Source organism: Sebastes umbrosus, chromosome 7, assembly GCF_015220745.1.
Source record: "Sebastes umbrosus isolate fSebUmb1 chromosome 7, fSebUmb1.pri, whole genome shotgun sequence".
Classification (NCBI taxonomy): domain Eukaryota; kingdom Metazoa; phylum Chordata; class Actinopteri; order Perciformes; family Sebastidae; genus Sebastes; species Sebastes umbrosus.
In genome coordinates this window covers 19,067,095-19,629,927 of record NC_051275.1, presented here as the reverse complement: position 1 = coordinate 19,629,927, position 562,833 = coordinate 19,067,095, and the positions used below count along the sequence as shown (strand labels likewise).

General features: G+C 40.0%; 25 protein-coding genes, 6 long non-coding RNA genes and 3 other non-coding genes across 88 annotated transcripts; 20 read left to right on the top strand and 14 right to left on the bottom strand.

The window, feature by feature from the left end:
• Positions 1-3,891: 3,891 nt before the first annotated feature.
• LOC119491746 (solute carrier family 13 member 2-like) lies at positions 3,892-17,182 on the bottom strand. Of its 4 annotated transcripts, XM_037775954.1 has the most exons (15): positions 17,074-17,171; positions 13,037-13,131; positions 12,774-12,846; positions 9,511-9,639; positions 9,274-9,410; positions 8,893-9,140; positions 8,727-8,780; positions 8,129-8,300; positions 7,223-7,345; positions 6,903-7,112; positions 6,592-6,686; positions 5,390-5,505; positions 5,134-5,295; positions 4,859-4,996; positions 3,892-4,532 (listed from the first exon to the last, which is right to left on the bottom strand). In XM_037775954.1, exons 4-15 carry the CDS (start codon positions 9,607-9,609, stop codon positions 4,404-4,406), a joined length of 1,683 nt encoding a protein of 560 aa, XP_037631882.1. In that variant the 5' UTR covers positions 9,610-9,639; positions 12,774-12,846; positions 13,037-13,131; positions 17,074-17,171; the 3' UTR covers positions 3,892-4,403. The 4 variants fall into 4 exon arrangements, with proteins under 4 accessions (XP_037631882.1, XP_037631880.1, XP_037631881.1 ...); XM_037775952.1 differs by lacking the exon at positions 13,037-13,131 and having other exon boundaries at positions 12,774-12,840; positions 17,074-17,182; XM_037775953.1 differs by lacking the exon at positions 13,037-13,131 and having other exon boundaries at positions 17,074-17,176.
• On the top strand, positions 17,148-23,361 carry slc46a1 (solute carrier family 46 member 1). Of its 4 annotated transcripts, none has more exons than XM_037775957.1 (7): positions 17,150-17,595; positions 19,560-19,951; positions 20,042-20,520; positions 21,045-21,128; positions 22,471-22,627; positions 22,734-22,812; positions 22,945-23,361. In XM_037775957.1, exons 1-6 carry the CDS (start codon positions 17,308-17,310, stop codon positions 22,786-22,788), a joined length of 1,455 nt encoding a protein of 484 aa, XP_037631885.1. In that variant the 5' UTR covers positions 17,150-17,307; the 3' UTR covers positions 22,789-22,812; positions 22,945-23,361. The 4 variants fall into 4 exon arrangements, with proteins under 4 accessions (XP_037631886.1, XP_037631885.1, XP_037631884.1 ...); XM_037775956.1 differs by having other exon boundaries at positions 22,734-22,820; positions 22,937-23,361; XM_037775955.1 differs by having other exon boundaries at positions 22,734-23,361.
• On the top strand, positions 17,627-18,538 carry LOC119491749. Its single transcript, XR_005207648.1, has 2 exons — positions 17,627-17,727; positions 18,403-18,538. It is a non-coding gene; the product is annotated as an uncharacterized LOC119491749 (long non-coding RNA).
• An 878-nt stretch (positions 23,362-24,239) lies between the features above and the next one.
• sarm1 (sterile alpha and TIR motif containing 1) lies at positions 24,240-31,229 on the bottom strand. Of its 2 annotated transcripts, XM_037775950.1 has the most exons (9): positions 30,945-31,229; positions 30,010-30,839; positions 27,907-28,525; positions 27,605-27,817; positions 27,411-27,502; positions 27,014-27,340; positions 26,705-26,894; positions 25,882-26,003; positions 24,240-25,446 (listed from the first exon to the last, which is right to left on the bottom strand). In XM_037775950.1, the coding sequence occupies exons 2-9, from the start codon at positions 30,486-30,488 to the stop codon at positions 25,335-25,337; spliced, it is 2,154 nt and encodes a 717-aa protein (XP_037631878.1). In that variant the 5' UTR covers positions 30,489-30,839; positions 30,945-31,229; the 3' UTR covers positions 24,240-25,334. The 2 variants fall into 2 exon arrangements, with proteins under 2 accessions (XP_037631878.1, XP_037631877.1); XM_037775949.1 differs by having other exon boundaries at positions 30,010-31,229.
• A 1,897-nt stretch (positions 31,230-33,126) lies between these two features.
• On the top strand, positions 33,127-38,246 carry vtna (vitronectin a). 2 transcript variants are annotated; one of them, XM_037774327.1, is made up of 9 exons: positions 33,127-33,259; positions 33,990-34,112; positions 34,202-34,633; positions 34,712-34,851; positions 34,942-35,098; positions 35,191-35,346; positions 35,426-35,619; positions 35,728-36,160; positions 37,224-38,246. In XM_037774327.1, exons 1-9 carry the CDS (start codon positions 33,202-33,204, stop codon positions 37,340-37,342), a joined length of 1,812 nt encoding a protein of 603 aa, XP_037630255.1. In that variant the 5' UTR covers positions 33,127-33,201; the 3' UTR covers positions 37,343-38,246. The 2 variants fall into 2 exon arrangements, with proteins under 2 accessions (XP_037630255.1, XP_037630253.1); XM_037774325.1 differs by having other exon boundaries at positions 35,674-36,160.
• A 451-nt stretch (positions 38,247-38,697) lies between these two features.
• Positions 38,698-47,517, bottom strand: scarf1 (scavenger receptor class F, member 1). Its single transcript, XM_037776512.1, has 11 exons — positions 47,251-47,517; positions 46,932-46,993; positions 46,722-46,823; positions 44,212-44,752; positions 43,918-44,136; positions 43,335-43,463; positions 42,020-42,126; positions 41,778-41,889; positions 41,237-41,361; positions 40,385-40,522; positions 38,698-40,272 (listed from the first exon to the last, which is right to left on the bottom strand). Exons 1-11 carry the CDS (start codon positions 47,349-47,351, stop codon positions 39,170-39,172), a joined length of 2,739 nt encoding a protein of 912 aa, XP_037632440.1. The 5' UTR covers positions 47,352-47,517; the 3' UTR covers positions 38,698-39,169.
• Positions 45,975-57,812, top strand: LOC119492130. The gene is made up of 3 exons (XR_005207721.1): positions 45,975-46,116; positions 52,644-52,647; positions 57,803-57,812. It is a non-coding gene; the product is annotated as an uncharacterized LOC119492130 (long non-coding RNA).
• LOC119492128 (Rab interacting lysosomal protein) lies at positions 47,939-60,583 on the bottom strand. 2 transcript variants are annotated; one of them, XM_037776513.1, is made up of 8 exons: positions 59,920-60,583; positions 56,051-56,177; positions 53,542-53,663; positions 51,467-51,652; positions 50,889-51,058; positions 50,633-50,758; positions 50,434-50,532; positions 47,939-49,310 (listed from the first exon to the last, which is right to left on the bottom strand). In XM_037776513.1, exons 1-8 carry the CDS (start codon positions 60,346-60,348, stop codon positions 49,199-49,201), a joined length of 1,371 nt encoding a protein of 456 aa, XP_037632441.1. In that variant the 5' UTR covers positions 60,349-60,583; the 3' UTR covers positions 47,939-49,198. The 2 variants fall into 2 exon arrangements, with proteins under 2 accessions (XP_037632441.1, XP_037632442.1); XM_037776514.1 differs by having other exon boundaries at positions 56,051-56,174; positions 59,920-60,574.
• Positions 58,232-70,733, top strand: LOC119492129. The gene is made up of 3 exons (XR_005207720.1): positions 58,232-58,366; positions 70,229-70,477; positions 70,557-70,733. It is a non-coding gene; the product is annotated as an uncharacterized LOC119492129 (long non-coding RNA).
• On the bottom strand, positions 61,880-80,132 carry prpf8 (pre-mRNA processing factor 8). Of its 3 annotated transcripts, none has more exons than XM_037776511.1 (43): positions 79,927-80,132; positions 78,425-78,545; positions 78,144-78,312; positions 77,889-78,053; positions 77,556-77,774; positions 77,242-77,454; positions 76,883-77,008; positions 76,615-76,720; positions 76,054-76,244; positions 75,634-75,753; positions 75,329-75,518; positions 75,020-75,139; positions 74,586-74,720; positions 74,330-74,459; positions 74,009-74,205; positions 73,656-73,862; positions 72,964-73,127; positions 72,750-72,876; positions 72,269-72,461; positions 71,905-72,092; positions 71,571-71,809; positions 71,206-71,352; positions 70,883-71,093; positions 70,583-70,699; positions 70,224-70,471; positions 69,946-70,125; positions 69,679-69,814; positions 69,318-69,487; positions 68,886-69,015; positions 68,608-68,754; positions 68,338-68,498; positions 67,964-68,155; positions 67,213-67,450; positions 66,941-67,069; positions 65,874-65,987; positions 65,570-65,743; positions 65,148-65,341; positions 64,789-65,028; positions 64,517-64,658; positions 64,229-64,369; positions 63,329-63,468; positions 62,869-63,071; positions 61,880-62,577 (listed from the first exon to the last, which is right to left on the bottom strand). In XM_037776511.1, exons 2-43 carry the CDS (start codon positions 78,531-78,533, stop codon positions 62,423-62,425), a joined length of 7,017 nt encoding a protein of 2,338 aa, XP_037632439.1. In that variant the 5' UTR covers positions 78,534-78,545; positions 79,927-80,132; the 3' UTR covers positions 61,880-62,422. The 3 variants fall into 3 exon arrangements, with proteins under 3 accessions (XP_037632439.1, XP_037632437.1, XP_037632438.1); XM_037776509.1 differs by having other exon boundaries at positions 79,937-80,132; XM_037776510.1 differs by having other exon boundaries at positions 78,425-78,542; positions 79,937-80,132.
• A 1,130-nt stretch (positions 80,133-81,262) lies between these two features.
• Positions 81,263-86,755, top strand: zgc:153372 (uncharacterized protein LOC767695 homolog). The gene is made up of 10 exons (XM_037776548.1): positions 81,263-81,422; positions 82,813-82,946; positions 83,380-83,530; positions 83,612-83,748; positions 83,835-83,904; positions 83,987-84,068; positions 84,708-84,839; positions 84,924-85,066; positions 85,990-86,112; positions 86,375-86,755. Exons 1-10 carry the CDS (start codon positions 81,372-81,374, stop codon positions 86,450-86,452), a joined length of 1,101 nt encoding a protein of 366 aa, XP_037632476.1. The 5' UTR covers positions 81,263-81,371; the 3' UTR covers positions 86,453-86,755.
• A 1,571-nt stretch (positions 86,756-88,326) lies between these two features.
• aifm4 (apoptosis inducing factor mitochondria associated 4) lies at positions 88,327-97,257 on the bottom strand. Of its 3 annotated transcripts, XM_037776487.1 has the most exons (20): positions 97,040-97,256; positions 95,826-95,950; positions 95,053-95,137; positions 94,816-94,925; positions 94,621-94,730; positions 93,650-93,694; positions 93,479-93,560; positions 93,218-93,330; positions 93,041-93,127; positions 92,312-92,403; positions 92,023-92,153; positions 91,756-91,871; positions 91,579-91,650; positions 90,861-90,924; positions 90,687-90,763; positions 90,099-90,216; positions 89,857-89,955; positions 89,690-89,765; positions 89,504-89,608; positions 88,328-88,838 (listed from the first exon to the last, which is right to left on the bottom strand). In XM_037776487.1, the coding sequence occupies exons 3-20, from the start codon at positions 95,133-95,135 to the stop codon at positions 88,808-88,810; spliced, it is 1,611 nt and encodes a 536-aa protein (XP_037632415.1). In that variant the 5' UTR covers positions 95,136-95,137; positions 95,826-95,950; positions 97,040-97,256; the 3' UTR covers positions 88,328-88,807. The 3 variants fall into 3 exon arrangements, with proteins under 3 accessions (XP_037632416.1, XP_037632415.1, XP_037632414.1); XM_037776488.1 differs by lacking the exon at positions 95,826-95,950 and having other exon boundaries at positions 88,327-88,838; positions 89,914-89,955; positions 97,040-97,257; XM_037776486.1 differs by lacking the exon at positions 95,826-95,950.
• Positions 97,258-101,906: 4,649 nt separating this feature from the next.
• tlcd2 (TLC domain containing 2) lies at positions 101,907-131,283 on the top strand. Its single transcript, XM_037776461.1, has 4 exons — positions 101,907-102,465; positions 103,354-103,436; positions 107,409-107,491; positions 130,248-131,283. Exons 1-4 carry the CDS (start codon positions 102,287-102,289, stop codon positions 130,626-130,628), a joined length of 726 nt encoding a protein of 241 aa, XP_037632389.1. The 5' UTR covers positions 101,907-102,286; the 3' UTR covers positions 130,629-131,283.
• A 4,571-nt stretch (positions 131,284-135,854) lies between these two features.
• si:dkey-54n8.4 (coiled-coil domain-containing protein 92) lies at positions 135,855-147,838 on the top strand. Its single transcript, XM_037776294.1, has 4 exons — positions 135,855-136,276; positions 137,745-137,885; positions 143,758-143,805; positions 146,434-147,838. Exons 2-4 carry the CDS (start codon positions 137,753-137,755, stop codon positions 147,141-147,143), a joined length of 891 nt encoding a protein of 296 aa, XP_037632222.1. The 5' UTR covers positions 135,855-136,276; positions 137,745-137,752; the 3' UTR covers positions 147,144-147,838.
• Positions 147,839-153,022: 5,184 nt separating this feature from the next.
• cluha (clustered mitochondria (cluA/CLU1) homolog a) lies at positions 153,023-176,078 on the top strand. 3 transcript variants are annotated; one of them, XM_037775353.1, is made up of 27 exons: positions 153,023-153,511; positions 161,030-161,223; positions 161,636-161,807; positions 162,921-163,064; positions 163,205-163,332; positions 163,770-163,924; positions 164,390-164,515; positions 165,426-165,573; positions 165,659-165,751; positions 165,918-166,352; positions 166,466-166,725; positions 166,810-167,216; positions 168,157-168,258; positions 169,246-169,346; positions 169,435-169,587; positions 169,675-169,737; positions 169,828-170,072; positions 170,185-170,269; positions 170,360-170,513; positions 170,617-170,756; positions 170,842-170,922; positions 171,719-171,844; positions 171,972-172,093; positions 172,196-172,289; positions 172,387-172,521; positions 172,620-172,693; positions 173,374-176,078. In XM_037775353.1, the coding sequence occupies exons 1-27, from the start codon at positions 153,376-153,378 to the stop codon at positions 173,498-173,500; spliced, it is 4,200 nt and encodes a 1,399-aa protein (XP_037631281.1). In that variant the 5' UTR covers positions 153,023-153,375; the 3' UTR covers positions 173,501-176,078. The 3 variants fall into 3 exon arrangements, with proteins under 3 accessions (XP_037631281.1, XP_037631282.1, XP_037631283.1); XM_037775354.1 differs by having other exon boundaries at positions 153,027-153,511; positions 166,810-167,129; XM_037775355.1 differs by lacking the exon at positions 153,023-153,511 and adding an exon at positions 154,795-154,934.
• Positions 176,079-179,682: 3,604 nt separating this feature from the next.
• On the top strand, positions 179,683-223,149 carry LOC119491386 (lissencephaly-1 homolog). Of its 2 annotated transcripts, none has more exons than XM_037775360.1 (11): positions 179,683-179,882; positions 188,806-189,113; positions 202,375-202,459; positions 206,085-206,159; positions 207,196-207,402; positions 212,552-212,720; positions 214,288-214,390; positions 214,514-214,742; positions 217,299-217,400; positions 217,520-217,676; positions 219,268-223,149. In XM_037775360.1, exons 2-11 carry the CDS (start codon positions 189,082-189,084, stop codon positions 219,339-219,341), a joined length of 1,233 nt encoding a protein of 410 aa, XP_037631288.1. In that variant the 5' UTR covers positions 179,683-179,882; positions 188,806-189,081; the 3' UTR covers positions 219,342-223,149. The 2 variants fall into 2 exon arrangements, with proteins under 2 accessions (XP_037631288.1, XP_037631287.1); XM_037775359.1 differs by having other exon boundaries at positions 188,800-189,113.
• Positions 223,150-224,404: 1,255 nt separating this feature from the next.
• mettl16 (methyltransferase like 16) lies at positions 224,405-248,030 on the top strand. 2 transcript variants are annotated; one of them, XM_037775357.1, is made up of 10 exons: positions 224,405-224,513; positions 224,763-224,906; positions 235,462-235,649; positions 236,421-236,561; positions 237,026-237,141; positions 237,302-237,444; positions 240,428-240,497; positions 242,358-242,447; positions 246,604-246,777; positions 247,154-248,030. In XM_037775357.1, the coding sequence occupies exons 1-10, from the start codon at positions 224,410-224,412 to the stop codon at positions 247,832-247,834; spliced, it is 1,851 nt and encodes a 616-aa protein (XP_037631285.1). In that variant the 5' UTR covers positions 224,405-224,409; the 3' UTR covers positions 247,835-248,030. The 2 variants fall into 2 exon arrangements, with proteins under 2 accessions (XP_037631285.1, XP_037631286.1); XM_037775358.1 differs by having other exon boundaries at positions 224,448-224,632.
• Positions 248,031-252,058: 4,028 nt separating this feature from the next.
• Positions 252,059-271,198, top strand: LOC119491544 (max-binding protein MNT-like). The gene is given in 7 exon segments (XM_037775685.1): positions 252,059-252,440; positions 256,611-256,765; positions 256,767-257,197; positions 257,568-257,609; positions 257,908-258,019; positions 267,504-267,696; positions 268,241-271,198. Coding segments are annotated over 7 exon segments (1,803 nt in total). The 5' UTR covers positions 252,059-252,367; the 3' UTR covers positions 269,038-271,198.
• Positions 271,199-274,793: 3,595 nt separating this feature from the next.
• Positions 274,794-326,973, bottom strand: LOC119491483 (septin-4-like). 5 transcript variants are annotated; one of them, XM_037775592.1, is made up of 12 exons: positions 326,668-326,968; positions 321,013-321,020; positions 283,398-283,494; positions 283,189-283,275; positions 282,948-283,071; positions 282,639-282,773; positions 281,691-281,808; positions 281,429-281,530; positions 280,235-280,331; positions 279,814-279,976; positions 278,297-278,396; positions 274,794-276,566 (listed from the first exon to the last, which is right to left on the bottom strand). In XM_037775592.1, the coding sequence occupies exons 1-12, from the start codon at positions 326,720-326,722 to the stop codon at positions 276,498-276,500; spliced, it is 1,155 nt and encodes a 384-aa protein (XP_037631520.1). In that variant the 5' UTR covers positions 326,723-326,968; the 3' UTR covers positions 274,794-276,497. The 5 variants fall into 5 exon arrangements, with proteins under 5 accessions (XP_037631520.1, XP_037631518.1, XP_037631522.1 ...); XM_037775590.1 differs by lacking the exon at positions 274,794-276,566 and adding an exon at positions 277,486-277,688 and having other exon boundaries at positions 326,668-326,973; XM_037775594.1 differs by lacking the exons at positions 274,794-276,566; positions 321,013-321,020 and adding an exon at positions 277,486-277,688 and having other exon boundaries at positions 326,668-326,789.
• On the bottom strand, positions 283,511-287,902 carry LOC119491484 (uncharacterized histidine-rich protein DDB_G0274557-like). The gene is made up of 3 exons (XM_037775595.1): positions 287,005-287,902; positions 285,122-285,247; positions 283,511-284,246 (listed from the first exon to the last, which is right to left on the bottom strand). The coding sequence occupies exons 2-3, from the start codon at positions 285,215-285,217 to the stop codon at positions 283,902-283,904; spliced, it is 441 nt and encodes a 146-aa protein (XP_037631523.1). The 5' UTR covers positions 285,218-285,247; positions 287,005-287,902; the 3' UTR covers positions 283,511-283,901.
• LOC119491485 lies at positions 288,519-303,933 on the top strand. The gene is made up of 3 exons (XR_005207620.1): positions 288,519-288,528; positions 294,190-294,194; positions 303,625-303,933. It is a non-coding gene; the product is annotated as an uncharacterized LOC119491485 (long non-coding RNA).
• Positions 307,179-314,556, top strand: LOC119491486. Its single transcript, XR_005207621.1, has 3 exons — positions 307,179-307,189; positions 309,550-309,555; positions 314,528-314,556. It is a non-coding gene; the product is annotated as an uncharacterized LOC119491486 (long non-coding RNA).
• Positions 326,974-330,792: 3,819 nt separating the features above from the next.
• On the bottom strand, positions 330,793-387,004 carry limk1a (LIM domain kinase 1a). 3 transcript variants are annotated; one of them, XM_037776079.1, is made up of 16 exons: positions 386,721-387,004; positions 380,895-380,994; positions 358,273-358,411; positions 341,971-342,080; positions 340,380-340,595; positions 339,964-340,069; positions 339,593-339,804; positions 338,579-338,765; positions 338,215-338,301; positions 336,003-336,134; positions 335,710-335,769; positions 335,192-335,257; positions 334,537-334,705; positions 334,302-334,357; positions 332,755-332,912; positions 330,793-332,092 (listed from the first exon to the last, which is right to left on the bottom strand). In XM_037776079.1, the coding sequence occupies exons 1-16, from the start codon at positions 386,776-386,778 to the stop codon at positions 331,924-331,926; spliced, it is 2,025 nt and encodes a 674-aa protein (XP_037632007.1). In that variant the 5' UTR covers positions 386,779-387,004; the 3' UTR covers positions 330,793-331,923. The 3 variants fall into 3 exon arrangements, with proteins under 3 accessions (XP_037632007.1, XP_037632008.1, XP_037632009.1); XM_037776080.1 differs by lacking the exons at positions 380,895-380,994; positions 386,721-387,004 and adding an exon at positions 369,903-370,145; XM_037776081.1 differs by lacking the exons at positions 358,273-358,411; positions 380,895-380,994; positions 386,721-387,004 and adding an exon at positions 348,592-348,884.
• A 1,296-nt stretch (positions 387,005-388,300) lies between these two features.
• On the bottom strand, positions 388,301-448,652 carry elna (elastin a). Of its 28 annotated transcripts, XM_037775139.1 has the most exons (54): positions 448,345-448,652; positions 437,811-437,879; positions 436,554-436,601; positions 435,211-435,306; positions 434,581-434,610; positions 419,889-419,951; positions 419,691-419,762; positions 418,250-418,282; positions 417,140-417,187; positions 416,684-416,761; positions 415,858-415,905; positions 415,647-415,709; positions 414,744-414,776; positions 414,566-414,640; positions 414,362-414,451; positions 412,708-412,749; positions 412,534-412,614; positions 412,387-412,437; positions 412,179-412,277; positions 411,621-411,671; positions 411,386-411,499; positions 411,195-411,230; positions 410,727-410,897; positions 410,405-410,569; positions 410,028-410,192; positions 408,455-408,550; positions 408,365-408,418; positions 406,634-406,783; positions 406,441-406,527; positions 406,295-406,327; positions 405,919-405,999; positions 405,711-405,788; positions 405,470-405,613; positions 405,147-405,290; positions 404,848-404,910; positions 404,718-404,747; positions 403,565-403,657; positions 403,444-403,479; positions 403,021-403,071; positions 402,168-402,170; positions 402,045-402,071; positions 401,937-401,951; positions 401,788-401,814; positions 401,016-401,045; positions 400,760-400,807; positions 399,483-399,557; positions 398,992-399,039; positions 398,072-398,113; positions 397,662-397,736; positions 396,378-396,416; positions 395,720-395,779; positions 393,290-393,325; positions 390,973-391,053; positions 388,301-389,826 (listed from the first exon to the last, which is right to left on the bottom strand). In XM_037775139.1, the coding sequence occupies exons 1-54, from the start codon at positions 448,418-448,420 to the stop codon at positions 389,780-389,782; spliced, it is 3,690 nt and encodes a 1,229-aa protein (XP_037631067.1). In that variant the 5' UTR covers positions 448,421-448,652; the 3' UTR covers positions 388,301-389,779. The 28 variants fall into 28 exon arrangements, with proteins under 28 accessions (XP_037631067.1, XP_037631061.1, XP_037631064.1 ...); XM_037775133.1 differs by having other exon boundaries at positions 408,365-408,550; XM_037775136.1 differs by having other exon boundaries at positions 398,078-398,113; positions 408,365-408,550.
• Positions 448,653-498,177: 49,525 nt separating this feature from the next.
• LOC119491461 (protein NipSnap homolog 2-like) lies at positions 498,178-508,678 on the top strand. Of its 2 annotated transcripts, XM_037775546.1 has the most exons (10): positions 498,178-498,334; positions 500,273-500,412; positions 500,505-500,550; positions 500,925-501,019; positions 502,268-502,338; positions 502,451-502,591; positions 504,273-504,304; positions 506,269-506,363; positions 507,322-507,405; positions 507,639-508,678. In XM_037775546.1, exons 1-10 carry the CDS (start codon positions 498,243-498,245, stop codon positions 507,701-507,703), a joined length of 861 nt encoding a protein of 286 aa, XP_037631474.1. In that variant the 5' UTR covers positions 498,178-498,242; the 3' UTR covers positions 507,704-508,678. The 2 variants fall into 2 exon arrangements, with proteins under 2 accessions (XP_037631474.1, XP_037631475.1); XM_037775547.1 differs by lacking the exons at positions 507,322-507,405; positions 507,639-508,678 and adding an exon at positions 506,825-507,310.
• A 2-nt stretch (positions 508,679-508,680) lies between these two features.
• On the bottom strand, positions 508,681-513,480 carry psph (phosphoserine phosphatase). Of its 2 annotated transcripts, none has more exons than XM_037775548.1 (6): positions 513,332-513,480; positions 511,866-512,009; positions 511,605-511,739; positions 509,715-509,860; positions 509,267-509,415; positions 508,681-509,184 (listed from the first exon to the last, which is right to left on the bottom strand). In XM_037775548.1, the coding sequence occupies exons 1-6, from the start codon at positions 513,370-513,372 to the stop codon at positions 509,074-509,076; spliced, it is 726 nt and encodes a 241-aa protein (XP_037631476.1). In that variant the 5' UTR covers positions 513,373-513,480; the 3' UTR covers positions 508,681-509,073. The 2 variants fall into 2 exon arrangements, with proteins under 2 accessions (XP_037631476.1, XP_037631477.1); XM_037775549.1 differs by lacking the exon at positions 513,332-513,480 and adding an exon at positions 512,465-512,603.
• Positions 513,481-515,670: 2,190 nt separating this feature from the next.
• On the top strand, positions 515,671-518,944 carry LOC119491360. Of its 3 annotated transcripts, XR_005207595.1 has the most exons (8): positions 515,671-515,925; positions 516,301-516,373; positions 517,204-517,267; positions 517,821-517,917; positions 518,229-518,315; positions 518,404-518,469; positions 518,600-518,661; positions 518,755-518,944. It is a non-coding gene; the product is annotated as an uncharacterized LOC119491360 (long non-coding RNA). The 3 variants fall into 3 exon arrangements; XR_005207594.1 differs by lacking the exon at positions 518,404-518,469 and having other exon boundaries at positions 515,681-515,925; XR_005207596.1 differs by lacking the exons at positions 515,671-515,925; positions 518,404-518,469 and adding an exon at positions 516,067-516,225.
• Positions 517,303-517,443, top strand: LOC119492169. The gene has a single exon (XR_005207741.1). It is a non-coding gene; the product is annotated as a small nucleolar RNA SNORA15 (small nucleolar RNA).
• On the top strand, positions 517,986-518,126 carry LOC119492168. Its single transcript, XR_005207740.1, has one exon. It is a non-coding gene; the product is annotated as a small nucleolar RNA SNORA15 (small nucleolar RNA).
• LOC119492170 lies at positions 518,382-518,518 on the top strand. The gene has a single exon (XR_005207742.1). It is a non-coding gene; the product is annotated as a small nucleolar RNA SNORA15 (small nucleolar RNA).
• Positions 518,945-520,227: 1,283 nt separating the features above from the next.
• On the bottom strand, positions 520,228-527,425 carry phkg1a (phosphorylase kinase, gamma 1a (muscle)). The gene is made up of 10 exons (XM_037775288.1): positions 527,178-527,425; positions 525,709-525,857; positions 524,757-524,935; positions 524,457-524,511; positions 524,305-524,370; positions 524,048-524,211; positions 522,050-522,140; positions 521,728-521,881; positions 521,476-521,601; positions 520,228-520,629 (listed from the first exon to the last, which is right to left on the bottom strand). The coding sequence occupies exons 2-10, from the start codon at positions 525,789-525,791 to the stop codon at positions 520,363-520,365; spliced, it is 1,185 nt and encodes a 394-aa protein (XP_037631216.1). The 5' UTR covers positions 525,792-525,857; positions 527,178-527,425; the 3' UTR covers positions 520,228-520,362.
• Positions 527,426-527,682: 257 nt separating this feature from the next.
• On the bottom strand, positions 527,683-530,799 carry chchd2 (coiled-coil-helix-coiled-coil-helix domain containing 2). The gene is made up of 4 exons (XM_037775289.1): positions 530,639-530,799; positions 529,343-529,604; positions 528,690-528,891; positions 527,683-528,085 (listed from the first exon to the last, which is right to left on the bottom strand). Exons 1-4 carry the CDS (start codon positions 530,686-530,688, stop codon positions 528,075-528,077), a joined length of 525 nt encoding a protein of 174 aa, XP_037631217.1. The 5' UTR covers positions 530,689-530,799; the 3' UTR covers positions 527,683-528,074.
• A 2,442-nt stretch (positions 530,800-533,241) lies between these two features.
• im:7138535 (uncharacterized protein LOC797998 homolog) lies at positions 533,242-537,047 on the bottom strand. Its single transcript, XM_037774321.1, has 8 exons — positions 536,884-537,047; positions 536,656-536,762; positions 534,868-534,993; positions 534,486-534,745; positions 534,315-534,395; positions 534,108-534,224; positions 533,828-533,974; positions 533,242-533,733 (listed from the first exon to the last, which is right to left on the bottom strand). Exons 1-8 carry the CDS (start codon positions 536,925-536,927, stop codon positions 533,560-533,562), a joined length of 1,056 nt encoding a protein of 351 aa, XP_037630249.1. The 5' UTR covers positions 536,928-537,047; the 3' UTR covers positions 533,242-533,559.
• Positions 537,048-542,922: 5,875 nt separating this feature from the next.
• si:ch211-235m3.5 (BICD family-like cargo adapter 1) lies at positions 542,923-562,598 on the top strand. Its single transcript, XM_037776261.1, has 10 exons — positions 542,923-543,410; positions 546,764-546,979; positions 553,198-553,317; positions 554,958-555,104; positions 555,597-555,779; positions 557,938-558,102; positions 559,401-559,478; positions 560,119-560,231; positions 560,406-560,526; positions 562,347-562,598. Exons 1-10 carry the CDS (start codon positions 543,156-543,158, stop codon positions 562,596-562,598), a joined length of 1,650 nt encoding a protein of 549 aa, XP_037632189.1. The 5' UTR covers positions 542,923-543,155.
• The last annotated feature ends 235 nt before the right edge of the window (positions 562,599-562,833 follow it).

Genomic DNA, 562,833 nt, shown 5'->3' with positions numbered 1-562,833 from the left:
AAATGTGATCTAGTTCCACTTTAACTGTTGCGCCTTCAAATAAAACGTGTGCAATAGAAAACGCAGGCAGAATAATTTGTGCATTTTGAAGAATGCAAGCACACAGAAACTAAACCAAAAGCAATAGCTACTCTTGTAACAAAAGCAGTCAATCTGGAAATTTCGCTTTCTGATGAAGCCGATAGGAGATAACGTCATATCCATTGAACATACGCACCAATCAGGCACTTGTGGTCTGCAGGATGTGAAGTCAAACAGAACCATCAGGCAGCTCCTACGCACGTTTTAAGATGCTCCACGGGGACGTCTTTTCAAGCATTTTTCTTTTCTCCTTGAGAAATTTAAACTTGAGTTCCTCTGTGAAACTTTTACTGTGACAGTATGAGGCTCAAAGAGTAAAGGGAGGCAGGGAAATAAAAGGAGAAAGTGAGAGAGGGAGAGGGAGTAGAGGTACGTATGTCAATACAGGTAGATTCCTATCCTATCCTCACAATGAACCAGGAAAGCAGTTACAGCCTCAGCTCACTGCTATACCTTCAACAAACCCTGTCCTCAGCGAGAGGGCGAGGCAGAATGACAGAGAGATATAGAGGATTAATTACAGATAGAATATACTCATGTTACAGTGCAAGGCCTCTGCAGAGCGAAGCTACTGCCGAAGGCTCTTTCTGCCAGAGATGGAGTTCTTGAGGAGGGTGTAATGTGGGAACAGATTCCAGGGGCACTTCAGTGAAAGTCTCATTGTCTTCTGGGAAATAATTGCTCCAGTGCTTGGGTGTTCTCAGTTGCTATATCATGTTTTGCACAGCTAGTTATTTACCCTTTTATGATCTAAAAGCAATAAAGCTGTGTTTCTTTATACTGCTCTAATCATCACGTCTATTATTAAAAGGGACTGTTTGCAAGAATTAGAAATGCTTGTTAACAGCGACACCTGTGGCCGTTAAGTCAACGAAAGTCAGCGTCGGGCTCGCGCTTGTGCTCGCTCTAAATAGACATGAACGAGCATCGCTCAAAACAGTGAGGCGACACACGTCAGCTAAAACCACAATATCACTCTATATTTCACCTGCTTGGCAGTAATGTTAGCTGACCAGACGAAGGTCTCTCCATGAATCACTGCTGATCCTAGTGTTGGCTTCTCCTGCTTCAGCCTCCCGAGGGCACCCGGTCGGAGACGATAACGTTTCTTGCTGCGGAGCCCCGTCACTTCACAAGACACGGAAAACCTCTGTTGGTCTGGAGGAGCTGCAGCATTTATTTCTGCATAAATGTCCACTGTACATTCACTAGATATTCTCAGAGCTAAACTAACTCTTCTGCAGTGTGTAGTGTGCGCGCATAAACGTGAGGTGGAGCGAGCTGAGTGAAGGCAAGCAAGCAGAGGAGCAGAGTACAGCAGAGACTCCGGTCCTGGAGACCAAAGCTACGGTCTCCCCCGCGTCCTCCGACCGCGGCCGACACTGTTTTGCAAGACGGGCTTCACTAGATAGAACTTTGCGTATTTGGTGCTTCCGTGTAGTTTGTGTTGGAGTCTCGATTGATCAGCGTAGCCACACGCAAGCGCGCATATGCGATATGCAAGCGTGCATGGGACACCAACCCGGGTGATTTATACGTGTAAGAAGTTAAGTTAAGTGTCAACAGAAAGATTGATTAAAAGTGTCTATTTTTATGCTGACTCATGGTGACAGGTAACTGTCATTAGAAGAGGCACTCCCACGTGTTTTGCATGGATCTTGTTATCCAAGTTGAGTTAATGACTCTGAGGATCATTAAGGACAACACCAGCAGATTGAGGAACAGTTTTTCCCCCAGGCCATCAGACTTTTAATTAGATTCATATGACACCTTCTCACACAAAAATATATCTTATACTGTATATGTTCTTAATATATATGTTCATAATATGCCCTTGTACAAAGTATTTCCTTTTATAATTGTAATATAACTTATTTTAAATGGAGCTTCTCAGCAAAAAGCATTTCACACGATTGTACCTGTATAACCGGCGTCACAATAAACATCTTGAATCTTGAATTTTGATATTGAGTTTAGACATGTTGACTCAATATCTGCTTAGTTGATTAAAGAGCAATCCAAATAATCTGTTGTGCTTTTTTGGTAATGTTAATGGATATCTGAATTGTGGCCTGGTGTTTGTTGCAATAATGATGATTAAAAACATGCTGTTACACACTTTACCAATAACAAATTACACCAGCATGTGTGGTCATTAAAGTGAAGGCAGAAGGGGACATTTGGGCTCTAGCTTAGCCTGCTGCCACCTTGACCCGTTCCCTGATAAACAGCTAAAAAAAGATGGATTGATGGGTGAAATTAAATGATCATAACCTAACCTTATTTCAAAAGCAAAGACACCATTAACTTGGAGCTTTAAAGCAGTGCTTCTGACCTAGTTTAGTAAAATGAAGCTTCGTCACAGGTTGCACACTGTGATGTCCACAAGTGACGGACATTTCAACCATATAGTGACTTTTCCTTCTCAGATTGTTTAATTTGAATACTTTTTTTAGGACCTAAAGATTAAATTATCAAGTAATTCAAAAGCAATACGTCTGAAAATAATCAAGTATTATATTGCATTGGTTTTAGCTGGGTGTACCTAATAAATAGCATATAAAACATTAGTACAGGAACCCAATCATTAACCCGTCTGTCCTAGCAAATCAAAAGCATGAAGCACCATGTTTGCTACTGCATGGTCCATTTTAATTGATTTTATTAGTTTAATATCTTCTATAAAAATTCTAATAATTTTCTCTAATAAGAAAATAAATCGTAAATCAGAAGATGAGTGTAATATGAAGTAATGGAAAAATCTAATTCCATATTTTATGCCATCAGAAACAGTGATTTATGAGTGTCTTTTGAAAAGAGTCCCGGAGGCAGCGAGATTTATCACTGAATACTTCCCTTCCTGGCTTCAGGGTGAGGTTATATAAATTCAGCAATTACATTGCCTGTCCCAGGGATACTTCATAATAAAATGTGCAGCTGTCTCCCCAAATGACTGTTCTCAGTATGTTATATTCACAATTACCATTTCATTACCGATTCAGGTCCCTAATTAAAAAACAGGTTCAGAAATGCTAAGTACAGTCAAGTGGTAAAGCTTTCCACAGCGTATGATAATTGCACATTATTATGCATCGTGCTGATTCATGTCTCACTAAGAACAGTTCTTGCACATGGTCAGTAACCTGAGACTTAAACCAAATATTAACAATCCACGTGAGCTTTTAAGCAGAAAATGTACTGCACCGTTTTACATCCTGCATGTCTATTTAAGGGTCACAAAACACAAACTGGGACAGCACTGGCTTACACTGGGATTGGAAAAAAAGACCAAAAGTGATCAAAATAAAATAAGACAGAAGATGTCATGACATAATGATGTTGTCTTACCTCTGATAGCGGACATCCATCGCACCTTCATTAACTTCCATTACTGTGAGAACCAATTCAACAAGAGTTTTTCCGTTTGAATGATGCCGTCTTTCAGTGTTTACCAGAAGAATGGTCGCTAGATTAAACTAAAATGTTTTGGATTTCATTACTGATAACTCTTTTGACCTCGGTGTACTGTAGTTTCACCTTTTTTAAAATCCCTTTTGCTCTTCACATACAGCAGATATACGGACCCCTGCTAATGAGTTCAATGAAATGTTTTCAATCAGTTTCCTATACTTGATTTTTCTGATTTTGTATTTCTCCCACATTGATCCTTTGAAGAGATTTGCCTTCTATCCTCTTGGTTCTCTTTTAAATCAATTGAGGACCCATTGGTCCTAATCCTATGGTAATGGGATTTGATCCCATCATTAAATATAATAGTCTCAAGAACTACAGTGAGCCCTTGATCCTGCATCATCTCTATTACAAACATTTATTTTATTGGAAGATGAATATTCTGTTCAGTTTGAGTAACTACAGTATTTTCAAACTTGCATGTAGTACAGTGTGTATAATTTGCTCAACTGTAAATAACCAACTGAGAAAGTAAGGATAATTATGGTTCTCTCTTTAGTCAGACAACCACGGTTACACATGTTACATCTGCTTGGTTGACAGTCAAGAATATTATTTATCTAGATGAACTGAACTCACTCAAGTTCAGTCAAAACATCAACAAAAGGTGCTCTATTGTTTCCAGTCAGCATGGGTAGCTGGTTTCTGAAGATCATCACAATGTGAGGGAGGATATGAGATTGAAAACTGCATAGAAGAACCTATGTCAGCATTCAAGGACAGGTCTCAATGCACATCAGGCTGGAGGATAAAATGCTAAATCACCTGCCAGCCCAGTCCTCCAGTGGTGGCATCCTGATCAGTAAGCAGATACTGTTCATCTCTGTGTTCTGATTTTCCTGAGTTCACATTCAAGGAGTTTCGGTGACATTAGCCCAACTAGGGAAGGTATTCAGCTGGAACATGGCCACGCCCCACGTGTTAATGGCAATGTTGATGGTTATGACTCCAACAAAGTTCAGAATGAATCCAGCTTTGGCCTGAAACAACCAGAAAAGAATAAAACATAAACAAACGTATACTTGGACCTTGGTATAAGGCAATACAGCGTTTTGTCAACACCAAATCAGAGTAGGTATTAATACTAATTTGTCGAAATACACATTACATTTGCTGCTCTATCTGCCTGAGCTTAGTTTCCATGGTAATATTAAGGATATTGTATACGCAAATAAATAATAAAGATCAGATATAAGGATTAATATAAGCTGCTTATCTGAAAACTAGTTATGAGCCTTTATCCAAAACACTGCATGCATGTCACACCCTCACTTATGGGGTCTCCAGCTTTTCTGAAAGGTCTTACCATGTCCATGACTTTAAGGTTGCCGTAGGAGAAGGCAATGGCGTTGGGTGGAGTGGCTACGGGTAGCATGAAAGCCAGCGAAGCAGAGATGGTGCAGGGAAACATGACGTACAGTGGGTGTATCTTGATGGCGGTGGCCTGGAGGAAAAAATTAAAAGGAAACAGATACAAACAGAAATTTAAGAAACTATTTGCGGTTATACAATTTATTTGTCCGCCTCCAAAATGTCAAACTATTCCTTTAGAGATTGAGAGAGTATGATGTCCTGTCTCACCATAGAGGCCAGTATTGGCAGAAAGAGCGTGGTGGTGGCGGTGTTGCTAGAACATTCGGTGAACATGGCCACCAGCAGACACAGCAGGATGCAGATGGCAAAAGGAGGGATGCTCTGCAGCGGTATGAGACTCTCTCCCAGCCACAAGGAAAGTCCAGATTTCTTTATGCAAGGTGGGAAAAGACACATCAGCGTCCAAACATTTATAGAAAGGATTACATTCAGAAAGATGTGGACTTGATGATCAACGGTTTACCTCACTTCCGTGTGCCAATGCAAAACCTCCTCCCAGAAGCAAAAGGATGTTCCAAGGCATCTTTTCGTGGACGATGTCCCAACTAAGAAGAGGGGAAGGGGCCTCAGCAGGGGCCCCTTTTAGAACGAGAACTAACAGTTTATTTTCAGCTATTGGTTAGGACAGTCATAAATAATGATGCATCTAAACTAACTATGGAAAAAACCTAGCTTTTATAGTCTACAGATAAGATTCTGTGATCATAAATGTGCTCCGTAAAGACAAAAGAAAATGTGATAAACAGGTAAGCCGTCAAAATCCTAATTAAAATATGGTGTTGTAACTGGAGTCATTCTTTTAAACTCATTTTTTTTTCTCTTTTCCAAGGTGAGAAATGGACTTTGGCACCTCAAAGTCTGCCTCATGCCATTTAAACCAAGTGTGTGTTAATCATTGTGTCATTCTTCTGTGTACAAAACACACTGCTTTTCCACTTTTTGACGAGTACCAAAGAACATATAGGCAGGAGCAGGACACGCTTAACTTAAGTTACCAAGGGAGGGGAAAAAAATATTCATTGATACAGGAGTAATTTGTCTAAAGGAACAGAACAGCATGTACTTTTGTACAGGCTTGACCTTGGGGCTATCAGGCTTCAACTCAGGAAGGAGTTGGGATAACGTTTATTAGAAAGCACTGAATCAGCGACCTGAGTTGTCACGGCCAGTAAAAGTTATAGACTGTATCTTTCTCTGTTATAGTACACAAATAGAGGATGCTTATAAAACTGCACTCCTATCTTCATGTGACAGACTTAATATGCCCCAAACATGAAATGTGATGCAACAGTGAATGAGCTCTTCCTATTGTGCTGTCCAGACGTGCACAGGTAGAGCTGGAAAGAGATCAAGTTCCTGCCTTCTTGCCTCAACAAATAGTCTTAAAACCTGCTGATTTATGTATTTGTCATCACGATTTTATCAATGTTGCTCAACGAATGACAACATGAATACGAAAATAGATATACCACTTAAAATGGGCATCACAGTCTTATGAGTTTTAAGATGCAAGTAAACCCTTTTATGTTTTAATTTTCTGAATCTCAAAATGTGATCCTCAAAAAGGTGCAGTCAAATTGTTTATACACCTTTTTATAATCAGATACGTATCCCAATTGACCTGTTGCACAAACAAAATTATAGGGAAAATGCCAGCTGACCTACCATCCTCGGACTTCCCGCAGCATCCGGGCAAATTGGACGGGATGCAGAAGAAGAGCGCTGACATTAATATGGCCACGGTGCCATCTGTGACGTACCTGACGAGAATACACATTTGAAATATCTGCATTTGTGTGATGTATTAAGATTACAAAAAAACTCAAGCTACTAATTTGAGGCAAGCATAGTGATTAAATGACAAAGATAAAACGGCTATAGGCTGGCTAACACTCACTGGCCATAAACTGTTCACCTCTTCACTTTGTCACTGAGGAGTCATGAAAAGCTGTGCGACAATCAGTTATTATACTCACGGTTTGTCTTTGTTGAAGAACACAGTGGCCCAGCCGGGTATGAACCCAGGCTCCCTAGTGAACCACAGAAGAACCAGCAACGTGAAGATAATCAGCACACAGCCCTCAGCGAAGCTCATCCTGCCCAACTTTCTGTATTCATCTCTGATCACCTGGTACGCCTCTCTGTCATCGTCTTTCTTTGTGCCACATCCAAAGGACTTTCTCAAGCTGGAATAACACAATGTGATGATAAATAACTCTTGTTTTTATAATCTGGATGCTTTGGTTGTAAACATAAGATATCAGAGCAGAGAATGACTCCAGTCCATGAAACTTACTCGAAGCCCAAAAACATAAACTGCAGCCACAACCAAGACAAGGCGAGCATCAGCACCATGTTGGGGAATGAGAAGCCAAACCAGCTTGCAAAGTTGATCACGCCTCCATTACCTGGGAAGAGTCTGTTGATGACAAAGAGAAAACATTGAGATCAGATGTTACTCTTGTTGTTATGACAGTCACTTATCAGTTAGTAGTGTAACAGTTTCTATGCAGTTTTTATTGCTGAATCTACTTGGTATGGCTTTAAAATGGAGGGCACTTGGCAACAACAAGAGTAATCGTATACATTTTAAGAGTCCAAATTATAGTAATCCAGTAAACCACCTACGCGGAAGTGAAAACAAATGCATTAGTCCACTGTAAATGTCTATTAAATGTTGCAGAGTTTTGACCAACTGTGCATACCGCAGTTGTGTGCAAATGTAGGTTTACAATGAAAATCACTCTTATAACAGACACTTAATCTTTTGGGTTGAAGATTAATTGTGCTCGCATTGCTTTTTTTTTACATCAAATAATAATATGTTAAACTAAAGACTTGTTTAAAACTTGTTTAGCCCTAATAGATGTTTACTCTAAAGGAAGCTGTGGCTACTATTGGTGTTGCCACATGCTTAGATCTAATGCAATCTGTGAGTAAACCTTTATCAAAACCATTGAGAATGTTGCCCAAAGAAATACCCTGCTACTGTAGTTGTAAATTAATTTTAGTGGGAAGAAGTCAATCTGGCCCACCAGACTACGAGTGAAGAGGAGGATATAACTGGTTATCTAGGTTGGTTTCCACAGAATGTCCTGAAGTCAACAAACCTTTATGATTCTCTTTAACGAAAACCGGTTAAGTCAAAGACCAAAAGAATCGGCAACCAAGGAATGTGTGTGTTGTTTATTGCAGATCGTACTCATCAATCTGGCCCTTCAGGATGACATTGGGTGTGGTTCCAGTGAGAGTAGCCGTCCCACCGATGCTGGCAGCGTAACAAACACTTAGGCTCAAGCCTTTTGTCAGTTTCGTATACTTCTGCTCCCTTTCAAGTCTGCGCTGCTCCGCCTCTGGACTCCTGTCACAAACCGCTGCGGGCACAGAGCCGAGACATTCAAATAGCACTTGAAAAGACATCGTCATTGCTGTGTCTTGAATGTGACATGAATTTACAGTTTGGGTTTCTAGATTTGGTAATTGTTTAACTCAGTGACGACGAAGTTGCTATTGGATTTCAAGAGTTCTGTGAAAGTTTAGTTTGACTCAGATTTTCACAAAGGCAGCAGGTAATTTTTGCAGAAATCTTGGGTGACTTCACCAAACTGCTTGACAAATAAAAACTGTATAAACAGGGCCAACACTTTTCATAAGATTAAGATTTGTATTTAAAACCTCATACAGACCACAGCAAAAATATATCTGGCCTTTACTGTGGCAGTTCTATTCATATACTACTATGTTCTGTTGAATAATTGACTTTTTACTGTTATTTCAAAAGACAAAGTTAAAAAACCTACTTGACATAACGTCATTTTCCTTCATTTCGTTCATGTCGTCGTGGTCATCTTTATCTGCAAAACACCATTAAAACAACAACAGTAAAAAATAGCAACCAAAAAGTTAAGAAATATTCTCTTTATCAAGTAAAACGTAAAGTTTATAGAACAAAAAAGTCACACACACCCATGTTGATGGTGCCGTCCTTTGGTTTGAGCTCTTTGCTCTGTTTGGCGTCACCCAACTCGAATGCCTGGTTATCCTGACCATCCTTTGCAGCCGACTGGTTATAATCCCTCTCTTCGGCGTTGGCCTCTGTGTCACACAGCTGCTGCAGCACAGCGTTGGCGATGGGCAGCATCATGGCTGTGGAGGCCGTGTTACTGATCCACATGGACAGAAAGGCTGTGGTGCTCATGAAACCGATCATCAGGCTGGAGAGGACGCACAATAAATGATTAGATGAAAAGGTGAAGAAAGCATGTGAAGAGACAAAAGAAAGGATATGACTATGAACATGATGTGGCCAAAAGTATGTCTATGTATGTAAAGGATAACGTTTCTTACAGAGATGGCTTCACCCCCACAATAAGCAGCACTTTAAGGGCGATCCTCCTGTGCAGGTTCCATTGCTCGACAGCGATGGCCACCAGCAGCCCACCAATAAAGAGCATGTTGGAGTCTTTCAGGTACTGGATACAAACCTGGATAAGGGAAGGAAAAAAAGTAAGGAAATCCAAATCCCTGCCAAATTAATTCCAAGAAATGGTTTATTAAAATGTGTTCATGCACAGATGGAAATACCTCGCCTGATTCCATGATGCCCATCATGGGGAAGAGAATGACGGGCAGCAGCGCCGTCACAGCCAGAGGGATACACTCTGTACACCAGTACAGCGCCATGAGGATTATTACAAAGCCACATTTTGCCTCCTGTAATGACAGACAAGGACAGTGTTGCTTAACAGCTTTAATACACAGTATATACTGCATGTTACACATAAATGGTCTCGTGCACTTGACACGTGTTTACAAGTGATGGCTAGAGACACATGTTAAAGCTTGTAAAGGAACTACAACACACCATAAACGTCTTAACCTTGGCATAAACTACTATAGTTCAGTTAGCGTAGTTAACCATTCTCCGTTAACTACAGTCAACATTTTGAGTAAATTCTTTTCTTCTTTTCATTTTTAGCTTGTTTTTATTTTCTAATCTTTAACGTTTTTATAACTGTTTTAATTATGTCTTAATGTTCTTTTGCACTTTGTCGCAATGTTCTTGAATTTTTATGTAAAGCACTTTGATTGACCCGTTTCTGAAATGTGCTATACAAATAAAGCTGCCTTGCCTTGCCTTTAACTAGAAGTGGCTACCTTTTGTGTGCTTCCTGTTAAATTTTGCAGTTCAAACATTTGCAGTCAGTCATAAAAATAACATAATTCATTTCTTAGTAGTTGTCTGGAACCAAACCAAACATCAAAATAACTGCTGCTCGATTTGTTTTCTTGAGCATGACAAAAGTCAAAGCCTAAGGAAAAGACATGAGTTCTTCTATGTTATGATAATTCCTTGTGTTTAATTGCTTGTTTTGCTGTAAAATGCTCATCTCCTTTAAAATGAATGAATTGTGACGAGCTGAAAAGGAACAGAGATTGTGGTCTTTGATTTAATGGGAATGATTGAGCACCTGAACATGATCCCACTTTTCAATTTATCATAGTCAAAGATTACGTGGGTAAGAGGGTCACTGACGGAGGCCTCTCCTGGACATGTTGCAGTTAAGAAGACGATGTAAAGCAGCGAATCCTTTCGGATTATCATTTTCATTTTGTTGGAGTGGTTTCACAAAATTTGCCTACAGAGTTGGATATGGTACTATTGGAACTCGGTCTCTCTCAAATATACTTTGTGGATTGAAGAATTTAATTGGAAAAAAATAAACAAGACAGGACAGAAATTAGATTTTCATTTGATTCAAAAGACCAAGTATAATCGGTTTCTGAGTGAAATTCTATTAATACAACCTCCGTAGTGAATTGCATGTTAGTATGTATTAGAAAACACTGTATAATGTAGTGTTCTAGTACAACAATCACAGATTCAATCAAAGATTCAAGCTTTAGTCACCGTTGTCTCCAGCATCACCAACATATCATGAGTAACCCCCTCATGTATACTTCACTGACTGTCTAAGATTTATTTAATTAGCCTCTGCTCTTCGCTCTCCTGGCTCTTCAGTAGGTAGAGAGACTTTTTCAATCACTTTCATTACTACAGTCATGGTCAGCCCTTTTCGGCCTCATTAACATCTTAACATATCTCCATTTCAAATAACACCTTTCTCCAATATCATCCTCTACCACCAAGGCAATCTCTCCTACCACTTCCCTTATGCATCATGTATTGTAACTTTTTACAACAGAGTTTTATTACATAAAAGGTGAGGGCACTGTGACAATTTTGTAAGGGCAATTCCTCTGAACATGCACAATGTAATCATGTTAACTTCCCTTGATCATGCATAATGTAATTGTGTTAACTTCCCCTCCGTTTGATCATGGTGAATCCTGTACAATGTAACCCTGGACTGAATTAATCTTGGCCTGATTGCCTAAACTAAGGCATTATTACCTACCTGGATATCATCAGAAAATGATCAGAAGGCTAATGAGCCCTTTTGAACAAAGACATGCAAGATACTCTAAGAAGCAACCAGAGGGGGATGACCAAGCCAAGGTATAAAGAGAGAGAGCAGCTTCCCATCGGGGTGCACATTTCAACCAAACCCTTGTCCTGTGTACCATGCTCTGAGCATTAAAAGCGTGCCGGTACTGTAAGAGGTTTTTGTCTCGTTCCTCGTCAGTGTGGGATTACAAAATTGCCACAACTATTTTAAACTTAAAAACCATTGTTGCAGCAGAGTATATGTTGCTAAAATATTAGTAAAGGAATATCTGAGGTTATGGTGAACTGGACATTTGCAGTGAAAATCGATATTATCGGCAAGAGTTGAAGGTTGAGCATAATAATGAACCAGCTTCTACACTTAGGACTCCTTAAAAGAGGCAGGTGTGTGCATACTGGTAAGCAAGCGGCCACCTGAGCACTGCTGTGGTGGAGTTTACTTGAAGGCAGAAAGGTTTTGTCGGTTTCCTGTGCCAAAAACTAATCTGTGGCCTTTAGGGAGACTCTGGTTGAAGATTTGGAGAATCTACAGTAGTGAGAGACTTCATTGCTCATGTTGGTGATGGAACTTGCCGTCAATCTGGAGCCGAGTGGTGTTTTGTTGGGCATCTACAGTATGGTATTCATGTATTGGCCATTATGATACATGAGGTAGTTCATAAGTGGTTTCGGTATCAGAACACCTTTGGCTAAAGATCAGAGATGATATAATATACCTGGAAAAGTTCTATCATCAGATCTGTTCTTTGATGTTTGACCTGTGGCTGTATGTTTTGGTAAATGGTGGGACAGACCTAATCTAAATTAGTCGGATGAGCTACCACATAGAGGCGTGATTAATGGTTGATGGAAGAGATCTGTGCTCTTCAAACAAATATCTACCATATTAAGCTAATTTAACTCAAATAGCAATAATACTACAACACAAGTGATTTTGTTTACTCCATCTCCAGCAGGGCTTCCAATCAGTAGCTCCACAGATGACGAAAAAACTGCAACATTTGGTAGTACTGATGGAGAGAAAAAGTTGCACTCTGCCTTTAATTGCACATATTGTACAATATTTTGCATTTTGAAGGCACACTTGCTTTGATTTGAAGGAATGTGAGCTGCACTTAACTGGCTTTCTAGCCAACCTTGCTGCGGCGAAAATGTGTGAAACATATACTTAAACCTATAGACATACATACATGTTCAGCAACATTTTAGGGCTTTAAACTAGTAGTAAGTGCTGGCTTAATGTGTGTATTGTATAGCTTTGGACTAATATACATTATGCAACTAGACAAGCAATCCCTATTCAGCAGGGCTGAAGTCTAAAATATGTCCGCAGATATGTACGACAGAAAAACACGCATACACATGTTCATTTTCTTACCGGCGTCGGGACGATCAAGGGCAGAGGCAGAAGTAAAAGAGGTGTCAGGACTATCACAATGTAGTTCCTATACCTCCACAGCCATGTAAGAAAGCCAGCCATGATCCACAAGGTGGGATGGACATCCAAAGTATTGAAGAAACAGAGAAAAAACAATAATTAGTGACACCACCGTACTAATCTAAGAGGCAGTAACAGACAAAGTCACAGTATATATAGCGGTATATACAGTATGTCACGCTGAAAGAAGATTAAAAATTAACTTTAGAGTGAGGGGCCTGCATGTGTTTCCATGTGTTTAGAGGAGGTAGATAAGGTAGCAATCATCTACAGTAGTAAGATGCCACAGATGCTTTGTCTGTCAGGTGGGAAAGAGAAAAGAAATAATTGTGGTTGGTGATTAATAACTGGTTGCATGACACATTGCACAAATTCATGAAATGGCATGTCATGTCATAAGATGTTTAACCCCAACATAAACCAAATAAAATCTTAAACCCTGAATATGGAATTACAAAGTGATGAGTGTGTGTTATTCATGTCACGCCAATCTATAAAAAACAAAGTTCCATTAGATAGCAGGGTTAATGGCCCTGTAAAAAAGTTGTGTGGGCGTTAACTTAGAAAACACAATGTTGTGATTCCAATGAAACGCCTGCTAGATGCTGAAATGTAGACAAACCAGATCATCCTCCCACTGTGTTCTCAAGTGTAAAATGTGAAAAGGTTTCAGAAGAGAGAGGGATGATTGATGTTTTATTGCTTGAGGCAACCGTGAGTTTGTATTGAATTACGGCCAAAGACCTCAACAGTTACTGCACAAGGACAAATACTTTCACAATTAAAACAACAACAACAACAACAACAACAATTAAACAATTTGGAGTTTAAGTTTGCACTTATATTTGGACATGTTCCTCTTAGAGATTCAGAAAAAGTTATAACTAATTTAAAAAAATGTGTAAATGTGACTAAAGCAAGTGTGGGTCAGAGGAGAATGAGACAATACACAGACATATCACACAAAAGGTTTGCCTGTATAAACTTTTATGACGGATCATTTATACAGTATATATCATCAACTATAACTAACGATGATGATAATACTGTACTTTGGTTCAAGTTTAATTATTTCTCTAGTGCATCCTTCACATGATATATTGTGCACATTATTTTAAATATCTTACATGCAAGCTAAGGAAATTGTTTTTCACACATCGCCTTTGAGGAGGAGAGAGTTACTGTTTATCTAAGCAGATTCTTAGATCTGTATAGACTCTTAAATTGCTCATTAAAAAAATAATTTGCGTAGTAGGTGTTGGATTATTACACACAAAAGAAAATAGGCCATTTACTAACGCAGTTAATAATAACTCCAGCACTAAAAAACAAAACTCATGCCAAGAACCACAATGTACTGCTTTCATGACCACAGCAGAAGGGTGTGTTCAGGTTAGTAATTCAAGTGATACTGGATTCTGGGGAGTAGAAAGAAGAACAATTAGTCTTTAAAGTTACTCAGTATCAAGCCTCAGGGTATATAGAGCTAGTTTTGCTGTAGCCTGCCAAATATACTATCCTCCGAAAATAATAAAAATAACAGTTTAAATTAATTTGACCTTTGAAGAATACTGAAGGCGTAGTTTCTGTATAGTTTCTGTATAGTTTCAAGTAAGGTGAGAAAGTTTTGAAGCAGTAGTTTTGCTGGAGTTTTACCATCGCTACACCTCAGAGCACTTGACTCCCATGTTTATGTACATTCAAGTGTCTGAACAGCAAGGACTTAACACCTGTATTCCCAATTTGTGACATGCAGTGGTGGAAGAAGTACTCAGAACTTGTACTTCAGTAAAAGTAGCAAAACTTCCATGTAGAAATACTCTGTTGCAATTAAGAGTCCCACACTCAAAATCCTACTTAAGTAAAAGTACAAAAGTATTAGCATCTAAATATATATAAAGAACCAAACGTAAAAGTACTCATTATGCAGAACAATGTATGTTATTGGATTATACTTATTGATGCATTAATGTGTTCATCACACTAACGTTGCAGCTGGTAAAGGTGGAGCTCATTTTAATGACTTTATAAACTGCTGGGTAGTTTAATCTATAATAATACATCAGAATGTCTTAGTTGATTTATATTTTGGATTAATAATCTGAATCTGCAAAGTAACTAAAGCTGTCGGATAAATGTAGTGGAGTAAAAAGCATAATATTTCCCTCTGGGATGTAGTAGAGTAGAAGTATAGTAGCAGTAGTAGCAGTAGTGGAAAGCAGCAGTAACAGAAAATGGAAACACTCAAGTACAAGTACCTCAAAATTGTACTTAAGTACAGTACTTGACTAAATGTACTTAGTTGCTTTCTACCACTGAGTACATGTTAGTGTTTTTCAAAAGCATTATTTACTGCTCCTGTTGGAATAAAATAATTGTTAAATATTTAACTGCAATGTAGTAAGTGGTGTTTTTGATACCTTCACTTTTTGCATTAAATCATACTGGGATGTTTGCTGAAGTTGACTGGCTTTGGCACAGCCCTACCTAGAAACCAGCCGACCCTAGTTTCACAACAAAAAAGGATCTTTATATAAATTCACAAAATTGACTATCAAAACATAACGTCTTGTCATGTCTGTCCTGCTATTCCTGTCCATTGCACTATGTGCATGATATTTATCAAGTTATACACATTTAATAGGCTTTATTCTATTTCTAGGGTGTCTTGTAGATGTTAAAAAAGCCAACTTGTCCAACTGAACTTTAAAAAAAAAAATTCTCCCGTTGATCAATGATCAAATAAACCAATAAAATTAACTTTTACTCCTACTTTTGTGTTCACAATTAGAGCTTACACGCACCTCCATGGCTCAAGTCATAAATGAATAGTTAAAGGTCCCATATTGTAAAAAGTGAGATTTTCAAGTCTTTTATAATATAAAGCAGGTTTAAGTGCTTTATAACCATCAGCTGACAGGAAGGACACATGGACCCAAACTGTTGCCTAGCAACGCAATTCCGTTGCAATTCTATTGAAATGCACTAAAACGGAGCGTTTCAGACAGAGGGTAAATACAGGTATATTCAGACAGACAGTATGAGGAAAATAAAGTTGTTTTTTAACATTACAGCATGTAAACATGTTCTAGTAGAAACACAAAATACAAGTATGAACCTGAAAATGAGCACAATATGGGACCTTTAAAAACACTTATATCAAATAGGTGGATTCCAGTGTTTTTAAGACTGTAAATTGGACTATTTTTAGGACATCAAGGAAGACTTTGAAAAATGTAGTTCAATATTGAGTGTAGCTGCTAGAAAAGCAATTACTAAGAAATGGCTTAAACCAGATACCGCATTATTAGAGAACTGGTATAATGTTATTTATGAAATATTTGTAATGGAAAGAATTACTTTCTCAATGAGGCTTCAAGAAACTAAATTTGATGACATTTGGAAGGAGTGGAAAAAGTATATTTCCCCAAAACGCCCTTCTTTTGTTTAATTTTTCTTTTTTTCTAAATGTAATTTTTTATTATTATTATTATTCATTTGATCTTATTTCACATGAAAAGCACCCCATGTTCTATTAGTGTGTTTTATAATTTCATTGTAAAAAGTTGAAAAGTTGGTTCACTTCATATTTGTATTTAATTAAGTATGTTTATATTTTACTAAGTTGGAGAAAATCCGGTATACTATTAAGGGGTCAGCCGACAAGTTCTCATTGATTTGGCAACCTTTTCTTAGTCGTGTTGATTCCTTAGACTCAGATAACTTTGTGGCTGACTAAAGTTTGATGTATGTGTGTGTATATATATATATATATATATATATATATATATATATATATATATATATATATATATATATATATGGATAAAGGATATGTGTGTATATATTTGACCAGGAATATTTCAAACGAAACATTGGAAGGACCCCTGATTTGTCTTTGTGTTCAACTCCTGTGCTTGTTTTATGCATGTCAGTCCCCTAGATGACAGGGCGTACTGTCTTAGACCTCTAAAAATGTGTCATGATTTATGTTTATTAATTTTATTTGATGTATTTATTTATATTTATTTCTGTACACTTGTTTGAGTGCCCTCTGGGTATTGTCATGGGTGAGATATCTATCAGTCCAAACATGTTTGTGTAATGGATAATCAGAGTTGTATTAACAAAATTCAGAATAAACTGTTTAAAAAAAAAAAAAAAAGTATGTTTATGTAAATGTCTGAGTAAAACCAAATAAAGGAAAACAAAATGAAAAAAAAAGAAAAATGTAATTCACCTCTCCGTCCAGAAGATGTTGCTGAGTTCACGCTTTATCGTGGCTCAGTTATTGCTTAGGTAGATAGATAAGTTGCGTTCAGGGTCGTTGCGTCCCTCACAGACGCACCAGCAGAGTAAACAAACGGGCGTTAGCATGCTCAGCTAGTTAGTTAGCTGCTGTTACAGAAAGGAGCGCTAGAGAGTTCATGTTTCTCTACATACTCTGAAACTCCACAGTTAAAGTCTTGTCGACATGGAGGAGCTGGACACCGCAGCGATTCTCCCCGCTGATGTCCTCAACGACGACCACAAAGAGGAGGAGGACGAACCGACCACCGGCTCCGGTCGACCACCGTTCAGCTGCTCGCTGCTGCCGGTCACCGTGGAGCCGGTGTTGTTCCTCTCCATGTTCTCTCTGGCCCTGCAGGCTCCTCTCTCCACCCAGTACCTGTGGGACCGCATCAGCGAGGACCTCGGCTACAACGGGTCCAAGAGGGCGGGCTGCAGCAACAGCTCCGCGGCTCCAGAGCCTCTACAGACGGTGAACTCATTATTCACTACACTGGCTGTTAGGTAGTTAGACACGTGGCTCATGGAGCTGATGCCTTGCTCAACGGCACCTCCATAGTAGTAGCTGTCAGCAGCTCTTCTGATCAGCCACAGCTGGTGTCAGGTACACTAATTAGATACAGACAGGTACTGGTACACTAATTAGATACAGACAGGTATACAGGTACACTAATTACATACAGACAGGTATACAGGTACACTAATTAGATACAGGTACAGGTACAGGTACACTAATTAGATACAGGTACAGGTACACTAATTAGATACAGGTACAGGTACAGGTACACTAATTAGATACATACAGGTACAGGTACACTAATTAGATACATACAGGTACAGGTACACTAATTAGATACATACAGGTACTGGTACACTAATTAGATACAGGTACAGGTACAGGTACACTAATTAGATACATACAGGTACAGGTACACTAATTAGATACATACAGGTACAGGTACACTAATTAGATACATACAGGTACAGGTACACTAATTAGATACAGGTACAGGTACAGGTACACTAATTAGATACATACAGGTACTGGTACACTAATTAGATACATACAGGTACTGGTACACTAATTAGATACATACAGGTACTGGTACACTAATTAGATACAGGTACAGGTACACTAATTAGATACATACAGGTACTGGTACACTAATTAGATACAGGTACAGGTACAGGTACACTAATTAGATACATACAGGTACAGGTACACTAATTAGATACATACAGGTACTGGTACACTAATTAGATACAGGTACAGGTACAGGTACACTAATTAGATACAGACAGGTACAGGTGTCGTTCATTAAAGGTCCCATATTGTAAAAGAAGTGACATTTTCATGACTTTTATATTATAAAAGCAGGTTTTTAAGTGCTATATCCTCCTGGGTACCGAGTTAATTTGTTATTTCCTTCCTATTTAGGGTTAAAAGAAAATCGTAACAATTTAGACCAGTTACATTTTATTTTTGTTGTCCACTGAAGTGGACTACAGGACTATTTCAGTGTGAAAAGACAAAAAAAAATGAACAGATTATGGCTGTAGAGTGATATTAAACCAAGAATACATTCAAAGTGATTAAAAAAAAAAACACATGCCATATCACTGTTAAGCCTAGGATGTCCTCTTTACAATACACCAGGGGTTGATAGAGTAGGTCAAAAGAGTAAGAGGATATGCATGTGGACTAAAATGTCCACTACAGAGGACACATGTCAATGGGCTGGGTCTCAGGAGGATATAAATACTGTGAAAGTATCAAAACGCTTAATCCACAGAGAAAAACACACACAGCCCGTAATCAGAAGCTTTTGAAACAAGCCGTCAGGATTTCTGTCCATTAAGTGATGTCATAAATCTACAATATTTTTGCTCATTTCACAGTTTTAAAGGGACTGTTTGTAAGAATCAGAAATGCTTGTTAACAGCGACACCCGTGGCCGTTAAGTCAACAACTTTGACAGCCCTGATAAAAACATAAATCGCTCTGGCACAATAAAAGCAAGGTCACATTGAAAGACGTGAATGCATTTACATTTAGAAGCATTTCTTCGAAGCAAAATGTGACGAAAGAGGCAGAATCATCTGTATGCCTAAAATGCAGGACAGGTGCATAGATTAAAATAAAGAACTGCAAAAGAGGAACAGCAGTCACAAGCTGACATTAAGCTACAGGGAAATGATGAACATGCTTTATAAATGAGAAGCAGTACTAGTGGTTTGATAGATCAGCAGTTTTCATTCCTGTTCACCAGAGCCTTGACGATTTGTTACACACATCTAGATAAGGACAACATTACACCCAGGATGCAACGTAAATGTGATAATGGGTAGGATAGGGGACCAAGCAGAAACAACTTGAATCTCTTAAACTCTTGTTTGCTGATAAATGTGGTTGACTTATTGCTTGTTTTTGTGCAGGAGGTGGAAACCCTGACAGCCCACTGGAACCTGTACATCAGTCTTGGCGCCTTTTCTGTAGGCCTGTTGGTGGTTCCTCTCCTGGGCTCATGGAGTGACCTCGCAGGTCGCAGACGAGTCCTAATCCTACCCAACCTGGGCCTAGCTGTCCAAGCAGTGGTTTACCTAGTGGTGATGTACCTGAAGCTGCCTGTGGTCTACTTTCTAGTGGGCAGGCTGATCAGTGGCCTTTCAGGGGATTTCAACGCCATCCTGGCAGGCTGCTTTGCATATGTGGCTGATACCAGCGACAGAAGGTCCCGCACCATCAGGGTGGCGGTCTTGGAGGCTTGTCTGGGCCTGTCGGGGATGCTAGCGAGCATCATCGGAGGGCAGTGGCGGCGGGCACAAGGGTAAGAAATGTGTACCAGTGCACTTTGCTCAAAATCTTTGCCATCTGAATTAGTAATAATGACCATTACGTCTTTAATCTTTATATTTAGGTACATCAACCCATTCTGGCTGGTCGTGGCCACTAACTTGGCGTCGGCTCTGTACGTTTACCTGTTTGTCCGTGAGTCTGTCGTGCCAGACCCAAGTGCCAAGCTCTTCACGTCTCGCCACTATAAAGCTGTCTGGCACCTCTTCTCAACAGGAGGCAGCACCAACGAGGCGGGGGGAAGATATCACAGATGCAAGCTGTGGCTTTACACGCTGTGTTTCTTCCTGGTGGTGGGCGTACACTCCGGCAGCAGGGAGTTGTATGTGTTGTATGAGCTGAGCTCGCCGCTGTGCTGGGGGCCGGCACTCATCGGCTACGGATCAGCAGCTTACCACCTGGCCTACCTGAGCAGTCTGCTGGGGCTGAAGATCATGCAGTGCTGCATGGAGGACTCCTGGGTGGCTATCGTGGGTCTGACCTCCAATATCATCGGGCTGGTGGTCTTCTCTATAGCTGACACCACCCAGCTCATTTTCACAGGTGAAAGAGGAGTTAGTTTGTGACCTCCAGGTGTTTTCTAAACAATGAGACAGATGTGTTTTCCTTTATTTGGTAATGGGTTTTCTGTCTAAAAGGTTTTCTATTCATAAGCAAAAGTAAAGTCAGGACACTACTAAGTGAGATGACTTCAAGGTCTGATTAGGCACAGAAATCAGTATTTATCAAAGCATTATTAATGCACGATGACGTATAACTTAAATATCCATTTAATGACATTACAGTGAAATTTAATTTGCTCTTTTTACTTTCAATACCCTCCTTTATTTGTGCTTTGTCGGAATAGTTAACATCATCCACAAAAGTTGTAGTGAGGATTTCAGAGATTTTAAAGTAGTTGCACAATAACGTACGGACCATCTTATGACTGAATGAGAACATACATGAATGCAGAAACATGATTTAAAATATTAGCAATGGTCCCTATATGTGTTAATGTGGTGTCACTGTGTTTCACAATGTGCAGTGTAACTCTTTAGCTGATGTGTTGATTTGTCTGTCACCAGGTTATGGTCTGAGTTTCCTCTTCGTGGCTATGACACCTGTCATCAGGTCAAAGCTGTCCAAGTTGGTGGGCCCATCAGAACAAGGTCAGTCACTGAACATGTACAAAGTACTACTCGTGTTTTAAACAGATTGTTTTCAACATGGCAAACTGCAGTGATTTCAACATGTGAGGAAATGAGAGCTAGCTCAGTGTGTCAGCTGTGTGGTCAGTGAATTTAGATCAGTTTAATTTGAAGCACACGAGCGGTGATGAAGGCCAACTGTTGCGTCGCCTCACGTTGCCTTTGTTTTGGCAGACAAGTTGCATTTGAACACATTGCAAAGACTACAGCCGACAGCCAGTTAGCACGGACGTTCTGCGCCTGCGTGAGTGGAAATAACTCTCCATGCCAGCAGGTTGTGGTAGTCTGTATTCCTCATTCAAAAAGGGAAACTGGAAGACCGAAGACGAATGATATACAAGCCGTTGTTATGATACGTACATGAAACAAAGCGACCATTTTCACACCGCTCTCACTCACCACTTAGCTTCATTCCAGACAGCCATGCTGTTGTGAAAATATCTGTGGATTGGAATAATCAGATGAGATTTAGATGAAAAATGAGAAGAGCTTTCTGTGTTTTTCCTCTTGACTTTACTCATTGGCTCGCTTTCCTCACTTCCGTTTCTCTTCTTGTGCACTGATTCGTTTAAGCTGAACAGCCAATCAGAGTGATTTGCTGAATTGGCTGAAAAACCTCAGACACGGGCAGACTTGAACCGACTAGGCCGACAGATGCTCACCGATGGCCCCAAACTGTTCGACCTCCAACCGTCGGCTTGGTGTGTCAGGGCCTTAATAGCCAGCAGGAGGCGACTCCTCTGGTTTCAAAAAGAAGTCTGATTGTATAGAAGTCTATGAGAAAATGAGCCTACTTCTCACTTGATTTATTACCTCAGTAAACATTGTAAACATGAGTTTATGGTCTCAATCGCTAGTTTCAAGTCTTCTTCAATACAGCATGATGTTCATTTAGTAAATGATGGTCCCGTTTAGAGTCAAATAGACCATAAAGCAGGGGATGCTTTAGGGCGTGGCTACCGTGGGATTGACAGGTCGCTACCACGGCGTTGTCCGGTCTGGGAGTTGTCCGTGTTTTCGTCTTACAACTTTAACCCTTTCACATTATGTTTTCAGTTCATAAAAGTTATTTATAACCTTTTTGGTCGGAAGGAAAACGTCTTATTCAGCGTTGTACTCAGCTACTTCCTCTCGTGTCCCTTCTGGTAGCAAAATACCAAGTTGGCGATAGCCAAAACCAAGATTGCGACCGCCGAATTGCCAAACTCGAGGCTTCAAAACAGCAGTCCACAAACCAATGGGTGACGTCACGGTGACCACGTCCACTTCTTATATACAGTCTATGGTTTGTACTTTCTCCCAGGTGCCCTGTTTGCCTCTGTTGCCTGTGTGGAGAGCTTATGTTATCTGGTTGGCAGTGGCGTCTTCAACTCCGTGTACCCGGCCACGCTGTACTTCATGAAGGGCTTCTCCTTCCTTCTTGCTGCCATCATCCTCCTCATCCCCGCTGGAATAATTGGGTGAGTGTTGCTCTTGCCTCATTGGCCTAATTGAACTTAGTGAATTGTAGTCACAAAGACATTTTCCAGCACATTACAAAAAATGATTTTGTGTTTGTCTTTCTAGGACCCTGCAATGTTTAGACCAGAGGAGAGACCACAGAGACTCCACATCGTGCTGACCTGAAGAGAGTTAAAGTCCATCCTGGTGTCAGTCTATGAGGTGAGCAGCGCAGAGACATCCATCATGTCCATCTGTGGTGCTGGGAGAGACTTTTGATTTTAATACAGTGATGGAGCAGCTGACTGTTGTTATGGGATTATTCCTAGTCACACCAAAGTGATGAAGATCAGAGGATAAAGACTCAACCTCCTGACGTACATGACAATAAAAACCTCATCTGTTTTAATAATTAAATATTGGAGATTGGGGCTTTATCAAATCTTTGCTTCCCCTAAATACTAAACGGTCTTCTGATGTTTCATCATGGGACATTCTTAGAATATTGGAAAGAGCAAGGTTTGATAGATGATTTCATTTTGTGATTTGATGCCAAAGAATGTGCCTTACGTTTCCATTTTGAATGTATTAATTCAGTAGCTCTAATAGCACACTACAGGTTCAGATGCTAACCATAAGAGGAAACTCTTCACTTGTTCTAAAACAAATCGTGCAACATAGTGTGTTCACAGAGGGTTAAAAAGGGAAGTAACAGATATAATGTAGTTTTGATTTGAGACATGTTGTTGATCTACAAATATTCACGAAAGTAATTTTTCTACTTTAGAGTATTTTTACATCTGGTATTGCTACTTTGAGTAACAGATCTGAGGACTTCTTCCACTACTGTCTGTTCGCAGGGTTATCCTAATAGATTATCAAATAGATTATCTGTGCAAAAACATGTCTAAACCCAACTATCAGTGATCCACAGCAGAGAGAGTGGAACTGTAGCAGCAGCCAGGAGATAATGAGTTGACCCTCCTCCCTCCCTTCGTAGTCTAAACTCCCTGAAGATCCCCCCTCCCCACCACCACAAACAACACTGGATAGTCCCAGAGCAGAGCCCCACCGCCAACATGCTTACAGGGGTCAGGTCCTAGATGCACAGTGAGGGAACAAGAGCTGCCAAATCAGCTTTAAAACGCACAAAGGGAAGTTTAGAGGTTAAATGAAGCAGCTACTGTGAATTGATCAGCATGAAGATAACTTTCTCTAAGCCATTCTTCAGACATATTATTGTGTGATGAAAAACTGCTTATTCTTTGTGCAATATGTATCTGCAATAATTGTATTTATTGAAATAAAACTGGATCATTTTGGATAGTTTGTGATAAAGATGAAGGTTAAATTTGTTTCTGTTTACACACATCACACGTGATAAAGTGAAGTTCAAATAAAGTTTGTTAAATTTTTTATAACTGTTATGTTTCAAATAAAGGGACCAAATTATGTTTGTTTGACACTGACATTAAAAAAAACTCATGATGATAAAAATGAAATCCTGGGGTTGAAATTATTTGAAAAAAAGTTGTCAAAAATGTCAATTACACATTTAATAAAAATGCCATGAGGAGGACATTAGAGGCAAACAATATTAAGGCAAAATCAGATAACAGAACAGCGGTTTCATTCAGGTTATATTAATATAATTTTACAGAACAATATGTGAACAACACATCTTTATGACTGCTTTGGTTAATTTGCATCCCATATTTATTATTATTAATATTTTCTTGATTTACACAGGTGTAGATCTGCCCCTTTGTCTTTTATATTTCACAAGCCTCAGTGTATCTTGTATATTGCTGGATTTCTTTCTGTTTTTACTTTACTCCTCAACAAGGATGAAATATGAACAGCAAAGCAGACAAATAATTACTTATCAGGCTTAACATTGTGTTGAATAAAACCTCAAGTCAGCAGTATTAAATGATAGTTTAATGTATTACACTATGTTGTAACGGCTACAAGACACTCTTTAACACAGATGGAGTCATTTTCAAGGAGTCAACGATGCATTTTTTTCATACTGGAAGTTCATCATATACGTCAATTCATAGTTAATTATACAGAAGGAAGGAAACGTTTAATACTACATGGGTATTTGTTGTTGCCTGTACACTCCTTAAGTCTGTATTTGGTTAAATTAGGGGTGCAGTTATACAGCATGTAGCTCGTTTATTTCTGTACAATATTTCATGCCTCCAGCTTAGATTATGTCCACCGTAGATGCTCTTATCATTAACAATTCAATGCATCTTTTCTATCACAACCCAAACATAAAAACACATATGTCGGTAGAATTAACTGCTTTGGTTCTATGAATGTACAGTATACGGTTTAAGATGAACTTTTGTGATTAGTGGATGCTTCATAAATTGTTATTGATGATTTTGCTGAGGTGCCAATGACGGCTGATCTATCACAGTTATTTTCCTGAGAGACAGAAGGCGTATATACTGTACCTGATTACACATACGTATACAGCAGTATGAGGGTACTATCGTTAAAGGCTTACAGTTTATTATATACAATCTTTACGTTTTGCAATATATTAGGTCTATTTAAATTTGGTCTTGGTGTGAGCATGTAAGCCAAACATAATTAAATTCACATGCATTTGGGCAGAGCAGGGAAAGCTGCCGGCCTGTTCACCGTAGGCCATGTGGAATTTGGCATCATTTAAAGTTATTATAGCTGAGATCAAACTGTTTTATGTCAGTTTTATTTCTTTTTCTGCTCTTTGGAGGCGTTTGGGCCGTCCATTTGGTCTTCGTGCCCTTTCAGGAAGCGTAGGATCTTCTCGATGGACGCCTCCTGATATTCATGGGACCATCTGTGCCAAGAAAAAAGCAACAGGCATTTGATGACGTGCATTATAAGGGCTGCCCTCAACCAAAGAAATTCTTAGTCAACTAACACTCAATGCCGAAATCTTAGTCGACTAAGAACAAAACATCCAATTAGTCGACTAATCGACTAAGATCTGCCAAACACAAGTCGCAAACGATAAAAAGTTAACCCTTGTATTCATAACTCATTCATTAAAGAAATAAAAGAGGCTTTAAAAGATGAATAATTTTGGCATGAAACTGTGTAATTATCACACAACCACAAATGAAACTAAATAAGCTGTTAAACTTGTTGATTAATTATAGTTTACTGAACGTACACCACACAGCCATGTGGTGAGTGAAAGTGTGCTGTCCTAATTACACAGATATGCTAACCAATAACACCAGTTGAGTTTTTAGAGTATACAGTTACTCACTTGATGCCGTTGAAGTTGAGAATCGCTCTCATGTCCTCCGGCAGAGACATGGGGTCGGGCCACATAAAGTTATCTGTGACAGGAACAATGTTCTTCTTTCCAGCCATGGCTGTTACTATCTCCTGCAAGATTAATGAAGATTCCTTTGAGTCTATGAAATATTAAAATGTCCAGACACGTAAAAGCACAGACAGATGTAAAACATCATCGTACCACTTGTTTTAGCTACAATATGTATGGGACATGCAATTTCAACTGAAAGCTCAGACAGGGAATATGAATGAGAATAATACGATTCCACAAGCAGCTGTTGTATCAATATTAGGGCTGTGTATTTGCAAGAATCTGGCAATACGATACATATCATGATACAGGGGTTATGATTCAATATATTCCGATATATTGCAATTTTTTATTCTAATTTTAGGAAACCTGTCCTTGCATAAAGAACACCCCACCATATGCATACAATCTGAGTAAAAAAACTACTTTTTTAATGCAATCAGAACAGTGGAATCTGCATTTACATGTATCACAGTCCCTGTAACATCATAGCACTACTTTGAGAGGGCACATACACTGAGAGGACGCATCTTTTTGCAAATTAAATAACGTATTGACTGAATTAATCTTTGCATGAAAACTAGTGCTTTTGAGAATCGATCATATCGCGATATTTTTTATATTTTTTTACACCCCTAATCAATATAAATGAAGAATATCTTGATAAGGGCTTAAGGTGCAGTGGAGTGAAAGTTTTAAGCGAAAATTAGATATAATGTGACTTAACATTTCAACACGCAGAGAATGGAAAACTTCTGACCTTATGCACCCAGTCCTTCATGTCAGTGTCACCCATGCACTTGTCGAGCGCGTTGGCGGACAGGACCAGGATGAAGTTACGCGCCCGCTGTACGCTCTGGATCAGTTTGTCTTGGAATTTACCGGCCTCTAGTTTCTCCACATCTATGAAGACGCTGTATCCTCGAACCTGCAGGTGCACCTTCAGGAGACTTGCAACAGGGAAGGAAATGAGAAAGATGTAGTTTTAGTACACGTCTTCTGTCCTTGCCCTAATTTAACCCATTTCATCTTTCTGATATTTTTCCACTTATCGTGTTTCAGTTCTGACCTGGCCAGCTGGGAGCCGGTGGTCCGACGATAGCTGATGAACACGTCGGGCCCTGCAGGCTGGGCGTCTGTGTGACACGGCTTTAAGGGCCTGCGGTTAGCAAAGAGTATCTTGGCTCTGTGGACTCCGTTGTGTATGTGGCAGTCCTGCTGAAGCTGCAGGTCGGTCAGGCTCTGGACGTTTTGGCGATCCACTCCTGACTGGACAAGGCCATAGGTGTACTGACGGAAACGAGGGTCCACCTCGACCAACCAGTCAGTCATGTTGTTTGGGTCACATGTGGAGTAGTTGGCGTAAGTCTTCAACACACGCAAGTCTCTCAGAAACCTGCAGAACAAAGGCGTTTATTAGATTGGTGTTAACGTTGCTCACGTGTTGAAAGGTTTGTACCACTTGCCTCTTGCGAGTGAGGCCTGCAGTCATGCCCAGATCAGCGCTCAGTTCCTGGTCTGTGATGTTCAGCAGGAGGTCTCCATCCACCTGGAGCTCCTATACAGCAAGATAGTTAGAAATGTTAAACATATTGTATAATAGCTGGATCTTTATGCATGAATTTATCTCTTTGTTCACTAATAAAACTGTTAAACATACCTGGAATCGGTCACAATAGGCACTAAAGCCAACCTGCTGCAGCCAGGTCTGCACTTCACAGGTTTTCCAGTTGGGCACACATGAGAGGATGCGTTTCGGCACTTCCTCCCCCATCATTCTCAGTGCCCGCTTGGCGAGAGAACAGGCTGTGCCATTACTGGAGTACATGACAATTCTTTTGAGGCTCTGCACCGCTCCGATCTCTTGAAATATCTTGAAAGGAGCACAAATTGAAACAGTCACAACAAAGCTACCAGACAGTATTACCTTTGAGCTATAAGGAAAGTGGACAGTGATTGTACCTTAGTGTTGCGCTGACGAGACTTGATGCTGGCCTCAACGCAAAGGTAAAAGGCTGCAATGCACTTTCCCTCCACTCTCGTGCCATCCAGTAGTGGCAACATATGCTGCAGATCAGCTGCCGTCTTACCCTGCATGCAGTCTGCACTGTCCAACAAACTGCGGGCAAAGTCGTCTGGATCCAAAGATGCGATGAATGGCTCCACCAGCTCCAAGGTCCCGGACTTCACCACCTCTTTCTCAATCTCTTTGTTTGCAGCCAACACAGTCACAGCCAGGCATGCGTGGAATCGAATGAGTTCGTCCTCTTTGGAAAAAGCCAGCGGGAAAAGCCACTCGGCCGCCTGTTTCTCGATCATCCATCGCTGGCAGCGGTGGCCTCCGTACATGGCACAGTTTGCCAGTGCCACAGCACAGTGGCGCAGCACGGTGGGATCTGTCCCTCGGCACCAGAAGAGGAGGGTGTCCAGGGCGCCGTTGGAGATGAGGTGGACGGACGTCTCCTCGGTGTGTTTGAACATGTGCTCCAGGATCCCTGAGACGCTGCGAGCCAGCTGTGCATCTTCCTGATGTCGAGTCAGGTTGAGGACGACCCCCAGACCCATACGTGCTACATAATCTCTGTCAACAGAAGTTTGTAAATATGATGATGATAAAACTTGACTCATGAAATCAGACAGCTAGACTGACTGCAATACTAAAGTGATCCTGAACAAATGAGGCAAAAACAGGTGTGTTTGGTAACACCAAAGTTGTCAATCAACTATTGGCCGAAACGATAAAACAATTAATGAGTTAGTTGATCAACACAACAGACAATTGATTAATCTTTAAGTCAGTAAGTTTTGACCTCTGACCTCAAGATATGTAATGCCGATATGTAATGCCGATATGTAAAGATTTGATAATCACATGCAGTTTGAGGCAAAAACATGCAGTTTTTTTAAATGCAGTACAAATTTGGGACAATAAGGGGGTTTCTGAGCAGTTTCAGAACAGAAGTGATCGCCATCCAATCACCGAAAAATGCAATTCTTGCAGAAATCTTCAAACTTCAAAAAGTTTTTTTAAACCAAATCACAACGTGGCTATTTCTATGGTATTCCTCAAGGTCTTGGTGTCTTAATCTGGTATTTTGGAGGGATTATTGATCATTTTTATCAATTCTTGAGTGGTAAAAAAAATGGTTAAATTTAGCACCAAATCTCTGTAACAAATGGTATCAACCCAAAAATTGCTGCAACAACTTATGAGACATAATAGAGCATGGGGATGGCCATCATATACTTCTATCAACATGTTCTAAACCCTTACACACTTTATGTTCATTCATTCATTCATTCATGTTTATTTATGACTATAACAACAACTTGTCCCACAGTGCTTAGCTGCATCTCAAATTAATCTTCAGGTTCCAAGTTTTCATGTGATGTACACCACTTCTATGTTGTGATGGAATTTTCTATCAATTCCTCTCTCCTTGGTAGGGTCAAAGTGTCTCTCAGAGTGTCCCTCTGTTGACTTTATTGGGTTGGAGTCCTGTCTAAGGGAGCCACTGTTATCTGTACAGCTGTGTCTGTAGTAGGGACCATAGAGCCAGTCGCTGGGGCAACCAGGGTCAGAGATGCCAGAGGAACCGAGTAAGTCAAAACATGATGAGGGTAAAACACTGAGCAGCAGGGAGGAAGGGCAGAGTTGTTAGGCCTTCATGCAGAGAGCATCTCAGTGGTGGACACCTGACAATTGCTCCTTGATCAAGCTTCAATAAACCCTCTGTGTAAGACATCAACAGCTCCGGGGCCTCTTCCTTCCTATTGAGTTAACTTGTGTATCAGAAATTCCACCACATATATGACTTCTACTTGACCTGCTATCTCCCCTTAAAAAAAAAAACCTGTACCCCTGTTTCAGAGGGTTAAGGCCTCAAAACCTACTTGAGAATAATAAACTCACAATCTCAACTGAAACTGATCATCAATCTTCAAAAAGGTAACTTAGGTTTATTGCAGAGCTGCTTTATTAGAATAGTATCATAAGTGTTCACGTTATTTTGTCCACCCCCTGCATACACACACACACACACATACACAGTAAGTTAGCCATACCTGTTCTCTGAGATGAGTATCTGCTCCAGCAGTTTTGCAGACTCATAGGTGATCTCCACAGCAGGTGTCTGCTGCAGCTGCAGCAGCAGCTCCAGGCCTCCATCCAGCCGGATCCTGTTGCAGATCTCCTCGGCCGCCTGACGGCCTACAGCCGGCAGCACCCAGGCCTCCTCCACCAGCTGGAAGAGCTCCGCGATGGCCCGGCGGGTCTCATCCGAGTCACCGGTCTCCGTGGAGGACTTCAGCCTCCGGATGGCGGTGCGCAGAAGCGGCAGAGAGGTGTCCAGCACCGCCCGGACGTCTGCATGCACGCCCGGAGAGACTGCTTTAGGGTCGGAGCTGCTGGGGGTGGATCCGCTCCTGCCTCTCTGCAGCCGGCTCACATACTCCGGTACCGTGAGTCTCTCTGAGCTGAACATGATGGAGATGGAGAGATATCGGTAGAGCCTCCACAGGAAGAGCGTCAGAGACAAGAGCATCTACAGTGATGCTGTGTTTGTTTGTTTACAGAGGCCTCCTCTTCCTCTTCTTCCTCTTCTTCTTCAAGCAAGGCCTCAGTTATAAATCACAGGTGTAAATCAAAAAGTGACAGCTTTCATCAATATGCATCACCTCTCTATCTCTCTATCTCTCTCTCTGTGTGTGTCATCCCTGGTAGTATAAGCACATAAACGCTGATAAGCAGGAACACAGTGTGTCTGCGGATTACCAGCTGCAGCTCTGTCTCTTTTATCCCACAGATGACTTCATGCATTCACACACACAATGTGTCTGCACGAGCGTCTTTAAAGAAAGAGGCAAAATCTCAGCACACATGTAGGAAACTCAAACTGAAAAGAGCAGAGAGCAAATTAGAAAAACAGACTATTGTTGTCTGTGTTTTTTAGAGACAAAGAAGGTGTTTTTTCCTCATACAGTATTTTCATCTGACTCACTGTAAAGCAGCTGGTCTCAGTGCAGAAATACTAAATATTGATCTCCAACAGCATCCCACCCTCCTCGACCTATCGCATCCTTTTGGTCAGCATCCGCAGGAGGTTCTCTGTATCTTCAGGGGTCTGCACCGCCCACCGGCTCCGGATGCAGATGGTGATGAACAGGAAGAGAAGCACCCTCCTCCTCCTCCTCCTCAGTCCCTGCATCACCATCATGGCTCAGAGGTGTCTGTAAACACTGCATGACCTCTGCTGGAGGAAGAGGAGAAAAACATCTGAGCCACACCAATGTTTCTCAAATATGCTGTAAACAATTCCTGTGAAGACTGTTAGCCTATATAATGATTTTATTGAGGGGTAAGTGAATAAATGTCATTAGGAGGTCACAAGAAACACATTTTTCTGTTGGCTCAGTTTAATACATTTATAAGAATATCAAGAAACAATACGCTCATGAGATACAGATGCAGTGTTGTAGTACCCCAAATAAAATTTTAAGAATATGATTCGTCTGCATCAAGACATCTATGCAAATGTCACTGTTATATTTTGTTCATGTGAAATGTAAAAGATCCTATTTATTGGTGTAAAAGGGGAAATAGAAGGCACTGTGAAAATTTCAGTGGATCCAGAATCATTCATATTTTAGTAGGGCTGTTAATCAACCGATTAAAATATTTAATCACGATTAATTGCATGATTGTCCATAGTTAATCGTGATTAATCGCACATTTTCTTATCTGTTCAAAATGTACCTTAAAGGGAGATTTGTCAAGTATTAAATACTTTTATCAACATGGGAGTGGGCAAATATGTTGATTTGTGCAAATGTATGTATGTATTTATTATTGGACATCAATTAACAACACAAAACAATGACAGATATTGTCCAGAAACCCTCACAGGTACTGCATTTAGCATAAAAAATATGCTCAAATCATAACATGGCAAACTGCAGCCCAACAGGCAACAACAGCTGTCAGTGTGTCAGTGTGCTGACTTGACTATGACTTACCCCAAACTGCATGTGATTATCATAAAGTGGGCATGTCTGTAAAGGGGAGACTCGTGGGTACCCATAGAACCCATTTTCATTCACATATCTTGAGGTCAGAGGTCAAGGGACCCCTTTCAAAATGGCCATGCCAGTTTTTCCTCGCCAAAATGTATCACATGTTTGGAGCGTTATTTAACCCTTCTTTGCGACAAGCTAGTATGACATGGTTGTTACCAATGGATTCCTTCGTTTTCTAGTTTCATATGATACCAGTATCTTCACTCTAGCTTTAAAAGAGAGTCTGCCGAAACCTCTGAAAGATTGATTGGGTTTATACGTAAAGAAATTAGTGGCGTTTAAATTATTTTGCGTTAATGCGTTATCGCTTTAACTTTGACAGCCCTACTTTTTAGTTGTAATGCCTCATGTAATAATGGATAAAAATTATGAATACTTTCAGTTTTGACAGCAAACCGCAGGTCTGTGCAGTGGCGGACTCAGGCTGTCTGAGGGGCAGAGGTGAAAAAAATTAAAAGAGCACCCTGCGTGCAGAAAGTTTTCTAGCATGTAGTGCAGCCTATGGCACTGCATCGCAGCCTAGTGGGCACTTTATCTTGTTTTCTCCACTGGAAGGACAACCTAGAGGGCACTTCATTACGTTTTATCTACTATAGGGGCATCCAGAGTTTTTTTTCAAACTTGGGGGTACTAAGGGGGGCGGTCGCTCCTCAGTCCACCAGGGGGTCTGTGTGCTTATGAAAAATGCCCTTATGACACATAAAACTGCTGCTTAAACATTACACACACATGAAGACAAAGATGTCTGTTGTCAAGTTGTCCCATTTTTCTACACTTGTAAAAAACAATTTCCTAGCTCGTAACTGTGTTAAACTGTTTTATGAGATGACACAGCAGGCCGGTACATGCTGATGTGATTGCAGGTTACAAGATACATTCAGGTCTAATCTTGTCCTGAAAGCAAGTAATAAAATAACAGGATGATGTTGTATTACTCAAACTGAGAGAGAAAATCAATGCTCAAGCAAAAATGAAAAAGCAACTTGGTCCAAGTTGAACTTTTGTTTCCTATTGACCTCTTTCCCTCTGCATGTCTCTGTTTATTTGCTCAAGTAGAAAGAGGTTTGCTAATAAGGTTAAAGTAAACAGGGAAGCGGGGTGAGTGACACATGTTTCCAATGAATAGGAGCACACCGTCTTTCATTACTTTTTCAGTCTGTCCTCTCACTCAACAGAGGCAACATGTGGCTACGGGTCGTCCTGCTGCTCGCTCTGCTCGCTCTGACTTTTGCTGCAGATAGTAAGTACATTAAAAATCGTTTTTCAAAGTTTAGAAACGTTTTTGTGGCAACCAAATAGAGGAGTTTTGCTGGTTGTAACCATGTTTCAGTAAGACTTGATATTGCGCCTTCTCTGTGTGTCAAATGAACTGTGACCTGCAACTTATTTAACCAATCCGAGGTATCAACTCTGGGTGCCCTGTCCACACAAGTAGACATATTTATTTTTATTATTTATTATATTTTATTTTATTTATCTTATTTTTATTTTATTTATTTGAGCTGATACTGATGGAACATCTAACATACAGATTTAAATGTAAAATGGGAGATTTCTTTAAGACGTGGACATCCTTCTTGAAATATGCTGGTAAAAGACTTACAAATATTGTATTAAAGGGTGTGATGGATTGCAATATTGAAAAGTGACATTTTTGGGAGGTAAGGCGAGATATTAACTAACTTTCATTTATTTTGTTTTGTTTGCTGATTTTTCTTTAAATTTTTTGTTGTTGCATCACAATTGTGTACAATCGTCTCTTTCAGTATTTTATGTGCTATGTATATCATGTGTCAGGGATCTAAGTCTGATGTTTAGTACTTGTGGCCACCCTGTGTGTTGTCTGTGTTGTCAAAGCCTAAAATTTAACTTTATTATCCAAAGGAGAAAATTGATTTGGTCAGAGGTGTAACGCATAAATCAAATAAAACAACAGAGACAATCTGTTTTCTTTAACTCTGTCATGTTAGCTTCAGATTCCTGTGAGGGTCGCTGCAACGTCTATAGCCGCGATCAGACGTGCCAGTGTGAAAAGACGTGCAAGCATTACAAGAACTGCTGCCCTGACTATGAGGACGTCTGTGGCAAGCCGAGTAAGAACCCTCTCCACTCATTTCTTTGAGATACAGTAACGCTGTGAGACAGGGGAAATGTGCTCATTGACGTCACTTCTCTCCCTCAGCTCGCGGAGACACCTTTGCTTTTGCTGAGGATGATGATGGTGATGGTGAGCTGTTTGAAGGCCCCACTCCATCACCTGGACGTTCAGCACACAGCCAGTCGTTCACCGGTAGCAATCGTCTGCTGAGGCCAACACAGCGGCCCTTCTCAGACTTTAGTCGCAGACCACAGCAACATCCACAAACCACACTACGAATGACCAGACCCCCTCGACTGATGGAAACCGAAGCTCAGGAAGCCCCCGTTCCACCTGCACAGATGTTCCCCAGTACAACTAAACCCCCTCAGGGTGCTGCAGCAGCTGAGACGACCACTGTTAACGCCACAACGGCTGCCCCAACTGAAGCACCCGACCCAGACGCTGTGGCCTGCAGTGGGAGACCTTTTGACTCCTTCATGCAAGTAAAGAATGGCTCCATATTCGCCTTCAGAGGTGAGTGACCCCCTATTATTCAAATAATCTGACATTTGATAAAGAGCAAAAGTGGAAACTTATTAATGTTCTCTCTAGGGGAGTACTTTTTTGAACTGGACCAGAAGGCAGTGCTTCCTGGTTATCCAAAGCTCATAAAGGACGTGTGGGGCATTAGCGGGCCTATTGATGCTGCCTTCACCCGCGTCAACTGTCAAGGGAAGACTTATATCTTCAAGGTGGGGACACAGGAAATGATCTTGTGTTAATGAATCATGTATATCAAATCCCTCTTGTAATAATTTCATGTTCAAACAAACCTTCATTAGGGCCACCAGTACTGGAGGTTTGATAACGGCGTGCTGGATGAGGACTACCCTCGAGACATCAGCGTGGGCTTTGACACAATTCCTGATCATATGGATGCAGCGTTCGCTCTGCCTGCTCCTGATTACAATGGAAGAGAGAGGGTCTATTTTTTTAAAGGTACAGCCAGACATCACACGATACATCCAGATATTTCTATTGAATATGTTGTGATAATGTGGAAGATACTTATTTCTTGTTGGTTTCTCCAGCGGATCAGTATCACATGTACGAGTTTATGCACCAGCCGTCCCATAAGGAGTGCATCACCATGTCTGAGAGGTCTCCGTCCACACTGTTCAGCCGCTACATGGACGTATACAACAACTATGACCGTGTCATGAGCGAGCTCTTCTCTGGCTTTGGCAGTGAGTTGTGACGTTATAGATCATTTGTACTCGTTTTGGGGGTGGAGGCAGGTGTTCATGTTTTTCTAACCTTCTTTAGTGCCTCAGCATCATGACAAGCACCACTTCATTGACAAGGACTGGAAGGGCCTCATGGCTCCAGTGGATGCTGCCATGGCTGGCAGAATCTACGTCCCTGCCTGGAGGCCCACACAACGTCGCAACGACAGGAACCAGCAGTACCAGCAGTACGGACAGCAGCAGAACCAGCAGTACCAGCAGTACGGACAGCAGTTGGAACAGCAGTACCAGCAGTTGGAACAGCAGTACCAGCAGTACGCACAGCAGCAGAACCAGCAGTACCAGCAGTTGGAACAGCAGTACCAACAGTACGCACAGCAGCAGAACCAGCAGTACCAGCAGTACGCACAGCAGTTGGAACAGCAGTACCAGCAGTACGGACAGCAGCAGAACCAGCAGTACCAGCAGTACGGGCAGCAGTACGGGCAGCAGTACGGGCAGCAGTGGGGTCGTAGGAGGCAGAGCCGCTCACCCTTCTGGGAGTCCATGGCCAATCGGGGGATGAACATGGGCCAGGGCTTTGCAGAGAGGGGGATGGAAATGGGTCTGAGGTTGGCCGAGAAGAGGATGGAGATGGAGGAGAGACTCGGACGGGACGGGGACAGACGCCGGGATCAAGACTGGGACCAGGACAGACGGAGAGATGGCTACCGCCAGAACAACAGAGGCAACTATGACTCCAGAGGCGACAGGAGGTACTGGGAGTCCATCCAGGGAAGTCAGCCCATACAGGCCGTCTACTTCTTCAAAGGAGGTAACACAGCAGGGACAGATTCATTAGTACTGCAGTTTAGGTTAATAACAGTCATACAAAACAATTTAACAACATTAATGCTTACATAAAATTAATTGTTTTATCTAAATTCAAACTGCGAGGTGGTCATTTAACCAACATGTTTCAGCTTTTTCAGGCAGACTGATGAAAGATGACCTTTGTGAGATGAGTAACAGATGGGTCGAGGGCAGACAGGATCTTATTAAACTAATTTTATCAAACTTTCTCAGCTCTGTGTCTGCCACAGAGGACTTATTATAACTAGTTTCACATGCTGTGTGCTAGTCCACATGACAAAGATAGAGATGCCTAAAATCAGATATTATAATCAAAGAATCAGTATAATCAGATATACTGGATATTCAGTACTGTTATCTGCTTTATGAGTCACCAAAGACAAGAAAGGAGTGTTTTGATGAATGCTGACAGTGATGACGGGTCCAAACCATAGACTGTATATAAAGATGGACGACAGCTCCCCAAAAGTGAAGCCAAAACATCTCCATCGCCCCCTGGTGGCTGGCTGCAGTATAGGTCATAAGTCCCGCCCCCTGCATGTTAGCGGATGGGACATGGGCCAAACTAAAAAATCAAAGTACACGTCAAATATATTTTTCCCAAAGATGATTTCTGTCATTTTAGGTAGTTCTCATCATGCCGATGTATGTTATGCATGTATTTGATGCTATGAAAAAGGGGTGTGACATCATGATTGGCAGCTGTGAGTCTCTCTCGCTAACAAACTGCGACCATGATTGGCTCGTGATTGGTTGGCTCGGTACCTCGGCTCCATCGCCCGCAGACTCTGGCTCCAAATGACGTCCATATCTCAAGATGGCAGCCAACGTATCCAGGATATTTTGGCTTCACTTTTGCACAGTGGGAGGAAGTGGAGACTTGTCGTCCATCTTTATATAAAGTCTATGGTCCAAACTACTGTTAAGTTATGTTTACTGACTGAAAGTGAGATTTGCTTCACACAAAAAAGGACCATGAGCTGCTCCAGAGAGGGAAAACTAATCTTGTTGTCTGTGTTTTCTAGACAAATACTACAGGGTGAACCTCAAGACCAAGAGAGTTGACTTCGCCACGCCTCCATATCCCAGATCCATCGCCAAGTACTGGCTCGGCTGTTCAGACACCACTGGAGCAGAAAAGTAGTTTAATAGAGCCTTGCAGGGATGATGTATTTTTGTTGGCCAAACAGGAAGTTAGCATCGCCCTGGTTCCCTCGACAAAAAGCCAGTGGTCGTCAACTTTGGCAAACATTGGAGATCAATGAAAGTCTGCTGCTCTCCACAGTAGTTGGCCAAACATTGTCAAAGTTCAACTAGTTGATTAAGAATATCTCTTATCTGTTCTCAACATCAGCTGACCTACTTAATTAAACACAACTATAGTGAAAATAAGCTCAATTAAAGAGATTGTAAAGTGAATTTTTGGCCATGGTTTGATTAATAACATATATTATTATTAGAAATCATTTGCTACAGTTGTCAGGTTTTATGTTTTACAGATATGCAGCTTCTCATTTCTAAGTTTTCATTGTCATCATAATAATGAAGGAGTTTGTTACATTGCATTCATTCAGTGATGTTTTCTAAATCATGTATCTACTAAAAAACGTTTATTATCTCCTTATTAATCATACAAGCATATATACAGTGACTAACAAAATATAACACAGGGTTGATTGAAGACTTTTCATCCACCAAGAGGTCATTAAAAATTGCCACATGGTCCTAAATCCCTAAATTGCAATAATGGGGGTTTTACCCAACAGCAGCATCACGTGACGGTCACAGCAGAGAGAGCAGTGACAGGTGGGACTTTTACTGGAGGTCGTAGACGTGAAAACATTCTTCTGACATCTACTGACTGGTATAAGAAAGCAAAATATAATACTACACTATAATACACTAACAAAGAAACCTTGTGGAATTTTAGTGGTTTTTAACAGATGTTTAAATGATGTACTGAGTGAGTCACATTTGATTGAACCTGTAACAGTCTGTTCTTGTATTTTCATCAATGACCAATAAAAACATCAGTCATCAAGAACACAGTTAATGATGTTTTAACTCTACTATGATATTTTTGCAGTTGTTTACTCTCATCTTCCTGGTTCTTATAATACATCCATGGATACAACTCAGACGTTCAAAAGAGACCATTCTCTGAGTAAAGAAGCAGACACATGTCCAGATATTACAGTACTTGTATATAGGGCTGCAACTAACGATTATTTTCATTGTTGATTAATCTGTTGATTATTTTCTCGATTAATCGATTAGTTGTTTGGTCTATAAAATGTCAGAAAATGATGAAAAATGTCGATCAGTTTTTCCCAAAGCTCAAGATGACGTCCTCAAATGTCTTGTTTTGTCCACAACTCAAAGATATTCAGTTTACTGTCATAGAGGAGAAAAGAAACCAGAAAATATTCACCTTTAAGAAGCTGAATTTTTGAAAAAAAAAAAAAATCCTAAAGAAATTACTCAAACCAATTATAAAAATAGTTGGCGATTAATTTAATAGTTGACAACTAATCAATTCAACATTTCAGCTTATTTGTAGGTATACAGTTAATACAACATGCATCAATGGAGGAAATAAAAATGATCGCTCAATTGTCCCTCTATACTCATGTTCATATGAAACTGGAGAGACCGAATGCAACCAGTGGCAATGTTAGGAGAAATTACCAAAATACCAAACCTGATATTCTGTATTCATTTAATCTTTTAATCTAAAATATAAATTCCATGTGTTTCATCTATATTCTGTAGTATTTACGCTAAAGATGGTTTGTTTTTTTATCACAAATGCTGCATAAATGTCAGTATGCAAGCTGTACTTTTACATTGTGTAACAGATGACACCATAATAATTCAAGAGTTCCCTTTGTGCCTGTAACATTATAACTGCAGAGTAATAAATATGCAGCTGTGTTTGAATCAGACCTGCTGACGTGTTGTTTCTCAGCGGTTAAGAGTGTTTAATCAGGACATTTTCATAGCAGGGTTCATCCATCACACTGACCGCTGCGCCTTCGTTGGCGATGACCTCAGTGAGACTCACAGCGTCTCCTGCTGGTCCCACAGTCAGGTAGGTGCCCTCTATACCTCCCGTACTGGGGTCACCGCCCTCAGCCGTCAGATCTGACCCAGAGTCAGCATGTGAAGCCACCTCTGGCACGCTCTGCAAAATGAACGACACAGGCCTTTTTGGAGTGCCGCCCTCTGATTGTGGAGAGTCGTTCGCACCAGCTGGGTCTGAGGAGTTGACATGCTTTCTCCTGATTGGCTTACATATGCCCACCTCCCCTCCAGGCGGCCCTCCCTCCTCCCACACGCTCGCCCGCGCTCCCAGCTTCCTCCTGGGTGGTTTAGTAATGCCTCCAGCTGCTTTAGGCTTGGGCCGGCCCGTATCCTGCTCCCTTTGTCTCTGGAGGCTGCCGAGTCGCCGCAGCACAGCCTGAACTGGGCCTTCGGAGCTCGTCTCCGTCTTCGACACGGGCCTACCTGCCTTACCCACCGTCACATACACCGTGGTGACCTTATTGACCTGAGCATCAGAGGCAGATGTTGGCAGCTGGGTCCCTTTATGAGCAGCTGTGTTGGACATAGTCCGCTTTCGTCCTGATGCCCCGGGGACCTGCAGGGTGGCCCGAGAAGGGGTTCTGTCTACTTCCTGGTCCTCACAACTTGATTCCTGATTGTCTGTCGCCTGCACATCCTCTTCATCTTCCCCCTCCTCGCCCTCAGCTCCATCTTCCTCCCCATTTCTAGCCGCACTTCCCTGACTTCCGAGGGCAGACAGCATCAAAACCCCCCAGGGTGACTTGGGTTTGTTGCGTGGGTATCCAGGGAGAGCGTTGGGGTCCTGAGCCGAGCCACGCCGCTCCTTAGGGCTGAAGCGGGTGCCCTCTGCAAACGAGACAGACGGCCGTTTGGACTTGGCGATGCTGGAGGTGCGAGGGATGTTGAAAGGCGAGGTGATGTCCTCGCTGCTGAAGCCGGAGGGGTCTAAGAACATGTTGCACTTTGAGCTCATCTCGTGGAACTCGCCGCCCGCCACCGCCGGGATGTCTGCCAAAGAGACGGAGACAAATAAGTCCAGCGACATTGGAAGAGATGGAGTGGAAGTTCTGCTCAACGCCAAAAGAGGGCAGTGTTAAGTCTGGTGCATCCCTGTTCCTACCTTCTCTTGGAGGGACACAGTAGAGCACCTCTCCCTCCTCCTCATCACTGTCGAAGGACGATCCCTCAGTCACCCACCCAGAGGACGGAGGCTCAATGAAGCTGTGGTTGAACGTCAGCTCTGGGTCATGGTGAGACACTGTGTGTGTCATGAAAAATAGTTTAAATAATAAAAGATTAAATAATAAAAGAACATGTTAGTCAAATCAATACAGGGCTTGTTCTCTATTAAAAGAATTGAAGAAAAAATTGCACTTATGTTATATATTCAGTTTGATTTAAAATACGTTTCATACTGAAAAGTGTGTCCATGTAGTGAGATATGTTGGGAGGAAATTTGTGTTTTTAGCTGCATTGTCTTGCATTAATACTGAAAGTCCTCCTTCAAATATTCCACCAACCCAAACACAGATGGGAGGACTTTTTGAATTAGGAAAGGATGCATTTCATGATAAATCTTTTTGACTTCATTCCCAGGAAGCTGTATAAACATGGTGGTCAACTAAGGGCGGTAACCCTGAAAGAGAGGTGAGCTGCTGATAAACAGTTGAGTAACTGGTTGAGCAAGTGACTGATCTTTCACATTTCTCGCCGTCCTACCCTTCAGCAAGTGACCTAAATATTACTTCATACTTCACGCAGTCATTCCTTCACAGAAAGGGAAGGTTTAAAAGCACGCAAATATTTCTCACTAAGTGAACATGAAGCACAATGTCACTGAAAAATAACTGAACTCTTGCATATAGGTATGTGCAACTTTTGGAGTTGAATAGTTTGTACACAACCCATGAATTACAGTGTATCACTGTATTATGCAGCATTATACTAAAAAATACTGTGTTATCAGACTGACCAGTGACACGCGGCAGGCCAGAGGACCAATCAGAAAGACAGGGGAGGGCAGCACTGATGTTAGCCAGGACGCTGTAGACGTGATATTTCATCCGAACTGACAAGCCTCCATCAGCCACAGTCGCCCTGGAAGACACAAGGTTAATATTGTAAGGGTTTCACACTACTGCACAGTTGCCATAGTTGAATTTGTGTTGATTGAACAGTTGAACCTCACTAATTCAATACTGAATATCTTTCCACCACCCGAAATGTCATAATAATACCACAATTGCCTACGTTAAGGAAGAATTATTAAGTTAATACTTGCAGATTCTGGGTTGTGTTACATAAATAAGGATTTTCTGGAGCTGTAGAAGGAAACGCTCACAGCTTATCATGGCTCAAAATCCAAGTATTTTCACAATTGACAAATAAAAGTTGGTAGTGTTTACCAAGCCCAAACTGCCTCCAATCCAGTTCAAGGTGGTCCAGCAGTGTTTGGGCTTCTACAGTATGCTAAGTGGACATAATATTGATAGAGGGAAGTGAGGTGAACAGACCTGTCTTTGCCACCAACAGGACCTCCTCCACAACACAAACAGCAGCAGAGCACAGCGAGGAGCAACAGGAGCAAAGGAACCAGCACACCTGCTAGTAAAGCCGCTCTGCCACCTGACACACACACACACACATCACGAAACATGTGATGCCTGTTAATAATCCATGTACCGCAGATGCATTTTGATTGATGGATGGATGGATGGATGGATGGATGGATGGATGGATGGATGGGTGGACGTACTGTTTGGGCAGACACCAGTGACTTGGTCGCAGCCTTCCCCCTCACCACAGTCACAGGCGGAGGAACAGTTGAGGCCGAACTGCAGGGCGGGGCAGCTGCTGTTACAGCTGGAAAAAAGAGTCATGCAATTACATCACCACAGCGGACAAAAGGTCAGTGTACGAACACTGAATCATCATCTATTTCAGTGTGCAGTGAAAATATACTGTAACGACTACTGAAATAAACATTGATGTGTCATAGAGAGGAAAATTAAAGAGACCATAATGAAGGTTTGGCATGTTTTAACCTGCTGACCTCAAATTGCATATGTGATAGTCATACTGTCAACTATTCTCCAAGCGTACTTTGTTTTATTTGCTTAAATTATACAACTGTCTTGGTTTGAAAAGTCCCCTTCTTCAGCGTTAAAAGTACAGTGTGTAGGATTTTGCGGAATCTGGTGGTGTGGTTGCAGATTGCAACCAGCTGAGTACCCCTCCGTTCACTCCTTCCTTTCCAAGACTGAAGTAACGTGAGCCGCCGAGTGCAAAACCATGATAATGCCGTTCGCCTCACTCAGAGGCCATCCTTACCATAACAACTTTAGGAGCAACGGAAGTCAGGTGGCGGCTGGCGGTACCACGGTTTTGCACTCTGCGGCTTCAGTAGCATGTTGGAGAACTACGGTGGACCTCAGGTAATGTTTGGTTTGTCTGTTCTAGGCAACTGTAGAAACATGGTGGACTCCGTGAAGAGGACCCGCTCCCTATGTAGATATGAAGGGCTCATTCTAAGCTAACATTAACACAATGATTCTTAGTTTCAGGTGATTATACACTAATTAAAACATAGTTATGAATATTATATTCTGCTAAGAGATCCCCCAAAATATGACACACTGTTCCTTTAAAACAAATTCACATTCATTTGTTCATGTTTACTGACTGTCTTTTGGGTTTAATCTTATGAGAACACAGTTCACAACTGCAGAGCTGTTTAGAGGCGGACTGTTAAATCGCAGATGTCAGAGGTGCTCACAAATGCATTACTACACAATGGTAATTAAAGTTTGAGAAAAATAAAACAGTTTTGTGTCAATGGTTTAAAACATGGAAAACCTTTTAAAACAAGGGTATATTACCAGTTAGCAGCCTAGACTGAAGTGATGTTTGTTTTTGAGTTGACCTAGTTAGGTCTTTGCACACAAATGTATCATAAAAGCTCCAACCTTAAGAACACAACGCCCAGTTTTGGGTTTTCATAACACAACAGGCGTGACTAAAAACCCAAAACATAGAAACATGAAACAGTTTCAACATTGCTTTAAGCTCACCTCTCCCCCTGAAAGCCTGCCTGACAGACACATCTTCCTGTCACGTGATGGCAGTTACCGTGGAAACAAGGGCTACACAGGAAGCCGCAGGCGTCTCCAAACGTCCTGTTGGAGCAGGCCTCCTCACACCTGGGCGACAGGGAGTAACGACCAAGGACACAAATAATCATTTCACACTGATTTCTAATCCTAAACCTTAATCTCACTACATGTATAACAGTTTAAACTGATTTTGTCCCACACAGCTGACGACTTATGGACATTGCAGGCAGAAAAAAAATACTTCCATCTTTGTCACACATACTTGCCCTCATTTTCACAGTTCATATAAAATGCACACACTTTATAACGCTGGCTACTTGTGAAATTTAAAGGCACAAGCAAAGACTAGATCAAGGAGCATTTTCACACGGACTACATATATCATACCATTGGCTTTGCGTATTAGCACATTAACTTTAAACTGCATTAACTCTATGTTACAGACAACTTTTTCCAGAGCATACACTTCACTTTGAAAACCCCACAAATGATCCGGTAACCTTCACCGTGACTAAAGTACAACATGGTCAAAAGTGCACACCTGGGTCCAGTCCATCCAGGGTCACACCTCCAACATTTCCCAGTTTTGGGGTCACATGGTTCGTTATTCCTGCAGCGTGGACACTTCTCCCCGCAGCCGTCACCGTAAGAACCAGACGGGCACGGGCGGTCGCATCGTGTACCGTTCCAGCCGGGCTCGCAGCCATCACAGGCGCCGTCGATGTCAGAGCAGATCTGGTTGTCTTTGCAGTAACCACAACTGAGGACACGAGACAAAAACAGAAAGAGTTACCAGTAACACACACTGGTATTTAAACAAACATGTGACACCTACCTCATTGTACACCCACTGCCGTATTTCCCAGGTTCACAGCGCTGGTTGCAGTAGACACCCTGGTACCCCGGGTGGCACAGACAATGCCCGTTAACCGGGTCACAGCTGCTGTGTGTGAGGTCACAGTTACATCGCCGGTCGCAGCCGTGTCCCGACCAGCCTGCCTCGCACTCACACACACCGGTGCGCTCGTTACATGGCGACAGGTAGCAGTTGCAAGAGCCGGGACATTTCAGCCCCCAGTGGCCCCTGTGGCACTGGCACCGGCCCGTTAGCTGGTCACAGCCGGGGCCCACAGACCCCCCGCTGATGCACTGACACGGCTTGGAGCAGATCGGCGTCCACCAGCCCTCATCGCAGGTGCAGTTTCCGTGGACGGGGTTGCAATGGCCGTGCCGGGCGCACTTGCAGGCGTACTGGCACAGCGGGCCCCAGCGGTTGGGGTTGCAGGTGCACTCACCGGTGACGGGGTGACAGCGGCCGTGTGGGAAGCACTGACACACCTGGCGACAGTTTGGAGCCCAGAACTCAGGAGGACAGCCTGGTGACAACCAAACAAACACAGATATAGATATAATGCTGTACAAAACACTTTAACAATGTATAGTGGTGGGATGTAACTAAGAACATTTACTCAAGCACTGTACTTCAGTACAATTTTGAGGTACTTGGGCTCAATTTGAGATTTTCCATTTTATACTTTCTACTTCTACTGCACTACTTTTTTAAAATTAATTTTATTTGAGTGGTTTTGCATATACAATAAAACAAGGCAGACACAACATACTTAAACGAGGTAGACAAGTACAATAAAAACAATAATGATATAAAAATAAATAAGTAAATAAAAATATGCACCATTATTATTATTATTATTATTATTATTATTATTATTATTATTATTATTATTATTATTAATAATAATAATAATAATAATAATAATAAATATGTACATAAATAATAATTACATTAAAACCTGTCCCTATTCCCTCCCCCGTAATAAATAAAATCAAATAAATAAAAAAATTAGGAGTTATGTATATACAGTATGTGTATGTTCACTGCTCAGCTAGAAAAGGGTCTACTCCACTACATTCAACAGCTATAGCTACTGGTTACTTTTCAGATTAAGATTTATCATAAACATTTTATACATTTATAAAATACAGTGTATTGTTGAAGATTAAACCAGTGGCTCCCAACCCCTCACAAAAATGTGAGGACTAGTTAGGGCCCCATATCACAAATCATATGTTTAATGTCGTTAAAGGTTATACCAAAGTGACATTTACCCTCTAAAATTGCCACTTGGTTTCTTAGTAAGGCCAAAAGGGGTATAATTATCTTTTTAATTAAAAAAAGCAAAGATTAAGTCTAAAAAAGAAAAACAATTCTAATTTGAAACAATCTAACAATGTGCTACATGAAAACATATCAGTCATTGGGGCAACTACGAGTGCTTTTATGTTTGTTTTAAGTCCATTAAGCTGATAATACCTCTGTACCTTTACTTAAAGGCACAATAAGTAGGATTTGTCGGTTATGGTTTGTAAACACAACATTCAAAGTTGTCCCTCCCCGGCTCAACAAGGGTCACGGTGCTCGCAAGCGGGTGAAAGTTCACCACAGATTCACTCTCGATTTCGTACTAGTGTTGTCCGCTTGGCGTTTCGCCTCGCTATAGTTGCGTTTTTTCGGCGGTGTCCGCCGTTTTTGTGGTTTCCTCTTGGATGGGTGCTTACGATCTGGCATCTAGTTGCTATGTTTTTATAGGTTGATGCCCAGAAATGTCCAGAACGAAAGAAGAAAAGAGAAAATACAGGCAGAGGACAGGATCTCGGTAGAAACAGACACCACCACACACTTCTAGTGGATCATAAGTGATTATTGAGAGGGATTCTTTTTGTACATTATTTTTCTATACATTGTTTTTAGAAAAAAATCATACTCATTGAGCCTTTAAGTAGGATTTTAAATTCAGAACTTCTACTTATAAAGGAGTATTTTTATATAGTATATACATTGTATGTTGTATTACAAAGTTAAAGATCTGAATACTTCCTCCACCACCGTTATTTGGCAACAGTGACTCATGTGTGTTGTGTTTTAGTATGAAAATTCTCGACAACAGGAACAGGTCACATGCAATTTAGGAGAAACATTTACTGGTTTCCGAGTAACGGTTAAATCAGCAGCAACTGGACTTGGTTTAGGTTCTTGAAGACGTTTCACTTCTCATCCGAAAAGCTTCTTCAGTTCAGGCTGAATGGTAGTGGAACTGAAGAAGCTTTTTGGATGAGAAGTGAAACGTCTTCAAGAATCTAAACCAAGTCCAGTTGATGCTGATTTAACCCTTACTCGGATACCATGACCTGGAGGATTGAGAACCTTCACAAACATTTACTGGTTTATGATGACATTTCACAATAAATGCATTATTAGTATCATCTTAAGTGACCCTAAATGGTCCATTTCACACAAATATTTAGCTCCTGTTTATTGTAACTCACGTGTTTTACAGAGAGCTCCGTAGTAGCCAGGTGGGCAGCGACACACTCCAGGATACACACAGGTCTCATCCTTCAGGCAGGCCTGCTCACCCTCACACACAGCTACACACAAACACACACATACCAGTGAATGAAACAAAAGGAAAACAAAGCAAATATGGAGGCAGTAAAAGCAGAATACCTACGATCCATTAGAATAGTTAAACTCACGTATGGTGCACTCTTTTCCTTCTTGACGCCATCCAGTGCAACAGACCAGGGTGGAGGGGTCCCTGAATATACAGAAAATAATCACATCAGCCTGACAAACCTCAAACTTAACAAATAAAACACTCTGTGGTATGGAACCAGGAAAAAACAAGGACAAACCCCAGCAATAACCTGAGAAAACAATTAAAAGAAGGTAGAAATTAGTCTGCATTCAGACCAAGTAGCTGTCCAGCACAGTCCTAAACTCCTAAACTTGAGAAATACTTTGGCTCAAAGGAACTCCGACAGTAAAAAGGTGTGAGTGAAGGTAAAGTAGTACCTGATATTGTGGCAGACGTTCCTCCCAGCAGGATCCAGTGTTTGTGAGGAGGACAGCGAGCAGCAGAGAAGAGCACTCAGAGCTCTGAGGAGAAGCTTCATCTCCACTCAAAGACCCAAAACAAAAACCAGATATCTTTGTGTCCTGACTTCTTTGTGTCCTCACTTCTTTCTCTCCTCTCCACTTGTTCTCCTTCCAATCAGAGGAAGCACAATGAGAGGCAGTTATCTCTCTCTCTGTCGACCCTCCACCCTTCCCTCCTTCTCTCCCTCCTGTGAGTCGTCTTGTGGCTCCGCCACAGCCAGAGAGGTCGAAGCCTCCGGGTTTCCTCTTCCCATTTCCTGGGGAAGTCAGAGCCACTTCCTTCTATTCAGCCAGACACAGAGGCTTTTAAAGATGGTCGAACACTAACGCACAAAACTCGCCACACACACACTAGTGGGGACTCGTACAAATGTGAACACACACCCCTGATGTTCAACTTTTTCCCAGAAATCTATTGTTAACAGTCTTCCAGGACATGATGAAGAACGCCTTCATCCTCCTTATAAGTCTTGAAAGTCAGTACAAAGAAGATCACTTTGAGCTCCTGCTTTCATTCAACAGCAGCAACGTCTGGTGCACAATGCCATTATAATGATATTATTGTCTTTTTTTCTTGAAATCACTTCAATTTCCGATACAATTCGTTTGTTTAATGGATTTTATTGAATCTTGAAATCTCAATATCACAGAAAATCCACATTTTGAATTGTTTTTATCACATTTCATCAATAAAATTCACTCACATGGTAATTGACATCTTGAATCTATTTTGTCTGCAAAAACATGCTTACAAAAATAAAGAGTATTTTAGGAAAACATGGTCTGATTGGAAGGTCACACATTGTCTCTCAACAAACACCCCACTGGTCTGTCGTTGTCTGAGTAGTGTTATGGTCAGACATTTAGAGGGAACAGAGTGAATGTGGTTACTTTATGGTAACTTGTCAGTTAACAGTGTTGGGAACTAAAAAACAACAACGTGCCATTTCTCATTCCCACAAGGAAGCTCATGGCTTCCTTTCAAAGTAAAATAACCAATCTGTAGAGGCTGGTACACCAGCCAGAACACATGTGCATACACACACATATGCACATTTATGGCACCAGCATCAAACACACACAAAGGCTTTGACTCTGTGCAATGACTGAAAATTAATAAAATATATTTTTAACAATACAAGCGGTAAATTAAGGCTTACGGGGTTTTAAAAAGCACTCACTGCTGGAAGAGACTGGTAATATGTCTGGTAATATGACTGGTAAAAGTGCTTCAAATCATGAAAAATACACGAGTAAACACATGGCTTAAAAATTCCCCTACTGAGGTAAAAGTTACAAACTACATTTGTGGTAAAATCTTGATTGTTAGTTATTAAATGAACCAACTCCCTCTTGTGGAACAGAGGTGCACTTAATAAACTCATTATTACTGGAGGGCAGAATATACACCTTTGTAATGTCTTTGGTTTTTGTTAAAAATACGTGAGGATCTATATAAATATCTCTGTATAATAACCTACTTTTCACTTTCCTTAATGAAGTGAAGGTTAACATGATTGTCGTATTAATCATACAAAAGTATCTTTTTTGTGGTGAGGTAAAAAGTATCCCTCTTAATACTGCGATACACCGTACCAAATAGTACTATTATACATACTATATGTACTTATTTATCACTTGACTTCCATGGAAAAATAAGGAGGCAAGAGTGAAATGAACAAAAGGGGAAATAAAAGTACTTATGATCAAAATGAAGCACAAAAAGTTTGTTTCTTTTTCCTTTCGCTCACATAGTGCTTCTGTGTTCTACACACTGGGGCTGCGTTCAAATGTCAGTTACAAGCTGAGGAAGAAGTCGTGTCATGAACTCTGTGGTCGGTACTGGGCTCAGGGGGGACGGTCGCTACCCCGTCTCATCGGTGGCCTCTGAGTCTCCGATGATCTCCCAGGTGGAGGCGGAGTTGCTCATGTGGGTGGGGCTCCGTCCGCTGCCCGACCGCGTCAGGAAGCCAAAGCTGCAGCCGAGAGAGTAGAAAAAAGACAGGCCTGAGGTCAGATGTGTAGTCGGGGATTACAGCTAAATATAGTCCAGGATTGACGAAAGACAGTGACAGCGTCAGCAGAGAGAGAGATGAAACCAATGTTTTGATTCACAGATATCTGTGGTGTTGTTATCACTCTTGCTTTGCATTAAATGAAGGTTTAATGATGGTGCTTCAGTTATTAGAATTTAGGTGATGATTCTTCTTCATAAATGCTCCCTACTTGTTTCTCTTTGGAGACTCTGGGCATAAAAAAAAATATTTTTTTATGTTTCTTATTTAATTTCAGATTATCAGTAGCAGAAGTGACGACGCAAAACAGATGCATTAGACTAGTTGTCTAATAAAGCCAAAAAGCTCCATAACACATAGTGACTGAGCTGAATTTTCAGTTCTGACCAGACAGGAATTGTCAAACACATTCTTCACTTAATCAAATTCTCAGTCAAGAGGCCCAAACTTAACGGTACTTTCCCAAAGTTGCTGGGTGAATAAGATTTTCTTTCCCTGCCAGTTAGCTCCTGGTAATTCCCAGTCCCTATTCTTCATTAGTTGAAGCGGGTTAACATCCTCTATCTCAACATGTGCACATTTCTGAGAAGACAGACTTAAAATCAATTTTGTTGATTTGCTGAATTACTACGTGGTAAATGAACTCTAAATTACAATTTAACATATTACTAAAATAAAACATTGCAAGAGCTTAACTTAGTCCTAGTAAGGCAGCATGCTTCAGTTGGTAAAAAGCCTAAACTTCAGACAACTCCCTCCCATGCTTCAAGCAAATGGCATTAAGATAATCCTGAGCTTTGCTGTCAGGAGAAATCCTCTGTGTCTGAGTCAGTCTGATCTCTGTGTCAAAAGTACACATTTACTAGCTAAATTAAATATTTGATGAGGAGCTCTTATTTGGACAAATCACAGAAGCACACTGTGTGCACAACATGTGCTTGTGTGTTTTGTTTCAGGTCACGTCAGTTATTTTTCTATGGTTTAACCAACACTGTAAAGCTAGACATGCAAGGAAATTATATTCTCTCAAAGCAAAAAGAGGACATCATCTCTGATGTTTTGTTTAGGTGGAAGTTGTACTCACAGGTTCCGAATGCGTGACTCGGCTGGTTTGTCAGTGCCGTCGACTTCAGTGCCGTCTACTTCTGTCTGCCCAAACAGAGAACTCCTCTCCTCCTCGTCACTGGCAAGAAGAAACAAACAGTGATAAAAACATTCTCTTCTACACCGGCCCGTTGATGTGGATATGATGATGACGTGTGTTGAATGTGTTTAAGAGAGACCTGCTGTCGCATTGGTTCACAGGAATGCCGAGCATCTTCGCCTTAATGACCTTTCTCTTTTTTCTGATTGCAGAGCGGACGGCTTCTAACAGGAAACCGGGACACCTCTCCTCGTTCAGAATCTCCCTGCACAAACACACAATCACTTTCATGTAAAATCGCTGGGAAACTATATCACCCACATCCCCAACAGTCAATGCATCTGTGTTCAAACATGTTCAACTCAAAGACATGTCCACACATACAGCAGACTCACCTCTGATAGTAGTTGAGCTCCTCCTGCACCAGGAAGAGGTTGGTTTTGAGCTCGTTCCTCTCAAAAATGATTTCCCGCACCTCCTTCTTGGTGAAGCACGGCCGGTCGGGATCCTTCGGATCGACTGCCGACTTTTTCTTAGACTCGCGAGCTGTTTTGCTCAGACTGGACTGATGGGAGAAAAGAGAGACATCAGGTCATACAGACTACACAAAATGACCTCAAACTACAGTCAACAACAAAGTCCTGAGCTTGTTGCAGGAGGAAAGACATGCTGGTATTGGTTTTGGTTGGAGTAGTGTTGAAAGCAGCTGTTATTTCATTACAATCTTTATATTGACATTATAAATCTTCAGCTCTTGTCAAGAAAATTTTAGAACGAGCGAAGCAGCAGAATTAGATAATTGTCCAGATAAATTTTGACCTGCAGCTCAGTAAATGTTGATTTTTAATATCATAAATAAATGTAAAAGCATCTCTGAATTCGAGAAGCAAACCCACTTTAATACACGTGAGCAGTAGACTCATACATAAAATAAAAGAAGCATGAATGAAGTATGTATAAGAGTCGTGCATACAGGGCCGTTGCTGTTGGTTCTGTCCAGCTGCGTTTGGAGGTTTTCTATCTCTTTGGTTTTCTCCTTCAGGTCGGTCTCCATGTCGGCCTTCCTCTCCACGGTGCTCTTCAGCTGGGTCTGCAGCACGTTCTGCTTGTGTCGCAGCTCCGCGTTCATCTTCATGAAGCGCTCCAACTGCTCCTGGAGCTGCACACACACACACACACACACACACACACACACACACACACACACACACACACAGATTAACTACCATTTTTAATCATGAACAGTAGCAAGTAGACCTACTAAGCAGGTTTAAAGTAAAACAGATAGTTTCCATATTTCCCACAATATAGTTAAAGCGAAAACTAACAAGCCAGGGCTAAACCAAAAACACAAGCTGTCTGCATCTAGCTAATAATAACAGCAGCAGTAGAGTGGGGGTGTAAATGTCTCCATGCGAGGGATTTGGACCAGAAGTCTGGGGGAAGGAGAGGGCAAGGAATGAAGCCATACAAGTGTAGCATTCATTTTAAGGATGACAAAAAATGCAAGGCATCCATTTGAGCAAACAGAGAAACTAGTTCAGCTGACCATGAACTGTTTCAAGTCTCAAATGACCCGGAGTAAAAAGCAAAGCATCAACAAACACACACCCAGTTATGGCTGCTATTTAAATCACGTGGCATACATGCCTCAACACACATACAGACATGTGCAAACACAACACACACACACACACACACACAGTGGCTGCGTGGGGGTGAAAGCTCTGCCCAGACTTGTGTTACGTGCAGCTTAATCCTAAACCAGTAACTATGTGGATAATCTTTGCACGTTCCCCGACACACTTCCTGATGTCTCACATTACTGATGTATTATTGTTTCTATGAGAAAGCCAGCATGCCTTTAAGGAAACCAACCTTTGTAGCCACAGCCATATAACCAATATTATAATAATGTTTGTGTGTCCAAGTGTTTGTAGTTTCACGCCCTCGAGCAAAAAGACAACAGCTTTCTCTCTACATTTCTCTTTAGCTTAGAAACCAGGTGGCCAGCTACCATCAGCTGTTTCATCAATTAAAGGGCAGGTTCATTATTCATTTTACATTTTTTTTAGGTTTTTATATCATTCTGTAGCTTCCCAGTGGTGTTCCTAATGTATTAAAATCCGAACATTCAAATTTGGGTCAAGGTATGTATGTTTTAGCTTCAAAATACTATTTCCCCAAGCCCTGGTAAAAACTTTTTCCAACATGACCTGACGTAGGTTTCTGCATGATGACGCTGCTACATATGTAGTATATATACACATCCTAATAGTGTGTTAGGGATGTGTGTATTAATTAAATAAGATGGCGGTCGACATGCTCCCAGTTTGGAGAAGCAGACAGGAGTACCGGCACAGAAGCTAAGTATTGTACTGCTGTGGATGCCGTGTTAGTTCGGATCCGAAAGTCACACAAACAAACTAACCGATCGATGCGGCGGTAGACCAGCAACTCCTGTGTTCTGTGAGTTAAAATGACTGTTTTTGTGAATGGAGTCTGGTGGTTTTGAAGACAGCGATATAACGGCTTCAGTTCCCCGTCAGAAAGGGCTGTCGGATGGTGAGGTAAAGCGGAGAAAATATTATAAATATAGCGTACACATAAACTGATATTGATTTTTTTTTTGGGTGGCTAAAATACGTTTTTCTGCTGCTCCCGTCCATAGCTGCTTTACTTCGCCATCAGACAGCCCTTTCTGTCTGGGAACTGAAGTCGTTATATCGCTCTCTTCAAAGCCAACAGACTACATTCACAAAGCAGCAATTTTACCTCGCAGATCGTGTGAGTATACATATAACCCCTTCAAAAAATTCGAGTTAACCCTTTCAGTTATTTCCAAACTCAGCATAGCTAACTTCACATTATTCATAAGCTTATTGATTGGCTTAAATTAGCTTAATTTGGTAACCTACGTCACCGCTTTTTGCAACAGCTGAGTGGGCTCAGAAGGCAGATTTAAATGATAAAAATGAGAGCTGCTGTGCATGAATGTGTTCATACGCAGAAGAATCGACATAAACATTTGTGTTTGTGTCTCCTTACCGCCTCCGCCTCTTTGGAGATGGTGGTTATCTCCTGGACTTTTGCCCTCAGCTCATCTCTCTGCTTGTCCACCACCTCCTTCAGCTTCAGCATCACCTCTCGCTCCTGCCGCTGGACACGATCTGCACACATATACACAAACATAAAAGGATTGGGTAAAGAAAACAGTGGCCCTAAAACGGGCATCCTTTCTGTGAAACCAGACTGCTGGCTATGATTCTTGTTATACATTTAAAGTAAGGATCATCAATTGATGAATAAGTGGTTTTATATCATATACTGCAGTTAATTGATGGTTGATAAAGCCAGTTTAATGATCAGCAGCATTGAATAATATATCACGTAATTAACTTATCATGGGAAATGTAAGTAGAGTGATGATGCATGCAGGGTATGGAAATATTCTACAAAGCTGTACACTTTCGTTCCAGCCATTCCTACCATTTACATGGTGACAGAATATGACCATAGTAATTCTGCAACTTCTGAGGAAATTAAAGCATGTCGACAGCGGTCAGAGTAGAGTACAAATAAAATCAGTCCCTCCTCTCCTTCAAGAAAATGTGCAATAATTAACATGAAACAGGAGAAGTCAACACATAGAGGGTTATTACTACAAGCTAATCAAAGTGTTGTAGCAGTGACAGCAGATAGTGCACACAGTCTTGATATGTTTTACACAAGCAAGTTAAAGCTTCAGTTCACCCAAATCACATAAAAACACACAGTATCTCTCGCTTGGTCCAAGTGTTTTCTTGCCTCGCAGATAGTTTTGGTTTTATGTGCCCAGGATTTGTGATATGCATCTCTAAAATTACAAAAGGTAAACAGAATTTATAGTTCTCGTATCAGTAAAAGAAAAAACATTTGGAACAATTTTTCCCAGCGACAAAGTGCCAATAAATTAGAATAATCCACAGAACTCACTGTGAGCAGAAAAGCGGTTCACAGCGAGGTCTGTGGATTATCTAGAGTGACTTGTGTTTGGAAAGACATTTTCAGATGCTTGCAAACATACCGCAAATAACATTCCACCCCTATTGTATCGGAGTGGAGAGAGAAATGTCTGACGTGGATATCTCAAAACTTGGACCAACAAACCCAAAGCTATCACACAGATAGATACCATTCATGGCAAGATGTTTTTGTTTGATTTATGATTTTGGATAAACTGAACCTTTAGACATACTGGTGCTGCAGCCAAAAATAAGGTGTGCCTTTTACAATAAACTATAGTCCCTTAAAATTAAATTCTTGTACATAATTTGAAATAATCTACAGCACATTTGAATTTCAAGTCAGCTGAGTGAAGCGTGGGAGCCCAACAACAGTCACCTTCATCACATAAGATGAATGATCACATTCATCTGCCATATGGCCTCTTATCAAATAAATCACATAAGTATTATGACATCATGTTTTTCCTGTAAGTACAAGAAAACAAGAGTCAGCAAAGCGACTCCACCCTCCTGCTCACATTACTGTGATGAACACAAGAGAAGAAGTGATGAATTACATCTTGTCTGTTTCACTTTGCCAACTATTAAAACAAAATTGATGTAGTAGAGCTTTATGTAAATTATGTGCACCAACAAATAATTATTCAGCCAGTTAGCGTTATATTTATTTATGCTTTTCTTACAAAATATTGACTATCTACAAAGTGAAAATATGATTATTTTGGGATTAAAGGAAAGAAAAACATTATAATAAACCTACTCTGCACATTTTTCATTCTATAATTTACTGTTAATTTCCTTCTGTGCTTTTGTAGTGCATCAGGTAAACACAGCCCTCCTCTGAGTCCTCTCCTACCTGCGACAACTTCTGCTGCTTCACCCACAAAATACCTGCACTATAAGCACTGCAACGACCAGTTCGACTGCTTTCAGCCTCAGTGCACATGACTGTTAACCCACTGCTTTGAATCTGCACGGTCATTGGTGGGGAAGCAGTTTCATGGAAATTAAGTACTGTTACATACATTTGCATTCTTGGACTGGAGTAGGAAATCTATGTAACGAAATCTACGTAACCAAATAGCCTTGAGGTTGATTTGCTTGTTTAGAGAAGAGCTAATGGCAACCCTGGGATGAGTCTTCGTATTCCCGGGATCATCGGGGCACTCACGCCAAATTCACATCCAATTCTCAAGCAATGAGGTATAAAAAGAATGCAAGATTGTTAACTAAAATTTATCATAACTCACACTGGGATTGAGAGCCATCCTAAAAGCACCTAGGCCCACACATTTCTAGTTTTGATTGTCCAGTCAACTCTCACAAATGGAAGAAATCCCCATGATTCCATCAGGATTTATGAAAAGTTAATGTGGTTGCGTCTCCATTTTGGGGGGTGGGATTTAAACTGTCATTTGAGTACTATAAACAGTATGTAGGGTAGATCAGTAAAAGTATTTTGGAGACGATTTGGGAAGTAATTTAACAAACTGTCCAGATTTCAAAAACCCATATAGCATGTTTTACAACTTTAAAATCCTGGGACCTACCTTCCTGTGCATGGCTGCCCTTCAGGCTGCTCTGCAGCTCCTCCTTGTCCTCCTGCAGCTGCTGAACCTGGACCTGCAGCTCCTCACACCGCCTTCCCCACTGCTGCTCCTTCTGCTGCAGCTCCTGCTTGGGAGGATGGGAAACAGACAGTAAAACCATAACCTCAGATACGTCATACTAAACTTAAAAAAAACAAAAACAAGAGCTGATGTAATTGCCCTTTGTGCAGTTAAAATCCCTTGAGCATGTAGGAATTTGGCTTCAGCAAAATAGGTCGTGTCCAAACGGGTGTGTCATTACAGATGTTTTGTTAAAATGTTTCTAACACAACAACAGCAAATTCTGACTTCTAAGAACCACACATCTTCATTTACTCTCTAAGAAATGATTATGACAGCATTGTCTTGTGTACAGTGATCTCATACTACGGATTAAAGTGTTATGGGTTGGGTTCTTTGGTGTGTTATTAAACTATAACACTTATAGTACAACAGCAGGCTCCGGCTGTGGAAGTACACTACCAACTTCCCTCTGGCTTTCCTGTAACGTTACTCGTGTCACGGCAGCATTCAAACTGCATGCATTTCACACTTTATAACACTGTAGCATGACATGCATGCCATGGAGAGTATTCAAGTAGAAGTAACACTTCATACTTTTACTCCATTGCAACTCAAAAATAGTAAGCCATATTTGACACCCATATGACTGTTTGTTTACTGTGCAGAATTAGGTTTTAGCATGATTAAGAACAAGCACGTGGCTGGATTAACCTGCTTGAGGGCCCCTGGGCAGCAATGAGCTACTAAGGTCCTGTTAACCCCTAATATCATACTTTAGAGTGCATATTCACATTCAAAGTTACTCTAACTGAATTATCACAAACCATTTAAATGTCCCATATTGTAAAAAGTGAGATTTTCATGTCTTTAATATTAAAAAGGGTTTAAGTGATATAAAAATACTGTTAAACTATCAAAACGCTCAATATTGGAGAAATACACACAGCCTGTATTTAGAAATTGTGCGTTCGAAACAAGCCGTTAGGATTTCTGTCCATTTGTGATGTCACAAATATACAATATTTGGACCATTACACGGTTTTAAACGTAAACATTCTAAATGTGTCACAGTTCATTTCCTGTTGCAGTGGATGTAAATAACATCAGCTGACAGGAAGTAAACATGGACCCAAACTGTTGCCTAGTAACGCAATTCCGTTGCAATTCCATTGCAATTCCATTGAAATGCACTAAAACGGAGCGTTTCAGACAGAGGGTGAATACAGGTATATTCAGGCAGACAATACGAGGAAAATAAAGTTGTTGTTTTTTACATTAAAGCATGTAAACATATTCTAGTAGAAACACTAAATACAAGTATGAACCTGAAAATTAGCATAATATGGGACCTTTAAACTACTACCCACTAACCACTTCTTGGTAGCCCAATACAACATATAATATGCTTAGTTAAAATAGTCAACGCTAAACACTAACTCATCAACTATTGTGTTTTTCAATATTGTTTTATGAAGATCACCTTTTATAATGAATGCATGAGCAGTCTGCTTTAACTTTGATAAATAACACCAAGTGAATTTAGGCTAGTGCTAATATGCTACTTTTACATGATAAGTAAATGTCTGACTGCATGGCATTGATGATTAGCTAGCTAGCTAGCTTCTTTTGAGCTATATACATGACTGGCTTTTCCCAAAAGTGTCTCATCTGGGAAACTTCTCTCAAAAGGACATTGTTTATGGTCTTGTCATGGACAACAACAAAGATGACTTTCTGGTGAATAATATTCTCATTCTTGGGAATATTTTATTTGCACCAATCCAAGTATATGAAAGTGAAACCTATAGGTTTAATGTTTTATTCTGAGTTTCTTTCTTATATAAAAGCCCTTAAAGTCATGAAAAACAAAAATGCATTGAAACTTCTTAGTATAATAGAAGAATATTACAGGCATAGCCCCATAGCCCTTAATTTAATATTATTATTTTCATGTATAATTTTACATATTGTATCTGTTCTTGTTCTGTATGCACCTTGTCCTTTTACTCTAATGCAATGATCTATGAGCCATGCTGTTTGTAAATTTGAATTTTGAAATTTGTTAACCGTTATGCTAACATCGCAAACTGTCATGCAGCGGTTGCCTTGACGACACAAGACGGTGGCAGGGCAACCAATATCAATTAGTCAGTTAACTTGAGAGCCAAAGAAAGCACAATGTCAAAGCCCTAGCAGCTAATATATATATAAATACACTGAAGGAATGCATCTTTTCGCATTTGGAAGGCGTGGGTAATGTATTATATCTATTTATTTTTATTTATCCATGAGTAAAAACTCATTGAGATTAAAAATCTCTTTTCCAAGAGTGTCCTTGCTAAGATAGGCAGCAGCACAGCTACACGGTTTGCAGACATAAAACAAACAACGAAGACAAATTACAGAATCACAAGGTATCAAAAAAACATTCATCAACATTCAAAACATCCATCTACAGCCAGATGATGTGCCTGTTTCCACATCTTTTAGAAGCACTTTAAAGACATTCAGTGAGACCAGCTCTCCAAGTTTCAGGTCATTTTGTAGCTGATTCAAAGAAGAGGGAGCAGCATTGATGCATACTTGCATACTTGAAGGTAAACAATGTTGGGATGTATTGAATTACCTTTTTAGGGCCCGAGCACGAAAGTGCCAGGACCCAACGGTGTCCTGGCACGAAGTGCAAGGAACCTATTGTATTTGTCGGTATTATTATTTTTCTGCTGCAAGAACGCGTTTTTGACGACCTTAGCCATCCCCAAAACTCACCAAAATTGGAACATGCGTCGGGAGTGGCGAAAATTGCAATGTTCTGTAGTGATTGGGAACGGGCGTCGCCAGCGGGCTCTATAGCGCCCCCTAACGCGTCGAAATCTAAAGTTGATCCGATATTCATGAAATTTGGTATGCATATCCCACTCATCATTTGAAACATATTCCTCATTGGATTTCATTAGCTCCGCCCACCCAGAAGTCGGCCATATTGGATTTCATGTCATTTTTAGCGTTTTATAGGCCGCGTACTTTAACGAACTCCTCCTACAGATTTGATCTGATCGACTTGAAATTTGGTCAGGACCATCTTAAGACCTTGAAGATGAAAAGTTATTAAAATGATGAGTGTTCACTTAACGACCGGACCGTAGCGTGGCGGCCATTTTGAGCCATTCGCCATGAAACAGGCAGTTATTGTAACTCAACTGTACATAGTCCGATCTGCCCCAAATCTCTCAGGTATGATGGTGGTCCAGTACTGATGACGTGTATATGAAAAATTATACTCATAGCCCCGCCCCAAGACGTTAGCCCCGCCCCCCTTCTAACTCATGAACCGTTTGTCGTAGAGCCTTGCGGCAGGCGTCGTGGCGCTCGTCAGAGTTTCGGCTTCACGGTGCCCGGCCGCGTCGGTCGGCGTCCCGCCAGCATCCCCGACGCGCAAGGGGCGAGGGCCCGTTCATCGCTGCTTGCAGCTTTAATTTACATTTTAATTTGAACATTTTCTTTACATGTCAGTCCTATAAGAAGGTGTCAGTTGGTTTCCACTTCTAGTTCATACCAGTTCATGCCACTAGTCCCAGACAATACAAGCCGATTTTAAGTCTTCTAATGACATTTAAACGTGCCTATAAGTCCTGGGAGCGAAGACGGTAACTTCAGGTAATGTCTAGCTAACGTTAGTGGATCTTCTGCCCTGCCTGTCAACTAAGGTAAGCTAAGCTAGCTCGATGTCACGTTGGTATAACACACACACAGTTACAGGCTGTTTACAAGCTGCTGGGAGGATTAGAAGCTGCCATGTCTCTCACCCGTATGTCTTGTTTATCGCTGCCCTCATCGCTCTCCTTCACACCTCTCTTCTTCTGTAGCTGTATGGTCTCAAAGGTCTTGAGTAGCTCCTCTTCTCTCAGATTGTGAGCGTGGTTCCTCGACGCGAAGCTCTCCAGCAGCTCCAACACTTTCACTATCTTCGGCACCAGACCCACCACGCTCTCTTTGCCGCAGCCGTCGATGAGTCTCTCCACCTCGGTGCCGATCAGCTTGGCTATCTCGTACACATCGTCCACAGTCAGAGCCGAGAAGCTCCTGGAGAAACAGTTCTCAACAACAACAGTGTGTTTGGTCTCCTCCGCGTGTACTTCAGGTGCCTCCATGGTCTGAGTCCCGTCACATGCTGTTTTATATCTGCTATCGAAACCGGCAGTGGCTCTAGTCACTGCGACATGACAACCAGCCATAAAACAACGCGATTATAAAGCTGCAAACTAGTGCAGGTGTAAAGTTTAAAGTGCAAGCCTGAACATGACTTAATGCTCTAACAACAACACGTCATGCATGTTTAATGTTTGCTCACATTAACTCAGCCTACCAAAAAAAAAACACAAGAACATGGAGTACTCCTCAGTGAACTATAGTGCAAGGCTGGACAGCACTCATGCAGTCTACTAGCTGCAGGATCCTCCTACTTTTCTGTCCAATGTAATTCGAGTATATACACACACACACACACACACACACACACACACACATAACTACATGCAGAGACTCGCCTGCCAGGTCGAGCATACTGATGCATGCACCAGAGCATGAACATTGAATTTCCTCTGCTGATCTGCAGTCAGAAATGCTGACCTATAACTGTCCAATAATGTCAATCAGAAAATTAAAAAAAGGTTATGAGGCAGAAAGCTACACCCACACAGGCTAAACTCCAGTATAAGATAAGATAAGATAGAACTTTATTAATCCCGAAGGAAAATCTTGTGCCAGAGATTGCTCAAAAATACAAGTTCAAGTGTATAAAATAAAAAAAGTACTATTTCTAGTACCAGTGCCTAATAGAATAATAATTAAGTAAGATACATTTAGTAAAATGAGTAAATAAGATAAGTAAAATAAAAAAGGTAAAGTAAGCTTACAAACAGAAAAATAAGTAATATTGCACATTAAGTATAACTTCCATTATACCAGACTTAAAAGCAGTAAAGAGGCAACCCTTTAATAGCAGGCCCTATTTTCAAGTCCCTGGTATCCAAATAGAGGTAGAAAGCTACAACCACACAGGCTAAACTACAGTATAACTTCCATTATACCAGACTTCAACGCAGTAAAGAGACAATCATTTAATAGCAGGCCCTATTTTCAAGTCTCTGGTATCCAAAATGCGTTGAAAGGAGCCAGCTGAGGTGGTTCAGGCATCTGGTAAGGAGGCCCCCTGGGCGCCCTCCCTAGGGAGGTGTTCCAGGCACGACCAGCTGGGAGGAGGCCAAGGGGAAGACCCAGGACTAGGTGGAGAGATTATATCTCCACACTAGCCTGGGAACACCTCAGGATCCCCCAGTCAGAGCTGGTTAATGTGGCCTGGGAAAGGGAAGTTTGGGGTCCCCTGCTAGAGCTGTTGCCCCCTGCGAGCCGACCCCGGATAAGCGGTTGAAGATGAGTGAGTGAGTGAGTGAGTGAGTGGTATCCAAATTGCTGAAGTGTGCTCGAGCAGTTCACTGAGGCAGAAAGCTACACCCACACAGGCTAAACTACAGTATAACTTCATTAGACCAGACTTAAAAGCAGTAAAGAAACAATCCTTTAATAGCAGGCCCTATTTTCAAGTCCCTGGTATCCAAAAATGTTGACGTGTGCTTGATCAGGTCACTGAAACCAAACCAAGCTGAGTACTTTCTCTTTAGGTGGCGTTGAACTCCTCCAAAGAGGGAAGCAAGCCAAAAAAAAAAAGTTCCCCTGCGCAGTCAAAAGTAAACAGAAATGCTTCACTTCTCTTCACAAAGTTTTATTAAGCAATTAGAATAACAGCACATTACACGATCACATGACAAATGTTTATAAAAAAATGGTGATCTTTATTTAAATCCAAGCTACAATGTCACAGGATGTACAGTACAACATAGTAACCGGGCATTACTGGCATGAAAATACACCTTTCAATTTCATTTCTCAAAGGGCTAAGGGGAAGTACCCTTGTGAAATAGTTATCAAATATTATCCCGAAGTATTGTGTACTGAAAACTAAACACAAATGCACATATGCTTAGATGTATCCACAAAAAACAAAAGACTGCATCTTCTTGAAGAAGCTTTACTGTAATAAAGGAGGTAAGAGAGTGGGGGAACAAAACATTTATAGAAAATATCAAAAAAAAAAAAAAACACTTAGCAGGTTCCTAAAAAAGTCCTAAAGCCTTTACATAAACATTTCCCAAACATCACAGTTGCATGTGTTCAATAGAAATATTACAAGGGCTGTTCTGGACCGGCTCCACATGATTCTGGCAGAGCTATCTACAAAATGTGATGCTCTCAGGCATACATGTCCTCGCGGTCTGCGTTATAGATCTCACCCTCCTGCAGCGAGGCAAAGTTCAGGAAGTGCGAGGGCCGGTGGACTTCGTGGTAGAACTCCTTGGGGTTTGCCAGCTGCAGGTCGTACTTCATGTTGGGGTCGTGGCGAACACCTGGAGTAAGACGAACAAAAATGGTTATTTGATATCACCTATTCTGCCAATGCGTGACTTAAAGTGTAACAGTCCTGCCTTACTAAGCCATGAACGAACAGTACAGTAAAAATCAATCAAGCTGACACAGGGACGGATCGGAAATATCAATGTATGGCACCGACTTCTGTCACGAATGTAAACAAGCAGCAGTATGGAGGCAGATTTAAAGCTGAATTGTTTAGCTCAACTGATAAAAGTAGAAAACGAAAGTTCATCTAATAAAAATAAAAAAAAACTATGACTACTGACCCATGAAGTTGTAATTCCAGGACACCTGTCCAGGCACCATGAAGAAGCCCAGGAAGCGATCAGAGAGCAACATCTGCACTCTCTCATAGTGGGATGGCAGGTAGCCTTTAGGGTTGTTGCCCTTGTCGGTGTTCTGCCGACCCCACTCGTAGCCGCTGGGTGTCAACTTGTAGGCTGTAAGCGTGCACGAGCCTGGGGTGAAGCTGGAAACGGAGGTAAAATGTATTCATGTACCATTCAACAACAACCATCACTTTACTATGCGGTTAAAATGGTAACATCTTTATAAATGGAGCACAAAAGAAAACCAGCTGTAGCAAAAAAGTCTTTCACGTGTTTGTTATCAGACTGTGAAAAAGCAGAAAACAATGACAGGCAAGAAGCAGCGCACAGATGTAGGAGCCACAAAAGCACAATGAGCTTCTATATTTTACTTTTAACGGTGTGTCATGAAACGTACCTGCAAGTGATGATGATGGTCTTTTCTCCGTCCCAAGAGGGGTTGTCAGCCATGACCTTGGCATGGGTGGTGACGTCCTGTGGGGACAGCTGGGGCGACTCATTAGGCTGAGTATGGATCCAGCCGAGGGGCTCCATTTCCTGTTTACAGAAAGGAAAGAAGTTTAAAATATTTGCTGGTACAACAAAAAGCACAATTTAAAACGTTTACAAAGCAGCGAGTACAACTAACGAGAACTCAGGGATGTCACATTGAGGAAACTTTCCCCTCGGTTAATAAACTTGTGACAACACCGGTGTTACCGATTACAGCAGACATTATACAAGAAAAGACGGCGCTCAATATATGTAGAGCGCTTACTTTGATCTTTACCGTCGGATGGCTGTGTGCCTGGCCTCTCCGGTCCAGCTTTCGCTGCGAGGCTGGCGCCGCGCACTCCGGCTATGACCACTGTGTATAGCGATTGCCTCATTAACGTTATGGTGTCCTTATAGCATTGGGTTTAAATCCAAAGTATTGCCAAATAGGCGCTTTTGCTTTTCGCTTTGACACCAAATCGGCTGCCATCGTCTTGTCTGTCAACTCTCTGATATCCTGTGTGAGAAATCTGACACCTGCTGCTCTGAGCTGAGACTTCACACGGAGCAGGCAATTTCACTTTCAGATTGTAGCGTCCGTCGTCCGACTATGTATCGATAACATGCCGCTGATACAGCAAAATTAACTAAATGGGTTTTATTTTTTATTAAAAAAAAAAAGGCTAAACAACGGTGGGGGTGGTGGGTACGTAATGTAATCGGCGCGTGTCCGACCACGATGTAACACTGGTAACACCGACTAATGCGAGAAGCCTAACGAGCACCCATCATAAAATAGTAAGAATGAGCATGTTTGCCTTACTTTAAGGTATTCATGACCAGGCAGCTGGTTGGGCAGGTGGACAGTCTGGTGTGTCCCCCACTGTGGTACCATGACGATACAGCGGATCTCCTTCACCTGGGGGTTGTCTGGTGGACTGGTGCCATACAGGTAACCTGCAATCTGGATCAACACAGTGCACCGTCAGTATCTACAGACATCTTTACTTTGCACAGACGTGATGAGGCACCCTCAGGTAGAGATGTGCATCAATATAATCAAAAGAAATAGTTTGTCTATCAGCTGCAGCGCTATTTATTATTTACATACTTGTGCTCGCAGATCTGAGATGCAGATGAACTTCTTGAGAACGTTCTTAGGCAGGATGTAGGTGTAGCCCGTCTCCTTGATGTCGTCAGATGACACGTAGATGTGGTTGGTTCGGAGGTGGAGGTTGGCAGCAGATATGGCCCTGACAGGTGAAGAACAAGCAACATTAAAGTTAGGACTGCCTAGTTACACATTTACTACAATACGCTATGATGTTATTTTCCTTTATGAAGAAATGCCTCAAAACAAATTCAAACAAGCCGTCTGCTCACCTGACTCTCCATTCGGTCTTAGAGGAGAAGGTCTGGGTCTCGTAGTTGGAGGTGGTGGAGGTGATGATCTCGTCACCGTGCTTGTTGACAGTTCGGGTCTGCGTGGCTGTGAGCTGCGACTGCTCTTTAGTCTGCTTCTCGATCTCGGCAATCTGCTGACGCTGCTGTGACGGAGCTGAGATCTCCATACCCAGGATGATGTCACGGATCTCAGACTGGGTCAGCGAGGCCACATTCACACTGGATGAAGACAAAAGAACTATTAAATAATCTGGCTTTATTCTGTTCTATTGAGTTACAGAAAAGGACTATCAAACATCTATCCGAGCAACATATTCAGGCCATAAATTAATACATACTTGTTCTTTTTGCCATAATCTGCCAGAATGAGATCCTTGAGTTGCACTTCCACCTTGATCCACTCCTCGTCAGTGAGCGTGGGCCAGATGTGATGAGGCTCGGTGATGGTAGTCTTGTCGGGTTTCAGGATCACCTTGGCGCGGTCATTGTTGACGTGGAGCGCTCTGAGGATCAGGATGAGTCGGGAGAAGGCCTAGAGATTGGGGCAGACCACCAAACACAAACTATTTACACAGGGGATAAAATGATGTCACCAAAAATAAATGCACCATTATGAGTGTTGTTGGGAAATCAGCTTGGATCAGCCCAGGTATACTTGACAACCGCAAGGACAAGTTTGCTTTATTATTTGTGGTGGTAATGAAGCACTTCCATAGAGACACAACACAGTCATATCAGTTTAGCCTGTTGTGAAACTCACTGTGTAAGACGAGATGGTCTTGAGCCAGTCGTCGTAGAGGTTGAACAGCACCATCTGAGGCTCTGTAGCCTTCAGGATCAGGTCTCCGAACTTCTCCACCTTCAAACAGGCCTGGAAGGGCAGCTGCAGCTCAGAGCCTTTGATCACGATGTTGGGGAAGTCGAGCAAGTGGACCTGCACATAGAGAATGATTGTATTAGATCTGGAAAGCTGTCAGGAATTACGGCAATACGATCTTTCAAGGCTTGTCATTATTATTATTATTATTATTATTATAGCAATTGTTAGCATGAGAGAGTCTCACCTCCAGAGGGTCCAGCATGCCCTTCCTGGTCACAATGATCTGTTTGGGCTGCTCCTCCACGGGGAGGGAGCGAATCAGGGCAGCCACTTCTTCAGCTGTCTTCCATTTGGCCAGCTGCAAAACAAGAATAAAGTTAGAATCTAATGAAGGAAAGAGCAACTTCAGCGTATCCATGTAGTCACTTCAAAGGGGTAGGGAAGGTTTTTGAATGCGTCTGTGACAATTAGTTGCAGACAATAGAGATAAGACCTTCACAAACAACAAACAAATTCAAATAACTGCACGTTATAGTCAACCACTACTGATAAGATCGCATATCATCCATTCAGTGTTGCCAGATCAGATTGACAGTTTCCAGCATAGCTGATAGCTGATAGCATCACAACTTAAAACCTGCCAATACCTTGCCAGAAACCTGTGTTAAACCATTACAGATGCAATAGATAACACATACAAAGCTTCAGATCTGCATTAAATAACCAAAATGTTAGATAAATAGGCTATCGCAACCCACTAAGAGCACAGTCAGACAAAGAAATACACAAATTTCCAAGTCATGCCATGTCAATGTCACTGATGATGACGTCAAGGTAAGTAGGTCCTCCGTTATCTCTAACGATGATTGAAAACAATTCATGTCAATCAAATATTTCTCAAATTAAATGAGTCAATAATATGAGTGAGTGGACAACAAAATTTACTGAATTTTGTGCGTTCTTGACCAGAAAATAACAGCTTGTTTGGTAATATTGTTTTCAGAATACTTTATAAACCCCGCCAAATGTTGACAAAAGCAGCCCAAATTTCATCTACAAGCCCAACGCTATTTTTCCCAGCATAACTTAGTCAAAAGTAGCCCAATTTAGTTGCATTGTTTCTGTAATACAAAGAAATGCGCAAAACAAATGTGGAACAAAACACAAAACAAATGCAATGCTAGTAAGAGCCTGTACCACAAAAAACAATATAAACATATATATATGATACAAATCACTAAACACAATAGGAATCAATCCATAGAAGACTAGGTGAGAATGAAAGTGAGGAGTGGTGGAGTAGAGCCGTACCTGTCCCAGACGTTTCTGTCCAGCCCACACAGATGTGTGAATGATCTTGAGGAAAAGCTGTCCAGTCCTGGGGTTGAAGATGAAAATAGCTCCGTTGATGGGCTTCGTGGTCAAGTTACCCTCAAAGGTCTGTTGAGATAGATGGAGAATATGTGTGACTAAATTCAAAAGGACACCTTTTCTTCTATATTCCTAAGCAAAAGCAACATATTTAGACACTTTATTTAGAGTAAAAAGCAGTAATTCCAAAACAAACGACCGTTTGCCCTCACCTTGTGGATGGTGACTCGGTACACGTTGGTGTCATCTACAAACCAGATGATCTGGTTGGAGAAGAGTTCACCGTAGTTCTGAGAGGACAGGTAGGGCTCAGTGGGCTCTGAGGAGTACAGCTGCAGACCTTTGCGGATGCGCTCCCTGAGCACGTACAGGGCGGGGTTGGCTTTCATGATCTTGGCCATGGCCTGCTGGATCAGAGGCTTGCTTCCAGGGAACCAGTTACCATAGGCACTATGGAGGAGAAATACAATGACATACAGAGTTAAATACCAACTTGAGATTATTTTTTCATCAATATTTTCTTTGTTGATACCCAGAGAAAAACACTTCATGGGAGGTCAAAGTACATCTACCCTACAAGTACCCTTTCTGTTGCAGACAGTTGTGTTCATGTAAAACAAGTTAGGAAGCTAGTGTGAAGACTTCCAAGGCTACTGCAGAACATACTTGACATGAACAAGTGGATGTCAGAATTCAGGCAATGTTGTCAAGCATTTACCACAAATTTCTGGTTTATTTTTACACACCTATAACACACTGGGGCTCACTTTAAAATCAGGAAGAAAACACTGCTTTGCCCTCTTAAACCATCAATTAATACTAATTTTCCTGTAGCCAAAATGACTGTTAATGTGTTAGATCAAACAACATAATTATGTGGCATCCTATTTTTAGGTTTCTCTTTTAATCAGTTAATATCTGCCATCATACTGGTCGTGTACCCATGCTTGTAACAATCCTAACCTGTGGAGGTTGTAAGCCAGGTCGATAGCAATGAGCACCCCTGTGGGGGAGGGGTAGATACTCATGTTGTCGGTGGTGTAGTCCAGGAACTTGGCCCTGGCGTAGCGCTCGATGTCGTGCGAGTCATAGTCACCCCAACGCAGCTGGATGTCGATCCAGTACTTCTGTGTGGTGGTGCTGTCCATCACGTCTCTGTAGGAGGAGTGGCACATTTTAATTCATAGAAGATGAGATTAAGGACCTTTAAAATGCTTCCGTGATGAGTTTATGAAACCCATTAATGTCTTCAGAGCACCTAGTGTAACTTTAAAATATATTCAGTGACATTTTTTCTGGAAGCAAAAGTTATGTAAAGATAGTTTCAAAAGTCATACTTGGAGTCAGCAAGCAGAGATGGTCGAGAGACGTTCCACTTGTACGATGCAAAGAGGAGGATGTCTGCACACGATGAGTTCATCTTGTACGACTTCCTGGGGTGGATGGTCTCCTTCTGCACCGTCTCAATCTCAAGAGCATCCAGCTCCTGATCAAACACCTGGTAACAAAAACATTGTGGTCAATAATCAAGCAGGTAAAAAAGCCATTTTAAGAACAAATTTCAGTGTGCTACATTTCCATAGCGAGGTAAAAGAAATCAAACCTACCTGACAGAGATCCATGACGATGCTCTCATGAATCTTCTGCCACAAGTGAGCCCTGAAGATCTGAATGAGGGAGATCTTCAGTGTGGGGATCTTGCCGTGCATAAAGATTCCTGTCAGGTCAAGTTGCACCTGGAAACCCACGTACACCTAAAGACAGAGGACAGGAAATGAAGGAAAAGACAGACATGTTTAAACCATTTAGACAGATCTTCATTCTTGACTGTTTTTGTACAGGGACCTAAAAATCAGATACATTTACAAATGTTGGTTGCACTAACGTTGGCTCTGTTGATGGTGGGTGACCACCACAGTGTGAAGCGACGGTTGGGGATTTGGTTCAGACCAGACCTCTGGGCATTGGTCAACTTCTTCCATTTCATGGACTCCTCAAAGCCACTGGCCTTTTCCCTGAAGACCAGAAAATGAGACATTCTTTAATGAAGGAATAAAACAAATCCACAACTTGGAAAAATCAGCTCCAAGGATGTTAACAATTGAGGAGGGAAATATAAAACACTCATACAAAGTACATCAAGTATTTTGGCTGTGCTCTTTTGTTTTCCATTTATTAGGTAACACACTTAGGAGCACAGAACAATATTGAACTACAATCTCTTCTTTTGAGAGTTGTCTGAGCCCTAAAATGTTCAAACTCTTATTTCTCGGATATTCTCGCACTATAGGCTTTCTTAGTATCAATGTACTCTCACCAGAAGAGACCCTCCCAGGTGGGAAAGTAAGTGCCTTTGAAGAGCGTGTGCTCCAGGATGCCCTCCACGCCGCCCAGAGCCTGGATCATGTCTGTGCGGTAGTTGTTCAGGTTCCACAGTTTGCCGTCGTGCCTCTGGTGAGTCCACCAGAATGGATTCTGCTTCAGCACCTGCACTCAATCAATACAGAGACATCAATAGATATATGCATGTTGGTGTCAAATGCAACTTTATAAAAAACAGTCAGTATGTTAACATGCTAATTATAAGGATTTGTGGTACATTCATGTTAGAATCAAACTAAAAACAACTGATCCCTGGTACTTAATTTCTCAACCTATCAGTAGTGTCTCCATCATACCTGGTACTGTTTGAAATCTGTCCTGACTCTCCAGCCTTTGTCATAGGCCAGTGTGTGTCTGTCCTTCTGGAAAAGTGTGTTGATACGGGGGATTCCTCTGTCCCACGAGTCCTCCAAATCCTCCAGGGTCAGACGCCTGAAACACAGAAAACACATTGCTACTTGTCTTGTCGAGTTTCAGCTCACATTTGTTAAAATAAATACTATTGGATCAGTGCAGAACTGCAGATCCTGTGAATTCAACAAATGATCCGATTAAGACAATACCTGTTCTGGGCGATGGCCTCCTGTCTTTTGAGGGCGTACTCGGCCCAAACCCTCTGAGAGTCAATGAACTCGCTCTCCCACGGTTGAATGTAACGATACAGGTTAGGAATCAGCTGATCTTCTTCGTGGCTCATTCCAGACCTGAAGTGGGTGATACCCACATCTGTCTGCTTGGACCACCTGGTGGAGAGAGAGAAGAATTAAAGCCCAGTTTGCTAAATTAATTTACTGACAAGAGATCCAGACAACAAACATCCTTCATGTTGACTTTAACTTACCGCAGGTCCGACTGTGGAATAAGCACGTGGCCCATGGACAGCATGCCGAGGCCGCCCAGCTCTTTGGGAGTGTAGAAGACTACAGGAGGGAAACGGCTAGGCATTTTGGAGTTCAGGCCGATCTTGATACGCGTCTGGATCTTGTTCTCGCACTTCACCAGCAGGTCCAGGAGCTCCTGGGTGTTGACCACGGCCTCGCGGAAGTACGTCATCAGACCGATCAGAGCTGTGTTCCATTTGTTCACAATCTGGAGGTAAAGACGGGACATACTGAAATATTCTGACAAGGTAATTATCCTTTTTCCTTTTTAACATAACATGCTACTGCTCTAGTTTTTTGGGAAAGGTTGTCAGCTGACCTTGGTGAATGTGGTGGATCCAGAGGCCATCAGGATCTGACGCACTCTGTTGTGGAAGCGCTGCATCGACTCATCGTCCACACGCAAGAAGCACTGTGCTGTCCTTTCTTTGGTCACCTACACATAGAAATACGATACAGAGAACTTTAAAACAGGAATGTGATCATGGCCACTTTAAGACAGACAGCAGTTATGCTATCATAAGATGCAAGTGTTAGAACTGTAATGAGATATATCTCCAAACTGTTGAAGTGAAGCTGTTCGCATAACAGACGCTTATTTTGGGCATCAGTTCCTCACCTCGTTCTGCAGGTTCCACACACCATCCTTGTGAGTGAACTCCTCGTAGCTGGTGCGGCACTTTGGCAAGATGCGGCACTCGAAGCCGCACATGTTGAAGAGCAGGTTGGGGTTGTCTTTGCTGTAGACCGAAACAAAGCTGTTCTCCCACTGGACAGTGGTCACGGATCTGGGCAGGCGGTTCTTGATGTCCCAGAACACAGCACGTCCCCTAGGAAGAATAAGATCAGAAAGGTTATTACGGCTGTTTGTCTCCAAATCTGGTAAAATAAGAATAAGATTTAATAATAGAATAATCTACTAGTTTAAGAGGTGGAACTCACAGGTTGACGTCGTGCTTCATCAGTCTCATGCGGGCATCGCGGGGCCAGCACTTCTTGTTGTTGTAACCCACTATGTTCTCGTTGTTGGGGTCTGGGTGCTCCGTCAGGTACCTCTGAATCAGATCCCTGGCCTCGTCAGCAGAGAACCTGGTGGACCCATGAAAAAGCCACAACTTAGAATTTATCAACAAAAACCTATTTTTTCATTCCTGTTCACAAATCTGTACCATTTGGCAGCGAAGGCAGAAGCCAACTAACTTATGCAATTTTAAATTTCTGTCCATCAGAGCTCGTGTTGCCAAAAAGCAGTATTCCCAAAAACCACGTTAGGAACGTCTTTTATCATTGTGGTGATTCAATCGCACCTGAAGAAGATGTGGATGCGGTCGATGTAGCGGCAGTACAGACGGATTGGGTGGGCGCTCTCCGTGGGCGTGTCTTGGAAACTGAGGAAGTCATTGGGCATCTGAGGCGGGCCGGCCATCTCGCTGGCGCGGTGCAGGCCCAGCACCAGCAGGTCCATCACCAGACCGTAGTACTGCACAATGAACGAGGCAAACTGGAGCCCCCTGATGATGCCGTAGGAGTTGGTGTGGTTCATGTCCTAGATAGACAAAGAGGAAAATATTTAGATCAAATACCAGAGAAACTTATTTATAAAGATTCTAAATCAGATTTAAAATGAAAGAGTGTGTTTACCTTGTAGTTGATGACCACGTTGTTCTTGGCTGTCATGTAATCAGCGATGTTGTGGTCAACAATCAGACGCAGCAGCCTGTTGAGCAGGGTCAGATCAATCTTCTCGTACATCTTCTCGTAGCGGGACTCCAGCATCACGTTGCACTCTCCCTCCGCCGTCTCCCACACGTCCTGCAAGTTGTTGATGCCTGAGGAGAATTTACAAAAGGATAATGTTTGACTTGTGGTCCCCTTCTAACATTAACGGTAGTAATCAGATGGGATGTATGTCATTAACAAAAGTTTACTTCCACCTAAATGCATACTGAGGTATTACACAATATGATCAGACTTTCATACAGTTAACACCATTATTGGTCCTGACCTTGGCACCACTTGTAGACCAGCAGCGGTGGCGGTTCAGTGTCAGCAGGTTTGATCCAGGGAGGGAAGAGGCGCCTCTTGTCCGCCTCGTACCACAGGTACTGGTCGAGGTAGGCGTCGGTGATCTTCTCCAAGGGCTCGACATCATACACGGGCACCAGGTGACTGTACAAGTCCATGAACTCGATACCCACCTGCAAAAGAAGAAGTCGTTCTGAGACTGACGGGAATCAAATGTGATGGCTAAGACACACGTTTATAAAAGTGTCATTAAATTCAAGGCTTATAGCAAACAATTCCTGCAGTCATCTACAAAAAGTATGATGATAACATGATACTCAGCTAATTTCTGAATAAGGGCTAATGAAACAGGCTCCGTTAAGTAAAGAGCTTTTCATCCACGGACAAGAAATACTGTGCAACATTTTTGACAGCAGAAACGTCACTGTTAACTAAACATAAATTCACATCTTGGTCCTGACCTCTTTGAAGGCTCTCTGTGTGAGCAGGTGACGTTTGATCCTGGACAAGGCCTCGTGAGGGTTGTCGTACGCCTGCTCAATGAGCCCCAGCTCCTCCCTCTGACTCTGGTTCAGACGAGACTTCACACTGCGGGGGGACGCAGAGACACAATATGTAGAGAACAACATTCTGGCATTTCCTGATAAACTTGTTCATGTTGAAACGTGTGTTTACCTGTACGCCTCCTTGAGCCTCTCCAGGGCCAGGATGAGCAGCTTGGTGTCGTGTTTGTAGGACAGCGGGGGGAAAGGAATGGGCGAGAACCGCCGGCTCTCCAGCCAGTGAACAGTGGTGGTGTAAATGGCCACCGCCTCTTCGGCTGTGATGTAGGGGCCATCCTGTAAGCAGGACATATACACTTCATTAAAAATATGGCAAAATGAAAAGCACTTAGGTAACATTTACTAATCACAACTTAATACATGAACATTAACGCCTAAGTACAAATATAGCATAAGAATACATGATTAGAAGAAATGTCTGAATGGTGAAGAGACAACTGCAGCTGCAGCCAGTAATAAAGAGTCACCATTCATTTTAATATTCCTCTAGTTCTTACGCACAGGCAAGCAGACCAATGCAAGTGCGCCTTTGTAAGAGGATTTTATTCAAAACTTGGATGTGGGTGCATTATATTTCTGCTGAAATGCAGGAGGTTGACAATCAGCCGCAATTACTAGGTTGTTATTAGTAAATACAGTTGTGGGCAATTTCTTTAAGGTCAATGACCAAAGAGCAATGAAATATAACTAATCAATACAACAGTTTATAAATATTAACATTGCAAAAAAAAAACACAAATCCAGCTTTTTATTGATGGAAAGACCCTTTCAACATTTCCTTTTTGAGCTTTCTTTCTGTGTTACCTTCAGGTAGTTGTGCTGTCTCTCCTGCTCAGCTTTCAGGTACAGACGGGTCAGCCTCCCCAGGTTCTTCTTGCACACCGTCTTGTCCACAGTGGCTCCGCGGCGGATTCGCTCACGGTTGTAGTGGGCGGTGTTGGTCCACCAGTCAGCTTTGGCCTTGACGTAGCGCAGGATCATGTTCTCAATGGGAGTGGGCAGGCCTGGCACCTGTAATGAAAGAAAGACAAATCCTAAATTCAAACAGGGCAGCGCTTTAAGGATTCTGTGATTAATCCTGGTCTTTTGATAACAAACCATTCCCTCTCCCGTATCACACTTAGTCATAGTGGAAATGATCTCTGTGACGCACTGACCTTCCAGGGGATGTTGGCCTTCCAGCACCTCCAGGACTCACTGAGGTGCTGCAGGATGGTTCTGGCCTTGTTCTGTTTGATGCCCTCGGGCATCATGTCCAAGATGTCGTGCATCACAGCGGCACGCAACTCCAGGTCAAAGTGAGACTCCACACGCTGTTTGGTCACCGTCTTGGCTACGCCCTTGGAGTGACGTCCTGTTGGGGCAATCGAAAAACAATGGTTTATTATGTCCTGCAGACACAAACCTGTGCACCATCCGTTTTGTTGCTGCAATAATAGTAGCCACCACAAAAAACATGGGGGAGTGTATATGCATACCTTCAAACTGCCTGGCGAGCAGATTCCCCAGCCACCTCTCCAACAGCGGAGTGATCCCCCTCATGAAGAACAGCCACACTCTCCAGCCGGGAGCCCAGAAGCCACAACCTGGACCTTTGCCCACAGGACCCTGAGAACAAACAAGAAAATCATAATGAATTCAAACTTAATAGATGGCAAGCTAAAATGGACACCAAACACAATATCTCAAATACACAAACAGTTGGCAGATCAAATACACAGAGTATTTACTTACAGTGTTGAAGCGGTAGTAGATGAGATGCTTCAGATCTTTGCACATCCGAATTTGTCTCATCAACTTGTACTTGTATCGGTACATGCCTGTCAGCTGACCCACATGGGCAAAGATGTACTGCAGCCCATCAGACAACTACAATACAGAGAAGAGATTCTGGGATTAGTCAACTATGAAATGACTGTAAAATAATCTTAAAAACACCACTGAAATCAGTACAAAAAAATGATCACACTTCCTCTGCCACGTGTGCACCATCCACACGAGGCGTAGAAACAGCACTCGTGGACTCATCATGGCACATTATAAAAGAAAGACACGTTTAGGGGAGGTCTCCGAGTGTGTGACAGAGGATTTTGTGCTGTTTTAATGACATGAGTCCATGCTGTGACCGGAGGAGCTCATCACAAGTTCAAATTTGTTGCTGAACTCACCTGGAAGGCGTCAACATTTCCCAGTCTGTACTGCACATGGCTGTCCACCACCAGCTTGCTGAGACGCAGCACCTCTCTGCACAAGTGAAAGGCGTTACCGAATCGGGACTTCTTTCTTTCCTGGAGACAGAAACAAGAACACAGTTATAAGTCAACCTTGAAATAGGAAATTCGATTTTGAGTATTTTTATGAGTAAAGCTTCCAATAAAAGGATGAGAATATTGTAAGTTCAGAGCAACATTTAACCTCTTATTGTTCATTTAGGTTTGATACAATGTTGTCAACAACAACAACAGGTGGATCTGTACCTTTGTGGTGAGAGTCTTGACAGGCTTCAGGTTGAAGTTGTAGTCAAGATGCAGGTAGTTGAGATTCTTACGGTGGATGAGCAGATTGAGCATGTTGTAACCCTGTCTGCAGACCTGCAGACCCACCTCCACCCAGTCCAGCTTGGTGGACTGAAAGAACTTGGTGGCCTTGAAGGAGCGGAACAGATACCTGAAAGACAACAGATGGAAAATCTTAACAGAAAGAAAAAAAAAACTCATTGATGAGCTTCATTTAAAAAGAAAGCTTAACAGGAAATCAAAATAAAGAGTCCAATGATGCTCACCTCTTCTTCTGGGCTTTGGGTGGTCTGTGTTTGAGAGCGTTGAGCACATAGTACTTGAGCAGCTTCTGATACGACACGCGCACTTTCACTGGCTGTCCTGCGGGGCAGTGCTCGCGGTACCTTGAGAATAATTTAACACACAACTAACATTTAGGCATAACATGGTACCAGAGGATTCCTTGGGTTTTTCTAGTTTCATATGATGCCAGTATCTTCACTCTAGCCTTAAAACTGAGCCTACTACATCCGGAAGTTGCGTTAATGCATTAAAGCAAATTAGTGACGTAAAAACAAATTTGCATTAACACATTATTGCCTTACTTTACATCTGAATAAGATACACAAAATAATATTTTCTGTTTGCAATCAGTAAACTATGACACATTTAGTCTCATTCCAACAGGTTGGTTGTTTGCTCACCAGTTCTTGATCAGGGGGATATCAATGGCTCGCCTTGTGCGGCCAGATCTGAGGTTGAAGGGTCTCGGCGCCCACAGCAGAGCGATGCCGTTGGCTGTGTTGTCTGTGTAGAGTGGGGTCTCCTTGAGGAAGGGCTCCACATACTCAGGAAGCTCAAACTCCTCATCGTCTTCAGGCAGAGGCTCCTGACTCTGCATGTGCAGGAAATTACAATAATTTAAGAGCGAGTTAAAGAATACTGACTTGTAAATAGAACAGCTAAATGTAAAGAAAAGGGATCGTAATCATTTTCATTTCTGCTGGAGTTTTACCCCAAATCAATTTAAATAAATTAGAAGCAATATCTGAATGATGAAGGGCCAACTGCTACTGCAGCCAGTCAAAGAAAAGTCACCATTCATTTCAATATTCCTCAAGTTCTTACGCACAGGCAAGCAGACCAATGCAAGTGCGCCTTTGTAAGAGGACTTCATTCACAACATGCGATTTGTTGCGAGGGAATTATATTTATCTTTTCACAGCAGCCAAAAAGGTAGAAGGTGGATAATCATCCACACTTACCTTGACAGAGTGTCTGTGTGAAATGGGGTTGATCAGCGGGTCAAAGTAGAACGCTGGGAGATCTGGATCCTCCGTCTTGATAAACACCACGTTAGGTGTATGATACCTGCGAGGGGAAAGTCATGAGTATCTACTCATTTAGTCATTGGATGAGCAAAGACCTTCGGGGGCACTTCACACAAGTTACATCTGAATATTTTTTAATTAATTTGAGTTACTTTTAAATGAACTGCAACTTTAAGAAATAACTCATTCATTAATTTCTTACCAGGTGAGGTGGACGTGGTGCGGCAAGTTGTTGTACAGGTAGGGAAAGGCGATTTTGTACTCTGTCCTGATAGGCTGTCGGATGATGATCTTGTTGATGTCGTTGAACTCATTCCAGTCTTCATCCCTGCAGGAAACACAGAGAAGGGTCAGCTAAGACACAAATCATCTATTCTTACTTGATGTTTTGTTTGAGGTCAAACAGGATTAATATTCAAACTATTACAAGAAACACAAAAAAAAATTTCATTTCTGAGCATGCAAGTGGTGGTCATGCCATGTGACCTCCACAATCCAATAAAATGAACAGAGTAAAGTCTGTAGGTCTATATGTATTTACTAAAGGCAGGAGGTCCTTACTGGAGGTTGATGTCCCTGACCAGTGGCTCAAACTTTGGTCCCCCGGGAATGGCCATGTTCAAGGCCTTGGAAGTGAAGAAAGCCTTGAGGTCAAACAGATAAAAGTAATTGAAATCCACCAGGTCTGTGAGCAGCTGGTTGGCCAGGCGGTACAACGTGGACATCATGGGCAGCGTGAACTGCCAGCGACGGTAGGTGGTGCCATTCACAAACCTGGAAGAGGGCACAAATTAATTATTCTTTGATTCTTTTAGCTACATTTCAGCTGAATATGTAAAATTGTTCGCCTTTAAAAGAGGGACGGAATGGCTTACTTGGCAGTGTCTTTGAGGGGCTGGTGCTCATAGAGCCACTCCGCAACTGAAGAGTCCTCCTCAGAGTCCAGCTCCATCTGGATCGCCTCCAGTGGCTCCACATCAAGGATGTTGTCAGCGTAGTCCAGCGGCGGCTCCTCATCATCGAATGGTGGAAAGCGCATCCGCTTGAAGTGCCGACGATCACGCTTCTCACGCCGCATCATGATCCACATGGTTCTGGGAGGAGGATAAGGGATAACAATGACTTTAGAAATACAAATGAGTATAATGCACTTGATGTGCCATGTACTACAAAGATGAAAAGCATCGCCCAACATCCCACTCTCTTACCCCCACTGGGCGATGTAGACTGGCTCTATGACCCAGGGAATTTCATTCACAAAGGAAATAGCTCCGGTGATGTGGTAGAGGACGGGCACATCTCTGATCTGTTCCCAGGGCATGGGCATGTTTTCCAGCAGCTTCAGTACAGCATGGGGCATGTACTTGAGGGCACTGTTCAACAAAAAGAAAGATACAGGATGAGCTATGGCAGTGGTGATGCTAACCAATTAACAAAGAATTAAAATGCCAATTCATTTTTACCCGAGGTACACCCTCTTGTCATGGCGAAACTTTCTGTTGGTCATGTCTCCGTGGTCCCTGATAATCTTGCGGACATGCTCAGGGGGCATGTCTTCCTTCTGAGCATCCACAAAGCCAAACTTTCTCTTTTCAGAGTAGCGCTTTGCCTGCAAGTGCTGCCATTTTCTTGCTGTAGAGTTAGAGGACATTTAAAACAAGATTAACCCACATCCACTTGTGATATAACATTGTAGTTCTTAACCTCACCAGGCATGTGCTGCATTGAGTGAAAGTCAACATACCTTTCTCTTGCAGTTTTTCCTCAGACATGTAGTCCGGGATGGGCACAGGAGGGGGCACACCTGGTGGCATCCCTGCAGGGACCCCTCTGTAGGGGAAGGTAGCCGCCATGGCGCCTCACTACTGAAAACAACAAACAGAGAATTTCAATAAACATTTCTCCCAAATGTGTTTAGTTTTAAATGTCATCAAGGAGTGGGGTTACCAGTTAAAACACCAAAAAAAAAAATCGCATTTCCATTATACATATAAAAGCCAAATTGATGCACAACTCTCCATTACATTAGGACACAGAGTTCTCTAGCAAGCTTATTCTACAGACCATGCCAAGTGGAAATGAATCGTATTTATTCAACAAACTGGTACTCGTCTCTTGGTACTTTAGAGAATATAACTTTTGCACATTATCCAAGTACTGTTATCTTGGAAAGACCACATTGAATTTGTCTGTAAAAAGACATAACAAAGAATTTACTTTTTCTGCCGCCTCAGGTCTTTTGGGTCAAGTAAGCAAATTCTTCTTTTGTTTTTCACTTCTGTGATTATGAGTGTTCTACAGTATTGTTATACTACATGGTACAAGACTTTGTCCACTACTTTAAAGTCAAAACAGCTTCACCAAAGGAAAATCTGCTCAAAGATTGTAGGTTAACCCCTTGAGAAACTCTATGAATCAGCCTATCATAATAACATATTAAGGCTGACTAACACCATCGTCTCTGACCCCAACCATGTTTTGAACAGTGAATATGAATTGTTACCATCAAATTCGGAGATACAGGGTTACACGATTTAATAAGGTCAGACTGAAGCACTCTTTTGTGCACCAGTCAATCCTAAAACTAAATATGGAGCCTAATCCCAGATCAAATGTGCGTTGAAGGGCCTTGAATATCGTCTTCTGTGATTATAATGTTTAAATGTACGTGTCCTTGTTTCTGGCCTTTGTCCTTTCTGTGATGTTTGTAATGGGTTATGTATGGTTAATGGTGATGTGTGTTTTGTCTGATGGGTCTTACTTGTCTGTCTGTCTTTAGTAACAGTATGTCTATTGGATGTGTACTTTTTCTCAAACTGAGCTGCCTATGGATGCAAAATGAATTTCAGTGCAAACTGACAATAATATCGTATCGTATGTTGCAAATGGAGCAAATTTCAGACCTGTCTGACCATAAAGCATCATCGTATTATCTAAGTAATGCCAACAAAACCATTCATTTGGCGGTTAGCTAGCTAGCTTAACAACATGGCTTCCCGTACTTACCAAACTGTAACTTGATGTACAACTTTAAGAAAAGCAAACTAGACTCTTTAAGCGTTCCGTAAACTTCACAGTACAAAAATACAATCAGTGTATTCTTTAAAATACGCCACACACCAAGTTATAAAACATTAAACCGACATTAGCACCCTCTTGTTTGTTGATCAAGCAGCGTGGATGAAGCTAAAGCTAGCCTAGCAGCTAACTAACGGCTGCATGTTAAACAATAAAACACCTCTCTACCTTCACTCACCGTGAGATCTATTAACGATGAAGACAGCCGTGTTACACACTCAATCATCTACCACATGTCTACTGTGGATTATCCTTGTTTCTGATTCTCTGCGGTGTGGATTTGTGTTGATTTGTCTTCACGCACGACGGTCGACGGCGGCCACACGATGAACGTAGCTCACCGGGAATCACAGACAACAGCTACGCCGGATATACGTCACGTTCACCACTAAAACGTTAGGGCGCTACGTCGAAACTTACGCAAACGTTGGACAAGCGTAAATAAATTAAGTACCCGGATGTTTCAGTTTCCTCTGCACTAGTGCCCTCTGTAGTGTTGGAGGTGCAGCCTGCTGCAGGGTTTCATAAACAAGCATAACAAGCATTCAGCAGTTTTTGTTTTTCTTTCATACTTTATTTCAAAAGTTACTAAAACATATTCTGATTTGTCACTACAAAGAATTCTGCAAATATATTTTACAGTATAAAAATAAAATGAATTATACAACGAATAAAATGTAAGGAAAGGAAAAGATGAATAAAAACAAATAAAAAAGTATCTGTTAAATAATTGGAATAAATTTGAAATATCTAAACAATCTGATGCCAATTTAGAATTATTGAGTTTTAAGTTTTCAATCATAGTCAAATATGTTTTAAAATCAGTATCTTTAAAAGTATAAAATGAGGGTATTGTTTTATTCATAACAATAATAATAATAATAATAATAATAATATTTATTTGTATGGCACCTTTCTAAACATAGTTTCAAAGTGTTTGCACAGATACAATGAAATACAGACAAAATAAAAAAAACAATAAAAGAACAAAAAAGGTGCACCAAGCTGTTGCCTTAAAAAAGCCTTTCCTAAAAATGGGTTTTTAAAAGAGATTTAAAATTGGTAATTGGTAATTTAATCATTTTATGTATATAATATTTTGCTGAGACATTATTCAAATTAATTATGTAAATTTCATCTGCCGAAAAACTGGGATTGTTAAAAGTGAGTAATATCTCAAACTTTCTGTTTTATTCCATTTTATTTTTGTATTACTTTAAATTCCCTGGTTTTATTTGCCTCAGTGCAGTCGTGAAATGTTTTAATCCTGGTTCAAGCATGTAAAGCACTTTGTAACTTTGTTTTGAAAAGTGTTGTATAAATATTATATATAATAAATAAATAAATAAATACTTAAACTTTGCTGCTGAAGTGTTTGCTTTTGATTCCAAAGTAACCTTTATTGTACACATTTGATTTAGCCTAAGTGTTTTTTTTTTGTTTGTTTTGTTTTTGTAGAAGTTTCTATGCTATATGCTTTTATTGTGAAAACTAGAGTTAACCGGAAGAGTGGAGTTCTGTGATCATTAGGGGGCAGGTCTGATCACATGTTATTTATAAGTCACACTCTGCTTTTCACATAGTTTGAGACACTTTTTTACAGTGTTTCTGTAATGATGTCGGACTTAATGGCGACTTGTGACGACGTGCGGGAAAATGTGAAGGTATTATTCAGTTTTATCTTCAGTTCAGAGCTCAGTGTTATACAAAAGCAGTTCTGACATTACATCATAGCAGAAGAAGAAGAAGAAGGACACATTCTCATTTGTTCTTCTTCTTCAAATCTAGTAATTAGGCTATAATGTTGAAAGTTTAGAGAGGTTCAATTTAAAATTGTGCACAATTTCTACCCTTTTAACATAATATTGGTGTCAAGTCCAGGGGAGGTCTAATGTTAAATGCTGTTTCAAAGTCTTCCTTGATGTCCCTAAAAATAGTCCAATTTACAGTCTTAAAAACACTGGAATCCACCTATTTCATATCCACCAAGTGTTTTTAACTATTCATTTTTGACTTGAGCCATGGAGGTGCTTGTAAGCTCTAATTGTGAACACAAAAGTAGGGCTAAAAGTTCATTTTATTGGTTTATTTGATCATTGATCAACGGGAGAAAAAAAATGTAAAAGGTCTAGTTGGATAAGTTGGCTTTTTTAACATCTGTAGTCCATGGTTAGATGTTTTAAAAGTCACCCAGAAATAGAATAAAACAACAAAGCCTATAAAATGTGTATAACTTGATAAATATCATGCACATAGTAATGGACAGGATGATTTGATAGTCAATTTTGTAAATTTATTTAAAGATCCTTTTTTGTTCTGAAAGTCAAGGTTCACTGACATGGGTAAAAAATGATAATTTTGCAATAGTGAACATGAATCAATGACACATTTGTTTCATAGTTGTTTTCATTCTATTGAATTTTGGACAGATATGGAAATATACATTTTAAAGAACATTCATTAAAATGAGTCTTAAAGGTGTTATTATTTATTTTGAAAGCAGTGTTAATTAATTGACTTGTATGATAAATCTCATGATCCTGCTTGGTAAATTTCATACAAATCTAAATTTGTCAAGTCATCCCCCTGTTTGAAAGTTTAAAACATTTTTTTAATTCAATCTCTGAAATATGTAAATAATAAGAAAAGTTTGTTTACTATACATCATTATAACCAGTATTTGGTGATCTGTCCTGTATGTAATTTTAAAATGCTGTCTTTGTTTCTTTTTCTTCATCTCTCTGTTGAATCTGTCTTTTGTCTTTCTTGACGATACGTGAAGTCTAGGATGTCTGACTTTGTACCATATATTTTCTTAATAAAGTAAAACATATATATATATATATATATATATAAATAATATAATATATTATAAATAAATATAGAAATATTAAAAAAAAAATTATATATCAATAAAATGTTGAAGGTATGAAATGATTGTGATGATGTGATTTTTGTCACAGTACTTTTTCTTGTGATCATTTACTTATACCTGTAGAGCAAAATGTTAAATCATGTGTAAATACAGTTGCTGACGATATGTTATGTGTGCAGAAGTACTACGGCAACCGACTGGAGTCCTCCTGTGATCTCCAAACCAGTGCTGCCTCTTGCAGTTTGTCTCCCTGCTCAGTGCCAAGAAGTGTCAGGGATGCACTGAGCCTGGTTCACCCGGAGGTAACCAAAAGGTACGCTGTGTAATCTTGTCTCACCTTTTTTTTAGCATCATATACATCTTCTGAACTTTTTTTTTTGCATATTTCCCACACACAACCTTCTCACATAGTCACCAAGTGGTACCATTGGTATCCTATGAGATGTGTTGAGTGAATTCACTGGCAATTTCACTGGCAAATGACTTATTGAACCTCTCTGTAAAAACCTCTAAAAGCATACACATATTGCTGAAAAATCCTCTGTGGACATCCTCCTTATATTGTCCAGGGTCCTGCAATTCAGACATTACTCAAATATATATTGATTAGCTTTAATTTAGTGATTAAAATGACATCCAGCAGAGGAGCTTCTTTTCTGTTGTCATCCTTTACAGCACATAACTATGTCTATAACACCTGTATGCTTCCCATCATTGCACAGTGATTTATCAATCCTTTTATCCAGGTTCTTCGGCTGTGGCCTTCCCTTCCCAGCGAAGCTCGAGGGCTGCAGGGTCCTGGACCTCGGCAGCGGCTCCGGCAGAGACTGCTATGCCTTCAGTAAACTTGTTGGGCCAAGCGGACATGTGACGGGGATCGACATGACGGAGGAGCTGGTGATGACACATGACATGTTCACAACAACATTTGACACTTGATTTCTATGCTTTCCACTGATTTAACGTGCATTTCTTTAGATCGCAGCGTCTCGTCAGTACGTTGAGCATCATCAGAAGGAGTTCGGCTATGAGAAGCCCAACGTCACTTTTGTCCAGGGGTACATGGAGAAGCTCAGTGAAGCTGGCATACAGAGCGACTCGGTGGATGTTGTGCTGTAGGTTTAAAGCATGGATATGATTCTACATGATCTGTTACAATAAGACAGCTTAAACAAAACTATTTTCCCTCTAATGTATCCAGATCCAACTGTGTGATCTGCTTGTGTCCTGATAAAAGAGCAGTGCTGCAGCAAGCTTACAACGTCCTAAAGGTTAGTCTGAGGAATTTCTACATTAATGTGTCAAAAGAAAGGTGCACAGCTGTTTATGGCGCTCATCACTGATTTTACACAGGAGGGAGGTGAGCTGTACTACAGTGACATGTACGCCAGCAAAGTTGTTCCTGATCACATGAAGGAAGATGCAGTCCTGTGGGGTAAAATAACATTACATTATCGGTAGGGCTGTCAAATTAGTTTCAACGCCACTAATTTATTCAACACATTAACACAACTTGCGATTTTTAGGTTGTAGCAGACTCAGTGTTAAAGCTAGCGCACGAGTCTCCCCTTTAAAGACATGCCCACTTTATGATAATCACATGCAGTTTGGGGCAAGTCATAGTCAAGTCAGCACACTGATACACTGACAGCTGTTGTTGCCTGTTGGGCTTGAGTTTGCCATGTTATGATTTGAGCATATTTTTATTCTAAATGCAGTACCTGTGAGGGTTTCTGGATAATATTTGTCATTGTTTTATGTTGTTAATTGATTTTGAATAATACATATATACATACATTTGCATAAAGCAGCATATTTGCCCACTCCCATGTTGATAAGAGTATTAAATACTTGACAAATCTCCTTTTAAAGTACATTTTGAACAGATAAAAAATGTGCGATTAATTTGTGATTAATCGCTATTAACTATGGACAATCATACGATTAATTACGATTAATTATTTTAATCAATTAACAGCCCTAATTATCATCTAACATTTAATGTGAAAGAGCAGAGTCCCTGCACCACTAACATGCAATATCCTCTGACTGTGACCTTTGCTTCCTGGCCCAGGTGAAGGAATGGGTGGTTCTCTCTTTTGGCAGGATCTCATTTCGTTGGCACACAGCGTAGGTTTCACCACTCCTCATCTTGTTTCCTCCAGCCACATTGCAATCTACAGCAGTGAGCTCAAAGCTAAAGCAGGTAACAAAAAAAGGCAACGTTGACTTTTGATGATGTGCAAAAGTCATTTTCAGTCTACAACTGAGCCGGCTCTTTGTTTTGCAGGTGACGTCAGCTATGCTTCGGGCACTTACCGACTCTTTAAGCTGCCCAAAAGTCCAGTCGTGTCCGAGGCAACAGTGACCTATAAAGGAACGGTGGCAGATTTCCCAGATCAGCTGGACTTTGATTCCTCCCACTGTTTCAAGGTATAATGAAAGTCCCACCAGAGAGGGCCACAATTGAATTGCTCTATTAATGTTTACACAGCGCATTTACTACCCTGTGGTAGGAAAATTATGTTTATATGTGTTATACTTTTTATTTTTTTAAAAAACCTGCATATTCACATAAAAAAGTAATCCGTTATCCATCACCCTTCTTATTATTTATTTATTTATTTTTCCCATCTTCTATGGAAGTATATATGTTATAATATTTACTGAATCATGGAGTCTATGGCATGGTGTGCCTTTTGAAATGGTGGATGGATTTTTGAATACACATTTTCTTTTTTCTTTTTGAACAACTTTTTATTGAGTTTGTCACATGGAAATCGTTGTACACAAGGTACCATAGACAAAGATTCTTGCACATACAAACAGTTTTAAACACAAAATATAGACATATCACCATTGCCGTTTAAAGAAAACTAAACAAGATGTAAACCCATAGACAATATTAAAAAAATAAAATTAAAATAAATAAAAAGTGTGTAGGTCTTTTCAGATTTTCCATATGTAAAATGTATGGTAAGTATGCTCTTGATAGAATATGCGGCATATTGAAAAAAATCTACATAACAACAACATAACAGAGGTCACGAAAGGACACTGGAACTTGATAATGGTGTCACATTTTGATCCAGTTCATATTGTATATGGATGGGATTTTTTTGGGGGGGGATTTTATTTAAATCCTAATTTATCTATTTTGATTTACTCATTTTAGTAGGATATTTTACATTATTGTTGTTATACCTTGTCGGTACATATGTGTGCGTGTATATGTATGTTGGGGTTTGTATGTACTATAGGATATGACTAAAAGACAATAAATACAGTATTAAAAAAAAAGTAATCTGTTATGTTGTTGGAAAGATTATGTCAATGTTTTCTTTTGTGCTCTGCAGAAAGATGTGGCGGTGAAAGTAAATGGAGAGATGGCAGCAATCATCCAGAGATCCCGTTTCTTTCCGGATTTCCAAATCCAGATATCGGATCAACCAGAGTCCGGTACAGAGTCGACACCACAGGTAGCTGATGTTCTGGGTTTACCGTGGCTAAAAATGTGCTTTAATTTTTAAAGGTTAACTACTGACTGCATTCAGAAAGAAAGTAACCCACAAAGTTGACCCACATTTTGAATGATAGAGATTGAACACAGGTTGCCTTACAAGTTTTACAGAGAGAATAACTCTTTGTAGCAACTGCACAGTGAAAGCTTTTGATAGCAGCTGAAGATTTGTTTCAGTCTCATGTGAAAGTGACGGTGAATTTTCTTCATTTGTTCCTCAGTACTGCCACCTCAACCCATTTCTGCTGGCTGACAAACTGGGATCCTCAGTGAAGCAATGCTCCAAAACAAGCAAATGAAGACGCAGCTGAATCCTGAGGAAATAAGAGTTTGATTAATTGTTTTTATACGTCGATAACAGATACTAATCGTCACATACTTCTTGTGATATAGTTAATTTGTTAATATCGTGGTTTAAAGTTGTTTGACACTTTAGAGATAATGCTGTCACTGTAATATAACAAGTAAGTGTCCAGATACTATATAATATATTTTGTAGTAATTGTTTCACCTTTCTATACTTGAACTTCATCGAGTAACGTACAAGAAAAAGGTTCTGTGTACAAAAGAAAATAAATGACAGGTATAATTATTTTTTATGATCATAAGTTTTATTGTTTTTCTTTTCAAACAGGACTGGACAACACATCAGATACATCATATGGCAGTGTAAGAGCGGATAAACAGGACACATGGAATACAAAAAAGGCTACACAATTATATGGCTGAGCATTAGGTCTAGACAACACAGACTCTGACGGGTATAATTATAAGCAAAGACTACTGAGAGTGAACTGCCTGGTGCAGCTAGTGGGTGGTTTATAAAATGTCAAAGGGGACATATGAAAAACTCACCATTTCAGTGCTTGTGCACATACATTTTGGTATCTGGAGTGCCTAACAACCCACAGACTGTGAAACAAGACAATGTCACATGCAGGCGTATTAGAATATATCACCCACGGTTTGAGAACTACCTTTGCAAAGGTGCACCTTATTTTTCTCTCAAGCCAGTCAGAGCAGACTGGGCTTTTTCGGGAGGGGGGCTTAAAGAACGAGGCGCTAAAACGGAGCGTTTCAGACCGGCTGAATACAGGTATATTCAGAGACACAGTATGAGAAAAATAATGTGTTTTTTTAACATTAAAGCATGTAAGTTCTAGTAGAAACCCAAAATACAAGTATAAACCTGGAAATGAGCATGATAAGTCCCCTTTAAATAAACTATCAACAGCATTAAAAGGCCAGTTTGACAGAGACACAGACTCAAAACGGCAATGAACAACACAAGTGGAAATAAAAATCTTTATAGACCTTATAATCACTCGCTGATGATTGATAAGAAATGTTACAACCTGAAGATTATTATGTTTATATAACCATGACAAAAGCAACTGTCAGACTGGTAAAACAAGTGAAGTAGCAAAGGTTATAAGCAGTGATTTATTGTATTTAGCAGTGTAACAAATAGTTTCAAGAAAAAGACAGAAAACAACTTCATGCTGCACCCACAAGCTGACAACAGTAAGTATGATATGGACAGATTTGTTTAATACCTGAGTTTAGTTATTATGTACCACAAGGCGTCTGGCATAAAGTGAAAGATGAGATTACACAAAGTGCTTTCGATTTCTCCTCATGTGAATCTCCAAAAAGTTATATAATAAAGACTAAACAATACGCTACATCTCTGCTACAAACATTTAAGATTGATTCAAGCACTGAAGTGAAATTTAAACAGCGATATTGACAAAAATAATAATAATAACAACAATAATCAACATGTTCATCACTGTGTTTGTTGAGTGCAGTATTTTAACTGACCTTTGTATTTTAGTTTGTTTTTTTAAGTTGTAACTAATACAAGTGGAGGTGTGTGTGTTTTCAGAATGTTTTAGTGGATAAAATAGTATGAAAAATATTACTTTACTATTATTATATCACTACGACTACACTACAAAATACTATTAAATTGAGTGTTTACGGAATCTTTTTTTAATTTCAAGTTCACAAAAACGTTTTAATATATTAACGTTGGGTTGCTAATATTAACCACAGACTGTGACCATTTAGACCAGTGTTTCCCCACCTTTTTTTTTCTGGGGACCCTTTTTAATAATGAAAAACCATCGCAACCCAATTCACAATAGGTTTTAACTTTAAATTGGGAAAATTTGTGCGTAAACGAGCGTTATATTATCTTGAAACTTTTTTATGCATGTGGTATTGAAAACATATACAAATATTATATACTTATAAATAATATAATAATATAAATGAGACCAAATAAATGCATTTAAGCGGAGCTAACAGGCTCTCGTGTTTTTCCTCATCAGTAAAACAAACAATGTACGCTGGCTTTCATATTAGATTCAAGTAGGCTACAATTATCAGAACAATACGAACATTCATACATCTTAAATAAAAGACTACAGAAGAAAATCTGAAAATGTATTTGGCGACCCTAATAAAATCTCCTGCGATCCACCTGCAGGTCCCGGCCCAGTCTTTGGGAATGACTGATTTAGACGACCCACTTTGAGTACGGCTGTAGTTAAAACTTGAATGAGTACAGGTGATGGAGAGTTGAACAAAAGAGAGAAAGGCGACATCCTTCGTCACTGAGAGGTGTTATATATGCAGCAGGCCTCTGGTTACATCTGCAGCCAGCTCAGGTCATCAGCCCTGAACAGAGGGGGAAGTGAGAAAACAAATATTCAGCAAAGAGTATTATTCAGGTTATGAGCCTTATCCTGTGATAAGGCTCATAACCTGGGTGTCATCAGGGTTATTATAGTAAACTAAAACTGAAATAAAAAAATAAGCAGTGGAAATATTTTAGTACTAAAATAGAAATAAAAACTATATTCTTTAAGAAAAACTATATTGCCTGGATGAAAAACTAATAAAAATGAACATAAATTAATTTCAGTTTATTTTTTTAACTATAATTTATCACTTCCGAAAAAAAGAGACAGCAGGAATTTCCATCATCTCTCATGACACTGAACCACAGAAATTGAACGGACTTGACCTTCCAGCAGACGGCGCTATGTCGCAATCGTTTCACATAAACAGAGTGACTCTTGGACTTCAGTTCACCAAGTGGACACAAACACAACTCTATATGAATGATAGTGTTGCTCCATATCTGCCGGATGTGTAAATAAGCAACATTTTGCTCACAGGTTCGCCCTATCAGCTTAAAAGCTTGATGTGTTCCCAGCTTGTTACCGCTGCCCCCAAGTGGCCACAATAAACATTTACTCCCTAATGACAACACAGCTGCAGAATTTATGTATTTAATGTGCTTTACAGTATATAAACACATAGTCTAGTTCGTCACTCACTGAGCCTGTGCCTTTGTTAAGATCTGCCCCGTAGCCATCAGTTCTGCGAGACGAGCCACAGCGGGGTCGAACATCAGGCTGGCCGCTGCTACCACCACCTCGTCTCTGTTAAAGGAGAAATGAAATTTAGTTTCAGAGCATAAATTCATATTCAGCTGTATCAGGAGTCATTTCACAGCTGCTCACTTGATGTAAAACGCCAGGAACTTCCTTTCTTCCACTTTGCCTTTGAATATGACCTCTGTGTATCCTTCTCCATAGCCTAGGATGAGGAAGTGAAAAGAGGAAATGAGACTCAGCATAGGGGGTTTTACATGGGTTTAAATATTCTGATGCATGGCTGAATACTCTACCTGTGTATCGGATACTCTTCCCAAGTAACACAGTCCAGAAGAAAGGAACAGACTCACATTTGGTTGGTTTCTTCAGCATGTTTAGCGCAGCTACTCTTCCTGTGGGTAAAAAACAATACAAGCATGATAAGGTTAAACCCAGACATCAAATTATTTTGGACTAAAAAAAGATGCAGAAATATTTAAACAGAACTCAGACTTATCTGCAACACAATATGAAACTGTGTTTTTTAGTCTCTTACCTTGAGCTTGTGACATTTGCCAGTGACCAACGTTGACCCTTTGGTCTCCACGAATGGTCAGAGGGAAAGAGGTGACATCTCCAGCGCTAAAAATATCTGGTATATTGGTTCTCATGAACTAAAAAGATAAAGATAAATAACATTTATTTTTACAATTAACACTTAAAAATGACAAAGGCATGGTAGTAAAAAATGTAAACCATACTTTGGTGTTTCATTTTTTACCTCTTTACTTAAGATTTCATTAAGCTGGATTTTTTCCTTTATCAAAATGAACCAAAACACGGACAACGAAGAAGATCTTTGGTAGATAATGAGAATAAATATGAAACAAAATATAAATCATACCCTCTAAACTAAAAAGAAATCAGGTTTGAATTTAAATCAAACACTTCTTACTAAGCTTGTTTATAAGATATTTAATCAATGCTGTCACCTGGACACAATTAGCTAAGGGAAGGTAATATACGATGATATGCCAAAAACAAGCACATAAAGTCATAAAACGCAAAGCTGTAAAGCCACGTTTGTGTTTCATTAGTTGTGTCAATATCAAAATGATGAAGGCTGTGTTATCTAGCGGGTTACCTTGTCAACAATCACAGCTTTCCTTGAATCCACTTCCACCTCGCTTCCTGCCAAAAAGTCTGAATTGGGGATTACACCTGAAAAACAGATCTTTGTGTTTGATTTTTGCACGTTTAAAATAGTCCCAAACATGCTTTGTGCGAAATAAAGTTTGAAGTGAAATAATAAAATTACCAATTCCGGCAATCACCACATCGGCCTCCAGGAATACACCACTCTTCAGCATCACCCCCTTCACCTGGAAAAAAAGACTGATTCAGGGATGCACAATAGGTTTGAAGCAGCACAATTCCTGTTTCAGTGACAATGGGCTTTTTTTCAGGCCATTAAATAGGCGTACGGAAGCATAAGCACCATAGATGTGAGTCAGTAGGGGCCTATTACGCCCAATATTAGGTTTTATCATCTATTCACATGGTAGATCACCGAAAGAAGGTATAAAAGAAGACGACAGCGACCTCTAGCAACCGTAGTAATTATGACAGGAGCAGAAGAGGAAGTCAGGCGCTGTAGTATAGACAGCGTGATCAGCCTGTGTAAAACCAACAACGTGTAGTTGTCTTTTTTATTCAGAAGCGTTTACTCTCACTTTTTTTTTGTTTTTGTTGCCTAAACCTAAAGAAGTTGTAGTTTAGTTGCCTAAACTTAACCAAGTGTTTTTGTTACCTAAACCTAAAGAAGCCTTTTTGTTTGTGTTCAAAACGTAACATTTCATTCAGTTTTACAACATGTTAGGACCTGGCCCACATCTATGGTGTTTATAGCGACCGATAACGCTTATTTAATGGCCCGATAACAGTCAAATTGGGTCGTTATTAGTAACACCTATGCTTTTCCTACTATGACAAGTCAAAAATAAAGGTGTACGCTAATAGAGTAAAAGTAGAGTCACCTTGCCGTTCTCCCCTTGGATCTCAGTGACTCCATCATTCATGTAGAACTTTACATGTTTTTCCTCCAACATCTTGAAAGAAGAAACTGTGTTTTAAAGTTTGTTCCAATTAATAAAAGCTAATAAAATCACACTCAGCGATGACAGTGACAGACTAACGTCATCATTGTTTCTTACCTGCATACTCATTTTGCCGATCTCTGGCCCCAGTGACTGCTCATACGGGTGTCTGGAGGTGCCGACCATGGCCACACTGGCAGCTTTGCCTGACAAGTAGGACGCCACCTCCATACCTGTTGTGTTAATGAGAAACACTTCAGCAGTCTACAACGTTGTTCTGACTACATGTGTTCTTGCACTGTCAAATATTTACATAGCAGATTCAATATTGAGAGAGGTGGCTATGAACGAGGTAATGAGGTAAGAGGAACTGAATCTGGTAACCTATGAAGGAGGCTCCGATCACAACAGCTTTCTGGCCCAGACAGGATTCATGAATCTCTTTGGCGTCTTCATATCTCTGCAGCAACTTCACTCCCTTCAGGTCCCAACCAGGACAATTCAGCGGCCGCGCTCTGCGAACAAAACGAGGACTTTTACTGCGTATAACTGTGGTCACATGAACATCTGTTCATGAATGTTTCCATTGTCTTTTATGCGTTCAGTAAGTCTTATGACACCCGAGTGTGACAAAACAATCTGAAAAATTGAGGAACAGGATGATGACCCTAACCTACAGCCGGTTGAGATGAGAAGCTGGTCGTAACGCTGCAAAGAGCCGTCACTCAACTTCACCGCCTTATCAGCCGGGTTCACCGACACCACCTGCAACACAAAACACATTACTTAAAGGAACAGTTTGTAACATTTCAATATTTCGGGAGATCTATTAGCAGAAATGGAATATAGTTTTCATATGTTCTCATTAGTGTATAATCACCTAAAACTAAGAACCGTTGTGTTTTCGTTAGCTTAGAATGAGCCCTTCATATCTACATAGGGAGCGGGTCCTCTTCATAGAGTCCGCCATGTTTCTAGAGCCCAGAACGGACAAACCAAACACTGACTCTAGAGAGAGCCTTTCATGTTTTTCCGTTTCCTGAAAGCAAACGTAGTTCTCTGACACGATTGTGAAACTGTGGTAACGTGAGCCGCAGTGCAAAACCGGGGTACCGCCAGCCGCCGTCTGACTTGCGTTGCTCCTAAAGTAGTGTTATTATTGGTAAGGATGGCCTCTGAGTGAGGCGAACGGCGTTCCCACGATTTTGCACTCGGAAGCTCAGTCTTGGAAAACGGAGGAGTGGCAGGAGGGGTACTCAGTTGGTTGCTATCTGCAACCACACCACTAGATGTCGCCATATCTTACACACAGTACCTTTAACACGACCAAAGAGAGGATCAGCTTTTCCTCAAGACGGTGAGAAATACATCCCAAATAATTTCTCCTTTTTTTGCTTCTCACCTCCTTCTGTGTCCAGACCTCGACCCCGTACTGCTGATAGAAGTCACTTGGTCGGAGGAGGATGCTGCTGATCTCCGCATTCAGAGACTGAAATACAGGTTGTTGACAAACACTGACACTTACTAGTCAAAAAAACAAACAAGGCAGGATGAATACAGGTTACCTTTCCTCTCTTACCTTGCTCAGTTTGGGCTTGTCAAATGGAGGCAGGCTGTCTTTGGTCACCATGATGATTCGACCTTGGTAGTCGTTCTGCCGCAGTGTTTCAGCACAAACCAGCGCGGCAGGGCCTGAAATATGTCATTTTTCAGAGGGTACATTCAGAGAAGGAGCTCGTGGTAGCACTAGACCACCAAAGTTACTTGAACAGTAGTCTCTTTTTTCAGGGATTAGTGTATATTTATGATTTATTTATTCTTTATTACATCTAGTCCTTACCTCCCCCTATCAGCAGAATAGTGTGTTTGACGTCTGGCGCCATGCTGCACATCTCCTTCACCCGTCTTGTCACCTTCAGAGTCTGAGGGACACAACAAACAAACAAGGGACAGTTAAATAAAGTTTATGATTTTAACACAAATGAAAGGAATTTAACTTGCCATCACTTACATTTTTGTTGATGGAAACATACACCTTTCCATCCTCAACTTTTACCTGCGAAAATAAAACAAAAAAAAGAGAGAAAAGTTTATTTACAGAATGTGTATACAGAAAAGTGTGTACAGATCGGAGCACTCAAATGTTTGAAAGAGTGAGGAAGAACTCTGACCAATAGTAACATCTGGTAACTAGGGCTGCACGATTTTGAGAATATATGTAATTGCGATTATTTTGACTGACATTACAATTGCGATATACTTTGCGATATTAGAGGGTATGATCAATTTTACATCATTATTCTCATCTTCATTGAAAAACATTAAAATGATTATGGTGTGATTTTTGCAGGGATCTGTTCCAAACTAAGACGTTTTCTTAAGTCTGTAGAATATAATGTGAAGGCCAGGACATCTCTGCAGCACCACAATATTTCATTTAAAATTATATTTTGACACACATTTCACCTTTAACAAATATTGTGATTTCCTCCTCCTCATGCTGCGACATGAAAATTGCAGTACACCATATTGTGATTTTGATAAAATTGATTAATTGTGCAGCCCTAGTGGTAACATAACTAAAATAAAGAAAACTAGGATTTAAATTTGCACTTTCCTTGCCTCTTATTTGCAAAATTTTGATTACATAATGACAGAAGGCATAACGTGTGTTAACAGCTAGCAAAATATTCCTCTGTTTGGAAAATACGTAAATGTGTGGGGTGGGACTACCTGCCATTGAGACGTTTAATCTAATCTCTCATCTGCAGGGGGTGAATTTGCAACTTCTCTACTAAATGACTGCATGTTTTTGTTTTAAAAGATAGTGTTCAAGCATTCAATAGTCATAGTTTGGACAAATTGGTATAGTTTGAAACAATTTACATGGAAATAATGTACAAGTAGATCATCTCAAATTCATTCATGTTAAGAAAAGCAGTAAATTGCTACTAAATGTTGATCTCTATTGACATATTTTACCTTATAACTAGGCAGACTGTCCAGACCAGGATACTCTTCGATGTCTCCAGTTCTCACATTAAAACAGGCACCATGAAAGGGACATCTCACTCTGTCACCAACCAGTGCTCCTGGTTTATTAGAGAACATGCAGTTAACACTTCTCAAACATTTAGTAAAGGTATTAATTCAGATATATAGAGATTGAAGGTTTACCTTTGGCTAGAGGAGCATTGTAATGAGTGCACCGGCTTCCAACAGCACTGTACTGACCCCGAGTACGCACCAGCAACACCTTCTGCTCCCCCACAGTCACTTCCTTCATCCTTTGGAAAAAAACAAAAGAAGAGAAATGGTGAAGAAAAAAAGCTCAAAGTGGTCATGAAAGCGTTGATCTATCTTCACTGATAGTGGTGATATTTTTCCAGTAAGAAGAAGCGTTGTGTGACTTACTGTCCATCTTTCAGGTCAGCCTCCTGACATACCATCGCAATCACCTGCTCCTGCTCCTCACCTGGTTCCTGGGACCGATTCATTCCTGCAAGACATGAGCCACATTATGAAAACATGACTATAGTTAGACTTGAATAACAACTGGCTTTGGGTGAACCATAAACAGGCTCTGCAAAGGAGACACGGCATACAGGTACTGTTAAATCACAAGTCTCCACTTCACCTGCAAGCATGGTATATAACGCCACTGCTTATTAAAACCACTCCCCCTAGATTATATAAATCTGCCCTCCAGGCCTGAACCCTCCCTTCTCCCTCCAAATAATCTGAGGCAGAACAAAGAGAGAGTGATGTGAGTTTGATAGGGCTTTTGTACCTTTATAATTTATTTGGTTGAAATGAAATATATATTGTTTGAAAGTTAACAGATTGTTTTGTGTTATGTTAGAGTTTAATCCTATGTCAAGGAGAAAAGGCAAATTCCAGATTGTGGATGCATGAAGATGTAAGTTGAAATGATCCACATTTATTATTTGGAATTTGTATTATATTCATGAGATATATAATATATATATAATGTTTCGTTGTATAGAAAAAATCATCCACCAACTGCCATCCAACCTAACCACCTCGACTACAATAAATTGTTGGAACGGCTCCCTGGATCTTGTGTTTAAATGTGCACCACATAAGATGAATCAATGCCACCACAAGCAACATAGCTTCTTCAGGCACTGAAGAGTAGGGCTGTCCCGAATAAAAAAATGTTGTACTTCGAAGCTTCGGTGAGTAATATTCGAAGATATTCAAAGCTTCACTTCGCTGCGCAGCAAGCTGACATGTTCTTCTTTCTGTCTGTCTCCATCATCTCCACCGTTTCAGTGCCCGGGACAGTGCTCTATAAAACAAACAGCGGTATCTGTTGGCGAATAACTAATAATAATGAATGTTGAATATGAATAATGATTAATGTTAGGGGATTATTCCTTATTTCATGGGATTTTTTTACATTTATACTATATACTGTACTCATATATAAGCAAAAAACAAACGAAGAAACTAAAAAAAAATGGAAAAAACAAAGCATTCGAATACTGATTGCAGGTTGAATACCATGGCAACAGTCGAAGCTTCGAAGTATTCGGGTCAGCCCAACAAGAGTTTCACTTAGTGAAGTTTATTTTGAAGGTACATTATGTCATTGATCAAATAATGATCTTACTGCACTATAACTTTTACTCTTGTGTGTTATACTCTATTTTAGCTTCGATCCTAGCTTTTATTTTTAGCTTGTTTTTATTTTCTAATATTTAATGTTTTATACCTGTTTTAAATATGTCTTAAGTTCTTTTGCACTTTGTCGCAATGTTCTTGAATGTTTATGTAAAGCACTTTGAATTGCCCTGTTGCTGAAATGTGCTATACAAATAAAGCTGCCTTGTCTTGATCTTTGTTTTATTTTTTTATTCTTTATCTCAACCATTTGGCGAAAAATTACCATAAATTAATTTCATGAATGAGCATTATTGTACTTTAAACTCCTTTTTGTTCACATTTATACAACATTTATTTACCTGTTGTTTGCTGTATATTTTCTTAGTGCAAATAAACACACTTGAATGCCTATGTTTTGTGGTCATTGTGCTATTGTTTTGAAACTCTTATCTACTCCTTACACAGCCTTCAAGGGCAAAGCACATAACAAACAATACAGACAAATATGATAATATTTAACAAAACACATGCAAATAAGATAGATGAGCATGCACATTTCGCACTGTGTTTATTGTCTGCAGTGGAGACATTGCTGTGAAGCTGACATAAAGGCGTTTGACCTGAGCAGTTACTAAACATGTTTAATGGTAGGGTGAGAGTTCATCAGACTAGTCTGACAGAACCGGCTTTTCAACAAACCTTTACACAACTCTTCATGGCATTTAGCTGCATTAATGACTGAAACGTGAAACCTCCATGAAGCTGTACTCACCTGTTTTCTTCAGTCGAAAACAACAGTCAGTAAATGATGCATCTGCTGCTATGAACTGGTCCTCTCGGTGTTTTCTGCAGAGGAGGAAGAAGCGTGGTGCGTTCAAGAGCAGAGGAGCGCAGGACAACTGAGTACCCGTATGACAGGCTGCTGGAATCACATGATACCTGCGAGCTCCTCCCACAACCAACCATAACAAGAGAAGGGATGAGGGATGGAGGATGGATCGTTTGGCCACTACGAATACGTTCTATGGCGCACGCGCACAGAATGTCATGACGTGACGTCACATCACATCATGATGTGACGTCATCTGCTGCTTTTTATCATGACTTCATGGCTCTGATCTGGATGTGACGTCACGATAGAAGGAAAGCCATGGCGTAGAAAACAAAACTTGCCATACAACACAGTGCAAAAAGCAAACATAGGCCAGCTGCTTTCCACACTATTCATTTACAATGACTTCTGAGGGGAATAAGATTATCAATATGCAGACAGAGGACAAACACCTGACACCTCAGCTGAAGACAGCTCAGCTGAATACAGACTCCCTGGACAGACATGACCTGCTTAACCTGTATAACAAATCGGAGAAAGAGAACGAACACCTGAGAAATCAGCTGAGGACATTTCAGCAGATGGCAGTTTTCCTGGTACCAAATAACCATTATGACAATACGCAGACAGAGGACGAACACAGGACAGCTATCCTGATGACACCTCAGGACTGGGCAGCCTACATGAAGGTAGCTCACCTGTTAAACCTGTATAACAAATCGCAGACAGAGACCGAAGTCCTGAGAGCTCAGCAGAGGACACCTCAGCAGATGACAGCTTACCTGGAATCAGAGAAGAGGAGGCTTCAGGTGAAGGATACATTGTCTACGACGCTCAATGACGCTCTATCTGGGGATGAGAGCTCCTTGAGGACTACACCTGAGGATCAGAACCTCCCAAAGGCTCCAGCTGCTGAGGGTCCGACCACAAGTTGGTGGCCCAGCACTGCAAACGTTCTACGGAAAGTAGCTTTGTGTGCTGGCATCGCCGCTGTGGGTGTAGCGGCCTATAGTGTGTGGCCGCATACAGGCGTATTTGACCCCTGTCTACAGACACAGCTTTGGAGGTGTTGGACCTCATACCACACAGGGTGATCACCTCATGTGATATGAAGTGTAACACCGTCACCTCATGCGATATGAAGTGTAGCACCGTCACCTCATGCGATATGAAGTGTAATTTGGAAGGGGAATTGAATCTGCAGGAAAACTGAGTATCATGATAATGAAAAAAAAATAAAAAATGAAAAATAAAATGAACACTTTACTTCGTTTCACTTTATTTCTATTATTTTATGTCGGACAAGTATCAAATAAGTGAAAAACAAAACAAGAACTAGAAGTGCACTCGGAGAGCGCAGACCTCCGCCAAGGCAGGTTTCATGTACGTCAATGATGGTTTAGGTGAGTTTTATTTTGTTTCTGTCCAGTTTGAATGAAGTGTTTTACGATGCTCTGCTACCTACAGCTGATCTCAACATGAACAAAAATACACGTGAATGATGGCACATTATTCTCATATTATGACTTTTATCTCGTTAACTTCTGACTTTATTCTCATATTACGACTTTTTTATCGTTAACTTCTGACTTTATTCTCATAATATTACAACTTTGTTTCTCGTTAACTTCTGACTTTATTCTCATATTACAACTTTTTTATCGTTAACTTCTGACTTTATTCTCATAATATTACACATTTTTTTCTCATTAACTTCTGACTTTATTCTCATAATATTACAACTTTTTTCTCGTTAACTTCTGACTTTATTCTAATATTATTACAACTTTTTTACTCTTTAACTTCTGACTTTATTCTCATAATATTACAACTTTTTTCTCGTTAACTTCTGACTTTATTCTCATAATATTACAACTTTTTTTCTCGTTAACTTCTGACTTTATTCTCATAATATTACGACTTTTTTTCTCATAAACTTATGACTTTATTCTCATTATATTACGACTTTTTTTCTCGTAAACTTATGACTTTATTCTCATTATATTACGACTTTTTTTCTCATAAACTTCTGACTTTATTCTCATAATATTACGACTTTTTTCTCGTAAACTTATGACTTTATTCTCGTAATATTAAGACTTTTTTCTCATAAATTTATGACTTTATTCTCATTATATTACGACTTTTTTTTTCTCGTAAGCGTATGACTTTATTCTCATAATATTATGACTTTTTTCTCGTAAACTTATGACTTTATTCTCGTAATATTAAGACTTTTTTCTCATAAATTTATGACTTTATTCTCATTATATTACGACTTTTTTTTTCTCGTAAACGTATGACTTTATTCTCATAATATTACGACTTTTTTTCTCATAAACTTATGACTTTATTATCATAATATCACAACTTTTTTTTCCTAAATTTAAATATATATATATAAAAACATCCAAGAGGACAACAGGTTGTGCGAATTTGAATATGTCACATTTTCTTATGTATCGTCCACACTATGATGAGTTGAGAACTTCTATCTGTTCAAAATCCAGAAATGTTTTGGTGCTTTGGATGATGACAAATTAGAATGGCTATTTAATGCTTATAAATTGGCTTTTTTCGTTTCTCAAGCTTGGTTAAAACGTCAATTATAAAGGCCTTGAGACAGAGGCCAAACACCCATTCACTTTACCTGCTGTTAATGACAATGATAATGATAATACTGGGGCAGGCTGCTGTTTAAATACCCTCTAACCGGGTGGTGGCGCTGTGTCACCAAATATTACAGCAGTCATTCACCACCATGGCTCCATGACTCTGACTTGAATGACTTGAATTTCCCTCCACTTTACACTGAGTGAAACACCAATAAAAAGTTAAATATCCATCATGTTTCAAGGTCCAGTTATAATATCAAACAATACTAGTGTATAATAGATGTTGTGCTAAATCAAAGCACCATGCCATGTGTTACATATTCTGTAGTTACATCATGTGAAACAAACTACTATTCCCATCAACCCACGGGGTGACCCAATGAGGTGGGGGAGAAGCAATGTTGCCTTCAAGTGCTCTTCGTACTATGCAGTCTCCTCATTAGTCAGACAGTAGATAGAGATGTGCATTCATGACTTTATTCGTAATATTATGAGAATAAAGTCAGAAGTTAACGAGAAAAAAAGTCATAATATGAGAATAAAGTCATAAGTTTAAGAGCAAAAAAGTTGTGTTATGAGATTAAAGTCATAAGTTTATAAGGGAAAAAAGTCTTAATATGAGAATACAATCAGAAGTTTATGAGAAAATAAGTCATAATATTATGAGAATAAGGTCAGCAGTTAACGAGAAAAAAAAGTTGAGAATAAAGAATAAAGTCATAACCAGTGTTGCGCATTTTAGCAGCAGATACAATTTAGTTTTTTCTAATATGAATTTTGAAAGTGATTATAAATTGAATCACAGAAAGATTTAGGCTGATAGAAGGGTACTGGTTTTTATTTGTCTATTTTGCTTGATCAACAGGTATTTCAGGCTTTCTCGCTCTGACATCTCTCCATTAATGCATGTATATAGGTCCTGTTTGTGCATGTGTGTGTATTTACTGTGTAAATATTGCAGAGTGAAAAAATTGAATTTCCCCTCGGGGATCAACAAAGTGCCTTTCTTCTTCTTCTTTCTTCACACTTACGGTGGCTGCCACTCACTTATCCCACTTCAGCTCCAGTCAGGGCCACCAAGTTTGGATTTTCCTTGTCTAAACACCTGGTCAAAAGATAACTATGAATAAACTTGACATGTTCTTCATATCCTGGATTTGCTTTCAATTTTCTGAGAAATACGACATATACTTTAGATAGCGTGTTCACTAGGGCTGGGTATCTTCTGAATTGTGTTGGGATACTTGTGCCAAACAATATCTGAGTTTCAGTAGGGCTACTAATACCAAAACAATATTTTTTTTCAATAACTTGCTTACAGACAAGTCTCTGTCGGTAGCAAAAAAACTATTGAGTTTTGATACACAGCCATGTTTATATTATTTATACTTTAAAGATGTCAGTGTAGATATCATATACCAACAATATGAATAAAATTGAAGCAGTAAGCCTAAACATGAGAAAAACGTTTCCTTCCTGTTTGTCAAGTTTAATTGACAGTAGCTTTTCCATGTTGAATTTGATTGACTATATTCTTTTAATATTATGACTTTTTTTCTCATAAACTTCTGACTTTATTCTCTTAATATTACAACTTTTTTTCTCATAAACTTCTGACTTTATTCTCTTAATATTACAACTTTTTTTCTCATAAACTTCTGACTTTATTCTCTTAATATTATGACTTTTTTTCTCGTTAACTTCTGACTTTATTCTCATAATATTAAAACTTTTTTCTCATAAACTTATGACTTTATTCTCATAATATCACAACTTTTTTCTCGTTAACTTCTGACTTTATTCTCATAATATTACGACTTTTTTTGTCGTAAACTTATGATTTTATTCTCATAATGCTACAACTTTCTGCTCTTAAATGTATTACTTTATTCTCATAATATTACAACTAATTTTCTCATAAACATATGATTTTATTCTCGTAATATTATGACTTTATTCTCTTTTCCTCAATGTGGCCCTTTTACTCCCTCATAGTCTTGACCTTTGCACTGTATTTTTTCGTTATGCACCAAAACAAACCTCTATGGCAACACAAAACCATTTTTCTTGTTATTGACATTTCCGACAGCCCCTGAAGGCAGCCCAACATATGCACCGTGCTCCTGGCCTCGCCTCCTCATAGTACTGGGCGGGGAAAGCCCATCCTCTGGTTTATGTTGTGGATGTTACACAAAAAAAAAAGTTACACAAGCATAGAGGATGAGGTCTTTACAGCCGTTTCACAACTGCCCTCACGCCTACATCTGTCACCCACTTCCACACCGGTCACACCTGCTGCAACAAGGCTTTTCTTTGGAGGAAATATATCACAGAAAAACATCACAATCATTCAGTCAGTGCAGAGACTCGTCCACACCTCCTCTCTCTGCACAATAACCCTGAAAGAAACACGCTGTTTTCAAGCCAGAGTGGCCAGACATGACTGGGAATACACCGGTATGTTAACGTGATTGTCTCGCAAACAAGTAGCTCATAGTCGCGTCTGTCTGGAGCGCATCTACTCTAGTGCGTCTCACATTGAGGACTTCACTTCTACTATAATATCTGAGCCATGGAGTTGAGTTCAGTGATCCTGACCACCGGCAGCTCAGTGGGTTTCTTCAGTCTAGTCAACGCTGGAGTCAGACAGCTGCCCATGCCTGAGTCTGCCTGCAGGAATGCATGGAAATGGAGAAACATCGCCACATCCTTTACGCACAGCTTTATCACTGCGATATGGGCAGTGCTTTGGTAAGTTATGGTAGTTTATTCTCATAATATTAAGACTTTTTTCCCGGTAAACTTATGACTTTATTCTCATAATATTATTACCTTTTTTCTCATAAACGTATGAGTTTTTTCTCATAATATTAAGACTTTTTTTCTTGTAAACTTTTGACTTTATTTTCATAATATTATGACTTTTTTAAACCCAACAAAAAAAAGTTTTATTCACTTTTAATTAAAGCAGGATCTGATTAGAAATACATTTTGGTGTTTTGTGTTCAAAATTAGCTTTGTTTTTCCTTAATTTTTATGTTCTTTTACTGACTTTATGTTATTCATTGTTGACCGACCTTGATTTTTGCCATGCTGCTTGCACAGCAAGCTACCAAGAGGCTATTAATAATAGATATAAATATATATGTTTAAAAACATCCAGGAGAACAACAGGTTGTGCAAAGTTGAAAATGAATCACATGTTCTTATGTATCGTCCACACTATGATGAGTTAAGAACTTCTATTTTAAATGTTCAAAATCCAGAAATGTTTTGCTGCTGGGATGATAACATAGCTTAATGCTTTTAAGTTGGCTATTTTTGTTTCTCAAGCTTGGTTAAAACGTCAGGATGGTTTATTTTTTTAGTATTATTTGTAATTTATATTGCTATTTCTGCATTTGTGTTTTCTTTATTTTTATAAATAATAGTGTCTTGTAAGCCCTTTTTTGGGCTGGACATATTATTTATGTGTGACACAATAATAATCAAATCAAATCAATATATGATGTAGTCTAGTAAGAAGTTTAATGACTGCCACTTTAATCTACTTTCATTGTAAAGATATCACTCTCAACTAAAGTTCTTCAAACTGTAAAATACACCTTTTTAAATGATTTCTTCTGTTTATCTTTTCAGCTTTTTCCTTCACCCCCGGATGGCTGAAGATTTGATAGAAACTCACTCTGTGTTTTCTCACGCTTTGGTGTCGTTTTCTATTGGTGAGTATCCTGACAGCACTGCTACAGTTTTCAACTACAAACTGTGCCCCGTGTTTCTGAATGGGCCGGGTGCTAGAGACTGAGTGCACCCATAGGTGCTGCCATCATAAGGGGAAATTGGGAAGTGACATTTATCCATCCCAGCTAGTCTCCTTGTCCTACATGGTGTCAGCTATTGGTCAAAGAGTTTCATGTAAAACATTTATTTTAACCAGCTGATACAAGTCTTAACTTGACAAGTAGTTATTAGTTTAATCAGTTGGATATGAGAAAGATAAGAAAAGTGATTTAACACCTGAAGCCAATTTGTAAAAGCACATTGTCTGTAAGAGTTGGACAGACATGTGAAACTGAGCACTTTTTACACATCAGTGCAACCTTGATTACTCAACAAATTAGCTGTAGAGTGCTGCAAGAATGAGTCCTAAAGCCTGTAAATGAGTTAGCACTTTAGCACCCCTGGTTCCTTCGTCTGGAACGCAATGGGTTTGTTGAATGTTTTTTTTAGTTAAAATAAGGTCTGTGGTTAACACAAGCTTAAGAGGTTTTAACTTTTTTGTTCGGTAAATATCCCACTCGTGAATTTTGAAGCCTTAATGGATACTTGTGCCATACAATACCTGAGTTTCAGTAGGCCTACTAATATTAAAACAATGTTTTTTTTTCAATACCATACTTGCATACAAGTTTCTGTCGGTAGCAAAAAACTATTGAGTTTTGATACACAGCCAAAGTGCCTATATTATGTATACTTTAAACATGTCATCATATATCGACAATATAAATAAAAAGTGAAGCAGTAAGCCTAAATCATGAGAAAAACATTTGCTTCCTGTTTGTCAAGTTTAATTGACAGTAGCTTTTCAAATTCAAATTTTGATTGATTATTCCCAGACACATCCCCAGGTCAATGTTTTGCACATTGGTGCACAAAACTGTACAGCTCTGCCGTTTTAGAGTTTTCATCTTAAAAAATTCAAATCTCCACCACTGATGTAGAAAATATGACATTCCTGTCTACACCTCTGTGTATATATATATTTTTTAAGTGGCTAAATGAGACTACTAAACGTCATCTCGCCAACTCGTCTGCCTTTACAGCCTCGTTGCGTATACTTGCGACCGTGGTGTAGTTTGTTTATAGCCTAACGTTAGCTTTTTACTTCTGGCAATTGCGTTCACACTTCAAAAGTAACAAAAGTGGTGTTCATTTGTCAAGATTATCTTGCTGAACAAAACATGTGAGTATCATAAATGTGTATTTGCTACAGGGCTTATTTTCTGCAATAATGCAATGAAAAAATCCCATTGGCTTTTCGTTGAGGGAACCAGGGCGGTGTTAATTTCCTGGTTGGCCTACAAAAATATGTCATCCCTGGAGCGCTCTATTGACATGTTGATGTGCTCTATCATTTCTCAAGTCTTCTGACTGTTCATTGTTTCTACAATTCCCTGACATCGGGTCTTTCAAATTTAAACATTCTCACTGTTTTATCTATGAGTGAATTACAGATGGACATTATTGATTCTGGGGTGTGTTTTCGGGTGTATGTGCCCTCCCTTTAATTTGACTCCGACCCCTGTTACACTCGTTGGCCTGACTGAAGTTCACATGTCCTGTAGATTATTTTTGTAATCCACAATGTAGGCTACAGTGACTTTTACCATCTACTCTCCGTAAACCAAATTAGAGACTTGCATGAATTAGATTTCGCTTGATGCGACCCCACATTCTTAAAATAGCAACTCGCCCTGTTTTTACTATTTTCTCATTAATCCTTAAAGTATTCCAGAGCAACTAGCGGCACATGAGCCCTCTTAAATCTACTAATTTATTGGATCTGTGCCTGTCAACAAGGGCTCCCCAAGGATTCCCGGGATGTTTGACATTCTTTCAGGAAGCATAGCCCTGGAAGCTGGCAAAGCAAGGGGCAGAGTCGGTATGTGAAGATCAATGGTGGGCATTATTATCAGTCCTAGGCACCAGGCGTAACCCCTTACAGTCATGTGACATCACCAAGACAGTAACTGCGCAAAAAAGTCAGTTGATTTATGCAAGCCGTGCACGTCGGATGCCAGTGGTAACAGAAAGGGGAGTCATTCATTCAAAAACAACTGGAGTGCTTCTCCCAAGCCCTCCCACTAGAGATATGGTGTGATTCTGAGGCCTCAGCAAGCTGGAGTGAGGAGATTTGTCCACCAGATTTGAGCTCGCTGTGAAACCACGCTGCAAACCTCGCAGTGACATGCCATAAATGATTCTCCACTTGTTGAATGAAGACCTTGTTCAATGCCTAGCCGTAGAACAATGTCTTGCACAGGAACGCAACGGTTCAAGTGTGTAATACTGTTGTCATGTGGCTGTACTACTCTCTAAATTCTCCATGTTGCTATGAATAACCAATTTAAAGAATAAGTCTCTCTACCTGTGGTGTTTCACCGTTATAGAATAGAATAGTAAGTTACCTCTGATACAGAAAAAAGACACTGATAGTGATAGTAAGTATTGCTCCATGGGAACATTTTGTTGATTTAGTATTAAGAAGTATATATAATGCAAGTCAAGTTTAAACAGACCGCAGAAACGAAAAGCCTCAAAATGTTTACATGCCGCAAGAACTTTGCCAGTAAGGTTTCTTATACCTAAAGGGATAGTTTGGGTGTTTTGAAGTGGGGTTGTATGAGGTACTTATCCATAGTCGGTGTAATAATAATTATAATAATGAAGCTTATTTGTAAGCACTTATCAAAACGAATGCTCATTACAAAGTGCTTTAAAAGGCGGACATAAAAATAATAAAGGATTCAATCCAATGCCAATACCCGCACATTTCCACATATATTTACAAATAAATATAAATAAAGCCCGACGTGGTCTGAAAACTACAAGTGGCCTAAAGATCATTTCTAACAGGATGCAACTTTTTCTGTGACTTCCTGTAAATTCAGTGAAGGCTGCTTGAAACGGCTGGAAACTGTCCGACTTGGCCGCAGCTTTTTTGTCACCGCCCCCTTGCTGCTGTCGCCTGATCTCGTCTTCTTTCCAGGCGAGGCGCAGTTCATCTTGAACGAGCTTCTTGTGTCGTATCAGCCTGAAACTCAGTTCTATGACTAATTGGTTTAATGTAAACATGCCAATGAATCTCACCCCACAGGATCTTGAATGGGGAAAACTAACTAGTCAAGTAGTATCAGATTGCTTTGTTCTCAGTGTAGACATTAACTGTGCAGAGAACACAGTTTGTTCCACCTGTATGTTTTCAATACAAATGTCAAACAGTACTCAATGAATCATTATAAAATCACAAGGACAAGAAAAGAGATGTCAGTTAATTGCCATTTTTATTTAATGCGTCACTCACTGCTCCAATTGATTGTTTATGGCTAAACTTGACCCAAACTCAACCTCTTGTGGGGGAAAAAAAGAAGCTATTGTTGAAAAGACTACATTGGCGTTGAGCTCCCTCTGTTGTCATTCCTCTTATGAAACAATATGAACTAGATAATGCAAATAAACCAATCTTTTGATAATGATTTCTTGTGCGGCTAATAGCAAGTGGATTTGTTTATGGTGAAACGCACCCAAACGTGTCACCACATCGACAAAGGGGTCCTGGTGTCAAATTTCCAGCATAATGAGGTTAATTCCAGTCTCACCAAAGCCCTGAGCTCCCTCGCACCCCTTCATCCCCATCCCCAACACTTCATGATTTTTTCCAGCATTGTGAATAGCTGTCACCATGGATACAGCTAGTGGCGGGGAAGGGGTGGGGTTGGTGGATATGAATAGCCCCTCTCCAAGACGCATCTCGCTTGCCATCGCTGTCGTCATGGAAGCAGGGTCCCCCTTGATACACTTGATATTCTCGAGGCTTCTCTTCTCCAATAGATCTGTCATGCTTTGGTTGATTAATGAATATCTGAACCTAAAGATGTCATTAATGTTGGCTAAATGCTCCCCTATCCTCACAGGTTACTTCATCCATGACTTCCTTGACATGGTGGTGCACCAGAAGCTGAGTCTGAGCTGGGAGCTTCTCTTTCATCACTTTGTGGTAGGTGTTTCAAGCAACAGTTTAAGATAAGCTATGGTCAAAAGATGTTTCACCTTGACCGATACTGACAGCAGACTAGATCTGACTTTTGCATCTGTGCAAGAAACTCTGCCACCTCTAAGAATTCAATATACAGTAGTCACTGCACAGATGAAACATGCAGCAAAACCACAGAACACCTGTCAGAAGCACATACATGAGAAAGACAAAATACCCGACTTTCTCGTCTAGTGAGAGAGGACAAGTGAGGGAGGAACAAAGAGACAATCATTCCAGTGTGACAGACCCCCCTCTTCTCCCGCCAACCATTCAACCCTCTTTCATGCCTCGAGAAAGCTGCGGGAAGCACAGGTCGGATCAGTTAACCCCTCCCCCATTCCTGCTCTTAAACCCTATGGAAAATAACCTGAAGTGGAAATATAGAACTGCATCCCGATTGAATATTTTCTCTCTCCGCTTATGACAGCGTGACCTACATCCAAGACCGTGCTGATGTTGTGTGTTGCTTTCTATTGCCAAGCTCTCGTCTTGTTATTGTAGTGCGTTACTCACCTCACGAGATCTGTTTATTTAAATGTTTTATTGGAGGTGTTTCTGACAGGATTGGAGTGGATCTGTGCTTTACAGCGGTCAAGATTTATGTGTGTTTGGATGTTAATGCAGGCATGTTTTCAACGTGGAAATATTTCTCTGCAGAATTTAGAAATCAGGCCACTGAGGACGAAGCTCATCATCTTCCATGCTGACGTTCTAGTTACAGATTTATAAAAGAACAACATGCTTAACATAGCTGCATACCTAATATATAGATATGGGCTTACAGTGTATATAAATGTAAACATACTCTGTAATATGGACTCTCATTCTGTCCTGATGAATATCATTTTTAAAGGACCAGTGTGTAGGATTTAGCGCCATCTAGCAGCAAGGTTGCACATTGCAACCAACTGAAACACACGGCATAACAGCTACCATAACAGACCCCATGCAATATTTGCGCATAAGCAAATAATACATAAGTTAGAAAGGTTAGTGAACATTTGTGATATTTTCCTGTGTTGGTTGCTGGAGAGTCACTGTTTCATCAAGCGCGGGCAAATCTACTACCTCAGGTATAGCACTGAGGCTTGATGACTAACTGCATCATTTCACTGAATGCACCAGCTATGTACAATAATGTACATCATCTTAAATTGCTGTGCATGAGGTGCCATTTCTTGGCAAACTTTCCATTTATGAATCATTAACTTTCAGTAACATTTTGCCAATAAAACTTTGGCCTCCTTGACGGACCCATGGATGTATAAAGAGAACTGGGTACAGCGTTGGAGGCGGACTTCCGTTCATTCCTATGAAAGTTGCTCAGTAGCACATGAAGCCGAAATGGCTCAACTGCCGAGTGATAAAGTACCAAGATCATCCAGCGATCTTCCGCATCCATTGGGCCCATAGAGCAGGGGCAGTAGCGTTTCCTTTAACTCCGCCTCCCAGCCCTCGGTCCACGAGTTACAGACATCTCTTTCCCAATGTAAGTCTATAGGAAAAAGTCTTTCGGCCCAATGGCATCACGTAACAGACACAGAAGTTGTATTTCCGCCATTTGGCCACTACAAAACTTTTCTTCAAAGCCCGACGCTCATCCTGAGGGCTCGGACGGACCGCCAAATTATGGTTTTCTTGTGAATTTTGGTCATTCTTCTCATGATGCTTCTGATGAGGAATTAACCTGATGATAATTGACTGTACTAGCCTGTGACATCAGGGGTCCTTTGTTTCTAAACAAGGTTAAAGGCACATCTGAGTCAGCTTTTGCCAGGTGAGAACCAGTGTTTCAGTTGTGAAAATACAAAGAGTCATTCAGGATTCGTTGTGGGAACCAGCTCCAACACCAACGGGTTGTTGGTGGCGAAGGCCTAACAGAGTTTAAAAGCAGATAGCCGTCTTGTCTTTTTTTTCTGAAAGTCTTGTTGTTGTTTTTTTCTCCTTCACTTCCTGGAAGACAAATGAATGGATGCTTTGGTCCGGCCAGCTGGCCTCTGATTGTCACTAGAGTGTGGGAGGGACGGAGACTTCTTCCTCATTCACATGGATTTCTATGTTTCTCAGCGAGCTAACTCTCTCTCTACATATTCCCTTCATTTCCCTATTGAACCATCATCAAGACTTTCATTCATTCTTTTCTATGACGTTTGCTCCCTGACTCCCACGTACCTTTCTGAAAGCCTGTCCTCCTTCAACTCTTTTGCTATCTTGTCCTCATCTGGCCCCTTTCTTTTATATTTTGTTGGCTTTTTTCTTGTTCTTTTCATGCAACTATTATTAATTAGTTATTGTGTTAGAGGTTCATGAAGGATTGTAAAGCAAAAGAACCATGTTAAGGCTTGACTTGCAAATGTAAGTATACTGTTCATCTGAGGAGGTTGATCTTAATCTCCTCTTTGAATCGGCAGCCCGCTTATTCATCTTTCGCCCCTGAACCCCTTTTCTTACAATACTAGTGTACAATCTACCTTAGCTGTGAGTGCCAGTGATTTGTTTCTTCTATTCTTACCACTACCTGGCCCCCGTTCAAGATTTGGAGACGTGCTCGCTGCTATTTTCTATTTTGTCTACATCTACCTTTGCCTGGACACATAACGCAGACATATACAAACAACAATTGTAAAGATGGGGATGTGGTTGAAGAGAAAAAAAACTCCTTTTGAGGCAGATGGAAACAACAATTTGGCATTAATTGAGTACAGTACATCTTTATGTTAACCTTTTCCATTCCACCTCTCTCTATCAGACCCATTTTTGTCTTTTTTAGGGGGGTACAGGGGATCTTTAGGGCGAGATAGCAGGTCAACTGTATATGTCACATAGAAATGGTGTACATCATCTTAAAGCTGGGAACCTGAAGATTAATTTGAGATGCAACTCAAGTGTATAAGGGTTTGGAACGTTATGATGGAAGTATATGATGGCTATTCCCATGCTCACTTATGTCTCATAAGTTGTTGCAGCAGTTTTTGGGTTGATACCATCTGTTACACAGAATTGGTGCTAAATTTAACAATCTTTTACAACTCGAGAAGTAATAAAAATGATCAATAATCCCTCCAAAATACCACATTAATACACTAAAACCTTGAGGAACACCATAGAAAAGGCATGCAGTGATTTAGTATCAAAAACTTTTGACATTTGGAGATTTCTGCAAGAATTGCATTTTTCAGCGATTGGATGGCGAGCACTTCTGCTCTGAAAACGGCTTAGAACCCCCCTTATTGTCAATCTACCTAAGAATGCCATACAGTACATTCTCTGGATGCCCGAGGTCTTTAGTTTGTTGTTGTAAAGTTTCATGAGGCTGTGATTATCCTAGAGCTCATGTTTCAAAGAATGATCTCACTACAATGAAATGGCTACTATGGGGACTAACATCATCACACATTAATACAATTGAGCTTATTGGATCCACAAGAGTCTCAGCTTTACAGTGATACACAATTTATGCAATTCCAAGACTGTTTAGGTATGTATGTATGAAATATTCAAATTCATCATTTTTAGAATAGGCGAAAATAACACATTTATATTTACTGCATGCAAAAAACTGCACGTTTTTTGCCCAAAACTGCATTTGATTATCATAATGTGGGCATTTCTGTAAAAGGGAGACCCGGGGGTATCCATAGAACCCATTTTTATTCACATATCTTGAGGTCAGAGGTCAAGAGACCCCTTTGAAAATGGTCATGCCAGTTTTCCCTCACCAAAATATATTTCCCCAAAGCTGGCATGACCTGGTTGGTACCAATGGATTCTTTAGCTTTTCTCGTTTCATATGATACCAGTACCTCCACTCTAGCTCAAACTGAGCCTGCTACAGCCTCTGAAAAACAGTAAAGTAGACCTAGGGCGCCGACGCCCTCAAGGCGTTGAAAAGGTTAATATGTGCTAGCCCAGCAAACATCATTATGTATATATACCATGCTGCATGTAAAGCATTTATGTGTGACTGAACAAACAAGGTTGTTCACATGACTGAAGAATCTAGACGGAGCGTATGGGTGTGTCTTGAGTGGAAAATTTTGAACGCTGTGTCAACAATTGATGATAAAAATGCTGTTTTATTATATATGTTTTATTATTTTATGTTGAGCTGACAGATGGAAGCCATAAAACAACACAGCCATATCATGACTTTGTGGACCATTTGACTTAATGCTGTTTTAACTGTAAGGCACTGTGGAAGGTGGTTTGTCTCTGAAAACAAGTGTAACACACAGTCGTAGTCAGACCTGTCATGCACTTTTGTAAATCTTGTCAGCTATGGTTATGATTTATATAATTCAGCGTAGATAGAGTAGATAAATATGAGAATTATAGTGTATATATATATATGTGTATATGTATATATATATATATATACATATACACATATATATATACATATATATATATGTATATATATATGTGTATATATATATATGTGTATATATATATATATATGTATATATGTATATATGTGTATATATATATATATATGTATATATATATATATATGTGTATATATATATATATATGTATATATGTATATATGTGTATATATATATATATATATATATATGTATATATGTGTATATATATATATATATATATATGTGTGTGTGTGTGTGTGTGTATATATATATATATATATATGTGTGTATATGTGTATATATATATGTGTCTATATATATGTGTGTGTATGTATATATATATATATATATATGTATATATATATATATATATATACGTTTTAGGTCACTTGTCCAACCCTGTTTGTTCTGTCAAACCTATGTAGTTTTTTGTCTCACATCCCACTTTTCTCCTCTGCTCTTATCCTCTGTTTTGACCCCTCACTCCTCCTTTGGTGTTTGTCTGCACAAATGCACATATACTTATTTTTTCCTGGCGTCTTCATTTCTGTAATCACCTCTGAGGGTTTCCTCTGTTATACAAGCATATCGTGAAACAGCATGAGGTGTAGCATGAGTTTTGTTGATCCTTGTCGGAGTCCAGGAGAAATAATAAAGTAAAACATTCCATGGAAAGTTTTTTTTCTTCCCGTCGTATTGACTGAAGTGGAGATTACAGCTTCTTATTTCTGTCTGAGAAGCATGTGGCCCCGGCCACAGTCACTAACGCCTGATGAGATCCTGTCAGCCGTAACCGTGTGCTTCCTTTGGAAAACAGGAAGTCCTGATAGAAATAGGGTGCCTTCTTTTGAGGAGATTAACCTATAATGTCCAAGAAACATAACATGCAGGGCTTAAAAGTTATCATAAATGTGTAGCTTGTTAAGCGCAATGCTTAAGAAAGAGTAGAGTTAAATGAAAAATGTGCTTTTTGCATTTGTTTGAGGTGGACTCACTGCGGTGCCTTTTGGTTAATGTAAACCCAAGGTTTGTTTGCCTTTCTTGTAAAAAAAACCCTCGTCCCCATGTTGAGTCTGTTTCAGCCTCGATTGCCGATGACTCTTGGAAATAGTGAGCTTGTAATTAAAAATATGAGCCAGAAGAGAAGGATGCCAAGCAGAAGGGCATTCATTTTCATTTTTTCCATGAAGAACGAAAGCATGTGAATAGCAGTGTGTCTAATGTTCTCGTTTGAGCTGTTCATCGATAATACACAGTTGAATTGAATCAGTTTTACTGTTCTGCTCTCTCTCTGCCCTCTCACGGGGGAATGCCGAAGTTTTGCTGCATGTCAGCTGTTTCCTCCTTTAAATGTCTCTCATCCTTCTCTCATTAAGCAGAATTCAATCATCTTCAGAGTGAGGGGCCAAGGCCGACACTCCTCTAAAACAGATCAGGACTGCACAGGTTAATCAGCTATTTTAGGATCTGTGCTGTTTCCAATCACATCTGCTCTTCCCAGTCTTCTTAAAATCTAAAGCAGTATACTTGTGGGCTCTTGGGTGTTTTCTCCACCTTGCTACGTATGGATCTTAGCTGTGTAACATTTCATCATCAGTTATACTCCAATTAGTGTCAGGGAATACTTATAGCTAAAAGCACAAGTTGCTCTTACACACATAACTGAAGAATGAAAGTGTTGTGTAACACCCTGGGGAAGTAATTAATTTCTCAGCTGCAATTATCAGCCCAAGAGGCCTGTAACAAATACAGTAAAATGTAAAACTGTTAATCATCAGCCACATTTCCTCAGGTTTGAATGAGGTTAACGTGTTGCACAAATCAAACAGTTTTTGCGGCAGAAATATATATGTTGCTCCACCTGGATGAGGAGCTTTTGTAAACATCCTCCCATAGACTGTATATAAGAAGTGGACGTAGTTTTCATGAACTGAAAACACACTGTGAAAGGGTTAAAAGTTTTAAGACGAAAACACGGACAACTCCCAGCCCGGACAAAGCCGTGGTAGCAACCTGTCACTCACAAGGTAGCCACGCCCTAAAGCATACCCTTCTTTATGGTCTATTTGACTCTAAATGGGATCATAAGTTACTAAATTAGCATCATACTGTATTGAAGAAGACTTGAAACTAGCGATTGAGACCATAAACTCATGTTTACAATGTTTACTGAGGTAGGACAACTCCAAGAACTTTTCATAGTATGCTTTGATGTGGTTTGAATATGGTTTTGAAGCCATTTAGCTGTCTGATTAATGTCATTGCTGTCATGTTTTTGGCACTTAGACAGATTCCCAGCAATGATATATCTTTATGTGGTTAAAATATTTCCTTGTTCAGCCACGGCATGGAGCTGCCTCCATGCTCATTTGTCAAGACGATTTTAAATTAGTGATGAATTGTCCGATTACTACTAAACATAAGACTTTGAATCATTGTTAAAAAGTGGGTTTTCATCATCACCCCTCTCCTTCTGCTGGTGGATGGTATACAGTATATAAAGAGTTCAGCTGATTGTCATATTTACTGAAACAACAGCAGCACATGTGTCCGTGTGTTTGTATCCCTATGATTTGGAAATCCTCTTAGGTGCTTGAACGCTCCTGTTTACCATGTTCCACCGCAGTCACATTTTCCCTCTTGAAGGTTCATCTTGTAACAACCTCAGATATGAATGGAACTTGTCTCGGTTTACAAGGCATGAAAATAGATAGTTGTGGGAGGAGCGTGAAGCTGTCTCACATAGCCAACAGGCAATGTTACTTTTGGCACCAGGCAAAAAACTCTATTTGGTCATTAGCCATGTTGTCACTGCTTTGACGCCACATGTCACTGGAAAGTCATTGATCTCGAACTCTGTAGAACCTAACTATCCTGTACGCCAGTTTCTGTCTTTATCACTTCCCTTTCCTTTGCTCCAGCTACTCCGTCCACTGGCTGCTGGTTGTCTAAAGATCAGCAGCCTAATGTGACAGCAGTACAGACAAATAGCCTTTAGTGGGCAGATTTGTAATCCCTAAAGCCTCATTTGGTTTGAAGTCTCCATTGTTGCTGAGGTGGCCCTGTTTATTCAAACATATCCAAAGCTATTTCCTGATTGATGTGCTTCCTCCGTTGGTTAATCTTGCATTGACAAGAGCATTATGAAGCATGTTGTAGAGCATGATTTGTAATCTACCCTTGTGTTGTCTTTTTATGCCTCTTGATATTTTATAGCAGCAGCTGCTTCAGTATGTTTTTTGTTTTTGCTAGCCAGCCCACAGATATATTTCCAGACATCCACAATCTGTGGGCTCTGCCACTCCTCCTTTTTGACCCACACTTTGGTGTGTCAAACCACATGGAACGAGGGTTGCTTTTTAAAAAATCTCCAGCGTAACGTCCATTGTTTTTGTTGACATTTTACTAGAACACACACTTAGTTATCTGAGTGAGAAGGCCTTGAATGATAAAAGATGATGATGGCCGATGAGATGACACATATTGCAAAAATAGAAAATGCAATGTTGTGAACGTGAGGTTTTTTTTGGCAGGGGAAGATCTGTGATGTGTGTGTCTCAGCATTTGCATCTTTTTGGCGGGTAACCCCAGAAGCCTCCCCGCCCCCACCTCCATTTTGTATATATCCTGACAGGAGGTCAGACATCTGGTCTCCACATGAACCTCACACACAAGCAGCAAACCTCCTGCTTCCTGAGAGGGCTTCTGCAAACGTGTGCACCCCCTCAAAACATTTCTGTGATGCAGCTCCACTCCATAGATCACACGCTGCCTTGTTCTCAAACCCCCCCTATCTTAAGACCTCAAAACATCTCCCCCATCCCCCTTCGTCCACCTACTCTCTGCAGCTTGCACCGCCCCCTCACATGGCTACAAACCAATGAGAGCCTCCACGCTCTGGTAGTATTATATCTAGTTTTTTTTCTCCCTCGTGGTATGACTGTCTGACATGGAGGAATTTCCTTGTCCATTGTTTTTGTGTCAGAAACAGTTCACACTCATCTCTTTCAAAGGCAGCAAACAAAACCAACAGATTGGTGGGTGCAGGTTCTTGTCTTTTTATCAACCGCGTAAATGATGCGGTGAGGCACTGAATAGCAGTCATTGTTGATTATTAATATTTTGTGAACTTTTAGGATGTGTGTGTATGATCTGTCTTCAGAAGTCAGGCAGATATTTGCTGACATGATGCAATAACACAGCAGCAAAGTATAAATTGAAATCAAGCTTAATTTCATATGCGTAACATGTCTGAATTTGCTAATTTACCATGTGCATTTGAGAGTGAGAAAACGGGCTAATGCATGCCCAATCAAACTGCACACTAGTGAGAAATATCTCTTAGAGTATATGTTGTCATTGTAAAGACATAAACAAAAACTATTAGCATTGGTTGGGGATTTAAAGGGACTATTTGTAACTTTCAGAAATGCTTGTTAACAGCGACACCTGTGGCCTTGAAATCAACGAAAGTCAGCGTCGAGCTCGCGCTTGCTCGCTCTAAATAGACATGGACGAGCATCGCTCAAAACAGTGAGGCGACACACGTGAGCTAAAAGCACAATATCACTCTATATTTCAGCTGCTTGGCAGTAATGTTAGCTGACCAGACAAAGGTCTCTCCATGAATCACTGCTGATCCTAGTGTTGCCTTTCCTGCCTCAGCGCAGGCTCAGGCAGCGGGGCTATTCAACGAGTTACGTTATCGCCTCCCGACCGCAGCCGGCAGCCGCAGGGAGACACCGGCACCCGGTCGGTAACAAGACGACAATGTAACACGTGGAGGAGCTCCGTCACTTCACAAGACACGGAAAACCTCTGTTGGTCTGGAGGAGCTGCAGCAGTTATTTCTGCACAAACGTCCACTCTACATTCACTAGATATTCTCAGAGCTAAACTAACTCTTCTGCAGTGTGGAGTGAACGCGCGTTCACATCTAGTAGAGGTGGAGCGAGTACGCGAGAACGCGCCCTCTGTCTGAGTGAAGGTAAGCAGGCAGCGGAGACGAGGCTCCGGCCACACGCGAGCGCGCATTTCTGAACGCCCATGTGTGGCGAACCGCTACATTTATACGCTTAAAAAGTTACAAACAGTCCCTTTTGAAGTTGAGAAATGTGAGGTGCATCTTGTGAATAGTGGATCGAACTGATGTTTTTGGATAGTAAAACAGTTGACAGCATTTCAGTATATTAGGTGTTAATCCCATCACAGTGCTTATCAAGGCAAAACAAATTCAAGTTAGCAGTGTGAGGTAGAAATAGCCGTTCAGATGCAGGTGCCATCCACCTTGAACAGAGCAGGTTTGTGTGAATGAGCCTTATACTACACTGTCAGACAGCAGAAAGTTGTGTTACAAACTCATACACACACGTGCCATGCTTTCCAAAGAGGCTGGGGGCTGGAAAAGCAGATTGCCCCAAAAAAGGAGCCACAGGTGGTATTTGTTTGCAGTTGTCATAACAACCAGGAATGCTGTTTGTCGAGGCATCCGTCCATCAGCGGAGGGAGTTGACACTCAGTAAGCTATTTGTCATTCCTGAAAAGCAAGGTGGGGCAAAGTAAGAACTGTGCATTTGTTCTCCCCAGATGACACACCTATTGGCCTTGAACCAGAGCATGAAAAAGATAGCGAACAAACTTGGCTGAGCTCCAGCTTCAGTGGGGAATACCAGAGAGCTTGTGTATTTCCCAAAATACCGAACTATTCCTTTAAAGATGCAATATGTAATGCCTGACCAAATGCTCCAAACAAATAGAGGGCAGCATTTCACCTCCGTTAAAAACGTATAATAAACTTTGCAATGTCTTCAAAATGTATAGCGAACTTTCCAAACTTCCAATCTTGCCTCATCTCATAAGAGTAATGCCAAGTGGCTACAATATGGTGAACCGGCCCTTTTTCAGTCCGTCTACTACTGGGTCCATCCAATCTAAATGTACAGTTATCAGTTATTACTAGGTAATAGCAGGGCACGAAGTTGCAAAACTCAACTAAACTGCTGGACCTCTGAGATCCGGTCAAAATAACATTCCTTATCTTATAATCTTCAAGTGTTATAGCTTCCTTAGCTCCGTAGCAAGAAAACAACCACATCAAAACCATATATCGACACCATTTGGAATGTTTTTCAGTACAGTTTGTGATGTCATCATTTGCACTAAAGATACGTTTCACTAAATAGTTACTCACCGTTCTAAAAGAAACATTATGTGCTCAGCTTCAAACCTCATCTCTTTACTTGCCAAGAGCCGTCTCCAGCAGAAAGCCACGCCAGTGTTTACTCTTGTTTTGCTTCTTTTGATTTCACTTCTTTTCTTTGCCGCCAATTTCTTGTCCCGGGAGCGGATGGTTGGGATGGTGATGAAGATCGCTGTCAAAGAGCTTCAGCCATCTTTGTGTTTACTGTGCCACTAACCGGGGGCTGTACCTTCAACTTGACTGACAAGCCCTCGGTGCAGCTCTACGTCTTCGTCCTCTCATGTTGGACTGAGGGCAGACTGGACACTATGGTAACCGTGTTTCCATTCACATAGTTTCGTGAGCATTTTGAATTGTCGCATTAGAAAAGCTGCAAAATTTGATAAAACTTCCTTAATTGCTAAAAAAAAGTTTTTATGCTTGCTTGAGGTGGATTTTGCCTTTGTCGAATAAATTCTGACGTAGTGACTGATGAGGTTTCTGCTTTCGGCAGAGTTTATTTGCTCCAGTCGATGGAAACGCGCCTAATCCGCATTTCTTTTTTTGCGACATTTCAAATGTTTGCTTAAAATTTGCTTGACAATTGAATGAAAACACAGCTTGTGACTCACTATCGCCTCTCGAGGTACAAGTGGTATTACAAGACAGGACGGGCCGGGGCTAGCTGGTTAGCATGCTCATTTCAGTAGATATCTCTGCAACGCAATACATAGACATAGTCTTTGACATGACGTCAACACTGTTACCTCCTTACATTCTGTTGATAATGTTAATTTTTTTGAATGTTTTAAACTAAAACTCTGGCCAGATCTTACACATTGCACCTTTAAGAATATGATTTTAATACTCAATTTTGGATGAAAAATGATGTTGCAATGGTGGAATATGATTGGTGCCATTGTTCCATTTGTTAAGCAATGTGTATTTTTTCTGCTTTTCTCTGTAGTCAAAGATAAACACTAAACATTACAGTTTCAGATTTCAGAGTGTTGCAACCCAAGAACAATCGGGAATATCATCAGATCTCAAGAGCTTTCTTGTGCTTCCTGGTCCTAATGAGCGTTAGGAGCATTGGGAGTCTTTCCTTGGCCACTCTGAGAAGTGACGTAAGGGCCGAGACATCCAGTACTCTCAAAGCAACGCAAACCACTGCTTCTCCCTTCACACCCAGCGCCTGAATACTACAAGTGACCATGATTCACCATAACACACCTATTAACAGTCATAGAGCCTCACCCTGATGGTGTGAAGATGATGGAAAAGACTCTCAGCCTGTACTGGAAATGGCACACATACAGTACACTTACAAATAAATACCCACGCAATGCTAATTAATCATATTTGCTCGAAATAATTGTCTTTCGGCACATATAGTGAATTTGTGACCAGATGTTTGTGACAGCGAGACGCTGAAGTGGGCTTCTGTGCTGCTGTCAGCTGACGGGAGTTAACGCAGGTCGCATGATGATGGTTATGACCACCATCCCTCCGTCCTCTAGTGTGTGTGTGCCTTTTTAAACTTTGAACTCTGTGTGTGTGTGTGTAATCATTACCGTCTCGTGTTTCCAAGCCCTCCCACCCGCTCATCACCCCACAGCTGGTCTGCCTATCACCAGATGGCTCCTTTAGTTTGCTCTCCATCAGCTTCACTTGGCCATTCACTGTCATTTTATGACCTGTATTAAGGAAGCACTGTCTGTCCAATAATGTCTTTTTAGGAAACTTAACAATGTTATGGTGTGCTTATATCTTAAGAGGACAGAGAATAAGGCATGTGTAAAATACATTTACATTCAACTATCATCACTGTGAAGCACAGTTTAGTTTTGCTTGTGGTATATGTGGTACGTTGCTGTAGTTAGTTGTAGTTAGGCTAGATTTTCCTGCCCAAACAAACTTATTTGTCCATGTGACTGGGCCACATGAAAGCTGCTTGATCTGCCATTTGGGTGTCTGGCAACACCAGCCTACAACTGCCACACTCGGGGTCAAAGGTCATCATGTGTAGACGGAGCAGATCTTCCTAATTATACATGACTACATGGCGTACAAAAACGTCAAAAGTAAGAACAGCATTCTTATTATGACACGCTTTTGCCTTGCGCATTATCCTGTCATTCACATGCCTTTTCGTGCAATCGGGCTGCATATTGTGATTGGTATACTTTTTTTTTTATGTATCTATTATGTCTGAAACACCCTTTTCCTATAATGGCTTCATCATATGCAGGCTGCAGGTTGACTTTTCTCACATCTTTTTATTCCAGTTCATGCTTTGGTTAAAACCTGAATACTAACTTTGGTGGAATATGATGATGGACGCTCTTTTCCATGTGTCGGAGTGCTGATGGTGACATATCTTAAATGTTTGTGGTTTGCTTTCTCTAATAACCTCAGAGAAGCTGCTGCTGACATTGTCTTTGGTGGTTTTGCTCTTCATGCGCTTTCTAACACGCACACACACAATCATAGAGTAGGTGATATGATTGGAATACATTTAATAATCACTTAACACACATGGGTGTGAGCTTTCATAAGCATCTACGTCTTGCTTGTGTGCAGTTATTGAAAACATCTCACCAATTCACAAACTTGCACAGACTGTCAAGCTCTTGTGAACCTCCTGGGTTAATGACCTCATTCGCGCGCCTAACCAATAACCACTGTCTCTTTTTTTCCATTCATCATTCAACGCTCACTTTATCCATTGTTTAAAAAAAAAAACACGCTGCGCTGGTACTGAACTTGAAATTCTTCTCTGATTGGACCATCGAGCAAGTTATCAGCTGGAGGCAGGGAAACTGGTTTGACATGGAAACCTTTAATAACATTTGTGTCTGCAAAAAGAGATGCATTGGATGTGAATGCTGCATCGGTAGTGTAAGAAGTATATGGATGTGTGTGTGTGTGTGTGTGAAACCAAAACCTGCAGATGTTTAGCCCTAGGAGGTGAGAGTGGGAGACTGGGAGGGCTGGCTGGTCTGGTAGAGGCCCAACAGGTGCTACCACATCAGGATCATGACCCTCAGCTTTGACTGCAGACTCCTTGAAATCCTGCAGACGGAGAGGGAGGGACATAACGCCACATACTGTAACAATGATACTCAGACCTCCACTCCTATACAATATGTGACAGAACTAGTCGTGGCCTTTACTCTGGCTTGTACTCAGCATGTTAGCCTACATGTACACGTTGCTAAGAGCTCAACTAAAGACGGTGTTATAGGGGTTCAGTCTGTTACTGTAAGCTGCAGAGATGTCTGGTTGATGCGCTTTGCTAATTGTTAGCCTACAATACGTTACCATTTGTTGCGTTCCTTACAGAATCTGCAGACATGTTATTCGGTTATAGAATAACAATCAGTTTATTTGCTTTGACATGCATGAACGTGAACACAGACCATTTCCATTTTCTACCAATAACTAAACACACAAAAGTCTTAAGCTGGGGACACACCAAGCCGACATCAGAGAACTAGCGGCGTGTTGAGTCGCCTTTGTGTTGGCCAAAGATTTGCACCCGAACACACCGCAAAGACTACAGCTGCCAGTTAACATGCATGTTCTGCGCCTGCTCAAGAGGAAATAACTCTCCACAAAAAGGGAAACCGAGGAATGCGGATTTACAAGCCGTTGTTATGATACGTACATGAAACAAAACAGTGTTTGCCGTCGTTTTAAACGAGAAGAGCCTTCCGTGTTTTTCCTCTTGACTTTACTCGTTGGCTTGCTTTCCTCACATCCGTTTCTCTTCTCGTGTACTGATTTGTTTAAGCCGATCCACCAATCAGAGTAATTTTTCTCACCGACAAGCTCCGCCGCTGATTCAACATGCTGAATCGGCCAAAAAAGCTCCAACACGGGCAGACGAGAGCCGACTGTCCGGTATACACAGAAAAAACTAGGCCCCAAACTGTCTGCCGACCGGCGGGCCGTCGACTTGGTGTGTCAGGGCCTTTAGGAGCGTGACAAACAGAATGTTAAGCTCTACAGCGGTGAAAAAACCTTTGCACTTCTTGGGTCAAACACCTGACAACATCAGTGTCTTTATTTAGACCTTACTGAGCCCAAGATATTAACACAGCGACACCCAATGTATACACCGAGAATAATAATTACATTTCTGATCGTTCTAACACCATATTTGACTCTTACAGATCGATTTATGCTTCTGCGAGACACATAAATTGTATGTACAAGTATATGAGAAACAGTATTGCCTCTAAACTACCTATGTGCAGCCCTGAGAAGCGTGTTTTATATATAGCATTACTAAACTGTTTACTGATTTAGATCTTTGAATCTCATGATTAATGACCAGTTTCCCTAAATTTTTGACTTGGTGTGCAGATGGAAAATAATACATTTGCTACAGACTTTCATAAAATGTTTACAGAATACTTAAACAAGCAAATAACAGCAAACATTATACATGGAAATTAAAACAGTAAAGACAAGAAAGCTATATTATGTTGTTTTTTCAACAATTTAAAAAGATGCAGCTGTTTACCTTTGGCTCGTACCTCGACATAGTAAGAGGCCACTTTGTCTATCAGGTGTTATCTTTCTTTGCAATCCTGTTTCAGAGTAAACTTATCTTCTTTATCAGTTTTATCTCGCCTTGGGTTTCCTTTCAGTTTGCCTTCTGAATACCGACTGCCAAAGCAGCTCAATTAAAAATACCTGCAGCCTTGACACAAACTTTCTTTTCACGTGAACTTTATCCCATTTTTTGGTTGACCTGTGGTCAGTGTGTCCTTTGACGGTAGAAGTCGACGTTAGGGGTGACGTTTTTTCCCCCGTGCCAGAGCCCCTTTTTTTAATCAGGTGTCACCATGTTCATAGAACCGTTTACAGTACTTGCCAACTATTGTTGCACCAAGTCTTCCCCCCCTGAAAGTGGGACGAGGAGGTCCCTCACCAGGGTGCAGAGAACATCTAATTGAGCCCACGGGGAGAAAATGCAGACAACAAACACCCATACCGCCTTGTTTTTCAGCCCTTTGATTGGATTTATCCAGGTGGCTATAAACAGTAGGTTAATGTATATAAAAGCAGTCCAAAGGTAAAATAGCACTCCTTCTGTCCTCTTCTGTCCCATTTAAACCATCCTACTGTCTGCAATAATGTAGGTTGTTGAGAATATTGATCTCAGGCTGTATGAGACTATTTTCCAATTATAATTTAGGAGTCGAGATTGAAAGTTAATTTCTGGAAACGGCACCTGGCAAAGCAAGCTCACCACTTTTAGTAGCTGTTGATTGTTTAAGAGTTTTTTTCCTCAGAAGATTAAGTTCCCATGTTTGTTAAAGATTTAGATTGAAAGTTCGTTCGTACAACGTCTCCTCATTTAACAATTCGTATGATATTTTTCGAAAAATGATTCCTCATTTTTCGTGCATTTTCCTGCGAATGTCCAGCAACATTTGACACACGTGTCAATTTCCGCTTCAGTCTTTTCAAAATAAACTTCCGTCTTCACAGGAAAATACTTACTGTCCAACTAGAAGGGTTTAGGAAACAAAACTACTTAGTTAGGTTTAGGAAAAGATCAACTTGTTTAGGTTTAGCAAAAGATCGACTTAGTTAGGGTTAGGAAATGATCGTGGTTTGGGCTTGGAAAAAGAAGTTGGTAAAGCAATCTGACGAAAAAGTCCATTATCTGTTCTGGTGCTTTCAATCATATCACACAATCTTCCTCAAATTTTGGAGCTATACATTATATTTCTTATTTCAAAACTACTCCCGCACTACAAAACTATCCCTTTCACTATTTTTAAAAATGAATAAATCTAATGTTTGATTTGGAATTAACTGAGATTAGATTGAATGTGAAGTTGTAGCATCACTACATCTGTATTAATATCCTGCTGTTGTGATTATAATCCTGCTGACAGCCATGTGTGATGTGACAGACTAGAGTTTCTAGTTGGACAGTAAAGTGTCTGGGCTTCTGTATATGTGAAGCTTCAGCAGAGGTTATCGAGGCAAATCCAGATGATGCTGAATCCCTCTAATCATCTGATGGATCCAGGGGGATGGTGGGGAGATTATTGTGAGTCCCTCTCAGCTCGGGGTGCTGACAGCAGGGTGTGGGAGTTGGCCCCTGTCCTCGGATGACTAACAGAGGCCTCATCTATGCTCACAGAGAGGAACCAGGACTTTGTTTTGGCTAGCTGCCGGTATCTGGTTGGCTGCTGAGCCTTATGGGGTCACTATCACCTGATGATGACCTGGTGTGGTCTGTTCAAGCGGTCACAGTCACCTCTCTAGACTGGGAGGACACACACATTGTAGCTCTTTTGACACACATAACCTTTTTTATGTTTCATCACTTGTACATTTACTGTTGATCGCCTTGAAAAGATAATGTGTTACTTAAGTGAAGTTGTTTGTGACATAAGGCTCCAGCTTTATTGTGTGTTACATAGGGTGGCCCTTTGAGCCGTAGTGCTGTCAGTGTTATACAAAGACTAGGTAACCAATAGCTATCACTGGCTGATAGAAGAAACCCCATAAAAGAGAGATTGCCACCATAAAACTAGATACACGTGCAGGAGGATCAGAACAAGATCACACTTTTAAATTAAGAAATCCTCAAAAAGTGTTTCCATATTTTGTCCAAATGTAATGGTGATTTGATTCCACTTCCTTTATAACATAATACTGTCTTTGTTACTGAATTTGTCTTCATCATCATCACGTCTTCATCTTGTTGTATAAGGGTTTGTTTTGACCTTCCCCGCTCCCATGTCCTATCTTGTTTTATCATCCCAGATCAGATTAGACGTTAGATGAGCCTGGCCTTAGTGAGTGTGTATGTGGGTACTTACAGAGGTTAATCAGAGTGTATGGTCTTGTTTTGGCATGTTCAAGGTAACAGATGAGGGTCTTGCTGTCTTTGCTTTTGCTTGATGGATGGATGTTTCTATTACACACACACCACTCTTTCATGTATTGTTTTTACTGCAGGTGTAAACTGAAAACAGTGAGTGCATGTACAGTATGTTTCCCACTATATATCTTGTCTCATCCGTCTGCTCTCATCTCATGTTTGTTAAGATGGAGTAATGTTGGATTTAGGGCTGGGCGGTAATTCAATATGATAATTAATCGTCTTTCAACTGAATTGTATCATGATGAAATTATATATCGAGATATCGTGATACACAATTACGTTGTCTAAATTGATAATAACAAGCACATACTATCTGTAATTTCTTAGAAAATCTGATCAAACTCAGTTAAATTAAAGTATTGTCTTAATCTGATTACTCTGTAGTTATATGCATGCGTGTAAACCTAGTCAGTGCATAGGTGGAAATATTATTTTTTTCTGTATAGTACAGAATATTTTCTCATTTAATCAATAACTTAAAATGAACATAATCGTTTCAAGTGAAACGATTATGTTTTTATTTGTCAAGTATTTAATTCACACATGAGTATACAAAAATAGGTTTTTACCATGTGGTTACTTCATATAGACTATTTATTAAAGCTGTCAATCGATTAAAGTATTTAAATGTGATTAATCGCATGATGGTCCATAGTTAATCAAGATTATCGCACATTTTTTTATCTGTTCAGAATGGACCTTAAAGGGAGATTTGTCAAATATTTAATAATCTTATCAACATGGGAGTGGACAAATATGATTGCTTTATGCAAATATATGTTTATATATTTATTTTTGGAAATCAGTTAACAACACAAAACAATGACAAATATTGTCCAGAAACCCTCACAGGTACTGCATTTAGCATAAAAAATATGCTCAAATCATAACATGGCGTGTCAGAGGTGTGTCAGTGTGCTGACTTGACTATGACTTTCCCCAAACTGCATGTGATTATCATAAAGTGGGCATGTCTGTAAAGGGGAGACTCGTGGGTACCCATAGAACCCATTTTCATTCACATATCTGGAGGTCAGAGGTCAAGGGCCCCTTTGTAAATGGCCAGTTTTTCCTCACCAAAATTGAGCCTAAGTTTGGAGCGTTATTTAGCCTCCTTCTTGACAAGCTAGTGTGACATGGTTGGTACCAATGGATTCGTTAGGTTTTTCTAGTTTCATATAACACCAGTATCTTCACTCAAGCTTTAAAACTGAGCCGGCTGCAACCTAAAAATCACAAGTTGCATTAGTGGCGTTAAAATTAATTTGCATTAACGTGGTATTATCGTGTTAACTTTGACAGCCCTACTATTTATTTATTGAACTACCAGAAAACATGCTATTTATTGTGATGGTTATCGTTATCAAGATAGATGATTCTGGCCATATCGCCCAGCCCTAGTTGGATTCATTTTCAGTGTTTTAGTTTGTGTTTGTAAGGAACTGCATAGTTGATACTGTGTATGTTATATTCATGGGTAAGCCCAAATAAGGGATTCTGGATCTTGCAACATTTCAGCCTGACCCAAAAACAAAACAAGTGTTAAATGATTGCCTTTCATTTTGTTCAGTTCTGATACTGATTACTTGTGATTTTAAGACTTCATCCTTCATACACTTTTTGAAGGAGATTTTTAGTATTTCCTGTACCCAAAGCTGAGCAGAACATGTGAGTGATCCAACTGATAATTATATTTGCTGCAATGATCACAAAGCATGTAATTCAGCCATTAGACACTGGTTACCAGTTAAGTTAGTTGATCCGTCTGTTGTTGCCTGCCTCAGTGACTTTGATAACAGGGTGTCACGACACACCTTGTTTATCCAGGAGTTTTCAGACTCAGCATCACCTCTCATACCGGCGGCACCTGTCCTGCCACAGTGAAATGCCACAGGAGGATGACCGGACCGCCCAACACGGCAGTGTGATCTCACATATCTGTCAGTGTGTGTGTGTGGTTGTGGCTTTGTTTTGTACTGAAAAGACATTTGTTCTGTTGACATTACTGTTTTCCCTCCTAACACGTTGCCGCTGACCTTAACGAGGCGGGCGGTTTGTGTTGCTAAATGCGGCGCTTTCACTGCCATCATTGTAGTTGTTCACCGACATTGTTCGTCATCACTGTCATTATAACCCGACCACAGGGGAAGACTTTGATTTGTGTTGTGTGCGTGGGTGCGGGTGTGAGAGAGTCAGAGCCAATCCTCAAATCACTGTTTTTATTGTTCAGCTACAGAATTCACAGTGAAATTTCCCAGATAGCAACGGGGCCCGAGGATGGCGATGTCTGTCTGTGCAACACTTTGGTCCAGATTAAGATATTTCCCTGAGGACTATTTATTTGTAGACACTTTAGTGACCCATAGCGCCACTTACAGGTCAAAGTTTCCCCTTGAGTAACGCGCTTCAGTCCATGACAGGATATCTTGAATACAAACAACCAGACTTGGCCAGGACCCCGTGTTGGATCTAGGCCACTCCCAAAACCACGTTGATGACATTTTAAAATTGTGGATAGTTTTTAACAGAGGGTGCACTGTACAAGAAAAGCTGCCAAGACTAACAACTCATACAACTATGCAAACTTGCAGGAAGTGAAACATGTAGAAAACCTTTTCAGGACACACATTACAGTGGATAATGTGCACACAACATCTATTGCATGTCTGTCCATCCAAGGAGAGGGATCCCTCCTCAGTTGCTCAAGGTTTCTTCCATTTTTAACCCATTAAAGGTTGTTTTGAGGAGAGTTTTTCTTTATCAAAAGTGAGGGTCAGAGGACAGATGTCATATGCTGTACAGTAGGGATGCACCGATCCGACTATTTCAGTCCTGATACAGATATTGATACCTGGTCGCTGGGTATCGGCCGATACCGAGTACCGATCCAATACCAGTGTTTAATTAATAAGCTCTATGCCTCACTGTGCGGAAGTGACTGGGATCATTCTTTTATGTGTAAGGAAACATCAGGCTTAACTTAAACATTACTTTCTTAACAAAATATACATTTACTGAATTGTTATTTATTATTAAAATAATACATTTTGCACCAGAAACTTGGTAAAAAATCTTCAAAATTTACAGAAATGTCAAGTTTTGAAATGTAAACCTTTTTAATGCAGCAACAAATTGGTCAAAACTTAAAACAGGAATTAAAATTCCAGTATATACTGTATATAGTTTATACATATAGAATAGAATAGATTTGCCCCATATTCAATATCTGTATCGGTGCATCCCTACTGTACAGATTGTAAAGCATCTTGAGGCAAATTTGTGATATTGGGCTATATAAATAAACTTTATTTGACTGGGCCAGTGAGGGATAGTGTGCTGCTGACTTTCCTCACATGACCTTTTGCATAACCCACTACGGTGCATCCCATGACTGTTTGTTGCATTAGAGAGGACATCCTGGGACCTCATATGAGACACATGCACAAACACAAGATGCTTCTCCAACTGAGCCATAACGGATGCACTGATGGTCATTCTCTCACATCAGTGTATCCCATGACCCGCTCTAACTGACCAAAGACATGACTTGCTTTGGACTGCTCTCTACTTGAAGTGCTCTTTCACTATTATACTACTATTATAAACATGGCAGTTTAGTCGGTAACAAGCCGGAGACAATCTGGCTCTTCTTGCTGCTACACTACGAGTGTGCTCTGAGTGTGAATGAAGCTTGTAAATGTGGTGGTGTCAGAGTGGGCGCCGGCTCCTGTGGAGAGTTGGCCGAGCAGCCTGTTTTGGTATAAACACAATTCTGTCATCCAAATTTTCCACCTGCAAACACAGCTGCTGTGTGATTGTTAGACGGCAGCTTTCACTTCCTCCACAACATATCAGATCCCGTCTGTAATCCTTTCCCCCTTCGACTCTTCAGAGTAATTAATGTCAGCGGACAGGATTTGTTGAGTTGCCTGTGTTTACCGGTGTCGGACTGGTTTTGAGGGATGTTGCTGCCATCTTGTGGAGTTTTTTTTGTTGTTGCTTAGTTACCACACAAACTTTCATAAGCACTGCTCAGCAGATATGGGTCATGGTGTCCTTCCACATGGTCGTTGAGTAAAATACTGTCAAAAGTGAAAGAAAGCATTCCAACATCAGCAGCGAAAGGGAGCTGAAATATGGAAATCTTAATAATAATTTCCTTTTAAAGGGCCAGTGTGTAACATTTAGGGGGATCTATTAGCAGAAATTGAATATAATATTAATAAGTATGTTTTCTTTGGTGTATAATCACCTGAAAATGTGAATCGTTGTGTTTTCATTATTTTGGAATGAGAGGTTTCTATTTACATACGGAGCGGGTCTTCTTCACAGAGCCAGCCGTCATGTTTCTACAGTAGCCCAGAACAGACAAACCAAAAACAAACCAAACAAGCCACCGTTCTCCTACACACTTGGCACACAGGAGAGGTTTCAGGTGGTTGCAATCTGCAATTTCACCGCTGGATGCCGCCAGATCTTACACACTGCTCCTTTAAGAATTCGCTTGACCACTTCTTTAACTAAATTTAAACCAATGCCATTAACTTTAAGATATTAGATTATTAGAGATGCATATGTTTAAGGCTGCAACTAACGATTATTTTCATTGTAGATTAATCTGTTGATTATTTTCTTGATTAATCGATTCGTTGTTTGGTCTATAAAATATCAGAAAATTGGGAAAAATGACAATCAGTGTTTCCCAAAGCCCAAGGTGTCGTCTAATTTCTTGTTTTGTTCAAAACTCAAAGATATTCAGTAAATAAACCAGAAAATATTCACATTTTTAAGAAGCTCGAACTAGAGATTTTTGACTTTTTTTCTTAAAACATTATTCAAACCGATTTATGCCGATTAATTTAATAGTTGACAACTAATCAATTAATCGTTGCAGCTCTACATTTGTTGGCATACCATTGTGTCAGCTGATATTACTATATTTATCACTTTATTCAATTTACAGTGGTCTTTAAAAAAAACTACCTGAAGATAGACATGTCTTAAAGCTTAAACACTTTTTCTAGACTGCTAATAAAATGCATATTGGCATTGGAATCAGGTAGGAAAATATGAGTTCATATTTGTCAGGCGGTCGCTGCATCCATGCATTTTATTGTGGTATAGGTGATATACCACAATAAAATCTTAACCATCCAGTATCATTACCGTATTTAAAATATTGTATTTATGCTCTGCCACATCCGTTGTAACCTTCCTCTTCCTTGTCTTCTTTCTCACCGCCTCCCTCTGTAGGTGATCACCTGCTTCGGCCTTTCTGTGCTGTCTTACCGCTACGTGGGCTTTGCCGTGGTGGCCCTGCTGGTGGAGGTGAACTCGGTGTTCCTCCACCTCAGGCAAATGCTGCTTTTGGCCAACTGTGCCAAAGGCACGCTGTACCGGGTCAACAGCATCATCAACCTGGGCACATATGTGGTGTTCCGTATCAACACGCTGGCCTGGATGACCCGCTGGCTGGTGCTCAACAGAGACAACGTGCCCCTCCTTTCCTACACGCTGGGCAGCGTGGGCATGGCCATCATGACCGTCATGAATATTATTCTGTTTTATCGGTTACTCAGGAGCGACTTTTTGAAGAGCAGCACCCGGGAGACCAAGAAAGAGAAGGAGATGTAAAGAGGAGGAGAGGAAGGGACACAAGAAGGATTATAATTCACACACACACACACACACACACACTCCTTACTGTATGTTAACGCCCTGTGGCTGAGATGTGGTACTGTTTTGCTTGTGTGTAAAATACTCAGAGCTGCAGGGATCTTTTCTATCTCTCATACTGTACAGGTACCTGCGTACAAGTTGTAATCAACACAGATCACACACAGCCATTATGTTAAGAGCTACATTTAGTTGTAGTTTTAACTTTAGGCTTGTGGTGTGTCTGGTCCAATCATCCTTACGTGCCATTAGGAGCTCACTAATGGTAGATGGAGGATTATTCATAAGAACAATGTAACGCCTTGTAAAATAACACCAAACGCCTTATTTCCCACCGGGTGTTTCAGCTAAATCTGTTCTAAAATATAGCTTATGGTATACACACTGTTCATGAAACAAACCCACCAGGATTCGTATATATTTCCATGGGAAACGAGTACAAATATCTTAAGAATAACCTGTTATTCATATGTATTATATTATACTGTTGTGGGTTATTTAAATCCCTTGTAACGTTCATCTACCACTGAGTCAAAAACCTTCTTGTTGTTTAACGCTAGCACTGCAGAGGTGAATATATTGTTTTTATAAATAAATCTCCTCAACTAAAAAACGCCTGCTACCTCAGAGAGCTTGTAACAGTTCTTCGCCTCACTCTTACACAAGCTTTGCTGTCACTGTTTGGCAGGTTCTTGAGAAGAAAAACGTGAATATAAAATTTATAATTGTCTGTAGGGTCATCCGGCAAACACCAATCCTTCCTTAAGGAGAGAATAGGTTGATGGTGAATATACTTTGAAGTGGCGTGTAAATAAAACAGATCAGATTTGATGACACAACGCAGAACAACTTGATATTTTCTAGCAAACAATTGTGGCCATTTCATGCTTTGCCAAATTGTATTAAAATATCTAGAATAAAGGATTTATAAATCATGAACAAAGCAGCGATAAATCAGTAGTATAGCAGGTAGGGCTGCACGATTATGGCCAAAATGATAATCACGATTATTTTTTATCAATATTGATATCACGATTATTTATCACGATTATTCATTGATTTTAGCGACAACAGATTTTATTGCACTTTCACATTAAAATAAACAGAGCACTGTTTTCACTTCCACGAGGTGCTACATCCCTGTTAATGTACAAATTAGGGCTGCACGATGACAGAAAACTGACAGCTATATATATTGCAATATGAAAAAAATACAGGAATATTCACCCTACACCTTTTGTTAGCTACATTTTAAAGTTAAATGCTTCAATCTGGTGCACTTAGAGAGCAAAATAAGCAACATTAAGAGCTAGATAAACAATTAATTTAATCATAAACACATTGGTTGTGTAGATAATATCTATACCCAAAAGTGAAGCCAAAACATCTCGATCCCCGGCTAGTGGCTGTTAGTTTAGGAAGCGCTGGATTTGATATACTGCAGAGTTTTCTATGAGAAGAACACACATTTTAAAACGTCAATATCACAGGCGATCATGTTCAATTAATTGTGGGAAGCCAAAATTGCGAATGCGATTAATATTCGATTAATTGTGCAGCCCTAATAGCAGACTTTACATTCATTATAAATATATACATTAGATCACTAATCCTTAAAACAGCTTGAACAGATTCTGATTTGATTGGCTCACGGATCCATTACAAGCCGTCACCAATGACATCAGAGTCCAGCAGCAGTCAGTGACGGAGGTTGTCAGACAACTCAACTGGCTGCTGTATATTGTGAGTAATGTTTTAAAATAACAGGAAAACAAAACAAGCTAAATGCCGATAGATGGTGCTGCAGAACAAACTGTTTTCATGGTTCGCATGTTATCCTTTAGTGGTGCGTGATGGTTTACAGTCCGCAGTAGGAGCTTTCAGACAGGCAGAAGTTGTTATTCCTCATTTGGCCTTTGGAGGACAGCACACTCCTCAACATCACCTCAGTGATCTCAACACAGACACCAGAGATGTCTTTATTTTGTAACATCTTGATGTTAGATCTGTGCCTTTAATTTGCACGGAGAGAAATCCCTAAGGTCGGTGTCGGAACAAACAGGTCTGAGATCTGTGAATACAGCAGACTGTTATACACAGTGGTGCTACAAGGCTGCCTACTCGTACCAATCACATCACAGCATTACAACCCTTATATGGCATGGAAATATCTGATGCCATTTAAGTTTTGCTTTTTGGTGTAGAATCATCATTTGAGGGGTTAAATTGTGTATATTTGTAATTTATTTGTGCTAAAAAGAAGTTGTGGATATGAAGTGTAAGTCGTATTGCGGGACATTGTGCCACTTTGGGTCTTATATTACATTAATGTCTACAGGGGGGAAGCTCATAGTCTACTCGGCTTGAAATGTTCAAGCCCTAAAACCAGGCTTTCCAACCACATTACAAACACAGTGAACAGACACGAACATACTGTACTCGGTTGCAGTTGGAAGAAAACCTTCAAACACAAATTGTACTTTTAAATGCAGCTGATTAAATGACACAAACGCAGCCCATAAATTGAACTCTTTGTCCACGTTAAAATCAAGACATCGCTGCACTAAAGAAACGGCACTGTTTGGGAGGTTAAATTTGGATTATCATTGTTGTCGTGGCTAATTCCCAAATTTAAATATCAAGAGAAACTCCCTTTTTAAATTTTTATTGTGAATGTATTTTTTATTTTCAATTCTTCTAATGTTTAGGGCAGCTTAACTTTGTGGTTGTAGTGAAGACAACTGGTGATGATTGAAGTTCTTTCTAACAAACAAGCTTGTATTTGTGAATGTGTTTTATCAGGCTGTAACTTTATTGGAATTATACATTATGTTGCTGTGTGCTTTTATGAATTGTGATAAAATTTAGCAGCCAAGTCGAGATGCCTCCTCGTATCAATGTCGTTACGACACTGAGGGACCTTTGGCCAAAAACAAGCTACTGTTCTGCTCTTTATGCTATTTATATGGCTTTGATTTCAAACTATGATTGTCCCGAAGGCCAAAGGATGATTCTAGTTTTATATGTGTGGGTATTGGACACAAGGAAAACTATTTCAGGAGAAAGTGGCAGCAGTTATGAAGTCATGTTGCCACACTGCCTCATATTTCTCACAGTAAATGTGATGGTTGACTGCATTGATCTCACAGAATAAGAAAATACCAGTTTCTTTATCACAACCAACAGATAATACCAGTTTTATATCCTTGCTTGTTCATTTCTTATTTTTTTCTGGTGATTGGTGAAATATTGTCTATTGTTAACTATGAAAAAATGAAATTCATAACAACAGTGAAGACTTTTGACACTTCGCAGCATGTCAAAGACTTAAAAAAAACCCCTTCATCCTTCATTAAGGGGACAAATCATGGAACACTGAAGCAACCGAGACCAACTGAGGTCATGAAAGCAAAATCATCGGCTTTGTCGGAGTATCAAACTGTCACGCCTCACAGAATTATGCCTTTAAGTGTAAATATAACGGTTTTATTTTTTCATGTTTTGGCTGATTTGTTTGTAATTAAAACTCCAATTTTTATGTTTATATATTAACATTATTTGTGTAACGTGAAAATAAAGATCAAAGTAACAAATGTGTTTTTCTTATACTGACTCACAGATGGTTTTTATGTTGAGATCAGTTGAGGAAATACCAAGCACCTCCCACCAGCTGGAGCACAGCCAATAGGAACGCTCTCTCTCTCTGAAATGACCTGTGATTGGTCAAAGTCTCCCGTCACAGGCTGGATTTTTTAAAACCTGAAAACAGAGTCATGATGAGGTGCAGAAGTCTAGTTATCGCTCAGAACACTTGAATTACAATATGCTGAAAGGTTATGACATTTTTGCCCAATGATGCCAAAAATATTCTGCTCACTGCAGGTTTAAGTGGTTGTTTAATCCCATTTTAAAAGTTTGTATTGAATAAATTGGACCTCGAACCTACCACTACTTGTTATGAGAATAAATTCATAAATTTATGAGAAAAAAAGTTGTAATATTATTAGAATAAAGTCATAAGTTTACGAGAAAAAAGTATAGAGAGCAGAATAGTCTTAATTTTAATAAGTAGTAATTTTACGTGTTATTTTAGAGGGGAAATAGAGCAGCTTGCCGCCTGTGTGAAAATGAGGAAAGTGGAGCATTTTGTGAAGTTCTAGTTTACTATATTCACAAATAATGAAATACTTCATATTTTGACACATTAGCACCACATTATCATCAGTATCAGGACCTTGACAAGATTGTGCAAGAAACTGCGTTTATTCTGAAGAAAGAACCACACGAACCTGATGGGGAAACTGCCTCTTTTGTGGAGGAGGAAATTACTTTTTTTTCTCGTAAAGTTATGACTTTATTCTCAAAATATTACGACTTTTTTCTCGTAATGTTATGACTTTATTCTGATAATACAACTTTATTCTCATAATACCACTTTATTTTCATTAAATTGCGACTTTTTTCTCGTAATATTACAACTTTTTTCTTGTAAAGTTATGACTTTATTCTCAAAATATTACGACTTTTTTTATCATAAAGCTATGAATTTATTCTCATAATATTACGACTTTTTTCTTGAAATAGTATGACTATATTTTCATTAAATTACGATTTCTTTCTTGTAATATTACGACTTTTTTTCTTGAAATAGTATGACTTAATTTTCATTAAATAACAACTTTTTTCTTGTAATATTACGACTTTTTTTCTTGAAATAGTATGACTTAATTTTCATTAAATAACAACTTTTTTCTTGTAATATTATGACTTTATTCTCTAAATCTCTTTGTTATTTTTTTCCCCTCAATGTGACCCTGATATTCCGTCGTATAGACCTACTTTCCCCCACTACATCTCCTGTGTAACAGCAGAACTCCTGAGACGTCCCCAGGAGGTCCGCGGCCCGCAGGTTGAGCACCACTGCAGCAGGCTGGGTTGTCTCTGTCCATGAAGCAGAAATCCCACCTCACTTTGTATATAGAGTCCCAAAATAAACAATTGACTAAAATATCTGCTTTCCAGTCACATTTTTTAATATTATCATGTATTTATTTATCCCAGTGAGTCATTACACAGTATTTCGTGTTTTCCTTTGTACTCCCTCTCTCTCTCTCTTTGTATGGGTCCTCCTCAGAGAGACGTACAGCTGATCCGTCCTGCTCATCCAATCAGCTGCTCCGATGATGATCTCGCGTGTTTCTGCTCTCGGCGGCTTGTTTTCATCCTCTCAGCCTCTCAGTCTTCACTCACAGCAGCTTGATGTGTCAGCAGCAAGCTGGTGGGCGACGAGGAGGAGGAGGAAGAAGAAGAAGAGGAAGACTGGTGCGCATGTTGTTGAAAAATGGACTGCGCACTTTTCACATATCGACGCATTTAACAGCATCCTCCTCTTCCTCCTCCTGATAAAGATGCTCCATGTTGTTGCTGCAGCGACCAGCAGGACCTTGGTGCCATGCATCGTGGTGCTTTTGCATTTTTACTCAGCTGTCCAGCCTCTTCGTCCTCTAAAGGATTTGGACCAGCAGCAGCATCGCAGGCCAGCATGCAAGCATCCCAGGACGTTTTTATAACGAATCATATTTAGTAGATTTTTGGCACATTAAAAGGTAAGCAGATGCATGCATCCACTTAAGATCTAATGGAAATGCTTTATTATTATTAATTAAAAACTGTAAGTGCATGTTTTCTCCCCATTTCTGCTGATCTCTGTGGTCATCAATACCTTATTTATAGCTCCCACATGACCTCAATAGAGAACTTGCACTCCTCTCTCTCTGTGTGGCTGACATAAGCAATGTTCCCAGTATATGGATAAATGACATTTAGCAGCTTTACAGTGTAATATGAAGTTGGAAAAAGGTATAGTCTCTCTAGTCTCTACACTGTTAAGAATTTCCCAGTAAAATAACAGTAAAGAACTGGCAGCAGGGTTGCCTTTATGTTACTGTAAAATTAACATTATTATACTGTCGCTGAAATTTACAGCTTTATACTGTTAATGAAAAATACTGTTTTTTTTATTAATGTCACAGTATTTTACAGTTAATTTACTGTTTAAAGATACATTATATAGCAGTTTTTCACCTTTCTTTTACATTATCTTACTGATTTGTTTTAATGCACTATTTATTTTTTACATACATTTTAATAAACATTATTTTTTGCCTAGATGAATAGACTTAGCAGGTTACAGACATAGGAATAGTCACACTAAATACAATTAAAGGCACTTGTTAGGAAAAAGGCTATAACAGACTTGTTGACACTTTTCTCCAAATGTTCTGTCTCTAGCTGGCTACAAGCACAGAATGCAAACCATAACAACATGTGAGTGAAGAACAATAAAGCTAATTCACTGATTTTACAATCATGTACAATGTACAAGCTTCACATGTGCAGATCAGGTCCCAGAATTAAAGAAATACTGCATGAAACTGTTACTGATGATACTTTAGACAGTTGATCAGCAGTAAAGTGATGTTTTATAAGAATGCATTATAGTTCAGTTAAAAAACGGCCTATGAGCGTAATTTAACAGGTTTTCTTTTGTATTAACAGTAAAGCACTGTTTTTAGCAATAACAGGTTAATACTGTTGGAATCCTGCTGTAAATTAACAGCAATTGTTTACAGTGTAGATCAGGGGTGGGCCAAACAAATTCTGTCAGACGTAACCTTTTATTACAAGATTAAATATTAGAAAAAACATATTTTTCAGGATTTATCACACTGAAAATCACTCCAAACAGCATATTATTATTAAAAGAAATTCAATTTTATACAGCAGTATTTGAACTGTACAGGACTGTAACAAAACTTAACATTTAACTTAACATTAACACTTAAATTTCCTTCTTTCGTTGCATGCAGCTTTGTAGAAAAGTCCTTGCTGCTTTTGTAGCTTAACTAGCAATCCCTCGGCTGTCCTCGCCTAAAATTGTGTGGTTTGTCTGAGACCAGGCTGAGCCATCACGAGGGCGGCTTCTGGCCCCCGAGCCGTATAACGCCCAGGTCTGCTCTAGATGCTGTTTGATCCTCCTGATGTCCTCCTTCTCCTCCTTCTGTCCTCCTCCAGACTCGGCCATGGGTGATGAGGGCAGCCTGTCTCGGCAGATTGGGAGTGTGGAGAGGAGCGTGGTGTTCCTCAGGCAGGAGCACCTCACTTTACTCCACGGCCTCCACCTGGAGATCCTCTCCCTGCAGAAACGATGCTCAGGTGAGGGACACACTGCTGCTGCTGATGATGATGATGATGATGATGATGATGATGATGATGTTACTGTGTGTGTGTGTTTGTGTGTGTGCATGAGGGAACTCCAACACCCTTGAGTTAGAGGAAGGTACTTAAATATGACTTGTTTACTATATTCCTCTGTACGATAAGGGTTTATGCTACAGCCTATATATGTCACTAAAGAATTTTAAAGTCGTTTATTAATGCTTTATAAATAGATAAGCTGTAAGGATACTGATTTATCACCTATAGGGCTGCAACTAACCATTGTCTTCTAATTATAATTTTAATTTAGTCTGTGAACTGTCAAAAAAATCCCCACAATTGATGTTAAAACTGCTTGTATTGATCAAGCAACAGTCCAAAACCCAATATATATATTCAATTTACTATCATATTTCATATATATCATATTGAGAACCAGACAGAACCAGATCTTGTTTGGCACCTTTGTTTGAAATTCTGTGCCGATAATTGACTAATAATTTCAGCACTAATGAGCTGCACATTTAAGTGAAGGATCCTTTGGTGTCTTTGTTGTGCTGCTATATAATCTCTTTGAGCCTCAGAGAGAAGATTTAAAGAGATTTTTAATTAGAGGCTTGATGTAATATTGGGAAGAAGACAGCTACTTGCGCATTTTAAATTAGGTTTTTTACACTTTATGATAATCCATCGAGCCGCAGCACCCAGATGTGATTCTATCCAGGTAGAGCCTTCATTTGATGGGACCACATGATCCATATTTAATTTTGGAAAGAACATAAGCTATTGTTGTGACTCTGTGTTCGGTTACAATTGGCAGTTATTACGTAGTAGAGAAACTAAATCTCTACATGTGCATACAGACCTCATTGTTCATGTGTTGTGTGTGTGTGTGTGTGTGTGTGTGTGTGTGTGTGTGCACCATCAATCAATGCCACACAATGACTACACGGTGATGTCATGCTACGATTCCTGTAGATTGCATCATTTCCTGTTTCGAGCCTAATGGATGTTTTCCATTTAATCAAGCAGGCAACACACACACACACGCACATGCACGCGCGCGCACACACACACACACACACACACACACACACACACACACACACACACATTTATACTTCTATAATTGTGAGGGTTTTCTATTTAATTTCATTAATTCCCTGGAGGCTTCCCTTATCCTTTCACTATAGTGAATATGAATATATTTAACCTTGTAGGGGGGGCAGCTCTGTGTCCTCAGAGTCGAGGAGAATCCCCTTATGTGATTGAATACACGCACACACACACACACACACACACACACACACATTTAATTGTCACACACACAATACATCCTCAGAGAGATACATTCAAACATATCCATCGTGGTTAATCCATGGATCCCATATCTTTAGTAATCCATATGAATGGGATTGTGGTGTGTGTGTGTGTGTGTGTGTGTGTGTGTGTGTGTGTGAGAAAGAAAGAGATGTATGGGGTGAGCTGGCTCAGAGCCAATGTGACCAGTTGTGTAGAGAAAACAACCCCCTCCATCACTTTGTACTGTAGCTCTGCTGCATGATCACATCTGGTCAATAAAGCTGTGCTTGGTGGTTAGAGTGTGTGTGTGTGTGTGTGTGTGTGTGTGTGTGTGTGTGTGTGTGTGTGTGTGTGTGTGTGTATGTGTGTGTGTGAGTGAGACTGAAACCAACAACACTGTGAACACAAAGGGCGGTCCAACTGGTACTGTTACAGATTGTTTATAATTTTTAGTCAATGTGGAGTTAAAGTTGAATGTTTATGTGACAATTTGTGGCCAAACCTTCAGAAACACAATACTTTTCATTATACAAAATAATTGAATCAATAAAGAAGTCTCCCCAGAGAATTTAATTGCATTTTTTTTTTCAGTAGCAACAAACAAACGAAATATAAATCTTTGTCCTGCAGCCGCTGGAGTCGTGAATCCAGTTTGTATATCTATACAAGCTATAACACAGCCTTTCATGTACACATTCCTCAAAGGGTTTCGTGGGGTTGCATATACAGGGACATTATTTCACCACACTCACTAAAAACACACACACATATCTCTTTCTGCCGAGCATCTTTAAAGCTTCTTATGATGCTCTCATGCCAGAGGGAAAATCTGTTAAAAGGCTTTACAGGCAAGTGTCTGCTTTTTTTAAGGCAAAGTAAGATCAAATGGCAACCACGCACCCTTTCCTGTAGGCAAGGCAAGTTGATTTGTATAGCACCTTTCAACAACAATGCAATTCAAAGTGTTAAAGCTAAAGGTTCTGTAATGTGCACTCTTGTTGTCCACTGCAATTTGAAATTTGTCCGTGGAGGAGGAGGGCGTCTTGCTGCTAACTGGCTTCAGCCTGGTCCAGGTTTGTCACTGAGCTTCAGGCAAAAGGCTTGTGCTGTTTGTAGGCCGCACTGATTTATAAGTATCCAGGAGCCAGTGTCCATAATTTCTAGCAGAAAAAAACAAGGATATCAGCAAAAAAATGTAGCTGCAAATCGTCTGCACTGTAGGAAAGCAGGCTCCTTTTCACGCCATGTTTCCGCTAACATTTTGACAGCATGTATAACTTGCAGTCATTCTCTCAGTTTTTTTTTGGTGTTTTCTCAAAGAGTTCCACAGATATAAAACGAGGTGATGGTGAAGAGTCTGGAGGACGGCTGTGTGAGGCTAGGTGCTGATAGGCTAATGCAGTTTGCAGGTGTGATGGGTTGTTTGCTGCCAGCTCACTAATGTGCAGCCTGGAAGGATACTGCAAGGTTGAGCTGACGATGTTGCCGTGCATATATCAGCTCTGCCTTTGTACTGCTGACCTCTTTGTATATTGTTCTAAACTCTCATTCCCACCACCATGAAGGCACTTCTGTCTCCCCGAACAACGAGCTAAATCAATTTTTGTCTTCTTGTTTTTTTAAATTGGGGCTTATTCTCTGATATAACGTGTCTTTCAAGATATGTTTGCAACATTCAAGGTCGAGCCATGAAACAAAAACCTGTAGAGGTTGTATAGGAGATAAGCCAGACGTACATCACACACACTGGATGTTGCTGCAATGTGCTGAGCTCCTCGTTTTTCATTGTTTCATGGAATAGTTCCCAGAGACGATTTCCTGCCGTTAAATTAACTTCGTGAGTGATTCTGGCAGCCGCGAATGAGGACAATGACTAGAAAACATGACCTCTCAAAGTCATATTTGGAAGTCAGTTCAGTACTTAAACAGCTATCAGCGAGTCTGTCTGTCTGGGACTGCCTCTCTGTTGTTTCTCTATCCTCCCTTCCTTCCCTACTACCTCTCTTCCCACCCTCTTCCTCTCCTCTGTCTTGCTCTCTTCATGCCAGCTGCATGGGTGGGCGTGTTGTGCTGACTGCAGAGGGAAGCAGAAAGGGTGTGACAGGGAGAGCAAGAGGAGAAGAAAGGCAAACGAATAATAATAATAACATCTGCTGCTCTAGATTCTGCTTCATATTTTTAGTAAACATCTAAGTGAGTGATAGTAGAGAGTTACAGATTTAAAGCGATGGCTTTCTCCTTTCTTTAAAATTCAACTAGTTTACGATTATGTCACCTATTTCTGGCAAAATGGTAAATTAAAATAGGATACAGCTACGCCACATTAATCTAAAAATGACACACACAGAAACATCACTGTGTTTGAGTGTGTACTGAAAGCTGAATGTAGAGATTTCCCTGCAGTCCGACATGACTGACGGGACAGACAGGACCAGCAGTCCGACCCCCACATCCCCGTCAGAGACTCTAAGCTGACATAGTTTTTTTACCAGGGACAATCCAACCCTGCTAATAACCGAGTACCACACACCAGTCTGTTACATTATCTTCTCAAAACCATAAATGTAATGCACCAACATGAGATATAATCCATCCTGTATCTAAAAATGCCGGCGTGCCAGCTATCATATCATGTAATGTTTGGATAATCCTATAATCATGCCGGTGTAGTATCATCATTCAGCTCTATTACTACTTCCTGCACTACTAAAGCAAAATCCTACAATCATGTTTTTTATTGTGCAATCGAACATTGAGAGAAGAAAGCTTCTGACTGTCTGTTATCTGTTTTTTTATGGCACAAGACAAATGGATGCATCCACTAATGCAAGACATAAAGGTTGTGTACAGCGGGACACGGAGTATAACAGTATTCAGGAGAAACACAAACTGCACGATACAGAAAGTCGGCCGTTTTACACAAATACGAAATAATAATAATAATAACTTTATTTATAGAGCACTTTTCATACAAGAGATGTAGCTCAAAGTGCTTTAAAAAAGAAAGAAAAATGCAACACATTCAGACAGATAGGCTATAAAATTAGACAATAAGAGGACAGTTTATGATAAAATACATTAGTGAAATTAAAAAGAGACCACTGACAATAATAAAAATGAAAGAATTAATTAAAAAAATAAGTTAAAATACATAATAATTAGGGCTGTCAAAGTTAATACAATAATAAAGCGTTAACACAAATTAGTTTTAACGCCACTAATTTCTTTAATGCATTAATGCAACTTATGATTTTTATGTTGTAGCGGGCTCAGTTTTAAAGCTAGATGATGCTGGTATATGAAACATTGGTACCACAATTGGTACTACTCGCTTGTCGGGAAGGAGGTTAAATAACGCTCCAAACTTATTTTGACCTCAAGATATGTGAATGTAAATGGGTTCTTTGGGTACCCACGAGTCTCCCCTTTACAGACATGCCCACTTTATGATAATCACATGCAGTTTGGGGCAAGTCATAGTCAAGTCAGCACACTGACACACTGACAGCTGTTGTTGACTTTTGGGCTGCAGTTTACCATGTTAGGATTTGAGCATATTTTTTTATGCTAAATGCAGTACCTGTGAGGGTTTCTGGACAATATTTGGCATTGGTTTGTGTTGTTAATTAATTTCCAATTATAAATATATACATACATTTGCATAAAACAAGTATATTTTAATTGATTGACAGCCCCATATAGTAATAAATAGATTGATATTAATTATAAGCGTAATTAAATAGGTTTTCAGCTGTCATATAAAAATGTCCACAGAGCATCTCTTACACCGTTTGGTAGGGTATTCAACAATTTTGGAGCTTTGTTAAAAAAAGCTGCGCTGCCTATTTTCTTCTGAGAGATCTGAGAGCCCGTGAAGGCTTATAAAACGACAGAGAGTCTGCACAGTATCACTTGAGAACATCTCTATTGATCGGTTCGCTATACAAAATCCTGTATCACCTTTATGATCCATCAGTCTGCAGAATGTTCCGATGTGAAACTGTAGCTTTGGGTTAAACTGTTGAAATCTGCCACAACGCGCTGTAAAGAGTTATTCAGCTACATGAGATGTTGGGATAAATGCGGCTCTGCTTACATCGCATCTTTACATTGGTAGCATTTTACTCAACTTTTTAAACGTTCCTATTGGTTTGGTTTGCATTTCGTCTTGAAACAGACTGCACAGCCAGTAGTTTTTATTTAAGTGGATATTGATTTCAGTGAGGAATGCTAATAAAGCTAATATGTCTTATTGAGGTTGCAGCTGTGGAGTTTTTCCTCCGTTCCAAGACAAGTAATGTAGCAGGACATCAGTCTTTGATGTAAAGTTTCAGATTTAGCTTCATGAATTATGCATAGAGCTCACTGAAAGTGTGCTGGAAACTGCATCGAGCATCTGCTATGTTAACCAGCAGCAGCAGCAGCAGCAAACAGAAACTGTCAGCTTTAATAAGACATTTCAGCACCATTGAGCATCTGTATTTAAGCTCAACAATTATGATTTCATGTGTGTTTTTTCATATGTCTCTTTAACGCTATGGTTTTATCTTTCTCTTGTGTTTTTCAGAGCTGACAAGTGATTTAAAGGTGAAGCCTCCAGGCAGAAGCCAAATAGGTATGTTAAAAACACATTTCCTCACACTTCCTCACCCACCTCCATCCTGGATCAGCTCTCCGGCTGCCCTTGAAATAGAAAGACAGACACATGTTTACACCTCCTTGAGCTTGTTTGTCTTCGCCGCACTCAACCTCAACCCCCAATCCACCACAACTCGACGCCAGCTACCCTCTCTGCCTCCCTCTGTCCTCGCCGCCCTCCCATCCCCCAGGGGATGGATCCCTGTCAGCCGCCCTCCTCCCTCTTATCACACTTTCCTCCTTATCTCTCTCTCCTCATTTACTCACCGCTAAGGTGGGGGACGTCTCTGACAAACCATGACAGATCAAGGGTGCAAAGTGCATCTGTGTTTCCTTGTTTTTCTGTGTAAAAAAGAGTTGGTCACAGCTGTATGGAGGTCGGACACAGCTGCAAAGACAGCATGCCTCAACATATTTGGCTCATAGCTGACATTTGCAGGACCGTCTGTGGTGTCTGGGTGCAGGGATGCAGAGTTAGGCACCATTTTGTCACAGCGAATTAGAGACAGAGAAGGAGAAGACAAGTCAAAAGGCTGTGTGAATATAATGAGGGTGGGGGGGAGTCGTGCTTGGCTGCATTACTCAGCCATTAGATCCCATCTCCTTTTCCAGGACAGGTTATCCCCCGATCCATCAATACGGCACGGGCCTCTGTTCTCCTCCCACCCTGACACATTGATCCATCCTCTTTCTCTTCTCCCTGCTCTCGGTTTTTCCTCGTCGTCCCAGAGGGGGTGTCCACTTACAAGACTTTGCTGAGAACAAGAGAGACGTAGAGGCAGGAAAAAGGAGGGAGGAGGAGGTCGAAGGAGAGAGGTAATGAGAGGTAGCGAGGAGGGAGATTAAGGGGAAAAGACGAGGATGCGGTCAGCTGCAGACGTGGAGGAAGAGGAGGAGGAGGAAGAAGAGGAGGAGGAGGAAGAGGAGGAGGGGAGATGGGTATGGAAGATCACATTAGGTACTGTAGTCTATAGTTAGCATATGAGCTCAACCTGGGTGTGGTGATGGGCGACAGAAAACCTGAGACTGATCGGTCCTCAGAGGATCCATCCTGAAAGAGATACTAGTGAAATAAAATCATAGATGAAAAAGGTATGATAAAGGGAAGAGAAAGCTAGAGCAAAAATGTACATCATAAAGCAATATGAACTAGCAGCTTTAACCTCAAACTCAAAGCTTTTATCAACGTACAGTATATGAAGCACCCTATTACATTTAAGCCTAATATGGATTCCTGGATTTATAGTTTCACCAAACCTCCCTCCACCCTTTTGGATTCTCCGACCCTGAAACCTGCCCTATTTCTATGGGCAGAGACTCTGTGGATGTAATCTCCTTCTCCTCTGGCAAGCTCCAGCTCAGTCAGCCCCGAGGTTGCTGCTCTGGCTTTTCATCCATACCTCCCTCCCTCCCTCCCTCTCCTCTCCTCTCCTCTCCTCTGGGGAATTTTACTGGAATGAAAGAGCACAAATGTCTACAGAAGCAAAAACAGAGAGAGAACAATAAGCACAATACTGCGTTAAACCGGACCTTAGTTGGCAGAGAGGTTGAAGTTCCTCAAATAGTTTTATCTCCTGGGAACAAATCAGCACTAGTTGATGTTATAGAATTTAGCCAGTGGACTTTCTTTGCTGTGAGAAAATAGGACTAGCTGTATGTACAGTGTGTTATGTATCTGTGATGCAGCATGACTGTACCTTGCTGTAAGTAGTAAAGGAGGATTTAACCTAAAACAACATTGTTAAGATTTGATCTGTGCTGGCTAGTTTTCTCTCTTAATTGGTTCATGTTTTCATCTCCACCTCTTGCATTAGGGCTGCACGATTATGGCCAAAATGAGAATCATTTATCAATTACAACAATTATTTATCGCGATTATTCATTGACTTTAGGGACTGCTTTCACTTCCACGTTGTGCTACATTCCTGCTGAGTAACAAGACTTAAAATAAGGTTCTTCTTCACGAAAAATGCAGACAAGAATTAGACAAATTTGTTTATAATGAACAGCTATCTTTAAAACAAACCCCAAAATATTATTAAGCTAGATGATGAAGACTCAGTTAGGGGTAGGATTACCCTTTCCAGATATGTGTGTCACTTCTAGCTCCAGTTTTAACGCCACATGCTGCACCATTTTCAGATTATCCTCATCAGATTTTGAGAGGAAACTGGTGGTATCCCAAATAATACTCAGACTTGGTCCCATTAATTACTTTCATACATATTTTACTGCGTGAACAAAATATGATCTGGACAATCTCTGAGTTGTGCCTCTATGGTGATATGTGCTGAGGATTAGCGCTTGTGTGGCCCAACAAATGCTCAACTTTGCTCTTTGAGGCGAGATAACTAATCTGCAAAAAGCACGAGGTGTATTAAACTGTCTGTATATGCTGTGTTACTATATATGTGCTTATTTTTTTTGTACACTGTAGTAGGTTGTGGAAAGAGATTATTGTTATGAATTGTTAAACTCTTTATATAGATTATAGACTATATAGACTATGTAGCAGCAGGTCATATATGTCGGCACATTTTACAGTTCTAGATGGAAACTCCTGCAGGTATTTAACACTTGTATTTGTGGTCCATCTCTGTGTCAGAGTTACAGGAGGAAGAGGAGCTCCTGGAGAACCGCTGTTGGGACGTGGAGAGCCGTCTGACCGACCAGGAGTGCACCTTAGGAGAGCTTCGTATGGAGCTGAGTCACAAAGGCGCTTTGGTGGGAGCCCTCAGAGCCAATCTCAAGGAGAAGGAGCGCCATTTCCTGGAGGAGCTCAAACGACGCAGCCACTGTTCCACCATCCTTAACACGGAGCTGCAGAAACAAACGGAGGCGGCGGCGTACCTCTCCTTCCAGCTGCACGCCGCCAGGCAGAAACTGCACCACCAGCGGATGCAGCAGCGGCACGGACTCCTCGCCCGAGCCAACAATCAGGGGGCCCAGTATGGTGCCGAGCAGAACTCTGTCTCTCCACAGATGCCGTCAGGAGCCTCCCCTTCCTCTCCTGTGGTTAAACCCAAGCGTAAGAGCGTCAGGGCGTCTTTGAGAGTGGAGCGTGCCCGGGAGTGCGTGCCCATAGAGAAAGTGACGGGCCCCGCAGAGCCCACGGCGATGCCGGACCCTGCGCTCTTCCTCCACCCTCGACGGCACAGGGCTCGCTCCAGGCACGCTGTGGCACAGAGACAGCCTCTGCTGGGCCTGGAGAAGGAGGATGAGGAGGAAGGAGGTGGAGAGGGGCCCCAGGGTGAAGCTGCCAGACTGATGTCTGCAGCTGCAGCGCCTCCTGCTGCTGAGGCGAAGGCAGATTAGCAACTACTGTGACCTGCACTTCATTATCTTCTGTCGGACTGTTAAATGCTGTCAACTGTTGTTCTGCACCTTGACTACTGAGACTGGTTTTAGCTATTGAATTATATCACACTTATTGTAGACACTTTTTAATATGGACTTTGATATAACCTTAAATAACTTGCAAAAGTCAGTCTTGAAGTTAGATGAATTATCTGTTTACACTGGTGTCACATGTTCAGTATACTGTGGGGCCTTATTTCAAAGCAACCCCCTTTTTGATCTATAAAGAGTACGGTCTAGTATGAAAAGTGCCCTAAGATAACTTCTGTTATGATCTGGCGGCGCTATATAAATGAAATTGGAAATTGAAATATGGGGATGGTGAATGGTAGCAGCCATTTTAGGCAGACTACAAGCCGATGGGTTGTGTAGCCTGACCAACTGTGAGCTTTCAAGGCCAACCATAAATCAACCATGTGACCAAACGTTTGTGTGGCCCCCGACTGAGTAACAGCTGAGAATATCTGAAGTGGTATGCACGTCTGCGTGAGTCCAAATGTTGATTGGAAGGACGTCTGTTATCGTTGCTTTGAAAACAATATACAAACACGTCTGAATTTTAACCCATGACAGCTGCACATCTGTTTCAGTAGATCCATTTTATCTGTATTACACCTATTTATACCTTAAACACAGTAAATATTCCTATCTGATTTGCCAGAAGGTGTCCATGAAAATAATTAATCAGGACTCATAATTTCAGTGTTGTGTCGATATCCCCGATCAGTTTGTTTCTTAGCCCTAACCTCAACCGGTTATCTCCCATACGTCAACGTAAACCCCAAAAACTGAGGGTGACGCTTCAGGAAACACTATATTAGGGGGAAACTTTTTGATACAAGACCTGACATCAGTTGAAACTGTTTGAAATCACAGTGCAATGTGTCAATTAGGGCTGCAACTAACAATTATTTTCATTGTTGATTAATCTCTTGATTATTTTCTCGATTAATCGATTAGTTGTTTGGTCTATGAAATGTCAGAAAATGGTGAAAAAAGTTGATCGTTTTTTCCCAAAGCCCAAGATGACGTCCTCAAATGTCTTGTTTTGTCCACAACTCAAAGATATTCAGTTTACTACTGTAGAGGAGTAAAGAAACCAGAAAATATTCACATTTAAGAAGCTGGAATCAGAGAGTTTTTCTTAAATGATTACTCAAACAGATTAATCGATTATCAAAATAATTGGCGATTAATTTAATAGTTGACAACTAATCAATTAAACGATTAATCGTTGCAGCTCTAGTATCAACTGCAGATAAATGTAGCAACAATAATTGTGCTTCAGTTAGCTTTACCTGGTGCAAAAACGTTATAAAACAAACTTTTAGAATAAATCACATCACAATTTGAACTGGTGTAATACATGGTGGGATAAACACGTCACCCATCATGGCATCCAGCTCTTCGTTGTGAATTACTGATTAATTAATACATTTTTAAACATCCAAAAAGAGAATGCAAATGGACACAAAACACCAAAAATATAAATACATATCACAATAAAACTTTATTTGAAAAATTAAATCTGATTATCACTTACATAACACACTTTTGGGATTATTTTAACAATTCAATTTGTGGTGAAAAAAGCAGATGTTTAAGAGAAATAATGTTTTCTTCAAAAACAAAATCTGTTTTTCTTTTCTTCAAATTGCGATGTTTGTTTTGTTTATCGGTTCCTGTCTGATGTGGAGATCAGACCGCAGTAGTTTTGGTCACGGACATACTTTGCATCTTCTAATGTTTAGCCTGTATGTTTACTGAAAGATACAGATCGAGGCGAGTGTTTGCTGCAGTTAGTGACTGCTTTGTATAAACAGGTGATAATATGTTCTGACTGGTTGGACCGTCACTCAGGTGTGGTTTGTGTACTAAACACACACACGCACGCACACACAAGACAACTGTGTCAACTAGTTTGTGTTTGAGGTTGTTGTGTTGTCGTTTGTTATCTCTTCAGGAAAAATGGACAAACAAGAAACAGAATCAACTGAAGTCGGATAGAGTCGGTCTGTTTGCATTTTGTCCCAAAGTCCCAAAGTAGCTGTTTAAAAATGCACCAAGACAGTGACTGTGTACTGTAAAGCTGTGTGTGTGTGTGTGTCCTCTGTTATCAAAACACATGCACATGGTGGCCCCTAGCGTAACAAGGAGCAAATAGCAACTTGAAAAAAAAAAAAAGCAGTATGAGAAAGATCAAATGAACAATTTAATTAACTATATTTTAATGTTATTTTTTACGTTATTGCTTCACTGTTGTCCATTCAGTACCCAACTGTAATTACTGCCTTATAATAGAGGAGCTGTGGATAGAAGAAATGCAAGCAAAGTGTGGAAACTTAAGACATTTCTAAAGTATTGTGTCCTTTTGTTTCAGAAACACTTTTAATATTAAGTCTCTTTGGCATTTGCATATAAAGGTTTACTGTATGTAACGTGGCACCTCGGTTATTTTTGATTCAAAATTGTGTCACAGTTGATTTATACTTGAGCCATGACTTAACTGAGCATCTTCGAAGCGAGCCTGGATTTAATTGTGATGGGTTGCCGTGAGGCTTTTCTCGCCTTCTGCAGCGTCCAATTACAAGTTTAGCATTACGTTTTAGCAGTATATATCCTCAATAAAGCAATATATCAATATATTTATATATTATTAGAAGGTCACGTCAGCCAGTTTAAGGACACTTGAGATGTTAAAATAGATTTTATGATTGTTTAACTTTGTATTTTGTAATTGTTGAGCTCAGTATGTTTTGCTTAATATTTTTCTGAATTGTATGATGGATTGTTTCTGTTTGTCACATGATTATTATTGTTATGTTATAGTTTATAAGAGGCTTAACCGAGTGAGGAGTCAATGCTGCGTGTGAAGCAGCGTTAAGCAAACGGGCATATTATAATTATTATTATGCCACATGAGACTGTCTGGATGAAAACTTCTTTTTAGCAAAAATGCAAATGTGACAAGGGTAAGCCATTAGCATGACTGTATGCACTATTCTTCATCAAGTTTTACGAGACAGCCGAGGATAAAACTGTTTTTTCCCCACCCAACAGGAATCCTGAACTTAGACTGTTAGACTTCATGACTTCATCATGTCATCTAAACGAAGCGGCAGGTAGATTAAACTCTCCATCCACCTCTCATTAACATCCTGCGTACCACATCTCACATTTCAGATGATCTATACTTACTGGGATTATGTAACAACTTGGATAAATCATCAGAGACTGCTGACTTGTTTGTCTGCTTTGAGGGAAAATGCTAATGAGCCAAAGAGGCCCACCACTAAAATTAACACGAAGACGAATGGTGTGATGCCTTAATGAAGATGTCTTTTCATGAATATTTCAGCTCAAAGAGAGTAAATCTTCACCGCCTGATTTGCTTTTTTCAGTACATCTCACAGCCACAGAGAATGTCTTCCATCTTTCTAAACGCCTTTATAATAACCCTGATCCTCATAGTAATAACAAATGTCTGTCCAGGTCCTTGTCTTTGTTGGTCAATCCTGGTCGAGGTCGAATCCACTTTCTTTTGCATCTTAGAGAAACATGTCAGTGGACTGTGTGTATGTATGAAGCATCTTGTTTGACATGTTATGTGGTCTCTAGCAATAATGCGGTGTGGTACCCGACATGGAGGAGATGTTGTTCTGCGTTATGGTTCGGTCCTCGGGTGATGCATAAACTGTTGACTGATTACCGCATATACTGTGTTGGCTTCCTATAGTGATCTACTGTACACATAATTGGAATAAAATGAAGGATTGTCTAGCCTGCTCGTCGTTGTTGTTGCTTCAAAGTTGACCAGAGAAAACGTGATTTGAAAGAAGCACTGAATACATTTACAAGTGGGTTAAATTAACGCATTTGTGCACAACGACTATATTTTGTATGATAAGGAACATTTGTTCTGATTAGTTAAAAGTCTTGAAATTTGGTGTGGACATAATTTGGGCGAGTATCTAACAGGACAACTTTAGATCACATGAAAAATAACACTTTTATTAACAGTCAAAATCAGGATTTTTGGAAAATTAGGAAAAACGCAAACATTTTTATCAAAATGTTTTCTATATTCATTTTTTTTACACTGAAACTGTGCAATTCTTTTGATATTCAACTTGTTATGAGTTCATAGATACCAAATACTTGATTGTGTTCCTTTCTGAGATAGACATTTTCTTCTCATACTATTTGGACACATGGGAGTGCTGTTTTTCTCTAAAATATAATGGAGTCTATTGCAGAAACGTGTCCAAAGACTAAATATAGTATTACAAGATAAACTAACTTTTTAGCCAAAAGATTTGACTGATTTTTGAAAATTTCTTCACATTGAAATTAAAAATTTCAGTTGCGGGCACAAATGGGTTAAATGATTTCCCTTTTCATAGAAATGTGGAGCCGGATCGTTTATGTCATTCTTTTACTATTGATGGATGATAAGCCTAAAGTGGTTGGAGTCTATAATATCACCTGGATCCATCAGGACAGCTTCAACAAAATGTGTATTATATAACAAAAATAATGTTACATGGGATTAATACAGAGTTAGGGTTGTAAAAATATGGTGCTTTTATTGAGATCTTTCCATACATGATTATTCGTTACATTCATTATCTTCAGTAATTCAGTGTGAATAATAAAACATAATTATGGTCATTTAAATATGTACAATTCATCACTCCATTATCATAAAAGGACAATGCTTTGAATCCTTCTGAGAAAGCACTCAGGACAGACTAATTTTCTCAGTATTTTTTGTAAGAGAAGCAGCTTTTATCTCCCAAAAGACTCATAATGCTATTATCTGCACCCTGCAAAATGTCTTCTTATTATATTAAGAAAAGTACATTTCAAGCCCAAATTGGCTCTTTGTTAGGCAGAGAGGAATGGATCTCTCTGTAGTTTTCTTAACATAATAATGGGGAAAGAAATGAAAGGGTCATTGTTGATTTGAGTCCTTTGGGAGACAGAAATCCTTTTTAGTTTTTTGGTGGACAAAATAAATGTGTTTTTACACTGAGGTGAGTATGATAAGGAATAGTAATATTATAGACAAGTTTGTATCTTTGACAGACCGAAGTCTGCCACGATACGATTTCGATTTGATTCAATTAAGGGGCCTGCTATCAATATTAGATGAAATCATATGTCCATTTAACACATTCAGTTACATTTATATCAACTCACAAAAAGCAACTAAAATATGATTTGACAATTATATTATTGGCTCTATTATTGGAATGAAGTGCGCTTGGTTGGAAATGGTGACACAGATGTGCCATGGGGATTAAAAAATAAAAAGGCATGATCCGTGTAGATCTGTGAATGCGCGTGTAGAAATAGACATATGTATATACTGTATGTATATATATCTATATATGAGGTTGGTTGTATGTATATGAATATGAACGTATCTCTTGACACTGCACTATTACAACGGGTAGTACTTTTTTTTACGTTTCTTTTTTTTGTTTATATATGTTGTTGCTGCTGTCTGTATGTCCCTTTACAAGTATGTGTATGTATTCCTTTAACCTTAAAAGAAAAAAAAAAAGAAAAAAAAAAGAACAGGGTTAATAGGGGACCTAGAGCCCCCTAGCAGTGTAATCTGGCCATAGCTACATATCTATAATTTGGTCAACTAGGAGTTATGTACAGGCCACACTGCTGTATTCAGTGTGTGGAGGTCAAAAGCCAGTGTGACTGACAGCAGCTGATGACATCACACTGTCACAAAGGTCACTCAGGGTCAATGAAACCTCCAGTTGTTGTGTTAAATAACAGTGATAGTATTTCTAATACTTTGTATCTTTCCACTCAGCCATTGTTTCCTATTTTATCCTCCATTGCATAAGATAAAAAAAAAAAAAAAAAAGTGTCAAAAAAAAAAAAAATTTGCAAAAGGGGATTTGTCTCATGTGGCTTTCCGTAGCTTCACGCTCAGTGGGAGGAAGCGCAACGCAAAGGCAAAGAGGTCAGTGGGAGGAGAGGAGATGAACCACGTGTGATCAGCAAGCACCATGTACAGCTCTGTCCTTCCTCAATAGACTGTTTTTATAAGCTTGTACCCTTCGCATGTAGCCAGCTAGCCAGGAGATTGTGTTTTTGTATCACATATTGAAGCTTGCAGGAGGAGGATATTTCTGTTCTGTTGCACACAGTGTGACTGCCGACCATGGTGAGCAAGACAGATGACATCCCGGCGTCAGTGCCCGACTGTAATCCGGTTGATCTGGCTGAGGAAGCCGGGGATGGAGTCCAGGACAGCCAGGAAACCAGCAAGACACGTCTGAAGGAGTCCTGTGGCTGTGGTAAGACTGACTCTCTGCTGTTATAACACCTAACATGCATTATAAATACACTGACTTCATACAGCCTGTGCATCCTCTGTGCATTATTTTCAGTGTGGTTTATTAAATGTTTTGTATCTCAGCATAACATCCACTAAAGCTAGTAACATGTACCTCCATGCTCTGTTGTGTGACTTTAAAAGTCCCAAGGTGGTGGTCACCTCTTCATTGCACTTTAGACTCAGCTACTGTTCATTACCCTGCACTATATTCATTTTTAAGTCTTTTCTGCACTTTTTTTTAATAGTTGTGTATCACAGCTGTCACCCTGCACTATATTCAGTTTTAACAGTTTTTCTTCATCTCCTTGTATTTTTATATCTGGTATATTTTTTTGTACTTTGTACTTTGCACTACTAAATTTTTTACTGCCTTTTTACTAACATGTTTTGCACTATGGAACTGTGATGCTGGAAACTTGAATTCTATCTATCTAGTATCTAAATATCTATTATATAAATATCTATTTATCTAGTATCTAAATATCTATCTATCTATCTAGCTAGGCATTATAAATACACATTACACAACTTCATATAGCCAGCATCCTCTGTGCATTAACTGTTTTCAGTGTGTTGCAGTGTATCTCTGCATAACATCCACTAAAGCTAGTAAACATGTACCTCCATGCTTTGGTTGTGTGACTTTAAAAGTCCCAAGGTGGTGGTGTTGGTGGTGGTCTGTTTGTGTACCCCCCACCTCCTTGGTAGCCTCTCCCAAGTTTAGAGGGTCCACCTTGTACCTAGATAGCAGCATCTGCTAAATTAGCTGGTGTGCTAATCAGCACCTAGCAGCCTCAACAGATCCAGTTCTACCTCCATGGGTCATAGCTATATTAGCATGTAGTCCAACTTCATACTGACCCTGCAAGCAAACTAAAAAGACGAGCATATGCACCGGCAATGAGTATTTTTCTTGGTAAAACATAAACTAGCTGGTGTGTTGAGGTATCACAGTGCAGCAGCTGGTGTTGTGCTAGCTCAGTGTAGCAGCACATGTTCTGTAACAGCATGTCACACAGGAATGAATGAAGGTCACCTTCAGTGGAGCTGCTCACTCTACGCATGAGCGCAGGGGGGTGTTCGTATACATGGTGTCGTTTTATCTAAGGGATTTAAGTTAAACAAGCTATATAAAAAGATGCGTCATTTTTTAAAATGTTTTTAAAAGTGCATTTTTAAGAGATGTTGGATGAAGTAGCCCGGCTATCGGTGGTGGCAGTATAACCGGCTCCCGTTTTACACCCCCCCCCGGTGGGTAGATTAAATGGACTGTCCCAGCTCGACCGGGAAGCGGAAGCTGGTTGTAGAAGAAGTCATGATGGTGCATGCACAGTGAGAGAGGAAGGTTAACGCTAATAATACATGAACAGCCGTGTGAGCAGGTGAGTAAACTGGAAGATAAAGTTAGTGGAGCAGCAGCAGCAGACTGGGGTCGAGATTAAAGGGAGTATTGGATTGTCAGCCCTGTTGAAGTTACACAACTTCACCTAAAGTCAGTGCTGCAGCCTGTCTGCATGTGTCACATGTGGGACCTTGAATTGTCTCTTGCATGTGTCATTTCATAGGAAAACACAGGCGAGGGTGCCTCACTGCTTTACCTGTGGGTGGGCTGCTGAGTGCATTTTAATTCTCCTTTTGGCTGCATGATTACTGATGTCCAGTCTTTTACTCCTACCAGAAGCTGTTGGTTGCACAAAACAAGCAACCTGATATTGCACATTGAGAATGAATGAATGGATGAAGGAAATTCCACCTGAAAATATCAGGTTATTGTCAGTTTTTTTTGGTGTGTAAGTGATCTACTGGGAGCAGTGCTGGTTGTGCAGTCTTTAGGAACTTGTCATGGGCTTTTGATGGACATTTTATGGCCCAAGTGATTAATAAATGAATGGTGGGCTGCTTAGTGCATTTTACTTCTCCTTTTGGCTGGATGATTATACTGATGTCCAGTCATTTACTCCTACCAGAAGTTGTTGGTTGCACAAAACTAAGCAACCTGATATTGCACTTTAGGAACTTGTCATGGGCTTTTGATGGACATTTTATGGCCTCAGAGAGCCTCATTTTTATTCATGTCATTTTCTTCTCACCTTAACTGTTACTTACTAGAAAAGGTGGGAAATATAATGCATGCATATAATGAGATTAGCTCAGATTTTTCCCGCCATGCTTGTTTTTTTAAGATAATGAGTAACTGTCATTTTGAGAGATTGAATGTCCACTAAAGAGTAGCTAAGGGTAGCTGCTGAATGCTTTCTAGCTGACTTGCAGGTGTTGTATTCGCCACAATCATCCATGTAGGTGACCGGTAATTCCTTCTTGTGAATGCTGAAATCTTTTGTATTCAATCCCTCAAGGCTCTCCGGCTATGGTAGCTGTTGGTTGGACAAAACAAGCAACCTGATATTGCACTTTAAGATAAGATAAGATAAGATGAGATATTCCTTTATTAGTCCCGCAGTGTACAGCAGCAAAGGGGATAGTGCAAATAACAAGATGCATCAGCTAACACAGTAAAAAAAAAAAAGAGCTAAACAAAGTGTAACAAAATATGAACCATTTAAATAGAAGGAAGTATAAAAATAGGAGCAGTATATACAGTATTGACAATAAACAGACTATTAACAAAATTGCACAAGTGGAAAATGATATTGCACAGTGAGAATGAATGAATGAATGAAATTCCACCTGAAAATATCAGGCTATTGTCAGTTTTTTGTGTGTAAGTGGTCTACTGGGAGCAGTGCTGGTTGTGGAGTCTTTAGGAACTTGTCATGGGCTTTTGATGGACATTTTATGGCCCATAGTGATTCATAAATGAACCGAGGATTCATAATGAAAATGATCATTAGCTTGCAGTCTGTCTGACTGATACCAAAGATATCACTGGACTGTCAGTGCAGAGTTGTAACAGGACATACTAGCAGCACATGGCACAGCAGACAGATCGAGGTGAGGGTCACTGTTTTAAGGGGCTTAATGCTGGGTGAAGTGAGATAATCTCAGGAATCACTGACACCTTGGCACTACTAGATGTCTTCTTCACCAGCCCACAGTCTAAGCTACTGTATGCATCATCTATAGCAATGGTTACCTTTTTAGGTATCTTAATGCAACCCTGTGTCACAAGGTGCATGAAGGAATGTTATTATCATTCATTATGGGAAAGTATTTAGTGATTCATGTATTAAAGTCTGTCTCAAACAGACCGGTCTTTGTAAGGAGAGATAACTGGTTGCTCTGTGTATTCAACCGTAAGGCATAACGTGTTGGGTGCTCTTGGATAACAGGGGAAAAAAATCAGGATAGAGAGGAAGGCAATCCAGGCACTACTCCAAAATACTAAAACAAGTGGCAACGAGGAAGGAAATATATTAAAAAGCCTTTATTGTAGCGGCTAAATCATTAAAAAGCCAACATGTTTCGACCACTGTAGGTCTTCGTCAACAAACAGACAAATCGGATGTGGCCCTACCTATATGTTATTGGCAACCAATGGGAGGCAATCACATGATTACCATAATATTACGAAATATCATGAAGAAATAACACAGAAACAAGTAATTTATGTACATCATTAAGACCAGGATACTTTACGGCATCCAATGGATGGATCCAAAAAGTCTCCCTCCGGTAAAGTTTTTGTAATCTGTCTCCCCTCCTGACCAACAGTTTGATATGTTCAATGCCCTTTTTGCGCAACAAGGAATCATTCGCACTGTGATACTCACTTAAGTGTCGAGCCATGAGGTAGTCACAATTCCTGACTCTGATGGGATATTTATTTAATATATTTCCTTCCTTCTTGCCATTTGTTTTAGTATTTTGGGGTGCCTGGATTGCCTTCCTGTTTGTCTAGGTCTTTGTAGCTATGAAATCCCGTTGCAGATGCATGACTCAGGGTCTGTCTGTCCACCAGGAGGTTACCGCCTTGTGGCGCAGCCAACATGATGACAGACGGACCTTGTGTTTTGTTGTTGTTGTTGTTGTTTTCAGGGTTGTCTGGCTGGTTAATGTTGCCATGGCTGCTGCCTGGGTCCCCATGTCAAGGGCCACAGAGTAGCTGGCCAGATTTATAATTTTGTTGTTCTCAAGAGAAGTGCGAGCTAGAGAAAAGCTCATTTCTAAGTATTACATCATCTGAAAGAAGATAATGTGAATGATCACTATGAGTTGGCAGTTTGATTCAGAGGACAACTGGGTCAGTTACAGAGTAAACCTTGCTTGCTGTAGTGTTTTATTTTGTCTGGTTTTCGCCCCTCGTCATCTGTCTTTATCTGATTGGTGCCCTTGTTTCATTGATTCTTTACCTTGACCTCGTGCTTGACCTTCTGTCTGGCAACTATCCAACCACGAGTGTGTGATGGTTGTCAGATACCCATCTTCCCATGATGCATATCATTATGTCACTCAACCTTACCTGAAGGTGAAATTAAAGGCTGAGTATCTTTAATATATTAACACTAATATCTTTTAATGAAAGATGCTAACCAGAAGATCCATCAGATTAAACTGCTGTGTCACTGTTACGTTCACCACCCCCACCATATCTCATTCCAACAGGAAATGCATCAAGGAAAGGTCATGATGCATTTCTACTTCCTTCCCTTGAAAACAATAGCCGACAAGTTCACTGTTAAACTTCACTGTTCCCTTCTCTCCTCTCTCCTTCCTACTGAACTTTCTTCCATTACTGTGGACAAACGGGGTCAGTTTTGCAACACACAGGCTGCTGGATTGCCTCATCAATCACAGTCTGAAATGTGGCACTCTGTACTCTTGCCTTTCTGATGTGGTGAATGCTACTAGCTAAAAGCTTCAAACTATTATTTGATGTTCCTCATTAAAGGTGCTAAATGTGAGATTGGGAGCATTTTTACTGCCTCGGCATGGCTCTGAACATGGTGACAGCTGAGCTGGTGGCTTGTAGCTAACGGTGCTTACAGCGTTAGCAGTGAAAAAAAAACACAAAAGTGCTAACAGAGTTAACCTGGGGGGGGGGGGGGGGGACCGGAGGGTGGATGCTTTGCTTCTGCGACGGTGACGCCGGCCGGGAAGGCGTTATCAGCTGTATCCGCCATATGAGCGCAGTGGAGAGCGGCGGCCGTGAGCTAGCCACTAAAAGCATGCATGGCCGGCCCGGCTATGTCAACAAAGCACAGAGAAGCTCAGATTACAACACACGCAGAGGGACTTCATTCTGTGCTCAGGTAGACATTACTCCTCTATATCTTAACATAGCAAATAGTTGTTTGCTGCTATATTAATGCTCTGGATATCTTTGCACCTTTAAACACCACCTCCACACCTTGTCCCTTATAACCGAACCACAATTTGTTGGAATAAGTTCAGAGATAAACTACAAAGGTGGTCCCAAAAGATTGCTGAAATATGGCAAATGTGTGCTATTTAAGCAGCTATAATCAATATTTTGATAATACAATTATATCAAATGGCAACGTAAAAGGGGGTCGCTCGTAGTGATGAGCTTTATGGTGAGTTTCAGCTGTCCGGCACGCAACTTTACTGTGTCTGTTCACCCTCACCGCTCATAGCGTCGTCGTTTCTCTCAGGAGTTGGTGGAGACCAAACACAGAGCTCATCAGGTGAACAGAAACACAACTCCAAATTAATGCTAATGTTGCTAGGTACTGTAACTGCTGGATGTGTAAATAAGAAACTTGAAGAAGGAGAGTTACTGAAGTTAACATTGTCTCAACCTCTCAGAAAAAAATTGTTCAAACCTGATAAGAAATAAAACAAAGACGGCTTCAATAAAACAAACACCGAGCGCTCATTCTCTTCTGGTTTGTAACACGATTAACCTGTGTGTCTGCTCTGAAGCCGCTGTGTTTGTTATTCAGAGCGTGGCCCGTCGCCCCTCTCTCCTGTGCTTCCTCCCCCGCTCCTCCACCATTTCAGTGCGTTGTTTATTCCCACCCGGGGTCGTGGTCCAGTTATGAGGCCCCACCCCTCCCTACTGGCCCCTTCTCTTCAGTAACCCTGACGCTGTTTACCCTTGACTGAGAGCAAGGACACACCGGCTGCCAGCAGTTGTGTCCCAGTGAGACATCCACATGCTCGGCCCTGCTTTTTCTTATGCACCAGAGAGCCTCATTTTTATTCATGTCATTTTCTTCTCACCTTAACTGTTACTTACTAGAAAAGCTTCTGAATGGTTTCTAGCTGACTTGCAGGTGTTGTATTTGCCACAATCATCCATGCAAGTGACCGGTAATTCCCTCTTGTGAATGCTGAAATCTTTTGTATTCAATCCCTCAAGGCTCTCCGGCTAAATTCCCTCCGGTGTTGCAACAATGTTGGTTTCAGCAGGTTGGTGTTTCTTTGTAGAGCATCTGAAAAGAATGCCGGGTTACTTATTGTCAAATGTTTTTGATACAAACATTAGTTATCTGTGTGTGCTTTAATTTAAACAGGATTTTGATAATGATTGATGAAAGTGAAGTCATGGAGTCTATCATGCTTATTCTGCAGTTTGTGTGTATTTAATTTGTATATGAAATGTAGGGACACCATGGCATAGGTGTAGAAGTCACCAGAGGCCCCACGATACGATATTATCACGATATGATCTTCTTGCAATTTTAAACATTTTGCGATTATGGTGAGTTTTGCGATAAGATACATTGCGATTTATTACATTTTTATTTATTTATTTACAAATTTCGCAGTTTGTCAACATCTGTTTAATCTAATAAGATACAGTTTCCACTCTGTTTATCTCAGAGTTTTCGTTCAGGTATCTCGAGGTCAGAGGTCAAGAAACCCCTTTTGAAAATGGCCATGTCAGTTTTTCCTCGTCAAAGTTCGGAGCGTTATTTAGCGTTCTTCCTGACAAGCTAACACAACATGGTTTGTACCATTGATTCCTTAGGTTTACAAGTTTCATATTATACCAGGATATTCACGCTAGCTTTAAGACTGAGTGTGCTACAACCCTCTGAAAGACAGAATAGCAGCTGTCGGATTGTTAAGAGGTTAATAGTTTATATAATAAAAGATTGATACTTGACGTCCATGTATCGATAATGTCGCGATCCTATGCCCTATCTTTTTTCCCCTCACCCCTATGCACAAGCATGCCGTACCTGAGCTTTGTCGTCTCTGTTCACCCATTCATAAATATTCCATAAGGTCATCCGGCCTCTGGGTCTGTGTGCTTTGTTTGTGATCTGGCTGCCTGGCAGCGTCTCTGTGTCTTCATGTGGTAGAAAGGGCTGGTGTTTTTTTGTTGACAGGATGGCTTGCTTTGCACGACTGTCTGAAGGTGGCGTTCCCCGTTGATCACTTTAATGATTTGTAGAGAATGGAGCTATTTGCCCAAAACACTTCTGATAAATATATATATATATATATATATACTTTTAACTGCATCTTTGGTCAGAGTCGTCCAATTTAACTCCATCACAAGATGTAAAAAGTTCACTGATGACTATTTGTGTCTTTCTCATTACAGGGCACAGTGCAGATACAGCCATGGTGAATGGTGACGGTGCTCATGAGCGCACAGAGGATGCAGAATCAAAGCAGGATGGGAACAGCGAGACGGACGGAGGAGATGACTCAAACGAACAGGAAGTGATAGTGATCCAGGACACGGGCTTCACCGTTAAGATCCAGGCACCTGGAACAGAGCCATTTGACCTGCAGGTAAGGATTAGCGCTTCACAAGCAGCCGTTCATTAGGCCAGGTGTTCAGACACACAATAGCACAAAACTGAGCTCTCTTGTTCATTTCAAGGAGGCTGCCGGCCAATCAAATATGTGCAAGTGAACTGGATTTTTTTTGCAATTAACCTGGCGATTGAAATAATTACAGCCAAAGTTGTAAAATCCTTCTTCATAATAATGTAATACTCAAGCCGGCCTTCCTGGATCATATGAGATGGAACCGGTACTGGTTCAGGGCTGTTTTTGGTCTGAGCAGTGCAGTGTGAACATTAAAAAATATGTAAGCAATGTTTTCCCTCAAACTAGAAACTAAAGTCAATTCCGCTGAACCAACGCAGGTTATAAATCTCAAGTTGTGCTTCTCTTCATCTCCCTCCCTCTCCTCCATCAGGTGTCTCCCCAGGAAATGGTACAGGAGATCCATCAGGTGTTGATGGACCGGGAGGACACCTGCCACCGCACCTGCTTCTCCCTGCAGCTGGACGGAAACGTGCTGGACAACTTTGCTGAGCTCAAGTCCATCGAGGGCCTGCAGGAGGGCTCGCTGCTCAAAGTGGTGGAAGGTCAGAGGCTTTTTTATTCACATCTGGGTTTGTAGAGGAGAAATAAAAAGCTTCCTTCATAGAGAGGAAATGTCAAGCTCTTATCACATTACTAACATGTTCAGCCAGGTATGTATTGTAGAGCACTCTTACCTGTTTAAGAGACCGTACTCACAGTAGAGGTGTGAAGCTTCACAACGATTCTCGATGCATCTCAATGTATGGCATCCTCAATTTTTTCTATATTGCTGAACATGGCTATTCTCAATTAATACAAGCAGTCAGATACATCTGAACTCCCTTTTTATTTAGAAAGTGTTTTAAAAATCTGACTGAAGTCTGTAATATAAAAAGCTGCAAAAATCTGTGTGACCCACCTTAGTACATAAACCTTACGAAAAGAAAACATAAATCCTTCTACAGGGATGGGGCAACTTTCTGAATATCCCATCGCATTTTACTCTGCATGAATTAGCCTAGCCGCTAGCGGATGTTATCTTACTCATAGATACTCTTACTTGGTTTAAGTCACTGCATTTCCTGACATAACACTACAGTTGAATTTCAGTCTTCATGCACATTTTTTCAGCCCGACATTGTTGAAACAGAGCAGCTGATATTAGTAGCGAGAGCAACAAGTTAGCCGACTGCTGAGTGTTTGAATGCCATCTCTCCGCACAAAGCTTGGCCCTCAGTGAAACACAGAGATCAAAAGAGAAGAGAGAAAGGAGAGACGAGAGAAACTAGGACAGCAGAAAATGACAGCGAAATGCAGACTCGCACCAAAACCAACTCCTGATTATGTTCTGTCACTGCATCGGTGCAGGATCGTCCATGTCTGCATCACGATGCATCTTAGAATCAAGAAATGTCCACACCTCTAAATCACAGTTATTGTCCTCACTGTAAAAACAAAGAAAGTTTTAATGAAAAAAAAAAAACATTATCGATTTGATGGTCATCTACAGCCTGGTACAATATCTTACTTGCTGAGGTTCTACTGATAGGTAGCTGCGGGCAAAAGCCTAAACAGAATTGAGTTATAGTTCATTGCAACTGTCCATTAGCCTGATCTGTTCCTTGTCAGACCACTCACTGCCTGCTATTTATACCCTTTGTCTCTCTTCTCTCCAGAGCCCTACACAGTACGCGAGGCCCGCATCCATGTGCGTCACATCAGAGACCTGCTGAAGAGTCTGGACCCCTCAGACGCCTACAACGGGGTGGACTGCAACTCCCTCTCCTTCCTCAGCATCTTCACCGATGGAGACCTCGGAGGTATGACGCCGTGTGAGACATTTAGGGTAGAAAATAACAGCCATGTTCGACCATCCGCAGCGTGGGTTTTATTGCATGGATGTAGCAACATGCAGATAGAATGCAGACGTTGACCTTGCTTGTTTTTATGTGACTTGCAGATAGCGGTAAGCGGAAGAAAAAGGGCAACGAGCTGGAGCAGATTGACTGCACCCCCCCAGAGCACATCCTGCCCGGCAGCAAAGATCGCCCCCTGGTGCCCCTCCAGCCACAGAACAAGGAATGGAAGGTGAGGAGCAGTGCTGTGGGAATGATCTCTTTTGAAATATAGATATTGAATAATACAAATAATTAGTCATGGCCAAAGAAATTCTTTATCGACTTACACTCATAGAATTTTGTCGACTCAATTCGTTGATTTAATCAACAGATCTGTAAAACTGAGTTTCTCCACAAAGAATCACACAAAAGAGCCACTTTATAGCTTGTGTTTACCAGAGATGTACTTATAAGTTTCTTGGAAATAACTCATTCAGTATGAAAAAAAGCATAAAATACAACTAAACAACGAAAGAAATCTTAGTGGACTAACTCCAAAACGATTGATTAGTCGACTAATCGACTAAAAGGCAACTTAGAGGCTACAAATAGTACTTGCTCAGTAGTCGAATAAGAGACTGTATTTTAAAATGATTTCCTTTCTAATGTTTTTAACGCCTCCAACAGCCCATGCAGTGCCTGAAGGTCCTGACCATGAGCGGCTGGAACCCTCCACCTGGAAACAGGAAGATGCACGGCGACCTCATGTACCTGTACATCGTGACTGTGGAGGAGCGTCACATCAGCCTCACTGCCTCTACACGCGGCTTCTACCTCAACCAGTCAGTCAACATTTCAACCTCGTATCTCGTTACACCTCCGTGTTTTTACTGCAACCTTTAAGCTCCATAATCTCTTCATACATAGTTTACATAGTAGTATAGTATACACAAAGCATTTGGCGGTCCCTTGACATTAACAGTTTCAGGATCCTAATTTTGGATTAGTTTTGGATGCCAGCAGGGACTTAGCAGTCGGACAATTGGATTACATTGGAAAGTAGAATTGGGAAAGATGCCATGGTTTGTAGCAGGGTTATTTAACAACTTGATAACAGTTTTAGTGTTTTGTAGTTGCTAGATAGGCATCTGTTGGAGAAAACTGTTAGAGATACGTCGCTATAGGAAAAGTACCTCCTGTTCAGGCTTGTTAAGTTGTTCAAGTTTTTCTCTCCAGTTAGTAGACTTGTTACAAGAAAGCCATAATAACAATGTGAATAATAATAATATTGGTAATGTGTGTTCCAGATCTACCACCTACACCTTTAACCCCAAGCCAGCCAATCCCAGCTTCCTGAGCCATTCTCTGGTGGAGCTGCTGAGCCAGATCAGCCCTGCCTTCAAGAAGAACTTCACTGCCCTGCAAAAGAAAAGGTGCAAACGTCTCTTTCCATTTAGCTTCCCTACTTTTTATTCTCCTGCCAGTGGTCAGCGTCCCTTCATACCGAATGATTTTATTGTGTTTGAGGAATTCTGCGTCATCATTATAAAGTTCGTTCATTCATTCATTAACTTTATTTAACCAGATGAAAACACATTGTCTTTAACAGTCAAGACCTGGCCAGGAGGTCAAAGTCTTATAGGGTAAGTTCAGTATTTTTCAACCTGGATCCTATTTTCCCATGTCTAAGTGACTAATGGGGACAACAAGTTTTTAAATTGGTCCAGTATTGAATGAGACGGCAGCTGCTAAATGGGCTGCAATGTAATCCTTCATTGCAATTGTGCACCGTCAATGTACGTCCCCTAAAAGTGCTTGTTTTTGCCACTGACAGGCTCAGATTGTTATTATACGTGTCTGACAACATTATTGAAAGGACCCTACAGAGAAATGAAACATTCTTCTTACCTTAAGCTTGATCCGGTCTGTTTGTTATTGTGTGTCTCGCTCGGAGAAGCCTCTTTCTGAAATCTTGCGTCGTCGCCACATTGTCGAAATCATCTAAATATTCAGCCATGACATTAAAAATCTTTTAGATTACACTAAGCTACGCTTCCTGTAGTCCATCACGACAAACTCTGAAAACACCGGCACTCCTCTCTCCACTCTCACTCACGTTTCCACTGTTGTCTTCCGGCAACAAGTCACATGACACAATAATAAACAGAAAGCGAAAGGTAAGAAAAACATTTTAATTCTCTATAGGGTCCTACATTATGTTTCGTTGGTGATGTAGGAGCTGCTCACAACAAGAGCAAACTTCCGATAAACTGCCCTAGATGTAAAAAAAGAGACCCCACAAGTGATGCCGTTTTTAACTGTTTGACTGTGTTTTTGCTGCAGGGTCCAGAGACACCCGTTTGAGAGGATAGCCACACCTTTCCAGGTGTACAGCTGGACAGCTCCGCAGGTAGACCACGCTATGGACTGTGTTCGAGCTGAGGACGCCTACACCTCCCGCTTGGGTTATGAGGAACACATACCCGGACAGGTGGGCACAGCAGCACATCAGGCAGACAAATAATGCAAAGTTGTTCCAGTACTAATAAGTTTTTTTTGTGCTGATTTGTCTTCAGACCAGAGATTGGAACGAGGAGCTGCAGACCACCAGAGAGCTGCCCCGGAAGAACCTGCCTGAACGCCTGCTGAGGGAGAGAGCCATATTCAAGGTGCAGCAGAGACCAGATGATACTGAATCACCCAAACTGCTGACTCACTCTGTTAATGGGCAATGTGATGTGTAAATGTGTAGCTTTTTAATGTTGACATGCTGCCAACAGCTTCTTCTTCTTCTTCTTCTAAATCACCATTACCTCATTTCTTTTTCTCCTGCAGGTCCACAGCGACTTTGCAGCAGCCGCCACTCGAGGCGCCATGGCGGTCATCGACGGCAACGTAATGGCCATCAACCCCGGCGAGGAAACGCGCATGCAGATGTTCATCTGGAACAACATCTTCTTTAGCCTGGGCTTCGATGTGCGGGACCACTATCGTGAGCTGGGCGGAGACGCCGCCGCCCACGCTGCGCCCACCAATGACTTGAATGGAGTACGGGCTTACGGGGCAGTGGACGTGGAGGGTCTGTACACGCTGGGGACGGTGGTGGTGGACTACAGAGGCTACCGCGTCACCGCCCAGTCCATCATCCCTGGTATCCTGGAGCGTGAGCAGGAACAGAGTGTCATCTACGGCTCCATCGACTTTGGAAAGACGGTTGTGTCGCACAGCAAATACATGGAGCTGCTGGAGAAGACCAGCCGGCCGCTCAAGGTCAGTGACACGACTCATGTCTTTAATCAAGTCTGGTGCTATTCTATGTTTTTCTTATTGTCAATAAATCCCATGAAATGTTAATTTGACCATTTACTGTGTGTAAATTTCAGGTCCACAAGCACAACGTGCTGAACGAGAAAGATGAGACGGTGGAGCTGTGCTCTTCCGTCGAGTGTAAGGGAATCATCGGAAACGATGGCCGCCATTACATCCTGGACCTTCTTCGTACCTTCCCTCCTGACCTCAACTTCCTGCCTGTGGATGGAGAGGAGCTTCCTCCAGAGAGTCAACGCCAAGGCTACCCTCGCCAGCACCGCCACCGCCTGGCTTGTCTACGCCAAGAGCTCATCGAGGCCTTTGTTGAGCACAGGTAGGCGTCTACACTGGTGTGTGCTTCATCACATTCAGGAGACTTTCTACATGTGTTTTATCCGTTGATTCTGTCCCTCTGCAGATATCTCCTCTTCATGAAGATGGCGGCGTTACAGCTCATGCAACAGAAAGCAAACAAGGACACTAAAATTAACATACCCGCCATCACAGAAACAGCTGAAACACCCTCAGAAAGCAACGCTGACACAACCCAGACCACTACATCAGATCCTCCCAGTGAAACAGAGGTCTCCACGGACAGCACAAGCCAGACAGAGAACAACACATCTGTTGCCTCACAGGCGGCGACTGACAGTGAAGAAAACTCCTCAAAGCCCGCCACAAACGGGCCTCTAGAACCCGCAGCCACCCAGAACGGGGAATGCAAGAGCCCACTGGAGGGTAAGGAGCTTGAGGAAAGTATTCCAGGATTAGCCCAGGCCAAAGAGCTGGCAGAGACCTTAGTTGCCGAAGATGGATCTTGTATTGGTACGTCCAAAAATACCCCAAAACATGAGGCCAGGACAACGCAGGGAGAGCTACTCTGGTGGATGATTGCATAGAAAAAGTAGTGTTTTCTTAATGCAGCTAAGAGAAATTGCAGAGAAATGTGTGTGTGTGTAGCATTAGAGCAGTAGAGCGTTAAATATCTAGTGTTATAGTGGCTTCTTTCCACCAGGCTAGCTGTCCCTGCTCAGTCCTCAGTCTGCAGTCGGGAAGCGTGTTGGCCCCCCCAATCATTAATCTCTTACTGTCCCAGCCTGCGATGCCTTTGCTGTGGGGATTTGACCCAATAAACTGAATAATCAGTTGCTGTGTTCATTAATCCTACGCAGAAATAATCTCATGTTCAATGATTTGTGTGCTGCCCAATCGATCCCAAATCACAGCAATCTGACCGACCTGATCTGTTGTTTGTGTCGTTAATCGACAGCTTTGAAACGGTGGTGGGTACTCGATTAAGGCCATGTCTACAGTAAGCTCATCAAATCACTATTTTATGCTCAAAGATTAATGATACTATCTGTTGTGTGAGCAGCTGTCTTGAGATGTAAAAGGCCAAGACAGCTGATCAATACTGCAGATGAAAAACGTCTCTCTCAACTCTGCTCATTTACAGCACATTATTGTGCACCATCCCTGTTAAATAAATACAATAAGTGATCACACAGAGAGTTGGAGGTGACAAGAAATTTGTCATCTTTACATGATTGAACCAAACCAAACAGCTGATTCTGAGCAGTCATCTCTGTTCTCCACTTAACACTATAAAAAAAGAGCGGTTTTGAAGCTCAGCTCAGATTTTAGTGGCTTATTGTGGACATGGTTCAAACGGTCACTTTTCGAACACGTTGCCACGATGCGTCTGTCGTCATTATTTTTAACATGTTTGCATCTTTTCCTTGCATCTGACCCAAATCACAAACAGATCCCAAAAGCCGCGAGGTTGTCCTCAACGCCTGCAAGGCAGTCGGCTCCATCAGCAACACATCTTTTGACATTCGCTTCAACCCAGACATCTTCTCTCCAGGTAAGCACAACAAGGATGATTAATTAATCATATGTGGACTATGAAAAAGCTTGATAGTAACTTTACAGCGTATGAACAATGAAGGCTATACGTATATAAAAAAAATGGTGTCACTGACATTGATGAGCTGTGTAGCCATAAAAAGGAGGCAGTCAAGAATCAAAAGTAATCTTTTTCATCAATAGGTTGAGAAATCCATGGCGATTTTAGGGCAACATTAGAAAATGTCAAATATTTTACAAAAGGCTGAAGTCAAACAAAGATTGTTTCAGGACAACTGGTCAGAGACAAAAAAATTAAATAAGGTGACCAGTGCTCAGAAGTATTTGTGAAATGATAATAGAGCTGCAAAGACTAATTGTCAACTATTAAATTAATTGCCAAGTATTTTGATAATTGATTCATCGTTTTAGAGTAATTTTTCAATTTAATTTAATTTTTAAATGTGAATATTTTCTGGTTTCTTTACTCCTCTATGACATTGAACTGAATATCTTTGAGTTGTGGCCAAAACAAGACATCTGAGGACGTCATCTTGGGCTTTGAGAAACACAGATTGACATTTTTCACCATTTTCTGACATTTTATAGACCAAACAACTAATCGATTAATCGGGAAAATAATCAACAGATTAATTAACAATGAAAAATCGTTACTAGCAGTCCTAAATAATAATGACTGATGTAAGGTGATAAGACAAGAAATGCAAATACCAGCAGAAAACTGTCCCATATATACAATGTGTCTGTAATACATTATGAAACAAAGAGTATAACCTAAGAAAATAATGAAACCATTTTAGTTGAAGATAACGGTGGTATTTCGTCCATTTTAACTCCTTGAACTGTCAGATTTGTCAGCGTCTAATCTCCTTCTTGCTTTTTTTAGCACATTTGGCTCACTTTGAAGTGATAACAGAGAGTGAATGATTCTTGTTCACAGAAGACTATAATATAAATAATATAATATAATGTGCTGTTGAACCAGGAGTACGTTTCCCAGACGACAGCGCAGACGATGTCCAGAAGCAGAAGCAGCTTCTCAAAGATGCTGCTGCCTTCCTGGTGTCCTGTCAGATCCCATCACTGGTCAGTGACACAGATGCTCCCCTCAGATCAGTTGAATTTGATGGTTATGTACTGTATCTGAGTGTATATATGTGTGTTTCATGACCAGGTTAAAGACTGTTTGGACCACAGCGCTCTGCCTATGGATGGAGCCACACTGACCGAGGCCTTGCGACAGAGAGGCATCAACGTTCGCTATCTGGGCACCGTTCTGGAGTTTGTGGACAAGACGCCGGCTAAAGCCCAGCTGGAGCACTTCTATGTGAGTCTGAACCCCTGAATACAACCACCACTGTCGCATACTTTTTGTTGTTTTGTCATTCTAATATTTCCTTTTTCCGTTCATTAGAGAATAGGAATCAGTGAGCTGATCACCAGAAGTGCAAAACACATCTTCAAGACGTACCTCCAGGTTGGTAACATCTGACACACGTCATCCAGCCTCTTTAAAACACAAAAACCTACTTTTATTTTGATTGAACATATTTTCTTCATCGTGTAGGGTGTGGAGTTGTCTGCCCTCTCTGCCGCTGTAAGCCATTTCCTAAATTGCTTCCTGAGCTCCTTCGCCGACGCAGTCGCCCACATGCCTCCCGACGAGCTGGTGTCTCGCCGCAAAAGCCGCAAGCGTCGCAACAGGGTCCCCGGCGGCGGTGACAACACGGCGTGGGCCAGCTTGACACCCAGCGAGCTATGGAAGAACATTGCCTCCGAGGCCAAGAGCTACTATCACTTCACCGTACAGTGGTGAGGGCCCCATCTGCTGATGTGAAAACAGATGTTAAAGCTCTCTTTCTACTCTTTAGCATCTCCATTTTGTGTGTTTTATTGGTGACATATTAAATGTTTTCTTGCACAGTGAAAGTGTGGACCAGGTGGTGGAGAAATACGGCATCCAGAAATCCACTCTGCTCAGAGAGATTTCAGTCAAAACTGGCATCCAGGTAACACTCATTCAGTCTATAGTGACGTGACGGCACTTTACCAAATGGCCTTCATGACATTTCTTCTGCTTTTCTAAATTTTACGTGTAGATTCTGATAAAGGAGTATAACTTCGACAGCCGCCACAAGCCTGCCTTCACAGAAGAGGACATCCTGAATATTTTCCCTGTTGTGAAGCATGTGAACCCCAAAGCCTCAGACGCCTTCCACTTCTTCCAGAGTGGACAGGCCAAAGTGCAGCAAGGTAAGACGTGAGACACGTTTATGTCAAAAGATTGAATCATACATAAAACTGTGTATTTTCAACTAAATATATGTCACTACTCTTTCTTTACACTTGTACACAGGTTTTCTGAAGGAGGGCTGCGAGCTGATCAACGAGGCTCTGAACCTCTTCAACAACGTGTACGGAGCCATGCACGTAGAGATCTGTGCCTGCCTGCGCCTGCTGGCACGCCTTAATTACATCATGGGAGACCACCCTGAGGTAGGCGGAAACGTGGTGCCAACTCACTTACTTTGTGTCTTGTTGATTTTATGTCCCTAAATTACATTTGTATATTCACCCACAGGCTCTCAGCAACCAGCAGAAGGCTGTTCTGATGAGTGAAAGAGTCCTCGGCATCGAGCACCCCAACACAATTCAAGAATATGTAAGTTATCACATCAGATGTGGGAGGTACTTAGCTCATACTAAAGATTATTCATATACCTGGAACCCACTGGTTCCCAACCTGGGGGTCCTGACCCCACCAGGGGTCGCCAAAGCTTCACGGAGGGGTTGCGAGGCCGTCTTGATTTTAAAGGGTGTAAAACAACTTCTTCTTCTTATTTTTTTTTTTTAAATATATAGTTGGCCTATATCTCAGCATTTCATTAATTTCTGTGAAGAAAACCAAATAAAATCGATATTTTTAAAGTTTGGATTATTATTTAAGATAAAACAGGATGAGGACACGGTGAAGACCTGAACACACCAAGCCTGCCCTCTCTGCTAAACAGCCTCGTCCTGCATTAGAAAAGTGAGCTGGCCAAGCCTCAGGGAGAAGAAAACTCTGAATTTCTCAAAAAAGAAGCCTATTAAGTATGAATGATTGTTAAAAAAAAAATAATGATACATAATACAGACAGAGATTTGTATTAAAATAACCAGACAACTCATCTCTGAAGCAATATTCACAGGAAATAATCTGCTCAAAATTCATCCAAATCGCCCGTTTTACACAAACTTCCTGCAGATATTGCGTTCACTATTTGTGTTAATTGTACAGTTTATCAGTTGTTCTGTGCTGTTATTGTTATGCATTGAATATAATATGAAATATCCATAAAATATGTCACTTAGTCAGGGGTCGTCAGTTAACTCAATGATAAAAAAGGGTCCCTTAAAGAAAAATGTTGGGAACCAGTCTAATCTATAATGTATGTTTGTTTCCTGTTTGTTCCCAGATGCACTTGGCTCTCTACTGCTTTGCCAACGGCCAGCTGTCGACCGCCCTGAAGCTGCTTTATCGCGCCCGTTACCTCATGTTGTTGGTTTCTGGCGAGGACCACCCAGAGATGGTGCTGCTAGACGTGAGTCTTCACTTGAGATTCATATAAACTGCTTCGATAGTAAAGCATCAATACTTAGTAAGTCTTTGGTGAAATCCTAAAACAGGAAAAAGACTAATGATCCTTGTTCTTGGCTCTCGTTCCACAGAGTAACATTGGGCTGGTGCTGCACGGAGTGATGGAGTATGATTTATCGCTGAGATTCCTGGAGAACGCCTTGACTATCAACACAAAGTACCATGGATCCCGGTCCCTCAAAGTGGCCCTCAGGTGGGGAGAGATTCACTGACCATATGCATATTGCAGTTATAATACTGACTGACATGATGATTAACTTCATGTGTGCCTTGTTATTTATTTTTATTTTTTCAGCCATCATTTGGTTGCGAGGGTTTACGAGAGCAAGGCCGAGTTCCGCTCTGCACTGCAGCATGAGAAGGAGGGTTACACCATCTACAAGAACCAGGTGAGCACTGCACGACGCTGATAGGAGCTGATGCTCGTTTCTTTGTCAGTTGTGATGAAGTGATATCTTAAATATATTTTTGTTTTCCTCTTCTCAGATGGGCGAGGCACACGAGAAGACCAAGGAGAGCTCAGAGTACCTGAAGTATCTCACCCAACAGGCCGTCGCTCTGCAGAGAACCATGAATGAGATCTACAAGAACGGCTCCAACGCCAGCATCACGCCCCTCAAGGTGACTGCTCTGACTCAGGACGTGTTTCTGTGCTTCCATCTGTTTCATCGCCACCGTTTAGCAGTGATGCTATGTTTTTATTTCCTCCTCCTTTCCAGTTCACCGCTCCCAGCATGGCCAGCGTCCTGGAACAGCTCAACATTATCAACGGCATCATCTTTATACCGCTCAGGTACATAATACCTTTTGAGATTTTTATATTATACTGTAGCTTCACAACTCTGACCAAAATTTGAATGTTCGGATAAGGAACAAAGTATGTATGTTTTAGTGTCAACATGCTAATTTCCCAAGCCCTTCTAGAAACTTTTTTTCCACGTGACCTGACGTAGGTTTCTGCATGATGACACTGCTACATGTACAGTATATATACATCCTTATAGTCAGTGTATTAACGTTACATACAGTAACTTTGATAGAAGTAGGAAGCACTTTATTGATCCCTGAAATATATATATATAACAACACTGCAAATAATAATGCTGAAAAATAGGATCTATGCAAATAATATAAATGCATGCATTAATAAAAATGCAAAACGGCATTGCACATCGTCAGTAAGGGCAGCTGGTTAAGTCGACATCAATGCAGGCTCGCTGTTGGAGGATTTTATAACCCACTTCCACTCCCCGTGAATTGGTTTGAAATGGCACTTAATATGGCGGACGTTCCACGCGAACGAAGTGGTTTGGAATTGGGCCTAGTGCATTTTGATAGATTTGAGACATGTACGACAACAACATCTCTGAGTGAGGGGATAAATAAAAGGCCAAAAATGTAAAGTGGTCAAGCTATACTAGAAATTTCCTCTACAGAATGTCAAGTATTGATTTTTTTTGTATTGCATTTCAGCCAAAAGGATCTGGAGAACCTGAAGGCAGAGGTTCAGAGGCGGCAGCAGCTGCAGGAGCTGGGAAGGACCGAGGAGCTCACTGAGGACAGGCCACTGGAGCTAGAGGACAAAATCCCCATTGATTAGTGTCTAAAAGCCCTCAACATCAGCTACTTTCTACTATGGGGGGCGAGGAGAGGCCTTGACGCAACAGCCATGTCACTGAGCCTGTGGAACCCGAGAACCGAGCGGTCTAAATCAGCATTGAATTAAACAGGAGGGGGAGGGATGGGACAGGGCGGTCCAGAGAACAAACTGTATGAACTGTAGGACAAAAGGAATACAGAGCGGGGATTTCCTACCAGGTAGGAAGGAAGGGAGGGAGGAGAAAGTACAAACGTAGAATCAGTGTAAAACGTGCAATCTGAATAATCCCCGGCCCAAGAAACCTGGTGATGTGACGTCACTCAAGGTGTTAGCTGCTTTAGAAATATGAAAGAGTGACTGCTGCAGCCGGGGGAGGAAGACCAAGGATGACCATGACATTGTATACCAGAGCCTTAGCCACTGTATCATATCCCCCAATAATGCTTCTTCTCAGCTCAAACTTCCCACAGCACTGTTAGCCCAGGACCATAGTTTGCCCCGCCATTCCCTAGAGAGCCTCGAAGACCCCCCGGGCATGTAGCCACCCCTCCAACGGTGCTCTAAATGATAAAGCACCCACTTTGCCTAGAACTCAGGGGTACTTTCTTTCTACTGTGCACTTACACCAGAATACAGTCACTAAATTTGAGATTTTCCAAGCGGGGCTTCAGAATGTAGAGTCCCTTCTTCGTGGCTTCTTCGAGGCCACTTTGCAGCAGTCACCCATCACTCTTTCACGTCCCCAATGATTAATTAATTTAATCCGTTCTATCATTTGTACTCGCGACATCCCAGGTGGGTGCCTGCTGTGTCCTATGGTTCCCTGCTTCTCCAAGCAAGCAAAACAATACAGTGACACATTTAGTGAGCTTTCAACCGGTTTGATTTCATTTGCTGGAATTTTTTGTTTTCTTCTTTTAGAAAATAAAATGGATTTTTTGTAAAAGTGCACAGGAGAATTGTGAAGGTATTTTAGGCCTGTTGATCATCAATTAATTTAAGCCATGTCTGTTTTATAGAAAATGTATAGAAGTGGATAAAAGATGTATAAATCTCTATCGGATTTAGACAGGTACTTGATTGATGTTTATGGCAGATTTGAAACGTCCACCTTGAAGCAGTAAATTTATCTATCTATATACTAGTTGTGTTCAATCTTCTATTTTTACACATTGAACGAATATGTGCATGTATGTTTGTATGTGTGACAGTGTGTGTGTCTTTGTGTAGTCCGACAATAAGTCTATTGGCCAGGGCTGTCGCTGCTTTTTGCTGCTGCATAGTTTGAATAGAGGCTAAGCGAACATTGGCTTTCCAAATGTTTTATTTTTCTACGCATAGTAAACCTGTTGGATGGCTGATGCCTCTTTTCCTAAAACATTCATGGCCACCAGTGTTGTAAATCTGTTTATGTATCACTGGACAGGTGCTCAGCATTTGCAGTAGTGACTGATTTATTGTTGCTGGGTGTTTTTCTTTGTTTTTTTTTCCATTATTGGCTCATCTTTTCATAATGTAACTGAGATACCAGCCAGGAGTGTCTGTTCATTGAGCAGTATTTAGTGCACTTTCTCGTGCTGCTTTGGATGTGTGATCATGTCCACGGCACAACCAAAAGTGGGCGAAAGAAGGGCTGCTTCAATGTGATGTACCAAAAAAAAAAAAAACTGATGAGGTTTGTTTGCGCTTGTATACATGCAATGTATCCCTCCCATGGCAATTTGTTACTTAATTGTTGCCGTGTCTAAATGTATGTGATTAAAGCAATAGAGCGATGGTGCTGGAACTGATTGTTTTTGGAAAATGCTGTTTTTACTCGGTGCAAGATGGACTGTACGGGCTGAATTACCTGAAAATAACGGAGCCATATAAAAACAAAGCAAACTGACAGTCTGGGTGAATCGGTTATTACAGTGGTTTTCCTGATTGTGCTTCTAAAACATGATATCATGACATCAATAGCACAGCGTGGTGTGTATTGTGCCTATTGTTTATGCTTCTGAATAGGAACCAGGGTGGTGGAAAGGTAATAACTTTACAATTTATGAGGGTGGTATATTCTTGATTTTGTTTTCTGGGTTTCTTGTATCATAATTTTTTCAGTTTATTTACTGACTTTTTTTCCTCTGCAGCCACAAGTCTTGCTCAACAGTAATGCTCAACAGTGTCCACAAGGTGGCACACTAACATTAGTCTCATTGTGAAGGACATACATTGACCTGGATGACAGGAGATGTTGCAGTGCAGGTGCACATGGATATACACATTCAAATTAGGGACTTTTTTTTGGCATTTTTCCACAGAATATTAATCACCAAATTACAAATTGTTACCCGTTAAACATGTTCTGAACCTGTTGAAATCCACAGTCAGCAGGAAGACTTTTGTTTGGGTATTTTAATAGTTAACAATATAGAATAAACTCATTGATAATGAGCAAACTATTTGTCTGTTTAGTTGGAGGCCCTAATCTCTCGCTCCACTAGAGTCCAGTGTAACATTTGTTTTGAATAGCTGTTAAAATGTTTGAGATGTTATTTCATGGTATTAGACGTTAGCATCAGAAGTGGAAAAAAAACAGACATATGATGTAATAATACAAATCTAAGTGTATTCTTTAACACATAATTTGCATATATCAGTATACCATTTGCAGTTACTTTGCAAATCTGAATGTCTGAAATAAAAAAACAAGAGTGGAATATGCATATTAACTGATGAATACAGACAATAAATATTCCTTTAGTTTTCAGGTATGAAACCTGAGCAAAATAACTATAAAGGTCTGTGTTGGGTTAAAAAAGAGTCCATCTACCCTGAAATATTATGCACTTTGCTGCCCAATGTTGCATTTATTGTCTGGAAATGATGATTGTGTTTTCTCGGCTGATGAAATTGTATTCTTTACAAAGGCTTCTTCGGCCTAAGTGTTTGACTCTGCTTCCCCTGATGATGTGTGGTATTTGTGTGTTGTTTCTTTATAAAATAACAATCTAATTATATTTTGGTTTGAGTATGCTTTTATATTAAAATGAATAAAATCAAACTAGTAAAAGTTTTGTTTGGGGTTTTGATAACATGCAACAAACTCATACAAGTAGCCAGTGGTGGTGTATTGAGGTCTTTTACATAAGTAAAAATCGTAATAACACTCTGTGTACTTAAGTAGATGAACAACGTAGGCCTATAGACAGCAACCTTTACTTAAAGTATTACAAGTAAAGGTAGGCTACTCATTAAGTGGCAGAATGGGTTACTGATGTATTACCATATAAGAAGCATTTGATTGTATTTGCTGCCTGAGACTGAGGTATTTTTAGCTGCTTCCTACTATAAACTATCAGGTATAGCTGTCAGATAATGCAGTGGAGTAAAAAAGTACAATATTTACTTCTGAATTGTAGTGGCGTGGAAGTATATAATACCATAAAATACAAGTACCTCAAAAGTACAGTACTACTTAATGTTCCTAGTTACTTTCACCACTGCAAATTGCATTCAGTATAGTTTATATTTTCAGTGTAAAATCCAAACCTCTTATTTTTTTTGCATTTACAAAATCTGATCAAATAATGGCAAGTCTCTTAATCAGTCATACAATGTTTAAATTAGTTGTATTTAAAGTAGGGCTGTCAACCGGGTTAACACGATAACCCGTTAACGCAAAGTCGTTTTAACGCCACTAATTTCTTTAACGCATTAACACAATCGATCTTTTGGAGGTTGTAGCGGCTCAGTTTTAAAGCTAGAGTGAAGAGATTGGCATCATATGAAACTACGGAATCCATTGGTACCAAACATGTCATACTAGCTTGTCGTGAAGGAGGTAATATGGCTTTTTTCAAAGGGGTCCCTTGACCTCTGACCTCAAGATATATGAATGAAAATGGGTTATGGGTACCCACGAGTCTCTCCTTTCCAGACATGCCCACTTTAGTTTAATCACATGCAGTTTGGGGCAAATCAAAGTTAAGTCAGCACACTGACACACTGACAGCTGTTGTTGCCTGTTGGGCTGCAGTTTGCCATGTTATGATTTGAGCATATCTTTTATGCTAAATGCAGTACCTGTGAGGGTTTCTGGACAATATTTGTCAATGTTTTGTGTTGTTAATTGATTTCCAATAATACATATATATATACATTTGCATAAAGCAGCATATTTATCCACTCCCATGTTGATAAGAGTATTAAATACTTGACAATCATTTCAAATATTTTTATTAAGAAGCATGTGCATGTCAGTGATACAGACTTCTGTGGGGTGTGTATCATGCCTCATTTTGTATATATATCAACAAAAACAGACAATACTAGGAACTAAGGGCAAACAAAAATGGAGACAAGCGAATACAAAAAACATAAGTAGTGAAAGGAAAACAAAACAAAACAAAACAAAAAATAATAATAATAATAAAATAAAAATGAATAAATAAATAAAACACAGACAACACCCTAAGGCACACAAATCAGGGAGACATTGGCGACATACAGTATATACATAAACATGTGTAACCCACCCCCCCTCCCGAACCTTCCCATCCCTGAGCAGTGCTACCTCGGGTACTAAAGACTATGTGTGTATTGCGTCTTGATTGCCTGTCCCTTCTATAGAGGAGATCCTCGGTCTCCAAATCTTTTCAAGTACCTCCAGTCTGTCATTAAGGGTGTATCGGATTCTTTCTAGGTGGAGGGTATCAGTCAATGTTGTTATCCAGGATTTAAATGTTGGCACCTCTTTCCCTTTCCAGAACAAGAGAATCAGTTTCTTTGAATCAGAATCAGAATCAGAATCAGAATGGTGTTTATTGCCAGGTGTAAGAGGTATACACTAGGAATTTTCTTTGGTTTTTGTTGGTGCAAGTCAGACAGTATAATAACAAAGAAATAGATAAAACGTTGGAATAAAATAAGAATAAAAATGTACAATTTACAAAATAAGCTATAAACAAAAATAAACATGATATAAACAGATAGTGCAAATATTGCCGGTGTGCAAACAAAACAATCAGGAGATTTGCACAAAGGAGACCAAAGGACAGGAGATGATATTGTGTGTTCTGTAGGATTTTAGAGCTTTTGGAAGCTCCTAGTATAACCAAAAGTGGATCTGGTTTTAATTGGACTTTAAAAATCCTCGAAAAAAAATGAAAATATTGCAACCCAAAAGTCCTGTATTTTAGGGCATAGTGCATAGCTATGGAGTAAATCTGCTTGGACACATTTTCACATATTGGTGACGTTTATGGAAAGATTTTATGTAGCTTTACTTTAGAGCAAGGGTTCTCAACCTTTTGTACCTCGAGGCCCACTTCCGATTGTTCAAAAATTTCCGAGGACCACCTTCCCAAATAAATAACAAACTGGCCTGTAAATATGTGTTATGCCACTGTCAGGTGTAATGACCCACATAGATATTCAGCTTACCCTCACCCATCACTGCCTGTCATTATGATTCCAAAGTATTCAGGGTCATATTTCCTCACCACACACTTTTACTGGTTTCAAAAATTGCTCAATTTTGTGTCACTAAATCTGTGACATATTGTATATGTCTGTAAAGGGGAGACTTGTGGGTACCCATAGAACTTATTTTCATTCACATATCTTTAGGTCAGAGGTCAAGGGACCCCTTTGAAAATGGCCATGGCAGTTTTTCCTCACCAAAATTTAGCGTAATTTTGGAGCGTTATTTAGCCTCCTTCCCGACAAGCTAGTATGACATGGTTGGTAACAAAGGATTCATTAGGTTTTTCTAATTTCATATGATGCCAGTATCTTCACTCTAGCTTTAAAAGTGAGCCCGCTATAACCTCTGAAATACAGAATAGCTGTTAATCTAAACATAAGGGAGCACCTTCGCGGCCCACTGGGTGGTTCTCCCCGGCCCACTGGTTGAGAATAGCTGCTTTAGAGTAATGTAACCTGTGCAGAATCTTAAACTGTATCAAACAGTGTCTGGCAATCAAAGAACAGATGTGAACATACTTCAGTCATGAACAATATCATGATTAAATATGTTTAATCGATTGACATCCCTAATTTAAAGTAATTTCCACAGTTCTAGATGTGCAGATACTGAGAAGTCATGCAGCTAAGAGTTAAAAGTAAAAAAAAAAAAATCAACCATAGGGTGTTTTTTTTCTGCTATCAAGTACGTGCGCGCTCCCGTTAGACCGTGAACGCGACCGTCGTGCGCGCTCCCGGTCTGAAGCTCGATTGCAGCAGCAGCCGACGAAGCAGCCAGCAGAGCAGCGCGCGGAGCGACAAGACTCAGTCTACCTCCAACATCACACACTGGAGCAGCGGAAACCTCACGCCCTGTCGGGTCGTGTTAGCGTTAACAGACGGGCTGAGGATACTCACGGGCAGCAACAATAGGGTGAGTTGATGAAGCCGGGCCGTCGTTAGGTGGAGGAGAAGATGACGATGTGGCTGTTAATGTTTGCACCTCCTTTTTTATGTCTCAAAATGGCGGACAGGCCGCTGTGACTGGAGCAGCAGGTAACCGGAGTTTATCCTCCAGATAAACTATCTTACGAGCATTCAAGTGAGGTCAACGTTAGCTACTAGCTATACCTATAACTATACGTTAATTATAGCTAGTTACTTTTTGTTAAGAGTGAATATACGAGCTAACTTTCTGACTGAAGCTAACTGAAGCTAACGTTAACTTTAGCTACCGTTAAGCTACTAACTGGCAACCGTCGTCATGTCGACCAAAAGTCGTAAGTCGTAACCACGGTTATAGGACAAACATGTCACGTAAAAGGTGGTAGGGTCGTCGTAAAATTACAGCTGCATTTTGGGCGTCCATCCCCAAGTTAGTAATAATCAGTAACCTGTGTCTGATTCAAATCACTAATCAAAACTCACCTTTTTAGAACTGATTTTAATGTGTAATTAATATTGTTTCTTATATATTTTTTATGATGTTCTTGTTTTATGATATTTTTATCTATTATCTATTATTATTAATTAGCATAGTTTGAAGCAGCCTGTTTAAAAAACCTCGACAACTAAATCCACTGTGGTTTCACAAGACGTGATGTTAGCTCTGTTAGATTCAAGATTAATTTTGCTGGGAAGCTCCATTAAAATAATATGTTATATTACAATTATAAGAGGAAATACAATTAGTTATATTACAATTACGTTATATTACAATTACAAATACTTTAAGTTATATTACAATTATAAAAGTAAATACTTTGTACAAGGGCATATTAAGAATATATACAGGCATATTAAGAACATGTATACATGTTACTGTTGACTTGTTTGAACATTTTAATGCTATCATGGTGTTGATATTTTAGTTGTAAATCACTGCTGTATTCAGTGTTAGCATTTGGAGAGGGCGTAGTATATTTGTGCAGAAAACATTGTAATTGGAACAGCAGTTTTCTAACATGACATGCTCCAGAGTATATTCCCTTTGCTGTTTGTTTGTTTGTTTGTTGCTGTCATACTTGGTGGTTGTTGGGTGATGGTTGCTGCTGCCATGCTCAGCTGAAGCTCCATCATCTCTGCTGCTCTGGTTTGCTTCATGCGGTTTGTTGGCACAGTGTTAGAAAATCAGGGTGGAGCACATCGCAGGCGATGAGTTTGTATGTATTGCGTCTACCCCAGTACTTAAAGTGTCTGGCTTGTTTTCCACGTTTTCTCTCTCATTGTGTGGCTGTATGATGCATTGAGTGATCGGGTCAGACATTTGTGGACCGAGGGGGGGATGAATGCAAATCATCGCTGTAGTGGCTCACACTGGTGAAGTACACTGAATCTCACAAGCGAGATTTTAGGGCAACCTTGTCGTGATATCGCATGTAAAGCATTAGTTTAAGCAAGGATCCTTGGCTGGTTTATTTTTTTTCCCCAGCCACGCCTGTAAGGACTGCGTTGCAGCTGATCAACTGGAATTATGGGATATTGATGTTTTTCTTGTTGTTTTTTTAGACAGTGCTCAGCTTCAAAAATAAACGTGGACTGTGTGCTCTCCTCTCAGGTATTTGTTTTATTTCAACTGACTAAAATGCAACCATCTTGAAGAGGAATGTGATCCCCTTTTCAGCTTTTAGTTATTTTGACAGCTATAATCTAACAGCTGTTGGGTCTTTTGTGAATCTAGCAATACTATGCTAACATTAAACACAACTCTCCCTTAAACAAACAAGCTATTGAATTGATTCGACTGGAGCAACGCTGATGAAGGCTCTATTCTTAAAATCACTGATGAGGAATATCTTGCCACTTGTGGTGAGTCAAATGGAGTGACTCTTAGGTTTCCTCTCAGTTTATGACGATTTCCTCTGTTGTTTCAATGTTGGTTTATGTCTTTGTCAACCTAAGAAGCCTATATTTATCCATCCATCCATTATCTATAACCACTTATCCTGTTCAGGGTCGTGGGGGGGCTGGAGCTGATCCCAGCTGACATTGGGCGAAGGCGGGGTACACCCTAGACAGGTCACACATAGAGACAGACAACCATTCACGCTCACATTCACACCTACGGGCAATTTAGAGTCAACAATGAACCTAACCTGCATGTCTTTGAACTGTGGGAGGAAGCCAGAGAAAACCCACGCTAACACAGGGAGAACATGCAAACTCCACACAGGAGGGCTGAAAAAAAAAAAAAGCCAGGTTTGAACCTGCGACCCTCTTGCTGTGAGGTGGCAGTGCTAACCACTGCAACACCCATAAGCCTATATTTATCCCTGATATATTATTTAGCTAGACACATACTATTTGTACATTTGTTACTAAAGGCAGTCTTATTTCTGACAGACTAATCTGCATTTATGAATTGTTCTTCTGTGAACACATTGGTGTTGTCTTTTCTAAATGAAGATGCCATGTAATTTGTGTATATAATGTAATTAAGTTTCACAACATTTCACGTGTCAAAAATGCCATTTATGCAGACTAACCGTGATGTTGAAATGGCTCAAAGTTCAAACTACATTGCAAAGTACTTGAAACAGATTCCAACTATGTATCGCGTGTCCCATTTTCTGTGTTGACAACTTGGTAAAAGTAACTACTAAGAGAACAGCAGCTCTCTTTCTTTTGAAATACCGGCATGCTTAATTTCTCGACAGATAAGTTGAAAGCGTTCTTAGTCAGTCCCGAGTGTTATCAAAAGTTGATTTGAATAAGTGCATCCCGGCGGCCAGTCTCTATTCAGTGCTGCCAGCAATGGAAACACAGCAACACCAATTGTACAAGCTTCAGCCATTTGAAGAGCTGCTTTGCTGGCACTTGTTGCCAGTTCAACTAGAGAGTAAAGCAAAGGAGAGCCACAGAAAATGTAGGGTGTTCTTCTCTAATGTCGTTGGGGTAGTCTTGTTAAAGTAAAGACTGAAGTATTACCTGAAAGGAGCAGAATGTACAGTTTTGCCGAGGGGGCCTCCTCTTTATTTTGTGTCAACAGACAATTATGAGCATGAGCGTCTGTTTATCTTTGTGATTTTGGCAGGCTGAAGGGCATATAGATACCCGCATGACTCTCCTTCCCTGAGCCGGCAGTAGCACAGAGGTTGACCTTCCAGATAGTGAGCTGAATGGTTATTACTGACCCGCTGCCAGCAGCACCTGCCTGTCAACCTACAAATGACCGCTTTAATTGTGAGCAGACTTCTGACAATATTGGCACGAAACTAAAACTACTGACAACAAGCTCTAGATGGGGTTGAATATAAGTAGCCTGGAGAATTGAATGGTTTGATTTGAACATGCTTCATACTTGCCGGTTTGGCAACACTAACTGACAGACTCAGGATACACCTCCAGTCTAAATTTAGAGCTATAATAATTTAAAATGGTAACGTGTTGGCATGAAGTGAATACCCTGGAGAGATAGCACAACCTTAAGGCTGCCAAGTGGAAATTTACTTGCACTGTACAATTAACTGAAACATGTATGAATGAAGGAGGCTAGCTAGTCTTTATTTTGTGTTTCCCAACTGTGTATGCAGGTTGGCTCGGACATGTGATTGAGTTGTTGTTCCTGTGAGCTTCTTTCCTGCTCAGTCTCTTGTCCCTCTGTGTATGGATGTGGGCTCTGATCCACTAATCAGGCCTCTTACATCAGGTACCACAACCGATAGGACGATGGCCGGGTAATGTGATTGGCAACATGCACTAGTCAGTTTGAGATTGAGTAATTTTTCCATCGGGTGACTAGTGTTTGAAAATATATGGAGGAACAGACAATTCATTCCTTCAACTGCTGCTGTGTTGTGTTAATAGACCCTCCTTTTACAAGCCACTGAAGGGAGATGTCACTAGCTGTGTAATTTAATAAGGTTAGCTGATTGTTACCAACCCACATAGCTGACACAGGCACCTTGCGGGTCGTAACGGCTGCAGATTGAAAGCTGAGCCAGATGTTCACTCGGTTAGTGATAAAGCTCTTTGGATGATTTATGTCTGAGTGCTTTTACCAAGAACAACCATTCACAGAAAGTGGAGATGATTTACACAATATTCAGCTGTTCAGTCCCGTTGGTTAGAGGTTTAAGAATATGGACAATTAGTGATGAACATGCCTCTACACAGGCTAATGTCAGAGCAGCATCACATTACCTAGGTCTACTTCATTGCTTGGAATAATAAATTATCCATGTTTATCCAGCTGATGCAGCACAGTGATGCACTGTAGGCATGTAAATTACTATGTATGTAGCTGTCTCCTGATAGGGACATGTTATGCCACAACATTCGAATAGTGTCAGTGCCCCTGCTGAAACCAAAGTCAAGTTAAGGTTATTGTCTTGGAAAAAAGGGAATTGCTTCATCAAAACCAAACATAACAATAGGGGCTCGACAGTAAAGGTTGCCAGGTGGCCATTGGCCACAATTTTGAGAAATTGGCAACCAGTTCTTGGCCTTTGGTTGCCATCAGTGGCAACCACTTTTTAACATGTAAAAAATAGGGACAGCAAACCGCAAACCGTGCACCCTTACTCACTTCAGCTGTATGTGAGAGGGGATTCAGCTGTCTAAGCAGAATCAGATAGATTAGAGGTCATCTCTGAAAGTAGAGATGATCAACAAGCTGATGTTGGTGTCACTTGAGGGACCCACAATCCAATACTTCAATGCTGAAGGGTCAATAGAGTGCTGCAGGGATGACGTATGTATACCAGGAATTGAGGGTGGACATGTTAACAGATAAATACTTAAGATCAAAATTCTGTAAAGTATCAGATAAAACACAAACACAAAGTTCTTCGGTAACTGTAATAAAGCTTTTGTTCTTTTATGTTAAATATAATTTTTTTTATCATTCAAAGTTGCTAAAACTTAAGTGGAATACTTTAATATCCTCAGCAATAATGTAAAAAATATGTAGTCTAATATTTAAAAACCTATATCACAAATCGTTACAGAAAAATATGAATCGCTGAAGAATTAATCTGAAGCACCTACTACTGCACAACAATAGTAATTTCCTTGCTCTAATTCAAAATGATGCGTCAGTCGCTGCACCCGAGGACTTTTGTTGTATTGACCTGAAGTGTTTGTGTGCTATTTGTGCTCAACTGGAGCTTTGTCAACATGCAGCGAACATAAACAGTGTTATGAAATCTCCCTTAGCTATTACTTTATTGCATCTTTTAGTAATTTTGCATTTATTGTATTCCATATGTTATTTCACTTGGTCAGTTGTGCTCCATGTTTCTTGTAAAAGGCAGTCTAGGATGATAATAACATTCCCATGACACAGGTGTTATGAAGTGAAGTCATCATCAGAAAATGAATGCGCTCCAGATTCCAGCTGTTTGAGATGCTTTGCTTTGTAGAGACGATGACATAATGACACCTGCAGAGAACTGTGAACAAGAGGTGACAGTGAGGTGATAACTGTCAGCATTGTCAGCATTGCTGTGGTGGTATGTGATGAGCCGCTGAGACACTCTATCAGTTAGACTTCACCTTAGGCTCTGGCTAATGTATATTTTCCTTTTGCACGCCATTCCTCCGGGCGTGTTCCTTTGTTCAGACATGGTCAACTATCAGAAATGTTGTGCACATACCTCGTCAGTCATACTTGGCAGGGGGAGTGAAAAGTTGTAATATTGTACTGCTGTCTGATATGTTAGTTTGACCAGATACCTAATTTGTTCAACTTCAGTGTTGTCACATGTACATTGACTGTAAATCTTGAAAGTTTTTTTGAGAGTTTGTATCAAACTGATTCAATAGTTAACATCTTTTCTGTAACATTCTCTTTGAAAGATTTGCCGACACTTTACTCTGTTTTCAAACATGGGTTTCCTGTTTTGTTACTTGGTTTGATTTGAGTGTTTTGACTTAAATCTTATGTTTGGTGGTCCACATTTTAAATATCCAGGTCCAATTCATGTGCTAGACTATATAAAAGCAGACTGTGTGCACAGACAGTGATGCAATGGGTGTGGTTCATTACAATTTTGACTTGGCACTTGCTTGTTGCATTCTTGAAGTGACAGAGACAGAGGATGTTTTCCATTATTCATTAAAAATGGCATTTTAACAACAGATAAGCTGTTAAGACTCATCAGGAAATTAAACGGCATCTCTCAAAAGCAGTCGGCACCATTACTGTAAGGGGCCCTTTATTGCACAGTTCCTGCTGATACACAAAGACCAGAGAATCAATGGGAGGAAGACCCATAACCATTATTAACCGTCAGTGGGCAGATTTATAGATGCACCACGGCTGTAGCCCATTCCAACAACACACAACCACATTTTGTGCTGTGCCAATTAGCCTGATTATGTGATTGTGCAAACATTTTGCTCAATACTGAAGCCACAAATGAGATTTGCAGAGAGGGGAGTCTAACACATTAATGGATACTCACAGCGATGACAGATGCCAGCAGCACGGAGGGAAGTATCAATATATAGCAGATGACCTCATTTCACACACCGCAGCAGTTTTGCAGGTTGATGTTGAAGGCGCATGCCTTTATATGGATGTTTTGTATGTGGAGTTTTAGATTAGAGTAGGGCTGTGTATTGGCAATAATCTTGGGATACGATATGTATCATGATACAGGGGTAACGATATTGCAATATGTTTTTTTTTTTTTTTAAATCTAATGTTAAGAAATATGTATAAAATCTGAGTTTAAAAAAAGTAATGATGTGAAATGGCTACTACGGGGACCAACATCATTACACATGAATACAATTGGACTCATTGGCTCCACAAGAGTCTCCGCTTTACAGTGATACCCAATTTATGCAATTCCAAGACTGTATGCAGAAATATTCAAATACACCATTTTAGAATAGGGGAAAATATCACATTTTGTACTCCATGCAAAAAACAACATGGTTTTTGCCCAAAACTGCATGTGATTATCATAAAGTGGGCATGTCTGTAAAGGGGACATTCATCAGTACCCATATAACCCATTTTCATTCACATATCTAGAGTAGAGATGTGCATTCCAAGCAAAAATACTATTCAAAAATCACTGGGAATTAGTCGATTATTTTTCGAAAACCGCCACATAACCCCCCCCAACCCCTAATTCTTCAACAAAATTTTGCGCAACTTTGTAGCATTATTTAGCCTCCTCCCAACATGCGAGTATGACAATGGTTGTACCAATGGATTCCTTAGGTCTTTTTGTTTCATATGATGAAGTATGATGAAGCCAGTATCTTGACTCTACCTTTTAAAACTGAGTCAGCTACAACCTCCGAAATACAGAATAGCTGCCGGCGGGCTGTTGGATTTTTAAAAGGTTAATTACAAATCGATACAGTGTTTTGGAGAATTGATGCAGTATCGCAAAACGTAATATTGTATATTCGTGTATCGATATTTTCTTACACCCCTAGATTAGAGATAGTAATTTTAGCTTCAGTGCCATTGCCTTATTATGTTGTTGTACTGCTGTGACGCTGAAGCACAGCAGAGTATTTGGGCAACGGCCAGAAACTCCCTGCACGCTGTAATCCACACAGTCAGAGGTAAGCAGATATTTGGACTTCTGTTACATCAGGTGTGGTGACCTCAGAGTCCAGAGGTTAGCTGTTAGCTACTTTCGGTTGCTTTCTTCAATGTCAAGATAACAAATATGCAAACACCACAGTTTTACCTTCATAAATTCAGCAGAATGGACTTAATCATACATCAGCAGGCGTCATGTTTTGAATATACGTGGAAGGTCCCTAAGCTGTTGTGCTCTTTTTCAGCAAACAAAAGCAGAAGTGAAAAGGAGCTATTTTCACTTGTGGTAATGTCACTCCTGCACCATCAGCTGAAATGAGGAATGTGTGAATTTTCCTTCATTTTAGCTTCCCAGGGTGTTTCCAGTCCTCATGCTTACTCCAGAGACGCATCAATTTCCTTCGCTGCTCCTTTGACACACAACAGATCTCATCTCATTGTCTCCTGTACATGTGTCTGGACATCTGTGCATGGATGTAGTTTTGTCGGTTTGTTGCAGGTCTCTAGAAGGAGGTAAATTGGCTTTGTTTGTACCTTTGTTTACTGGTCTGGCAGAGATTTAGTCAGGCTGGTCCCAGTAGACTAAGAGGCTTATTGTAGCTCACAGTTAGTATTCTAGTGGGTACCTGCTTTGGTAGAGTGCTTTTCAAGACTACGATGCAGTGTAAAAATAGACTTCATCACATTATTGAAAGCTGCATCGACATTTATTGTTCCTCACATCAATACTCCACTCCTGACAATAAATTAATTGTCACACTATCACTAATATATTTTTTGCTGAAGGTCATAATGATTTCACCGTGCCATCAGTCAGGCCAGCCAGCTCTCGAGGAGTTATCATAGTGAGACGATAGGCTCAAGAGCACAGCCGTTACTCGAGCCTGCTCGGCTGTGTCCTGTTTTTCTTTTCTGTTGGCAACCTGGGAGGAGAAGTACGTTGCTCGGAGAATGTGGGTCAGCTCTTGTATGTTCACTGAGAAAGGAATTTGCTGCAAGAGCGGACCAGAGCTCTCAGACCAGACTGGTGACATGACAGACAGATTATGGAGGTAGATAGGAGTGAAGCTGAAAAGCAAATGAAGGAGGTGGTTTATGAAATGTCTGATAAATGGGCTTTGCTGTGGGAGTCACATTCTCTTTCTGGTAGAAAATAACAGTGTACATTTTGTGTTTTTGTTATTTTTTTCCATTGTTGACAGATTCTTCAGCCATTTTATCTGTGTATAAACTGGTGCAGACATTAATGCAGTACTACTCTGGCCTATGAACATCTCCACCCACTCTTCATGTTATCTGTCATGCATACTTAATGCTGACTTTCCCTCTCTCTCTTCTCAAGATGCAGTGTAGACTTGGCTGGTGACTGGTCTGCAGGCTCTCCACTTCTCTTGTCCCTGGAGTCAGCCAGTTGGGGGGCAGATTCCTGCGTTCCCCTTCTCTCCGTCTGAGTCTTTTGTCTGGACAAAACCAACTGCCCGCCATTGGAGTACACAGCTCGTCCTCGCCCGTGTTGCTTGGATCAGCACAGCTCATCTCCTGACTGAGGAGAGCGCAGCAGCTGCACAAGATTCACCTTCTACCAACCGATCCCTCCCAGCCCCGCCCACACTGCCCCGTCACCATGGTGCTGTCACAACGGCAACGAGATGAACTGTAAGTCGCCAACACACCTTTCATTACATGTGGCTGAGATATGACGGTCAGATTAAAAATATATGGATCGCATAGATTTATACACTGTGGTTACAATGTTGTCCATCTGTTGCATCATGTGATGAGACGTGTTTCATTTCACATTCATACTAGATTCACTTTCATGTATTCACACATACTGACACTTTCACAGCTGCCCAGTTCAATCTCATTCTTCTGATGTTACCGAGAAACTTTGAAGGAATGAACATGGTTTGGTCATTTTCTCAAAGCCACTTTGAAGGTGTTTCTCATAGGAGGGAAGCGCAATATTCATTTCAGGGCTGCAACTAAGATTTCTTTTTGTAATCAATTCAATCAATCAATCTAATGATTATTTTCTGGATTAATCAAATAATTGTTTGTTCTATGAAAATGTCAGAAAATGGTGAACAATGCCTAACACAATTTCCTTAATATTAAGATGTTATCCAACTGCTTATTTTGTCTGACCAATCTTCCAAAATCTAAATTCATTCAATTAGTTGCCAATTTATTTTCATTTAATCACTGCAGCTGTAATTCATTTAGAATAGATATTTTTGTATCTATTGTATGTTTCATCCTAATCCAGACATGCTCAACGCATACTACAACCTAACTAAAAAGTTGAATATATCGGCAGTTATTTTTATGTAAGAGCATAAAAAGGTCAGTTCGATCAATTTAAAGTTCTATCAAATGCCAACAATTCAGGCTTAATTTAGGCTGACCCTTAATCAGAGATAAAAACCTCAACTACAGTCAAGTCAAGAGAAACTTGAATAAATGTAGTTGTTTGAAGGAGGTGTTTTCACTGCAATATAAAATAAATCTTAGAAAGGGAATTATGACCTGTTTAACTTCATAACACTTTTTACCGTGGTATAGAATTGGTATTGAGAATGGTGGGATTTCACTGGTATTGGTATTGACTACTAAATGTCTGGTATTGTGACATCCCTAACCTGAGCACTCTAAGAATGTTATTTTCTGTTATGTTATGTTCCAGGTTTTATCACCTCAACAAGTTTGAACCAGTAGATCTCCATTCTTATTCTTGTCATCTTCTGCCTACTGACATTTTTGTTGACACATTGTGGCAGCCCATGTTATTGTGACTCATAAAATCAAATGTGAGAGTCAAACAAGCTAAGCTGCTGTTGTGCTGATCTGAGTCAGATGTTTCTTGAAGCTGCCTAGAGACATGAGTGCCAATTACAGTGTGAACGATTTCAATGAATGGATTAATGCGGGCTTGTTCCAATGAACTTTTTTTGTATACCTGTTCCCAAGCAAAAAGAGACTACTCCCAACATGTTAATTATTTTGAAAGCCTAAAAGGCAATTCCTGTTTTAATTGTGCTTGTCATTGCTTCCAGGCATAGATGTGCATTGATTACTAGAATCAGTTTAAATAGGGACAGTTTTGTTATTTTTTCTCCTCGGTACCCCTCACGAAGAATCAATGACCTGAGGTTCCTGAGCTCCTCTGAGGTCTTGCAGCACAAATGTATTGATCCTCTACCTACACTATTTCCCCCTGAAAATGTTTAGTATTCACAATTTGCCCTATGTGACCTTTAGGTGAGGCTTAGAGTGCTCCTTTTGCCCTAAAATGCCACAGGGGGAAAAAAAAAGGGATCCAAAGTGTTATAACGAGCTTCATGCACTTGGTCTCTGCACAGTGTCGGTGCTCAGTGATTCCACAGGGAAACCATGTGCCCAAGATGTCTGAAATCTGCCTTCAAATTGTCTGGCATTGGCACTAAAGTGGCATACAGACAAAGAAATATCTGCACATGTGCTGTGTGGTGTATATTGAGCAAGTGGGGGAAAATGGGGGAGACTGTGATAATGAGGGAACTGTAATATGGCTCTGCTGAGTCTGTTAGCTAGGTAATTAACCCCTGAGGCGGGGGATGAAAAGTTAAGGCAGTTACAAGGTCATGAGAAGGAGATGAGATGATCTTGCTGAGCTTTAGTCCTTAAGAATTCCCTTCCACTTAAGATGTATGTTAAAGCAGCATATTTAAAAAAGGATATGATGGATATGTTTGCCTCTGACTTGAAATGAGTCAACAACCCTGTTTAGTAGGGCTGGGACGATACACCTATCTACCGATTCGATACTATCACGATACTTGGGTGCCAATTCGATATGTATTGCGATTCTACAAGTATTGCGATTTGATATTCCGATTTATTGCCAATATAATACAATACCTAAATTAATACAATAAAAATATTTGATTTTCAGTATGTATGTAGTCAGAGATGTCCTGAAGTCAAATATGTCAGTCATTGTCAGGCATTATTTATTAATACATTTTCATCACAAACAAGTGGCATTTTCTTTTTAATTTATAAGGGACATGTAGTGTTTTATACTTCTGGTGAATATAATCCAATCAATCTTATTTCCATATGTATTTTGTATATACAGTTCCCTTTGTTAACACCTTATTTTGAAAATGGGACGTAGTCACATGTATATACTTCCGCTAACTTTGCCAAGTCCGTCGCTAGCTCATACCGTCAGTTCCGTTCTCTTTATCCATCCATGGTCAGCTCCATCAGGGCTATTTGAATGCATTTAGTCATTTTTATGGCGGCTGGCATGACTGCAAGTTACAACAAAACGATAAGATTTCCTGTCCATGACAGAGTTAGCATGCAGCTTTAGCCATGATGTCTAGCTCTGCCTTTCCTGGCAACATGTGAAACCCAAAGTGTTTTCACATACAATAAAGTATGGAGTGTTTACCACGTTGGATTTAACATGTGAGGGTGCAAGTCATATTCACACGGACCCTCCGCCGTTTTCTACTTTCTCGCTTCAGCTCACTGCAGCCAGCTGTGGTTTGTTTTGGTTGACGGATAGGGAACGGATATGACGTCACATTACTCAGACTACAACAATAAAAGCAGTAATTTCCTTTTACTTCTGCATAGACTCGAATGCAAATATATAGATTCTGGCATTTCAAAATCAATTTCAAAATCGTAAAAAAAATTGTGATACATTGATGAATATCTTTTTTTTCTTACTATTACTGTTTATGGTCATTTTTGCCCCCCCCCCCCCCCCCCCCCCCCCATCTTGCAATGTCATTGAGAAATGCATCAGCGTTCACATGACAAGGCTCTTAACATTCCTCACTATGTCTCTGTGTTGTTAGATTAGCGCTGTGGGAGGGTCTGTTGGTATGGAGAGAGCTATTGGAATGCTAATCTGTCATGCTATTTGCTATTCAGAGGAAACTGCCAGGGACCCCTTTCCCCCTCTTTTCTCCTCTGTTGCACAAGTCTCTGGCCCCATATAGCTTACAGGAAACTGGTGTGGGACCATCGCACCACTTGAGTCACATTCAAGCATCTGTTGCATTCTTCCCGTTGGAGATGTCGCTTGGCTCAGTTGGTTGCTCTCATTGAGTTTGTCGGCTATAAAGTGCCCCTAAGATCTTATTTCCTAACTGGCAGCCTCATTTAGGGAAGCCAGCTTGAAAAACCAGCGGCCCATTTTGAATCAGGCAATATAGCAGAGAGGGTAATGGGAACAGTGACCGTTTGACTGTCTGCTATTCATGCTCATTTTTCATCGGGCCCCCTCCTTTCTTTGTCACAGCCTTGTTTACCATCACGCAGCCCACAAATACAGTAGTTGTTGTTCCTATTGCATTCAGGCCTAGTCTTCCACTTTTTCAAGCTGCAACTGTCAGAAGCAATAAAATAACTGCAGGGAAACTATCTAATCTGCACAAACTTTACTGTGTGTGCCATTAGAACAAATGTCTTTGGCATTTAATATTTTTTAGGTGAAATTATAAAGAATGAAAGTGGTACAGCAGAAAACAAGACAAGGCCGTTTATCCTTGTTGTTTTTGTCATTCCAGTAGACCTTGCTCTTCCAGAAAGACCACATAACTGTTTTATTACTGTTGTCGAACAAAATATTCTAAAAAGAGAAATAATATTTGGCCCTAAACTGGTATTTTGTCAGCACTGCAGTCAGATGCTGTGATTGCGTAGCATCCTCACAACAACTCTATTTTTGTGAGCATAGCCAATGAAAAGCGCATTTGTGTCTCTTACCAGGGTCAGGGGACTCGTCCCCGCTGGCGTGTAATAAAAATAGATGCAGAACACAAACTATCTGCTCTCCTGAAAGACCTGGAGGCACCCATCTGCAGATGGGCCTTTTCTTTTGAAATTTCTCCTTGCTACACAAAGAAAACCCCCTAAGCCATCTCCATGTCTTAGGCTACAAGATGGTTCATGTGATTTTTTTTTTTGTTGATTTTTTTGAACCTCCCCTGGCTGTGAATGTCGTGACATAACAAGTTAAATGCAAAGACGTCTGCCATTCAGAAGACATAAAGGTGACTTAGACAATGAAATACTGTAGTATAGTATAGTACAGTCAAAGTTATGGCATGACTAGTTTACTGTGGCAAAGGACATCTGTTTAAGGCGATACAGAGTTCCACAGTTTAATAAGGTTAGATTTGTGCACCATTTAATCCTAAAATTAAATATGGAGCCTAATCGCAAATCAAATGTACGTCAAAGGGTCTTGAATTGTCTGCGATGATTGTAATGGTGTTTTAAATGTTTGTATCCTTGTTTTTTGTCTTTGTTGATGTTTCAAATGAAGCTGATGGGATGCCAGAACATTTTCAGACTTACTGTGTGACTATTGCACATGCGTACATCGCAATGTTGATGCTGAAACGATACATCGTGCAGCCCTACTGACATTATACTCTTACGTGTTTTTAGTCATCAAAAAACGTGATATTATCATGATTTGCCAAAGCTTATACCTTTTTCATTAATTGCACTGATTGCATTGATTACTTCCTAATTTGGTCCAGAGATGCAGTATTTCTGTCATAGCACTTCAGTGTTTGGGTGTGACAGGAGCCTCCTGACGGGGATTGCACACAGACATTTGTTGCTGGCACACACAGACATTTAGTTTAGCATGTTCAGTTCCCGAGCCTCTCTGTTGGTGCTCAGTGTAGTGAACACGACCAGCTGCATCTGCAGGGGGTCTATCAGCAATACAGATCTGATTTTGCCTCGGGACTGACACACAGATGGATTGGCATGGTAACAGTGTCTGTGTTCTGGACCCACCATCCCATATCAATCATTCATCGTCCCCCATATAAAAAGGACTTTTAGAAAGAGGACCAGTCTACCGCATGTAGAAACCTTTGAGTTTCTAATGGTTGCCTGATCACAGTGGATCTTACCTTGTTTTGATCAATCATTCATTTAGAAGATAATGAATGCTGAATTATGACCATCATCAACATCTTTATTGTACATCATTAATGGCACTTTTTTAATCTACTAAATGGTTTCCTGACCACTTGCTTTTCATGTTAACCAGACATTTCCTCTTTTTGAATCCCTAGCTCTTTATAACCCTCTGATCATGTTATTGTATGTTTCATCATGTTGAAAAAATTTAAATCCAGTATGACAAAAAGTAATGCATCTCATTTAAAGCTCTTCCCACAATAGCATTAATACAACTAGAGATATTAAAAATAATTCCTTCCTCAGTAGATCTGGTTTAATATATATGTATGTATACTGTATGTGATGTGAAGCCTAGTCTCATATTGGGGCTGCACAAATATTGTTTCTTTATCGTCATCGCAATGTCAACTTGCACGATAAACACGTTGTGAAAGACTGCGATATTGCAGTCAGGGATTTTTTGAGTTAGTTGAGAGAGACTATCAGTAGAAAACTAACTGCACTTTAAAAAAAAATATTTTTTTTTCGTTGGTGCCCTGTTGTGTTCAGTGTTCAATTTGTTCAATAAAAGAAAGTTGCAAATAATTTCCTTTAATTTTCATAATTCAACAAGCAATTTGTTGTATTTTAGCAGTATACTGAAAGCAACAGAAAGGCTGAACTGAGAACACTTCTGTTTATTTATCCCAAGAAATATCATTATCGTGATATTCAACAACTTAATTGTACATTGCATATTTTCCTCATATTGTGCAGCCCTATCTCACATCTGTTTATCCTTGTTATCCTTTATTTGCCCAAGCTTTAAGTCTACACACCGTCATAGGATTTAAGAAAGTACGCTTAACTCTTCAAAGCTTTTGCTTCAGTTCGGACAACAAAGCTCCATCATCACCATGTGACAACAATGTGTGCACGCTACGCCCATTATAGAAAAAGTGTGTGACTTGTTTGTGTATTTTGGTGTGTAGACCCTGCTGCTTTTTGATCTGTGATACTACACACACACACACACACACACACACACACACACACACACACACACACACACACACACACCTTCTCCATAGTGAAGAATAGTCGCTGTTGTGTTAACTCTGTATTCAGTAAAAAGACTGTCCTGGATTGGACGTTAACTCTTCTGTGGATCCCAGTGGGAGAGAGTTTCCTCTTTGAAGTCTTCTTCTGGCTTAAGGGTTGATCCCCACTGCAGTACTCGTAACTTATATGAAAGAAGACTGCTTTCTTTCCCTCACAACCTACCTGTTTCACATTGAAATTAACAGCATTATGATAATCGCCCCTCTAAGAAGCTTTGAGATGAGTTGCGAATCAAGTAAAGGGCAGAAACTTTTATCGATGAACCAAATTTTTCTTTCATTTTTTTCTCTTTTGAAATTATACGGTGGATTCATTGTCTGGTTAATCTAGGTGGTGATCACCTTCAGGCGACACGCTTCATGTCTCGGTAACCAGCGCCTGGTGTTCCCCCTCATAAGTCAAGCAAGAGAAATAGATTGGTTACACTTTTCATGGAGATCCAACTGTAACTGGTCAATTATGCAATCCTGTCATATGATTTTTGTGGAATGCTTCTCCCTGAGAAGTTATCAGCTGTTCAGTACTCAGCTGTTAAGACGAAGGAATAAGCTTAACCTTTTTGGCTCTCCAGCGTCCTACTTCTTCTTTTAACACACCCTCTGCTCTTGTTACTTTCACACATTGAACCTTTCAGCAGAAGTAGTGATTTATTTCCTGTCAAATTTAGTGTGAAGTTTGTTTACCCATGACATCACATGACCGTCCTCGACATGTGAGATGAGGCTGGATGCACCTGATATAAAGTACATAGTGTTTTTCCCACTGTCAGTGTGCAGTTTGATCGGGTCCTTTGTTTGATTTAGTAATAGCGCTGACATCTTGTGGTTCTTTCAGCTGTCATGCTTGACAAAATGCTCGTCCTACTGGTTTTTAGACTTTCCACCTACTCAAAACACATAGATGCCTTCAGTAAATTGCAGAGCCGTTGTTCATACCAATTCTACAAAGATCCCCTGATTCTTTAGGTCTTGAAAGGAAAAACTGAAAGAATGACATGGGAGTGTTGCCCATTCTCACACATAAACCTAACATGACAAAAATCTGAAAAATATCCGGGTAAATCTGCACGCTTGGTAGAACTAGCTCTGTTTTAGTCCTGAAAGGAAGTCCCACACTTTGCCAAGTTAGCACAGTCTTTACTTGAAGATGAGGATAAAAGAAATGTGAAATAATAAGCTGTTTAATCATTATTTTTTCTGTAGCAGTACTGCCGTGCATCGCTCTTGGCCTTGCTGCTTGAGTACGTGTACTTAGCAGAGACAGTGGTTACATCACCAGAAGCACTGGTTTGTCGTCCTCTGCTGTTTGCACAGTGGCTGTCATCTCCGAGAACAACCTTTGTAACCTCTTTTATGAAACACAATCATCCCCTCATCATAAAGTGGTAGTACAGTTGTTTTCAAACAGTCCATGTCTAAGGGTGTGGACAATGTGCTCATAGGGAACAAAGACTGACGTGAGATATATGCCTGTGAAATAATACACAGGAAGGAGAATTTTATATGTGCCGAGGGACCTTTCAGAGAGTAGACTTCTTCCTATTAAACATTTATCAGCAGTTTTGAAAGGTTGAACAGGTCCATACATCGGCCGGTCTAGAAATACTCCTTTTGTAAGGTTTGTGCCCATAGATAGATGTATGATACAGGGCAATGGCCTGGCCAGGCAAGCAAAGTTTCCTTCCTTTAAGATTCATTAGAGCATTTAGAGTCTGTCTGTAGCTGATGAGTGCTGTATGCAGTGTGAAGGGTTGTGTTTCTTTAACATTTAGGCAGAGTGGGTGGGTAGCTCAATGTGTCTGTAATTGAATTAAATTAAAGTAGTGCTTTGACAAGAGAGCACTGGTGATGACTTAGGTCCAGGCTTTGTAAGTCAATAAAATCTGTTATTATTGGTCAATTAAGTGTATGAGCATCGTATGAGATTCAGACCCAAGGCGAAGACAATTCAGCTGAAGCAGAATACATTTTTGTTGGTCTTGTGACCTTCTGTTGGACTTATTTTCATTCTCATTTTTTCACATTTTTACACTAGATGATTGATTAAAAAATGTTTACATTGCAGTGTTGTAGTCAAGACCACCTAAACCGAGTCATGACCAAGACTAGAGTGTATTGAGACCGAGTCAAGACCAAGACCAGATCAATGCGAGTCCCCCACTGCATGACACACTTATGATAAAATGTGGAACATGCAAACCAGAGGCTCTCCTCAAAATGATCTGAAAGATCCACATTTTCATAAAACCACTCACAGAATGCGTTCACTTTCTTGGAGCACGTGTCAAGGTGACAGCCGTTAACAGTAACAATAAATTGAAATTAAAATTATAATCAAGTTATTGGTTTCATTTGAAGTAGGAAGTTTTACATCCAATCAAAGTAATAATGTCAACAAATAAACCAGACAATGCACAGACAATTCAGTGATGTCCCCGCAGTTATGGTCTGGTCCAGTCTTGAAATAAAATCCTGAGTCCTCTTTGTCTGAGACCGATACGAGGCTGAGTTAAAATGCGGTTGAGTCCGAGACAAGACCGATCTCGAGTACTACAACACCGATACATTGGAAATAATTGTTAGTGGAAGCCCTCATGTCATGCTTGTAAAGTGTTAAGGTGCTTTCAGACTGAGCGGTCGCCGCTGCCATGGTTTTCATTGTAAACACAGCAGCAGCCGTGCCGCTGAGGTCTTATTCTGGCGTCGCTCAACCGTGCTGTTGACCATACTAAAAAGCACAAACATGGGTTAATGTTAATCCAATGACCATTGAAACAGAACAGCTCAGTCACCACCAGGTACAGCGTAATCTGTTTTTGAACTACACAAGATGCTCTTGATGTATTATGCAGCACACTTCAAACAGCTTAACAGTTAAATGTTTTAGTTACTAAAACTGATCACGTTTTTATATCTTTACATGGATTGTAGTGAAGTGAAGGAAAGGGTCGATGCTCTGTTAGTAAATGTTGCTCATTTTTAAAATGATGTGAAAGTGAATTATCATGGAGCGTGTAATGGGAGGAAGTGATGTCACTGGCTGGCAGACATGCTGGATGGCTGACTCACCTCTCTTCTCCGAAGGATGAGGTCATGCATCTCTTCCTAGTCTCTCTGTTTGGGTCACAGGCTGCAATTTCCCTCTCACTCCATTAAGGGTTTATAGTACATGAGAGAGCAGCTCAGTAATGGAGGTCTGACTGTGACCACACCATAGATATAACCAATGTGAGACTCACTGAATGACACAACATTATTTGCACTTTTGAATAGTTAGCGAGTGATCAGTGCTGCTTCCAGTCCTCACAGAGAAAAAGACCACGTTTACAGCTACAATGTGGGCTTTCAGGCTTTCTATTGTTCTTTTCTCCCCTCTTCTATCTGTCCTCTCTGTCCACGTACTCGCCCTGCCCTCTTTCTCACTATCTCCCCATCGCGTCATCTAGCTGTGGGCTGTTAGTAACCATGGAAACCAGCCGGTTTGCTCTCCTTCTGTCGACATTAGTACACATCTTTTCCCCTGATTTCTTCTCAGTCTTTGGGGAGTGGATATATTGAAAACTGCATGTTGGTGTGTGGTTTGTTTTTATTATTTTGCCACATGCAGGGTGAAGTGGGGGTCAGAGGGGCAGTGGGTACTTTGTGTTCATGTCTGCTTCCAGCACTGAGGCTCTTTGACAGATACACACTCTAACAATATTGTTCTTTGCTGCAATTTTGAGTGCTTATATTTGAAACAATATGCTTTCAAAAACAGAAACAGGAGGTGTTGTATATAAATATTAGCCCCCATTTTGTTCACCTGCTTTGCTGTGTGGCTGTGCTGTTTTTTGCAAATGACCGTGTGTGCGCTATTATTAGACCATGCAAAAACACTTGAAATATATTGAATATGATTCATGATTACCACCTTATCCCCTGGAACCACATAAATAAACTGCTCCACCATGTGGTTTTGCATACAACACCATGCAGCTTAGAAAGTGAGGCATGTACTTTACATCAAATTGACTTTTGTAGGGCTGCAACTAACGATTATTTTCATTGTCGATTTATCTGTCGATAAATTAGTTGTCAACTACTTAATCAATTAATCGGTTTAAGATTTTATTTTAAGAAGAAAAAAAGTCCAAATTCTCTGATTCCAGCTTCTTAATGTAATTATTTTTTGGTTCCTTTTCTCCTCTATGACAGTAAACTGAATATATTTGAGTTGTGGACAAAACAAGACATTTGAGGACATCATCTTGGGCTTTGGGACATTTTATCGACCAAACAACTAATCGATTAATTGAGAAATTAACCGACAGATTAATCGACAATGAAAATAATTTTTAGTTGCAGCCCTAATCAAAAAAAAAAGAAAAACGCCGATCAGTGTCCTCAGAAGTCTTGTTTTATCCACGGCTCAAAGACATTCAGTTTACTGTTATAGAGGAGGAAAGAAACCAGTAAATGTTTACATTTAAGAAGCTTGAATCAGGGAATTCTGACCTTTCTAGACTTTTGTCTACTACCATGTGCTCTCTTTCTGCATATACATTACTGCGGACCACTGTGAGGCGACCTGTTTCTTATAGCTATACAAGACTGAAAGGAGACTAAAGTAGAGTAAAGGGATTTGATTTCCTGCCCTTTTCATGTCCTGCATAGAAAGATTTGACTAATGCAAAACCATTGAATGCCTTTCCATAATTTCAGTCTTTTTAGTAGGGTAGTTCATAGTTTGGTACTGCCTTGGTATTGGCAGCCAGGTGGTCTTCCTGATACTCCATCCTCTGAATTACACTGTAAATGGCTGGTGTGACATCCCATTGTTTGGTTTGGTAAAAGCACACCTGCTCATACATACACCCTCTCCTGACACACCCACACCACATCAAAGCTTCCTCTGTGCCTTAGCTTGCCTCACCTGCAGCTTCCCTCGCCTGCTTATACACTTTCTCAGACGTGCTAGCCCACCCTGGCCCTCCCCTCTAGTTTTCTAGACTTGAGGCAGGCAGGCTGTCAGAGGAGAAGATAACCTCCTGCTAACCTTGAGCTGTAATAAGGCCTGCTCCTGTTGTCATGGGGATTCAGGTGGGCAGAGGCAGACGGCGGTTTCAGTGTTCAACACTGACCGAGAGGGCACAGGGGGCACAGGCTGGGCTGACAGATTGTACCCCCCACCCCTTTCATACTGGCACCTCAAAGCCTTGCCTGCCTGACAGCTTGTCTGGCTTCTCCTGGCGTTAATGGTGGGGTTCACTGTGTGCAAACACAGGAGGGCTGGAATCAAGGAAATACTGTATTAATATTAAAGTAAAATAGCGTTTTTATCAGACATTCATGAATTCACTGTCTTTGTCTGTGCTCTTTACCCCAGTTTCCAGTCTTTTTAAGTCAGTTTTTTTCAACCAAGTCTGGCATGTTATAGAAAAACTAGAGAAGTAAAGAAACCAGAATATATTCACATTCAAGAAGCTGGAATCAGAGAATTTTTACTTTTTTTTTCTTAAAAAATTACTTAAACCAATTAATCGATTATCAAAATAGTTGGCGATTAATTTAATAGTTGACAACTAATCGATTAATTGCTGCAGCTCTAGATTATTGCAACCCCTTCTTGTGTTTATTGTGAAAGTCCACATTGCGTCAACAACACAAATATGGCTGCTCTGCTTTCATGTATGATTAAAGTGTTGACATAACAGATATACAGCAATATGGCTGTGATCAATATGTAAAATAATAACACAATACCATCATATTTTCACAATACAATTAAACTGAAAGTTGATATACAATAATATTGAGTAACGGCCCAGCCCTGAAACAAAGCATTTCCTTACTCCACTTGGAATAGACTCAAAGGAGTACATGAACTGTATATACTTTACACTAAATGGGACATTTTGGATTAAAAAAAAAAAGAAGTCAAATTAATAATTTACTTTTTCTGCACCCTCAAGAGAATCTAATTAGATGGAGAATGAAAGCCTGAACTATTGAGACTAACTGACTTGAACCTCATAATAACTCTTTGTAAATTGAACTGCTGCTGAGGCTGCAGTCGTAAACCAGGCCTGTATGTAAGTGTGAATGTGTGTGTTATCTGTGTGTGGGTTTCTCTTATGGCAGCCCAGGAGATAAAAAAGGACGAGTGCAGGCAGATAGCCTCCTTTCTCCTCAGCTTCAGCTCTGTCTGTCTAGTCTATTGTGTGTCCTATCTGGACATCTCTCCTCACATATTTTAAATAGCAGGACAGAAATACACCTCTGCTACCATCTCCACCATCTTTTTGTCGGCTTTCTGAAAGGTGTGGTGTCTTTGAATGTCTACTTGTCTGCAAACTTGTGCAGGAGAAGGAGATGAACTGGAGTAAAATAGAAGTATCCAGAAGCGCTTTCAGTTGTCTTTCTCTGTGTGTATGTAGGTGATGGTGGGATGTACGCTGACTCTCATTTCCCCCATATCTACACACCACAGGGAGTCATCCCTTCCATTATTTGCCCACAGCAACAAGAGCTCATTACAGAAGCCAGACAGATGTGCTCTCGATTTGTGTCAAATGGGCGGAGAGGGGTGTGTGTGTGTTGTGTTTGTGTGAGAAAGCAGTAGACTGTCTGTGTGTATTGTTAGATGTAATGCTAGACTGCACTTGTGCATGCCAAGCATTTTTATTATATAGCAAGAGCCATGATAACACAGCCTGAATGTGTAAAATGTACATCTTTGTCTGACACGTTTCCTGAACATGCTAATTTCCTGTCTTTGTTTTACAGTGTTGAATACAACTCCATTACTCGTGTCGTTTCTGGTGGCACTTTAACAACTATCTGTCTGCTAATCAGGAGAACTAATTACGGGTCTTCTTTGTCTGTTTCAGAAATCGAGCGATAGCCGATTATCTACGTTCCAATGGATATGAAGAAGCATATTCCACTTTCAAGAAGGAGGCGGAATTAGATAATGTGAGTAGATTAAGGGTGGACACACACACATCCGCACAGCCAATCAGACCAATTTATACAAACAATATGCCTTGATTTCCACTATTTCTCATTTTAGTCAACATGTTCACGGGTGTGACCGGGAGCACCTGCTCCCAATTATGGTGGTCTGTCTGATTAGGGGGTCGATGCAACATGCTGCTGCTAATTCATCTTGAGAAAGGCTTTTATCCACTTGTATATATATTGAATTTACAATAGCACTGTGATATATGTATTTTATGTTTCTTTTTTTTTTCATTATTGGCTTTGCTTTCTGATGAAATGAGAATTTGTTGGGTTTGAATATATTTTAAAATACATTGTGCCATAAACCCTATTGTTATGTATAAAGTTAGGTTTTTGTTAACACTGTCATAGAGGGGTTCATTAAAGTATGTTTTAGCATTGAGATCATAGTTAGTGGTGGTGTTGTACCGGACTACATTATGATGAGCAGGGCTGCAACTAACAATTATTTTCCTTGCCGATTAGTCAATTGATTATTTTCTCAGAAAATATTCACATTTAAGGAGCTGGAATCAGAGAATTTTGACTTTTTTTTTCTTAAAAAATATCTCAAACCGATTTATCGATTATCAAAATAGTTGGCGATAAATTAAATAGTTGACAACTAATCGATTAATCGCTGCAGCTCTAATATTGAGAGGTGTTCCCTCTCATGTATGTAAATAGAGAGGACAAAAAACTAGAAACGCCTCTTAATATAATGTTGTCTAGTACGACACAACCTTAAACTGTGGCCACCAGGTCTACTTTTTGCTTGTGGTGACGGCTTTCAGCTTTCAATATGATCTCTAGCATCTGAAACACATGCTCAGTCTGATTGAGGTGACTGAACATTTTACCCATTGGTTACCTTGTTTCTATGTTCAGCACAATTGTTCCATTGTCTTAAAATTGGAGGAAACTTCCTTCCTGTTCACCCAATATGGATGTGAACACCCTCAATCACCCTTAAAGATGGATTCAGCACTCAAACCTCATAGTCATTGTATTATATCAGATCTAATTTTACTGTAGTGCAGAGCCAAAAATCAAAACATAGAGGTGGGAATGTTAAGTATTTTAACAAATTGGGCTCCTAAAATTTGATTCCCATGCTTCCAAAGTTTCAGGATCTCCAGTGCTCATTGGCTACCCGTTAACTCCTGTATGTAATGTCATCAGGGATTCACCTCAACCCCTTTTCATTTAAGACTCTTTTTCATCTAAGAGTATTTTTTTCCTCTGCCTCTCTGTAACACGTCGTCTTTCACCTTGTGTTCACGTGACACCCCGCCCCCTGCTCCTCTGTCTCTTTATTCGTTCTTCTTCCAGACGTTTTCTCTGTGGAAGCAGGCTGAATAATATATGAATGGCACGGAGGGATAGGTGCACACTGTTGGGTATTAGCGCTCAGCCACACACACACATCTTGGCAGCACCATGCTAAACAACCAAGGGATTTTTACGCCATTTCCCTGAGGCCACATCGTAAGGCATTTTTTATGTCTATTAAATGTGGTTAGATTTTGTTCAGAGTGAATTTAATGTTCTTAACCTGAGCCCTTTGTGGGTGCTTGAGCAGCAGTTTAAGGTTAATACTATGTGACGCGATGTGCAGCAGCAGGTTTTCATAGTAGGAATAATGAATAGGGCTCATGATTTAGTTTTTATTGACCTCTTAAAAGAGTCTACATACCTGTATGCATATACAAACACACATACACACACACACACACACACACACACACACACACGCATAGTTACTATCAACAGACTGGCAGGCTGCAGTGCAGTCTGGCACTTCTCGTGTGTGTCCATCTTTGTGTGTGTTGGTGTAATGGGCAGTGTGTCCAGGCAGATGGCAGATTAGATGATGGCCAAACTGGGTTCCCTGCTCTCCCTCTGTTTTCTTTCTCCTCCATTTCTCTGCAGTGCCTCAGTTCATGTCTTTGTCTTTATATACACCTCATGTTAGTCATTGAGAAGTGTTAAATATAAGCATCTGTGGTGCCTGCAACTCTCCACACCTCTAGGTCTGCCTTTGTCTCCAGCCGAGGCTTGAGGAGCTAACTGTGAAATTGGAGCGCAACGCTAATTTTCTCCCTCACTGACACTCGTGGTTGTCTGTCAATGTGGGTTTTTGATGCTTTGATAGTTAATAACAGCCTCAAGGCATTGTTGTACGCACAGTGGCACCAAAACTGTTGTATTGGTAATAACAAAGCATCACTTCTTTTTTTCTTTGTTTGCCTGTGTTTGTATTTTATTTAAAGGAAAGAAGAAAGTCCTTCTATAACTATAACATTTTAAGTCATTAGAGTGTTTTGAACATTAACAATTCAGTCGAGACCTTTATGAAAATTAGCTTGTTTGAGTTTTTGGTTTTATTTAGAGCCGAAACAATTGGTCGATTGACAGAAAATGAATCGGCAACTGTTCTAACAATTGATTAATCATTTAGATAAGGGCTGCAACTAAGGATTATTTTCATTGTCGATTAATCTGTCCATTATTTTCCCGATTAATCGATAGTTGTTTTGTCTATAAAATGTCAGGAAAATAGTGAAAAATCAGTCAGTATTTCCCAAAGCCCAAGACAACATCCTCAAATGTCTTGTTTTGTCCACAACTCAAAGATATTCATTTTACTGTCAGAGGAGTACTTTTTTTTTTCTTAAAGAATTACTCAAACCGATGAATCGATTATCAAAATAGTTGGCGATTGATTTAATAGTTGACAATTAATCAATTAATCGTTGCAGCACTAATTGAAATCATGAATGTCAAAAACAATTCCCTGGTTTCAGCTTTTCAGATGTGAAGATTTCCTACTTTGTCTTATATAGTAGAAAACAGTTAAATACTAATGGGTATTTGATTGTTGGTTGGACAAAGCAAGTAAATGGAAGACATAGAAGACTTATTTTCTGGGAAAGAAACATTTGTCAATATTTTTTTTAACATTTTGTAGACCAAACGATTGGTCAATTAATCGAGAAAACAATCAGCAGGTTAATTGATAATGAAAATAATCATTAGTTGCAGCCCCAGTTTTATTTTTAGTTTGTATGTAGCATGAGAGAGAAAAATGCAACCACATTGTTTTGCTTCTTGGCAGAAAGAAACAGCCTCTATGTGCCATGAAGTCCGTTATGTAAAAGCTTGTGGCCAGCTCGTGGTATTAGCCTGCAGGTGGAATCAAGCCTCTCTCTGCCAGGACTGCCACAAGTTAACTTCCACCGCTGCCTCCGGTACCGGGTGTGTAGCTGTAAGCTGCCTAAGCCTTTCTTGTCTGCAGGAGATTAGCTTGTGTGAGAAGGATTAGGACTAGGATGTGTGTGGAGTATGTATGTGTTTGTGTGTTGTACAGTAGGTTGGTGGTGTCTGGCAGTCAGCGTTGGCCTGTGAGGGGCGTGTAAATAATTCCCTGTTCTTTCTTACTATAGCCAAAGACCTCAGCATGCCACCCCAGCTGGCCCCCCTCCCACAGGCCTCGCCGATTATGCTGAGCCCACGACTTTGATTGGCTTTCTTCGCATGTTTGCCTGATATCTTTTTCCTTCTGTTCCCCCCCTCCCCCCCTCTCTTTTCTCCACAGAATGAAGAATTGGATAAGAAGTACGCTGGCCTTTTGGAAAAGAAATGGACCTCAGTCATCAGATTACAAAAGAAGGTTTGTGGGGTTTTTCTCCTCAAAGCATGCTTGTGGGGATTGAAGTCTTGTGAATGGTTCATGACATTGCTGAATCCACCGTTGACACAGAAAGGAAGTCTTAAGCATTAATCCAACTGTTAATATATAATAATTATGGCTGTCAATTGATTAAAATATTTAATCGCCATTAATCGCATGATTGTCCATAGTTAATCGCGATTAATTGCAAATTAATTGCACATTTTTTATCTGTTCAAAATGCACCTTAAAGGGAGATTTGTCAAGTATTTAATACTCTTATCAACATGGGAGTGGGCAAATGCTGCTTTGTGCAAATATACAGTATGTATATATTTATTGGAAATCAATTAACAACACAAAACAATGACAAATATTGTCCAGAAACCCTCACAGGTACTGCATTTAGATTAAAAAATATGCTCAAATCATAACATGGCAAACTGCAGCCCAACAGGCAACAACAGCTGTCAGTGTGTCAGTGTGCTGACTTGACTATGACTTCCCCAAACTGCATGTGATTATCATAAAGTGCATGTCTGTAAAGGGGAGACTTGCGAGTACCCAGAGAACCCATTTTCATTCACATATCTTGAGGTCAGAGGTCAAGGGACCCCTTTGAAAATGGCCATGGCAGTTTTTCCTCGCCAAAATTTAGCGCAAGTTTGGAGCGTTATTCAGCCTTCTTCCCAACAAGCTAGTATGACATGGTTGGTTCCAATGGATTCCTTAGGTTTTTTAGTTTTATATGATCTTCACTCTAGCTTTAAAACTGAGCCCGCTACAACCTAAAAATCGCAAGTTGTGTTAATGCGTTAAAGAAATTAGTGGTATTAAAATGAATTAATGCGTTAACGTGTTATTATCGCGTTAACTTTGACAGCCCTGATAATAATTAGTTTAAAACACAGACTCCAGCAAATTTAACACCCTTAAAACCTTTGTTTTATGTATTCGATTTATCTATACATGTGGATATTTATATAAACTGAAATTTCTGCCTCTACACTGTACTAACCTGTACTTGTACGTGTAGGTGATGGAACTTGAATCCAAGCTGAATGAAGCGAAGGAAGAGATCACTCTGGGTGGGCCCGTAACTCAGAAGCGTGACCCCAAAGAGTGGATCCCACGCCCACCAGAAAGGTACGCGCTGAGTGGCCACCGCAGTCCAGTCACCCGCGTCATCTTCCACCCAGTCTTCAGCGTCATGGTGTCTGCTTCTGAGGACGCGACAATAAAGGTTAGTGCTGCCGGATGGTGGGAGTGATGGTCTGACGATGGATTTGTTGCAGAGCTTGCCTTCAAATGGGGCTGTGGAGCTAAAAGCCCACATTTTTTTTATTTGAAATGGCGTTTCAACTGTTTTTCAGGGTTTTCAAACCATGTCCTGCAGAGAGCTGAGAGTCTGCAGGTTTTTGAAATAAAAGCTGCATCAGGTGATTTCACTGATTAGTTTATTATCTTTGAGCTGAAGGTGTGCAAATCAGCGAAAACCGCTGCCGAAGTTTTTAATGAAAACCTGCAGGGTTGTGCGTCTATCGATGTTTGTTTCCAGTTCAACATAACTATTATGGCTTCCTTCTTATTTCTATTCTAAGCCATATTTCTTTCGCCCAAGAAAACGTGTCAACAAGGCATCTATTAAACAAAGTTGAGCTCATTCATGGGTTTACTCACGGTTAGATGTCCTTTCTGCCATGGATGCATATGATCGATTTGCAGCCTTTGTGTGTGTGTGCGTGTGTGTGTTAAACTACATAAACCAACCCAAAACAGGATATGCCACGGCAACCCAAAGTAAAGAAAAAAGATCAACCTAAACTTCGTCTTAGTGAAATGAACAAAACTATATTAAAGCCCGTTAAAAAACTATTTCGGCTCTTGGCGTCCTTAAACAGCTGCGCTCTCCACAGCTGATACTAAATCAGGATGACGGCAACAGGATGACGGCATCAACTGGTGCCAAATTTATAAACAATTCAATGCTGTGGTTGGCCACATGGGGCAAAAATATCAATTACTATCAACATAATGTTTCTCTTATAATAAGGAATTCAACTACTCCTTTCTTAATATTTGGCTCCTACAATAACCATGTACTGTATGCACTTTATGTACGTACACTTCTCAGTGTACTTTAAGGTTTCTAAAGCCTCAGTAGGTAATGGAAACATGGATAATAACCCTTACAAGTCTCATGATGACCTTAAACCATTTAAGTTTTCAAGTGATGAAAAGCAGCTACCATGCTTATCAGACATCTTGGGTTTTTTAGGATGTCATTCTCTGTAGACATGTAATTGATCAAATGAAGCATCATAATAAACTGATTAAATTGGGTTTAACAAGATTTCGAAATTAAGCGAAATGGTGTTTTCAAGACATTAATGATAAGACAACAGTATTGATGTCAAACTGACGTCACAAATGCCGTCATGGGTCGTTAGACCCTAGTTTTGAATCACGTTATTCATCGAAGGGACAGTGTGTAGGATTTAGTGGCATCTAGCGGATGAATACCCCTCCACTCACGCCTCCCTTTCCAAAACTGCAGTATCATGAGCCACCAAGTACAAAACCGTGGTAACACAGTTCGCCTAGCTCAGAGGTCATCCTTACCATAGTAACACTACTTTAGGAGCAATGGAAGTTAGATGGCGGCTGGAGGTACCACGGTTTTGCACTCTTTGGCTCAGCGTGTCGGAGAACTACGGTGGCCCTTAGGTAACGTGAAAACACAAAGAGCCAGTGTTTGGTTTGTTCCTTCTGGGCTACTGTAGAAATATGGCGGAGCAACGTGGCAGACTCCTTGAAGAGGATCCGCTCCCTGGTTTGAGTACACTGGTGATTGAGGCACAGATGAATTGTCAAAACAGTTAGCATGCAAACTGACTTCAATGCATTTTTGTCAGTTTCTCTTCATCTGCCTGATACACTGACAAGTGAATATTTTCCTGATGAGCAGACCACCTTCTCCCTCTCTTTTGTCTCTCACCAAAGTAAAACAATTTTTATTGTCCTCCATTAATTCAACATGTGCTGCCATTTCTTTCAGGGAATGTAAACAAAACTCTGCTGTGCTGAATATCTGGTTGCTATAGTAGCAACGGAACTATAAATAAAAATCTGTCGGCCCCCACGTTGTCACATGACACTTTCACTGAAGTATAAATTACAACATGTACAGTAGTCAGACAAGAATCCTGTTTTATAGAAGAAAATGTTTTATTTTTCAAATATAACCTAATACTGGTTGAGAGAAGGACATTTTTTATTACACTCAGTTCAGATGGATTTCTACAAGAACTATTTCTACAAACCATTCAGTACAATGACGCCTTCCAGCTATACATACCCAGCTTACAGAGATGGCACAGCTGTGGCTCTGTATGGCTAATATTTGAGTATGCTAATGTTTTCACTAAAGATGTTTGGACTAAACCAGGCATTTATGCTCGTGAGAAATGTTCAAATATAATATTTCACTTACAGTATGATTTCAAAGACAAGAAGATCTGTTTTCTGATTTTGGAGCTTCCTCCGTTCGTCTTTGGATATTGGCCAACTAAAAATGCAGACATACAGGGTGTGGTTCACGGTGATTATAAACACATCATCTGGCTTTAGAGACAGACTGCTGCGTTGTCCTTTTGTTTGTTTGTTCTCACACATCCTCACATTACAATAATAGGATTCAGGTTTAAAATCGACAGAGTGGTCTTTTTTTAATTTAGTGCCAGCTTGGTGGCAGCTCTACCCTTTTTCTCACTCTGTGTAACGCTGCTCATCTCTCCTCCTCCCTCCCATTTATTATGCCTCACTATTATGCATTACCTCCCCTGCTCCAGCTCTCCTTTCTAGACACGCCCTGATTTCACGAGTGTCTCTTTCTCTCTGTCGTCTATGTATCCCCAGATTCCATATATAAACTCCATAGTCTGTCCCTGGGCTATTTTTTGCTGCAACAGTAGCTCTCCCTTGCCTCACTGCACAATGCCAATACTCTGTTGAGCTGTTTGTTCGGTATATTTTATTCATGAGACAATGAGAGACACATGTACATCTCCTCAGCTACACCCACACAGCAGGGATTCCTCTCTCCCTTTTGGCATCTTCTTCCTTTCACAACCCCACCCCTCCCTGCCACTGCAACCTGCCTCCCAGCATCCTGCCTCATCTATCTTCCACTTAAAGCATCAGCTGCCCCACCATGACTACTAGAGCCATCCATCCCAGTCAGGCCTGGGCCCAAATCTAAAATTCAGCCCTGCTTTCTTGCACCTCTTTTCCTGGCTGCGTCGTCTCCTTGCAGCCTGACCTGACTCCCCCCTTTGTCCTACTTTTCTCCTCCTGAACAGCTCTGTTAAATTTTTAACTGAGGAGTAGACCTTGTGCTCTGTACACTCTGTCACTGACTGAGAGGCTCATCGGCTTTCCACCTCATGCCAGTGAGGCCTGATAATCAGACTGAACTGCCATTTTGTTTCATTCATTCAGCCTGACATTGTGCTCATGTTGGCCTAGTTCTTGTCATAGAGCAGTGAATTTAAAGCAGTAGTTTGACATTGGGGAATACACTTATTGGCCTTGTTGTCACAAGTTCAATGAGAAGATTGATATCACTCTTTATTATCCGTACGATAAATATGTAGCCGGAGCTAGCAAGGATTTAGCTTAGCATAAAGACTGGAAGACTGGCTCTGTCCAAAGGTAATAAAATACCACTATCTCTAAAGTCTAAAGCTCACTAATAAAGAGGTTATGTGACTATTTCGTGGACTGAACAAGTTGCCAGGCACCCAGCAGAGACTCAATGGAAGTTACTGCAATCTCGTGTCGTCATTTTTGTGGCGATGTAGCTCATGAACGTATGACGTTGACTTTCTTAATACCTGAACAAATCTGAGATGCGGGTGACGAGTCAGAGGTCTGGAACAAAGCTAGAGACGGCCTGTCTTTTCCCTTATTCTTGTAGCGTCTTAAGTGTCACATGTTTTGTTTACTATAGTCGAACCATTCTCCCTTTTCACCCTTTCTTTTCTTACGTATCCCTCTCTTTGTGTTTCCCTCACTCCTTTAGTTTTGCCATTCTCCAGTCCTTTTCCTCCACCTCTTTTACCTCGTCCTCTCTCCTCTGCTAACGTGGCACATCTTTGCATGGCAAGATGTTACCTTGAGTGCAGGTCTAACCTTTCACAGTATGTAAATCAGCAGGTCCTGGGCGTAGCGCTGTGCTCAGTCAAACATGGCAACCAGAGGCTAGGTTAATTTAAACAAGGGCAAAGAGCTTGGGTGTCAGCTTACTCATTGCCTACTTCATAAATTGCATATACAAAGAGAGTCTATGTATTGTTGTTGGACTTTGAATGACAAAGATCCGAGGCATTTTCCCTGAAAGAATGTAAACTATTATTCATCATAAAGTAGGGCAAGTTTTCTGTTTTAATAATGCCCTGGAGGAGTGCCAGTAGGAACCGTTGGTGAGACAGCATTGAGTTACAGGTAGTTAATGGATTATGTGTGATTTAGATGCTGCTGCTAAATACTGTTTAATATGTGTAAACCTGGTGTACCTCCAAACACGTTGACTACATTGATCTTCTCGAGGATAAAACCCCCCTCTGCACTTTGTGCCTCGCGGCCATCTGCACTGTCTGTAGCCTCCTTTGGGGGGGAGGCAGAAGGACTAGGGGGAAGGGGGGAGGAGAGGGGGGGGGGGGGGTCTCCTGTCACGTCTGCCCAAAATCCCCCACCCCAAGAGAGGAACCAAGGAGGGTTTATCCCTCCGTGACAAACCGTCTGTCTGCTTGAAATCCAGAAACGCAACAGCTTTCTCAGGCTAGAAAATTAGGCTTACTACTGTACGCTCCATATTCTGTCTCTACTCCAACTGGCAGTGCCTTACTCGGCACAATAAACTGTCTCTCTGTTTTTATCAGGCCTTACTGTAACCCTAATCAGCATCCTGGCACAACATGCATCCCTGCCATTAGCAACGGCAATGCGTCACAGATTCTGTAATTCAATATACGAAGAGTCTGTGGTGTCTGCAAACTGAGGCCCGTATGAGCTCTTAAGACGAATGTCATGTCAGTACGGTAATTTTTAAGCGTTCATCCATTAGCATATCTTGTTTGTGGAATTGTAATATGACTTGTACAGCCTGGTTCTCTCAGCTGCTGGACTGTTTTGCTGAGAAAGGAGGTGACATGGGGCCACAGATCATGTGACATTTGGGGTTTTTGCTGGGGTTTGCAAAGGGATTCAGTTGTTTCTCAGTGATGTAGTATAGATTAGTATATTAGCTATGCCTGTTGGTGAAGTATGTATGCTCTCTTACATGTAGGTTTCTCTGAAGCTAATGTATGAATATGTTCTCTCCCCTCCAGGTGTGGGACTACGAGACAGGAGACTTTGAACGCACACTGAAGGGCCACACAGATTCGGTGCAGGACATCTCTTTTGACCAGACCGGCAAACTGCTAGCATCCTGCTCTGCAGACATGACTATCAAGCTATGGGATTTCCAAGGCTTTGAATGCATCAGGACCATGCATGGTAAGAAGATAAAACGGTTTCTTTCTTTACTTCAGAAGGAAGAAAAAAGACCTGAGCGATGAGCATTGGCAGGGATTTTGCAGCTATGCATCACTGCTGCTACTATTTGTGTTACCCATGAAGACTTGCTCTGTTATGGTTTCCACGTCATTGCATCACAAATGTAGCTTGTGACTGTACGCAGGGCTCAGGTGGTGCAGATGCTGTTCGTTATCACATTTGACGCTGCTGATGAGCCTCAATCTGCTCCAGGTCAAAGCACCCTATGCTGAGATTCACAACCAGCTCTGACAAATGGACTGTTTGTAGCCATCATGTCTACTCTCCACCACAGTATACTACTACTACTTGCATCCAGCTGTTCTTATGATTTGTAATTTAAATTATAAATAAATTGGTTCAAGTTTTTTCCTATCTACATTATTTTTTCTTATCTGAGAATCTCTGACACCATTGGTCATGTCTTCACCGTGTTCTCCTTAAGCACACCCCCCCACTTTCACACCCTAATTGCCAAGTAAATGATGGCAGCCGTCTACATGTGCCCTGAGGCCCTGCGGATATTAAGGATATTTTTTTTCTCCTTGTTGGAATAGTGAGAAGGCCCCCCCACCAACCAGCCAGCAGCAGCCTAAACAATATGAAGCGTTTTCTTCTCCACTTCATACGTCTGCTAGAAGCACCCATTAATGTCTGACTGTGAAGAAGACGTGAATGAATATTAGTGAAATAAATAAGCCGACATAGCGAGGAGACAAGAAGCGCTTTGGCACTCTTACATTTATGCCGGAGTTGTAAATTCTGCATTGTGTGTCAAGTGAGCAACAGATTTCACTGGTTGCCAATTTTTTTTGTTGTAAAGGAGGGTGCGAGCTCCTGGCACACTTCCTCAAACAGACGAGCTGTGTTCACACTGTGCAGAAAAAAAATCCAAGTGCAGAGATCGCTGTCTTAAACAGTCTATTAAACTGAGCCCGCTGTCTAGTCTTGTTCTATTTCCCCTCCATCCTTATTTTTACCCACGTCTCCATTCACTTTTAATTCACCTACTCAACTGTTCCTCCTTTTTTCACCCACTTTTTTTTACACATCTAACAAAAACACGAGGCCAACTGGTGAAGTAGATTAGTGCCGATTTGGACAGCAGCTTAATTATCCTCTTCAGGACCAGATAGCACTTTTCTGTGTAGCTGCCACCCATTATCGTAGGCTGATGGCATGTGTATGTGCACACACACATATGAAGTTAAGCTGGCCTTTTAGAGTACACTTGCTGTTGTCTTCATCTGTTTAGCAGCTTAAATACGGCCCAGCGTCTAGGTAATTAGGCGTCTCTTATTCTCCGTGGAAGAAAGTAAGCTCCAGCAAATTGCTGGCCTCGCTTGTCATTTAATTGGCTAATTACGACCATGGCTGAAGATGTGTTTAAAAAAAGAAGAAGAAAATAATAAATAAAAATTGCTCTGAATTTTGTCTAACTTTTAAATGTTGAGTTGCGCTCCGAAAGCTTTATAACAGTTTCTGGCTCTTACTGAGATCTTGTTTTTGTTTTTTTTCTGTTTTCCAGGACATGACCACAATGTTTCGTCTGTAGCCATCATGCCCAATGGAGATCACATTGTTTCTGCCTCAAGGGACAAAACCATAAAGATGTGGGAGGTGGCAACTGGGTACGCAGCCTCCATAGACCTCCTTAAAACCATTGTTTTCTTTTTTTAAGCCTGATATTCTGTTTGATTGATCACATCCACTCTGACAACATGATAACGCCTTTGCTGTTTTCTGTGCATTAGCTACTGTGTGAAGACCTTCACAGGCCACAGGGAGTGGGTCCGTATGGTGCGGCCCAACCAGGACGGCACACTGATTGCCAGCTGCTCCAACGACCAAACGGTGCGCGTGTGGGTCGTGGCCTCCAAAGACTGCAAGGCTGAGCTGCGGGAGCACGAACATGTGGTGGAGTGCATCTCCTGGGCACCAGAGAGCGCCCACCCCACCATCCAAGAGGCCACAGGCTCCGAGGTAAAGGACCGTCCTGAAACACCTGCAAACCTCGAGGGTGTGGTGGTATACCGAGCCAAATCTCTTGAGACCTGCACGTCTTTTACACTTAATTACATAGGTTAATTTATAAGCAAGGGTGGATTGACACACTGCAGATTTAAACTCGGACAAAGTTACACCACAGAGTTCAACAGACAATTTCAGACTAATGCCCAGGTGGTGTCCAGTGTGATTAATCATGAAAGCACAGCAGAGCAGAGAGTGGACCAGTAGCAGATCATTATAAGTGTGCTAACCATAGAAATAGAATAGGACTACAACGTCCCATTCAAATCAACGTAGCAGAGCGGTGGCCATTTTTATATGTACCGTTGCCATAGCGACCGTTGTAGCAGGCTAACTTCCGTATAGACTAAACTGACTTATGTCAAAATGCGGATTCACTGAGATGAAGTTTTGCACCGGCTACAATCAATGCAGTAGTAACGATACGAAGCATAGAGAGCCTGAGTAAATGAGTAAAGTTTGAGAACTACTCCACAAATGACCACGGAAAACAGCTCAATGTCTATTCTACTCTAATTCTATTTCTATGGTGCTAACTGACCGTTCACTAGTGAAAATTGTTGGGATTAGAAACATATTTTCCAGACTCACATGAGACAATGACTTACTGGTCAACCGACTGAGCAACCAGACAGTTGTTATTGTACAACCATCACACACACAAAGGGTGGTGATAGAGCTCATGTGCATCCTAACTCATGGTCATGTAATGTGTTAGCTCAGTGATGTTTCACACTATCACATGATGCACAGTGTGTTCCTTCTCTACATGTGTAGCCATATCGGTGAGCCTCACACGTCACTGCTCGGACTGACAGCCACGTGAACAGACCAGCTTGAAGTGAAGAGTGTGTGCTCGCATAATCTGGCTGAATATCAGCATGGCCTAGAGTCAGCCCAGACTCCCTCCTCATGCCTTGTGATCTCAAGTGTGTCCAATTTGTAGACTTGTCAGATTAAAACAATATTTGCCCTTTCAGCAGTTGTCCCAGTCTAACCTGTGTGCAGTGAAAAACACTGTTCCACTTGTACAGGAGCTTATTTTTAGTGTTGTTTTGTTTCCTAACTGAAGTGAAACATGTACAAAAGACCCCCAGGTATTTTATTTGGGATGTTCTGCTGTTGTGTATGTTCTGGTACAATGATTAACTGATTTCTGTTTTTAAACGTCAACTCTATTAACGCCACAGTAACTTTCCAAGACAAACAACAGTACATGGAGTATTGGAAAAAAAACTGAGATACAGCAAAAAAAAATCGATACAGCATTGTATCGCAATATTGTGCGTGCCAATATTGTATCGATACACAGATGTCAAGTATCAATCTTTTATAATATAAACTATTAACATCTTAACAATCCGACGGCTCAATTTTAAAGCTAGAGTGAAGATACACAACCTAAGGAATCTATTGGTACCAACCATGTCATGTTAGCTTGTCGGGAAGAACGCTAAATAACGCTCCGATGTTTCCCTCAATTTCGGCGAGGAAAAACTGGCATGGCCATTTTCAAAGGGGTCCCTTGACCTTGGACCTCAAGATATGTGAATGAAAACTCTTGAGATGAACAGAGTGAAAACTATCTTATTAGATAACAGAAGTTGACAAATTGCATAATTTGCAGTTGAAAAAACATAATATATTGCAAGATATCTTATTGCAATACTGTTACTGTTTAAAATTGCAATAAGATCCTATCGTGACTTAAATGTCGTGATAATACCGTATCGTGGGGCCTCTGGTGATTACCATCCCTATAAACAAGTCAATTAGCAAAATTATGAAACATTTAAATCTTTTTTTTTGACTCTGCTGACAGAATCATAAAAGGTCAACACAAAACATAGTTATGTTTGTTAGAAAGATGAAGAAATCTGGCTTTGTGAAGGTGATGTTTGCCCAAGAGACACGGTCATTTTATGAAATGATCAATTTCACGATTGCTTGATTTCTGCTTAGATCTATTTACACCAAAACATTTCAACAGACCAAAGCAGTGAAATGCAGCTTCATTGATTCTCCAGTTATTGCTTAAATGCACCTGCAAGCATGTTTTGAACACAATCTCCACTGATGCAGTTAAAAACTATCAGGCATGTAATGACCTGTTAGTTCCGGTGTGCCTGACACAGCTTTTAAACATCGTTGTGTGTTAACGGTACTTGGTGGTAAATGTTGCAGTTAATGAATTTATTTAAACTAATCTCTCTTTCCCCATGGTGACGGATGACGAGTGGATTCCAAGCATAGATGTATAATAACACCTGGATACAGTGCTGTCACTCAGTCTTGCTTCCTATTTTTTCCAGTGGCCACTTGCGGTAGTGCAGCAAAATATCCCCCTGCGGCCCGAAAAGCATTTTCCCCATTTGTACCCCATACCACCTTTGTTAAAGAGACGACTGTAAAGCTGTTGAATTTGTAGTATTTGGTCTTTGATTCTACTTAGTATTAGTTTTGCACCATTACTGCCATTTAATTGTTTCCCTCTTTGTGCCTAATCAGACCAAGAAGAGCGGTAAGCCAGGCCCCTTCCTGCTGTCTGGCTCCAGAGACAAAACCATCAAGATGTGGGATGTTAGCATTGGCATGTGCCTTATGACACTGGTAAGGACTGTCTTAGGCTAAACCTTTTTATTATTTGTATATATATTTAAATATTTGGGCAAAATGTCTAGATTGTGTTTCATGAATTGGATTGCAACTGGTGTGTGTTTGTCTGACAGGTTGGCCATGACAACTGGGTGCGTGGTCTCCTCTTCCACCCTGGAGGCAAGTTTATTGTGACCTGTGCAGATGATAAGACCTTAAGGATCTGGGACTACAAGAACAAGCGCTGCCAGAAAACCCTGTGTGCCCACGAACACTTTGTTACCTCTCTGGGTAAGCACCCCCCCTAAAAAAAACAAAAACCTTCCTTTGACCAGTTGGTCTCCTGAGGTGCAACAAGAACCTCTTTATTCCACGTTCATTGGACAGTGGAGCTTGTTTCACAAATATCTGCTTTAGCCAAAGGTTGAATAATTGTAGAGAAGCCCAGCGCCTCCACCGGCATGTGTTTAGCGTCCTAAGGGTTGCTGGCAGCTGGGGTTTAAGTGGTAGGCAAGCGCTCCAGGATTTTCCCGCCTCCCCCTCCTCCTATCTGCAGCTTTTCAGCAGATCAAGGCTCGGTAACTCTCTTGAGGAGCTCTTCAGCCAACTTTTCCTTGGCAAGCCGTTTGAAACCCAGTCCTCTTAAATCCTACTTCAACCAAAGAGGATATCGCTGTGAGCTATTGATGTGATGAATTCTGGAGCGGTCTGGAAAACACAAAGCACCTTTGTTTGAAATCATTTGGGAGAGAGAAAAACACATTATTTTCCCCATTTTGTAAAAAAAAGCATTGTCCTGTCTGTACGCACAACACAATACCAAGTGCTTTTCCCCAAAGGTGTTCGCATTCTGCTTTTTAAATACCCTGATTATCCGACTGAATTGCAATTTCACTTCATTATTCATTAACCAATCAGTAGTGAGCGATGTATCAATGCCGCCATCGTGACTTTCAAGGGCTCAAACCAGGAATGCTGCAATAACGTTATCATTGTCTTAGCCAACCAGACAACGTTTTTCTAATAAGTTTGGTTTTAATTAGTTATTTGATGCTATGAAAAGGGTCATGATTGACAGCTGTGATTGACAGCTGCTCTGAGTGAAGTAGTTGCAGAGCCAGAGGCTTGGAAATTGAAAGAGAAGATGTAATTTAACTTTCCATAACCTTCACGAGTCTGTTTAATAGAACGTGTGTCAATTTAATCATAAATAGAGAGATATTATGGTTAGCTGTTGTGTTTTTTTAACCCAACAGCTACCGTGGTGCTAACATAGCAGCTAGGTGTCCACACTAGCGAGCTGCAGCCATGCTCGGCTTGTGATTGGCTTGGGCAGTTGTGTGGATGGGACAGCGGTACCGCGGCTCCAGTCCCCCGATCACTACTGCGCAGACTCTAGCTCCAAATGACGTAAAAATTTCAAGATGGGAGCTCCTGGACATTTTGGCTTTACTTTTGTACAGTGGGATGAAGTAGAGACACGTCCATCTATATATACTGTCTATGGTCTATACAAGTATAGTATTGAGTGCCCATACTGTATGTTTTGACCCATTTGAACAATATGTACATTCAATTTGTTCCAAATCCTTAGACCTGTCACAAGGAACAGCACATGTACGTATATGTCTGTCTGCTCTTGTCAATTAAACTGTATATGCTGTATTTACTACAACCCAGCAGCAAGCAGATGTAACTGAAGAGGTGACTATGTTGTTGACAGACTGAGACTGTGGAGCTTGTCCATGGGTTAGCCCCACTGTTAGTCACTCAGATTGCACTAGTTTTGAATCTGAATCCACTCTTATGCTGTTCTCTCTGAGTTGCATTGGGTTTTCCTCTCTTTTGTTTTTGTTCTGATGATCTTTTGTTTCTCCCACAGATTTCCACAAGGCTGCTCCCTACGTGGTCACTGGGAGTGTAGATCAAACAGTAAAAGTGTGGGAGTGCCGCTGATTTGGACCTTGGAGGATTGGACCACCACCCCCCAACTACTCCGGCGCTCCTCTGGATCCCTCCTCCCCTCCTGCCATCCCACCTCCTCTTCCATCCCACCTCTCCCCTCACCTAACCTCATCCGCACACCATCTCCGGCTGCACTTACCACCATGGTTATTTACCCATAACGCTCTCTGGTCCAATAACTATTGTCCTTCAATGTAAATTATTCCTGGATGTAGATCGAGCTATTAAATGTTACACAAAAAAAGTATTCTTGCATGGTAATCCAAAATTGTATACTGTAAATTTACATAACGTCTAGAAGTACCATAGGTTTACCACGGGGCTGGCCGTCTGTCACGCAGCCTTACCGACCAACCGAAGGCAGATGTTTTTGACTGGGTGTAAAATGTAGGGCACTAAAAACCGATAATTTAAGAAATGACAGTGTCTTTATGTGTAAGATTTATTTTTGTCTATTTTTTTATTTAGGATTTTTTTTTCTGTTATTTCTCTCCTTCACTGTCGTAGTCTGTTGGTGCCTAGCTTGGTGAAACTTTCAAGAGATGAGGCAGGAAAAAGCATATATGATGCGATATGATACGATTGTCTGTGGGGCTTTGTTATTGAAATAATCTGTAGCTTTATAACATCACTTCTCAAGTGTGCATACCATTTCTCTTCATGTGGAACTAGGTAATATTTTAATGGCTGTATATACGAATGTTTCAAACTGTTGTCCTTGGACCTCGGGGGCTTGAAAACAGCTTTGTACTCTTGTCATGGTGGCACAAGAACCACTGCTAGGCTTTAGATAAATTATCCCATTTAATGAATCTGCAGCGAAGAATAAAAAGTTAAAATGTATAAAAGTGGCTTTGTGAATAACCGCACTGAGTTCTTCACAAGACGCCCAACGTAAAGAGCAAGTTTGGCTGTCAGTGAGCGCCTTGGGTCACAGTAGCAGAGTTCAGGGATTACACCTGACTAATCTTTAGCGCTTGATAAAGACCGTGGGTGTTTTTTTCCTTTGACCTTGCATGTGAGACTTTTGTCTGACCAGTCAGTCTCGGCAGGGTTCGGTGTAACATAGGAATTATGTAAAGTCAGAAGATGCTCAGTTGTCCCATGGCGCCTCTGAAAGCTACAAACGGAAGCCTTGTGTAAAATAAACCCGCTGAAGAGAAAACAAAAAGGCATGACGAGGAGGAGTCAAAGTTAGCCCCCTGGGTTTGATATCTGGGATGTGCAAAGATCTCTAATTTCTGAGGGGTGAAATATATGTTCTGCATAATAAAAAATGGTTTTGAGTAAAAAAAAAAAAAAAAAAAAAATCAGTTTTCTGTGAAAATATGAAATGTAAATTTAGCTTGTTATTAAGAGATTTGGCAATTTTGTATTATCGCACTAGAGGATGAACTGGATGGGAATTTAGGATTAGTGAGGAAATGCTAGCAGCAGACATGCTAAGTGATCTGTGGATGCCGTTTTGTCTGTAGAGGGGTCTGACGCTGAGGTGTCCGAGGAAGCCTGAGCAGCGAGGATCTCTACGGACAAACCCCACAGACCACCTCACACGTATGCAAACGTCTTCTGAGTGGCTTTCCTCAAATGTTCAGCTTTTGGTCTTTGTGGAGCTGTAACTGAAAGACTGGAAACTAACTGTAAACCAGTCCGTGCTGTAGACACAACCATTCCACTCCCCTTGGAGGACAAAAAAAATGAAACATCTTGCTTCTAACTGTAGCTGACAAGGTGCTTCATTAATCTTGCACATCCCTGTTTTCACTAAATCTTTGGTCTTTTAATGATGATCAAAGACAACATTCAAATTTAATGATGTTGATAAATGCATAAACGTATAATTTCTGATTAGCCTTTTCATTCCAATGCAGTTCTTGGCTAATAAAGAATTCCACTGCTTAACATGATCTTCTTATCTTCGCTTCTTTGCCACATTTTCCTCTTCCTGCGTGTACTGGATGTGGTGATCTGCTGCTCAAGCTCCTGCTAGTGGCTATACTGTGAGCCTAATGTGACCTGTTGATGTAGCACTGCTGCATGTAAAACCTGCACCAGAGGCAGAGCTGTCGGAATAATGATACTTTAAAAGCTTAAATACTGGATCCTATCAGAGTTGGTTTGAATAGTGCAGTGAGAAACTGTCTCTTTGTACTTTTAAGATACGCTTATTAGCTCTCTTGCTGAGCGTTGGCTAGATGAGAATATCGATACTATAATATGTGGACTGTAAATGTAAAGCTGATTAGCGTAGCTTAGCATAAATACTGAAAACGGGGGAGCCAATTAGCCTAGCTCTAGAAAATGAATGAGCTAATTAGCCTAGCTCTAGAAAACGAATGAGCTAATTAGCCTAGCTCTAGAAAACGGGGGAGCTAGCCTTGCTCTTTGCAACGCTACCAAAATCACTAACAACACTTATAACTATTATTATTTTATCACATATTGTTTGTTTAATCCGCAAAAAAACAGTGTAACAATATGCCGACGATATGCCGTTTTTTGTCTCCTGCTTCTGCTATGGGACAGAGTCAGACTAGTCGTTGCAAGGTCGTGGATAGAAGGAAACCCCCAAATTGCAAAAACTCACAAGACTCGCTGCCCAATGACCTATCCTAACCTTAACCATTCAAGGTCAATATCTAACCTTAACTATTTGAGTTCAATGCCTAACCTTGAACATCCCGCGAGAGTTTCGTAATTTGCATGTTACCTTCAAGAAACTACCTTGTTCCGCTGTTTCCAGTCTTTATGCTAAGCTAAACTAACCGGCTGCTGGGTCCAGCTACATACAGTATTTACCTTACAACCATGAAAGTTTTTAGTTTACTCATCAAACCTAAATCTCGGCAAGAAAGCAAACGAGCGTAGGATGTTTCTCCAAATATCAAACTTTTCCTCTGACATTGCTGTGTCCTTGATGAGTTCAGGCAGCTCTGTTCATTGGTTGTAGAAAGGCTGGTTTTGTTGTGTGTGATGCTCTTTGAAGGAGGTTTACCTCCTCTTCTGTAAATGCAATGGGATTGTGGCAGACTAGGATGTCCCCAAAGGAGAAACCCTCTCTTTCAGGAAATATAAAACTCATGTCTCCCTTTGGTGTGTGCCCCCCTTACAAAGGTCTTGTTTTTTTTCCCACAAGCTGTTTTCTCTGTCCAAACTTCTGAGGCAAAGAATCAGCTAATTTTGTAGTACAATTTGGCATGGATAATGAAGATGCCAATGTGTTAAATGTTCTAGCTGAAGCCAAAAATGGAGACATTTGTCAGTACAATCTGGTTTAGCTTGAGAAATCAGCCTCCTTTTGTTGTTGATATAATGACGCTATAGTCTCCTCAGGATCACGCTATGACATGCCAGACCATAAAATGTAATTAAAAACTTATTTCCTTCCTTGGTTTTATTCAAGGAAGGTGATAAATGAAAGGTCAGGACGATGTGTGTTCTGTTCCTTTTGTAAGAATCGGTGGAAGGAGATGCAAAATAGCTGCTGGTGTTGTAGGCAAGTGTGTGCCCTGATGAAGAAAATCCCCTTTTGCCATTCGCAGGTCCCAAGCAATCCCAGTTCTGCTCTGGTCTGGTGTGTGAAGGGACTGACAGACAAGTGTTGACTGTCTGTTGGTCGTTTCCACGTGTCTGTAACCTGCCTGTGAACCACATCTGAGGGCCTCAGACTGCACAACAAGCTCCTACAGGAGAGCTCGTGATGTTTTCACCACTAAGGTCTCACTCTTCACTCAGCAAACTGTTAACAATATACCTGGATGTCATTATTGTTTGCGATATAATAAAAGAAGAAAATTTGCATCTCTGTTGTCGTCCTTTTCTTTTGGAGTGGTTAGTTATTATGGCCTACTGAAGGTGAAGCATATTTTAAACAATAGTTGCCTATACTGGGATGTAGTTAAGCTAAATTTAAGTTTCCCACCAGTGAGATGCAGCTCATTTGAAGTGTGCCAAAATTATTATTAAGCATTGACACACAGATTAATTTTATTTGTATTTTTCACAAAACTTGACAGATCAAAAGATATTTACACTCTGCATTTATCATAAAAATGTTAATTTAAAAAGGACGGAACAATCAAAGCTTGTGGTAATAAAATTAAACAAAAATTAAAAGGACAAGACAGTAAAGAAAAGAAAAACAATAAAAGAGGCATATTTACTTTAAAATATGGAATTGTAATATCTGTTAAGTTATTCTGTTTTTCTATACATTTAATGAGTGTAGCAAAAATGTAAATAAAGAATTAAAGAAAGTTAAAAGAAATAGTCTCAAGTAGTGTTTATAATGTTGAAAAAACAGTAAAAATACTTTTGTAAATGAGATGAGTGATTTTCCTTATTTTTCCCAAAAAATTCAGTTGACAGCTCTGAAATAGTTTTTTTAGAGGTGTGTTTGTATCTATCTAAACATTCAGAATAAAACAGAAATAAAATAAAATAAAGTAAAATAAAGTAAAACAAAACAGAATAACAATTTAAAATAAAATAGAATAAAATAAAATAAAACAAAACAGAATAAAAATATAAAATAAAATAGAATAAAATAAAGTAAAATAAAGTAAAACAAAACAGTATAAAAATATAAAATAAAATAGAATAAAAGAAAGTAAAAGAAACTAAAAGAAAACAGACAAAAAATATAAAATAAAATAGAATAAAATGAAATAAAGTTAAAAAATAAAATAAAGTATAATAAAGTTACACAATAAAATAAAATAGAATAAATTTAAGTAAAATTAAATTAAATTCTCTGAAATATCTGTTTTTTTAATTTTATAAAATATAAGTACAATAACAATATATACATGCAAAAACTGCCCATACCAGGGGTACATTAATAAAGTAAAAAAAATAATATATATAATAATATTATAATATATATAGATAATATTGTAATATTTTATATCTATATATATAGATATACATATATAGATATATAATATTATAATATATATATATATATATATAATATTATAATACTAAGAAAAAGTAATACAAAATCACAATAGATTCTCATCAGTCCATATAAAATGTATTGAAACACATCTCTGTTTACATGGTAACCATTTTAATGACGTCATCACGCACCAGCGTAGAGAGGGTGACGTCGCAGACATCCAGGAAGAGAGTCACACAGAAAGTCATCAACGTTTGGACAACGTGAGTTTGTTCGAGTTGTTTGAGCTTTTTCTACTCAGTTGTTTTGTCCTATAAAGTAAATCACCAGTCGGAAAATAATAACAGGCTTCATCACAACAAGGACAAAACTACATTCAAAGGTAGGTAGACACACAACTCTGGCTACATATTAGCTTGATATGTTAGCTTTGTTAAATGTAGTTAGTGCCTGTTGTTGCTGTGAGTTCACCATGGTTACTTCATGCCTCGTGTCTCCTCTCCCTGCTCTAGAGTCAGTGCTGTTGCCATGGCTCTGAACAGATCCATGCATCCCAGGAACCGGTACAAAGACAAACCTCCGGACTTTGCTTATCTGGCCTCCAAGTATCCAGACTTCCAGCAGCATGTTCACACCAGCCTCACCGGACGACCTGTGTGAGTACAATAGAATAGACACTTTATTGTCATTGTCATGGAAAACAATGAAAAACAGTTTAGCAGCTCTTAGCAGTAAAAACAAAAAATTAAAGCAAACATAAAAACATTCAAATCAAAATATACACTAATAAATGGATCATAAAGTGCAGGTGTTATGATTATGGTTCAGCAGCTAGTGTCCTCAGCCTTTGGGGGGGTGGGGGGGTTTACACACTTGACAGCCTGTGGGTAAAAGCTATTACTAGTCTGTTTGTGTGTGTTTTAATTGTCCTGTATCTCCTTTTGGAGGGAAGGGGAGTAAACAGTCCATGTCCAGGGTGGGTGGGGCCTTTAGAAATACAGCTTCAGCATATTAATATTAGGGGTGTAACGTTTTTACAACGATACGATACGATATCAATGGTTCCGATACGATTCAGGACGATATTTGGCTCATCTAGAGCGATAAGATTCAATCATTTGAAATTCAATCGGTGTGACTGTGAAATAAATAGCTGATACTGGACAGAGCAGGTCAGGATTCCTCAAAGTTTTTCTTGTAAGGGAATTGGGTATAAATTAATTATGGATATAAACAAGTCAACAATGATTAATGGCAAATACATACACCTTTTATTTGAAAATGATAAAAAAAATGCAACTGCACGACCTGCTGCTTCAGTTCTCAAGATACAAGGCAGTCTAATATTTAACATGAAATATAATAACTTCTATTCAAGTTAAATGAGCAGTGGTTTAACCAGCTGCTTCTGTCCTCATTTTCAATATAAACGGTAGAGCTGGCAATCTTGCGCATGTCTTGAGAACCGGAGTTATGTTTAACATTTCTTTACTAATAAAAGTGCTAAAAAACACTTTCATATAACGTTTGTCGTCCTTAAATACAAGGTGCAAATCCTTAATATCGATACAATCGATTTTTGCGTTTCAAATCGATTTTATATCGATATACGTCTCCCGTGAAGGACGACTTGCCCTGTGCCTATGAATGTAGTTGTATCGTAGGAATATAAATCGATACATCGATGTAGTAGATGAATTGTTACACCCCTAATTAATATCCATAGTTATGGAGTGAAATGTTCAAGAACATCATATGAGTCAAATGTTCAGGTGTCCACATATTTTTACCTATATTGTGTGTGTGTATATATATATATATATATATATTGTCACTATTGTCGCAGTGTACAGAAACACCTATTCACCAGTATGCCAGAGTCGAGCCCTGAGGATCCAGATCAGCACCGCTCATGCCCCAGCTGACTCAGTCTGATCTTTACTGCTCATTCAGCTCCTGGCAACAGCAGGAGGACGAAGCCTGGACAAATGATTAATGGACCCAACATCAGAACTCAAACTCAAACCTGTTTTCTGCTCTCTTTTTCCATTAGAGAGACTTCACAAAGCATGTGTGGCTTACAGTTTCAAACAAATCCCAATTTTAAGAATAGGTTGGTGTGTCAATCAAAAACTGCCCTGTAGGCTTCCTGTGTTTCACTACGTACTCAAACCGGATATTTGTGTGTGCGTGCCCTTCCCAGTGAGACGCTGCTGAGAAGTCATGATGTGAGAAAGTCCAGGCAGGAGAACAAAGGAAGAATATGTCTGGTGGGATTAGTGGCGGTGTGACATCAAACAGTGTGAGCTCATGATTGCTGGTGTAGGAAAGAAACAGGAACTAGATTAATTTGAACTAATAAAGCCTAATAAATGTAGACGAGTTGGAGGAGGGTATTTACCAAACCTTATACAAAAATGAATACCTTGTCATTAGTTATATTATCAGACAAATGTTAACTGAAGTTCCATTTGGACTGGGTTTATTTCTCTAGTGTGGTGATGCTAACATTACCGGTCAGTGATTTTAATCCCATCCAGAGTGCATTTGTGGGTCAATTAACACCTTCACGCAAAAAATAATTAGAGCTGCAATTATCTACTGTTGTTCTGCCAAACTGCTGATCCTCCTGTATTTTAAATCCAATCCGCAGAGACGTCTTTGTATTTTAAAGTGAATCTCTGAGTTTTTTTCTCCTAATTTACTTTTTAATCAACTCAGTGTGAAATTTTACTTTTGTGTGAAAATCGACTGTTAATCTGATACACGAAACATGTTAAAACCAACACATATGCCTATTAGGAGAAACAATACGATGATGGAAACAAATTGAAGCTGCATTGGGTAGAAATGGAGCAAATATGATTAAAACAATATTTTTTATAAAACGGTCATTATATCCTGACAGTAGTGCATGAGACAGGTAATCTGAAAAAACTCATGTGCCTCTGTGTCCTCCGGTGCTCCTAATGGCATCTGCAAGATTTCACAGACCAGAGGAAAACAACCAATCAGAGCTGGTCTGGAGTCTGCCGTCTCTGAGCAGCTGTCAATCACTCGCTAACTCCGATAAAACGGTCAAACTAGGCAGCACTGATCAAACATGAATCAATATTCTGTTACTGTAATGCCTATTTCTCACCTCAAATATTTTCAGAAACATCTTGTAGTGTACTGTTTAGCTGTAAAATGAGGACGTTTGTTTGATATTGAGATCTATTGAGGAAATACCAAGCACCACCCACCAGCCGGAGCACAGCCAATAGGAACGCTCTCTCTCTGAAATTACCTGTGATTGACCAAAGTCTTCCTTCACGAGCTAGATTTTTTTTTAAAGCCTGAAAACAGAGCCATGAGGAGGTTCAGAAGTCTAGTTATCTCTCAGAACACTTAAATTACAATATGCTGAAAGGTTATTATGCAATTTTTGCCCAATGATGCCAAAAACCTTCTGCCTACTGAAGCTTTAAAGCCATCATGAGAGCAAGACCCCTGTAAAAGCTCGTCAAATGTGCAGTTGTAATGTCCACGTGTCTATTACAGACCACATCCTGTAATTTTGTGATCGTTAAAATGCCGTCTAGAACAATGAGTCAAATTTCTGACAAGCACAGTGAATATTTAAGAGTGCAATTTGCTGTAAGCCTTTATATTTATTTTACTGAATTTAGCCATTTTAAACTACTTTTGCCTCTTCTGCTGTCCAGGGCGTTTTGCTGCAACTTATATTTCCATTTTTTTATATATATATCTTTTTTTTAATCTTTTTTTTAAAATTAGATAATTCCTCATATACATAATAATTCTGCTATTTATATGAGGGCATTTTTATATAAGCAATGTTCTCTTGTGCAGCTGCTTTGTGTTATAAATGGGTTTGTAGAAAACAAGTTTTGATATCGTTACTGAAACTCAGGTACTATATTGGCACTGGTAATACCCAGAATTATATTTATTTTAGTTGAAAACATAACCAAAATAGCATTCATGATTTATCTTGGTTAAGTCGGTTCTAGTCTTTTAGTAAGACATGTCAGCTTGTCATTTTATAAATTTAGATTTTTTTTCTCAGTTGATACAAAAGTCTGTCAAAACAAAGCAAACTCCCAATGAATGAATGTGCTGACAGTTATTGTAAGACTTGTATTTGAGGTCCGCTGTTCATCTGTCAGGACTGAGACACTCTCCTCCCTCTTTGTTTGTGTTTTATGAAACAGGTACCACGTCTGCTCAGTGAGGAAATCACTTGTTATTGTCTGTGTTATGCAGATGAGTGCCGACATGGTGTCACTGCAGCGAGCCTGAACATCTGTGTGTGGATGTGAACATATTGGTGTGGGCTGATCTTTTGTGGTTGTGAGGTGGCCAGTCAATCATTTCATCGCAGGCTGAGCATGTGCATGTGTGGGCACGCTGTAAAACCCGACTGGATGTCCGTCTGTGACAGGTGTTAATTATCAATTTGTGTGTGGCTCACCGACAGACAGACAGACAGACAGACAACAAACAATGGGCTGGTAGTGTTAGGGCTGGACATCCAATGTAGAAATTTAGACAATAAGAGAATTAGACAACTAGAAAGAAGTTGTGTCATTTTTTTTAGACAACAAGAAAATGTGAAATGACAAGGTAATTAAACGTTGATTACTAGCAGTAAAGCAGACTGCATGATCTACTTTCAGTAAACATCAGTCTGTTTAGTGATGTAACCATGAGTAGATTTGATTGATTTATTCACAGAAAATTGACAAACAATTTTGATTAATTGATTAATCATTTAAGTAATTTATCAAAGCGCAAGACTTGATAGTCCACAGCCATGCTAGCATCTCCGTGAGGCTGAACATCATAGACTTTTTACAAGAAGTTGACGTAGTTACTGTGACGTCACCCATTGGCACTTAAGCATTGGCTTCACTTTTCAGACTTTGGAGGAAGCCCTCTGGTGTACATAGGCACAGCAATGCTTTGAGCTAAATGCTAACATCAGCATTCTCACACGCCCACAATGATAATACTAACATGCTGATGTTTAGCAGGTGTGATGTTTATCATGTTCACCATCTTAGTTTAGCGTGTTAACATGCTAACATTTAGCTAATTAGCACTAAACACAATGTACAGCTGAGGAATATTGTTAGTTTTGCAGCTATTTAGTCATAAACTAAAGTATTGGACAAATAGAAATTTTGACCTGATTGGTGACACAAGGTGAAAAGTCAGGGGCTCGCAAAGTTATTACAATTCATCCTGAGGGGGACATGAATGTCTGTACAAAATGTCACGACTATCCATCCAACAGTTGTTGAGATATTTGAGTCTGGTACAGTGCGATGGACCGACGGACCGACCCTGGAGCCATGCTGGTACCATGGTTAAAAAATGTTTATTGGGAGTCAAACATTCTTCATTTTTTATGTGCAGCACCTGAAATGAAGTCTGCGTATTCTTCCTTTAAACAAATACTTTCAGTAGTATATTGCACAATGATCAGACATTGACTCATTTGCCAGTTCGTTCCCTTAGCCTGCTGCATGAACGGATGTCCAGGATTTGCGTCTCCTTCGTGTGTGTGGTAGCTCTGGTTAGCCGTCTGCAGAAATTTGGCTCTTCTTCTCAGTCAGTCTGTCATTCCATCAGTGGAGGGATTAGTGTGGTTTTGTATTTCCCAATGAATTCATCTACTGGGTTTTTAAAGTATTTAATCGGTGAGTTAGGGATGAGAGTAATCTTGGGGAGACACTCACTCAATCCCCAGGGGAGATACGTCTCCCTTCATTTAGGGATCGTCAGTGGGGAGGACTGATAGCGGTGGGCAGAGAGTCGAGCTCAGACCAGAGGCAGCTGGAGGAGAAATATATGGGGGATGTGATTGGAATTGAAGTGAGGAACAGATAAAATAGTCTGAATGTTGGTTTGTCTCAGTTTTTGGGGATGGAGACGGGGGGCTCAGTTAGAGGGGTGGATTAGGAGGCATGAATGGGTATTAAAAATGCAACAGCCTGGGTGACATTTAATTTGGTAGTCATATTTTTTATGGGCTGATCTTCTGTGGAAAGATTTTCACTTCCGTAATTAATAAAATGTTCAATTTTCATAGCAGTTTTGTGTTGGGAGATATATTATTAAACATGTTCTCGGTAATAGAAGATAAATGAATGAATAATCATGACCTCTGATGCCACATTTAAAATTGACAAATGTGAAACTACAATGATCAGCATTACTTCCCTCACTGGAAAGCCCAGCAGAGTTATTACCATGCAGAGGTTTTTTACTATCTGATGGGAGAGAGATGAGGGAAACTCAGTGCCTCAGGTAGGACATTATTTTTCCATATTTCACTTACTGAATCTGGTGTAAAGAGGCTGTGTGACTTCTGTGTTGTGACTTTAATATCCAGGCTCAACCATCACTATACTTCAAATCATTTATCTGAAAACCAGTTAATTATGAATAATTTGGGTTGTGTTCTAGCCAAAGGGTTTTCTGGTAAGCAGCTCCAATAAGCTTTCTTGAGCTGACATCAATAGATCCCATTAAATAGACTCAAGTGATTGGTTGTTGGCTGTTGAAAAAACTAAAACCTAAACACAACATATTTGTCTATTGCTTCTGTCTTTCTTTTATCATTACAACTTAAAATGGCATTTCCAATCATATCTATTGCTTTTTTGTTTCCACAATCGTTACTCAAACACTGTCGGCTTGTCCAATATACTGAGGAGATCACCTTCTATTGTTGAAAATGAAAAAGAGAAATAGAGACTGTTAAAGGAACAGTGTGTAACATTCCAGGAGATCTATTAGCAAAGATGGAATATAATATTCATAGCTATGTTTTCATTAGTGTATAATCACCTGAAACTAAAAATCGTTCTACATAGGGAGCGGGTCGTCTTCACAGAGTCCGCCATATTGCTCCGGCATGTTTCTACAGTAGCCCAGACCGGACAAACCAAACACTGGCTCTAGAGAGAGCCTTTCACGTTTTTACATTACCTGAAGGCCACCGTAGTTCTCCGACACGCTTGTGAAACTGCGGTAACGTGAGCCGCAGAGTGCAAAACTGTGGTACCGCCAGCAGCCGTCTGCCTTCCGTTGCTCCTAAAGTAGTGTTATTATGGTAAGGATACAAAACTTCAATAAACATTTTATTCACCAAATCATAAATAATACTAAATAAAAAGCTCGAAAAATAATAATTTCAGCCATAATTGCTGGATCCAAGCCATTTTTTTACAGCATCAGCACATCTGCAGAATTGCAAAAATATCACAAAATGAGCTCAGAGATATTCAAAGTCAGATCAGCTTTAAATTCATGTTGAGTTTTTAAGAGATGCACTCGTCTCTGCTCTTGTGAGGACTCAAAAAATAAAAACACCTGACATGGGAGAAGAAGTTGCTTCTAATCAGCAAAAAATGTTTCCCAGCACACTCAGACTGAAGTAGATGTACCATGAAGGTCACCTCTCTGTGGACGGAGATTGAAAGAGTGTGTGTGTGTGTGTTTTCATGCTGATCATGTAGCGTGGAGGTGAGAGCAAGCTGTTTGTCTCAGCAGTAAACTCCCCTCCGGTCTAATGATGTCGTCTCTTCATCCATCTGAACCAAAGACTTTTCTTTGTCTCAGCACTTAAATCTCTTCTTCTTCTTCACCTTCGTCTCTGTTTGCTCATCCACACCTGCTCCAGCTGTTTTACCTGAATGTCAGCTGGAGTCGTGTTTTGAGCTTTTACTAATTCCTTACACTCTTATCATCAAAACAGTAAGGCATATTTAGTCTCATCACAACTTCTTCATCCTGGTTTGTCCCACGCTGCGTCCCGTCGGCCACATTAATGTCGTAATCACGCAGCGGTGCACCTACGTGGCAGCACAGACGTAAATCGCGGGCACTCTCACGCTCCGTCTGGCATCAGCCATTGCTCCAGCGTGGCCGGATTTGCGTGCTCTCCTCGTCTGTTCAGTAGGTGGGGTTGCCATGGAGACGTGGCATTCGCAGTGCTGCTGATGGGAGTGATCGGTCTGCATTGCACACACACACACTACCACACACACACACTCATCCGGGGCTAAAAATAGAGGGCTGGCCTGAGCAGCCTCCCTCTCTGAATATTGATCCTTATCTAATGATGCCTTAGAGGAGAAATGAAAGAGGGCAGCATATCTGAGAGAGAGGCAGGCTTTCATTTTGGAGAAGAGTGAGCGTTATGCTGATGTATCATTTCTCCCTCATTAGCCTGATTCCTCCCCTAAGCTCAGGCCATTTTTAAAAGTGCAAATTTCTTCACTGGTTTGTCTTTTTGTAAAAATGTAGTACATCCTCAAAGGAGTGCCAGGTGTTCGCTCTCCTCCAGGTCACACTCCTTCAGCCGCTGATTAAACTGGACCATTAACCTAATATGTTCATTAGGTGAGGAGACACAGGGTAAGATTGATGGCAGGCTCAACAGGTAAATCACTTCTCATTTGTATCCGTCTCACACCTGGAGGGTCGTTTGTCCGTGTTATCACTCCTGAATGAAAATGCAGATGTGTTCAGGGACTAGAGTCACCTCAGCTGCGAGACAGGTTTCTCCCCTGCTTTGCACTCAGTGCTGCTTTTTTTAAATTAATATTTTAGGGCCTTTTATGCCTTTATTACACAGCCCAGTTCCACAGCCGACAGTCGAGAGATTATACAAAATGAGTGGAGAGAGAAACACGGGAATGACATGCAACATAGATCCCCTGCCAGGAACATTGCGGCCCACGATCAGCGCCTTAAACGACGACCCCTAGCTTGTATTTTATGTTGCTTTCAAATCTGTAGTTCAGTTCAGTTGGCCTAAGGTATCAAATTATACATTGTCAAAACACTCCTGCTCACTCTGATCGGGGAAAATCCTCACACTCATGTCCTGACCTGCATATGTGTTAATATCACACATGTTAACCCAGCTAATTTTGCCAGTATTTCTACACTTTTCTATCAGTTTGTTTGTGATAACTTGATTAGACACAAATAGGTTTAAGGATAGCACCATGTAACTATATTATGAATTACCATTTCAGTTTTCAGTTGTGCTTTAGTGGTGCTCAGACCGACTTTGTCCCTGCAGCAAGGATGCTACAGCAGAGGGCTCTGGCAAAAATATCAAAGGGTTGCCAGCCAAAAAAATGAATTGGCCAATGAAATGTGAAAGCGCACATTCCTGCGAACATTTGTGAACGCTGTACTTCTACTGTTTACCTCGCGATCATCACCGAGAAAGATGAAATTATTGCCACCATGATAACTTTGCAGAGTAGAATCCTTCCTCATTATAATGCAGTGTTTTGGCCTCTCATAAACCTTCAGACTCTTGGATCTCACACTCAAACGTGACTTCCTGGATAGTATTTCATGTCTCAGTGGCGGCACCTGCTTAAATCTAATTGTTTGGCATTCTGGTCTTCAAATGGGCCTAGAAGAAAGGGGAAAAAATGGAAATTGATATGCATTTTATTTGTTGTGAAATATCACCGAAGAGGAGCTGAATACTGAGAGCAAAACATTTCAGCTCCTCATGTGTAATTGATTTGTGAAAAGAAATAAAACAAAATAAGAGGTTGACTGCTTTGGATCTCAGAGTTATAGCTCCATCTCTACCAGCACTAGGTTTTTCTTTTTTTTGCTCACACCAAACTGGTGAGGTGCCAGACGCTGCCATCACCAGGATGTGTCTAATTACATCTGCCAAGGTGCGAAAGCGCTCGGCGAAGCTTTAATTATACCTATCTCGCCCACTCGTTCTGTCTGCCGCACTCGTGCCCGTTTGTGTGACAGCTGAAATCATTAACGGGAGAGCTGAGCAAGTCGGACTGAGAATTGGGAGTAAAAAGTGGGAGGTCTCTTAGCAATGTGGAAAATGTGAATTTCATTGTCATTAGCAAGGGATTGTTGAATTGAAGGGCTGCTTATCTCCCTATTGTCCTTCATCTGCGTGTGCGTGTGTGTGTGTGTGTGTGTGATGTGAAGTGCAGAGAGCTGCAGCAGGCTGGAGGAGCAGAGGGTTAATGAAGTGCAGTATTAAGAGCAGTTTGGTAAATTGCTGTCAGGTCGCCTCATTGATAAAACAAGAGGATCAGCAACTCACTAAATTGAAATCATCCTTAAAGGGAAATTCTGGTTTTATACAACATTGGTTTTTACTTTTGTAGCTTTGGTCACCGTTTCAATCAGTAATAACTCATGATGTCACAATACCAGACATTTAGTAGTCGTTACCAATACCAGTGAAATGCCACAATACTCGATACCACAGTAAAAATCAAAAGTAAAACAATAAATCCCATGTACTTCAACATATACTACTTTACCGTTTGCATACTGGTTTTTGTTAGGAAGTTAAATAGGTCATAATTCCCTAATTATCTATTTTATATTGCTGTCAAAACATCTCCTTCAAACACCTGTATTTATTCAAGTTTCTCGCCAAAAACTACATTTTACAAGATTAAATTATTATTACGCATCATGATAACATTAGAATTGACCTTCGCTCAGTACTTATAGTAGAGCCTGAACGCATCATAATGTAACTCAGTGGAACATCCCGTGTTGAAATCGGCAGGACAAGAGCTAGTTAGTGTTTGCTGTTAGCAGCCGGTAAAGCTATCGTTAACTAGCTCTCGTCCTCAGATAGTGGCGTCCCAAGTTTTCAGAATTTTGGCATCGACTTGATACTGAAGTATCGGTTCTCTTGACATCCCTAGTAATAATAATCTTCAGGTTATCATTAACCAAACTTAGATGGAGGAGAAAACAAAGGTGAACAGTATCATTATTACCCAAACTGTCTGTTCTAAGCTCCAATCTCCAGGGCTGGAAATTGTTTGAAACGTTTCTTATATAATGCCATCTTACTTTAATTTAAATTTAAAATAAATTTATATACGTGGGGTTGTTTTTAGTTTTTACAAACCCTTTGTTTAACAAAAGAAGACAAACACAATTGTTGAAAGTTCAATAAACACAAGCGCATGTACAAGAAATTACTAGATATAATCTAAATATCTAAATATAAGAGTCTAAAATTGGCAAAGGGGTTTAGATATTTTTTCTTTTTTTGGTGAATACAACACTATAATAACAGATAGAATAAAGTTGTTAATAAACCTGAATTTTCCTTTGTGTTACTGTAGGATTTAAATGCTAACATGAACTTGTTTGTTTCTCCTCCAGTGTGAATTTCAAAGAGCCGGAGGCGGTGCGAGCGCTGACCTGCACCCTGCTGAAGGAGGACTTTGGTTTGACCATCGAGATCCCTCTGGAACGCCTCATACCCACCGTCCCCCTCCGCCTCAACTACATCCACTGGGTGGAGGACCTCATCGACGGCCAGAAGCAGCTACGCAGGGGCATCGACATCGGTACCACCACCGCTATTTCTGTCATTTACTTTACATTTACTAGTGTGTATGAGAGGTTTCACTTTGATCATCATCGTAAGGATGCTCCAAATAAATCGAGCTGACTTTTCATGCAACTGAGAAAAAATACAAAAAAAACCCCATATTTGTTCAAGTTGGTGTCCCCCAGTTAATTTACGTTTGAGACTCCTGCTCTTGTTTATTCTGGATGTGGCTTCCAGCAGCTCAGAGCGACGCACAAAATGTCAGTTGGTGCTTCCAGCTGGTGCACATGAGCTCAGTCATTCCCAGTGTCCCCAGCACTTACCAGCCAAATCCCCATCCATATGTCACAGCGTGTTTGCCGTTCTGTCTGTCAGAGAAAAAGCAGTATGTCTTTGCGTTTGTGGTGATTGTGCCTGCAGGTGTGTCTGTCTGTGTGTGTGTGTCCGTCCTCTTTAGGACCTCAGGTCACTGATTGGTGACCCTGAATCTTTCTGTAAGCAGATTGAAGCTGTCTGCTCTCTGATGGATCACCACTGGGCGTTTCCTTCACTAACTGGTGCCGCTGGACTGACTTGTGGTCGTTGTTGTGATATGTGGATGATTTAATAACAGCTGCTGGAACTGACATCTATTGTCCATTATAGTCCCTTTAATATTTACTTTAAACAACATATTTCCATATTGTCCAATGAAACTCATAACCATTAATCATCCTAAAGAACACACACACACATCCTCCAGCTGCCAAACATGTATGTGTTTGTGTGTGTGTGTGTGTTTCCTCAGGCACTGGTGCGTCTTGTATCTACCCCTTACTGGGAGCCACAATGAACGGCTGGTACTTTCTGGCCACAGAGGTGGACGACATCTGTTTTGACTACGCTACGAAAAACGTGGAGCAGAACAAGATGTCTGACCTGATTAAAGGTAAATGTGGTCCACTCATCCTGAAGAACAAGGTAGCTCAACGCATTAAACTGCAGCCTTTCAGTGTGTTATTTGTATATTGTCTCGCCTAGTGTGTCTTTAAGGGATACTACATCATTTTGGCTGAACTGTGGCTACAAGTAACTAGCTCGAGACTAACGGCGTATCGTCGTAGAATAGAATAGATAGAAAATGTGTTTGCGACGCAGTAAATTCACCATTGATTTATTCCCTGATAACGCTACATGTCTTTTAGTGTGATCGAAGGCCACAGTTTTGGACTAAGAAACAAAGATTTTACCTTGTTTCTGTCATGATTGTTAACTTTTGTGTGGGACGGCCTGAAGTTGCACATTGTTTGGAGGCCTTTAGTCTTGTTTTATTTTGTCCCAAGAGCTGTCATGATTACCTAAATCATTGAACTTACAAATCCCTGCCTCATCTGTGTTTTTGCACTTTCCTAGTTGTCAAAGTCCCCCAGAAGACTTTACTGATGGACGCCTTGAAAGAAGAGACAGAAATAGTTTACGACTTCTGCATGTGCAACCCTCCTTTTTTTGCCAACCAGCTTGAAGCAAAGGTGAGTGTTTCCCTGCCTGAAACTTTAATGTTTTACTGTCCTGAGGTTTGGCTCATTGAGAGTAAACACTGCACTTGTTCACCGTGTTTGTTTACACGATAGTAACAGGCTTCTAATAGGATTTTATCTTAATCTCTGTCTGTCTTGTTGCTCTCTGCAGGGGGTAAACTCCAGGAACTCACGGCGACCTCCTCCCAGTTCAGTGAACACAGGCGGGGTGACGGAGATCATGGCGGAGGGCGGGGAACTGGAGTTTGTCAAGAGGATCATTCATGACAGCCTGCAGCTCAAGAAACGCTTGCGGTGAGACAAAGAGTCGGCAAAATCAAACTGGGCTCAATAATGATTGCAGTAGTTGCAGGCGTATTTGTTGTGTGTAAAAGCAAATGTAAACCAGATTTATCAAGCTCAGTCGCAGACAGAAACTGTAAGTATTCAGGGTTGCACAGCTACACATCTGAAGTGGCAGATGCATGAACAAGAGCACTGCACTTTTGTTCTCTTTGGAGAGGCTTGGAGAGGTTTAAATGGCTGCTGAGAGCACCACCAGTGAAGGGGAGACACCAAGAGGTGAAATGTGCAGATGGGTCGCTGCACATTAATGGAGCTGTCACCCACACTTGGTTTAATGATTCTGGCACAAGCTCACCGTGTACTGTATCCGGGAGCCCACAGGGAACAGCTGTGTTTGGGTGGGTTGGTGGGGGTGTCTCCAGCGGCCGTCACTTCACCCTCCCCCGTTACTAGGGCTGTCACCGGGGCAGCAGAGTGAGACACGGGTAGAGGGAGCTGCAGAGTGGTGCTATTAAAACTGATTAGACATGCCACACCTGCTTTGCCTCCTATATGGGAGTACAGTGTGTGTGTGTTTGCATAATGCGTCACTGGAAAGATGAGCGGCCCTGAGAGGGACGATTTCAACACCTGCCTACTCCTGTGTGGCTCTGTGTTACAGTCGTGTAGTGAAGAAAGGAAGTGAGAACAAACCCAGTTTCATTTAACAGGTTTTAGGCTCGGGCCAAACCAACCGGAGCCGGCTGTCACTCCCAAATGCATGCTGGGACACCAGAGCCACCAGGTGTCCATGGAAACACTGCCAGCTTCACCGATTGGTCCTTTGAGACGCCCTCACCGCCCTGCCCTACTCCTCTTCCCCTCTTCTTTCCACTGATGTGTAATTACTGTCAGATAGGGGCAAGCCACCTTACTTCCCAGTATAACACACACCCACAACCCCAGTTAGAAATGAGGTAATACTCCTCATTTATCACGCCATTGATATGAAAATTACCATCTCTGCTAATAAGATTGTAATCATACGTGCTTCAACGTGTGAATAGAGAATATGGATGCCAGTGCAGCTGCACACTCTGGGATGTTTGAGAAGCCGCCGGTGGAGGAGGAAAGCCTCTCTGGGTGTTCCTCCCCACTGTGTTGAAAAGTGGGGAACATCTGTGAATATTAGAGCTGTTCAATATTTCATTGTGTCAGCCGAGGCCGACATGTTGCTCTCCCCCTCCCCTTCACCCCCTCTGGGCATCTTCATACCTCCCTAACCTGATTACAAATCATAGTCCTTTCTCTCCCTCAGTCACAAGTCAAAATTGTTTTTAAGATGTGATTTCATATACAGTCGTTGGGTGTGACTGTCGCTCTTTACCTTTTGTATATTTAGGAATATGGCTAATTACAAGGGCTTACGTTTGAACACAAGTCAGAGGCCCTTCAACCCAAAAGGAAAGAAAAAAAAAAGCAATTTCCTGCATTCATATACTATCACATAAATCTCAACTGGTTATTGTGCTTCCCATACTAATGTTAGTATATGTAAATACTACTTAGGATCACATTTAGGTCCCTTGATGTATTTGCATCTTTACCACAAAGAACACAATTCTTTATCTTTGATTGAGGTTCAATTTGAGAGCTTTTATAGGAGAATATTAAAACTAAGACAGGCAATTTATTTTAGAATAATTTTTTGTTATATTTGTTTGAATTCTCTTTACATCCCGACAGCAATCAATAAATCAAATGCTCTGACAAATTGAAGAAATACATCTGGTACCTGTGGCTGTCGCAGGCCTGTAATAAGCCCGTCCAATCATTTTCATTCGACCTGCATGAAATGATTGGACGGCCTACCTTCCCTTTCTACAAGAGGAGGGAATAACCAGAGGCCCCACAATAAGATATTATCACGATACTTAAGTCTTGATACGATCTTATTGCAATTTTAAACATTTAGCGACAGGTATATGAGTATTGATAAGATATAGTGCTACTTCTCTCAACTGCAAATTATGCAGTTTGTCAACATCTGTTTGATTTAATAAGATACAGTTTTCATTCTGTTCATCTCAGAGTTTTCATCCACATATCTTGAGGTCAGAGGCAAAGGGACCCATTTTTCCTCGCCAAAATTTGGCAAAAAAATTGGAGCATTATTTAGCATTCTTCCCAACAAACTAACATGACATGGCTGGTACCAATCGATTCCTTAGGTTTTCTAGTTTCATATGATACCAGTATCACTCTAGCTTGAAGACTAAGCCCTTCAACCTCTCTCTACAAGCTTATTCTCAAATTTGAGATGCTGGGACCAGAGATGAATGATTTTAAATGATTATAAAAAATGTTAATTATTAATTGATTAATCCACTAATTGTTTTTAAAAAAGACAGAAAAAACAATTTAATTTAACTAATGCAGAGGAAGCTGACGTGTGTTTTTCAGCCCTGTGTAGAGACTGCAGTCTTCCTCACAGGCTGCATGAATAATCACCACCAAGAAATGGAGAAAGTATGTGCCTGAGAGGGGAAACACAAATCAATTGTTGCTGCACAGAAAATCACACTTTATGCACATTTTAGATATTTTTTTCCCTCACGTTGTGGTGATTAAATAAAGACCAGATAAGTAGCTTTAAATAGTGTCTAGTGAAAACTAAACAAACCCTGACAAGGTTTGTCTGACTCCCTGATGTGTTTATCTTTCCACCATCTTCCCCGGCCGGACTCTACTGCTTATTGATCAAGACCAACCTCACCTCTTTATTGCACAGCAGAGATTATTGATCAGGCCTCCACCGAGGGACGACTTCAAAGCAGCTTTTCCTCCACTGAGGACCGTACACACATACGGATGTTTTTCCTGTCTCATGTTTTACTTTTCGTTTGTGTTGCTCCCCAAAGCTCACCTCGGCTCGTTTGATCTCTGCTTGGTAGTCCATGCCCGCTAACACAGCGTCACACAGCTGGTTTAATATGGATTCTTCTTTCTGCAGGTGGTACAGCTGCATGTTGGGGAAGAAGTGTAGCCTGGCACCTTTGAAAGAGGAGCTGAGGAAGCAAGGGGTGAGTACCAACCGAGGCAAACACACAAATACATCTGCATCGACTGCAATCAAACGAGCATCCACAGCTTTTGATCTCAGTTTGCTCAGGCAGGAAGGTGCCCCTTCTGTGCGGGGTTTGATAATGGCTTGTTAAAACAATCTTTGCCTCCCCTCTCAAACACTCTTCTGGGACTTAGTACTGACATTAGAAGCAGACGGTCGTCACTGTCAGAGCAGCAGATACCCAGAGAAATAAAACTCATCAGCTCTTTCTAATGTGCTCACTAAGCAGTGTCACAAACGAGCCATGAAGGAGCTGATTTCTGTTAGCGGTGCATGACTGAATCACATGGCACTCTGTAGCTAACATGCATTAGTGTCATTAGCCTAACTAATAGCCCAGCACATGACTCCTGACTGCTGCAGGCCTCTGGTCCTGTGCCAGTCACTTCATCACATTCTCACAAAAAAAAAAAGAAACTCCACCTGCCATCCCTCAAAGCTCCTCCAGAGGTTTTCGGGTGCTGTCGCTGCTCATCAGAGTGAGTGCAGCGTTGGCTAACTTCCAGAGAGGAGTTGTTGCCTTTTTTTAAAGTGTGTGTAAACAGAAACCTAGCCTAGTTAATATGCTAATGCTTTTATCACCCGTTACTCCGTCTTTTCTCCAGTGTCTCCTCATCTCTCTTTGTGCTTTTTAATTTAGCACATGTGAATGTCTCAGATACGGAGCTCCTTGACTTCTGACCTTTATCTTAGTGACCCTCCTCCTTGTAGTTACAGAAGCAGTCCTGAGAGACACTTAAAGTGCTCTGTTAGCACGAGGGTTTTCACACCACATGTGTGAGTCTTTTTCACATCATCACTATATATTTTCTCACCCACTATTAGAGATGTGGAGCTCACGGAAACCAAAACTCACAGCAGGAAAAATGCTGTCAAAGATGAAGAGTCACATTCTTGGTCTGTTGAGAATGATTTGGTTATGTAGAGCTGTTTTACATTTTATCACATACTGTACAAATCATAATCTCGAAATTCAGCCAACTAGTTCAGTGGCTCTATCTGATTTAATTATGGAATAAAGTTTGAAGTTTTTATGTCATTTTGTATTATGGGTATTTATTTGATCTATTTTTATTTTTTTTATCAGCGTTTTTTTTAACTTTTTTCAAGACATTCACAAGACTTTATAATACATATCAGGGCTCCTCAAAGTCCGGGTTGAGTAATAAGTTTGAGAACCCCTGATATATATAATGTATAATATAATATAGATATATAATCATATGAGTTGGAGTACCCTGACACAGCAAAAATAACAGCAGAAACTAACATATAATTACAAGTAGAAGAGGGGAATCAGATTTGAGACAAAATGTAATCAGTTTCTCTGCCATCATTACATCACAAACCTGGTCATTATTGATGTAGGTCTGTGTATTGACAAGAATCTTGCGATATGATACGTATCATGATACAGAGGTTACGATTCAATATATTGCGTTTTTTTTATCTAATTTTTAGGAAAACTGTCATACTATAGAGACACACCACCATATGCATGAAATCTGAGTAAAAAAAGTTACTTTTTCGTGCAATCAGAACAGCAAGATCTGCATTTATCACAGTCCCTGTAACATTCAACATCATTTGAGAACGCATTTCTTTGTAAATTCAATAAAATATTGACTGATCTTTATATGTAAACTATTAATTAAAAATTGATACAGTGCTTTTGAGAATTGATAAAGTATCACAACACATATCGCGATACTCGATATGTTCAATATTTTCTTACACCCTTATATAGATGTTGAAGTAATCGCAAACACAGTGCTGATCACACCTGATCACGCCTCTTATTTTCTTTTGTTTTCAGGTACCCAAAGTGACGCACACAGAGTTCTGCCAGGGACGGACGATGCGTTGGGCGCTGGCCTGGAGTTTCTATGATGATGTGATTGTCCCGGTAAGTCTGAGCTGATTTTATTTTATGCACTTGAAGGACTCCAGCCCCACTGCTCACTGCGGTCATTATGGCTGGGTAATGAAATTCAGTACAGACGTGCAACGATGATACCGAGAAACAGACTTGACATTTGGTACCATAAGTCAATACACATGTAAGTAATCTCAACAGTGTCGGCCATTTTGCTGCTTGAACTGGATATTTCCAAAAACCCAAAGCCTCCCCCTCTGTCATACAACACCTCCATCTTCTCCATCCTCCACACTGTATCCTCTTTCCCTCCAGCTCTGACCCATTAGAAGCACTTACTCCTGTCTCCTCTGGGGAGATGTTTATGGGATTTTTAACATGCTGTAGCCAGGCAACAGTTGCCAGGGCAGGACTGTGTGCATACACACCATACCATTGTCTTGTCTGGACAGTGAGAGTTTGAGATAAATAGAAAGCAGGGACGGTGAAGTAGCCACAATAATGTTAGAGTGATGACAGGTTGAAAATAAAGGCAGGTGGAGGCGGTCAGCAGGTGCAGCAGAGGCTGTGTGATGACAACTGTTTGTGTTGTGTTGGACTCCTCTCTGTTTTGGCCTTTTCAGCATAAAAGCAGTTGAGCAGAATGATTGGCCTACATTTCCTCCTGCCACCCCTCTCCTCCTTCTCTTCCTCCTCCTCCTCCTCCTCCTCCACTTTGACGCATATCCACCGTTATTTACACTCGAGAGCTGCTCGCCATCATTACAACGCAGACCCCTCAAGCACGTGTGTGTTTGTGCGTGTGTGTGTGTGTGTTTAAATGACAGAATTTTCTGCATGTGTAATTCCTTGCATGGTTGACTGCCTCATTCTGCCTGCATGCGTGTGTTCCTATGGACGTCTGGTATGTATGTATGTATGTATGTATGTGCATGGGAGTGCTCATTAATGTTACATATAGACTATAACATATGTGACATGCATACATCCGTGACCTACTTAATCCTCTTATTACCAGGTCAACCTGCAGGCTACTATTACTACTATTACTTTATATTCATCTCCTCTTTCTCCCTGTCGTTTGGTTTGTTTAAACTTCATTTAACCACACGGGTGACAGGTTGTCTTCGACAGGTGACACTTGAAGTGAATCACAGGGTACAACACAACTGATAAACCTAATCTTAATCGTCTGGATTCACAAGGTTGACTTATACTGTATGTCACATCCAGGAAGTCGTCCTCAATAACAAATGGACTGAAGCTGCTTTCAAGGGAAAACTTACAGGTCTTGGGTAGTACTACTGCATATATGAATAAAGTTGTATAAAGCCTTTTGTGGCATCAAACGCTGCTTTGTTTCATGTACGTATCATAACAGCAGCTTGTATATCCGCCGTCTTCGGTCTTTCAGTTTCCCTTTTTGAATGATGAATACAGACTACCACAACCTGCTGGTAGGGAGAGTTATTTTATCTCACCCAGGCGCAGAACGTACGTGGTAGTTGGCCGTTGGCTGTAGTCTTTGTGATGTGTTCCAGTGCACCTTTTTAGGCAAGACACTGGCAACGTAAGGTGATGTGAGGCGATTGCAATTGTCGGCCTTTGTTGCCTCTAGTTCTTTGATGTTGGTTTGGTGTGTCTGGGCCTTTAGCCGCTACTAGCATAACATACCCAAATCCCTGTCTGAACTGTCTGCGGTTGAGTTTCTTTGTGGAATAAAGAGGATGATATTTCTGGTTCTGCTGCATAGATTTAGATTTTTTTTTAACTGTCCATCATGAGTCCGCCGATGCTATCGGAGTTCAATGCTAAATCGATGGAGTACTCTTTAAAATCATTATCTCGTTATAGTTTTTAAGCTGGTATCTGTCTCTTCCTTGAACAGCCTCCCAGTATATTGTCCCAGAAAGGCTTTAGTTTAGTGCAACTCCAGAAATCATGGGTATGGTTTGACCACAGAGCTTTGTTGTTTAGTACTTGGCTTCTGATCTGGGGTGTTGTGAAGAAATTCAACATTGGATTTTACTTTTTAAAGGCGGAATAATATAAGATCTTCTCATTACCAAGAGGGAAAAATGCAGAGGATGGATTAAATTAATTGGACTGGAGGAACACAAGATGCAGATAAAGAAATCCAGCACAAACAGACAAAGGGATAGAGACTGTGGATGGTGAGATTAGAGCACATGTAGAGAGAATAGACGGAGGCAGCCAGGCTTTATCTGAGCCCTGAGGCGTGTTGTTGCTCATACAGGCCTCTGGCAGGAGCGGGTTCAGGAAGGTCCAGAGTTCAGGAGTCCATGCCAAGGGGGTTTTGGACTTGACAAAAAAGAAATAGGGGTTGGGAGAAGAGGGGTGATAAGAGTATAATTTACAATGTTTGCCTGGAGGTGAAATCTGCAGCATTTTGTTGCAAGCACTCACCATCAAGATGGATTATTGAATGACATTATATCTGAAGAGAACAGCTCTTATTGGACTTGTAGGCTTTTACTGTGCCTAGTTTTCAAAATTAGGCCAGGCTTTTATTGTGGCGTTGTCATGTACCCATATTGTGTGTGCGTGTGTGAGAGAGGGAGGGCATGCATGAGGTGAGAGTGTGTAAGTGGGATTAATAATGGAGTGAAAGAGCAGCAGAGTCAGAAGAGGACATGATTTAGTGGAGAGGTTTCCTGTAAAATTATACACATGCTCTTCGTCTGAGTTTATCTATGTGTCTGTGCATGTTGACTGTGTGTGTGTGTGTGTTTATATACTAATGTATTGGTGCAAGAATCTGTGTCAAGGATGCTGCATACAAACAGACAGGACTGGCTTGATGGATTTTATTGATTTCCTTTCCTTGTACAATGAGCCGCAGGGCTTGCAGTGCGTGGAGGAAAAAGGGGGGAAGAGACGTCTGTGAGAAACAATAAGAAATAAAAGAAGCTCTAATAAGCAGCCAGACAAGGCAGCGTTCATCGTCAACCCGTTAATTAAATATGTCCATCCCTGCTAAACATACATTTACACGGACCATCATTTTCACTAAAAAATCAATCAAAAACCTTTTACTTGGAGTGAAGATGTAGCTTTTTTTCAATGAAAATGAAGCAGATGCAGGAATTTATTTGTTATATTTTATTTCAGATTCCTCTGTTATTCTTGAGAGGGATTAGAGAAAGAAAACAAATACATATTACATGCTATAATTTAAAAAAAAAAGAGGCTCAAAAGTCTTCTGATGCATTAAAATGAACGAGTAGTCAAAAGTTGACTCTCAGATCAGCGCAGCAGAGTGAAGGTCACAGTCTGCTCCTTCCCTCAGCTGTTTGTAGGTCAGTCGGCCATGCTGTCTGCTCTGTCACAGTGGAGTGCGGCAGCAGAGCCCCGCTGTCTCCCCACTTTCAGTCAGCCTGCAGTGACTCGCCAGTGCGGCGTTGACTTATTGGCTGCAGTGGACGTGAAGGGTATGATCGCTGCAGAGCGTCTGTTTTATTCAGACACGGTTGGGTAATGACCTCCACCGCCATCACAGCGTGACATTAGAGGGGATTAGAAATAAGGAATGGTGGTTAATTCGCAGCAGGTTCAGGAGGAGCTCATGTGGCTTGAGCGCCCTCATGTGGTGTGTAACAAACATCCATCTATAGTCAGAAAACAAAAAACCCACAAGTGTTTTAGATAGTGACCATACCCACAAAAGTATATATATATCATTATTAATACTAGTTTTTGATTTTTTTGGGGGGGTATTTTAAGCGTTTATTAGGCAGTGGAGAAACAAAAATGAGAAAACCAACACATTGCCATCCAGGTTGGTAACAGGCCAGTGAATGGATGTAAACTTTGGTCATCTGATTGGATGATTGAGAAAAAAACAAACATTATACCTAATGTTTAAAGCAGGGCTGCCCAAAGTGGTTGTCATTTGTATTTTTTACTGTCTGATTTATCTAGAATAAATATTTTCCAACATATTTCAGTGTGTGCTTATCATTGCAAAATGACCTTGTTGACTATGGTACCGCAGGTATCTTTGGCATTGTTGACTTCACCCACACATCCCTCAGTCACTTTCTTTCTCTATTAGACTATACCTTTTGAAACTCTTTTAATTTGTGTCCGTTGTTTTGTGTTTTACGGATCCATGTTAGAGACTATTTGTTAATTTTCTCCTGATCTCTCTCCCTTTTATCTCCAGTCTCCTCCCAGTAAGAAGCGTAAACTGGAGAAGACGAGGAAGCCCCTGTCGTTCACTGTACCAGAGGCGGGACTGAAGGAGCTGCAGGCCAAAGCCTCAGCTTTAGGCGTTACTGCCCGCGGCCCTGTGGACAGCATCACTGCACTGCTGGAGAAAACACTCACCGACCTGCGGGTAAGCTTTAGGGCTGCACTGCCACAGTTAGAAGGTTAAGTTTCACCCTTTATAAAGTTGTAGACATGGGGCCTCATTACAGAAACTTTCTAAGTCTTAAATCCTATCTTATCTCCGTTTAGGATGACATTTAGGATTTTTGGTATCACAGAAACACGTTTCCCATTACAGAACCGTTAATAATAAGTAACAACTGTGCAACACAGCTGGAGCGTGCAGCGCATGCTTGGCGCCACTGTTCACAGAACGTTATCGTTCATCAGTGTGGATGCTCACATCATTATCGTCCTTGGTGTGGACGGCCCTTAATACATCATACTGTACATCTGCAGTAAACGCCATCATTAGTCAGATTGTCTTCTATCTGGCTCCGCAGGTGCTACACAAACGTGTCCCATGCAGAGAGCAGGAGCAGAGCCTCTCTCTAACAGCTGTGGAGAACACCTGGATCCACGGACGACAGAAGCGACGCGAAGGGTCGCGTCAGTTGCGAGAGCTTCCCAGGGCGCCGCACTGCACTGGAACCAGCTCTCAAACCACTCTGGCCACAGTTGCTCCGGCCACAGCCCCAGCATCTCAAAACCAGTCTGCCTCCAAACAAAACATCAACAGCCTGGGTGATGGCGCTAAAAGCAAAACTACCTCTGCACAAGAGCAAGCTGGTCAGAAGCAGCCCGCAGAGCAGGTTGAAAATGGCGCCTCTTCCAATGAGACAAGTAAAGATGTAACACAGAACCCACCTGCAGAAGAGAAAGAGGTCTTAGAAAAAGTATCAGGTGAAGATGTGGACATGGAGTCTTCTACCTGCTCAGACGCAGGGCAGGAAACATGTCCACAGGAAGCAGCAGCTGCTGCAGAGAGTGAACCGCCCTCTAAGCGACCCCCGAGTCCCGCTGCAGTCGAACACTTCCTGTTTAAGTGTCTGCTGAATGTGATGCTTGAGGATAGCGACGTAATGATTGAGATGCACTGGGTCGAGGGTCAGAACAAAGATCTGATGAACCAACTGTGCACGTACCTGAAGAATATCCTTTTGAGGTCTGTCGCAAAGCCATAAATGATCCAAAATATTACCTTTTAGTTTTGATTATTGAATTCACAGGGATTTCTGGAGGTTTTTAATCCAGTAGATAATCAGTAGTTCACGTCATCTAATTTTCTTGTACTTGTTTAGTTTGCTTTTTAAGGTAGTGCATACTGTGTATTGGTGTTTGGTCAAAACATTTCCAATAAATGTTCTTTTTTATAACATGTTTTGTACTTCATGGTGCATCTTTTATACACAGACAAGCATTTTTAGCTGTTTTCTTTTTTTGATGATGCAGTACATTTAAATGAACACAAGAGGACAGTGTACATGTTTCTTCTCAAAGGGACTATATTCCTGTCATGATCTTTTGTATTTAGATGAAACCCTTTAATTGCTTTATTAAACATTTGCTTTGAAAGTTGATCCCAGTGTTTCTTGACAATTGGCACATCTCTTAAATTTACACAGACTGTTTAATTCAGGATTTTCCTGGAGCCCCTCAGTCCTTCCTGTGCTTGGAGAACCTTTAGTATCGTGGTCCACTATTATTACTCTGTTGCAAGTGACATACTTCCTGACCAGAGCTGAGTGAATAACAGGAAAAGACACCTAAATATCAAGGGCCATGTGTGCACGTACACATTAATTGTGTGTTGCAAGCAAAAACCTAGTTCCTATTTGTAGTACATGTCCCTCGGTTATACCAGGACTTTGACTTCACAAGCCTCTGTGTGTGTGAAAGTCAATAGTCTGGCTATATCTGGGCTGATGTAACAAGAGTAATTACATTAATAAATCAACCAGAGCTGAAATGATAATAGATTTTTCCTTTAAGTCATTAATCAAAGTAAAAGGCCAAACATTTGCTGGCTGTAGCGACTCAGATGTGAGAATGATCTTCTTTTTTTTCAATGTTTCACAGCATTGTAAATTGAATATCTTTAGGTTTTGGACTGTTGGCTGGACAAAAAAGGGTACTTTGATATTTTGTATGTCTACACCTATTTATATTTGGTATTCTCAGAACAAATTAATTACATTGGTTTAGAATATTTTATATTTATAACAATTTAATAATAAAGTTGCAGTTATAGCCTTAATATGTTACCCTATGTGCAGTGGTGGAAGAAGTACTCCGGTCTTTTACTTAAGTAAAAATATCAATACCACAGTATAGAAATGCTCGGTTACAATCCTGCATTCAAAATGTATTCTAAAAATATATATTCTGTATGTATTCTGCAAGTACAAAAATATTGGCATCAAAATATACTTAAAGTACCAAAAGGTAAAAGCACTCATGCAGAATGTCCCATTTCAGAATATATAATTGGATTATAATAACTGATGTATTAATGTGTACATCACTTTTATGCTGCAGGAGATCACTAAAGTCTTAACTTAAAAGAGTACATCATTTTTTTTTGTTGAGTACATTTTGTATTATTAATCTGATTCTGCAAAGTCACTGAAGTTATCAAATAAGTGTAGTGGAGTAAAAAGTACAATATTTCCCTCTGAAATGTAGCGTATTAGTATAAAGTACAGAAGCAAAGAATATAAATACTTTAGTAAAGTACAAGTACCTCAAACTTGTACTTTTATACTATATGTAGGCTACTTAATTACTTTGCACCTCTGCCTTTATGTGCTTGTAATATCGGTTGCTTCACTTGTACACATGTTGGTCGCTGGATGAGTAGTCAAAAGGAAATGATGACGTAATGCAGCATACATTTCCACAACTGTAACCTCCCTCAACTCAAGACTACATCCGTTTACATTATTATTATTATTATTATTATTATTATTGATTTTATTATTCTTATTATGCCTGTAAAGCCTGGACGCGGGTGTAATGCATGGATGTATTAAAGAGAAGAGATGCAGCACACAATGCATCACTTGTATCCATGTGGTCAGACGCCGTATCTTGTTGTTCTGCTCGCTGATTGGCTGATCAAATACATCAATGAGATGTGAATCTGCTGCAGTCATGGTTACTAGTAAGTTACGGAGACGTGTTGTCAGCGTCTCGTGACATGTTTTCACTCAGCTCAGACACTGGGCAACAAGAATTATATTTTTAATTATAATATAGTATTACACAGGTAAAAATATAACTTATCTAAACGTGTCTGCTCTACTAGGAGAAGCTGCTTCCTTGCTGAGCTAAACTGTCTTTTGGACACATTTTGTTACGTTTTTCTAAAAAAAAAAAAAAAGAAAAGCGGTCAGGTGAGTATTTATTTATTTATTTATCTTAATATTTTATTTAAAAGGGACCATGTACAGTTTAAAAAATAAATGTCACCATTTGATGCACCGTACCAGATTATAGCTTTAAAGGTCCCATATTAAAAAAAAAATGAGATTTGCATGTCTTTTATATTATAAAGCAGCTGGCTTAAGTCCAATATAAATACTGTGAAAGTATCGAAACGCTCAATCCACGGGGAAAAACACAGAGCCCGTATTCAGAAATTCTGCATTTGAAACAAGCTGTCAGGATTTCTGCCCATTCGTGATGTCACAAATATACAATATTTAGACCCTTTACGTAGTTTTAAACATAAACATTCTTAATATGTTCCAGTTTATTCCTGGTTGCAGTGTATGTGAATGACATCAGCTGACAGGAAGTGAACATGGACCCAAGCTGTTGCCTAGCACCAAATGCACTAAAACGGAGCGTTTCAAGACAGAGGGTAAATACAGGCACATTCAGGCCGACAGCATGAGGAAAATAATGTGTTATTTGAACATTACAGCATGTAAACATGTTCTAGTAGAAACACAAAATACAAATATGAACCTGAAAATGAGCATGATATGGGACCTTTAAATTGTGCAAAAATAAATAAAATAGAAATCAAATGAAAAGCGGTCAGGTGAGTATTTATTTATTTATTTATCTTAATATTTTATTTAAAAGGGACCATGTACAGTTTAAAAAATAAATGTCACCATTTGATGCACCGTACCAGATTATAGCTTTAAAGGTCCCATATTATAAAAAAAGTGAGATTTGCATGTCTTTTATATTATAGTCCCATATAAATACTGTGAAAGTATCGAAACGCTCAATCCACGGGGAAAAACACAGAGCCCGTATTCAGAAATTCTGCATTTGAAACAAGCTGTCAGGATTTCTGCCCATTCGTGATGTCACAAATATACAATATTTAGACCCTTTACGTAGTTTTAAACATAAACATTCTTAATATGTTCCAGTTCATTCCTGGTTGCAGTGTATGTGAATGACATCAGCTGACAGGAAGTGAACATGGACCCAAGCTGTTGCCTAGCACCAAATGCACTAAAACGGAGCGTTTCAAGACAGAGGGTAAATACAGGCACATTCAGGCCGACAGCATGAGGAAAATAATGTGTTATTTGAACATTACAGCATGTAAACATGTTCTAGTAGAAACACAAAATACAAATATGAACCTGAAAATGAGCACGATATGGAACCTTTAAATTGTGCAAAAATAAATAAAATAGAAATCAAATGAAAAGCGGTCAGGTGAGTATTTATTTATTTATTTATCTTAATATTTTATTTAAAAGGGACCATGTACAGTTTAAAAAATAAATGTCACCATTTGATGCACCGTACCAGATTATAGCTTTAAAGGTCCCATATTATAAAAAAGTGAGATTTGCATGTCTTTTATATTATAAAGCAGCTGGCTTAAGTCCAATATAAATACTGTGAAAGTATCGAAACGCTCAATCCACGGGGAAAAACACAGAGCCCGTATTCAGAAATTCTGCATTTGAAACAAGCTGTCAGGATTTCTGCCCATTCGTGATGTCACAAATATACAATATTTAGACCCTTTACGTAGTTTTAAACATAAACATTCTTAATATGTTCCAGTTTATTCCTGGTTGCAGTGTATGTGAATGACATCAGCTGACAGGAAGTGAACATGGACCCAAGCTGTTGCCTAGCACCAAATGCACTAAAACGGAGCGTTTCAGACAGAGGGTAAATACAGGCATATTCAGGCCGACAGCATGAGGAAAATAATGTGTTATTTGAACATTAAAGCATGTAAACATATTCTAGTAGAAACACAAAATACAAATATGAACCTGAAAATGAGCATGATATGGGACCTTTAAATTGTGCAAAAATAAATAAATAAAAAAGAAATGAAATGAAAAGCGGTCAGGTGAGTGTATCTTCAGTTTCACAACTGTGACTCAGCTCATGAGTGGAGCTTGTTCACCAGTTGTTCCGTGTTTTGCGTGTCTCTCAGTGCTGCTGCTGTGGAGGGAGTGTGTGTCTCTGTGGAGGCGGGCACTGAGCCGTGCGTGATTCACAAACCTTATTTGTTCCTACTACTTTGAGCGCCATCTTGTTTGTAACTCTTCTACGTAAAGTGGTAGAGTTTCTACTGAGGGGGGATCCGATTACCCTGTTTCTCCAGCGTTAGCTCTGGAAACCTCTCTCTCTCTCTCTCTGTAGTGCTCAGGCGCATTTTGCTTCTGCATCGCCTCTCTTCATAAACATCTAAGCCACGGTGTGTTGTTATAAAGTGGACAGAGATGAGCATCGAAACGCTCCTGGAAGCAGCCAAGTTCTTGGAATTGCAAGCCCAGCAACAACAGAAAGCACGTGGTAAGTTGCATTTTATTAGTTTGTTTTAAGAACATCTGCAACTAGGAAATAGTAAATGTAAAAATACTAAGTCAGTGTAACGTGTCTTTTGAAGGATTTACATGTTATCTGTATTTATTGCTATTTTATAAGGGCCATTCATGCAACTAAATTACAGAATTTGTTGCTTTTAAATTAAAATATGACTGAGTGGAATATGTTTCAGCCAGTCTGGTGACATTTTAGTTTTACTTTCATATTCGTTTTTAGTGTGCAGAATCATACAACATAGTGTTTTCACCTAAATCATAGCAGTCCTTAATAGCTATAATAAACACACACGGTGTGCTGCAGTATATCAGGAGGTTATGCTGCATTAGACAGACAGAGGGTTGTTCTAATGGTAAAGCTGCACAGAAAGCATCACTGTAAAGTTCACACATCTGTTCTGCTTCAGTATATTTGTGAGTGGCTGCATGCACTAGCATCGAGGACATTTAAAATCAAATAACACAACAACATGCGGTGGATAAAGGGCGGTGGCGCAGGGAAGCTGTGTTTTTTTACATAATGACCTGACATCGTCCGCCGGGGGGATCAAGTGAGTCAGGCTTTCCATTCATGCATTATGTGCACACCTCAATCATTCACGCTCTTTAGAAACATACAATGTTGCAGTCCCTTTAATATGTGTGCATACATGTTGCAGTTTGGTTGATTGTGTCTTGTAAAAAAGAAAGAAACACACACTAACTCGCTGGCCTTTCTCGTGGAGCGCCTTTGAGTGTCTGTCGATGACGTGTTGCAGCCCGACCACGCCCACATCTGTGAGCAGCAGGGGGTGGCCACGCCCCTTCCACCACGTGCGTGCTTGGGCTACCCCTCCCAAAGATTGTTTATGAGGATGAGTCACTACTACATGAAGTCTGGAGACAATCTGCCCTCCTCATGCGAAGAGTTAGTGGAGGAAAACAAAATGTGCTGTGCGTTTCACCAATAAGACAAATCAGAACAGCTCAATAAAACAAAGACATGCAGTGTGTCCCAACTCCCATACCACATACCAAGATTAGATAAGATAAGATATTCCTTTATTAGTCCCGCAGTGCAAAAAACAACATGCATCAAATAAAACAGTAAAAAAAGAGCTAAACAAAGTGTAACAAAATATGAACCAATCACATGATTGTCCATAGTTAATCGCAATTAATCACATGTTTTTATCTGTTTAAAATGTACCTTAAAGGGAGATTTGTAGTATTTAATACTCTTATCAGCATGGGAATGGGCTTCCTTTATGCAAATGTATGTATATATTTATTATTCAAAATCAATTAACAACACAAAACAACAACAAATATTGTCCATAAACCCTCACAGGTACTGCATTTAGCATAAAAAATATGCTCAAATCATAACATGGCAAACTGCAGCCCAACAGGCAACAACAGCTGTCAGTGTGTCAGTGTGCTGACTCGACTATGACTTGCCCCAAACTGCATGTGATTATCATAAAGTGGGCATGTCTGTAAAGGGGAGACTCGTGGGTACCCATAGAACCCATTTTCATTCACATATCTTGAGGTCAATGGACCCCTTGTGAAAATAGCCATGACAGCTTTTCCTCGCCAAAATTGAGCCTAAGTTTGGAGTGTTATTTAGCCTCCTTCTCAACAAGCTTTAAGCTCTAGCTTTAAAACTGAGCCCGCTATGACCTAAAAATCACAAGTTGCGTTAATACGTTAAAGAAATTAGTGGCGTTAAAACGAATTGCGTAACGCGTTATTATCGCATTTACTTTGACAGCCCTAGCCCTTATACAATGTATTACTTGGTTTGGTGCCAGAAGGAAACAATATACAATAACATACACACAACATGTCACTTGCAATGTGGTATGTTTGGATTGTAATTTTGACGTTTGTTTTATACACGTCTTATAATTATTTTGCGACCTTAACTGAACCTGAGCGTTCGCGATACCTTAATAAATTAAGATTGATTGCTGTCATGCCCCTTCAGTCGTCCCCCGTCCCACACAGTGGCTGGATATTACTTATCCAGACTTCTATACATATCTGATTGAATCACGTCAGGCTGAGTGTTGTCTGTGAATAACCAACCTGTTAATAGCCAACTGTGTGATCTGTAGACTGTGATTTAGTTGGAGACGACAGTCTGATGCTGCAATTACATTAATGTATGACTGTACTACTGCAGCAGCCTCACAGGTTAGGTAAGGTTATCTAGCCATGCTAGTCACTGTCACCAACATCATTTAGAGGTTTACCACACTAAAGTGAATATTCACGTATCCTATGCGCCTTAAATCTCAGTGTGAAAGCCTTGGTTAACCCACTACACAACAGCTTTTTGTCATTTTCCATTTTCTCTACTGTGACAACGAGTTTTTCCCCCCCAAAAGGGAGCGCAGCCTTGGCGATACTGCTGGTCTATAGCCTGGTGCCATAAAGCCCCTCTATTATATATTTTTTAGGACATGGCAGGGGATCAAATCGGAGATCAGCATTTTTGGATTTACTGTTGGTACAACCAACTACAGAGCAACTCTTCGGCATAGCGTTATTACTATTACTGGTTTGTTTTAAGTAGAAGTTTGGAGACATGTTTCAACTTGTTCTGTTTACTCTGTTGCCGTCTACGAGTGACACGGGATTGTTTTCCCCCAAAAGGAGGCGTGGTCATGAGAAATTGACTAAAAGGAAGCTGAGAGAGCTGTGCCAGTGTTACGTATCCATCAACCGTCCTGCTGTGTTAACAGCACATGTAGAACAGAGCTTCCACAACCATTAAGCCCCTTTCACACATGGACTGTAATCGGCAAACACTGCCAATTTTACATGTCCTAAGTTGCTCTGTCAATCGCCCTACTTTTAGGGCATTAGTAACATTTCTATGACGTGTTCCCGCCTCTAATGTGAAGCTTGTGAACCAATTATTAGAAAGTGAAGCTGTAAATACTAAACCTGGACCATGAAGATCTTTTTGTAGCTACAGATTTGATTTTTTTTCTGATGTCCCTCTTACGCTAATGACCAGATACTTATACTTTAAACAGTTGATATAGAAATTTTCCGTTAAGGAGACATATGTGTGAAAGCCAAAATGCTATTACTTTAGCGAGCAATTTCACAGATTCTGAAAAGGCCTGCAGTTCTGCAGCTTTTCTCATTCTGTAGATATTTGTAATATTCAGCTCAGAGTGAGAGCTCCTGCTTCCTCCCTCTCCCAGCTCCTCCTGCCATGCTGCATTGGGAGAGCAGAGTCCTCCCCCTCCTCCTCCCTCTCTGCTACTGTAGAGCAGGTCACTCTGAGAAAAGTAGGCCAGTGTTTCTCTATGTGCTGCAGTTATATAATGTCTATAGAAAATCCTCTTTTTTCTAAGTGCTTCATAAATTTTCTCTCAGAAAAAGGCACTCCTCAGCCGGACTGGTGTGTGCCGGCACCACAATACTAAATGATCAGTCTCTCATAACAGGGCATTCAACATGTTATGAAAGCTGGCTAGCACCGTAACCAGAACATCTTGTTCTTTTCTACTTTCATTCACTTTAAAGAGAAGATTTTTCAGTGTAACATGACATACATAAACAGCAGATGGTGACACACTGCACTGTTAAATATGATGCCATTAAATTGTTCATCAGAGTGATTTAGAGCTGGAAATGTCTCCGTCCTCTTTCACATGATTTTTTTAAATGGTTAGATGTTCAGAAAGCTGCATCACTGTCCTTACAAATATTTTCAAAATGAGCAAAAAACAATAAATATGCACGTATGTATCTGCTTTACATAATAATATCTAATTTGCAGCTGTATTTTTCGGTCATAGTTGAGGCAAGCCTTAGTGAAAGGTTTGTGAAAGCAGAGCTATAATGTTGCTGAACTTTAAACTCCTAACTGCTAGGCAAATAGAACAGAAGATTGTAATCATATTTCTATTCATTATGCGTCAGTCGCGACTGAAAATAGGCCCGTCTTATTTCCTCCTGCGTTCTTTCCCGACTATCTTAATCAAGGTCACGGTTCTATTATTGATTGTTTCCCTGTAATTTAACAAAACTAATAAACATTTTGTGGTGCAGTACTGTGATTTTATAGTATCTGAAGTGTGTGTATAGGAGGACACTGTAGTAGTTGTTGTGTTAACCTGCCTTGTTTCTTCCACAGAGGATGAACTAAAGGAAAAGCAGCGTCTGGATCAGTTGGCAGAGCAGAGGCACTCTGATGTGAACTATAACTCAACAATCCACATCAACAATGTTTCTAAAGCGGCGGAGCTGCGCCCTGAGTGCCGCCCGGTGCCCATCCCGCCCTCTCTGCCTCCCCCCCCCCATGCCCATCACCGTCATCCCCATCCCAGTGGTCACCCCGAACCCTACAGGCTCGCCCATCCTGCCTGTCGCCACGCTCTCCCCTCCAGCTGCTCCGCCGCCTGCCGCCACTCTGCCACGCTCTCCACAACCCAAACCCGACCACCCGACCTCTGTGCTGACCGCCAACCACAAACAGCTGATACAGAACCACCACCATCACCACCCGCAGCTCATCGGCCAAACTAGCAATGCTAAAGTACAGCAGCAGATACACCAGCAGCTGGCTCAACGCTACCCTGGTTCCATCGTCTCGCCCCCCCAGCAACTCGCCTTACTCCCTCAGTCGGGCCCTGTGGTCCAGCAGGGTCCCCTACAGAACGGCCCCATCAGCCGGGGGAGTCCTCCTGATGACCGCCAGCTAGACAAGAAGAGGCCTGGAGGGTACGTCTATTAACTTGTTTACATTATAAGTTAAATAGGACTACAACTGAGTATTGTTTTTATTGATCTGTTAATTTTTGTCAATCAATATATCAATCTATAAAATGTAAAGAGTATGTAAAGTAGCCTCCTAAAACCACTCAAAGCATTTGTCTCGTAATGATTTGAAATGGAGAAAAACAAGCAAAATCTAGCATTTGTGAAGCTGTTACATTATTGATATTTCACCTCTAAAAGACAGAATATTGTCACTAAACTATCTGCTAGCAACAAAACAAGAAAACTCTTCTTTGGTTGATTTAGATTACTCTTGTCACATTGCCCTTTTAAACACCAAATTCTTACTGTGCTCTCATCTGTGCTCTTACAGGGCAGGCACAAGAGAAGTGCATAACAAGCTTGAGAAAAACAGGTGGGTTCAACCTGTCTACCATAGGGCTTCCTTAAAGAGAGCGCAATCTGAGGTTATTTGTAATGTTAACTTTTGAATAATAGTGTACTAGTGACATAGTGTGTTTTCTCTGAAACTGACTGGTGTCTTTGTTTATTTGTAGCTGTTTTAATTTTAATGCTAAGCTTTATCTTTTTTTTAGTTAAGAACACATAATGAACATGTTGTTGTGGTAATCATCTGTTGCTAAAATAAAGCCAAGTGTGGCTCCGCCATTCCTGCTGTCTCAAATCCCCTCTCTGTGTTTTGTGTCTGTCAGACGAGCACACTTGAAGGAGTGCTTTGAGACGCTGAAAAAGAACATCCCCAACATCGACGAGAAGAAGACCTCCAATCTGAGTGTGCTGAGAAGTGCGCTGAGATACATTCAGGTAAGACGAGTCTAGTTTGCTAATACAAAGTGTTCGTTGTATGTTAGGCAAAGACCTATAGCTAAACTACTATACTATGCCGGACCTTTATATAAATACCAATACTAGTGAAATTCCATGATAATTGTTCGATACCACAGTAAAAACAAAAAAGTAAAACAATAAATCCCATGTACCTCAACATACACTCCTTTATTACCGTTTGCATACAGGTTTTTGTTAGGAAGTTAAACAGGTCATAATTCACTCTAATATCTATTTTATATTGCTGTGAAAACATCTCCTTCAAACAATTGTATTGATTGAAGTTTCTCTCCAAAAACTACATTTGAACACATCATAACATTAGAATTTACCTTCACCCAATATTCATTTTTACTGCATAAAGCCTGAACGCATCATAATGTAACTTAATGGCACCTCCGTACGTTAGCTGTTGGCTCCGTGCAGGATTGTGCTGTTAACAGCTAATGTTAACTAGCTCTCGTCCTGCCGGTTTCATAAGTAGCATTATCAGAGAAAAAATAGGGTGCATCCCCTGAAGGCGTCGATAGTGAGTTTACTGCGTCCCAAACACATTTTCTGTCGTCCCCGGGACAACAGGATGTCGTTAGTCTCGAGCCCTGACGGTATCTAGAAAAACGAGTACCGTCATGTTTTCAGAAATTTGGCATCGACTTGGTACTGAAGTATCGGTTCTCGTGACATTCCTACACCTTTTGTAGTGTAACCACGATCACAACTGTAATTATAAGGGCTTGCATAATCGGCTCTGAATTTGAAGACATAGTGATGTACAAATGTATTTCATTCTACCAGACCGTGATTATTTCCATTATGTTGTTCTGCTTCTCTCAAAAACATCCTTTGTTGTAGGAGGGAAAAAGTTGCAGTGTTTTTTTCAGGGATTAAATTGATTTGAAAGGACACAAAGTACAACATAAGTGGATGATGGGTCGACTTATGTATGGGTAGTCTTTGTCTGTCCTAAATGGACATTTACTATTAATAGTCTGACCAAAGAATTTTGAGGCCTGTTGAAAACCTCCTTTCTGCCACAACGTCGATTCATACCTCTCACTCATAGTGATTTCAGTCTTATTCTTCTTTTTCCTGCATTTCCTGCCTTTTGTTTTTCTGTGGTTAGATCCTTCTTGACTGAGGAATCTCTACCGTTTCCTCATTCGAACCATTTTCAAGCACCTCTGTGTTTAATATTAAGAATATGTCTGCAAATGGTTCATCCTGTGTATGCGTCAGTCTCTCTTTGGGAGAGCATCCTGGTTGTAAACAGCTGGTGCAAAGGTCCACCGCTGGGCTAGTTTAACTCTTTGCGTGTCATAGTGTTTACTTTGGGTCATTTTTCTTCTTCTGCTATAGATCAAAACTGTAGGGTGGCAGTTTTAAATCTGAGACACTACGGTATTTCACCCGTGGGCCCACGTTGGCATCAGGTGTTATAATTAAAGAATGGTCACGTTTTTATGTGTTTGTGTTGTAATTGTTGTAATTACATGGTCCAGGTGCACAGTGCTTATGCATGTAAGCTAGTAGAACCGTTTTTATTACCCGCCGCGATGACACATGTGTCATCATGGCAAAATGTGGTCCTTGAGACACCTACTGTAGCGGGAACTACCATAGAAGTGGTTTTGAGTACAGTGCCAGGTGTTTATATTTCTGTCTGTGGACAGATTTTGTCACCGCGATAGCATCACAACCGTGCAAGATGCAGATATGAAACTTTACAGGTGTGTAGTTGAGATCAAAACGAAGGCCGAGTTTGAAGATGGGTGTGGTCCAAGCAAGGGCGCCAGATGTAGGGAGTACTTTATGCCCCCTGGCCTGATTTGGCTTCGTGGCTGGTGTGATGGTCTCTAGTTGTATTTGCATTTGTCTAGTGACGAATGCGGTTTGATGTTAGGCGTACAGAATACTTGGGTACTTATTTGATTATACTCAGCAGTAACATTTGGTGTGCACATTGATAGCCCTTCTTGGCTACAAGCTTTTAAGACCTCCTATGAAAGAACCACCCCTGTAGTGTTCATATGTCTTCTCATTATATAACTGTGGTGCAGGTTTACTAATGTAAATTTTGCAGAAGACAGTGTGCTGCAGATTTGATGCTCTCAGAAGCAGCAGTCTGGTAATTCCTTTCTGCGCGTGGATACTGAGAGAAAGTAGGACAGCGTGGGTGCAGAGCTCGTCACCCAGTCTCCCTCCCTCTGCCCCCCCTCTCTGTGTGATTAAGCAACACCGTGTTAAGAGTGTTGTGTTCGACTGGCAGACTGACCTGCCTCTCTTTTCCTCCTATCAACAGCTGAGCTGGACAAGGGATATGTTTAAGGCAAGAAAGAAAGATCCCACTTCCTGCAAAAATGTTGCAACCTCATCATGACGAGCCCGACACACTTGTTAACGTATCCCATTTAAACATTTTTTGATGAACTCATAAACGGTGTCACTAGAGCTTTCCAATTCTTAGCAGTGACGGGTCTTTTTTAACATGTAGCTTCCCGTTTATATATGAATGACCCGGTGCTGTAACGGTTTATCTCTTGTAGGTCAGAACAGTTTAGCTGCTTTTGTAAGTTTACTCGTGCTCACCTCTTTGGCAAGGTGGCTTATTTCATTGGCCTGGCTGGTGTTGTTTTGTTTAGGAGGGGTGTAGTAAAAAAAAAAGGGAACTTAAGGTGACGGGAAGCCAAAACAAAACACGTGCACACACTCCTCTTGACATAGGTGGTACAAACGCGTGTCCTGCCTCCATACACCTCCCTCCCCGCCCCTGTCTTTGCCTTCCTCTGGGCTGGCAGCAGAGAAGCAGCCTGCACACAATAACACGGAGCTCAGATGAGGCTTTAGCCTCAGCATCGCATTTCATTTGATTTATCTTGCCTGTTATCTTAAGGGGTCAACATGGAAAATAAATGCAGTTGTAGTAGTTTTATCACTTGTCTACAGAAACTCACTGGCTTGTCCAATAGCTGCGTAGTTCAAGTTTCACTTCCTCATTCCAAGTCCAAATGACTCAGCAACTGACTGACCAGAACGCTATCATGCAGCTAGATTTTGCTTTTGGTTGTGTTTTGATATTAACAGAGCCGTACATGGGGGTTTTGGTTTTTACATCTTGTTCCTAAAGGCTTTCCCCTGAGCCTGTAGTGGTGCTGCAAAAGCCGAGGCTGTAAAATAAGCTTTGATGCATTAGAGCTCCTCCTTTCGACTCCCCCTCCCTTCCTCCCTCCATCCTGCCTCTCTGAGCTTTTAAGGCCACATGAACAGCAAGCACATGGCTAGCCCGAGCTGCGTGACGTCACCCCCCGTGCTGGGCCCCCTCCCAGCTCTGCAACAGGCAGGACTCGCCGCCGTACCACCAGGCTTAGCTGCCAGCAGCAGGGAGGGAACATGGAGCGGTAAACACAAGGCTCAGTTTACTCTGCTCGCGCTTCGTTTCCCCCTCATCGCTGACTGAACTTGTTCCTCCACTGCTCATCCCGGAATGAAACGTGTTGTGCCATCTGGTGGGGAAAATCTGAGTAAAGAGTTGGAGGAAGGTGGATATGTGTTTTAATATTTGTAGCATTGTAAGTAAATTACATTTGATTGTGCACATAATGGCATATTTCCTTAGAAGCCTTGCCTTAGAACAAAGCACTGCTTTGACATTTATTATTCATTCAGCCTTAAACATTAAAAATAATCAATCCATGGCAGTCAAGGTCACTACTCTTTAATATTTCAAGGTTTTTTATGGTCTCAGCTTAGTCTTTGTGAAAGTCTCTGTGACACTCAGTTCCTTCTTTTATGGTTTTGAGTAGGGCTGTCAAAGTTAACGCAATAAACGTTTTAACGCCACTAATTTCTTTAACACATTAACGCAATCAATCAGTTTTAAAGCTAGAGTTAGAGTATCATATGAAACTAGAAAACCCAATGAATCTATTGGTACCAAAGGTTAAAAACGCTCCGAACTTGGTAAACTGGCATGGCCATATTCAAAGGGGTCCCTCCCTTGACCTCTGACCTCAAGATATGTGAATGAAAATGTGTTCTATGGGTACCCACGAGTCTCCCCTTTACAGACATGCCCACTTTATGATAACCACATGCAGTTTGGGGCAAGTCATAGTCAAGTCAGCACCCTGACACACTGACAGCTGTTGTTGCCTGTTGGGTTTGAGTTTACCATGTTATGATTTGAGCATATTTTTTTATCCAAAATGCAGTACCTGTGAGGAATTCTGGACAATATTTGTCATTGTTTTGTGTTAATTGATTTCCAATAATACATGTAAACATATATTTGCATAAAGCAAGCATATTTGACCACTCCCATGTTAATAAGAGTATTAAATACTTGAAAATCTCTCTTTAAGGTACATTTTGAACAGATAAAAATGTGTGATTAATTTGCGATTAATCACGGACAATCATGCGATTAATCGCAATTACATATTTTAATCGATTGACAGCCTTTAGTTTTGAGTCAAGAAGACTGCAGTCAAATTCAACAACTGTTACATTTGCTGTGGCACATAAGCATGTATGTATCTCTAGGGAAATGATGACTTTCTGGGCTAAGAGGAAAAATATCTTTACCAGCAGGGTTGTCTCCTGCCCAGTTTGTTTTATGTGATAAGAACAGTTATGTACCAGACCACAGTAATATATAAATGAAGTGCACAATTGTTGTTGTCTCACAGTACTCTTTGACTGCACCGGAGAGTGTCGGCCAGTCCTTAGCCACGATGAGGTAAATAGGTCAGTTATGACCAGCACAAGCTTGCACACGAGGAGCGGTGTGCAAAAGTAGCATTTTATTTCCATAGACAAGCCTTGTATTGTTGAAGTCGGACACCATGTGAGGTTCTCGGTTGCAGCTTGAAGGCATAGTGAGACAAGGGTTTATGGTTACCACTCTGTCACAAGACCTCTGTGTGCAGAAGCCTGATCAGTCATCCAGGCTGTGCAGCATGTCTGCAACGTGGCCTCCTGTGCTCCTGGCCCTTTAAGAGAACCCAGCCTTGTGCCGTCTGCTGCAAAAGTGAGTCAGTGAGTACAGCTTGTATTGCTCTCTTTCAATCCCCCGCTATCTGCCACCCTCCCTCTCCCGTTCTCTGTGGGGCCATGTGCTCAGCACTCGCATTGCTTGTGACAGCGCTTGAGCAGTGTTTACCTTCCACACACATAATGCAGCCTATCGCTGTACTGGTCTAGATTTTCACATGCAAACAAGGCCGCGGTGGGTCTTTGTCTCTCTTGAAGGAGGAGGTTCAGAGGCTCATGTGCAAAGAGACAAAAGATACTCAGCACATTGTGTCCTGCCAACCTGGTGACACGGTAAACAGGGTGATGATCCATCTGTGACAGACTTGATGTTCAGGTTTACATTGTTAATCTCAGACTTGCTGTTTCTCAAGAGACAAACACAGTGTCTGCTCTGTCTCCCATCAGCACTGTAACGGGGAGAGTTCAGTGGGTCTCGGTGTTTGTGGAGCGTTTCTCTCCATGAGTCATAGTTTGTGGCATGCACAGTTGTGGTGCTGCTCTCATAGAGCTGCCTGCTTATACATGAGTGTAAAAGGGAGGCGGCCAGCCCTCGGTCCACGTGTCACATATTTTGTACGCTCTTCATACCATTTCATTCTCCCCCGCTGACAACTTTTTTTTTATACAGATGCTGTGTGTGAGAAAATCTGTTCTCCATGCGTGCGAGTAATCGTTTTCATTATTACACCCAGGTGTAAAAGAAATCTTAAAAACCACCTTTGGCACATGAAGGTGTGCATGGTCTTTTAGGTTTCCGAGGAAACCTATGAGGTTTTCATCTGTTTCCATGACAACCAAAGATGGGGGCATTTCAGTACATGATGTGTTGAGACGGAGGATACTGTTAACGGGTTCAGACTGAAGTACCGATATCATCAGCTCTTCTTGACGGAGAGTGGCTGTTGATGGCTGGTCTTGAGTTATGCTGCAATTGAAATACAATAACTTTCTTGTTTGAATACCAGTGTGTGTGTGTGTGTGTGTGTGTGTGTGTGTGCGACTGAGTAACGACGCAATACTTGAATTCTTGTGGCTTTCTAGAAGCACTCGAGCACTTTCACAAGTAATGAGATGCAAAGCAGACAGCAGCGTTTCCTCCTCGTTTGTCTTTAACAGAACTGAACAAAGACAATTTTGATTCTAATTTAGTGTTTGTTCATACTTTGAAACCAGCATTTAAAACAGAGCTAAACTCATAAGTCTTCCAGGTTAGTTAGTTTATTAGAGATATATCAGTGTATGTGTAGGCAGATAAGTAACAAAAATTGCACACAAGGTTTGAGGTAATTTAGAAAGAGTCACAATTACACATAGTTGGTTTTCTCAGTGTATTGGCCTATAATGTAAAGGAGAATTCTTCACATTAAATGGCTAATTTATGTGGATTTGATTGGGCTTAATTATGTTCTTGTCATGGCGATCTTCTGCCAAACAAATTTGTGAACAGGACTTCCTCTGACTTTGTATTTGTGTGTTCGAGTGACTGAAAACTCCTCCAGTGGGATGCAGTCCAAGCACAGACCGCTTGGCCCGTGCATTTCTAATCCAGGATAAGGACTAGAGACAGGTGCTGAATTACACAAGGCCAGACTTTTGTCCCTCTTTGCTATTTATGTACACACTGTATATTGTACTGTAGATGCACACGCACAGACCATGCTGATAGAAAGCTTTCTACATAGAGCTAAAATTAGCCAAACACAACACGTACATATAGATGCCAGTTTTGTATAGCCCAATATCACAAATTTGCCTCAAGGGGCTTTACAATCTGTACAGCCTAAATCTGGCACAAGATGACTTGTACATGTACTATACCTCCACACACACAGATACACGGTGGCATGAACACTAACAGGAAGTCCACCCTTTGAGGAAATGGCTTTATGATCCTGAGTCATCAGGTTACTGGTAACAGATTTCGCACAGTGTCTCTCCCACCGAGGCTAGAGTCTGTGTCGGATACTTTGACGGAGCTGAGCTTGACAAGTAGTAAATTATATGAAGTGTTCAATTTCATAATACTAATCCGCGTAAATACTACTACTAAACAGCGTAACTCTATCCTCCTGTCTGTATTACCTTAGCCAGTAGTTATTTATTTGGGAGTAAGTTGTGAATTAGTTTAGGTTGTTGCTGAACATTTCTTTGTACATTTGTGTTATTCTTAAACAGTTTGTGAAGTTGGTTATAGTTTACATACATTTCCTCCTCCAACTCCTCCTCCTGTTGCCGTGTACAGAGAAGTCCAGCTCAGTTTGTGTGGCCTTGTTTTGCCTTGTGTCAGCTGATGGGTTAAGGGAAATTGGGTCACAGAGAGCCACTGCCTGGAAGCACCTCCTACTTCCCATACTCTTCACTCCTTCCCTCCTTTTTCCCCCCTCCACCTCCTCCTGCCCTTGTGCTTCTGTAGCTCTGTTATTTTGCTCACTGCACACAGGCTCTGGTCGCAGTTTTTTAAAAATCATTTCTTGGACCTATTCCTTATTAATCAGTTGTTAATTCTGGTTTTCTATTGAGGTTTATTGGTTTGATGTGCTTTGTTTTTGCGCAGTAGACACATGCCTCCACGCTGGTGACAGCCGTGGCCGGAGGCATTATGTATTCTGGTTGTCTGCACGTATCGTCCGACCCATTCTTGTGAACGCAATATCTCAGGAATGCCTGGAGGGAATATTTTCAAATTTGGCACAAACGTTTACTTGGACTCAAGGATGAAATGATTAGATTTTGGTGGTCCAAGGTCAAAGTCACTGTGACCTCACAAAACACTTTTTTGGCCAAAACTCAAGAACTCACATGCTAATTATGAAAATTTCACACACATGGCTAACAGGATAAAGTGAAGTAGTGATGACTTTTTGGACAGACATGGATTTAAACTGCAACTAGACTTGTTGGTGGAGGCATACAACCGTCACGTGGCAATTCTAGTTGATTATGTTTTGCATTGCTAATCTGTAATGCAAAACATAATCACACGGTGCCTGTGTGTATCAAACTCCGACACAGAGAGCAGAGGACAGAAGCAGTGCGCCTGTGAATGACACCAAAATGCGGTAGAGACTCTCTGTGTAACCAAGCATAGTAATTTATTACATTACTATTTTAGTACAAACGTTTACCCGCCAGTGTGACTGATTTATTAACCAAACAGAAAATCTACCTGCATTTGGCAGGTTTGAATTTCAGACCCTGGTTAAAAATAACCATACCGTACTTTATATTTACTTTATTTTCTTCTTTTATTTGGAACGTCCATATGAACAAAAACATACATAAAAATGTAATAAAAAAGCCAGAGTATAGTTTTGTCGTAAAAATGTCAAATGTCAGTGTCATTAAAAAGTCCTGGTATAGTGTTATAAAAAAAACTATAAAAAGAGTCATTGTATATAGTATGTCAAAGGTCATAAAAAAGGGTAATAGTATATGAAAAATGTCAAAATCGTAGTATGCCATAGAAATGTCATAAAAAGTAATAGTATGTCAAAAAGTTATAGTATAAAATGTTGAAAAAAAGTCCTAGCATAGTATGTCATTAAAAAAGTCATGGTACAGTATGTTGTCAAAATGTCAAGAGTCAGTATGGTATGTGACAAAAACTGTAATAATAGTATGTCATGAATGTCACAAAAAAATCATTAAAAAAGTCATAGTATAGTATGTCGAAAAGTCATAGTAGTGTAGGTTGAAAAAAGTCATGTCTTAATTTAGCATGCCGAAAAACTCAAAAAAAAATAATAGTATGTCGAAAATATTAATGAAAAAGTCATAGTATAGTATGTCGAAAAAAGTCTCAGTATAGTAAGTCTAAAAAGTCATAAAATAGTCAGAGTATGTCAAAAAAAATCACAAGTCATAGCATAGTATGTCGAAAAGTCATGAGTCGTGTAGCATGTTGAAAAGTCAAAGTATAGTATGTCGAAAACAGTCATAAAAAGTCGAAAACAGTCATAAAATAATAGTATAGTATGCTGAAAATATTCATGAAAAAGTCAGAGTATATTATGTCAAATATGCATAAAAGTCATAGTATAGTATGTCGAAAAAAGTAATAAAGTCACAGTATAGCAAATGTCAGAAAAAGTCATAGTATGCCATAGAAATGTCATACAAACTGTCGAAAAATAGTTATAAAATAGTATGTTGGAAAAAGTTGTCAAAAAGTCAGTCATCGAATACCAGCTATTAGTCATAGTATGCTGGAAAAAAAGTAAGTCTAAAAAAGTCATAGTATAGTATGTTGAAAAAGTCATAAATCATATAGTATGTCACAAAAACGTCATCGTATAGTATGTCGTGAAAAGTCAAAGAAACAAGTTGTACCTTTACTGGTGGCAGCTCACACCATCATGGAGTCACCCACTTGATGATTTTACAACCTAATGATTTAAGAGTTTTACCATCTTGTGCTTTCTCCTTTCAGACGTTGAAGAGAAAAGAGAAGGAGTACGAGCACGACATGGAGCGACTGGCCAGAGAGAAGATAGCCACACAGCAGCGATTAACAGAGCTAAAGAACGAGCTGAGCCAGTGGATGGATGTGATTGAGATCGATCGCGTCCTCCGACAGACAGTACAGCCAGAGGAGGACCAGGCCTCCACCTCAACTGCCTCAGGTACACTGACAGGCAGGGTCGGATTACTGCCGGCCTAGACCAGGGTTTCCGCCAGTGTATTGTAACCCAGGCCTAAGCATCGGGGAATTATGTACTTTTAAGATGTTTTTAAAATGTGTTATACAAGTAGAATACTCCTTTAAGGAATAACTCCGTGCGTAGGGTGTGGGCTTAACGTTAGCGAGTGTCTGTGTGTACAGCTGAGAGAGACAGAGGGAGAGCGAGGTAGCGTGTGACGGACTGACAGCAGGTATGAAGTTATAGCTGTAAGCGTAGCAGTGCATTGTGTGTATACAGGCTCGCTTAAGGTGAGCTGTAAAGGTGGACCAGTGCCAGACGCCGCCCGTCTTAACAACTTTTCTGGCGGAAACCCTACTACAGAGATGCCCCTTTATAAACATTAAGAATATATTTAAAGTAATGTGAATCTTTAACAGTTTCTTTAACCTCCTTTATTGTGTGGATTTCATTAAAATGAAATACTGCAAAAATGACATTGCATCTGATAATACTGAGTTAATTATTTCATCTGTTGGTGTTGCAGAAGGTGAAGACGTTATGGATGATGACCTGGAAGATGAGCCTGCGCTGAGAGCACAGACTGCCTTACCCACCGTGCCTCAAACCATGAAACCTGAGCTGCACAAGACTGCAACGCCCACTCAGACCCCGATCCTGACACCCACCACTACCTCCTTCATCACCCAACACATCTCTGTACAGCACAAAGTCCCTCTGCAACAGCCTCAGCTCCAGCCGCTGACAATGACTCCTGTGTCCAGGCCTGCAGCCCCACCTGCACTCGCGACATCCAGCACTCCCATCTGCCATAGTCAGACCTTGATCCCCACCCAGACGCAGATGGTGACCGCGCCCAGCCTACACCCCACAGTTATTGCCCACGCTTCAGTGTCCCATCCCTCAGTCATCCAGGCTGTCAACCACGTCATCCAGGGAGGGGGTCCCAAGCATATTGCCCACCTGGCTCCCTCCACCGCCACCGGCACTGTCCAGTTAGCCCCCGGCCACCAACCCATCGGTCACATCACCGTTCACCCGGTGGCTCACCTGAGCCAGCATCTCCCCGGCCTCTATCCCCAACCGGTGGCGGTCACACAGTCGGCTGTGGTCGGTCACATCACCCACACCCTGAACCACGCTCACCCTCGCATGAACGGCACTGCGACCGGCCAACCGAATGCCACCATCGTTGGCAAGCAGACAGCAGTGAGCGCCCAAATGGTGGCCCACCACCCGCAGCTGGTGGGTCAGACAGTGCTCAACCCTGTGACAATGGTGACCATGCCCTCCTTCCCCATCAGCACTCTGAAGTTGGCCTGAACGCTGCCAACAGGACCACCAGGCTGGGAGACAGAGACGCCCCTCCATAGGGGACAACCACAGGCCTCAGACCGGGCCGCCGACAAGTGAGGGCATGGGAGAGTTGCTTGACACCTCGCTGATCCACAGAGTTCCACTATCATTCAGAAGCATTACAGCTGATATATAAAGCCGGGAACATTCCTACAGAAAAACCTCTTTCAATACAAGTCCACCACAGTGTCCTGGATTCTTGATCCTGAATTAAGGATGTGGTTGATGGTCATCATGTCGAGTGTGTGTGTGTGGCGTTATACGGTGGGCAGATGTTTAGACCCTCACTTGTCATCCGTTGTTACAGATAATGGAGCAGAAGTAATTTTCACATGAGTTTTACAGCTACATCGAGGAAAATGTTGCGCTGCCAGTACAGTGTCCAGGTAAGCACCGTGTTACAGTGTACATGTAGGTTACTGGCTGGTGGCTAGACTCCCCGCTATCACTGTGACTGCTGTGGATTAACCAACAGTAGATCATGTACACAAGAGGCTACATCGGGCTTCGAGGGCTGTGACAGTGTAGGATCAGACTGCTAGACCCGCCATAACCAGCACATTGGGAATGTGATTTAGAGGAACTCCTCCTCTCCAGCAGAGGCACATGCTTCAGGGCTGCAGCAAAATCACGGACTGAACTACAGCTCCTGAACAGAAGCTGCAGTCCTCAGTGACGGTGCGTAAAGCAATAGCACCCACTGCTGGCTGATTGCGTTCAATGTACTACTACCATCCCTGTGACAATGAAAGAAAACCTTCCAGTGAAGTATAATGCGGATGGATAGCGTTCAAACAACGGCCACTTCAAGTAAAAGAATATGCAGTTTTGTCAGGGTTTAGTGTTGGTCACTTAAATTGTTACTTACATCTCTAGCATTTGTCCTTCAAACTTACTGGCGACTGTTCACTGAGCACAACTTTTAGGATGAAATCAAAGCAGCTAATATATTAAATATTTTCGCCAAATAGAATCTGTTCTACATGCCCCCTAAATGTAAATGCAACACAGTCGTGTGCTTAAATACAAAACGCGTGAGATACAAACTCAGATGCTACGAAGCGAGGAAGATGAATGTGAATAGATAAAAAAAAAGGTCCATAAAATGTAGTAAAGTGTGTTTCTATGCTGTCTTGCAGGGCAAATGGTAGTAGGATGTGTGTTTGCATGCTGTGAATGCATGCCAGGACTGTGTTAATTAGTAATCTTGAAAGCGAGGAGCCATAGCGGTGCCGTCTGTTGTGCTTTGCGGACTTCGACAAGTTACAGTTGAAAAAAGTTGGGTCATCCATAACAGGTTGGGATCGGTATGAAGTGGTTTCAACAGCTGACACAAATCCAATCGATGTGTTTCAAGACTATCCTTTTCCAAAGCTAGCACTGTGAACATTTAAATTAGTCTCAATGAGCAGCAGTTTAGCGTAGCACTTGCTAGAGCAGCAACATGCTGTGCTCTCCTTATTTAATCTGAATGTACTGATCTGTGAAAGGATGTGGAGTAGCGAGCACCCCCCTCACCACCCCCCTTTTTTTAAAAAGAAAAATATGATTACTTTATTAAAGTATCACGTGTATGTAAAGTGTAACATTTAATACTGATTTTTTTATTTTAAGATTTACTGTTGCTTGTTTCATCTGGAGACATTTTAACTGTTCAGTGTAAATTTGATAATTGTTTTTTCTGGGACCATGTACAGTGCTGTATATCAGGGGGTGACAAATACAGACCTTTTCCCACCTTGATATCACATTCGGAATTTACCCCCATAATTGTTTTTTGTTCTGATGCAATATGATTAAAGCAGGGACTCTTAATTTTGTTTTTAACTAATTAATTGCAAAAATAAGGTAACTTTTTTCACCGTCATATTTTATGCATATTATCCTGAACAAATCCTAATGAAATCATATTGGAGCAAAACAAAATGTTAAATTGAACACGGATTCAGATACCTGAAGAAGCAACAATATTTGTGTTTTCCCTATGGAGAAAGTTTAAGTTGTATATAGCCTGTAAATGTTGGGCTGCATTTAAATCTAACTGTATTATGTAAAAAGCTGGGGAAAATATGTAAAATTGAAAATTTATAAAAAAGATACTTAATAAATTGTATTATGTTTACAACTATCTGAAGCCATTTTTGTTTTTAACCAAATCATATTTTTTATTTTCTATTGCATCAATACTGTTTGACTGTTATTTCTTGCTGCAATTAAGAATTGTTTTTATACTATACTATGACTTTTTTCCACATACTATTATGACTTTTTAATTTTTTTCGACATACTATGACTTTTTATTTTATTTTAAACATATAATACGATGCCAAATTTTTTCGACATACTATACCGTGACTTTATTTATTCAACATACTATGAATTTTTTCCAACATGTTATATTGTGACTTTTTTTATTTTTTCAACATACTATACTTTGACTTTTTTCGACATACTATATGACTATTTTTTCGACATACTGTATAATGACTTTTTGAACATACTATATGACTATTTTTTGACACACTATGGTATGACTTTTTTGACATACTATGACTTTGTTTATTTATTCAACATACTATACTATAACTCTTTTCGACATGCTATGACTTTTATTTTTTGAAGTAATAAATACTATGACTTTTCTTCGACATACTATATGATGACTATTTTTCGACATACTTAACTACGGCTTTTTTTTCGACATACTATACTATGACTTTCTTTATTTTTTTGACATACTATGCTATGACTTATTTATTGGAAATACTATACTATGACTTTAAAAAATTTTCAGCAAACTATACTACGACTTTTTTTCGACATACTATACTATGTTTTTTGTTGTTTTTTTTTACCGTACTATACAATGACTTTTTTTGTATTTTTTTGACAAAATATGAATTATTTTTTCGACACACTACACTGACTTTTTTCAACATATTATACTATGACTTTTTTTTTTCCGACATACTATACTTTATCTTTTTTATTTTTTCGACATACTATACTATGACTTTTTTTTTTGACATACTACACTGACTTTTTTCCATGAAATTTTTCTACACACTATACTTTTTTTTGTCAATGAAATTAATGTACATACTATATTATGACTTTTTTCATGAAAGTTTTCGACATATCATTTTTTCCATGAAATATTTTATACTATGACTTTTTTTATGAAACTTTTCGACATACTATACTTTGACTTTTTTTCATGAAAATTTTCAACATACTATATTATGAATTATTTTTTCGACATACAACACTATGACTTTTTTTAACATATTATACTATGGCTTTTTTTTCCATGACATTTTTCTACATACTATACAATGACTTTTTTTGTCAATGAAATTAATGTACATTGTATACTATGACTTTTTTCATGACTTTTTTCGACATACTATACTATCATTTTTTTTCCATGAAATTTTTCGACATACTATACTATGACTTTTTTTGCATCAACATTTTTTACATACTATACAATGACTTTTTTTCATGAAATTTTACGACATACTATACTATAATTTTTTTCCACGAAATTAATCGACATATTATAATATGACTTTTTTCATGAACATCTTTGACATACTATACAATGATTTTCTTATTTTTTCGACATAATATATTATGACTTTTTTCAACATACTATAATATAACTTTTAAGCATTTTTTTCAACATACTATACTATGACTTATTTTTTCGACATACAACACTATGACTTTATTCAACATATTATACTATGACTTTTTTATTTTTTTGACACACTATACTATGGCTTTTTTCCATGAAATTTTTCTACACACTATACTTTTTTTTGTCAATGAAATTAATGTACATACTATGACTTTTTTCATGAAAGTTTTCGACATACCCTACTAAAGTTTTTTTTCCATAACATTTTTCGACATACTATACTATGACTTTTTTCATTAAATATTTCGACATATACTATAATTTTTTCCATGAAATATTTTATGTTAGTATAGTATGTCGAAAAATTTCATGAAAAAAAGTCATTGTATAGTATGTCAAAAATTTTGATGCAAAAAAAATCATAGCATAGTATGTCGAAAAAATTAATGGAAAAAAAGTTATAGTATAGTATGTCGTAAAATTTCATGGAAAAGTCATAGTATAGTATGTCGAAAAATTTCATGAGAAAAAGGTCATAGTATAGTATATCGAAAAATGTCATGAAAAAAAAGTCATACTATAGTATGTCAAAAATCTTCATGCAAAAAAAGTCAGTATAGTATGTCGAAAAATTTCATGGAAAAAAAATGATAGTATAGTATATCAAAAAAAGTCATAGTATAGTATGTACATTAATTACTATTACTTATTACTATAATTTTTTTTCAATGAAATTTTTCAATATACTATACTATGACTTTTTTCATGACATTTTTCAACATACTATACTATAATTTTTTTGCATGAAATTTTCGACATACTATAATATGATTTTTTTTCTCCACAAAATTAATCGACATGCTGTACAATGACTTTTTTTAATAAACATTTTTGACATACTATACTATGACTTTTTTTCAGGAAAATATTCAACATACTATACTACAATTTTTTTCCATGAAATGTTTCGACATACTATAATTTTTTTCCATGAAATGTTTCGACATAGTCAACTATAATTTTTTTTCCATTAAATTTTTCGACATACTATACTATAACTTTTTTTTTCATGGAATTTTTCGACATACTATACTATAATTTTTTTCCATGAAATTTTCCGACATACTACTGAAACTTTTTTTCCACGTAATTTACCGACATATATATGACTTTTTTCATGACATTTTTTGACATACTATAATATTACCTTTTTTCCCTGAAATTTTTTGACATACTATACTATGACTTTTTTTGTCAATGAAATTAATGTACATACTATAACTTTTTTTCATGAAAAAAAATCATAAATGTTTTATTTTTTAAGGGCCTCTATTGTTTTTATCAACTTTTAATACTTTTAAAGACACCCTGTTGTCATACAAAACATGACTCCCATTATTAATAAAGATGAGGCCACATGACCTGAGATGCTGTAATCAGCTTCAAAGGAAGGCTATGTTACCTGGCAAACAAGCCTACCTTAGAAATTATGCTTATGTCATTTTCCTTAATACCTGATGAGAAATATGTGTAATTTGGTAATAGGTATAAAAACCAGGGAAGCAGTAATTAAACAAAAGTTAGAGCTGACTCACAGTTCTTGTGTTCATGTAGCTTCATCAGGAGCCCTCCCTCCATGGACAAGATGGCATCAGCTGTCATCAGCAGTCAGGGTGCCCTTAGCTTCAACAAAGGCTCATTACTTTACAGGTTAACACTCAAACAGCCTCTTATACACATAGCTAACAATATAGATTAATTTTGGGAGATCTCTAGAGAAATTTATCCAAACATCTGATGCACCACAGACAAACTAGCAATTAACTCCAGCTGTTAGTTAGCAGCAGGTCATCTGAGGAGGCGTGGCCACACCTGCAGCTGCCTCTAATTCAGAACTCCATAAACAAAAGTCCTAATTTTACAGTAAACTACAGTATGTCGCCTAACACACACTGTGTAAATGGTGGAAAATCTAATAGTTGATTAAAATATTATACAAGTTAAACTCATTTATTAAAATCAAGCCATAGCATTCAATTCTGCTTTACATTTTCACAACATGAAAGCAAAACCCAATGTGTGATGGAGAAAATGAAATTATATTCATATTTTATTACAATATTAGAATTTGTACATATTGTCTTCTCCATCCGCATTTCATTTATAAATTTATTACATAAATATACTCCAAAAAGTAGAATAACAAAAGACAAATTTAATATAAAACAAATTCAGAAACAAAAGTAATACCTGACTCAGGGACAGAAGCTCGAGGAATGTCTTTTTTCTTTTTGTTTTTTACATAACAAAGGTCAGACAACATGGCAGAGTCATCTAATTTCCAAAAAAAAGTTTGTCCTTGGAACAACAGAGAATCAAGTTCATCCGATAAATTTTGCTCATTACTCTTGGCTTGTCAAATACAAAACAAAATTCACACTTTGAAAAGGAAAATCAAAAATTTAGGACAATTAAGTTTGGCTTTGGTTACACGATAAACGTTAAAGTTAGCACACATCCAACATTTGGGTTTGAATTAAGGACATAACCAACCAAAATAAAATAATAAAAAAATCCACCTCCTCTCAATATATTTTCCCCAACAAGTAGCTACATTTTTTCATTGCCCATAAATAACCGTATGATCACTAAATTGATCTGCAATTTGAGAAACCTTCACACAACACATGCAAAAATAAATACGCTGCATGGCCTTTGATGCAACCCTTGCCTTGGACACTCACCTCATGCAAATCAGCGGGTCTTGTCTTATCAAAGTCCTAATCATCTCTAACAACTAACAGGTATCATCAGTTCTCACAATGGGAACTGTTGGTGGTTTTGTCATGAGATGAACTGACTTTGAAACAACTCTGTTTTGGGGGAATTCTGCAAATAATAATAGACTCCTTTGTCATGTAAAAGTTGGACTATTCTAAATGTTGATATGTCGGTAAGCATTGCAGTGAGTTAAGACTGGCCAACATTGAGCGGAGCCACTAACATCCGTGCTGTCAGGCAGCAGAGGTGGCAACTGTGAAAAACATGCAGAACTGATAAAAATTAATTTAAAGGAATCGAAACAATCCTAGCATTAAGATTAAACCAAATTAACCAGCAGGTACCTCGGCTGAAGAGAAATATACATAAAACAACCATCCATACATAAGTGTAGTTTAAATAAAACCAGGAACACATAAAAGATGAAAAAACAGTAGAACAAATGTTTATGAGTAATATAGAAAATTAAATTATTACAGTATGCATGTTGACCTTTAGAGATAATAAAAATAAACACCAGAAAAGTGTGCTTTAAAAAAATTAAAAAGAGCTGGTCACCACATGTAAACCTCATATCAGATCTCATGTATAAAATAAAATAAAACAACCCTGTGATCATGTGGCTAAATAAAGTTCAGATATCAGATCGCAACACAAGCTGCTATTCCTCCTTCCTTACCATTAAAGTTTATTCAAACAAACAACAAACCTGTTTTTTAATTATTTTAAAGTCTACAGAACAGAAAACAGAAGAGTGGAGGGTGAAGTGTTTTGCAGCAGTGGTGTCTTAATGTCAGAGAGGATAAAGGGAGGCTGCAAATGTCAGAACATCTTACCACCTCCTCGCAGGTCCCTGATCCAAGTGTAACGTGCTGTTGATGAGGTTGAGTGGTGGTTGGGTGGACACATAGGGATGTCAATGTTCTAGAGAGGAATAAAGGTTTCCTGGGTGTTTATTTTTTATCCCAGTTACAGACAGACATGTACACGGGGCTGTCCTGTGTTAATAGCCTTCTTTCTGAGTGTGCATTTGATCCTGGATCCTCTGCAGCATCTCCTGCATCCGCCGCAACTGTCAAAAGAGAGGAGAAAAAGTGTTAGTGCCGCGGTTTGATTTGACACATCCACAAGTTTACACATCTACTGTTATGTTTAATGTATGATGGTGTAAAATCTGGGGATGTTAACAGGCGGTGCAGCTTTTTATACAGACTAATTATTTACTCATGACTGCACAGACACCAAATCAATAATAACTCGAGAGATCAGACTGTTCATTTTAGATCACGTGACCTGAGCTGAACAACTGCAGGGAACCCCTGGCTGCTCCTCCACCTGCCTCTTCACCCACACTACGGTGTATTCAATATTACGGCAACATATGTGGTTAACCAATTAATCATGTTGAGTTCTTTGGTTTAAGGGGAATCAAAAGACTTAAACTCAAATATTTGCTCTTTCAGATTTATCATATCAATTGTTGGAATTCAGCTAAACTGTCGGAGCAACAAACACATGCAGTATTGTGACTGTGCTTTTTTTGTAGTACTGTATGTGTTGAATATAGCACCCAACGGCAAAACATTTCCCTTTTTCCACTTTCCCAACACATTGTGAGACAGTACAGTGTCACGGATTATTAAAAATGATTTTGAGTAACCAATTAATCGAAAACTAATTGTCCGATTTATTGAAAATTAAAATAATTGATGAATCAGACGATTCGTTTTCTATTAATTGTCTGATTCATCGATAATGAAAATAATCGACTACACACTAGGTTTACACAGCAACAGGAAACATACCAGTCACAGTTTCCTACAGCCCACAGTGACATCTCATTTGAGAAGTTGGAAACATGAATTGTTTTGCATTTGGGCTTGAACAATTATGAAAATAGTTGCAGATGAATCGATTATTTAATCGTCGCAACTCTATTGTCATGTTTAACCACATTTTAATGTTGGCTACACAAAAAAATAAAAACAAAGGAGGAGAAATGATCTCTTTATTTGATCAAATAAATAGATTTAGTGGGGAAGTGGGGATAATGTTTGTTCCTTCACCATGAACAGATGTATCATCAGCTGTATTTGATTATAATGAAAACTAACACCATGTACAATTCTGTATGTCTGCTGAGTTCATCTTCAGTTACCTTAACTGGGAAGTAATCACAGTGACTGGGCTCACACTGTATGTAAAGAATTTAAATAAAAGGAATAATATTTCATCTAATGTTATTTTCTCTAAGAATATATCTTCTAACCAAATAAACAATTTATATCATATTTCATACCAATTTTATTTAGCCCTTGAATATAATCGCTGGGGTATTAGAAATTATTGTTGAATTCTAACAATATTAGTACCTTGTTTAAAACGCACTGTCTGTGTAGAACCTGCCATGGAACAAGTTTTACCAACGCAGGGTTAAGATCAGTCTCAAAAGTGGGATTATTAAACATTGCTCTTTTCCTACTGTATCCATTTCAAAGGTTCAAAGGACTTGCGAGGACAGGGGAGTAGCGGTTTGAATGTACAATTACACCCATTCATGTTTTTGAGGCTACTCATTGTCAACCTCAGAAAACATGACCCGAATGTACTTCACAGAAAGCTCACGGGTAAACAAAATCTGCGAGCTAAAGACACTCAGAGGGCTTCATCAGACATATCTCTGTGTTCTGAGTGTGTCTCTGCGTTGGGCTGAGGCTCTGTGTGCTCATGGTGGGCAAAGTTGTGTTCAGACTGGTGATCATTTTGGTGGTGCGAGTCCGGTTGTTGCTCGGCGTGCCGTACCTCCTCATCTTTCTCTCGGATGAGCTTTTCCGTCTCGGTGTCTGCCGTTCCGGGCGGCGGGGGGAGGGGGAAGTCTGTGCCGCTCTCTCTGGTTAGTTTACTGCGGAGAGGTACATGTTATAGAGAAATTCAACATTTATTGTAACACAGAGGGCGAGACTAAAATGCTGGGTGGGTCTGGATCTGACTTGTCATTGGCTAATCATAGTGAATGAGGGATTTGACTGAGGATCTGTAAAAGACACTAAACATGGAAAATGTTTGGTAGCAGATAAACATACTGTGCATCTGTGTAGAGTATGGCAATATCATGGTGCCCAGAGACGTCAATGTCTTAGAGGAAACTACGTACACAGACATCAGAGCTGTGGCTGATCTTCAGTGTTGTAAGTCTACTTATCACAATCATCATCCAAGCTCAAAAACTGTCATCTGCACAACAGATAAAGTCATTTAAATCTGCCTCGGGCACTCGGTAATTAGTTACTGTCTATCTAATGCTGTTGACAGATCTCATTACCACTTTTCTTATCACTTTTAAACTAACAAAAGAATCAGGAAATAGATTAACTAATTTGCATGTGCCTGTGAGGATAAAAACAGAAGCAATCTTAACCTATAAAATACACTAAAAGCTACCTAAATTTCAAGGATATAAATCCAAATGTTTTAAAAGTGAATAAATGTAAGTAATGGATTAGAGCTCCAAGGAAAACAATTTTTTAAAAACAATTTTTAACTGATTTCTCTTAAAAAATATTGTTCTTTATATGTCTATATTTTCTATTATTCTTATCTCTTGATACAGAGAGGGGAAGTCCCGCACCTTCTAGTTGACCACCATGAACGGTAGTCAATATTTTTTGTGCCATGAATCACACATGTGATGTTTGTCACTTTTGCAAGTCAAGAAAGTCTCAGTTTGTTGTAAAGCTGTTGAAGTATAAGACTGTGAAAATACATAATGAGAAAGGCTACACACCCAAACGTCGCGCAAGTGATCTCTTTTGCTGAAGCTATGGTTATTGTGTGTTTTGTACTGGGATGTACTCACACAAGCAAATGGTCTTGCAAGTTCTTTCACTTCACGGCTGATAAAAAGACAAGTAGTCGCTGAATAAAACACATCAGGTAAGATAACGTTTCATCTGTGCATGGAACATAGCTAAGTTAGCCAGCTAGCTAGTGTTGTTGACGTACTGTATATTGTGCGAGATGAGAGATGTAGTTCACTGAGCAGTTTCACACAAATGATACTACGACAAAATCTATGACAAACTGAGACTTTCTTGACTTGCAAAATTATCTTTTAAATTGACAAACATCATATGTATGATTCATGGCGCCATTCAAACGGGATAAAAAAAATATTTGTCTCTCGCTGTTGACTACTGTAGGCTACATATTTTTTTCCAAAAAAAGTTCCCATGGGATCCACCGGAAGGGGAGGGACTTTGCCTTCTTCTACACTTCATTGCAGTATGTAAAGGTGTCCCCGTGCTTCAATGTAAGCTTACTTGCGGTTTCGTTCCTTCACAACCATGCGGGTCATGCTCTGGATGCAATGGGCCCTGTAGTTCTCGTAGTGGGTCTCCCGGGTCACGTCCTTCAGATCTTGCATATGTGTGCGAACGAGCATGTTCCTCAGCTTCACGAAGTCACAGTGTGACGAGTTCTCCACTGCAAACCACAGAGTGAGGATCAATTTCAACAACATATTTAGCATTCTTCAAAAACTGCTGATACCGAATCATGCAGAATAAAAATGTAAAAAGAATGAAGGATTAATGAACACGCACACGCAAGCACCGTCATTGTCACTAGCAACTTTCTCTGTATGTACATCAATACAACATGTGTGCAGCATCTCTAAAGGCTGTTTTACATTCTTGTTACTAAAATGATCTAACTTGTGATGCAGTAGGAGAATGGGCTTACCCTCCACGATGCCCCAGGGATAGAGTCGGCCTCGCACCCTCTTCCCTTTGGCCTCCACCACTGTGTTGCTGCCAATCACTGCAAAGGGAATGCTTTCCTTGTTGGGAGAACAGAAAAGGATTGTGAAATCAAAACGATGTTTCAAAGATATCTGGCAGGAGAGGGTGTAGATTAGTTAAGGTTCGACCAGTGAGTGATGCAGTACAGATGTGTTTATTGTTATGTTTTTAGCTTTCCACATCTGTCTCCTCAGTGCCATCTTACCCTTCTTTCTCATTTCTGCTTACTCTCATCTGAATTAACTTCCCATTCATTATTTAAATTCTTTCATCTTTTATTCCCATTTGTCATTTCTCTGCTGCAGTTAACACACAAAGTGCTCTTATCAGAGGCTGCCCAAGGACAGAAGCAAAGAGAGATATACTGGCACACTGACTGTGTCCTCGCTGCCAGCTCATGATGCCAGGAGAGCAAAAAAACTGTTGACTCATCAAGACTGTGTAGTCAGTAGTGGACTGACTGCCAAGGTTTTGTGTTATAGGTTCTGTATATTCATTTAACATCACTATACTCCATTAAGTGGATCATTTTCTAATTCTTCTTCTAATCTTCTAATTCTTCAATGTCTAAAAATGAAAAACTAGAATTACCGCCTTGCATTTGTATGCTTTCACCAACCAGGCAAGTTGCAGTTAACATCCATGTCTGTCCAAAATGTTATCACTTCATCATTTTATTAGATAAAATTAAACATTTTATTAGACAATTGTGTGAAATTGTCATAATAAGCATGTGAATTCTTAAGTTATGGCCAAAAATGTGTTTTGTGAAGTCACAGTAACCTTCTACTCAGTTCATTCTTGAGGCCAAGTGGACGTTTATGCCCAATTTGAAGAAATTCGATCAAGGCCTTACTGAGATATCACGTTCATGAGAATGGGTTGGACGGAGGGACAACCTTAAAACATAATGCCTCTGGCCACAGCTGTCATCGACACAGAGGCATAAAAATGTATCATACTATACTTGCTATTAGCGATGTCTATTCTTGTTTATTGAATGATCCATGTGAGCATCCAGTTTTGCACATGTCAACAAAGTGTTGTGCTGACTTTGACAGCCTGCAAACTCCAAACGGAAATACAATGGACAGAAAGAGCAGAGAGAAAGATACCTGGCAGCTCTGCCTCTCACCTTCAGCTGAAGGTCCTGCTGCTTAAAGTCGTCATCTTCGTCAGAGTCACAGTCAGGGAACTGGTATATCTTGATACCATATTGCTCGATCTCCTCTCGGATCTACGGGGAAACAGATGACAAAGAAAGTACAGCGTGAAAATATGTATTTTTGGACTGTAAATGACATGATAAATTAGTTCTCTGCAACGTAATAACAGATTGATTTATGGGATGAAACACATGTATAGATGAACAGTTTATTGACTGAGATCAGCCTTGCCTTGATTTTCTTTTTCTTGACCTCAGTAGGGGTGAGTGTGTCTGCTTTGGCCAAGATGGGGACGATGTTAACCTTCTCATGTAGAGCTTTCATAAATTCCACATCCAAAGGCCGGAGGCTAGAAGAGACACGAAACATACATGTACGGTAAGTACGGTGAGACTAAATATACCCTCAAATCAGTGGGTTATCTTGAAAACATAGGAACAGATTTCCATAAATGACAGTTGTTGGAATCAAGGGACAAGCCATTTATCTTCATGATAATCAAGATGTGTGTTTTTCTACCAATAAACATGTTTCTTTTTAGCGTGACTGTAATTATACGTTGGCAGCCTGAGGACATTGATTTGACTTAATAGGATGATGTCTCTGGCCAATCAGCGGTGGCAGAGGTTTGCTCTCTAAGTGACCTCTTGGTGTCTGATGAGTAATGGCTGAAGCTCATCAACAGAGGGAGCAGTTTCTCCATCAATGTGACTTTAAAAATGCACTGCAGCATTACTTGAGGTTGATGGCATAGTTGTTCTTTAATGAGCCCAGTCATGTGGAACGGTGCATGTGCACAACTGCGGCAAAAAGCACCACATCAGCACAAACTATTGATTAGAGTGAAAGCTCTGCACTAGATGTTAATTCACCTGAAGGCAGCTGAGAACTGTTTTAACTCCGGGCGGGAGCCCACTGCATTAACAATTTATGAGACCGAATGCACTACAAGTAAATACTGGTGCGCTGGATGTTTACGACAAATCAAGTGGTTGTGTGTGTGTGTGCAGGAAAAAAAAGCTGTGTATGAGCATGCATGTAATTTAGGGAAAGTAAAGTCACTAGCCTGATGCAAATGCCAGCAGCACAGACTATACATACTGCAGTAGAAAGGAGTTAATATTCCCCATTATTAGGAGTGATAACAGAGAGAGAGAGAGCACTGATGATTTGCCATACCCATGACCAAAGGGTGAGATGAAATAGAGGCAGCAGTGTACGCGGTTGTCCTGGATGTTCTTGCGGTTGAGGCCACTCTCGTCCCTGAAGTACTGCTCAAACTGCTGGTCGATATAGTCAGCCACTGACTTCCAGCTAGAGCAGAAACACACTGGGACATTCAGTCTCCGAGGCAATGCAACAGCCTAAATACTGCACATGACTTTTTAAACACGGCACAGCTAAAATTAGGTTATCCTGCTGAGCTCTGCTCATTTTGGTCATTTTCTTTCTATTTCAAGTTATTCATTTAGGATGTTTGACATGTACCATTCAGTGTTGTTTACAGCATCCCCAAACCCAGGGGTGTCCACGATGGTGAGCTTCAGTTTGACACCTTTCTCTTCTATATCCACTGTGTGTTTGGTGATTTCTACTGTTTGTGTGATTCGCTCTAGGGAGAGGACACAAACAGGCCACTGTTCTTAATATCAGAATTGACATATTGTAGGGCAAATATTTAACAAAATAAAACAGAAAAAAAGTATATCAAAAGCTGTGGCTCCCTCACCTTCAGCATTGAGCAGCTTCCTATCTTTGTAAAGATCTGTGAGAAAGAGACTGTTGACCAGCGTGGACTTTCCCAGGCCAGACTCCCCTTCAAACAAAGAACAACAAAGACGAATAGAGCCAAGTTTAAGACTTGGTGATTAGCAGTCTCTTCAAAGTAAAAGGTGGGCTTAAGATCAAATGTCTGTGAATGTGCAAACAAGGATTTACCTGCCACCATGAGCGTGAAGTCAAATCCCTTCTTCACTGACTTGCGGTGCACCTGGTTTGGCAGCGTCGCAAAACCCACGTATTCCTTGTCGTGGTCCTGGAAAATACACAGAAAGATGAAATGATACATCAGGGAAGCACACATTACCATATATATAATTGTGTAAAAGTAATTATTCAGCTCGGTCATCAACCAAAATGTGCTTGTCCCATTCACAGTAAGTTAACTTTCCCACAAAAAGTTTGACACTTAAATAAACGACAAACGTGAAAAGCATCGCTACCATCTCAGAGCTCCAATCACACCCTGATCCACCAGAAAAAAATGAGCACAAATCAACCTTTTAACCACATAGAGCAGCATGTTGGTTTTAGGCACACGCTCAGTCACATCCTATGAACTGTCTTTGTATCGTTCAATACATTACAGCACACAACAACCACATCGCCTTTAGCAGAACTGAACCACACAGATCTCGTTCATCCTCCCTGGGTTTCTCCTCCTCATGTTACCTCATTATTGCCGTACGGGTCAAATCGACCCCAGGGACTCTTGGGCCTGGTGGGACTGATGGGGACTGACGACAAGTCAAACTCCACACTTCTGCTCTGCGGTAAACTGGGCTCTGAACACGAATCCGACTGCGCCCTGCCCGCCACGGGGGGACGCAAATACGACGGGGTGTGGGGGCGGTCTTCGCCCTCAGCTTCCCTGTCTGCATCATGAGGCTCATGGCCATGATGGTGGTGGTGGTGGTGGTGCTCGTGGTCATGGTCGCCGTGCCCTCCTTGGTGGTGAGGGTCTTGCATTATGTTCTCCACCTCGGAGTCATCTGAATGGCTTGAATGCTAGAGAGACACCACGGTTGAAGGGGTGCAGAGGAACGGGTGGGAAACAAAATAGAGGGCGGAGGCGAAGATTGGGTGGAGGAGAGGTCAAGTGTCGATGTGGAGGGGAAGGGATCGAGATCCCAAAGGGTGGAAAATGCACACTTTTAGAAACGGTCGCAATATTGTGACGTGTAAGGTGCAATTTATAATCAATCATCAAAGAGGATGGATCATGTTAGAGGTGAATAATAATAGCAAACATCTATCTCAGTGGATTTGTGCGTTATTTCATTGCTATGAAACTAATAATGAATGAGCTGTAATACTTGGGCATACATTTAATTGTTCATTCCTGGAAGCAGAGAGGGAGTTTTTCCTACATCATGGATTATAAATATCCTGACCACTTCATAAATTTTGCAGCGCTAATGTGAGGCAACAAAGCCTTCTTTATGGTTGTTATTAGAGGACAAGGACAATTTCAGGCATTAGGGTGTATACGCTTCTGGATTTCCACACTAAGCTGTCACAAAGCTAAAATAAAAAATAACTAAGTTCCTGTAAGGGGATACACAGCTGAAGTGTAGGCTGCTGGATTCCAGTTACCACAAACTAAAGTCTCCCTGCTAGTCGAGCACAAAGATAAATAATGCAGTGGTGTTCAGAAAGCAATGAGGCCATTTAAATTCAGCTGTAGGCCCATACTGTGACTCTGCACTCATGTTATGATTATGCACTATGCATTAGCTGAGGGGTAAAAGTATACTATAACTTTTGGTCTGTAAAAATCTGTAAAATACATATACAGTATATTGCTTTTTGTTGAGGCTCAACAGTTGACTGCCACTAGAAGGGGAATTAAATAGGGAGTTTTTGGGGGGTGTCACTGGTACCTGTTCAACATCATGGTCCCTGTTGTGATTAGGGGAGGCAGGGCAGGAGTCCTGCTCCTCTGATGAAGAGTGAACCTCATGGTCACTGTCCTCCATTGCAACTGGGGCTACAGTGCACTCTGCAATCTCCAACCAGAAGGGAGCACATATGTGGAGGTGTGTATCAGGGTGAATAACAGGGAGGGTCATGTCAGGAGAGGAAGTAGCAGAGAGTCCGCCATGAGGAAATTAAGTGCATTAGGTTCAGGAGCCGGGAGCGATGTGACAAAAGGAGTGAATGTGTTCAGGCAAGACAGATGAAGACAAGACGGAAGATGAAAAAAAAAAAAAAAAAATCAAATGATTAAATAAAGCCAAAGTAACGACATACCATTTACCACAGGAAATGGTATGATTGCAGCGCAGATAGGAGTAACCAGAGAGATGACTGAACGATGCATAATGGCATTGTGAGGGCAGTTGTTTCCATAGTGTAACAATATAATGTTGGCCCAATCTGGCCACCTGCCATTACTGCACTGCCTAATGTTATTAGTTCCTCTGATATCACTCTATTTAGTGTTTCAGGCACCAAAAAATGCACCGGTCCAGCTAATGTCAGTGCCAGCAGTTAAATCATCTGTGCCAGCTGCAGTTACATAATGCAGGGAGTCATTGAAAGTTTGATGAACAGCAAAGTTAAAATGAAATAGTTTGAATTATTTGAAGTGGGGTTGTATGAGGTACTTATCCATAGTCAGTGTATTACTTTTAGTAGATGACGGTCAGCACGCCCCCAGCTTGGAGAAACAGACAGGAGCACCGACACCGGAGCAAAGCAATACAGTGCTGTGTGCTGGCCGGGGACGGCAGAAAAACGTATTTTAGCCACCTAAAAGTTTTTTAAAAAAAATCGATAGTCATTTAAGTGTACACTATATTTAGAATATTTTTCACCACTTTATCTTGCCATCAGACAGCCCCTTCCGATGGGGAACTGAACTGAAAGTGAAACTTATTTATGCTCTCTTTGAAGCCAACAGGCTCAGATGACAAAAACACTATAAATACGTTTCACTTTCAGTTCAACGTCGGAAAATATTTTAAATATAGCGTACACTTAAACAGATATCTTTTTTTTTTTTACTTACTTTTACTTTTCTACTGTATTGCTTTGCTCCGGTGTCGGTACTCCTGTCTGTTTCTCCAAACTGGGGGCGTGCCGACCGTCATCTACTGTAAGTAATACACTGATTAAGTACCTCATACAACCCCACCTCAAAACACCCGAATCATTCCTTTAATATCCCACTGGAGTGTACTTCAAATCTGAAGCAAAATTTTGACAGATTATTTTATGTTATAGTGATATCCCTTCATCACTGTTCAACCAGTGTTTAAAAAAAGCTTCTCATGTAATCCTTCAAAATCATCTATGTCACCCCTACATGGTTTATGTCCTCCATCCATGGCCTACGGTTTTAATTATGCTGGGATTTAAAGCTTTAGGGCAGAGGGGAAATTGATAGTTTCACAGTTTAGGAAAACCAGTGACCTGCTTTCCTGTGCTACAATCAAAGCACAGAGATCAATGTCCAACATGGCGGATCCTGTGACCCACATAGAACAGATGGTCGATTGCAAAGCTTTGACAACTTTTGGAATAGAACTGCTAACAACTTTATCATTCAACATCCAACTGTTTGCTTGATTTTGGTGTTAAAAAGAGCTAGTTGAGAGAAAGATCTTAAACAAAATCAGTAATCGCTTGCTGAAATCACAACTGCAGTGTAAACACGAACCACATTAAAACACAAACGCCGCCTTCTTTAGAAAAGTGGATCAGAAAAGTTGCATCACAAACTCACAAACCAGCCCCACCCCCCGTCTTCACAGAGCCTCACCTCCTCTCCTGCGGTGCCTTACCTGTGGTACCTTTTACCAGCGCGTAAAGCCTCTTCCTCTTGCCTCTGCGTACACTGCTCTTCATGCCCTCTCCAGCAAGCAGCAGGAAACAGAGGCCAGAGGCTCCAGCATTTATACTCCTCCATCCCAGAGGACACAGCGACCTTCAGCCCCATCGAGCCGCTCAGCGCCCCCCGGGGAACTGATCAGTAGCATTGACGAGCCACGCGTCACCATTCACAGGCTACACACCCAGTACATGCTCTAATGCTGAATCTACTTACAAGTTGTAGCAGTAGAGCTCTTTATCAGACATTACACAACATACATAGACAATTAACACTATTCAGACCTATGATTCTCCATGGCTAATATTAGCCACGACTGGGTCAGACACACATTGATGGCTCAGGAAAGGCAGAGTTATAACAAACCTGTATAGTGCAACCTGAGTATCCACCAAACTGTGAGACGAGCCACTGGAGGAGTTGCTCCCATCATAATCACAAATGATATATTAAACATAACCTGCTATGCTAATGAGTTCACTAATTAAGCTAATGAATGAATTCATTAGAAACTATTTATATAACAACGTACTTCTTCACATACCACATTAAGGATTAAGGAGATTTCCTCATTCATATGCAAATTTAAGCAGCAAGTTGCTCCAAAAAGTAACGCGACTATCGACTCTACGGGGTGTTTGTCTTTACAAGACACACAGCACCATGATGACAAAATGTCTGGGATAAAACCACTCACACAGTTATCATAAATGTTTAACAGCCTCACCAGATGTAATACTTTGCTAGTCCTCGAACATTTCTCCTACTTCATCTTTTATATGAACATCATAAACTTAAAGTCCTGGTAAAGCAAAAACAAATATGTGTCGCTAAGTATATAAAATTAGGTTTCAAAATTGTGAAAAAATAAGCATTATTCTCTGCTCTGAGACTCTGGGGGCTTGTCCGTTGAAGGCTCTGAAACTACGCCCAATGGCAGGTGAAGGTTGATTACATATGTAGAGTATATACGACCCTTCTTGTTGGCCATCTTACAGACTTCCGCCGGCCGAGGCAGTTAACTTCCGGTTTAGCCCTATACTAACTTGAATGAGGTTAAAATAATTCAATTGTGCGGCTCTTCTAGGCTTTCCAAATGTTATCAGACCGAATCGATCAAATGCTGATAGTGAAACGAGGCATTTCGCGGGGGTTTTGCTCAGGATTGGAAATCTACTTTTTTGTCCACCTCTCACTGTGGCTGGTGGACTCCAAAGTCTACCAGCCGCTCCATAGATTACCATTGTTTCTTTGGCTGATGAGTGAAGCAAATCTAGCAGCCGCTTGCATATTTTACCAGCATTTTGGTGGTGGCTGGTGCTAATTTCCAACCCTGGTTGTGCTGCTCAAAACAATTTATCCACCGTTTTACAGCCATAACAGCAGTGATGGAATAGGCTATGGAGGAGCCTATGACATAAGCACAAGTTTAACTAACTTGGTTGTGATTGGCCAGTGAGCCCAGTCCTGGAACACGCACAGGAAGTGAAAGAAAGAGCGAGACTCGTTGCTCGTGTGAGTACATCCAAGTACAAAACACACAAGCATCGTAGCTTTACGTGACTTTTGGTGTGTATAGTCTTTCTAATTACATATTTTCACAGTCTTATACTACAAAGTGTGAATTTCTTAATTTGCAAAATTATCTTTTCAATTGAAACAATATCATATGTGTGATTCATTGCACAATTCAAACGGGATCAAAACATTATTTTTCTCTCATCGTTAACTACGGAACACTTTTTCCCCATGGTCCCATGGTGGTCCACCAGAAGAGGAGGGCTTGCTTCTCTATAGTGTTTGGGGAGGGGTTATGCTAAGGATGGCTCCAGTGTGTCATCGAGCCATGATTTCAGGCCTGCCCAAAAAAAACGAAACGCAAAAATGGTGAAAACGGTCCAGCTAAGTTTAACCACTCTCCTTCAGTAGCATTCCTGAATGCTGACCCTACCTTTTAAGCTGGGTCACAGCTTTTTTTCCCCTCTAAGCCACACATACTATCTGGTTACACTGATACTGATGAGGCATTACTGTGTGCAGGCCAAGTAGTAGATTCACTTTCCACTAAGCACTCTAAAGTCAAAACTGGAACACGGTGCAACCTTTTCCTCTCCTACTGAACCAGCCAGGTTATTAGTCTAAAATGTTATTAGTCTTGATATTTAAGTCTTTGGAAAAAAACACAGTTACAACTGAAAGGCTTTAAGACATTCAAGAAGGGAAGGAATTTCAATGTTAATGGAAGATTTCTTTTTTTATACATGCCTGCCCAGGTGGCCAAAAACACATTTTCTCTTGAGCTCTATATTTGATATCATGACAATCAGCTGGAGGAAAAAATAGAAAGAAAATGTAATGGATCACACGAGAAAGCATACAGTATGCACAAGATGAACAGAGATGAACACAGCTCTGTTTGTTATGGAGGGTTTTATCGGTGACATCATGCTTTCCAATCAGATCTACTTGGTGTTCCTGGCACATACAGCTGTGTGAGGTAGGAAAAGCTCAGGGATCCCTCCTTTCAGGAAAAAGTCTACGGGGGAATTATTACGCTTCAGTAATCTTAGAAGTTCAACAGAGGAGAGAGATTTCATCAGATTCTTTACTGTGTACACTTTTTTCCACGTGCAAACATTTCCACTAGTCCAGAACTTTATCCAGTTTCTCCTGTCACACAGAAGCAGTAGCACTCAATCCTTTGCATGCATTTAATCCCACTGAATTGCTCTTCTGCGTCACTCACTGAACTCACAGTTTTCCACAGATCCACCACAATCCAGGTGGAAGTCTGACTGCGCAGGGTCTTGTGCTATAACTTGTTATAACTGTCCTATAAATGAGACAAAAACTAATATCACAGAATAGTTACGTGTCAAATGTTGAACGTTCTAATATCATCCAAAGTCGAACATCCTCTTACAAGTCTCAAAGGCAGGCATTTCCTATATATCAGCCTGTTCAAACTGAAAAACACCACGGCCACTTCCAGACCACAGCCAATAGAAAACCAAAGTCAGGCTATCGTGTGTGTAGCAGATAAATCAATACACTTGTGAAACACATGATTGACTGGCCATACAACATCAATCCTGCTCTGGTGAGCCATACCAACACAGAAAAGCCTTACCAGGCATGCACAGTCATTATTCCTTTTAAAATAAAACATGTTTAGTCAATTAAAAGTTTGGAAAGAGAACAAACAAAAAAAGATACTCCATGGCCCTGACCTCTTTTACAACAATTTTCTTTACAGAACACTCCCTCATCCTTAAACAGTCTTCTATAACTAGACTAAAACCTAATGGGCTCTGACATCCATTTCACACATTTTCATTAAGCGGCCACACAGAGTCTCCCACTGGAACGAGTCACAGCTGAGACCTGAACCAATTACAATTTCCATAACTGGCCGAACTGACATTTCAGTTCCTCTTGAGGGTTAGTTCATCCTGACTAATGAGCAACCTTTATCAGCAGCGATGGCATGCAGAGTTTGTCAGCAATGAAGCCTCAGACCAGGTGAAAGCACTATGTGGGTGGTTCAGGTTCAGAGTGGCATAAAGTAGCTGAGGCCCTAGAGCGAGACACATGGCTGGAAATGCCTCAGACAAGCTAAAAACACAAAAACACTTCAGGACTATTTTGTGACAAATAAGCCTTCATATACAGTACAGTCAGACAACTGAAGTCCTCCTGGCTTTAAAGACTTCCTCACATTTACCGAAAACATTTTCTACTTGGCGCCAAATAAATGAGACATAATGGGAAATTAAACAAAATGTATGTGGACAGGAATGTTACGTCTTAATGACAACATATCTTTCTTTGTCAGCAGCTGCCTCTTTGGCATTTCCTGCAATACATGTGTTGATACCAAGCCCCCAGGAAGAGCGCTTGGCTTTGAAGCAAATTTTACATAGAGGCCAAACCGCAGAATTGCAACCTCTGTGTCCGTCATGTGATGCCATCGGGCCCAATTTTGAGGTAAATCAATTTCCCAGTATGAACACTTTCTTGAATAGCCATTATTTAAATCATTGGGTCTCAAAAGTTGTAAAATACTCTTGTAGCCGAATCCAGATTTGTTTTGCTTCCTCCGTTCATGTGAATGAGACTCAAACCGAGGCTGGACTGAGCTGCTTGGAGGAAACGCTACTGCGCCTGCTCTATGGCCCCAATGGATCAAGACCTATTGAAAGAGTCTGGGACACGGGTCTCGGGGTACGGGGTATAACACATGCGCAGTGTAATTGGAGCTGCGACGTGCGTTCCGATTGGCTCAATTTTGGCGAGTGCAGATCAGATTTTACTGCACGTGTCGTAACCCAAAGATATGACGCGTTGATGGCGCGTGACATTTACTCTTTTCACCCTCGGTGCAATGGATGCGGAAGATCGCCGGATGATATGGGTAATTCTTTACTGAAGCTTTTCTTGCTTCGTGCACCATTGAGCAACTTTTATAGGAAGGAACGTGACCCCGCCTCAAACGCTGTATCCAGTTCTCTTTATACATCCATAGTTGATGCCTCTTAACAGACTCACATGCTGAACTTCATCTTGAGCCCAGTCTCAGATCTCCGCTCTAGAGGAGACCTAGAATGTCCTGTTTGTCATGTGAATTGAGTAAAGTGGGACTAAAGTAGCAATTTGACATCAGAGAAGTTTATTGCATATACAGTACAGTATCAAGGGTTTCAATATTTTTAATGAAATTTAATAAGCAGTCCGAGGGGCAAATGGCAGGTTGCTGCACAACTACAGAAACAAATAGTTTTTAGTCAAAGCTTATCAAGGAGACCATTGTAAGTTGCCTCTTGAGTATGTCAGAGAGATGTGGGACATATTTTACGGTGGGACTAAAGCCCATGCAGTCCCTGAGAAACAATTGAAGGACATGAAACCCAATTTAACATAAACAAGTTTGTGTGGTTGACTTCGCTGCTTTGTTAGTGTTGGATCGTGGTAGTGGGTTTGGCTGCCACAGTGCTGATGGATGATGATTTGTTGCATGAAACGCAGCTCTCGGGGGGGAAAGCCCACTTCAAATGGTCCCTGTATGACATGGGAAATGCAATAAGAAGCTGCCAGATGTCATAAAGAAACTATACAGCGTGTAGCTATTGACCTTCTATGATGAAAGCAGGGAGGAAATGCAGTCGACAGAATCGTTTATAATCCAGCTACAATAATTACTGTAATATTATTCAATGAATGCTAAATAATTTTGTCTTGGCAGGCTTTGCCCCTGTTGGCAGGGATGCTTACTTAACTATATGCTGGTTAAGTGTGGGAGATGGTGCATACAGTGGGGTGGTGGCAGTCACCAATTTGTACACTGGGATCCTAAAGGTGCTAAATGCGAGATTGGGACCATTTCTATTGCCTCTGCACAGCTCTCAACATGGCAACAGGGGGGCAGCGCCAACGGTCAGAAAGGTGTTATCAGCTGTAACTGCCGTATGAGCTCAGTGCAGAGCGGCGGCCGTGAGCTAGCCAGTGGGTCACGCTCACATGCACAAACGTGCAATAAAGGCACATGCGGACAGCCCAGCTATGTCAACAAAGCATGGAGAAGCTCAGATCACAACACAAACAGAGGGATGGTGACTTCATTCTCTGCTCGGGTAGACATTACTCCTCTATATCACATCAAATCGTTGTTTGCTGCTATATTAATGCTCTGGACATCGTGTAGAGCACCTTTAAGCTCCCTCACAAAGAAGCGGGAATATAAATGTGGATATTCAAAGGCATTCACACCAGAAACAACGCTCAGTGTTTAATCCTCTTTAAAAAGTGAATGTCGTGGAATTCACAGGCTGAATACCAGTGAGGTTTCCCCTTGTGGCGAGGCCAGTAGCAGGTGGTGAAGTGAGCCATGTGCGCTCTGTGTGAATGCTGTGGCTGTTTGGATAGTTATAGCGGGGCTCTGTGTGAAGCTGGCTCACTACAGAGAGAGAGAGAGAGAGACAGAAATAGTCCCATTTCACCACATACTCCCACAGTTATGGAGCTGATGAATTTCCACTTGACCAAAACTCCACATATTCAGTGCAACAGAAAACACAATTAAGAAGTTTCTCTGTGCTTTAAGGCAGAGGAAGATAAAAGATGCAAGTACACTAACGGTGCGTGCATCTCCATCCCAAATGCATTCCCATCAGTGTCTTCCACCAGCAGAGGCTACGACACTCACCACACTCTCAATGCATTAAGCTGTCACATCTGATCAATACACGTGTGCTTTGACATCTCAGAGGTGGACAGAAAAAAGCTCAACTCCACTGTGCTCTGCAGTCATGTGGGAAACAGACACTCCTCTCAGTAGCTTAGCAGAAAATTGTCATTACTTGTATGTTCATATTTGAGCACAAAGCCTGGTCACATGCATTCATGTGAACGGTCCAGCCCGTGTGGATAATCTATACTCTGATACATGTGTACTGAACATGCACAGGGGAAATACTACGTTGGCCAGTTCGAAAGAAAAAAACACAGAGAAAGCCTTAAACAGAGAGATACACTTAATTGCAGGGTCAGCTAGAAGGAAAGCAATTAGCACATACCTCTGTATCACTGTTTGCAGCCATATTATCCCTTCAGTACCAGTATTCCTTTAGTTTCACCAGAGAAGAGACAGAAACCAGTAAAAAAAAGGCCTTTGGAAAGCTCCTCAGACTGAGTGTCACTTCTTTAGTTTCAGGGCACCCCACGTTACATAAGCACACCTATTTTCCCTGCTTCACCAATCAGATGGCATCCAGTTTTCTTTTCCAATTCCCCCCACCCCCACACACTTGGACTGGAAATGTCTTTTTTAAAACAGGTACACCTTCGATCTCTGCCACTCTGCATCTGGAGCATTTCAATATATAGCTCCACCCTGCTCTTGTGTCGTGGCCAATCTGCAGCTGATATGCAGATGAGCTGCAGCTGAAGTGACGGCGGATCGCGTCTGCAGAGGCCTCCTGACTTCAGAGGAGGTGACGCTCTGTAGGGAGGTCGACAACATCTGCCTCGTCGCCTTGCTACAAGCCTGTCGTGCCCTCAATCTTAAAGCCCCGCATGTGAGATCACAACGCACAAATGAGTGCACAAACAAATTACTAGCACACGTGTGCATGAATGAAGAGTGTATTATGTCTCAACTGATACAGAAATGACTGGAATAATAAAAAGGTGGGGAAACATGAATCAAATCAGAATGGTATAAAATCAACGATATGGGGTCTGAGCATCAGAGGAACACAACAGCAGTATGCACATAACTTCTTACAATGGCCGTCACATCCAACCCAGACCTCCCAGCTGGCAGCGCCAGGGCCAGAGTGGTACACGAAGAATCAGCGTGTGTGTCCATGGTGGGGAGGTGACTTGTGGCCTACATGCTACAAATAATCTTTTTATCTCATACACACACTCACTCTCTCTCTCTCACGCACGTACGCGCACACACACATAAGTGGGCCAGAACACAAAGCTTTTCCATTAATCTCGATGGATCTCTGCGCTTTGCAACGCTTATAATACTCACTTATTCTTAAGGAACTAGGATTTTGTGATTAAATTAGTACAGAAGTGAATAAGCTCAATGGGTCTCAGCTATAGACTGTATGACTTATAAAAAGAGACATTTAAGAGACTGTGACTGACTTACCACAACCCGACACTGTTTAATCCACAAAGACAGAGATCTAGCTTGAAGAATTTAGCTTGTGTCTGGGATTTAATCTTCAGTATTTCAGTTTAACATGAGAAAGAAAGGGAGAAAGAAAAATACAGAGGCACAATTCAGTTGAGAATTCATTTACTGCCTATGGGAGGAAGAACTAAACGTAACGTGATCCCAATCTTAATAGCTTGCACTGCAAAGTGTGCCAACTCATACAACAGTAATAACTACCATAAGTAGTAGACAGAGAGTAACACAAATAGTATCAGGCCAACAGACATGCCAGTCTGACAAACCACACAGTAGGCAAATCTCACTTAAACCCCCGTCTTAATGTGACACATGTAAAGAATTTGGCGTGGATGAGAAGGGGCTGAACGTAGGCTAACAGGAGAGGTTACTTCCTGTAAGGAAAGATGGTGTCTGGGGAGACGACTTCAGGTCTGCTTTAATCCTCTCTGGCTGGTCCTCATCATGAGAGTGATTATCATGGATTGTCTGAAAGGGCTGACAGTGCCCAAGGGATGGCTTTAGATATACAATCTCAGGCTGCATGCACACATTCATGTACATGCATCAACTTATACTGTATGTTGGCCTGCACACACAAGGGTCAGACGCACCAGACATGACAGTAAAGCGCTGTCTATGCCACTGTGACAATCACATTGACGGCCGTAATTAAAATGTCTCTTTGTCAACAGCAGGGCTGGAATGAGTTGCCTGATAAAAGCCACTGCACGCGGACCAACATCTGCAGCCGACAAACGCTGGTATTCAAAAAAAGACCCCAGCCAACAAGCCAGAGAGTAGTCTGATCTACTGAGTGCATCTTCTTCACAAACCATGACTGCCTGTGTTGTTTGTGTATGGAGCGCAAAATGTCATTTACTTATTGCAGAGGATTCTGCAGTGCCCCATGGGAGCAGAAAGTGAAGGGATGGCAGTGCCACCTGCTGCTCATGACTGGAAAAAAAAACAGCTGGACTGTAGATGTACAGCTGTAGATGTGCATACAAGTCTTTGTGTTTCATGAATAGTATTTATTGCATGTACATGTGTCATTGGACTTTTTGTAGTAGAAAAGCACAGGTGTTAATAAATGGATTCCAGCTATCATTAATGTTGTCATTTACACCTGTGCTTCTCCAACTGTGACATGTCAAAATGTCTATGTGAAAAAGGCCTACTATTCACAACCTTAAAGGTGCTAAATGTGCAATTTGGAGCATTTCTATTGCCTCTCAACATGGCGACAGCTGAGACGGAGGCTCGCAGCTAACGGAGCTAACTGCGCTTACAGTGAAAACAACAGCAACAGTGCTGACAGAGCTAAGAGAGTTAACCTAAGGGGGAACCGGAGGGTGGGTGCTACACTTCCGCGATGACCACATGGGTTGGGACGGCATTATCAGCTGTAACCGCCGAATGAGAGCAGTGCAGAGCGTACATACGAACATGCACTAAAAGGCACGCACGGCTGGCCCGGCTATGTCAACAAAGCACAAAGACGCTCGGATTACAACACACACACACACAGAGGGAGAGCGACATCATTCTCTGCTCAGGTAGACATTACTCCTCTATATCTTTTTATAGCAAATAGTTTTTTGGTGCTATATTAATGCTTTAGATAACGTATAGAAAGCCTTTAACATTCAATCAGTAAAGATCTAGATGCTCACAGATATGTAATAGTGTTTTTAATGTTGATGTTTAATGATAAATCTAAATAACAGAATTTTCTTAAACAGTAACACGTATCATATCCTCACAATGCCGTTTCCACTAAAAGTTGATATTGCAGAAACATACTGTACACACCAGCTCTGAACTCAACAACAACTTTCACCCCAAGCACGAGCGGTCTTGTGACTTTATCTATAGCAACGTGTTTTGTGCAAGTGAATTCTCGAGAGGAAAATCCATGAAAGAATGAGAACTTGTCTAGTTTGAGGCCAACAGGAAATAGGCAGAAAATATGCAGAAACACTGAATTGGATATACATTTTCTCCTGAGAAAGTGGATGAAACGTCTCAGCAGTACAGTAACAGTCAGTGGACGCTGACGCCCTCTGAAGCAGCAGATATCCACCAGGAACATAAATATTGTTCAACAATAGCAAGGAACGCTGGATCTGCTGAACTTACACTTCCTACACTTCCTCCTCCATTCAATTAAGGCGCTTTATCTGACAGAGAGAGATTCCTGTTGGAAAGCTGCTAAAGCATTTTCCCACTTTGTTTTTTCCCCCCAGTTAAAAGGTATGGTGCAACAAAGGCTCATGTGGCTCTGGGGGGGGGGGGGGGGGGGGGGGGTTTCTGCTGTACGACTTAAAGAAAGGGAGAGGCTTTTCCAGATTAAAGCGAGGAATTCCTTTGTTCGTTTTAATTCATTTTAATCACACCATACAATCAACAGTCATCTAAAGCTTTACAGGGTTAGAAGGGCCCTAACTGGTATATCTACAGTATGTTCATGGGATGCTAGATTTAAATGTTGTGTAATGCCAGGTGCAGTCACTTGTGGCTTGTTCACTGACCCAACATGAACCAGCTCTGCCTGCAGAGAGTGTGATTTCCAGCTGGCCCAAAATCTGTCTAAAGATCATTTTAGCTACCTTTTTTTCTATTTTACTCATTACTCTTGTGAGAGCTACAAAAATAATCAGAGGGAAAATAGCAGAAAATAAGGCAATTATGGCCCTTATGAACTGTATTCTCAATTTCGGGGTGTTTGCACTGTTCTGTTTGTAATCTTTTCCAACAGTCTGAACTGCATCATTAGTAAGAAGCATGGATGGTGTAATGTAACCTGGCTAATTTAAGAAAGAATTGTTTAAAATAGCAAGCAGATTTAGAGCTTATCGAAATCAGACAAGCACACACAAGACGCTGAAACTACTCTACAGAGGCCACAACAAAGGGTCCCGTTTCCCCTAAACGCTTTTATTCCACCATCTTTGGCAGACACCTGAACATTTTAATGACTTGTACTGTTTATTCTCTGCCATTATTCAAAATGAGAACCAGGAATTATTATGTCTATTATTGGTTTCCACTGACTTCAAGATAGATGAATCATGAAACCATAGAACAAACGGACTTCCAGTCTAGAAAGGTGTTATTAATATTTAGATAGGCGTGGTGTGTTGCACCCAAACAGAGCAAAGAAAAACCAACACCTGTGTGACAAAAGGCGACCGCAGACAAAACATGCCCAACATCTGCTGGGTGGTGAACTCTGTTTGCCCGGGTGAGAGGAAGTCACTGGGTTGTTGTGTGGCCTCGCTTCTGCAACACTGACTTCCAGCCAGCGTAACTCCCACATCACATGAACACAAAACCACCTTGTGTGATTTCTGGCTCCTGCTGGGTCTTATCACAATGCTACTGAAGTCTGAAGTCGGAGCCACAGATCTGCTGAAACAGTGTTGGCATTGTGTCTTGAACAGATTCATAGTCAGCGTATTACCTACAGTAGATGATGATCGGCACGCCCCCAGTTTAGAGAAGCAGAATGGAGTTACTGCACAGAAGCATTGCAATGTACCACTGTGCAGCAAAATGTATTATAGCCATCTAAAAGAAAGTCACACCTAAATAAATTAATATCAGCATGTATCCATCTATGCTCTCGCCAAAGCCACCAGACTCCTGTTTCCTGCTAACCTTGCCTAGCAAGAGCATAGACAACAACTTCAGAGCCCTGTCGGAAACATCAACTGTATAGCTGTCCCACGGCAAGATAAAGCAGTGAAAATATTCTAAATATATAGCATGCACTTAAACTGAAACTGATTTTTTTAGGCGGTCCTTTATTTTAGGTGGCTAAAATACATTTTGCAGCTCGCCCCGTCCACAGCAGTACATTGCTTCTGTGCAGTAACTCCTATCTGCTTCTCCAAACTGGGGGCACGGCATCTACTGTAGGTAATACACTGACTATGGATAAGTACCTCATACAAACTCACTTCAAAACACCCAAACTATCCCTTTAATGTGCAACCCAAACCAGCAGTGTGGGCAGTTTAAAACTGTTTCCCAGTATCTATCTAACCAGTATACATCTCTGCAACTAGAAGCACCACCTTGAACAATCCCTTTTTTAAGTAAGGCGGCTGTGACTCCGCAGGAAGAAGGTATAACTTACTAATCGCAGGATTAGCGGTCGATTCCTGGCTTCTACTGTCAACACGTCAGAGTGTCACTGAACCCCAAATTGCTCTGGATGGTTAGGTCAGTGTCTGTCTTGCATGGTAGCTTGCTACCATTAAGAGCTACCTCATGGAAAAGGTTTTGTGTGTAGACTTCTAGTGTCTATAGATAAAACAAGTCCTGTCCATCTGTTTTCCCATTTCTTGATACTGTGTTCTTCCACACCACAGGCCTCCTGAGGGCTTTTCCATTAACACATTATCATATAATGTCATTCAAGGGAGCAGAGCTCAGTTATGAAATGGGCACGATGTGTGGAAGTGTTTGATTACAAGTGTTTATTGAGCTTGATGTGGATAGCCATTGTTTTTAAATGAAACCAACTGTAAGATAGAACTAGTATTTATCAGGTCTCATTCTAACTGGAATTAAGTTTTTCTGGTCAAATCTAGTTAGATTTTACTAAACAAATAGATCTCTGTTAATTTCAGAGATCTTTAGGACAGCAGATAGTCAAAAACATCAACAGCATGTAAGGATCACAGGCCAGTTCCACAGTGGTAATGTAATCTGTATGTAATTCTATCCTTTGAAAGTTGAGAGACGGTATGTTTAATAAAACATTTGTCCTGGTCAATAGTCTATACAGGGCGTTCTGCCATTTGAGGATACAGGATTTACTATGCTGAGCTGACGATGGTACAATTTGCAAGTCAGCACATATAGGATCACACACAGCACTGAACACATTTTCATTTCATAATGTCCTTTCACAGGAAAACCCTCAACCCAACATCTGCAATAACTCAGATTGTCAATTTCAAAGGAGGAAGGTGTTACGATGCACGTTATTGGAGAATATGTCTCTGATATCAGAAATATACTGACCAAAGAAGAGGTAGCATATCGCTGCACAAACAGGCTTCAGACTGCTGCGGTCAACAGTAATATATATATGAGCGAAGAGCACAATGTTAACACACAAATGCTTGAATACACACAACAGGCCTTAAAGCAGATGGTCAGTGTACATGTACACTCTTGGTACAGCCATTACACAATAGTTATCACCAACACTATGCAGTAAAAGTGTTACTTCAAGTGAGAACAAGTCAGATATTTGAAAGTGTTGAATTCTTATAAAGCAGAAAGTATTGTGTGAGAGTGTGTGAGGGTATAATCCTCAGTACCAACACCTTTCAAAAGAATGCACCATTTTAGAAATCTACCAGATAGACATCCTTTGGTCTGTAGACTTCCATGAATAAAGTCTGGAGAGATAAATGGTAGCGGTGGGAATCACCAGAGGACCCACGAAACAATATCAGCGCGATACTTAAGTCCGTTACAACCTCTGAAATACAGAAATCCCCCACCTCTAATACAATAGTTAACATTTCTTCCCCAAATAAACAAGATCATGATGTTTGATCTAGACAAACTGCCTTGGATTTTGTGCCATCCCTCCTTGGCTGTCATCTCCGTGGTGACTGAGCGGTTTGTCTCGTACGTTAAAGATTGTTAAGCTCCTAACGGCATCATTGATTGACAAGTGGCAGTCCCCAAATTGAGCCTACAAGAGCCCTCTGATAGATGCTCCAGACACCACATGAGGAATTATGAAGCTGTTAGCATAATAAGCAGGTTAGCAGTTCAGAATATCTCTCTCAACACACTGGGGCTAAAAGCTGTTATAAAGGCTGTTACATCTGGGCTTCACCTGTTAATGAGCCGACTAGAGCGGATTTCCCACCATGGCCTCAACAGTCTCCTATGTGGTTAAACAGTTTTAATGAGTCTGAACTGAAGTCTGTGAGTGTGTGTAACATTTCCATTTAGACGACTCTTTTACATGACAAACCCAGAATAATAGTAAAAGGTAAATGATTTCTGCTAATTCTGAATAAGGATTCAGAGATATGCATCACCCCGTGACTTCATGTTCCCTCAACAGATGGCGTTGGTGACTTCTGGGGTGGTGCCCGGCTGGCCTGGGCTCCAACATGAACTACACATAATTGTCCCCTTCCTCTTTCTTTTTCCATCTGTTCCCCTCCTCCCGGATGTAATCCGCTTCTCTAATCTTGATGCCCAAACACACCAAGAGCCACAAAAAAGCTTGGAAACCTCAACACAAGTACCCCCCCCCACACACACACACACACACACACACACATACGAATGGGATGCCTTGCCAACTGACTCATCTGTGATGCCAGTGACTTTAGCAGCTCAAACATACGCTGCTAACTAATGTACAACCAGCATGCAACCCATTCATATGGGATTCACACTCCTTTGCCAGAGATTTGATTAACATCTGTGGTTAACAGCTGCCTTAAATACTGCACAACTGGAATGAAACTATAGTAACATCTGCCCCAGCTCTCACACTACTGTACATCGCTTTCACCTCAGTAACACTGCCAACAAGAACATATCAATCTCAAGACATGCAGGTAGAGTAGACAAAGTGACTCCAGACAGCCATTAGCAAATTATTATCCTAATAAAAGACTCCTGACCGGTTCGGAGGACACTGTGCTGTTAGAAACACAGATAAACATCTGGTCATAGCATCAGACTGTCAAAAACTGAAGGCAGATTGATGAACACATGATCGGTGTGTCTGCCCTCTTCACATGACAGACAGGGAGAGGTAGCCTGCAGCTGAGCTTATCTCACTTCTCATCACAATGCAGATGACACGCTGCACTTACCATTCTGCAGATGGCCAAGACACACACACACGACCCAGTAGAGGACAGCGACCGACTGTTAGCTGCTCCAGCAGGTCTGTGCGGACAAACCAGCTCCAGCAGAGCTACACAGCCTTACAGGCAGACATTAATAACGTAATGCTGCACACCACACGGACATGCGCTGCATCCCGGGCTTGACTGGCTGGTGCTCTGCTGCAAAAGGAGCAGCGATAGTGGGAAAGGAGAAAAAAGGGAGAGAATTGCTTGAGTGTGAAGGTCAAACAGAAGGAGAAGCTTTTTGTGGTTCAGACTTACTGACAGAGCTCAGGAAGAAAACAGGTGGGAGCTGCAGTATCACACACTGCTGTGACTTAACTTACAAAACTAGAATCACCAAACTCTATTAATCTTAATATTTAAGTATCAAACAAAACATCATCATCATTTTTCCCTAGTGTTGTGTTTGGGGTCCTGGAGACCCTATAACAGCTCAAAAAACATACTTAACATTGTTCCATTGCCTTAAAGGAACAGTGTGTAACATCGCGGGAGGATCTAACTATGTTTTCATTAGTGTAAAATCACCTGAAACTAAGAATTGTTGTTGTTCATATGCTCCATACTTGTGATTGGTGTTGACGGGATTTTTTTTACCACTTTATTTATTAAGTAATTCATCTCAGAAACACAGTACACATTTTATGATTAATTGAAACCCAACGCAAATAATAAAGCCTATAGTTACTGCGCTGGGATCACTACATCCAACTTTTGCAATGAGCTTACTCACTATGGTTTAAAAGCTGCAGAGAGGGCTGTCACCTCAGGTTTGTTTAGGTAACTGCTGCCCTGGCTAGAGAGTTTGGGTACATTCAGTGGGGCATGATAATATTTATTTAGGCTGTGCATAGCCTGCTCCCTCACTTACACATGAACAGAACAGTAGCTAAGGGTGAGGTTGATGGTTTCAGCATCAAAGTTAGCACTTCTGTCCCTTTAAGCTCAAACTTGTCACTGGATTTTTTAAGTAAAACACAGTGATGAGTGAGCTGGAACCTTTTTTCTTTTGCGGATCGCGTTCAGTTTTGTAGCCTCAGTTGTGCTAAAATATTCACTGTCACCATTTTCCACTGAGCTTTACTGTTCAATTATCTATGAACCAAAGAATAAGCAGTACAAGTGCACACAAAGTTGTGAGAAGAGCACTGCTGCAGATTTCCGGAGAGTGCTGCACGACTCTTGAATCCAAAGAGCATGAAATTATGCACAGCACATGGTGTGCATCAGCAGCACTCACACCTCAAGTAAACGAGGTGTCAGAAGAGCGTCAAAAGGAGAATGGCAGACTCAGTGAGACACATGACATCCTGCAGGGTCTCACACAGCGTGATGAACCCAGAACCCAGGGCCAACACTTGGAAATGAATTGTAAATTGCGCTGTGAATATCATGATATTATTATAGAGTTAATCTATGTTGGCTATTTTTCATTTGTGTTGAAGTTAACATGTATACCACTATCTGCTGAATTAAAGTTTAAGTGGTTGCTCTACTGGCAACCGCTAACTGCAACTGTCAACTTTTAATTTGGAAATATTATGTTTCAATATCAACATTTGGATTTGACCACCGGTAAATGTACTGAGTTTTACATTGTGATTTTGTAGATGTGAAAATATTTGAGCATTAAATGTCAGACAGAAGCAAGCCTTATATTATGAGTTACTTGTCACCCAGAGGTAAGTCAATAACTGTCATGGCCACGTTTCTGTGGAAGAAACAATCAAAAGCATTCTTAAAGTGGGTCATTGCACCATCCGAGAGTACCTGTGTATGGTTGAGTAAATCCAGGATTTAGTGTGGTTAAAGGTAGGAAATACCTCACAAAGCATCAGCAAGTGGTGGACATGCACAGTGTACACATTAAGGATACAAAACCAAACCGTTTAATGACGTACAAACTGAACCGTGGGCTTGTTGAACCATCGCACCACTATAAAATGCGAGATGAAGATAGAAGAGGCAATTATCTGAACATAGGCCTACTTGACCATTAAGTAGCTGGCCTTATTTCATGTTTAAAATCAGTGTTATGGCTTCATATATTATATAAATATAATTTATTACTATCAATCAATCAGTCAATCAATTTATACATTTTGGAGTTCAAACACATTGGACATTTTTCTTCTCCCGTAAGTGCAAAATAAACCGAACCGAAACCGAAATCATGACCCAAAAAACGCAATACAAATCGTAACATGGGCTTGTTGAACCGTTGCACCACTAGTACACATGTAATGCAGAGCAGACTATTAACATTGAGATATTTTTTTTTTATAATGATAGAGAAAAACATTTATTATTCAGATTTATTTTTTTTAATTCAGAGTTAAATCAAGTATTATTTAATTCATCGATAAGTTGTTAGGTCTATAAAATGTCAGAAAATGTCAATCAGTGTTTCCCAAAGCCCAAGATGACGTCTTCAGAAGATACTCAAAGATATTCAGTTTACTGTCATAGAGGAGTAAAGAAACCAGAAAATATTCACATTTAAGAATCTGGAATACTCAAAACGATTAATTGATTATCAAAACCCGATTAATTGATTATCAAAACCGATTAATTGATTATCAAAATAGTTGGCGATAAATTTAATAGTTGACAACTAATCCATTAATGGTTGCAGCTCTAAGGACAACTTTTTCTTTTAATCATTGGATGATTTTATTTAGCAGCCAAAACAAACACACAAACCTGGCAAGGCTGCAGAGTTTGGAGATAAAGTGAATTTTATCCTGGGCGATAAATAATTTCCATTTGGCATAGGGACAATGTTAAATGGCACAGACCTCCAGGAGAGATGTTTTCAACTCATCTGGGACAGTAAGAAGCCTCTTTAAGGGAGCTGCAGTCAGAAACACTCTGTGAGTCAAGCTGAATGAAGTGATGAACTCCACTGTGTTAAACAGCCTTGGGGTCTTCATGGCTGCTGGGAACAGCAGGGACTGAGCCACCATGGCACAACGTAACAGTGATGTGGAGAGAAGGATGTGGGTGAAGGGCAAGTTGGGAAGAATTAACAACAGTGACAGGAAGATAGCGAGAGGGGGAGAGAAAAAGCTTTGAGCAATGTAGAGACTGATGCCCAGATATCCAGAGATCAGAGGCCCAGAATCAAATGACATCTCATAACAATCCACCAGGGTTGTTGTTTTTTTCCTTTGGCTCTGTTCACATCCTTCGCAGGGCCTGACCCCAAAAGGACAAAAATGATCAGCTTGCCTATGATGGAGTTCACATTCCTGCATTTCGTTCAACCTAAATATGGCTGTAAAAAAACATAAAAATAGATGAACTGAACACAGCAAAAGGCTTCCAGCACTTTAGAAACTGTTCCGTTTCTGCATCTGTTGCAGAGGCTCTTCACTGTGACACTCAAAAAGTCATTCCACCAGATGTTCAGAGTATAATCTCCATAAACCAAAAATAGCAGATTTATGTTACACAAAGTGACCGAAGCACACACTCAAGAATGTATGGAACAAATTACTGTCACTGTAAATACACAGGCACACACTAAACTATGCTATGGAAAACAAACACACAGATAATGATGTCAAAGATGGTGAACTATGGTCAAACTGACACTCGCACACTATTTAACCCATCGTACATGTAGATTTTGAGTGAGTTGTAATCTGTGTGGGTCATGCTGGACAGACATTAATCTGGTGGGGACTACATTAGGGTCATGCAGGCCATCTGTGACTGAGAAATAAGCGGTCCTGTGTTGATACTTGTTTAAATTAGTGTGTGATAGCTGGGCATGTGTGGCTCTGAGTTAAGCTGTAAACTCCAGATGTGTGTGACTGTGTGTGTTTATGTTCACGGACGATCGTGTGTCTATTTATCTATTCTGTGTTAGTGGACAGATTGCTGACAAAGCTGCCATCGTCTAGCCAGCAGCTGTGCTGGGCTAATAACAATAATCCAGTCAGCCACATCTGTGTAATGTAAAGAAAACCACAGCTATTTTAGAATAGACATACATTAAATGCCATCTAAACACTAACGTCACAAGTGGAATTATAAGGCTCTGTAAACGTTTTTATATTAATTATTGAAAGACATTGACATTTGCCAGATATATTTTAAGGTAAATGCACAGCATGTTTACACTGTGTAGAAAGTTAAATAACTACACATAATGTACCTAAACATTTAATAAAAACTAAAACGTGTTAAATAAAATACTTGTTGCATGTTATGAAAAAATACTAATAAATGGTAGGTTATTATATTTTTCAGTGGTTTTTGGGGCATTTCCTTCATGAAAAACATTTAAAAAATGCCACCAAGAAAAATCAGCATCATCTTACAAAAATACACAGAGGACGTGATGTGCACTTCCACAATGTGCAGCCCTATAGTTCAGTCCAAATTCTGACTTGTGTGAGTGATATCTGATAGCACTGTTGCAGGGCAAGGATTTTTCTTCATATCCAGAGGGGTTTAGTGGGAAGTGTTGGTCACGCTGTCAATTTAATTTACTATAAACACACTAACCTAAGCCACTGGTGTTAATCCATAATGTTCACTAATAAGGCTGACAGGGTTATTGGAGTGCACCTGTAGTACACAGAACCAAAATATAGACGTCTGTCGCTTGTTTACATCTACATCATTTTCTTACTACTCAAACAAAAACTCATGTTAAAGCGATTAAAGGTGCTAAATGCGAGATTGGGAGCGTTTCGATTGCCTCCGCATGGCTCTCAACATTGCAAAAGCTGAGCTGCCGGCTTGTAGCTAACGGTGCTAGCAGTGCTAACAGTGAAAGCAAAGGAAACACTGCTGACAGAGCTAACATTGTTAACCTGGGGGGGAACCGGAGGGTAGGTGCTACGCTTCCGTGATGACACTGTTGGTCTGGATGGTTTTAACAGCTGTAACTGCCCTATGAGAGCAGTGGAGAGAGGTGGTCATGAGCTAACCGTGTGGGGCACGCTCACATGCACGAACATGCACTAAAAGGCACGCACAGCCGGCCCGGCAATGTCAGCAAAGCAATCTTCGCTCGCATTACAACACACACAGAGGGAGAGCGACTTCATTCTCTGCTCAGGTAAACATTACACCTTAATATCTTTACATAAACAATAGTTGTTTGCTGCTATATTAATGTTCTGGATATCGTAGAAAGCAGTGATTCTAAGGACCCCCAGGGGTACGTGGCACACTGCAAAGGGGGTTCGTGAAATAATTTGCTATATATTATAAAATTGTGTTGTATCATTAAAAAGGGCATATCTACAGATGAGGACCATTTGCAACCAAAAAACAAGCATATTGTGTCCATTACTACCACCCACATTAGCTTTGGGCCAATAGAAACTCTGACGTGATTGTGACACGTCATGTCAGTATGTCATGAATCAGTTGAGTTGTTTTTTTGTCTTCAGGTGCTAGCGAACAAAGCTATGAAGCCGGCCAAGCTAAAGTGATATCTGATTACAAAGCACCCGGAATATAAGAGCAAAACAAAGTGGTATTAACATGATTCAAGGTTTCTGTTTATCATTATCAAACAGGTCGGAAGTATTTAGTTTGAAAAGTTTTAGAGTACAAATAGTTCCAATGACATCTAAGAGGACAAATGGTAGTAAGCATTATGCTTAATTGCTGTTTCAATTATGAAGGGGTCCTTGGGAAATTTTCTTCCGTGTAAGGGGTATCTGGTCCCAAAAAACTTGAGAACCCCTGTTATACAGAACCTTTAAGGAGGACATTGAGGAAGGAGATTGAAGAACAGTTCCAGTGCATAAAAATGTTTCACCTCATGATTATTTTTTACTGTTATTTTTTCTATTTTATTTAATTATTACTGCAGTAACAACTATTCTTCCTGGGTTAAAAATACATAATGTAGTTGACACGCTGTGGACACAATTCCATGGGTAAAGTACTTTCCGCTGTGTGAATCATATAAAAAGCTTAAAGCAGTGAGCTAATGTAGGCAGCAGGACACAACAGTTGGCAGAGCAGGATGAGTGGTGGGTACCCCTACCTCACAGTATTTCTGCATGAGTTGATGTTTACATACATGAATAGAAATGTGAAAAATGCATAATTTTGGGGAGGAACGTTTCCTTCTTGTTCCCGTCCACTAGTTGGGAGCAGGAATCTGATTGCTGACCTTAGTCTGAATTCTCAGGCTAGCTCTATTAATAGCCCAGACACCAGCGAGCGCAAGACTCCTAAGTCAGCAGCCAGAGCTCGCTCGCCGGGCCCTGCTTTAGTCTGGCTCTAGATGGACCAGGCTGTTGATTAGAAAGAAAAACACGGCTCCTGAATCGCCATCTGAACTCATTGAAGTTTGTCATTCTTCAGCGTTTACAAGAAAAATTATAATGCAACTAAAAATATACGATACAGTTCAAACATGGCAAAGATCTTAAAATTAAGTCAACGCTAAATATCAACATCTGTTACTGCACTGAGATAAAACCTGTGTCTCTTTAGGCAGAATGGTTAAACATGACGATGCACAAGCCATCAACATCTCCCTCTAATGCTAATACTGCAGAGAAGGGGACACCCATTTTGGCACGACTCCCGGGGAAACTGGGCAGCAATGCGAGAGAGATGCTGCTATGCCATAACCAGACTGCTCATTCAGAGTGGGGAAACTTTTGTGTCCACAAACTCTGAAAAACAGAACGAGAATACTGGTGCGCTGCAGCTCCAACACTAACTCTTGTTAGTGTTAGCTGGTAGTAAATCAGTCGAAAACTTGCCTAAATCTAGAGCAAAAAGATGAACAACGTTTGACAGGCTTCTGAGATGTGCTTTTAGACACGCCAAACTTCTGTCATGCTATAAACTGACTCTTGGTGTTTTATGGTGACAGAAATTTACAGCTCAAGCTTCTTTGTGTCACACAGGAACTCCTACTGATGTGTTTGCTTTCTTTAAAGCACCGGTATAATGAACATTGTCTTGGGATGTTATGCAATGTCAAGATATCTTTTTTCCTGGCCCACTCATGTTGTAATCTTCCCAGTGAAAACAATGTCATAACCAAAGTGGCTGAGTGGAAAAGGCCACAAGTGTCATTTTAGATAAACATGGTGTTAGAGCTACATCTTACTGTCCAACTACAACGTTTCTCCTTGTTGTCTTGGAACCAAAATGACAAGAAAACTGCACTACTTCCAGTTTGACAATGCCTGAAATACACACTTGTCTACTTTAGTCACAATGTCATGCAACACCTCTGAGAGCCATTTTAACTGCTTAAATGAGAAGTTACACTGTGCCAAGGTCATATTTTGAACACCAATTTTCAAAAGTCCTCAGTGTGTGTTTTGTAATTTGATCCAATACATCATCAACGGTTAAACACTTTCCCCCCTCCTTCAGGGTGCTCCTAAAATATGTCACATTCCTCACAATCATAAATATCACAAACAGGCGGCATGAGAGGGCTGCTGCCTGGTAGTCTACTGTGGCAGTGGTTAACAGGTGGAGTGGAAAGGCAAGGACACTGAGGGCGTTTATGTACTGCCCAGTGGTCTGCTCTGTGGTGGGAGACTATAGGAGCCTTATACATTCAGTACATTCAATAGCATTCAGTATGGGTCCAAAAATCAATAGCAATTGCTGGTAAAACAAATTGTAGCACTGCACTGAAAAAAGTTATCTGGCCACTGGTATTTCTTTCCAGGTATTTTAGTTTACTAGCCTTTTACAGGTCAGCCAAGAAGCTGCCACTGCATCAGTAAAGCAGGGAATGGACCTCCAGTAGTTAAAATATTATCCACATTAGCTAATAAGAAGCTTAATCCCATCCCAGTTTCCTCCAGCTTCTCTGCCAGCAAGAAGTGAGTTTGGTTTCTGTTCTTTCCCCTGGCATCTTTAGGAGACAGACAGTTCCAGGTCAACTTATCTTCTGGTTGAACAAACTCTTTTGAAGGAATTCTTGTGCACATGTACAGAATAAAGACTGAGGTGCGCTATGATGATATCATCTCTATCACATCATGCTGCATATTAAAATTCAATTTAGCATTGGTTTTCAAAGTTATCCCCTGCAGGAAGGAACTGGTGATAATGAGACAGATCACGGGAATAACACAACCGGCTTTTTATATGAATCTGCACTCATTTACAGACTAATGAGGTCACTTAAAGCTGCAGTCGGTAACTTTGAGCAAATATGAATCTTGATTCTACAGCTGCTGTAGAGACTGTAGAGACCCCTCAGCTCTGATTGGGTGTTTTCCTTCTTGCACGTTGAAATCTTGCAAATGCCATAGGAGCACTAGGAGGAGGCAGAGGAACATGTTTTTTAACAGATTACCTGTCTCATGCATTACTGTCAGGATATAGTGACAGTTTTATAAAAAATAACTTCTTATCATATTTGCTCAAAGTTACCGATTGCAGCTTTAAAGACTCAGTATGACATTGACTTCGATTTTCTTGCAACAGGAAAAACCTGGGTCAATTCCAGCAGGTGTACATGCACCGTATAGTTAACAGTATGTGAGCTATTCGGGAACTTGTCTCTTGCTGGAAATACAGTCCACTTCTACGGGTAAACATTAGTTTGACCTTGGAGGGTTCTGGATTTTATGGGAAATTGATTTGATTAATTTAGCTGGAAATAAAGCGGTCACCCTCAGCAACACAGATATTCTGATGTAATAGTTATTTTAAGACAAATAAAATGTTTTTGTCTCTCCGGCTTTCAGTGTCTCTTCAGTTCCTGTTTTTAAAAATATCCTCAGAGGTGAATGTGACCCCGTTCTTTTGTGCAGGCATTTTAAAGCTATGGCCCACCTGCCGTGAAATTCTTGTTTTCTCTGTCTTTGTTTCATTAAAAAAAAAAACAATAAAAACAAATACTAGAGATACTCAGACAAAGGTCAGAATTAACACTGCCAGTGTGTATCACCCCATAAAGAGTTGCCCGTGGTAACCTGTTAATGTGCTAAAACTACCGGATGTTTTCTTGTTTAAATTTCAATGACCAGGAGTCTAAAGAAGAGACTGGAAGAGGTTTTCACAGTAAAAATAAGGAAGTCATTAGCTCCTCATGGTGCTTAAATACCAAGGCCAGCTTCATAAAGCAGTCAGTAATGGGCATCCATGCTCTGTGTCGTCTTAACCTTTGAAGATCATGAATGCAAACACACACACACACGATAAGATAGACACCTGTAATTAAAACTACCTCACACAGAGCAGCAGTAAATGAGTTTGTGGTTTCCTGCCAGTCAGAGGTTTTTATCTTACTCTATAGTTTAGCAATTTTGGTTAAATCTCAAGTAATATCATTGTATATTTACGGTGAGTTCCCCTACATTAGGAAATATAAATAGAACAACAGGTATAAGGGAGGTAAGATCAATCTTTTTAGGCAGCTGTACTACAAAAAAAAGTGTTGCGTTTGTTTTATAGTGGTTTAAAGCAGAGGTTCTCAATCGTTTTTCCACGGACCCCTTACAAGACAGAGAATATACCGGGGACCTCATGTATGTCCCTTGGAATTATTTGAGGTATGCCTTTATTTTATACTTCTATAGTCTTAGTTATGTGAAAGAACAACAAAAGAGAAATGTATTAGAAATGAATTAGACATGTATTAAACATATTTGACGATTTTATAGTTTTTAATTTATGAACTATTATACTATAGATTTAAACATGTAAATACTTGTTGAACTATGAAGCCTTTTGTAAAAAAAAGAAAAGAAATTATATTAGGATTTAAATGAAGGAATCTGAAAAGCAGAGTGCCACGGACCCCACTTTGAGAATCACTGGATTAAAGTGTTTTTAAAACAGCCTTAATTAGTTGACATTTCCAGTGCACCCACCTTTGACAGATTGTCATATAGATAAAGTGCCAAAAAATATCTTTGAGCATTGTGACTTTCACTATCTGGGAAGAAATCTGATATTGTCGGATGGATGTTTCTGTAAAATACATCACATTCATACTGCATGAGTTATGAAGATCTAAAGCAGGCTCTTTCCCGGAACTTCTTACTGTTTACTTTTGGTTCAGAGGGTGGAGACTCGTGGAAAGAGATGGGTAGAAAGAGGGATGCCCGTGGGTTTTTTAGCTCCTGGATAATAGGAAGGTCAACATGCCACTGGTAACACGAGTGTGTTTATGTGGAGGTTAAAGAGAGAAAGCCTTGAAGCCAGAGGGAGCCAATCCTGTAAGCGAGACGGGCTATTTTAGACAGACGGGGGAGCTCCTTCGTACGCCGGAAGACAAAAAACAAGTTTAGAAAGAAGGGAGCACATGAAAGGGGAAAGAGGTGAAGGGGGAAAGGGGGAGCAGACTCTAGGGACCGAAGGAGGCTGGAGGAGCCACGAGTCTCCTCTTTGATCCTTCAATGAGATGCACATGTTGTTGCGGTTTTCACCCACTTCGTATGATCCCAATTCTCACAGAAGCACATTTCAGACGCTTCCATCCCAAATCCCAACACTAGCAACAGTACCGTTTTCAATCGCTGGTTCCCCAAACATTTCATATTTGAAAGCATTTACCACAGAGCAACATGAAACCAATCAATACCCAGACAAGTACCCAAACATGTCATGAGATGATCCAAACATACGATGATCCTCGTCGATACTGGCTACTTGATAATTCGTTTTTTTTCCCAAGACACCCTGTTTAAATGGGAATATACAATAAATAGCTGGTATTTCTTTCCAACAGCCGTTTCGAAAGAAGTAAAAGTCTCAATAAAGCTGTCAGATTTCAAACATAGTTGTGCAGATCTTTTAAAAGAAAACAGATTGACATGCCAAGAAAGATGAAAGAGATTTTAGCGCGTGGTAGTAACACCAGTATGCGGAAGGAGCAGATCAGATCACAACTGATTCTCCGTGGATATTACGTGCTACTTATATTTCTACAAAACGCCAAATGGGTATCACCTACAATGCTGCTAAGCCATCTGCTGCTCAACTGGATACTAAATCTGTGTACAGATGGAGAAAAAGAGACTTATGGAACTCCAGAAAATATTTGCATAAAACCGCTTAAAGAGTAGTAAATATTTACTGAATGGTGGCGTGCAAGTGCTATGGTTATTTCAGCATCTGGTTTTTAAAAGGGCTGCAGTGTGGAGTGATATGTATTAAGTCACACACACACAAAAGGGTCAGAGGAAGGACAATTCACACACCGTGCAAGCTGATGGTCAATAAAAGTGCACCTGGTCTCTGCCCGCCACCCACATTACTGACACTGTTTACCCACACTGTGTGGGCAGCTACCAGTGTTTGTTTGTGTAGTGCCTATCTATCTGCTGCAGGTTGGGGTCTCCTGCTTATGTTGGCCGTACGGTCCGGAGGTCTGTGATGTTGAGGGAAACAGCAGATTCAAAAGGCCACTCAAATCCACATCCACGATTAAATAACTGACTGATTGATTTGCACACACCGATTTCCTCTTTCTCGCTCTTACCTCGTCTCACAGAACCACTTCCTAAATCCCACTTACAGTGACATTCTCTAAATATTGTGGTTTTGTCTTAAGTGTCTTAAACTCCCAGCCTCCTCTCTCCTCCATCTATCATCGTGTCACAGCATGCTAACACATTCCATGCTTTACTTACACCCAAGTGCTTGAATCGGATACCACCATCTGTATCTGTTTTGTCTGTGTGCTTGCTGGTGGTGTTGATGCTGATGGTGTGGATACAACAATACAGTAGGTTTCTATACTGCCATCATGCTGGATTCATCACCGCTCACACTTTTCACATTTTGGGTCATCAACAAACCCTTCAACACCACAGCATCTTCCCTTTTACTTCACATTATCTCAGACTATACAATATCCTTTTATATCTAAAACCCAGATCCTGAAGATAAGGGGCTCATTTCCACTGACAAACTGAATCAAGATAAAGGATTTATGTCCTCTGGGAACGTTAGCCATCCTTTACAACATCCCCCTGTCCTCGAGAAGATCTCCACCATCTCCTCTGCTCTTCCTTTTGGCTTGCCTGGCATTTCCTCTCACTGTCCTGCAGCATAGTGGGAGCATCTGGAAGTGTTTTCTTAAGGGGAGTGGACGGCGCTGCAGCTGAGGACCATGCCGGCTCTGGACACGCACAACTGTCATCTCTATGCATTTAGCACATATACAGACTCACACACACATGTAGAGACTTCAGCACTCATATCAAACCCATGTAATATTTAAATCTTAAGTAACTAAAATAACTAAAAGGCTGAATGTCGTGTCTGCTACTGCTGATGGGTTAACATGTGTTGAATATGATGTGGAATAATTCTATTCTACTATATAAATTATGGTCTTGGGGGCTTAAAATGTGCCCTGCAAAACATTATCCACCTAAAAATAAACTCCTACACGTATTTTTACTTCATCACTCCCCTGGGTAAGAAAACACAGCAATTTTTGTTTCTGCAGACGTCATATCACATAACATTGGATGCTTTCCCATACAACCATTTGTAAGTAGCTGTTCTGATACCGATATTTTAACGACTGTCTCAATTTGTTATCTGCCTGATGCGAGGCTCTGTCTTCACAGTACCATGCAGTTAGCGTAAACTCTCTGACTTTGCTCCCAGAAGCACAAAGATTAAATCAAGGCGTCTTGGCTCTCGGCCCAGGCTACTGTCTGTCCTAACGAACATCAGGCTTCTTGATACTTCGCCTGAGCTGTGTGGAACTTCACTGCAACACACAAAATATGGGACGTTCCAGTAAGAGAAAAACTCCACAATATATACTGAAGTTCAGAGTTTGGACATATCCTACATTTCCTAAAATGCATTTCAACATGTATAGAGCAAGCCTATATCTGCTTCATCACTCTATAGGTTTTAGTAACAGAATGTCCAGCCCGCTCTCATTCCCAGTGTGTCAAATACTGAGGCTTTGTCAGCGTGTGATACCCCCGCAAAAGCTCCCTTTAGCACCACCACATTGAAACCCATCCGCGGCAACAGTAAACATTCAGAGAAAAGTGCAATGGAAGTGACTGTGGTGATTCAGTTTAAAGAGCGAAAAGACACATTAAGGGAGGGAGGGGAGATGGATGGGTCCAACAGACACAGGGCTTTCATCCAGGAGACCGTTGTTCATGTCCCATGCCTTAAGTTTCACTTTCACGTTACAATCAGCTGTTCGTTCGTATCCCGTGTTCACAACGTTCAGTGTCATTTTCACTTTACACACATAGTAGTTTAGAACCCAAACATGTAGTTTTTCCCTAAACCTAACTAAGTGGTTTTGTTGCCTAAACCTAAGGTTGTGCCAAGGGGAGTGACAAAGAGGCAGTATGTGAGGAGTTGGGATGAGAATGTGTTTGGCATGACAGTGACTTTGGAGAAAAAGTCATTGTCCTTTATTAAACACACCGCATGTCTTGAGACTACTTCATTGTATTCTTGCCTATTGAGCCTTCAGTCAGAAGTTTATATCTTTAGGTCTTGTGCCATGGAATACTTGCCATATGCTTGTTAAATGTTGGTGAAAAACCTTGGGCGTTTACTACTGACATTTTATTAGGCCTTTTCCTTTATTAATCTCCACAGTAGCAGCAGTGGAAATACTGTGTCACTTTTTCAACATCTTATCACAAATAAGTGTGACTAAGACTAATAAACCATCAAACGATGAACCGTATACAAAAATGCAAAATGAAAATATTTGTACTAATGTTTTAGCTGAGCTACAGTGCGTTGTGGTGAATTTTCCTTTTATGGTATTACTTGTAGTCACCAAATATTGAATTATGGCTTAATGACTGCATGAACTAAGCCAAACTATAAGCACACCCCTGCTATAAATATGTTTTCAATACAATAGGATTAGACATGGCTGCACTCCAAACCTCAGATTGAAAAACTGGAGGAATTTGAGAGTTGTCCCACGGGGGTTAGAGGTTAGAAATGGATGCTGCAAATACTATAATTGTGCAACAGGAAAGTAGTATGCCAAGAGTATGCCAAAATTACAACAGCCAAACTAGAGATGTAAACCATGCAGTCAGCTCAATAGCTGCATCACAGATTGTCACCATTGCAGAGGACATGCAGTCCTTAGACAGACAATCCAAGTCTCTCAAATAAACAGCTGGAGCACAACACAAATTATCTGTATACAGAAAGAATCCTTTACTCCCTTTGATCCTGGCGGTGAGACCGCTTTGATAGCCGCTGCCATGACCTTAACACCTGCCACACATCCTACCAGAAAGCTAATCATCATCAGGTTGGTGTCGCCATAGCATATCATGCGTTGCTAGCTGAGTGCGGAGACCTCGGTGGGGGCCATGGGAACTGGGCTGAGATTATTTATAACGGGTGGGGGGCTTAGCAGAGGCCACTTCTATGAGGCTTTAGAGGAATGTCTAGGGTCGCCCTCTGACCAGAACTTCTGCAGAGTGCTGAGGCTGGAGGTTGGGAGGCTAGCTCGGGCTGACGTGGGACATCTGCAGAGACGAAGGCACGAGCCAATTAGCTTGAGGGTCTGGTGAGCTGGCCCAGCAGGGACAGGAAGGAAGCGGTGAGCATAGGAAGTTAGGAAGTCAGAGGAGGACCAAATAGGGAAATTCAAAAAGCCATTCTAAAGCTCGTCGTTTACAAAAATGAGGCAAAGACTATTAACAGCAGTCTTCAAGCAGATATTCCAGAGAGGTTTGCAGGGGAATGTTTAAAAGGAGAAGACATGGATAGTTTAAACGGCCAAAAATCACATCCTTTTCTATAATAACTCTACAGCTGTAAGACATATGTGTGTAGATTTTGTGTGTTTCTTAAAGGGCCAGTGTGTAACATTTAGGGAGATCTATTGGCAGAAATGGAAAATAATATTAATAACAATGTTTTCTTTAGTGTTTAATCACCTGAAAATAAGAATTGTCTGTTTTTGTTAGCTTAGAATGACTGTTAACTTTTCCTGCTTGGGCCGGAGTCAATAACGTTATTCGCTCCCGTCACCGCTGCTCTCTCTCTATCTTGCTTTACCACTCACTTCCCACGTACACACACTCTAAGCACTGTTCTCTTACAACAACTGGCTTTAGAGAGGACCATTAGCCCGCGTTGCCCACCGTAGTTCTCTTACACACTGGCACACTGGAGAAGTTGTAATCTGCAACCTCACTGCTAGACACCGCCAGATCCTACACATTGTTCCTTTAACAGCATTTTTGGTAAAAGTGTTTTGACATTGACTATTTGTTGTGTGACCAAGCATCAATTCTACAGTAAGATCATTTTAAGGCTGTACTGTAGTTGGTGGTGTTGTTGCACGTCTTTTTAACAGCAGACACAGTAAGAAAAGCACAAGTGCTACTACTAACATTAACAATGGCTCTGTTCTATTCAAGTGAACCAGTACGTCATGACAGTGTGACAGTGAGCCACCATGCACAATACCAGGACCCGGAAACTGCCATTACTAACCTTATTATGTTGTTTTGTATATTAAGATGATTATTTAAGTTATTCAAGTTATAGAAAAGGCCGGTGTAAGACTTTATAAGTGTTTACTTCTGTCTACTCATTTTCGAACATAATATATTAATTCATTTATTTTGTTTATTTAGAATTTAGGCTGATTTTCGCCTCATTGACTGCAATCGGCCTATCGGCAAATAAGATGACATTCACCGATGGAAGTGGCCGATGTTTATATGTTGTGTTGCATTCATTTTGTGCCGGCTAAATGTTGTGTTGTTAGCTGCTGATTTAATTACATTTAATTTATGTTTCACAAAATGTTTTTGTTGGGATAAGTGCTGAATAATAAATTCCTCTCATTGAGTAGTAGTTGCATACAGGCTAAAGGGGCTTTTGAAACAGTTATATTTTCATGTGAAAGAAGGTTATTTTAAAGTTTAAAGTTCTTTTGTTTCATAAACTTGTACGATTTAATTTGTGCTGATTCACGATATGAATGAAGGGCTGAATGACTTTAAGAGTAAAGACAATTCAGTTATTTTTATATAATGAAGATGTCTTTGTTTCATTGGCACCAAAGGGGGAATAAATGACATCGGTATTAGTATCAGCTCATAATTTTGCAATTGGTGCATCCCAAAAAATAAACCAAAAACAAATAAAATGTATACACATTATGTACCTTGTGATGGGGTTAGATGAGTATAGTCAACATTAACCTAGATAATTCACAATGACTGAAAGGTACATTCACCTTACAATACAGCTTATCTTCCTGTGGAAAAACTGGCTCTTACAAAAGAATACTAAACACATGATGGCGCCTAACGTTCACAACAAATCCCTCTTTAAGCACTCATCTTTCACCATCTCTTTATTGTTGTCTTACGGCGACCTCGTATTCAGTGAAGTGTTGCGTGTCTGCTCGTGCTCCCTAACCCGATTGTTTGCCCTCGCATCAAACTGAAAATGCCCAGAGGGCCGCCTGTCAAAGCCGAGCCCCACAGGCCTAAACCTCGCCGCTAAAGCCTCTGTGTCTGCATCACCACACAGTGGATCTCACTACATGCTCAGAGCATAAAGCCCACACACTTTACCAAGTGAAGGGTTATACAAAATGATGGGTCAGGTTTCACTGATGAGTGATACACCACCCTCCCTCACTGAATGGCTCACGGAGTAGAGTGGCACTATTGTTGGTGTGTGGACTCACTGAGATAATGTAATGTATGATAGGATCACTGCACAGGCAAAAGTATAATGTTAACACCTGATACTGTGTGGTGGTTAAGATTCGCATGATAATGAATATGACTAGATATGTGAAGGAAGAGAGTAGGGCTGCACAATTAATCAAATATTAATCGTGATCACAATTTTGGTTTGCAACAATTAAATGAACATGATGACCTGAGATATTGACGTTTAAAATGTGTGTTCTGCTCATAGAAAACTATGCAGTATATAAAATCAAGCGCTTCCTAAACAGCTAGCCACCAGCCGGTTATCGAGATGTTTTGGCTTCACTTTCGGATATAGATATTATCTATACAACCAATGTGTTTATGATTAAATGAAGAGCATAATATTGTTTATCTAGCTCTTATTGTTGCCAATTTTGCTCTCGAAGTGCACCAGATTGAAGCATTTAACTTTAAAATATACCTAATAAAGGGGTAGGGTGAATTTTCCTGTATTTTTTCATATTGGAATATATATAGCAGGAAAAAAATATAGCAATGTCAGTTTTTTCCAACATCGTGCAGCCCTAATTTGTACATTAGCAGGAATGTAGCACAGCATGGAAGTGAAAACAGTGCTCTGTTTATTTTAATGTGAAAGTACAATAAAACATGTTGTTGCTAAAATCCATGAATAATCGTGATAAATAATCGTGATATCAATATTGATCAAAATAATCGTGATTATCATTTTGGCCATAATCGTGCAGCCCTAGAAGAGAGAGAAGTTGTATTGAGTCTGTGTTGATTCCTCTTTATCTAACACATAATGTGTCGAACCATGAAGTGGTAAATGTCATCAGATCATGTCTCACACCCATCATTTGTCATTCTCATGGCTTGTTGCAATGTTTTGTTCACAATAATAAAATGTACTGTATGTGTCTCGTCAACAATGAAATGTCAATCAGTGCACAGACGGGTGTGGTGCAGCATATCTCCAGATTCTGCCATTCCAGTTTGCAAATGAATGCAATGAGTGTACACACACTAGTAGTGACAGCAGCAAACGAGAAAAACAGACACGGCTACAAGGGAAACGGAGGAAAGGGGAAAACCGGCATCCACTGCAGGAGCTAGCAAGCTAATGGGCTAATAAAGTCCAAGTATAGACTGCCTACACTTTGGCTGCAGTGGCAAGCAGCAATTGAAGGCACAGGAAGCTAATGGCTAGTTGAGTAAAAGCCACAGAGGAATGCACCATGGTGAAGAGAGAGAGAGAGAGAGAGAGAGAGAGAGAAAGAGAGAGAGAGAGAGAGAGAGAGAGAGAGAGAGAGAGAGGCAGAGAGACACAGACAGAGAGAGAGAGAGAGAGAGAGATATAGAGAGAGACAACCATCCCCTCCTCTGCTTCTCTGTCCACGGCTGGCACTACCCATGAACAGTGATTTCATTCTGTCTGTGTACATGTATGTGAGGTTATGTGGCATTTTCAGGCTAACAAAAGGAAGCCACAGCCACCCTCTTGCCCCACCACACCCCAGAGTCCTGCGTGGTTTACAGCTTCGGGGCTGTGGGCGCAAGGGAAGGGCGCTTCAGTTATGTCAACCTGATGGCTTTCAGAGGAGAGGATACGTTGTGTTTAATGAGAATCACACAATGGGTGTGGTTTGAAGAGCAGGAACGAAATTTATGTAGACTTGGACATCTGCTTGTTTAATCACATACACCCAGAGAGAGGTGTGCCAGACCATCATGAGAGTAACCACTGAATGTTGTCACCCAGCCAGCAGCAGCGGCTGCTACTGAGGCTTGGACAGATGTTGAAAGTCTCCTCACAAGGTGTTCCCTCCGTCAGCACACACTGCAGCTTTGTCACATAGGCTAGGAATGTTGCTGAGGAAGGAACCGGGGTTCGTCACACCCATACGGATCCACTCCTCTCCACCCGTCTGTGAACTGTTTGGGCTTAAAAACAAACACGCCCCCCTATCCCCACTCAGACGGGCCAAATACAGCTGCTGGGCTTTCGGATGTAGTAGACAGTGACATGGAGAAGGGGAGTGGAGAAGGGCAGTAGAGAAGAGGGAGGGGGCAGTTTTGACACTGAGGTGGCTACTGGAAGGCCGATAACAGATCACTCTGACACTATGATATGCTTCAGGAGAGCTGCTGACTCTGCTGAAGGATGTTCAAGAGAAGAGAAAAGGCAACTATCACCACAAAAATGTAAAGAGTGAAACCCTGCAGGTACGCAAACAAAGCTGACACAACGGCAAACCCTGAGCTGTCACTTTGCGAGAAAAGGAACAAGAAAATCTGGGCTTTGAGAACACACCTATTCTCATGCAGCTATTCCTCTTTGGTGTCAAGTAAAACCCTGAAGCACATAAGCACAGAGAAGTCACACAAGCTCAGACTATTCACAGCGAAAATCACATGCTCAGTTTGGACACTTTGTGAATAGGAAGCTACAACAGTAGGTCTGTGACTTCAGCCAAAACTTCCACAAGACTCAAGGTCTAATGACTTTTCCACTTATTTAAAACATAAACTCCTCTCAAATGAACACAAACTGCACAAACACCCGCCTGAATAGGCTATCAGGGGTAAAATGGGCTGACATCAACAAACCACAATGTCCTCATTTTGGTGAGACAATCGAGGCCAAATCTCCCTTCACCAGTGACCTACTTCGTCTCAGGCAGCAGATTTGAGGAAAACTCTGGTTTCTTACCTCATCGTCTGGTTAGAGGAGGATGATTGATCCGCAGGAGAAATAATTTCAAAATCCACATCCAATGGAGGTCACACACATAAGAAAGGAACAGAAACACAATACTGTCAACGTGTTGAAAATATGTCATCTGAAAACAAGTCAGGTGAACATTTATTATGTGAATAACATGCTGGTAGTAATCTGAGAGACAACTGATCGGTGCTAACATGCTGAGGTAACATCTGGGATGGCATCTGACCTTTTTGTGGTAATAGTGTTTGACACCTGGATCATCCAGTTTCAGGATCTGCATGACATGATAATTTTTTTTCAAGAAAGGGTAAACCTACCACTTGTTTAGACATGTCTAGGGCTGCAACTAACGATTATTTTCATTGTTGAATAATCTGTTGATTATTTTCTCGATTATTCGATTAGTTGTTCGGTCTATAAAATGTCGATCAGTGTTTCCCAAAGCCCAAGATGACGTCCTCAAATGTCTTGTTTTGTCCACAACTCAAAGATATTCAGTCTACTGTCATGGAGGAGTAAAGAAACCAGAAAATATTTACATTTAAGAAGCTGGAATCAGAGAGTTTTGACTTTTTTTCTTAAAAAATTACTCAAAACAATTAATCCATTATCAAAATAGTTGGCGATTAATTTAATAGTTGACAACTAAGTGATTAATCGTTGCAGGTCTAGACATGTCACAAAAACAAGTCTTGGACCGGTTAAGTCTGTATATTCCTCCCTAGGCTTTATTAGTTACAAGTATGAGGCATAACAAACCATCTATGCTTCATCAATAATAAGACTGCCAAGAAACGTATTTTACACTGACTGGTGATGGAGACTCACTTAAATATGTCTTTCTCAAGAGCAACTAGTTAACTAATCAGTAAGGCTGTCAAAATTAACACAAATTTGTATTATTTCCGCTAATTTCTTTAACGCATTAACATAACTTGCAATTTTTAGGTTGAAGCGGGCTCAGTTTTAAAGCTAGAGTGAAGATGGGGACAGGTTGGGAGCTTACATAGTTTTCAAACATGATAAGAAGATACAGGTGATCTGTGATCTATAGATAGAGTGAAGATACTAAAGGCTAAATAACGCTCCAAACTTTTACTAAATTTTGGCGAGGAAAAACTGGCATGGCCATTTTCAAAGGGGGCCCTTGACCTCTGACCTTAAGACGAGTCCACAAGTCTCCCCTTTACAGACATGCCCACTTTATGATAATCACATGCAGTTTGGGGTAAGTCACAGTCAAGTCAGCACACTGACACACTGACACCTGTTGTTGCCTGTTGGGCTTTAGTTTGCCATGTTATGATTTGAGGATATTTTTGTATGCTAAATGCAGTACCTGTAAGGGGTTCTGGACAATATTTGTCATTGTTTTGTGTTAATTGATTTCCAATAATAAATATATACATACATGTGCATAAAGCAAGCATATTTGTACACACCCATGTTGATAAGAGTATTAAATACTTGACAAATCTCCTTTTAAGGTGCATTTTGAGCAGATGAAGAAATGTGCGATTAATTCGCGATTAACTATGGACAATCATGTGATTAATCATCATTAAATACTTTAAGCGATTGACTACTTATCAGACAACCTACCAACAAATTCAATATCTCTAGATCTATTAAATATATGTCTGTGATAAAGCTTGAGTGATTATGTTGCAAAAGTATCCAAGTATGCATGCTTCAAAGAGTGCGTGAAATTTAGCTTCCAAAGGCCGAGCGTGACTGTGTTCCCCAAATAAATTGGTGCAGGGGTTCCTGTTAGGTTCCTAGATTTACAGTGGGAGATTAGTCACTTCTTCTTGAACACACTTGGAAAACTACCATTTCCACACTCTGACGGTAAAAGTCATGTGCTTTGTGGCATGCTCAGTAATGAATCTGGCACTCATCTCAAAGTCTGGCACTTCCAGATCAGATAGCCTCTCCAGTAATTTGTCAGGAGCAGCATACGCCGGTCCAAATTATTCATGATGTTTGCCATTTACTGATTCTTTCAGTTCTTAAGAGGCAAAACTAATTTCTTTACTCCAGAGCTGCCTGTCCTGGGAAACTTACTGGCAGGATTACAAATATTGATTCGCTACTTTAAACTCAGGACCCATCACTGCCTGTCAGCTCACAGAGCAGACTATGCTGAGACGCAGGTCTGAAAGATCATCATAACCTGTGCCACCATTTACAACCACTTCAGTAACAGCAGAAATGTTACAGCTGAACAGGCAGTTGTCCCTGCATATGGACAATTTATAATGTATGAGCTGTATATTGCTGCTGCTGCTCTTTAAAACAGAACTGGCATCAGTATGCATCACTCCAGATGCACTTTGAGTGAAATTACCGTGGCAGGACCACATGCAAATAAGTCTCCTGCGCACTGTTGACAGAGCAAACAAATGAATAGATAAATTAAACATCCACAACCGCAGCTCTCCAAAAACGGCTGCAGATTTAGAGCTGAAAACATCTTATTACAGAGATGCAGAACATGTGATCAACGTTATATTCCTGTGCTGTGCTACAGTATAATGGCTACTTGCTGCTTGACTTGTTAATTTTTCTTGTGGTTCATCTCTTGACCTACATGCTGAGGTCTTCCACCAGTGAAGTTGTCAGCGCGGCCACAGACAGCGGCGAAGGATGGTAGCATCTCTCCACAAAGCTTTCCCTGAGGAATGTGAGCTACTGCTGACTGTGCCTCCCATCCATACCACTCACTTTCCTACTGGGTGCCTTTCTATTCACAGACTTTGTTTTTAAGTGAGTCCGGGCTGTTGTCTTGTGTAGAAAAGGAACATGTTGCTTTGTTTGTTAAATGGTTTATGGGCTCTTGATGAAGCAGGCCTAGATTCTAGTTCCACTACAGCTCATGTGCGCAGTTCAGCTGCAAAAAATGGGGTTTAGTTGAGAAATACAATTTCATGTTTTGTTTGCAACTTTTTCATTTCCCTGACTGATATGTGTGAACAGTTCTGCAAAGAAATATTACGAAAGACATGTTGATAATATTTTCCAGTGAGCTGAAACAGGCATTAGTAAGACATGAAAGTCAGACATGGAAAAACTAACATTTGAACTTATCACCAAGATGTAAAATCTCAAGCGGCTCCTCAAAAACATGAGTTGACAGTAATGCTAAAGGTGAATCTCAGGGCGTATAATTTCATTTGACGGTTAAGAAAAGATAAGACGACCAAACATGGATCTAAAATAGGTCGGTTTGTCATGGTACTTTCATGGTTTCTGGTTAAACCAATGCAGTAATAGTTGTATTTAGATCTATTCATGTACTTTAGTCATATTTATGAATACAGGACTAGTGTGCGAGTAAAAGGGAGCAATTGGACACATAAATGGACAAATTACGAGCTTCTACCACAGATTTTTCAGCATTTGAGCTCTCTCTCAACTTTGTTTTGTATCTGTAAAAAAACATAATCATCACATCTGAAGTGCAACATAATACATGATCAGTACATGCAAAGAAAACCACATGGAGGTTCAGCACTATCTTGGCTCACTATCTGCATAGTGAGAGCTGTCATCACCTCCCACAATCTCCTATATACGACAGGACAACAGTTTCAATGAGCCAGAGGTTTCAGTGCTCCATATCATGACACTGATTTGCCTGAAAATAAACTACTTTCTCAAAACAGACAGAAAGCTCATAAGATGGGGAATAGGTGGGAGTTGACATAGTTTTAACACGATAAGAAGATACAGGTGATCTGTGATCTACGGATAGAGTGAAGATACTGGTATCATATGAAACTAGAAAACTTGAGGAATCCATTGGTATCAACAAGGTCATATTAACCTTTCGCGAAGGAGGGTAAATAATGCTCCAAACATACACTCAATTTTGGCGAGGAAAAACTGGCATGGCCATTTCCAAAGAGGTCCCTTAACGTCTGACCTCAAGATATGTGAATGAAAATGGGTTCTACGGGTACCCACAAGTCTCCCCTTTACAGCCCACTATATGATAATCACATGCAGTTTTGGGGCACTCATAGTCAAGTCAGCACACTGACACACTGACAGCTGTTTGTTTGGCTTGAGTTTGCCATGAATGTTTTTTATTCTAAATGCAGTACCTGTGAGGGTTTCTGGACAATATTTGTAATTTTTTGTGTTGTTAATTGATTTATAATAATAAATATATACATACATTTGCATAAAGCAGCATATTTGCTCACTATCACGTTGATAAGAGTGTTAAATACCGGACAAATCTCAATTTAAGGTACATTTTGAACAGCTAAAAAATGTGCGATTGATTTGCGATTAACTATGGACAATACATACAGTTTGAAAGAGGACACTAAATCTCTTTGTTGCCACTAGACAGGGAGTATGGAGCCGATCTAGCCTGTTTAATAGGCTAGGCCAATATATCAGCTGATATTAGCTTGTTGCGGACACATCATAGGAGTGTATGTAGCCTATATACTGAATGAGAAAGAGAGTAAGAAATGATCCACCTTAAAACACTGACAAGTTAGTTTTCACCTGCAAAATGTTCCATTAAGTGCATATCATGATCACACAGTGCACTTTCATAGACTAAGCTACTGGAGTTACCCTGCACTATACTCATTTTTAACACTCTATTCTGCACTACATTCACTTTTTTTTAATAGTCCTGTATCACAGCTGTCACCCTGCACTATATTCAGTTTTAACAGTTTTCTTCATCTCTTTGTATTTTTATATCTGGTATATTTTTTTGTACTTTGCACTACTAACTTTTTTACTGCCTTTTTACTAACATGTTTTGCACTATGGAACTGTGATGCTGGAAACTTGAATTTCCCTCGGGATCAATAAAGTTACTATCTATCTATCTATCTATCTATCTATCTATGATCACAAATCTTTGAAAAAAAACAAAAAAAAATGTATTCATCTAAAATGTTTGTTTATGTTATGATTTTCCTTTAAAAAAAATGGTCAATATATAAATAACTGATTGATAAAAACCCTCAAGTAAAAATCCAGTAGTAGTCAGGCTGTAGTAGCATGTGAGTGAGGCAGTGAAAGCATCTAATTTAGGTATGTGTGTAAAGCTTCCTGGCACAACAAACCCAGCCAGAAGTGCTTGTTTAACCACATGCTGCAGGGTAAATAAGCCAACTGGGTGGTGATGGGGCGAGTCTTTAATGCAGTGTGCTGCTATCCAGCTAACACTATATATCTTCGTGGTCCAGAAATAGTTTATTGTGGCTAGCCTTTGGTGGTACCACTCTTGCATAACTGTAGATTATACAGTGCTGCTGCTGCTGCTCAAACTACCAGGCTTTTCAGGGATTTTCGTTTAGCAGAACGAAGTGTACCCTCTGGTCCAGCGAGAGTGTAATTTCCCTGCACACATTAACAATCTGTATCATTCGGCTTACAACAAATCTGGATATAATTCTAGATATCTGGATATAATTGGACTTTGCAGGACGAGTTGATGTGTTTTTAACTGGTGCATGCTAGGCGTTAACAGCCCCTTTAATGAATAAAAACACCATTTAAAGGGACGGTTTAAGGCTTAATTTAAGGTCAGCTCAACGTAAAGAGAAGAGCATCACACCGGAGTGATAAAACGTCCCACATGTTAGTGAGGACAACGTTACTCACCGTGGTTGAAGATTGCGGACCGAAACCGGTTGTTGTTGCTGGACGAGTGATCCATCTATTAAACTTAGTTACCCTAGTTACCCTAGTTACTAGTTACCCTAGTTACCGCCAGCCGTTGAGACCTTCTTCTACTACGGAGTCTTTTTATCCGTCTTCTTCTCCTTCTTTTTTCTTCGGTATTTCCTTAATTTCCTCTCTGTCTGTATCCTGAACACAACTGCTGCGGTGAAATGAAATGACAGCCCGTGTGTTGTGTTTGTCCGTCCCCCTTGTGCGCACACACACACATACACACACACTAGCAGCAGTTCAAAACTGACGAGCCAGCCAGGCCGTTGACGTCACGAGCTTTTGCAGCAGCAGCAGCAGCAGCAGCGTCGGAATGAAAACAATCGCACGTGGATGCGATGGGAGAGGGGTCAGTGTGCACCTGCAAGGAAATAAATGCACCGTTCCTCACGACAATTAATAATTGTTAGCATTAGAGGCATAAATAAATATTAAGAAAATACTATTACTGATCTCTATACACGCAGCGTTTACAGGGTTATTGTTGGAGTATTATTATGATTTATCATTAAGGCTACAGCTAAAAAAACTATGTATTAATGTTGATATATATATATATATATATATATGTATAATACAGAGAGTACTACTGTATACTACTCAGACTACTCAAGTAAATCACAAGTACCTTAAGAATATATATAGGCTATATAAAACATATATAGTAGTGAAATGTAGTAAAATGAAGGTAGGCTACTAAAGTAAATCACAAGTACCTTAAAAATAAATAAATAAATAAATATATAAATGATTATGGCAATCGCCATATTTAGCCTACTTTTATATATATGTATATATATATATATATATACATATATATATAATTTATATATTTATTCTTAAGGTACTTGTGATTTACTTGAGTAGCCTACCATCATTTTACTACATTTCACTACTATATATATATATATATATATATGTATTTATTCTTAAGGTACTTGTGATTTACTTGAGTAGTTTGCCTTCATTTTACTACATTTCACTACTTTATATTGATGTTTTTATTTATTTATTTATTCTTAAGGTACTTGTGATTGACTTGAGTAGCCTACCTTCGTTTTATTACATTTCACTACTTTATATTCATTTAGCCTACTTTTTCATTCCACTTACTACTTATTTACTACTTATTTTGAAATCAAAATAGATTTTTACAAATAAAATATAGAACAAATTTATAAAATTGAGATGCATTTTATAAAAATAAAATGGATTCACCTCAACTAAAACATTACAAATTCTTCTTACACAGCAATGCTTCAATAACAGTAATCAAATAAAATATGGTAATATACAGGACATTTTTCGACATTACGAGTACTTTTACTTTTGATATTTTACGATATTTTTGCCGATAATACCTCTGTACTGCAATTTTGGAGTAGTAGAATAAAGGACACCAGAGTATATTCATACTGTCCATCAGGTTGAGAGATGAGCAGCTGTATTTTGTGTTTTTCTTTTACTTCTTATGTATCATTTCACCATAGAAATGAACAGCAAAGATGAATAGTGACATCTGGTGGTCAATTTGTTAACACATTTCTAATGAATTCACCTTTTCTTTTCCAAGCAAATGCAAGCACATTTTTTTTTATCACTGTAATGTAACCCACACATTTTCTCTGCCAATAACGCAGTGCTCTTCTAGTGTGAACTCAGCAGATTTTGCACATATTATTGGAGCTGTCATACTTTGTTCTCTGTGTGTGCTACAAATGTAGAAGAAAGTGATAGAACGAATATGAGAGAGATTATCATCATTAATGTACAAACACTTTGAGCTTTTGGTTTGTTTTAGAAGCAACAGTTTTATTTGTAGCTGTGACAAAAGGAGAAGAAAAAAAAGCAGTCGCCTCCTCAGAGTCTAAATGTTCACGTTCAGGATTAAAGTGCAGAATTGTTTTCACAGCTTGTGTAAAAAAAAAAAAAATTAAATAAGACCAAAAATAATATTAAAATATCAAAACTAACAATGGAGATCTGGAAAATATAAATATGATACAGAACAAGATGAAATCTCATACAACACATAATATCAGCAATGATATTCAATCCACTTGAATCAGGCTTGCACTTATGATACATAAAAAAAGGAAATCAGTTCACGTTTTCGAGTCGTTGGCAAGGCTAGCTTACGTCAAAGGCACAGCATTGTTCAGAGGTAACGATCCTTTACAAAGAAGTGCTGCGGCGACATCCTCATTGATCCTCAACACGTCCCCACAGACACACCTAACATGCTCGACATGGCTCAGACAGGAAATGGAGACAGAAACAAGGCAAAGCCACTCGCGTACAGTACATGCCCACGGACGAACACATCAACCAGGAGTGTTTTACAGAAGCGTATTTTGTATTATCAGCCTATACAATAACAGAAGGTCACATGCTCTGAGTCTCACTGTTACTGTTGAATGCTGCTTTCCTATTAAGCTGCTGAATGAACTAAATTGTAAAGTAAGCTCACGGAAAAGTACGGCCCTGAGCCAAAAGAGTGTGATGAGGAGGTGAGAGGTGAGACAGGCCAGTTTAAGTGCTCTATCATCAGAAAGTGGTTGCAGCCTCTGTGGGCATCACATACAAAACCAAGCAGTCAGGAACAACACAGGACATCATTCGCAAAGGACCAGTCTGTAGGCAGCAGGCAGAGCTGGGACAACACATCCTCTTGGCAGCAAAGACATTTTTCTGCCAAAGCTTGAAAAGTAAAATATAGTCACTCTTTCTATAGATATGTGACTTTAAAGTTGCACAAAAATGCATCTAAATAATCAGACATGGTTTGCTATCAAGAGGATGAATTTCCCAGATCCCATTTTTTACAGTTGAAAGGCTCCATCAGTGTCTTGCATTCATATATCTACCTGAACCGACATTATTTATTTCCTTATCACAAGTAGCCCAAGAGAGGAAATTAACAAACATGGCTTTAACCAGCTGTTTGGTAATATAGTGCAAATTAAAGTACTCAAATCTATACAAAACGATTTCAGTGGTTATATATATAAAAAAAAACAGATGCTGTGTTTTTTCCTTTTTCTCTCTTGATTTTTTGTCTTTCATTCTTCGTTTTCTTATTCAAAATTACATAATTTAGAGACAAAAAAAAGCTGAGCAGACATAGTACATCATGCAGCTCGTGAAAAAAACAGCAGGGAATAAAGAAAATAGATTAGAGACAGAAAAGTTATGTTAGAAGGTGCAAGAGAGAAATTTGACAGTGGAAGAGAATATTTCTGAGGAGTGCCCATATTTATGCAATGCACGCAGACAGATGCCAGGACAGACGCATATATACAGAGATATTTACAGCTAGCATTTACATGTAAACAAACAGTGGGTCATCCACAGGAGGAGAGACAGACAGCTGATGTGATGAGGCAGTACTTGGTGATATCATCCCCACATCTCAACTACTGTACAGTACATGAACAGATTGATTGCCCTCAAAATTCTCAAATCACATATAATTAGAGTTGATCATAATATGCAGATTTATTTCAGCAAGTTTGATGTGACTATGTATACATTTAAAGATGACCTATTATGCTTATTTCAGGTGCATACTTGTATTTTGGGTTTCTATTAGGACATGTTTACATGCTTTAATGTTCAAAAAATGCTTTACTTTTCTCATACCTCTTTTGACCCTCTGTCTGAAACGCTCTGTTTGAGCTCTGGTGTGCCAAACTAGCCTTTACGCAAATGTGTTACGTGGTGACATCACCACGTTACAGAAGGAAAGGCCGGACTTCAAGCAAGGCATTTCAGTTCAGGAACAGTGTTTCTGTGGGGGAGAGTAACTCCCTTTGGTCTGGATTTTGGGCTTTGCAACTTTGCAGACCTTTTGCACAAAAAACTATATAACACACTAAAGAAAAGGGAAAAAGCACAAAAGCATAATAGGTCCCCTTTAAGTTTACTCCGGCACACCTCTATGGGTAGATGAAAACTCCAAGATGGCCGATCAAATGTTGAGAAACACTTTTCGGATGGAGGGAAATGACAGAATGTGACATTTACTGAGCTTGAACTGAGGATAGGGGATATTTTGTGGTGATAAGATTCCTCTTATCTCAAATGCTAAAAGCCCCTAACCTGCCACAGTGGTGAAAATGTAGAAAAAAAAAATCAATAAAGCTTTCAGCTGTGTCCTATTGACTGCAGTCAAACTTGAACTCTCCTTAATTTCAACTGGTCGGCCAATAAAAATATGGCGATGTAGCATACGTATATAAAATATGTCTGTACATTTACAATATTTAAAACATTTACAATGTCGCCAGCTATGTACACTGGTGTGTGTTTAAATGTATAAGATGCTTCGTCAATGTGAATGAGATAACAGCTCTTAAAATTGGGAGACAACGTACCAAATTTTATGCAAAACATGTGTACCTCAATGTTTAGACAGTGCTACTCAAAAGATGAGGAAGAGGGGCCACAGACACATGTAGGTCTCGAGGTCAGAAGGACACGATGGAGCAGGATATGACCTGACAGCATTATTTACACTCATGCACTCTTCAGTGAACTATTTAAAGCTTAAAAGGTTTTGTTTGACTCGTACAAGTGGACAAAGAGTTGATCTCAACCTTTGTGTCTTAAGCGACAGGCGGGCCCCTCTCCTTTTGCATCTTTCACAAGTTTAGTTTTGATATCTAAACCAAAAGCAAAATCAAACCAAACTCACACGGAAACACATACTGCACAATGTACTCTGTAGAGGCCCAAAGTGAGGAGGCTGAAGGTTTGCCTTATGCCTTGTTTTCTGGACTACTTTGTCCACATGAGTATAGACACTACAGTAAGTATGCTTGAATGGTATGACGACTAGTGTTAGATCTACATGATTCAAGAGTCAAGTCATGATTTGAAAGTTGGGTCTGATTGCATACGACATGTTCCACTTAAGCTTCGGGTGCAGTAGAATCAAGCTATCGTAGTTAATGTCTCTTGATTTGACTTTGAATGAGTGTGTGTGTGCGTCTCGCACAGGTGGCTTTTCAGATCCACGTTTTCCCCCTGAGTCTACTCATTAAGCCTGAGCCAGCCTACACTCGCAGCTTCAAACACGGAGGAGTATTTACACGACTCCTCCAGCTACTGCTCCCCGCGAGGCAGACGATTGCCGCCCGCGTGGGGTTTTACATCAACTTCCCACTCCTCCGGTCGTGTTGAGCCCTACTCCGGCTGTTCGGGGTGGGTGTGCAGGCCGTTTTCAGGGCGCGGGATGTTGTGGTTCTTCCAGAAGGCCTTGTGCATCTGGTCCACTTCAGACACCAGGGGTAGACCGATTTCCAAGTGCATCTTCAGGTTCTCCAGCCACTCCTCCAGTTTGGTGAAAGCCGGCCTAAAGATTAAGAAAGCAGATAGGGATCTCAGTTTAAAATATTATTTTATTTATTTATATTCGACCCAAAACAAGTAAGATCTTTTATTTAAATAAAAGTAGTAATACCACAATGTAGAAATACTCTGCTACAAGTAAAAGTCACGCATTCAAAACTTTACTTAAGTAACAGTACAAAATTATTAGTATCAAAATATACTTAAAGTACTAAAAGTACTCATTATGCAGAATGGCTCATTTCAGATTAATATATATGTTATATTATTGAATTATAATTATTGATGCATTAATGTGTTCATCACTTTAACATTGCAGCTGGTAAAGGTGGAGCTCATTTTAATAATTTTATATAATGGGTAGCTTAATATATAATAATATATCATCATTTATTTGTTGATTATATTTTGCACAAATGATCAAAATATGCAATGTAACTAAAGTTTCAGATAAATGTAGTGGAGTAAAATGTACAATAGTTCCCTCTGAAATGTAGTGTAGAGTAGAAGTATAAAGTAGCATAAAATGGAAATACTCAAGTAAAGTACAAGTACCACAAAGTTGTAATCAAGTACAGTACTTGAGTAAATGTAATCATTTAAATTCCACCACTGAACTGTCCCTTTAGGTAAAATATCAGTGTGAATCTATTGCAGATGTCTGACCGTTTGTCTGCATCAAGGTCACAGCACACAGCAGCCATGGGGAAGAAAGCGGGGGGACAATTCGGGGGACAGAAGTGCTCCAGGAAGCCAGACACGTTCAGTCCGAAGTCCATCGCCCTGGGGAGGTAGTCTGGGTCTGCGTTCACCCTGCCAATTATCTGGAGAGGGCAAGAAAAACAAAAAGAGAGAGAGAACGAGTAAGAAGAGTTAAACGTGGATCCTCCTGTGCCGATCTGCTGAAAAACCAGTAAACCCTCCAAACTGGAGCTGATCGTTCCCAGCAGACCACAACTACCGTTTGTCTGCCTGTCAGAAGCCACATGAAAACAACTTTGCTTTTCTGCTCTCTCTAATCCCTGAAATATTCTCTGGTTAATGGTGTCCATCTGGGGAAGTCATACAGTGACTGAACTAAACTGTTGAGCCCAAATTATGTGGATGGTGTGTGGCCAAGCCCAAAGCTTACCACACTTCGGGGCTGGATTTTCATTTGGAAAGCAAAATATCTGGAAATTTGGAGAAGCAAGACTTTTCCCTCATAAAATGAACAAAATGGATGTTTTACAAATATTGTGAGGTTTGACATTTGGACAGATGGCTATGTTTTATGTATTTTGCAGAAAACCTGTCAAAGTACAAATGTTGAAGCCAGATTTCATTTTAAAGTGTCTAGGAAAGCAACTTTTACAAATGACAGGTAAGCTGAATTTTAAGCTTTGGGAAAAACCTATGAAGCAATTTCAGTTCTGCTAATCAAACAGTATCCTCTCTGAAAACCTAGTTGGGTTTTTATTAAGGCTGCAATATGGTTTTAACGCCACTAATTTCTTTAACACGCAAAATGCGATTTTTAGGTTGAAGTGGGCTCAGTTTTAAAGATTTTGCTGTTTTAAAGAGTGAAGATACTGGCATCATATGAAACTAGAAAGCCTAAGGAATTTATTGGTACCAACCATGTCATACTAGCTTGTCACGAAGGAGGCTAAATAACGCTCCAAACTTACATTTTCGCAAGGAAAAACTGGCATGGCCATATTTAAAGGGGTTCCTTGACCTCTGACCTCAAGATATGTGAATGAAAATAGGTTATATGGGTACCCACGAGTCTCCCCTTTACAGACATGCCCACTTTATGAGAATCACATGCAGTTTGGGGCAAGTCATAGTCAAGTCAGCACACTGACACACTGACAGCTGTTGTTGCCTGTTGGGCTTCAGTTTGCCATGTTATGATTTGAGCATATTTTTTATGCTAAATGCAGTACCTGTGAGGGTTTCTGTACAATATTTGTCATTGTTTTGCATTGTTAATTGATTTCCAATAATAACTATATACATACATTTGCATAAAGCAGCATATTTGCCCACTCCCATGGTGATGAGTATTAAATACTTGACAAATCTCCCTTAAAGGTACATTTTAACAGATAAAATGTGCAACTCATTTGGAATTAATAGAGATTAACTATGGACGGTCATGCGATTAAATATTTTAATCGAATGACAGCCCTAGTTTTTATTAGTACTGAGAGTGGATGATCACTCACCTCGCAGAGCATGATGCCAAAGGAAAAGATGTCTACTCTCTCATCGTAGCTCTTCCCTGGGAAGGAAAAAGGACAAAATTAGGCTATTGTTAAATTTAGGAGGAATGTCACATATAGTCAAAAACTGTAGCACTGCAGTGACTGTAGTTTTCTTAATCTTAGAAAGGTGTGAATGGGGTTGAATAAATAAATCAGTATCTCCATATTGTTTAAAAAGTGTCCCTGTAGATCATACCATGGATCATCTCAGGAGCCATCCAGTAGGGGTTTCCCACCACGGTGTACCTCTTTCTACGGTCTGGCTTCTTTAGGCCAGGCAGTTTACCCTGCGCGAATTTCTCCTCGTGCTTGTCATCCACCATGAGCCGAGCCAGCCCGAAGTCTGCCACCACCACTGTGTTGTTCTACACAAAGAAAATTAAACACGTTATAAAATGGTATTGTTATGCTGCAAGCGTGCAAACTGCCTGATACTGCAAGAGTGATAAAAGAGATAAAAGCTTCAAGGTGATAGCAGTTTTCAACCAGATTTAAGCTCCTTTAGAAAGCTTGAAATTCAACTCCAAGGCTAATTTCTCTAAGCGTGGATTTTCCGAACTTGGGATGTGAGCTCTACAATGCAAACCCTTTGTTTTCATGTAACACATGTACTGTCTCTGTTTGAGTAGGGTAAGCTGGAAGTTTCCGCTGCAAGTGACTTGGGAAGAAGGCTTAGTCTGTTATAGCTACTGCTAACAAAGCTCAGCTTTGTTTTTGTTTTCTGAAGTGCCCCAGCAAATGACAGGGGCACTGTGTTAAACCCCCAAAGAAAACATACTGTATATACATAGGTATGTCCTCACACACACACACACACACACACACGTGTACAGGAATACACAAGCTCTTACCTCTCGTACTAGACAGTTGTGTGAGTTCAGGTCTCGGTGGATTATGTTCATGGAATGCAGATATGTCTGAATGACAGATAGATAGACAGACAGGAGACGACAGAAAAGCAGGAAGAATAAAAACATAAATAAACAGAAAAAATAGAAGCTTTTATAGGTAATCTAAAACCCATGCCAAGAGGAACAATTCTGCCTTGTTTAATCTCAAGTAGCTGCTGTTGTAAATACAATAATCCAGTCATGCACGACATTCATGATTGCACTCATATCAAGGGAAAACATTTAGGACCGATGGTCTAATCCTGCAGGAATTCATGCTGTGATTTCAATAGAGGGGGATGGAAAAGAATGAGCACATGATCAGCGGACATGTTGCAGCTCATTAATACGACCACTAGAGGGAGACAGCAGTGAAGATAACAGGAAGCAATGCACTTTCCTTTACTGCTGCATATCAAGGACTTTTACTGTCTAAATAACTATTACAATTACATGCAATTTTCAGTCATTGAACTCACCATCCCAGCAGCTATGTCCTTGCCAAAACTGACCCGCTGGTTCCAGGGATAGTTGCTGTCCTGTGAGCAAAAAGAACACAATTAAATGTCATTGCCTTCAGTGGCAGTTGCTACAGATGGTTTATGACATCTAACGAAAACTCTTCAACTGCAAAATACAAAGACTCCACCTGAGGCAATGCAAGACCAGACCATTCCTTCTCAATTACTAATAGGTTTACTGAATGCATTTTGAACACTGAACAGGAAGTAGACATACAGGTATGTCTGCAGGCACACACTCATCCTCTCACCATTTTCTTGATGATTTCCCTCAAGGTGCCTCCCTTTATGTACTCTGCGATGAAGTTGAGTCTCTTGTCCTTGTAGAGGACTCCGATGAACTTGAGCACGTTAGGGTGATCCAGGCAGCGCATGACCTTCACCTGATGAGACAACGTCAGACATTTTTACACACAGGATCTTGACCGTCTTGATACAACAAAAAGTATTAGGTTTGGGTAAAATAAAACTTAAAGGTTAACTTAAACTAAAAAGGTATTTTGGGAAATACACTTACTCGCTTTCTTGCCATTGGATGAGAAGATCGATACCACTCTCATATACAAATAAATATGAAGCTGCCGCCAGCAGATGGTTAGCTTGGCTTAGCTTAGTATAAAGACTGAGAACAAGGGGAAACAGCCCACCTGGCACTATCCGAAGGTAAGGAAATCCACCTACCAGCACATCTAAAACCTCACTAATTGACATGTTATATCTTGTTTGTTTAATCTGTACAAAAACCAAAGTGTCAAAACAACAACTTGTGTTTTACAGGAGGTTATGTGCTGGACTATTTCTTGCCCGGAAGCAGTCTTTGTGCTAAGATAAGCTTCATATTTACCGTACAGACATGAGAGTGTTATCAGTCTTTTCATCGTTTAATTTGAATAGCAACAGAGAAACTTCCTGCATAGTTGAGAGCTGCTGAACAAACCCAGAGCGCTAAGTAAAGGCAAAGCTACCCAGCAAGTGTGGTGTAAGAGGTTACAAGTAGTGTTCACAGCACTACTACAGTATGACACCTCATAAAACATTTCCCACCCCGAGGGTTGAAGAAGGAGGAGGAGGCCGGTCACCATTAGGCACACATAAACCTGAAATATTATCCTTCAAGTCTCATGATGTCTTTGTCTGAAATGTTTGGTGCATTCCTTTCTCAAACAAGATCACTTATGTGAGACTTACAGTATGTGGGCCACCTACAAACAAACAGCCAGCGGGAGTAATTATCATGCCTCATTGTGGTTGGGGTTTGTTTTATAGCCGCTCTTTCTACTCTGCCGTCGTCTACACCAATTACAAAGCACAGACTCAGTGTTATCACAACCTAAAAATAAATCTAATACCTCCACCCATACGGGAACAATTTTCCTGAACTTCAAACATCTCAATTAGAAGGTTGTTAACTGGAAGAGTGAGTTTACGATACTGGACATTAAACAGGAACATCAGCAGTAATTCAGATCACTTAAAGGGTAAAAATAACTCCAGAAGTCTGAGAGAAAAGTAAACTTCTGCGTATGAGTCATTCCCTGTTATCTTTTCAGATTAATGGAAGGACAGGAGAGAGATGAAGCTTAGTGTGGGAGGTGAAATGAGTTCTGCTCTTCCATCATTTTTGGGAGAATGGACTGTTTGTCCTATTTCAGAGGTAATGTCACGTACTTTACTTTCTGTTATTCAGACGAGAGAACTGTTCTTTTTTTTACTCAGTCATGCCCTACATTCACACAGAGGAGCTGCTAAATTTAAACACATTATTCAGCTCCTGGTCATGTACAAAAAAACTGTCTTCTTTTACTTCCTCAGCACAGATTTTTACCAGCTGGAAAAAAAGGAATTCAAATCAAACCTGGAACAAACTTTAGTAAGGCTGCCCCCTCTTAGTTGATTAGTTGACTAATCTATCGTTTTGGTCTTAGTCGATTAAGATTTCTTTATTTGATTAGCAATTTTTATACTTTTTTTCATGCTGAATGAGTTATTTCTAAGAAACTTATGAGCACCTCTCTGGTAAACACAAGATTTAAAGTGGTGCTTTTGTGTGATTCTTTGTGCAGAAACTCAGTTTAACAGATCTGCCGATTAAATCAACTAATCAAATTTCTTTGGACCATCATACAAGCCTACCTTTTTTATTTATTTATTTATTTTGTCTTGTTTTTTCTGTGTTTTGTTTGATTTCTTTTATCCTTTAATAAGGTAAAAATAAATATCTTTGGTCAAGGACAGCCCTAAACTTTAGGGTCCTGACTGCCCTCCATTTATTGACTAAAATGATGTTTGTATTCAAGGAAATGATGAACGAACATACTGGTTATTTTATGATCTGAGGTCAATACTTATTGATTTCAGATTTCTGTTCAGGACAGATAGGTGATTAGGCCTCTGAATAGAAAACTAAAGTAAATCTTATACTCCTTATTGACGTTACATCTGGGATCGTCCACCTCCATTCACCTCTTTAAGGAATGTTCTCTGTGTCTCGTCATCAAAGCGAATCAACTCCTTCATCACCATCACCTCCCCCGTCTCCTTGTGTGTCACCTATAACAAGAAGCAATGAAGCACAGAGTCAAGCTGAGCAACAAGCTGGGAGAACCACACAGGGTGTGAGAAGTTCATTCCACCTTCAGTGTGTCAGCATGGGAAACCGAAATTTTAAAAACTCCAGGATGTGTTATAACCACAAACATTTTAACCTCCTGCCTCTCCACACTTCTCTTACTGTTCTCAATGCTGCCACCTTCTGGACAATGTGCGTTCATGCATACTGCAAATGTACTTTACACATAGCTGGTAGTGTCTCTGCCCACAAATCTACCTTGATGGCCTGTCCGAAGCAGCCCTTCCCCAGCACCTCTCCATGGATGAGGTCAGACGGGCGGAAGATGCGGTGCGTCTGATTGGACACCACGCGGAGCGACTCTGATCGATTGATGTCCTTCCTCTGGGAGATGGGGGACGCCGCGTTGCTGGAGCCTGGTGACTTATCAATGCTGTAGCTCCTCCTGGAGGGGGAGAGGGGAGACGGGAAGAGTGACAGGAAGAGAGACATGATGGTCAGCAGAGTATTTGATAGGTGTTTGCTGCTGCTATGATCTAATTGGGAATTACAGAAGTTTTCATCTAACGCCTAATTCACACTAGACAACTTTAGCCCTGATTTTCCACTCTCCGACAGTTTTTGGAGCTCCCAGATTGGATGCAATTTGCCGTTGGCTCGCCGCTTGCACATCAGCGCTCGAGGTCGAGGGGAAACCTGGAGAGGAGGGGTCGCCTGTAACAATGGGAACTTATTGTATGTGCTGCATTTGCAACACGGAGCAAAGTTGTTTTTGCACCTAGAGGAATAAATAGTAAAAAAAAGAGTGTGGAAACAGGCTATTTTGTGAATAGGTGGCAACAACAACACCAGCAATGTGTCTCGCGTATGAAATCACGTTGTTTACCGTGGATTTCTTGCGTGTGTTTACATGACAAAACGTAGTTTGGAGACGATTAAAAACTCCCTATTACAAAACAGCAAGTTGTGTAGTGTGAACAGTACTGCGATCTCACGACTTTGAAAGTCGTGTAGTGTGAACTTGGCTTAAGCTCATCTTTATCAAGGACAGGTTCAGTATGATGTGGGCAGAAAGAAGCTCATACACTACAATTATCAACTATCTATACATGTTGCTAACCTGAGCTGAACATTACAATGCGTTATTGGCAGTTTAATATTTAATCGACACATTTAGGGGTAGGGGCAACTTTGGCTCAGGAGGCAGATCAAATAGCAAAAATATCTCCCCCTATAAAATCTGCAATAAGCAGCACTAAATCTGTGTCTTACGTGATGATGCGGGATCTGAGGCTGTTGATGTCGGGGTTGGGGGGCTGTGTGATGGGCAGGATGGGGCTGGGGCCCTCTGACAGAGGCGTAGACAGGGGGCCATCCACTTGCTCTTCGGCCTCCGAGGAGCCTCCCTCCTGACTCTGGCTGTGAGGGTCGTGTTCGATGGTGAGCTGCAGCAGTCGGCTTGTCTCCTGGATCAGCAGGTCGATCTGGAGAGGAGGAGTTCAGATGGGTTGGTCAGAGATCGTTCTTATAGCTGGAAAAATGCTCTAATGGATGAAGTCTGGTGAAATACTTTTCAAACAATAAGATCAAGATTTCTATTTGTAAATTCAAAGTAAAGTAAAATCTTTCGATGTGGTCAATACCTCATCCAGAGGGACGTTGTGAATGGGTGTCCCGTTGATTTCAAGGATCCTATCTCCAACATGAATGGAGTTTTTCACATCTGGACTGATGCAGTCTGGTTCCACCCTGAATAAAGAAGAACAATGAGCAGAAAAAAAATTATAAAGAACTCTTCAAACACCTTTCTGCACACACTGAATCATTTTCGTTTCGGAGAGCTGATAAAGTCTCAGCTCATTTGAATAACAGTGACTTCGATTTCTGCTCATTTCCTTTTCCTTCCACTCTATTATACATTCTAAATGAATCTCATCTATCACACTGTCTTCATCCTTTGTCCTCCACCATACTGACCTCTGGTGTCTCTTCTCTTCACACAATAACAATCCACAAAATATGCAAACACACACACACAAACATGGAGAGATAGACTCACTGGGAGACTCTGACAGTGGGTCCATGTTCAGGGCTGTAGCCGTTGGTCGGGCTGAGTGGCTGGTCGATGGCCACAGAGAAACCTCGCCCTCTGCGTCCGTTGTTGCCCTCGGCGGTGGCCGGGATGGACACGAGCGTGACCGTGTGAGGGATCCGTGAGCATGGCGTGTCTGGAAGCGACACCGGCGTGACGATGGTCTGGTAGTAACAGTGACCGCTGGAGCCAGAGAGGAAGAGGAGGGAAGGATAGATGGAAAGGAGGAGGGAAGTTATAAAAAAGAGGTAGAAGAGGACAGAAAAGGAAAATCTAGTTAAGGCAACAATTATTTTCATAGCCAAATAATCTGTTAATAATTTTTTTTTTTACTCAAACCAATTAGTCGATTATCGGAATTGTTGACGATTAATTGATTAATCATTGCAGCTCTAATCCTAGTGAGCTTTCTGGCTCTAAAGCCGTCCATGCAATTAAAAGGGGAACATCAAGTTCTCATTACAGCAGATTTTACAGCATCACATGTTGTTGACAAGATGTTGCTTTAGCTGGGTTTGGGAATACACTGAGCTGACTATTATTTCCCCAAATGCTCAGAACATAAGGAGGACTCATGAAACAGCTATGAAATGATTCAAAACTAGCACACCAGAGCCTACATTTAATTTGAATGACCTTGTTTCCACAGAACACACCGCCGGCTTTGACCATATCTGGTAAAACCACTCAATAAATGTGATGATCTGAGACAATCACACTGTCATCATCCACTTCCACTCAGAGAGGAGGACAAAGGCTGTTCTGTCTGTCTGTATCTCTGTGTGGTGCAGCTTGTTACACATTGAACCTTGACAGTCACACTAACTAACACAACCCCGGAGCTACACAAGTCAAGAACAACCTGAACCTGAAACAGACACAAAAAGAGAGAGAAATGATTTTCATAATGTACCTGATTTAAATTTGCAGGTTTACGTCATCCAAACTGAGACTTTTAGAGCTGTTAATATGTTAATAGAAACCATTTTCACTGAATCTACTGCGTCCTGAGCGATTTAACACAGTGCATCTTTGTCACTAGCTTAAAACAACTGTACTTTGAGCAGCTTCTTGTGTTCTTCTGGCTGTTTATTTGGTACAAGATACCAAAAAAAGGAGCACCACATTTTAAACAACAAGCTCAAACATGTGGTAAAACTGTGGTTGCTGTGAATTTCCACCATGCATACAGTCAGTTGTCACCACAGTTGGTCGTAACGTCGACAAAAAGTCCTTTGAAGCCCAAAATAAGCTGCATAAATTTAAGATTTTGTCAATCAACTGAAGCTTTGGCTTCGTATTTTTGTGGCTTTACTGCACTTCAAAGGGATTTCAAGTGGATTTGTTCTCTGCAGAAGAGAGAATGAGTAAAACTAACTAAAAAAAGAATATAATAGTTTGGTAAATTTGGGGGGACGGAGCTGCCATACCATAAAACTGCACAAGCTTTGATTTGCTAGTGTTATTATGCCACTTAAAGAGGAATGTCTGATTTGACTTTGACAGACTTTGATATTCGGGTGTTTGCATGTCTTATAACATTGTGCTTGAGGCTCACCAGTAGAGTTTGGATCTCTCCACCAGAGCGTATGTGTCTCCATCGCCGATAAACGCCCTGCAGTTCAGACAGGTGAAGCATTCTGGGTGATATTTCTGTTCCCCTGCGACCTGTCGAGAGAAAAAACAAGTTAAAAAGACATTCTGCATCTATGTGCTGTGAAAACATCATGCACTAGGATGTCAAAGGGATTGTTTTCTGATCCCTAGTGAAAACGACTGCAGGGCAGGAATTCACAACAGCGTTTCTGATGTGACCAGAGCAACAGGCAACATGAGGCTTTAATAACTGGTCGCAGAAGTAGGGCGAGGTCTGGTCGCTGAGGGTAATACTGAGAGCTGAGAGATTGAATTTGCTGCTGCCAGATCCCCCTCTGAGAGCTTAGGGCAGTTTTGCAAACAAGAGGGAATTGAGTTACGGCCAAAAAGCAGAGCAGGCAATGAGCAGATTAATCACACTGGCAGATCTGAGGACGATGCTGCCGCTGGAGGTTTCAGCTCTGGATGTTCTTCAAACCAACGAGAGGAAACCAAACTGTTAAAGTGATCAGATAAATCACAAAAAAATTAAAAGATCAATCTTCCAAATTATTCTGTTGCTCATTAAATCGGTTTGTCCTTGCTTGTTGTGACTCTCGAGAAATCGATCAAGTGGCCCTCCGCCTCCACATATATCAATATCCACCCCCTTTTAACTCCTTCAGGTAATTTTGCGCACATCGATGCAAATCACCGACCCACTCAAATACCCGATGACTTCTATGATTAAACATGAGCCACGATGTTAAGCACCGAAGGCCGAGTCCACCAGAGCTGATCGCTCCCCTGAGCTTGTGTTTGTGGTTTCATTTTGTGCTTTAAGTGGCAGAAAATTTTGGAGGGAGTCGGCCCTCTGACAGCACGTCTCAACTGGAATGATCTGCAATGCTAATTCAGTATACACCAGGACTGAGGAGGGGCATTGCATGGAGAAGTGCTGAACAAAGAACAATCCATTAAATGCAAAGGCAAATCATAGGAATTTTGTACTATGTAGTCTCATTATTTAAAGAGAAAGCAAACAAAAAAGGCACATTTAGAATATATTACAATACATAATTCAGAAAAAATGTGTACTGAAAATGTCTAATTTTGATTTGTAAATATCAAACCAACATCACTAATGAGCAAAATATGAGCTCATGGACGCAGCCAAAAAATCTGAGATGCAGCCATAAAAGTCACTGGAAAATTAGAGTAGAACTACCAATCACCCAAAGAAAGAAATGCTGCTTCTAGATGCTCCATAAAGCTGAAACATAACGGGGAAACTTGAGACAAAACGGAAGCAAATGTGAAGATCAAAGAATCAATAATAAATCATTTCCGTACAGCCATATGTCTGCTGCCCCACCCTCCTTGGAGAGCAGCAGTGAAACCACCACAGATAAACACATGCTGACAGCCTTCAGGCTGCAGGGAGGAAGACACTGAACAAGCATATTAATTAACTGCTTTTTAAGTAATTAATCTGAGCAGAACCTTCCAGCAAAATACCAGGAAAACATGCCACCACTTGGTTTTAAGATAACATCCCGAATTTACTGTATATTCTGAGGCAATCCTCACATTTTTTCTGCGTTAGGAGTGAGATCAATTACAAATAAAAAACACAGAATATGCAACTTGCAAATGAGGGATTTTCCTTCTTTTTAAAAATTGTATTTGTCATGCTAACAACACAACATCATAGCAGAGAGACAGAGAGAGAGCTGGAGGAGAAACCAGATGTAATGGCTCTGTAATGGACAACGGGAGAAAGCAGCTGTAGGGCTTATTGACCGACTTAATTTCTTTATGTGTCCTCCAAGCAGCCTCATAAAAAGGAGCCATAAGCAATTACTCTCTGACATCGACAGGGAGGGTAAACACAACGCTTCAGAAGATCGGAAGTATGTAAGAGAGATGAGTAAAGAGAATCTAGGGTTTTAACCAAAGTAAAATTACTGTGGGATGGAAGGATCATTTTAAGAGTTTTAGCATCAGAGTTGTTTGTGGAGAGCTGTGAATTTCCTCTCTTTGTGTGTCACTTAGGTGCAGCCCTACAAATGGGAAAGACAGGAAGAGAGGACAGCTGGACGGAGATGAAAAGGGTGTGTGGCTCAGCACAACCTGACACTGAGGCTGCCATTTGGTTGCCAGGCAGGCATGACACACACACCCACACACACCGTCTTTAAAACCACATCTGACAGGCGACAGCTGCCGTGCTCACATTCAGGACATCCTTCCTCTCCAAAGTGCAGATATAAAGACAGATAGGGAGAAAGAGAAATGAATGGTCAGCCTGTGTGATATCAAACCATGTGTCTGCTTGCTTGTTTCAATTCAAGAAACATCACATGTATTATAACAAACCACCGGTTCCACCATGTTCTCAACACAGAAGCTGTGTGTAAATGGGCCTTCAAGGCTCAGAGAGAGTGTATTTAATTTTTTGTGCATTAGCTCATCGTGCTCACGAGTGTGTGACGGCGTTTTAGCCTCGTGTAACCTCGCTGCCTTTTTCTAGTGACAACAAACCAAACGGTGCACATGGGTCTCCCCGGGTGATCGGGTCGACGGGGTCCAGGTGTAACTGGGTCAAGTTGCAGCACAGTGCTCATTTGCTATGTGTGCTATGGGGATCTCGGTCAAATAGTTGCCATGACTTCAGAAACTGTGTAATGTGCCCTACGTTTATAGAATAGAAACGTAGCAAAGTACAAAAATAGACATTTTGTAGCTTGTAGTATAAATCTTTTATTATATAAACCATTAAACTCTTAACAACCCGCCGGCGGGCCCGGCCGCTGTTCTGTCTTTCGGATGTTGTAGCGGGCTCAGTCTAGATATCGCTCCAAAGTTATGCTAAATTTTGGCGGGGAAAAACTGGCATGGCCATTTTCAAAGGGTTCCCTTGACCTCTGACCTCAAGACACCTGAATGAAAACTCTGAGATGAACGGAGTGAAAACTGTATCTTATTAGATAAAACAGATGCTGACAAACTGGATCATTTGTTGTTGAAAAAAAGGTAATAAATTGTAATATATCTTATGGCAATAAGATCGTATCATGACTTAAGTATTGTGATAATATCGTATCTTGGGGCCTCTGGTGAGTCCCACCCCTAGCTACTGGTATTCTCGAAATTAGTGATTTAGTAATCTGGGCTGTACCATTAAAACTTAATAAATGTTTTTGCTAGTAAAGACTAAAGACTGCTAGAAAACATCTGCAGCCACATTAATCAACTACGTGAAGAGAAAGTCATTGTAGCATCACAAAGTTGTAACACATATGCCAAAAATCTGTTTTAGGGGCCAAACAATATTAAACTTAACTGTCAATCCTTTTTAAATGCAGGGATTACTTTGGTTTATTATACGGCTTTGTTGAATACTTGATCCTGATTGGTCAATCAAGGCGTTCTACAGTCTGTTATTGTGTTATATTATAGATTTTTTAAGTAAGTAGCCGTGTAATAAGCTGGATAATGTACAGCCCAGCGGGTCATTGTTGTGAAATAAACCCCTTAAGATATTTTTGTGAAATGTCATTTCAAATCCTCCCAGTTTACATCATTAATCAAGTGTCTGGCCAGATATGTCAATATTTCATATTACTTCTTTTATTCTTCCTTGTTAACGGGTCGTATTAGAAAGCTAACGTTAGGTAGTTACTGGGTGTTGATAGAACTGTTTTTTTGTGGTACAACTCGTTTTCATTTAGTCTTGAGTGAATCTCCACTTAGTAAATACTTATGAGGAGCTGGTACAACTTCAAGAGCTCTAACCGATTGCCTCTGACACTTTTATGCTAAATAATGTCTTTGTCAATGCGAACATGCTCAAGCAGACAAGAACTGACTGGTGTTGGACTCACAGAAGAGACTACAGGCGATGGTCATCCACAGAGACGGTCGGCTTGTCGTGTCAGTTATTTGTTTTTAATGATTTATCTGTTTGACCTTAAGTTAGCTGTGGAATGTGAATGAACCCTTTTAAGCCAGTTGGAGGAATTTATGGCGGTCTAATGTTCTCAGCGACACTAAACTGCGAGGAAACATGTTGGTAGTAAGTCAGGGATCCTTCAACCCATCAGTCACACATGTTGACTTTTCCTGACCTGGGGTCTGGGGGGGTATGGGTAATCACTTCACTGGACATTATAATTAGTTTGCACCTAATGTTCAATGCTTAGATTTGAGTTGAAAACTATAAAGTGACTCAAGTAAAACTAAAGAATACAAACAATAACACAGAGATAAATAATTCAAATAAAAGTCTTTTTTTTTACCTTTTCCTTAAGCAGTTGATAAAACATCTCCCAAACTCTCACTTCTAGTTTTTACTTTTTCTTTCTGTTTGTCAGGATTCAAACTATATCTCACATTTCAGATTTCCCCCGTGAAAGTTTCCAATTTCTTCACATCATTTCACATTTCCCTTGTTGATTAGATCTGGTAATGAAAGGACGGGTGTGTGCCAGAGCAGCAACAGACATCTGTTCACAAATAAAAGACGTTTCTTGAAAATAAAAGGCAAGGTGATAGTCAGGGGGGTGCTGATACATCTGAGAGATCTTTCATAAAATTGTGACATGTAGTAGCTGAACATTGAGTATTTTTCAGACACGATGTATCCAATATATCGATCCATCACTGTCCAGACATTTTAGACTCATTATCATAAAGAAACATGGGAAATGTTGCATGAGGAAAATGAAAAATGAAACATTCAAAATATTACGTTTTTAACTTATATCATATTCCAATTATTCATGGTATTTTTTTATATATTCAGTTATATATTTTACTCATCAGAGGCATCTGTTGCTTACAGTAGGGACTCCAAAGGAAAACAGTAGAGAAGATCACTGAGTTGAGCTAAAAATCATTGTTGTTGATCAATCGAATAATCAATTAATCAACTATCTTGATGATTGATATGTCTTTTAAAACAGCCAAATGCTTACAGCCTTTCAACTGTGAATATTTGACAGTGAACTAGATATATTTGTGTTTGTGACACTTTAAAGACCAAATGATTCATTTAAATCTAGTAAAGGGTCAAGTGGACGCTCTTGTTGAGGTTGGAAGTAAAGCTGCAGCGATGAATCTATTAGTTGTCAACTGTTAAATTAATCGCCAACTATTTTGATAATCGATTAATTGGATTGAGAATTTTTTTAAGAAAAAGAAAAAGTCAAAATTCTCTCATTCCAGCTGCTTAAATTCCATTTTCTGACATTTTAGACCAAACAACTAATCGATTAATTGAGAAAATAATCAACAGATTAATCGACAATGAAAATAATCATTAGTTGCAGCCCTAGTTGGAAGTGATAAGGAAAGTATATCAGACATTGCTTAAGACCTTCACTACATGTGTGTTAGTGAATGTGTGTTTACTGTTTACACAGCAGGACCTCATCAGGAACCTCAGCATGCCTTCTGGTCTCTTTACCTCAACAAGTCCCACATAAACACCACTTGGTCCCTCTGACTTCACTTCGCTCTGGCTAAACGTGGAACGATGAGCTCATCACAACACTGCTGAAGGTGCTTCTGAATGGCCTCGCCAAATTATGGGAGATCTGGCTCTGCTTAACCTCACGTTTGAGGTAATGAACGTGACTTAAAAAGCCTCCTTCATTGGCTAAACTGAAAAACACAGTCCATATGTGACTGAGCTCTCAGAATCAACACATAGTTCAAGATTTGTGTTTTAAAAAAATGAACTCATGCGGATGTTTTGAAGAAAAAGTAAACACAACACGTGCATTCGGTACCTGATACTCCTCACAGAGAGAGACACAACTGGGTCAGATCCCAAAAATGTGTCAAAGGAAATTCCTAAAGCACCAATACATGGATAAAAACCAAGATGTCTCACACTGCTGGAATCAAGGCTGTTAGGAGTAGAAAGGAAGACATGATCCTGGTTCCCTTTTAGACTCTCCACAGTAGACATCATTTAGGCAAACACAATTAGACTGAAAGCCTGAGAGAGAAGACAGTGGGCCACATTGATGCTGTCTGAATGGAAACCCCCCTTCAGCTACAAACAGTACAGTATCACAGTATACACAGGCCTCGGCTTTAGAAATGCTGTTAATGTATTCTCCCCTCTTCTCTGGAAGTCTCACATCCACTGTGCTTTACAGTGTGGCCTGCATGTAGGTGGTAAATAAAAATAAACACGGTGCAGCGACACAGTTATTAAGACAACTGTTGTTCGTCTCTGAATGTGTGCACTTGAGTTCTACTTTTATCTGAGGAAGAATGCTCTCTATAAATAGCACGCGTGCCATGGCTCATCAGTTTTTCATGACATGAAAGAAGAAAAAAGAAAAAGCTAGAGCAGCGTAGAGAAAAAGAGGAACAGATTACTGGGCAATACATTGACCCAGTTTACACAAAACACATGCAGCGTACAGTATCATGCTTTCAAGGTTCAGTTTTAAAATCAAAGAGATAAAGGCAACCGGCAAACCATCTCAACCAGCCACTTGAGACTTGTCTGCTTCCCTGCCTCCTCGCCGGCTCCTGTACATCACCCAGTAAGACACCCAGTAACCCAGAGCAGCAGCAGCCTCACCTTCTTATCTCTTTTCCACAGCCTGAGACAGCAGAAGCTCCAGAAAAACAAGTCTCCCACCATGTCAGCAAGAGCTGGTGACTCTCGTCTCTGATCTAGTTCATTCTAGTGAGGCAGGCGATTCCCCCGCTGTCACAACAAAACACTGGCGGCGGCCAAACCGGCCGGAGAGATGGAGCTGCAGGGGAAGGGAGGAGGGAGTAGAGAGAGAGAGAGAGAGAGCAGCCCACGCCTTTGCAGCTGAGCTCATCTCTGAATCAATGTCACTCCTCCTGGCTCTGCCCACTCCCCTCCCACCCTGCCTTCCCCTTCTCTCTCACTTTTGCTATGACCTCATCGTTTCCTGTTTGGTCCCGCCCACTCTTGCACACGCGCCACCCGGCTGCTTCAACCACACACACACACACACACACACACACACACACACACACACACACACACACACACACACACACACACACACACACACACCCCTCTACCCCCACTCCGACCTCCTGGTGTCTTCAGTAAATCCCACAGCTGCCCCCATTCCTGCCATCACATCTCCAAACCAGTGAAAACTAGCAGGGTGACAGTTACAAACTTGACTTACTGGACATTATGTGGGGGAATAATGTTCTTCGGTAGCTAATTTGTTTGTGTTACGTGTTGAATTTCATTTATTTTGTTATGTTAAAGTGAAACAAAGGCACATAGATGTGTCAAGCATATACTGTAGATGGTAAACAAATATAGTGCTGTACACTGTAGAAAACAGCTAACTTACAGTATACTGTATGTGCTTTTCATTCTTACATGTCTTTATTAAAGATGATCTTCATTATCAATTTGTCTGTCAATTATTTTTTAAATTAACTGATTAATTGTTAAGTCGTTAAAAATGTCAGAAACCAGGAAATATGCGACATTATTGTTTGATAAGTGACTTAAATTATTATTATTTTACGAACACAGTGTGTCTGTCTTTTTCTTAAAACTGTGTATCTAACCAACAAAGTCCTTGTTTGATGTTTTGTAGACTACTCAATTAAATATTCAAATAAACAGTCAGTAGATTAGTTCATTCTCTTGTTCCTCTCTAATCAGATGACGACATGGAGGATTTCAACACATGAAAATGAAACTAAGAAATGCCAAGAATGGCCACTTTCGACACATCTTTAGTCACATGTAGAATAAGTGTGATGTTATTGTCTTCTTTAAATGTAGAGAACAGATCACATAGCATTGAGTATACATTAAGACATGTGATCTTTATTAATAGCGTTCAGCTGATTTATTAGCACTGTCCTTCCTCTGCTGCTGCGTATCTCTCATTCCAGGTTTATCTTTGCTGCTGCGTCACTCTTTTTTCCGCCCTCCTCTCTCTGGCTCTGTCTCACTTTGTTCATGACCCTAACATGTCCTGCATGCCATGTGTCGACCCCTCTGAGGACCATCTGAGTAGGCCGATACTGTATTAATACTCTCTACACTGCCTGTTTGTTCTCATGTTAAAGCAGGAGACAGACTGTAGAGGGAGAGTGCTGGTACAGAAAACCTGATTAAGTTACTGTGGGAGTTACTGCGTTGAAGCTCCAGAGAAATCCACACACATCCAGGGTAAAGGTCAACAAACAGAAAACACAACAACAGTGGTGTTTATGTTCAGTTTGAATCATCAGATTGTTTACAGAACTTACTGTGTGGTAACGGCATTACTCAGCAGTTATAAATCAGCTGTGATTGTATTGATACACAACTAAAACAATTAAAATTGGGCATCACCTTTACAGTCTTAAAGCAAAAGTGACCAAATGTTTTGATGTTTTTTTTCTCTGTATTATTAATTACAGTTCCACCATCATATATATTTCACTTTTAAACATAATCTGTCTGATGTTCAGTCGTGTCCTGTATTTTTTGTGCTAAAAGCATAGTTCATGCACAGGTTAAGAGTAGAGCAAGTTCTCTTGCATCACAAAAATGAGAACAAATTGTCAGTCGTGCCTTTTTCTCAGAACCAACAAGCTCAGAACTTCCCCAGTTTATCATGAACTGGGGAAGTATTTTGTAATATCTTGTAATTTTTGTTCTAATTGTGAGTCTGTCTCTAGGCAGCTGCTAATTTGTCTCCCATTACCACTGTCCAGTAGATGCAACTATATAACTTTTGAAAGAAAGAAACAAGACATTTTTCTTCATACATTCATGAGCAATAACACAAATTCTTGCTCAAATCATTACACTCAGGGTTTTTACTGCTACAGCTCATGTGAGCTAAAAAACAACGTTATTGTGCAATACCGTAACCTACTGGAATGGAGTGTGGATCTGGAAATGCGCATACGTGGAGCGCCAGACCGACGCCGACCCTTAATTGTAGCAAAGAGCATATATACTCTTTGATTGTAGTATGAATGGAACCACGTGTGTGTCAATATATATATTATATTCTGCAATATCTGATCTTCTGGCTACTTGGGGGGCAGCGGAAACGAGCTGTGAACACAGCGACACTGACATCATTACCTTATGTTATTTTTACCAACAGTGAAAAGCTGTATCAGTGACTTCATGTTCAATAAGATGGGGTGGTGGCGTTTAGTCAACTCTGCTGGCAGTCAGTTCAGAAGTGAAACCTGGCAGCCCACAGTTGAGCCACGGGAGATTTCAGCCCACAGTCGAGCAACAGGGGAGATTTCAGCCCACAGGGGCTGCTGCTTTCGTCAAAGTTTCCACTCTGGAAAGAGGAAATGCGAAACAACTTTACAACAACACCTTAGTGAAGGTCACTGATCAGGTTAAAGGTCTCTCTACATCTCAGTGTTGATATTGATGTCAATGTTTAAAACAAAAGAAGATCATCATAAAGCCTGGAGTTTGATCCTCCATCACAGCATTGAGCCATCCAGCTGAAGTTCCCTTGAGCAAGAGATACTGAGGCCCCGGCAGCTGCATTAGACACCCCTCTGTATGTGAGCCTGACCTCGGACCTCCCTCTGGAGTTTTAATGAAAAGACAACTTTCACTTTTACTAAATATTGTGCAAAACAAGTTTCTCCACCGTGGCAGAGCGCCGTGTTCAGACTGTGTTCAACGTCACTGATGAGATCATCAACAGCCGATCCTGTTGCTACGAAAACAATGTCACAACCTGAATAACATCTTAACAAATACAATTTCCCAACACTTATCACACATGTGTCTGTCTTCACTTAGAGGCAAAACAATCATCAGGCGTTTATAGGAACAACTGGCAGATTCCCACTCAACCACAGAGCGACCTCACACCAGTGGAGGTTGATAAAGTAGATGCAAGATTTGGGACTTTCCATTGGTTTAGTGGCCAATCACCAAACATACCTCAAAATTTCTCAACATTAACCACATACATATGTAGGACTATATTTGTATACCACTCATAAAGTCAGAATAAAAACCAGGCACTGAACCAAAATCTCTCACTGTTGGACTGCTCTGGTTTTAGTTAAAATAGAACCACTACATGACGACATGTTAAGTTGTCTCTACTACAGGAAACACTACATAATGAGTAAGATCCTAATTTATCACATTTTAAATGAAACAAACATCACAAAAACACTCAAACTTAGTCTCACTCAAGAATTCATACCTGGTCAGGTCTGTTATTTAAGACAATGATGTTCATGTTTTATTCATTATTTTCCTTTTTCCTTTTCTTTCAGTGGGCAACCTCCGGGTCTGAAAAGTGATGCCAATGCGGAAGTGCCTTAAACTTGCATTCTTTCTAACAGCCAGCAGGGGGCGACTCCTCTGGTTGCAAAAAGAAGTCTGATTGTATAGAAGTCTATGAGAAAATGACCCTACATCTCACTTGATTTATTACCTCAGTAAACATTGTAAACATGAGTTTATGGTCTCAATCGCTAGTTTAAAGTCTTCTTCAGTACAGCATGATGTTCATTTAGTAAATTATGATCCCATTTAGAGTCAAATAGACCATAAAGCAGGGTATGCTTTAGGGCGTGGCTACCTGGTGATTGACAGGTCGCTACCATGGCGTTGTCCAGTCTGGGAGTTGCCCGTATTTTCGTCTTACAACTTTAATCCTTTCACAGTGTGTTTTCAGTTCATGAAAGTTAATTATAACTTTTTTGGTCGCCTAAAAATGTCTTCCACCCTCTAGTGTCATTTCTGGTTCCAAAAAAACAGATCGCAATGCTCAAAATGACGAACTTGAGGCTTCAAAACGACGTCCACAAACCAATGTCACGTCACAGTGACGACGGCTACTTCTCATATACAGTCTCTGTTTTCTTTATGTTTTCCATTTATTTATTTATTAATTTTATAAGGAAAATATCCAGATGTATCCATCAGATTGAAACAGAAAACAATACAGATGGGATGAGGGGAGAGGTACAGCAGCACATGATGCAACTTTTAGAACATGTGATCTGGATTTGAGTACACACAGTATGAAGACAAAACGTCTCAATGAATCACAAGTACTTATGATTTCAGGGAAATGTCTTGGATTTCACCTTCTGCTATTTTGGTACTTCTTGCAATCTCAGAAACAAAGAAAGAGAAAGAACACAAACAAAGAAAGTCCCCAAGATTTAACACAATGCCAGTAAAGCTCAAATCACAACCACCTGATAGGAGCTTTTCTGTAAGCACCAACAGGATGAAAATACACCAAACTGGTCAGGACAAAACAATAATGGGACCAGGTGGACTAACAGCCATAGGTTTGGCTATGGATGCCTTCCAAGAGAGATTGTCTGAAAATATACTCCGTTATCCCCATAATTAAACGATATCGCGTCTTTCCCCGCTCTGTGATGGTGGATTTTAAGCCCGCTTTGAGTGTGGCTGTTCAGCACACACACTTCAACACTCTCATGGTCAGACAACATGCAAATGAGTTCTTTTCTAGCATAACGGGGCCTTTACGCATGTCAAACACGTAGCCTTTTATCCAATCATTCTAGTTAATCCCAAACTAGTAGGGGTGTAAATCACAAGTTTCATTACAATACAATATTAAATCGATTCTTTGAACAATGATACGATATTTGCTGATATCACAAAGTCTGCCACAATACAATTTTGATTTGATTCAATCCAGGGGCCCACGATCGATATAAAACAATATCATACGCCCATTTAACACAATCAGTTACATTTATATCAAAAAACAATGGAAAAGCAATCTATTATTTTTAATAAAACCAATAAATATAAAGTGGAAATTTAAAATGTTAAAGTTCATCTTCTCACCAACATCAACTCGCTCATCTATATCATCACTCCACCATTAAATCAAAGAAGGTTTGACCCAAGGCCATGGTGTTTAATCCTTAATGTCTTGCTGGTCCACACTGAACTGATGTCCACTCTAAAGACACACAGGAGTGTGGAGAGCAGGCTGATGACAGACAGAGCGTTGTGGCAAAGATAACACAGTAAGGGGGAGAAACCGTGAAACCAGAATCTTCTCCCAAACTTTGGACGTGTAACAGGCCCAGGTCGATGTCTGGCCCCGCTCCCATCAGCTGGCTCTAAGCCCTGAGCTGTTTGCAGAAAGGCTGACCGACTCTGAACTGATGTGGAGATGGCTGGGATTACTGCACATTCATCTGTCAGTAACCGGTGTGATGGACGGATAGAGTGAAGGAAGGCTGGTAGGAGAGGAAATCCAATTACATCAGTTAATTAGTATTCAGCACATACATCAGTCTCAGTAAGGACAGTAAATAACTGAGTACCATCCTCTGGCTGAATTACTGCCAGTTTACTCAAGGCTGACGGTGCTGACTGGAGCAGAAGCGGCAGATGAAGCTACACACACACACACACACACACACACACACACACACACACACACACCAGCATGCTCATACTGTACAAACCATAGACTGTTTATAAAGATGGACGGTATGACAGCTCCCCATAAGTGAAGCCAAAACATCTGGATCGCCCCCTGGTTAAGTAGTTCTTATCACGCTGATGTATGTTGTTCAAGTGTTAATTTTTCTGATAAGTTTTGTTTTGATTAGTTATTTGATTCTATAAAAAGATGGCAAGACGTCATGATTGGCAGCTGGGAGTCTCTCTCGCTGACAAGCTGCGGCCGTGCTCGCCTCGCGCGATTGGTTCGGGCGACCGCGACACCGCGGCTCCACCGCCTGATCACCAAATTACGTCAAGATCTCAAGATAGCACCTCCCGCATCCGGGATATTTTGGGTTCACTTCTGTACTGTACTGGGTGTAAGCAGAGACACCTCGTCCATCCTTATATACAGTCTACGGCACAAACACACAGACAGTGCCCTCAATATTATAGTCTGAGATCATATTCAATTAGGACAATGGGCCCATCCACAGTGCAGCAGTGGTCACTGACAAAACAAAATAAAAAAATTCAATCACACTTTCAAAAAGAGAATTGTTTCTATGTTCACTGAAAAGTTATTTTGATGTTGACAACTCATCCTTGAGATTGGAAACAGCAGTCGACAAAACAAACAATCTGCAGTCAAGGTCCACTTGCTCGCTTGTTCTGGAGCGTTAAACGGCTCCACAATTGCAATTGGAATTGAAAATGTTTACGAAAAATGTCATGACGCCCACAATGTGCTATATTTAAATACACACAGTGGGGAAATAGGCCAGATAAACATAGTTCAGTTGGTGAGCAAATTGTAAAAATGTTTTAAAATCTTCTTGTGTTAAGAAATCTGGCTTCAGAACCACCAAAAACAAATCACTTGTTTCTTGTTTTTTCTTTGCCCTCTCTCTCATCATCAACAAACATTACAGTCCTGCAAACCATGAAATAAAAAGCCAATCGGTGGCAAAAATAAAGATTTAACGAGTAAAGACAAGGGGGAGCGAGAGGGGTATGACATGCAACAAAGGTCCCAAGGCTGAAATTGAACCCAGGACGTTGCGGTAATGTGGCGTGCACTACTGTAACCACTTGGCTACCAAGCTCGCATGGTGGGCATCACTGTGGTAGGAGTGATGAAATCCCACCCCTTACTCATGTTTTGTTTCTGTCTGGCTGACCATCAGCTCTACGTTACAGCCAGCAGACACTGACTCATCTCTGCATCATGAAGTGTTGTCACTAACAGATGTCAGGGTGACTGTGCAGGACTGGAGGACACTTCTTCTTTCTGGGTGTGGCACAGACGTAGGGAGCTGACCTTCGTGTCTACACGGTAAAACAATTGGGCTGGCCACTTTGGCAACTTAAGGCTGATTGGCTGACCGTTCTCCAAATGTACTAAAGTGTAACTGCAGAGACAGTCAATCAGTGCCTTTGCACTGTAAAAGCAGCAATAAACCAGAGAAGGAGAAAGACGAGGTCTCTCCACCCAATTCACTTTAGAGTCTCCTACATGTTTCATTACTGAGATTGCACTGCAAAGGACGAGCTGTCTGGAGGCCGAGTAAATGATAAAACATGCGCACACACACACACACACACACACACACACTCAGAGATGCAGAGAAAGGCAGAGCCGTGACTGATTTCTGTTCATCGTGACCATGACACATGACCTGCCAGAAGCTGCTGGCTGCTGTATCTGACCGGGAGGCAAATGTGTCAAAGAAGATGCTTTATGTGCAACAAAAGAACTCAGTATTTTATTCTAACCAGCTTCTCCTATCTTAGGAACACCGACATTCAGTCAATTATTGATTGAGTCAATAGTCTGGGAGGCTTTAAAGGCTCAAATGGCCACCAAACATATTGTACAGACAAATGGATTTTGACAAAAATGATTTTAAAGGAAATTGAAATAACAATTTATTGATATTTTGTCTAAAAATAAACCTAAAAAAGGGAAGTTAATACTCAAAATGTTGTACAATTTAAACACCAATTGAAATAACTTTAGTTAAATCCCACTTCAAAAAGCCCTTTACTGTCTGCTACTAGTGAAACCTTTTAAAATACAAATGATTAGTTAGTGTTGACTGTGGATAATTTCCCTGTCATATAAGCTTCATGCTAAGTAGACAGGCGGTAGTTTTACAGAATATGAGCCGTACATATTTCCACACACGTCTGCTGCCACGGCTGATAATTCTAATTTTACCTCACTGGGTGGTGTGAACACAACAAGGATTACCAAAACCAACTCTGCAAAGTTTACCAGAGATGAATGAGCAGGGAAATGCCCATCACAAATGAATAAAACCCAAGTAGGGGTGTAAGAAAATACAGAAAATATTGAGTATCGCAATATCATGTTTTCTGATACTGTATCGATTCTCAAAAACACTGTTTTGATTTTTAATTAATAGTCTGCATGCAGTGATTAATTCAGTCAATACTACATTTCATTGGCAAAGATATATGTGCCTCAAAGTAGTGCTATGACGTTGGATGTTACAGGGACTGTGATTAATGCAAATACAGATCTCACTGTTCTGATTGCATAAAAGAAATTAACTTTTTTTACTCAGATTTTATACATATGGTGGTGTGTTCTTTATACTATGACAGTTTTCTAAAATTTGATTTTAAAAAATCGCAGTATATCACCTTGCTTACAGTATTGCAATATATTGTATCATGATACGTATCGTATGGCCATACTCTTGCCAATACACAGCCCTAAACCCAAGTCGACGTCTTCAGATGTCTTGTTTTGTCTGACTCTCCAACACACAAAAATATTCGGTTTATTATCACATAAGATAAAGAAAAGACACAAATCCTCACAACGGAGAAGCTGGAACACGAACTCGAGAGTGTTTGCCATTTTTTCTAATAACCAAATGAACATTTCAATGTATAGTACAGTAGATGAAAACGTGTAGCAAACTGAAAGAGGCTAAACTCAACATACATTCTAGGTGTTTTGTGTGTGATTTTGGAGAGGTCTGTGTGCGTGCCTTTTTGCAAACTAAAGCCCTGAAAATGGCCTTTGCATTTGTACCAAGAGGTGGTCTGTGTTTGGGGCTGAAAAGAGCACCAAAATTGCACTGCATCGCCTCATCAGCATTAACACAGCCTCAGCTGCATCTCTCCAACCACCTCAGCAAGGTTGAGTTCATTTGGAGCCAGCAGATTACCAAAGAGGCACCAAAAAGTATACACTACTGCCCGAGCAAAATTGCATTTCATCTGCATTTGTGCTGCTGCTGGCTTTGCGCTGACAGGAAATTATGGCCCTATGACAACATATTCTATTACACCAACATACAGTATTAATCAGTTTCTTCAAGCTTTGAATGTGTGTGAATCCATCACTAATCAACAAATAGACACAACTCTCCTTTGATGCTGGTATCTTGTCTTTTCTATAATGCAGCAGCACTTATCAGCGGAGGCTCACTCTATTGTTTATCTGCTTTCCGGTGCTGTGACCACATCTATTCTGCACATGAACCTCTCTGCTCTCCTGTGTCACAACAACAGCTCCGACTTTCACTGGTGGTCTGTAAGACAATCTGACAAAGCAGCCAAAGGCATCAGGGTCAGTTACAGGTCTGGCACAGATCCTACGTGCATGTATATATATGTTGGCACAAACCAACCAGTGAGGCTGTAAATGCATAGACTCAGGTGTGTGCGTGTTTGTCCTCTTGCATGTATGTGCGTGCTGGTGAGCTGTAACTCGAGGTTCATCAGCAGACAAAGAACCAGGGAGGTGAAGAGAGATGAGAGTCAGCGGATGGATCCTCTTACCATGATGAGGCCGGTGGTGATCGGGTCGTTGCAGCCATGGCACAGCTCCCCGAATTTGGCCCAGTAGTCCTTCTTGCAGAAGAGCCGTCCATCTTTTTCATAATACCAGTGGGACAGCGAGGCGCTGCACTCACAACACCTGACAGAAAAAGAGACGGAAAGATACACATGAGCAATTAATTAACACCTTTTAATACCAATGTTGCACCAAAATCTTTGACCGCAGAGAGCCAGCAACACATAAGGTCGCCATTTCTGGCAGCAGAAAATGTGACCCCACTATCCCTATCTTTTACTTTTCTGACTATATCTCTAAAATTCAAAATATTAGAATACATTTATGTTTTTAAACAATTTAGTTTTGTGTGTTTTCTGTCACATATTTGCCTCATTTAATATGCAAGTACAGTGGGGTCACGTTTTCTGACGACAGCCGTCAGAAATGGTGACCTCATGTGTTGCTGGCTCTATGAAGTCACAGATTTTGGTGTAACACCAAAAAATAGTGAACACCTATCATGAAGTCCCAGAGCCCTGAGTGATGTATTGAAATCGCACAACTTACAGTCCAAAACCCAAAGCTATTCAATTTACAGTAACACAATTATTTTTGCATTTTTGCTTGATAAATGACTAATGAAAATTGTTGATTAATTGTCCTTGAAGAAAGTAATCGGAAAACACAGTGTCCAACGCCATCGGTATGTCACTGAATCAGCAGCTCAGACCTCCAGGAACTTTAAATGTTGTAGTGTTGACAGGACATTATGTTGCGCTGCACTCTCTAAACCGTACTTGACCCTTCTAATGACACCCTGCAGGGCCCCAAATTATAGTTTACATGGTGATAATAATCCCTTTGTGGATCTATAACACACCACCATAACTGAGGTGGAACAGATACCTGAGAGATCTCACTAAAACACACAACTTAATGGCAAAATGGAGGAACACAACTCCAACAGCATGCTTTTCAGTGCGGTGTGTGCCATATATAAACATTTCATCAACCAACATCAATCAGTAACAGAAATCAAACTTAATGTAACTGTTCATATAGCGCTCATATAAGACTCCAACCCTGATGACACGGGTTAGATTCCCGGGTGGCTAACTGTACTCGGTGCAATGACAATAAATTTGAATCTAATCTATTTTCCTTTCACAAAAGATGCCCCTCATTTATTCAAACTGTACAGACAGTCTGAGCACCATCAGACATCTGTACTCATCTGTAGAGCTGTCTGGTCTGTCTGTAAATGTCCAGAGTGACGTCAGCCTGATAGACATCAGATGCCGACAAAGAGTCGGAGACAGACAGAGGCTGATAATATGGTGACAAAGAGTGTGTGTGGAGGAGGATACGACAAACACACTCTTAGTTCACTGGAAATGCAAATAAGCAAACACACTCATCTGCAAATGCTGGTTTGATATTCAAAATAATAATAAAAACAGGTGAGTCAAGGTTATTTCCTGGTAAGTGATGATAGATGATGATTCTTATTAAAAGAAAGAGGATGTTAACAATCTCATATAACTCAGGCCCTCCTGTTGGTGGAAAAACACACCAGGATAATCCAGCTAGCACCTTACTGATCTTCCCATTGATTAGAAAATGCTGTTCATTTTTATTATAACATGTTTTCATGTATTCGTTGATAAGTGGGCACATTTGCTCTGCGTGTGGCCATAAATCAAAATGTGTGCTAATCCCTTCGCTTATGGTAAAAGCATTTCTATATGTGTGAGTTAGTGCACTTGCATCTGCGTGCTTGCAGGCTTGTATGTAATCTGTATAAATCTGTCTGTGTCTAACGGCCATGACTAAGTGAGTGTCTCCACTCCTTCCCAGTGGAGCTTCCCTCCCATCAGCCCCTCCGTCTGGCCTCGTCCCAGCTCAGGGCAGCTTAAAACCAGGCCTGTTTGCTCTGAAAATATTAAAGAGTGTGCATGGCTTCAAAGAATAATTCACTTCTTCCCTTGTGTCAACCTAATTTCCTGCTGTTTACATTTGCATATGAAATTTCTTTATTTTAGTGATATTGCTGACTGAGTTCTTAGTGTCTGGCACTGATGGGACAATTATAAAGGTGCTGGTTGCCTCGTATTCTGTCAAAAAATGACTACGCTGACTCGTAGGTTGCTGATTTCATACATTCCTCAGACCACATTCAAACTCAATAAAATATTACATTAGAATAACAGTTATATATTGATTACAATGCATACTTTGTCCTAGTATCACTTTATTTTATTTTCAAGCAAAATGACAAACATCTCCTTGCTTTAGCTTCTCATTTGTGAGGAGTTGCTGCTTTCTTTGTCTTGTTTGACAGCACATGTCACTTTGGGCTTTTGGAAAATAGCGATGGGCATTTTTCCTTACTTTCTGACATTTAATGGACCAAACGATCGATCCATGAATAGAGAAAATAATCTGCAGATTAATCAGTAATGAAATAGTTGTTAGTTGCAGCCCTACACACACCACTCTGTTGTAGAATTGTTCGTCGAAGCTTTAAATGTGATCCAAATCTGTGCAGTTATATCCCCTTTTCCTTTCCTCATTATCTCACAGAGACAAGAAGACTTTGCTGTTGAACATGTCTGTGGATGGTTGGTAAAGGATGAATACATTCAGCAGAAGCAGCAACTCGCTATATGACTTTGCCCCAGGTGTTACTGCACCTACTATGCAAGCTTGCACATACACACACACATAACCTTGCAGCACATGCAGACACACAGATACAATTTATTTATCAGACAGACAGACACACCCACTCTTCCCAGCATCTGCATGCAGAACTTCCCTGCAGCTCAGCAGATTGTTGCAGAGCTGCTTCAGTATGCAGCGTGTTTGGGTGAGCATGGGGGGGGGGGAGACTTGGAAGTGGGTCAAGGCTTTCAGAAGACGTCCGCAGCAGACGTCCGAGCCAGGAGCCACTCAGCTGTCTTGGCTCTCTGCCGCTCGATAACTGTCTTCCACTGCACATGCACACGCATCCTGCAAACCCCTGCAGGGGCAAAGTCATACCTGGGGAGGATACACACAGGTGCACGTAGATGTGTTTGCACACACACACTTCTTAATGCTCTGAGGTTAGTAAAACCTCTCGGAGCAGAGCTGGGAGTGGCAGCAGAGTATTAAAGATATGGGTGAATACATTAGTGAATCCCAGATGGAGACGCCAAATTTCTGCCTTCAGGACAAGAATCTAATCTCAGAGGTAGAAGAGAAAAAAGCAACTCAAGCCTTCCATGAATATAAAAAAAAAAACCCACCATAATAAAAAATCTAATTTTTGTGCTCACATTTGGGCGTTTTAGTGTGACTGTGTTTGTGTGTGCATCGGCACGGACGTATAAGAGGATTATCAGTGTGAAAGACTCAGGGAGAGTCTTTGCCCACTCTGCTATGATGCTCCCGAAAATCGAGCTGAATAAAAAGCTTAGCGGTCTCTCTCACACGCTCCGATACCTTGATGTGCGAAAATCAAAATCAAACTAAATATCACATGCCTTTTCGCAAATCAATAATGATGTTCAAGGACAGAAGAAGAAGTGAGTTTGAGAAAATCTGTAGAGAAAAGACTGATTAAAAAAAGACAATAAAGACGGAATAACACAGACGTTTGATTGATTTAAGATGCAATGATGAAGGGAAAAATAGTTAAAAAGCAAACAAAAGGCAGGATGCTCAGACATAAATAACTCGCACGAACAAGTGAGAGGTAGCAGAGCAGGTTTCAGACACCATGAAAACCAGCTGGATCCCCCCCAGGGTCAGCAAACAACCAATGAACAGATGAGAACGAGGGAGTGGAGTTAGTAAATCTGCAACTGTCCCCCCTCCTGCTGCTCAAATCCCTGATGGAATTAGCTAAAAGAGAGAAGAGAGAAATAAATCCCCTTTTCCAGGTCAAAAGGGGGCAGCTTTTTCCCCGACCTCTCACCTTCCTCTGTTTGTGTTTGCTAACATTTGTCTCTAGCTGAGTCCTGTCACGATTAGTTACTCTGTCTCTAATCTACAAAGACTAGTTTTATACTCTTGTCTTCTAGGTGAGTGGTTCTCAACCTGGGGGGTCAGGACCCCTCCAAGATATTGTAGATCAGAAGGGTTTTGAGATACTTAACAAGCAATAAGACTAATGCTGCTTTCACATGGAATCAGGCTGTTTTTATCTGTTTGAGTATAATTTTATCTTTGTAAGGTGTCCTTGGGTGTCTTGACAGGTGCCACCACATAAATTGTACTATTATTATTATTATTATTATTATCAGAAGGCAAAAAAGTTGGTTATGAATCTCAATTAGTGGACATGAAATCTTAAAATAAATCTGCCTGAGGTAAAAAAAAAAAAAAACAGTATAAAGCAAAGAATATATACAGTATGTACTGTATGTATGTGTGAGTGTGTTTGTGTGTCTTATAAAATTATGGTTTGTCAGATTAATCACCATATGCTGTTTTTTATTAGTCTGCTATTATTCATATTTATTATTCCCAGTGAGAAGATCACATTGGACAGTTTCATGATGTAATATGTTTTTGATTGACCGTACATCCTGTTCATCACGCTGGCGGCCTGACCCAGGTCAATACATAATGTGATTAATTTGTCCCAGTTGATATGAATGAGCTGAAGTTGAATGAAAACAACATCAGGTCTGAATGAATGAATGAAATTAAATTCCCCCGAGGGACTGAACTGCTGAACTGCTGAAGAGGATGAGTAAATATATTGAAGGAGAAATGATGACTTACAGATGCCTTAAAAATGTGTCATCTGCATTAACATACTCTCTGTCACCATTCAGCATACACAGCAGATGCATACAAATATATAGTTATTTTTTGTTTATGTGGGTTTAAACTAAAGCTCAAACAAGGACACAGAAAATTCATCTGTACCGGTTTACAACAACTGCCTATCAAAATGAACTGAAACACAGAAACACACACACAGGCAGGGAAATGGCAAATTGGTCAATTAATTATTAATTAGAGCTAAATGTTTCCATCATTTCAGATGTGTGTTGGTGAAGCATGCAGAGCTTTGTGGTTTAACATGTCAGCTCAAATATGAGTCTGCCCTGCAGCTACTCAGCTAAAATGGTGCAAAGATAATGCATGTATCTAAAGTAGGGTTCACGTCTGAACCAGGGCTGCAACCATTTATTTAATAAAACAAATACAAATAATTTTGCAAATAATTGGTTAACTGTCGAAAGACAAAATGCCCAGAGCCCAAAGTGACATCCAAAACCCAAAGACATTCAATTTACAATCATATGTGATAAAGAAATCCTCACATTTGGGAAGCTGGAACTGAAGAATATTTGGCATTTCCACTATCTATAAATCGACTAATCGTTGCAGCTCTAATCTGAACAAAGCAGTATGTGCAGTTACTACATGCAAACAAGGAGCTCTTGTACTTTATTTGTTCTTGCATCTCAGTGTGACTTCTTTTAAGATAAGCCCTCGAACGCCTCGCAGTGAGATAAAACCAAACCAGAGTTTAATCTGACTCCCACACATACCACGCTGACCATCCAGCTCTGGTCGGCATTTTATGGTGTGTGTGTGTGCGCGTGGGTGTGTGTACATGTAGCCACAGGCCATTAAATGACGCATGGCCTGACACCCCTACAGGATGCAGGAAGAGTCTAAAGGAAACAGTGGTGTGTATGTTCTGGTGGAGGTGTGAGCAGGTTCATTACCAACAGACAGATGCAAAGCTGAAAGATTTACAAGGAGCCACACCTCTCAAACACCCCGAACACACACACATGCACATACGTGTGTACATCCTCATTAATTATTAAATCTTCGATCATCTGCGCCAAGCTCAGAGGGATATCCATCACCATTTCTATCTGCAAAGACAGCAGAAATGCTTTTGAGTACTTCTGATCAATAAGCCCATACATCAGTCGGCTCGGCCTTCCAGTAAAAATCAGTAAAGTTCAGACTATGAACGTCGTCTGATGGAAACAAATGAGTCTACTGCATGAAATAGTGCTCAGCTGTTGTCGCTGTACTTGCGGGCTAAGCTGAAATCCTCACAGACAAAGAGAAAATACAACCTCTGGGAAAGAGACGAGGGGGTTGTGGGATAGAGGGATGGTCACACACACACAAACACACACACACACACACACACACACACACGGGTGAAACTCAAGCTGAGGAAATGGCAGACTGTCTGGGGGAGACCCCTCTCTTTCCACTCAGAGGAGACATAAATAGTCGGGGAAAATCCTGGTCCAGTGCCAAGATTTCCACTGCTCATATCTTCCATAAGGATTCCCACGTGGAGACGGGGATGCACGTACATGTGTGTGTGTGTGTGTTTGTGTGTGTGTGTGTTTGTATGCTAACAAATAAATCTACCAAACACACACATTCAAGGTCACATTCATCCCGTTCCCACACACCCCCTTTTTTTGTTCCCCTTAATTTATCCTCCGTCTCCTCTCCTCCCCTCCTCCTTCTCCATGGCAACACAGAATGCCATAGCGATGATGTCACCCTCTCACATAGAATAAGAGGCATTACCTCATGCTAACCCCCACATCTCTCTCTGTTGGGTGGTTTCAAACTCCACCAGGAAATCCCTCAGCCAATCAGGCTCCAGTCTGCTCCCTTGACCTCGGCAAACACAAGCTCAGCAGCATTCACACCGGCGTTAACCCCTCGAGAACTGCTACAGTTAAAGAAGTAAAAACACAGTTGCAGGTTGTGCATTTTAAACAATACCTATAATTGCGCCCTCTGCAGCTTCAGCTCTGCACTGACTGTGGGAGACAATCTCTTTATTTGTGGTCCATTCAGCTGGTGAACAGGAGCCCTGACAGACTGTGAGTAAATGATGTGCACGGCAGCAGTTTCCTTTGTGACTGTTAAGCCGCCCTGACTGACTGGCTGTCAGCACAGTCGGTCCGGGGCCGTCTCACTTGTTCCACTGGGAGGAAGTGATAAAAGGTTTCAGCGAGCTCTGGGAACCAGGATGAGTGCTGTTCAGCATGAGAGACAGCAGAGATCCTGTTCATTATCAGGTCTCTTTTACAAAATAGTTGAGAGTGTCTTTTTCCAGCAGCTTAACACAAACAGAGGAAACTGATACATGAAGTGAAAACAGCCCAGTGAGTCAGTTCAGGTAGCAGAATCTCAGCATCATGTAGAGCTCAGCTTATCAATTCCTGAAAACAAAGAAATACAAGACGATAGATTTCATTATTGATCTGTCCTGTATTTCGACTGTTATTTTAAGACATCCCACTTGTTAGTATAAGTTTTGTGTTGCTTAATACTTCAAGAATTAAATGAGAAATGTTAATACTATTGACTGGAATTATCATAGATAGTATGCAGACTATGAGAACTATCGGTCCTATTTGTAGACTACTGAATGTATTCAACCTCTCTGACTGATAAAAGTCACCATCGGCCACCATCAAAGTCAGACTAATAAAATCACTATCTCTTTTCTATAAGTTTCTATAAAATATCATGTTGTTGATCGAGAGAGAGAGCAACTGTGATGCCTAGCTAGCTCCAAAAACTGAAGCTGCCTTGATCTCAAGAGGTTATCGGTACCTTTGTTTGACTGATGTCAGAGCAAGTCGGACAGAAATCAATCCCAGGCCGGACAACGCCGTGGTAGCGACCTGTAAATCACAAGGTAGCCACGCCCTAAAGTATACCCTGCTTTATGGTCTATTTGACTCTAAATGGGACCATAAGTAACTAAATGAACATCATGCTGTATTGAAGAAGACGTGAAACTAGTGATTGAGACCATAAACTCATGTTTACAATATTAACTGAGGTAATAAATCAAGTGAGAAGTAGGGTCATTTTCTCCTACACTTCTATACAATCAGACTTCTTTTTGCAACCAGAGGAGTCGCCCCCGCTGGCTGTTAGAAAGAATGCAAGTTTAAGACACTTCAGCATTGGCTTCACTTTACAGACCCGGAGGTAGCCCACTGATCTACACATCCCTGGCCATCTTGAACAAGCCTATTGAGATAAGATCCAGGAAGTCCACTTTGAGTAACAGATTAATGCGTTTCAGACGCCTAAAAACTAAAAACTGCACGGTGGTTTGTAATACTCACAGGAAAGTTATCACGGCAGCAATATTCTCATCATTCATCACGATGATCGCAAGGTAAATGGTGGAAATACAGCATTCGCTTTACAAAATAATCTACCAGGAAATGTGTGCTCGAATGTATTTGATTGGCCACCTTGCCGGATGACGTCACTTTGCTGCAAAAGTTGAGCCTCATGGAATTCAAGAATGACCTTTAATGCTTAACTTTTAAGCCTACAGGAAAGTCAGATTAATCTTCATGACACCTGAGCAAACTGCATTCAATAAAATCAAAGAGTGCAGGCTGTTTTTTGTATGATACAGTAGCTTAAAGAGTGTGAATGCTGACAAAGGCTGAATAATTTTTATGAAATGATCAAGGTCAAATATTAAAGTGACAGGACTCACAAAGTAGAGAGAAAATGAGGACGTTAATCCCCCTTTCTTTAATCACATGCAGGGTTTAAATCTGGAGTTTATCTTGTGCACAACGCAACAAAATTGAATTTTCAAAGTGTGATTAAAGTATTGTAGTGAGAGCCAAAGGTTGGAGCTCGGGAACAGGTGATTAATCAAAAAGTGCCAACACACAGGACGCCTCCTTTCTCCTCTCTGCCAATGTTATCAGCAGTTATGAACCCTGCTGACGTCACGGCGAGGAGGACAAGGAGTTCTTGGTGCAGACACAGAACAGAGTGTCACTGGATGTGCGTAAAAGGAGAATATCAATCAAAATGACAAGCCTCAATCAAAAATCTAACAGCTTTTAGTGCAACAATGACAGTTAACATATGTATGTATATTATGTGATGACTGGAGGTAACACAACAGACCTCTTTCTCTCATTACTTTTACTCTTTACTGCCTCAATTAACGTATTTTTGATTGGAAAAAAAACATACAAAATTATATACATGTAGCTCTAAAACAACATATTGTATGTAGTGTCAACATCAGTTTCATGTCCTGCTGAAATATCATATTAATACCTAATAACTCAAAGGACAAACAGTAGATCTGTATAGTAGGAAAGTTTCAGGTTTGTAACAATGAGTCATACTATTTGAGGCAAAAAAAAAATCTAATTCCAAATAAAAGGATCTTTGGGAAGATTTTACTTTGTCTTTAATTTACAAACAATAATTGAATGCAAAGTTGTGGGAAGGTGCCACTTGGATCTTTCATTTAGACAAAAAGGCCATAAAATCAGCCTGTAAACTGTTTAATATGATATGCATCATCTCTGTCTGCAGTTGGAACAATAATTTGGTGATCACTATGGTGACCAATTTGGTGGACTATTTGGGGATTTATACTTTATTATTACATACTTATATGAAAAAACAAAAACGAAGCATTCGAATACTGATACGAAGGTCTATTACCATGGCAACAGTCAAAGCTTCGAAGCATCGAAGCATTCAGGTCGGCCCTAATGGCCAAATTTTCTTTATTTTTTCTAAAAACTAGACATCCAATGAGATGAACAAATGAGTGTTCCTCTTTGACAGCCGGGTTTTGCTGGATAACTTGCTTATCTGCTTTGCCACACACCCACACACACACACACCAGACACCCACCCACCCAAACGCACGCACGCACGCACGCACGCACGCACGCACGCACGCACGCACGCACGCACGCACGCACGCACGCACGCACGCACGCACGCACGCACGCACGCACGCACGCACGCACGCACGCACGCACGCACGCACACACACACACACACACACACACACACACACACACACACACACACACACACACACACACACACACACACACACACACACACACACACACACACACAGTGCCATCAGTCATATGCAGGGCAGCAGGGTTTGATTCATTGTCTTGCTTTGACAGAAGAGGGAAGTCACTAACACATAGTAGTTTTTGGATCCAGAGCAGTGTGACTGATGTGTGGTGTGTCATTGAGGAAGTGAGAGACAATTTAAAGAGAAATGAGTAAATCAACTGAACACACACAGTGACACATTTCAGTATCTACATCCCTCTGACAGTCTGTACATTACCAGATACTGTAGATTTAACATTGAGTGTAATTTGAACACTGAATGGTGAAGTTCTGTGCTTCACATTTATGTCAGTTTAGGAGTTTCTGTGTGAAAACATGAGGGGAAGTGAAACAGACTTTCAGATGCTCCACCTCACTAATCATAAATAAACACGACAAATCATCAGTGTTAATATATGTATTATATTAATATATTCAGTTTACTGTGGTAGAGGACTTTTTTTTCTTAAAAAAATTGTCAAACCGATTAATTATCAAAATAGATAGCCGTTTAATTTAATAGTTGACAACCAATCGATCATCGTTGCACGTCAAGTATATTTAATATTTTGGGGTTTGGGACATTTTATAGACAAAACGATTTATTAATAAATTGATTAATTAATGAATCAATCAAGAAAATTGGCAGCTTAATCAATAATGATCATTAGTTGCAACTTCTATATTAAGTGCTAAGAAAATATCTAAAGAAAAGAATCTAAAGAATTTTATTAGCTTGCTTTACTTTGTTTATTTGATAAAAACTGTGCACATCAAATTTAAAAATATTTGCCGTAATGTCAATGTCATCTGTATTCCCTGTTAAATTCAATAGTAGAACTACAACTATTAGTCAATTCGTCAATTAGTCGATCGAAAGAATAAATAATCGGCAACTGTTTTAATTGATTCATTGTTTTTTTAAGCAACAGTGCGTCGGAGTGTTCTCAGAATACATATTATAGTGAGTCACACAGTTACACACACAAAGGTCAAGGACATTATAGTGAATTTAATATTCCTAGTCGGACAAACAAGACATTTGATGACGTCGCCTCGTTTTATAGACCAAACTGTTACTCAATTAATCAAGAAAATAGTCGTTAGAATGATAGATAATGAAAATAATTGTTGCAGCCCTATTCAACAGACTGCAAAACTGAAAAGAAAGAGTCAAAAAGAGACAGAATAATGGAAAGTTTGAACGTCTATTATTCCATAGCCACAAAGCAAACTCCATCTACTGAGGAAGACCGTGTGATACGGTCAAAAGCCCCAGAACAAACAGGTAAGTTAACCTTAAATTAAGATTGTTTTGTTAAGGGGCGCAGCAGCCCTGAGTTTAAATCTGACCCGCTGCCCTTTGCTGCATATCAACTCTTCTTTCTTTCTCTCCCTCTTTCCTGTCTATCTACAGCTGTTCTATCAAAAAAAAAAAAAAAAAGCCCCAAAATATATATAAAATAGATTGTTTAGTTAAAAATGTCACTCTTTTCACCGCAATGTCCCGGGTTTGATTCCGGCCTTGGGACCTTTGTTGTCACAACCCTCTCTCCCTCTCTCTGTCTAACCCCATTTCTACACTTTCATCTGTCAAATGAAGGCGAAAATGTCCCCCCAAAAAATGATCACAAAAAAAAAGTTTCACTCTGTGAGGCCTGACATCAACTAGAAACTCAACAAACATCCAGCCACGTACTGCCACTGGTCCACTTACTTTCTGAGTTGCTTCTCGCTGCGTTGGTTCTTTGCTGACATGTCACCCGTGGGAGCACCGGCCTTGTTTTGACAGTAAGAAGACAGACTCATGTCAGCAGCTCTGATGTTAAACTCGACCGGCCTCGCTGTCACAACCATCAGTGACTCTCTTTCTCTCTCTCTCTCTCTCTGTCTGTCTACTTCCTCTCAGTGCAGCTGCACAGAGGGGTCACGCTTTGTTCATCACTATTTCCTGTCCTCTGCCCCGCCCACCTCATGGCTGCTTATTTCTTCTTTTTAACCTCATTAGAGCCACCCTTGTAATGTGAACTCCCCATTTCCTAATACACTCAAAGATTCTGGAGGCACAAATTGAATTTTCCTATTATCCATCACCTATTAAACCCTTCCACCTCCTCTCAGCTCATTTCATTTACCTCACAGGAGCCCTGAGGTGCTTGGTTTTCTGAGGATGAGATGAGGCAGAGCGGCTCAATAACACCACAGTTATCACATAAAGGTGAGATCTGTGAAGAATAACTTCTTTTAAAAGCATAACTTAACTCACAGATATCAAACCCGTCTGTTCACGCAGCCTCAGACAACCAGCTGAGTCAGATAACGTCTACACTTCTATCAGCCTCGTCGACCAACTGCTCAGATTGATCCAAACATCCTCATCTTGACTCAGGCACACAGTACAGCCTTGCTGATAATTTGGCTGATCCAAGGAAGTAGATCAGCTAATATATGTAATATATCGCTATTAGCGTAAATGTCGGCAAATAAATAAAAAGAATAATTACAGAACAGTAATGTCAAATATATGTTTGAAGTTGTTTAGAGACATTGTCAACATCACATAGTTTGTCCATGAGAGAGCACTGACGAGTTTATTTAAAACCAAAATTGAAGGGATCCCTATTAAAAACGCTGCTGTGCTATTATTGTGGTTGCTGTGCGTCACCCCCTCTCTCTCTCCCTCTCTCTCTCTCTCTTTCCCTCCCTCCCTCTCTCTCTCAAAACCCAACCGGTCGAGGCAGATGGCCGCCCACCCAGAGCCCAGTTCTGTTCGAGCTTTCTACTTGCTAAACGGGGAGTTTTTCCTGGCCACAGCGCATTAACATAACATTGCAATGCTCATGTGGGATCTCTTGTTGGGTCTCTAAACTATAGAGTACAGTCTAGACCTGCTCTATATAAAAAGCGTCTCGAGATAACTTCTGTTATGATTTGACGCTATATAAAAATACATTTAATTGAATTAAACTGAAGCTGCCCACACTAAAGCCCTTCAAACATGATGTCACACTAGCCAGCTAGAAATCAATGTGGCCAAGACAAAAGAATGAATCATGTGCAGCACAAAACAACATCCGAACACAGAGCCAGTTTCACTTGATGGCCAACATGTTGAAACTATGGAAGACTTTAAATACCTCGGTACAGTGCTGGACTCCCAGGTGAGCTTATACAGAGTATATTTTCAAGAGATGCTCACAGCGACTTTATCTTCTGAGGAAACTTAGCGGCATTGGTGTCAGTCAGCAGATTTTAGAATTACTGTACAAAACTATTGTTGAGAGTGTTTTAACCTTTCACCTTCCTGCCTGGTACGGTCCCCTAAACTGTAGACGTAACAATAAACTGTCTAGGATTGTGTCAACAGCAAGCAAAATAGTTGGCAAACCCCAAAAGCCCTTTACTCAACTTTTTACGGAAGGGATGAGGAAGAAAGCGAGGAGTATCCTGGCAGATAGCTCCCATCCTCTCTTCAGACAGTTTGAGCTCTTGAGCTCCGGGAGGCGCTATGGAGTCCCTCTGGCAAGTAAAAATATGTTTAAAAAGCCCTTCAACCCAAGTTCCACCAATATTCTTCCCTCAACAAAGTGACAGAGCAGATCTAAGCCACAGACACTGACATGAACTGTTTTAATGTGTAACATAACCTGTCTCTGTATCTGCTTTTTACTGCTGTTGTTTCCTGTATTTGGTGAGCCGAAGACAAATTTCCACCCTGTGTTGTTTTGTAATAGATGATAAGGCCACTGCATGATGCATGAAACTAAATATAAGATGCCTGTTATAATTCCCCCACAGTAAGGTGACGTGTTCAGATTGCTTGTTTTATTCACCCCAAAGATATTTCTGTTTAATATAATGTATGATTTAAAGCACCAAATCCTCACTTTTGAGAAGCTGAAACCACCAAATATTTGGCATTACTTATTGAAAAAAAGCTCTTTAGTTGTGATCATTTAAAATACCTCTGTGCTAATTAGCATCCATATTAACTTCACTATAACTTCACTGTCTTCAGTCTCACCTCATTAACGTCACTGAACCGTCAACACCGTCAGTGTTCAGTGTCGAGGTTCTGCATTGAGATTTATTTTCCTTTGGGAGCCATGAATCATCCGTGGCGTCCTGCAGCTTCTGTCACCAGGCAGAGTTCATCTGCAGGTAGAAATAGCTGAGTCACTGCAGCCTTTTATGCTTTCTGTTTCTGAGCCAAACGTCACCGTATCAGAGAGATGTGGTGCAGATGAGACTTCGCTACATTTACAGTACGCATGATTCTGGTTGTAATTATTTAATGATCTTTATCTTTTATTCAGACAGTGGCAGTAATGTTGCTCGTGCTGACGTGTGAGTCAGGGTGTAGAGGGACAGAAGGAGGAGGAAATGTGTCCTACGGCACATGGTGGCACTGGAGGAGCTGCAGGCTTCGTGTCAGCTCGTCCTTGAGAGAAGGAAGCCATGACTGACCAGTTTCAACTAATCTTTTCATAACAGCGATATCCTTGTTTGATGTGATTATAGAAAATGCGAGCACAAGTGTGAATCCATCACCAACGTACGAAAACGCTGCGCATGATTAGGATATGCACGCTGGATGTATAAAAAGAGGTCGTTATTAAAGTGCTAACGAAGCAGAAGCCTATGTCGTCCTTTGGGACGACTGTCGGGGCAGCGACTGTCAAGCAGAAATAGTTTTATTGGGAGCAGGACGGTGCTGCACTGTACTGCAGAGAGACTGCAGCACGGCTCCACTTTTCAGAGCTGGAGTCAAAAACAAACACATATTGATAAGATGATGATTCTCAGTATTGCTCTGCCATTGCCTTAATGTCGTTTCTAAAGCTGTTTTATTATTAATGAAGCTACAGAAAAATGGAAATGAACACGAAGAAATAAATTTGCAATAATCCGGTGATTCTGCGTTATATGATTTAAATAATGACTGAAGATAACAGGACGTGAATATAAAATGTTAAATCCACACAGTGAATAAAAAACATGAAACCAAAAGGATCATCATGTTAATAAACGTAAGGCCAGAAATCCTCTTATTCCTCATTCCCATGAGTCAACAAAGAGGTTGGGACCGTCTCCAGAGTCCTATCATAATGATGCTACACACCTTCTTCTTACTACATCTGGTTGGTTTCCTCAAATGTCAAGAGCTACTTTAACTTAATCCCCTCGAATCCACAGTGACGGCAATAAAACTAACCCCGAGAGAGAGAGAGAGAGAGAGAGAGAGAGAGAGAGAGAGAGAGAGAGAGCTCTCACTGAGAAGCATGTAGAGAGCCTCTTCAGATTTAACGAATGAATGAATGATCTAAAATAACGTATTTTTGAATATTTTTGAAAGGGGCTCCTTGAGATGTTCTTGGGGGGCATTTGTGTGTGTGTGTGTCTGTGTTTTAATGCCAGTTTAGTCCTACATTCGAATGCATATATTCACAATTTTATCATTACACATGCTTTTACCACCATCATCTGAAGCCTTTTTTGCGACGAGGCTTTCCCTGCTAAAGACAAGGCTATTATTTCTAAATAGCTTGCACACAGCTTTTTCACGATTGACCGACCGGATAGAGAGAGCGACCGACTGGATCTAGTGACCGACTGGATAGATAGAGCGACCGACTGGATCTAGTGACCAACTGGATAGACAGAGCGACCGACTGGATCTAGTGACCAACTGGATAGATAGAGCGACCAACTGGATAGAGAGACCGACCGACTGGATAGAGCAAGCAACCGACTGGTTCGAGTGACCGACTGGATAGATAGAGCGACCGACTGGATTTAGTAACCGACTGGATCTAGTGACCGACTGGATCTAGTGACCGACTGGATAGAGCAAGCGACCGACTGGATCTAGTGACCGACTGGATAGAGAGAGCGACCGACTGGATAGAGTGAGCAATCGACTGGATCTAGTGACCGACTGGATAGAGCGAGCGACCGACTGGATAGAGTGAGCAATCGACTGGATCTAGTGACCGATTGGATAGAGAGAGCGACCGACTGGATAGAGTGAGCAATCGACTGGATCTAGTGACCGACTGGATAGAGAGAGCGACCGACTGGATAGAGTGAGCAATCGACTGGATCTAGTGACCGATTGGATAGAGAGAGCGACCGACTGGATAGAGCGAGCAACCGACTGGATCGAGTGACCCTCTTGATAGAGCGAGCAACCGATTGGAAAGAGAGAGCGACCGACTGGATAGAGAGAGCGACTGGAAAGAGAGAGCGACTGGATAGAGAGAGCCACCGACTGGATAGAGAGAGCAACTGGATAGAGCCAGCGACCAACTGGATTGAGCGAGCGACCGACTTGATAGAGAGTGCGACTGGATTGAGAGAGCGACTGGATTGAGAGAGCGACTGGATAGCGAGAGTGACTGGATGGAGAGAGCGACCGACTGGATTGAGTGACCGTCTGGATAGAGCGAGCGACCGATTGGAAAGAGAGAGCGACCGACTGGATAGAGAGAGCGACTGGATAGAGCGAGCGACCAACTGGATTGAGCGAGCGACCGACTGGATAGAGAGAGTGACTGGATAGCGAGAGCGACTGGATAGAGAGAGCGACTGGATAGAGAGAGCGACTGGATAGAGAGAGTGACTGGATAGCGAGAGTGACTGGATAGAGAGAGCGACTGGATAGAGAGAGCGACTGACTTTATTTTACTGCTCACATTTATTTTCTTCCAAATACGTTAGTGTAACCTGCGGGTTTGTTTACATAATAACCTGCCTGATTGTCAGACTGTTTGTGTTTCTTGTCCCATCTGTGTCCTGTCTCCTTTTTTGTGATAAAATATAATTTTCCTCTGAGCAAAGAGTCTGGGGTTTCTTCTTGTTGACATTATTTTGCCACCATCTGTGCTGTTGCTACAATCTATGTGATGTTTTTTCACAACTCTTCACAGAGAGTAGTTCTAAACCACTGTGGAATATTTTCTGGTCATGTTTACTGCTCTCTTCTTCTGTGTATTATAAACAAACCACTGCTGCAGTGTCGCACACGGTTTTATTGTAACAGAGATTTTTTTTTTATCTCTCCAAGAAAGCCAACCCTGCATCTCACAAACGTGTACATCAACAAATGTAAAATGTTGTCAAAGCTGGTTTCAAGTTATATTTGTGTGAAACTGGCAAGAGAGCAGCAATACTGAGATGTATTTATAGACAAAATGTCACCAGATTACTACTTAAAAAAACAAGAGAATAGTGTATGTAACATATCAAAGGTCAAAGAAAAAACATAATCTGTATATAAGAAGTAGGCGTAGTCACCGCGACATCACCCACTGGTTTGTGGACTGCCGCTTTGAAGCCTCGAGTTCGGCATTTTGGCCGTCACCATCTTGGTTTCTTGCAACCAGAAGTGACACGAGGGGGTGGAGCTAAGAACAACTGAACGCTGAATAAGACATTTTTCAGGTGACAAAAATGTTACAATTAACTTTCATGAACTGAAAACACACTATGAAAGGGTTAAAGTTGTAAGACGAAAACACAGATAACAATTACAAGGTAGCCACGTCCTAAAGCATCCCCTGCTTTATGGTCTATTTGACTCTAAATGGGACCATAATTTACTAAATGAACATCATGCTGTATTGAAAAAGACTTGAAACTAGTGATTGAGACCATAAACTCATGTTTATAATATTTACTGAGGTAATAAATCAAGTGAGAAGTAGGGTCATTTTCTCATAGACTTCTATACAATCAGACTTCTTTTTGCAACCAGAGGAGTCGCTATTAGAAAGAATGCAAGTTTAAGGCACTTCAGCATTGGCTTCACTTTTCAGACCCACTTTTTCACACACGTATACAACAACACAAAAATGTTGAACTTCATTACAAAAATGAATAGCCAAGCTGGTAGTTTAGTCAGTAATCGCAATAAATAAATTAAATAATGAATGGTATGGCAGCGTTCCTAATAAAGAGGACTCAGAGCTTTGGGACATACAAAAGTCAGACAATGTGAAAACAGATCTCATTGATAACACAGCTGCCTTTTCCCATGAAGGCTACTATATGTGCAGCGAGCTGCTGCTATTTTCTGAGAAGTCTTTTTTTTTCCCCACCCATGGGACCCTACAGTCTTCAAACAACACTCTGGGTACTTTAATTTTGCATTCCCCTCTGCTATTATGATCTCCACTTCCTTTCCACTGGAGTAAATGCTCCATCGCAGCAACAGGCCCTGCAGTTGGACATTTTTTGTTTGGATTTAAGCTCCATTCCCCAAGTCTTGCCAGTCAATTTTCCACGGAAGTCTTGTCTGACTAGCGAAGCCGTCTTAAATCCTCCTTTTCTATGACAATCCTGCTCCTCCCTGAGGATTTGTATCTGGGTCAGAAAAAGATTCCCTATAATTTCTAGACATGGTGTGGTACGTAGGGAAAAAATCAGGATGATTTCTAGGAGGATGCAGGAGACTACAACTCTCTTATTTTGACAGACTTAGTTGCTCACAAGGCTTCACTCCTATTAATTAAACAGTTCTGGAGTGTGTTGTGTCACTACGTGGTGGGCAGGAGGGCCTGAAGCCGCAGGCTGATATCTGACACCTCAAAAGGAGTGTGAGGGAGCCGGCACAACGCTCCGCTTTGCACCTAATGATGGTGCAGTTACAAAGAAATGCAAAGCAGTGCTTTTATTTTCAGTCAAAGTACAAAGTGCATAAATATGCAAACAAACAAAAAAAGTGTGAAATGAGTTCACACGTACAAAGACACTCAAAAGAGAGAAATGCAAACACTGAGACAAACTGCAATCCTTCGTCCACGCTGAGGCCGCCAGATGTAACTCCCTATCTGTACTCTCTCATCACACACACACACACACGCACACACACACACACACACACTACACAAAACCATTGTGGACTCTGTCCTGTGCCCAGATACCCTCCTCAGATTTCCCATTCAGACATCCGGCCCGGGGAAATCATTAATGACACACTGAGCGGTGAGTTTTCCACAAAGCGGCGGCCAATCTGCCGACCAGATCAGAATAACAGAGTGACAGGAGGAGTGATGGCGACGATGCAGCTGGACGTTTATCACCTCATTCCCACCTAGGAATGCAATGCTAAATCATATGCAATATTATGCACCTTTAAATTACAGCCACGGACCACATGCAGGTTGATTTCTGAGTGTTGTGAAGCAAACAATGACAGACTAAATGTTTCAGTCAGAACTCCTCGTTGTTTTATCTCCTGCTCGTCAGAAGCAAAGTTAGCTCGATGACAGATGTGAGAGATGGAGAGAGAGGAGAGACAGAGGTGGAGATATTACATAATATCATCAGTAACAAAAGCTGCAGCAACACCAACAACAGTGTCCTATTAATAATATATACAGCAGCCTTGTAAAAGCTGCCCCACTTTCAAAGTAAATAACTCCTCCTGACTCAGTTTAATGAGATTATCAGCCCTGACTCAGAGCTTGGTAATGTTTATGCTGCAGTGTCCATGGTATCTTAAATAAACACACTCACTGAAAGCATCAAAAAACAAAACCTGGTGGTTATTTAATGTTGTTTCTCTTGTACGGGTTGGCTACATACATCATTTATAATAATAAATATTAGTTTTCATTCAATAAAAGGAAATTGATTCATTGTGCTTTCAAATAAACAAATATAACAATCTAAAATCTCACACAGTAAAAAGCGGAAGTCTCAAATTGCAGTTTAGTGTGTTGAAAGAATCGATGGCCATTAGTGTGTCTCCGCCATCTGTGAATCTCTTTATATTTATGTTCTCAAATGCATCGTGTTATATGACCTGAGGTGACTGTATTGATCTGGAGGTTTGGTGACATCAACACTTTCTTTTAAAGTCCAGTCAGGACGACAAATAAGTAGCATAAACAGTCACATATAGACACAAAAGCTCCACATAAAAGACGCCAACAGAGAGAATGTGAAGCAAATGGAGAATCTAGATTTTATCTGTGTGGTTAAATCTGTGGAAAAAATGTTTAAATCCAATCATGAGAAGTCCTTGAAGTGTCTTAAAAAATGGAAATGTAATCATCTACAATTCTGTGACAACTGGCCAAGCTACTAAATGGACCTTGTCTTTTCAACAAACTTTTCCTGCATTTGTAGAGGTGTATATATGTGTATGTACGTATGTCTGTGTATATATACACTATACGTACATGTATGCACACCGTCATACTAGTCTACCTTTCTTTCCTTATTTTTTTCGTGTGTTTTGTTTTGATTTTTTTATCATTTAATCTTTTCCTTTTGTTTTTTTTATAACTGCTTTTATTTTTTTTATTTCTTTAGTTTTTTTTTATTTACTATCAATTTTATTTTTTTCTCTATAAAATATATAAACATTGTAGGAATGATATAAGTATGAACAACATCATATGTAAGCAAATGTAAATTTATGTTACCTCCTGCAATGAAGTATAAAAAATCCATTCTTGAAGGGCAGGGGTTGTATAATAGCAATGTATAATATACATAATGAAATAATAATAAATCTCATTTATAGTTTTTGAGACTCCTATAAACCTTCAATCGCCCAAATGATGTGTTTTTGTCTTCTAATATCAGATCAGTTCAACAACAGACAAGATTTGAGCTCAATATTAAAAATCAACAGACTAAAATCCAAACAATGTGAAGAGATTTCTTTCACACACAGAGACACATGAAGTCTCACCGCCCGCCCACACACAACGTGCTGCAGAACAATTTATCAAAAATCCAACTGAGATGAAACAGAAGACATTTTATACAAACAGTCTCCATATTCACACAATCACTCTGCAAATGAGCCTTTGGATCTAATCAATCTATAAACGTGGCACCTCACGTAGAGAGAAACCTGCCTGACACTGAAACACAAACCTGCCTATTCTTCTCCGCCAAACAAAACCTTTGGAAAGTAAAACCAAACACACCGACTGCTGTGGAAATGTTAATGATGGTGGCAGCTAGAGGTTGAATACTGTGAGCTCGACACAACGGAAACTACAGTTCACATCTGTTGATTAGGAGAAGAGGGTCCCAAATGCTCGATAATCCATTTAAAAATATCAGTGAGTGTCTTGGTTAGGGTGGATATAAGGTATCTCTATGTATTTGTTTTTTGTAAACATTATTTAAACATACTGTATATAGCAGGCTGCTCAGAGATATCATCAATGAGCTTCTGTTGCTGTGGCTCAAGGATGCCATAGCAACAACAATGATACTAAAGAGGAGTAAAGTTTAATGTGAATTAGTTGAGACCTGTTCAAAACCCTTCTGTGATGCTTCTGGTGTTAATGTTTACAGGTCATAAAGGTGAGTCACAGGAGTTAGTTGGGTAATAATACATCATGTTTAACAAATTGCACTGAAGCCGTCTCTTGCCTGATACCATAACAGTATCTAAACACGTTTTTTTAACCTGAGTTCAACTCAAAGACAAGAAAATCCACAAGAGAAAAATCAGAAAATCTATCAAAGACACCGATCACAAAAAACGAAGACTCATGAGAAAGAAGAAAATAACTAATTAAAGGAGGTTTACTCACAAAAAAAGACAAGAAAGTATATATTCATGTTAGTTAGGTCAACTGACAGAGGAGGTTAAGATGGTGTAAATATGTGCACACGTAGGTACAAATGTGCCTGATGTGATGCAGAAGGAAAACAGGGCTGGATGCAGCAGCGGAAACAATTTACAGGTCCATTAAATGTTCTCTATACGATATCCAGAGCATTAATGTAGCAGCAAACAACCATTAGCTATGTAATTATATAGAGGAGTAATGTCTACCTGAGCAAAGAACGAAGTTGCTCTCCTTCTGGGTCTTGCAGAGTTGCAACGATTAATTGATTAGTTGTTAACTATTAAGTTAATTTCCAATTTTGATAATCGATTAATCGGTTTCAGTCATTTTTTAAGAAAAAAAAAGTAAAAATTCTCTGATTCCAGCTTCTAAATGTGAATATCTTCTGGTCTCTTTACTCCTCTATGACAATAAACTGAATATCTTTGAGTTGTGGACAAAACAAGAAATGCTCCCAATCTTGCATTTAGCACCTTTACGAAAAATGATTATTTTCTTTATCGATTCATCTGCCGATTATTCTCTTGATTAATGAACTAATCGTCCTATAAATAGTTAAAAAAAAAAAAAAATCCCAGATCAGAAATATGAATGGTGAAATATTCAAATCCCAAACTAAAAGTTATTCGATTTGCTATCATACATGACAAAGAAAAGCATCAAATCCAACATTTGAGAGGCTGAAACCAGGATATGTTTGGTATTACTGCTTGAAAAATTATCAAAATAGTTGGATTATTAAGTAATCGATTAATCGTTGCAGCTAAACTTCACTCAAACTACCCAGTTCTGTTTGTTTATCGACGCTCTTTACTTTTTATTTCATTTTAATGGTCATTTTCTGCCGTTATTGGACTGACAGTAGAAAGGAGAAAGGACAGTAGAGAGGAGACAGAGAAAGAGAGGAGAGAGAGAGAGATGGGGAGATGATTCATTTTCTGTCCAGCAGCGACAAATCCATTCATCGACTAAATGTTTCAGCTCTACACTCATCCATTCATTCAGCGATAAAGACACTCCATCGCTGCCATTTAAAGACATGTGAACTGATGCCGTTTGTGTGAACATGTTGAGGCTGCCGGGCGGTGACTCTGTGTTGAACGTACCTGAAGCAGACGGTGTGCCAGTCATTGTTGAGGGCCTGGAGGTACTGCTCATCATAGATCCTCTGTTTGCATCCCGCACAGACGGGCAAACTTCCTCCAGCTGCAACACGTGAGACAGAGGTCACAAGATGTACTGATGATATCCACGATTTTATAGTTCATTATGCATAAAATCAACAGCAGCTCTTTGATGGGATGTAATAATTGCTGATGTTTGTTTGCATGTGACTGTTATCTCTGTTCTTATCTCGCCATCAATGCAAATCCTCATTGAAGCTCCACACATCAAACACAGACTGTCTCTGAAAATGCTTCGTCATTATAGACGGACAACATTCAACATGAATATCATGTAGGAGTCCACAGATGGCCGACATTTAATGAGAGAATCACTCAGCAGGTGTGCAACAATTCATATTAAATCATAACATTGAGTGAAATAATGGAAACTTTTTGCCTCCAATTTTAGAACAATACTTTAATGTTTTCTTGTGGTCCGATAAGGACAGTTTCACACAATCGCACTTTATTTAATTAATCTAATGATGTTTTGGCTGATTGCTACTGAATTGAATTGTTTCCAAAAATAAAGTCAAATCCAAATCGAGAAAGATGTATCCTAATCATTACTATTTAAGTCCAATAGCTTTTGAGCCAGCAGTTCAAATTCCTATTAATCATTCCAGAAAATCCTCATCAAAGTAAGATGTATTTTCTTAGACTGTTATCACGCCATTAAATAGGCGTTCTCCGTCGCTATAGGCACCATAGATGTGGGTCAGTAGGGGCCTACTACACCCAAGAGTAGGTTTTATCATCTATTCACATGGTAGATCACCGAAAGAAGGTATAAAAGAACACGACAGCGACTGTAGTAATTATGACAGAAGCAGAAGTGGAAGTCAGGCGCTGTAGTACTGACAGCGTAAAACTCCTCACAAAACACAGGGATTTCACCCAGGAAACCTGGGATTCGCGTCACGTGTAAGACCAACAACATCTTCAAAAGCATTAAGTTTCACTTTCACTTTTAAAACGTAGTTATTTTAAGCCAAAACAAAATGTTTTTCCTTTAATTGAACTAAGTGGTTTTGTTGCCTAAAGCCATAATGTTTGTGTTCAAAACATGACGTTTCATTAAGTTTGACAACGTGTTAGAAACATGTTGCTTTTATGTTTCACTTTCACAACAGTAAGCGTAGTATGCCCCTAATCTATGGTGCTTATAGCGACCGATAGCGCCTATTTAATGACCTGATAACAGTCGAATCGGGTGTTCTGAACCACATCACTATGGGCAACAAGTTCAATTAACACACCACAGAGTGCAGAAAAAGCAGACGTAGCATCTGTGATACTATCAGGTTTCTAAAGGGACTTTGGTTTCATTGGAGCCAGAAAATCCCAGTTTGATCAAAGGGGAGGAAGCCTTTGTGGAGCTGATCTGGTTCAACACCTGCACATTTAACAGACAACACAAACAGTAGAATAACTGAAGTAAAATACTTCTTGTGGTGAAACATAGAAACTTTTGTTTTCAGTAGATAAGTTTCTCCTCCTCCCTTTCTCTAACGAGGACAATGTTAATTATAGTTTCCGGAAAAAGCCATTCTGCAGAGTTGGAACAATTAATTCTGTAATGCATTAAAGAGAGAGCAGCAGTGTGTGTGTGTGTTTTCTGCTGATGTAAATCTGTTCATTGGAAAGGATGAGCTGGCAGCAGCAGCAGATCGCAGATAGACATTACGGCTTCATACAGCAGACATTATTGCTGCTGAGGTTCATTTGCCTGAGAACACATCATACGACCTTCACATCCTCAACAGGAGAAGGTGAGGTAACGAGATGCAAAGTAATAACAAATATAAACTTAGTTTATAAAGTTCACATACTGTCTGAGATCCTAAACCTGCAGTAAACTCAAAAACAACGTCATTCAAAAGGCACTTTGTAGCATCAGAGGAACAGTAAGTGCACGTTGTCCGTTTTCGACATAAAAGCAGATATCATTACAATTTGTAAATTGTTTTTTAGACTGAAACTTTCAACAAGAGACTTTATCTGAACAGCTGTGGGAATCATAACTTAGGTGCATTACACAGCGAAGGGCCGGCATACTCAACTACTGTATGCAAAATATTACAAAAATGATTGTTGGCAATATAACATGTCGCTGCATAGCATCCCTTAAATGCAAAACAGCCATAAACACACAGATGAACTGAACACAGATCAGTTCAACGTTCTAAGACACATCTGCAACACAACATCTGTATATTGGTATCTGTGTATCAATGTTGTATGACAAGAGAGGGTAGAGTTGACAGAGGTTTAGTGCGGTCGGCTCGTTACTGTATAATGCCTGAGTAAGCCGCCCTGCTGTAGCAGTTTTATTGATCATATTAGCTCGTAGACGGTCTGGTTGGTGCTAATGGCTCTTGTCTCCTCTCTCGTCACCTCAACTCTTCACTAATGAATATTTTTCTCCTCATCTCTTTATTATGGAGCATTTCTCTCCGTGATAATTGTGTCCTCTTGACATTGCGGTCCGCAAAGGTCTCAGAGAGGACACAAATACCTCAGTAAAGGCACACAAGCACACCTCTATCACAAACACACTGTACTGTATAACCTGTGCAGGTGAAGGACTGAGTGTCACACTCCTCCCAACTCATTACTCAGAAACTCTTGCAGCAGCAAAGTGAGTCATCACATAAAAGGTCTATCGTCAATGTCAGTGAACCTGACTGACCGCTACAGTACAGAATCTATAAATGTACAATGACTCGACATCTTAATGCAGTTTTTTACCAAATATTCACAGTGATCATTAAACCAAAGCTTGGTCTGATCTAGAGCAATTGTTCCCATCATTTATTAAAACAAAACAATGTCTACTTGCGTCATTTCTAGGGGTTTAAATCACCATATATCATACCGATTCTTTGGACAATAATACAATATTTGCTGATATCACAAAGTCTGTCACAATACTATTTTGATTTGATTAAATTCAGGGGCCTGCGATCGATATGAGACATCATACGCACCTTTAACACAATCAATTACATTTATATCAACTCACAAAAAGCAAATAAAATATGATTTGACAATTTTATTACTGGGCTCTTTCAGACATTTAAATGAAAACAATCTATTCTTTTTAAGATTAAATATAAAGTGGGAATTTCAAATAAAGGCGTATCTTAAAGATGATGATATGTATCGATATTTTCTACTTTGCATCCATGATATCGGATCGTTGATCTTTGAATCGATATATCGATCCACATCGATGTATTGTTACCACCCCTAGTCATTTCTGACCAGTTCAACCTTGTTGTTAAGTCCAGAAGAAGTAAAATAAAGTAATTTACAAGAAGCAAAAAAAGCAAAGATTTGAGGGAAATCTAAAAAATGTGCATTACTTTGTAGGAGTGTAAGAAAATACCGATACACATGAGTATCACGATATTTTGTGTTATGATACTGTATTGATTTTAATCAATCTTTCAGAGCTAAGTTTTAGAGCTAGAGTGAAGATACTGACATCATATGAAACTAGATAACCTAAGGAATCCATTGGTACCAACCATGTCATACTAGCTTGTCGCGAAGGGGGCTAAATAATGCTCCAACGTTATGCTAAATTTTGGCGAGGAAAAACTGATATGGCTATTTTCAAAGGGGTCAAGACATGTGAATAAAAATGGGTTCTATGGGTACCCACAGACATGTCCACTTTATGATAATCACATGCAGTTTGGGGCAAAAACAGTTTTTTGCACGCAGTATAAATGTGATATTTTCGCCTATTCTAAAGTAGTGTCTTTATTGTGTTTGTTATACAGTGACAGTTTTCCAAAAATGCTATTTTTAAAATCACAATATATTGAATCGTTATCCCTTATGGTATCCCCAGATTCTTGCCAATACACAGCCCACTTTGTGTGGCATGAATATGCTATTTATTTATTATTTCCCTCCAATTTATCTTGCAATGTGTTGTAGGTTGGAGACCATTAGAGTGATTTCCCTAGTTAATGTTCCTTTCAACTAATTAGTTTAAGGTAAAAGGGTGTTGTCGTCTACTGATTATTAAATCTATACCAGTCACACACACAATGAGATAGATGAAGAAAGTTGGGGGGGATTTTAATGTTAGAGGATATTAGATGTGCCTTTGCTCCACATCAACTCATTTTTATTTTCACGTGTCATAAATCACAGAAGTACTGGTCTGAAAAATTATGTGAAATGGAAAAGATATTTGATAAGGATTTAGAAATGAATCCAATGTCTTTGGTTTTAGGAATCCCAAGTACAAATATAACTACAGCAGCCAACAAAAAGTTTATATAACATTCTTACATTTGCTGCTAGAACAAATATATTACTACAGTGGATTAGTGATAAGAAACCCTCTGTTCAAGGCTGGCGTAAAGTCATATTTGAGATGGTCCCTTTGGAATATCTCACAACTATTCTACATGCCAAAGTAGATCAGTTCCACAATATTTGGCAAATCTGAATTATATTGGACCTGATCTCTCCTCCATTATCTCACAAAGAGTCTCCTGAACATGAACTCATATATCCTGTGACTTCCCTGCACTATGGACTATTTCCTATATCACCTCCTATATATATTTTTTGATCTGAGCTGTACCAGTGTTTGTTTGTTTGTTGTTGTTTTAAAAAAAATACATTATTCTTATTGTTGTGTTTGTGAAAATAAGAAAACCCACTTTTGTATAAAAGTAATTTTCATTTAAGTTAAACTTTGCAGAACCTTTAGATGATGTTGGGTAAGACCATAACTCCCAAGCTGTACCTTATAAAATGGTGTAATTGTGCATTAATCACCCCGTATAGTATTTTATTAATGTAACAACCTGTTTATAAGCAGAATATATCTGGCTAGATCTATAATGACTATAGTGTGCATGGCCTGAGGGTGAACACTGCACCCAAACATGAAGGGTGCAGGAAACATGGCTTCAGTTTGCAGCACAATGTGGACATACAGACCTGCTGCTGCATGCAGATACACCAACACTGTTGTCTGTGTTGGTGACACCCAAAGTAAGAAAGAATAGTGCAATGCATGATGCTTCGGGTGGAGCATCCTTTCTGCATCTCCACATCACTCTGGGCAAAAAGTACAATTACCACATTACAGAGTGCAGAAAAAGCAGATGTAGCATCTGTGATACTATCAGGTTTCTAAAGGGACTTTGGTTTCACTGGAGCCAGAAAATCCCAGTTTGATCAAAGGGGAGGAAGCCTTTGTGGAGCTGATCTGGTGTCAACACCTGCACATTTAACAGACAACACAAACAGTAGAATAGACTGAAGTAAAATACTTCTGGTGGAGAAACAGAAACTTTTGTTCTCAGTAGATAAGTTTCTCCTCCTCCCTTTCTCTAACGAGGACAATGTTAATTATAGTTTCAGGAAAAAGCCATTCTGCAGAGTTGGATCAATTAATTGTGTAATGCATTAAAGAGAGAGAGCAGCAGTGTGTGTGTGTGTGTGTTCATTGGAAAGGATGAGCTGGCAGCAGCAGCAGATAGCAGACATTATTGCTGCTGAGGTTCGTTTGCCTGAGAACCCATGAAGGGTGCATCAACTCAGGGAGGAAACATGGCTTCAGCTGCAGCACAATGTGGACATACAGCCCTGCTGCTGCATGCAGATACACCAACACTTTTGTCTGTGTTGGTGACACCCAAAGCAGGAAAAGAATAGTGCAAAGCATGATGCTTCTGTGCAGCATCCTTTCTGCATCTCCCGCCCTGCAGCCTCATGCAGCCATCTCCTTACCTTCCTCCTCTCCCATGCGTTCGTCCTTCCAGGTGCAGCAGAGCAGCATCAACCTCATTCACACTCCGACTACCGAGCTCCTGGAGAGAGCCAGCCGCTTCTGGTCGACAGATAACCGGTGCCCGACCACAACCACCACCGCAGCCAGCCTGGTGGTGTCGTGTTGCTGTTGCTTTCGGTCTCCTTCCCTGCAGCGGCTCACACAGCTTTCCTCCTGCTGCCTGGCTGCCTGGCTGCTGCTGCTGCAAGTTTCTGCGGCGCTTCATTCAAGAGAGCTGCTGACCAATGAAGCTGCAGAGCCGGAGAGAGAGGACCAATCAGCAGCACATCTCTGTGTAGGGGAGGGGAGGAGGAACACAGGGCAGTGCAGTAAACACCACACTGGGTTTAGTTAGTGGGCACATTAAAAAAATAACTACATTATAATTCCTCCTATTTATTTTACAGCTATTTTAAAATTAAAGCTAGAAAAAGGCAACACATTACAATGTTTATCATTTATCATGCTGTCTCTGAGGCTTTTTGAGACAATGTAAAAATGTTGCTTCTGAAATTAAAGAGTTAAAAGATTAAATTTCAGCTGCACTGAAATAAACTGAAATGTGGGATTATCTTCATGCAAGCACAAAATTCAACAAATACGGAGGAATAAATGAACAGTTAAAGGGACTGTTTTTAAGAATCAGAAATGCTTGTTAACAGCGACACCTGTGGCCGTTAAGTCAACAAAAGTCAGCGTCGGGTTCGCGCTTGTGATCGCTCTACATAGACATGAACGAGCATCGCTCAAAACAGTGAGGCGACACACGTCAGCTAAAACCACAATATCACTCTATATTTCTGGGTTTTAGGACTCATAGCACGGCATGGAGGAATAAGTAAACAGTTAAAGATGCCTAAATATTCACTTAGATTCAAATGAGCATTTCTTTTAAGAAAACAACTTTTGAAATTGACAATGACATTTAAATGTCCTAAAACTTTGTGTCTATCTTCCAAATTATTGGTACCAAGTTACTTTGTGTTGAAATATACTGTGACAGCACAGAAACTTATTATAGCATTATACTGCAGTCCCATAGTGACACTCTAGTATTTCTGAAATGGGACATTATCAGACTTTTGCTGATGGAACAACAGTGTAAGCTACTTCTACAGGATGCAGATCATATGGGTCAGTGGTTCTCCCGGGAGACGTTCACAGAACAGCAACATGAGTTCATTATTTCCAGCTGGAACAACAAGAACAGTCGGTTTATAATCACCGCGGAGGCAAAAATGTCTGCCCCTAATCTGTTTGTTGTCATTACAATGAAGAGCTTTGCCAACTCACTCACGTATCGGATTTAAAAATACACTCAATTTGATGGTTCCTGATTCATTTGGCCCAGTGGGAGGGACAGTAAAAGATCTGGCAGGACTGAGATGCAACAAGAGTTGAACCTGAGATATTATTACAGTGTGGTATGTGGATCATAGCGGACTGACCCCGAACCAGGTGGTTTTCATCAACTCACAGGACAAATTCCTGCTGCTTCCTGGAATGCACCCATAAAGAAAGAAAAATAGGAAGACACAAGATCTTTTAACACATTTTATTTTGTTATCTAATGAAGCAAATGAACGCTGGATTCCAGGAACAAGTCACATGTGTGTCGTGGAAATATAAAAAGTGCAAAACCACACTGTTCCTCCTTATAAAAAACAGTTTTAAATAAAGATGAAGAGTATCCCACGGCACATAAGACAAGGTCTGACCCGGCGAGGCTCAAAAACGTTTCTTACACAGCACCGAGTGAAGGAACCGAAGCCAGCGAATATCAAATTAGTACAAAATAATACAGTACACAATTACAGAGAGAGAGATGGGGTCACTTGGCAACAGCGCTGATGAACATTTTGTCAGTAAGCCTTTTTTTTTTTTAAAAGCAGCTCAAGTAAAATGAAGAACAACGGGAGCTTCTGCCTCACATTAACACTTCGAGCTCTCCCATTAAACAAACGTTTATTACAATTCTAAACAGTGATTAAATGCAAAAGCAAAGGATTGTTCTCATTTTATGTTCACACATTCCTGATAACAATAAAGCTATGAGTCAAAGCATGGTGCAAAAAAAATCTTGAATAATCATGTAATGATAAGTTACATAAATGAATGAGACTAAACATTTGAAGCAGACTATTCCAGACACATAATTAAAACATTCACACATACATAATGTACATGCTATATCTGAGTTACATTCTAATCTACTTAGAAGTAAAAGGCAGCACTGCTTTGGCGTGGTTTTTAAACATCCTGTAATGACTTTGATTGTCTTCAGCATGTCGTTCTTCAGAGCACAAACTGCTCTTCATACATCACAAGTTTGGCAACATTAAAAATGCTGAGAAAACTGAACTGCATAGCAACTAGAATCAGCGAAGTTACTGAGAGCAGATGGGTTGGCCAGAGCCCCAATTCCCGCTGCTTTATACCCAGCAGGCCTAAAAATAGCAGCAGAGGAGACGGGGAGCTGAAGACGACACTGAGATTGGCCAGATTTCAGTTTCTGGATGAGTCTCGACCAACCCCAACTCCTCTGACATGTCAGAGAGATGACAAGCTCTGCACAGCGAGGTGAGACACTGAGGACAGTTCACCTTGCTTTAGGATTAAAAACGAAAGGGAGATCATTCATAGGTCACATTGGCAGCCGGTGGTTCAGTCAGTCTTTCGCACAACAGTACAACCATACACACACACACATTCACGCACAAGAACAACACATAGTGACACACACTCTTTATATTTAAAGTAGGCTGGTGCAGTAGGGCGGGGGAGTTAAAGCTGATTAACTTGACCACATTATCGATAAAGGCACAATCAATAACGTACGTCACATCAGAGCGTGTACAAAATTCTGGGTCGGTGGGTTTGTATTAAAAATAGACGTTGAAGTCAAGTAAAAAAAAACAACAACTTTACATGTTTTCTAATGGGGTTTGTTTGCATATAAAATGTACATTCTAGATCATGCAGTAGCACCATGGTTTCTTGAGGTTACACAAGAGATCCTCTACTTCCTCCTCCCACAGTATTTGCCCTGGCATCCTGCGACTCCACCTGCAGCAACAACGGGGTTATAGTTTAGTCGTTTCTAAGAATACACTGAAGATAATGCAAGTTCACACACAGGTTTTATGTAGCAGGCTCCTTCATGTGTTGTTTGTCAAAAAGCATAGACTGTGTATAAAGATGGACGACATGACAGCTCCCCAAAAGTGAAGCCAAAACATCTTGATCGCCCTCCTGCCGGTTCGCTGCAGTATAGGCAAAGAACGTATTGCCAAGAGGTGAAAGTGAATTGTTTGTTCCATTGCAACGTCAGCGCCCAGCAGCAAAGCTACGCTTACGACATTTTGGACTAAAAGCGACTACCGGACGCCTGTAAAACATCTGCCTACGAAATTAAAACAACATTATTTGTATTCTATTATCATATTCTACCGAATATCAGTCCAAAGTGGCGTAAGCGGAGTTTTATCTCTTTGCTTCTATACTCTTTGGTATAGGTCATAAAGCCCGCCCCCTCCATGTTAGCGGATGGGACACGGGCCAAACTTAAAAAAATCAATGTACACATCAAATACATTTTTCCCAAAGATGGTTTCTGTCATTTTAGGTAGTTCTTATCACGCTGATGTATGTTCAAGTGTTAATTTTTCTGATAAGTTTGGTTTTAGTTAGTTATTTGATGCGAAAAAAAGAGGGTGAGACGTCATGATTGACAGCTGCTCTGAGTGAAATAGTCACACAGCTGGAGGCTCGGGAATTGTACTAAAGAGGAGATGTAACTTTAACTTTCCATAAACGTCACCAGTCTGTGTAATAGAATATATGTCAGTTTGATCATAAATGTAGTTATAGAGATATTATGGTTAGTTGTTGTGTCTTTCTAGCCAAACAGCTACCGTGGCGCTATTGGAGCTGCTAGGGGGCTCACACTAGCAAGCCGCGGCCGTGCTCGGCTTGTGATTGTCTCGTGTGTGTGTGTGTGAGGGTGGGACCTCGATAGCGCGGCTCGAGATCCCCGATCACTACTGAGCAGACTCTGGCTCCTAATGGAGTCAAAATCTCTCAAGATGGCAGCTCCTGTATCCGGAATATTTTGGCTTCACTTTTGTACAGCGGGAGGAAGTGGAGACACATCGTCCATCTTTATATACAGTCTGCGGGTCAAACTGGCTGGAGTTAGTAAAAGTCTTTCACCTCTGTAGACTCCTCCTCCTCCTCCTCCTCCTCCTGCACCACCAAGGAAGCCCTGCAATGGACCGTACTTCGCTGCTTTGGCTGCAAAACAACAACAAAAACAAACGAATCAGCTATTTACTTTAATTAAAAATGCCCTAATGCTACAGTTTATAAATGTTTAATGACTTGTTGTGTTTGTTGGTATGGCTGAGTGAAGTTTACAACTAGTGGACATGTGGCAGCATCCATCCAGCAACTACTGCACGGTACCTCCCAGAGAAGCTGTTATACACTAAAGACAGGAGACTTATTGATGTTCACTGACACTGAACCAAACGCAGGTGCTGTGAATGAAATTACAGATGGATTTATTGATGGAGGTGGCAGCTAGAGAGCAACTCACACAATGTAAGTGGATGTTCAATACTGTTAATAAGGTTTAGTAAGATATGAAAAAGAAATGGCTACTGATGCACTGGACAAGAATTGTATCTTAATCCGTAAATTTGTTGATAAAAGGCTATCAGATTAGCTCCTGTAGGAACAACTGATGAAACACATTGTGTGTATTAGACCATCAAACGGACAAAGAAGACAACACCTGCCTTGTTAAGAATTTGTACACAGTATATTATATATCTGCCAGAGTCAATGTGTGAAAGTTCATTTTAACATTGGAAATAGTAGTTTGGCGTTACAATCTTAACTTAAAGGGAAACTTTGGTGTTTTTCAACCCTGATATTGGTTCAGTATTGAGGGAGTACGCTGAAGACGTCAGAAGCAAAACAAGCTGTAATCTACTGTAATCCCTCAGAGCAACTCCTCATTATCAATGTACGTCCACTAAAAGTGCTTGTTTTTGTCACTGACAAGCTCAGATTGTTATTATAAGTGTCTGAAACAACCCTATAGAGAAATTAAATGTTTCTTGAGAGACAGTTAGGCCTCATCCACATTGTTGAAATCATCTAAATATTCCACCATGATATTGAAAATCTTTCGATAACACTAAACTACGCTTTCTGTACTCCAACACGACAAACTCTTCCCGACACTCCTCTCTCCAACTCTCACTCATGTTTCCACCATTGTCTTCCGGCAACAAGCGAGATTTCAGAAGGAGACTTTCTCCTCGAGCGAGACTTGATTAGACACAATAACAAACAGACTGGATCAAGCGAAAGGTAAACAACTAGAATGAAGGTTGAAAAATACAGTAGTTACCCTTTAAGATCCACTTACTAGCTTTTTCCAGAGCTTTTTTCACCATATCTCACACTCTTAATCAGCGATGCTAGAAAGTAGACCTCGAGATATGATTATTTTGTCAAATGTTTGGGAATTTCATTACTCAATTTGTGACATGAATGGGATGTAAATTAAAGGGCTGCCATAAGACGTGAAGTTGAATTGTCACACCGTGGTTGCACTGCTGACAGTTAAAAATCAGACTGGATGATGTCACTGGTTCATACAAAAATCTTCCAAGAAAATACCATCTCACTGTTAATGTAGCAACACCTGATTTCATATCCCTGTTTCATCTAAAGTAACAAGGACTAGCTAGACCATAATGTACGTGAATTTATATAATGATGACATTCCTCTTTCAGTCGAGCCTTCATTCATTTGGCAAAGGGATCTGTGTAAGAGCCAACCATCTGTTCCTTTACATCTACAATGACTGTTTTTCTTTGGAACATGAATGTTAATCACTGGGGGCGGTTATTTATATGTTGTATTATTATGTGTAATGTAATCCCACATTGGATCCATCCATCCATCCATTAGCTGGACCCGCTTACCAGCTGACATTGGGCGGGAGGCGGGGCACATCCTGGACAGGTCACCAGTCAATCACAGGCGTGACACGTAGAGACAGACAACCACTCACGCTCACATTCACACCTACTAATCAACCTAACATGCACGTCTCTGGACTGTGGGTGGAAAACCGGTGCATTGGAGTAAAAATGTATTTGATTAATTCACACAGGTGTCCTCGAAAGAGAGATCAAACCACTAACTGTAATTATCTAAGACACCAGACGTGCGTTCCTTGAAATAATCCGACCGGCCGTAATCTCAGATGTGCAGGAAAATGCAGATTATCACGAGTTCAACATACTGGTTGTGCTGTGCCATCTGCACTGACAAGCACACACAGTCCCAACCCACCCTTATCCAATCTCATCCAAATAATCTGTTGCCAACGAGCAGGGAGAGAAATTGGAAAATAGGCTGAGGTGCAGGGGACATTTGTATGACTGAAACTACTTATTTTATTTCTATTTTTGGGTGCATGGAGAGATCATGTGAGGACATGTTTGGTACCTTGTTGAGGAGTCAGTGGGGCCGGTACGTATCCACCTAGACAACAGAGAGATGGTATCATTAGAGTAATGCTCAGATGAAACCACTTTGGATCTGTCACAGTGGTTGATTTACAGTATTCGTCCTGCCAGGATGTGGTGAGGAAAAACTGTTGACATTAGTAGTAAATCACATGAGAGGCACTTAGATCTGCTGAGCTGTCTGATCCACAGATGCTCTCAGTAACCAGACTGGCACACACACTGTGATGTTTTCCTGTCAGTGTTTTGCATTTAAAAGACACAGAAAAGTAATCTCAGTTAAAGCTTGGCAGAGGGAAGGAGCTTGTCGTTTTGCTCATTTAAGCAGCTGAAATTTGAATAACGTGAGCTCTGACACCGGCAAATTTTCTTCGGATGTATTTTGCAAATGGGAAGAAGATTACATTAAACAGCAATATAATTTCTATTTGCTCCTCTGTCATTAGTAATCCAATTAATCTCTCTATAATTAGGTGCTCAGAGGAGAAAAAAGGCAGGTCATCGTTATTCAAACACAATTTAATTCCCTTTATGCAAAGTCAACCTCCCATGTGTTGCACGTGAGGTATTAGAAATAAAATGATGTTAAAAGTGAAAAGCCCATTCTGCTCGCAAGAGCTAAAGAAATCAAATCAATATGAATCATATCTATAATACTTGTATGTAATCAGAATTCTATCTGTTTTCATGATCAAATCTAATCATCCTCATAAAAATTCAGGACTTTTCAAATTGAATCAGAGATTAATTGAGGTTGTAATCTCTCTTCTGTGTGCCAACTAGTAAAATGGTAATAATTCATGTTTTTGTGTGGGAGATTACTTGGAAACCAACATAGTGGAAGTGTGCAGAAGCTGGAGTTGTATTGTGTTTAGGCCAAAGCGTCCAGCATAAAGGGAGGGAGAGAAGGGGGACAAGATGAGCTGTAAAAACATACAGGGCTACAGTAATGAGCCATAAATGAATATTTTCAACACGTGGTTTCCTTAACTGGATGAGAATAATCTTAATAAATTGGGGAGGGTGACATTTCTGATCATTCTGCAGTAGCTCTCCTCTCCCTTTCTTTATGCTCTCAGCTCTAAAGGGGAAGCGATGGCTCAGTTTTCCTGCCCTTTCATCCATCCAGCTGTGTTACCTGACTGTCGGCAGTTTGGCATTAATCCGCCTCCTGATCCAGAAACAAGGATGAAAAGTTAAAGAATCGTCTGTGCTCTAAATCCTCGTCTATGTGGAGGTCAAATGTTTGGCTTTCAGTAGCAGCAAAAACATGAACGAAAAGGGTTTAAAAACCTTTGAGTAACTATACTGAAGTAAACATGGTAATGGGTACTTTCATGAAGCAGAAAGTATAGATCATAAAATAAATCAACATCAACATTAAACCAAATCAATAATTATATACTATTAATTATGTTCAAACCATAGTGTTTTGCATTTGCCCATTTTTCTTGCAAGAAACAACTCTAACTGCTCTTCTAAACAACCACACACACTCACACAGCCTCCTGCTACGGTTTTCTTCCTCTGCCTCCACCTCCTTAAGATAAATGACCCTATTGTGTCGTCTGTTGGGTCCTTTCCACTGATTTATGACACAACCGACGGACCTCAAAGGTCACCACACAGAATGCTGTTTACCACCAACACTACTATAATGTTTGTTGTGTGCCGTCTCTATCTGTCACAGACTCATCAGCAGAGAAAATTCTGCAACATCCTCGCGAGCAAGTGAAAGTTTAACATTTACTTTATGCACAGTCACATAAATACACAGAGAGCAACACTAGTAGAGACACAGAGAACTTGGCCAACAATCTCTATAATGTGAATAAATAGAGATAAAGTTGAAAATCGGCAAAATAGTGCTTTAAAAGACAATACCAGTGTCACATGTGGGTTATGCCTTATGGACATGTTGCTGGTCTGTTAATTTTTTTTTCTCCCTTTTTGTCTTTAAATAAATGTTTTTAAAATATTTTGTATCATGTTTATTCTCAGTACACATCACAGAATACAAAAATAAGTTAATTTATGTTAAAAAAAAAAAAAAGTAGTGCAAACTGTTGCCATATTGTTTTTAGTAAATTGAAAATATTTTTTCTTCTGGTATTTATTCAAACTTAAATTCTATATTTAAATCTGATAATTAAAAACAAAAAATACAGAAAATTGTTGCCTTAAATTAAAAACTGAAGTGGATTTACTCAATGTAATTGAGTTGAAGTGATTAAATTACATAACCCCTTTAACTAACCTGTACGTGAATTTTGTGAGTACATTCATATATATAAATTTGAATTAATTTTAATAAAAAAAGACCTGTTGATTCAAATATAAAATAGTGCAAAATGTTGCATATATATATTTTTTAATTATTTTAAAGAAAGTACTAGTTTTTACAGTGTACCTGGGTAGTACTGTTGAGGGTAACCTCCTCCACCGTAACCAGGAGCCACAGGAGCCACACCTGTGAAATTAAAAGCAGTTACCATGGAGATTCATTGACAGAAAAATGTCATTAGTGTGTAAACTGACAATATGAGTTGGATCGATCAACATAATGATTAGTGTTGTCAGGAAATCTAGTAGCATTAAATGTAAGTGAATAAACAACCTAGTGATACATACAGTACAGTGAATGTGACAACTTGACCTATTTTTGGAGAAGCCAATAATTATTCACCATTTGGCAAAGCTCTCTACTCTACTGGCAAATGAGTTGAAGTTATTAAACCATCTGTGGAAGCATTTCACACAGACAAATATCTCTGTGGCCACTGGGAGAAGGATTAGGGCCATGAGTTTTAATGACCGGCCTGTACGGTATCTGTGGGGCGGTGAGAGGAGGCGGCACTGCCGGCTGCTGCTGTGTGATTACACTCATCCCTCACTGACGGACAGAGGAGGACCAGAAGCTACACTGCACCAAGTGCAAAGTGTGTTGCAGACAGCTGAAGTGAAATGTGTGCCATATTAACCCACTGTTTTATTTAAAAAAAAAAAAGATGATAATACAGGAGGAACATATTGCAGAACATATTGAACAAATATGCGGCGCTCCTCACCTTGCTGATACCCACCGCCACCTCCAAGATTGCCATAGCCTGTTCAAATGAAAAAGCAAATAAACAAATCATGATAATGTGCTTATTATTATGATTTTCTGTGTAGTGAGCACGACGTATTATCAGTTTTCTGGTTTCTATAGCTGTTGTCATTTTCCCCCCCTGAAGTGACATGTCGCCCGTGGCTCAGCTGAGGTCACAGTAACGACCTCATCCCAACGTCCTCTGGCTGAGTTTTGCTATTTCAGGGCAGGACTCCTCAGGGGTTTGTGTTATCTTCAAACAGTGATGTTGCACACAGTGTTACTAACAGTAATCAGTCCTCATCAGGAAATGTTGCTCCATTTACAAACTCCTAACGGCACTGTAACACTGCAGGGATTACTGCCGTTGGTGGAGCTGGATTCTGTAAAGATTTGTCTAGTTATCTTGCTAAACTAACTTTTTTAAATAGATTATGTTCATACTGCAAAGGAAAGGATGCTTTAATACAATTTCAATACATAATTTGTAATTTATTCAGCAGTCTTAATGAAAGGAAACAAAACTTGACTAACACTCAAGTCTAACAATACAAACTAAAAAAACAGTTTATAAGATACAGCATTAAAATCGAGTAGTATTAAAGAGGGGAGCAGTGTAGAATGTTGAGTACAGATACAAATGGATCTTCATTTTCAGTGTTTGCAGCCCAGTCACATAAAAAGTCGTGTGAATGTCACAATAATGTGCAAGGCAAAAACGTGCAATAAGAACGTCGTTCTTGCCTCAGGTGTGTCATTTTCACACCATGTAGTCTCAACTAACTGCAATGTAATGACATAGAATAAAAGGGGAGAGACGCAGCTTATGGCGGGCAGGAGGGAAGGTGGATGGGTCCAACAAACACAGGACCTTCAACCAGGAGACTGGTTTGTTTTGTAAGTTTCGCTAGTGACGTTTGTTACATGTTTTTTTAGTGCCGTTTGTCACATGTTTTCCGTAGTGATATTACGTTGTTTCCATATGTACTTTACTTAGGTAATGTATTTATTTCAAGATCAACCATGACGCTTTTCCTCATGCACGCGTGTAATAGTCACGCCTAGATGAGGCAAAATGTGACACTGACACGCTATCCTCTGATGGACAGGCAAGTCTTTTACACGCATTGGCGTGATATCGGGTTGGTGTTTGCCAACATATGCCCCACTAAAGAGCTTTTCCAAGCAGTAAGACTCAAGTTCATAACACATATAATGTATATTATGTTTCCATGTAACAGTAACAGGCCTGTTACACTACCTGGTTTAGGTGGTTTAGCTCCAGCACCAGCACCAGCAGCTCCCAGTCCGACTCCAGAGGGATACGTCAACCCACCTGTCACAAGAGAAAGAACACTGGCTTAGATGTGGTGATGACTTAGAGTCTTACATGGTTCACCCATAGCTGTCCTGCAAAGAAAGACTGTAAATACTGCCTCCACTAAAACACCAGTTGATTTCCTTCATCAAAGTATCCAGCTGGCTTCTCCTTCCTGCCCCACACAGAAACTTATCAGCATGTTGGTCAGTTTCCTGCACAGGAAGTGCGGTGCGATGGCATCTCCTGACCAACTGTCACTTTGAGCACTGAGCAGAACGTTTTCATTTTTTTTTTTAAGTCGGGGAACATTGTGTATTAGTGCTGTCAGCCTCCTTTCCTCTCATACATACCATGACCATAACCATAACCATGTTGATATGGCCTGTATCCGCCTGAATCGTGATTACAAAGAAAAGTAGCATTATTGTCCGTTTGGTCAATTCATCTCCTACAGTTTGTGTCGGGGCGCTGGCTCGTCCAAGAAATAGATTAATTAAACCAATCTTATCATGAAAAAAAAACACAACTTAAAGGCAGGGTTGGTAAAGATTTTAGAAACATTTTTGTTCTATTAGTTGAAATTCTCATTATATCCTGACAGCAATCAATAAATCCAATGCTCTGACAAAAAAAAAAGAAAAAAATTCGTTATCTGTGGCTGTCGCAGGACTGTAATTAACCCGTGCAATCGTTTCATTCGGCCTGATTGTAATGATTGGACGGGTTATCTACCTGCCTGTCTACCTGCCTGTCTACCTGCCTGCACGCACTCTACCCGTGCACTCATTGCGCACCACCGTAGTCTTCCACAAACTGCTAGCTTGACAGCTTTGAGTATAAACAAAAGCCATTTTCGCTGTTCACATTCATTATATGTTTATGTTCGTAATGATAATTTTGGGGGAGTGGCTTCAGAGGGAGGCCTGAAGAGACGGGCTGTCAGTGTTGCTGATTTGGCGTCTTTCTCTCTAGATTTAGGGACTTTTGGAGCTAGTTAGCAGCTAGTGCTGCTAGCTACTTTCATTGGAAAAGAGTTGGCAACATTGGGCTCGGTTTTTCGGTTGGATCACTTTTAAAAATCTAGTGTACTTTTTGCTAGTTTCTCAAGATCGGCCACCCTGCCTTTAAAAGAAAAAAATTATTTGAAGGGGAAATAAGCAGTATTTATGCTATATGTTTCCCTATTAACTGACAACTGAGTCCAGTGTTCTTAAGGTTCACGAAATTTTTTTTATTTCACATGTTAAGTGAAATGTAGGTGTGTTCTGACCTCCTGCTGCCAGTGGGATTCCTGCTCCGCCTCCTGCTCCTCCCACAGCTACAAAAAAAGCACAACACAACAACGTATGAGCTTTCTCATGGAAATGGCACATGGTACGGTACAAGCACCAAAAGGAAGTGAAGCACAGAAAGGATAGAAGTAATACTACAATACCATTTAAAACAAGCCTATAAATGTGTGTAGAAAGATGGAGTCCAACAGAAGGAAAAATATAGCTACATGGGTTAACACGCATGCATATATGTATACATATGCTTGGAGGTGACCTGATGTGAAGTAGAATGCGTGGAGGAGGGTATGTGTGCCCATGTAAATGATATTACTATATATTTGCGCTCGTCTATAAGCTCAACTACTTAAAAAAGTGGTTTATGAACTATTGTAATTACGAACTATAAATTGCATATTTGAAAACAACCTTGAAAAAAATGAAGTATAAAAAAATAAATAAATGTGTGTAAAACATATAGGGAACTTGCCTCCATAGGTTCCACCATAGGGGTATCCACCATAGGGGTATCCACCAGCGGCTGGACCAACACCTACTCCTGTACCTGTGGAGTAAAGGTGTTAGAAGACTGGAGGTATGAAGTCATAACAATTGTCCATGCTGGCTTCTTCCTCTCCAGCTACATCTTACGATTAGAAAAACACTTCACTAGTTATTGAGTTCAACAATCAGTCGAGTGAAGTGTTTCTTAAATCATTAAACACCTGTAAAACTGAGATGAATCAAAAATAAAAGAGGAATTTAATGTAGATTTTCGGTACTATCATCACAATTCTACATTATCAGTTTGTTTTTTTAAAGGCCACACATGGTAAATCTTCCCCCCTCTGTTACACTCTGCCTTGAAAAGTATGAAATATGTATCGTTACTTTATCTGGACAGTGTCCAATGTTTTAACATTTATTTGACCCCATACTGTATGTTTCTTTTAACCTAATTATTCAGTGTTTCTTGGTTTGTTTTACTGTCTTATATGGACGTTCCTGCAGCCAACCAAATGTCCCTCTCGGGGAACAATAACATTTATCTTGATATTTGACTGATGTTGGCTGACAGTTGGACTAAATGAAAGGCAGGAGAAACACCTTGCATTAGGTCTCAAGTCCATCACAGGTAAAATAGTGCAGAATAGAGAAAAAATACTGTAAAACTGCAAACCTGCAGATGCATAAAAGTGATGACTGTTCAATGTATTGGAGGTGTAATTGGGTAGAGAAAGGCCTGATGCAGCTTTTCCTACTATATTAACCGCCGTTTTTATTGATTCAAGTCGAGTCATTAACTGTCCAGACAGAATGTGCACAGTAAGATAAACACAGTGTGTAAAAGCATGATCTATAACAAATGGGATCATAAAAAGTGTATTGATAACATCATTAGGATGTCAACATAAATATAAATACATTTACAAATTATACAAATCTAGATATATGAATTTTACAAACACTGGGTTGCATGTAGAAGATCAGGACCATTCAGGACTGATTAGGTTAATATTATGCATTATTCAACAGAAGATCTTTAGTCGGTCTTTTTCTGCTGCGGAATCACATACAATAGATAACGGTGATACTGAATATTCAGTACCTATATGAACAATTGATTTAATGTCGATTCTGTGGCAATGGAATGAGCAAGATAAGCTTAATGCAACAAGCAGGAGAATCAGAGAAAGTAGGTTATCATGCAACATATACATTATTGTAATGTGTAATTGTGATTAAAGATTTATTAGCCATCTTTACCTGGGAAGAATGGTTTAGGTGCTTTGCCACCTGTGCCAACACCAACACCTGAAAACAGCATTTTTAAGTATTATTATAGTCACTGACTGCAGCAGACACAAACGTCCATACAGTAGCTGTTTTATCTGTCTTTGTCTCCACCGTGTGGCCAGATGGACGTATCATATCCCCTTCAAGTTTCAATGACAAAACACAGCTTGAAAGCTAAAAACAACATGGAGTTCTTAAATCAATAATAGCATAAATATTGGCCTACCTCCAGCAGGTTGTTGGAAACCGGTTCCAGCTGAAGGAGAGAAGAGACTAATACATGAACTATCTAACATTATACAAAATCTGTTAATTAATTAATACAAATGAGCCAGAACACAAGAAAGAGAACCTGTTTCCTAAGCTGTTGGAAAAATTCAGAGTTTGTCAAAAGAAAAGAAAATATTATGATATATATATATATATATATATATATATATATATATATATATTGCCTATATGTATAAGTGGCCAGAAGAAAAAAACTACAACAAAATACACCCAAATAAAAAAGGCAAACACTGTACATACACTATTAATACTAAAATAAGGTTTACCTAGTGCTGTATGATATTTCTGAGACTCAACTAACTGTCTTTGATTACAGATTATAGATTTTCTAATAAGACTTTTAACATATAATAATTGACTTGTAATAATTTGTTTAGATGTGTTTAATCAGGCACTTCGCACTATGAGAGTGATGACCAGGAAAACAATGAGGTTCTTGATACCATAGCGTGACCTTACTGTTATATTTGTTACGTATCAGTAAATGTCAGATACGAACAGAGATTGTTTACACTTATCAGGCTGACCTTGGCCTGTTGCACCAACTAAAACACAGGCAAAGTTACATCAGTTAACATCCCGCATAAAATATGTTAACTGATAAAGAGAGAGCAATTTCACTGAGAATAAATAAAGTTTAAACAGAAGGAAACACTACGTCTGACACAAGTATTGCATGTGCAAAAGAAAAAGAAAACAGTTCTTACCACCAGAGGGTGCAACTCCTGCTCCACCTGTGACATATAAATACCCATATGGTCACATATTTAATATCTGAATACAAGCTTTGAAAAATTAAAACATTTTGAGTATTCGTTGGTATATTTCAATATGAGGGAATTTTTTACATATTTACCAACACTTGTGCCAGCTGTGAAATAAAAAAGTATCATCATTAAGCTATGTATAATAAGTATATATTCAAGAACCATTAATTAAAAACAATTTCTCATGTACAACTTACCACTAGGCTGAAGAATTCCACCAGCAACTATTAAAACAGACAGGAATAAAAGGCCATTAAAAACAGGTTAAGACATACTACAGAATTAAATGAAGTAACTGCAAAAATAAGCACTTAACCCACCGCCTGTTTTCACACATCAGCCACAAGAGTACGTGCAAAAAAAGAATAAAAAAAGAAAATCAGTCAAGTTGTCTTGTTGTCAAGTTTTCAATAATTTTGTTGGTTACATTAATAAAATGATGAAACTATAAAACAGAACCAAATTGTACAAAAGGGAGGTATGGGGAAAAACAAACAGGAACAATAAGAACAAGACAAACTGCTTCCTAAATAATACAAAACAACAAGAAAATCATGTCAAGACAGCAGACGTACGAAACAACAATCTACTGTATTCTATAGCAGGGGATTCACAGTTCATGTACATACATTACTATATATAACTGCAGATCAAATGTCACATTATTATCATGGCAATGGTTTTATATAATTGAAACAATGGAAATATAAATCACAAAAATCCCCCGCTGTAGAACTTGAACTGTAACAGTAATCAGGAAAAAGTGCAGCATTCATATTGTCAAAAACAAACTGTAAACATTTAAGAGCAATCGAATGTGGGAATATTCCAGCATTAATCTACCACTTCCTTCTGAATGTCTACTAAATGAATACATTAGATTTGCCATTATCCAGAAATTACAGCTATTATATGCATGAATATCCAGCACAGTGTTAGTGTTAGTAAAATGCAAAGGAGTGAACAAGACATTATTATTACTGTTAAGAAAAAGAGACAAGCTGTGGCCACAACTGACATAATAATGACGGAGTGGAGGAACTAAATCAACCTCTCTTTCAGCACTACAACGCTGGTGACAAATACATTAAAACTCAACTACAAATTGATATATATTAAATACCACAGATTTCACTTCATGGTCAAAGGTTTCATGCAAACAGCGAGTCTTACTGGGCCGTGGGACCTCTGGGGTATTGCCAGTTGCGGCAATAGGCGTGGGCTCTGCCAAAAGACAACATCCATTGTACATTAAAAAGGCGCAGAGTGAGAGAGACTTGATGAGGCAAAAGCTGTGAGGTGGACTATGAAACTGCCACAGCTGTGAGGCTGTAAGCTAGAGGTGGTCAATAGCTGGTAGCACTAGCGATACACACAACATGTAAGATTTGTGGGCAGGAAATATGTGAAGACATGTAGAGGGGATAAATGATGGTACAGTACTGGTGCAGTCGCCCCAAGGTAGAGGGCAATTGCCAATTATAAGTGGAAATGGTGCTTTCCGTCCCTTTTTATAGCTACTACAAAAACATACATGTGTAAATGTGTGTACTGTAAAAGTCCTAGGAAAAGCAGAGTCTTGGTATTTAACTGTACCTGGTCTAGCAGTTCCAACAGGACCTAGATCCGTTGCTGTAAAAGCAAAAAAATCATCATTCACAATGCAAAAAACTTTTCATTTAAGAAAATAAGAAACTGTATTGTGCCAGTAGTTTACCTGGTACCAAAACAGCAGAACCATCTGGGCCTCCACCGACAGCTGTACCTGGAGTCGCTCCTGGCACGTCAAGTCCTACTCCGGTGACGCCTCCTGGAAGAGGCACATATGAGGTCAACAAATGGATAACACTGTGATCTGCTACTTTACAATATAAGCAGCTTTTGTGACAGTTTGTCTCCAATTGAAACGTTATTCGATGGTTGGAGTAAGTGACGTACTATTAATAGCGCGAGAGTCCGTTCAAGACGGGCGGGATGGGAGGTGGATGGGTGGGTGGATGGGTGAAACAAATATTTTCAACCAGAAGGCCGGTGTTTGTGTCCTGTGTGAAACTAAAAGTAACTTGGCCTATTTTGTCACGTCAGTCGTTAGTCATGTGAGTCATCGGTATCGTCAGTCTCGTGGAGTCATGTGAGTCGTTAGTCACATGAGTTGTTAGTATCGTCAGCCCCGTGAGTCACGTGAGTTGCTAGTCAGTGAAGTTAACGTCAACCACGACCGTTTCCTAACTATAACTAAGTGGTTGTGTTTCCTAAATTTAACTTCCTGTGAAAACGGAAGTGTATTTTGAAAGGGCACTATAAATAATGAGCGTATATTGACACGCTGTACTCAGTCCGTCCAAAAGTAACGCAAGAGGGCTACTCTGATGCCGAGGGGTACTGACTAAGCAGCGGTATTTGAGTTGGGAGTGAGATGTTGATCAGACTTTTCCCTTCTCTATTGACTCTGTTGTGGAATTTACCTCTTGACTTAATGAAGAGACAACACCAAATAGGAAGATTTAAATTGGCATTTGCTTCCTCTAAGGTGTATTTCCCTCTGTATGACAGCTGAATATCACCACAAGATGGTAAGTCCAGATAGGAGCCCTTTCTCTTCATGGACCGACCCTATAATCTGGCGTTTATTGTTATTTAACAACATTGTTTGTACGTTTAAGGTATAGTAACTTGTACAGTATACAGTATCCTGTATATGTGGTACAGGAACGCCTCAGGATCCCCCAGGAAGAGCTGAAGGACATAGCTAAGGTATGGGCTACCTTACTTGCGTTGGATTGGATGGAAATTGTCAGCAGGTGATTTCGGAAATAGGACATTTTTATTAGTACACCACTAAATGATTACAAGAGTTTCCAGGTGCTCACCTTTTGGTGGTTTCACACCGCCTGGATATCCTGCATAAAAACATCAATATCTTTATCCTGACACATACTTTGTATGATGACAAATAATAGTATTTCTACTATCTTTTCATACACACTGCACATACAGTACCTTCAGCTCCAACCCCGGGTCCAACTCCTCCAGTTCCTCCTGTTCCTAACCCTGCTCCAGCTCCTGAAGGGAAATATAGCAAAATGAACAACTCCCTAAAACTGTGCCCTACCTAATTTGTAATAGTACGGCACAGTTTATATACAAGAAAATGAGTGTAGTTTATGCGCCAATCTAATAAAAAGTAGGATACGATAAAGAGACAAAATATATCTATAATAATTTAAATATATCAGTTCCTATAAGAATCAACTTATACATTACTGAATGTGTGATATTTGTGTGCTTATTTATTATACCGTATTTAGCAGCTTTTGCGGCAGCATAGTATTGTCCAGCTCCTTGTCCTGGTACAAAACCAGGAACTAATCCTGCTCCTCCCTGAGCTCCTGTCCCTCCCAGTCCTCCTGTTCCTAACCCTGCTCCAGCTCCTCCTGGAACTCCTAATCAAGGGAAATAGAGCAGGTTGCATGATTAGTTTAGTTAGTAAAAGTTAATAACAAGAAGGAAAAGATAAAGAAAGTGAGATAATGGATTCAACATTTCCTATCAGAATTAATTTATACACCATTGAATGTCTCTGAATGAGTGATATTTGTGTTTGTGTGCTTATCTATTGTACCGTATTTAGCAGCTTTTGCGGCAGCATAGTATTGTCCAGCTCCTTGTCCTGGTACCAAACCAGGAACTCCTCCTGCTCCTCCCTGTACTCCTGTTCCTCCCAGTCCTCCTGTTCCTAACCCTGCTCCAGCTCCTCCTGGAACTCCTAATTCAATTTGAAAATTGTACCATTCTTATCAGAATGAGTTAATTCACAAGAAAATGTCTCTGAATGTGTAGTATTTTTGTGTCTCTTCACCGACCGTATTTAGCAGCTTTTGCGGCAGCATAGTATTGTCCAACTCCTTGTCCTGGTACTACTCCAGCACCAGCTCCATAACCTGTCGGGAGGCAACAAAATGTTTGTGACTGAGAATTCATTAGATTGAATTATCATAAAGGAAACAGCAAAAGCACTTTCATTGTACAAATCATTTTTGTCTACACTGATATATCAATTTAACAACTTACCACCATAGCCGCCACCACCAGGAAGTACCTGTCCTGCTCCCGCTGGAACTCCGCCTCCTCCTAAGCCTGCTCCTGGGACTCCTGTTGGGGAGTGAATAAAGAACTAATCTCTCTTACACTGTTACAGGTGAAAGATTACAATCAACAGAATGTATTTGTAAGCTACTGCCACTACCATTTTAGCCAACCAAATTACATCTATTAATGCATTTAAGGTGCAATTTTCCAAAACTTGTTCGTAACATTGGATTTATGTAATAGTGTTTTCATAAAAATCAGTGAGTAGATCAGCACTGCATAAGAGAAATAAGTCAGGCCACACCTTATGACATGGTAATCATTACACTGTGTCAAATGGTAAAGATCACAGTCTCACCATATTTAGGAGGTTTAGCACCGGCTGCCAAAGCTGCAACACAACATGCCCACAAGGTTCGATTAAAAAGTGATCTTATTTTACCAAATTAATAAAACATCTCTTTTATTACTTGAGTAGGTCAAAGGTCTGTGGGGCTTGCTTACATCCATATCCTGGGAAAAAAGGGACTCTTCCGGGAACTCCTCCTCCACCTACACCACCACCTGGAACTCCCCCTGCACCACCTTGACCTTTAATGCAAAAGTCAATCATGTAATCATGCACACTTAAAATACTACTTAAAATGCAATGGTTTTGGTCTGCAATATTTTTTTCTAGAGATTGAAATCCAGTTACCATATTTAGCAGCTTTAGCAGCAGCAGAGTATCCTCCAGTTCCCAGTCCTCCAGCTCCCAGTCCTCCAGCTCCCAGTCCTCCAGCTCCCAGTCCTCCGGCTCCCAGTCCTCCAGCTCCCAGTCCTCCTGCTCCTCCCAGTCCCCCTTGTCCTGTGAAAGACATATTTATTTACATGTAAAGCTGGTGGTATCGTTTAACAAAGTAGATTCTCAGTGAGTTTGCTGGCATTTGAATTCAGAGTATTTAGAACAATCAAGAACAATTAAAGTGTAGGTCCATCTGCGTTCTGTTCCATTTCTTTTCAAATGGAAACACCCTCTCAGCCGTAGGTTACCAAAGTAAGCTAATCAAAGCTAATCAATAAGGTTATAAATAACGTGAACGCTAGCACTAGCTCAGTCAGAGTTAGCTGTGCTGAGTTTGGAAATAACTGAAAGGGTTAGTTCGAATTTTTTGATGTGGGGTTGTATGTAGGCTACACTCCCGCGATCTGCGAGGTAAAATTACTGCTTTTGTGAATGTAGTCTGGTGGCTTTGAAGAGAGCGATATAACGGCTTCAGTTTCCCGGCTGTCAGACAGCAAGGTAAAGTGGCTGTGGACGGGAGCAGCAGAAAAACGTATTTTGGCCACCTAAAAAAACAATATCAGTTAAGTGTATGTTATATTTAGAATCGTTTCACCGCTTTACTTGCAATCAGACAGCCCTTTCTGATGGGGAACTGAAGCCATTATATCGCGGTCTTCTTAGCCACCAGACCAGACTCCATTCACAAAAACAGTCATTTTACCTCTCAGAACACGGGAGTTGCTGGTCTACCGCTGCAACGATTGGTTAGTTTGTTTGTGTTACTAACATGGTGTCCACACAGCCACACAGCAGTACATTGCTCTGCTTCCGTGCCAGTAGTCCTGTCTGTTTCTCCAAACTGGGAGATTTGAATACATAAGGAACATCACTGTGAAGTTATAATAATAATGGACCCGCCCTTCAAGAATTAAGAGCAAATTGATGAAGTGAACCTTCTTCTTTTCCTGTGCATACTACACAAGCAGATGTATGCAACACCACCTCTATTTCACTGGCTTTGCATCTGAAAGTGTTATCAAGCAGACTCTATGTAAGTTGTAATGGTAGGTAGCAGGGGGTCAGGTTTGAACATTGTCAAGACCGTAGAGTTGGTGGCAAAGGTAGCAATGTCAGATCAGATCAGTGGCCGACTGAGACTATCTGAGGGGCAGGGGCGAAAAAAATAAAAGGGGCACCAGCTGCGTGTGATGGCACACCAGCGCACAGAAACTTTTCTAGCATGTAGGGCAGCCTATATGGCCCTGCATCACGTTTTCTCCATTTTAAGGGCACCCATTAGTGCACTGCATCTCTTTTTCTCCACTGGAAGGGCACCCTAGCGGGCACTTTAATATGTTTCTCTTCTGTAAGGACACCCTACAGGGCGCTTTATCACGTTTTATCTACCGTAGGGGCAACCAAGAGGGCATTTCACCATGTTTTCTCCACTGGAAGGACACCCTAGAGGGAACTTTATCATGTTTTATCTACTATAGAGGTCACTCTTTACTCAATTTCAGCGCCTTTCAGGTTTCTGTCATGTCCTACCACCTGGCCTTTGGTATTATCTGACTCACACATCACTGGATGCTAAGAATCCATATCCACCCACAGGTAACACATAACAAGTTCTGAGATTTCAGAATAGTAATCTATAATTACCGTATTTAGCAGCTTTGGCAGCAGCAGAGTATCCTCCTGTTCCTCCAAATCCTCCTGTGCCCCCAAGTCCTGCTGTTCCTCCAAATCCTCCTGTGCCTCCCTGTCCGGCTGTTCCTCCAAATCCTCCTGTGCCTCCCAGTCCGGCTGTTCCTCCAAATCCTCCTGTGCCTCCATGTCCCCCTACTCCTGTGGAAAATAAGTTTATCTAATGAGCGTTTTCATGTAAAACTAGCTGCATGGTTACATCTAGTCAATTTAAATGAGTTTGATGGCAATTAATATGGAGCAAATAGGAAGAACATGCGTTTGTGAGTACAGTGACAGAACCTAGTGTAGCTGTGTTGCTGTAGACTATAGGTGTTTTTAACTGGTTATGACACAGTCTCAATTTAATACTGATGCCTCTATATGACATATATAAGAAAACAAGTCCATCAGCTAAAAGATTGGCTATTTCTACATAGTTTTCTTAATGCCTGTCACCCATTAAATCAGACGCCACGCAGACCAGAAGAGCCTATGTTTACATTTTCACAGGCAACGTCAGGCAGTGAGTAGTACGTTAGCCAGTTAAAAGGAAGCAGGAGATTTGTCTTTAGAGAATTTTATTTTTTACGGGTCAAAATCAGCAAAGAGAAAAAGAAAATGATTCACAGAAGAACCAAAAAAAAACTAAAAAGGACAGTGATAGAAGACGGGCAAAAACAAGAGTCAACCTTGGTCTTTCAACAGATGGAGAGAATTGTGGGATTTTAAATGATTCAAAACTGATCTGAATTGGTTCCTCCTACACTGGTTTGTATCTATTCTATTTATGAAATACATTGCGAGACATGGTTTTACATCAATATATGAATTTACGTTGGTGGCTAAAAGAAAGCTAGCAAACGCTTCGGTTAACATTATTTGAATATAGCTAACATTAGCTGCATTTGTCAAGCAAAGCAAACGCCACAAAGCTTTCTGTGATTGTGAGCATAATGACCAACATGCACGCAATCGACAGTAGTTTGTATAAAGTTGAGAGGCTAGACCTCTGAAGGGAGTAAACCTAATAAAACCTAGTAAATCGATATGCATCCTACAAACAGCTGATAAAAAAGGAATAATAGTATCAAAAAATAAGTTGCGTCTTTCTTTCAGTCGCTTCCAAACCAAATGCACGCGCTAGCCAGATCACAAACTTTACAACATGAGGCGGTGGTGCTCATGGGAAATATAGTCTTCATTCTGGGAAAACACTACTGCTTTTGTCCACAGGGGCCACCAAAACCTACACAAAACGAAAGTTCCTTGTAGTTGCTTTAAATAAACATTTGATGAGACCACAGTGTCAGCCATCTGTTCTAGCTGAGAGCTGATCGCGTTCACATTTGCAGACTTTGAGTCCAACCGAAATCACATTTCGTCATCCTTTTTGTAGTAAAAAATAATGCTAATATTACTATTTGATGCAAAAGGTTTAAAATTAAGTGATTTATTTGGCTGTATGGAAACAAGTTCTCCATCTGCGTAGTATATATAGTTGGTGTATAACCTTTAATCAGGTAATGTCATTGAGATTAGGATCTCTTTTGCAAGAGACTTGAGAGAAGCAAAACAAAATAATGATGTTTCTGAAATTAATTGGATTTTATATTTAGTTGACAAAAAAGTCCCATACCATATTTAGCAGCTTTGGCAGCAGCAGAATATCCTCCACCTCCTCCGAGTCCTCCTGTCCCTAATTGTCCTCCTGTGCCTCCGAGTCCTCCTGTTCCTAATTGTCCTCCTGTCCCTCCTAGTCCGCCAGTCCCATATTGTCCTCCTGTGCCTCCTTGTCCTAGTCCTTCAGTGTGCATGGCCAAGGGAGGGCAAGACAAAACATAATTTTAGCTAATACTTACTCCACATAGAGTAAGTATTCTGTACTAGTGAAGACAATTTTAGAGCTCATCGTGCAACATAATGTTAAGTTGAAAAAAGTGCACATGATAATGTAATTTATACGTTTCTGAAATGAATTGGATTTTATATTTAGTTGACAAAAAAGTCCCATACCATATTTAGCAGCTTTGGCAGCAGCAGAATATCCTCCGCCTCCTCCAAGTCCTCCTGTTCCTAATTGTCCTCCTGTGCCTCCGAGTCCTCCTGTCCCTAATTGTCCTCCTGTGCCTCCGAGTCCGCCAGTCCCTAATTGTCCTCCTGTGCCTCCGAGTCCTAGTCCTTCAGTGTGCATGGCCGAGGGAGGGCAAGACAAAACATAATTATAGCTAATACTTACTCCACATAGAGTAAGTATTCTGTACTCGTGAAGACAATTTTAGAGCGCATCGTGCAACATAATGTTAAGTTGAAAAAAGTGCACATTTATACACAATACCATATTTAGCGGCCTTGGCTGCTGGTGAATATCCACCAAACACTGGTGCACCTCCCGGTAGCCTCCCTGGTACTCCTCCTGGGACACCCCCAGGTACTCCCCATGGTAGTCCTCCAGGTACTCCCCCTGGTACACCCCCAGGTACTCCCCATGGTACTCCCCCTGGTACTCCTCCAGGTACTCCCCATGGTACTCCTCCTGGTACTCCTCCTGGTACTCCTCCCGGTACTCCCCATGGTACTCCTCCTGGTACTCCTCCTGGTACTCCTCCCGGTACTCCCCCTGGTACTCCTCCGGGTCAATATAAATGGAGAGATTTTTACTAAACTTGAGGTAATATGTGAGGTAATAGCTTTTCGGCTATGTGCAGAATGGGTGAATAGATAATGAAAAAAAGATGACAATATATAATTATTGTCAATAATTATAAATATTCTTCCATGATACAGAAAATATGAAATTTCTCACCATATTTAGCAGCCTTGGACCCAGCTCCATATCCTGCTGTAAAATCGAGAGAAGCATAGGATAACATTTTTTACAACTAAAGTACATAGAAAACCCCCCAAAAAGAATGCAGTAAACTTTTCAGTCATGTAGCCCCTAACATGGCTATAGAATTTTTGTTTTATTTTTTATGTTTTTGCTAGATATTATACCTCCTGGCACCTGCCCTGGATACAGTCCACCAGTGCCACCGCCAACACCACCACCTCCAACACCACCAGCACCAGCACCGCCATAGCCACCTACACCTCCTAAACCACCAGCACCTGCAGCAGAGAGCACAGACTTTAGTAAGATACAAATAACTTTTGTACTGATGTTATACAACTTGTATCATATTTTTCTTAATAGAAAAACATTGTCTTGGTAATGAATGTGGTAAACTACCATATTTGGCAGCTTTAGCCTGAGCAGGTGAGATGCCCCCGGCCCCCACTCCTGCAGAAAGAAAAAGAAATACGTAAGTTAGTCCCAGTAAAAGTTAAGATTTATGCCATGTATGTTGTTGCTACAGCAGAATTATTTTAGTGTGTTTGTTAACAGCTAAGTTTGCAGCATTTTTTGTATTATGTCCCTTATTCAAAAATTACCGATCGGCAAGCCTTGTTTAGATAGTAATCCTCATATACAAATGTACAGCATACCAGATTCTTTAGATGGCTAAATATGAAAATAATGTAAGATATCACATGTAAACCTCTGGTTCGATTCGAGTATGGCTGAAGACTGCGGTCAAATGTCTGGCCACTCTCTCTTTCCATTTCTACCATCATTATCTCTTCTTAACCATCAAATACAGGCAGAAAGTTTGGCAACTATGTCTTTTTATTTTCCACCATCCAACAATTCTGTTTTCTGGTGTGGAATGAACTTTTTAGTCATGAGGCCGCTAACATGGCTATAGACTTTTTTTTTTTTTTTTCTGTCTTGTGCTGGATATTATACCTCCTGGCACCTGCCCTGGATACAGTCCGCCAGTGCCACCTCCAACACCACCAGCACCAGCACCGCCATAGCCACCTAAACCTCCTAAACCACCAGCACCTGCAGCAGAGAGCACAGACTTTAGTAAGATACTAATATGTTCTGTACTGAGGTTATACACAACTTGTATCAAATTAACATTGTCTTGGTAATGAATGTGGAGGACTACCATATTTGGCAGCTTTAGCCTGAGCAGGTGAGATGCCCCCGGGCCCCACTCCTGCAGAAAGAAAAAACAAATACATTAAGTATTCCTTGGTCTTTTCTATTTTTCTACTCCATATCAATTAACACCACACTTGTAAAATACACACACCGGTTCCAACAGGATATCCAGGAATTGACCCAGCGCCCCCTACTCCTCCTGGAAGTCCAGCGCCAGTGCCGAAGCCGTAACCTGAAACATTGCAATGTGACACATCATTACTCACTGAACTGATGCCACAATTATACCAAATATTTACATTAAATTTAAAAAAAATATTTTTACCTAAAGGTAGTTTGCCACCTCCAGCTTTTGCTCCATAGCCACCTGAAGAGAAAAGAACAACCTTTGAGAGAATGAAAAGCCACAATGATTCTGTGCACAAGTACTTAAAGTTACTATAAGGAACTTTAAACTGGTTACGATACAGTCTCAATTTAACACTGATGCCTCTATATGAGCTATATAAGCAAACGAGACCATCAGCGAGAATATTGTCTATTTCTATATAGTTATTCCCACGAAAACAGATGACACTAAAAGTCCTTCAGCTCAGACTCCAGCAGCGACCAGACCGCCGTGGACAGAACCACATCTGGCTTTGCTGCTGCCTTCAACCTGCAGTGGGAGCTCTGACGGAAGGCGGAACCCGACAGCAGCGGCCCCTCCTCCGGCCACGAGCAGAGCTTCACCTCGCTGCTCTGCTGCTGCTGGAGGCCCAGGCTGTATTGCTGGGCCCGCTGCAGGGAAGGGAGGCACGGGAGAACCAGAAGCAGGTCTGCTCAGGGCAGACTATCCGACCCTTCTGCAGTAAAATTAGTTTTTTTTAAAGGGACTCTGGCTCTTGGAAACACTACCATATTTGTCCACAGGGACCGCCAAAATCAACACAAAAGGAAAGTTCCTTGTAGTAGCTTTAAATAACATGTATAAAATGAATAATATTTTAAAATGCAGTGTAATTGTTTTTAACGTCATTAATCCCACATTCCTTTAAAATATACAAAAACAGCTGTTCACAACTACATTTAACCATTGAAGAGGTTAGTGACTCCCAGTAAAAGTTAAGATTTAAGCCATGTAGTTCATTGCTGCGGCAGAATTTTGCTTTTTAGTGTGTTTGTGTAACAGCTTAGTTTGCTGCATTTTTTAAATCATGTATTTCTGGTTGATCCCTAAAGTCTCTCACATATTAATTGTGTTATTCATTAATTCATTCACTTAATCATGGTTGGCATGACAAAATAATAAAACCATAACAAAGTCTATAGATGACAGTGAAGTAGGATCATTAATTTTCCTAATTCCTGCTAGCTTGTTTTGCCTCAATCACACAGTCCCTTATTCAAAAATAACTAGTAAGTATTCAATAAAAAACGGTAACCCATGTTTAGATAGTAATCCTCATATATAAATGTACGGCATATCGGATTGTTCAGATGTCTAAATATGAAAATAATGTAAGCCATCTAAAACATACCACCTGTACCCTGAATACCCCATCAAATATAGGAAAAACATAAGCTATAACAGTATGTTAAAGGCAAGACTGTCATTTCAGTGATCATATGGCTGTGATTATGTGAGGACAATGATACAAATTAGAGAAAAGTAAGAAAGAAATCATAATTCCCTTAGAAATCGTAATTCTACGAGGTAATACAAGACACCCTTCCCTGCGAAGAGCCCTTAAATAAATCTTTTCAAATAAATTCAGTCATCCTTTCATTAATGGGATTTTGCAGCTCCCTGATGGACACGGGTGAGTTGGCAAGCTTAAACTGTTGCGGCAAAGTTTAATAGCAGCGTGGATTGTCTCATCCACTGCAGAACTAAGAGCCTAGTAGCACTGCTGTGAGAATCTCTACAAAGCAGGTAATGGAGGCAATGGTCTGCTTTTAGGGCCACCAGAAAGTTGACAAGTGGAACAAATAAATACCATAAATCTTAGCACGGTACCCATAGAAGTGCCCATTGGTTATCAGACCATAAGGCGAGTAAGACTGTCTGTATGCTGGAGAAAAAAGAACTGTAACATCGACAAAGTTCAAATAGTCGCTGTGAACATATCATCATCATAATCATATGAACAGAAGGATGCAACTTCTGAATAACACAGTTACTGTATAGATTCAGATCACACCTTGCACTTGGGGTGATTTGAGAGGGTATCCATGGAAAACTCCTGGCTGCATCGGCCCACCATACCCACGGCCTCCTGTGACACAAGAAATACAATTAACTCCTGATCAGCCAAGACCAATAATACTGGCTAAACTACAAATATATTTGCTTAGATACAGCAATAATCATAAAGTTACCTGGTCCTTGACCTCCTTGTCCTCCCCCTCCAACTGCATAAGATGAATCACATAATCCAATCAGACACTCAGATGAAAGAAGATCATTGTTTGAATGTAAATACAAAACAGAGTTTCATCAATGAAAAAAACACTGGCCTTGATACTAAATAGACCTCGTACCATTGTGGTCCAGCAGGATTACTCTTTGGATAAGATGCATACAGACCAATAACATTTTTGGATATATAATGTTCTTTGACAACGGCGGCTACTTTTAAAGGAGATCTATTATGCTTTTGTGCTTTTCCCTTTCCTTTAGTGTGTTATATCGTTTTTTCTGCATATAAAAGTCTGCAAAGTTTCGAAGCCCAAAGTCCAGGCCAAAAGGAGTTATTCTCCCCCACAGAAACACTGCTTCTGAACTCCCTGAAACACCTCGCTTGAAGTCCCGCCTTTTCTTCTGTAATGTGGTGATGTCACCAAGTTACATATTTGCATAATACCTGCCTAGCGGCTAGTTTGGCACACCCTCAAACAAAGCTAGTTAGAGCGGAGTTGGAGCGGAGTCCGAAGAGTTTTTTTCAGTTGACCAATCACAACAGACTGGGACAGCTGACCAATCACAACAGACTGGGACAGCTGACCAATCACAACAGACTGGGCTTTTCGGGTTAAAATGTTCTAGTATATATATTTATGTATATATATATATATATATAGAGAGAGAGAGAATGATATAAGTAATATAAGTATATATCTATTGTTTAATCTTTGTAGAAGTTCTGTATTCCCCATGTTTTTATTTTGTTTAAAAGAAAGGCAGGGAAATAGTGTTCAAAAATAAAAATACAAGCAGCATTCAATGGCAATGAAAGAAATTCAAAATCAGCCAACAATCATGACTGAAAAATTAAATCTTACTTGACTTGGCATTTAGGTTAGTTCCTGTGGCCACTCCAGGCAGCACGCCACGTCCACCAAACCCTGCAGGAACCATAAGCAACCCCGAAAGGAAAAGCCTCATTAAATCCCTGGACAGTACTTGTTTGCAAAAGCATTGACCATTTACATGTTGAACACTTGACAAATAGTGACAAATAGTGGCTGAGATTGATCTATGAAAGAGACAAACCTTGTCCTGGCACCAGTCCACCTTGGTAAAGTCCAGGCACACCCACACCTGCCAAAGCCAATGAGAGGACAATACTGAACTTCTGCATCCACATTACAAATGTGAGAGGGATCTGGCATGCATGAGCAGCAATAATCTGTTGTTTTAGGCATTTTTTATAATAATGTTAAACTGGAAAATGATATGCCTGTAAATCATTGTGACAAAACACTACCACAAAAAGAGCCAGACAGGATGCAGCAAAGCCAGGCGGGTGCTGCTGGCATCTTACAAAATAGGCTACTTGTTAGTTTAATTTATTGTCTGTAATCATTCTGTGGTTGATGCAACTGCTTACTGTTTCTACAGAGGTTCTGCTGTGTTTGACTTCATGGGCTCATTTTTATGATGTCTCAGCTGTTTATATCATATATTCATGAAGAGAGATCATAATATTGGATGTTGGATTTTTAAAACTATTAGCCATTCTTTTCATAGCCTCTTACTAGCACAGGAGAGATAATGTTGTGATACTTAAAGAAGATTTCCTTAGGAAAACATACAACAACATATAACAAGAATATAGTAATTATACTGTAGATACACCCACACACCTTTATATATGTATGTATGGTTCTTTTGTTCTATTTTGTCCTTGCTCTGTAAAGCACATTGGATCAACTCTGCCTTATTTAAAGTGCAATAATTAGCATATTTTTAAATCCCAAACACATCAAACATCTGCCACATGTAATGGAAAAAAACTATTCTCATGTGGCTCTGCTGCCTAGTGAACTGCATCCTGTCTGCCTTCAGCCTTTTGAGTTTATTGTTGAGTCTACAAAACCTGGCACTTTGGCAGCTTTCTTTCCAGCACCAACACCACCACCCCCTCCTGGAAGGCCTGTCTGAGGAATAACAGGTACTGAAAAAAAAAGATGAAATTGGCTCATCGAACAGATATACAGCGTGAAAAACATACACACATCTTTCTGTAACTGTGATTCCTGCCTCCCAAGGACTCTCAACACTGTTAACTGCTCTCTTTAAAAACACTTTGATTCATGACATTAGGAAAAGTACTATGTTTGGAACCCTAAAGTGGCTCTTCGTCAGAGAAATCAATCCCACTGTGCCTGACGAAGAGCCAATTTGTGGTATGAGATGTAGAATTCCTAAAGCAGTAAAAAATTTAAGGGGAATGCGAACAGTGTTACAAGTCCTCGGGAGGGCAGAAATCACAGTGTGACAAACATAAACTGCAAAATGACATTAAAAAAATGATGTGTTGTGTGTGTCTTGCCTCCAGCGGGCACTGCGGCTCCAGTTCCTGTACCTCCGGGAACTCCTCCTGCACCAAGCACAGTGCAGACATAAACATAAATATACAATTTCAAGTTGAACGTTAAAGTCATTAACACATTTGTGAACATCAGAGTGCAAGTATTCTATAGTTATACATCCTGTGGCCACTAGAGGGCCCTGTGATACTGAAAAGGAGTAACGAGCAGGTGTGTGGCTTGTGCCAGACTTGACCTTTTCAGCAGGTAGCCAGATCCTTATAGACTGACCATTGGTATTGAGAGCAGCTAATCTGGCTCTACTAGTCTGTCATCACCCCGTGATCAAAAGCAACATGCCTGAGTTTTAATCTAATCAGCAGAGGCAGCCAGCATGCATGGCATTTGCCTTGCCTCATCAAATGCCTCATTTCTTTGGCTATCCCCTTGTGAAGGAAATGAGCTGTCAGCTTCACTTGTTAGGGAGCTTGGCAGCAGGATAAAACGCATTGGTGTGTTTGTTTAAACTTTCTTATTTTACATTTTTAATCTTAAACTCTCAGTAACTTTGCCGGACAGACATTGCGCACTGCCTGTAAGTATGTGGCCTGGGAGCTTTGGTGAGGAGAAGTTTGGCAAGGGAGTGTTTTATTTTATCTGTGTTCTTTCAAAGGAATTAATTGTTATTTCAAGAGTCATGAAAAGAGCACAGACTGATTCTAGGGACTGCAGTTTTGTCATTGCCAACCAATACTTAAGAGTAGGCTCTTTGCCATAGAACAGTCCTGGTCGTGATTGGGCCCTCCAGAGTCCATGCTTAATCAGCCTTCCTAATTTCAAGCAAATCATGTGCACATACACGGCACAGACTCCACCTTTATCCCCCCTCGTACGGCGCAGACTTTAAGGTCACGCTGGGATCAGCTGGAGTTCAAACAGTCCATGGTTTGCAGGTATACGCCATAAAAAAGTACACTTACTTGCCAAACAGTGTTTTTCATATTGAGTTACCATTAATGCGAAACATTCATTTTGGCTTTCTCACAACATGAAAGCATGCAGATCTATCAGAAATCACACAGCACAGTTCAAGTTCGTACAGTAGTCTGTGAGCACGCCAAGAGTCAGCTTACCTCCATGTGGTAGCAGAGGGCCTCCTCCTGCACCTGTTGTTAGGAAAACCAGAAACCAGAATTTCAGTAGTATTCGTCAATATAAGGAAATAACCCTCCAGGAACCAGGATATCTCAAGCCCCAGTTTGAACTTTCAAGCGTTGGAGTTTGCAATAAACAACAAAAAAGGTTGTTTAACATAAGGGAGAGATATTAAATGTAAATTCTAAATAGGACACCATTTCCAATCTACCTCTATGGGGATCTTTCACCTCAAGAAATATAAGAACCAAACTTGGGTCCCTGCAATCTGAGGCATTTTTACTGAGAGGTTGAAACAGAGAAGAAAGTCACATAATACCACTGCAACCATCAAAACAAACAACTCAATACAAGCGGTACAGGATCAGTGTCTCCTTCCAACAATCAATACATCATCATGTTTAATGACCTCCAGTTTCCATCATAGCCACTGGGCCCCCGGCACAGACAGGGGAACAGTTTGTGAAGGAATGTTTGTTTAAAAGTCAAGGGAAAAAGTGATGTCTTCACATGTTGTTGTGTCCAATGGAAGCATCCATAAACAAAAGATAATAAGAAATAAAAAGAAATAAAAATGTGTCGTTTTTGACATATTATAAATGATATGATCATCTTAATCAACATCTTTCCATTTGTCAAAGTGTAAATACACTCAGAAGTCCATTACAAGTACCAGGAGACTGCCATAGAGTCTGTGATGCTAAACAACGTATCCTCATACCACGGTTTGTATGATATCTTATGAAAACGTATTCCTCATTTTCATACATTTACTTATGAATGTCCAGTCACACGTGACGCACGTGCCAATTTCCGCTTCAGTCTTTTCAAAATAAGCTTCCGACTTCACAGGAAACAACTTGGTTAGGTTAAAGCACATTAAAACTACTTAGTTAGGTTCAGGAAAAGATCATTGTTTGGGTTAAAATAACTACGAAAGTGGCGTAACTTAATTACGGAAGTTACTTGACAAATAAATGAACCTTGACTTCTGGTTTCACACGGGGTATGAAGTCAAGTCTCCTGGGCGACAGTCTGGTGTTTCTTGACCCACCCATCCACCCCGGCCTCCCACGTGTGTAGCACTCTTTATACTTCATGGTTCATAATTACGTCGATTACATATGAATTGATTTCGTGGGATATATACAAATTACAGTGCATTACTTTTCGTAGGTATAGCTACGAACAGTGTATGAAAACAGCCTGTGCTAAATGCAGTACCTCATTATAAAAGTAACCCTGGGTCTCAGATTTGAAAAAGTTTGTCCATCTGACGGACATATCTTTGGGAGGAAATATCAACCAATCAATAGACCAATCATTCAATTCATGGCATCAATTAACTGGTGTCATCATTCCCTTTACAGGAAACTGATGTTACATTTATATCCAGACATTTTCTGCTATCTGCTGTACCTCTTTTAGCCGCCTTCTGTCCAACTCCTGGGAAAAAGCCCCCAGTGCCGGCACCATATCCACCATAACCACCTAAATGAAACAACAGGGGCAAAGGTGAGTGAGGATTAAAATGTATGTTGTTATAGAGAAAATATAATGTTGTAAATAAATGTTACACTTAATGCTCATACACACCAATTCCAGTTAGTAACTCACCTCCTCCATAGCTTCCGGCTCCCAGGCCTCCATCTCCAAGACCAACTCCTAGATTGCCATAACCTGGATGGGAAAGATGGAGAGGCAGTAGAGTAGAGAGAAAGGAACAGAGTGAGAATTACTGTACTACGAACTGTAGATGAGGGCAAAGAAAAGAAGCACAGCTTTCGTCACTGTGGCTATAATGAGTTAGTAGTGATTTATTTAGCAGTAATTACTCTTAAATAAAAATAACCCATCACTCCTTTTTTTTATCAAAACATTTCCCAGGACCTGTAAGTACTACTTAAAAAAATAAAGCACATAAAATATGACACACTATCATGTGTGCTTAATTAAGTTTGATTGAAAACATTTATGTTTCTAAAGCCAAGGACTGCACCTTGGGCACTGGGGAAAGAGTTGACTCCCACTGATAAGAAACATGATAGACTAAACATAAAAAAACAGTTAAATCATCTGGTTATGCTGTATTCTAAACACTGGAGGGAGCAGTCTGTTTCTGCCCGAGACCAAAAGCCACAAACTAATCTATGGGCGGCAAAAACTTTTGGCCTGACTTGGAAGAAAGTTATATCCCAGCTTGTGTTTCTGCTTACTGACCATAACAAAAAACGTGAGAAAAAGATAGAGAAATGGACAAAGTATGGGAAAAGGGAAAGGAAATAAAATGCACATCACCCGCTCATAGAAAGGAAGATCCTTAAAAGTATGAGCCCAAATGAGAAGGTGGAACCCACGATACAGCCTAAAACATTATGCATACAGAAAATTAAACTAAATGATGTTTAATCTCAGTCATAAATCTTAAAACTTGAACATTTAGGCATGTTTAAATGTCATTAGAAGACTTAAAATTGGCGTGTATTGTTTGGGTCTAGTGGCTGGTATGAACTAGAAGCGAAAGAAGTGAAAACCAACTGACACCTTCTTATAGGACTGACATGTAAAAAAAACATGTTCAAATTAAAATGTAAAAAAAAGGTAATTTAATACATCCCAACATTGTTTACCTTTGATTTGTCAGACATCTCCAAACATAACAAATTTAATAAATCAAGTGTAATATTTCTCAATGTACAGTAGGCCTATAGTATATCACTCAAATCTAGATTTATTAAGTTGAACTTAACTTTCCAGATAACTGTCAAAGAGTTATTCCCATTTCCTACGGCTAACATATGAGACTGCATGGTTTATAAAACATGTCGGGCACATGATTCTCAGAACTGTATTTCTCAGGGTTGTATTAAAAGGAGCTACGAGGTGAACAAGTTCCCCAATCAGAGATAAACATGTTGGAGTAATGACTGTTTCTGAAACAAGAGGAAATTTGAACGCTGCCAGCAAGCTAGTCCATCAAGAAACTTGTTTTCATCAATACTTGTAAGCCAAAAAATCCAGGGTGAGAGCAACTAAGCATGGGAAACAAGCTGAACAAGGGAGAGGGGGAGTGGGGGGGGTGGGCTGGGGATCAAACTGGAGGGCGAGAGCTTGGAGTCCAGGAATCTGCAGGGTGCAGGTAATGATACTGACGAGGAGGAGGAATGTGCTGGGAGAGACCGAAGGTTGGAAGTGTGGAGTTTCATGATCTAGCCTAGTCAAAACAAATGTGGGCACTGGCCTTGCCAAGGGTTTGGCACACACACTGAGCACGCAATGCGAGCTCAGACGCTAAGCTAAGCGTCCTCGCATTAATCCATCTCCTTCACAACTTTCAACTCGATTCTCCTCGATTGCTCAACCATCCCCAGACACACCTCGAAGTAATAACAACGGCAATCAATACTTGTATAAATCAGATGGGTCTAGGGCTTTCCCTTTTCCAGTGTATCTTGAGTTGACGCGAGGAATCTGTCTCATTTGTCTCATTTTTATCAGTGAGCTCCACTTACCATAAAAATGGACAGGAAAACGGACAAAATAACTATAGTTACGAGACATATGGAACACTGCTGATGCCTAAAACCCTTAAAACAACTGTCTGGCTTGAAATGTTCCTTTAAAACTGTACCGTCTGGTCTAGCCTCCAGACTACAGACTGTCTCACGAGGTGTATGTGTTTGTCATTGTGAGTGATGGAAATATGCAGCACAGTCTGCACAACAGAGATTATGCGTGTCAGTGGGAGAGAAACACGAGGAGAGAGTGGAGACAGGCAGGACTTAGCTGATTCATCCATCATCTGGCCCACCTGTGCTCACATGTGCATGACCCAACCTGGCTCTGGCAGCCACGCTCAGGGTCGACCAGCACCTGCCACGTTGAGCTCAACTCTCTGATTCGAGATCAGGAGACAAGACGCAGACGCGCAGAAGTCAGCCTGAGAGGGTCTGCGTGTGTGACCATGATTGCAGGCCTTGGGCAGACGCAAGGTTTAGACAAGGAAGAAACTTTACACTATGTAGTTCTGACATCACTAGACACTGGGAAAATAAAACGCTCTCACGTAACAAATACTACCCCGGAGGTCGTGTATTTTTCAGGGTCAAAGTGAGAGAACACGCTAACAAAATCTGGACCATTGTCGGTTTGGCATCCGTCCACTGATATATGTATATTTGGGAGAGTTTTTGCACAAAAAGCTCTCTGTTTAGCCATATTTACGCCATCCTGTCAGCTCAAACAAGCATGCTTTTGTTGGACTGCTATTGTTACAGCACGTCAGCTCACACAAATAGACCTGTCTTAGCTCACACATTATTGGAAGTCTACACCAATGTTGTTTGTTGTCATGAACCACACACATGGAAAGTCTGCACCATGACCCCCGGTATCAAATCATCGTTTTTCTTTGGTGCTGCTCCCAGTATTTAGATTATTGCTGACAAGCTGAAGGATTTCTGTGCACTCATTTGGTGGCTTATTTTCTCTGTGACCCTCAAAGGATAATAAGAAGCCAGAGAGACCACATGAAACCCCAACTGCCTTCAAACCTTGGACAAAGGAACCCTACAAAAGGTCAACACCCTGAGTAGAAGATGGGGGGGCAGAAACCCAATACTACACAGGAGGGAGGACTCAGGGCCAGGGAGATTGGAAGGTAAGTGATGCAGAACGGCAATGCATCATAGTTTCCTCCGTTTAGATTTCTAAAAGAAAAGTGCGACAGACACAAGGTTTACTAGCCAGTTTCCATTCAGAAAAAGACCACTGGCTCACAGCTGTGCAGTGACAAGCGCACCTGCAGGTTGTTGAGGTGAAATTTTTTTGACGGTGTGGCAGTGAATACAGTATTTGAGCATCATCCAACAGTGGTGATTCATTTGTGGCGGTTGGCTTAAGAATGATCCCAGTGTGGGTACACGAGTAAACGCAAGTCTAGACGTTCTCTGACAAAGAAGGAGTCTAGTTTTTAGAGGAATGAAAATGTGACGAGGGACGGGCTGCCATATTCATTGCTCTACCATGTCTTGTACATTGGTATTCAAAGTGAAGACTGACACTGGGATAAAACTGGCCAGACGGCATGGTTAGTTCTTTCAGTGATCAGTCATGTTCTCAAACTCCGGTCCAGTACAAGTGATGGATGGGAGCCAGTGTGAACCGAAGTATCTGGTTTCAATCTCAAAACTGAACCGTCTTGCTTTATGCTCCATTGGGGTTAGGTAAGGTAATCCTCCGTTTCAGAACCAGAGGAATACAAGAGACATTAATCAAAACATTGTCTTCGGCCCTCAGCCTCTTTCTCTTGTTCTCCCCGGTTCTCCAACTCTTTTCTCTCGCTCTTTCCTCTCCAAAAGTTGTGCGAGGGGTTACGCCGACCAGACGTGTGGTGTTAATAGCAGCAGCCAGAGGAAGCCAAACGTGAGAAGTGAAAGATGGATTTGCCTGCTCCTTTCCATCTCCTCCCCTTCTCCCCCTCTCCCTACTTTGTGAACCAGCTGGGCCTGGTAAGGGTTTAATTTAAGAGAGCAAAGAATTCCATGGCAGAGATCCACCGTAACTGACGGCAGACCCATGGAAAGCAGACTTCGGAGCTGGAGCTCTGGAATGTCCAGGACATTTTTGGGACTTGTTTCTCAGCGTTTTCTTTGTTTTAGCTCATATTTAATCAAGCGAACAGTCTAAGAACAAATGCTTGTTTGCTGAAAAGCCTGGGGACACAATTACAACTCATATGTCTCTTTAATAACCAGTGTCAATGTGAAAAATGGCAGAAGGGAATGACAAATTGTGAGTCTTTAGCTAAACACTGGATTTACTGTACAAACCTAAAACACACAAAGTGTACAGGATAGTTGCAAGAAGCTCAGAGGCGTGCTACAGCAGTGCAAATGCTGCAATAGCACGTAATGGGATGAATATCTTCATGATCTCTTCAAAGGCTCCCTGGAGGTCCCCAGAGAATCATCGTTTTACTGTGATTGACAGGAAGATCCTGTTCTTCGGCTGTGGCCCCATATATATTTTCACTTTGAAAGCAAAGACCATCATTATGTCCTTCACTGTCATGACACCATATTTTTATCAGTATCAAATTATCACACTGTTCCACTTCCAAGTTGGTGGATGGATTGCATTCTTACGAGGTGACGCAGGACAAGCTGGATCAAGCCGAATGATGCGAGGTGTTGTAGTGATTCCAGATCGCGTGAGACAAGTGGACACATTCAAGCTCCCCTTGCTTCCTCTACACCCTCCCTCTCCTGTGACCTCCCCTGCTCCTTGTCACTTCCAGGTTCTCTGTGCTGTCAATCACGGGCACCGAGCTGTGAGAAGCTGGACTGGTCGCATGTTGGACTAATTAAGCATTCACAAAGTCACACTGCTACACACAAACTCTCTCCCTCTCTGGCTGGTGGGAGCCAGCCGACTTTGGCGGCAAGCCTTTTATTGTTTTCGCTTTCCTTTTCCATGGAGTCATTGACACTATCAATGAGAGGTCCCAAAGCCTCAGCCTCCCTTTTTGCCAGATGACCCCAAGTGCACAACTGTCAGGGCTCCTACAGACAAACAGGGAAAGGTCTAATGTTCTCATTTACTAATGTCTTTGCTTTTGGGGCAGCGTCCAGATCAAAATCAGTGTAGCCATTGTTGATATGGGTGGTCATTTTTATAGGGTACAATTACATCATACTAAAGAAGACCGTGTGCTCTGTTTTGTTATGTTGTAAGCCCTTACAATGATGAAACAATTTTGGAGGGTCTCACCAACCCACACATTTTGGCATCCGAACACACACACATCATCTCTGAGGCGTCCTACAAATGGCTCCAAATTAACGTTAACTCTAACCATTACACATCATGTGGATTACAAGCACTGCCACCGTGCCAAACTACCGTAGGCTGCTTTGCCCAGTGACGTCTGTGGCTGCCTGACCTCACCAGCCTGAGTCCTTGTGAGTCCCTCACCTCCACACACACATGCTTTATTTCAAACACATCTGTCCGAGGGCCATTACTGCTGTCCCTTAATTCAAACTGTGTTCATTTGTACGCCATGCGTTAAACCATATCCACTGAGTTTGTGATGTCATTGTTTATGCTGCAAGTCATACGGAGCAGAACAAGCTATGCTATAAGCTTTCAAGTCGACCAAACACGACCAGTTTCTGTGAGAGTTGAGAGCCTCTGCTGTTCTAATTTTTATGCACTTTTAAAGGAATGTCACAGTTGCGCTGCCAACACTGAGTCTGTCTGAAGAGTATCCCTAACCCAAAGCTCATACCATCGCCCATTTTAGCTTGGCACACACATTCACAGCATGTACTGTAAAGCCATGCGGACAAGGCAGAAACATACTGTAAGCGTTAGAGTACATACAGTAGTTCACAGAGTATGTGTGCACTTAGAGAATCCAATTTCAAAAAACTGCTCATTTCTAATAAGTATGTTCCGTGACTAGAGAAGTTCAATTGTGCAAATAATGCATAAGTAGAGAAAAACAGTCAACAAACACATCCATAGCCATGGTATGTAAAGTTGGCCAAGCGTGTTTCCTCTTCCAGATGGTCCACATATGCATCTAACTGCTACTCTACTGAATACTTTTCTGACAACTCAGGGTTGAGAGTAGTGTCCAACAGGTCGGCTCGACTCAAAACGTGCACATTGAAACACTGATGTTAGATTCATTGAGTAAGCTTCAAAAGCAATTCCAAAGTCATTATACAGGCTATGATCAGTGTGCAGCCATCTGAGGCATCTCACTGACACACATATGGGATGCTCTACAAAGGAAAACAAGTGAGTGATAAATCGTCATTGACAGTGGAAAAGCTTACCAAATTGTACATTGCATGTATGTAGAGGTATTGCAACATGGGCTGCTAACACATCAGGATACATACTGTAGAAGGCCAAAGCTGAAGTCATGTAAAAAGCCCTCATTCTCCACAAGTAATTTAGTCCAGCTCTGGGTCTAGTTTTGAGTCAGAGTATTGAGAAATCCAGAAATCCCCTGAGGTGAGATGTCAGTAACTCACATCATTTCAAAATACACTAAAATGGCAAAATACACTAAAACTGGACTGGGAAGACAAGATTTACTAAAAGAAACAAGGCAAAAGTGAGCATGGCTCACATAACATCGCTCACTGCTTGACCACTACTAAAGCAGGTCCAAAGGTTTTTCCGTTATGGAAAAAAATTCTAAATATTTGGGCACCCTGGACTTCTTACCCCCAGAATGCCCAACTAGACCACACTATCAACCATCATACCAAATTTGAAGTTCTTAAGTTAAATAGTTTTCGAGTTCTGCTCCAGAAACGAAAGTGTTACACGCGGGGATATAATAATTCAAGAATACTGTAAATGACTTACTAAAGACACCTGTTGCAGTGATTATTTAAAATCATACTGCATTCAAGTATTGCTTTAAGTTGAATGACAAGTTAAGGCAATACTTTACATTGTAGGGTTGTAAGAAAATATCAATACACTTGAGTATCACCATATTATGTGTTGTGGTACTGAATTGATGCTCCAAAACACAGTATCGATTTTTAATTAACCTCAAAAATCTGATGTTCCTGGTTGCTATTTGATGTTTCAGAGGTTGTAGCGGGCTCAGCTTAAAAGCTAAAGTGCAACCAGAGTGATACTGGCATGATATGAAACTAGAAAACATCTGTCCAAACATCTGTCCAAACAATCCATTAATTTCTGGTGTGTTTTTTATACTATTAGACAGATTTCCTAAAATTAAATTAAAAAAAATCTCAACATATCGCCTTATATACTGAATCATTACCCCTGTATCATGATATGTATCGTATTGCCAGATTCTTGCCAATACACAGCCCTATTACATCGTAATGCCCTGCATTACTCTTCAGCTCAGACATACTGTAAGCTCTGTGTGAATCAATCATCATAAACAATGTTTCTAACATTGCCGTGCCATGAATGTAAATATGTTCCCTTCTCTCACTTATGCTGCAAATTTTGATCAGCTACAGCTACTCGCCCAGTGTGGAACACATAAAATATACTACACAATACTATACTTGCATAACAAAACATCTACTGTAAATGAAACTCTCAGCTCCTCTGCTAACTCAAAACATCATTGCAATACTTACTCAGCCACAAATCCAAAAAACAGGCCCTCCGATTTACCAGACTTTGGTCCACTTCTACCAATAACTACAACAGGGTCATTCAACCGGTGATATGTCTTCATGTACGCTTTCTTCATCACTACGTAAACAACACTTATGCTGTACTGCCAGATGGACGATAGTGCTCCAGACCTGTTGGCAAACTGAGCAGGGGAGAGGTTGTGAGAGCATGCCAAGGGATGGCTCATCAACTAACACAGTGAACATGGAAATAAATTACAATGGTGGTAACATGCTCACCAGAGAACTACAATGCAAACATGACACAGAACAGACTGGGTAATGGCTGGCGAGCTGTTATTGAGTCATAGTGAAAGTATCGGTTCAGTGTGGGGGAAAACACCACAGTTAGAAACTGTAATGTGTGGCATGTGTGACTGAATAGACACCAATAAAAACTAATAGGGATGCAGCGATTTATTGGCAGAAAATCACTATTGATCGATATACACCTTGTTGACTATCAGTAAATAAGATGACATTTGCTGATGGCAGTGTCTGATGTTCAGTGTCAGCGGCTCGTCAGGGTCGCCACATCATAGTCCTGCAACGAGGCTTCAGGCTGCACTAGCAGAGCGAAGGTATTCATCTGCTCCCCGGCGGAGTTCTGGCGATACTAGTCCACTAGTTAATCAATCGCAGATGGCGTCGCTCTCTCGGACGGATAAAAAAGTAAAAATGAAAAAGGCTACAATAGGTCGCCATATATATTTCTTACATTTACATTTAATTTACATTTGAATACAGTAAATACTGAAACATTATTCTCATTGAGTAGGTAGTTGTATAGCAGCTGAAAAGGCTTTTGAAGCAGTTATTTAAAAAATAATATATATATATATATTAATTTCATGTGAAAGAAGGATATATTAAGAAGGATATATTAAAGGTTGCTTCATAAATTTGTATAATTGAATTTGTGCTCATTCAAAGATGGTGTAATGAAATGCTGAATGACTTTAAACCAGCTCAGTTATCTTCTTAAAACAAAGAGGTCTTTGTTTCCCTGGCCACAAAAGGGGAATAAATAGCAAAATAAACAAAAATATTGGTATCGGCTATCGGCCAAATTGTTATCTTAAACATCTGTATCGGTATCAGCCCAGAATTTCGCAATCGGTGCATCCCTAAAAACTAATAAAGACCTTATCTTTATCTTGCTTTACTCCGATATCATTCTAATTCCTGAGATGATTCTTGAGATTATTGGACACGCTAACAACCTCTGGTGACATCATCCAAGAAAAATTGTTTGGGAAGCAACAGGCATTTCAGATGTGAACAAACAAGCTGTGATGGCTGTGTGTATATTGGGTGGGCTGAGTTGAGTGTGGGGGTGGTGTGGCTCTGACTGCAGACGGTTCAGCTTCCAAGGTCTTGAAAGCTTGACACTAAGACTCAGCGTATAATAGATTGAGGAGAAGGGGAGGAAAGACAAGTGGGTAAGAACAGAAGAAAATGGCATATTTCACATAGTGTCTGAATAATTAACACTTAACTTATGGTGTGTGTCTGTGTGTGCTGAGATACTGTATGTCCGCAAACCAATGTCAGGATACATATTCAGTATTTATGTGTTTGTGTGTTCACATGTGCTAACAAGACCATAAGCATATTTACATACACTGACAGACAGTTATGCACATTCACATGCAGATTCTTCCAGTCTCTGACAGCTCAGAGGACAGGTCCGAGCGCCAGTAACGAAAAGCATATGTGCTCCAGGAGACTAAACCTCGTCCAAGCTCATCTTCTTTCGGCTAAACACTTTCATCAGCAATCTATCAGTCTCGTTTCTTTCAGCAAGCTCTCCAAGCATGTGTGTTGTGTGAGTGCATATAATGTGTGTCTGTGTGTGTTGTGTGAGTGCATATAATGTGTGTCTGTGTGTGTGTGTGTGTGTGTGTTTGTGAGACATATACAGTATACGGTATGTTCGCAAGAGTTATTGGTCCGTTCCGTCCTCCTTGCTTCACCCTGTCTCTTCTCGGTCCTCCCCATATCCATTCTATCTTTCCATTTCTCTGTCTTTCTTCACTCTTCCTGTTGTGAAGCAGACAAGTACGCTCAGTGCTTCCTCAGACGATGACCGTGATATGAACCAGAGGGTTTGAAGATAAAAGAATCAGGTGTATCCATGGGCTGTGCGTTTTAAATCGTATAAAGATACACATAATATTGAAAATGAGTCAAACTTTGTACTTTAAAATGAGTGGGTGGGTGGTGAACTGCACATGAGCAATATTTCTAGCAACATCCTTAAAGGGGAACTATGCCCACTTTCAAAATTCATACATGTTATTCCTACAGTATGTTCTAAGTTTAAAGGTGCAGTCTGTAGGATATGGCGGCATTTAGCGATGAGGTTGCAGATTGCAACCAACTGAAACTTCTCGCAAAAACAAGAATGGCTGTATTTAGAGACAATGTTTGCTTTATCCGTTCTGGGCTACAGTAGAAACATGGCGGCCGGGAACCATGAAGGGGACCCGCTCTGTAAGAAGCTCATTCTAAGGTGACGAAAAACACAACGATTCTTATTTTCAGGTGATTATACACTAAAGAAAACATACCGCAGTTATTCCTACAGTATTGTCTCAGGCAGTCCAAAAAATATTAGTAACCATGAACAACTCTCTCCCAAATCCAAAAACTAGAGTGCTAAAACTCAAACTTGTGATGTCATAGTGTATAACGAGTGGAACTGCAATGAATAGGGCGAGACATTATAGATGACACTGAGAGCACCCAGGGGAATGTTGAGTATATGGGAACATTTTCTGTTTCACAACTGTCAACACTACAATGTAATAAAGCTCATTTGGGTATAAAAAAGAAAACAATCATTCTGTGGGTCCACAAAAATCACACTTCCATTCATTGTCTATGGAGCATCTCCAGACTTTATACCCTATGACATCACAAGTTTGAGATTTACTTCTCTGGTTTCTGGCTTTGAGAGAGTAGCTCTCACAAATATTGATTGAACTTTCCTAGGCCATGGAAATAACATTGGAATTCGTCATTTGGGTGGTGTTCCCCTTTAAAGTGAGTTATATATTTTCTACAGTCAGAAGCTACAACTCGGTTGGCCTTCCCTCAAAGAAATCAAATGATCCAAGATTTCAGAACTCTGAGACATGTTGCACCATTGACCAATGTAATCCATCATCTTAAATGATATGTGTATTGCAATTTTTCTAAGTATGATCTTATCTTGCATCTAATTTTTGGGACTATTTTTTTTTACTATTTACTTTGGGAAGGTTTGCATCTAATCGTTGGGACTATTTTTTATTACTTCACATTGTTATGTTTATTCAGAGGCAGTGAAGAGCCAAAATAAAGGAGATAAGTGAGATAAGAAGTGAGGACTATATACACTCAGCCTCCAGTTTATTTGGTATATTTATCTAAAACTGTTAATACAACAGCGCTGCAATAAATCATACCTTCATGAAGGAGGCTGTGGTTTGTGGTGCTGCTGAGCTGTATTGCTCATATTATCAAGCTCACATTGTCAATTTCCAGGTCAAACCAGCTGCAAAACAATCCAAACTAGTACGAGAACGTCTACGACGCTCACAGTTTGGGCTAACCGCTCGTGGGGGCTCTGCTCGAGCTAGTTGCTGATGCCAACTCGAGGGAAAAACAACCCACTGCCAGCCAGCCTTCAGTTTCTTTCATTTAGTCATAATTATTTTCATTCACGCACACTTTATGTGCATAGATACTAATAAATAGCACAGCAATAACGAGAGACGTTTCATGTATGTAGTTGTGTAGACCCTCATTGATAATAAGGATGGACAAAATATTAAAAACGCAATGGTGACTATAGTATTTCATCCATCTAATATGTGATATCTATAATCTAGGCAGAGAAATGCATAATTTTTCATTGCACTAAGATTGATGTAGTAGTGTTGTGGGACTGACAGGATGTTGTCTTTCTGTTATCTTCAATTTGTATTGCTTTCAGGGAGTCAACTGGCAGGCTGAGCATGGACACATACTGTGGACATCCCACCCAGACACATCTTCTCTCAACCTAAAACAGACTATTACAACGGAACAATTAAACTAATCAACAGCAAAAACAGTAACCTTTATGTTTCTTGTTAACGGCCTTAACACTGTCTGAAAGTGACAAGAGGCTAGCCTACAAAAAACAAGTTTTGGCAACAACACCACAAGGATTGAATCCATCTTTGCTTGAGGGAACACAGGAAAGGAGGCGGTGTCCAACAGCTGTTCCTAAAGAGAAAGTTCCTCTTTCCAGCTTTCAGTGTATTGTCAAAGCTGGATGCTGACAGGCTTCACAATTAGTGTAACATTTACAAGGTCTTGCATGAGCTACGCTGCAATTCACTGCAGTCACGCTACTCACATAGCCAGCTGCTGTTCTCCATTAGTGGCCAGGCAAGGTGCGTATCTGTGGAATGTAATGTCACTGCTTGGCTTCCACACAGGAATGAATGGCAGCTCTCTTCATGTGTGTGTGTGTGTGTGCCTGTGAGTAGTTTACCATTGTTTGTATTTGTGTCTCTTTAGTAACAGAATCCTGCTTTATATATTAATAGGTTAAAGGTGCAGCCTGTAGGATTTGGCAACATCTAGCAGTGAGGTTGAAGACTGCAACCAGTTGAAACTTCTCCCGTGTGCCAAGCGTGTAGGAGAACTACGGTGGCCTTTTCGGAAAACATGAAAACGTGAATAGCCCTATCTAGAGACAGTGTTTGGTTTGTACGTTCTGGGCTACTGTAGAAACATGGCGGCCGGCTCAGTGAAGAGGACCTGCTCCATATGTAGATATAAATGGCTCATTCTAAGCTAACAAAAACACAACGATTCTTATTTTCAGGTGATTATACTCTAAAGAAGACATACGCCACCCATTGCTTTGTGGACTGCCATTTTGAAACCTTGAGTTCGGCATTTTGGCTGTCCCCATCTTAGTTTTTTACAACCAGAAGTGACATGAGAGTGTGGAGCTAAGTACAACCGAAATCTGAATAAGACATTTTTGGGCGACCAAAATGTTACAATTGACTTTCATAAACTGAAAACACACTGTGAAAGGTAAGTTGTTGTTTAAGTTGTAAGACAAAAACACAGACAACTCCCAGACCGGACAACACTGTGGTAGCAACCTTTAAATCAAAAGGTAGCCACGCCCTAAAGCATACACTGCTATATGGACGATTTGATTCTAAATGGGACCATAATTTACTAAATGAACATCATGCTGTATTGAAGAAGACTTGAAACTAGCGTTTGAGACCATAAACTCATGTTCACAATGTTTACTGAGGTAATAAATCATGTGAGAAGTAGGCTCATTTTCTCATAGACTTCTATACAATCAGACTTCTTTTCATAACCAGAGGAGTCGCCCCCTGCTGGCTGTTAGAAAGAATGCAAGTTTAAGACACTTCAGCATTGGCTTCACTTTTCAGACCCAGAGGTCGCCCACTGATTTCTGCCAATAGATCCCCCTAAATGCTACACACTTTTCCTTTAATAAAAGGGGTCAGCATCTTTTACATATGCTTGTAGCATATAATTTCTTCTGGCATGTATTCTGCGACACAAGCCAGACACTGACTAACTGATACAGATGAATTCCACCTGCTATTGTGAGAGGCTTACCTGCTGGTGAACTGTGGACGTACACTTGTACAGTAATGGAAACTTTATACTTGTAAGATATGTAAAAAGTTGTCATATCCAAATTTGGATAGCTTCATAGCTGATGGAATGGAAATTGCCAATATGAAATGACACCCCTGATGGAAACCAACATTCAAAGATTACTGGATAAAATTACAATGAAAGTTACCATGAAGTGGAACATATTACAACCCTTTAGCGAATTTAAGTCTCTCCTTTCATTTAAAAAATGTGTAAAACCTGAGCTGACCCTGAGCTCTGTGTTAGAGGTTTTTCCGTACAACAGAGATTAGTATGAGAGGGAGCACCCAGACCCAAATTGCACAAATTTCAAAAACATGAGGAGCTGCTTTTAACATTGTATGCCACGAACAAGAGGGAGATTTCTAATGCATACAAAGCCAAGGCAATACTTCCTAAGTAAGGCTCTGCAGAGCCCAGCCAAAATAAACCTCCACCAAATACTGGATATTAGGTCCTGCAACTCATGTTAGAGGGCGGAGGGTGTGGCACTCCAGAGGGACCCTTCTGTAACCCGCTCCATGTGTTATCAGGACTATAAGACGATGGCTTGGTTTCTTATCTCTCTAAACACATAGAGGTAGGTTGAGATTGTATCAGCAGTGCTTACGGAAATTAAACGAAGGGTAAACATTGCTAAAGCACCAATGCAGCGCAGACTGTGAAACCGCAAAGGAAAATATTTACTGTAGGGTATCGGAGAGAAGGGCCGTGGTAAATTTCAACACGGAGGTTTCCAGATATTGTAAGGGTCGAACGTTACAATAACATTAATCAGTGCTCTGGCACCATTGTTTGGCAGGCGTTGATGGACATTTGCACTCTGCCAATCATCACTCCCTCATACAGCAGAGGTGTAGGAGTCGTACAATCTCTGTATGGTCCCACCCAGTCAGGACGCCCCAAACAGCTGCCAAACCAGTGTGGACCAACCCCGACAAAAACACAGGGGTGATAAGAAAAACTTGGTGAAAACCAATCAAAAGGCTGTTTTTCTTTAGCCGGTGCCCGGCATCTGTACAGGTCTCCCTATTTTGTTGGTGTGTGAACATAACGTAGTCTATACATTGACCTACTTTATCCACCCCATAACAATACATTCTGTTTCCTTCCTTACAAGGCACTTCAACAATATAGTGCAGAGGACTTTTCCATTAAAACAAAACAAATCTGTTCACCTCTATAAGAGTACTGTTTTACAGCCATTACTGTATTGTACTGTACTGTACAGTAAGAACACAGGGTTGTGACTACATCTTAGTATTGAGTAATTCATTAAACTGTTAATTGTACAGTTATTTTACATGACAAATTATGTATTTTCCATACTATTTTAATATATGTACATACAGCATAAAATCTGCCCTTTCTAATACTTTACACCATTTTCCATAAACACAATACCATGCGTAAATGTTCCAGCTTACCTGGTTTAGGGGGCTTTCCACCACCACCTCCTGTTGGGGGAAAACAAGTAAAATGCAAGTGAGGCTATGCGTTTGCACTGTAATATTAAAACATTTTCCATGTTGCCATATATCTCGGAACCCATCGGCTATTGGTCTGACTACGACGATTTAGCCTCTGGGGGCAACGCGCCATTGTAGCCAGCGGATATCTGGGACAAGACTTCCTCTTTCGTGTGTCGGTCATTGATCACGTCCGATTAGCTTAAGACGCAGAAATGGAGTTGGAGTTGAGAGACAACGTCTACGACCAGATTGTTTCACAAGTAGCCAGTTTACACTAAGTTAACAGTTTATTCTTTAACTAATAAAAAAGCTAAATCATCATCGGACAGTAGCGGATGGGTTCCGACATTGCATTTCAGCCAATGCGTTCCACCTCTTTTGCTCTCCACATGGACAGTTTACTTGCATGCAACCAAAGCCCACTCAAAAATGATTGAACGGAAACCAGAACGCTTCCGATACCAAAATCTTGTCCCTTTACCTACAGATTATGCATTCATATGCAGATATCTGTTTATAGAGATTATATGCTGACTGACTCTGCTATAATAAAACAGTGTCTGCAAGTGTTTTGTATCTTCATACCTGCTCCCAGTCCTCCAAGGCCCAAGCCACCATGTCCAACACCTCCTGGTACCAGACCACCTTGCCCCAGACCACGTGCTCCACCTCCATAACCTCCTAGTGTCAGGGTAAAACACATACATACATACATAGGTGTGATTGTGATCAAAACTGTCATCGTCATTATTGTTGTCAACATTTATCATTATCATCTGCTAACAATGTTCATGTCATGTCATTATTATCATTTAGGGTTGCCATTGCTAGATGCCGATAATCATTACTTACCACTGAGCTTGTACCAGAGAAGTGGTAACAGGCTTCAAATTTGCAAATCTCAATGTTTCCCAATAAACTGGCTAAACAACAGTGGTTAGCCCCACACACATCGTTTATTGCCACAGCAATATCCCAAGGATTTAATTATTCTTGGCTTGTGGTGGTGTGACAAGGAAGTCTCACCATGTGTTTCTTCTCGATCTCTGACCAAACCAAAGCTGAGTGTTGACAGGGAATTTGTCTTTGGAACGATTTCTTCTTGTTTTAGTTAACATGCTGTAAATGTGATACTGTTGGGTGCTCCAACTAACAAGTATCAACTCACAGTATAAGAATATCACAATTACAAAGCCTCATCACGTCAGTTCTTCCTGCAGTCCTGGCTTAAGTACTCCTAGCTATAAAAAGGTGCACAGGGTCAAACTTGTTCAGCAAATGGTCGCTGAAGCCATGCCAGGACACTATGGTTGGTGAACTGTTGCTAAAGTGGACTGTGTATACAGAGCTGAGTGTATTTGCTATGGATGTGTGAAATGACAAACACCAGATAGAATATCTGTGGTTGTGCATTAAGTACAAAGTGGGGAACGGCCGTTTGGACAAGACAACCAGGACCCTGGGAAAGCAACACTGCTTTCATGATTATATGGTAAAGATTGAATTTATAATGAGTTAAAGCAAACATTTCACATATGAACCTCTGCAGGTAGTTTCAGATCAACCTGGAATAAAGTTCAATAAATCGTTGAAAGAATAAAGTTTCATAATTTATCGAAAGAACTATTGAATAACCATAAAGAAAAAAATTAAACATTTGATCAATAATAAAATCCACCATGTATCAGGTGATCATGAGGATAAAAGCGTTTTTCTAAAAAAAAAGAAAATGTTCAAGATTGATTTCTGAATATTTTACAATATAATTTCCTACATAGAAACAAACAGTTTTAGTTTCTTGTATCAAAATCACAGTAATAGAAACAGTAGTGTACCAGTTCTGAATGAACCAGATGTGATTCTGATAAATGTATTTTATACAGTAGATGGGGGGAAAAAAACATAAATCTAATGTCTCTGCTACTCACCTGCAGCTTTAGCTGGTTTATAGCCCGCAGGGACTCCTCCAGCAGCCCCTTGTAAAACAACAATCATACAGAGTATAGAGTTATGGTATGCCTACATGTAGTGATGTAATGGACAGTTTTTTGGCCCAGCAATTTATCATTACACCAGCTGACGTCCGTCTTACTTTCTCTTAGGGACAGCACAAGAGTGTGTTGTGGCGTCTTGTGCCATTTTATACATGTATGCATATACGTTTTTTTATATTATGAGGGAGCAGTGACCATACTGCGATTAAAGTAAAGTAATATGATATGTTGTACACCAGTTTATGTATGTACATATGTATGCATACTTGTATATTTATTTGTGCTTGTTTACGTAATCATTTTTCACAGGATACTGGCACACCATCCTATGGTGGTAGTTGTTGAGAAAATGCAGCTTCGACAGTGAGCGTGCAGCATGAATAAACCACAAAGGTCAACACAAACATGACAGCTATACAGTTGCCCATACAGTATATAGAACTTTGAGCACAACAGTATTAAGAAACTTGACCTTTAACTGTTACTTATTTATGTTTATGAGGAAATCTGACAGCTTTGTAATGTTGGAGGAATTTGCTAATGATGCTTTTCATTTGGGTATGGGAAGAGATATACATATATTAAGTCAATGCCTACAACATGGAGGGAGCGGTCACAATCTCTTCTTATTATGTGACAATGATCAGTTCCAGAAAGTTGGCATTTCATTGCTGTTTTATGAGTTTGCCTTACTGTGAACATCAGGCTTTAATGTGATGCTGTATCGCATGAAGGAAAAGTAAAGAGCACTAATGGTTTGGGGGTTTTGCAAAAGACTAAAACAACTGTGAGTGACTTATTTTAAACTGTTTGAAACATTAATATCACATTATCCTAAACGTGTGCATTTCAACCATCAAACCAACTGTGAAATGTTTGTATTTCATGGCAAAACATTGTCAATTACAGTCATATGTGTATACAGTATATAATCATTTTATCTTTTAACATTAACTACACATGACTACATTTCTACACATCCTGTGAGTATCTTTACTTTTAGTTCAATTTCAGGTTCACATTAAGATATTGTTTATACTAGTGTTTCTTTTTAGTGAAACCTCTGGTCTGTAGTAGTATAATTGAACTGCTATAACTCTGCTAAAGACAAACAGACTTTGTTTGTTGTGGCTGTGTTCTGAATTATTTTGTGTTTAAACTGTCCAGACAGTCACTGGAGGCTTTTGTCACCTGGATAGTATCCAGTTCCTGGTCCAGTGCCTCCTGGTCCAATCCCAGCACCTTGTGGCACATACACACCTGGAACACACAACAGAGAAAGCAAAGGTCATCCTCTATCTCAAACATGCATGACATTAGCTACAGTAAAAGTGTGGCCAAACAGTTCCAAGCCATCAGTGTCTTCTTTTTTATTATTATTCTTTTATTGCAATGCTCGTAACAGCATTTCTGAACAATGACCCCATTTATTAGATAAACATTCCCAAACACTTTCATCATCTGTGACAGACATCAAAATTGAAATCTGCCCTGGGTCACAGTAGTGATGGGGTGCACAATGAAACAAGCAAGACCAGAGCAAATGTGAAAGCAAAAAAAAAAAAAAAACTTTATAGGCTTGATTAGGAGAATTCCAATTGTTTTCATTCTGATGAGGTATTGCAGTTGGAGACTTTCTCGCAGAAAGCTGCTGCAGCACTGTTTACACCCTCAACCCCCACCTACATCCCCTAGCCTCATTTCTCGACTGATTTCTGGCCGTGACCCAGAGTAACTCCTGAGATGGTCGTTCTGGATCTCAGACATGGTGGCCTCATGTGTGCAGAAGAACAGAAATAAAAGAAAGGGAGGATGAAAAAATGGCTCCAGTTGTTCTGGGACGACTAACAGCTAAATCCAACGAGACTGGTGAGCTAAGGCCAAAAATACAATATATTTTCGAGGGAAAAAACCTGGTTTCTATCACTAAAAACAAAATGCATGGAGAGAATGTGACTGCAGGACCACAATGATTATGTTTAATGACCCTTGGATGTGTTGGGAGGCCAATTAATTTAAACCACATGTCAAAGGCGTTCATGTGTTTATTAGTGAATACTGTGTGAACACTGTGCTTTGAGTTGTGTCCACTGAGTGTGGCCATTAGGGGAAGAACATTACAAGGTATTACTGTCCGATTTAGTTGAATGAAAATCCATGAAACATGCCACTGAAGAATGCCAAAAAGTACAAATCTATGCAGTTTATTAAGTATGCCTGCATATTGCTCCATTGCACTGAAGAAGGCTTTGACCTTTTCACTAACAAGCTGTGGCATATGCAATGGGGTTCGTGCCATGATAACATCAGTATTCTGAAAGTATTAAGAAAATGAGCAGTCAACGCCAATCAATGGGAGAAACCAGTGAAGTGCATTATCCAGACGCATACTCTAAGAATCAAGTGTTGGATGGGTTCTGAAGATATATACAGGATACTGAGAACAAACAAAAGTGTGGGATGACTGGCTCGTAAAGAAAATGAGCAAGGGAGTATGCCTTCATTTTTGGTTGGAAAGTTTAGAAAATCTGAAACTACACGGCAGAATCTGAAAGTGTTGATATAACCGCGAGTTGTTTATGTTGAAGTGAGCAAGGACAACGTCGTCATATTTACTTAGATGCTCCAAATCTGATAGAAAGGGGTAAAACACTTTTGTCTGTTTTTGTTTAAGAGAAAAATTCTTTTCTCAGGCAAAAAGCGGTGAGCCAACAGAGGGTTTACAAAGTAAGTTTGTGCGCAATCTAGGCAAATTTGCCTTAATTTTATTTTTTTTTTCAGCAGATGTGGCTTTTGACACAAAATTACTCCTTGGATGAACAAATGGACTGATGAGAGGGAGGTTTTAACTCATCCTGACTCATTCAGAGCTGGATGATGGTAGAACTAATCAGTTTTGTTCGGGTTTGGCCATGTAATATTGAGGACTGACTGAAGAGAAGCAACTGAATCCTGCAGGCTCAAATAAAAATGAGGAATAAATAATAAAGTCCAATGTTAAGTCAATGCAAGTAATGTGTGTGTGCATGTGTTTGTGTTTCTCTGTCAGTTTGCCCATGTCATTGGCTCCATGGCAGAAATCTCAGGTGCAGGCACCACACGACGGGGTTGGAGGGATTGTTCTCAATTCTGCTCCTTCATTTCAAAATCAAAAGGAGGATTTCCTGTCTCGGCACTGCAAGCGAGGAAAGAGGGAGTGTGTGTCTGCTCCACTTTTCCTCTGGCTTAGAATCCCATCATGCTACTGTTACCGCTTTTACAGAGTGCATCGAGTTCACTGAGACCGTGCTTCCAAATAAGGCACATAATGACCTCTGCCAAGTGACCTGACCTACCTCAATAAATTTGAAGATTTCTTTACGATTGTCCTAATTATCGTCATCATGCGTTTACGTTCCTTATGAACTCAGCCAGGTCATGGGAATGTGCTGGAATGTGTGTGACTGACAAGATTGACTTGTGGAGCACAAGGGATTAGACAAGGCAGTCAAGAGTTTGCCGTGAGTGTTTATGATATGATTAATGTTTGTGAATAAAAAACCCTGGGAAAGAAGATTTTAAAATGCATTATAGTGTAGTGGCTTTTATTGCCGAAACAATGGCTTATCTAATAAAAGATAAAAAAGTAAGAATGTCAAATACTGCCTTATGTTGACAAGCCAAACAAACTAAGATGACAAGTTAAAAGTCTTTTCTTAACTATCTCAACTATATTATTCAGCTCGGGGCAGGTTCATTACACTGGAACACAGCAAGATATGTGGGAGAATTTTATAACTTATTAAGATAGATGATGTGAGAAAGGAAAGATGCGGAAGAATCAATAAATTATAGAAGCAAGCAATAAGCCTTCTTGCCATCAGTTAAATACAATGACTGTTGTGAAATGATGAATAGACATTTCTTACGGTCGCAGTGTGAGCCCAGAGTTGCTCTGAGTGCATTAAGAGGGTGATGATGTACATGCACTCGCAGGAATCCTGACAGTGATTTGAATTTATCATCACTCCACTTAGTTTGGACTTGAATGTGGTCCAACTGTAAGACTCACAGTGGACAGGGTGTCAGTAAGCTAGGAATGCAGCCAGTCATCAGCACAAGGGAAACTGGAGACCATCTTGTGATGGGATCACACCTGCAGCAATGCCAAATCGTGCCAGGGGCGTAAAGTATGTAGGGGGGGTCAATGGCACCTTCCCCACTTCCTACCCCCCTTCTTCCGGCGTCCTTGCTCTGACACCACTCATCTTCAAACTCGTTCTTCATTTTGATCTAAACTACACACCTGTGCAGTTTCGTGACTGCATCTTGAACGGTTGTGACACTATTGTGTTGACAAAAGCTGGATATGAAACGGATATAAAAGGTACTTGGTCCGGGAATGTGATACTGACACTTCCTGCAATGTTTCTATGTCATTAACAGTGTAGAACAAGTCTTGGGACTAATGTATAAATTAACTCACTGTCAAAATGTCCATATGGGTGTCACATGGGTTATTGATGGGCTGAAATGTGTGTCCCGTCGGCTATAAAGTGCAACCCACATGGGCAACCCTCAGCCCCACATGCGATATCTGTATGTTACCACTTGGGATAAACATGGGTTACCATAGTAGGCTACATTTTAAAATAATTAATTAAATTTGTTTTTTTAAATGTTCCCAGTGGTTTCCCAATCCCATCTCACCACACACATACTGTATCCCAACCAACCAGTAGGAGAAGCTCTACTGCAGGGAGAAAGACGTGATAATTCACCTCATTCACCTGAGCCCACCTTTTAGAGGCAGTGCGATTGCACACAAAGTTGAAACAAGAGAGGGATGTTTTGAACACAGACTTCAAAAACTTTTTAAAAAAGTAGGTAAAGATGAAGAAAGAAAGGAAAATCAACTTCTATGCATTCTGAAGTGACCATGAGGATGATTGCTGACATGCTAAGGCATCTCTAAACTGTCTGCATACTGTATATAAAGCTGGTGGACAGATTTTATGGTTCCCACTGGAGGTGTACAAATTTCAGCCAATGTAAAGGCCCACAGGGACATGGTGGCGGGGTTAACATTGTAGACTGGGTTTGCAACCGTGTGTTTTTTTTTTTGTCTGGAATTGTTTTCCCATTTTCGCTCAACCTGGCTTGTCTTGTGATATAACAGCATTAAGCTTTTTTTTTTTTTTTTAACAACAGGGACGTGCTTCAGGGTGAATTTTTCCTTTTGGAGGGAAAATCCTGTCACCACTTCATACTTTCACATGGATATTAAATCCCAAATCTAACAAGGCGGCGAGAGAAATTTCATAACCAGAATTCAGTTTCCAGAGGATTTATAAAACACAAAAACGACAATGTGTGAAAAGCTCAAAGGCTTAGATAAAAAACGTTTTCATACACAACATGTGTATGCGAGTGTTTTCGTCTCACCAATTCTCTTGTTTTGAAATTTGATAAAATTACGTAGTCCACTAGACACAAGCTAACAAAAGGACCGTATCCAGCGCCTTTTATGTTTAGTTTTGTATCATGTCATGTTCTGCGTGTCGGCCTAGAAAGTAGGAAGTGACATGTTTATCAACTATTTCGCAGGCAAGATGTTTTGCCTGAGCATCAATACTGGTGATACGGCCTACGGGACAAAAATCAATGTGATTCATGAATTTATCCACAGTCTATGTGTAAAGTTTATACACTCTTAAAACACATTTTATGGGGGGGATATGGGTTATTGGGCCCATAAATAATGACGGAATACAAGAGACGTTAGGTAATTGTAAGTTAGAACTTGTTTTGTTATTGAATAAAACCAAAGCCAATGACGTGTTTTTCCGTAGTACCTCCCATGTTAATGACAGCTTTTGCAATTGCTCTTTGTGACTTGAAAGAGTTTAGTTTTACTTCAACTACACCGAGCTGATGACTAATGTGACATTTTCACGACCCTGCGCTGTGGTTGTAATAATAATTGTTCTTTCACTAAATAATTAAATGCCATAGAGTTGATGGAACAATTTGTATGGTACTTAGGCGTACAAAACAAACATAGGAGTATATACACAACACTCACACATGCAACTTCACGGCGTTCCCCGTCCTTTACAAAAGACTTACAGGACCATTACCATTCATGATCTGCTGCGCTCCACATAGTTTGGGAAGTCCTGAGGAAAACTATTCTGTAATGTGTTTACACCAATACGACCACCTGCCATTTACACAATTCTGCACCACTAATTCCATCACTTTCGATAAAATGAAAAAATGTTTTGGCAAACTAACAACCGCTTGCTGGGTTCAGACGTATCCAAAACCACTGTCCCAGATGAGGGAGGTTTGGTTCTGTCTTTATGGAAAGCTCTCATACTGCAACCCAGAGCAACAGTGCAGTGAAGCAAACACTGTGGTTGCTGGCACCCTTACATCTCCCGTTATCAGACATGTGACAGCTGGCCCACTATCAGTCACCCCTTGCACTGTCTATTTTCCACAGCATGTTGGAGGGTGGAGGAGGCGAGTGTGAGGAGCATCAAAGAAAGTAAAAATTAAAATGGGAAAGTCCATCTTTTTCTTGCACCAAGCACAACCTGACTCCACCTTCGCTTTCTACACTTGCCCAACCTTGTCTCAGTGACACTTCTCTGAAGTAGAACATCGGTTTGAGGTATGCACCGGCAAACAAACTCAATGCCTAAAAAGACCTGATTTTAATCTTGTCATTGTTCAATTGCTCGCCTTTGGGTGTCTTGCGTGAAGTCTTCCCATGAGCAGTTGACAGGAAGTCATTACAGAATTAGGAAAGACATGCCTTTGAAACTAAAAAAGGGGTTTGTAACAGCAGTGGAAGTATTTCAGTGCTGCACATGACGAAAGAAGAAGCCATGGTTGAAGATGACTATCAGCCAAGTGAAATCACAAAAGGCTAGTTGAACAAAAAATGTACACTATGACTCATTCCAGAAACTGATTTATTTGACCACATCAGAACTGACACTGCTGCTGGGCGCAATGTCAAAAGGACCATAAGGAGCTTCAATCACTATTGAGAGATATGTGAAATGTCAGACCAAATACGATGTGCTGTCTCTCTTTTTCCCCCCGACTATCTTAAGCTCTTTCAACAAAATATATACGAAATTAACCGATGCAATACCTGAAAATAACAGCAATATGACTGAGCTGCTGAAATATTGAGTATAGGACATAAAGCAAGTTTTGGTTTTCAAAACTGAAATTGCACTTTGGAATGAAATATTGTGGCCCAACATCTGAATTGTGAGAAAGAAAATGACTGAGGGAAGAATCATCAATCAGATTTATGAACAATATATTGACAGTTTTACTTTTACAGTGTCCTGGCAAGGACAAAAGCAGTTTACTAGTACATAGTTGAAAAGGGAATGTATAAAATCTATGATTTATGTGAAAGAGAGCAAAATGTATGTTCATCCAGTCCAGTCTGCAATCATTTTACAAAACAAATATGTGGGAATTGGACATGTTCTCCAGTAGTTGTGTTGCTAAAACCAAACAACACACTTACAGACATGCTGTTTCGTTTGGTTTAGACCAACGTATTGATGCCAAAGGCCAAAAGGTGCCATGTTTACCCCCACCTTCTCCCACAAACAAGTGCACTGAAACTAATACAACACAGCATACAATGTTTTCATGCCAGAGGATTTTGATTATATTGATGTAATATGTTTAATCAGAATTCTATTTTATTTCCTCATCAGTTATAGCTTTTTAATAAAAAAAACATCTTTATGCTAATGTTTATGCTCATGTTGTCATGTTGTTTGTAAACCTAGAAGGACTTGGACGTCGGTGGGCAGTGGCGGGTCAAGATGAAAACATTCCTGATGGGAGCCATTTCAGATTGCTAGCCCAGTGAGACTGCTCCTTGCAGCTAACAGCCTAGTGAAGGCTGCTTGCAGAGTGGCTGGAATGAATCATCTGAGTTAATATGCTTCTTTGTTGAACACTTGGCAGCGGTTGATTGCAGACCAAACATCTGACTGGGAGATGTTAGGTCTGACATTCATCCACAACCAAAGAGTACTGTAAGAGCTACAGTAAATACATTATTAACTGATATTTGTTTCAATAGTGAGGACACACTATTGCCATATATCTACATATGTAAAAGTGATGCCTTTGTGAGAAACCTGTTGGCGTTTGACTCGCTGATTTGGGATCCAACATTCTTACAACTCAGTCATCCATCTATGAAGGAAATGGATTGCATCGAACAGTCCATCAGGTTTGCAAAGTTACGACTACTGATAGTAAAAAAATATGAGTATAGTGCAAAGGAGTTGTACCCTTAGCATTTACAGTGCAGTCCGTTTGAATTACATGTCTATTAAAACAACTCATCCATCCCAAACCTCCGGCCTAATCCCTACAACACTTAACAGTAGTTACAGTAAAAATGGTGATAGGAAAAATGTTAGTAATCGCTTCTGGCTTGGAGCTTTGAAGCAGAAAGTGACTTCACAGCCAGCCAACATGCTTTAATGTAAAACTGCGAACCATGGATGGAATTGTCCAATCTCCTACCACTTTCCCAGCTTGTATGCCAGACATGGATACATGGAATAACAGTTGTTTCACAATAGCAAAACTTGGTCAGTCAGTGCTCGTAACCAAAAGGCTCCTTCCCAAATGAATACTGAATGATGTCACCTCACTACAAATCACACCAAAACCACTCAACATCAACAAATCAAAATGCCTTTGTGGGTCCGGCAATAAAGAAGTTGAAGAAATTGAACGAAACCCGCACTGAAGAAAAACGTCCATGTCCTGCTCAGACGGTACTTCAAATGGTCATTTTCTTTAATTACAGAGTAGAGTTATTGAGCCCTGAGATGCCAAATTTATGTGTCACATTAATCCAGTATGCTGTGGTTGGCAATCAACCTTCCCAGAAGAGGGATCATAGAGCCAGAGAGGTATCCACAACCACTAAAGCATTACCAAACACTAAAGCCTGAAGGGGTATGGGGAATCATGACAATCAGTTTGGGTATCTAACATCTGACAACTAAGGCATGCCATCCAATCTGCACTGTTTAACTTTACCTACAGCCAGGCGAGTGTCACTGATTAATGTATTAAATTCCTCTGAAGTCTCAGGGCTGAATCTGGCTAATGCCAAATGAGGCATACTGGCTTCCAGCAGCACTAAAGAAAACATCTCACGCTTTAATTCTTCGGAGACTGTGAAGGAACAGAGCAGCTATTTTTCCCTTTTCATCTGCCACTAACCCGTCACAATTGTGCTATTACAGTAACTATGTCCGTCATAAAAGCCAAACCAATGACTTTTGCACAAGTCCTCCAGTTGGTTGTTGAGGTTTTTTGGAGAAATATCACATGTCAAGTTGAGAGACAGAGAGACAGGACACTTGATACACTCTGAGCATTTACGTACAATGTAAAAGTTGCAAAGAATTTGCGAATACTTTATGAGCTGTGTTCACTCTTCCATTTATTGGGGCAGTGAAAAATAAACTTGACTAAATTCCAAAGTTGAGGAATTTATTCAAGAATTTTATCAACCGTCAAAGGTCTGGGATTGATTCAGTTATCAAATGTAGCAATAAAAAATAGGCCACTGAGCCCAAGCTGTGTCGACACAAATTTATTTTGATAAGAATAACATCCAACTCACTGTATCCATGTGACAGATGTTTGTTTGTAGAATGTAAGGTAAGCCTGCGTCCTCCATCATATAAGGGAGAATCAGCAAACATGCTTAAGTACCTGCACAGGGTTATAGGGTAAAATGACTGCAGGCATATTTATTAACATACTCCTTCCCAGATGTTTCCTCTAAGACCATAACTCATTTACACTTGTCTGTGGAAAACATTCAGACAAGCCTCGCACTACATTATAATTCTAGGGTTGAATTTCGCAAGTGTAAGAGGTGTTGTCTGTGCAGAGGCATTAAATGAGCAGATTGGGTGTTAATGAGGTTCATGTTACTCACAGATAATTGACCCTTGGACCACGCCAAGAGAGGTTTTTTATTCCAAGTTAGAGTGCGCAGACACAGATGGAACTAGTTTGAACGCCACAGAAAGGTTTGATACGAATGATTCAGCACTCAGTTGAGATCAAAGTTGTGCTGCGAAAGCCAATATTGATATTTGCTGGCTCCTTTACCCGCTACATTATATGCCTGAATGCACCTCGAAATGTGGCTGGCACAAAGAAGAAAGGATAAATGTGTTTCGAGGCAGAGAGAAGAGGGTCAAGTACATTTTTAGATGATACAATCTATGACCTGATAAAAAAACAGACTTGGTAAACATTGTCAACATGATCAAATTAGATGAGGCCAATAAAACAGCTAGGACAAAATGAGACTGTATATGGACAAAATGTTTCTTTTAGGAATCTAACAATCTAAACATAATGCATCTGAAAGGACACTGGAAGACTGGAACGCCAACAGCTGGGACTTTTAAGCAAATAAATACAATGGAACATGGACTGGACTCAAGCATACTCAGCCCCAGATGCTAAACATGTTTTCCAGTTGGGGGCTGAACTCAGAGAATCTCAGCCAAAGTACAGACGAAGAACCTAATCAAAGCTATGCAGAAAGGGGCGAAAAAGAAAACGCATTATTTGAATGAGAGTGGGAGGAAAGGCATGCTCACAAACTCTCTCTCTGTGTGAAACAGATAAGTCATATCTTTAAACTGCACTTGAAGCTAGCCTCTCAAATCTGCATGTGGCTGCTTCATGGATTCATGGATAGGCAGAACCGTCCTCTAACTTCAAGAGAAGACCTGGTCAAAGCTGTGAAGGTGACACTCACATACACTGTCTGTCCACCTACAGGAGTTCATCAGGGGTGAATTTAAACCAAACGTTTAAGAGGGACCAGCTGGAGAATCTTCTCTTCCTGACATGTTATGAAGTATGGTCTGCAGCCATGTAAACATACACTAAGTATGCATAAGTGTGTGTGTAGGATGTGATTTAACTCTCTAGAATACAATAAAAATGCATGACAAATTATTATAGAGAACCACACAATGAATGGTTGCTTAGTTTCAAATTAGCATTGTTATAAATTTATAATGCAGGGATATTTCTTACTGTTAAACCCAATAACAATTTAAAGTCATTGTAAGAAAATATCTGGTCAAGCTGTTGACAGCGCTGAACTTCACCTCTAACTTAGCAGCAACGGACATGTAAATGCAGAAGAAGAAAAACTTCCTCTCTATCTATTACAGAGTCTTCTTCAATGGTGTGATGGAGCAGAACTATTCAGGGCTTCAGTAAAGAGTGCAAAACATCAGCCAGATCTTTCATTTTCATGACTGAATGGGGCTTTATATGATCAATGTATTTAAATCATCAAACCAGAAATACATTGCAATGCAATTGCAGAATTATCCATTTTAAGTTATAACTGGGATAAAGCCAAAACAAACAGTAAAACAATCAAAGTTATCACTAAATACAATACTTTTATTTCATATAAATTTACACAAAATTACACTGCAACAGATAACTAATATTTGGTTTGTATAATATAAAAAATGCCTCACTTAAAATAAGTGAAAGAAGTCATTGATATCTTTTGTTGATAAGCATCAACAAAGCTTTTAATTAAAAAAAAAAAAAATTGCACCTGCTCTAAGTCTGTGGTTGGTGCAGCAAAAATAATTTGCTCAGTTCACCTGTAGCTCACACTTACCTCCTTGAAGAGAGGGCTGAATCAGTGCTAAGAGGAAGAGTCCACAGAAGAGCAACAGCATGTTTCTGTTAGCCATCTCACTCGAAAATGCACCACCCCTCTCCCGATCAGCTGGTTTTATTCTCTTCTAACTAATTACTACAAGCCACGAGTCTTTAAGAGTGGGGAAAAAGGTGAAAAAAAGGGAAAAGATATGAGACTCTACGTAATTAAGAGAGGGCAAAGACTGTGGTTCAATAGATCACTTTGCTTTTTTTCCCCCTCTATGTCTGGTGTTGCTGTTTTTATTCTGGTCACTCCTGCCAACAGCACAGACGCTGCTGCCAGCAAGGAAAGAGAGAGAGAGTGAAAGAGACACAGAGGGAGAGAGAGAGAGATAGACACCCCCCCTCTCATCCAGAAGGAATTGAACTGTCTGCCAAGCATTTGCATGGATACTGAGCGTACTTATCTATAAGAGTCAAGAGACAGGCTGAGGAAGAGCAAACCACATACCCAGATAATTACCTGTCCTCCATGGTTCTAATTTTCAGCTGGTTGGTTTTCAACACAAGCCGTAACTTTAGTTTTTTAGTTTTCTTAAGGAAAGTGATCCAGAAAACTTCAAGGCAGAGGGAAAAGAACACAGCAACTATCAGCGTATGTCTACAAAATATCAGAACAAGACATTACAAACTCACTGGCGGTAGGAATAAGATGGAAATAGCAGTGCACTGTGTCTGGCAGCCCATGTGTGGAAGCCAGTCACAGGGGTTCTAGTAACCAAATGAGAAAACTGTCGGCATCACACATAGATGACAGAGAGCAAAGAACCCAAGAAACGTCAGCCTGCTATGTCTGTGCAGTCTCTCGGTGGATTCATCAGGATAATAGTCGTTGTCAGTCGTGTAACAGAGATCAGAAGTGGAGCGAGGACCAACCTCGGTCCATTCTCAACTTCAGAGGGCTTTAGTGACGGCTAGAGGACCAAATCGTACATGTGGCTTGAATATTTCTTTTATGGGTTTCCAAAGTCAGAGCTCAACATATTGTGCCGAATCAGACTTGGAAGGATTCTCCTCTTTCCTGATATTATCTGTACATACGTGGTCACCTCTATCATCACACTAACACAGGCTATTGGACCTTTATTTTTATATGGATAATCACTAGGGCTGTGTAATGCAAATTTTTAGGTAGTAGCATTTTTAAAGATAGTTAAAGTGTTAAAACTAGAGTGAAGATACTGGCATCATATGAAACTAAAAACTCTAGGGAATCCATTGGTACCAACCATGTCATCCTAGCTTGTCGCGAAGGAGGTTAAATAAGGCTCCAAATTTACCCTAAATTTTGTCAAGGAAAAACTGGCATGGCCTTTTTCAAAGGGGTCCCTTGACCTCTGACTAGGGATGTGCATTCCAAGGAAAAATACTATTCGAAAATCACTGAGAATTATTCATTTATTATTCGAATAATGACCGCGCTAACAGAAAAGAGCCGAACTGAACGTGTCACACGCGTTTTACCGTTAGTAACGTGACTACCAGGCAGCGCCTGCAACGGTTAATAAGAGGGAAATATATATGTTTTAAGATGGGACGAATAGTCGCATAAAATATTCGATTTTTTTATAAATAACGACCATTCAAAAAATCGAAAATCATAACTCTTCACTACCTCTGACCTCAAGATATGTGAATGAAAATGCATTCTATGGGTCTATGGGTTGTTGCATGCCCACTTTATGATAATCACATGCAGTTTAGGGCAAGTCATAGTCAAGTCAGCACACTGACACACTGACAGCTGTTGTTGCCTGTGGGGCTTGAGTTTGCAATGTTAAGATTTGAGCATATTTTATATGCTAAATGCAGTACCCGTGAGGATTTCTGGACAATATGTGTCATTGTTTTGTGTTGTTAATTAATTTCTAATAATAAATATATACATGAATTTGCATAAAGCAGCATATTTGCTCACTCCCATGTTGATAAGAGTATTAAATACTTGACAAATCTCTCTTTAAGGTACATTTTTAACAGATAGAGAATGTGCATTTAATCGTGATTAACTATGGACAATCATGCGATTAATAACGATTAAATATTTTAGCCTAGTAAACACTTTTGGCAGAACATGATCCTATTTTGGCAAATTGTTAACACTGGTGAAAAAACGATAAGTAAGAATAAACAACTGCCACAAAAAGCCTCGCTGTATTTCTAAAGCATGTTTTACAACTATCAACAAATCCCTTTAAAACAACTTTTTTAAACTCCTGGCTGATTAACTGATTCACAGATCTTGTGTCGATAGCAGATTTGCATTGGAGTTCAATCGCTAACAGGACACATCCTCTCCAGACACCTGTGTGCAGATTCATCTTGGCTTAACATGTCGAGCCATAACTTAGGAAACACCTCACCTCAGACAAAGCTGTCATTGTCCATCTTTTTGTTCTGCACCGGGACACATTTTTGGGATTTCAAGTAGAAGAGGTTGAGCAGAGGTAGTTTTTACTGGCAAGAGCTGCAGCCAAAGCCGTTACTCTCTCAGACACAAACCTGACAGACCGGGCTGTTGCACGCATGCTAATGGGTTCTGCTTTCCAAAACACACAGTATCCTTCATGGTAGCGACGTTCATCATTAGTGTTCATATTCCCTCATGCTGATTTCCTTAAAAAGTTAGGTCAGGCGTACCTACAATATCAGCTGTTGAAGGTTTGTTCAGGCTGAATGCAAAGCACATTTTCGCTTGAATTATGTAGTAGAGCACAGCTACGGATAAACCTATACTTTTCACTCAAGTAGAAACTATTTATATTAAAGCTGACGCATCTTCTCTGCAATTTGTGTGGCATAGAGAAAATCAGTTTCTGTTACATTTGTCATGCCACTAATTTTCGCTTTACTTTTATTGTAAGCAGACATTTCGAGACCTATGTACAGCGTTATTTAAGCTAATCAAAAAATAAGTGTTTATTGGGGAAATCTCTTTGTTTCTACCACATGCAGATACTGTAAAAAAAAATGTCAGATGTCAGTTTATTTAATTATTCTTGTTATTCTCATGTAAACAGAGAAGTGTACGAGTGCTCAACGCATTGCAAATTCAGAAAACACAACACAAGCAAATGAGGAAACATCTTCCCTAACTTGACGACTACGGCTGGGTATCAGTACTCGATACCTTAAAGGTACCTTTAAGGTACCTTTAAGGTATCGACCAAAACAACCCAGTACCTAGTAATATCAAATATCAAAACCTCTCCAGTCAAACGATACCTGCAATTGATCGTTTTTGTGCCCGAATCTAGAAAAAGATGACTCACAAATCTTTCGCAAAACCGCAAGCATTCTTTGATTTATTGCGACGTGTGATTGGCTCAGTACCGCAGCAGCTACAACCCATACAGTCGGGTTTTGTTGCCTGTACACGACTCTGAACACGAGATTTCTGAGCCGCTAATGGTGCTAACAGTGCTTACAGCGCTAACAACGGCAACGAGTGTTGACAGAGCTAACACTTAACGTGGGGGGAAACCAGAGGGTGGCCGTTACGTTTCCGCAACAACGTGGTCCCGCAACAATGGGTTGGTGTTTTCAGCCGTAACCGCTGTATGAGCGCTGCTCAGTGCAGCGGCGATTAGCTAACCAGTGGGACACACACACAGCTTCCATTCACATGATGGGTATCGAATGAAGTACTCTATTGGTATTTATATCACTGTCAGGGTACTGGTATTGGCATTGGCATCGTAATTTATTTACACAGCCCTATTGATGACATACGAAAACATCAATTTGATGACACATGCACATAAATCTTTTTCATATGTCTTCATTGTCTTTAATATTATTGTTATTTTATTATGTTGGTCTATTCTGTACGCACGACATCTATGGCACGTCTGTTCATCCTGGGAGAGGGATCTCTCCTCAGTTGCTCTTTCTGAGGTTTCTTCCATTTTTCTCCTGTTAAAGAGATTTGTTTGGGGAGTTTTACCTCATCCGAAGCAAAGGTAGAAAAGAGCAGAGGGTGTCGTATGCTGTACAGATTGTTAAGCCCCCTGAGGCAAAGTTGGGTTATAAATATAAAACTGACTTGAAATACAATGAACTGCCAGATTTGGTTATTAACTCAGGTTTGTATATGAGCTCACTGAATTGTTTTGACTAAACAATTTAGTCTTGCGTTGTTTTTTCCTCAGGGCACACCTGAGATTCCGTTGCACTAGCGTGCCCTACCATTTCATTTTCACTTATAACGGCTTACAATATTCCTTTAATCATACATAATGGAATGATGATTGCAACGAGTGAAACATCTGTTTTTTCAGTGAACTCATCAGATACATGACAAAAACCACGCTGAACAAGTCCAAAAAACTATTACCGTCAATAACAAGGAACATTTGAACTGCTCTCAGGTCTTATGATTACAGTAACTCATTAATTACAGTCCAAAACATCAGGACGACACTGACCTAATGCTGTATCCCGCATGGTACTATTCTTTCCACGTTTGATTTAAGACCAAAAGCCCCAGCTGACTTGTCTGTTTGGGAAGCAAAAGTGTATTCTGGATGAGGGTAGTGTTTTTCTCCATTTATTTGTCTAAATTTGTATTTTAGCTCATGTCTGGTCCTCCTCCTTTGGGCTGAGTTGAAAGGTGTTTTTGCCAAAAAGACTAAGAATGAACATAGACTTGGGTGAGGGATGATGAGGGGTCACACAGAACTCACTGTTATTAATTATAATATAAACTGTTGGTCCTTTATAACACTTAGTTGGCTGTAATGGCTCGACAAAGAGTAATTGTTTTCACTTTTTCAAGATGAGAAACTGATATAGAATGTAAACTGTAGTTTGCGGTATAGTCATCAGTGGCATATTCTCAGTTAATTAGTGTGACTTTGGTCACCAATCAAAAATGTGGTCATTTGTTCACCTAAATTTGATGTCTGTATTTTAACTGTGCACATAATTTATCTACAGGAATGCAAACATGTATGGTGAAAACAGAGAAAGCTACTCAAAAAAAATAAATGGACATAGTGATATCATACCACACGGTTTGTAAATAGCTATTAATATTTAAAACCAGGCCTATTTCTGACTGATGAGAACTTTTGTAATTCATAATCATTAGACCTTACTTATTATTTTTTATTTATTTATTGACACCTTCACTGTAAGGTTTACCAAGACATGCCACAATGATGGTTAGTGTATTGTTTTACTAGAAACTTAAATTTCTTTCTATACTAGAAACTCATATTCAACAGAAATAAACAAGGTTATTTTAAGTGGGAACATGTTTTTAATCCTATGTCTTATGCAGCCTATGTATTGGCTGTAAATGAAATCATTTAAGTTGCTGCCACTGTCGTTTTCCGAAGTAGTTTAATGAAGATGTCCCCTGTCTGTGCAATCAATGCAACTCTTAATGTGTTTTGTCATCAATTATTTTTCTGATATCTGTCAAACAGTGAAGACGATTCTCTGCTCTCTACTCTTCAGGACGCAACCTCTCAGCTGAGCGCACACACATATTCATATAGAACATGTGGGGGACACATTTCTCTATCGTCATGCTCGCATTGTTTTGAAATGGAGGCTAGTGGTTGTAAAACATACACACATAGCGAATCACAACTTGTTGATCAAATCAAAACTGTTTTATTAGAATCATAAAATGTATATAATAAAGTAGCCGTCTTAAATGAGTAGTCAGCTGTTTGGCCGGCAGCTGGCGCTTATGTCTGGTGATCTTGTCACTCAGCAGCGTTTTCTGCTATGTCAGCCACGAGCCAGTAAGACTACAGTAAACAACCATGTAAAGATTAGTGGTATTTCATGACAGTGGCAGTGTTGCTGTTTAACTATACACATAAAGAAGTAGAAGTATCTGGGCTGGGCTAATGTGTGGTAAGAAGCCAGCAGACATGCGCTAATAAAATTAAGATTGTTCTTTCACTAGTCCCAGGCCACTGATGCACTGATTATGAGTCTGATAACATTGAAATCAAGTGCTTCATGCACATTAATCTCTATGAGAGTTTGGACCTTCTTTGTGTCTTGGTCACATTAAATTGCCCAACATGCAGTCATCCTTGGTTTTCTCTTGGGAGACAACCAAGGATTACAAAAGACCCTTGCTTTAATGGCTCTGCATCTGCAGGCACACAGTTGGCAGAGCTTCACAACATAATCCACGTCAACCTTCCAAGTACTTTTGGCTTTGGTGGGGGGGAAATTAAATCTGTAAAGACAATTTTTAAGGTCACCGCCAGAAACCATGTCAACTCACGGAGGTAGAATTATATTAAATTCCAAGGCACTGGAGGCTTTTTATTTACTAACAGACATACTAATTACTTCTCTGCTATAAAACATAATGATGTGGTTTTCCCCGTTCAGCAACCACTTCAAGACCAACCATGCAACTCAAGTCAGCTGCAATATTACAATTACAATAACCTGTTCCCACAAACAACAACAATGACAGATTTTGGTGTATCTTCTGAAATGAGATAAAGTCTAGGAAAGTTATCAATGCAGTAATGGAAAAAAAAAAAACCTTAGTCTGAATTACTGGTTTGATTTTAAAATTAGGAAGAAATGTTTTCTGATATGAGGTAATGGTAAAACAAGACATTCTCTATGGCCCTTTTCAGACCTGGCAATAACATGCGTTATTATAGACCTGGGTGATCTGATCACAAATGGACCGTGCGATGTACAGGTGTGAATGCACTCAAGACGCATTGAGATTCAATCACTCAGACCACATTTGGAGGTGAATGTGTCCTGGGCCACATTAAGGACCGCAAAAGCGCTTGACTGCCTCGTGGCATGGCAACGGCTTCTGTGCTTTACTGTTTCCTGTCGGTACAACTGTATTTTCTCAACAGGCTATAGCAACATATTAAAATATATCTTATCTATAGGCTATATATCTACAGACTAGGCACGGGAAGTCCATTATTATCATACTGTCTTTGATATGTTGGTGTTTTTGTTCCGGTGCTCTGCACAGATCTGACATCCACCTGCCCCGTACCCCACAAGCCCTGTATGCCGCTGTTGCCTGGCAAAGGCAGTGGTGTAGGTCCCCGGGGGTAAACAACAACCCTATATTTTCATGTTTAAGAAATGTACCCAAATTCACTAATATGTAAGATACTGACGTTCCGTAGTCTGCTGTATTAGCCATGTGTTAACCACGTGTTTATTTGCATATAGAGCAGGGAAGTGAGATCAAAACACAAGTGGTCACTCAAGAATGCATGTGGAGATGCATACTAATGCCAGGTGTGAACAGACGTACTCACAGCCGTCCACTTGTGATCGGATCACCCAGGACGCATGTTAATGCCAGGTCTGAACAGGGCCTGTGTGCCTGTGTGTTCTCACATCACACATCAGCCATGGTGACAGCAGAAAGTACAGCAGGATGTGCGTCAGTATCAAGCAAAGGAGGAGGTACTTTCTGTCGGTATTAAACAACATGCACAATTTAATTTGATACTGATGTGTTTTGGTAATATAAACCAGACAGAGAGTTTGAAATGATTTTGATTGAGAGATATAATTGCTGGGTTGCCACAACCAATCAATGTAAATACAGGATTTAGCTGCATGTAGCTCACCATTATTCAGAAGTGGGGTGGTAATTTTACCAACTATTGACAGTATATAAAAACAGATAGTGACTTTCAAATAAGATGTGTATTTACTAGGGCTGTCAATTGATTAAAATATTTAATCATGATTAATTGCATGATGGTCCATAGTAAAGCAAGATTAATCGTAAATTAATTGCCCATTTTTATCTGTTCAAAATGTACCTTAAAGGCAGATTTGTCATGTATTCAATACTCTTATCAACATAGGAAAGGGCAAATATGCTTCCTTTATGCAAATGTATGTATATATTTATTATTGGAAATCAATTAACAACACAAAACAATGACAAATATTGTCCAGAAACCCTCACAGGTACTGCATTTAGCATAGAAATACAATATGTTTAAATCATAACATGGTAAACTGCAGCCCAACAGGCAACAACAGCTGTCAGTGTGTCAGTGTGCTGACTTGACTATGACTTGCCCAAAACTGCATGTGAATATCATAAAGTGGGCATGTCTGTAAAGGGGAGACTTATGGGTACCCATAGAACCCATTTTCATTCACATATATTGAGGTCAGAGGTCAAGGGACCCCTTTGAAAATGGCCATGACAGTTTTTCCTCACCAAAGTCTGGAGCGTTATTTGACCTCCTTTGCGACAAGCTAGGATGACATTGTTGGTACCATTGGATTCCTTAGGTATTTTAGTTTCATATGATACAATACCATACCATACCATACCATACCATCATCACTTAGCTTTTAAAACTGAGCCTGCTACAACGTTATTAACGCAATAACTTTGACAGCCCTATTATTTACGTTGTTCAGATGCTGGAACAATGGGAAAATTATTACTCTGAGCTGCTGGCACTTCAGCATTGAGAAGGTGATTTCAATTTTCAACATGTTTACACCATGTAACTTCATAAAATTGTATGTAAATTGTATAGACTGTGGCTTCCAATCTCCCTTTCCAACCCACTTGTACTGTATGTACAGGATGTCACATGTGATAAATTCAACATCTGTTCCCTGAACAGAAACAAACGTGGCATCCACGGTGAACTGATTTTGCTGCCTGTGATGGCCTCGGGTTCAAATATATGTATACTGATACAGATGGTGTTATTTTCTTGTGTATTTCTTGTAGCAGGAAGGGAAATTACTGTGTAACACTCTACACATGTACTACTATGGGTACAATGAACCGTTGTTCACTGGGTAAGTGTCCACATCTTGCTGTGGGGGGCTGTATTGGATCAGCTCTGAGATCAGTATCATGCAATAATGAGTGAAGTTGGCCAGCTGTGTTGGGTGGTTCTAGCGTAATATGCATCGGGGCATGCCAAAGATTCTTGGATCTTTTTTTGATGTAAAGCTGACATTGTACAGATTGGTTTGAGGTCCATCCACGTTGTATTGTCTTCAGCTACCAAAGAACATGCAAAAAGTCAACCGCAATGGTCAGACCGCAGATTGAAGCATTCTATCAGCCTATGGCTACGGTCTTCATCTATGCTCAGCGGGACACCACAGAGTGAAAACCACCACAGACTGGTAAATGAAGAGTGCCCTGGTGCAATATAAACGTCATTCTTTTAATGGTCTGTGGTGTCACCAACCAGTGTGTAGGCTGGCCTACCTCCAAAGTGTGATACACACATCCAGACCACACTCCAGATGTGGTTTCTCTGCAGCTAACATTGCTCCGTATACAAAGCAGGTTCCAGTGAACCTCAGCACCAAGCCCAGGCACCCAGGGAAAACTGATGAGTTCTGGTAAGAGCCAGACCAGGCAGCCTGGTGACTCACGTTTGGCATTCACATCTTCAAGACTCCAACTTTAAGAGAGCTTTACATGCACACAAGTAAACCATTCAAGTATCTACCTATCCATTCTCCTTCAACCTTTGCAATGATCATTAAATTCACTACATGGGTTTCAGTCACATCCACGGTGAAGCCAGGCTAAGAGTTTGGTTACAATGAACACAAATATTAGGATTAAAAATAAACAATAATTCATCACACCATCCTTTAAGCAAGACTAGTGTACTGAGACAGTTGTTTCCATTATTAGTTGTTTGGCAGGAGCACCACTGTGAGCGCTGTGTATGCGTTCTTTGTTGGTTCATGTGCAAAGCTTTTGGCTATGCACAGCACTTAAGAGTGTTATGCACAGTTTAGATTGCATTGAGGATTTAGAGCTTGAGTCAATCACATAACAGGAAGTAACTTGGTCTATTCTATCTGTAGTGGAAAGGTCAATTTCAAATAAAATAGTAATAAATAAAAACAATTCAGATAGTGTCAAAAGTAACTATAACAAATCAAAGCAACCTTATGCCATTACAGGACTTTGGTATTGGCAGGTGATAATGTGAGCTCATAGTCGTAAAATTAACAAAGCACTTTTACAACAATGAATGAGACCCATAAATAAAAGAAGTTTGGAAAACCTTCCCCTCGCTAAAAACGAGTACTTTACAGGTTTTGGTTGTATTGAGTGCAATTTCTGAATCTGCACAATATTTTCCATCACATCAGTCAATTACAAAATTAGTAACGCGAGCACCACCCAAAAGTTCTCACTTTTGCCTTTCTAAAAAAAAAAAGAAGCAGTGCTGGTAGGGTAAAGAAATGACATAATTCACAGTGAAGCTCAAATATCTGTAGAATGTTTGATTTTCAGCTTATCAGAGTGTTTCTCAGGCTTTTTACAGCAGGTCCGGCAATGTGCCACAAAAGAGTGTGAGAGAGAGTGAGGGGAGCAGAAGTTATGGTCAATATAAAATGCTGATGAAACAACTTTTCATCACGTCAGATGGCATCTAGTAAAAGACATGCTGAGGATGCCGAAACCATTAACTGAGATGTGAACAACATGCTGTTGTGGTGTACCTAAGACATGGGAAAACCATTTAAGTGAGGCCAAAGTTATGGGCATTCCCATGCATTTCACCAACGAACATAAAGGAACAACAAAATTGGAATTTCCTGCTTCTACAGATTAAAATGATGAAAAATACCTCTAAGTGAAATTCGGTTGCAGTTAGTTTAACCCCATTTCTCAGGGCTCAGTTAAGTGCAGTGACACTGATTTCCGACAGACACACTAACACACTTCCTTGACATTGTTATAGCTTCCTTATGTCCCCCATAGCGGAACTCTTGGGGCCAGCTCTGTGGCCAACAGAAGGGAGTTCACCAAATGTGATAAGTACTCAGTGTGTGTTCTTAGTGGGTGAACATGAATCAAGGGCAGACTGTGACAAAACTGACCCAATGCAAAGATAAGCTAGCAGGTTCTCACACCAAGTCAAAGTGGGTCACACCCTCAAAGGAGACGCTTTCCAAAAATGTGCTTTTCCAAGACAACAAAAGGAACCATGACATCCATTTCGGAAACTTACTGAGGCCCTATACTCATTCAAGAAATTGACTTTTATAACCAAATGCAGCTCTCTCTCTGTTTCTGTCTCTCATTCTCAGCACCCTCCTCATCGGACACTATGCTGAGTGCTTAGAGAAAGGGAGTACAAATGGTCTTCAGGTTTACAAGAACATAATGTGCAAGTGTACTTGCAGATGTGTTTATGGCTGTGTGTGTGTGTGTATTGTACACAACAACAGAGAATGGATTAGCTGTGTCACTGGGATCTGCATGCCAAGTAGTTTCGGCTACAGGTACTGTATGACAAAAGCTGTAAAAGCTCAGTATGTTCTGAGAACAGAAAATTCCCAATCAACAACCTTTACAACAAACTATTTGACCACTAGGGGGAAGAAATAATCCAAAACAAAGCAACAGCAACAGAGCATCTTGTGGATAATGTGTAGGCCAACACCTTGCACATCCAGCAGAAACAGAGCAACACAGACATCCCAAAGAAGTCCCATTTTTTACTTTCTGTCCAATGTAACTTTTATCCTATCCCTGGTTTGGTTGCAATTTCTGATTATTCCTGCTATTATGAATGTATGATTTTCTAGTTACTAGTTCAACTCACAACCTTCATGCTAGACAGGTAAGGTCCAACCAGTTTTTGTGTCATGTGAGCTCTGAGAGTAGCTGCCCATTGCATTGTTTGAGAGTTATTGGGCCATCAAACGATCTTCAGTTCCTTTCACACTGCAGCGAGTAATATGATTTTATGATAATATCTAAAATATTCCTTAAATAAGCTGTAAGTACTGTGACGAAGACAAATTCACAGCATCTTAACTATGAAGAAAGTTCTAGGATGAACTGAACACACAAGTGCACATTAACAGTACTGGTGAACCATAATGTTTTGCCATAAATCATGGCAGATCATAGTAAAAGACACTTCAATCAAAGCAAAAATAACTCAAACTAAATGGTACTTAATGAGAGATAACAGCATACTGAATCATGGCAGCTACATTCCAGTATCAACACCGCAAATTATGGCCATCAACCTTCAATAAGACATGGAGAACAGAAAAATTATGTTTTGAAAAGGGGGGAAAAAAATCAACTAAAACACAGCCTCCTTTTATGGTATATGAAATAAAATAAAAGCAAAGACCTGTCATCAATATCAATTAAATTAGTTTTCTGTATTTCACCATGAACGCATTTGTTTGTATGCCCGCAGTGCAACCTTGTTCATCAACCTTTAGGATCAGTTTATCCAACTGTGCGCTCCACCTGAAAACGTTTCCTTTGTCCTTCACTTACATTACATATAGACAACACCCTTCCTCAAATTTAATGAAATAATCAAAGGCTACTAAGGTTACTTGCACTGTAAAACAAATTGGAAAATCGTGCTGTATACTCTGAGGATGTCATGGTAATATCTGGTAAACTGTAAGGAAAGAAACATTTACACATTGATTGGAAGTAGACAGTTCAGAGCGGTGCCTCTGAAAAGAGGAACATGGCTCTGGAGTTTGTCTTGGCTCAAAACATCCATCCCACAAAACAACATAAATATCAGCTTCATTTAATGAGGGTTCTTTTAAACTGTCAGGAAGCCCCATGAGACATGAAATAACTGCTGCAATAACTAGTGTTATTAAATCATTATATCATTATGTAACTGATACATCTCTGTCTGACATGCTTTGCGCCAGCAATTGAATTATATAAATATATATATATAAAACGGGTAGCTCAAATCAAGCAATCTGATTGGTTCATAGCCATGATATAATACCCACATCCAACGTGTCTAACCTTTGCACTTTCAGTATCAAAAAATGTTAGACTCATGGTTGCTTTGCGACAGGGTCATGGGCGGATCACTTCCGCCAACAGGGACCAAATTACAAATACAAAATGGAGGAGTGGATGGAGTAGTGCCCATCTCCAGAAAAAAAATCCACCTGCTAAACAACATGCAGCGCTACGCAAAGAGAAGGTTCCACAATGTTGCCCAGAATATGTTAGCAAGCAGGAAAGCAGCAGAAATACATTAACCACTGCCTCCGCAGCGCCACGATTCAGAAACTATCTGATGCAGGTCTTGACACGAGAGAGATTATGGCCATAAATTGATTAGTAACTGAAACTCAGGGACCGGAGCAACATCCTCGCCACGCCAAGCAACACATCTCCCCCCAACAAAAAAAGGTATAAGCCTAGTACAAGCAGTTATCAAAGTCATCCTCCTGTTGCTGGACAGTTTTTCAGTGGTTACACAATAAATGGCAACATACCATAATGTAAATAAAGAGTCAAATAATGAAATCAATATAACGCTAGCTTGTGTTGTTGTATGTTCCATAGCAACCGCCTCGGTGTGTGCAGGCAGGAGGGCCTATTTTGAACAATATTATTTATTAATAATAATATTAATAATTTCAATTGGAATGTGTCTGTAACTTTCATACTGCCATACTTGATGGCTGTTTTATAAAAACTCCCCTGCTATACATACATATATATATAATTAGATATAACCAGGTCATGTATTCTGGTTAAACCCGTATACCCTGGGTACACACCTTTGCACAATGGTTTGCTTTTGGTTGAACAAAAAGCCACTGTCTGTTTGTTTGTGCAACACAAAGTGAGCCAGCTGTTATTCACTTATGAGATGAAAAATAATTACACATAAAGAGAGTAACAAAACAGAAAGATGGAGTCATATGAAAGAGCACACAAGAGGTTTGGGGCAGATTGCTTAAAAATAAAGACAACAGAGCAAAATGAATAACAGGAGCAGCTGTTCTGCTTAGCATTTCTGACCACACAGGTAAACAAACTTCGCTGTGTTGGTCACAGACAAAACATGTTCTTCATGAACTTTAAGGTAGAGCAAGGAGAAAATGCAATATTAAATCCTTTATGTACATTTGACTATATGCAATTAGTCTGATCGTACTTCTCTGCTTTGTTTTCCAACATTATGTTCTGCATACTGAGATCCAGTTGTAAGGGAGGACAATATACTAATACAACATTTCCACTGACACACAGTGGTGTTGTTGAAGTGCAAAGTTGATTATTGGTTGTACATTCAACAAATGGTCCCCTTCCAAACAGCTCTCACAATATCACACTGTCTATCAAAGACTGGTCATAGCCTGCTCTGTATGTTCTGTTGAAAAGTCATTACATTTCTTGTGCAGCTGCTAAAAATTGCATGCCAGGTCGGATGTTTACCTAGAGTGAGATCACATCAGATAAAACCGCAGCACTCCAAATGTCACAGAGTAGAGTATCACTACAATAGCACCGCCATTTAATGTAGAAGTGTATTTAAATGCAGATTTTAACACAGACATCAAGCTTCATTATGACAATTCCACAAGCCCAAATTAATTACCCTCCGAGTTCTTGGCACTACCGTCTTTCTTTGTCTTCTAAAGTTACAAATTTACACAACAGTGGTCCAAAAGCTGACCAATATAATGGTAATGTGATGTTTGGGAGAGAAGGCCATGGATGTTTCACCTGTATAAACATATACAATAGCTTAGAACAATATGCAAAGATAAAGATATTTCAAACTGAAATAAGAAAGGGCTTTTGAGATAAAGGTATTGTTTAATTCAGGTTCGTTATGAAACCTGTCAGTGATTGTCTCTCATGTATGCAAGATGAGAAAGAGAGTTAACTATCACACTTACTAGTGAATGAACTAGTAAGTGTGATAGAACTAGTGTTTGACCTATGGTTTGAAGCAATAGAAATTAAGGAAAAATGTAGAAGCACAAAATGTTAAAATGGAGCTAGAATAACACTGCATCAGTTGAAAATACAGTAGATCTACCGTACATTCAGTAGATCTTTATGATTAAAATAAACAGTGTTATTTTGTATCCCATAAAAGTACTAGAGAATAGTAAAACATTTAATATTCAGTATCTGTCTACGGTATATTGAGTCCCATCCTATTAAACGGTGCAGTAGGCTTATAAATTGTATTTTGATTTTGAAAATAAAGTTTGAACGTTATAAGAGCTCGCTCTGTTACATGATTGCTTTTGCATGTGGTACTGCTTACCATAACACAGATGCAAAAAACAACAAACAATCAGACATCTTCTTATATATTTGACCAACCTGAACATAAATTTCATGCCATATACTGTTCTTTGAGGCTATCACTTAACTGATGACTCTTCCAGATCACAGTAATGCTGTCTGCAAGGTACTCCTCCGTGTAATGATCCAAACAGCTGACAGAAAAACAAGCAAAATATAAAAACCTTTGCATCAGGCACATTATACCACAGGCCCTGTTTGCAACCTTCACTGGTCAAAGCACACAGCGGTTTTCAATATGATGAGCCCCCTTATTCAATACACACCTTTACCTAAATTACAAATTAAAGGAGACGTTTGGATTTGTTCAAGTCTATCCCAATACATTACTCACCTGTCATAGAGACGTTAAAAGAGTTATTGGTCACGGACGGTAACCATTTACGAAGTGGGGCACACAATCCACAGTCCTTGTTCTGAGGAAATGTGCATTCTTAATGTTAGCCCAAGCTAATATGAGGATTCAGCAGTCTGAGTTAGCCAAATCAAGTCATTTTCTTAGTCATGGTAGTTGCTTATGGTTTTATTGCCATTTCGTTGCCTGTCAATGCAATTTCCAGGAGATAAGGCTCAGCAAGGAAACACTATCTGGGGGGACGCATACAGGGAATTTTGTATTAAAAAGGGCGTAACTTTAGAAGATAGCGACTCAATTTGGCTAAGTCAGACTGCTGAAGCCTCATTTTATCTTTGGCTGGATTTCTTACAGTGTAGTTGTAGCAATAAGGATGTCTTCATAGCCAGTATAGAGAGGAGTGATGATTACAGTGACCAGTAACTCTCTCGATTGTGTACATATAGCATGCAAATAATGTATTCAGATCTTTTAACAAAGTGTAGCAGATGAAGTCAAACCTTTTTTATGATCTATAATTCTGATAATATATCCAAATTAATATCTAAGGATTGCCACTGCTTTAACAATCATATTCTGTTGATCGATACCCCAAACAAAGCAAATGGTAATTTTGTCTAACTTACCAAAACCACCTGCTCTTTTACTTTGGAAATTCATGGAGAATGGTCAGGAAACAGTTTATGTTTGATCATCCACCATAATCCTCAAAGGCGCCACAAATTTGATTCCAGCCTTCCAGTCTTGTAATAATTCCAATTTGCTCAGCTTCACATTGCGAAATATGTAGCCTCATTCTGCAGCCCTGTTATTAATTATGAACCCTGTTCCTAAATTTCCCCAGGAGATGCTGTGCATAGTTAAGTTTCCAATAGAGCATTTATTCGACAGATAATCTAGTGCCTTCCATTTATTAATAAAAACACCAGGGCTTTTTTTTCTGACTAGCTATGGCATACAGTTTCATTCATAACATCTTCATTTCACTTTCCTTCCAGTCTATTCTCATAAGAGAGATGAGCTAAATAATTAGAACGTAGCTGCTCGTCAGTGTAAACGTGCCCTGCACATGTAATCCCTAAACTCTATCCTGTAAGCATTAATGGCCCTGTTTCTTTCATTAAAGACAGAGCTATATTGAGCTCCGTTCTTTTTCTTATACTCTGTAGCTCAGTAAACAAAATTATATCGCTCATTAAAGTTCTTTTGTTTTATTGGTTTAAGCACAAACAAATTTGTCATATTTACTTCTGTTTACTAGTATCTAACAGGAGTATTTAGGGGAGGAGTAAATCATGTTTTGGTGCATTAAACAGCAGCAACAGCAATGCCACATCATCATAACTCGCATCCGTTTTTTCCTCTGGTAATGCCTAAAATGGTGCACGCTGCTCGCCTGACGTGGAGGCAAGGCCAGGCTAACAACCACACCATACTGAACTTGCAGGGAAGGGCTATGGATTTCTATTTCTCCTATCTGTGGGGCCATCCAACTGCTGTAAGCCCATGCCTTGTGTAGACATTTACTGATTTTCTTTTATTGTGGCAAGTACTGCTTTTCTCACCTTTTTGTGCCCAAGTCACATTTTCCATTGATTTCACAAACTTTCTTGTATGTTATGTTTGAACACAGAAGTAAGCTTGTTGGATGAAAGCTGACCTATGGTACCTCATAATCAAAATGGTAGTGTAGCTGCAGCACAACCACGTGAGGCCATGTTTGCAAATCTTTCTAATGAATTTCTTTTTCCGCGCACACGATCAATCCAATGCTTACTGGCACCGCTGTTTCGACAGACATTTGTTCTGTTCACTTTAGGCGGCAGTGAAAGAAAAGGCTTAAGAGTGAACATTTCCTCATGAAACAGATGTACTATTCAACAGTAGAGGCCTTTTCCTGACAATCCCTTTGGCACATTGTTGCAGTTGTCTCACATTCATATAGCTATAAGCTGGCCTGTTAATTTCTGGATGTGGTTCTTGGCATGGAAATATGCATGCTTAATGGGGCAAAACCACTGCGTAATGTCTGTGATATGTCCACTGAACATGCTCAGGAAGGGTTTGGCATTATTGTTCTGTATGCAAGCTAATTAAGTAAGCTCTGCCAGCTTGGTCAGAATGTAGACACTAGGGAAACAAAAACACCCCATTCTCTGTTACTCCAGTTCTCCTGAAGTGCCTCTTGTTCTCTTGTTTTCCAGCAGCTGTGCTCGCCTGGGAGGGAATGACGAGAGGAAAATGTGAACTAAGATGTGCCCAGGATATGCCAGTTTTTTTCCTTTTTGTTTTTTGAAGTAACTGATGTCTGTTGTCGCAGTCTTCTCCATAGTCTAAAAAGTTTATTGTCAGGTCATGTGTTGTGAGCAGCACCACCACAGACTGATGTAACAGGTGGCACACATTACATTGTTTAACACCCGTGACTGTTGCATTAGCGTGGCAGTGTGGCCAAGTGATTAAAAAGCTGCTGTAACCAACTTCAGTTACCCACAAACAATGTGTTTATGATTTGAAATAAATCAGTACTGTATTGCTACACAAAAGTTTCACGTACTTAGGTCTAATAAAAGGACACAGTGACAGTTTTACACAGCTGAACTTAAAAATGACATCATAATTGAAATAAGGAGCTACTGACTGACTAAGAGAAGCAAGCTCTATACATCTTACAGAAATTCAAAATAAAATGCGCATTCAATTTCAGGATTCTAAATATGCTTTCATTTTAGCAATACAGATTAAGTAGCCAATCCCAGAGACTGGGTCGGGACCCACAGGTGGGTCGCAGTGGATTTTATTAGGGTTGCCAAATACATTTGCAGAATTTCTTCCATGGTCTTTTATTCAAGATGTATATCTGCAGTACACCTTTGAGCCACATGAGGGAGTCTGAATGTTCGTATTGTTCTGATAATTGTAGCCTATTTACAACATTTAATATAATATAAAAAGGCTTGCGTACATTCTGTTTGTTTACTGATGAGAGGAAAATTAACCAACCCCGCCTAAATGCATTTATTTTGTCTGATTTAAAGACATTTTTTAAAAAGTATTTCACGTGTATAAGTTGTGATTTATAAAACATACATCTCTTCGAAATGGCTGGTTAAGATAATATACGGGGATGCGGGAATGGCAGTAAAAATGGTCAGGAACGTTCATTATAAGGCCTATTGTGAATTGGGTCGCGATGGTTTGTCATTGTCTACAGAACTATCTTCAAAAATGAAGAAATCTGTCTATGTTTTGTTCAAATTTCTGAAGATAGGAGACTTGAACATGAGACCTAACATTTTCCCCTTCTGCTTTAAAAATGTTGTTTTTCCAACGCTGTTCATTGTGCAAAGAGACAGTATAATTTGCCCCCATATTTCATCAAAGTAATTCCCTAAATCAAGGTCAGATCCTTCAGGAGTTTCAGTCAGTACAGGAATATACGAAAGCATTAAAAAGCATCGGAGGCTTGTATCTTGTGACCCCTTGCAGATATTTTATTGGGAATGTGTTTCGCTTTTACCGCAAGTCATGTTTTACAAAATGGCTTAAAACTTCATAGCACTCAGAGGGAGTTTATAGTTAGAAAATCTGAGAAATACACACTATTTTATGGCTGAGGCTGCATCAGGAACTCATTTTTTGATTCTGTTTTCAACCAAATATAAAAACTGTATGCTACCCTAGACGGTTATGATTCAAGATGTGACAGGCTCAATAGATCAAGATTGCTACATCAGTTGAGAATGTTTTTGAGAGTTGAGCAAATGGTCGTTTTAAAAAAGTGAAAACATATTTGGAGATTCTCTTACAATTCCTGACCAGCTTACGTATCCAAATGAATGCTGACTTTTAACTTATCTGAAAGCACATCACTGTCAAGCAGCACAAAAGACAATGACTCCACAAACAAAGCGCTCTCAAACTAGATGAGGAAGATGAGCCACAAGATGCGTCATTAAACAGGACCACTGCTAGAGATGCTGTAGTAGCATCACGCTAACTTAAGTCATTTCCAAAATCATATCCAGATAAGCAGATGGAGGGTATTCAGTGAAGATGTGATTATTCTTGTCATCACTGTCTCTTTCCAGCTGGATGCTATTCCTGTCTGTGATTTTTTGACAACTGGCAATAGTCCTGCTTGACATCACCTTAAGCCAATGAGGAGCAAGCTGAGAAAACCGCAAGAATGCAATATTAATGGACACCAGCTTTTGAATCATCCATCATCAGTAGGTACGCAGCTTGAACAACATTATCTGTACTTGTAGTAAAGCTTCAGCCAGGCCAGCACGGCACCTCTGCAGTGGTTGCTGCTCCTGCTCTTTTCATCTAATCTAACGAGTGCTGTGTGGCCTGGAGGACTGCTGGGCCGGAGCTTGTGTCTGGCTATTCTCAAAGGTTGTGAGTATGCAAAGGGTCAGTGTTAGGAAAGTATTGGCACCTACTAAAGTACAGAATCGTTATTAATAATTATGTCTTACTATGGTTTCATTCTTTAAAACATAAGGTGCAACTGGCTCGATGTAAGTTAATGCTCAAGTTGTTTTTTTAAGTCGCTCTTTTGGAAATCATTTACCTCAGTGAAAACTAACCAACTAACTAACTTACTAAAAAACAATCTGTGGCAATACTGGTATTTGGAAAGAACAAGCCACTTTAATTAATTTGCATGTGCGCTATTCATTCAACTTCTACTAATAGAAATCTGAAATAATTTCAGTGTGAAATCTTGAGTACTCTTTTTGTTTTCATTCCACGGTTGTATATTATATATTTTCCATTTTCCATTTACATTTTGGGACTTGGGGCCTCATATGACATGGCACCAAAATACCTTTGAGAGCCAGGGGGAGACTAATCATAGATGTAAAATCTATCTACTGTGCAAGGACAGGGACTTTCGGGACATTCAGGCCTTCTTTTACATTAGCATGGCAGACTGCACATGCCCTCCTACCTGAGCTGAGGCAAACCTTCAAAGCAGAGTGACAGCATTTTGTTGAGTGTATATTACATTAGCACGTCTGCGAGTACACAAGGGTCCGTGTGACAAAAATGTCATCATCAGAGGCTCTGTGTGGATGTACGTGTACCAGCAATTTGTTGTGACTCAGCCACATGCTACAAGTGGTAGCATAGTGTGTGTGGAACTCGTCCTCCAAGCGGGCAGTATGAAGAGAACTACTACTCACCCATGGTGTCCGCAGCTGTCCGTGTCCGCGTCCATTCGGGACTATAAACGAGGCTTTAGAACTTCATGGGCACCAGTAATTGCTGAGAAGAAAACTGCATGACCATGACGAGCATGAGAGACTACATGACATTCTGTCAAATTATCACAATTTATAGAGGATTGTAAAAGAAAATATTGGCGGGAATCTTTATGTGCTAACGGACCACTGTGACAAAGTCATGGACTTCTGATGCATGTCCAATTTTATAATGGTACAACTTAATCTCAGATTGTGTAGGGAGTAACCTCACTAAAATATTTATTTGCAGAATAATTTGTCACCCAGTTGCCACCCTGTCACTGCTGTTTGTATAATCAGGTGTAAAAGACCTATTGGTGCATTTACTACTTTACGACAAAACATATGTATAAGATAAAACAAAGATCTTCCTGACTGACTTGTATTTTTCATGTCAATACACATCTGTGAACCACGACATCCATGATAATGACTGAGAATTTCCACCCATACTCATAATGTATAATCTGTTTAAAAAAATCTGTGGCTCTGTGAATGTATGTTGTTCCTGTATCATCTATTTTCATCTTTAAAGTTATATAGATATTCCTTGATCGGTTAGAAAGATATACGTTGATGAACACTCAAACTAAGAAGCGCTGCTTCTGGTTGCCTCTGGTGATAATAAAACATTCACCTCTGTTAATCATGTGCATCCTTAGGTGATAGTTCCCTGGGAACCTATTCACGTTGTCTGTCTGAACAGTGCCATATTTTGAAATAACAACATAGGGATTTTATGTCGACTTAATATCTACCAGAGGATCAATAAATCATTTAATAGCTTTTCTCAGAGTCACTGGTGGAACACAACTGACTCATTTCCTGGCAATGCCTCTCTCAACAAATACTGTCTGACAGACATATTATGGATAAAATAAAATCTTCTCTGCTATGTTGTGAAATAAACCTTAAATTCACAAGACTCTCGTTGCATGCAATAAAAGAATGCAATTGGATAACTGTTTTAAAAAACTATCAAGAAATTAACAATCAAAAATATGTTTTGTACACTGAAGATGACAGTGAATAGGATTCCTCCCAATGTAAAGATGAGCCTGGTACGGAGTAAAATTAATATGCAGTGCTCACAAATTATATTTAAAATATAATCAATGGACGCTGATATTTGTGATACTGGATGACCTTTTTCTCTGCCTATAGTGTCTCACTAAGCAGAAGACATGGAAATACCTCAAACAGGTCACTAGTCCACCACCGCACAAACAGAGATACTGTAGACAGACACAATACCTCCGGGTAATTATGAATTTACAGTCCACCTGATATTTATATCATTGGACTATGGCAGGAAACCAGAGCCCCTGGAACTTCACTTGTAAATAAATTCAACGAAACCATCCATGTCAAGACTTTACTTCTCCATTTCAAGAACAGCCTAGCTAAGAGACCAAACACAAAATGGCGTAATGAAGATGCTCTTTGGTAGGGAACTCAAAAGTTCAAAAAAGAAGAAAAATCTGTGCTGTGACACATCTCTATCTTGCTGATAACAAATGAAACTCATAATCTGCACTAAAACATGCAACAATGAAATGAACTTTGCAGGTTAATGAACATGAAAATGAGCATAACATGGGACCTTTAAACTGTAAAAAATATGTATAATACGTCAGAGGTAATATTTTGATTTATTATACACAATCGTATCAATTTGATACAGTTTCTCGAGTTTCTGCCATCGAGTCGTAGTTTCTCATTTCTCCAGTTTATGTGCATACGCATGGGTAAGATTTATCGTGAAGTAGACAAACCCTTCCAAAGCTTGCTTAGAAAGTGCCAGCCCAGGTTCACTTGCCATTTGCCAGATTGTCTAGTGTTTTGCTGCCAAACTTTCTGTGTCATGTTCATGTTCTGCCAGACCTGCCTGTGTTTGATCCAAGACCTTGCCTCTACTACCTGTCCCCTGTCGAATTTGTTTGCCTGATTGACTGATTTCCTGGTATCTGACCTTTGCCTGCCTGACTAAGTAAACTGAACTTTAATAGTTACATTGCCTGTTACAGTTGGGTCGATTTCCAGTTTTGCCGGTCCGGTGTACGAGCTTACACTGGTTTTTATTTTAGGGGGTAAGGGGCGCACGTAGCACGTTGTGTTTGTTTACTAGAAAGTTCATATGTTTTCAGGGGTGACGAGACAAGACGGATTTCCGTCAGTCAGTATATTGCAAGCCCAGCGGCCCGCAACATTAGCGAGTGTGCGATCAAGAGCGAGAGGGAGCGAGAGAGGGAGGGAGCGAGCGAGCGTGTGACGGGGAATGAAGTTAGTAGTAATGTTATAGCTGTGAACGTAGCAGTGCAGTGTGTGTACAGTTTAGACTGTTGATGAATAAATGCTACAACTCCTCAGGACTGAAGCCAAGTTCCTGTGTTTTGGGTTCCTATCTGCCAGTTTCCTTGGAAAAGTTACAAGTTTAACAGTATCTCTACTTTCGGTGAACAGGTTCATAAAGGACTCTAAATATGGGTTACGTTCTACTGTTATGGCCCACTTTGTCAGGCTCATTGACTTTTTGAATTGTTTTGGCTTGCTCTGCTGTTCCTGCCATGCTGTCTCCCATACCCATACCATGTTATCACTGGTGCAGTTTGAATGCTTTTCGTCTCTTCTAATCAGTGCCCTTAGCTTCTGCGGTTTGATCTGTCAAGACTGCTCAGCTCTGAGAGGCCGTGAAAGCTTGACAGAGTGAAGGATTGTTGGCTGACAGATGACTGCACATGGTGCATGATCAGTGTAAACCCTTATAACAGCCTGTTGGCTCACCTGACAGTATTTATAGCAAAGGAAAAATACAAGCTGTCTACTATAAACTGCTTGGTTGTTTTTTTTTGCTAATACGATCATAAGAAATCTATTAAAATGTTAACATGCCATAGAGTTTCATGATATACTGTGTGTGCATGTTGTAAAAAGCAATGACTGCTAATTACTCATGTGGTCGGATACGAAACTAGCCTGAAAATATATTAATACATAACTGGAAATTCCAAGTCACTCTACATCATGTCTGCCACAGTGTGACTTCACTATAAACTCATTAATCACAGAGTAAAGCACACTACAGCTGGCCAAAATAACCTCAGAGACGTGATATCAAATGTCAATGTGATATCAAATCAAAGCTCAATAACATATTGTGTCAAAATGGACACAAAAAAATAAAAAATAAAGATGAGAATTACTTTGTCAAGATTTTGTGTCGCTGCTTCATAAATCATCGGAGTAGAATGACTCTTGTCAGAATTATTGACAGGCAGAACAAACTATGTTACTGAAAGAAAGCAGTAAAAGCTCTGAGCAGACATTTTCCACAGACCTTGCCAGGAAAATAACAAAAATGTTTTTGGTGTAACTATGGCATGGTACTGTACACACCTATTGGACCCTTTGTTTGATTAAATTGCTGGCATGGAGGTGAAAGGTCTGATGAGAGCTCCTGATTCACAATCAAGTGTCTGTTCACATCTGCAAAAATACTACATTATTTCTTGTATGTTTGTGAGGCGTTTTTGAGGACGAATGGGTGCATTATTTTTTAACATATAACAAAGATTTGGGATTTTTGCCACTTGTAGTTACAGAAATAGAGCTAAATGCATGTCCCTTGGATGACTGTCACAAAGCTAGCTTCCCAACATTTGGTTCAGTTTAAAAAGTGTAAATTGTCGGAGTGATGAAATTGCAATAGCTCGAAAGAGGGTGTAAACACCATAGGTTATTCAATAGTAATTTATGACTTGGTGATTCAGTGTACGATGGAGAGTGGACAAAAGAGAGCACAACCTTTTGAAACAAAAAGTTAAACATGGAGCAGAATTGTATGTTTTGGAGCACAAAAGCTTGTTGCTGGGGCAGCACCTACCCGATGGAGTTACTGTACGGTTTTGTTTCTTGCAGCTCAATTTTTTTTACCAATTCCATTTGTATCTTAAAAGTACAATTAAGTACCCCTTGCGACCACAATGTACATTTAACCCATACACATATTAAACATATCTTAGGTTTAGGAGAAATCTAACTGTATTAGGAAAGAGACATGGCTCCTTCTTTTAACCTCTCCGTGACCACCAACATATAGAGGTGTTCACAATGTCCCCAAATGTCCCACTCCCCTCCACACAAACAGCATGACCAACCAGTGGGACCCCTTACCAGCTTTCTAACCACTGAGGGCCCTGACTCACCAAGCTGACTTTAAAGAACTTGCACCACAGGCACACAGTGCAGGACACAGCACAAAGTCATTACTGTTTTGGACTGCTCACTAAGAACTAAACTGCTAAACCGACTGCTGTATAACTAACAATGTGGTTCTAGTTTAAAAAATCAAAATATGACATCCACCAAAACTATCAACCTTTATAAAGGAATGCAAAACTATCAGTGTGGTTGTGTCCATAACGTTTCTCAAGGAAATATAAGAAACCATATCCGATAATGGACATTTACAATGAAATCAATCAATTTCCAGTAACGAAACAGCAACTGTAAAGTATAGCAGCCCTGACCAGCCAGATCATCATATCGCTCGTCAATCATTGGCTTGTTCATATTCTCAATCTAAATATTTAATAGGAGCCCAGAGCTCAAGAGAAAACATATGAAACGGCTTATTTTATACAAATAACAAGTTGGGCCCAATACAGCACAGAGATGGATCTAATAAAATAAATCAACAGAAGACACAGCCAGAGACCAGTAACAGTGGATATTTTTTTGTCAGGAACAAACACTAGCAGACCAAGAATGTAAGACAGTGCTGTCATGCTGCTAACTTGGAGCGTGAGACGGCCACAGAGGTGATGTATTTTGTTTTCAATGTCATGCTTTCTTAGCAACGGCTAGACTTTAGATTTCAAAGGGAACCATACACTTGGCGAATCAAATTATTTGGACTACAACATGTTTTTTGGAATTGAGACTAGTTATCTGCATGCACATGTCTGTATCTGATAACAACTCGTAATGGGCTGATGTGGTATGGTACTTGAAGAGTTTTTTTTAATCTATTTTCCATGATGAATCTCCAGCAGACAAGACAGCTGTAACAAAACAAATCACGGAAAACATTGTTCTCATTATATTGATTCAAATCATAATTAATAAAATAACATAAAGCGGGTTTTATTCAGTTGTGAGGTGCACAAGTAAAATAAAACGGCAAATACCAAGAAATATACGATAGAACGGTCATCGTTCCCAAGGATTTCATGTTAAAATGTGAGACAACATCTATCATATTTTTAGTCAGGTAAAGAAGAAAGACTTAACCAAGTGAAAGAGTTCCTATCCTGTCTTTATATGGTTTTACAACCAAAAATAAAAGATGGTTTAAATCTTGTAAATTACAGTAAATACAAGACGGTGTTTGAGGTTCACCCGAAATGTGAAATAAGTGTATAAAGCTGAATATTAAAGCAATTCAATTGTGTAAAACTGATCCATTGTCAAACAGACAAATATTAATCCCTGAAGATAAAAAAAAATATCTGAATAGGACCAATAGTTCCAAAAAACAAAATTGGTCAAAGACATTAATTGTTATTGCAGCCTGGTCTCACCAAATGGCAAATGAATAAGACGCCAATCTCTTAAGTAATTTCGCGTGCTATCTCTACGCATTTTTTGATTTTTTGCGTATCATTTCACACCGTAGCAATAGACGCTCAGAGCAAGTCCTGTGATGTTGCATAAACAGCGAGAAAGTCCACGTAAGGAGAATAGAATTCCTTTATTGTCATTGCACAAAGTACAACGAAATTAAGTAGCAATCCTGACGGTGCATACACATATATTATAACATATAACTAATAAAAATATAGAGTAAAAAAATTTAAATATATGTGACCTAATACATTGCACCTTTTCTGAGTTGTACTGGCTCTATATACAAGTCATACATTGGACTGCAGTTGGAATGAAGCTGTAACTGTAAGTATTGGTGCTGATAGTCGGTGTAGTCAATCATAGTGTTTGACTGTGTCCAATTCTCGTATGGCTCTGGGATAGAAGCTGTTTTTGAGTCTGTCTATCCGTGATTCGATGGACCTGAAGCGTCTGCCAGAAGGCAGCGGGTCAAACAGATGGTGTCTGGGATGGGATGGGTCTTATATTATGTTGGCTGCTCTGGTGAGGCAGCGAAAGCTGAATAAGTCCTCCAGAGAGGGACGTGTTGATGACCCCCTGAAGGGCTCTCCTGTCTGCGGCTGAGCAGCTGCCATACCACGCAGTGATACAGTACGCCAGCACACTCTTGATGGAGAAGCGGTAGAAGAACACCAGCAGCTTCTCCTGCAGGCTGGATTTCCTGAGGATCCTCAAGAAGTGGAGTTGCTGCTGTGCCTTCTTTACTACTGGTGTTGGTAGATCAGGAGAGATCATCAGAGAGGATGAGGTCTGGGTGGATGGGTGGGTCAAACAGACACATGACCTTCACCCAGGAGACCGCTGTCCATGTCCCGTGTGAAACCGGCCGTTGACTTATTTACGTTGACTACTTAACTTATGTGCGTAACTTAATTTACGTAACTTAATTTACATAACAAACATACGTAACAAACGTACGTAACAAACGAAGGTAACAAACGTTACTGTATGTAACAAAATGACATCATGTGCGGCTGTGGCTCAGAAGTAGAGCAGGTCGTCCACCAATCGTAAGGTTGTCGGTTCGATCCCCAGCTCCTCAGGTCACATGTCGATGTGTCCTTGAGCAAGACACTTAACCCCAAATGGCTCCCGAAGGCTGTGCCATCGGTGGGGGAATGTGTGTGTGAATGGGTGAATGCTGACATGTAGTGTAGAGCGTTTTGAGTGGTCAGAAGACTAGAAAAGCGCTATATAAATGCAAGTCCATTTACCATTTGCAAATGTCCTTATTTTAACCCAAACCATGATCTTTGTCTGAACCTAACAAAGTAGTTTTGTTGCCTAAACATAACCAAGTAGTTTTGTTTGAATTCACAATGTTAACCACGTGTTTAAAACTGCGACCGCATGTCCGTATGTGACTAGTTGGGAATGAGAACGGCATTAAATGACACACAAAATGTTCTTAAAAGTGGCGTGCTATTTATACATCTTCCCATGAGATCACGTTGGATATTGTAATATGGCCACTAGCATTATCCAGCATTTATTCAGGTGGATGCTTTTTTGTCTGGGTATTAGGTATCTGGCAAGTTATCATTATCACTGAATTTGACTTGTATAACAAATGAATGGCAGAAATTTTAAACAAACTGCCACACAGATTTATTCAATTAAATTTCTGAAATATCCAAAGAGACCACTGGTCAGTTGAAAGAGATTCCTGATTTGTTTACCATCGTGAGATATGCCAGGAGTCGTATTCAGAATATACTGTATATATGAAGTAATTGTTGTAAGTTCTACATCATTCTATGTTCACTGTATATGATTATCATATAAAACCACTTGGCTTCACTATAGACGAATGAGGCAAGAAGCATAAGGTGGCAGGCTGCAAGTAATTTCACATGACCTCTAGTTTAAAAGTTAATAAATCACTCTTAAAAGATTTAAGCAATCCTGGGAAAGCTAAACACAATAAAAAACAATAACGCGATAAGCTTTGAGCTGTGCTGCAGTGTATCCCGTCTGTCACCATGCTGGCAGAGTAGCTTACTCTAGGAATTTGCAAAATCACACTAATGCAGACAAATTGTAACTGTATGCCTAAAAAGATGTCTACAATATAAAAGCATACATTGCCAAACATCTGAAACAACATTTAAGGAAGACATGGGATATTTCACTATTTGGAAAATATATTGAGAAGATTATTTTGTAAGTGTATAGCATGGGAAGAGTAGGGGAATGTATTTGTCTTGTGCTTTATCATGCATACTTAAGAGTATTTGAGGGTGATCACATCCATATAGAGGGAATGCATTGACATCAACTTCTTCATGCGATTCCACCCCCTTCGACACCAATGAGTAGACAACAAATCCAACTTGGATCTAACTTGCTTAAGACCAGACAGAACTAAACAAGGAGGAGGAAATGTGGCTGCTGGAAACGCATTTCTAGAGTAGATACCAAGTGTCCATTGATACTGTATCTATGAATCACAGGCAACCAAATATTAAATATATGATAAGTTTAAGTTTATGTTAACTTTTGTAATTTTTTTCTGTTTCGTAAAATTGGGGTACCATGTATCAAATGGGTTACAGTTTCTACATAGATGATCTGTGTGTGCACACATTCAAATTAAAACTAAGAGTCAGCACCATAACCTCATAGTCACTTTCATTTCAAGTCATTTTTTATTTGAAAATGACAAATTTTGCAACTTTCTTCATACTTTCTGACTGCACTATAAGTGTATGGATTACAAGCATTCAAGGCATTGAGTTCATGTATTCATTTGGGTATTACTAATGAGTTTAACCCTCCGCAAAGCACCACCCCATGCTGCTACTCCGTCAAGCTGTCAGAGCTACCATAGCGCCCACACTGTCATTAACTGCACCCCCTGCATAGCAGACAGAAGGGTCTACACTATGCGTTTAAAGGACATATCCAGGATGTCAAACTGATTCCGCAGCAAAAACAGATTAAAAAGATAAAGATAGAAGCCAAAGCCTACAGATTACAGTGTATAAGTGAACCACCATCACCTGGCAATCGAGATAGAAGACAATGAAATTAAGGAACACCGTTCCTGTAAAGCTGGGGAGGTCTTTATTCACTGTTAACTTGCTATGATTAAAAATGTAGGGACCCAGCATCTGGCTGGTTTCAAGTGACCTCATGACCTCAGTAACCTGATCCTTGACCACAGGACTCATCTCAGTCCTCATTGGCTACAGTAACATTTCACACCTAGGTGTGAAATTCACACAGAACAAAACCAGAGGAATGTTCTTTGTTCCTCCTCTTTCGACTCTTTCTTCTCATCTGCTCATCTCTCCTGACGTGTGAGAGGTGAGCTGCTGCGCTCTCTCTGCTCTTCATCTCCTCAACCCAGGCTGACCTGGTTGAGGTGAACGGCTCTCAAGTCCAGAACTTGCAAAACAGTTCTGGTTCTGATCAATGGCCTGTTAGGAAACAGCCATTGCAACCAAGGAACCAAACGGCAGACGACGCGAGTGCTCTGCCCTTTCCACCAGCTAACTTCAAGCTATCAAGCAAAGAAAGCACCAAACTAACAGCAAAGACGACCTCTTTGACTTGGAACCACAACTTCAACACATGGAATCACAAACCCTTTTCTTCCATGGATTGGTAACGTACTGGGCCTTAGCATTAGCAATCGCACAGGGCTGAGCAAGATTGTCCAACTTTGATTTCTAGAAAGTACTTGTATTGATTTGGTTTAATGTTATTCATTGAGTTTGACTGTGTTGATTTATCTGTATTTGATATCTGGGTAACTGGCTTCGCCACATCTGATGTGTTTAGTTTATGCTTCACATAGACAAGGTCTTGCATGCAACTAACCATCTTTTCTAACCCACTGCATATCTAACACACATTAAGATCACATACAGAAACTGTGAATTAGTTAAACATAAACATACAGCTTCAGATAATCTTAACCCCACATCACCCCCCTCTCTGTCCTTCTTCTCAGAAGAACAAAGAGGTCATGTGGTGACATGCTGATGGCCATCTTTGATTCCGCCATCTTCGATTCCGCCATCTTTGATTCAGCCATCTTTGATTCAGCCATCTTTGTAGTTTTACAGTGCCCGCCATTTTGTTTGTAGGCCATACAGACATTTTGAGACAAGAACCCATCTTGTTTTCCCCCCCCCTCTCTCTCTCACACACACACACACACACACACACACACACACACACACACACACTTTGTTTGGTTTGTTTAGTTTAGTTATTTAGTTAGATTAATATTGTGTTTTGAACCTTTATTATCTTGTAAATAAATGTTTGTGGAATATACATGCTGGTCTGTTTAATGTTGCACAGGAGTGAATAATGCCAACCTCTGCTATGTCAAGAACTCCGATATCCTTCAACCTTTACTATCTATTTTGGTTATAGTTATTAATTTAATTATTAATCAACGTTCCAAATTGATAGTTTAGCATATATAATGAGACTATATTAACGTTTTGGTCATTGGTCCCTGATTCCAGGGTGGTGCCCCGTTTATTATTGATGTTTATTGATAATCTTTATTAATATTAATAATTCTATTATTATTTATTAATTAATTTGCTAATAACCAAAACCTACTAAAGTAGAACCCCTACAAAAAGCAAAAGCAGCATGTGTTCAGTATACCTTCTGTAGCTTGTGTAATATAGTGCTAACGCTAGTTAATAATAATTAACATTATCTTCTAATGTTAGCTCCACATGTTTTTACGTAGAAACGTAACATTTTAGAAGTGTATATCTCCTTCCAACCTTCTCTGAAATCTGAAATGATTGCATGAGAGTCTATGGAGCAGAGCCAGATAGTTGTTGGACTCTGGTCGAAGCTGGCTGATGCTACGCTATGATTGGCCACTCTGCGTTCAAGGGGCGGGACTTAGAAAAGGGTCAATTATTGAGTCTGTAAAACCATTCTACCTGATTACAGAATCACCACTTGAGAGAAAATGGTGCCGTGATTTGTCAATGTGATGCCTGGCGCTGGAGGTAAGAATCTGTGAAAGCTCTGTCAACACAATGAACAGAATGGGAAACAACAGTACACACGGAAAGCTTGCAGTCTAATTTTTGCCACCTGTTTTCTGTCTTTACATCATCAGATGGAAATCTCTCAGGTTCTGTTCATGCCATAACTCTTGAGTCACCATTAAGACATCAGACACCAGGTACTGGCTAGGCGGGAGGCACACATAAAGCCTACTGTTTGAAATGTTTCAGAGGATGTTAGGGAATATTACACAACATAAATTCAATAATGGATTAAATGTGCTTTTAGGCAGCAACAGTTCATCATTTACATTGTCTCAATGGTAATCTTATGGATGAGACAACTGCAAACTATGTGGCATTTATCAGTGTTATGTTCCACTGAAACTGTACTGTATGTGTGAAGATTGAAGTTAGTTATTTAAAATGAAGGCTACCACAAATGAGTCACATGTAAACTAGTAAAGACATCCAATCTTATTATCTTATCCAATCTTTCAAAACTACTCTAACTGAATTTAAAAAACAGTGGAAACTGCTTATAGTGATCACGGTTAAAGTGATCATCCGCTTATAATGATCAAAAACCTTGGGACAGAATCATTCCTGTACAAATAGTGTTTAAATAATTTGCTCATAGTAATCAAGTAGTTCGCTTACAGTGTTCATATGGGAAAACATTTTAAAACTACATTAGACTAATGTTAATTGTTAATTTTGTTTTGTTTTAAACTTTACTCCTTTGAGACTTTGCCTCAAGAATGTCTGCTGATTGATATCATGACGGGAAAATTAATAAAAAACGAATGCGCACGGGGAAAACACCTGTGGCTGAAGCCGCCCTCATCAAGTGGATTGATAATGCCTGGTCACGTAATGCCCCCAAAGCGAAACTTTGACGATCCTCAACCGGTTCCCAGCAAAGGAGCGCCGTTCTGCATGCAAAAACGGCAATGCCTCACCCGTGGTGAGGTAAATGTGTGGAGTGCGGAGTGCCAAAGGTATCCAACCAAGGGTAATGGCATTTTTTCAACATAGCAGTAGGACCACACATACAGTATAGCTTTACAGCTTTAGATGATAATTCTCTTGAATTTTTTTAAAGATTGTTCCAACATTGTATGTATATAATATGAAATCCACTATGTAATGTTTCAGGTGCTTATTTTAAATAATGTTAACTTCTGTCAAGCAGGCAACCTAATGTATTTTCCAGGGATAACATTAATGCAGCTGATGAACTGGAGAGCCAGAAATATGAGATCACATTCAAATAAACTTCCATGTTATATGTCACTGTCATAAATGCACAATGGGACTATACAAAATATGTGCTTGTTTCACTTTTTTGCTATAAATCACCAGTGGTGTCACATTTTTGTCATTGTTTTTATTTTTCCCTGAATAACAACCCTAAGAGAAGTATAACTCCATATGAAGTGTGAAGGGGTCATACAGTCCATCAGCTACTAGTCTGCTTTGATAAGAATGATGCGACTGCTTTTCTGCTAAATAAATTGATGATCCTCCCGACAGTTTGTCAAGGCCTCTGGTTGTTGGTTCAGCTGTGCTAGTGTTGCGGGAGGAATTAAATGACATGTTGCTCTATGGTAAATGCCAAGTGTACATTTCAATTACACAGATCATCATCAGTTTACCATTAATTTTAAACTCCCAAATGCATGACAAAAGGTTTTTGAACTCTTGTGCCTCAGGTTATCGATTGAAGAGGAAACAATTAACCTTTCCACACTAGTCTAAATTGTGTTTACACACTGTAGATGGAGACTTCCTCTTTAAGTATCTGACAGACAAACCAAAAATCAAAACAAAAAGACAAAATAGAAACAAGGTGTCTAGTGAAGTGCCTGTAGATTAATGCTCTTTGAGTTGGCAGTAAAGAGCTTACTGCATGCAATCTAGAAAATATGAAATGGTAATCAATCTGCAGTACAACATGCCATTCACTGACTGTATTCTGACTATGCTTGGACTACATCTCAACCATGAAAACGAGCTAATGTGGATTCAATATATGAAAAACCGTAAATAAAACAAATTATAAAAAGATCAAAATGTTTACAATACATTCATCAGCTGAATAAAAAACAGTGTGTCTGCTGGACACATCTAGATATAGAAAATAAATGGTGATACCAATAACAATAGCTAATCTAACCTTTTCGTGTGACACCCCACGCAAAAAAAAACATTAATCATGTTTATGAAAAAACAGACAAACACGCTCATGTCAAACTGGGTTTTCTAGTGAGCACTAAGGCGCTGTTGAAACAAAAATGATTCACATCTGGGTAGCATCAAAATTCAAAAGCCTGAATCAATCCTTAATTTCAAGGTCATGTTGGCACAAACTGCACCAAATGATTACATCTGTTTTTTGAGTGTGTTTGGCCTTTCAGATGTTGAAATTGCATTGGCGACATCAAAGCTGGATTGGCAGAGCCTAATGCCCAATACACAGTCAAATAACATCCAGCAACAGTATTGCTAAAGAATGTTATGTGTTGACAAACCGGACTGCAACATTGCGTTCATGATTGCAGTTGTGGAAAGACTTGGTGGGATTACAGCTAGATAGTATTACAGCACAACATGAGTCCCCTGCCACACTACACGGACCCTATTAGCTGTTTTGATGACTGCTAAAGTGAGAACAGAATGGTTCAACATACAGTACATTCCCTGGCTGGTGTGAGTTTCTGGATAACCACTATGGTTAGCTGTTATTTATAATCTAATCTGGTTTCAGGAAGAATAAGGGCGCTTTCACAAGCCAACATATTAGTCCGTTTTAAAGGCCTTGACACACCAAGCCGAAGGTCAGCTGTCGGACAGTTTGGGGCCGTCGGTGAGTGTCCGTCGGCTTAGTTTTTTCGGTGTGTCCCGCACCGTCGGCTCTAGTCCGTGTTGGAGGTTTTTAGGCCAAATCAGCATGTTGTATCGGCGGTGGCGCCCGTCAGCTTAAACAAATCAGTGCACGAGAAGAAAAATGGAAGTGAGGAGAGCGAGCCATCTTCACATTATCTGAACAAAGAAGAAGGTCTTTTTGGAGCCACAGGTCAAGGCGTCAGTCAGATGAGTTTAACAGTGACTTCAGTAAATTACTGTAAATGAAAACATGGCTAGGTGGGTGCCACAATTCATTATGCCTTGGGAATATGGACAATCCGTGAAGACTAAACAGCTGTTAACCTTTGGGTATAATCTTTTTCCCCAATATTTCAATTTGGAAACATATATTATAAATTAAATGAAGCTTCCAGGACTAAGATCTGGAGTGATCATTTCCCTAACTTCAGCCATAGAGAGCTTAAATCCCTCTTCACTGACTTTTTCCAAGTTTTAGTTTTGTTGACTTATTGTGCAGGCCAAATGGTGGAGCAATTTCACACATGCTGCATATCATCATCAATGTTTTAGGTTTCCCATAATACACAAACATGGAATTTTTGTTTTGAAATTGCTGGAAAATAAAGAGTTATAGTGTATTATTACAGGTTGAAATCAGCTGGAACAAAGATAAGAACACAAATAGTGTTGTAGCACCGCTGTTAATGCATGCCAACTGTAACGTAACTAAACGTCTGTTCCGGACATAGGCTCTTGGACGTGTCATACACATCACATTTTATCGAATATTCTGTGGTAACAATGAGGTAAATGTAAGCACAGACAAGAGCAGTTCCAAACAATGTTGTCATCCGACACTGTTTTCTGTTTCTCACGAGCTTGATTCCAACGAAATCAGTGCATTTAATGAAGAAAGTAATGTTATGTCATAAGGTTTGTCTTACCTGCTTAAAATCAGAGGACATAATTTGACATGTTTCTATCAATCTAAAGTCCACCAAAATAAAAGGGAAAACATGCTTCATTGACTTTTCGGTGCATTTTTCCTTTCTGACGTTGTTGACTTTGAACATAAGCAGGAAATCACTCTCATATGGAGGCAATGTTTGCCACATTCTGTCAGAATATCTTTCCATTATTATTGACAGAATCATCTCTTTTGGAGGACCTTCTCATAATCTAACTGGAACACCCTGCTGGTTCGGACATGCGTGTATCTGCATAATAAACACTAACCACCATGAGAATATTATCGAACAAGCAAAAGCCACAGAAAAATAAACCCTACAGGATTTCCCCTCCAAGTAAAACCATCTGTTGTTATCCTTTACAACGAATGGACCCAACATCCTTAAATCTAATGCATTAGTGACATGTTTTGCACTCTTGCATCTCTGCCAAATACACTCCCTTAAATCCAGTCTGATCTTTGACATCTTTTCAAAATAACCCTGTGTCGGGTGTCATTATGAACTTAAGTTGAAATAACAAAATATATTTGCCATGTCGCCGTTATTTGTATTGTGTGAAACACATTTTGCTCTACCTCTAAAGCAGTCAGGATACACATCTACCTTGTTTTTTTTGTTAAAAATTCAACTTAACATACAACTCCATGCCTATACATCTCAATTTCATTCATGGAAACTGTGTTTCATGATAATGATATTCAGATGTGCAGTCTGGCTCAATGTTTTTGAACAGCCTACTGCATGTGATCTAATACTGCAAACATTCGGCCGAGGGTAAGGTAACATACTGTCTTATAAAATGTTGATAAATGTCAATGGTACTTATAATAAGGAGCTAAGACACTAGACACTAGGCATCTCAACATATTTCCTGACCCTCTACCGTAAACTATCTAAAAATGCTGGATACTATTAAAAAAAACATACACATGTAGTTTAAAGCAGCAGAGGGTAGAAATGGAGCAAATATGATTAAAAAAAGTTATTATCATAAATGGTCACTATATCCTGACAATAGTGCATGAGACAGGTAATCTCGCCTCAAATGTTTTCAGATTTTTTTTCAGACATTTTTAGTATGCTGTTTAGCTGTAAAATGAGAAAGTTGAGATCAGTTGAGGAAACACCAAGCACCACCCACCACAAACTTTCTCATTTTACAGCTAAACAGTACACTACAAGATGTTTCTGAAAACATTTGAGGAGAGAAATAGACATTACAGTAACAGTATATTGATTCATATACTGTATGATCAGCGCTGCCTTGACCGTTTGGTCAGAGTTTGTGAGTGATTTACAGCTGCCTCCCATCACGGGCTAGATTTTTTAAAGCCTGAAAACAGAGCCATGAGCAGGTGCAGAAGTTTTCTCTCAGAACACTTGAATTACAATATGCTGAAAGGTTATTATGGACCATGACCTGCTATGATAACACTAAATCTTACCTTTTGTATCCTTTCCTTTCCTTCCTCAAAGTACTCTTCAATGAGTCAAATTTGCTCTTCTTAGGTTTCTAATGCTTGTTAGTAGCCTGCGGAAAGCCTTTTTCTCCTGCTTTGGTGGCGTGAATGCGCAGGTAAAAAATTCTCACTTCCAATTTCAAAGTCTGCCTGTAATCTAATGCAACATCACAGCTATGTTGTGTAGGATGCAGCATGGGATCTCTTACCTCAAAAGTAACGGCCACAGTCGTCCATACGGTGAGCTCTCACATCTGTCCTTTACTGCTGCAAGTCTGAGTTGTAGTGCTGTGGTATTAGGGGAGAGGAAACATAACATTATTGTACCTGGGGCTGCACAATTAATCGATCATGATTTTGGCTTCACACAATTAAATGAACATGATTACCTCAGATATTTAAGTTTAAAATGTGTGTTCTACTCATAGAAAACTCTGCTGTATATCAAATCAAGCACTTCCTAAACTAACAGCCAGCCAGCCAGCAATCGAGATGTTTTGGCTTAACTTTTGGGTGTAGATATCATCGATACAACCAATGTGTTTATGATTAAATTGAGAGCATAAAATTGTTAATCTAGCTCTTAATGTTGCTCATTTTGCTCTCAAAGTGCACCAGATTGAACTTTAAAATGTAGCTCACAAAAGGGTAGGGTGAATATTCCTGTATTTTTTCATGTTGCAATATTTATAGATGAAAAACATATTGCAATGTCAGTTTTTCCCGACATTGTGCAGCCCTAATTTGTACATTAGCAAGAACGTTGCACAGCATGGAAGCGAAAGTAGTACTTTGCTTATTTTAATGTGAAAGTGCAATAAAAAAATCTGTTGTCGCTAAAAATCAATGAATAATCATGATAAATAATTGTGATATCAATATTGATAAAAAATAATCATTATCATAATTTTGGCCATAATCGTGCAGCCCTAATTGTACCTTATACCTAACCTCATCTTTAGCAATGAACACCAAAGCCTGTCAAATATAAGCTCAAATTAACTCCACTTTTCACCAACACTGTCGACTATTCACTACTATTGTCTGCTGATCATGTGTGCTTATACAATCTTTTGAAATGCAAAATTCATTTTTTTTCCTCTACATTTATTTAATTAATTAATTAATTAATTAATTAATTAATTAATTAATTTAAGGTTTTTATCTTACCACCATGAACTATACTACTGTAGTACTTATTACTTTTAAGTCTAACTAATTAAATTATTTTAAAAATTATTTGTATGTTATTTTTTCTGTAACTTTACCTCTAGGGGTGGGAAGAAGGCTGGACCTGTCTCTGTGTGGGAGTGGGAGCCGATGTGTATGTGTATATTTATGTATGTACATATTAAATGTTAAATGTAAGATATAATTTTTTTCTGTATTATGGCACCGGTGTTATGTTTTGTTATGTTTGTTATGCTATGTTTGGAAAAAAAAAGGAATATAAGAATTTTCCAAAAAAAAGAAATGCAAAATTCATATAGTTAAATAAAAATATATAACATTACATTTGTCACCATAATTACATATAGACACAATGCTCTCAGTAATCATATAGGCATACTATACAGGGGAGAAAGTAACATTACAATGCACCTAAGATACAGTCAAGTTAAGTAAAAGTTCAATGCCATTGATGTGAAGATGATTAACATTAACATTACCTTGAAACCTTGGCCTTGAATAGGAATCGTCCATCTAATGACAGTCCTTCCTTTCCTTCTAACATTACTGTCCACATTCAACTGTAAAATTAACACATATTAGCATTAAACTTACTGTAAAACTGGGAAACAAAGCACCCAACCGTCATACTGTTGCTACTAGCAACATGTAGGCTAGCTAACATCGATGTTACATGTTTAGCTGGCTAGGGTTCAACGTTTTGACCCACTTGTCCAAAGTAATTTTTTTATTTGAGTCACAGAATAAGCATTTATCTCAAAGACAAATACAAGACAAACTCACCGCTGCTTTCAGACATTTTAAAATGTCACTACTCGCTGGTGAAAAAGATGCCAGGTAGGTGCTACACTTCATACGGTGACCACAAAAACATGGCAACCGGAAGTGACGTCTCTCTAATCCAATCCCACCGAAAACCAGATTTTTTTTATTTTATTACATTAGTTTTATTAGCAAGTGGATTTATCTATGTACAAATTATTTTACACTATTTTATATTTTCGTATATATTATAACAAGTTTATATTTTTTTCTATGTCATACAAAACAAGCAAGAGGATATTCAAGATTCAAGATTCAAGATTCATGATGTTTATTGTCACACCGGTTATACAAGTACAATCGTGTGAAATACTTTTTGTAAAAAAATAATAAAATAAAAATAATAGTGTATTTACAACTAATATACAGTATAATAATAAAGGAAGTATTTGGTATATGGTAACTATTGAAGCTATATATATATATATATATGTATATATATATATATATATATATATATATATATATATATATATATATATACATATATATATATATGGGAGCAGTAGAGGCTGCATACTATACAAATATTGCACAGGCATTTTTTTATTTTAAATTTTTTTTTTATATTGCACATATTGCATTGATTGAAGTATTGCACTTGTTTATTGCACTTTTTGTGAGGGAGAGAGTGTTGTATGATTTATCTGTTTAAGAGTCTGATGGCCTGGGGGAAAAAACTGTTTCTCAGTCTATCTCATGATATATATATATATATATATATATATATATATATATATATATATATATATATATATATATATATATATATATATAATGATATGTAATTTTGGGTTTAATGAAGAACAGTCTCAACTGGGGGAAATTAGTAAAGAATCTATTTTATTGTCCAGTTTACACAATATTTTTCATCCCAGAATAAAAGAGTCTTTGAGGAATCTGGGTGTTTCGTCAAAACAGCACAGATTGTGGACAAACTTTAGTTTTTCAAAATATTGGCTTGTATTTATCTTTCAAAAAGAAACTGTTTTTAAAAATGTTTAATAAGTTGTTATATTACGGTGCAGATAATATGACAGCACTATTAAATGTTATTTATCTATGTAGGAGGTAGTTTTGGTCAAGTATAATCCCTGTGAATAGAGCTAAATAAAAAATCAATAGAAATACGATTTTGTCCATCAAAAAGTTTATTCAAGTGAACTTAAAATAAGAGAGTATACTTTCAGTTTACTTTTTATGTACTTATCAGAAGTATACTTAACAAAAGTATACTTGGCTCATACTGACAAGTTAAAAGTCTAAGTATTGTATACTTGGCTTATACTGACAAGTATACAGAAAAGTCTAAGTCTATTTGGCTCATAGGCCTATACTTACTTAATCTTTTGATCAAGATATCCTTAAGAAAAGTATAATTAAGTATTCTTGCCTTATAGGCCCACAGAAAATAATACTTGGCTTGTAGTTGTGCTTACTTTTTGATAAAGTAGCCTATTAAAGAGTGTGAGAGTTTGTAAAAGGATATTTTGATGTGAATTTACTTCATTTCATTCAAGTTTTTGTATTATCCATTCACTGTAGAGGCATGCGAGAACAGCACATTTTATAATTTTTTTAGTCTCATCACAAATCATCAAGTCAAATAGCAAAAGGAGCACATCTCTTTATGTAATACATAAATCATTGGCTAAGTACTGAAAGTTAAAGTATACAAAGTAAGCTTTTATGAACTAAAAAGTCATTTTTGCAAGTCCAAGTCAAGTTTCAAGTCTTAAATGTTGGAAGTGGCAAGAAGTGGAATTAAAAAAACTGAAACAGCATCAATATCACATGATGAGCCATCCATATGCATAACCAAACCTTTGCTAGATAGGTTATTTGTTCGGATAGTTATCCACATGGGGATATTAGGCCATTGCATTAAAAGTAATAGGCTTCAGCCCCCGTGACCCTGAAGAGAAAAACATTTATGTGGAAAATGAATGAATGATTCTACAGATATAACAGCATATAAACCTGAAGATATGGTAAATTTTTCCGTGAGGAAAAAATCCAGGGTACTGTGAGGAGTATTTTACATATCACTGCAATTAATTGTGTTAAAGTCCACTTATAATAATTTTAGAAATGATTCAAAGCCTTTGAACGTTTTCGTTTTGGTGAGAAACACTAAAATATGCCTGAGCACTGAGCAGATACTAGTTAAGTTGTTCCAGTTGCCGTGGGCAGATGATGTAATCAGGAGAAAATATGTGATGAAATACCAGCAAATGTTTGATAAGGACAAACGAGAGAAAATATTTAGGCCTACCGTTCATCCATCAAAAGCACGTTCTCTCATGCATGCTCACTGTTGAGCAGTGGGAAGACACGCTCTTCTTCTGCCATTTTATAAAAAAAAAAATAGTGGAGTGACCTTGGTGCCTGTGATGTATAAGAAAAACACCGCTGTAATCTGTAGAAACCTTTCTGAGATGTAAAGGCTAAATTACTTCCAGACAAACATCCCATAAGTGAAACACCTGGCACATGAAGGCTGTCACCGCCCTCTCAAAAATCTTATTTCTGGCCTTGACCACCTAATTTTTCATTCACACCTCTAACCTTATGTCTAAGTATTGCTGTATAGAGAAAAAGTGTAAAACTGCGGCAGCTGAGACAGAAAGGATAGACAGACGTCCGACGTCATGAAATACCACAGTAAGCACACAGGATTTCTTTATTTCCCAGAACCCCATTCTGTCCATTCTTGGAAGCTGATTGAGTGTTAGGGTCAAACCGAGCCAGAGAGCTCAAGCCTGGACCAGACAGAGGAGACTTGTGTTGGACTGTCCAATACAAAGGTTAAACCCTCAGATGTACCCTTTCATAATGTGATGAATGTATTGGTAATAAATCTTAATATGTTTTTTGTGTTTCCTTTACAAATGAAACAGCAGCACTGTGGAAGAGACATTTCACATCGTAAAAGGTAATTTGGCACAGAATGGTATAGCTTTCAACTCAAGCAATTCATCTGATTTTGTACTTTGTTTTGTATAATTTCACACCCTTTGGTGTTACAATAATTCATATTAGACTTGCCCTTGTGAGTTTTCGTTTGTGTCGGTGACTCTGCCTTCATAAATAATGGCTCTTTTCCTCACTGTGTAAATAATATCATCTGTCATTCAGTAAGTTGTATGGCTGTGAAAACATGTTTCATGTCGGCCTACAGGGCGGTAATTAGCACAGCAGCTGTAATATACTGTAACCGGTGGGAATGTATGTAAAGAGGCTTTAAAATCCTAACAGAAATCAAGACACAAACGGGTGAGACGCAGAAGAGAAAGACAAAATATCACCGGTCAAAATTTCATCTCCCAGGAGGTGACCTGAAATTGCAAGTGCAAGGTGGTTTGCATTTAACTTTAACACCTTTATTACAATGCTTATGATTACATTTTAATTAGCAACAATCACTCAACAATGCACACACAACATTTATTTGAAATGTATTCAAGTCACAGTAATTTTACTGTTGTGTATATTTTTTTAATGGTGCAACTTTTTATATATAGTGTACAGCGGTGGAATGTAAGTACTCAAATATTGTACAACCTTGAGCTACTTTACTTGAGTATTTCAGTTTTATACCACTTCTTCTACTCCATTAAAATCCTACTAAAGGGCTCAACATTTATTTGACAGATATAGTTACTTCCTACTTTGCAGATTAAGATGCATCAGTAATAATAATCCAATAATCGCCTGCTTAATTCTGTAACACACTGGGGCCAATTTTCTGCCATGACTGCTTTTACTTTTGATACTTTAAGTGCATTTTTGCTAATAATACTAATATACTTTTACTTAAGTAACATTTTCAATGCAGGACTTTTACTTGTGATGGAATATCTTTTATTATCTGGGTGCTTCCTCCACCATTGATAGCACAACCAGATAGATATTGAGAATATGGAAATATACATTACGTGCTTAGAGGAAATAGGTCTCTGGGGCCATGAGATACTGATGGATGTAGAGAATCACATTGTCTTCATTGGTCAGTGTTTAATCTGGACTCTGTACAGATTTTTCCTTAAAACTTGCAGACACCAAGATATACGACTTTGTTTTAAGACTGAGTCACTGTGGTCGCTCAACAACCAATGTATCACTCCAGAGAACGTTTCAGATTGGGCACACTCTGGTAATTCTTGGCAACAGTCAGTTTCTTATCTATATTACATTGTTTAAATAAAAACACAGACATATTCCAGGATATTAATCTGCTCATATCAGACATTATAAATGTTTTAGTTGCCACTGTGTGCAGTAGTGCCGCTGTGTTCACTCACCGCTGTGCCCGGACACGATAAGGGGTGAACAAACTTTAAGTATTTTCTCACAAGTCCGACAGCATTTCTTGGAAAACTTTTCACAGAAAGCATGTCTGTAATAACGCCAAAGATAATAAGAGGAAGGAGAGACAGCCGGTTAGATAATTTGGCTTGGAGATATTCATTTTCCTGAAGATCCACCCAGGACATACTGTATACGAGAGGCTGGAGTGAGGGATTTAGCTATGTGGGTTCAAAAGAGTTGAGCAAAGACCATTTTTTAAATATTCCTGAACTCCCTGATGAATGGCATCCATGGTTTTCTGGTGCATTAGTGAAGGATTCATATCAGCTGTTTTCACAGCTGTTCTTCTCAAAGCCGTGGTTTAGAGAAACTCATCGCATCCAAAAGCGAAATCTGAGTATATTGTAAGGGATTTTCGAGCTGCAGGGAGGCACTGAACCAGTACCAGCATGATCTTGCACCATAGAAAGAAAGAACATGAATCAAAAAGATCCATACAGCAGCTGTTCAAAGTGCAGTGTTGAGCCTGAAAGCTGCAGTGGGTAGAAATGGAGCAAATATGATTTAAAAAAGTTATTTTTATGAAACGGTCACTATATCCTGACAGTAGTGCATGAGACAGGTAATCTGAAAAAAAAAATCACGTGTCCTCCGGTGCTTCTAACGGCATCTGCAAGATTTCACAGACCGGAGGAAAACAACCAATCAGAGCCAAGCTGGAGCCTGCCGTCCAGCTGCCGTCTATGAGAGCCGGCTGTCAATCACTCACAAACTCCGATCAAACGATCAAACTAGGCAGCGCTGATCAATTATGAATCAATATTCTGTAACTGTAATGTATTTCTCGACTCAAATGTTTTCAGAAACATCTTGTAGTGTACTGTTTAGCTGTAAAATTAGAAAGTTTGTGACCCAGCAGCCATGTTGAGATCAGTTGAGGAAATACCAAGCACCGCCCACCAGCCGGTAACAGCACACTACAAGATGATTCTGAAAACATCTGAGGTGAGAAATAGACATTACAGTAACAGAATATTGATTCATATTTGATCAGCGCTTCCTAGTTTGACCGTTTGATCGGAGTTCGTGAGTGATTGACAGCTGCCTCCGTTGACTGAACAGCCAATAGGAACGCTCTCTCTCTGAAATGACCTGTGATTGGCCAAAGTCTCCCGTCACAGGCTAGATTTTTTTAAAGCCTGAAAACAGAGCCATGAGGAGTAGCAGAAGTCTAGTTTTCTCTCAGAGCACTTGAATTACAAAATGCTGAAAGGTTATTTAGGAATTTTTGCAACTTCTTGTTTGTAAAAGTCCTATGAAATCATAACAGCTACTGAGTTTTCATGTCAAATGATCCATCTCCATGACAACTGAACTGATGAATGACTCTTTTGAATGAGGATCTGAGCCAGTTAATTCCTGTCCAACACAGTTAATTTCTGCAAAGATTAGAACTGAGAGGTTTGTGTATCAAACGTTCCCCTAACAGGGCGATAAGACCCCTCGACATATGTTTTACTATAGCAGTAATGAGGCACAGTATAACAGAAACTGGAGTTCTTTGTAAAAGCTGATCTCACTTCTTCCATCAATAAAATGTGCCCTTTGTGAAAGTATCCACGTCCAACTAAGCTCATTAAGAATACAGATCAGGCCATTCAGACATTATAGGACATTATAGGAACTGTACTGTACTGTATTTATATTGATGTTCATGGCTGCCTTTTTAAATAAATATACAATCAAATAAAACAGAAAATATGTCCAACAAATCAAAATGTTGGACGTTGGTTAAACTAGTGAAACCATGCACTGAGGTGAAAAAGTGAATGTTTTCCTACCCAAAATGAACCACGTTGATACATTTCCAACCTAAAAAAGCGAAATTTCAGTGGATAAAATCATACTTTGAATTCCCAGACATATCCACATTTTGTCTTTTGTTATTCAAAAATGTTTCAGAGAGAAAACACTCCCTTATGATTCATGTCTTTGAACTTAAAACAAATCCCTCCATAGTTTCTGAATTCCACTGGTGGTAAGTAGTCTTTCTCCTAAAGCCAAGTAGGCTTTTGCAATATGGTCCCCGTTAGCTTCATAGTCACTCTGTCAAATAATAAATCAATCTCAACTGTACTGAATTCCTCCATGGTTGCAAACCCATTAACCTCTTCACTATCCATGAGCAACTGGGTCGTACAGTTCTGATGTGCTCATCCTGAAGACCTAACAGCACACAAAAACACAGTTCATCCATTACTTACAGCAAATCAGTATTTAACCCCCAGAGACCGACATTACTGTGTATAAGAGGTTGTAGCGGGATCAGTTTTAAAGCTAGAGTGAAGATACTTGTATCATATGAAACTAGAAAACCTAAGGAATCCATTGGTGCCATGCATGTCGGGAAGGAGGCTAAATACCGCTCGTATGTTTGGCAAAATTTTGGCGAGGGAAAACTAGCATGCCGATTTTCAAAGGGGTCCCTTGACCTTTGACGTCAAGATATGTGAATGAAAATAGGTTTTATGGGTACCCACCAGTCTCCCCTTTACAGACATGCCCACTTTATGATAATCACATGCCGTTTTGGGCAGTATAAATGTGTTATTTTCGCCTTTTGTAAAAATGGTTTCTGCATACTGGGATCCCTAAACAGTCTTGGAATTGTATAAATTGGGTATATTGGGTATTGGCCATTTCATTGTAGTGAGACCATTTTTTAAAATTTGACCCCACTGTATAAAATGACCTGTGACGACCTCTAGGATAATCACAGCCTCATGAAACTTTACAGCCACAAACTAGAGGCCGAGAGCATTCAGAGGATGGATGGCTTTCCCAGATTGACAATAAGGGAGTTTCTGAGCAGTTTCCAGAACAGAAGTGCTCACTATCCAATTGCCAAAAAATGCAATTTTTGCAGAAATCTCCAAATGTCAAAAGTGTTTGATACCAAATCACAGCATTGCTTTTTCTATTGTGTTTCTCAAGGTCTTCGTGTCTTAATGTGGTATTTTGGAGGGATGTTTGATCAATTTTAGCAGTTCTAAAGTGGTTAAAAAGGGTTCAATTTATCATCAAATCTGTGTAACAAATGGTATCGACCCAAAACTTGCTGCAACAACTTATGAGACATAATAGAGCATGGGAAGGGCCATTATATACCTCTATCATAATGGTTTAAGCCCTTGTACACTCTCACATTTTATTTTAATTCATTCATTCATTCATTCATTCATGTTTATTTCTGATATATGGCCTAGAACAACTTGACACACAGTGCTGAGCTGCATCTCATATCAATCCTCAGGTTCCCAGCTTTAAGATGATGTACACCACTTCTATGTGACATCTACTGCTGTATCCTGCTGTCTCCCCTTACAGACCCCCTGTACCCCCCTAAAAAAGACATAAAGGGGTCAATGTTGGTCTCTTAGGGTTAAGAAGAACCAAATTTCCCCTCAAGAATCAGCATCTCATCTTATCTTTTTGGTGTTTTTGTATGAGCTATATGTAAGTACTGCAAAGGTCACACACCCATGCCAACAGCCGCACCCAATATGGTTTGCAAAGTACAGATAGCTGACTGTAGCTACAAGGGTGAGCATGGGGTAATATGTTTCACACAATGTCAAAGACTGGACAAAGTGATTGATCTGATGGTGTCCATATTGTTCATCTAACTGGACAGACACTGGTCTTAATAGTAGACTACACTGAAATTGCTGTTGATGGGCTATACATTGAATTGTAGCGCCTCCACCTGTTTGTATATGTTTTGCACACGAAGTTGCATTTTACATTTTATATTTGTTCTCACTTTTATCCTCACTGATACTATTACTACGTTCCTATAAATGACCATGAAGTTTGCACACCAGTGATTCTCATTCAGCTGGGCATACAGTTTTATATTTAGGTTACGTTACGATTGTTTATATGTTGTCTTTATTTCTAATGTTTCCTAATGTTGCACTGTTTTGAACTGCTGAGATGCATTCAAAGACAAGTTATATTAAGTATATTGTATTGTATTTTGCATTAAAGCCTACAGAAGGGAGAGATTCCCACTCGTCTTCATATTCAGGGACCCGCATATCTGCCTGAGAGATTGTTGGATATGATGCACTACAGTGTGTGGGCTCAGTCTCTGACTGGGCTGATATCCACTAGAAGAGACAATAGGCCTTTTGTCACCACAGACGTTTTGGCATGTCATAGCAGGAAAAACACAAGTGTTATTAATAATCTTAATAAAGGTTGCATCATTGTGTTCTAGCTCCGGGGCTCTGCTATTGTGCCGGACCTTTGGCATGGCTTTATGAATAACACAAAGCCATCATTATTTATATCAATTACACCTGTGTTTTCCCTCTCGAGACAAGTTAAAACATCTGCAAATTAACTGGTTTTCTTCATCCTAAGCGTAATAAAAGAGGTCTCTTTCACTCCTTGTAATGAAGTACTGTCCTGATGTCAGAAAATAATGTTGAAACTTTAAAGGTCCCACATTGTAAAAAGTGTGATTTTCATGTTTTTTTTTTATTATCAGTTATAATTGTACTGTATATCGTGCCCTATGGGCAAGTGTGTATCTCTGTTTTGACTATGTCTTATATGTGTTTTATCTATTAATTTGATTCTGTCAAAGACAAATTTCTGTTACCTGTGACAGACAATAAAGTTTTTCTTATCTTATCTTATCTTATCTTATCTTATCTTATCTTATCTTATCTTATCATATCTTATCTTATCTTATCTTATAAAACAGGTTTAAGTGCTAGGCTATATAAATACTGTGAAAGTAGGCTATCGAAATACTCAATCCATGGAGAAACACAGCCCGTATTCAGAAACTGTGGTGACCTCGAGGATAATCACAGCCTCATGAAACTTGACAGCCACAAACTGGAGACCTGGAGCATTCAGAGGATGGATGGCTTTCCTAGGTAGATTAACAATAAAGGGGTTTTTGAGCAATTTCCAGAACAGAAGTGATCGCCATTCGTATGCCAAAAAAAATGAAATTTTTGCACAAATCTCCAAATGTCAAAAGTTTTTGATAACAAATCACAGTATGGCTTTTTCTTTGGTGTTACTCAAGGTCTCTGTGCCTTAATGTGGTATTTTGGAGGGATTATTGATCATTTTTATCACTTCTCGAGTGATAAAAAATGGTTAGATTTAGCACCAATTCTGTGTAACAAATAGGGTCAACCCAAAAACTTATGAGACATGGGAATGGCCATCACATATTTATATAATAATGTTCTAAGCCCTTGTACACTTTTAAAATGTATTTTGAATTAATTAATTAATTAATATTTATTTCTGATTTATGACTCGACAACTTGACACAATTTGAGCTACATTTCAAATTAATCTCCACGCTACCATCTTTCAGATTATTTAGACATTTCAAATTTATTCCAATTGTTTAACAGACCCTGATTATTTTTTTTTAATTTGTATTCTTCTTTTCCTTTCCTTATATCATATTTGCTGTAATTTGATTTTATTATATATTATTTTTATACTGTGAAATATATTTACTGAAATTGTTTTAATGAAAAATCTGAACATGTTTATGTAACTACTGTACTTAACTTTAAAAATATATTTAGCACAAAATCTGGGATTTTAGATTATTTAGCCATTTCAAATTTATTCCAATTGTTTAACAGACCCAGATCTTTGCATCTTATTTGTTGTAGTTTTATTTTATTTTATTTTTATTTTATTTTATTTTTATACTGTGGAATATATTTACTGATTTTTAACTTTAAAAATATATTTAACACAAAATCTGGGATTTTAGATTATTTAGCCATTTCAAATTTATTCCAATTGTTTAACAGACCAAGATCTTTGCATCTTAACAGACCCTGATTGGTTTTTATTATTATTATTATTATTATTATTATTATTATTATTATTATTATTATTATCCTTTCCTTGTATCTTAATTGTTGTAATTTTATTTTATTTTATTTTTATACTGTGAAATATATTTATTGAAATTTTGCAAAGAACATATTTATGTAACTCTTGTACTGAACTTTAAAATATATTTAGCACAAAATCTTGGATGTCCAATTATTTAGACATTTCAAATTTATTCCAATTGTTTAACAGACCCAGATCTTTGCATCTTATTTGTTGTAATTTAATTTCATTTCATTTCATTTTTATACTGAAAAATATATTTACTGATTTTTTTTGCAATGAATATGTTTATGTAACTACTGTACTGAACTATTATAAATAAAGTATATAAAATAAAAGGAATACAAATAAAAATACAGTTTTTTGCAATGAACATTCTTATGTAACTACTATACTGAACTTTGTAAATAAAGTATATAAAATGAAATAAATAAAAATAAAAGTAAATTTTTTTTGCAATGAACATGTTTATATAACTACTGTACTGAACTTTTTATTTAGACATTTCAAATTTATTCCAATTATTTAACAGACTCTGATTGGTTTATTATTATTATTATTATTATTATTATTATTATTATTATTATTATTATTATTATTATTATTATTATTATATCCCTTTCCTTGCATCTTATTTGTTGTAATTTAATTTAATTTAATTTAATTTATTTTTTTTGCTGTGAAATATATTTACAGATTTTGTTTTTGCAATGAACATGTTTATGTAACTACTGTACTGAACTATTATAAATAAAGTATATAAAATAAAATGAGTCAAAATAAAAGTACAGTGTGATATTAGTACTTCCTCCTGTCTGTGGCCTGTATAGGTGTGTGACTCTGTGGTGCTGCAGCTCCACCTGCTGGTCACAGGTAGTAACAGCTGCAGAGGAGGAGAAGTGTTGAAGATGGCGACTGGAGTCCTTCAGAGAGTCAGCGGTGGTCTGGGTCGGGCTAAAAGCAGGGCCCTGTCGGCCGGACAGCTCGTCGTGTTGAGCAGGTGATGTTAGTCTTCAGTGTGCATGCTCAGTGTTCATCTCTGCAGGGTTTGTAGTCAGCTGTGTTGTCATTTCTGCAGCAGGTTTTCTGTGTTGGCGATGAGCTGAGCATGGGGCGAGCTAGCCCCTTTGACTGCTAGCCAGTCCTCAGTCCTCAGTGGCCTTCAGCTTTACTCTCACATGCACACACTTCACCCTTAAAAACACTTTAACATTTAGCATTAAAGCTGTGTGTATTTTGCAGGTGAAGGTGAAATAATGCAAGTTTCTGTCATCTTTTGTTATTGAGCATCTCAAAGGCTCAAGGTCAATTTGGTAGTTTATTGTGTAAATGTGATGTATCTGCTTATTATGTATTAATAATAGTAGCTATGTAATACTGATACATGCAGTAAGGTTAATGCACTGTTAGCAAGTGGTGGAGGAAGTACTCAGGTTAACTAAAAGTAGCAATACCACAGTGTAGAAATACTCTGTTACAAATAAAAATCATGCATATTCAAATTTGAATAGCATTAAGTACCAAAAGTAAAAGGACTTATATTTCAGAATGGCTTATTAAGATTTTGATAATTAATGCATTATTGCTTTTTAATGTTGCAGCTAGTGAAGGTGGATCTATTTTGTATTACCTTATACTGTATGCTGCTGGGTAGCTTGTGAATGGATAGATGCAGTAAGGTTAATGCACTGTTAGCAGTGGTGGAGGAAGTACTCAGGTCTATTACTTTACTAAAAGTAGCACAGTGTAGAAATACTCTGTTACAAGTCAAAAGCATGCATATTCAAATTTGAATAGCATAAAGTACCAAAAGTAAAAGTGTTGATATTTCAGAATGGCTTATTTGGATTTTAAGTATTGATGCATTATTGCACTTTTAATGTTGCAGCTAGTGAAGGTGGATCTAATTGTTATTACCTTATACTGTATGCTGCTGGGTAGCTTGTGAATTCCCATCCTGGGGATCAATAAAGTCTTATCTTAAACAATAATAATACATCATATTTTTGATTATATTTTGTGTTTATTTATCTGAAGTAACTAAAGGTATCAAATGAATGTAGTGAAGTAAAGTGTACAATATTTGTAGGGATGCACCGATATACCGATACTGGATCGGATATGTTTATATACTATACACATTATATACCGTAATTTTAATTCCTGTTTCAGTTTTGAACAATGTTTTGCTGCATTAAAAAGATTTCCACTTGAATTATAATTCCTGCTAATTTTGAAGATTTTTTTACCAAGTTGCTGGTGCACGATTTATTATTTTAATAATAAATAACAATTCAATAAATAAATATCTATGTATTTATTTGTTACATTTTGTTTTACAAAGTTAGAAAAGCAATATTTAAGTTAAGCCTGATGTTGTCATACACATAAAATAGTGATCTGGTCTCTTCCACACAGTGAGGCATAGAGCTTATTAATTAAAGCATGGTATTGGATCAGTACTCGGTATCGGCCGATACCCAAAGCCCAGGTATCGCTATCGGGACTGAAAAAGTTGGATCGGTGCATCCCTAAATATCCGCTCTGAATTGTAGTAGAGTAGAATTATAAGGCAGCAGAAAATGGAAATACCTCAACATTTTACTTAATACAGTACTTGAGTGAATGTATTTAGTTGCTTTAAATCCCTGTGACCTGCTGTATCACAGTGTGTATACTATATGGATCAGAGGTACTGACATTTCAAGCCCAGTCTGTATTGTGACTGAAGTATTGCTCTTTACAACAACGGCTATAAACCTGAAATTAAGCGTTATTACATTTTCTGTCAATGAAGCATGTCGGCTCATATAAAGATAATAATAGATAATATATCTATAATAATGAATAAGCCAGTCTTGCTGTAGATTCATACCGGTCATAAAATAATTTCTCATCCATCCAGTTGTTGTTTATCGTGACTCGTCTGTGTTTGCAGGGGTTTTGCAACATCAAGCAGCAGAGATGGACAGGACAGCTGGTTTAAGTCGCTGTTTGTGAGGAAAGTTGATCCCAGGAAAGATACACATGCCAACCTACTGACCAAAAATGAGGAAAGTAACCTGTACAAAATTCAGTGTAAGTTCACTTCATAGTATTCATACTTAAAAATAAACCAATTATCTTTAAGTAATTATGAGATTGCTCTGATGTATGACCTTCTTTTTCAGTCCATAATGTCAAGCCAGAGTGCCTGGATGCGTACAACAAACTCTGGTGAGTGTTCATATTATTGTCTAAGCTGTTATTAACTTGTACTTAAGCAAAAGTAGTGTCTGCAGTAGTAGTAGTAGTAGTAGTAGTAGCAGTATGAGACCGTGACAACCTAGTACATGATGTAAAAATACTTGTGAGCAGTCTATTCCTGTGAGGTGATTGACAAGCAGGCATGACTTCAATCCTTCACAGACCAACCTTGCTCATACCTAAGATGACTGGACGCCATCTGCTTGTAGTTGGGGACTAATTTTAGACTTGCGACATTAGACAGAAGACATGTGACCACAAGATTGTTATTTAGATTGTGCATCAAATGCACCCTTGGTTAAACTGTATTTCAGTATTTGGTTGGTGTTTCTCATTCATCACAGTGAGGATGTTCTGCCCTCCATCCATGCTGATAAGTACTACCCCTGTGAGCTGGTGGGCACCTGGAATACCTGGTATGGAGAACAAGACCAGGCTGGTAGGATTTCATATCAACACACAGACATCTGCAGTGTGACAGGTCTGGGGTCTGCACAGTTTGCAGATCAGCAGGCATGTTACACTGCACATCCACACTCACGCACGTACGTACGTATCATGTCAAGGTTTTTTTTTTTTAAACTTAGAGAAGCTGTAGTACTTCCTCTCTCTTGGAAATCAGTTAACAACACAAAACAATGACAGATGTCACCCAGAAACCCTCACAGGTACTGCATTTAGCATACAGAAATATGCTCAAATCATAACATGGCAAACTGCAGCCCAACAGGCAACAACAGCTGTCAGTATGTCAGTGTGCTGACTTGACTATGACTTGCCCCAAACTGTGTGTGATTTTCATAAAGTAGGCATGTCTGTAAAGGGGAGACTCGTGGGTACCCATAGAACCCATTTTCATTCACATATCTGGAGGTCAGAGGTCAAGGGACCACTTTGAAAATGGCCATGCCAGTTTTTCCTCGCCAAAATTTAGCATAAGTTTGGAGCGTTATTTACCCTCCTTCCCGACATGCTAGTATGACATGGTTGGTACCAATGGATCATTCGATTTTCTAGTTTCATGATACCAGTATCGTCACTCTAGCTTCAAAACTGAGCCTGCTACAACCTTAAAATCTCAAGTTCTGTTAACGCGTTAAAGAAATTAGTGGCGTTCAAACAAATTTGCATTAACACATTATTATGGCGTTAACTTTGACAGCCCTAACTACCTCATATGACCATTCCTGTTTTCCAGAGTCAGTATTTCATACTTTTCTCATTCCACAACTACATTATGTTGTATTAATTGTTGTCCAGTAGCACAATGCAATCCTGAATTATTGGCTTGATAGTATTTACACAAACAGACTCATCCATTAAGTCAAATATCCATGAAAGATAATTCAGTGTCATTGCCTAATATAACCTGTACAGACTAACAAATCTTTAATTCTGTGTCATCTTACTAGTTAATAATCTTCAATTATCAGGATGCAGCTCATTAACTTTTTAAAATCTAATGAAAAATATGGCATTTTCACAAAGATGTGTGCAGTTAAGGACATTCTTGCCTTATATTGATTCAACCTTCTCACACAGGGAGAAAAATTGTGCCAAAGGTTATACTGTAAATCTTACAGCTGGAGGAATGTTTTTATCATAGTATTTAATGATCCTGCTTTGAATCAATTGACATTTCTGTTGTTTGTGTGCATCTATGATATATTTGTTTCCGTCTCCCTAGTTCATCTGTGGCGTTACAGAGGTGGATACCCGGCTCTTACAGACGTGATGAACAAGCTCAAGCAGAACCAGGTAAAGACTCCTTCAGATGCATCTTGTTTCAGTGCTTTAGTAGTGTGCTTATAAATGGAGTATAGCCATCAGTCGGCGTAAAGCTTATTGATTGGTGTCTGTCCGTTGGCAGGAGTTCACAGCTTACAGGAAGGAGCGAGGTAAGATGCTGATGTCTCGCAGAAACCAGCTCCTGCTGGAGTTCAGCTTCTGGAACGAGCCTGTTCCCCGAGAGGGCCCCAACATCTACGAGCTCCGGTCCTACCAGCTCAGGGTGAGTTCATCTCATCATTAGCCGTGCTATACATGTTTGTGATGGAGTGAGAGTGTCGAGCCCAGCCCGACCTGATGTCTGACTGGGCCCAAACTTCATAATCAGCACTTTTACCAACAATCCAAACATTCATTAAACTTAAAACAGCTCATATTGAGTTAATCGCTTGATTATGGCCGAAATTATAATCCTGGTTATTTTGATCAATATTGATATCACGATTATTTATCACTATTATTCATAGATTTCAGGGACAAAATATTTGTATTACACTACAATTGCGCTGCTTTCACTTCCATGATGTGCTACATTCCTGCTAATGTACAAATATTTGCATCACAATAAGGGTGCAAAATAAAATTGTACCAAAACCTTTGACCCAAATTAAATCAACAGAGCTACAGTGCTACACTCCTGCTAATTAACAAATCAAAATAAAACTTAAAATAAAGTTCTTCTCCACCTGAATGCAGTGCATTTCAGTTTGCCTGTCTGCTCTCTGTTGTATAACAGAACTAGTAAAGTACAGTGTACTCGACTCTTCTAATCTGTACTGCAGCTGCAACATTCAGGAAAGTCTTTCACTGGCTGTCGCTGTAGTGTGCACGCGTAGCAGCATTACAGCTCCCCAAAAGTGAAGCCAAAACATCTCAATCAACCCCTGCTGGCTGTTAGTTGAGGAAGCGATTTATTTCGATATTTAGTGGAGTTTTCTATGAGCGTAGCATTTTAAACGTCAGTATCGCAGTCGATCATGTTCATTTAATTGTGGGAAGCCAAAATCGTATTTGCGATTTTCAATTAATTATGCAGCCCTAGTTCATCGCATTTATATAGCCCCCACAAATCACAAAAACAATCTGTAGAGCATACAACACTCTCAGTTAGAGTAGAGCTGAGCTATTAATAATCAGTATGTTTTGTCCAGGGAAAGTTCATTCACATTTTGCATCATCACCACTAGGAGCTACCCCTGTACAAATAAAGTCTTGTTTTGTTAACGTCTGAGCAGCTCTTCTGACGCAGCTGTAGGTCCCCTCCACAGCAGTCGTTGCAGAAAGGGACAGCGTTACTCTTTCACTTTTCCTAGCTCACGTTTTTGTGTTGAGACTGATGATCTCCAAGTCACATGCTTTGCTTCTGTGACCTTTAAATTATCTCTGCTCTTACAAAAGCTTTCAGGATGAGAGCAGTGCTCAAACAGTCACCAGTTCTGCTCTTTTATCCTCCACATAAACACTTTGTATCTGTTTATGGACACATAGATGAAACTGGCAATCCGGTGGCTCAATGGTTAAATTTACTGATCCTACATAATGCTCCATACACATCACGCTCTGCAGATTAAGTCGTTCTTCCTGATCCGAAAGGAAAAAAACTGTCTCTAGATCAGCGCTCCCTGGGACATGTAGTGAACGCAAGATATTATCCCTCATCACTGACTGGGATTACATCTTGGGCGTTTGTTGTTTTAAGCACCAGAGAATGATTGAAGAAGCCTTGGTATGTAATTGTTATTGCAGCTTATCTTCACGATGACAAAATACCTGTGTTACGTCTTCGCCATTTATTTGCGTTAACGTGTTTACTTTGGAAAGACGAAGAAGAAGGTGTGACACCAATCTGTAGTTTGGAAAGCTGTTTGATTGTAATAAAGAATATTGTGTTTTCTTTCTTGCAGCCAGGAACCATGATCGAGTGGGGTAATTACTGGTAAGGCAGCCTGAATTCGTTTCACTCACTGAACTGTAGTTACAGAACAGTTGCACTACATGAAACCCTTCTCGCCACGCTGTCATTAATAAGAGCTATTCCACAGAGAGGCACTACTTTCAAGCTGAACTGTCATGCTCTCGAGCCAAGATTCAAATACAAGTGGAATATTACGCACACTACAAATGTATGTACCTAATAGTTCAGTATAATGATCCTTTTCTCGAGCCAACAGGTCGACATTTATCAGTTTGTGCAATACGGTTGATTGCAATTGATTTAAATGAAGACGTGAGCTTTCTGCACACGCCTTAGTTTTCCATTGTTTTTTCCCCCTCTGATTGCCCTGTAGAGGATTTCTCTCTTGATCTTTGTACTTGTCTGACATGTTTCTACTCGATTTTATTTCACAACTTGTTTTGCACCTTCAGGGTTCAACACTAATGTGTTTTTTTTTGGGGCTGTCAAAGTTAAAGCGATAATAACGCATTACACAACTTGAGATTTTTAGGTTGTAGCACGCTGCTCAGTTTAAAAGCTAGAGTGAAGCTACTGGCATCATATGAAACTAGAAAAACCTAAGGAATCCATTGGTACCCACCATCATACTAGCTTGTCGTGAAGGAGGCTAAATAAAGCTCCAAATGTATGCTACATTTTGGCGAGGAAAAATGTTATGGTAATTTTCAAAGGGGTCCCTTGACCTCTGACCTCAAGATATGTGAATGAAAATGGGTTCTTGGGTACCCACAAGTCTCCCCTTTACAGACCCATTTTATGAGAATCACATGCAGTTTGGGGCAAGTCATAGTCAAGTCAGCACACTGACTCACTGACAGCTGTTGTTGCCTGTTGGGCTGCAGTTTGTCATGTTATGATTTGAGCATATTTTTTATGCTAAATGCAGTACCTGTGAGGGTTTCTGGACAATATTTGGCATTGTTTTGTGTTGTTAATTGATTTGCAATAATAAATATATACATACATTTGCATAAAGCAAATATATTTGCCCACTCCCATGTTGATAAGAGGATTAAATACTTGACAAATCTCCCTTTAAGGTACATTTTGAACAGATAAAAAATGCGATTAATTTGCGATCAATTATGGACAATCATGCGATTAATCATGATTAAATATTTGAATCGATTGACAGCCCTTTTTTTAATCATACATAGCCCGGGCAAGCTGGAAACCCTTATTGTTGAGCCCAGATCTTTGTCAGTGGTGTCAGCTGTAACCGATAACTTTGAAATGTCGTTATACTGTCAACTCGTCCGTATCTTTTTCCAGTTAACACATTTGTGGTAATTCTTAGCTGTCATCTGCATGATTTTATATGTAAATATAACTTAAAATAACTTGAATATCATCCAGGCTTTTCTGCTTTGAGGCTTCACATCGCCCTTCTTCCTATTAAAGCAGACATGATATGAATAATCACAGGAGAAAAAACACCTTTCTTTGATTAAATGAAGCTGCTATTCTTTTCTCATGTTTGCATTACTTTAACCAGCCTGTATTTCAACAAACCTCTATGGTCATGTAGATTATGCCAGCAAAGCAATTTAAGGCAATTTCAATATAATTTGTGTAGTTGAAGGCTTAAACTTCGTCTTGGAGTTACAGCAACATGAAGAACTTTATGGTTTTGTATCCAGATGGTGATTATGATTTAAATAAGTACATCATGTTTGCTTTGGGGGGAAATATTCCACTCATTTCACGTGGACTTGGCCCACGTTGAGATTCATAAACATGTATACAGAAAAGTAATGGCGTCACATCTTATGGTTGGATGTGATGTTGTAATGGATAATCACAACAACAAAACGGACTAAATCCAATTGTGTAAATGAAAAACAGTCCAGAATCAACAGTGTGTGTGCAGGCCTGGTCTTGTTATGTCAGATGAAGCCTTGGTGGTTTTTGGCCTGCGTGACTGAAGTTGTTCTTGTCTGCAGGGCCAGAGCCATCGGATACCGCCAGCACAACAGAGAAGCCGTGGGAGGGTTTTTCTCACAGATCGGCAACCTCTACATGGTCCATCACCTCTGGGGTAAGCTCAGATAGCAGCTTTATGGACAATTACATACTGATAGTATGTAGATAACCATGCTAGTGCTGAAATAATTAGTTGTTCCACAGAAAATGAATCAACAATAGTTTTGATAATCGACTATTTAAGTCATTTATGAAGCAAAGATTTGCTTATTGTAAATATATTTGAGTTTCGGACTGTTTGTTTGGACAAAAAAGTAATTTGAATTTGTCATCTGGTCATTTTTCATTATTTTACAGCTTCACTAAGTGATATTTTTTAAACCAACAATGGATCAAATGACTCTCTAATTTGAACTGGGTCACTTGTAGTGAAGAACCCACATATAATTATCACCCAACATTGCAGTTCCTCTCAGCTCTACAGAGCGTTTTTAGTACTTTAGGCTCTTTGTTTAGATTTTCTGGCCCATAACTTTTGTTTTGGTTTAGTCTCACCGCTCCGACTTGTGTTTCCAGTTGCAGCAGACGTCTGTTATCTGCGAGAAAGCTCTGATAAACTGACTACCTGCCCAGCACCATACAGCAGATAAAGTGAACACCGTGGAGCATTTAGCAGATTTTTCCCACAGAAGTTGGTGGAGGAGACCAAAACAGAGCTAAAAGGAGAGTGAATATTGGACTTAAATTGATCAGGTGGACACAAACATGACAGCATGAATGTTCATGTTGCTCCTTGTCTGCTTGAATATGCAGCTGTTTGCTTAAACATTCACCGCAACAACTTAATTTTATTTATGGTGATAACGATACCACCCCGTTGTTTACAGCTGAATTCCGCTGTAGTGTCCAGAAAAATCTGTTAAACAATTAATCAAAAAATTGTTTCCAGATTAATCAATAAAGAAAATAATTGCTTATTGCTGCACTAATTTAAGCAGATCTGCTTCTAACTTTTAGTGCAGTGACTCATTTTACCATGAGCAGTGCTATAATGTGTGATTTGTTGGTTGCAGCGTACAAAGACCTGCAGTCCAGAGAAGACACGAGGCACGGTGCCTGGCAGCAGGATGGCTGGGACGAGGTGGTGTATTACACAGGTGAGCAAAAACAAATCCTTTTCTAAACACAAAAGTGGTGATGAAAACTCATAGCTGTGTGACTGAGAACTTTTAAAAGGCTCTTCCTTCATGTTTTTAGGGTTGTATCTAATTTGTTTTGAGTAACAACATATTGAACTTTTTTAGAGCTTCCTGAACCTGATCAATATTAAAAGGACTTTAAACCATGAGGACGCACTAAATCAGCTCTTAATGTTTCCACCTTTCTCCAGTTCCTCTCATTCAACATATGGATTCCAGGATTATGATCCCGACAAAGGCTTCCCCGCTGCAGTGAGACGAGAGACGAGCTGGAAGCTGAAAAATCAAGTGGCACCCTCCTTTTTGAATGTTACATCCACCCAGACCATCGATATCACTGTTTCAACCTCCTGTCAGTGCTGCCAAACATCCCTTCTCTTTTCTTGTCCTTGCTTTATTATTTCAAGATGTCACCGGGACAGAGGAGGAAACTATCAACAACTAGAATAGTCAAAACTACTTACAGGCCTTGGCGATGCACAACTTTTGGTCAATTAAAACCTCCTGATGGTCGTTATGTCTGACGTCTGGTGCCACATTAAAACTGGTCCATGAAGAGAGCTCATCTCTAAGTTTAGAACCAACCAAAGTTACTTGAAAAGACGAGCAGCTGTTTGGTGTGTAAGTAGATAGGAATAATATCGCTGCGGAAGCTCACTGCAACAATGCAGTAGCTGTATTTATTTAATGTAAATTTGGAATACATATGTTTCAAGTGTGCTTAGGAGCCATGCCATTGCTTAGTGGAGTGAAAGGACGCCTCTGTATATTCATGAAAACTGTTTTTCTGTTGCTAATTATAATGATGATAAAGTACGTCATGGTGTAAAATGGAAACCTCATTTTATATTTGATTGAGGTCTATTATAAATCAAACATTTTGTTTTGGAAAACTACTCCTTTCAGTTGCTTTTTTGGATGTTCCTAGGTTCCCTGTCATGGTAGTGTTACGGTTTCATGGTGCTGTGTTTGTAACTATGGCTCCTACATTTTTCTTGTGAAGATAGCATGCCTGGTTTTAAAACCGGTTTTTAATCCAACATGTTTTAATGGGGCGTAACTATCATGTTATCCATCAGTGGCTGAGTGAATCTGGCACTAAGTGGGCATACTGCTGCATATTTATTGTTAAAGGAAGCATGTTTATCTCATCTGTCTGTTCATCGGTTCATAGGGAACAGTGTGGAGGGGAGGACAAGAACGCCGACACAGATTAAAGCAATTCAAACCACATCTTTGACAGCACGTTCTTATGTTTAATGCTGATGTTCTTTACAGGACAGAGACATGTCTGGTTACTACCCATACAAACATAAAACATTTCTATGGCTCATTGCATATGTCATAATATGCACGAGTTAGTATTAGCTTACCTAAAGGTTTTGATGCAAAAAGTGCAAAAACACTAAAGTCTTCCTCCACATAAACAGTGTTATTCTTTAGTATCTTCTAGTATAAAAATCAATAGGGTGACATCCCCATGAAGGTAAAATTGGTCTCACTAGTGTAAACATTTCCATTCATTATAAAAATCTATTGAGAGTACAAGGAACAATGTGCAGGGGATCAAACCGTCAGAGGCAAATATAAAATGTTAAAACTAGTAACAGTACTCTTTTAGCTTCTTTAGATCTTTTCCAGTTCCTTTAGCAGCTCCCCGAAACTTGTCACGTACCACAAAGACCTCTCCTTAACTTGCTGCCTGATGACGTTCCCACCAAATCCGATGAAAGCATTCTGAGGACGAAAGAGGCAACACCGTTAACCACACTGGAGCTCCAAGAGAAAGAGAGTTTTAAGATGCACTGTGGACACTTACAGCAGGAGGGCATGCCTCGAGATCAGTGGCTCCATCTCCAATCATCACCACAGTCTTGAAGCCGTATTGTTCCTTCAACATACTGATGACTTTTCCTTTTCCGCCACTCTCAGCGGTGGGTTGGCTCTCGTCAAAACCAGCATACTCTCCTGGAGAACACACAGATGGGATTTAATTTAGAAATGTAGCATCTTCACACACTCCCCTGCAACAAGCCGACAGGAGCGTTGTGACACTTGAGATTAAGGGAAATATTAGATTCAGATTAGAAACAAGATCTGAGAGACTGCTTTGAACAAACACATTTTTTATATTATCAGGATTCAAGCCTTGTCCGTCCACTCATAGGGCTGATACCTTATTATTTCATACACTTGTTCTTTAAGACAGACACACTTACAATGCTACGCTCGTTTATAAAAACAGAAAAGTCAACTCGAGCTCTTACCGTTGAAGTAGAATTTGAGCCGGTTGGCGTAAACGTGATGCAGAGGAATGTTTAGCTGAGTGGCCACATGTTCAACGATGCAGCGGAAACCGCCTGAGATGAGGAACACCTTTATGTTGCACTGGTGTAGACGGTCCACAAGCTCCCTGGATGAAAACAAATGGCCATTTATCAACATTCAAATTAGATGAATGCAGTTTTTACTTACATTTTTTGTACAGCAACATTTCATTATGGCCAACCGTGGCTAGGCATTTTTGTACATAAACCACACACACACACAGCTTGATGTATGTAAATAAGCACCTATGCATGTGCACCAAGGAGCCGGAAAAGTTTGAAATGCTAAATATATGCATAGCGTTGTCTGTAAATACATGTTCTGTGTTGGAGGGTTTGCAACCTAAATAAGCTGCTTTTTTTGCACAAATCACTTCCAGAGATACAAATTACCAATATGATGTAAAATATACTATTTGGGTGTTTTCCTACAAGATTTTTTTTTGTTCTTACAGTTTTTCGTGATTGCTTAGACAAAAGCATCAAAACCGTAACTTCTGTAACCCTGCCTTAAACAAAGGCACTAAAAGTACAAAGACATTTTCTAGCCCAAACTTGTTTGCAATTCTGCAACACACTTCTTGCAAAACACTACACACTGTTTCTTACATCAGACACAAACGTTCAAGAATGAAATCTCGTGCAACCATTGGGTAAACACTTCTATTCAAAATGCAAAACATACCTGAAATTGGCAACACACACCCATGAAAACACTTGCACACCAATCAGTCGGAGTGTTAGCACTATAAATAGACCTCAGGCCAGCTCACCGCTTTTGTGAGAACTTTGCAAAGATGAAAGGCGAGCGAGAGGAAGAGAAACAGAGGAGGAAAAGGAAGAAGAGAGAGGATGACATTGCTTGTGATGTGGCCAGACCTTAGCAGAAGGCAGGATCCAAACCCATCCACCCTCCTTTACAATACTATTTTTTTGTTTACCATTGCACTGAAATTTTACAGTAATTATTTTTTCAGTGAGTTTACAGTAACATATTGTGTTGATTACTGTATTGTAATTGTGCTGTTGTTGCAAAAACGTGCAATGACAAAACCAAAAAAAATCCTGTGTATATATTTTTTTTTCTAGAAGATACTAAATGTGAGTGCAATAGATGTACTGGAACAATCTTTAACAGAAGCCTGTATGAGAGCATTAAAAAGGTATGCAAAATACTAAAGACACCAGTGTTTAGTATAGAATAGTGTGTTGCTGTTGTTGCTGCCTTGAGAGAGTAATTCAAGTCGTGCATGTGTGTATCATTTTGCTGCAAAAATGCCATTTTGAAAAAAAGATTGTGAGGTTTTGATTGCAGGGCTTAATTTTGACATGTTGTGAGATGTTCATCTCCAAGTGTTGTGTCTTATCTGGCTTGTGTGTAGTGTTTTGAAACAATAAGCTAAATTCCGCAACAAGTGTGTAAGCAATCGCAAAAAAAATGCAAATGACCACAACAAGAGCTGCAACGATTAATCTATTAGTTGTCTCTGATTCCAGCTTCTTAAATGTTAATATTTTCTGGTTTCTTTCCTCCTCTATGACAGTAAACTGAATATCTTTGAGTTGTGGACAAAACAAGACATTTGAGGACGTCATCTTAGACTTTGGGAGACACTGATCAACATTTTCTGACATTTCATAGACCAAACAACTAATCAATTAATCAAGAAAATAATTGACAGATTAATCATCAATAAAAACAATGGTAAGTTGCAGCCCTGATCACAACGATCAAAAAGCACCGTGGCCTTATAAACAGGGGGTTGTTTACCATAAATGGTCAATTAAAGTGATTAATTAATGAAGTGGCATCTTCACACACACACTCACCTGATACCTGGAGTCAGCTGAGGTGGGTGGTCTGTTATCAGTTTGTTCACTTGTTCTCTGGAACATCGGATGATGGAGAGACGGTCGGTCAGGGCTGTTTTAAATGTCATTGAGCCGCCCATCGCTTTGCGAGTCCTGAATTGTGAAAACAAGCAAAAAAATGTGCTTAATATCTAAAACAAATCCAGTGATGATATCAGAATAAAAGGTGTACTTTTCAGTGCATGTTAATGTGATGTTGACAAGCATTTATCCACATACATCTCAGTGACTGCATCCCCCACACCACAAAACTTGGCAAGTTCATCTATGCCTTCTTCTTTGATGACTGTGCTGTCCACGTCGAAACAGACAGCTTCTGCTCTCCGGAAGACTTCCTTTGTCTGTGAAAGTGTTGCCATAATGCTGGAAAAAAGAAAAGAACACATAATGAGACACAGCAGCAGCAGCAGCATTTCAAAAAAGACTCAACTCTGATGGCACAGATATCAGGCTGTATTAGGAAGTCATCTAAGGATAAATCTAATAGACATTAGCAGGGTCCCGTGCTGAATTTGTTGGTGAATTCAATTCAATCTTTATTGCAGACTCAAGGTCCAGATAAGAAAAAAGAAAAAACAACAACAATACATTACATATAATACATTACAATACAGGAAGCACTATAATGTGACCTGAAGTCTCTGTAAGGTCGCTTTTTTTTTAATAATTTATAGTTTTACAGTACTCTGGTTTAAAGGGGACATATCATGCTCATTTCCAGGTTCATACTTGTATTTTGTGTTTCTACTAGAACATGTTTACATGCTTTAATGTTAAAAAAAATAAATATTTTCCTTATACTGTCTGCTTGAATATACCTGCATTTACCCTGAAACGCTCCGTTTTAGTACATTTCAATGGAATTGGTTAAAGATGAGGTCTGTAATTTTCCCCCTGCAGCAGCTGCATGCTTTAATTGTTAAACTAAAGCCCTGCTGCTTGCAGTGGATGTCTTCTGTCCAGTGAAGCAGCAAATACATCCATTGACTGAAAATATCTATGTGCAAATTCTGCATGGACGTCTCTTATCTTCTAGCGGGAAGTGAAATAAGTGATTTGGATGCCGATTTAAACAGTATTCTGGTTTAAAGGTCCCATATTATGCTCATTTTCAGGTTTATACTTGTATTTTGGGTTTCTACTAGAACATGTTTACATGCTTTAATGTTAAAAAAAACAACAACTCTATTTTCCTCATAATGTCTGCTTGAATATACCTGTATTTACCCTGAAACGCTCCGTTTTAGTACATTTTAATGTAATTGTTTTTTCCCCCTGCAGCAGCTGCATTCTTTAATTGTTAAACTAAAGCCCTGCTGCATGCAGTGGATGTCTTCTGTCCAGTGAAGCAGCAAATACATCCATTGACTGAAAATATCTCTATGTGCAAAACGTTTCTGCATGGACGGATCTCACAATGAAACACGTGTCCCGGTGGTGTGACACAAAAAAATGCGTTACATAAAGCAGCAGTCTGCCTACACATCCCATAGGCCGTAATACAGTCTATGGTCGTACTGGACATCCTCTGCACACATTGCGTCACCCCCATGCACACTATGTTGACTTAACCGCTTCATACACACACACACCGTCTGTTCAACTGTCGACTAACTACTCAAAGCTGAAACACCACACTAATGTGTTAAAACAGATATTAAAGAGTTGTTTTCTGTGGTACTTACTGATGAGAGCAGAGCTGGTAAGGCACTAACAGAGGCTTCATAGATCAGGAAAAGCAGCCAGGAGATTGGACCAATCAGAGAGAAGCCAGTGAAGGTCCCGCCCACTAGCCCGCTAGCCATTGGTTGGCTGGGTTCCATGACGACAGCAATGGGTAATTAACTGCTAATTTATGCAGTCAGAAGATTGGACCAATCAGAGGAGAAGCCGGGGTAAGGGCCCGCCCACTAGCCCGCTAGCCATTGGTTGGCTGGGTTCCATGACGACAGCAACCGGCAACTAACTGCTAATTTATGCAGCTATGGTAACTTCAGTGACATGTTAAAGTTCATGTCTGTCTGATATCAGGACACTTTCCTGATAATGTGGGGTTCATATTTAATTAATCCGTCCTTACAATAGCTGTATTAAAGTAGGTTTTACTGTTATTAAAGCTGAAGTTTCAGCTTCAAATAAGTGATTCAGGCTTGATTTATTAAGGCTTATTGACTCAGAGCCTGGTGTTCAGCCAAGGAGTTGGAGTACTGTTGACTTTCCTTGTTCATTCCTCTCTGGGGATACACACACACACACTTCAAATAAATAAATAATACAAAAAATAATTAAAAAAAACCCATCCTCACCACATTTAATATAATTAATTAATAATATTAATACCCCTTACAGACACATATCTTGACCAATCTTCAAAATAAATCAGAGCTCAAGTCATACTCATAAAGGTGCAATGCTATATGGACTTCCAGAAGTAATATTTATACAGTATATATACATGTCTACATACAGTATATACTGTAGATATATACATACATACATACAGTATATATACACATATATATTAAAGGTCCCATATTGTAAAAAGTAAGATTTTCATGTCTTTTATATTATAAAGCAGGCTTAAGTCCTATATAAATACTGTGAAAATATCGAAGCTCTCAATATACAGAGAAATACACACAGCCCATACTGCAACAATGTCACTGTTCAACACTTGCTTTCTGTCCACCCTCAGGTGTTCCCAGTTGCTCTAACAATCACCTGCATAGAAAACGCAGACAGGTGAATCACACAGCAAACTAAATGACACCATAGGGGTCATCACAATATAAGAACTCGTGCTGGAGTAGAGTCTAATCTACTAGTGGGAAGTGAAACAAGTGATTTGGATGCAGATTTAAACAGTACTCTGGTTTAAAGGGCCCATATTATGCTCATTTTCATATTCATACTTGTATTTTGGGTTTCTACTAGAACATGTTTACATGCTTTAATGTTAAAAAAAACTTTATTTTCCTCACACTGTCTGCTTGAATATACCTGATTCACCCTCTGTCTGAAACGCTCCGTTTTAGTACATTTCAATGGAATTGCAACAGAATTGCGTTGCTAGGCAACAGCTTGGGTCCATGTTTACCTCCTGTCAGCTGATGTCATTCACATACACTGCAACAGGAAATAAACTGGGACACATTTAGAATGTTTACGTTTAAACTGTGAAATGGTCTAAATATTGTAGATTTGTGAGATCACAAATGGACAGAAATCCTAATGGCTTGTTTCAAATGCACAATATCTGAATACGGGCTGTGTGTATTTCTCCATGGATTGAGTGTTTTGATACTTTCACAGTATTTATATATCACTTAAACCTGCTTTATAATATAAAAGACATGAAAATCTCACTTTTTACAACATGGGACCTTTAATGAAGAAACATGCTGATGGTAGATAATGATTATTACCAGCAGGAAGCTGCACACAATGTTTTTATTTTTCAATGGTTTACCAAATTTGGTTAAGAAAGACACATTTTAAAATCCAACATAAAAACAAAGTGTGAATGCTTCAAAGAAATTATGCTCAGAATGAGTTTCTAGGAGAAATATTACAATGGGGAATCTGCTAGGAAAGACATCTAAGAAAGTACATAATCTTCTAAATAATTACCTAAGGGCAACAGGAATAATGGAGAGAATTTAATTACTATTATTATTATTTTATTTTAGTTATTATTATTATTATTATTATTATTATTATTATTATTATTATTATCATTATTCATAATGATAATAATAATATGGATAATAATAATTATTCATTTTTATTTTTAATTTAATTTAATTGTTTATCTTTTTTCCTGCCAATCTACTGCTCCCCACTCCAGTCCAGGCGGTGGCGGTAATGCGCGTAAAGCTGTCAATCAGCACATAAAAGGACACGAAGAAGAAGAACGAGGGAAAACAAGGCCTATTGAAGGAGGCTAGAATACGCGTCATATTTTAGAGGGTACTGCACATGCGCAGTAAAATCTGGTCTGCACTCGCCGAAATTGAGCCAATCGCAGCGCACGACCGCAGCTTCAGTTACACTGCGCATGCGTTATAGCCCCGAAGTCCTAGCCTCCTTCAATAGGCCTTGATGGAAAACCGGAAAACCAGTGAAGAGGTGAGCTAACTAGACGATGATGCTGATACTCCTCACTGAAGTGGATTGTAGTCAACGGCACATTAAACATGTCGCTCTCAATCGTCCAGATTTGCTGTAAAACGAAACCAAGGTTTCCACAACTGACATTTGAGGCTGCAACTCAGCACAGGTAACTTTAGCTAGATAACATTAGTTGGCTTCAGGCTCTGGTTAACGGTGTAGTTGGTTAACGGTTCTGGATATGGACACGTGGTGGTTAAGCTAGCTATATAACGTGCATAGCAACTGGAAGCTGGTAGCTAGGAAACAGTTGTTAAGTCAGATAGTAATCTACAGTTCTTTAACACCACGATGCTAATACATTTATTCACATATATTGTGATTTGTATGGTCAAACAGAGGTCCAGAGAGTTGCTAAGCGAATTATAACTAGGCTTTAAACTTGCATAGGAAATTAAGACCTACTCTGGTGTGTAAACTTATACATTTATGCTACTATGTGATGTTAGCATGTTTGTGACTCTGTTTTGTGATCATTGTACAGGATGCATTGAAGGCCTGACCTGACTCATCATGGAGGAGCTCCAGCCTGAAAGTCACCATGTGGCAGCAGAGAGGTGAGGAGCAGCAGAGAGGTGAGGAGGAGCAGAGAGGCCGTTTCTTAGTATACTGGAAGAGACACATTAAACACTGGGAAAGTGTGCCAATAGACCTTTTTTTCAAGGCAGATATTTTGACATGTCATAGTAAGAAACAGCACAAGTGTTTTCAATTGGTCAATACATTAATGATAGTTGCATTCCACTTAAGGGTGGCCCTCGTTAATGTTTATTTATTTCACCTGTGCTTTTCCTGCTATTACAGGTCGAAATGTCTGCTGTGAAAAGGTTTCCTTGTCAAATCAGCAAAATGAATTGCACGACAAATGCACATATATTTTCAGAATGTAACTGAGGTGAATATGTCCCTCTGTCAGGGCCTCAATCAAGGAATATGGTGTAGAAGAAGAAAGGCTTTATTAATCCCTGAGGGGAAATTCAGTTTTTACACTCTGTTATTATACATAGAACATACACACAGGCCAAAACAGGACCTATATACATGCATTAATGGAGAGATGTCAGAGCAGTTGTGGTACGGTTTGCAGGTACGGTTTGGTACCTTGCTCAAGGGCACCTCGGCAGTGCCCAAGAGGCAAACTGGCATCTCTCCATCTCTACTAGTTCACACTCATTGCTTGGTCCATGTGGGGACTTGAACTGGCAACCCTCCGGTTCCCAAGCCAAGTCCCTATGGACTGAGCTACTGCCGCACCCACACACATGTACACATGTTCTAGATACAAATTAATGTCCATCACAGGTAAAGGAGAAATGTATTACCTCGTACGAGAAACAAGCACTTGTCAGCTGATTTCTGTTACTAAGCTGGTGTCTTTTTCTTACAGATGCCCTGTCGGAAGATGGGATTGTTGATGCTTAACGTGGCCATGAGTAGAAAAACATGCAGAGGTAACACGGCACTTCATAATAACGTGTATTTGAATGCATGGACGAATTCTGTTTTACTCTTGAAATAGTAAATGCAGTCAGACACCATGCTAAATTATTGTTTTCACACACTGACATAACAACCGGATAAGAGTGCTAATTATGTGCCTCATCCCTATGTCAGAGTGAATACAGAAACATGTGGCTATCTTAAATATGTGACACTTTTAACATGATTATATCTTACAAGGCTGAAACTATTATTTTCATTGATTAGTCAGACATTCATATTAATTTATATATATTTCAAGTATATATTTATGTAGAATGTATCAAATATCCACCACAAGTCCACTTTATAAATGAATAAAAACTGAAAATCTTTGTATTTATGAAGCTGTAACCACAGTGTGTGTGATATTTACTTCAGCACTACTGTCTTACTCCCTGAAACTGACTCTTATCTGTGCTATTGACTAATTTCTTGCTTGTGTGAGAATACACCAGCTCACTAACATTATGTCAGTATACAAATTCATCTCATAGCCCCTATTATACTTTTTTTTTGTTCTAGCATTTGTCAAAATCTGTCATGCTGCTGACCATCACACACTGGCCCAAAGAAACATGGTTGCTACGACTGACCTCCAGACTGTGAAGGCCTGAGGATGGTATGTTTGCACACAACACTGTAATGCAGCATAATTAGTATTCTTAGCACTGAAAAGTCGCCACTGCGGCATGGACGAATTCTGTTTTACTCTTGAAATAGTAAATGCAGTCAGACACCATGCTAAATTATTGTTTTCACACACTGACATAACAACTGGATAAGAGTGCTAATTATGTGCCTCATCCCTATGTCAGAGTGAATACAGAAACGTGTGGCTATCTTAAATATGTGACACTTTGAATATGATTTTATCTTACGAGGCTGAAACTATTATTTTTATTATTGATTTGCCTTTTTTTTTTTTATTAGTCATACACACGCTGCTGACCATCACACACTGGCCCAAAGAAACATGGTTGCTACGACTGACCTCCAGACTGTGAAGGCCCGCGGATGGTATGTTTGCGCACACTGTTATGCAGCATAATTAGTATTCTTAGCACTGAAAAGGTTGCCACTGAGGCATGGACGAATTCTGTTCCAGCTGCTCTGTGGTGGATACAGTCAGACACCATGCAAAAGCCTCGTCTCATTCCTGCTTAATGACTGGGTGAGTGCTTCCCTCAGCCTCACCCAACTGTACAGGAATGAGTACAATGATACACTTTGAAGAAGCTGCTCTACCACCATTCTTGTTGGTATTTGTATTCATTTTTATTCTGTTTTGCTAAATTCTGCAGAGCAACGAGTGACTGCATATGAAGCAGGAACATGAGAAAAATAGTCAATTCCTTCACACGTGGTAAGAACATGACATGGGAAAGTCTTAATACTTATGAACATACACTGTGATCTGTTTAACTCTAAATGCTGTTATTGTTTTTTGTACCCACAGCTCCACATGGGAAAGCGGTGTCTTGTGCTAAAAGCTAGCACCACCTGCCCTTGGATGATGATGATAATAATGTACTTTATTTATCCCCTTTTTTTCTTCTTGATTTACACACAAATGTGGAAAGATGAATGATTTATACTTAAAGATGTACCTCACTCTTCTGCTGTAATAAACTTGTAACTAATCAGAATGGGTCCTGTGTATTAGCTTTTCGTATTAGGCTTAAAGTTGTTGTACAAAGACATAAAAAAATACAATCCAGATATCTTAAAATTAAAAAGTATCCCAAAAAGTTGGGCCTTTCCAATAACAAGACTTGGGATTTTAATTTAAATGCACATTTTAATAAATAAATCCATAGCATACATTTTAAAGTGCTATATAATTTAAACTTCCCTTGAAGCTGTTATCAGTACAGTAAAGTAGCTCAGTACAGTACATCTTGCATAATGATCAAATAGCCACACAGTACACAAATGTAAAAGTCCATGCCATTTCAAGTTTGCAGGTTCACTGTTTCATATTCCAGTCAGCTACATGATGTTGGTTATTTCCACAAGTTTTGCTTTGGCTGTCACAGTTCTGACAAAACAAATGTTCGTAGGGAAAGAGTAACACGTTGCTCCTGGACATGATTTAAAAATAAAATCTCTATATTCTAACCTCAAACAAAACATAGAAACTTGTTTTATATTCCATACAGTAAAAGATGAGGTGGAACCCTGGTGTCCACGTTGAGATATGGAGATTGTTCCTCCTTTCTGTCAGGATGAGATAAAGGAGGAACGCTCACTAGTGCTGCTTAGATGCTGACCAAGGTGAAAATACAAGGTTTTGCATCGTGACTTCGAGTGTGCAACTATTTTCCTTTACACTTGCATAGTGTTAAAGAAACAATCAGCCTCTTTGATAACATAATGGGGCGGCTGCTGACTCCATTCGCTTTAGACCGGCATCAAAGAATAAGTAAATTTTCAGTGAATACAGAGTTGAAAATGGGTTCATTTGACATTAAATATTTTCTCTAAACTGCCATTTTACCAGTAAATCTGTTATTTTAAAGGGGACATATCATGAAAAACTCACTTTTTCAGTGCTTGTGTACATACATTTGGGTATCTGGAGTAACTTTCAACCCACAAACTGAAATGACACAACCCAGTCAATCACCCACAGCTTGAGAACTACTTTTGCAAAGGTGCCCAATATTTTTCTCGCAAGCCAATCAGAGCAGACAGTTTTTTTTTCAGGAGGGGTTCTTAAAGAGACTGGCGCTAAAACGGAGTGAGGGTGAAATACAGATATATTCAGACAGACATTTTGAGAAAAATAATGTTTTTTGAATGTTATGTTGTAGTAGAAACCCAAAATACAAGTATGAACCTGAAAATGAGCATAACATGACACCAAAACAAAAAACTCATGAGCAAAATATGCTCTCCACATTAAAGACAAACTCAAATTAAACTTGTCTGGTTGTAGTCGGTTATGTTTTACCAGTTAATTTCCTTTCCAACAGTGAAGAGTAAAAAAAAAAAAGCCAAGCTGAGTAGTAGAATATCATCCCCATTAATCTCCAGCAGATGTGTCTTGAGGAACAGTACCTCATTAAGAGATGTGGTGGACCGGCTCGTCGGCCTCGGCCGTCATCGACAGCAGGATGGCCTTGGGAGTGTTCTCGAAAAGTGCTGCTCTGTTCTGCGTTTGGCCCTTCTTGACCCAGTGGCCATAGATCTTGAATGCACACGCGTCGATGAGCTTGCGGATGGGCTTCACAGCATACGGGTCGCTCATGATCACCTCCTTGGTGACGGGCTTGGCACGGCGGTAGTTGCAGTAGATTCGCATTGTGGCGAGAACAGTCATGCAAATGACCTGAAGGAGAAAGTTTGGGAAAAGTTCAGTGGTGTCTCGGTGTGGGGAAGGTGTGCTTGCCCATCACCTTAATAATGTTGGAACAAGACCCTGTACACACACATAGTTCACCCACACTGGTGTTTTCACTTATTCTGCCTTATTAGACTGATTCGAGCTGTGGCTCAGAGGTAGAGCGAGTCACCCACCAATAAGGTCAGCGGTACGATCCCCGGCTCCTCCAGTTGGAGTGTCCTTGAGCAAAATGCTGAACCCCAAATTGCGTAATTGAGTATTTAGATTAGATCCTGATGGACAGGTTGGCACCTTGCATGGCAGCCCCTGCCATCAGTGTATGAATGTGTGTAGTGTAAAGTGCTTTGAGTGGTCGGAAGACTAGAAAGGTGCTCTATAAATGCAAGTCCATTTACCATTGTCAGGACTGTGTGTGCAAAGACGGACATCTTTCTTACCCTCCTATTAATTTTGTTGCACCAGCGTTTTCATTCTTAAACAGCCTATATGTTTTAGGGTTGATGTCCCACCTTCCAGGCTTGATTTCATACATTTCCGTGCACAATGAAATTACATTTATTTGAAAATGTACCTACAAAGACTTAAAAATTGTTATAAATGAAACTCTAAAATGGCCAGAATTATTTAGGAAATATCTAATTCAGTGAATAAATACAGGATAATGCTGTATATAAACGAATCAAAACATTGGAAAATGATCTTTAGTTTGTCTTACGGGCGTGGACATATGGAATGGACCTGTTTGAATCATTGGAAGGTAGGAAATAAATCTAAACATTTATGTGTGTATGTGAATGAATAATTGAGAATTTGAGTTCTTTTATGTCTCACCTTGAAGCGCCTGTATGGAGTGAACTGTCGTACTTCATTCACCACATACTGTGAAAAGAACGAGTGGTTGAGGACATCTGTGACTGTGTATCGCTGCTTCGGGTCCACCACCAGCATCCGAGAGATCTGAGGAAACCGCACAGAGTTTTATTTTAACATCACTAATTGTCATATCAATACATAGTCAAACATACTAAGTTTTGTAACATAACCCTAACCCAGCAGGAGTAAAGTTGAAAAAAATGAGCCTACCAAATCCTTCACAGTGTCTGAGCGGTCCTCCCACTCTGGAGACGAGAAGTCGTAGGTCCCACCCAAGATCATACGCAGCATCATCATCTGCTTCCTGTGCCAGAAGGGCGGAGAACCTGCGAGCAGCGTGTACATGATCACCCCTGAACTCCATCTGCAGGCATAAACCAGGAGAAAATCAAGCTCAAAATTAACAGTGTGTACATTCATTATCCTCATAATATCCTGGAGAAATATATCCTGAAAATATACTGCACAATAGATTCACATTGCTGCAGAATTTGTACATTGACATTGTTTATTATTGTCTATGCACACTCACATGTCCACAGCAGTATCGTATCCTGCATGCCCTGCGTCCATGGAGCACTGGATGATCTCAGGAGCGAGGTAACCAGGGGTCCCACACACCTCTGCATTACAAGACATGTCAAAACTTGTGAATGTTAAAAACCCACATTTACAATGCTTGAAAATGCTTGTTTCACCACTTCGGGCTTGATGAAGAAATTCACATTTGGGCAGTGCAGACTAGCTGATCAAGTGATGTGTGGGATTAGCTTCTGGCCCCCCTACGGTCTTGGCCCCTTGATCTTGTACTATGCTAACTGTGTGTCCTTCCTGCAGGTCTGAATACAAATACTTTATGCCTTACTGTATAAAGAGTCATCTTTTGCTCTGGGTCAACTCTCTGGCTCAGACCCGCTCTGTGTCTGTAAGTTCACCAGTATGCCGGCATGCACACACAGCGAAATTTCTGAATAGGACTTGAATGACTTTCTTCATCAGGTTCTAGCAGAAAACTATAAAAGGTGCCATTGTGTTGAGCAGACTGTACGAAAAGAGACTGCACTTTAATCTGATGGGTATGGGTGGAAGGGGTATGTCCAAATCAGGGATACTAATAACCAGTAGAAGTAGAATACTACTAAAGATTACTTCAATGTTGCATCCTCCTGACCGTAATCACCTTAATAAAATAATAATCATCATATTTATGTAGCAGTTATCAAAACCAGAGATTACAAAGTGTTTTCCAAGGGGGGGAAAAAAACACATACAGCCAAAACAGCAATGCATTCAAAGCTAGGAACTATCATCACAAAAGACAACTATTAAATTAATCACCAACTATTTTTACAATCAATTAAACAGTTTGAAGGATTTTTTAAGAAAAAAAAGTCTAAATTGTCCGATTATAGCTGCTTAAATGTGAATATTTTCTGGTTTCTTTACTCCTCTATGACAGTTAACTGAATATCTTTGAGTTGTGGACAAAACAAGACATCTGAGGACGTCATCTTGGGCTTTGAGAAACACTGATAGACATTTTCACCATTTTCTGATATTTTATAGACCAAACAACTAATCAATTAATCAAGAAAATAATCGATAGATTAATTGACAGTGAAAATAATCATTAGTTGCAGCCCTATTCTCAAATATTGTCTAATGTGGGTGAAGCAACTTGCAAACTAAAAGCAAAACTGTAGTCTTTTCGGTACTTCTTAACCAAGCAAAAGTAGTTCAGCAAATGACGACAGATGATTTAAATAAAAAAAAATAAAAAAATTAACCAACTCAGATGCGGTAACTTGAGTACTTATAGTTACTTTCCACATCTTCAAGTGGCTTCTGTCTAAGTAGAACATCAATATTCATGACATCTATAACACCAGATGTCATGAATATGTATTGAGAAAATGTATTGAAATCTTTCACCTCAGTGTGCATTTAGACATTCATTTGGATGGCAACTTGCAGATTATTGTGACATGGTTTCTGTGGATATGCATGTATACCATGCTAAAACAGATATACAGCCTATTATAAAATTATACAAGATTGCACAGCTCCATTAGACACTAGCCAGTTCCCACTGCGATTGATGTGATGCTTTCTGAGCCTTATTTGAAAGGTCAGTGCACTGCGAGTGTCTGGGACTACAGCAAATAGATCTGAGTGTCCTGTTGCATCTTAACCTTTGTAAGAGCAGCTAAGCTAAGAGGGATGGGAGCATGTTGAGCAACCAGACCCAGATTCTCCGCCGACCGCCAGCAGCTGCTATAACTGCACTGTAGGTTGTAAACATAGTAACTTTATTAGAGCAGGACACTTTATATGCCCTCAGCTGAATATGTACCAGTGGGAATTTCTGCTGTGTTCATGTGTTGTTAACTGCAGTGAATGTGTCAGTGTGAGCGATTTGGGTCACTTTTGGACCATCTAGACGTGAACTTGTCATTCTGAAATGACCTTAAATGTATTCAGCTATTGTAATAATGTTTGCTGGTTGGTTTCCATGCAAGCTTTCACTGACCTTTGAGTTTCTGTCCCGGCTCGATTTGCACCGAGAAGCCAAAGTCGGTGAGTTTGATGTTCATCTCGTCGTCTAAAAGGATGTTCTCAGGCTTCAGGTCCCGGTGGACGATGTTCTGGCTGTGGAGAAACTGGACCACGTCCAGCAGAGCACGCATGATATTCCTAAAACCAACACACACCAAACTCTTTTAAGAATTAGGAGAAAATAAATAAATTGTTCAAATAGTGATACATTTATATAACACGCTCACTGACCTGGTTTCCTTCTCACTCAGAGTGACTTTCTCTGTGAGGTAGTCAAAAAGTTCACCCCTCTTCATCCTGCGAGGAAAAATATAAAACATTTGAATAGCTGCTGCTTGAATTTCTTTAATCAATCTTAATAAAACTTGAGATTTGACACTTACAGGTCGAAAACCAGGAAGAAGAAGGCGTTGGACACATAGCAGTCTTTGAGCTGTACTGGAGACAAGAGAGACATTTGAGGTGCATTCAGTATTAAATGAAGACGGACAAAACAAAGAGGACTCTTTATAGATGGATCACCTGAGAGCAAAGGTCAATACTGACCATAACTGAGCAGGTTAGTGAGACAAAGTCCAGACACGCTATTTTTGGCATACAATATTTCTCAATATTGATAAAAAAAAAGAATCCTGATTATCATTTTGGCCATAATCGTACAGCTCTAGAATGAATGTGCTTACTGATGTTCTCCCCTCCGCTCACTTTCTTCAGGATGTCGATCTCCTTCACCGTCGCCTCTCTGAGCTCCTCAATCTCCTGCGGGGTGGTCTTGTCCGAGGGGGTGATGTCGATGATCTTCACCGCGTACTCCTGAGACGTCCGTTTGTTGATGCAGCGACGCACCACGCTGCTCACTCCCCTGAGGAAGAGAGAACACTTGTTATCAACAGCTTTGTCAGGTTACTTATTTCTTCAGGGGTTAATGTTTGTACAGCTGGACTCAAAGAAAACATGTTTACGTGCTTTGGTCAAGAATTTTGGCAACTAACTGAAAATTACTCTTTCCATGTTCATCCTACATACTAATCTTATCTATGGAGGAGTAGTCCTATCTTGATGTGATGAGCATAAAGGGAAAGATTGTAATTTCTATCTATGAAATCCATTTCAGAGGATCATTTAGAGGACACTAACTCCGTCCCCCTGTTTGTGAAACTGGCTGAGCCATGTGAGTAGCACTAGAGCAGCTGAACACATTGTCCAAATCCGGTGACCTTGTGACCTGCATGTGAGAAAGGGAGGGAAATTACGTAATCTATATAGCCCAATCCTGGGCAGCTCTCAACACTAAACCGTTGTTCAAAAACACGCTGGAGTTAATGAATGCAGCCTCCTCGAACACTGTGTGCTTTACGTAACAGCACCACCGTCTGACAGATGGTGGGGAATGACAATGAGACAGAGAGCCTTGACATTTCTCAGGGACTTCTGGGAAACCATTCGGCTTGTTTCTGCTCTCTGCACACCAACAGTGTCTCAATCAAATAAACATTACTAATGTGATGTGCTGTTAAATATAGAAACTGGGAAAAGTTGTGAATTTCTAGACCACAAATTTAAAAAAAAGTTTTTTAGTACAGAAGGGGTGAACCCTTATGTACTGTAGGCTAATTTAAGACTTTATAAACATACCTTCCCAGAACCTCCTTGGACTCGTACTTGTCGTAGAACTCCTGGGCTCCCACCCAGTCGGGGATCTCGTCCTCTTTGGTCATGATTGCTGTGACGCTGCTTCACCAACTGCTCTCCTCTCACAGCTCACAACAGGTCGCTGACAGAAACTGTATTTTTAAAAGACACAACACAGCTTTAGGTGTGACAATGTTATCAGAGAGGGGAAAGTACGAATAATAAAAGTACATATTTAGCATCATGTGGAGCGCTATATTGTTATATATTATGTTTAGGGATGCACCGATCCGACTTTTTCAGTCCTGATACCGAGAGCAATACCTGGGCTTTGGGCGAGTACCGATCCGATACCAGTGTTTAATTAATTAGCTGTATGCCTCACTGGGTAGAAGTGACTGGGATCATTCTTTTATGTGTAAGGCAACAACAGGCTTGACTATATATATATATATATATATATATATATTTCCTGAATTGTTATTTATTATTAAATTAATAAATTGTACACCAGCAACTTGGTAAAAAAATCTTCAAAATTAACAGTAATTACAATTCAAGTAAACTTTTTAATGCGGCAACAAATTGGTCAAAACTTAAACAGGAATTAAAATACCAGTATATAATGTATATACAGTAGTATATAAACTTAGAATGGAATTGAATAGATTGGCCTAATTGTTACCGATATGCAATCCAATATCCGGTATCGGTGCATCCCTAATTATGTTAATTATTATAGCTGATTTGAATAATATTTTAAGATGCCAAAGGTGCTGGTTGCAGCTTCTGAAAGCTGAGGATTCACTGCTCTTCTCATATATTTAGAAAGCTGTAAATTTAATATTTTGGGGTTTCAGACTGCTGGTTGGCTATCACTTTGGACTCTGAGAAATTATGAGGGGCTTTTTTTTTACATTTCATAATGGGGATGATTACTAATCACAGATTAATCTGTAACAATACATCAGGTTTTATGACCCTGTCATATGGTTTGTATGTAACATGTCCACATAAACTATAAACACATACTGTATAGTGGAGTAAAAAGTGCAATCATTTCTTCTGCAATGTAGTGGAGTGGAAGTATAAAAGAGAATGCAATGGAAATACTCTAGCATATTGGAGATATAGACTGAGAAGCAACTACAGGGCTTTCTCCTGGACTAAGGGTTACATTAAAATTACTTATTTTATGAACACTTACCATATTCTTAAAATGAAAGGTTTAAGAGAGTTTCAAGGTGTTCAATGGTGCAGATGGACGCATATATCTTAGGCTGGTCTCCACAGGTATTTGTAATAGGCTATTACAGTAGGCTAAGACATTCAAATGTCAGCTGTGTCTCACTCATGTTGATTCTAACAGTGTCACAGTGTATTAACTAGACCTCCCTCTCGTCCTCTGTCACTATTTGACCTTTAAAGGGCTCCACTAATAAATAAAGAAAGAAAAATGCTTGGTCACTCACCGTGCCGGTCAGTCCCTGCAGTTATATAGGTCATCCATCATTATCACAACGTGTCAGAGAGAGACGGACAAAGAGCTCCTGTCAGACCCCGGTGCTGTTGCAGCTCTGTGGGGCTGCTGTCATTGCAGAGGAAGGGTGAGCTTTAATGTCAGATGCCAAAAATAAATTGTTGCTTCCACAGCAGCAGCACCACCACACTCTGAACGCGTGTCTGCACAAAAACCAGATCCATGAAATAACACCCTGCAGCCCTTGAGCTCGCCATGAGACATTTAGGGAGGCGAGAGAGAGAGAGAGAGAGAGAGAGAGGGAGGGAGGGAGAAGGAGAGACAGAGAGAGAGGGTTGTTCTACATTACCAACAGTACCCCCTCATGCAACATCTGAGACTGAAGTGACAGGACAGGTGCTGCTGGACCCCTGTGGCATCTAATTAAAGAAATTGTGTTGTAAAAATATAAATGATTCTTAGAAAGCCCCGTGTAATAATACACATACCTCACATTGTTTTTATGATTCAAGTGCTTTATTATTTTGAAACCTAAACATGTTAGAAACCAACTGCAGACATCCGTAATCCAGAAACTGGTGATTTTTTTACAAGTTATTATGAGCAACAAATGCCATTCAGCGATTTAAATTAAGCACTAAAGCTAATGAAAAACACACACAACTGAAATCAACACACAGCAAAATATATAAACATTATTTATAAGACTATCATAACAAATTCTGCAGCACTGTCCTGAGAATCAACGCGATGAGCTGTCTGATGAAAATCAGCTGTCAAACTAAAGCATGTTTATTGATCTATTGTGAATTAACACCTTAATATCCAGCATGGTTGCTTTATTACAGTTTGTGTGTGCGTTTTCACTCTCCAGGTTTTCGTTTCAGTCTCATGACAGACCTGTGGAGAAAATAAAAGTTCAATCAGATAAGTTTTCAAACTTAGTTCCCATGATTTGTAATAATTTATTTGCCAAATTTAAAAATCCTTCAGTACAACGCCTCCCTATGGCCACAATGTATATTGCAGCACATTACATCACATCATGACGCGCATGGTGCAAAGTCATCTGGCTATGACGTCTGGATGTCACCTGGTAGAGCAGGTTCCCCATGTATCAAGGTTGAGTCCTTACCACAGCGGCCCGGGGTTCGAATCCGGCTTGCGGCCCTTTGCTGTATGTCATACCCTCTCTCTCCCCCTTTCATAACTATCACTGTCACTATCTAATAAAAGGCAAAAAAGCCCAAAAAATAATCTTAAGAAAGACATCTGGATGACTAAGTGCCTGTGCAATGCCTACTTATTTGGCAACAACAAGACTACAGAGACAATAGACTGAATACTGGTATAAACTAAGAATGTGAGTCTTTCAAAAGAAAAATGATAATGCTACAGTTACATTAATGGGCCAAGACTGCACTGCTAGGCTGCCAGACAAACCTCTCAACAACCTGTAACTTCATTGATAATCTAATTTCATACAACTCCTCTTTTCACTCACCGTTAAAGGACTTGCACTCTCTCAGCACCTCACTGAAGCCCTCACAGAGCTTATAGTCGCTCTGGTTTTGGGCACAATCGATGAACTGTTTGAGCTCATAGGAGCAGGCCTGCTGCCGCTGAGGGGCCTCCTGCTGGTACATGGATTGTGGCTGCTGCTGGTACATGGGCTGAGCTTGGTACGGCTGGGCCTGCTGCTGCTCCTGAAAGACACAAGGCAGATGATGGGATCCTTCACACATCTACTGTACAAATGGTATTTTGAGGATAAGTTCTTTATTTTTCTGTCACAATGATAAAAGTGACATCTTCTCGTCAACACTACCAGATATTGTTAACACATCCATAAAATATTGAAATGCCCAACATGATGATATGTCATGCAAGTGTCAAAACGTTTGAAGATGTCTCACATGTCAAGATATACGACATATGGCTAAGTTTTACATGTTTCCCTTGAGATTTGTTTTAAGTTTGTAGCCTACAAGCTACGAGTGATGTTTGTTCATCACTACTTTGCCTCCTCCACCAACCCCCAAAAAACAAACACACATGTTTTTTTGTTACCGCTACCTACCTATCACATGTCAGACACAGTAATCTGCCCCGAGGCTATTCCAGTCTTAAGAGCCGGCTAAACCACAGTTTGTTTACCTGGTACGTAACGTCAGGCTTGGCAGACTCTGAACTTCCTCCGCCGAAGCCTCCAGTCATGGCGTGGCCGATGGTGTGTCCTACTGCAGAGCCCACCGCCACTCCGGCAGCTGTAGTCGCCATCTGGGCAAACATACCCGGCTGCCTGGGTGCTGCAGCAGCTGGAGCACCCACTGCAGATGGAGCAGCATGCATTGGAGCCGGTGCATAGGAGGGAGGAGGTGCAGCCCTGGCCATAGGGGGTGGTGATGGTGGAGCCCGGCTGTAAAGAGAAAGTTAAAATTACAATCTCAACATGATCAACAACTGACACAACCTGTTATGTGGTGGTATCAGGCTTAATGGAAATATTTAATTAAAAAGCCAAGCTTTCTGTCTTTACACAGTCATCAGGGCAAAAGTTTGACAATGGGAAACCTCTGAGCTTAAAATTACATACATACAATTTGGGGAACCAAATTATGGAGTAGCTTTTCACATCTATCAATAAACTGTTCATCTGTCAAATGTTTCAAAAGTCGCTTAAAGTGTAATTTAATTGGTCTTGTAATTGCTTTTCCCCCATGGTGTCCATGTATCTGTTTTTCTGTTTTTTATTTTTTCCCACTCACAATGTTGTTGGCTACAATTGCCCAGAAGTCTTTATAGATATTTAAATCAATATCCTCCTCACAAACACTAACCATACACTTCCACGCAACACACATATCTTTTTTGATATATTTACTGTATTGTTATTGTTATTATATATATCTTGTCCTAATTGTTTGTCATCACTATTATGTAGTCATATTATTTCTTTATATTCATACAGTCTTAAATTGTGCAAAACAAATAAACAAATAAACAAATAAACAAAGAAATACATACACATCTATGCACTTGATGAATCTTATACAAAAAGCTATTCAAAGTGTGCACAGAGTGATAAAACAGTAGAAAACATCAGTGCTATAACAAGGTAGTGTGAAACCTGTATGAAGCTCTGGCATGGTGTCACTTGAGGTCACATTAGAGCAACTTTAAAAGACCATGATGCAGATTACACACTGTCTGTGACCTTCATTACATTTGTCAATGACTTTTGAGCAATCACCAGTTTCCTGGTACAAAAGGAAGAGATTATGTTGTACAACAATAATCATGATAAGTTAGTTCAAGCTGCTGATTGTAGGTAAATATCCCTGACTAGCACGAGCTAACATACGTAGCCTGCTAGCAGCTACATTAGCATCCACATCATCCTCATGAACTGTTTAACTATTTTATTATTAAACGTTAAATATCAGATGTTACCTGGCTGGGGGAGCCATCCTGGAGGTCCTGCTTCTGCTTCCTCTCGGCATGTTGTAGTTATTAGTATTGTTTATGTGTTTACTGAGCTGGTAAAAAGAGACGTGATGCTGCTCTGTCGACCTTTAGCTGTTCCGGAACTTTCCGTGTGTTACATCATGTGTCTCCCGGACAACTTCCGGTGTTATGTGGAGTACTGTTACACGTCGATATGTGTTCCCCCTACCTGACACTAAACCAACCATTGGGGGCGCCATCATTTTAACAGGTGAGGAACACTATTCGACTGGGGAACCGACTTCACCATAACACCGGCATGACGGAGAGATAACGTAAATAAAATAAAAAATGTTTTGTGTCTAATGATAATTTATATCACAAATGTATATATCACCCAGCTCCCAGCTGGGACACACAGTGCTAATGTGAATTTAAGTGTAGGAATGAGTACAACTCTGAAGTACTTGAATTAGTAATTCCCAGCAGATATGTGAGATTATATTTTCATACAGTATGACAATTAGTGGTTCGTGCGAGTTAATTAATTTGTTTGTAAGAATATGCAGCACTAAAACATAATACCAAACATATTAAATGTGTGTCCTGCTTTATTACCTTTATTTTTAAGAAAAAAAGACCTTTATTATTTCAATTTTGTGAGGTCATTTTGCATATTCCTGAATTAAAATAGGCCTATTTATTCACAGCAAATTTGGGGTCAGGTAATATCTCAGCAGAAATAGACCCAGCAGCAAAAAACCCTTTAAGGTTAATCTGACCCTTTTATGTGGACATTTTAGGGAACAACATCCCTTACAAAAAAGTAACTTGTAAAAAACACATGTTACTTTATTATATTTAAACAAGTTCAAATTTTAGTTTGCATGTGAAAATGTCATCATTTCAAAATGAAATTCACATTGCACAGTTGAATTTCTCATTCTAACATGAGTGTGTATTGTTGCAGCGTGCTGAGCCGATCAACCTGCAAGACCACAACCACAGCAGAGGAAGAAGAGTCTCCGCTCGCCAGGCAAAGACAGCAGGGTGTCCACGCAGCAGAGGCGACCAGGTAGGACATTTGATTTTCATATTTTTGAAAATGTAATTCTCAAGAACTAAAGAATCAGACAGTTTTACAAAATGGTAAACACTTGGTGGACTAGATTGAGAATACTGAATATTTTGGGACACAGGTTACTGTACAGGCCATGTACATCATGAATGAAAGTGAGAAGATTATCTGCATACTGATAATGCTGAGGAGGAATTATCCAATATCCATATAAAGACCTACCTTTGGAGCTGTATGACATTTTCACATGACACATTTTCTTTGTGGTATTTCTTCAGGCCCTGGTGGACTTCACAGACGTCCTGGAAGAGGATATCCCTCCTCTGTTGCTCTTCCTGAGGCTTCTCCCATCTTTTCCCGTTAAAAGTTTTTTTGGGGGAGATCTAAGATAATTCTTTCTACGAGAGCTGTGCACCAGAGATGCTTATTCCTCCTCCTCATCCTCCATGTTCAGCTCCAACTGGTGCTCTTCTCAAAGCTCAATAAATTCCACCAATCTCTGCATTTATCATATCAGTCATTTGAGTCCACAAGAATTAGCAGAAAACATATTCCTTAATGTTTGACATCTTTTTTGTAATTTTGAAAGCTATTTTCTCATTTACTATCATTTTATTGCAGTGTGCCAGCAGCTTTTTGTTCATATTAGTTTCAATGAGGAATGCTTAAAGTGATCAAGAAGCTACGGTGGTGGATATGTTTAAACTTATCAGCATTTAAAGTTCAGTTGTAGCAACAAACCAAGCCAGTCCTCAGACTTTAGGAACTTGAACTCATCAAATCCAGTTGTTTAGAAAGGTTGTTAGCTCACTTCCCAGCATGCATTGTGTTTGGGTTAAATTTCTCCAGAGAACCTTGTGTTTACTAATTTGGGGAAGGTTATAATGGAGAGTTGTTATGTTTGTTTTCTACACAGCTTTTTGAAGATATGTGATAAAGTATTGATCTTTATTGAAATAAAGTTTCATCAGTGAGAGAGTTTTAGGAAAATTGTACAGATGCTGATCAGCCTTCAATTCCAATTTTTAGTTTAAATGGATATGACATTTTTTGATAAAAGGTGAGCTCTCGGCTGCTTTTCACAGTAAATTCTGACTAGAGGGTTTTAAATGAGATACTTGTTTACATAAATTACATTGAGTATTGTGTTGAAAAAAGATTTAGCTCACATTCTGCTTCAGATGCCTCTTTTGAACTTAAAGACAAGGTGTGTTCAAATCATTCAGTAGAAAAATGTCTTGGGTGAATCAATCACTTAATTATCATTTGAGGGTTGCCTGGATTTAGACCTCGGAATTCCTGCCGAAATTCAGCTAAACACAGCTAAATAAAGCTAAACCAATTCGTTTTTCTGGTGTATTGTAAAAATAGTTAATAGATGAGAATATAATTTACATTAGTGTTATGTTTTCTCTGTAAAAATAAAGGCTACATATTAAATGCTAATTGGTAAATAAACAGTCATTGCTAGGCTGTCTTAAGCATGAAAACATTACCAATGTTGCACATTACATTACACAAAATATCACAATTCTGTGTTTAACAGGTTTTTTATTTAGCAAACAAACCTATATATAAATGTGCAAAGCCAACACATAAAAAAAATCAAATCAAGTATTATTTTTCTCAACAAAACTTTTACAAAAATATCTGGCCATACACCAGTACATTATAGCAATGAGAAGCTATTTTAGAATAGCTGTATGTGTACTATAACTAAGAATTATGCACCCCAATTTAAGTATAAAATTATATTCCACAGCCGTATTTCATTTCATGATAAGGATTTAAATAAAGAAAAATTATCACTTATTTCTCAAATTAAGCAGTTAAGAATTGTCACCACATGTTACTCTCTTTTCCCTTTCTTCTTTTTTTCTGAAAATTTCTGTCGTTGATGTTGTCCGCCTCCGCCTCCTCGTCCTGACCTGTTTCCTTTCGCTTTTCGACCTTCCCACGCTGGCATAGGCGGCTCAATTTCCCCCGGTCGTCCTCCTCTGTCTGGTACGCTGCCCATCAACGTCTAGTGAGACCAAATAAGAGTTAGAGGCCAGATCTGTTTTCTGAGCACTTCATTCAGAAACACAGGCATGGTTTATAACGGTTCACGGTCGTACCTTGTAGACGGGGGTGCTTTTTCCAGCTTTGATTGGCTCAATGAAGGACTGATCCTCTCTGGCGGCGATCAGAAGAGACGGGGAGACTCGGGAGGAGCTGGCGAGGGATGAAAGAGGAGGCACTGAGGCCAGCGCTTCACTGCGCTCCTGTAAATAAAGGACTGATTGAACTGGGATGTTTGTTGTTATCATATCTGTTGTCCTCAGATTACCTGCTGCAGCAAGAGATATATTTATACGAGAGCTGAAGTGAGTTTTAACAGATGCAGTGATTGCCTACCTTTTGATTTTCTCCCCATGCAAACGACTGAAGTGTAACCTGGAAGCGTTTGATCATCATTTGCCGCCGACACTTATAGTCCTCTGACAAAACTTGATTGATCTTTTTAACTTGCACCTGAGAAACAGATAAGAAAATAAGGTAGTAATGTTACGTTAAAGCTCATGTTAGAGTTACATGATGATGTGTAATGAACTGGTAACATACCCACTGCTCTGAGCTGAGGCTGGTGTTCAGAAGCGGGTTTGTCATGTCGCCACATGGCAGACGAGTAAGCCTCGACTCCACCTGCATTAAAATAAAAAAAAATCCTTTGAGTGCTTCTCAGCTTGTAGTCTTGACTTATACACATCTCAGGCTCTCTTATATCAGACTTACCTCACTCAGCACATCTGTAAATTGACAGGAGGTGTCCATGTCGAGGGCGTGCAGCAGTAATACCCATTCTGCCTGCATCTCCGCCTTCCTTCTCTCTTTGTCAGCGTCATCTTCATATTCCTGACAAAACTCAGTGAGTTCATGGCTGCGATGTTCAGCTCGCTGCTCCTTTTCAGACTCCTCTCCTGTTGTCTTCTCCTCAGGATGCAGTTCCTTGTGCTTCATTATTCGAGCCGCTTGCAATTCTGATACTAGGAACTCTATAGGATTAAACAATGACACCCCTCATTTAAAAAGTTGAGCAGGAAATGTACAAATCCATGGGCACGACAATCATCTGTTACTCTACAACAGAAGTCACCAGACTCCTGTTATTTCTCACCAGTGACTTTGTTGAGGATGGACGGCCCCAGCACCTCTGAGGTCAGCGCAGTGAGGGGAGATAACATGTTTGACAGTAAAGCTCTCAACTCTCCCACCAGCAAGACGTCACCTGTCCTGCTTGAGTCTAAAACAGAGGAAAGACAAGGCAATGTTATTTATACAGCACATTTCAACAAGTTTTATTTTAAAAGGCATAAAGCAACAAGTACAGAAGAATATCATAAACAAAATAGAAGAACCGTCCTGTACAGTATAGTCCAGTATAATATAGTACACGGCACCCTGCACTTTCAGTAATGCATTGGACAACCATTTCTAGGTGAAATATAGAGTGATATTGTGATATTGTCGTTTTAGCTGATGTGTGTCGCCTCACTATTTTGACGGATGCTCGCTCACATTCAGGTAGCACGTGCACAAGGGCGAGCGCGAGCAACAGAACGCTGACTTTCGTTGATTTAACGGCCACAGGTGTTACTGTTACAACCAATTTCTGATTCTTACAAAAAGTCCCTTTAATCGGTCGAGCTGTAAGATATTATTTTTTCATTTTACGATGAATGTATAGTATAAATATGTAATTATTTATTTATTTTGCTATTTATACTGAGCATCTTTAGTATGAAAACGTCCTTCAATAAAGGTTTATCTTAACAATAAAAGAAAAAATACAAAACCACCACCCCCCCAAAGAGGAGAACCACAAAAACAAACCCCATAAACATAAACTACAGACACAGACTGTAACTAATACAAATAATTTCACTTTGTTTTTAAATGTAGAAACAGTTGTAATAAATTTCAGGTCATCGTCCTTGGTTTCACTTAAACCTCACTGACAGACATTTCTCAGTTGTTTTGGGTTCTCATTCCCAGCCCCCCTCTCATGTGGGGTCCCCCAAGGGTCAATTCTTGGTCATATATTATTTTCTATTTATATGCTTCCCCTGGGTCAGATAATCAGCAGATACAATATTAGTTTCCACTGTTACGCGGACGACACTCAACTTTATGTCCCACTGACTGGTAGCAACACAGACAAACTCTCTGATATTATGGACTGTCGCTCAGATATAAAATGCTGGATGTCACAAAATTTCCTTCAGCTAAATGACTCAAAATCTGAAGTGCTTCTATTTGGCCCCCCAAACCGGATTAATGAATTAGCATAGACTCTTGGCGACCTGTCGTCTAACATCATGCAGTCCGCCCGCAACCTGGGTGTGGACTTTGACTCCGAGCTCTGCTTTGATGCACAGATTACCAATGTAATTCAGTCATGTTTTCTCCAGCTACGGAACATCTCTAAAATCAAACGTTTCATTACCCAAACGGGCCTAGAAATAGTCATCCATACATTCATCTCATCCCGATTAGACTACTGTAATTCCCTTTATTCCTTCTTTTAAATCATGCCTCAAAACCTACCTTTACAGGAAAGCCTTTTTATAGCAATCCCTTGTTTTAAATTTCCTTATTGTTGATTTTTAGTACAAAAGTATTATGTTCAACATTTTATTTTGGCTTATGTTTTTATGATTTTATTCTGTATTGTTTTTATCTTGATGTTTGCACTATTTTCACTTATGTAAAGCTCTTTGTAACTATGTTTGGAAAGGTGCTATACAAAAAGTTTATTATTATTATTATTAATAATAATAAAAAACTAACCAGATATTATTGTACTGTATGCACAGTTATAAAAAGCACCACCTGCGGATTTAACAGGTATGAGTGGACTGTAGTTTACTGCATCAAACACAGACAGAGGAGTGTAAATAGAAACCTTGTAGCTGTGGACAGACAGAGGTGAGCTGTGCAGTCAGCCAGGTGAGCAGAGGACAGGGCAGTTCATCACAGGTACACTGTGAGAGGCAGCAGCTGCTCGGGTACCTGAGCAGGAAGTAGAGACCACAGGTGAAGTTACCTGTCGACAAGTGTCCTAACATACTGGAAAGACAACTGAAGGCATGTGACCACGCAGCAAACGAGGAAGTAGTTAAACGTTACTCACCCTAAAGCTTTAATGGATGAAACTGTCCCTGCGCTCCTCTCCATGGTCACTGTAATAGTAAACAATTGATGTAAACCTGTTTCTACTGCCTGTTTCAGTAAGTCACTTCTATCCAACTCATAAAAGTTCAAAGTGTGTTTATAAATTGTGCTTCCTCTTTTTACAGTATTAACTGAAGCTCACATACTGCAACCTGCTGGCTGGGAGTGTGTAATGCTTCCATAATAATTTAATAAAAATAATAATAATAATTCACACAACAGAGAGCTATAAAATAAATACAAGAAAAAAATTAACTAAATACTAAAATTACAAAAAAAAAAATCTTACAAAATATGTTAAAAAAATCTATACAAATTAAAAGAAAATGGGCTTTATACAATATACTATACATTAAAACAAATACTTGACAAGACTAAACGAGGCGGGTAAAACATAAAACAGGTAAAACACACACACAGTTATAAAGCAAATAAAACACTTAAAGTAGATGTAATAAATAAAAATAAACAGAGATATTACACTAAAGGAACAAAATAGATGTAATGTAAACAGAGGTAATTGCACTTGTAAAATAGGTAGGGTAGATGTAATAAATAAAATGTAAAGAAAGGTAGTTGCACTTGAGGTATAGCGAAGGATATATTGCACAGTCAAATGTATTTCATATGTAAAAAAAAATAAAAGAAAGAAAAGGAACTAAAAAGCAAGGAACAGAGGTATGATGTGCAGGGAGATCTGCCAACACAGACTGCTGCATGCTCAGGCTTTAAAGCACACAGAGGGATCGTCACAATTGTGAGTAAAGTAATAATAATGATAATAAACTTTATTTATACAATGTAGTAAAAAAATTAAATGGAACAAAGTACCCAACAATAATATAAGATAAAAATAATAATATTAAAACAGATAGGACATGTTGGAAATAACACTGTGCTTTCATTAATAACAAAAAAAAGAAATAAAAAAAAGATAATTTTGAGAAGTGATTTTAAAGATGTCACTGATTCTGCGAGTAGGATATTTAAAGAAAAGTTTCAAATTATTTTCTAAAGCCAAAAACTGTCCGGATTGAGTAGTATGTGATGGTAACCGTCCTCTACTTTCCATATAATACTATTAATATTTTTTGTTTTCTTTGACACTCCCTCAGCCTCTTCTGAGGAGAAACTTCTTGTCACTCTTCATTGAATAAAAACATCTGATATACTGATATAACATGTGTCACAGTTTCTTTACTATCACGTCTCTCACTCAAAACTCTCCTGGAAGGGAACTCATTGATGTGTTTCACATGTTTGTCCACCAGGAGCCACTAGAGGTCTGTGATGGCCTGGAGTTAAAACAGCACTTAAATTGGTGTTACAACTGGCCCTCAGAGATTAAAGGACATTTAATCATGTACTACAGTTAAGTTACAGTCTTGAAGTACTTGTACTACTGGAGTATTTTCATTTTATGCAAATATTTCTAAGCCACTACATTTCAGGAAGAAATATTGTACTTTTTACTGCAGTTACAGTTTATAAGACATGATGAAGCACTGAATAAAGGACATTTAAATGCAGCTTACATGTTAATGTTTCAGTGAGAATAAAATCCAGTAATAATATATGAGGAGCTTTTCTGCATAATGGTGTATTTCACTTTTCATACACTATGAAAATGCACTGAACTGCTTACTTTTTTTTTTGTCCAATTTTTTTTTGCAGACATAAATAATAATAATAATAATAATAATAATAATAATAATAATAATAATAATAAATAAAATAAAATAAAATAAAATAAAATAAAAAATAAAAGAGAGAGAAAAGGAAAAATATTAAATAATAGATTTAGCTTAAATAAAATGAAGTTAAGCGCAACGTTAAGTAAGAGTGAAACAGTAAAGACAATAGTGTTGGTTGGAATTAATTCCAACTGCTTGTTTTTAATGCATCCTTAAAACAGCTCTTCTTAGTCATGTAAAAATATGGATATATATTAATTAGCAGTAGCCAAACGCAACTCTATGGATGTAATTACATCAGCTTCCATCCTCTGGTCATGATGGACGTAATGATTTGGGGGCCTTATTTACTGGAGGTGATCTTTCCTGACTAAGAAAATCATAATATATAGTGTCACTCACCATGTTTTGGCTCTGCTCCATTATTCTCTTCATCATCATTATGATCTTTAATATTTATGTGCCCTTTACTCATAGGGCATAATTTGACACACTCAGCACTCTCAACACCATAACAGGTGTTGCTGATGGTGCTAATGTTTGCTTCAGTAGAGCTGGTTGTGCACACCGACACTGTTATAATTTATACAGCATTATTGTTGTCAGCAAACACTGGCAACACTTCTTTGGTTTAAAACATCATCCAGGTTTTTACGGTTGTCGGTTCAGCTTTGGCAGCTTCGGGTCTTCTTTAAAGCTCCTGCAGAAGCTCTTACAGCACAAAACTTTGCAGTTGATATTGAGCTTTTGCCTCATACCTAATAAGACTGTGCCTTCCTCTTCCTCTGACTTATCACTGTATCTACACACGCTGAGGCAGACAAACACACGTGCTTCATTAGCTTTGTCTGAATGTGTTGCCTCCTCTTCTGAGCACTGCTTGACCACATGTGTCACACTTACGGCATCAAGCCCCTAAATCAGCAGCCTGTGAACTGAACATGAACAATGAAGACGGCGGTGTGCACGTCAACACTGAGCCTTCTACGTTTACTCTGCCCCCGTTGCCATATGTACAGAAGCCGTGCCGCCCCCGACAACAAAAGCCCTGCCATGCGTCAGGATGCTGCGTCTTTTATTCCCCCGACACTGCCCCCGTGCTCCATGAAACCTTGTGGGGGCTGACCTTTGACCTCTGGCAAGCAGCCAGACAAAGCAGGCAGACACTCCCCTCTCGGTGGTCTTGTTGAGCACTTGTTGGGTGGATGGATGATTCAAAGATTGATTTCCTCACAGTTGTATTCACTGTCACACAAAATATCATATAGGCCTGAATATACTATATAAATATGTTTCTGGTTATATGTGCAGTGCATACCATGCAAACAGTGCAGTGTCCAAAATGTATTACAAATTAAAAAAATACGAAATTTTTCTTGTTAGACAAGTTTTATTGGAATAATAGGTGAGTAGGAGTGCGTGTACACAATATCGATATAATCGGCAGCTGATCAATTTTCTGGAAAATCCATTAAAAAAAGTCTAATGCTGTTAATTAAATACTTACAGATTCAAGGAACTTCATTATATTGATGCAAAATTAAACAGTCACTCTTTGAAGGAAGACACACTCTCCTCTGTGCCGGGAGAGGAGTCTTATCTTCTGCGTGGCAATGCACAACACTTAGTTTACTTTCATTTTGCACAACAGAGATATATCTTTAACTCTATTTTATTGTATTTTTGTTTTACTTCTTCTATCTAGCGTAAAGTAGTTGGTATGTACATTTATATAGAGACTTGTAAAATGTGTTTTTCGTACCTACCTCATGTCATTTATATCACCGACCTCTAATGTCAAGCGGTAACAAAATTGGTGCACTTGGTTTTAAAAAAATGCATTGGGAACAAATAGACAGAATAGGGCACATATGAATAAGCAACAGTAAAATGAAGACAAGATGCAGTAAAAAAAGAAAGAAAAATGAATGCTTGTGTGGTGTGGGACTGATATGAAAGAGTCATACCGAAAAACATATTTATATATTTAATGCTTCTGCCCTTTGTTCACCTGCCTGATCACTCACTCTCCTGTCTTTACAGATCCTGTTACCCTCATCTGCCCTGCATTCACCTCATTTCCCTCTCCCTAGCCTCCCCGCCCATATCTACACCTGCTGGGCCTCATTATCCTCAGCAGCCACTCATTCATGTACCAGCACAGGTTCACTTGTCCTCTGCCAGGTTATCTGAGTTATATGCCGTGCTATCTTGCATTCCATAACCTGTTTATTTAGAGCCCTTTAGATACCTTGCCTGTTTACCTGTTGAAGTTTTTGCCTATCCCTCCTCGGTTTTGTGACTCCTGCTTGTTTTTCAGACTGATTAAAAGGATTTTGGACAGTGAGCTGCTTTTGAATTTGTGCTTTTTAAGTTCTGTATTTTCTGAGTCATTACAGACAATGATATTAATACTATAGGACCATGAGTAATTTCTCAAGTTCCAGTATGAATATGACGTGTATACATAATACTGAAGACTCACGGAGATGGAATGTTAGTAGTTCAACCTGCAGTAGGCAGTACGTTTTTGGCATCATTGGGCAACAATTCCATAATAACCTTTCAGCATGTTGTAATTCAAGTGTTCTGAGAGATAACTAGACTTCTGCACCTCATCATGGCTCTGTTTTCAGGCTTTAACAAATCTACCCGTGATGGGAGACTTTGGCCAATCACAGGTCATTTCAGAGAGATCATTTCTATTGGCTGTGCTCTGGCTGGTGGGCGGTGTTTGGTATTTCCTCAACTGATCTCAACATGGCTGCCGAGTCACAAACTTTCTCATTTTACAGCTAAACAGTACACTACAAGATGTTTCTGAAAACATTTAATGTGAGAAATAGGCATTACAGTAACAGAATATTGATTGACAGCTGCTCAGAGACGGCAGGCTCCAGCTCGGCTCTGTTTTGTTGTTTTCCTCTGGTCTGTGAAATCTTGCAGATGCCATTAGGAGCACCGGAGGACACCGGAGGCACATCATTTTTTTTCAGATTACCTGTCTCATGCACTACTGTCAGGATAAAGTGACCATTTTATAAAAATAACTTTTTTTAAATCATATTTGCTCCGATCTCGCATCCTGCTGCTTTAATATTCTGACCGAAAAAAAAGGTGAAGCCTGAGTTTATTGTGCTAACCCTAAATTCTTAATGAAGCATTACCTTAAATCTACTCAAAATAGCAGTAAAACAAAACAAAAATAAAATATAATAAATAACAACATCATAAATCAGAAGCAAATAAACAAAACAAAAAATCTGAAATTTCATTAACTCATGTCAGCCATTTCTCAGTGTTGGTCACATACTTTGTATCTTTCAATTATAATATTTTTGTACATTTTCGTCTTATAAAAATAACTTTTTTTGAATCAGATTTGCTCCAATTTACCCATTGCCACTTTAAGTAGAGAATACAACACAGGGAGAGTATCCACAAATAATTCATGAAACAATAATAAGAAAAAAAAAAAAAAAAAAAAAAAAAAATATATATATATATATATATACAGTATATATATATATATATATATACGTACCTACATACACACACACACACACACACACACACACATACACATATATACACATATATACACGTACACAAATATACATATACACACATACACACATACATACACATATATAGATACATACACATATATACATACACATACATACACATACATATACAGTATACATACACATACATACATACACACATACATACACATACACATATACTGTATATATACACGCATACACACATACATACATACATACATATATATATATATACATACACATATATATACATATATATATGTATATATATATATATATACAGTATATATATACATACCTACATACACACACACATACACATATATACACGTACACAAATATGCATATACACACATACATACATATATTTATATATAAACATACATACACATATATATATATACATACACATACACATATATACATACACATACACATACATATACATATACACATATACATACATACACACATACATACATATAAAAATAGAAGAAAAAAAATAAAAAAAAATAATAATGATCAGTAGCCTATACTTTTAATTAGCATTTTGAATACACTATTTCTTACACTTTGTATACTGCTACTTTTACTGAAGTAAAATACTTCTTCCACCACTGAACATCACACAGGTGTGTTTCTACTGTATACTTTGTGGTAATTTTCCACTATAAACCAGTAAGACACTGTGCGCGAGGACAGGTGTTCAGTCTGGTTGGTTGGCAACAGTTGCTCAGGTGACTGAAGCCACATCCCCCTTAGAGACAACAACAGTCATGTGCTGGTGACAGACGGAGCAGCTTCACTCACCCAGACACCCACTATAGAGCAGCACCCAGGGGTGTCATGGACTGACAACTTACTCTCACATGTGCGGCACTTTCTCACCGTGTTTCTGCCTCTTTGTGTCTTTAAAAACACTATTATTACTCAGGAGAACTAGAGTTATTTGAGTTAACTCTACGGTCATGAATCGACTGGATGAATGGAGCTTCAAGTCCAAGAGCATGGACCTGCTGGACCTGGAGGAGGACTTCTACTTCCACTACGGAGCCGAGGAAATGACAGATTATCAAGACCCCGATGAACTTGTGGCTGCGCTGAAACAAAAGGAGGAAGAGGTTATTCTGGCAGCCCAGCTGGGAAACGCATTGCTGCTGGAAAACCGTCAGCTGAAAGAGAAGAGCGACACACTTCATGAACAATACGCAGACAAGCTGGAGGTAAGACTGTTTTACACTGGGAATGCTTAGATATATGGTGTATGATGGGAGCTTTTTAGGTGAAATATGTGGCTTAAAAAGATTTGAGGACTTGGTTGCTGCTAGTATTTGAAGTAGGAGGGTGAAAAAGATATGTAAACTCAATAGTAAGGCTTAGAGTAACAACATGAATCCAGTATAGTAAATAATACTCCACACATATCTAATTTCTCTTAAGGAATGTATCACAAATTATACAAGATTGTTTTAATTCATATGGTGAGTGTATGAAAAAAAGATAGATAGATAGATAGATAGGTAGTAACTTTATTGATCTCGAGGAAAATTCAAGTTTCCAGCATCACAGTTCCATAGTGCAAACATGTTAATAAAAAGGCACAAGTAAGTAGTACACATATTAGTAAAAAGACACAAGTAAGTAATACACATATTAGTAAAAAGACACAAGTAATAGTACACATATTAGTAAAAAGACACAAGTAAGTAGTACACATATTAGTAAAAAGACACAAGTAAGTAGTACACATATTAGTAAAAAGACACAAGTAAGTAGTACACATTTTTAGTAAAAAGACACAAGTAAGTAGTACACATATTAGTAAAAAGACACAAGTAAGTAGTACACATTTTAGTAAAAAGACACAAGTAAGTAGTACACATTTTAGTAAAAAGACACAAGTAAGTAGTACACATTTTAGTAAAAAGACAGTAAAAAAAGTTAGTAGTGCAAAGTACAAAATACAAAAAAATATACCAGATATAAAAATACAAGGAGATGAAGAAAAACTGTTAAAACTGAATATAGTGCAGGGTAACAGCTGAGATACAGGACTATTAAAAAAGTGAATATAGTGCAGAAGAGACTGTAAAAATGAGTATAGTGCAGGGTAACTCCAGTAGCTTATTCTATGAAAGTGCACTGTGTACATTATTATCTGTCCTAAATATACCCAGTTAGCAGTTTCTTTATTGTTATATGTACAAATGACAACTTTAAACACCCAACTTTGATAATGGAGGGTAGCATATGACAAAATAATGGAGAAATACACATTAATGCGGTGAGAAACAATATTGTTTTTATTCATATGGTGAGTGTATGAAAAATATACCCAGTTTCTTTATTGTTATATGTACAAATGACAACTTTAAACACCCAACGTTGATAATGGAGGGGTAACATATGATAACATAATGGAGAAAATACACATTAATGTGGTGAGAAACAATATTGTTTTTATTCATATGGTGAGTGTATGAAAAATATACCCAGTTTCTTTATTGTTATATGTACAAATGACAACTTTAAACACCCAACTTTGATAATGGAGGGGTAACATATGATAACATAATGGAGAAAATACACATTAATGTGGTGAGATACAATATTAATCATACTGTATGATCTACAGAAGGTTGTACATATAGGGCTGTGTATTGGCAAGAATATGGCGATACAATACGTATCACGATACAGGGGTTTATGATTCAATATATTAAGATAAGATATTCCTTTATTAGTCCCACATGTTGCAATATATTGCGATACTGTAAGTAAGGCGATATATAGTAATTTTTTTTTTATCTAATTTTAGGAAAACTGTTATAGTATATAGACCACACCATCATATGCATAAAAACTTCTTTTTTTTTATGCAATCAGAACAGTGGGATCTGCATTTGCATTTATCACAGGCTTTAAAATCAAACATCATAGCACTACTTTGAGAGGGCACATTCACAGAGAGGACGCATCTCTTTGTAAATGAAATAATGTATTGACTAAAAGGTAAAATATTAATTAAAAATCAAACACAAAACATATCACAATATTCTTTTTTTTTCGATATTTTCTTACACCTCTAGTTGTACATCATTCAATATATTCCAAAATACATTGTAAATAAATGCCAATATATTAGATATCCATAGGAAATCTACTGTAATTGTAAGTTTCATTACCATACTAATGTGTAAACAGACAGAATGTGTCTTCGTCAAATTGTTGCTTTACTAATCTTTCCTAAATGTGATCAGGTTTATGCCTCTATACTCATTGTACTCTCTTTTGTGTTGTTCCACTGACTAAGTATTTCCAGGACATGTCTCTAATGAAATGTTTCCCTGGAAAGCTATCTTCACAGGTTGAGAAAGAAATTGGCAACCTGCCTCTTCCGAGGAATCAAACTTACTCCTTATGAGACATCAGCAGTTAACTGTCTAATACAAGGAGCAAACTGCAGTTACTGTGTCAGCAGGAAGAGCCCCAAAACACTCACACACTTTAATCATCTTTTAATGAATCCGAGATAATTTTCCAAATTTAATAAATGTCTTCAAGACAACAAATCTAACAGCAATGAAGCTGAGAGTCAGCAGGTGAAAGTTATTTGTCTCTGTTAGTGAAGCTGTTGCCTCCTGCACAGCATCACACACCTGAGTGGTTACAACAGACTAAATAATGGCCTTAATGCTTTTGTCAGGGTGAATGCTGATGTTCTCCTCAGATGTTCAATCTTGAATCTTATCAGGTGTGATTACGACTTAAATCAGTACTTTTCAAAGTGCAGTAAAGATGTGGCAAGAACTTATCTGCCTAGAAACTGATAGAATCTGCAAGAGAGATAATTTCATAAATAGTTATACATACTTGTATGGAACACAAGGCTGCCACTAACAATTATTTTCAGCATCGATAATCTGCTGATTTGTCATAAATACCTAATTTCCTAAAGCTTTTTTTTGGAGATAAAAGGATTATTGTACTTTACAAAAAAGGATTTTTTTACTATCACATTTTTAAATAGAGAAAATCCTCACAATTCAGAAGATGGAACTAGGTTTAAACTATTAATAACCATCAAAGTAGTTGTAGATTAATTTTCTGTCGATTGACTAATCTATTAATCGACTAATAGGTTCAGCTCTAATGGAATATATGAAAACAGATATGACTGATGTTTCTGTATAGTAAGATATAAATTAAATAATGTAAACTTTCAGTGCAACTTTAGATACTCAATTTTCAGGTCTAGACTCGACGACCCATCCTATCCATAACTATTTGAGGTCTATACCTAACCTTAGCCATTCGAGGTCAATGCCTAACCTTAACTATTCAAGATCAACCATCTCGCAAGAGTTTCCCAACTCATAGGTTACCTTCTAGACACGACCAGTTTGTCACTCAAATTCCTATTTCAAATCAATATGTTATCATTGTAACATCCTGTTGCCAATAAGGACAATTTATAAACTTAATCATTTCAGACATATGCATAGTAGGCCTATAAACAGCCTGTTGAATGAACTGTAATCCTGGATCAATGTTAATGTATTCCACCTCTGTGTAGGAGCTGGAGCAGGGCAGGCATGAGCTGCGGCTGAAGCTGGAGGGCTGCCAGTCCCAGTGGGAGAGCCAGGTGTTGGACCTGGAGAGGGATGTGAGGGAGCTGAGCGCCCAGGTGGATCGGCTCAGCCGGGCCCTCAGCGAGGCCGAGAGGGACAAGACTCGAGCCCAGATGGAGCACAGCGAGCACACACAGCAACTCAAGGAGCAGCTCAACACTGTGAGTCACACATAGTTTAATGTTACTCTGTCTGAACTATAGACTAGAACTATAGAACTATAGACCTTGTGTTCAAAGAAACACCCTGACTGGGACAGGTAATTCAGCTACTGTGAAACAAGCACCTGGCGCCAGTTGCATAGTCCGTCTTATATATATTTAAGTTACACTTTCTATAGACACTTAAATTTACCTGTTGCATAAATGTTCCCTATGAGTGACTAATGTAAGACTGGCTTAGCCTGTCTCGCAATGCACTATTGGTGAAATAAGACACTTGGTGAAAGATGGTGAACCACACGATGGGAGAAAATAGCAGAAAAGGTAAATAGCATAAATTCACCAGTCGTTAGAACCGTTAAAGATGTTCAGAAACAATTCAAGAATATGGTACAAGAATCCAAAGAAGTTATGGATAAACAGTTGAAATAGTTAGCTAAAAGTCTAAGGCCAAGACTAGTCTTAAACTTAGTTTATACAACTGGCATCAGAGCTGTGGATCCAAAGCTGCTGGCCTTCTGAGTCAAACTAGATAAGACGGGCTGTCACCCAATCCTCACACTGAAACTCAGTGTTCTCTGCAAACCTCTCAGGTATCAGTCTGACTCAGCGTAATCTGCTCCATAACAAGGCCAAACTCTCAGGCTGTTCACAGACTCAGACCAAGGCTGCGACAAAAATGCTTAAGTTTTGATGAAAAGGAAAGTTTCCATCTGAGCAGGAGAGAAAGAAGTCGATCAGTCTGTAGCTATGAAACCAAAGCTGTTGGCTTCAGGCAAATGATCCAGCAGAATGGAAATTATATGTAAACAAGAAGGGGAGTGAAAGTTAATGCATTGAATTGATTTGAGCACCAGGAGCACAGAGGGAGGAAGGCGTAGAAAAGATCTGGAAGATGCATTAATTGTTTAAGTCATTTTTTGAGCAAAAATGCCCCAAACATGCTCTTTATCCAGCTTCTCAAGTGTGAAGATTTTCTGCTTTTGTGTTTTTATATCGTTGCAAACTGAATATCTTTGACTTTTTGACTGTTGGTTGAACAAGAGAAGATATTTGAAGACGTCACCTTAGCCTTTATTAAATTGTGACAGGCATTTTTCACTATTTTCTGACATTTTATATTAATAAATGAATCAAAGAATGGGCAGATTAATCAGTTATGAAAATAATCATAGTGTCAGCCTACCTAAGAACATTATAATCTATTCAACCAGATCCAGGTTATTTAGTAACATGAAGTTAATTTTTAACAAAGTGCTGAGGTAATTGTGTGACATAATGGACAAAAGAACTGACAACACACAGCTGATTCAATTCATTATCAGCTCGTATGTGTTCAAGTCAAACATTCATGATCTTCAGTGTTTGATCCTGAGGAAATAGTACACCTTGGGAGGCATAATCAAACCGGTGACATATTATTTTACTGCCTCTTATCAGTCAACATGGAGGAGCTGATTGGATCACACAGCTGGACAACCTTGGGTGTTTTTCCAGCCTGAGAAAGTAGAGGATGTTTTTCTAAACATTACAGTCGTGACGTGTTGCGTCGTCACGGCTGATTACAGCTGAAACTACTGGTTCCTTGTGTAGTTTCAACATGCACAGCAAACCTGAGCTGGCAAAGTTAAAAATGAATCCAAACAACAGTGTGCAACCCTCCCATGAGTCAAGGTCCGCAAAATAAGGAACTATGAATGCCTTAGTTTCCCCCATCTGCAGTCGGGCTGAAGCTCTTACTGAGGAAAACTCCCTAGAAGTTCAGGAAAAAGTCAATTTAGATAAAAAGTGCTATCTCTCTGTGGGCTGTTTGGGGAGAAGGAAGTGGAGAAAATGTTTTATTTGGCATCGGAAGTGGTTAACTCTGGACTCTGTGTGGTTGTAAAAAGCCAGAGAGAGCGAATGTGTTGAAGGAAGAAGAAGCTCCATGTCTGACGCGTCTTTACCAGACGTGGTGAAGGGTGCTGTTGCTTCTGTCGTGGTGAGTCTGTATTTCTGTGATCATGTGTGTTTGTACAGGCGTTCCCACAGTTACGACTGGAACAGGAGATTTTGTCCTGTGTGTCCTGATTGGGCTTTAGATCGGTTGATCATTTTCTCAATGAATGGATTTATTGTTTACTCAGAGATATTTAGTTTGCTATAGTTGAAGAGCCAATATTCACATTTGGGACCAGAAGACAATGTTGGAACCAGTAACCAGTGTTCAAAAACACACTAATAGATCATGTATCTTATGGATTGTGAGTCTACATATAACGAAGCTGTAGCAGGTCTCAGAGAGCTTGAAACACTATATCCTAATTGTGAGGGTGTAACCAGAGTATGACAGGAATCTGGTGGAGGGCGTCCTCATATTGTACCACAGAAACCTGAGCGAGAAAGAATTCCCCATGTTAACCAGCAAAGCAAAGCAAAGCTCTGCTCTGCTGTGAGAGGAAAAGCTCGCTGTGTCTCTTCATCCTGGTGCATTTGAGGAAGCGGCTGCATAAGAACAATGTTGGCATGTGCCAGATTGTCACATGGTTGAGTGCTGACTGTTTAGACAGTAGCTGGAAAGTAGATGTTAAAATATCAGGGAGTGTTGAGTGAGGTCAGGATGGTTCTTCAGTCATGCAACTGATACACAATGTGAGAACACTTAAGTGAAACATTAATGAGTTTGTCTCGTGTCTAATGTCTTTTTAATTTATTGCTTGACTCAGTGAAGGTTTAACAATGAAAATCGATAACATACTGTACCGCTAAAAGTATGTAGGACATTGGTTTGGACCTGTGTCATATTAAATTAAGTATAACTAATTAAATATAATGAGTCATTTCAAAAATATGCACCAGTGACTCTGACTGACACGCAATATTAAATCTGAACTAGTTCTTCAATAAAAGAACGTTAGCAGTTAGACTTTTCAAATGAAAAAGTGATATATGAGAGTCAGCTGCCAGTTTATGAGGCACACGTTGCTAAAACTGATGATGTCAAATCCGACATTTATAAAGGTTATAATGTTCATCTTTTTTCTAAACAGTTTTAGTGTGTGTTGATTCAACTTTATGCTCATTTTAGAAGCTATATTGTGTAGTGCTGTTGAATTGTAATGTTATACAGACTCTTTGTAGAACGATTAGTCAATTAATTGATTTATCGGTTGACAGGAACATAACCGGCAACTATTTTAATAATCGATTAATCATTACAGTCATTTTTCAAGCAAAAATACCAAAATCTTTCTTGTACCAGCTTCACAAATGTGAGGATTTGATGCTTATTGGTGAAACATGATAGTAAATTGAATATCTTTGGATTTTGTACTTTTTGTTGGACAAAACAAGCAATCTTTTTAGCTTTTTCAGGCTGCATTTATTTGAGTTCTTTTCTTGAATAATAATTTTTTAAATGTCAGAAAATAGTGAAAAAAATGTAAAATTGAGAAAGTAATTGCCAGATAAATCGATAATGAAAATAATTATAAGTTCCGGGGCAAATATTTAGTCCATCCCTTTTTTAACAATGAGGGTAAACTGGGTGTAAATGGGTGTTTTTTCTGCGTCTGGTTAACAGACGAAAAACACACCTTTTCACCTCCTGGTTCCCACCCAGTGTTACATGATCACATTCCCTGGCCGTGGATCACAGTGTGTTATTGGACAACTGTGACAAATCCCTCGCTGTGAGATTTCCGTTATTGTAAAAGGAGATGCCTGAATTGAGGCGAGCCCCCCTTGACCTCTGCTCCCTCTGCCAGCATCACGAAGCTCACGGACAAAAAGGGAGAGACAATATACATTTAGGAGAGATATAAATCTTTCATTTGCTTCTTTGATGCCGCCCCTCATATCCCATCATCCCAGGGGAAAGCCATCTTTTCTGTGTGCTCCCCGAGGGGCTCGGCTGTAGCTGGGGTAGTCAGCTGTTAGATACCTCAGTGTTTGGATCAGTGAAGGCTTGGGGGGGGGGGGGGGCACGTGAGGGGATATCATCTTTGTGTCTCTACCAAATGGAGCGTCCTCCTTCCACTCCTGTTTTGGTGATTCTCAGTGGGTCGCTGCCTCTTTTGTGGAGAAGGGGCCCGTGTTTTGACGAGACGAGGCATCGGTAATCACGTCTCACGTTCATCTTTAAGGCCCCCCCTTCGCCTCCTCATAGTGTGTCTGCATGCCATGTTTTGTTTTTGTCCATCAGTGCCGGCTTTACTCTTGTCACATACACACACTTCCCACTAATGTTAACCCTCACGCCTGCCTCACTTCCTCTGTACACACTTACAAACACGTACACACAAGCTGTCCCCCCCCCTCCACTCCGCTTCACCCTCATGATGTCCAAGTCTACCCTCCGCCACATTTTTGTCTAATGTGGCGTGATGATGTCACAGACAAGACCAAGATGCCCTCTGCTCCATCTGGCGCAGAGTCCGGCCTTTCATCTTGTATTATGTGGCGGTGATGGGACCTGACAGGGGCCCGCCAAACTGCTGAGTAAGGGGAACTGAGGGTCCCAGACCAGGACGGGAAGGTCGGGGGTTTTGGGGGATTGGGAGAGCAATGGGTTGGTGTTGACCGGGGCTGCAGATGTGGCACCACTCCAAAGATCCCTGCTTTGTGTGTTGAGAAAGTAGCTGATTTTCAGATAAACAAGTACAACCATGACGAAATAAAGAAATCCTTATTTAATACTTAATATGTCATGTGGTTTGTCAATGATTGGCTGTTTTGATGGATTAGTGATCACAGGAGTCATGTTGCTCTTTGTTTGTGGTTTCCAGCCTTTTTGGCTTGTGAACTCTTCAAAGAAGATTTTTTGTTTTCGCATTTATTGGACATTTTGACAATTAAGAGGCCTGACAAACCTGTTGAATGCATTTCCATCCTCATGAAACGTTTGCAAAACTGTTTTTTTTTCTTATTTTAAATCCTACATTGTTTATATGCATGTTTGGTAGCTAGCTACCTGGCACATTGCCTCATTTCTTGCCCTGTTGATCAGTTGATCAGCGTGAAACCATCGGCAGGGCTGTGCATTGTGATGCTGCGTGCTCTTGGATGTGTATGTGATAAAAACAGAAAGGGGCACAGACTAGTGAAAATATTGCTCCATAGCGCTGATAGTGGTCAAAAACTCCACAGGGTACCTTTTTAAAGAGGACATATTATGCTTATTTTCAGGTGCGTGCTTGTAGTTTGCTCTGATTGGTCAGCTGGCCCACCGTTGTGACTGGTCAACCGAACCAAACTCTTCGGACTCTGCTCCAGCTCCGCTCTAACTAGCTTTGTTTGATGGCGTACCAAACTAGCCTTTAGGCAGGTATTATGCAAATGTGTTACTTGGTGACATCACCACGTTACGGAAGAAAAGGCAGGACTTCAAGCGAGGCGTTTCAGGCAGTTCAGGATCAGTGTTTCAGTGGACTTTGGGCTTTGTAACTTTGCAGACCTGTTACATGCACAACAAAATATATAACACTCTAAAGGAAAGGTAGGTCCTCTTTAAAATTAGTCAATATGTACACGTGACCCCTCATCACAGGCTATGGTATTAATGTGTGGACATGAGTTATGAGCTTTTCAAAAAATGAATATTTTTCCCTCTCAAATAGTTTTACAGTATATGAAGGATTTCTAGTGACCTGAAGAGGTGGAGATATCTTTATTTCAAGCAAGAATTAGAGAAATGTTGTAAAAATGTTGTCTTTATTACCCCTTTAATCCTCTTGCTGGGTTCCCAAGCTAGGAATATTGTAACCATGAGCAGTTCTTTCAGAGACAGTAAAGACAACCATCTCTGCATGGCCCGCAGCAAAAAACATACCAAACAAATGTTCAATTTTAGTCACCTAATCCCCACCAGGTATCATGTTGTGCTTCTTCTCATCTGGGTCTGGATTACAGGATTTATTCCTGCTATATATTTGGCTATTTTAAGATTCAAGACTGTGGCCTCAATTCTCTTAAAGCTCATCCCTCAGGCGAGCTTTGTTTTGGAGTTTCAAGTTGACAGATCCAAACCTATGATTCCACTTTTCTTGGTCATAGTTTTGATTTCTTGCTGAGTGAACTTTCTCTTTGCTTAAATCTCTCTTTGTGTCTAAAATTAAACAAAATGCACAAAGAAGGCTGTCCTGCAAATTCAAAAGCCACATGTCTGTTTTCTTTCACTCTATTTGTGAATCTCATGTGTCTGTGTTTTATCTCTGGTGTGTATTTTTGTGTGTGTGTAGGCAATGGAGGTGGAGAGAGCCATGTCCAGTGAGCTGCAGGCTCTGAAGCAGGAGCTCCAACAAAAGGGAAGCCACAACCGGCCGCAGGACGAAGAGCTGATCAGTGCCATGAGGGAGCAGGTAGCGACAATACACTCATACATGTACCTTTAAACGCCGCAACCAAACCAAAGCTAATCCTAAATGTAGAGCATTGTGTACTCACAGGGACAGGATGTCCAGAACACACCGCACCAGTGTCTGTGTCTGTTTTCGTATTATATTTCCTGTCAAAAGAGTTGATTGTGTTGCCAGATGCTTTATGCCTCTTGCCTTACTTTGTTGCATTCACTTCAGAGTGAGGTCAGGGTGTTTCTTCATTCCTGCACCTGATGCACAACGTGAGAACACTTAAGTGAGGCATTATTTAATTTGTTTCGTGCCTGATGTCTTTGTATTTTACCGCTTGACATAGTGAAAGTTTAACAAGGAAATACTGTATGTACAATCTGATTTCTGAGGAGCCGACAGGTCATGACATTATTTACTTGGAAGGAATGAAAATGAGATTTGGACATTTTTCTGGTTTAGTTTCACTCTTGGGCAAGAAAATATTCCACAGCGTAACATTATCAGTGTATTAGAAACTGGGATATAAACACATCTACTGGTTCCAGACAGGAAAGGGAGTATAATTCTTGGATGATAAGCTGGAAATGTTGATACTGTTCACTTTGATTCTTTTGCAAATAAATCTATGACGTACTGAATCCATAAAGGTATGTAGAACATTGGTTTGACCTGTGTCAAGTTACATTACAAGTATAATTTATTAAAAATAATTAGTCAGAACATAGTTATACCAAAGGTTTGCTGGCACCAGCTTGATAGTACATGATAGTAAACTGAATATCTTTGGGTTTTGGACTTTTTGTCGGACAAAACAAGTATTTTTTTCCCACTTTTTTTCACTATTTTTTCACGCTCCAACTATTTGAATAATCTGCTTTCTTTATGTTTTCCAATACATAAAGAACATAATGCAACACAAGAGAAAATCTTATAGTAAAGCATGAACAGGTAAAAGAACAAATCTGGGCACATAAAGGAAGCCAATAAAATAAAATAAGACAAACCATTAAACAGAAAAGGGCATTTTCTCAATAAAATAGTAATTTTTTCTTCCTATTATGTTTTTCTTTATATTCATTTGAAAAAAATTACCAAACTTCACAAAATTTCCCTTGATAATTATAAGTCCTTTCAATTACAGATTCAAAAGAGGCATTATCTGTCATTAATTTTAACCATTCAGCAAAATACAGCTTTGTCTGACTCTTTCAATGAACAAACAAACAGTCCTTTAAAAGACGGCCAAGGCAAGTCCATATTCTTGTTTGGATATACCTGGTGGTAGAAGAGACCTGTCTCCTATAAACACAGTCAGGGAGATTCTGGTAATGGTTAATGCAACCACTCTTCAATACTTTCAGTTACTCGTTTCCAAAAAAGAGAAATTCCCACATTAGCTGAAGGAAAGTACCTGCTTCATTTTTACACTTTAAACTGTTTTAATGCTTTTTTTTGGAGGGAGGATAAAGTCTGAGAAAAACTTCCAGATATTCTCGGTACCTCTCTAAACACTCACATCATATCAACACTGGTGGATTGATACGGTGTGATGCAAGGGGAGAGTGGGAGTTAGTGGGTGTTTTTCTTTCCGAGAAGAAATAACTTTTTTTGTTTTATCATATTTAATATCTGTGTTTGTGTATTTCCAGGTGCTGCGTCTCACCCAGAAGGAGCAGGCGCTGGAGGAGCGTTTGGAGGGTGTGTGTCAAGAAAACACTGAGCTGAGGTCGAGTTTGGCCTCTTTACACACACGCCTGGCTCTGCATGACCAACTCAACCAACAACACAGCCAGCAGGTACAAATACAGACGAGGCAACACAAAGCAGCTCAGTGTGGTCGGTGTATGAATGAAAGAGCCCTCAATAACAAAGGGATTTTCTGCTCCCGGCCCGGCGGCCTGGGTTTCGGCGGGATTGTGGAGAGCATTGCTAAACAATCACCTCATCCCCGTCATTGTAACTTCCACTCGTAACTCTGGATTCCACTCTTGTTCGTTTAGTTTCATGTCGAGCCGTGGGCTGGAATCTGGCGCGTCAGGATTCCTGTCACACTGAACGTTGTTGGAAACAAGTCTCATGACGGCTTTTTAAAAAGCACACACATGTCTGTGTTATGATGTCATTTCTCTCTGTTTATCATCAATGTAATCTGAGGTTACATAATGTTGTCTTATCTTCATCTCTATCATTTGTTCTACATGTTGCTCACCTCAGATTCCCGTTTGTGCCTGCGTGTTTTGTCTCTACGTTTTCTATTTGTGTGTTCACGCGCCTCCTTGTGTTTTCAGCTCGCTGGGGCATTGCAGGAGGTGGAGGCGGCGCGGAGTCGCTCACAGCAGCTGCAGGCCCAGGTGGAGGAGCTTCAAGAGGAGGTTTCCCTGCAGGAAGGCAGGAGCCTCGGAGACGCCTCCCTGCTGTCTGAGCTGGAGAGCAGCCTGGAGACGGCAGTGCTGGGAGTCAGCAAAGAAGAGGTACTGAAGCAGATTAAGTCTTTAACATAGTCAGAGAGACTACAGGGTTAACCCATCAGGCCACAACAGGAGAAAGATTTGGCTGAAATCTCTTGTCAGCGAAATTTAAAAAGAGAAAATAGATATATATGCTCTATATGAGATATTCTAAATTTTTCTTATAGTCTAACAAATCCCATGGAAAGACCAAAGCCAACAATTGTTCCTACAGACAGCTATACCTACGAAAAGTAATGCACTGTAATTTGTATATATCCCACAAAATATCAGGAAGTATAAAGAGCGACATACACTGTGTGGGGAAGAGGTCAGGGTGGATGGGTGGGTCAAAAACACAGGACTTTCGCTCAGGAGACCGGTGTTCGTACCCCGTGTGAAACCAGAAATCAACGTTGATTTAATTGTCACATAACTTCCGTACTTAAATTATGCCAATTCCGGAGTTATTTTAACCCAAACCACAATCTTTTCCTAAACTTAACTAAGTAATTTTGTTGCCTAAACCTAACCAAGTTGTTTTCCTGTGTAGACAGAAGTTAATTTTGAAAAGACTGGGGCAGAAATTGACATCACGTGTTGTTGGACATTCATAGAAAATGTCCAACAACACGTAACTATTCGTAAGATATCATACAAATCGTTGTATAAGGATACATTTGTTTACTTGCAAACTCACACTAACTATAACTTTCACAAGTACCAAAAAATGTGTTGTGAGTAATAGGATTGTGTTCTGAGATAGGGGTGAAAGAAAAGAGTAATTGTTGTAGCTGGGAAGCTTGAATTTTAGTAATGAGCTTTTGAATCCCAAATCATCCTCATTCAGTCAGACTCATTTTGGAATCGAGATGGGAAACGTACTATGTACTGTATATATCAATGTCATGATATAAAATCATACACACGGTGATACAGTACATACTTTTATGTATATCGAACACTCTTAGCAGTAAGTGACGGAGCATATCTTTAAATTCCTCTTATAACAGATTAATTGTGCAAAACGAAAGTAAGTCGGTGACCAGGAGTAGGAAATACTCTGTTTATCTGAATAACACAAGCAGCCTCGTCTACGAGGCAGAGAGGCTGTAAATTAAACAGAGTGCTGTAACTGACAGAAACACCAGAATAGTTTTGGTTTGGCACCGGCTGCACTGACTTTATCTCCATACTGTGGTCGGCATGTGTTAGTTGTTCTATTGTAGTCCTGCCCACAATGACTCATGCATGTTTTGAGGGGAAATTGTTTTCCTGTGATGACTGGAAACAAAAGTATTAAACAAAGTCTTTCCTTTAAAGAATCGTTCAGTGAAATAACAGAATATTGACACCAGAAAAAACATCATCTATAAGCTGAATTTTAGGAAACATGAATAAATGTTGTAGTGAGAGTAATATGCTGACAGAACTCTTTGTGCAAGTTCTCCGTGACAGTGTTACTTGACGTCAGACAGGAGGACGTGTGAAGGTCCTGATTTTCAAAGTGAAAACGCCACAAAGGAATATTAGATAGGACTTTGAATTATGTTTGGGAGGAAACAGGAAAACTGACTGAAGTCTTCTAATTCTCACTCTCTACTGTGTCTACTGTTATTGTTTGGTTCCAGCAGGAAAATGTGATTTATAACTGCACTCATGAGTCATTCTCTACATTTCCTGTTTGTCATAGCCACATTGTGGGAGAATTTCCTCGTCTTACAGCCTTCAGCGCACGTTTACACCTGTGTCTGTAAACAAATATCATATATAATGTCATATGATGATTATCCCTTCTACTGGATGAACATTAACAAGATATCTTTGTTGAGTCATCATGACATCAGTATCGTCATGTGATATATATGACTCAAAGAAGTTAAATAAGGTGATGAGGAAATGCTTGCACCTCCCAGTGTGCAAATACATGCTGTCACTCAAGACGTGACGTGTGTAAAGAAACATCACGCTGAAAAGAAACGGGGGAAATGAAACCTTGTTTGTAAAACAGTTTTTTTTAAACAACAACTCTTTGAATGCGTGCCAAATATACAGTAGCAGCTTCCAAGCCATAACAATTGTGTGGTGAGAGTAACTCAACACAACATAGTTTGTGGCATTGAAAAAACAGAAAGTTAATAGTTAAGTTAAATGAACATGCCTCCTCTCCTGTTCCACTCAGGTAACGCAAGAAATAGGGTCCATCCTCCAGTTGCTGCTCCCACTGACCCAGGAGCCGAACAGCTCAGAGGGGGCAGAGGTCGTGGATCAACAGGAGGACCTGCAGGCCGTGCTGCACCAGTTGAAGGGAGTGGCCCAAACCCTGGCACCGGCATCCAGCCCTCAGGTGAGCCACAGAATGAGCAGGTGGAGCAGGAGAGGATATGCAAAACAAAAGGCTGACCTTGTTGTTTGAAATCAAAGGAGGACAGGGATATTACACCGTGGCTTTTATGTCTTCTAAGCTTTTAGTTTAGTTTCTTTCCAGTCATTTATTCATAATAGTGAAGTTATGAAAGTAGTTGAATAGTACTAAATCAATATATCCAAAATAAAAACAAAATCAAGTGTAATATTCTGACTGAAAAGAAGGTGTAGGCTGAAGCCTGAGCTTATTGTGCCAACACTTAATTCTTAACAAAGCATTACCTTAAATCTACTCAAAATAGCTGTAAAACAAAACAAAAATAAAATAGTATGAATAACAACATCATAATAAAAAATAAAGTATAATAAAGAAACATAAATATAATCAAGAAAAGGCATCCTAAATCAGTAAGTTAATTAATTCATGTCAATCATTTCTCCGTGTTGGTATCTTTCAATTATAATATTTTTGTACATTTTCTTAAATGTACACTACATTTCTTTACATTCCTATCTGCTCTCTCTCTTCTTTTGCTCTAAACATATTTGTAGATTTTTTTAGGTCTACTGGGTCCATAAATTTGAAGGCATATGTTCATAAATAATGGGTTGGTTTGGTCATTATGACTTATTGAATCATATATCAGTATCGTATACGTATGTAGAGTATATGTATGTATAAGTCTATATGTGTCCTTTGTGTGTTCTGAGTTTGAGGAATAAGTCTTCTAGACAGATAAAGGCTAAAAATACAGGTGTGTTTGTGGGACAGTGCAGCACACTTGTTGCTTTTCAAACACAGCTTATGCAAATGTGTTTTTTTATGTATCGCTGCACTGAAATTCCTCACTTTGCTGTTTTTTATTTGTGTTATTATCATTCAGAAAGTAGCCTCCTCACATAACACATTCATCAATAAATTAATTCACAGTCAGCCCATCTTCCCCCTGGTGGCTGTGAGAGGAACCATAGTGTCATCACACTGAGGAAGCGTGTGACCTTGTTTACGCAGTGGATGCCAATGAATTGTTGCAATTGATAGCTCGTACACTGAGCCTCTATTTGCCACAAGCAAGCGCATACAATTGTCCAGTTGTGTCTCATTGCATTCAGATCCGTAACAGGCGTTTACCACTGTAACTAAATATTCCTGCCCATCCCCTTCCTCCCTCGGAGCACCTTGCAAGTAGGCCACTGCCACAGAGGCTCCTTTTTGGTGTAAATCTTTGTGAAATGCAAAGCCGATACCTGATCTCTTTGTTAACGTCTCTGTCCTAGGAGCTGAATCAAGCTTTTGTCGACAGGACGGGCGATCAGTGTGGGAATCCGAGCGCAGCGCAGGAGATGAGAGATCAGGTAACCCTGTGATGAACGAATATGTCTGTCAGGGAGGAGCAACGCACATAGCGGCCCATTATATTAGGTTTTGGTTATGTCGTTACTGACCTTGCTGCTGTCACTGTAATCCATCTTAGTGTCATAGGTAGAGTCAGAGACCTTTAAGAGCATTTTTTCCTTCTTTTTTCAGTTTTAAACTCCATTAAGTTTTCACTATCACTCATTGCCTTAGTTTTTTTTAAGTTAGCCCTAAATTAAGTGTGTGGTCAAGCATAACGCCTGAATTAGTTTACAAATTACATCAGTGTCTTTAGTTTTTATTTTATCATACCACATTTTTTAGTTTTGGTTATAATTGCAACTTAACTCATTGTCACTTTAGTACAATGATCTTTCTTGTCCAAAAAAACTCAGAGCACTAACAACACCGTTAAATGCTCCTTTAAATTGTATTATTTATTACATTAGAAAAGTACACTTCAAACCCTAAATGGCTTTTTGTGAGTTCCAAAAGATTAAAAGTAATAAAACTGAAATTTTAAAGAGAACATTTAACATTTTAGTACAACAACAATACTGTTTTTTGTGTTATATAGATTGATGTATGCAATAAGTTTTACTCAGTGGTCTAAAACCAGTTAATTTCTTCCTCCTCAAGAACGTCCAGCTGCAGCAGGAAAACGCTGAGCTGAGGCAGAAGCTGCAGGGCAGTCAGGAACAGGCTGAAGTCGTCCAACAGGCCATCAGAGACCGAGATGAAGCCATAGCCAGGTGAGAAGCTAATTTTTTTCTCAATATTCTCAATGAAAATTATAATAAATCCAATATATTCTGATGCCTTTGACAGTATGCTTTGTTTTACAAGAACAGCTATTGTATTTGCTATATTTGATTCTTGTATATGACTTGTGATGTGACTGAAGAAGTTTCATAATTTCTTGGCAGGAAAAACCTGATGGAGGCCGAGTTGGTGAACAGTAAAAATGACATGATGTCTCTGAACAACCAGTTATTAGAAGCCATCCAACGTAAACTGGAGCTGTCACAGGAACTGGAGGCCTGGCAGGTGAGATTCCTTTTCTTCTCGGTAGAGCTTTTTGTCCATTTTACTGTATCCCAAAGCACCTCAAACCATCTCTAACGCAGTCTCTTTATCACAAACTGTCTGGGCCATCTGTAAGCACATCTCCTGCTTTATGAAAACCATGAATATGATCATGAATGCATTTCATTTACACCCTTAAGATGTGCATCATAACTGATGGAAAATCCCTTTTTGAGGCATGCTGTCTGCATTTTAGTGCTAATTTGACAAAACAGGAGATGGATGTATCTCAGTGGGAGGTCAGGGACAGACGCAGCCATACCTCTCTCAGCTCTGTCAGTTTGGAGGAATATGAGCAGCAGGTGTTTCTGTCAACGAGTCCTTCTGTTGCTGAGTCACTATGCCAAGCAAAGCCATCTGCCAAAGGGTCTGATCTCTAGTGATTTGGTGAAGATGATGCGGATAATATCTTGATGTGGAGAAATCATCTTTGTTAGCTGAAAGCAGAAGTATGTAATTATCTTAAATAAAAATACAAGATATAAGTGATAAATACATCATAAACTATTTTTCAAATACAAATATGTTGTATGTGCAGATACAGACTGGTATCAGCTGGTCTACAAATGCAAATACAAACAGTTAAAAACTGTAAAATATACAGACAGGAGTACATACAAGCCATTTACAAATCAGATACACTGAGCAGAATAGTTTGAACAGAGAAAACCGTTAAGTGTAGGTCATGAAGGCATCAGTACACTCATAGTAGGCATAGGACACTATCTTTCTATAATTTGGTTTGTTTTAAACGTCAATCTTGTGATTACGTTTAAAGCCCCCAAAGGTTCAGAGCTGAATCTGCGCTACATTCATACAAAATTTTGACCATTCCTTGAAATTCTTGTTGCATTTCATTCTTGTAAATCTGGAAAGGTGCTACAGTAATATAGTTTTCTTCAAGAGACAACGTAGAAAACATAACCTCCTCAGCACCCAACTGATAAGGCTGTTAATTTTCTCAATTTCTCTTATTGTTAACAAATCTAGTGAAAAAAACAAACCAACAACATCTCTCAATACTCCATCTCTGTGGCTGTCTGCTCTGTGCCCACTGGGACCTATTGATGAATTACATTTTCACCATCTTGGTACTTGACTGTCTCCATCTTGGCTTTTTGGAACCAGAAGTGACACTAGAGGGTGGAGCTACGTGCAACCGAATGCTGAATAATATATTTTAAGGTGACCAAAAAGGTTATAATTAACTTTCACTGTGAAAGGGTTTAAGACAAAAATGCGGACAACACCCAGACCGGACAACACCGTTGTAGCGACCTGTCAATCACAAGGTAGCCACGCCCTAAAGCATACCCTGCTTTATGGTCTATTTGACTCTAAATGGGACCATAATTTACTAAATGAACATCATGCTGTATTGAAGAAGACTTGAAAGTAGCGATTGAGACCATAAACCGGCTACAGTAGGCTATATAAGGGTTTGGCTACACAGACAATAAATGTTTGCACGATCAATTCATCGTTAGTTCTGGTATTTTCATCGGATTTGTTGACAATAACAAATACACAGAATATTGCTTCTCCTTACTTCTCATTTTAAAAATACATCGATTGATATTTGTCAATAGAAATGCATACAACACCAATGAGCAGTGACAAAAAAAGGTCACAATAACTGCTCATTGTTAACAACCAAGCAGTGTTTAAATCCAATACAGTCAGATGACTGTACTGTATATAATGAGTTTGAATGATATGAGCTCAGTGTCCCTGCTCCTCACACTTCTGCTCATTTCCTCCCCCTCCCCGCCTTTCCTCAGGACGACATCCAGGTCATCATCAACCAGCAGCTCAGGACCCAGCAGCAGTCGGAGCATCCTCCTCCAAAGAAGTCCACCTCCAACGGCATGTCCTTCTTCAGCAAGCCCAGCAAGACGGCCTCCACCTGGACGCGCCAGCCCTCCTCCTCCTCTTCCTCCACCACCTGGAGTTCAGACGCTAATCAGGGCAAAACCCAATCTCCCTGGAGGGACTGGTTAAGACGAGGGAAAGGGGCAAATAATGGACAGTGAGTGCTACTCCTACCTGTTGAGTGCTGAGGAGAGGATGTACCAGGAGGATCAGAGGGGAAGTCACAAGTGCAGCTTCCCGTACATCATGTGTGGTGAAAAGAAGCCATAAAGACACTTTTAATTCAGCGATGAACAACAGAGCCACTGCGAACAAAGACTTGTCAAAGAGGCACTTACTTGTACACATTTCACTGAGAGGCTGAGCCTTCCTAAAATCTAAACTGTGACGACCTGG

Bases quoted from the DNA above. Each gene is read 5' to 3' on its own strand.
- scarf1 (XM_037776512.1), bottom strand. From the start codon at position 47,351: ATGAAGCTTCTCCTCAGAGCTCTGAGTGCTCTTCTCTGCTGCTCGCTG. The intron at 46,824-46,931 runs GTGAGTTTAACT...GTTTGTGTGTAG, and splicing joins AGGAAAAGAGTGCACCATAC to CTGTGTGTGAGGGTGAGCAG. The intron at 40,523-41,236 runs GTCAGTCTGATA...TGACACACACAG, and splicing joins TGGCCTGCCGCGTGTCACTG to TGTCTCACCATGACCCAGAG.
- si:dkey-54n8.4 (XM_037776294.1), top strand. From the start codon at position 137,753: ATGGGTGATGAGGGCAGCCTGTCTCGGCAGATTGGGAGTGTGGAGAGG. The intron at 137,886-143,757 runs GTGAGGGACACA...TGTGTTTTTCAG, and splicing joins CCTGCAGAAACGATGCTCAG to AGCTGACAAGTGATTTAAAG. The intron at 143,806-146,433 runs GTATGTTAAAAA...TCTCTGTGTCAG, and splicing joins TCCAGGCAGAAGCCAAATAG to AGTTACAGGAGGAAGAGGAG.
- im:7138535 (XM_037774321.1), bottom strand. From the start codon at position 536,927: ATGGAGAGGAGCGCAGGGACAGTTTCATCCATTAAAGCTTTAGG. The intron at 536,763-536,883 runs GTGAGTAACGTT...CTTCCTGCTCAG, and splicing joins TCATCCATTAAAGCTTTAGG to GTACCCGAGCAGCTGCTGCC. The intron at 533,975-534,107 runs GTAGGCAATCAC...CTTTATTTACAG, and splicing joins CATGGGGAGAAAATCAAAAG to GAGCGCAGTGAAGCGCTGGC.
- aifm4 (XM_037776487.1), bottom strand. From the start codon at position 95,135: ATGAATCGGTCCCAGGAACCAGGTGAGGAGCAGGAGCAGGTGATTGCG. The intron at 89,766-89,856 runs GTAGAGTATTCA...TCCTCATCCTAG, and splicing joins GAAGAGTATCCGATACACAG to GCTATGGAGAAGGATACACA. The intron at 88,839-89,503 runs GTGAGTGACGAA...CCCTCTGTTCAG, and splicing joins TTAACAAAGGCACAGGCTCA to GGCTGATGACCTGAGCTGGC.
- limk1a (XM_037776079.1), bottom strand. From the start codon at position 386,778: ATGAGGTTGATGCTGCTCTGCTGCACCTGGAAGGACGAACGCATGGGA. The intron at 339,805-339,963 runs GTATTGACCACA...CCTCCTCTCCAG, and splicing joins ACAACGTCCCTCTGGATGAG to ATCGACCTGCTGATCCAGGA. The intron at 336,135-338,214 runs GTGAATGGAGGT...TTGTCTCATCAG, and splicing joins AGAGAACATTCCTTAAAGAG to GTGAAGGTCATGCGCTGCCT.
- phkg1a (XM_037775288.1), bottom strand. From the start codon at position 525,791: ATGACCAAAGAGGACGAGATCCCCGACTGGGTGGGAGCCCAGGAGTTC. The intron at 524,936-525,708 runs GTATGTTTATAA...TCTCTTCCTCAG, and splicing joins TCCAAGGAGGTTCTGGGAAG to GGGAGTGAGCAGCGTGGTGC. The intron at 524,512-524,756 runs GTAAGCACATTC...TCTTGTCTCCAG, and splicing joins GAGCGGAGGGGAGAACATCA to TACAGCTCAAAGACTGCTAT.
- LOC119491461 (XM_037775546.1), top strand. From the start codon at position 498,243: ATGGCGACTGGAGTCCTTCAGAGAGTCAGCGGTGGTCTGGGTCGGGCT. The intron at 500,551-500,924 runs GTGAGTGTTCAT...CATTCATCACAG, and splicing joins GATGCGTACAACAAACTCTG to TGAGGATGTTCTGCCCTCCA. The intron at 506,364-507,321 runs GTAAGCTCAGAT...TGTTGGTTGCAG, and splicing joins CATGGTCCATCACCTCTGGG to CGTACAAAGACCTGCAGTCC.
- si:ch211-235m3.5 (XM_037776261.1), top strand. From the start codon at position 543,156: ATGAATCGACTGGATGAATGGAGCTTCAAGTCCAAGAGCATGGACCTG. The intron at 543,411-546,763 runs GTAAGACTGTTT...ACCTCTGTGTAG, and splicing joins AATACGCAGACAAGCTGGAG to GAGCTGGAGCAGGGCAGGCA. The intron at 546,980-553,197 runs GTGAGTCACACA...GTGTGTGTGTAG, and splicing joins TCAAGGAGCAGCTCAACACT to GCAATGGAGGTGGAGAGAGC.
- zgc:153372 (XM_037776548.1), top strand. From the start codon at position 81,372: ATGATGTCGGACTTAATGGCGACTTGTGACGACGTGCGGGAAAATGTG. The intron at 83,749-83,834 runs GTAGGTTTAAAG...TAATGTATCCAG, and splicing joins GACTCGGTGGATGTTGTGCT to ATCCAACTGTGTGATCTGCT. The intron at 84,840-84,923 runs GTAACAAAAAAA...TTTGTTTTGCAG, and splicing joins TGAGCTCAAAGCTAAAGCAG to GTGACGTCAGCTATGCTTCG.
- psph (XM_037775548.1), bottom strand. From the start codon at position 513,372: ATGAAGCCTCTGTTAGTGCCTTACCAGCTCTGCTCTCATCA. The intron at 509,861-511,604 runs GTGAGTGTGTGT...GTTTTCATCCAG, and splicing joins CAGCTGACTCCAGGTATCAG to GGAGCTTGTGGACCGTCTAC. The intron at 509,416-509,714 runs GTAAGAGCTCGA...TGTGTTCTCCAG, and splicing joins GCTCAAATTCTACTTCAACG to GAGAGTATGCTGGTTTTGAC.
- LOC119491484 (XM_037775595.1), bottom strand. From the start codon at position 285,217: ATGGAGGACAGTGACCATGAGGTTCACTCTTCATCAGAGGAGCAGGAC. The intron at 284,247-285,121 runs GTACCAGTGACA...GTGTCTCTCTAG, and splicing joins GGGACCATGATGTTGAACAG to CATTCAAGCCATTCAGATGA.
- LOC119492128 (XM_037776513.1), bottom strand. From the start codon at position 60,348: ATGGCTGGTTGTCATGTCGCAGTGACTAGAGCCACTGCCGGTTTCGAT. The intron at 51,653-53,541 runs GTAAGGAGACAC...GTGTGTGTGCAG, and splicing joins TCTCCAAAGAGGCGGAGGCG to CTCCAGGAGCAGTTGGAGCG. The intron at 50,533-50,632 runs GTCTCTCTTAAA...TCTTCTTGCCAG, and splicing joins GTGAACCAATGCGACAGCAG to TGACGAGGAGGAGAGGAGTT.
- LOC119491483 (XM_037775590.1), bottom strand. From the start codon at position 326,722: ATGGATCACTCGTCCAGCAACAACAACCGGTTTCGGTCCGCAATCTTC. The intron at 282,774-282,947 runs GTACATGTCAAA...TTTCTGCTCTAG, and splicing joins GCTGTAAACAACACTGAATG to CTGGAAGTCAGTGGCTGACT. The intron at 278,397-279,813 runs GTAAGCTTACAT...ACCTCTCCGCAG, and splicing joins GTGAAGGAACGAAACCGCAA to TAAACTAACCAGAGAGAGCG.
- cluha (XM_037775353.1), top strand. From the start codon at position 153,376: ATGGTGAGCAAGACAGATGACATCCCGGCGTCAGTGCCCGACTGTAAT. The intron at 161,808-162,920 runs GTCAGAGGCTTT...TCTTCTCTCCAG, and splicing joins GCTGCTCAAAGTGGTGGAAG to AGCCCTACACAGTACGCGAG. The intron at 169,588-169,674 runs GTGAGTCTGAAC...TCCGTTCATTAG, and splicing joins CCCAGCTGGAGCACTTCTAT to AGAATAGGAATCAGTGAGCT.
- LOC119491386 (XM_037775360.1), top strand. From the start codon at position 189,082: ATGGTGCTGTCACAACGGCAACGAGATGAACT. The intron at 206,160-207,195 runs GTTTGTGGGGTT...TTGTACGTGTAG, and splicing joins TCATCAGATTACAAAAGAAG to GTGATGGAACTTGAATCCAA. The intron at 217,401-217,519 runs GTAAGGACTGTC...TTTGTCTGACAG, and splicing joins GCATGTGCCTTATGACACTG to GTTGGCCATGACAACTGGGT.
- vtna (XM_037774325.1), top strand. From the start codon at position 33,202: ATGTGGCTACGGGTCGTCCTGCTGCTCGCTCTGCTCGCTCTGACTTTT. The intron at 34,852-34,941 runs GTGGGGACACAG...AACCTTCATTAG, and splicing joins GGAAGACTTATATCTTCAAG to GGCCACCAGTACTGGAGGTT. The intron at 35,347-35,425 runs GTGAGTTGTGAC...AACCTTCTTTAG, and splicing joins GCTCTTCTCTGGCTTTGGCA to TGCCTCAGCATCATGACAAG.
- chchd2 (XM_037775289.1), bottom strand. From the start codon at position 530,688: ATGCCGAGAGGAAGCAGAAGCAGGACCTCCAGGATGGCTCCCCCAGCC. The intron at 529,605-530,638 runs GTAACATCTGAT...TTCTCTTTACAG, and splicing joins AGGATGGCTCCCCCAGCCAG to CCGGGCTCCACCATCACCAC. The intron at 528,892-529,342 runs GTAAACAAACTG...TGTGTCTTTCAG, and splicing joins AGCCTGACGTTACGTACCAG to GAGCAGCAGCAGGCCCAGCC.
- sarm1 (XM_037775949.1), bottom strand. From the start codon at position 30,488: ATGCTCTTGTCTCTGACGCTCTTCCTGTGGAGGCTCTACCGATATCTC. The intron at 27,818-27,906 runs GTACAATCACTG...GCTCCTTTCAAG, and splicing joins CTCGTCAGCGCAACACTAAG to ATATTTCAAGAGATCGGAGC. The intron at 25,447-25,881 runs GTGAGTAACTGT...TTCTTGGCACAG, and splicing joins CTCAACTTCAACGGCATCAA to ATGGTCCCATGAATATCAGG.
- LOC119491746 (XM_037775951.1), bottom strand. From the start codon at position 12,875: ATGGCTGGCTTTCTTACATGGCTGTGGAGGTATAGGAACTACATTGTG. The intron at 9,411-9,510 runs GTATTTCCATCT...TCCCTTATCCAG, and splicing joins GCATCATGGAATCAGGCGAG to GTTTGTATCCAGTACCTGAA. The intron at 5,296-5,389 runs GTAAACCGTTGA...CCTTGCATAAAG, and splicing joins CATTGGCACACGGAAGTGAG to AAATCTGGACTTTCCTTGTG.
- elna (XM_037775133.1), bottom strand. From the start codon at position 448,420: ATGGCTAACAGAAACATGCTGTTGCTCTTCTGTGGACTCTTCCTCTTA. The intron at 419,952-434,580 runs GTAAGCTGGAAC...TTTCCCATCCAG, and splicing joins TGGAAAGCCCCCTAAACCAG to GTTATGGCAATCTAGGAGTT. The intron at 404,911-405,146 runs GTATAATAAATA...ATTTCCCTTCAG, and splicing joins CGCAAAAGCTGCTAAATACG to GAGCTGGAGCAGGGTTAGGA.
- mettl16 (XM_037775357.1), top strand. From the start codon at position 224,410: ATGGTAACCATTTTAATGACGTCATCACGCACCAGCGTAGAGAGGGTG. The intron at 236,562-237,025 runs GTAAATGTGGTC...GCACTTTCCTAG, and splicing joins GATGTCTGACCTGATTAAAG to TTGTCAAAGTCCCCCAGAAG. The intron at 237,445-240,427 runs GTGAGACAAAGA...TTCTTTCTGCAG, and splicing joins CAGCTCAAGAAACGCTTGCG to GTGGTACAGCTGCATGTTGG.
- tlcd2 (XM_037776461.1), top strand. From the start codon at position 102,287: ATGGAGTTGAGTTCAGTGATCCTGACCACCGGCAGCTCAGTGGGTTTC. The intron at 102,466-103,353 runs GTAAGTTATGGT...TTATCTTTTCAG, and splicing joins GCGATATGGGCAGTGCTTTG to CTTTTTCCTTCACCCCCGGA. The intron at 107,492-130,247 runs GTAGGTGTTTCA...CTCCCTCTGTAG, and splicing joins TTCTCTTTCATCACTTTGTG to GTGATCACCTGCTTCGGCCT.
- slc46a1 (XM_037775957.1), top strand. From the start codon at position 17,308: ATGGAGGAGCTGGACACCGCAGCGATTCTCCCCGCTGATGTCCTCAAC. The intron at 17,596-19,559 runs GTGAACTCATTA...GTTTTTGTGCAG, and splicing joins CTCCAGAGCCTCTACAGACG to GAGGTGGAAACCCTGACAGC. The intron at 21,129-22,470 runs GTCAGTCACTGA...ACTTTCTCCCAG, and splicing joins GGTGGGCCCATCAGAACAAG to GTGCCCTGTTTGCCTCTGTT.
- prpf8 (XM_037776511.1), bottom strand. From the start codon at position 78,533: ATGGCGGCTACCTTCCCCTACAGAGGGGTCCCTGCAGGGATGCCACCA. The intron at 69,815-69,945 runs GTATTGTCTTAA...TCTGTGTTTCAG, and splicing joins GAGGCCATCGCCCAGAACAG to GCGTCTGACCCTGGAGGATT. The intron at 67,070-67,212 runs GTGAGGGCAAAC...CTATCTCAACAG, and splicing joins ACCGAGTCACCATCCACAAG to ACCTTTGAGGGTAACTTGAC.